The following is a 506,711-nucleotide window of genomic DNA, read 5'->3' as shown; positions in this document are numbered from 1 at the left end:
GAGGCTGGCCTTCAGCTTGTGATCCTCCTGCCTCAGTCTTCCAAGGGACTGGGATTATAAGTGGGTGCCACTGTGCCTGGCTTCAGAAATATTTTTGAGTGTCCCTCCCTGAGTCTGGAGTGAAGTGGAGAGGACCCACTGTCTCGCTGGTGCCCAGTCCCTGTCTGACCGCGCACGGCCAGTGCCTGAGCGTGAGCGCAGGGAGCGCAAAGGACAGAGGCTCAGGATGCGGTAGTGGGGCCTCTGGGAGGAGGGAGGCTGGGGCACGTGGCCTCCAGGGCTGCTCTGCCTACTCTGGTGTGCTTTAGAAGTTCCCAGAACAGAAAGTGGCGAAAGTCAAGGCAGGAATACGTGGAGCCCAAAGAAAGAGCTCGGTAAGCAAAGCGCAGGACACCAAGCCGCGTGCCTGTGACCCCAGCGACTTGGAGACTGAGGCAGGAGGACAGCAAGTTTGAGGCCAGGTGGGCAACTTAGAGAGACCCTGTCAAAAAGAACAACAAAAAAGAGGCTGGAGCTGGAGCTCAGTGGCAGAGCATGTGCCCCCGGCATGCAGGGTCCCGGGTTCAGCCTCTAGCACTACGGGGGGAAGACAAGAAGGGAAGAAAGAAAGAAAGCCCAAAACTGAGGGAACGACAGGTCCGAGGAGGACTCGGGTCTCCAGGCAGGAGCCCTGAGCACCTGTCGCAGCTCCAGCCTGGTGGGAACTTGTTTCTCCACCAGGCCCCGCCTCCCACCCGCCCCTCCCCACTCACGTGCCAACACACCTGAGGCTGCGGCCACTCATGTTCCTTCAATTTGTGTGTGTGTGTGTGTGTGTGTGTGTGTGTTTTGGTGCTGGGGATTGAACCTCAGGCCTTGCGCCTGCCAAGCAAGAGCTCTACCACTGAGCACGCTGCCTGCCCTCTTCGATTTCTCGAACTATAGAAACAGTTGCTGTTGTGGGTGTTTTAATGGCTCCTGCTGTGGACCAGATGAAGCCAAATATCCAGTGGATGCTCTGATCTTGTCTGGCTGCTTTCCCATAGTGTCCTTCAGCATGTCCCTCTATCCCCTGTGCATCCCATAAACTGGAATTATTGGGATATTGTCCTGTTTTGGGGTAGTTAGATGTTTTCACATTTCCCATGCTACAGTATTGCAGGGAACAGTCTTGTGTGCTTCTCGTAAGTTCAAGCAGGCGAGACTTTCCCTAGTTCCTGCCAGGAGGTAATTCAGGTTAAGTTCGTGTCCCAGCGGTCCTGTGGGTTCACGCCTGCCTGAGGCCTTCGTTCCGCACTTTCGAAGGGTGTAGAAAGGGGGACCTATGCTCCCTTTCCCTTTCCCAAACCCCAGTGAGATTGGGCAGCTTCTCGCCAGTGTGGCAGGCTGCGGAAGACCGAGCAGCAGAGGCCTTCCGGAGGAGGTAGGAAAGCGCGTACTGGAAAGGAAGTGTGAACCGCCGAGCTTTCTAGATCACCGTGATGCACTCCAACATCAGGTGTCCATCTAACTATTTAAAGTCAGTAGCTGACTTAACCATTTTTTGTTCTGATTCGCTTTTTGTTTTTCACCCGAAATTAAAAAAAAAAAAACAAAAAACAAACAAACAAAAAAACGATGCTCCTTTTTGGACCCATTTCCGGCTCGGGAACTTTTACTGCTAAGTGTGGCGGCCTCGGTGCTTCCACAGGATGAGGTGTGCTCCGAGCTGACAGATACACTTGGCAGGCAATCAGCTCGGCTCGTGGGCTCTGCAACAACATAATGGAATCTTTGTTCAGATTTTGGTGGTGCTATTAATACACTGTGACTCACTACAAGTGCGGCTTCCTGGAATGTTCTTCCCATGGAAGAAGAATCTGCAACCACACTTTCAAAGGTTTGAGCAGACCTTGAAGGCCAAGAGAGGGAACAAAACCGTCCTAAAGGACACTGAATCATTTAAACAACTGCCATCCTCACAAGAAAGGAGTGTCAGTTGTGCACACCAGCTGTTCAGTCCACCAAACTGCCACCCAACGAAGCCAACTCCCTCCCTCCAGGGCTGACAGGACCCTTTTGTTACGGCAGTGTGAAGATACCAAGACAGAGGACATCTGGGGGTGGAGCTCAGGTGAAGAGCACTTGCTCGGAACGTGCAAGGCCTGGGTTCCATCTCCAGCACTGCGCACAGGAAGGGGAGGCCAGGAGGATGTGTGACGCAGGACTTCTGACCGGCAGGGTGGTGGAGGGGAAGCCTGGTGCAGTGGAGTGAGGCCACTCCAGGCAAGCTGCTTCAGGAATAGCGATGAGAGGAGGGGCCTGGGGTGGCTGGGTGGCACAGCGCTTGCCCAGCATGTGTGAGGCACTGGGTTCAATTCTCAGCACTGCATACAAAGAACTAAAGGTTCACCAACTAATAAAAATATTTTTAAAAAAATTAAAAAGAAAATAGTGATGTGAGCGGGGTCATGAGCTGAAATTGAATTCCACATATGGTTTGTGCAGTGAGCCAACTACGACTCATAACCAACTATAAAACTCTAACAAAATAAAGAATTCTCAAAAAAATGCACAACTTAGAAGGAAAAAAGACAAAGGGTAAAAAAAGTTTAAAACATGAATAAGCTTTGTAAGTTATAAAAAAACTAATTTTCCCCGCTATATAAACTCCATACATAAAAGATCAGTGTAATATTTTTGGTCTAAAAAAGAGAAGTAGTGATAATAGTTTGCAATGTTCTGCAAGGGTAGTTAATGGCATTTAGTTTGCACTTAAAATGGTCAAAATGATAAATTGTTATATTTTTACCACACACAAAATATCCGCCCCTATCTCAGGTAGCTCAGTGGTACAGTGCTTGCTTAGCACGTGTGAGGTTCTAGATTTGATCCACAGCACCAAACAATGAAAAGACTCCAAATTCAGCCAGGTGCAGTGGCACATACCTGTAATGCCAGCATTTAGGAGGCTGAGGCAGGAGAAGCACATGAGCCCAGCAATCTAAGACCATTCTGTGTATAGTAAGACTCCTATGTAAAAAAAAAAAAAAATTACAAATTCAAGGATTCAAGGGCTGGGGTGAAATTCAGTGATTGAATTTCTGCCTAGTCAGCACAAAGCCAGGCCTGGGTTTGATCCCCAGCACCGCATTAAATAAATAAATATCCAAAGTCAAATAGATATAACAATATTTGGGGCAATGGGTACGTGGTAGTTCATAAATCCATTTCCTATTTTATTGTGTGTGTAGCAAAATACACATTTTTTTACTTTTTTCTTCCCTTTAGTATTGGGGATTGAATCCAGGGGGACTCTACCACTCAGCTATATCCCTAGCCCTTCTTAGTTTTGAGATAGGGCCTTCACTAAGTTGCCCGGGCTGACCTTGAATTTGCTGTTCTCCTGCCTCAACCTCCCAAGTAGCTGGGATGACAGACCTGTTCCACTGTGCCCAACCCTTGCCCCCTTTCCCATCCAGTTCAGCTGCCAGCAACGAAATAGCAGAACTGGCTTCGTAGTTAAAGCAGGATTCAAACACGAAGGCTTCAATTCCTCTCAGGGGAAGAAGTCCTCAGAGAACTTGGACTATGTGATCACCACGTACTAGGCCCCTGGTTCCTGGGCAGTAGAGGAACCAGACCAAGTCCTCCTTGCCTCTGTACCCCAACCTCAATCACTGCCAAACTAAGCATTATAGAATCCCACACTTGTCTTAGGATCTAAATTCTACATGCCATTTGGTACAAGATTCTTTCTGGGGGCGATTTGAAGACTCTTCATCTTCTGGGATCCCACACCCCTGCTCCACTCCATGTTGCTAAGTTATCCCTGCCTTTATGATTAAGAAGGTAGGATTTCTGGTAGGACAGCATCATGATTTGTATCTGGAATAACCCCAAAGCCTCTAGTGTTCAGAGGCGGGGCTTTTGGGAAGTGATCTGGAGAGCTTCGACCTCAGTGGCACCGTGGTGTTTGAAGGGAGGAAGGGAATCACTGGGGCAGGCCTCCGTGGGGTTTCCTACCCAGCCCTTCCTCTCAGCTCTGCGGGTCTGGAGCTCAGCAGCTTTCCACTGCCACACCTTTGGAGGTTTCTGCCTTGGAGTCAATTGACAGTAAACAGTGTCTTGGAAATCATAAACCAAAATCTTTGAATTGCTCATCAGGTATTGCCAGTCACTGACAAAAATCTAACAGTTCTAAGTTTTGTGAAGAACTTCAAAGAATTGAGATATCATATTTAGTGTAAGGCGTTTTACAGAAAAAACCGGGGGGCAGGTGCAGTAGCACATGCATAAAATCACAGGAAGAGACAGGAGAATCTTGAGAATCACCAAGCTCAATGCTGGCAAGACCGGATCCATGTTTTTTAAAAAGGTGAGGGGGCTGGAACTGAGAACAGCAGTATAAACCTGTAATCCCAGAAAAAAGTTTGGACATAAAAATACTAAGGGGAGCTGAGCATGAAGGTACATGCCTGTCTTTAATCCCAGAGGATGGCAAATCTCAAGTTCAAAGCCAGCATCAGCAACTTGTTGAGACTCAAAGGGCTGTGGATGTGGCTCAGGGTTAAGTGCCCCTGGGTTCAATCCCCCGCCTAAAAATGAACCCCAAAAATAAACCTAAGGGAACACCACCATCCACTAGAAAATGTGATGGAAATGTAGCTCAGTGAAAGGCTTGCCCTGGCAAGATATGACCCCAAGTTTTGTCATTGTCAGCAAGGATGGACAGGGTGGGAGAATGCAATCACCGGGAATGCAGTTATCTAATCCTATTTTCTTCCCAAGCTTATAGGAATGCCCTTCACTGGCCAGCTACCCTGGGAGGTGGCAGGCACACCTCCATACCAAGAGCAGCCCATGTTACTTACCTCTCCCGGGGCCAGACACTCTATAGTGTCTATCTTGGGAACACTTCAGGGAGAAGATTTGGTCTGGTCTACTAAGGGATACAACTTGGTAGTGAACACTTCAGACAGTTAATGATAGGTTACATGTCTTAGTGCAAAAATGTCTTGCAGTTCTGGGGGCCCATCATTAACTCATTCCCCTCCCCTTGCTCTCAAATAAGGCACTCACACTATTCTTAACTCATCTGCATTTATTACTTTTTAAGCAGAATGCTGACTTGGGTACTATGTATTTCCATTCACAAGCCTTACTGAGTTACTTTTTGAACGGCTTTGCAACACATAGGGAGGTTTAAGTTTTGCTCTCTAAACACTTTTCTTTGGAAAACAAGCCCTGGAGAGTTCCTCCCACCCAGCAAGCTGGTTCAGTGTAACACACTTGGTTCTAGAGGACTAGTACATGCACAGTGGGTAACTACAAGGATGGAGAGTTTAAAAAGCAGATCTTAACAAGATGAAACTCAAGCCATTGTAACAAATTTTTTTCTTTTAAACATCAAGGTCTATCTTGGGAACACTTCAGGGACAAGATTTGGTCTGGTCTACTAAGGGATACAACTTGGTAGTGAACACTTCAGACAGTTAATGATAGGTTACATGTCTTAGAACAAACATCTCAACCTGTTAAAACAGCCAATGTGAAACTAGAAAAAGCATTACTAGCTCTGCTTTAGTGCCTAAAGTATCACAGTATCACTTAAAAGTACAAAGAAATCCTATCTCTCCTTAAGTAGTTACTGTCATGCCATATAGACTTTAATAAATGTCAACAAAAATGAACCAAAAAAAAAAAAAAAAAAAAAAAATCCTTGAAAACATCAGGAATGTGAAGTCGGCACACGCCTGAGCGGCTCTCCAGAGGCCTAGTCTACTTCTTCCATGCGTGACGTGTCGTCATCTCCTTCCAGGGGCGGCATCTCTTCTGTTACAGCAGCGCTGGTATCATCAGCAGTGGGATCATCTTCATCGATACCTGTTTTGGAAACAAAGCCACCATGTCAGTTCTTAAAGCCCATGAGCAGTCCAACACTGAGCATTACAGGACATACCCATCACGATAAAAATCAACATTCAACGACAAGACTCTTCACGTCCCTACAAAAACACACTTTAACGTCTCCTTCCCAAACAGGATGAGGTGATGCGTAAGTAGCTGAAAGCTGACCATCCCACTCAGCGGTCATGTGGCAGTACACAGCTTACCCAGCCCAAGTTTGATCATCCTGTAGATCCTGTTAGCATGGGTCTGGGGATCTTCCAAACTGAAGCCAGAAGACAGGAGTGCAGTTTCATACAGCAAGATGACCAGGTCTTTTACAGACTTGTCGTTCTTGTCGGCCTCTGCCTTTTGCCTCAAGGTCTCGATGATGGAGTGGTCAGGGTTCACCTCCAGGTGTTTCTTGGCTGCCATGTAGCCCATTGTCGAGTTGTCTCTTAGCGCCTGAGCTTTCATGATTCTTTCCATGTTTGCTGTCCAGCCGTATGTGCTTGTGACAATACAGCATGGGGAGGTCACCAATCGGTTTGACACAACCACCTGTGATCAAAGCCTGAAGTGATGAGTAGGCCTAGAAAAATCCTAGTATTTTAACCTCTCCTTTCGCTTTCCGTGGGAAATGAATGAAATCCAAGGAATGGAGTATTAGTGGGTCAGAAATGGCAACTATTTGCAAAAGAACCATGAATTACACAGGTTCATTTTTTTTCTTTTTCTCTTGGCCAAGAACTTAAAGGGACTGGATTAAGTAAGCAGAACACCTTAGAAAAGTGAATAATTAGGAAACAGGTAAGTGTTCACATTACCTTCTCAACCTTTTTCTCCAAGATGTCCTTCATGATCTTGCAGAGGTTTTCAAACTTTGTCTTTTTCTCTTCCTGTTTTTTCTTCTCCTCTTCATCCTCTGGAAGCTCCAAGCCCTCTTTGGTGACAGACACTAATGTCTTCCCCTCAAATTCCTTCAGCTGTTGGACACAGTACTCATCGATGGGCTCAATCATGTAGATCACTTCTAAACCATGCTTCCGAAGACGCTCCACAAAGGCAGAGTTAGCGACCTGATCCTTGGTCTCACCTGAGGTGCATTGTAAAATTTTAGACTTTAAAAGTGGCTTCAGGGGCTGGAGAGATAGCACAAGGCCCTGGGTTCAATCCCCAGCACCCAAAAAGTGGCTTCACCTACTTGATTTGTAAAAATTCAGATTGGATAATAATAAACACGATCTAGCCACACTGATATAACTTAGGTTCATGTTAAGTGTCTTGCCTAAAACACAGCTGCACTCAGCTGTGTATACAGCCACCTAGATAAAGAATCAACCCATGTCTCCCATGAGGCCACAAGAACAAAGCAATGCATCATAATATTCACTGTTACCTGTGATATAGTAGATGTGTTTCTGATTTTCTTTCATTCTGGTACAATAGTCCTTGAGAGAAACCATCTCATCCCCAGAAGCAGACGTGTAGTATCGTAACAGCTCTGAAAGCTTCTTTCGATTCTGAGAGTCTTCGTGTATTCCAAGCTGGAAGAAGTATTCAGCTTAGTTTTTACATTGAAAAGAATCATTTAAAATGACAGTTATTACAAAACTGCTAATAATCATCCAATGTTTATACCAACCTTTATATTTTTAGAAAATTGCTCATAGAATTTTTTGTAGTTCTCTTTATCTTCTGCCAGTTCAGTGAACAGTTCTAGGCATTTTTTGACCAAATTCTTTCTGATGACTTTCAAAATTTTGCTCTGTTGCAACATTTCACGGGAAATGTTTAGAGGAAGATCCTCAGAATCTACCACTCCTCTAATGAAGTCTGGAAAATAAAGACCAAAGGGACCCAAGTCATTTCAAAGACAAAATGGGTAATAAATACATTCCAAATGGAGAGACAACGGATGAATTCTGTTTCTAGGGACAGGGGCCTTTGCCCATGCACCCTACCTCCGAATGGGATGAATTTCTTTAACCAGTGACAGTGATCCTCTTCCATTTCTTACTTACTCAGATATTCAGGGATTAGCTCCTCACAGTTATCCATGATGAAAACTCTGCGTACATACAACTTGATGTTGTTCTTTTTCTTTCTGTTTTCAAAAAGGTCAAAAGGAGCACGTCTTGGGACAAAAAGAAGGGCTCTGAATTCCAACTGTCCTTCAACGGAAAAATGCTGTAATAAAAAGTGCATTGTGAAGGAACCATGCCAGCAACTGTCACGAAGAGTCACTCAACAAATTAACAATTGCACTTAAGTTTGGAGCTAAGGGGGTGAGGATGAGGAGACAGTACCAATCCACACTGGCACTGACACCCTCAGTTACCACTCACCTTCACTGCCAAGTGATCTTCCCAATCATTGGTCAAACTCTTATAGAACTCTCCGTACTCCTCATTAGTGATATCATCAGGATTTCTGGTCCAAATGGGCTTTGTTTTGTTGAGCTCTTCCTGATCAATGTACTTCTCCTTAATTTTCTTCTTTTTCTTCTTGTCGCCATCCTTCTTTTCTTCTTCTTCTTCATCTGAACCAACATCTTCGATTTCGGGCTTGTCATCAGGCTCCTTTTCTTCTTTCTCCTTTTCCTCCTCTTTATCTTCTTTCTCTTCGGCCTCGTCATCACTGACTTCTTTGTCACGCTCCTTCTCCACCTTCAGGAAGACAGACATCGTGTCACCTGTGCACTGCGGGACAGACTGAAAGCAGTTTGCTTCTACTAACCCTGAATTGGCCAAGCTGAGCGGCACCAACAGCCAAGGAGCTACTCTCAAAAACCCAGGCCTCCTGACCACCCCCAGGCAACCCCCAGGCAACCCCCAGGCACCTAGTGAGACTTAGGCTCCAAACAAGCTTCAGAGTCAGTAAACTCTGACTGACTTTCAAGAGTTTGGGAGCTTGAGATAATCCAGTTTCTTTTCTCCACACAGGAGCTCACTTTGCACTGCCACGTACACTTACAAAGAGAGTAATGGGATAGCCGATAAACTGGGAATGTTTCTTCACGATCTCCTTTATTCTTCTTTCCTCCAAGTACTCAGTTTGGTCTTCTTTCAGATGCAGGATAACCTTTGTCCCACGACCCATTGGTTCCCCTGCGGAAAAAAAGAGGAAATGCACTTGTTTGTTTTTTCAAACATTTTTATACGGCGATGAGGATCAAGCCCGGAGCCTCACAAGTGCGAGGCAAGCGCTCTGTCACCGGGCCACAACCTATCACCACAGGTTCCCAACGGCAGCTCTGCGCGCTTGCTCAAGCGGTGAGATAAAACATCTACACGTCACGGCATTTAACAGCCCGCCATGTGCCGCGCCGGCCCCACGTGCCCACCTGTGTCAGTCCTGACGGTGAAGGAGCCCCCAGCGGAGGACTCCCAGGCGTACTGCTCATCGTCGTTGTGTTTGGTGATCACAGTCACTTTCTCCGCCACCAAATACGCAGAATAAAAGCCGACTCCGAACTGGCCGATCATGGAGATGTCAGCGCCAGCCTGCAAAGCCTCCATGAACGCCTTGGTCCCAGACTTGGCGATAGTGCCCAGGTTGTTGATCAGGTCGGCCTTGGTCATGCCGATTCCGGTGTCCACGATGGTGAGGGTTCGGTCCTGCTTGTTCGGGATCAGGTTAATGTGCAGCTCCTTCCCCGAGTCGAGCTTGCTGGGGTCCGTCAGGCTTTCGTACCTGATCTTGTCCAGGGCCTGCGGGGGACCGACAGGCGTCAGGCGCGGCGCCCCGCCAGGCCCGCGCCCCCGCCACGCCCGGCGCCGGGGCACTTACGTCCGACGAGTTGGAGATCAGCTCCCGCAGGAAGATCTCTTTGTTCGAGTAGAAAGTGTTGATGATCAACGACATCAACTGCGCGATCTCCGCCTGGAAGGCGAAGGTCTCCACCTCCTCCTCCTCCATGGGCTGGTCTTGGGTCTGGGTCTCCTCCGGCATCTGCAACGACCGCGCGCTGAGCCCGGAGCGCCGCGGCGGGCCCGGGCTCCGGCGGACGCGCGGCTCGGCCGGCGCGGGGCGGCCGACAAAAGATGACCTCATTGCGGCCGCGGGGCGCCGGGGCCCGCGCACGCCGTCCAACGGCCGCCCCCGCCCCGCCATGGCGGCCCCCGCCCGCGGCGGCCCTGCGCGAGCGGGACGCCCGGGCCCCCCGCGCCGGCCCGCCGAGGGCGCCGCCGGGCCGAGGCCCCGCGCCCGACCCCGCGCCCCGCTCCGTCCCGGCACCCCGTCCCCCTCCCTGGGCCTCACCTTGGCTAGTCGACCGCACGGGATCCGCGGTGTAGCAGCACCAGGACGCTGAAGCAACTGGCGCGCCGCCCCCGCGCCGCCCTTATATAGCGGCGGGCCCGCCCAGCGCGCGGCGCCTTTTCCAGAAGCCTCCCGAACCTTCCGGAAGAACCCTCCCCAACCGCCGCCGCGGCCGCGCGCCTGCGCCTGCGCCCTGGCTGCCGCTGGCCCCTCTGCCCGGCGCGCGCGTGCCCCGCGCGGCGTTCGGCCGCGCGCCCCCCCACCGCTGCCGCGCCCGCGCGCCCGCGCCAGCCCCCGTGCGCCTGCGCGGCCCGGAATTCTCGGGGAGTCTCGGCGCCTCCGGACTCGCCCGAGGCCGCGGCCCCGCCTCCCCGAGCGCGCTGGCGTGCTTCTGCGCTTGCGCATGCGCGGCCCCCGCCAGGGTCCGCGTACTTGGGTATGATGGACTCTGCGAGCGTGAAGTTGTAATTCTGCGGGCGCGCCCGCCTGTCGTGTAAGCTCGGGGCCCGCCGCCGTGCTCGGTGGCCCCGCGCCAGTGGAAGGCTGCGGGACCCGGCCGCGTTTACTCGCCTTGGGCCGCGTGTTTGGGTTTTGGGGCAGTTTGGGGGCCCGCGGCAGCGAACGTGGGACCCGGGTCGTGTTGGGTGTCCGAGGCAGTGGTTAGGGGTCCCCGGGTTCCAGCACTGGCAACCCGGCGGAGGCCGGGCCCATGAAGCATGTCAGTGAGGGGGACCAGGACACGTGGACGGCGGGCGGGAGGCAAGACTTGGACCTGCTGTCCACCCTGGCAAAACGGGCGCCCTCGGGCAAAAGGGGTCCTGCGTGCACGGGGGAGCCCAGTTCTGAGGACGAGGTGGGACTCGAGGAGCCGGCTCCGCCGCCTGGCCGCAGCCACAGGCCGCCGTCGGGATTGCGGGGCGAGCGCCCGCGGTCCTGAGGAAAGGCTGCCACGCACACGTGGGAACAGCGAGCCCTCGGAAGCCGCGCCTCGTCCTCTGGGGCTTTCTCCCCGTCTGGTTTGTCCTAAAACCAGCAGGGTCCCTTGGGGCGTCAGGGTTTTGGTGGGCAAATTAATACCTCGTCACACCCACCATGATTTTGTAAAGCTCATTGCTTTAAAAAGCGACTTTCGGTTGCAGACATAGTACCCTTGTTTTATTGTGTGGTGCCGAGGATGGCGCCCAGGCCAGCGCCCCACCACGGAGCCACAGCGCAGCCCAAGACTCGGCTTTTCTCTGAGGCGCCGGGGCTTCTTCCAGTCGATTCTGTCAGCCTGCAAGGTCTTGGCGGCAGTGCCCGGCGCCTCCTTAACCTGTGCCCTTCCCTGGCGCGGTGGCCTTGCCTTCACCCCGGCTTCTGCCATCGCCCAAGAGATCGAAGAGTGCTCGCAGATGAGCCCTCCAGTGCCCTGGCTTTGAGGTTCTTTGTCCCGCCGTTCCTAGGACGTTAACCTCTCCTTTCCGCCAGGCAGCCCCAAGGCCACTCCCTGGCCACCACTCTTTCCTGCCTCCCTCCGTCCGCGTCGTCCTGTTCTTCCACCCTCCCACAGCAGCGGCTGGAGGACAGGGACCCTCGGCCCAGCGAGGGAGCTTCCCTGTTTCCCTACCTGCGCTCTGCCCTGCCCTGGTAACCTCGCCACCGAAACTCCTCCCAGGACCTGGCCCTGCCGGCGGAAAGGGCCCACCCATCGGAACTACGTCCTCCCACGGCCTGGCTCTATGGAGACCCTCGTAGTGGCCCGCCGCCATTTTCCCCCTGGACGCGTCCCCTCCGGTGCTGAATAAAAGCATCGCTGGTCCCTGAGGTCTCCCTCCATTTTCTCTTCTTGTGCTCTCTTTCGTGTGCGTTCAGTGGCTAAGTACCAGACACTTGGGCCTCGGCGCATCCACACTGTTCCCGGCACTCCCCTCCTGAGAGCCCTGCCGGGCCTCCCCTGCAGCAGTGCGGCCCGCCCCGCGCGGCTGCTCCTGTCTACTCCCCAGGCCCGACCCTCTCCCTGGGCTGTGGCTGGCACTCAATTTCCAACAGTGCCAGTGTGCATGTAACTCACAGATGCCCTGACCAGGAAGGAATCAGCTCCAGACCTGGACGCCAGGCTCCCAGGTCCCTGCCTAACCAGACCTCCTAGGTCACCTTCCAGAACCCCGCTTCCCCACAGGATCTGACTCACTGAGTCCTGCTGTGTCTGCCTCCTAAATACATCTTTTTATTTTTCTTTTTGGTACTAGGGATTGAACCTGGAGCTGTTTAACCACTGAGCCACATCCCCAGCCCTTTTTTAATTATTTTTTTTGAGACAGGGTCTCGCTAAATTGCTGAGGCTGGCTTTGGACTTGGCGATCCTCCTGCCTCAGCCTCCTGAACTACTGGGATTACAGGCGTGCAGCACCATGCCTGGTCTTTTTTTTTTTTTTTTTTTTTATGTTTTATTAGTGCATTATAGTTATACAATTTATGTGGTTTATTCTGACATAATCATACATGCATGGAATATAATTTGCTCCATTTCAGTCCCCAGTACTTCCTCTTTCCTTCCCTTCCTGCCTCTCCCTACTCCCCTTCCTCTACTGGTCTTCCTTCTATTTAATTATAGGGTTTTTTGGGTGGGGGGAGGGTACTGGGGATTGAACTCAGGGGCACTTGATCACTGAGCCACATTTCCAGCCTTATTTTTGTATTTTATTTACAGATAGGGTCTCACTGAGTTGCTTAGTGCCTTGCTTCTGCTGAGGATGGCTTTGAACTCTATCTTCCTGCCTCAGCCTCCCAAGTGGGTAGGATCACAGGCATGTGCCACTGCATCAGGCTAATTATAGTTTTTTAGAAATATGTTTATTTGTTTATGTGGTGCTGAGGATCGAACCCAGTGCCTCACATGTGCTAGGCGAACACTCTACCACTGAGCCACAACCCTAGCCCCATAATTATGTTTTTTTAAAAAAGATTAGTACCTAAATACACCTTGAATCCATCGGCTGCCCTCCATCTTCACGCCCTGACTCCTTCCCATGGGCCTCCCCCACCCACACAACCCTAGGCTCACCTCAAGGCCTCCTAACTGCTGCATCAGGTCTGTTCTGTCTCAGCCTGTAGCAGGGTGAGCTTCAAGAGCAAAGCTGGGCTGTCCTGGCTCAGTGGTGAGTGCTTGCCTAGCACACACAGGTCTGGGTCTCATTGCGGGCACCACTACAAAACTTCACAGCCCTGACCCCGTCATTCCTCCCTGCTCGCTCCCAGTGACTTCCCATTGTTCCCAGGAGAAGCGCTCTGTGATGGGGCCTTCACAGCTCTGCCCATTGATGCCCTCAGGTTGCCCTGTGCCCCCTCCAGGTCTATGCCATCCCTCGTTCATGATCTGCCCCCACAGGGCAGTTCGCAGGCTGCTCCTCATCTAATTAATTTCTAGTGTACCTTCTGCTCACTAGCTCCCTTAGGGACCCTTTCTCCTTCTTACCAGGTCAGATCACTGTTAAAAGGGGTTCTCAGAGTGCTGTGCACCCTGCCCTCAGACCTCTTGTTCCTTGAGCCCTCCAGCCCCGGATGCCTGCACTTCCTTTTGTGAAGCCGCTGCCTCCTTCCGGAAAGATGTATTTCTAATACAGTTCCACATTCGGCAGCTTCAGCCTCCTAAATACTTGGTGTGTCCCAAGGTGCTGTTCATTGCAGGGGATTGAGCTACTGCTGAGCTACACTACTGGCCTCCCTCTGCCCCTGTCCCAAGGGATTTTACTGTTAAGGAATCTCACCATTCTCCTCCTCCATTTGAAACCTTTTAGTATCCCTCCATTAAGCTGGGACATGAGGGACTGACTCTATTCAGGTGGTCTGGATTCAAATCCCAGCTCTGCCATTGACCGTCTGTGTGACTTGGGACAAGTCACTTACCCTCATGCCTCTAGTTCAGGACCTATGAAAGCATAGAAATGTCTTCCTCATAAAGTTTTATGAGGCTTAATGAGCTGCTTCTGTTTTGGGAAGTGGCCCAGACCAGGGCCTGGCACACAGTAACTACTGAATGTTTGCTAAAGTAAACAAACTGCTGGGACCTGCCCTCACCTACCCGGAAAGTGCCAGGTAGAGGGCAGCCAGGTAGAGTAGCAGCCTCTTAGCTAACCTTCTTGACTGAAGTAGGTGACTGTGGTCCATTGTACAGATGAGAGCATCAAGGCTCAGGGGAGCTAAGGCCTCAATTCTGGGGTCACCCAGAGCAGGGGTCATTCCAGGACAGACACACCCAGGTCTGACTCACACAAATTTTGATATTGTATTTTCATCATCATTCAGTTCAAAATACTGAGTTCTCTTCTGATTTCTACTTGGACTCAGTTATTTATAAACGTGTTACTTAGTTTCCACATTTGGAGGTTTTCCAGGTGTCTTTTTGTTATTGATTACTAATATTAAATTCCATTGTGGTCAGAAAAAATACTTTGCATGATTTGGGTCCTTTTAAATTTATTCAGACCCAGAATGCTTTATGGCCCAGAATATGATCTATCTTGATAAATATCCTGTATGAAACATAATTATGCTAAGGGAAAGATGCTGGTCACTTACATGAAATTCTAGAAAATGCATACTATTCTAAGATGCCCACAGATCACTGTTTGCCTGGTGGTGGGGGGCAGGGGCAAGAGGAAGGGTTCACACAGGGGTAGCAGGAAGCTTGTGTGATGGATCTGTCATTTTTTTTTTGGGGGGGGGGTTTGAGGTTGATGGCAATGATCTCGCAAGTGTGCATATAAGGCAAAACATATTGAATTATCGGGGTGTAGTGATGCAAACCTGTAATCTCAGCTATTCAGGAGGCTGATGCAGGAGGATTGGAAGTTCAAGGCCAGCCCAGGCAATTTAGCAGACTGTCTCAAATAACAACAAAAGACATATCAAATTGTACTTTAAACGTGAAGTTTATTGCTTGTCAACTGTACCACATAAAACTGTTTTTAAAAAACTGATATTGCCAGATGCAGTGGCGCACACCTGTAATACTAATGGCTTGGGAGGCTGAGGCAGGAGGATCACAAGTTCAAAGCCAGCTTCAGCAACTTGGCAAGGCCCTAAGCAACTGTGAGACCCTGTCTCAAAAAATAAAAAGGGCGCTGGGGATAAGGCTCAGTGGTTAATGGCGTCTGGTACCAAAGTGCCTCTCAATTCCTGGTACAAAAAAAAAAAAAAGAAAGAAATAAAAATAAATAATTGACGTTTATTAGCCTATTGTGGTGGCACATGCCTGTAACCCCAGTGACTTGGGAGGCTGAGTCAGGAGAATCATAAACTCAAAGCCAGTCCCACCAACTTAGGGAGGCCCTAAGCAACTTAAGACCCTGTCTCAAAATAAAAAGGATTGGGGATGTGGCTCAGTGGTAAAGTGCCGCTGGGTTCAATCCCCAGTACTGAAAACAAAACAAAAAATAAATTCAGGGCTGGGGAGATAGCTCAGCTGGTAGAGTGCTTGCCTTACAAGCACAAGGCCCTGGGTTTAATCCCCAGCACCACAAAAAAATAAAATAAATAAAAAATAAATAAAAATAAATTCAGGTTGAGAGCTGAGAATGCAGATCACTGGAACAGAGCTTACCTAGCATGCCCGAGTCCCTGAGTTCCACCTCCATCACTGCAAGGGGGAAAATGTTCATGTTTACCAAAAGCAAGCTGGAGCAAGCTGGAGAAATGTTTAGCATCAAGTTGTGATTACCCTATATAGGAAGATCAGTGATTCGGAAAAAAGTGTGCCTCTCAGGTACAAATATGGGGGGTGGGGGAAGCACTGGCCAGGAGTCAAACTGAGTCCCAGCCCTGCTACTGACAGTGCACCTTTGAACAAGCTACCAGCCTGTCTGTGCTTCGGTCTTCTCATCTTTAAATGAGGGTTGATGGTGGCAGGAATGTGGAGAGAGGCCATGGGCTCATCCCAGGAAAACCCTCAGCACCTGGCATGCAGGGAGTGCTGACTTTGGAGACACGGAGTTTCTGACAGAATGGGGGAAGGTGACCTATACCCGAGGTAGCCTGCTCCAGAGCACTGCCGTTTACTCACCTTGAAACCTTCTGGGTCATCCTTGACTCACCCCTCACCCTCACCCCCGGATTCTGATAACTGCCAAGACAGGTAGAGTTTTCCTTGGAAATGCTCTTTCTCTTCATGCTCAGGGGTCTCCCTGTCCCAGACCCTCAGCACTTGTGCTGTGGCCATCTTCAGCTGGCGCTTGCTGAATTGATCTGTTCCACATTCCTTTCTCAACTGCCCGTTCCTGTTGTAGAAACCCCCAGGCTCCAGGGACACACACAAGAGGTCCCTCTTCAGGTGTGCAGACCACAGGCATCCCTGCCCCATCACACACACAGCTCCTCCCAGCTCTCCCTTCTCTCTGCTGGGATGTCCACCCACATCCTCCTTGCCTGGGAACCCCCACTGAAGGAGAGCTGCTGAGGGTGCCGTCTGGGACACGTCCAGTTACCTGTGCTTTGCCTAGGGCAGGGGCTTGGGCCTCTCTCCACTGCCTGACTCAAGGCAGGCTCCAGCACAGAGGGCTTCCATGAGAGGGGAACCTGGGGGTTGAGGAGGGTCCTGCCACCTCTCTCCCACTGCTATGGCCTCCTGTCCCCAGGTCTCTTGCCCTCCCAGTTCCTGAGCTTTTTGACTATAACCTCATCCTGCCCATTTCACTTCCTTTCCAAAACATCCCCTTTAAGTGTCTTCCTGCCCTCATTCCCAGCATCCTGTTTGTTGGAAGCTGGTCCACAGGGATGCTCCACAGATTTGTTTACCTAATACTGGGGACATTAAACTGGTCACCTGCCTTCATCAGCTTGAGCTCCATGTTCCCAATAACCAGAGCTCCACCCACCTCCTGTGCCCATCTCCGTGCTTCACCTGGTCGCCTGAGACCTGGAAAGCAGAGATAGCCACCAGCCACGCTGGCCCTGCCCGCATTCCAGCGTAGTGTCCCAAGGGGCCCAGTGGGGCAGCCGTCAGCCCCAAGAGGCCAGGTGACCTTGCAATTCATGAAGAATATAGGGGCGGGTGTCGGTCAGTGGTAGAAGGCCTGTTTCGCATGTACGATGCCTCGAGCTCCATCCCCCGCACAGAAATAATATATAAAAGAAAGAAACGTGGAGAGAACAGACCACCCGCGGCCGCGGGGCCGAGCGGCTTGGTGCGGCCTGCTGTTTGGCGCCAGCCTCCCCTTCCTCTGGGTTCCGGCACGCTCCGCGCCGGGGCTCCCGCCGCACGCACCGCGGGCCAGCCCTCCGCTCGGCACCGCGCACCTCCCCGGCCCGGCCCTCGGGTCTCCGTGCCGCGGGCCCCGCCCCTCCCGGGCGCGCGGCGGGCGGCCGTCCGCGGGCGCAGAACGCAGGCCTCGTGTGGGTCGCGGCCGGACCCTCCCGCGCAGAGGGCGCGCGCCGCCTGCAGGTCCGTTACCTACGGGTTTGTGCCGCCCACTGCGAACGCCATTTCCCCGACCGGCAACCGGGCAGTCGGGCAGTCGGAGCCGCTGCGTCCGGCGGGGTCGCACCGTGCAGCACTTCCTGAGCAGCTGACTGTATTTGTAAGAGAAGAAAACATTCTTCCGTTCTTTTGTTTTGGGTCCTGGGGGTTGAACCGGGGTGCTCTACCACTGGGCTTCATCCCGGCTCTTTTTACTTTTTGAGACCTGGTCTCCCGAAGTTGCTGGGGCTGGCCTTGAATTTGGGATCCTCTGCCTTGGCCTCCTGAGTTGCTGAGATTACAGGTCTGGCCCAGCTTGCTTTTATTTATTTATTTAAAATTTATTTTGGTATCAGGGATCTAACCTAGGGGCACTTAACCACTGAGCCACAAAACCCATTTTTAATATTTTATTTAGAGACAGGGTCTCATGGAGTTGCTTAGGGCCTTGCGAAGTTGCTGAGGCCGGCTTTGAACTCGTGATCCTCCTGCCTCAGTCTCCTGAGCCCAGCTGCTGGGAATACAGGCTGTGCCACCCAGCCCAGTTGAGCTCCGTTTTAGTGCTGGGAATTAAACCCAGGGCCTTGAGCTTGCTAGGCTGCGTCCCCAACCTCCAATTGTTAATTTTAATTAATTGATTTTGAGACGGGGTCTCACTGTGTTGCCCAGGCTGGTCTCCAGCAATCCTCCTGCCTACAATCAGTTTTTTGGAAGAAGAAAGCCTGGAGGATAAAAAATGCAGTCTTAAGCTGGAGAAAGCTGGGCTTGCCTCCTCAACTCCCGCCTCTCCTTGCCTCCCTAGGATCTCTTGGGACCGCAGAGGGATGGTGGCCACAGATGAGTGCAAGCTGGCTCTGCCCGCATGGGAATCCCTTTGTTGTCTTGGCTAACTCCAGGGCAAAGGCCTCCAGGTCAGCCAGTGGAAGAACAGGCCCAGCTGCCCTGACAAGTGTCAGTGTGTGGCGGAGGAGGTGCAGGCAGGAGCAGTGGTGTTCATCCTTAGATAACCCAGGGTAGGGGGCGGTGGTCAGCAAGGGAAACTGGAGAGAATGAGCAGCCATTGCCCACTGTCCCTGGCTGGCCCAGGAGTTGATAGTTCCTTTCTGTTTTCATGAGGCAGGGGTCACCTCGGCTGTCAGGAATCTGCCTTTGTAGCTGCCTTGTCATAAATCTGATTCCTTTACAGGCCTTCGCGGTGGGCCTGGCAGGTCTTTCATGACTAGTCCTGTGGGCCTCTGTCCTCACCTCCTTGCCTTCCCATAAAGGGTTTCCCTGCCAGGCCTCCTGCTGGCTCACGCCTCCTGCCTGCTGCCTTCCTACCACCTTGGGGAATGGGTTTGCTTTTTTGTCCCTTCTTTGTTTCTCCATTACTGACTTTGGGCATCTCTGTAAGCCTGTTTTCCTCATCTGTAAAATGGGGTAGGAATGGGAGGGTTGGCTGAGGTTTCACCTCTGACTTAAATGTGACTCTAAATTCTTTCACCTGAGAACAGATTGGCTGGGTAGAAGTGCCGTAAGTCAATTCGAGCAAGAATGAGTTACTGGGAACTTGCACACACTGTCAGCAAGTTAGGGCAGACACACATGATGTGAACATCTCACTGAACTGTCAATAGGATGTGGCAAATCATAACACTGTGTCAGTGGTTCAAGAGGCTGGTGAACACACAGCAAGACCCAATATAGAAAATTCCCAAGCTACTTGGCAGTGTGGTATTCTGAGCAGCACTGAACAGCAAGCAGCATGCTACCTCTAAATCGAGAAGCTTTTCAACAACTTAATATTTTATTTAGAAATGAAGTCAACACAATCTACTTTTCAGTCTACATTCACCATTGCTCTCCAGGGCTGGGGATAGTTCAGTGGTGGATGTGATTGTTAGCTTCCTGTTACTGTGACAGATAAGCAACTTGTAAGGAGAAAAGGCTGAGCTTGGCTCTGTTTTAGGGGTTTCAGCTTATGGTTGGTTGGTCCTATGGCAAGGCAGCACTTGGCACATGTCATGGTGATGTAGAGTCAATCACCTGTTGGGTGGGAGCAGGAGTCAAAGGAGAAAAAGAGGAGGAGCTAGGGCCCCACTGTACTCTTCTGGGGCATGCCCCCAGTGACCAGAAGCCCTTCCCCTAAGCCCTGCTGGGGACTAGCCTTTAAACATACAGGCCCCTGGGGGACATTTAGGGTCTCACTGTAGTACGTATGTATGTACTTATGAGCTATAAAGAATAATATGCTGGGGATGGTGGAGCACACCTGTAAACCCAGCGACTTGGGAGTCTGAGGGAGGAGGATCACAAGTTTGAGGCCAGCCTCAGCAAGATCCTATCTCAAAATACAAAATAAAAGGTCTGGAGGTGTAGCTCAGTGGTAGAGCCCCCCTGAAGCCCAGGGAGCGGTACCACCTTCTGCTCTAGCCCCATGACACCTTTCAGAGGTGGGCTGTTTCCCTGTGTTATGATCTGTCACATGCACTCCAGGTAACCTGGGACCCTCTTGGGCACTGTGTGGGTGCTAGCGGGATGTTAGTGCAATAAATGGACAGAAAGGGAATACATAAAAAGATGATGACACTGTGACTTGTGCCGAGGGTTGGCTGGAGGGATGGTAACTTGAACTAGAAATGTTCAGATTAGTGGAGCGTGGTGGCACAGCCCTGTAATCCCAGCAGCTCAGGAGGCTGAGGCAGGAGGATCACAATTTCAAAGCCAGCCTCAGCAATTCAGGGAGGGCCTGAGCATCTCAGGGAGACCCTGTCTCTAAACAAAATATAAAAGAAGGGTTGGGGATGTGGCCCAGTGGTGAAGCACCCCTGGGCTCAATCCCTGGTACAAAAAAAAAAAAAGTTTAGATTAGCAGTTTTAGTCTTAGTCCATTCACCATTAAGCTACACAATATGTATGCTTGCCGATCCTTAAAGAGCTCTGCCCTCTGCCTGGCTCTGTCGGGAGTTCAGCGGCAAGGTCCTGTGGAATGAACACCTGAGAGAGCAGATTCAGAGAAAAGACTGTAGCGGTGGGGCCAGATGCTGGGACACTTGGGCCTCCTCTGGGTCCAGTGAGCAAGTACTTTGCTGGGAACACGCCTTCTGGACTTCCAAGCCAAACATTGGGGCAGGGGAGTTGGGGGTAAACTGCCAGTGAAACCTGAGAGCCAGCGGGCGGAGGACCTACAGAAGTCCTGGCTGTCAAAAGCACCCCTGTGAGGGCTGGGTATAGCTCTGTTGGTAGAGTGCTTGCCTTGCAAGCACTAGGCACTGGGTTCAATCCCCAGCACCGCAAGGGGGAAAAAAAAGCATCCCTGTGGCTGTGGAATGGGCTAAAATACAGACTGCTCTCCTGCTGCTTGGAAAGACAACTTGGGAAACTGAACAAGGCACTGAAAGGCAGACTGAGAAAAGGGAGCCAGAGATTATATTTTAAAAACTTATTTAATTAATTTTTTATTTTATTTAGTACTGGCAATTGAACCCAGAGATGCTGTACCACACTGAGTTACATCCATAGTCATTTTTATTTTGAGACAGGATCGCCATAAATTGCTGAAATGGCCTTGAACTTGTGATCCTCCTGCCTCAGTTTCTCCAGTTGCTGGGATTACAGGCGTGTGCCACCACACCTGGCATGGAGCTGGATTTCTTCAAGGATGTTGTATGGCCTGATCCTCCAACCCAGAGGTATTTTTGTTGGCATCAGAGACTCTTGGATGGGGCCACAGTAGAAACTGTCCCTATTTTTCCAGGTTCCACACAGATCTGTTCTGATGGTGCAGCCAACTGCAGCACCGCTGCACAGAGGGGCTAAAGTTCTGGTTGGGCTCCCAAAGTGGAAGTGGCTCAGGGAAAACTGAAACAAGGGAGAAAGCCCTGTAGCAAGGTGTCTCACTGGGGTCTGACAGGAGGCCTTCTTGCAGGTTTGAGTTGGAACTGGTGTCCGGTCTTCTCCAAGCACCAGGTGGGCCGGTCAACTTGATTTTGGGACCAAGCTGTATGAAAAACCGAGGCTCTTCACTTGCTGGGTCACACGAGGGCACAGCTGGGGATGATTGCCCCTCTTGCCTGCCCGCCCAGGCACCTGGGCACATTCCTGCACTGAAGGGCTCTGTGCATACAGAGACATCAATAAGCCAAAGACATCATCAGCATGAGTCCCCTGTAAGTCACCAGCCTCTGCTGCTGGGAGTGGTGGTGTGCATCTGCAGACTCAGCTATTCAGGAGGCTGAGGCAGGAGGACTGCTTGAGCTCCAGAGTTCAAGACCAGCATAGGCAGCATAGTGAGACTGCATCTGTCTCAAGAAACAGCTTCTAGTTATTTATGATTTTATCTTTGGTGCTGGGAGTTAAACCCACAGCCTGGTACATGCTAGGGAAATGCTCCATTACTGAGCCACATCCCCACCCCTTTTTTCTTGTTATTTTGAGGCAGGGTCTCACTAAATTGCCAGGCTGGTCTGTAACTTGTGTCCCTTCTGCCTAACCTCAGGAGTGGCTGGGATCACCATGTCTGGCTCAAAGTTACTTTTACCTCCTGTATCGAAGGGCCCAGAACTGAAAAGCCTGGGCATATCCAGGCACTGTCTTGCCTTCTCTTTCCTGTCAGTCACAGGGGAACAATAGCATTTACTGCCTGTGGCTATTTGGGGGATTAATTTAGGTGACAATTGGGGAATGCCTGGTACACAGGGCTCCAGCGGGTCTGAATTCTCTGTGGCACTGGGTGTGGTCTGCGAGTCCTCTGGTCTCACCAGTAGTAGCAGGGTTACAACCACCCTTTTAGGAGGAGCTGATGCTTCTGAATGGGAGTAAGGTTGGTTTTGTGAACTAAGCCACTATAACAAGGTGGGGTTTTCTCAAAAGGGAACAAAAAGCCAACAGAAGCAGGAAATGGAGCCTACTTGGGCTGAGGAAGGGAAGAGGGGGCTTCTGCTCTGGGGCTGGGGCAAGGATGAATTCTTGGGCAGGGGCTGGCTCCTGGTATAGCAGATGCCTGTGGGCAACACTTCAGGGAAAAGAACAGCAGTGCATGGGCTAAAAGAGCTGTTTGCGGGACCCCCAGAGGCCATGTGGGGTGTGAGCCAGCCCTGGGCTGGAGCACAGTGCTTGTGCTTGCTCTAGGTAGCCACCCATCATGAAGAACAGAGGACAACTTTTGTAGCAGCACAGGCAGTGCAAGAAGTTGCAGGAAGCTGGTGGCCTGGAGGCTGGAGCTCCCCACCTGAGAAGCCATAGGCTGCTGTTTCTGTTGCCCATTTTTGGTGCCTGCCCTTTCTCTCAGGGTCAGTTCTTTTGGGCATGATCCTTACCCTCTCTAACTTAGTGACTCTGGGGTAACTGATCTTAGCACCTCACCCCCCTCACATGATGGGCATCTGTCTGTAATCCCAGCACTCCATCCCCACCCCCCACCTGCCATGGACCCGATCAGATGGAAATCGAACCAATCAGAGCCCTTCCCTGGGACTTTCCTCACTAGAGTTGGCAGGAACAGCCTTCTTTTCCCTTCAGACTCAAGGTTTTGAGGATGTAAGCCTGGGGCCATTGAGGCTAAGTCTCTTTTGGAGGGGAATGAAATCACAGAGATAAGACACAGTGAGAAGTGCCACGTGGTGAAGGCCATGCCTGGAAGACTAGCTCCCTCCCGGCCTCTCTGGTGGTTTGGCTGTGGGAGTCCATGATTCCTTTTCTACTCAGGCTAGTGGCAGTGAGTGCCTAGCACTTGAATCAAAGGAGTTCTGAATGGCACACGTGTAAAAGTTCCCCAGCACCCCTGGAGATCTGTTGTTAGGGGCATGGATCTCAAAAGAAGACTTCCATTTCTTTCATCAAGAAAGCTCAGTGTCTTACAAACTGAAAAAGAGAGAAACGTATTTGCTACTGAGACAGGACTAACAAGTGTTAAGTGCTCTTGACATTCGGGCAGACTGTTGAATCAGTCATTTCCAGCAGCCTCTCCCTGACACTTCCACCTGGAGCTGGAAAGGGCCTTCCCAGCCACAAGAGCCGCCAGAGGGAGCCACATGATTCAGTGTGGGGAATAAGACTGAGCAGGACTGTTACTTGAGCGAATGTGAGTGAGGGGGAGTGGTCTAAAACTTTTTTTTTTCTTCTTCTTTTTTTGGGACAGGGTGTCACCAAACTGACCAGGCTTACTTCAAACTCTCCATCTTCCTGCCTCTACCTCCCAAGTAGCTGGGATCACAGGTGGGTGCTACTATATCTGGCTATAGTTTACTATTTTTTATAGGTTGCCTCAATTTTTGGAAGTTGGTGAAGGTATGAGATGAATGGGAAAAAATAATCAATTTCTTTTTTCTTTCTTTCTTTTTTTGTTCCAGTACTTGGAAATTCAATCCAGGGTCTTGTGCGATAATAATGGATTTTTTTTTTTTTTTTTGGTTCTAGGGATTAAACTCGGGGGCACTCAACCACTGAGCCACATCCCCAGCTCTTGTTTTATTTTGAAACAGGGTCTTGCTAAATTGCTGAGACTGGCTTTGAACTTGCAAGCCTCAGCCTCCTAAGATGCTGGGATTACAGGCCATGTGCTACCACACCTGACTAATAATGGATTTTTTATTATAAAAATATCTAATTTTTTCTGTATAAGATTTTCAAATATTCCAAAATAATTTGAGGTAAAAATAATTTGAAAAAAGAGTAGGGCTGGCATTGTGGCTCAGCAGTGGAATGTTTGCCTCTCATGCGTGAGGCACTGGGTTCAATCCCCTTCACCGCATAAAAATAAATAAAATGAAGGTATTGAGTCCATCTACAACAACAACAACAAAAACCAATCAAACAAAAAACAAAACCATCAAAACCAAAAAGAGAGTAGACATCACTAATGCACTAGTGCCTGATGTTCCCTCTAAGAGGCAAGAGGGTTCATTAAACCTGAACTCAGCAACACTGACCCAGGTTACAACATGCCAGGGACATTGCTAGGTCTGGGGATTCAAAGATCCACAAGGCCCAGTTTTTGCTCTCAGTCAGGAGCTCACTGTTGGGCAGACAGACCCAGGAATAGGTAATTGTATCCTCTGACATACGTGTAATGACAAAAATAGGTTCAAGGTGTTAGGAGGGCACAGTGAGGCCCAGAGAAGGCTTCCTGATAGCAAATGACACCTGCCCCAGTTGTACGGTACACCCTGGGGCTCAGTGGAAGGGCGTGCCAGGTGAGGGGACTGCAAGTGCAAAGGTGTGCAAGTAAGAAGCTGGTGTGGCTGGAGGCAGCTGGGAAGAGGCCTGCAAGGAGGCAGGGCACCATCTGGAGATGGACAGTGGGGGGCATACTCTCCAGCCTTTGGGAGGGCGGTTTACTCTGAGGTTCGTGCTTTAGGTAGATCTTGAGGGTGGGTGATATTGGATTTGAAGGCCACAAGCCTGGGCACAGGGACACAGGGAGACAGTGGTTCAGGCAGAGGGGAATTCTGTGATTGAAGGTGCCTGGCCGTCCCTGTATATTGGGACATGGGCACTGGCAGAGCTTGGTTTCTCTAGGTCTTTGTTCAGACATAGCCCTCAGTCATTCTTGATTTCTAAAAGCACCTGCCCATAAAACTATGTATTTGTCCCTGAGAACTTTCCATATTTTCAGAGCAGTGATTTGTGTGTGTGTGGGCGGGGGGGATACTGAGGACTGAACCCAGGGTGCTCTACCACTGAGCTACGTCCCCAGCCTTTTTTATTTCTTGAGACAGAGTCTTGCTAAATTGCTGAGATTATAGGCATGTGCCCTGCAGTAGGTGCTCTCATAGCTTCTTGAGAAAGGTACACAGAGGGTAAACTGAGATCTTGCATGTCCAAAGATGTCTTTAATTCTGTCCTCATACTTGAATGATATTTTGCATGGGTTTAGTTATAGGCTATCAGAAATATTTCCTCAGAATTTGGAAAAACCATTTCTCTGTTCTTTTGCATCCAATCCCCCCCCCCCCCCTTTTTTTTTTTTTTTGTGGTACTGTCGAGTGAACCCAGGTGAACCCTGGGGTGCTTTACCACTGAACATTCCTAGCTTTTTTTATTTTTTATATTTTGGGACAGGGTCTTCTAAGGCTAGTCTTGAACTTGTGATCCTCCTGCCTCAGTTGAGATTACAGGAGTGTGCCATCAAGCCAGCTGAAGAAATTAAGACCCTAATACATGCCTGGCACTGTTTCTAAGCACTTGGGATTCTTCAGTGAACAGAAACAAAGATGCATTGAGACCAAGTCCGAGTTTATATTCTAGGTTGTGTTCTGGCTTTGGAGGTGCTTAAGTCTGAAGCTGTTGTTTTCTTATCCTTTTTATATGACTTCTCTTCCTGTCAAAGCTCACAGGATGGTCTCCATTCCGAGAGAGTACTAAATTTCACAGTGATGTGCCTTTAGATGGATCTATTTTGATCCCTTTCACTGGGTACTTGGTGGGCTCACTTTGTAAGCAAACATGCCGTGGCTCTGGGAATTGTTCTTGAATATTTTGTGGATGACTCCCTTCTCCAGGGTTTGGATCCTGAAACTATTAGGATGATCCTCCACTTCCTTATTTTTTTCTTCTGATTTGAGATCTCCATTTTCTTTTCCAACCCTTTTTATTTCTGCTATCATGTTTTTAGTATTCAAGAGGTTTTTTATTTTCTGATTACAAGGATGTGTGTTGTTGCTTCAGATGTAGTATCTACTTAATCTATTAGTTCTTTTTAAAAAAATTTCATCTCCTTGTAGAGTCCATCTAATGTTGGTTTTTGTGTTTGTTTTGATGTGTAAACCCGTATTCAGAGGCTTTTCTCAGATGCAGAATAAGTCTGCTTATGATTAGGAGTGGGATCAGGGCTAGCAGAGTGCTCAACTGCCAGGTGTAGGTGGTAGGCTCCATCCCCAGCACCACACACGGCTTGGAAAACTTTTAGACTTTTAGATTCACTTCATAGTAATCTGCAGAGGCGATTTGTTAGAGAACTTCTTATGCCTATTCTTGGGAAAAGTCAGATGCTTCAGAAAATAATCTTCTAGAATTTTAGCTTGGGGAGTAAAAGTTTGGGTGCCATAGCTCTAGGAGACTAGTGAGGAGAAAAGACTGGGGATCCCAGCATTCAGTAATCACATGCCCACTTAATCCCCATTTTCAAAAGACTATTCATGTCTTAATTTGGCCTAGTGTCTCCTGAACAGAAATTCTTTGTTTTGCTTCTCTGGAGAATAAGGCAGGATTCTGCAGGATGGGAGAAAGAATCTAGGAATCTAGACTTGCAAGGATATATGCAGAATAAACATCAAGAAGGGTTGCTGGATCAGAATACATACATTTTAGATTTTTATTAGTTATTGCCAAATTATCCTCTATTAAGCATGTACCAGTTTTTGAAAACATTTTAATTTGTATTTTTGTTGAGACTGAGCATCTTTTTGTGGCTGAAAGACATTTTTTTTTTCTTCTTGTGTGTTCAGATTCTTTGCCCATTAGAATTGTAGTCTTTCTTTTATTGATACCTACAGTGCTTTATGTTTTTTCCATTTTGTTGTTGGTTGAGACAGGATCTTTGCTGGTGCTGGCCTGGAACTCCTGGGCTCAAATGACCCTCCTGCCTCAGCCTCCCTAGTAGCTAGGGAGTACAGGCCTGCACCACCATGCCCAGCTTAACAGTCTTTCTGAATGTCTTTCTAAGTGTGGTTAAATTTCTTCAGTGAGGCTGGGGATGTAGCTCCATAGTAGAGCACTTCTACTAGCATGTTTGAGGTGCTGGGTTTAATCCCCCCAAAAACAAAAAACAAAACAAAAAAACCCTTTGTGGCTTCTAAGTTTTGTGTCATACTCAGAAGAACTGCAAGTTCCAGGCCAGCCTGTGGACAACTCACTGAGTCCCTGTTTCAAAATAATAAATATAAAGTGAAAAGAGTTGGGATGTGGCTCAGTGTGAAGTACCTCTGGGTTCCCCTGTTTCAAAATAATAAATATAAAGTGAAAAGAGTTGGGATGTGGCTCAGTGTGAAGTACCTCTGGGTTCCATTCCACTACTGGGGATGGGGCGGGGGGGAGTCTTCCCTCATTACTTCCAATACTGGGAATTGAATTTAGGATCTTGCTTATTCTAGGCAAGTGCTCTTCTACTGACCCTACATCTCCAGTCCTTTTTTTAATTTAGGGAGACAGGTTCTCCCTAAATTGCTAAGGCTGGTCTTGAACTTGCAATCCTCCTGCCTCAGCCCCTCGAGTTACTGGGATTACAGGGTGCATAACCAAGTGCATTTCTTTAATCATTAGAAACACTAAACATCTTAGAGTGGGAAGTTCTTTCTAGGCATGACAGGAAACTCGGAAGTCATAAGCAAGGACTATTGTGCAGCTACTGAATGCAACTATTGTGAGTTGCCTGCTCTGTTCTTTTGCCTATTTATTTTCCAGTGGGTTAGTTTTCCTTTCTGATTAAGAGTTTTTATTATTAGAGATGTTTTCCTCTTGTCATGCATGTTACAAATATCTTTCCAAGTTTGTTGTCTGTTGGTTCAAATGGTGTTGTGTTTTGTTTTGTTTTTGCTATGGGAGATATTAAATAAAGATGTGGCTTCTGAGTTTGGGCTATGTTTAGAAAAGCCTTTCCCATATAAGACTACAAATGTATTTATTCAACTAGTTTTTTTTTTTTTTTAGACTTCTGTAGTTAATTTTTATATTTAGATCTCTGATCCATCTGGAGTTTATTTTGAAATGAGGGAAGTAGAAATCTCTATTATAAATGACTACTTGGTTGTTCCAATACCTTTTATTGAATTAATCCTTCCATCTCCAGCATACATTCATTTTTATTGGGTCTAATTCTAATCCCATACAATTCCATTGACCTGTTTTAATCAAAGAGGTTTTATAACACGTACATTTTTTTTTTTTTTTTCTTTTGGTACTAGAGATTTTAACCCAGGGGTACTTTACCACTGAGCCAAATGCTCAGCCCTTTTCTTTATTTTGAGACAGGGTCTTAAGTCGCGCCACCATACCTGGCCTTTTTTCTATTTTTTTCTTTTCTTACTGAGGCGTTACAATTATACATAATGGTGGGATTCACTGTTACATATTCATACATGCACACAATAATATAATTTGGTCAGTATCATTTCCCAGTATTTTCCCTTTCCCTTCCAAAACATCTTTTTTTTTGTCCATAATCAAAATTTCATTGAAAACCAAAATAGATCATTATTGTATACCTTACAAAATCAAACATAATTACATTATCTTGGTAGAGTAACTGGAATTACTTAACTTACAAAGCTTCTGTGAGAAAACAAATTCTGGAAGTTGCATACATCATTAGTGTTGTTTTCTTCTAAATGAACAACCTTCTGAGTCTGGCCTTTCCCCCTGTAGGCTGGCACAACACTGTTGAACAACCTATTCAAAGAACCACTGTCTAAGCATGGCTGAAAACTGTGGTAGTCTTGTAACAACCTGGACATTTTATATTCATAAATAAAAATTTGGACTTTGAACTAGCTGTTTCTTTTAATGCTTTTTCTTTTCTTCCTCCAAGGAAGGATGTAGCTCATCTCTAGCCAAGGCATGGTAATCCTTCTGCAAGTACAGTCTGTCCAGATTGCTCAGGCTACAGACTCCCCAACATATCTTATTATCTGGGAGGCACTGGGCTTGGTAGCATATGTCTGTTATCCCAGTGACTCAGGCAGCTGAGGTGGGAGGACAGCAAGTTCAAGGTCAGCCTCAGGCATTTAGTGAGGCCCTCTCTCAAAAAACCAGTAAGGTGTTTGGGGATGTAGCCCTATGATAGATCACCTCTGGGTTAAATATCCAGAAAGGATGGGTGTGCTGTCTGGGAGGCAAGATGTCCCTGCCCTCTGGCTATTACTACTCTTCTTTGAAATTTCTTGATCTTATTGAGATGGGATCTCAGTATGTTGTCAAGGCTGGACTTGAACTGACAGGCTCAAGTGATCCTCCTGTCACAGCCTTCAGAGTAGCTGGGACTGCAGGTGCATGTGGCTACCCATGGCTTTTAAAAAAGCTTTTCAGTGTTTGTGTGGGTGTGTGGTACTAGGGACTGAGTCCAGGGCCTCATGCGTGCTAGGCAATGCTCTCTACCACTGAACCACATCCCCAAATCATTTTTGTTTTGCAGTGCCAGGGTTTGAACTCAGGGCCTTATGCTTGCAAGGCAGGCACTCTACCAACTGAGCTATATACCCAGCCCATCTTTGTGTTTTTGAAACAACATCTTGAATATTACCCAGGCTGATCTCGAACTTGTGATCCTCCTGCCTCAGCCTCCAGAGTAGCTGGAGGGATTACAATTGTGTGCCACCATGCCCAGTGCATACTGATTCATTTTTTTTTTAAGGTATTGGACATAATACCTGTATTTTTATGTGGTGCTGAGGATCAAACATACTGCCTCACATGTGCTAGGCAAGTGCTCTACCACCGAGTCACAACCCCAGCCCTGCATAGTGGTTCTTAAATAATTATTCTTCTAAATGAAATTTAAAATAATTTAAATGAGTTCTAAAGAAAATTCTGTTGGCTTAGACTACATTTGTGGGCTGAAGATGTAGCTCAGTGATAGAGCACTTGCCTAGCAAGCATGAGGTCGTGGGTTCCATCCTCAGTGACGGTGACTGACACACATACACATAGGACATTATAGATTTTGGACTACATTCTATTTATACATTGATCCTGGAAGAAATGGCACTTTTGAGTCTTCTTACCCAAGAATGAGGTGATGAGGTGTGTTTTTTTTTTGGGGGGGGGGGGCAGGGAGGTACCAGGGATTGAACTCAGGGGTGCTCAACCACTGAGCCACATCCCCAGCCCTATTTTGTATTTTATTTAGACACAGGGTCTCACTGAGTTAACACCTCACGTTTTGCGTAGGCTGGCTTTGAACTCACTAACCTCCTGACTCAGCCTCCCGAGCCTCTGGGATTACAGGTATGTGCCACTGTGCCTGGTGCCAGGTGTTTTTATTTATTTTGTCATGTTTCTTCATGATCTATAGTGCTCTTCAAGTAGTTTCTGAAAACTTTCTAAACATTCAGACACTGGGTGGCTCTGCCCCAGGGGGCACCATTCACATTCCCAGGCAACTACGAGTTTATTCCTTTTATTTTGTTATTGTGATTTTTTTCCCTACTACGTTTAAATTAGTTATTTTTTGACATGAAAGAGTTATTGAGTTTGAGTACTAATTTTATAATCTGCTACTTTATTCAGTGTCTCATTGTTTTTGTTTTTTGTGGTGGTGACTGAACCCAGGGGTATTCTACCACTGCACTATATCCCCAGCGCTCCCCTTTTTTATTTTTATTTTTTTTGCGGTACTGGGAATTGAACCCAGGGCCTTGTGCTTGCGAGGCAAACACTCTACCAACTGAGCTATATCCCCAGCCCTCCCCTTTTTAAAAAAAAAAAAAAAAAAATTGAGACAGGGTCTTGGTAATTGCTTAGGGCAAAGTTGCTAAGGCTGGCCTTGAACTTTTGATCCTCCTTTCTTGGCCTTCTGAATTGCTAGAATTCAGAAATGTGCCACCGCACTTGGCTGTCTCATTGTTTCTTTTTTTGTACTGGGGACTGAATTCAGGGACACTTAATCACTAAGCCACACCCCCAGCCTTTTTAAAATTTTGACACAGGGTCTCACTAAGTTGAACTACTTGTAATCCTCCTGCCTCCGTCTTATGAGTAAGATGTTCCTTTTCCCCATTGGGCTGTTCTGTCAGAAGCCAATTGACTACAAAAGTGTAAGACTGTTTGGACTCTATTCTGTTTCATGGACCTCTCTGACTACCCTCATTTCAAGTCCTTACTGTTTTGATTCATGTATTTTAAAAGTTTGTTTTGAAGTCAGGTAGTATTTATCTTCTACCTTAGTTTTTCTTTTTAAAGACTGTTTTGTCTGAGTCCTTAATATTTCTACAAATATTTAGACTCAATTACCAAATTTATCATCTTTTCAGATTCCAAAAACCCTAGAACCACAATCAATATCCAGCTGGTAATTTTGTTGTTAGAAGCTCTCTAGCAAATTCAGTATTCTTCCCTATTAAATTGAAATGTGACTTAAACCAAGATGATCTTCCATGGACAGAATGGTGTTTTGTTTTTGTTGTTTTCTGTGGCAATGGAAGGAGCTGGACTAAGGAACTGAGTGAACAGTATGCATGCTAAATATTTGCTTGAAAGCTAAATCCATACAATAAACAGGGGGCTGGACCCCCTCAGCTAGATGCAGAGCTACCTGAAAAGCCAAGTAATGTGACCATTAAGACAGAGTCTCACCTCAGGGGCCATGCAGGAGAGAAGAAAGCTTGAATGAGCATGTTTTCAAGCATGTGACATGTAATCACGTGAAGCTAATAATCCAGTGAGAGGTGGGGTAATGAAAGGATTAACAGAAGGTGCTGAAAGTTCAAAAATGCTTCTGAAAGGCGGCAAGGCACTCCTCTGGCTGTTACGCACTGGGTACTCACTGATGGCAGGCCCAATCCACTCATAAACTGTTGAACAAAAAAGCCAGGATTCCTGTTCTTCAAGAGCTATAGACATTCTGAAGAGGATGTCACCCAAGCAAATATGAGTGTGTGAGAAAATGAGGTGCTGCAACCTCATTGTTGGGGTGTCAGGGAAAGCCTCCTGAGAAGGTAGCCTTCAAAACCTGAGGGATGGACAAGCAGAGCAAAGAGTCCAAGCATTGGACAAGCAGCTCTGTCCCCTCTGACGGACAGACAGGGATTCTCATTTATGCACAGGCACGAAAGCCCAGGTGTGACAGTATGAGAAACACACGTACCACAGTCTTGCAAGAGGGCATGTGGCAGGTGGAAAGGGAGACGCCAGGGAGAGAAAGAAGCCAGGAAGAAGACAAAACCTGAGGAAGAGGGATGACGAATCAACTAAAAATTGAAGTCAGTAAATGAGCATTACTGTGTACTTGGTGATATGAGGGGATTTTTTTTTTTTTTTGGTAGTTGTAGATTGACAGTATTTATTTATTTTTGTGGTGCTAGGCAAGTGCTCTGCCCCAGAGCCCCAGCCCTAGCCCATAAGGGGAGTCTTAATCTAAAGAGAAAAAAGAATGGTTCCCCCTCCCAGTAAACTGAGTCATACTGGGTCGAGAATAGATTCTCTTAAGAATCTTTTAGAGAATATCCCTGACTCCATCCCAGAGTAGACCCTATTAATGTTATAATCAGAATATTAAAAGATTATAATTGTAGGAATTACTGTTTTTATTTTCCCAAACAGTAATAACCTCTATAACGAAAAAAAAAAATTTTGAAAAGAATCTTTCTGGGGTGCTGGGGATTGAACACACTAAGCAAATGCTCTGTCACTGAGCTACTCACCCTTATAATGAATTCTAAATTAACAGTGCATTTAATTTCCTGCCCGAAGCCCCCAACTACTAATTTTCAGCAGCTATGGCTAGAAGTCACTCTTGTTGTTGGGGGCTTCTCAGCAGCCAACAAGACTGATGAGGCTCTCCAGAGAGTGGGAGAGAAGTACTTCTAGTTACATATGAGTAAAACTTTTACTTTTGTCTTTCCTACAGCAAGCATCAGTTTTCCTCGTGTGTGTGTGTGTGTGTGTGTGTGTGTGTGTGTGTGTGTGTGTGTGTGTGAGACTGGGTATTGAACCCAAGGGTACTTTACTGCTGAGCCACATCCCAAGGCCCTTTTTGAGAAAGGGTTTTGCTAAATTGCTGAGGCTGGCTTTGAACCTGCAATCCTGCTGCTTCAACCTCCCAAACCACCAGGATTATAGAGAAGTGCCACCATACCTGGCTTTTTTTTTTTTTTTTTTTAAATCAGCGCATATAATTCGCCTACTGAGGCTACAATTCTTTGGTTTTTAGCATACCCAGAATTGTGCAACTGTCACCCAAGAGAAACCTGGCAACCATGTCACTCCTCCTTCCCCCATCCCAAGCAACCACTATTTTCTGCCTTTACACTGTTATCATGACTGAATAATATTCCATTGTATTGTGCCACATTTGTTTACCCTTTCATCAGTCGATGGGACATTCTGTGTTTCCACTTTTGGGCTATTATCATTTAATGCTGCTGCAAACATTCTACAGGTTTTATTTTGTATGGATGTATTTCCATTTCTCTTAGGTATACACCTGGGGGTGTTCATGCTGGGTCATATGTAACTATGTTTAATTTTTGAAGAACTACTGGATTTTTTTTTTTCAAGGTAGCTACACTGTTTTTCATTCCTGCTAGCTGTACATGAATACAGAGAGATAATACCTTGGGGGTGGGACTTAAGTCCAAACACAAAACTCACTTACATTCCATATACTATATATATATATATATATATATATATATGTATATATATATATGTCTGAAGGCAATTTTATATAGTATTTTTAGTGCACTTGTATTTTTACTGTGACTCATCACACAAGGTTAAAGTGTGGAATTTTCCACTAACTGTCATGTTGGTGCTCAAAAAAATTTTGGAGTTTTAGATTTCCAGTTAGGATGCTCAACCTGTATTAAGGGTTGAATCTACTTAATGAAAACAAAAGATGCATTGTACAAGTTCAATTTGTATTTAAAAACATTATATTGTACAGAGGGGAGTGAGGGGAGGGGTGGGGTGGACGGGGATGTGAAGGACAGTAGATAGAGACAGAAATTTTAAAAAATTTAAAAGAAAAATCATAATTATAACAATGGTGTGTTAGGCTTTTTATTTTTAGGGGTACTGGGAACTGAACTCAGGTGTGCTTTCCCCAGCCCTTTTTTTGATACAGGGCTAAGTTGCAGAGGCTGGCCTTGAACTTGCGATACTCATGCCTCAGCCTCCCATATAGCTGGGATAACAGGTGTGTGCCACCATGTCTGGCTGGTGTGTCAGTTTTAACACATGCAATTCTGAAGTACAAAGTAGAAGTGTTATTTTTTTAAAATTATTTTTTAATTTTTATAGGCTACATTTTGATAGAAGTGTTATATTAAGGATAGAATAGCATGTGATGTTTTCCAAATTTTGTCTTCAAGTTCCATAATGGTCTTATAAGGAAGTACTGAGTCATGGTGTGTAATAAGAGAATAAGTCTGGTCAACAAGACAAATCTGAGAGACTGGTGCTTCACATGGCTGAGTCAGTGAAGATTTCAAATGTGGCGCCTAAAGACATTCAGCTGTGTCTATTTCTCTTTGTAAGGTTCCTAAAGCCCAAACGTTTTCCTCAAAGTTTAAAAAATGTATTTAAATATCTTAATGGATAAATCTCTGAATATAAATGACAGTGATAAACTCGGCCTAAATTGAGTAACTCTTTCCCCCCATCCTCCTGGTCTCCTTCCTTCTTCCTTCTCTCCCCCTTTTTTCTTGTACTGGCAATGAACCACGGGGCACTTTACCACTGAGCTACATCCTCAGCCCTTTTTATGAATTTATTTTCAGACAGGGTCTTGCTAAATTGCCCAGGCTGGCCTCACACTTGCACACCTGCGGGATTGGGATTACAGATGAGCACTCTGGTGCCCCGGGAACAGCCTATTAATATAATAAATAATGCTGAATTTATGTAGGATTTAATCTTGAAGCCAGGTGCTGGGTCACAATCTGTAGTCCCAGGCTGAGGCAGGAGGATCACAAGTTTGAGGCTAGCCTGGGCAATTTGATTTTGTCTTTAAAACAAAACCAAAAAAAGGCTGAGGATGTATAGTTCAGGGACAGAGCACCCTGGTTTTAGTCCCAGCCCCCAGCCTGTGCAGTGGGTTTGTGCTGAGGGGCGGGGGGAGGTTGGCAGAATGCTTTAGGTATAGAGGTATTAAGGGGAACAGAATGTTGTGGTTGAGGGGTAATGAAATTTTTTTAACTTTTGCTTGCTGAGGTTTCCCCAAAATGTATTAATATATTTTTCTCTTGATAAGTAGGAAACCAGCAGAATTATTTCTAAATCATTTAGGACATCACTATCCCTCAAGATGATCATTATACATACATACTTATGATGCAAATAACATTTATAGGAGATTGGGATTAACCACAGAACATATCCTGGTATTTTAAGAGTTCTGATTTCTATTCGTTTAGAGAAAGGCAGATAGCATCAAAACAATTGTAATGAAAAATTTTAAGTAATTTAAGGATCTATTAAATAGGATTTTACTCTTGGATTTTTGCTAACACGTACAAAGGCTATGTTAGTTGTCAAATGCATTTTTATATCATTGGTATAGTTTTTAGTAGTGCTTCTTAAAAATTTAGTTGTAGACAGACACAGCATTTTATCTACATTTATGCCGGTGCTGAGGATCGACCCGGTGCCTCACACACACTCGGCAAGCGCTCTACCACTGAGCTACCCCCAGCCCTGTACTTGCTTTGTAATGCATAAAATGCTTACGATTTAGACTGCCTCTTCTAGAATTCGCCCTCTGCACTTTACCCCGCCCTCCCGCCGCGAACCAGGGATTGACCCGAGGGGCTCTACCCAGCCTTCTTCTATTTTCTGAGATATGGTCTCACTAAATTGCACAGGCTGCTCTCGAATTTGCGATGTCTCTGCCTTCCTCTCTGAGTCACCGGGGCCAGGCCTGCACCACCGCGCCCGCCAATCTTGGCTCTTTTGAGCCTGCGTCTCGCGGCGCTGGCGGGCTGGCCTCCACCGGTGCTCCCGCTCAGCCCCGCGTAGCGGGGACACGGGCACAGCGCCGTGTCCGCCTCCCTCCACTTTTTTGTACGCCCCTGGATAAGACCTGAATTTTCCGGTAGTTTGCACCTGGTGTGACAAGTGTTCCCCCTTGAGCTCGATGGGGACGTCTGCTCCTCGAGAAGACGTGTTTCAGAGCCTCATTTATGAGTAACCCGGTCGGCACGGCGGGGGTTTAACCCTACCAACAGGTGCGCCTGTGCTGGCCTGTCTGGTGGGAGGCACGGCAACCTTGCCACGGACCGGCAAACGGCGTCAGATTCCACCTGCGCCTTCGGAAAACGTCCACTACTGCGGGCAGCAGGGGCGCAGGCGATCCCAGCGCCGGAGGCAGGAGGCCCCCGGGCTCGAGGCCCACCTCAGCAGTTTAGGCCTTCTCAAAATAAAGAGAGGGGTGTCTCGGCGGCAAAGCGCCGCCAGGTTCAATTCCCAGGACCCCGCGGGCTCAGTCACCTCGGACTTCACTGCGCCTAACGCGCCACCGCGCCCGCTGCAGAGCGCCGCCCAGCGCCGCCGCGCCGAGCCCGGGTGCCCACGCGCCCCCACCTCAGTCGGCCGACGGCCGCGGCAGACGGGATCGGACGCGCGCCCTGCCGGCACCTGGGCCACCGCACGCAGGCGTACTCTCTCCCACCCCGCCTTAAAGGAGGGAAGCGTAAAACTCAACCTTTCGGTGCCTTCTCAGCGACCGACTGCTGGCAGCGCGGGGCGGCTGCTCGCCTCAGCGCTCGGACGCGCGCCTGGGACCCCGGCCGAGGTCCAGGAGCGGTGTAGCCGCCCGCCCGAGGGAGCCTCACGCGCGAAACCCGAACGGCTCCCTCCCGCAGGGCGGGCGCAGCTGCACACAGCCGCGAGCTTTCCGAACTCCGCCGCCCACAGCCGGAGCGCGAGCTCGCAAGAGCCTGCACCACCTAGACGGTCGCGAGTCGCGCCCAAGGGAGGGGAGGAGCCTGCGGCCCCCCGGCGCGCCAGGTGAGCACGCGTGCGCAGTCCGACCGTAAACAAGCCCGCCCCTTCCACTCGGCACGCCTTCCCCGGGCAGGCTCGCTTGTGGGCGGGGCCAGGAGGAAGGGGTGGGAGGGAGCCAGCGCCGGGGACGGCGCCTGCGCGGTGGGCGTGATCCGGGCACTTAGGGCAGGATGAACGCTGCTTTCCAAGATGGCGACGGAGGGAGGAGGGAAGGAGATGAACGAGATTAAGACCCAATTCACCACCCGGGAAGGTCTATACAAGCTGCTGCCACACTCGGAGTACAGCCGGCCCAACCGCGTGCCCTTCAACTCGCAGGGATCCAACCCTGTCCGCGTCTCCTTCGTCAACCTCAACGACCAGTCTGGCAACGGCGACCGCCTCTGCTTCAATGTGGGCCGGGAGCTCTACTTCTACATCTACAAGGGGGTCCGCAAGGTACCGACCCGGGCGTCGCCGGGGTCCGCCAGCCGCGCGGGCAGCGGCCGAGGGCAGGGCGGTGACAGCGGGGCCGGGCGGCGGGGGGGCGGCGGCCGCCGTACTTTTGAGTGGGCCGGGAACTCCGCCGGGGTGCTCGGGGGGACGCGGCGCAGGGGCGAGCGGGCGGCGGCGTGCGGGGCTCCGGCCGGCAGGCCCCGGGAGCGGCCGGCCGCCTCCCCCGGCGGGACTGCCGGGCTCCGACGCGGCCGGGAGCGGGCCTGCGAGTCCCCGGAAGAGGTGGGGTGCCCGTCTGGGCTGGCTAGGGCGCCGCGCTCCCCGGAGGACCGGGGCGCAGGGCGGCCTGGAGAGGTCCGTAAGGCGGACCGGGGCTGGGAGGCGGAGGACCGAGCCTAGGTCAGAAAGGACCTGCTCGGCGCGCGGGGCTGCTCCACCTGCTGCCGCACTGACACTTCCGACGAGCCTCTCCTGGCGTAAACGCTTCCTGTGTCCCGAGACCTCCGCGGGAGGATGACTGTCATTGTCTCCGCCGAGGGAACCTTCCGAAGCACTGTTAAAGAGGGTCATCCTGTCCCTTGTAGTGTAGGAAGGACGGTACTGCAGTTGGAAGTTGAAGTGTTTTCAGTGAACTGAACTGCTTCGGAGGGTTTCTGTGTCAGCGTGTCCAGAATAATCTTGTCCAACAAGTCAGGCAGTGTCCCAAACAGGGAGGGATGTGCCTTGAAAGCTACTTTAAAGGGACTATCCTTCTTGGCGGGCGACTTAAAAGCAATTTTGTGAAGCTTGTAATCATATTTTAAAAATATCTCTTTAAAAGCAGCAATTTATTGAACTTTTCTTTCATTGGCTACATAACTGTTTTGAGAACTGCTTACTTTTGAGATGGTGGTCTTAATTTGACTCTGGGGAGAGTAAAATTAATGTACCCCACAGGACCTTGGAATGGGACAGGTGATGAAAGATTAATTTATAAACGTTCAGTTAGTGTGAAAATTGCCCAAGTTGGAGAATGAACGTTCCCTAGGATTTAATATATGCATATCCTGTGTAGTGTTTTTGCTTGGTTGCAGGAACTAGGGAGATGACAATAGTATCTAAATGTGACGAGTTGTTTCTTGATTGAAGATGAATCCTTTTTATTAATGTTTATTAAAATAAGCATGCTAATGTATTTAGGGTATGCTGTTAGAAGTTTCTGAAAATAAATCGCTTGAGTTTTTCTTTCGCTGTTTTGGAATTGGCACAGTGTGTAGGAGTAGTCTGGGAAATTAAGTTTCAGTGTTACTCTCAACTTTGTCACTGACTTGGGTGACCTTGGATAAGTAATTTAACTTACATTTGCATTCTTTAAAAATGGAATATTACAGTGCACATGTTGTAATTAGTAGTATAATAACTAATGAAATTTAAAGCCCTGAAATACTCAAAGTAAAGTTAAAGCAGGCATTAAGAATAACTGTCAGGGGCTGGGGTTGTGGCTCAGTGGTAGAGTGCTTGTGTGAGGCACTGGGTTTGATCCTCAGCACCACATAAAAAAGTAAACAAAACAAAATTTAAAAAAAAAAAAAACCAAAAAAACTGTCAAGCCAGATGTGGTGGCCCATGCCTTTAATCCCAGCAGCTCAAGAGGATCATAAGTTCAAGGCCAGTCTCAGAAATTTAGTGAGGCCCTAAGCAATTGAGTGAGACCCTGTCTCAAAATTAAAAAACAAAAAGGGCCAGGGATGTAGCTCAGTGATAAAGGACCCTGGGTTTAATCCACACCCCCCCCCCCAAAAAAAAAAAAAAAAAAAGAAAGAAAAAAAAACTGTCAAGCAGTAAGCTGTGATCTTGACAGTCATCTGGAAATAGGTTTAGAATTATAAATTATTAAAATACAATGCGCTCAATTAACTAACATCGCAGGCATTACTTTTTTTTAAAAAGTTTGTTTTCTTTTAATTCCTTGATTCTGGCAATGAACCCCAGAGCCTCTTGCATGCTGGTCAAGTGCTGTCGCTCTGAACTGCACTTCCAGACCTGAAAAGTTCTTTTTGAAATTTTCTCATAGTCAACCTCATCTGGCTGCATGAAGTTGTTTTTTTTTTTGTTTTGTTTTTTTTGCTTGAGGATTTGAACCCCGGGTCTTGCATGCCAGGCAAGCACCTTTACCACTGAGCCACATCCCCAGCCAGCCAACCTCATCTGGATCTGATAGCCCTGTTTGCATCATAAAAATGAGTCACTTGCTTGGAAGTATTGTTGCCATAGTGTTTTCTTCTAGCAGAACACATTGAAGGGTAAAATTGAGAGAACTATTCAAAACTACACCAAAAATGTATCCCCAGCACCTCAAAAAAAAAAAAAAAGGTCACACAAAAATTATTTTAAGCAAAACAAACCTGAAATAATGTAAATTGCCTTTACTTGCATAATTTGAGCACTTTAACTTTTCTTGGTATTTTTTTTTTTTATCTGTCCTCCTGTGTTGCTAACCTCCTGGGCTAAAGTGATCCTTCCTGCTCAGCTTTCCAAGTAACTGAGATTCCAGGCACTGATCACATCTGATTTGCACTTTTTTTTTTTTTTTTTTAATTTGATGGGTAGTAAATTTGCGCTATGTGGCAGACATTTAAACTCCTGTAGCCACTGTAATTTAGAATTTTTTTTCTGTAAGTGAGTTTGCATTATTTTTTTGTCATTTCTTAGTATAAGTGGCGGGTTTTGTGACTTTTCTGATCTTAAAAAGCAAATGAGGATGGGGATAGCTCACTGGTGGAGTGATTGCCTTGCATGTAGGGCCCCAGAGTTCAGTTCTCAGCCCTGACAAAAAATACGACAAAACAAAGACAATTTATTTTTAATTAGAAAACCAGTGTTTAGTTTTTGAAATTAGTAGATATACATTTCTTGACAGTTGGCCATTTTGACTTTGTTGTTGTTCCATTTTCATTTTTTCTTCAAGGCATATAAAATTTTACAGTTGGATCATTTAGGAACTCTAGTTTAGATGAAATTTAAATCCAACTTAAATATGTATGTAAAATAGGTGGAAGATATGTCTTCTAACGAATTTAGATCATAACCTGAATCCAGGCGTGATTGTGCACACCGGTAATCACAATGACTCACGAGGCTGAGGCAGGAGGATTCCTGGTGTGAGGCCAGCCTAAGCAACTTAGTGAGACTCTGTCTCAAAATAACAAATAAAAAGGACTGGAGATAGAGTTCAGGATTAAAGCACCCTGAGTTTAATAAAGGGGGCTGAGAAGTTTGCTGAGTAGAGCACTTGCCTAGCTTGTGCAAGGCTCTGGCTTCCAGGGGAGGGCAGTGGGGGGGTATTCACAGTGAAACCTATTAATTTGTACAACTAATGTGTGTTAATAATAAAAAAATATAGTATGAGCATTGATTTAATTTCACAAATTTTCCATGGCTACTGCGATATTAATACTAGGCAGGATGACATGGGGTATTCAAAGATGAGGAAGACTGCCTCTTTTCCCAAAGAATTTTGAACTAGTAACTTTCATACATTTTTATAGCAAATTTTGTAATCCTTTTTTTTTTTTTTTTTTTAAGTGGTTGTTTTAGGATAAAAATGCGAAAGGTATTTGGACTTACTGGACCAGTTCTTGTAGTCAATGGAGATCTGTTTTTATATACATGTGAAGGACTTCATTCAGATCTTAGTTTGACCATTACTTCCTAAGCAAGTCCTCTCTGAATTCCCAGTCTCAGTTTTCCCCTGTTAACATGTTCTCATAGTTTCCTGCACTTTGCCTTTTCTCAATTTGTATTTCTCTGTGATAATCTGTATCTTCTGTAAACAAAGATCCCTTAGAATAGACACTACCTCTTTTCTGCTGTCTGTCTTCCCAGTGTCCAGTGCAGTGTCCAGCACAGAATCAGGTTCTTACTGAGTGAATGATTAATAAAACAGTCCATCTATGCCATACTTTAAAAAGATCTTTAAGAGGCTGAAAAGTCATTCAGTTTGGGACCCAAAAGTAACTTTTTAAAAAATTTTTTCCTTTTGCTAATGTGGATTGAATCCAGAGGTGCTTTACTGAGCCTACATCCCCAGTCCTTTATTTTTTAATTTTTATTTTTTGGTAATGGGGATGGAACCCTGGGGCACTCAACCAAACTGAGCCACATCCTCAGCCCTTTTTTTGTATTTTATTTAGAGACTGGGTCTCAGAGTTGCTTAGGGCCTCTCTTCTACTGAGACTGACTCCTCCTGTGTCAGCTTCCTGAGCCAATGGGATTACACGCGTGTGCCACTGTATCCCCTTTTATTTTTACACACACACACACACACACACACACACACACTCACACACTCTTAAGTTGTTGACGGACCTTTGTTTTTATTTTTTTATACGTGGTGCTGAGAATTGAACCCAGTGCCTCACACATTAGGTGTGCTCTCTGCCCCTGAGCCACAATCCAGCCTCCCTAGTCCTTTTTATTTTGTATTTTGAGACAGGGTCTTGCTAAGTTGCTCAGGTCTCACTCAGTTGCTGAGGTTGGCCTGAAACTTAGAATTATCCTGCCTCCTGCCTCAGTCTCTCCAGTTGCAGAGATTACAGGTGTGTGCCACCATGCCCAGCACTTGGGTGTGTTTTTAGTAGTTCACGAGCTCACGTCTTTTTTTTTTTAAATGAATCTTTTGGATTTTTTAAAAATATTTTTTTGTTGTACATGGACACAGTACCTTTATTTTATTTATTTGTTTTTATGTGGTGCTGAGGATTGAACCTAGTGCTTCACACATGCCAGGCAAATGCTCTACCACTGAGCCACAGCTATAGCCCAAGCTCACATCTTTTTAAAAAACATTTTAAGGTTGGGTGTGGTGGCACACTCCTGTAATCCCAGCGGTTTGGGAGGCTGAGAGGAGAGGATCAGGAGTTCAAAGCCAGCCTAAGCATAAGCAAGGTGCTAAGCAACTCAGTGAGACCTTGTCTCTAAATAAAATACAAAATAGGGCTGGGGATGTGACTCAGTGGTCAAATGCCCCTTAGTTCAATCCCTGCGATCCTCCCCCCCAAAAAAACAAAACAAAACAAACCCCACAACATTTTTAAATGTCCTTAGTAGTAACAAATTTAGCTTTCTTAACTGGGAAATTGTATTGCAAGAGACAATGAAGTAATGGAATAGCATGGGTTACTTTTGATCCACTTCTGTCAAATCATGTTACCTACAAGATCCACATACTAACAAACAGACAAATTAAAAAAACAAAACAAAAAACTGGAGTCAGAATTACTTATACAAATCAAAGAACCTTACTCCCTTCCTCCACCCCATTTAAGATTCCAGGCCACAAATGTACCGCTCAGAGTGTTACTGAAGCAGGTCCTGCAGTAGGTGGGAAGTAATTTTCAATGGTTTTAAGGTCTTTTCCAATCTAAAGATTATATGATTCTGTGCTCAATAATTTTTGTGTGTGTGAAAATAAATACATTTTCTTTTAGGGAGAGGTTTTCATGTCTTAAATTTATTGCCTGCATCTTGAATTTGAATTGGAAAGGGTGTGGTGTTCGAGAAAACAATTTGAAAATGTGTTTTCTAGGTCTTTATGCTAGAAAGCTTTATATTCACCATGCTGAGATGAAGTTGGGACCAGAAGAGTGAATTGACAGCATCTAAGATATTTTAGAGCCAAGTTTTAGAGGATAATGGGTTGATTTGGGAGAGTGGGGATTCTGTTATGGGAAGTGTTCTGCCTCTGTCAAAAACTGCAGGATCACCTCTTGGTGAAATTGCAGGAATTCATGCTTTGTGTGGCTGGCAAGATGAACTAGATGCCTTTTAAAGGTTGTTTCCACTAACTGGTTTTAAATACTGGACAGCTTCAAAGAGGGTCATGTTCTTGCCCTTCTCCCTATTGATAATTTTCACACCTCCCCACTTGTAATTTTGAAAGAGGCTTAGAAGTCTGAAACTTCTTACATTAGACTTAAAAAATCTTGTACTTAATTTAGTAGACAACACGTGGAATTGTGGAAGGACAGAGAGCCTGCAGAAGTTTTTTTTCCATTAAGAGATACTTACTGACTTCTGAAATATTGATAAGATCTAGTTATTGGACTTTAGGATCTTACATCCTGAGGGGGAAACATCTTAATTGTCACTGAAAGCAGGAAATACTCTCATATCTTGCTTCTCTTGACCTTGAAGAGGAGGGCAGTGATGAGATTTTGAAGGTCTCCCTGGGAGCATATGAGCACGTAGAATATGCATACTACATCAGTGAAATGCAGGAGATTGTCATGAATATCACTCTTGCAAGTGTAATATGGAACATGTCTGCTAGATAGTACTGTTCTAGATGCTGCGTGTAGACAATGTCTTTGCACGAAACTCGTCACTGTGTTTATTATCATTGAGTTAATCTGGTGACTTAAGTGGTATTGCACTTGGTAGAAAACTTGAGCAAGAATCAAAACATAGTTCTATCCCCAGTACTGAAAATCAAAACAGCACCCCCAAAAGTGATTTTGTCATTCACCAATTTGTCTGTACATATGGCTAAAGAAACTTACTTTAAATCTGAAGATGTTTGTAGGCTGTATTTTTTGTCTTAGTAATTTTATTTGTTTTCTAATGAGGTTTGTGCAGAAATATAAATCTGGTCTTGTTTGGTTATTCAAGAGAAGGCATTAAGAAAATAAATAACTCATTCTGAGTTAGACATTCTGTTTTAATATTCAGGACATTTTCAGTTATCTCAGAATATTAGTGAGAAGTTATCTTGTCCTTTGAACATTTGACATCTGTTTTTTATAATGGAGTATAAGGCATGTCTTGCTTTAAAAAAAAAAAAAAACACAACACCTCATTCAACAGGCTTTTATTGAGGATTTGTTTTATACAAGGTACTGCTGTTTATTGAGGATGACTTCAAGGTGGCTTAAGACACACTTTCTGGCCAGGTATGGTTGCCCATGCTTGTAATCCCAGTGATTCAGGAGGCTAAGGCAGGAGGATCACAAGGTCAAAGCCAGCCCTAGCAACTTGACAAGACCCTGTCTCAAAATAAAAAATAAAAGGGCTGGGGATGCAGCTCAGTGGTAGAGTGCTCCTGGGTCAATCCTCAGTATGAAGGTTGGGGGACATCCTATATTTGAAGAATTTGTATTTTTCAACTCATGATTATAATATAAAGTAGAAGGTGTGCATTCTGCATGTGGCATAAACAGTATAAGTATCAAGTGGATTTAAGGAATAAAAATGAAGCAGAAAAGTATTTCTCTGTCTAGTAGGAGGAGAATATTGGGTTGGGTTTCAAAAAAGAGGATTTGCCCTGTAATATTGTGTACAGGTCATATTTTTAAGTTGTTGCCTTGCATTTCTAATTTCAGAAATGCTTTATCTTCATTTCTGATTGAGCTTTAGTTGGCAGTTGCTCTTACCTTTTAGCATTTTTCTCAATTTCACAGCTTCTCTGCCAATTGGTAATTTGTAAATTAAGTGATATTTTGTATTGCCAATTCTGTTTTGTAATATAGAGTTTTTAAAAATAGGTACAATATACAGAACATGCCAAATTAGTCTATTACACTTTATTTTGTAGCAGTAGGAAAATATGCTTGAATCTATAGATTTTATAAGAAAGATGCAAAAATCATTCATAAGGAAGGATTTTTCTTTTTGGGTACTGGAGATTGAACAGAGTTGCTTTTAATGCTGAATTTCATCCCCAGTCCTTTTTATTTTCTTTCTAAAATTTTGGTATAGGACCTTGCTAAGTTGCTGAGGATGACCTCAGACTTGTGATCCTCACGCCTCAGGCCCCTGAGTCCCTGAGATTACATTGTGCCTGGCATAAGGAAGGAATTTTATACAGTTTTTATATTATAAAAAAGTAAGAGTTGGGCTAGGGATATAGCTCAGTGGGAGGGTGCTTTCCCCAGCTATATGAGGCCCTGAGTTCAATCCCTAGTACTACAAAAACAAACAAAAAACTTTGAGTCATTCAGTAGAAGGGAATATTTTAGCATCCTCAGTTACTACCTTTTAGAGTATCCCTCTGACCTGAAGCCATTTTTCCTCTAATTAATTAAAACCAGCTCATTGTTCTTTGCCCCTCCCCTCCCTGCTGCATCAAAATTTGTACAGGTTCTCATTCTTTTTACTTTGATCTCCACTTCAGAGGTCCTGTCTTGCTTTAGTATTTCATTTAATAAATAACTAAGTGGTTTTTGTGTGAAAAGCAGCCTGCCAGACAGTGAGGAATCGAGCAGCATGAAACATGGGCCCTGACCTGCAGAGGCTTATCATCTGACCAAGGAGACAGGATAGTTACAAGTGTGTAGTGAAGAGTGCCTGCTCTACATTGTTGTTTGGAAAGAATTTCTGCCATCAAGGAGCTCACAGTTCAGTGGAATAATAAAAGGCTTGTTCACTCAACTAATATTTATTGACCCTGTGGACCCAAAGATAAAAAAAGACATAGTCCCTGGCCTAAAGTCCCAGCAGTCTAGTGTGAGGGGGACAGATAAATCTGTTGTGATAGGACAGCTCCTGCAAAGTATTCACAACTGAGTGTTGTCTATTGGGAAAATGGCTTTTGGAGCCATCATGACCTGTCCACAGTTATTCAAGGAATATGGCAGAGCCTGGAGTTGAACCCAAGGCTTCTGAGTAGCCCTCCTACACAGATTTTCCGTCAAAAATGAAATATAACAAGGCAGCAGGGCCTGCCTGATAAGTGATGCTGATGTTGTTCCAGGAGTGGGAGATAGTAAGCTAGAAAGGAGCTAGGAATTAGTTTTTAGAAGACATGGGTTGTGGGGACTCTTCTTATTTTTCTCAGACATAAAAGATTGAGCTGGATATCCTTGGAAGTTCTATAGAAGGAGACAGCAAGGTATAAGAGATCACGTTAAAATAATAAAAGCTAATACTTGTGTTTGGGTAGGGGACACCAGGGATAAAACTCAGGGATGCTTTACCACTGAGCCACATCTCTAGCCCTATTTATTTAGTTAGTTTGGTGCTGGGGATTAAACCCAGGGGCATTCAACCACCGAGCCACATCCCAGCCCTTTTGATGTTTTATTTAGAGACAGGGTCTTGCTCAGTTGCCGAGACTGGTTTTGAACTAGCGATCCTCCTACCTCAGCCTCCTGAGCTGCTGGAATTACAGGTGTGTGCCACTGTGCTCTGCTGCTAATACTTATTAATAATAATATAATAATAATGTATATTATGGACATTATGCTGAATGATTATGTATGATTTATTTAATCTCCATGGATCTTGAAAAATAAGTTAATAATTTCTCCATTTTACAGGTAAGAAAATTGGTTTAGGGAGATTTAAAAATTTGGGGCTGGGGTTGTGGCTCAGTGGTGGAGCACTTGCCTCGCACGTGTACGGTGCTGGATTTGATCCTCGGCACCACATAAAAATAAATTAGTAAGTAAAATAAAGGTATTACGGCCATTTGCAACTAAAAAATATTTTTTAAAAAATTCACATAGGTTATAAAACTTAGGAAGCAGTTGTTCTGGGGCTTGAATCCAATTCTGTTTTACCCTAGAGCCTGAGTACTTACCTGTAAGCTCAGGGTTATGGTTTGAATCTGGAGTGTCCCCCAAAGTCTCAAGGCTTGATCACCAGTGTAGCATTGTTCAGAGGTGGGACTCTTTGGAAGTGATTGACTTATGAGGGCTCTGATCTTATCAGTGGATTAATCCATTGCTAGCTGAATGAATTATGAAAGTTGGTAGAAACGGTAGGCAGTCAGGCATGGTTGGAGAAAGTAGATCACTGGGATGGGCCCTGGAAGGATATTTCTTGTCCAAGGCTCCTTCCTCCCTCTGGCTCCCCTCTGCCCTCACCTCCCCCATTTCCTCTCCTCTGTTTTGTGACTGCCACAGCTGAGAAGCTTTCCTCTGCCATGTCTATTTGCCTTGATATTCTGCCTTACCTCAGGGCCAAAATAATGGAGCCATCAGACTATGGACTGAAACTTCTCAAACTATGAACCAAAATAAATCTTTCTTCCTCTGAGTTCCTTAGGTATGTGTCAGATTCCTTAGGTATCTGTCACAGTGATGAAAAGTTGACTAACACACTACACAGGACTAGGAGTCTCAAGGGAGCTCTGGTTCCTGTTAGACCAGAATGTGCTAATCTGTTCTATGCTGTACTGAGAACCTTTTCACACTAACCATATCTTCTACCAGCCATGTTCGTGCATTGCTAGTTTTTCTTTCTGTAAAGTCACAGCTTCAGTATCATCCCTCAGAGGCTAGTTACCGGTCACCTTAAGTAACATCGCATAATTCTCCATATAGTACTTATTATGGTTGTCTTAGTCTGTGCTGTTATAATAAAATACCATAGACTGGGTAGTTTATAAGAAATAGAAAATTATTTCTTAAGGTTGTTGAAGTAAGGTGCTGGCAGATTCAGTGTCTGTTGAGGGCCTGTTTCCTGGTTCACAAATGGTACCTTCTAGCTGAGTTTTCATATGGTAGAAGATGGGACAAGGCACCTCAATGGGTTCTCTTTTTTTAAGGGCACCGATCCCACTTACAAGGGCTGCACACTCATGACAGTTAGCTCACAAAGGCTCTACCTCCTATGGTCAATGGTGATAAGGTTTCAACTCAGATTTTTTTCTTTTGTGGGTGGGTATTGGACCTGGTACCCAGGATCTTGTGTATGCTAAGCAAGCGCTCTACCACTGAGCTACATCCCAGCCCCCCCCCCCCTTTTTTTTTTTTTTTAATTTTGAGACAGGGTCCCTCTAAGTTGCCTAGGCTGATCTTGAACTTGGGATGCTCCTGCCTCAGCCTCCCAAGTAGCTAGTTTTACAAGTTTGTGTCACTATGCCTGGTTCTACATAGGCATTTGAGGGAACATAAACATTCAGACCAGGGTTCTAGTATTTTTCAAGTTTACTTGTGTGATGATTGTCAGTTTTTCTTTTCTATCCACAACCCCCCGCACCCCCCCCTGCTGGGGGTAGAACTCAGGGCCTCAGGAATGCTAGGCAAGTTAGGCAAGTGTTCTACCACTACATCCATAGTTACATCCCTAACTCCCCACTGTTTTCTTTTTTTTTTTAAATATTTTTTAGTTGTCAATGGGCCTTTATTTATTTCATTTATGTGTGGTACTGAAAATCAATCTCAGTGCCTCACACATGCTAGGCAAGTCATTATTGTTATTCCTACTTTATAGAAGAAGACTTGAGGATGTGCATAATAATTGGTAGGATTAGTACTCAGTTAATACTTGAGACTCTCCAGTGTTTACTTCTTACTTCAACCTTCTTACTGCCATCCTTAAGTCTTTATAAATGGTTTTCTCACTTTGCAGTAGTTGTAAGAATTTGAAATAGACCACCTTGTGTTTGAATCCTTTTTAAAGGTTTAAAGGTTAGATTCCTCCAACAATGCATATATTGCCTTTTTTTTTTTTTTTTCATTACTATTGGTCAAACCCAGGGCCCCACACATGCTAGACAACTCTATGACTGAGCTACATGCTCACTTCTTTTTTTGTACTGGGGTTGAACCAGGGTCACCTAACCATTTCTTCCCCAGCCTGTTTTTTGGGGTGGGGGTTACCAGGGATTGAACTCCGGGGCACTCGACCACTGAGACACTTCCCCATCCCTATTTTGTATTTTATTTAGAGACAGGATTTCACTGAGTTGCTTAGCGCCTTGCTTTTGCTGAGACTGACTTTGAACTTGTGATCCTCCTGCCTCAGCCTCCCAAGCTGCTGGGATTGCAGGTGATAATGTAATGGGCTTTACTGTGACATTTCCATATGTGCACATATTGTGGGTTGATCATGTTCTCTTCCCTTTCTCACCCTTTCCTCTCTTCCCTATTTCTCCTTCCAACTTCCCAGTCCTTAACAGTCTCTTCTACTTTCAGTTCATCTTCATCTTCACTTCATTAATTTTTAGTAAATTTTCTGAGTGGTAAAATTATCACCACAATCTAATATTAGGACATGAGGAATTTTTTTTTTCTCTTTTTGATACTAGGGATTGAACCCAGGAGCACTTACTACCCATATCCCTAGTCCAATTTTTTTTTTGCGGTGCTGGGGATTGAACCCAGGGCCTTGTGCTTACAAGGCAAGCACTCTACCAACTGAGCTATCTCCCCAGCCCCACTAGTCCTATTTTTATTCTGAGACAGGATCTCTATAAATTGCTTAGGGCCTCCCTAAATTGCTGAAGTTGGCTTTAAATTAGTGATCCTCCTGCCTCAGCCTCTCAAGTTATTGGAATTACAGGCCTGTGCCACCACACCCTACTGAAGAATTGTTTTTTAATTTTAATTATGTAAAACTTTTTTGATTCTAATACCAGAACTATAGAATAAGGTCATATTTTATTTGTTTTCCTCCCCTCTGCCAGTTCCTTCATTTCCCTGTGGATAATCATTTTATTTGTTCAGAATTCCAAAGTTCTGTATTTTTCAAAATAACGATCACATTATTAGAAACCATCTACACTGGAGTTAGCAAAAAATAGTTGCACAGGCATAAGCGTACATAGGTTTGTTAATTATACACATATGGTTCTAAGTGTGCTTACAAAAAAATTCTTTGGAAATATACACCAGGCTCTGGAAATATACTCCAGAGTTTGTTTTTGATTCATCCAGATAAAATGAATGAGATGACATGTGAGTAGATTTGTAGGGATTAAGGAATTGTAGTAAGTATGGAATTTTGCATCTTGCCTTTTCTGCTTAATGATGTACAGAAGGAATCTTTTCACGTTAGTAAAACAGAATGTCTTCGATTCTTTATAAATGCCTTATTCTCTATGCTGAGGATATATCATAGTTTACTCATGATTGTTAATCCCAGGTAATTTTTTTTTTTTGTGGTGCTGGGGATTGAACCCAGGGCCTTGTGCTTGCAAGGCAAGCACTCTATCGACTAAGCCATATCCCCAGCCTCCAGGTAACTCTTAATTGTTAATTCCTTTAAAAAGAAATTACTATCGTGGGCGAGGTGGCACATGCCTGTGATCCCATAGGCTGGGGAGGCTGAGACAGGGGGCTCTCTACTTCAAAGCCAGCCTCAATAACTTAGTGAGGCCTTGTCTCTAAGTAAAATACAAAAATGAGCTAAGGATGTGGCTCAATGGTTGAGTGCCCTGAGTTCAATCCCCAGTAACAAAAAAAAAAAAAAAAAAAAGAAGAAGAAGAAATTATGAATAATACTGTAGGAAGTAACGTCGTGTATGTTATTTCACGTGGAGGCATATGCATTTCTTAGGCACTGGAAATTTTGTTCCCAGAGAAGGTACTGCTGGGTCAAAGGGTACTGCATGTATATTTCTTTCCTTTTTTTTTTTTTAATTTATTTTTATTGTAAACAAATGGGATACATGTTGTTTCTGTTTGTACATGGAGTAACAGCATATCATTTGCATATTCGTACATTTACATAGAGTAATGATGTTTGATTCATTCCGTTATTTTTTTCCTTCCTCCCCCAACCCTCCCACCTCGCTTTTCCCTCTATACAGTCCTTCCTTCCTCCATTCTTGCCCCCCTCCCACCCCCCATTACGTGTCATCATCCGCTTATCAGTGAGATCATTCGTCTTGGATTTTTGAGATTGGCTTATCTCACTTAACATGATATTCTCCAATTTCATCCATTTGCCTGCAAATGCCATAATTTTATTATTCTTTATAGCTGAGTAATATTCCATTGTATGTATATATACCACAGTTTCTTTATCCATTCATCAATTGAAGGGCATCTAGGTTGGTTCCATAGTCTGGCTATTGTGAATTGAGCAGCTATGAACATTGATGTGGCTGTATCCCTGTAGTATGCTGATTTTAAGTCCTTTGGGTATAGGCCGAGGAGTGGGTTAGCTGGGGCAAATGGTAGGTCCATTCCAAGTTTTCTAAGGAATCTCCACACTGCTTTCCAGAGTGGCTGCATTAATTCGCAGCCCCACCAGCAATGTATGAGTGTACCTTTTTCCCCACATCCTCTCCAACACCTATTGTTGCTTGTATTCTTGATAATCGCCATTCTAATTGGGGTGAGATGGAATCTTAGTGTAGTTTTGATTTGCATTTCTCTTATTACTAAAGATGGTGAACATTTTTTCATATGTTTGTTGATTGCTTGTAGATCTTCTTCTGTGAAGCATCTGTTCATATCCTTAGCCCATTTGTTGATTGGGTTATTTGTATTCTTGGTGTAGAGTTTTTTGAGTTCTTTATATATTCTGGAAATTAGTGCTCTATCTGAAGTATGAGTGGCAAAGATATTCTCCCACTCTGTAGGCTCTCTCTTCGCATTGCTGATAGTTTCCTTTGCTGAGAGAAAGCTTTTTAGTTCGAATCTATCCCAGTTATTGATTCTTGCTTTTATTTCTTGTGCTGTGGGAGTCCTGTTAAGGAAGTCTGATCCTAAGCCAACAAGGTGAAGATTTGGACCTACTTTTTCTTCTATGAGATGCAGGGTGTCTGGTCTGATTTCAAGGTCCTTGATCCATTGTGAGTTGAGTTTTGTGCAGGGTGAGAGATAGGGGTTTAGTTTCATTCTGTTGCATATGGATTTCCAGTTTTCCCAGCACCATTTGTTGAAGAGGCTATCTTTTCTCCATTGCATATTTTTGGCACCTTTGTCTAGTATGAGAAAATTGTATTTATTTGGGTTTGTGTCCATGTCCTCTATTCTGTACCATTGATCTACCTGTCTATTTTGGTGCCAATACCATGCTGTTTTTGTTACTATTGCTTTGTAGTATAGTTGAAGTTCTGGTTTTGAGATATCCCCTGTTTGATTCTTCCTGCTAAGGATTGCTTTAGCTATTCTTGCATGTATATTTCTGATAGATATGTCCAAGTTGTCCTCTAGTGGGTTGTACTAATTTTACTCCCATGTCCGAGGGCACCTGTTTTACCATAGTAGAGTGTTGTTAAGACTTTTGCATTCGAGTAATTTGTGAATTTTTGTTTGTTTTTCCCTTGTGATGAGTGAGGCTGAGCATCTTTCTGTATATTTAAGAATGACATGTTTCTTTTTTTTCTTTGAACTGTCTGTTTGATATCCTTTGTCCCTGTAGGTTTTTTTTTTTTCCCTTCCCTAACGCTGGATATTGACACTAGGCACATTCTAAAACTGAGCGGCACCCCCAGCCATTTTTTTAATCTTATTTTTTAAATCAAAAAATTTCTTTTTTGAGGGGTACTGAGGGTTGAACCCAGAGGCATTTAACCACTGAGCCACATCCCCAGCCCTTTTTATTTTTTATTTTGGGACAGGGTCTCACTAAGTTGGTTAGGGCCTTGCTGAATTGCTGAAGCTTCCTTGAACTTGTGATCCTTGTGTCTCAGCCTCCTAAGGTACAGGAATTAACACCCTGGCAGATTTTTTTTTTTTTTTTTTTAATTGAGTTGTGGGATGCCTGGATTTTTGTTTCTTTTTTTTTTTTTTTTTTTTTTTTTTTTAAAGGAGGAGGTCTTTCTGTATTGGAGCTTTTTGAAGATTTTTTTTTTCTCCCTAGTTTGCTGTTTGTTTTTGTGTGTATGTGTGTTGTATGTATGTGTGTGTGTTTTTTGGTTTTTATTTTGCTATGAAGAATTTCCATATTTTCTATAGTTGAATTTATAAATTCATAAAGTTTCTTAATAGTTTGTAGTTTAACAGTTGCCACTCTCTAAGATTTAAAGAGGAAAGAGATTTACATGTTAATATTTTGAAATTAAGTTTAACAAATACTTATTTGGAAATGTAATGAACATTGAAATGTGCTGCAAAGGGTGTCGACTGTAATTCACTAGTGTGTTACAGGATTTAGCATATCCTGGGTATTTTATACTGTTAGCAGTGTTTTAGTTTTGCAAGGAGAGGAAACCTACTCAAAGCAGTTTAATCTTTAAAAGGATGCGTGGGTTTGTGTTACTGAAAATTCCAGAGGTGGGGTGGGCTTCAGCATGGTTCGACTGGGTGCCAGCTCTCTTTTGCTAAGATTCTCTTTGTTCTGCTTTCGGTGGTCTGTCAGTCTGACTTAGGTGACCAAACAGTGGTAGAGGTGTTAGGCTTCATATTGCTGGACCACGTGTACCAGAAATGAGAGCCAGTATGAGAATGAACAGCGCTTTAGTGAGTCCCTCAGAAGAATAAGGTATTTCATAGAAATCTTCAGCAAACCTCTTTGACTCACAACTCCAAAATGAATTACCAGCCATTCCTGTGGCCAAGGAAATATGCACTGGTTGAACCATTCTTAGCTAACCCACACCTTCAGCAAGGGGACTGAATTGTGTGACCCTCATTGCCCTGGTGATCACTCTGGAACCGGTATATGCAATACCAGAGAGAATGGTCTGCAGATAGACACTGGGCAGTCAACTGGAAGATGTGAGCTGCTGAGGGTCTTTATTGGGGACCCAGAAGTAATAGACCCCGTTCTTCCTTGGGATAGCCTGGTGAGGAGGTGCGCAGTACAGCTGGGCTTGCAACACAGCAGGCAAGGCATTGGCTGCACTATGCGCCTGCCTGGCTGGCAGACCTGCCTTTCATGTGCTCTTGCTGGTTGGCTGCTCTGAAGGTCCTCCCACCTCTTCATACAGTGTTGGAACTTGCTGTTTGAATTTGATTTCCTCCTCTATACTGTGAATATTGAGGGCAGACTCCATCACATCCTCCAAGATCTGACTTGATTAGGTAATTTTTCAAAATCCCTTTCACAAACCAAATGCAGTTCACATTAGTAGTGAAACATACAGAGGTAGGCTTGCTGGGCCCTCTTGCATTGGTTGAGGAGCTTTTAGGAATGAGTCACAGTCTGGAATTTTGTACTTTTAGAATTCTTTTGAGTTAACCAAGGAGGAAATGGTGTCTAATGTCTTGAATGCTGGGAACCACCTTTGTTTGGAACCTGTGTTCCTTGTCCTGGAGACCTGGGGAAAAAGGTTTCAGAAGAAAGCTGTTGGCCCTTGTCACGTCTTTTCTCTTAGTTGTAGGAATTGCACAACTCCTTACATTACTGCTCTTTTTTTCCCTCTGAATTCTGGAATAGGTGTACTCGTCGTTAGCAAGACTGAGGACAACAGTAACTCAGTTAATTTAAAAATGATGTGTGTGTTCTCAGGGTTTTCCTTGATGTACCAGCACTTTACGTTTCCATGAGCTCTCAGAGCAGGGCACAGGTGGAGCTGGGGAGGCCTTGCAGAGTGATGACTTCTACACTTCTGTGCAGATGGACTAGGCTTAGGTCCCTTTGCTTCCCTAGCATACCTCTGGGGCCTCTCCCCTCATAGTCATGCCACCTTTCTCTTTCTTCCTCATAGTCATATACTGACTTCCTGGCCACCTGCAGACTCCAGTACCTGCCTACATCCTTTCCTTCCTCTTGAGTTCCTGCCATCATCTTAGATGATTTCATTTCCACTTCATAAGCACTTTGTTTTTGTGGCTTCCAAGGGTTCCCCAGTGTCTTTATTAGACAACCTCTGGTACTGTCTTCCACATTGACACTCAGGGTCTTAATATCATCTGAAACAGTTTCAACTCCAGAATCCAAATTTAGATAGAAACAGTTACCCTTCTTCTTCAATGTGTCATTGTCTTCCTGTCCTGCTGCACTCGCCCCCACCCCCCTAATTCTCTAGAAGTCTGGTTATTCAATGTCATGCCACCAGATTCACTGGACACTATTTGGTTTATAGCTTCCTCCACCCCTCAGCATCATTTAACACCATCAGTCTTCTTTTCTTTATTGAAACCCTCCTTGTCTTGACATTCTAAATCCTAATTTTCTTTCTGCTTTTCTGGTCCACATCTCTCTGGCCACCCACTACTTTACCTCTTTTGTTAGTTCCTTCTTTGCCTAGTGGTTTTGTGTGTGTGGCGGGGGGGGGGGGGGGGGGGGGCATGTTTTGGTACTGGGAATTGAACCAAGACTGTGTTACCTGTGAACTAGGTCCCCAGCCCTTTTATTTTTGAGACAGGGTCTTACTTAGGTAGCCCAGTTGGCCTCAAATTTTTGACCCTCCTGTCTTAGCCTCCCAAGTAGCTGGATTATAGGTGTGTACCACTATGCCTGACTTCTACCTTGTTTTTATTTTTTGGTACCAGGGATTGAACCCAGAGGCACTTAACCACTGAGCCGCATCCCCAGCCTTTTTATTTTTTATTTTGAGACAGGGTCTTGCTTAGTTGTTTAGGGCCTCACTAGGTTGTTGAGACTGGCTTTGAACTTGGGTTTCTTCTGCCTCAGCCCTCTGCCACTGAGTTTACAGGTGTGTGCCATTGTACTCAACTCTGCCTCATTTTTAACTTTTAGATTTCCATAATGATTCAATCCTAATTCCTTTTCTCACTTCCATTAAAACTCTGCTGTATCTGAAATTACATTTCCCTTTCGTTCCTAAAATTGTTTGTTTCTGCCTTTTTTCTTTCTCTCCCAGGAAAAAGTGTGTATTGCAGTAAAGTAACCCAGTGAGTATTCTTGTGGGAGCACAGATCAGTTAGGGCAGTTAAAACTTAAACTAGCATGTGCTCCAGTAAAGGTCCATCTCAGTCACTGTCAACTCTAGGTCTTCCTTTTTGATAGTGACTTGCCAGTTCCTTCTCTGGCTTCTGTTGCTTTCTGGGCCATCTGCCTTCAATGCTGACTGTGGCCATCTCTTGAACTGTCTCTCCTCCTGCAGGGTCATGACCTGCTCCAGAGCTGCTGGGGCAGGGCTGTGTTTCTGCTGCTCCTTAGGCAACTGCTGGGCCTTGTCATTGAGCTTCACCTCTTTGTTCAGATTTTAATTTTTTGCTGAACAGACAAGATTTTTGACTTAAATTCTTTTCAAAGAAACAACTTATTTTTTCTACTTTGTTAGTCTGTTATCTTTATTTCTTTTCTGTTTTCTTGAGGTTTACTCTGTTCTTTTTCTTGTTTACTGAATTGGAAACATAAACTTATAAACTTTATCATTTTTAAATGATGTACTGAAGGCTCTCGAATTCCCTCTAAGTATTGCCTCCTTTATGTTAAATATATGATAATAACCACTGTAATAGAGATCTAAATAGTTTATTATTAGGCTGGGGATATAGCTCAGTTGGTAGAGTGCCTGCCTCGCATGCACAAGGCCTTGGGTTCAATTCCCAGCACCACAAAAAAGAAAAAAAAAGTTTATTATTTCCATTTGTGTTCCCTCTTTAACCCTTGAGATTCTAAGCAGACATTTCTTAGTTTCTGTTTATGATATTTAGCTTTGTTTATTTGCAATTGTATGGTCATAGTACATATTTTATGTATCAGTAATTTGAAATGTGATGAGACTGCCCTTGTGACCTAGTAAAAATGTTCCTTGGGCCTTTTGTGTGTGTGTGTGTGTGTGTGTGTGTTCTTTGCTTTGTTTGTTTGTTTTACAGTACTGGCGATAGAACCCAGAGCACTTACCACTGAACTATGTCCTTTAAATTTTTTTTTAAATTGAGAGACAGGGTCTTGCTGAATTTTTGAGGCTGGCCTTGAACTTGCGATCCTCCTGCCACAACCTCCTGGGTAGCTGGGATTACAGGTGTGCACCACTGTGCTTGGCTCCTTGTATTTTTAAAAGAGTATATGTCCTCTCTTAGGGTTAAGGTGAAATATCTGTGTGTGTGTGTGTTTGATCAACCTCGTATGTAATGCTGTTCACATTGTCTGATATCACTAATTTTTATGACTGCCTTATTTATCAGTTTCTTATAGATTTCTAAAATTATTTATTTATTTATTTATTTTTTGGTACTGGGAATTGAACCCAGGGGTACTTAACCACTGATCCACATCCCCAGCCCTTGTTAGTATTATGTTCAGAGACAGTGTCTCACTGAGTTACTAAGTGCCTCAGTAAGTTGCTGAGGCTGGCTTTGAACTCTTGATCCTCCTGTCTCAGCTTCCTGAGTTGCTGGGATTACAGGTGTGCGCCGCTGTGCCCGGCTCTCTGATAGGTATTTTAGAATAACTCACTATGTTTCTGAACTTGTCAATTTCTCTTTGTCAGGTTTTGCTTTAGTATTAAATTTAGAATTATTAATCTCGGTAGCTTACTCTTTGTTGATATATACCTTTTATTATCTCTTTTTGCTCTAAATTCTGTTTTGAAAATTAATCAGTTTATTTTGGCTACTGTTTGCATGAAATGCTTTTATATCCCTTACTTTCACCTTATCTATATAGGTTTTCATGTGTGTGGTATCTCCTTTTTTTTTTTTAGTTGTCAGTGGACCTTTATTTTATTTATTGTATGTGGTGCTAAGAATCGAACCCAGTGCTTCACACATGTGAGCCAAGCGTTCTGCCACTGAACCCCAGCCTGGCTTCTATTTCTGTTTCTGTTGCCCTCACCTCCTTCTCTAGGCAGCTGCAGCCTCTGGTCGCATACTCCACTCTTCACCCCTCTTACCTCTCTAAACAGCAGTCAGAATGAGTAATCTTAAAGAATATGAATCTGTCTTTTCCAGCCTTGAAATCTTCTGGTGGTTCCTGTTGCTTCTAGCATGAAAAACAAATTTATTAACAAGGCCTAGCAGGGCCTGCATGAGCTAGCCCTGGCCTAATTTATGAGCTTCTCTTTGCCTTTCACTGTCTCTTATCTCCCTGGCTTCCTTTTTCTGACAAGTCTTCAGTTTCTTGCCACATACTGTTGGGAGTCCATTCCTCCCTTTTCTCCCTCCATTCTGATACTTAGAGAGCAGCTGCACCTGCCTCCTCAGAGCCATTGTGCCTGCTCTAGTCCCTTCGAAGCTAGACTCCTATGGCCCTGGTAACCTTGGAACTGGCTCCCTCACTTCTCCTTTTTTCTGCCCAAATGTGATTCTGTTACCCCTCTTCCTTTCTGGGGCTGCCATCCCTCTTCCCCCTCAGCCCTTCTGCTGTCTTTTGATTTTTCTTCATATTCCTTACTACTGTGATACTCATTTGATTATTTACTGGTTATGTCTCTCCTAAACACTGTAAGAGGAGAGATTTAGTGTCTAAAATAGTACCTGGCACATATAGTAGAATTCACTTGCATTTGCTGAGTTAAAGAACTTAAGTGGTATGGAGAGTGAGTCTGCATTTAGGACATGGGTATTATGAGGCCTGGTGGGCCTGTTTTATTTTCTGAATAAGTACTAACTGTACTCACAATGATTCACAATTCAAAAGGCATATTATGAAAAGTCTCTCCTATCTTGGCCCCCAGCCACCCTGTTCTTTTTCTCAGAAACAACCAATGTTAAGTTATTGTGTATATCTTTAGACACAACATAAAATCACAGGTGTATTCTATCTTTAACAAAATGCAAATTTTAGCATCTGCACTGTTTTGTACCTTGTTTTGTTTTATAAATGATACTTGTTCTTTCTCTGTCCATAAGAAGCTTTTTCATTTAATGTTTGCTCCATATCCCATTGTATGAATTAATCATAATCCCTCCCCCTTTTTTGGCATGGTCCTGGGAATGGAATCAGGGATGCTCTACCACTGAGCTACATCCCCAACATTTTTTATTTTGAGACAGGGCTTGCTAAGTTGCTGAGTTTGGCCTTGAACTTGGAATCTTCTTGCTTCATCTTCTGGAGTAGCTGGGCTTACATGTGTGTATGACTGTGCCCAGCCATAATTTCCCTTTTGATGAACATTGAAGTTGTTTCCAGTCTTCAGCTATTATAGTGCCATAAATAACATTACACACATATCATTTTGCCATGCTGTATATCTGAAGAATAAATTGCTCTTAGTGGAACTGCTGAATCAAAAGACATGGCATTTTAATTTATTTTTTGGTACTAGAGATTGTACACAGGAGTGCTTTATCACTGACCTACATCCCCAGCCTTTTTAAAATTCTTTATTTTGAGATAGGGTCTAAGTTGCTTAGGGTCTTGCTAAGTTGCTGAAGCTAGCCTTGAACTTGTTACTCTCCTGCCTCAGCCTCCCAAGTTTCTGGTATTACAAGCATGTACCACCACACTGGCAAAATTTTATTTTTTTTAAATAGACAAACTTATTAGTCTTGTCTTTTATGTCTGTAAAAGTTTCAGGTCATACCAAAGCCTCCTAACTTTATTTTTTAAAAATACTTGACTGGGGATATAGCTCACTTGGTAAAGTGTTTGCCTCGTATGCACAAGGCCCTGGGTTCAATCCCCAGCACTGCAAAACAAACAAACAAATAAATAAAAATACTTATGGGTTTCTTCTTGTACTTCTGGGGTTTCAGTTTTTATATTTAATATCTCTTGGTGGCTACTGAGATTTATTTATTTATTCTAAGATATGAGGTGAGCCAGGTATGATGTACACACCTTTAATACCAGCATCTCAGGAGGCTGAAAAAAAAAATTTGAGGGCAGCCTCAGCAATTTAGTGGGACCCTATCTCCAAATAAAAAATAAAAAGTCCTGGAGATGTAGTTCAGTGGTAGAGCACACCTGGGTTCAATCCTTAGTACCAAAAAAAGATATTAGGTGAGGTTTCAAGCCCATTATTTTTTAAAGCCCATTTTTAAACAAAGATAATTTTAGGATTTTTAAATCTCTTATATCTTGTATGGAAAATAATTTGTCAAGTTTTCTTCTCTCTCTCTGTCTCTGTGTGTGTGTGTGTGTGTGTGTCTGTCTGTCTCTCTCTCTTTTTCTCTCTTTCTTTAGTGCTGGGGATTAAACCCAGGGGTGCTTTACTTCTGAGTTAACATCCCCAGCCCTTTTTATTTTTTGAGACAGGGTCTCACTAAGTTGCTGAGACTGGCTTTGAACTCTGGTGATTCTCCTTCCTCAGCTTCCTGAGTAGCTGGAATGACAGGTGTGCATCACTGTACTGACTTTGTCATTTGTTTTGTTTTTTGTTTTTTCTTTTTCTTTTTCTTTCTTTTTTTTTTTTAAAGTAAAATCTTACACAGGCTTACATTTCAATGTTTTTCTTTAAAAGGAGTGAATTGTGGGGCTGGGGATGTGGCTCAGTGATAGAGCCCTTGACTAGCATGTCTGAGGCAACGGTTTGATTTTCAGTACTGAATAAGTAAAATAAGGCATTATATTTACAACTAAAAAATTATTTTTAAAAAAGGAGTGAATTTTCTGTAGATGGATTAAATGCTTTATAGACAGGGGAGAAAGCTGTGCTAGGACCATCTTATTCATCATTTTCTTCTTTGTCTTCACCTTCCTCCTCTTCCTTCCATTTGTTGTCTTATTCAGCCTAGGTGATTCCCTGAACTCTGAATGGTATCTACCCCTGGGCCTGTCCTGTGTAAAATGAAGTTGTCTGTCTTAAGAATGTTGACTTAAAAATAATGATTGCAATACAACCTATTAGTAAACACTTTAAAATAAATTTGGTAGAATTTTATTTGTAAATGAAGATGATGAATAATAAGTGCAGTGATAGCTAATTAACATTATGCACTACATTTAAGGGATGTGTGTTGTAAAGTATGTGAAGCTCAAGAAATAAAGGAATCTTCCTTTCTTATTTGATGGAGCCTGTTTGAGATCCCTTTGCTTCTTTGGCTTATGCCTGCTGATGCCAAGCTAGTAAAACACTGAAGTTGAAATGAGGCTTGATTTTCATGAGCTCAGCATTGGTTGGGCACTATCAGTGCTCTGCATTGGGCTCCTCTTGTACACTGGAAGGCGGCAGTTCTTGACTGTGGTGATAAAAAGGTGTTTTGTCACCTGCATTAGAATCTCTGATGACCCTTCACTTGTTCTACCTTTTTCTTCCTATTTCCATACCACATTGTCCTATCTCTGTTTGCAGTTGCTGTTTTTACCATGTGGCTAACTTGTCCAAAATTTGTACTGGCTTACTTTACTGATGACATCAAGTCCAAGGTGGGCCTAGGAAGTAAGGTAGTCTACCAATGGCTTCCTCATATCTTTCCATCATTGAAATTCTTCCACATAGGTAGTGAACTGGCTAAATTGACACCACTGTTGTCTCTACACACTTGTTTTGTCCATCTTGGTTTTCGTTCACCTTTCTGCTTGCCTATACCTTTTTTTTTTTTTTAAAGAACCCAGGGGCGCTTAACCACTGAGCCACATCCCCAGCCCTTTTTATTTTAATTTTCTTGTTTTGAGACAAAGTTGCTGAGCCTAAGTTGCTGAGGCTGGCTTCAAACTCACAATCCTCCTGCATCAGCCTCCCAAGTCACTGGGATTACAGATATGTGCCACCATGCCTGACTATTGCACAAATATTTAACCTCTTTCATGTATACAAATTGACAGGCTATAGGAACTTTGAGCAACATCGATACATGCCGCAGGGCTAGGTATCTCTGGATCGTGGCATCCCATGTTTTGTGATAATGAATGTGTGCCATTTTGAGAGGAGTAGGGTTTAAGAGCTGTATATGCAGGGTTAAATTGTCTTGTATATGTGTCTTCTAGGTCTTGTTAGAAGTGGACTGTTCACTCTCCTATTTCATCCTTCCTTTTTAGTAATGGTTCTCTTATGTGTGATCCCCAACCAGCAGTACCAGCATCTTCTTGGAACTTGTGTAAATGCCGACCTGGGGCCCCACTCTTTATCAGAGACTATGGGAAGAGCTCGGCAATCTGTGTTTTAACTGTCAGGCCAGGTGATTCTGAAGGGCATCTGAGAACCGCTGCTTTATAGGATCTAATTCATAGAAAACTTATTACAAAATCAGTAAAAGCTTACTAGTTACTTAGTTTTTAGATTATATTAATAACCACTGATATTTGTCTCATCACAGCTCCCATTTATTGCATACCTACTCTGTACTAAGCATGCATTGTCCCATAGGACCTCACAAATACTCAGCAGAGATTGTTTGTTTGTTTGTTTATTCTGAAGATTGAACCCAGGGGCGCTTTGCCACATCCCCAGCCCTTTTTCTTTTTTATTTTGAGACAAGTTCTCACTAAGTTGCTTAGGACCTCACTAAGTTGCTGAGGCCAGCCTCAAACTTGTGATCCTCCTGCCTCAGCCTCCTAAGCTGCTAGGATTACAGGCATGTGCCACCACACCTGGTGTATTTTCCACTTTATATAGACAGGAAAATGGGGAGTGTCTGAGGAACACAGTAACTTGCCAAGGTTACTCAGTTGGTGATAGCGAGAGATTTCAGCAGTTCTGTGAGACTTCAAAGCCTGTGTTCTTCTAGCACACCACACTGCTTTTCAGAGACTCTTGCTCCCAAAGAAGACGTGATTGTGGGGCTGTTATAAGTTTGTGTAACAAGTGGTTGTAACACCCACATTTTTAGGTTTCCTCATTCACTAAGCAGCAACCTTTCAGTTTTTGTTTTTTTTTTAACAGACTGTTTCCTTTTCTTAATATTGATTTGCTTGTGGTATTTGAGAGAATTAGTAAGTAAGAGAGGCCTTTGAGATCATAGTCCAACCTTTGTTTTTATGTACATAGCCACCATCACATTATATATGCTGCTGTATTGGACTCACAAACTGTATTTCCTTTGCTCTTGCACAACAACAACACAAAAGACTTCCGTGACTGTAAAAAATGTGTAGGTTTCTTCTCACCAGGACACAAGCAGTTAATTGTGCAGCAAGGGACACCATCTGGATGTACTTAATCCAATTCACTTCTTTTTTTTTTTTTTTTCCAATTCACTTCTGACACTTATCTATCCAGAGATAGCTGCGGATCCCACAGGTTGAGAGCTTAGTCCCCGAAAAGGCTGCCTCTGCTTCAGACCAGTTGAAAGAACAGACCCAGTGTTAGAACTTCTGACAGACTAGCTACAAATTGGGGTTTCCATGACTTCCCTCCTCAGGCTCAGTTAATTTGTTAGAGCAACTCACAGAATTCAGGAAATTACTATACTTAACATGTACTGATACATAAAGAATATCTTAAAGGATACAAATAAGCAACCAGATGAAGAGAGAACATAGGGCTAGGTCTGGAAGGGTCGTAGCTGGAACTTCTGTCCCAGCGGGTTTGGAGTGCACCACTCTCCAGCACATGAATTCCTTCTTGTCCTCCTTCCTGCAAGCCTGCACGTGTTTTCCATCCAGAAGCTCTCTCAACCCTGTCCTTTGGGATTTTTATGGACACTTCCTTGCTTAGGCATTATTGCTAATAGACTAGGTGGTGAAACCTAGCAGGGCTTGTCAGATCAGATTCTTAGGCATTCCTTCCTCTGAAATGGGGTCATACCATCTACACCTACAAGGTGAGTCAGAGAATTTAAGAGTTCTATGAGCTCCCCAGGAAAGGAGCTAGGAGCCAAGAACTATGGATGGAAACATACGACATGTGCACACACATCATCTCACTGCTACTCACTATTTTCGTGTCAGAAATTAACTTTTACTTTCATTGAAGAGTAAATTGGTGTATTATGCAGCCCTGACCTCTGAACTTATTTTTATAACCGTTAAAAATTATGTCACATTGAGTTTAGTAAACTCTTAATTGATTAGGAAAAATAATTTTGCTGACAGTTATTACCAGATACCTAAACAGAAAAAATAATACTTTTGGGCTGGGGAGATAGCTCAGTCGGTAGAGTGCTTGCCTTGTAAGCACAAGGCCCTGGGTTTGATCCCCAGCACCAAAAAAAAAAAAAAAAAAAAAAAATGTCTTGTAACAGGTGCAGTGGTGCACACCTGTAATCACAGTTACTTGGGAGGCTGAGGCAGGAGGATCATAAGTTTGAGGATGCCTAGGTAACTTATTAGCAAGATTCTGTCTCAAAATAAGAAAATTGGAGCTGGGGATGTAGTTTAGATCACTTGCCTCCTATGAGTGAAGCCCTGGATTCAATCCCTAGTACCACAAACAACAAAAACTTCTCATTTCTTGCAAGACTTTTTTTTTTTTTTTTTTTTTTTGCTCCATACTGATTCAAGTTCTGTCCTGTTAGCTTGAACAAGCTATTTGCCTGTTCATACCACTGTTTCCACAAAAACAGGGAAAAGGGGGATAAAGTAGTTGCCACCATATGTGCCTTTGCAGGACTTTTTGGTTTGTTTTTAGTTTTGGTTCTGGGAATTGAACCTAGGGGTGCTTTACCACGGAGCTACATCCCTGAATTATTTTATTTTTTATTTTGAGACAGAGCTTCACTAAGTTGCTAAAGTCAACTATGAACTTGAGATCCTTCTGCCTCATTCTCCCAAGTTGCTAGGATCACAGGCATGTGCTACTGTGCCTGACTGCACCTTTGGAGATTTAAAGGAGTTAAAATTTGTGAAGTGAGGCTGGGGCTATAGCTCAGTAGCAGAGCCCTTGCCTAGTATATATAGAGGCACTGGTTTGGATCCTTAGCATGACATAAGAATAAACAAATGAAATACAGACATTCTGTCCATCTAAAACTACAAAAAAAATTTTTTTTTTTTAATTATAAAGTGATTAGAATCATGCTTGGCACAAAGTAAATGTATTTAAAAGTCAAAATTTTAAAAAAATCTGACACCTGAAATAGATACAGTAGGCTGAACTATTCAGTATTTTTGTTTTCCCAGGTTAGGACCTATATGGAGAATGGGATTGGCTTATGAATTCACACAGAGAAATAACTCGTGTCCTTTTAAAGTGTTAAAAAATTAGGTCATTTGCCAGGAACTTGGGCAGAACAGTGTATCTGTGGCTTGGAATCCCCAGAATTTTATGAGAACACAAGTACTTGAACTTGCTATGAGCAACAAGTACTTGAACTTGCTATGAGCAACAAGGTTTGGTTACACACTTCACATTATCGTGTGTCTCTTCCTATTGAAAGACAAATATTCTGTGGGGAGAGGTAAGAAGATCTTTCCAGACAGTGGTTGAAGCCTGCCTTTTGACTTAGAGTCATGGCTGCAGCTTATGGAATCTGCTGATATTTGGGACCTTAGCCTTTATCATAACCAGATGTATCACCAACCTGAGTTGCTAGCCTATGTTTCTTAGCTTTCCATAGCTTTGCAGCCTAGTTTAAAATTGCTGCTGATAACCAGGTGCAGTGGTGCTTGCATGTAATTTTAGCGACTCAGGAGGCTGGAACAGGAGGATGGCAAGTTTGAGGCCAGCCTCAGCAAATTAGTGAGACCCTCAGCAACTTAGTAAAACTCTTGTCTCAAAATAAAAAAAATAAAAAGGACTGAGGATGTAGCTCAGTGGTAATAAAGTACCTCTACTCTAGGTTCAAACATCTATATCCAAGAGGCATGGGAACTGCGGCTGATTTCTGCCATCCTTCTTGCATTCGCATACATTCCTGCTAGGAATTTTATTGGTGAGCATTTGGTTGTACTGTAGAGGTATCATTTTCTGGAATGTAGTCAGGAAATTTGGAAGTGGTAGTGGGTTTTGGCCTCAGTTGAGTAGGACACAACCAACTAGAGAACTTTGAATTCTTAAGAGGCAAGCAACTCTTTTCCGGTGCTATCTTCTAATGAAGGCTGGCTGCAGTTGGCACATACCCGTGAGCTTTCCTCTAACTAAATGAGTGTCATTTGGTTTATTCTAAACCTAATGAGTTTTGCAAAGTCTTCTGTATTTCTTTACTCTGTCTTATAAATAATATAGTTAAAAGTTCTGACAACAAGTTGTTAACCATCTGATGTAGAAACAAGATCACAGTGAAAGGAAAGACCTGGGCTTCTTACTTTAGTGCCTTTTAGAGTTTACTGACTTCACAGTAAATATGACCAGAGTTCCAAGGTTCACTGCAGTATGAACTGGTTGTATGATTTTAGGCATTTTACTTTGGTCTAAGTTGCAGCATCTTGAGAGCCAATGTGATTTTTCTAAATTTATAAGTGCCATCCCAGCTCTGTTTATCCTCATCTGACTCCTAGATATCAGACTAACATTACCTATGTTCATGGCCTTTGAGTATATAGGTATATCACACAGTTCCTCACTCTGTAAAGTGGTTACTTCTTTAATCTATTTCTTTCTGAATAGTTTATAAATGTGTACTTGTTGATGAACTTTTGCATTATGGTTGATTTTAGCCTTCATTGCAGAGCTTCTTCAGTTTTAAGTGAGTTGGCCTGTTAACCTACATTTCATATGCAATATTATTCCTCATTGAGACTATGAATATACCACCTTCCCTGTTAAGCTTAATATTTCTATTTCATTTTTAAATGCTAAAATATTACTGAATATTTAAAAATCAATTAAGATTTATAAAAAGGTGCTGTGTAACCTTTGTATGATTTCTTCTGGATTAAGGGTAATTTAGTATTCATTTTTTCTAGAACCCTCTAGTAGAGCATGAATTTAATGATTGGAGCTGGCTGGAGATCAGTGGTGGTAGAGCTCCTGCCTAGCACATGTGAGGCCCTGAGTTCTGGCCCCAGGCATGCCCCTCCCCACCCCCCCAAAAAAAATTGTATTCCAGTTCTTATGAGAAAAAACATGGACTTATATTTCAGATCTGCATTAGAGGAAAAATAAAGTTGGAGCAGATTGGATTTCCCAAGAAAGACTGGGAAAAATTGTCTTTATCTGCACTGTAGCCAGGGAGGAACACACAGTGAACTACTCTAACACTGTAGAGCTGTTTGAAGAGTAGAACAATAGAATCAACCTAGCCTTCCTTATCTGTTGCCTGAGTGGTTGGTTTCTAAAGAAGGAACTTTCCTTGCCTTTCTCATGAGTAACATCACTCATGCCACAGAGACATGAATCAGTATGAAGCTTGTGATTTGGCCTGTTAGAAATAGATCATCACCTGTGGTGATATATCATCCCTACTCTTGCTTTTGTTTGATATAACAATGTGCTTTTTATGGTGCATTTCACTATCAAATCATTTTTCTGTGACCCTGTACTAGGACATGTCATGCTTTTAAAACTATCTCTGTTGCTTAATGACAGGGATACATTCTGAGAAATGTGCAGTTAGGCAATTTTGTTATTGTGTGAATGTGGTAGTGTAGTTATACAAACGAAGGCAGCTATGAGATCACTAGGCAATATAATCTCATGGGCTCTCTGTTGTGGATGCAACTAGTCACTAATATTGTCTTTTTCTACCTAAAAAATTATGTTATGTGTAATTATTGTCAAAAAGTTACAGATTTATAGGCAGAATTGTCCCCTAAATATTACTCCTGTTGTTACGTAAATGCTGTACTACTGAGCTGCCACCCCTCTTTAATAATAACTACTTGTTAATGTTTTGGTGGATATCTTTTCAAACTGTTTTCTTTGCAAGTGTATACATGTAAATAAACATATGCCCCAAACAGAATCATACTTTTTTAAATTATGAAAATGTCCCAACTTACACAGAAATAGGATAGAGTGAATTTCCATGTTCCTATCTCCTAGCTTCAGTATCTCCTGACATATGGCCAGTCTCAGTTCATCCATTATTTTATCCCCACTGGATTATTTTAAAGCAAATCCCAAACATCATAGTCTTTCTTTATTTTTTTCTATGATGCATGGACTACTTTTGGTGATAAAACCACATTTTCACATGCAAAAAAATTTATATTTGAACAGTTTATTCCTTAACAGATTTTTTTTTTTTTTTTTAATCATTGGGGGTTGAACCCAGAACTGCTTTATTATTGATATATCCCTGGTCCTTTTTATTTTTTTATTTTGAGACAGAATCTCACTAAATTGTTGAGACTGGACTTGTGATCTTCCTGCCTTAACTCACCAAGTTGCTAGAATTACAGTCTTGTGCTACTGTGCCCATCTATCAGATTTCATAAATATTCTTTGTGTGTGTGTGTGTGTGTGTGTTACTGGAGATTGAGACTAGGAATGTTTTACCACTGGGCTATATATATATCCCTAAACATTTTTATTTTTTATTTTGAGACAGGGTCTCACCAAATTGCTCAGACTGGCCTGGAACTTGAAATCCTTCTGTCTTAACCTCCTGAGTTGCCGTAATTATAGTGTGTGCCACTGAGCCCCCTCCATGAAATTCTTTATTGTTGGTTCTTGATTGTGTTCTTCAGCTTTCTGTCACTATGACAAAATGCCTGAGAAAATCAATTTATAAGGAGGAAACATGTATTTTGGCTCATGGTTTTAGAGGTTCTAGTCTGTGGCCACTTGACCCTGTTGCTTTTGGGCCTGGCATGAGGCAGTATATTGTGGCAGAAGTACGTGACAGAGGAAACCTATTCATCTGGTGGCTGGGAAGCAAAGTCAGAAGGGGTGGGAGTCCCAAAAGCCCCTTCATGGGCATGCCCCCAGTAACCTAACTTGTGCTAGGCCTCACCTCCTAAAGCTTCCCCTATCGCGCAGTAGTGCCACAGGCTGGCAACTCACCTTTAGTATAGGGGTCTTTGGAAGACACTTAAGATCTAAACCATAACACTGATGTATAAGAATTTTGTTATATAATTAATTTTACTCTTATTTGATATAACTATAGATTTATAATAAGTTGCAAAAAATGTGCAGCGAAGTCCTGTGTATATACCCTTTTATTAGTTTTACTCAATGATAACAACTGCAGCACAATATCAAAATGAGATTGGTGTAATCCACAGAGCTCATTCAGATTTCACCAGTTTTACATGTATTCATGTATATTTGTGTGTGCTATGTGTGTGATTCCGTGCGTTTTTATTCCATGTACAGATTCGTGAGTCTGCCACCTCAAATAAGTGTTACTTCACAATCAGATTCCAAACAAGGACCAATATTGTATTCAGTATACATGATTTTAAGTCTCTTTTTTTTTTCCAATTTTTTTGTAGTTATAGATGAATACAATACCTTTATTGTATTTGTTTATTTTTATGTGGTGCTGAAGAACCCAGCACCTCACATGTGCTAGGCAAGCACTCTGCCGCTGAGCTACGACCCCAGCCCACTCTCTCTCTTTTTTAGGATTCTAGGGATTAAACCCAGGACCTTGTGCATGCTAAGCACGTACTTTACCACTAAACTAAAATGTAGGTATACTTTGACACCTAAGAGAAAAGTTGCAAGAATAGTACAAAGTACTTCTATTTGTCTTTTACACAGATTGACCAGTGTTTAAAAATTGCCTGTTTTACCATTTGTTCCCCCGTGTGTGTGTGCGCACGCACGTGTGAATATATTATATATATATATAAATCTGAGAGTAATTTGTAGACATCATGCCTATTTTGTACATATAAACTTGTTTCCCAAGAACAAAGACTTTTTCTACCATAACCTCATTTGTTAAAAATCAGAAAACATTGAGGCATTTCTCTTATCTATTTCATAATTTATATTAAAATGTCACCAGTTGTCCCACTGCTTTCTTGTAGTCATCATTTCCCCCCCTGGTTTGCAATCCAGTCCAGATTCACATACCAGAGTTAGTTACACTCTCTTCAGTCTCCTTGAGTCTGGATCTGTTCTTTGTAGAAATTCTGTTTTCAGAATTTTTACCTTGTCTGAATTCAAACCAGTTATTCTTAGAATGTCTCTTAATTTGGATTTGTCTGATATTTTTTCATGATTAAATTCATGGCCTGCATTTTGGGTAGAATACTGCAGAATTGCGTAGTGTCTTTTTCAGGATAGCCTATCAGAAGACATTGGATGCTGGTTTATCCAAGTGAGCATTGGTAAATGATGACATTGACTAAGGTTAAGTTTAAGAATGAATTTGCTAAATTAATCTATCCTTAAGGTTCAGTTTTTTTTCTTCGTAATTATTACACAGTTTGTTGGGGAAAATATTTTAAAACTATATACATATCCTGTTTCCCATAAAATTTTCACTCTCTGGTTTTAGCATCTATTAATGATTTTTGACTAAATTGATTATTAATGTGTTACCTTATTGTTTGTAAAATGATTTTTCAAACTCCGTTATTTTTTTCTTGCTGTTAATTGGTGCTAGTTTACTATAATGAAGAACTTTCTCTTTCTCCCACTTATTGATATTAGCATAAACTCATTTTATTCCATAAAAATTCTGTAGATTGTTTTGATGTTTAAGATGGCCCATCTTGGGGCTGGGGATATAGGTCAGTTAGCAGATAGAGCTTGCCTAGCATGTACAAGGCCCTGGGTTCAATCTCCAGCATAATACATACATATATACATACATATATACTTAAATGTTTGTTTAAAAAAAAAAAAGATGTCTCATCTTGGCCAGTGGTAGTCCTTTTACTTTGCCTCTTAAGTCTTTTGTCCATTTTCAGTACTTGTAGATATCTTTCTTGCTCAGAGGCACAAGAAGATGTTCCAGATTCATCTTGTCCATTTATTGCCCCATCCCTAGTGTCTCAGGAGCCTTGATCACTTTATGTAGTCAGTAGCATTTGCATCACAGTCTCCTATTGCTGTTGGCCATTGTGCTTTACCTTTTCATTGGACAGAACTGGAAAATGCCTTAAAACAAAACAAGATAAACTTTTTTTTCTTTTTTCTGTGCTTTGAACCCAGGGCCTTGAGCCTGCTAGGCAAGTTACTTTACCACTGAGCCATATCCCTCAGCCCCTTTTGTTTTAAAATAAGAAAAAAATACATCATGAGTTCATATTGGTCATTCATTTCAAAATGTTAAAATAGTAGTTTTGTATTTGTACCTATTTTGTGTAGAAAACCTTGGTTCCTGTTGACATTCATAGAACTAATAACTTTCTTTTGCTGTGTTCAACAAGACATACTCAAAACAATACACTTATTACTATTATAATGTGAATATAGTTTTATGATTTCTTGTGACATTTTTGACCTTAGAATGCTATTGTTTATTTTTGTATTTTCACTTGGTAATATATAACATCCTTCTTTGTTATTAAATAAACATCTTCATTTAAAATGCTTTAATTACTCATTGCCTTTTGGCACATATAGGATATTAATAATGTTATAAACAAAACTGATTTGACTATCCATGTGTTTACTCACTAATATATTTTAAATTTAAGGATAGCATACAAACTGGAATGTGTATAAGTATAAAGCCTAATTAATTTTCACAAAGTTGAAACCATAGATTAAAAAACACCTAGAGGCCTCCCCTGTGGCCCATTCCACTTACCTCCTTGTAGGTAACCACTGATCTCACTTCCCAGCATCACAGATGAGTTTTCCTTATTTTCAAACTTTTTGTAAATAGAAGTGTTTAGTATATACTTCTTTATATCTGAGTTCTTCCACTCAAGAACAACAACCTGTTCTAGACCACAACTTAAGAATCTGCATGTTTAAATGGACATTGAGGTTGTGCCAGTTGTTGACTATCACAAATAGTTTACATGCTTGAAAAGTCTTTTCTAAGGATAAATTTCCAGAAGTTGAATTTGTGTTAAAAGGAAACGATACTACCTTATGTTATTATCTTGCTCTTCATAAAGGCTGTGCCAGTCCTCCTGGACTGCATTTTGAAACTGGCTGCTGATGGGCTACTAGGGATATACCAGGACCTGATAAAATTTGGGTATGTAAAAAGACTCTTTTGATCTGGTAGGGAAAAGTCAGAATGTCTGAGGGACTGTTACAAAGGTGGCCTGTAAGAAAGAAAGACCTCTCCCCCTAGTTAAGAGTAGTTGAAGAGATAAGCCATATGTGATAAATGACTAACAGCACAAGTGTCAAATGAGTGTTTCTAGTGATGAACTAATGTTCACAGTGATATTTAGACAGAGCAACTCTGTGTTACCCTCCTGGGTTTGAGCTATGGTCTTTTGCTGTGGCCTGGCTGGATCAGAGACTGTTTGAATTACACAGACCAAATCAAAACTTTTGGTTACTTGTTATAGTGGCTGATCTCCATTAATGTGTAAGGTAGCTTAATGTAATTCTTGCTTGCTTACTTCCTCTTTGACAACACAGCAATTTAGTGAGCATAAAATGCTGTCAGTTGATGTAATCAAATTGCTAGAACGAATCAGTGTCATTTTTTAAAATTTCATGTTACATATGCTATAGTTCATTGTTCAGCTGAAGTGGGTGATTGAGAAGAGCCTGATGACTCAATATAGTTAAAAGTGCAGTTTTCTTATTGTGTGTGTGTGGGGGGGGGGGGGGGTGTGTACGCGTGTGTGTGGTAGTAGGGATTGAACCCAGGTCCTGGTACATGATTGACAAATGCTTTGCCATTGAACCACACCCCCAGCCTTAAAGTATAGTACAGTTCTAAGCACTGCACTTTTAGGAGGCAGATCACCATATCCCCCCACCCACCTGCCCTTGCCTCCGTAGGATGAAGAAGTGGCAGAAGTATGTAGGGTCTCTGCACAGTTGGGGATTTAGGGCCTTTCCCTTAGAGTGGAAGCTCCTTTGTAGTTTGCTGCTTATGTTCCTCAGCAACTTAAATTGGAAAATTTAGAAATCATTTGTGTGCTCTGCCAAATATAGTACATCCCAGGATGGTCTAAAGGTCAGTAAAACAACAGTAGAAAGGTAAGCAGCAGGAAGGAACTCTTCCCTGCTTCATAATGGTCTTTAGTTCACCAGTATTGTCCCAGCACTTTTAGAGGGTATAGAATTTCCCCTCCCTACCCCTTTCAGAGGGAACTTAAATATATATATTTTCTTAAGAGTTTACTATGGAGATCTTTGCAAGAATAAAAGCATCTTACCTTTTCCATACATGAGATCTTGATACTCCTTTTGGAATAGGATTGGTATCTATGCATGTTTAACTGAAGGGTTTAATAAAAATAGATTATTTGAATATGACACATATTAATGTGATGAAATCTGGGTTGGGATATGTGCAAATTGAATTTATCTAATGTTTATTCATAGTTTTTCTTCAGTGAAGAAACCTGTATTTCACAGGACGGCCTTGTAGTGACTCACCTTGTGATAAGAGACTTAACCTGAACAGGAGTGCCACATAAGAAAAGAGGAGATGGTAAAGATGTTGCAGTTTAGCAGCTTATTAAATTCATTTTTTAAAAACTATCTGGGGGAAGAGGAGGTTTTACATAGTTAACAGTTTTTAAATGACAGGCTGCCTTGGGGAAGAAATAACATGTGATAGCAACAGAAGCTTGTTATTTTAGCAGATCTTGCCTGACAGTGCTGGGCCAGGGGAGAAGATGCTTTCGTCTCAGCCCTCAGCTTTTTCCCACTGCAACCCACCCACCCAAAGCGCATCTCCAGAAGAGAAGCCTCTGATGACCCCTGGGAGAAGCCTGCCTTCAGTGAAGGGCAGGCAGTTCTGGAGGTGGTTGCCGTCAAAGTTTCACTTGGCATGTTTTGTGCACCTCTTCCCATTCAGGGATGTCATACAGGGGCCACTTCTTGCATCTGACATCTCATTGTCTGTCCATGTTCGGACTGACTGCTGTTTGGCCCATTGTCCTCCCTTTCTCCCCCTTGCCTGGTTCCCTGCCCACCCTCACAGCCTAGCTGCACTGTGAACATGAGAGGCCTCTGGGATGTGGGTGGTAGGTTCTCATTTCAGGGTCAGAGTCCCTCAGAAGCATGTAACAGGGGACTTGTCCAGGGTTTGTTTTTAGTAAAGAGGAGGATCAGGAACACCAGGTGAGTGTAGGCTGTGAACTAGTGTGTGTGAGGATGAAGGAGGGATGGAAACCAAGAAAGGGAAGCTCCTGTCTTGTTTTGGAAAATTATATTGGAAGGAAAACATGCTGAAACTAGGCTTCTGCTGCTACTTTTCTCTGGGAAATTCAGGGCAGAAAGAAATATCCCTGTTTTGCCTTATCTCTCTCTCTTTAAAGGTATTACTGAAAGATGAAATTTTCAAGGCCTATAAGAAGATAAACAGTTAAGCCCTTATGTATTCAGAAGAGGAACTAAACTTTCCTCAAGTGCCTGTAAGTGCCAGGCTTTATGCTAGAAACTTTACATCTGTCACTCGGTTTCAATCAGCCCTGTGAGGTACATGTATGGAGAAGGTAGGTCTAGAATCTGGGCCAAACTGAGCAAGGTTGGAATGTTTGATTTCTTGCTCCCGCAAGCATAGGAACGTGGAGTCACACAATGCTAGAATTTTAGAATGTGTTGCTACTTCTGATGTCATTTTGTGAGCTTCCCACCATAGTACCATGTTACAGTAGGAGATCTTGGGCTGCAAATGAGACACACCTCTCCCACTTGATTCCTCTTGATGACTGTTTCCTGTCGTGACATGGAGCTGTGATACTTACTGAACAGGCCTGTAACGGGGGTTGAAAGAACTGATACATGGAGCTGCTTTGTAAACTATAAAGTGACTTACCAGTATTTGCTTGTGGAGGTGGTTTACTTTCATAGGTGGACACCCAAGAAGGCAGTTAGTTGTTAGCATTTTGCTTAGTAAAAGGATTATATACTTGATTCTGTGCCCATCTTTCTCAAGGTGTCTCTCGTGGTTCCTTTCACTTTATATTTTTTTCTTCCTTCCATTTTCAGAACTGTTTCCTTTCTATGACAGATGTTGAATGATATCGTCTGTGTGCCAGGCCCACTATTAGAAGATAGAGTAGTGAACAACACAGACATTTTCCTGTCCTGTTTGAAATGTTGAAACTCTACCACTGGTTGACATTGTTTTTCCTATTGGGATAAGTGATCTTAAGGCTGACTGACTTCTGACACCCGTGATATGAATGCGTGTGTATGTGTGTGTGTGTGTGTGTGTGTGTGTGTGTGTGTGTGTGTACACATGTATACGTATACACATGTATGTGTATATGTATACGTATACACACATATATATCTATGTATGTAAGTGTTAGGCTCTATACAGTGTTAATGCTAATTGTGCTCTTATTTTGGATGTAACTGTTGAACTGAAGGGAATGTGAGAAAGGTGGATTATGATTGTGTGGGTGTTTGATAAGATGAACGAAGCCTTTTTTCTCCTTTAAGAGCAGGTGGGGGAGCTAGGGTTGTAGCTTAGTGGTAGAGTGCTTGTGCTTGCCTACTGCACATGAGGTGCTGGTTTTGATCCTCAGCACCACATTAAAATAAGTAAAAATAAATAAATAAAACAAAGGTATAAAAAAGGAGTAGGTGGTTGGAATGTAGCATTTGTGTCTGAGCAGTGCTGTACAACTCATTTTTACTTGAGTGTTAAACTGTGCACCCAAACGTAAGAATAGATTTTTTTTTGTCAATATACCCATTATTTCCCACTATGTTGAAGGAAATTTGGGCTAAGTAGTGTATTGAGCTGTGCCCAAGATGTGAATTTATCTCGGCTCTGAGAGGTCAGTGTCTCCTTAACCCTGGCCTCAGTGTTTGCCAAGTTTCAGCAGATGTGGTCCAGCAGGCATGGGCCAGCAGCCAGCCCCAGGCCATGGGCCGTGTATAGATTCCTAAGAGACTCTAGAAGCCCCAAGCCTGACCATATCATAGGTCCTCCCAATAGAAACTCCGCAGCTGTCTTTGTAATGTGGTTTATTTCAGGTGTTTTAAGATAGGACCCCAAGCAGTTCACTGTTTTTCCAAGTAGGTGATCCTTTGTGCTTCTGGGAAGCAATCCCTTGGTCAGTTTTGGCCCCTCTTTTGGTTGAAATGTGGTCAGGAGGGGTGATAATAGAAAGTATTCCATCAGTTGTCTTCTCATTTTCAGAATGTTATAGTGGTGACCTTTGATGCCACTCGGACTGCTCCTGCTATTTTTGAGTAATTGGTTCTGGCTGCCAGTGACTCAGCAGCCTCCTGCCTGCTTTCTTGTTTTCAAAAGGCCTGGACTTTCACAGCATATGGATAGAGTGTAACTGTGGCCCATAGTGGTGGGCACTCCATTGGAGAGTGGGTAAAAGACTATCACACCTAGGTGAGTCAGGTCAGGAGTGACATTTATGTCAGGATGAATAGAAACTGTATGGATGTTGGGGGTGAGAAAGGTTTTTCTAGCTGAAGGAAAGGCAGGCAACAGCCAAGTGTCTTCAGGGTAACATTTGGGGGCAGGGGCAAGGCCCACATTGGGAGTCTGTGCCGTCCAAGCTGTTCTGCCTTTCAGAGCCCTGGAGGTTTTGCATGGGAGAGTGACCTAGGGCTTCCTGAAGATGAATCTGGCAGGTTGTGTGGGATGAATTGGATTGGGGCAGAAATGGATGGAAGGAGACTAGTACAGAGATAGGGATCCTGAGCTAGGCTGGGCTTAAGGAAGCTCAGGCCTGGTGAGAGTCATGAAGTTGCCATTTGGGCAGAACAGTGCTGTGTGGCCCCACCTGAGGAGCAGACGAAAAACTGGGGAGGGGCTTCAGAATGGGAGGCATGGGGTTTAGGTGGGAAGAGTGATTACAGGTGTAGATGATGTAAGCTTCTGGTTATATTGGGCATTTGACAGCTGCTGGACTCGCCTGTGGAAGGACATTTTACTCTTTCTTGGCAAAAAGTCTTGTTCTTTCTGAGATAATTTTCAGATGAGAATGGGGAAGTGGAGTAAAGCTCATCTTTTTTTTTTTTTTTTTTTTTTTTTTTAAATACCAGGAATTGAACCCAGGGGCACTTAACCATTGAGCCACATCCCCAGCCCTTTAAAAAAAGTTGTTTTTTTTTTCTTTGAGACAGGACCTCGCTGAATTGCTTAGGGTCTCACTACATTGCTGAGGCTGGCTTTTGCTATCCTCCTGCCTCAGTCTCCCGAACCGCTAGGATTACAGGCATATGCCACCACATCTGGCCTATCTTTATTACCTACACTGTTCCTCCTAATTCATTTTGAATCTGTCTAAAATAATTTGATGTGCATTTTTCTATAGAAGTCATACAATATCAAGTGCTTCTGGGTACTCAAGGAGTATCAAGTAGCAGGTTCCCATGAGGAGAACTTGGCACAGGCCCACATGACATGGCATGACTATGCCCATGGATGGCGCAGGTTTTGGGAAGCCAGATGGACTGTGAGAGCCAGGCTGCCCCTCCAGAGGTGTGTCTGGAATTTGAGGGCTTCTCTTTTAGAATTTTTGTGGTACTGGAAAGAGAAATTTCTTCAAGTACTTATGGACTTGGTATTTCAGCAGTATTCATCCTGAAAAGTATTCATCCTAAAGGATCGGCAGTCCAAGGAGAAGAGGAGCATAACATTGAAAAACATGTGTTTATTGATTGAGGCTTTGGTAGTCAGCTCTGTTTCTCCAATAGGAATTTTTTTAAACCATTATTTAAAAATTTTGTACTAAGTTGAGAACCAGTAAGCATGATGAGACAATGAGAGATTATTTGTAATCAGTAAACTCCTTATACAGAATTCATGAGCACGATAATGGTAATCTTACCATTGAACAAATTCAGGAATAATTGTGGGTTCAGCTGTTCAGCAAATACTGAGCATTTATGACATACTGGGTACTTTGCAGGGGCTAGAAACTAAATAGGACCTAATTCTTATAATTGGTAAGAATTGACTGGGATTGTGGCTCAGTGGTAGAGCGCCTGCCTAGCAAGCATAAGGACTGGGTTCGATCCGAAACACCACATTAAGAAAAGAAAATGAAAATTGATAAGAATTTTTTTATAAATGATTCTGCCACAAATTAATGTTTAAGAGTTCAGATGATTGGCAATAATTAGCTTGCGAAACATTTTTTAAAATCCCAAAGTATGCAGAATTCACAAGAAAACTAAAAAGGCTAATTTCAGTGTCAAAAGGCTAATACAGTGATAACTGTTGAATAAGTTCTCATTAATGGAGCTTTTTAATTGTAATTTTGTTGTAACTGATGATAACACACAAAAAAAATTCTGAAGTCATAGAAATGATTAAATACTAAATTTTTGGGACAGATTTAAGTATTTGAGAGCTGAGGTAAACTGAGCACGAAGAATGGTAGTTGGGAAAATTCTCGCAGGTGATGAAACTGGAACTGAATGGGGTCATGAAAACTATATCGACAAGAGGTTGACACAGTGAAGCCAGGAAAGAGGGCTTGTCTCCCAAACCAAGGCTCAGCATGTGTTGTGGAGGGCTCTCAAAGAATGAAGAGGAACACAGAATTTTGCCGGAGTCCCTTCCCAGTTTCATCTGAAGAATGTGGATCACATAGCCAGACCTACCTTGAAAGGTGACTGTGACATATAAATGAGTTGATGAGTTCAAGCCCTGGTCTGGGCCTGAAGCACAGAAAGTAGGCAGTAGACAGAAATTGGTATTGCTGTTGGGAAGGATGGGTAAACCATGGCAAGCAGGATGCATCTTCCTACTTTGATAGGATGGCAGTGAGGAAGCCCAGCAGGTTTTGAGCAGAGCTAGGACGTGACTGGAATGAATTAATAATGGTTGCTTCTGTTTGTGATCTCTGTTCAGTGCTTTCTAGCTGGTATGTGCAGCCCTCATCACTGCCCTGTGGAGGAGGAAGGGAGTTGTCTTCTGAGGCTCAGTGGGAGGAAACAGACCTTGCCCAAGGCCACCTAGCTACTGAGAGGGAAGGCGTGTTTGAACCTTAGTTCCCTGCTTCTAAGTCTGCATTCTTCTCTTCCCAAACTACCTCTACCTGGGAATCCATCTGTCAGGGACTGGTGACCCTTTGGAAGAGTAGTAGCTGGCTCAGATAGTGAGCACTGCTACCAAAAAGGTGTGCAAGCTTGGAGTACATGTTGGCAGACCAAAGGAGGAGGAAATAGGACAGTCATACATTAGTGGGAAAAGAGACAGAACTTACTGATTGCTGTAGAGGAGAAGAGACAGGAAGATTGGAAGATGGTCAAGCTGTTTGAAATGAAGACTTAACTCTCTTTTGTCTGGGCTAGGTTCCAGAAATTTCAGGTACCAACAGGGCATTCGTGGATTTTTATCTGAAATGTTATTTATTTATTTATGTATGTATGTATGTTTGTTTGTTACCGGGGATTGAACTCAGGGGCACTTACTACTAAGCCACATCCCCAGCTCTTTTTTGTATTTTATTTAGAGAGAGGGTCTCACTGAGTTGCCAAGAGTCTTGCTAAGTTGCCAAGGTTGGCTTTGAACTCACAGTCCTCCTAACTTAGCTTCCCCAGCCTCTGGGATTGCAGTTGTGCACCACTGTGCCTAGCCAAAATATATTAATTTTTTTAACAGGCACATTCCTAATAGTCACTTCAGGCTTCACAGTACCTTTTATTGAACCCAGGACCTTGTGCTTGCCAGGCAAGCATGATACCAACCGAGCTATAGCCCCAGCCCACTTCACAGTACTTCTTCATACTAATTCTTACTGGGTGTAGGTGTCTTGTTGTCTAGTATGTCATTGTGGAGGGCTTGGGAACAAAGGAATGACCTCTCAGGTAGGAAACATTCTAAGTGTTCCTTTGGCTCAGGTGTATTTTTTTTTTTTTTTTGTACCAGAGATTGAACCCAGGGGTGCTTTATTCTTGAGCTGCTTCCCCAGCCCTTTTTATTTATTATTTTGAGACAGGGCCTTACGAAGTTGCTTACGAACTCACTAAGTTGCCCATGCTGGCCTGGAACTGGTGATCCTCCTGCCTCAGCCTCCAGAGTCTCTGGAATTACAGGGATGTCCCACACCCAACGCAGGTGTACTTTTGTTTCTTCTACACAGTTGTGAAGAACTACCTTTAAAATTATCCAATCTATGTGGATCAATACTTTTGTAAAATAGAAAAAGAATTACTAGAAAAAGCAACTGAAAAAGACATGCAGAGCACAAACTCTAATTTTTTTTTGTCATTAGATTCACCGTATATAAAATTACAGTCAATTGCCAGAGAAGTTTTTCAGCTCTTATTCTGTATTTCTGCTCTGCAGACAGCACATTTGACTGCAGGTTAATAAATTATTCATGTGCTGCTATACTTTGAGAGCATTGATCTAGGAAGAAAGTTTGTTAAGGAAATTAGCAAACAGGATGTTTTTGGAATATTTATCTAATTTAAGAGCAAAAATCTTTCAGTTGGCATTTAAAATACTTGCCATCTTTTCAGTGAAGTTCTATATTGGGGACAGGGATGTAAAAGAAATATACTAAGAACTGAGGCTAATATAGTTATTGTAAGGGATTCATAAATTTAAACTGGTAGCAATACTTGGAAAAATGGGTGCTTTTACATCCTCTGTTGTGTTTATTTTTTATTATTTTAATTTATATTAGAATAGCCTCTGTTAGTTTTTGTCTATCCTTTGAATAGATTTTTATTTTTTAGTGTATAATTTTAGGTGTATCCTTTTAAGGGAATTTTTTAAGCTTTCAAGAGTTGCATACAGTGATGATATAATTGTTCATATTTCAAATAGTTTTGTTCTCTAGCTGCCAGAGAATGTTTTTGGCTACTTTTGCTGATCTCTTCCTTGTTTTGAGATAATTTGCTGTCCCCCTCGTCTGTACTCCTGTTTCCCCACCTTTAGGACCCAGCCCAGGAGATGCTTCCTTCAGCTTGCCTATCCATGGTGTCCCTCTGGGTGCTCCACTGCTTACTGTCAGACCTCTGCTGAGCTGCCCTCACCCTGCCTCATCGCCCAGCAGTTACTCTCCTCCTGGCCCCTTTTCTTCTTGCTCCAAAGTCAGGATCCCCTTTCGTTTTGTATTGTAATTTACATTATATTTACATTATATGCATATACACTTTTATATGCATATTCTTTTATTTCATCCTCCAGACAATCCTATGAGGTTGATAAGACAGAGATTCTCATCTCCGTTTTAACTGAGGTGAGGCTGGGAGGGTGTCCACATTGCATATTCCTCTCCTTTACTTTGGGGCTTCCAGGACCACGTGTACCAATCAGGTCCAGAGTAACAAATACTCAGGTTTTGAGTTTGCTCAAAGTTGCCTGTAATTTTGAGGTCCTTTTTTCTGCTCAGTATTTATATTTGTTATTTGAAAATCAAAATGTTAACTTGATACAATATTTCAGGCCTCTTTGGAAGAAAGGAATCCTCAGAATCCAATGGAGGGGGTGTCCAGTAGGAACTGGAGCTGTGAATCCTGAATGGTGCATAGGCAGAAGCGAATTTGTTGCTATTGTTTGTTTTGTAATACTAAGACTGAACCCAGGGCCTTGCCCATGCTAGGGAAGCACTGAGCTATATCCCCAGGCCATTTTATTTTTAAAAGATGGGGTCTTACTAAGTTACCCAGGCTGGTCTTGAACTTGTAATCCTCCTGCCTCTGCCTGGGGAGTAGCTGGAATCACAGGTATGCGCCTCCATGGGATATTTTTAAGAACCCAGCAGTGCTAGTTGTCTCACATGTGATTTATTTTCTTTCTTCCATATTCTCTCTCCTTCTCTCCCTCTGTCTCTCTCCCTCTGTCTCACTCCCTCCCTTTCTTTCTTTTTTTTTTTTTTTTTTTGTACCAGGGATTGAACCCAGGGGCACTTAACCACTGAGCCACATCCCCAGTCTTTTTTTTTTTTTTTTTCAGTTGTAGATAGACACACAATAACACAATACCTTTATTTTTATGTGGTGCTAAGGATTGAACCCAGTGCCTCACAGTTGCTAGGCAAGCACTCTGTCCCTGAGCCACAATCCTAGCCACCAGCCCTTTTTCGTTTTTGTTTGTTTGTTTGTTTGTTTGTTTTGTTTGCAGTGCTGGGTATTGAACCCAGGGTCTTGTGCTTAACAGGCAAGCACTCTACAAACTGAGCTATATCCCCAGCCCCTACCAGACCTTTTTTGAGACAGGGTTCTTGCTAAGTTGCTTAGGACCTCAGCCTCCCAAGCCATTGGGATTGCAGGCATATACCACTGCACTCAGCTGTACCCGTATTTTCAAATAGGTGAGGAAGTGAATTTGCCATACTTCCACGGTAACAACCCAGCATATTGAGATTACACAGAGTATTGCTCTGTATAAATCTCAAGGGAGTTGGGGCATGTTGAAAATTCACTTTTAACCTGAATCAGAAACCATTTGCTTTTGCTTTTGGGATATGTTGGGTGTCATCTGCTTATGGTCAATAGTCCTAGGTTCCACATCTAGTCCTGCCACTTGCTAGTTAGTTATGTGACTTTGTCTAAGTCATTTTTCTCTCTGAGATTTTTTTCTCACCTGTGAACTGGGGTAAATGCTAGCTCCATTGCAGGATTGTTGTAAGGACTAAAGGCTATGTGTGCAAAGGACTCCCTAAGTGAAAGTTCCCTGGAAGCTAATACAGAGAGAGAATGTGATCCTCCAGCAGTGGTTCTCAAGCCTGAAGGGGCATCAGAATCACCTGGAAGGCTTTTTTGAACTGCAGCTTGTGAGGCCAACCTCCAGAGTTGCTAGTTCAGTGGATCTGGGTTGGGATTGAGAATTTGAATTTTTGAGTTTCTAGGAAATGCTGCTGTTGGTATTGGTGGTCTGGGGACCTCACTTTGAGAACCCCAGGACTACAGGTAATTCACCAGTGGGCATTATTTGCTGTAGATATATTTGAAAGCTGAGCTTTCACATGGTTAGAGTTACTATGTAGTATAAAACTCTTGGAATGCATTTTGAAAATACAGAATTTAATATCTTATATAGTCCAGAAGTCTTTGTTACGTATATTTGAAGGAAAATAAGTTGTGGAAATAAAGGTTATAAATAAAACATTATAGATAGTTTAACAATATCTGATTGGCTAAGGTATATGAAAGTACTTTTATGGAATGTTAGGTGAATGTTAAATCACAACTAAAACAATATTTTAATAACTTTGTTTTTAAGATTGACCATCATAATGGAGCATAAAATAGTATGACTTAGATTTCTCATCTCAATGTGCTGTTTACTATATGTATTTTTCTCTTTCTCCTCCAGGCTGCTGACTTGAGTAAACCAATAGATAAAAGGATATACAAAGGAACACAGCCTACTTGTCATGACTTCAACCACCTAACAGCCACAGCGGAAAGTGTTTCTCTCCTAGTGGGCTTTTCCGCAGGCCAAGTCCAGCTTATAGACCCAATCAAAAAAGAAACTAGCAAACTATTTAATGAGGAAGTAAGTAGCATGCTGTCTTAGATGTTAACAATCCCTTTACGAGTTTGTGTGTTCTTACCAAGGGCAGTGGGCCTAATTTTACACTTCCAGCTAAGCCCGTTTTTCATTCACTCAGTCTTTCTACCTAGTTATTACACATTTAAATGTGATGGATTGATTTGTTGACCTTTACCTGTTCTTCCTTGGGGTAACTGTTTTGTGCATTTATATGGGACATGCTCAGGGATCTACAGTAGGTGCTTTAAAAATCTTCTATAATGGAGATAAACATGACACAGTCACTTGATATGAATGATTTAAAGAAGAAAATATGGAATTGCAAACTTTGTTCACATTACTGGAAAATTTCATGCCAATCAAAGAACTTGATGACATTTCCTTAGGCTGTTCAAATTGCAGCTAACGCATTTGTGTATATGTTTGACAGGCCTTTGGCTGAGAGTCAGTTGTCCTGCTCTTGAAAATATTGCTGTAAAATCACCTTTGACATAGTTAGAAATTCTGGCACTTAAAATTGGATCACACTACACAGCTTTTGTAATTGTGTGTTCTAAGGTTTCTAGTATCTGCAGTTTCATTGGGGAAGGAGCCTGAGCTGTCTACCTGCCTGTTCAGGAACAGGTCAGGACTTAAATGTGGCAGGTAGAAGTTGCCAAATATATTTAGTTTAGTTTGTTAAAATCATAGGAGTGGCCTTTCAACTCTAGATATTGCCCTTATATACTATGGTCTTTTTCCTGTTTGCATATGACTTTACTTGAAAAGGCAAGGATGAAGCAGACTTGCTGAGTTACAAGCTCTGGGTTCCAAGTGCTGCTCGTTACTCAGCCCCTTTGGGTCATGTAGTAGTTTTGCATTGTGGCATGGTTTTAACATCTGTGACTTTGAACAGAAACTTGTTAACAGATTTCTGCTTTTTAAGAAATAATTTTCTCTGGGAAAAGTCTGCCCCAAACTTGACAAATTGCAGTTAAAATTTCAATTCTTTTGTATTCATTAGGGTACATGCTCTCCGTGCATATCCGGTATCCATCTTTTTGGCATTGCCAGTGGATTTGGTGAAGTCTTTTGAATCATGCCATATCCTCTTCTAGTTTCATCTGGGTTGACTGGAAACAAAACTTGCCATCTGGATTGACAGACTGCAGAGGAAAAGTGTTTAATCTCATTTTTCTTTAGAAAAAAATCTTAAGCAAAAAATATTCTGTTTACCATGATGTTTTATTAATAACATCTGAAGAAGATTTATAAGTAGCTGGATGGTTTTTTAGTGAGGGTGGGGCACAAAATTGGCCTTCTCTTCACTGTTAATAGAAATTGTGAATTTGCAGTCATTGTGGGTTTTGTTTGTGTTTAGGTAGAGGAGAGTGTGATGGAGGGGGAAGGGACTGGGACCATGTGCAGGGCTGTTGGTAAACAAGATCTGGAAGCAGCTCTGGCTGAGGATGGCACAGAATGCCACTTAGAGAACAAGAAAGGTTTGTGTGTCATGGCTGGGGGAGGGTGGGAGTTGGAGTCTGCATGGCCCTGGAGTCTTGGGGCCCCAAGAATACTCAGGTTGCTGCAGACAGACCCATCCCTGCTCTGGAGACCAAAAGTTGCCAAAAAGCAGCACCTTACTTTTCATGATTTAAGCACGAGTTATCTCATAATTCTTGTAAATTTTATTTGAAAAATGGTTGTTCAAATGTGTGTGTGGTTTAATGCCAGACTGGCATTTACAGCTTGAGGCTGAAATTGTCTTTCATGTAAGGAAATTCTTTGGCACTTGGGTAGATTTTCATCAGAATTTAGTCAGGAGAACTAAGAGCAGGGTCACTAGAGTTCGTTTCTCAGGTAGTGCCAGGACCAGGTGTGAAGCAGTCTTCATGCTGTACTTTACACTGCTGTGATGTTTAGAGGTGTCAAGAGTTCTAGTACATGGAAGGGTGGGCACTTCCCATTTTGCAGAACAGGAAATAGAGGGAAGGTAAGTGAGTTACCCAGATCCAATAGCAAACTGATGATAGAATTGAACTGGAAATTAATACCAAACACTTTGGTTGTAAGTTGTAAGCGCCACCATGTGTGACTGCCAGGCTGGCCCATGTCTTCTCAGGAGTCCAAGTTTAGTAAGATAGTGTGGGTAGAGTATTGGGGATGTGCTATCATAGTGATTTGAACAAATACCAGTGGGATACATGTCACCTGTATTCTTTAGTACATATCAAATGTAACATTTTCTTAAAAGTTAAGTTTAGTGGGAAAGTTTGAGAATGCTTTCAGAAGTTGACCTTTGATCTGGGTCTTAAAGGATACTTAATAGTAATGGGAGGAGAAGGTAAAAAAGGCCTTTAAAGCTGGAGAAAACAACTTGGCATTTGGTGGAACACCAACTAATACCATGACCAGATGATAGGGACTGGGACTTGGAGTGGCAGAAGTCAAAGCTGGAGAGAGAAATTGGGATCAGATTACAAAGCCCTTCCGTGTCATGCTGAGAAATTTGGATCTGACACTGGAAGCTGTGGGTAACCTTTGGGTTTTTAATCAAGGGAGTGGGCAGGATCAGATTTCTTTTAGAACTCTTGTCAGCACTTGTAAAATGAAGGTAGGAAGACCAGGAAAGAGGCTCTGGTAACTGTCAGGTGACAGCTGAGGCCTGAGCAAGACTCGGGGGGCCATCCTTACCTTTGCTCAGCATAGCTTGACTGCCTACTCTGTGCCCAGCAACAGGGTCTACAGTGGCAGATAAAACCTGTCCTTCCACTCCCCTCTCAAATGACAGCACCACCCGTGCCTACTTGATGGTGAGACACTTGGTCTGAGGGAGAGCCCAGGCTGCTTTAAACTAGCAGACAGAGGAGGTCTCTGAGAAGAAATGGTGTGCTTTAAATGGAAACTCCATGAGGAGGAAGCCACCCAGGTAGGGAACTGGAGATGGGCCATTGCTGCAGAACAACAGCAGGTGGGAAACACCATGGGAGCATGGAACAAGAGAACCTGGCCCAGCTGTGTGAGGTGAGCTGTGAGATTGGAAGGTCTGATTCAGGGTGCTGCTGCTTAGCCTGAGAAGTGAGGTCCTGTTGAAAGGAGTGGGGGCACAAGACAGACTGGCCTTTTTTAAACTTACCCTTGTTGCTTTCTGGAAATTAAATTGAAGAATAGGTATTAATAAATCTTGGGTTGGGCTAGTGGTAGAGCTCTTGCCTAGCTTGCCTGAGGCCCACTGCAAAAATTTTAAAAAAGAAAATAATTAATTAAGTTTTAGGTTTTTGGCTATTAGTTACTCATTGAGCAAGACTGGGAAAGAACCAAAGAGCGGAACAGAGGGAAAGAGCCACGGTTCCATTTTGTGTTTGGTAAATTTAAGAGGCCTATATATAATTGGATGTATGGATCTGAAGCTCAAAAAGTAGGGATTAAAAATTTGGGAGTTGTCAGCATATAAATAATAATCATAACCCTGAGATTAGATGGAAGGGTCTGTAGAGAGAGTACTAAGATCAAAGAATGCCTGGGTCCCAGTTCTGATTATATTCCAAGATTCTGGTCATCTCATTCCATGACCTCCAGAGAAGCCTAAAGTCATCAGTGAATCTCTACTAAAGTTACAGCATTGCGGCGCAGTGGTTAAGAACATAGACTCTGCGGATGATGACACATATAGGGGGTGGGAAGGGGGCAAGGATGGAGGAAGGAGGGATTCTGTAGAGGGATAAGAGGGGTGGGGGGGGAATAACAGAATGAATCAAAAACTATTACCCTGGGTAAATGTATGATTACACAAATGATATGCCTCTACTTCATGTACAAACAGAGAAACAAGATGTATCCCATTTGTTTACAATAAAAACGAATTAAAAAAAAAAAGAGAGAGAGAGAGAGACTCAGGAGTCAGATGACCTGGGGTTCAGATGCCTTTTGCTTGCAGGGTGTGGGTTTTCACTTCACTTGCCCCTGCAGTTGGCAAATGGGTAGAAAGAGTACTCACTGCAAGTTTAGTGAGAGTAAGGTGAGCCCTTTCAAGTAGTTTAGTACAGGAGTAGTAGGCCCTCATAGGTGCTCAGCAGGATTCCAAGTAGGGGCAGATTCTGAGGCTTCCTTCCTGGGAGTTGGATAGTTAGAAGGAAAGGCTTTCTTGGGAGGTGAGACACCAACAGCTTTATCACGATAAAAAATTTTTCAGGGGCTGGGATTGTGGCTCAGTGGTAGAGCACTTGCCTAGCATGTGTGAGGCACTGGGTTCTATTCTCAGCATCACATATAAATAAATAAAAGTTCATCAACAACTAATTTTAAAAATGTATATTCTCTATTAAAAAAAAAAATTCCAGCACAAGAAGGTGTGTGGTGGTGCAGACCTGGACTCGCATCTACTCAGGAGGCTGCAGAAGGAGGATCACAAGTTTGAGGCCAGCCTGGCCAATGTGGCAAGACCCTGTCCCAAAATAAAGTAAAAACAGCGCTGGGGATATATAGCTCAGTGGTAGAGTGCTTGTCTTAGCATGTCCCAAGTTCTTCATTCAATCCTTCTACCACCCAAAGAGAGAAAGAGCAGGGCAACCCAGGCAGAGAACCACACAGGTGAAGCAGAGGTGGGGCTACTTGTCAGGTGTGTTTCCTCTTCCTGTCTTCCTCCCCAGAGCTCTGCTTTTACCACCAGTTAAACATGTGTGCCCCAGCATTAATTACTCCAACCTTTGCCTGCTGCCGGGTACATGAATAGTTGGATGGATGGATGAATGGCATGGAATTATAAATTCCTGAAGTCCACTGGAGATAAAGATAAATGAAAATTTTCCATTTGGAAACAAGTGTATTTTAAAAGTATAAAATACTCCCTATTCTTATCAAGTACAAAATATAAAAATTTGAAATACTTGTTTAATAGGAAAATAGAGAGGTAAAAGATAGGAAAGCATTGCCCATCAATCCTAGTGCTATTAATCTTTTTTTGACAAAACGTTAAGGATTCACACTTTTTATTACAGATGCGAGCCAACTTTTCCTCCCACTGTCTGGCCCTTGATTGGTTCAGCTCAGAGAGCAGAGGGAACTCTGAGCTTTTCCCCTTCCTGGGCCTCTCTCCAGCCACACTGGAGGTCCTTGATGTTCTGCCTGCTCCAGACTGGAAGGAAGAAAATGCTTGATCCTTTCTATCCTTTTCTCAGAAATGAATTCCTCAGCCTGCTAAGTCTCTCTAGTCTCTCAAGTGGGTTTGAAGCTTCTGTGTGGAGCATTCTGTCCATTCTTATGCCCTGACAATGTCTAGTCGGCATTGAGAATATTTGGTACACAATTCATTCAACAAGACAAGTGGCCAGACCATGGAGCCTGCCTTCATAGTAAGAGCCACCTGGAAGGAACAAGAGGTCACCCCTAGTCAGCACTCAACCTGTGTGAAGCACTCCAAAGGACAAGGAGTTTACTTTTTATAATTACTGAGTATATATTGGGGGACATTCTTGCCATCTTTGTAAAAAATCTGATTTGGGGGTTCTATCCACAGAGTAGTAACTTCAGAGGATCTTCAAGTTATGTTTTGATTGTGGTGAGCTATAAAATTAAAAAATAACTTGCCATCTCTGTTCATCTCATTACTTATATGTAACGAGACCCTCTCTTCTGGGCATTGTGTCTCAGCTGTGAGGCCAAAGAAAGCACTCTGGGGAGGACTCCCATCTCTTGTGCCATTTAAATTGAACCTAACTGAAGCACACGCTCGGGAGATGATGGCCCTGCCTAAGTTGTGGAGTGGGATGGTGTCCCGGCCAACTCGGGCTCATGCACCAGAGCCCTAGGACTGGGAGAGGATAGCAGGATCCTGCTTTGCAATATTCAGTCTGGTTCTGCCTCAAAAGAGTGCGATGTGCATTTTGTCAATTTTAGTTTTGTTGCTTTTTTTAATCAAAGGAAGGAAATGAGCACATGATGATATATTCCTTACAGTCTTAACATTGGTAAAAATGACATCTGATCCTTTCTTACATGGCTTTGAAATACCCTTTCCTTATACTTCCTGAGGGAAGCATCAGCTTTCTCCAGATTCCTTTTATATAACCAAACCCTCCAGTTGCCAGTTTTGTTTGTGGTTGTATTATGGCTTTTCCAGCAGGTATTGTGGTTTTTGAATCATTTTAGTATTTTTATTACAAATTACTGTCTGCATTATAAAATGCATATCTATCTCTTTCCCCCCAAATGGGTTTTTCCTACCTTTCATGTTGATAGAAGTGAGAAAAAGAAAAGGAAGCACTTCAGAAAGCTTCAGTTCAGAGTAGTTGATTCAGTAGTGTCACTTTAATGTGGTTGCAGATTGACTAATATGATTTATTTAGAAAATCTTAACTGTTAATGCTATTGAATATGGTATCCTTTTTCTTTGGATTGATGTCTGAAATTGGTCCCTGTGTTTGGTTTCAAGAATTAGTGGGGGAAGGCTTTGGCTGAGTACTTGATGCAGAGGGATCCTGGAGACCACAACTCTCCACCTGAGCTTTTGGCCCAGGAGAAGTTGCCTTGACATATACAGAAATGTCATATTGATGTTCTGTTGGTGTTATTATTTTGTTGTTGTTTGGTTAGGTTTTTTATTTTTACAAAACTGGGTTATTAAGATAGGCCGTGAAGCATTTTGGAAGTGCCTCTCAACGGAAAGCCCTGTGGCCATGCCAGTCAGAATGACCTAGACTCTTAGTTACTTCCTCCCTGTTTGCCTCCTAGCCAAGCACCTGTCTTGCGCTGTCCCTGAAACTGCACTTCTGAGGTCTGCCAGGATCCCAGACTTTTCCTCTGGGGAAGCTAGAGTGAGGTTCCCACACTCCTCAACTCCTCTCTAGTCTTCCTTTGTTTCTGCCTCTTTTCCTCCAGCTTTTCTTCTCCCCCCCCCCCCCGGGGGAACAGGGGGGAACCCTTGATCCGCCCCCATCCTTCCTTTCCCTGGCCATACTTTTCCTCTGCCAGGCACTGCCCTGAGTCACCCTGTCTGTCCCTTTTCCTCAGCACCTTCTCAGTCCCCAAATTTGCTACCTTGTGTTCTCTTAAGTCCCTGGTACCCCCACTCAGCCTATGCCTCCTGGTCTGTTCAGTAGGACCATCCTCAGAGACTATTCCCTGAGGAGAGGGACATGAGAGCAGAGCTTCAGCAGAAGTAGACTCTGCACACTGTGGCAGCTTCCTCCTCTCTACCTCCTCTCTCATGGCACTGCTGAGCCGTTTTCTCTTTCCTTCCTTCTGCATTCCTAATTTTTGTCCTGCTTCCTCTGAGTGGGTTTTTCCAACAGTCTATGCTTCCCAACTCCAACTTGCTGGGTCATCTTCCTTGGAAATCTTAGGAGCTTGCAGATTTGGGTCTTGATATTCATGACTGATTCAGTTGACTTTCCTGGTCATTTTTTTTTTAAGTTGTTGATGGACCTTTATTTTATTTATTTATATGCAGTGCTGAGAATCGAACCCAGTGCCTCACACGCGCGAAACTCTACCACTAAGCCACGACCACAGTCCTCCTGGTCATTCTTGATAGCTGCAGATTAACCTTTCTAGTTTCTTCTGGCAGAACTAGGTCGATGCAAACATTTCTGCCCCCCTCATCTGCTGTCCCCACACAGCTGCCTCTGCTATGAAATAGACCTCCCCTGTCACACTGCTGCTGGTTAAGCTGAAGGTCTTTTTGTTTATGGCCTGGATGATTGTCATAGACTTCTAACCAGATCCTTCCCATCCTGCCTTCCATTCAGTCCCTACTGCTAGGGGATTTTTCCTTACAGTGTCCCTTTTTAGAAACCTTTGGTACCTCCACAGTCTGCAGTAGCACTGCCTATAGAAATACCAAGTAAGCCACAGATAAACTTTACATTTTTTTCTTTCTTTCCTTTTTGTTTTTAACAGTACTAGGATTGAACCCAGGGGTGCTTTGTTACCACTGAGTTATATCCCCAGTTCCCCCAAACGCCCGCTTTTTTTTTTGAGACAGGGTCTCACTAAATTGTTGAGGCTGTTCTTAAACTTGCAATCCTGCTGCCTCAGCCTCCTGAGTTACTGGGTGTGCTGCTCTATCCCACCTGGCTCACTCTGAATTTTTCTTTTTTTGGGGGCGGGTGGTGGCGATGGATACCGGAGATTGAACTCAGGGGCACTGTACCACTGAGCCACATCCCCAACCCTATTTTGTATTTTATTTAGAGTCAGGGTCTCACTGAGTTGCTTAACACTTCGCTTTTGCTGAGGCTGTTTTTGAACTTGTGATCCTCCTGCCTCATCCTCGAGAGCCGCTGGAATTATAGATGTGTGCCACTGTGCCCAGCTTCACTCTGAATTTTTCTAATAGCCATACTGAAAAAGTAAAAATTACCCGAAAAGAATTTTAAGAATACATTATATTTTATCCAGATATCCAAAATATTATTTCAACATTCAACCAGTATAAAAATTATGAATAAGATAGTTGACATTCTTTCTTTCTAATGAAGACACGGAATCCAGTGTGTATTTTATACTTGTAGCACTTCTCACTTCAAATCAGTGCTATGGAAGGGCAGCTTGTGACTTCACGTCAGGGTCACAGTCTGAGCCCTTAGCCTGGGTCTTCACGCTCCTGAATCCCAGCTCAGGATTCCAGACCAGCCAATGCTTCTGACAGCATGTTCCGCATCACCCAGGACTGTTCTGTCTGTTCTGTTCTGCCCCTTTGTGCTTCTGCTTCTCCCACCCCATTCCCTACCATCTTTGCCCAAGAACTGGAGGGATGGGATTTTGCTTCAGGGATATTTTTTTAGAATGCTCACCCAGATGAAGGCCCCGTTCATCCTTGAGAGTTCAGGCCCAGCAAGGAAATCCCATTACTCAACACTATCTTGCCTTTTTTTGGTCCAGACATTTTGTGGAACACACACACACACTATATATATATATATTATATATATATATATATATATATATATAATATTTATTTATTTGGGGGATACCAAGGACCAAGGATTGAACTCCAAGGCACTCCATCACTGAGCCACATCCCCAACCCTATTTTGCATTTTATGTAGCGACAGGGTCTCACTGAGTTGCTTAAGGGCCTTGCTAAGTTGCTGATGCTGACTTTGAATTTGCGATCTTTCTGCCTCAGCCTCCCCAGGTACTGGGATTATAGGTATGGGCCACCATGCCCAGCCAAAAATAAAATCTTATGTTGCAGACACTAGGCTGTGTAATCAAAGAAAATATTCCAGGTGTTTCTGTTTTTTAATTTGAAAGACAGGAGTAAGATGCTTTCTGTTCTTTCTGTTTTGTTAAACCCAAACCAGGTAATAATACAGAACAATTTAAATTAAATGACTCTGTACCAGCTAGCCCTGGAATTGTGTTTCCCACTCTGGCTGTGGAGTCTGAGCTAGACTAGCACCCTGTTCCTAAGAAACCTTGTGAATGGCCCTGCCAGGCTGGCCTCAGCCAGTTGATGTTTGTCTGTGGGATTCTGTGACCTGTGCTGGTTTCTGCCTTGCCTGCTCTCACTTGTAGCAGGTTCTGCTGTCTCTCCTGGGCTTGGTTTGCTTCTGCCTCAATACCCTTGAACCACTGTTCCCTCTGGAACACTTCCTCAAACATTCTTTCTACTATCTTTCCAGGTCTTGCTCAGCTGTCCACAACATCAGGGAAAGGCCTTTCTTGGCTATCCTGTTGGAGATTGAAATCACTATATAACCCCCTCTCTCCATCACTTCATCTTCTCTCTGTGGCTTGCTTCTTTCTTCAAAATAGTAAAACAATTGAATAAATTTCACTTATTTTTTCATTCCAGTTCAACATAAATTCCATACAGGAAGGGATGACTATTTTGTTCAGTGCCATATTGGTGCCTGGCAAGTGATAGGCACTCGGTGCTGAGTTAGCAAATGAATGTAATGGATGTCATTCTGAGCTCCTTTCCTCATGGGCAGATAGGTATTTGATAGAATAATACCTACCTTCCTTCAGGGAAACAGGCTCCATCACATTGCTGTCGGAAATGTAAGTTGTTCCATTCTCCATGGGAGATAATTTGTCCATATGAAATTTGTAAACGTATATGCCTTTTGACCTAGCTGTGCACTAGGAATTTATCCTGCAGGTGTACTACTCAGACACATGAAAACTGCCCTGTGTTCAAGGTTATTCATCCTAACATTAATATTGATCAGTGGGGTTGCACAATAAGATACAGTATCTCCACATAATTTAATGCAGCTTTAGAAAAGGAAGAGGAAGCTGTCTTTACACCACACAGATGTACAAGATTCATCGTGGACTGAGAAGGCAGAGGTGAGAGTTTGCACAGTATAAAGAAAGAATTGGGTAGATTTTTCTTGTATTTGTCTTGTATACATCAAATCACTCTGGACAAGTTAACAAGAAGACAGTACCAGTGACTAAAGGCAGAGGATTTGCATTGTAGAAGAAAGTGAGCTTTCTACTGTATGCTTGCTCTTGAGTTATATTGCCTGTTCGGAAACAAACAAAACCGCACACTGACACAGGGTTATTTTGAGAGTAGAGAGTGGTATAAAGCATCTTGCTAGTGCTTGGCACCTGAAGTTGATACTTAGATCGGAAGTTAGGACCAGTACTATGGGTGGTGATGTGCTGCCCACCAGATGTGTATCCTCATGTGATTGAGATGCAGGGCACCCCCAGATGAAGTGCATCCCTCCCTCAAGCACACAGCTGGCAGGGAAAACTGACGAGGCAGACAAAAGAGAAACCCATTTTGTGTTAAAGCTGGCCACTTCCTTTTTGTTTTCCTTTATTCTGCCCTCACTGGCACTGGTGTGCCTCGTCCCCCAGGCCCAGAGTGTGACAGTATCATCTGATTAGGTGTCCCAGCCAGCAGTGCAGGTTTGTTACCAGGGATTGAACCTCAGGGGCACTTAACCTGAGTCACATCACCAGCCCTTTTTATTATTTTATTTATAGATTGGGTCTTGCTGAGCTGCATAGGTCCTTGCTAAGTTCCTGAGGCTGGCTTTGAACTCGCAACCCTTTTGCCTTAGCCTCCCAAGCTGCTGGGATGACAGACGTGTGCCTGTGCGTCCAGCAGCTGCAGGTTTTTATCAGTAATCCACGTGTCTACATAGGGTGCAGCTTTTTAAGATGAGAATGAAATTTTTAAATGTGTTCTCATCACAATAACATTTATTTTAATAACTGCTGTAACTGTTTATTGTCATACTTCACCATTATAAAGCAGTACTATTTTTGCTTGACAGGATTAGTTTTTGAATTCTAATGGAATTTTTGTTGCACTTTTTTTAAGGCACAAAATAAAATTTATCCTAATCATACTGCTATAAGTTTTTATGCCCTTAAAATTTTCTGCACATGTAAATAGAATAACAGTGAAGTGATCTTAGAAAAATTGAGGTTTGATAGGGTTTTGGTGAAAGGGAAGGTAAAGGAGTTGAGAGCACTGTACTAGGATAAGGGTTGGCAGTCTGACTCCAACCGGAGTTAGCCTGTTAAACCCTTGATGAGACCTCTGGCAGGGGTGAGCTGTGGATACCCTCAGACACTGCACCATCTGACTGTCCTGTCTGTGGGCTCAGAAGGGAGTCCTGAGGCTGGGCATAATAACAAAGTCATGAGCAGCAAACCTGGCAGAGCTTCATCAGTGTGGGGGTCTCAGCCCACTGTCAACACTCCTTTACTCCGCAGACCACTCCCCCTGCCCCATGAAAAGCTCTGGTCTGGCCATGCATATTACCTAACTCCTTGCTGAAGAAATGGTGAAGGTCTCATGGAAATCCTGCCAGAATAGTGCTAGGTTTTTAGGTTGTTGGTGCTAACACAGGTCAGGTGCCTTTTATAGGTAGGTCAGCAGGCAAGAAAGAGAGGCAAGGATGAAAATGTTGGCTATGTCCCCAAGGACATTGCCTGTTAATTTAAGAGGGCCAGCCATGACATTCTGTGGCAGTCAGCAGTGACACCTTCTGTAGAGTAACTGTTGCCCAACCCGTGGAACCCAAGCTCCTTGGGCCTGCATGCTGTGCAGGGCACCCCCCTCCCCTTCCCTGTTTGGGGTCATTTGTTAGCAGCCTGCCTTCTGAGGTCTGATTTTTCAGACATTGAGCTTTCATGGCTCTTGGACTTCTTTTCCATCCTTCCTTTTAACCATGTTTTCATTTAACAATTTTCTGTAAAGAAGCAGGAGCATAGTCACGAACTGCAGAGCTGCAGTCTCCATTTTTTTTTTTTTTTTTTTTTTTTTTGACAGAGTTCACTCAGTGTGCTTTGGTGGCCCTCTGAGACTTGAGTTGGGGATTCCGAACCAAGTAGGCAAAGTGGTAGCAGTTAGGCCCAGCCCCTGGGGCAGCCCTCTTACAGGGCAGGGACAGTAGAGAGCATTTGGTGGTAGGAGTTCCCTGGCAGAACTTGGGTAATGTGTGGTGACATGATTTTGAGATCAGGCAGCCTCAGGAGGAATCATTTGGAGGCTTCTGCACCCCCAGTGGTCCCCAATGCAGAGCCTGCAAGCCAAAGGTCCTTGTTTCCCATTTGGGTGTTTTCACCTTCTGCCTTCTGTTCTCTTGGTCTTAAGGGCACGACTACTGATTTCATGCCTGTTAAGAAGCGACTAGGTCAGTGAACCGTAAGTGAGCATGGAGTTGAGTGATAGTGATGGAGTGCAGACTCCTGAGTTGACCATCTAGGTATTTCTTTAAACACCACCTCGTTCCAAAGAGGACTCTGAGGAAGTGCATGTAAAGATGACACGTGGCAGCGTGTGCCAGTGAGGCGGCCTCGGTGGGCCTGGCGCTGTGTCACGACCAGCAAGTGTGCTTTCAAGTCCTGTGTGCGTGCTGCTGGCAGCGGGCTGCAGATCTGACTCCCGCCTTCAAGCAGCCGCAGCAGAGGGTCACATGTAGTCAGCACATGGCCTGCAGTGACGGGAATGCAGAGAAAGCTGGGAGACGTGGCTTTCTCAGCTTTGAGTCCTCATGAGAGGGAGCTGCATGTAGCTGCTGAGTCACAGGTTGACACACTCCTGCCGGACGAAAGGAGGTGTCCGAGGGCTGCCTCCCACCTGTGTGCCCATGCCCGGCACTGGTCCAGCACAGAGTAGGCTCTCAGCAGATATCTGTTGAATGGCTGACTCTGAGTGACAGCCAGTGGCCACCACCCAAGTGCAATTCTAAACAGTAGTTCCGCAATGAGCTGTGCTCTCGCTGGCTGGCTGACCACGGGATAAGTGTGGCGTTCCTGGATGGACTCCTCCCTTCTCACGAGAAGCGACAAGTTTTCTTGCTGGAAAAGTAAACCTTTGCACCTTCTCCCTTGTGATAACCTGTTCTCCTTTGTCTTCACAGAGACTAATAGACAAGGCACGCGTAACCTGTGTCAAATGGGTGCCCGGCTCGGAAAGCCTTTTCCTAGTAGCCCATTCGAGTGGGAACATGTACTTGTATAATGTGGAGCACACTTGTGGCACCACAGCCCCCCACTACCAGCTTCTGAAGCAGGGAGAGAGCTTTGCTGTGCACACTTGCAAGAGCAAATCCACGAGGAACCCTCTCCTTAAGTGGACGGTGGGCGAGGGGGCCCTCAGCGAGTTTGCTTTTTCCCCAGATGGCAAGTTCTTAGCATGTGTGAGCCAGGACGGGTTTCTGCGGGTGTTCAATTTCGACTCAGTGGAGCTGCATGGTACGATGAAAAGCTACTTTGGGGGCTTGCTGTGTGTGTGCTGGAGCCCAGACGGCAAGTACATTGTGACAGGTGGAGAGGACGACTTGGTGACAGTCTGGTCCTTTGTAGACTGCCGAGTAATAGCTAGAGGCCATGGGCACAAATCCTGGGTCAGTGTTGTGGCGTTCGATCCCTATACTACTAGCGTAGAAGAAAGCGACCCTATGGAGTTCAGTGGCAGTGATGAGGACTTCCAGGACCTTCTTCATTTTGGCAGAGATCGAGCAAACAGTACACAGTCCCGGCTGTCCAAGAGGAACTCTACTGACAGCCGCCCCGTAAGTGTTACATAACACTTTGGTTCAGTGGGCCAGGACACGCAGCTATGTTTGTGGGACCTTACGGAAGACATCCTTTTCCCTCACCAACCCCTCTCAAGAGCAAGGACACACACAAATGTCATGAATGCCACAAGTCCTTCCACTGGAAGTAATGGGAACAGTGTCACAACACCTGGGAACTCTGTGCCCCCTCCGCTGCCTCGGTCCAACAGCCTTCCTCACTCGGCGGTCTCCAATGCAGGCAGCAAAAGCAGCGTCATGGACGGGGCCATTGCCTCTGGGGTCAGCAAATTTGCAACTCTCTCACTGCACGACCGGAAGGAGAGACACCATGAGAAAGACCACAAGCGAAACCATAGCATGGGACACATTTCTAGCAAGAGCAGTGACAAACTGAATCTAGTTACTAAAACCAAAATGGACCCAGCTAAAACTTTGGGAACGCCCCTGTGTCCTCGGATGGAAGATGTTCCCTTGTTAGAGCTGCTGATCTGTAAAAAGATAGCACATGAAAGACTGACTGTATTAATTTTTCTTGAAGACTGTATAGTCACTGCTTGTCAGGAGGGATTTATTTGCACATGGGGAAGGCCTGGTAAAGTGGTAAGTTTTAATCCTTAATGCTGCACCAGATCTAGAACTTGAATAGGTAGTGATTTTTTTTTTTTCTTGTGGGAGGGGCGGGGTGTACAATGAATGTGAATGACACTTCTTATTCTTAATGTAAACCTAAATGCATCAGAGCCATAATTTTGGATACTGCATGCCATGTAATTCTGAATCATTTGATAATTCACCTTAGCGCATTTAAAAAATATATAATCAAACTAATTGCCAGCTGAGTCAGTCATCCTTCTGGGAGTATATAGAGCCCCAAGATTAGCACTCCTGTATCAGACTATTTCAAATTTAGGGAAATCATGACAGTGGGGGTGGGGGACAATGACTTTAAAATGCTAAAATTGATGCTTTAACTGGAATATTTTTGCTTAACTACTCAACTAGACTGTTGTACACCTGATCAGAGTGTGTGTGCAGTACAGATGGCCATTAATTGTCATTTATATCCAATTTTTTATCTTAATCATAAAATGTTTAGGAATCTATGAAATTTAACTTTAGGAACAAAGCGTTCAGCAGGGTTGATTGATATTATTTTTACATTGTTCTGTCAATCCACAGAAAGAGAAGAGCCTTAATTTTTAAAACCCATTTTAGTCATTTTATGACAATTAAAATTGTTTAATAAACATCTTTTTCCAAAGAAGCAGTTTGTAGAACTTTGATTGAGACTCTGTGCATTAAATCTCCACTTGACCCAGAGCCTGGACAGTAACGTGCACTACAGCTGAGGACACCAGCAGCTGTTGTCAGAAGTGCCTCTTGCCACATAAGCCAAGACTTTCATGTCAGATGTGCTTGGCTTATGTTTTTTCCCAAGAAGGGAAAAGGAGGTTTTGGTTTTTTTGTTCTGTTTTGTTTTGGTTTTTTGTCTTTGTTTTTGGGTCATTAAGGTGTGACCGGAGGCCGTGGCAGGCTCCATGGCTCTGTTTTACTCTTAGGCTCCAGGGGCTGCTCAGTACTTCCCACAGGGCACTTGGGTGGGTTCAGTCCCCCCAGCCCCCGCAGAGGGGACTCACAGGTGCAGGTTTTCCCTTTGCTTATTGTTGGGTGGCAGCTGTGAATCTGGGATGGTGCTTGGGAAGTGAAGTCAGCCTAGTGCTTGGGCTTCCACCCTAAGTGCCAGGCTCCTGGGCCTATGTCCACTCTCTCCGAGGTGGGAAGGCTGGGCCGCTTCCATGGGAAACTGCAGGATTTGACTCCAGTTCCTTATGGTGCTTCTCAGCTGCATAAGGAGCTTCTTTTCAAATTCCAGTTTTCATGGTGGATGAGGTGGTTGTTTGAGCTCTGTGTTTTGTGTCAAGATGATAGTTATTTTATTTGTTAACTTATTTGGAGTATTAAGGATTGTTTTTCTATTTTGCTCACTTTTGTAATTAAATATAGTGATAATGATAATTTATACTGGTTCGAGTAGTGAATGTGGCTCGTCACAGGGAAGACCTGGCGGCTTTCTTTCTCTCGAGTGTCAAAACTAGTAGACGGAGCAGCAGCTCCCTGCTTTTCCCGCAGCTCTCCCCAGAGAGCCAGGCCCAGGCCTGCTTCCCACTTCCTGTCATGCCACGTCCGATCCATGTTCCCATCACCCTCACACTCCTTACTGCAAGTGGCTGCTGTTCAGTGTGGTGGCAGTGGCAGTGTGCCACAGCAGCCTTCAGGGCATCTTGCCTCTGTGATGGAGCTCACGACCTTGAGCAGCACTTCATGGGAATGGGTACAGTGATGTCCTGTCTACCTTGAAAACATGTCCTTTCTTCCTAAAGGGTGACTGATCTAAGGTAGCAAAGACAGCTGCCGGTGGGGAGGTTAGTAATGAATATTCCAGGTGCAATTTCATGTCCCAATATAGTTTTAGAAATTCACTTTCAAATGCTTCTGAGGCATTGAATATGCAGTTTCTCAAAATTCAGGACTTTGTATTTGGCCTGAACAGAGAGTGGTGGGTCACAGGTAAGTAGCATTTATGGTGAAGCTCTCGGTGTCCCCTCAGTTCTGAAAGTGCTGCTCACTGGCAGAGAGCCTTGGGCTGTCTAGTGTCCTGCCCCTGAGTTTCCCCACTGGCTGCAGCAGGCTGATGGGGTGGGGGAAGGAGAGTGTGGTTCCTTCCACGTGCTGATGGGAGCCTGTGTATGTGCGCGCACTTGTCTGGGCCTCCAGCTCGAGAACCACAGTGAGGTCACGGTTTTGGATTTGGGGCTCAGTCCGATCTCTTTCATCCCGTTTCTGCTGCTGATGATAGTATCCTTAGTGTCTGTCTGGAGCCCCCTTGTTGTGTCTCTTCCCTCCTCAGGGCTCCACTGCCAGGTTTGGGGACCAGTGCTGGGCTGTGCTGCTCTGCCCTTTCTCTGCCCCTGCGCCTGCCTCCTGCGCCTCTGCTTTGAGAGCTGGCAGAGCACCTCTGCAGGCAGGACAGAGGGCCTGGTGTTGCCCAGGCCCAGAAGCAAAGGTGCTGCAGCATCAGGAGAGGGTCCCCCCTCCACAGGGGACATGGCTTCCCTTCAAGGTTACACCTCCCAGGAAGGGAGGGGACAAGGAGGGGCAGGCAGGGACTCCTGACCGCAGATGTCTCTGAGCTGCAGTGCTATATTGCTTCCACTGTGAGAAATTTGAGGAGCACTTTTGTAGTTTTCTCACCAAACTTTGAGCTTCCTCATTAAAGTTTTTCAGTGTGAACATTATTTTGAATGAGAACATCTTTCCTAACCTCACCTCTGAATAAACACGGCTTTTGCCAAAGGGAAGGCTATTATCCTTGGTCAGCACTGCTTCTCAGGCTTGGGCTGAACCTCATAGTCCACAGGAGTCCACACGTGAGCAGCTCCAGAAGGCAGCTGGTGCCACAGCATGGGTGACGCAGCCCAGCCCCTTGACAGCCTCCTAAATCAAGGGGAGGAGACTGTGTCTCCAAGAGGCCTGGAGAGCTGAAAGGGAGGCCGAAGCTTGAGAGAAGGCCAGGACCGTGGGTTCCAACTGTGCTTAAATAAGTGGTGGTAAAGAGCCCTGAGTTTGCCAGGGGTGGTGGCAGGAGGATGGCAAGCTCAAGGCCAGCCTGAGCAACTTGGACCCCATCTCACATGAAGATGTCTTTCCCAGGGGAGGTGTCGGGCACTTGCCTGGCATGTGCAAGGCCCTGGGTTCAGTCCCCACATGCTGCAGAGAGAAGAACCCTAAGTTTGTCTTCTGTGCTGATTGAGCAGGAGTGTGGAAGATTTTCCTGAGCCCCTAGCTCAGGACTAAGGATGAATGCTTTCAGATAGAAAACCCCAGAGCATGGAGAGCAGAAGCTGCAACGATTATCATCCCAAAGACACTCAGGAATCCTGAGGGACAGGGTGTATGGGTGTATGCACACATCCCAGGTGGGGTCCTATAGTTGTCTCTAGCTCTTGGCTTAAGCTGGTGCCCAAGTCCTAGCTGGCAGAGAGCCAGGCAGCCATTTCTCCCTGATCCCACCATGTCCTGTGGTAGATTTGGAATTTCTAGAAATTTTGAAGTATTAGATTTGTGCTGAAATTGGTGAAAAGGCCTCATCCTGAGTCAGCACCTGTGTGCAAGGAGATCCTTCTTCTTGTCTTGTGGAGGGAAAGGTTTTCCTTCTTTGAGGGGCAAACTCAAAGTAAGGAGGCCAGAGAACAGGACAGGCTAGGAAATCCCTGACTTGGCCAAGGAAGAGGGAGACAGTTCAGCAGTGGCTTCTCCTGTGAAAGATGTGTGGCATGCAGTGTCTCGTACGGGAGCTGGGGCTGGAACTGGGGCTGGGTGGGGCCTCTGCACTGCCTCTGGCACTGGGAGCGTGGAGAAGCAGGGGCTCTGAATGCCAGTCACAGGGTTGTGACCGGGAGAACCTCTGCATGTGTGTGTAGGCTAATGAATGACCCAGAGATGTGCCTCTGGTTACTCTCGGTGACAGGTGAAGGCTGATCTGGCCCCCATCCTGAGAACCCAGGGGAGCCAGCAACCAGGTCCTTTCCTTGTGCCTTTTGACCCGGGGGGCAGAACCCACAGCACTTGTTGGTTTAGTCACCAAGGTGCTCATCACAGACCCCCAGTGATGTCCAGAGAGAGGCAACCTCAGACCGCAGGAGTGAAGCCCAGGTGCCGGCCATGTGTAGAAGCACTTTGTGTTTGATGGTTACCTTTAAAACTCAAATCTAAGTTCAACACTGTAAGAACACGCCCCTCTGATGGAGGGAGACTGTCCCTCTGATGCTCATTTCTTAATTTATTGCTGCATCTGTTACATGAACTTTGTGTCACAGTTAAATCGCTGTTTCTCAAGTTAAAAGTGTAAAAGAAAACTCTCCTGCCTTTTAAATATCTGTATACCTGGGTTTATTAAAGATTGTCAGGTGACACTGTAAAATTGTATGGATATTTACCTTTAGTGAAAATCAAAAGTAAAATTCACATGTATTTATTTTTTACATTTTTATCTAATTTCTTGACAACTTGAATAAATTTGAAAAATAAGAGCCTTCCTAACATATATCAGTAAATTAAGTTCTTAACTGTTGCAATAATTAATGAAGCTTGAATATCAGAATTGTTACTTTATAATTTTAAGAAAATCATGTTTCTGTTTCATTGCTTTGTTTTTTAGCTGTTCCCTTGTCACTGTCAAAGCTAAAGAGATTTACCTTCACACTTGACATTCTGAAGTACTTGGGGGTTGACCTCTGTATGTTGACATTAAATAAACATGTGAATGCATTGTAAATGTAGATAATTTTTAATAGTTATTTTCATATCTAAGCTTTAAAAAAACTCAATGAACCAAGAGAAAACTTATAAATGATGTAAAATTAAGGGCCTTGTTAACGTTTATGAAACAGCCTTAGAAATCACTGCCTCTTAGTACCAATACTGATTATCATAATTAGAATCTTACCAAATGAAGTGTGTATTGGGGTACCAGAGAAACTGTTTTATGTGCCCCTGTCCATGCTGACTGCAGTCAGCCGACTGCTTCCTATAAGGGCTTCTGCTTCCTGAGAATGCTGACCCTCTGAAGTCTGCCACACTGCCAGCTGCTTTTCAGTGTGAGGCCTCTGGCACTCTGAGCCATCCAGCTGGCCAGTGGAGCCAGCGGAGGGTGCTGGCAGGCCTCTCTGTAGGGGCTCTTCTCCTTGATAGATTTCTGGTGTCCCTGCTCCTAGCCTGATTCGGGGGCTGGAGGTCCGAGACGGCCGTTGGGGCTGTCCTGCTGTAGAGGCTGGCCCTGAGTCTAGTGTGTCAAGAGCGGCAGGAGCAGGTGTCAGGCCACCCTCCACGTGGAGTGGGAGGAACCAGAGCTTTGTATTCTCCTGCTGCGAGAGCCCCTCACTCCCTCTGGACAGACTATCTGAGCAGCACTCTGGCCCCTCCATCTCCAGATGCTGCTGAGCCAGAGGTGACCAGCAGGTGAGGTGAGTGGCAGGAGGCAGAGCTGGCCTTCTCACTTCCTGCCCCTTTCCCCGCTTCTCTGGCTCGCTTTGCCTTGGCTCCAAGCTGCCAGGTGGATAGGGCGCTCAGAGCTCAGCTGCTGGGTGGCCCCTCCACCGCTGCAGGGGAGCAGCACGTGGCTGCTTCTCAGCACTGAGTACGTTCTAAGCCCTAAAAGGCAGGTTGAGGGCACGAGGGCACGTTGTTTGTTTATTTAAAGAAAACTGTAACATTTTGATTAAAAAAAGATAGTTCATACCTTGAAAAAAATTACATAGCCATCCCTCCTATGTGGCTGTCCATGCAAATAAGTGGTGGTTTGGTAATTCTGAGTCGGTGGGTCTCTGGAGAGGGACACAGGCCTCCCTCCCCTTCTAGTGCTGACCCGCAAAGCCGGCCTCCCCTTTGGGCAGGCACTCTCTTCAAGTATGGCCAGCTGGAAGGGCTTCAAGGGGACACAGACAAGATTCCTGGGCTGAGAGGGCCTTGGCCTGGCTGCGAGTGCTTGCTTCTTTGTACAGGGGTCTCAGGACCACCTACCTGGTTGTGCCTTTTACTTCCTCTGCTCCCAGATGTCAAAACATGATGATTTTCCCTGGGTGGCTCTTCTCAGTAGAGACAGGTTGCATGGCCTCTTCGTGCCACCTTCAGTGTGCCCTGGTGGGGGCCAGGTCCAGGGTGCCCGAAGTCCAGAGGCCATGGTGAGCAGCCAGCCTGGGTGGGAGCAGCCTCCCTGGGCTTCCCAAACCTGACCATTGACCTCACTCCCACCTTAGAACAGTGAACAGTGACTCCTTTGTCCAGCTCTTCTGTGCTTCCAGGCAGGGTTTGTGTAGTGAGTGGATTCTTGGGGGAAGGTGTCCAGCGTGAGGCACGTTGTGAGAGGAGGTCAGCCATGTTGTGTGCCATCTCCAAAAAGGCATCACGTTACAGAGCCGGGCTCTTGGCCTTCATCTGAGGCAAGTCGCGGCTGGAGCTGGCACAGCTTAGTGAAGAGTCTCACTGTGCCTCACGGAAGGCAGGCGCACGTGGCACTTTGGTTACTGGCCTTCAAGAGAGAAGCTGTGTTGTCTGCAGTAGAACCTGCCCCGGGCTGGTTTGCTTGTTGTTTTTGTCTGGGGTGGGGAGAGTGACCAGAGTGGGCTTTGGCCAGTCTTAGGTAGATGAGCTGGTAAGGTGGCTTTCCACCCATCCCTCATTCTACAACTGTCCCTGGAGGTTGTCTCCTTGGCCAGAGGTTGCAGGGTCGATGGGGAAGCCTTCCCAGGACTCAGCCAGAAGGCCAGCGCGGGCCTGACAGAACTTCAGGACACAATCATTCCCTGGCGTGAACCTCCTGACCCCAGAGTCGTGTCTTGCTATTAGACTCTCCCATCAGCAGTGCCCATGAGGGCAGGGACATGGACACGTTCCTTTGTTGTGAATTCTTTAAACTAATTGTTTTCCTGTACATTCTACTGGACTGGAACAAAGTTTAATTCTCTTGCTTACTCCTGTAAATCATATTCACACTCAAACGAAGAGCTCGAGGAGGAATGAAGTGCAGCTCTGCTGAGGCCAGTCAGCTCCTGGCCGACTCAGGACCTGTGGCTACCCTGGTAGACTTCCTCCCTGGGGCTAATGTGGTGTCACTCCGCTGAGGCTTCTCTTGCCTAATGGCTGTTTGTGAAGCCTCAGTGTCAGCTGTTCCATTTCTGGTGCACACTGCCATGGGTCACACAGGTTGCTGAGGATGACTGGACCTCAGGTTCCTTCGCTGTTCCTGCCCAAGGGAGCAGCCCAGGGGGCAGCAGGATCACTGTGCGCTTGACTCAGGTTAGGCCGTGCAGCTGGTCACCAGGCGGGGCAGGCCCTCTGAGCGCCTGTGTCTGTGCTGCTGTCCCACCCCGGTGCTCTCCAGACGGACGCACGGGCAGGGAGGAAGGTGGCACTCCTGGCAGCACACCTGCTTAGCGTGTGTGAGGCCCAAGGCCACCCCAGCTCCAAAGAGGAAGGAGGCAACCTGGATTTTATCTCATTTTGATTCCCGTTCCCCCGTTCTCTCCACTGTCCATCATGGCAAAACGGTTCCATCGCCAAGAAGTGAATGGGCATCCAGGTCCATGTTCCAGTGACCCTGTGACAAGGACAGATGGTCCTCCCTTGTGCTGGATGCTGACATGGGGAACGCCAGCCCAACCCAGGGCTGAGGCCCTTTCCCTGCATTGCCTGCTGTCTTGCCTCCGAGGGACGCGGCAGACCCAGTGCTCTCTGGAGCTTGTGCCTCAGTACCCTCCACTGCCAGAGAAGGGGCTGGACCCCTGGTCCTCGTTCAGCCCAGTAACTTCTCAGAGGCGATTTGCCCCTCTCGGCTCTGATGGAGGGGCTCCAGGAAGCCCTTGACCAAGTGCCCAGGGCCTGGGCATTGACCTGTTGTTGATTACTTCCTGGCTCAGGGTGCCAGGCCGGGGGCCCTGGGCTTTGCACGGGGACTTATTCTGAAGTAGCTGTTAACCAGGGTGGACGTGACAAGGACGGAACCCACCAGCGAACCCGACTCCTGCTAGGGACTGCAGCAGCTGAGGAGAGCGGGTGTGCCCGCGGTCGAGGGAGCGGAGGCTTGAAGCTCGCGCTCGCCCGAGCCTTGGATGGGAGGATGGGTGGTGGCAGAGGAGTGTGCTGGTTTTAGTTGATGCCTGGCTGCCACTGCAGCCAGGACTAGGGCCTTGGCCAGCGGACACTGGGAAACAAGTGTGTGTTTCCTCTGCTGGGAATGGGGTTCCCTTGTGGCCAGGGTTGGGTGACTTGGGGGAGAGGAGGTGGCCAGTGCAGGCAGTGTCCCTGCTGACATGAGGACCCCAGGTCCCCACTGTCTCCAACTTCCCCTCCCCTAGGACTTCAAGGAAAGGGGTTGCTGGGTCCTCCAGGGTGGTCACCCTCAGGGAGGGGCAGGGTGACAGACGTCACTGCCCTTGTAGCTGTCATGGGCCACCTGTGCTACTGAATACCAAGACTGGAGCCAATCCAAACCGGAAAGTGCTGTACGTGCCACCTGCACAGCAGGCTCCAAGGCCTCCCACAGGAAGTGTCAGCGTGTTGGAACAACTGGCATGTATTCAGCTGATCTTGAGTTAGTTTCACCTGTGGCCCCCCCATTGGAGATGGACACCATGCCCTTTTTTGTTTATTTTATGTGGTGCTGAGACTCGAACTCGGTGCCTCACACATGCTAGGCAAGCGCCCTGCCACTGAGCTCAGCCTCAGCCCCTCACCTGTTCTTTAGATTGTTAAAGATGCTGCCAAGAAGTTGTGCCTTTACCTTTGGCCAAATCTGGTCTAGAGGTAGCACCCTCCAAGCCCAGGCGGGGACCATGCCAGGGCACCCTGTCCGTGCACAGCCAAAGGTCCAGGACTGGCCTGGCTGTGGATCTTAGCCCCACTCCTCCTCACTTGGTGGCCCCGACAGTGCCTGAAGCCCAGGCCAGTGGAGCCCCTTGTCTGCCGGCCACCTGCCATCCCAGGGTGCACGAGGTGTGCCACAGCCCTCAGCTCGGGCTGCTCTGTCTGCTGCACTCTCCAGGTGCTGCCTTCGTGCGACCTGGGCCAGGTGCACGGTGTCCAGGTTTCCTCCCTGCCGTGAGTTTGAGTGGGAGCACAAGGCAGGTGCAGCTCTTCACCGCAAAAATCAGGACGGGCCGTCCCCTACGGGAATTGAGGAAAAGAGCTTCCACAGAGTCTGAATGGACCACAGTCCGTTTGCTCCTGCCTGATCTTGTCTAGAGGTGGAGTGGTCAGCTATTTCCCAGCATTCCTCCAACTGGGTGTGGACGCAGCTGAAGGTCGATTCAGATTGTCACCCCTCACTGGAATCACCAGCAAGGCCTGTGTGTGAAATCGTGGCCATGCTTGCTTAAGAGTTAAAGGCTTGCCATGTCAGTAATGCTGAGCCAGAAGAGCATGTTTTCAGGAGCGAGTGCTCACAGGGAGACGTCAGTGCCTCTGTCCCGCACTGTCGTCATCTTCAGATCTGTTCTAGAGCGAATGGCGGACTTGATGTATCCCAGTAATAAATGCAAAGACACACCTGAGGGTTGTTAGCCCTGTTGGGCTTCTCAAAGCTCAGCCTGTGCTCCAGGCCACGCAGGAGAGTCTTCCCACCCCCCACACCCTCCCTGCCAGGGGCAGAAGCTTCTGGTCTTCCTGGGGTGGAGCTGCCTACAGTGTCCAGATGGATCCGCTCCACTCCCCCTCCTCATACCCAGCTTAGGCTTACAGCAGGACTTCCCACCCCAGAACCTGGACCCCCTTTTCTGTACTTGCTGGGTCTCTGCTCTGGAGGTCACCTAAGCCAGAGGGTGCCACCTTTGCACCACCCAACAAGAAAGCAAGAAACCTTCCCCTCAGATGCCTTTAAAAAGGGCCATTAGACTGTCCTTGGGGGCCGGGGTCAGGTGTGCACTGGGGAGTCGAGGGCCACAGCCCTGCCTGAAGGCTTTGATGGCCCCAGCAGGTGCCCACACCTTTGGGCTAGTGAAGTTCCAAAGAACCCAGTCTGCTCAGGCCCCAGAAACCACTCTGTGCCCCCGCAGCCACGGCCGTTCCCACGGTTCCTTATGCAAGGTGTTGAGGCCCAGGTGTTGCCTGCGTGCAAGGCTGGATGGGTAGGGTGCACAGTGACCACAGAGGAAGCAGAGGAAGTGGAACGGAGGACATTGGAAGCTCTGCATCCTCACCTCAGAAACTGACCACGGGGCGCCGCTGGTGAAGGGCAAGCACGGGGACTTTGTCCGCTGCCCAGTTTTGCTGGATTAATGTAAACTGCTTTGTTCGCAGGGCTTCTTGTCACCCCCACACCAGGCCAGTTCTCCAGGTGGAACTGTAGTGTAGCGACCCCACCGCGCTCGGGGCTGGAGGGACCGAGGACGACGGAGCCAGGAGCCACGCTGGAGCCACACCACGGTGGCCGGTCACAGGCAGGCAGGCAGACGTCCCCGAGGGCTGTGTGGACCAGTGACGTGGCGCCGCACCGCGTGCTCAGCTGCTCACCCAAGGAAGTTGTTTCCATGTGAAGCCGGTCCATTGGGGCTGCAGTAAAAATAAGAAATGGCATTTTCTTGCTTTTTACTCTAAAACTCCATGTAATGAAATCGCACACATATATATATAACATATACATATATACATAGTGTAAAATAAAATGCTTCTCGGACAGAGACCGCCTCATCCAGCTGTCAAAGTACGTCCCTCACTGGTTTTGCGCTGGTTTTTTATACCCTGGGTGGTCAGAAGACACCCTAGAGTGCACCGTGGGAAGTGTCTGCTCTCTGGTTTCAACATGTGATGCAGGAAGGTGGGTGCTGCAGTCACACTTTAAAATATTGTATGCACTCAAATAGTCTAATGCTGATAGACAAAGGCTTTGAGTGTGGTGGGTCCCTGGCCCTTCAGTCTGGAGGGAAGATGCCCTTTTTATGTGTTAGCATTTATTTTAATACTGTTGTTTTCTAGTGTGATCAACTCTGTATTTATGTGTGTAAATAATGTAATTCTGCAACTGGGGGAAATAGCTACTTCACTAGTAATTTTCATCATTTAAGAGTGATATTTCTAATTTACAAGAAACATTAATATTAAAATTATCTTGAATATACTATTGGTTTATCTTTTGTTAAATTTGCTCAATTTTTAGCATGATCTCTGCTGAGTGGCGGGCTGGTGTGCAGCCATTGTCCTTTGGAGTGCGACTCACTTGGAAGTGCTCTGGTTGTGCCCGTCAAGGCTCCCCATCCGCGGCATCACGGGCAGCTGCATGTGTGTAGAAAGTGGGTTCAGCACACGGGTCTTTTCTTAGGGTTGGAGCCCATCCCTTGTCCTTGAAAGCTGTGACCGCACATGACACAGTCTTTAAGGTGAGTGTGGAAGTGCTTCGTTAACTGTGCCATGACTGCTGCCGGAAGAACCCACAGGTGGCATTTCTAGATGTCTGGGACCAGCTCGGGCCAGGCCGCCTCTGCTGGCGACGCCGCCGGTTCTTAGACCTGCAGGGCAATGCTCAGATGCCAGCAGGACCGCTCTTTTTTTTTAAGTCATATTCAGCTGGATCTTTCGAAAGTTCTATTTGGTGAGATGAAGCCATAGAGTGTCTGGAACTCATTGCTCTGTCACATTCATTTGGGGAAATGCTGAGGGAGTTTGGGGCTTTCACCAGGTACTATACTTCTGTCTTACGTGCACACGGCCACAGGGGGACATCACTCCAACAGCTCACGCCAGCACAGGTCTTGCCGAGTTGTCGGTTCTTCTTGGTTCTTGAGCTGCCTGCACCCAAAGCTGCCACTGCCCAGGGGCCTCTGTTGGGGACTTGCCTGGGGGCCTGAGCCTTTGGGAGTACTGAGATTGGCTTCTTGAGTGAATCAGGATTCATAAAGCAGACATTAAGTGACTGCATCAGGGCTGTGGCTCGGTGGCAGAGCGTCTGGCTGGCACGGGTGAGGCACTGGATTCCATTCTCAGCATCACATACAAACAAAAAATAAAAGGTCCATCGATGGCTAAAAATATAAATTTTTCAAATGACCATATTAAAATCAAGTGCGAGCATATTTCATGTAGTTTGGTGTTTCTATCCAAGCACTGGCTAGAAAACCCAAGAGTCCGTGGTGCTGCAGGCGCTTGGAAGGAGCCGCCCTTGAGTCGAGTCTGGGAGTCCTCCTCTGACCATGCTGGGTCGCTGGTTCTGCTTCCTGTGTGTTAGGAAGTGACAGGTAGAAACTCACTTGACGTGGGGCAATAAGCAGGGTTGGGACAGATGGCCCAGTTGCGGAATCACAGCCTGAGTTGGCGTCACCATGGTGCGTGGGCCGGTGCGCCTCAGCCCAGCCTCTGCTGCCCTCTGTTGGGTTCTGATGAAGTGTGTGGTTGCCCAGCCGCACTGAAGCTGTCAGATGCGTCCCAGTTACTGTGGACGCCTCTGCTAGGAACAGATCTTTCTGGCTCTGTTCCTAAGATTGGTCCCTGGCCAGCTAGTCCACAATGGCTTCCAAGCTCTAACTGCCATCAACACATAGCAGGCCCTGGATGGACAGCATAGGCCAGCCTCAAGGTGGACCCCAGGACAGGGTCACTCAACTTGCCTGGTACAAATCGAGTCTGCTGCTCCCTCTGGCCTTACCCTTTCTCACAGGTGGTAAATGGGTGAATGTGGCACTGGGTACAAAGGAAGCTGGGGGGAGGTGGGCAGTACAGGGTGTGGCATCCAGCTCAAACCTAGCTGCCCCCATGCTGTGTTCAAGGGTGGCCTGGCAAGGACCAACCCAGTAGGCCTTCCCACAGCGGGCAGCAGAGCAGGAGACGGTGGGCATTCACATCTGCACTCTGTCTGCTCTGTGGGTGAGTTTGCAACACGAGGGACCATCAGCGTTTGAATCCTCAGCCTGGGACATTGGCACACTCACTCTGACCCAGCCCAGCATCTACAGGCCCCACTCCTCACTCTAAGATCTAAAGCGCACAGTGGGGCTCCACAGAGTCCTGCAAGGTGCATTCCGGACGGGTGATAGGGAGGAGGGTCATTCTGGAGTTCTGTGGCGACAGTGCAAGGTTGGGAAACTAATGACCGCTAAGCCAGACTTCACCACCTTTCCAATCTGGAAGTGGGCAGACACCCCACAGGACCCTGGTGGCAGGGTGAGGCGGCCTCCTGTGGGTCAGGGTGGGTGTGGCCCATGCCCTCAGCCCTGGTCAGCACGTGCCCATTGTAGGGCCAACAGGAACCACAAGGGCTGACACTTCCTGGCTGATGTGAGCTGCAAGGGACACGCAGGAGCCCAAGGCTGGCAAACAGGAGTGTCCTGTCCAAGTCCACGGGAAACGGGGCTTGATCTCAGGAGGCTGACGGGCACGGCCTGCCACGTGCAGAGCCAGGCCCCACGCTATTGCAGAGACCAGCTGGAAGCCAAGCGGTCCCCCTCCCGACCTGGCTTGTCTCAGCCCCAGCCCCGTCCTGCCTACCATGGGAGGAACAGCCGTGGGGACAGAGGGCACTTGGTCTTGGGCACCAGCATCTGCGAAAGGGCACAGAAACAAACTAGAGATTTTCCCTTCATGGTTCACATACTTAAGGGGTAACAATTCCTAGATGTACAAATACTTGTCCCTAGGTATGCCTAACCTAAAGACAGGACCACAGGGTGCCCGCGCTGCACCTCTCAGGACGTCTCCAGTGCCCACTGCCTCTGCCCATGCCTAGTGGGCTCCCTGCCTTGCAGCTCCCGCTCCTGTGCCAGCCAGCAGGACTCTGCGGAGCCACCAGGGTCCAGGCCTGCAGCAGAGGCCTCCCTCCCGTATCAGGACCCCCTCAGGGCACCCTGAAGGCTGTGGTGGGGTGGTAAGTTTCAAAGGAACCTTGTCCCACCCCTCCCCAAGGCAGTGTCGGTCACTGTCACCTGCCCAACGAGACATCCATGCCAAGATTCTTCACCCATGCTGCCCTTGCACTGCCAGCTCCTCTTCCCTGGGCCCTCTGCATGGCCCCACGTCCACCCTCCTACTTCCAGCCATCCTGGGGCCACTGGAGAGACGTGGAAGGCAGGAAGGGTCACAGATTTGCTTCAACAGAGGGGAAGAGGAGACAACAGTACCCTGGCAAACTGTTTTCTTTTTAATATTGTGAGTTTGAGAAACAAGAACGATCATTCAATTACTAGGTGACCTTCCAAGGCAGAAGGCTTCGCCGCAGTGGGGAGCAGCTCAGTGTGGAGTGCCTAGTGTGGGTGGGGCCCTGCTCTGTCCCCAGCACCCCGAGAACAAAACGGAGAGCAAAGGCTTGGTGCGGCTCTGCTCCTGCACCCAGCCACCAGCCAGCACCACCCTCTTCTGCCACGTTCCTGTCCCACTGCCATGGGGAGAGGGTTTAGCACCCCAGCAACCAGGCAGAGTGTCCCATGTGCCCAGGAGGACACCACTCACTGGAGCCAAAACAACACACCACTGGAGCTGGGGCTCTGCAGACCCTGTACCAGCGCACCCACCACGGCACCGCGCCCAGCTGAATCAAGGAGGGGCAGCGAGGGCACTGGCACAAGCTGTGCTTATCCTCAGCGCTTTCCTCAAGCAAAACAAGCTGCATCCATCTCCCCAAGGACGTCAGCTGCCCTGGTACCTGCAGGGGCTACAGCAGGAGCGGCCAGCAAGGACACGGACAGGTTCTGTACTGGCAGCTCACTCTTTAATAAAACTCAGGGTCTCAGCGTCCTCCGAGAGGGCGCCACGCTCCTCATCCACGGGAGCCCTTAGGCCCGGCCTCGCCACACATGATAGAGTCACGGTTTATCTTGTTTTGATTCACTTAAGAAGATGCAAAAATACTTCTTCCCGCATCCTCACGTCAGGAGCGCACAGGGCCCAGGAGGAGGCGCTTCCAAGGCGCTGGGCTCCACCCTGCAGCGCCGCTGCCCGGGGCGCAAGCCCGCGGAGCCCAGGCAACAGTCGGCACCGGGCGTCGGGAGCTGGCGCGGGCGAGCTCCGGGCTCCGTCCACCGTCCACCATCCTCGCAGCGCGCCCTGCTCTCTCCGAGGCAGCGCGCCGTCAGCACCCTCCGCCTCTCCGGTCGATGGTGGGCAGGCGGCAGGGTTTCAGGCTGGGCTTGATGTCCTTCTGCGCGTCCATCTGTTAGAGAAAGCCGGTGCTGAGTGGAGGTGGGCGGCGGGAGCAGCCCGCGGGAGCGGCAGGACGGCTACCTTCTTGCCGGCGCCGAGGCACCTCAGGGGCCTGGACATCGGGACTCTTCCGCTCGCCCCGGAGCCGAACACCGACTGCAGTGCGGGGCTGGAGTAGGACAGCGTGGTCACCCCTGGAAGCCGCAGTTTGGGCAGCTCCATCAGGCAGGCGGGTCCTCGCCTCTTGCCACGGTCCTCCTCCTGCCTCAGGGGCTGTTTCTTGAAACAGAACAGGGTCAGTTTCCCTCCGTGGGAACCAGGAAGGGCAAAGGCAGCCCTCCGATTCCACTTTGGTCTGATAAAACTTCCTGGCTGGAGCTGGGCCCTGTGGTTACAGGACGCCAGCAGACAAGGCCCCCCAGGGTCCGCTGGGGAGAGCACTGGCCACACGCCTCAGCCCTTGGACATGACCCTGGCCCACCCTCTGCAGCCGCTCCACTCAGTTCTGCTGACCCAGGGAGGCTGCTACCTGCCCTGAGAGTGGGACTGCCGCAGAACTTGGCCTCCTGCTCTACCTGGGAGGCGTGTGCCCACATCTGCCCCCACAGCTTCTGCAGTGTGAGCTTGGAATGGGGTCTACCTTTTTTAAGGATTGAAAGAAAACTCTGGTGGCCAGTTTCACTGGGACACATTCCCAGATGGCACAGGGGTCCTTGGCAGCAGCTCACAAGGCAGCAGGAGGTGGAGAACGCCAGGCACCTGTGGTCCCCACTCTGTCCTCCCAGACTTGGCACCACCTCTGCTGGCCCCTGAAGGTGGGCTTTGGGGGCCAGCTGGGAGCAGGGGCAGCTGGGCCAGCAGATCCAGGAGGAGTCGAGGTGGGGGCCCTGCCAGGTGCGGACCTGTCGCAGAGCTGCTGCACAACTGGACGCAGCGCCCTGGCTGCAGTCCACCTGTGCCTGCTGAAGCTCGCTGAGCGCCCACCAGTGCCAGGGTCTGCGAGCGACAGAGGGATGGTGACGGAGCTGCAGGAGGGCGCATCCCTAGCAGAGCTCGGGGCCAGCCCCAGGCTGTGAGCCTGCTGGGGCTCAGTGGGTGCCCGCAGTGCCCATGCCAGGATGCACAGGGCAGGCAGAAGGGAGGGCGAGAGGCTGCAACAGGCTGAGGACTCCCACCCATGGGAGGTGTGGTTTTCTGAGCCACTAGGTCATTCTGAGGGCACAACCAGGTGCGTCTGCTGAGGGTGCAGAGGGTCTGGCCTGCAATAGGACACCTGTGTGGGGTCAGGATAGCAGAGAAGTGCACGGGAGGGTCCCACGTCTGGGCCTGTACACACAGGTGCCAGCATGGGCCCTCAGCTAGCAGGCAGAAAGGGCCTGGGCAAGCAGAACCTGGGGCATGGTGTCCAGGCCTCAGCTGACATGGGACAGCCCTCCACAGATACAGGCCACCGGGGTGTGCAGTCCTGCTTACTGATTGCAGTCAGTACCTGCTTTCTGCCTTCCTTTGAGAATTGCCCGTTGAGACCAAATAGTTCGGGCACCACAGGGTGCTCTGGAAAGAAAGCTCTTCCGTGGCTGGCCAGGGCGTGCTTCTCGGCCACCCTGCAGAGGAGAAGAGAGTGGCCACACCCACGGAGGGCAGAGCACTGTTGTCTGCACATCTGCCATGAGAGCGGTCGCATGAACTACTAGGCAGTGCAACCAGAGGTGTGGAACCAGGTGACACTCAATGCCCACGCTAGATGCACACCAACTGAAGCAGGGCACTGCCTGCACAGTGGCCAGTCTCCCTACCTGCCCTCCTTGGGAAACATACTTCCCAAACAGGGTGGGAGTCATGGGAGGCACTGACCACTGCCAGACCAGAGCCCCCGTGGCCACACGGAGACCCAAGGAGGCCTACCTCTGCTCCTGGAAGTAGGGGTGCAGCAGGGCCTGGTGGGCGGCGATTCGCTCATCAGGATCATAAGCCACCATGGCGTGCAGGAGGGAGAGACATTGAGGGGACAAAGTGGTTGTCAGTTGAGGTATTCCTGATCCCTTTTTAAAAGGAAAATCAAAACTCATAGCTCTCGACCTGTATTAAAAGCCCAATGATAATAAAGGATCATGCCATTATTTGGAGCACTTGGTCAGTCATCCTGAGTCTAAGGTTCATGACCTACAGAAGGGGGCACACCACCCCGTCCAAACCACAGACATGCAATGTCAAGAGTGAACTGAAGCTGAGCCATAGGCCCTGGGGATCATGACGTGCTGCGGGTTCAACAACTGTGACAAATATCCCTCTCAGGAAGGATGTAGAAAGCGTAGGGCAGGGGGCTGGGCAGGTGAGCAAGGGGCCCATGGGAAATCTCTACTTTCTGCTCAATTTTGCAAAATCTAAAACAGATCTAAAAATATAAAGTCTGTTAAAAAGGAGTGTGTGTGGGGCCAGGGCTGTGGCTCAGTGGCAGAGCACTTGCCTAGCACGTGTGAGGCATTGGGTTCTCTCCTCAGCACCACATAAAAACAAATAAAATAAAGGTCCATCAACATCTAAAAAGAGGAGTGTGTGTGCAATCTGTTATGCTATAAATGTAAGAAAGTTATCTTTCCTCTAAAATATTAAAATCACCTTCCCACCTGAGAAGGACGAAATAAAGTTTAAAAATGGAAAAAGGCAGCATCTAGAATCGCTGTCCTCTCCTTACCTTCCTGGGGCCCAGGAGCTGTTGGCTGCTCTCCTCTGGCCCTCGGGGCCCCTCAGAAGCCCTAGCTCCCTGGCTGGGGCTTCACCTCTGAGCCCACAGAATCCCAGGGGGTCTGTGACGCCTTGTCTAGGAGCCAGTATCACCCCAGCACTGTGGGACGGCAGCAGAAAGCCTCCTTGTGCAGTCGGTACTTGGGGGACGCTCCTCCCCTAAGGGTGAATACTCGGGGGACAAGACCCACTCCCAGGCCCTCAGAGAAGCTGTGAGAACTCTGTGCAGTGCTTGAGGAAGAGCACCCTGTGAACCCCAAAAGACGCAGGCGGCCCCTTTTCAATGGCAGAGGGAGCCCAAGTGAGCGAGGGGTTGAGCCACCATGGCCCACTCAGGTGGGAGCAGGCCCCACTCACTGTTTGAACTTGGTGAGGGTCTTCTGAGCGGGGGTGCCGATGACATCGTGGATTTTTGAGATCTGGTCCAGTTCATTTGCTCCAGGGAAGAGAGGCTGCAGACTGCGGGGCAGGACAAGAGCACGGGGGTGGTGAGCACAGCCTCCTGGCCGGTCCCTCTGCAAACGTCCAGGATCAGTCCCCACGGCCATCCCTAGGGCTGGGAGACTCCATCCTGCCTGGAGGGTGGGCCTTCTCCACGGCCCAGGTGAGTTTCCCGAGAGGCAAAGAGACAGACCACACTCCAGCGTCTATGAGAAACGTGAGCGTCCTCACCAACTGCCACAGACAACTGTGGGGCCTGCTGCCAGCCGGCTGAGTGAGGCCAGTTCAGGACAGAGCGGGTCAGGTCTTATTGGCAAATGACTTCCAGGAACCCTTCTGGTTTCCAGAGCTTTACAGATTTTGGAGTTGGGAGTGAAAGATTTTACCCGTATAAACCAACTCAATTCATGTTACGTGCCACAAAGAAGAGCCTAAAACAGCTCTGCCAGGACTGGCTGAGCGCGTCAAGAGCAGCGTGTGCAGTGGAAACAGAGAAGAGGAACAGGGGCTCCACGGTGGCAGGGCGGAGGGTCCCAGCCCGGCGCAGGTTACCCACATCCCTTCTCCAATGCCCTCCTAACCAACCCGAGGGAGCAGAGAGCTGTGCTGGCTCAGGCTTCCATGCAGCCACCACACGGCTTTCTGAAGTAGCCAATCACTAGTGGGAGCGCTCTGCACTCAAAGGCGTGCCCTGAACTGCACATGTGCCCACCCTCCAAGGGCCGGGTGCCAGGACTGAACTCAGGGGCACTCGAGTTGCTTAGCACCACACCATTGCTGAGGCTGGCTTTGAACTCGCCATCCTCCTGCCTCAGCCTCCTGAGCCACTGGGATTTCAGCGTGGGCCATGGTGCCCAGCCTGCCCACATTTTTGCAGCGGTCAGTTGAACAGGTATGACAATGACACTGGGTCACAACTCTCACTAGAAGAGTCACGAGGAGAAAGAGGGAGCTGCCCACCCCTGTGGGCTTCTCTAAGCCTCTCCACTTGCCCAGCATGGACCAGCCCTCTGCCTGTCTCCCTGGCCCCTGCTCCTCTCGGAGATGAAGCCAAAGGCCAGAGCTGGGGGTGGGGAGGCCAGGGGACACAGTTGAGGCTGGGCTTCTGTGCCAGAGGAGCCTTGTCCTCACGCTCTGGCCAGAGCACCCTGCCACTGCGCACACCGCCATGGCGGTCCTGGGGGTGGATGAGCTCGGCTCCCCTCTGCTCCGGGAGGCCGGTCTGTCAGTCACTGCAGGATCAAGCCTGGAGGAGAGATCTGTCCTTAGGAGGGTGTGGGCTCCCCAGGAAGAGGAAGCAAGGAAAGGGACAATGGAAGCCCAGGAGGCTTTTGTTCTGCCCCACTGGGGATGGAACCAGGGGCTTGCCATTAGGCCAGCGCCTCCCACTGGGCCACATGCCACCCGCCTTGAAACATTCTGCTGAAATAAAACCTGGAGGTGCAGAGGCCACAGGACACCCTCTGGCCTGAGCCTCCTGTGCGTCTGGACTGCGACAAGGCGGGGCCCCATACCTGGCGATCTCATAGAACACGCAGCCAGCACTCCACAGGTCCATCTTGGACGTGTAGAAGCCGTCAGTGAGGAGACACTCCGGGGCTCGGTACCAGCGAGTGGAGATGTACTCTGTGTACGGCTGCTTGGAATAGACACTTCGGCAGGACCCAAAGTCCCCTAGCTTCAGGACATCCTGCTGCAAGCAGCAAAAGGCAGGAGGTGACACCTCCTTCTGCAGCAACTGTCACCCAAGCCATTTCCAACATTCAGGTACTAACAGAAAATTCCTAGCATTGAAACTACAGGAAAATACAAGTTACCACTTTGTAGGCAGTTGAATGTGCCTCTGGGGATGGGGACCTGGGGCTTCTTCCTGTGGAACGTCTGCAGACATTCTGGCAGACTTAGCACATGTCCCCCATGTCTCCAGAGTCCCCAGGTAAGTCATGCACATGAGCCACATGTCCCCTTGTACCACAGCTCCCAAAGCCACTGGCTCAGTTGGCTCGCCCTGCATGTGGGCTCTCATAGCCAAATGACTTCAGGGGACTCTCCTGACGGTGCATCAGAGAGACACTGAACTCAGGCTTGCAGGGGCTTCAGAGTGGGGGGCTCAAGGCTGGGCCCAGGCGCCACACTGACAGCTTGTGTCTGGGATGGCCATTTGGACGGAGTGACTGTGGTCACATTCTTCCAGCTGTACATACAGTCATGTTGGTGTCATTTGCTCAATAAGCCTTCTTTTCCAAATTGAGAGGGGAAAAGATCCTTAGGAAACCTGCTTCCTCGCTAGCTGAGATAAGCCCATCAGTGGAAAAGACTTCATCGTCTACCTTTATTCTGAAGTTGAGTGCCCATGTAGAAGTCCTTACCTTTATGAGTATGTTCTCTGGTTTCACATCTCTGTGAAATATCCCATTTCTGCATTTGGAATAAAAGGAATAGAATTGATCGCACCTGTCTTTCTTTTATGTACTGAAGAATTGACCCAGGGGCACTTTACCACTGAGCCACATCCCCAGCCCTTTTTGATCTTTATTTTTTTAATTCATTATTATTATATTTTGTTCTAATTAGTTTACTCTTTATTTTGAACAGGTGCTCACTTGGAGTTACTGAGGCTGGTCTCAAACTTACAATCCTCCTGCCTCAGCCTCCTGAGTTGCTGGGATTACAGGTGTGTGCCACCGCACCTGGCTTATTGCACCTTATTGATTCAAATTCTTGAAAGCAAATTGTATTTTTAGTGACTGTCAACACATTTACTCATCTGAGAGCTGCCCCATCTCCAAAAGCATACCTGTGCATGTGATCGAGGGATTTGCATAACTGGTACATATAGTGCATAATTTTTTTTTCTGACAATGGGTGTCTTCTCCCTGTGCAATCAAGGAAACAGGTAAATATGGTTACCAATGATACAGATTCCCTTTTAAAATATACAAAGTCCACTTTTATTTAATAATATGTGAAAAACCTAAGTTTCTGTGTGAAAACTAATCTCAGGTAGTTTTAGGAATACGAGGTGCACCTACAAACGACCGTCACTTAAAATCCTACACACTGGCATGATTTCATTTCAAATCACATAGAATATGCATTTCCTTTTCAGTTAGAACACCACTGAGAAACGGTCACAAGAACAAGGTCTAACGATCTTGGGTCTTCCAGGATTCTCCCCTTCACACTGCATTAGTTTTGAAAACTTGAAGAGTTGCTTGAAAACCCTGTGTCTTGCTGGGTGTGGCAGCGCATGCCTGTAATCTTCAGGAAACTGAGGCAGGAGGATCACAAGTTCAAGGCCAGCCTCGGCAACTTACGAGGCCTTAAGCAACTTAGCTCAGTGGTTAAGTGCCCCTGGGTTCCATCCTTGGTACCAAAAAGAAAAGAAAAAGAAAACTCCATGTCTTTGGCAAAATCCTGGCTAGGTAGAGATCTCCATTTTATTTTTTTATTTTGACACAGGGTCTATGTTGCCCAGTGTGGCCTTGAACTCCTGGGCTCAAGCCATCCTGCTACCTCAGCCCCCCGAGTAGCTGGGACGATAGGTGTGCAGGCATTGGAGGACAAGAGCACAGTCCAGCAGAAGTGCCACCAACTGCTTGGGATTCCACTGTGCACATTTCCCTCCCTCACAGAAGTACCACTGACTGGTGGCCCCAGAGCACATGGCCTTCTTGCAGGGTCTATCCTGTTGTGAAGCTCCCAACATGCCACCTCAGTACCACAGGGCTACTACTTCAGAGGAGGTCACAGTTCACTTGATGTGTTTTCAAGTTCCTACATTTTAAACTGGCAAAGTGACCCACTTCTCCTTCATGACCATGTGGCTGGCCCATTTGACACTGTTAGTCTCAAGTTTGCAATTTCTTTTCACAAGTAAATGTGATCTTTTTCTCTATATAGTTAAATAAGAATGTTTATAATATGCAAATAAGTAATTAAAACTGTAAAATATCTCAGTGTGATTAACTTTAATAATTTTTAATAATTTTAATAATTTTTTATGTAATATAATTTTTTTATCGTTTCATGTCACCTATTACCAGTTTCCTGGATTTAAAATAAAATCAATTAAAATTAAGACTTTGTTAGCTGTACTGAGCCGGAGGACTCTAGAATTTTATTAACAACATCCACATAAAGGTGGAAGGAAAGCAGTTTCCATTCTCCCTCAGAGCTGCTGAAGTCTGGCTCTGCGAGCCACTCCACAGCCTCATGCTGGCTGTCTCTTCCTGGAGAGTCAGCCTGACACTCCAAACTCCCTTTAGCCAGTCCCCTGTCTCGGGTTCTTGGACTCTACGGCACCCCAGCCACTCAGGGGACAGCACAGAATGCTGGCCACCTAGGCCTGCGGCAGAGGCACAGACGGCTGCTGGGCCTGTCCCGCTGGGGAACGGAGCCCCGACGCCCTTATAGCTCAGATTCACAAGTGGCTTCCCGTGCGCGCCCGAAGCTTGCCTGGTACCTGCTTTCCTGCTGCTCCACTTCCGAGATACCCTTCTCAACCATGCGCACACATCCAGACCTTGCCACACGACACTGGCTTCCCCAGGCATCTGAACTTAAACTTGGGAAAAGAGGAGAGGGCCTTCCTAGAGAAAGTCTCATCTCTCCAGTCTTCATGACCACCCAGGGCTCTTCTCAAAAGCAGACTCCAAGGCTCACACCCAGATCTAATAAATCGCAAGGAAGGGCCCAGGGCCCAGGAGTCTCTTTCTCAGCCCTAGGGCCAGGGGCAGCTCTCCCCCTCTGCCCACCTTAGGAAGGGTGTCCCCACAGGAGTGAGGCAGTGCAGAACAGTCAGCAGTCTGGACAATTGGAGTCCACACTCTCCAAGAACTGGGCTCACCACCACCCTCCAGTTTGTACAAACCCTGTGGGCCTAAGACTGTATCTAGTTCCCACCAGATTTTCAAACAGCCTGGAACAAACAAAATATAGTGCCATTAATAACTCACTCAGGAGTCCCTCAGGGATGCTGCAGGCCACGACACCTCCCATCTGCTGTAGCCATCCCAACCTTGGTAACTTTGGCAAGTTACTAAAAATCCTCACTAAGGAGGCTCCATGGAATGTCACATATTATCAGTAACATAAAAAAACTTCACATGGCACCAGCTGCAGGGAAATGGCCCTCATGCTGCTTCATGAAGAGCCAGCCCTGCCTGTCCCTGGCCAGAGCCTGGCTCTCCTCTCAGGTTCAGAGGTGCACGCTGGGCCCCAGCACAAAGGTGACGTCATGTCCATCGAGGCCCAGAGGCAGCACCCGTGGCATCTCTGTGTCCCTGCTATGCCCTCTGGAGATCCAAGGGGCCCCAGTGGCAGCACCACTCTGTGGGAGGAGTCAGAAGAACAGGCAGGGCCACACTCACAGAGCCTGGGCCCTGGTGGCCTTGCAGGCTCAAGGACAGGGTCTTCCCGTTCTGCAGTTTGAAACTGGGTCATCTTAGGTAAGTGAACTTGGAGAAGTTTCACCTTCTTTGAAATTCAGTTTCCGCACCTGGAAGCTAATGAGGAAGCCTGCCCACACACGCCCGCCTTCCTGAGCACGCTGGGGGCCCGGTGGGTTCCCTGACAGGCTGTGACCACAGCCTCGCGAAGCCCTGGGCAGAGGCTGGGGCCCCCGCCTGTCACTGTGACAGGGGACTGTGCTGCTTCCACCCGGCCAGCCTGGAGCCTGCTTTCCAGAAGCACCAGTTTGAAACCAACAGTCGGGTGTCCTCAGCCAAGGAGTGTCACCCCCGAGTGTCACTTCCCCACTGCTGGGTGGGGAAGGCAAACAAGCAAAGAAGCGACAGAGGCCGTGCCCTGTCCTGCTCCCGTTTTCCCTCCTATCCGTGCACCAAGTTATCCAAATGGTGTGCAAAGGACTCTTACAGGATAAAACTGAACTGCCTGGTGATAAAGCTTTGCGTTGTGGCTACACGGGGCTCTGGCCATCAGTGGGTCAGAGTTGATGAAATACAGAAAGTACAACTGAGCCAGTCCAGCAGCCTCACCGCAGGGCAGAGATGCTGCCTGGCAAGAGGCATGGGCGGCACTTACTCGGGAGACGAACTCGCTGCCACTCCTCCAGTCAAACCTGGCTTGTTCCATTTTCTCCTACTTGATTCATTCCCCCCATATCATGGACTCTCTCAGGATGCCGCCCACCACAGCCTCTGAAAAGCAACCCTAGCGGACAAGCCCAGCCCACGGGCCCAGCCAGCGGGCAATGACTGGTATTTCAGGGTCAGTCCATCACATTCCCTCTCCCCATTAAGACTGCTGCCAGGGGAGTCCTGGGGTCCAGGAGGCCAAGTCTGCCAAGGGAAGAGAGGAGGGGCCCCGGGGAGCCGAGGCAGGAACCTACAGTCAGTGTTGGGGCCTCAGCCATCAGGGCTCTCCTCAAGGCCTCGCTCAACTTCCTCCCCTGGAGGGCTCTCTCCTCATCAGTGTGAGCTCCACACAAGTCAGGCCTGGGTCTGTGGGTCCCACTGTATCCCACCTGCTAGAAGGTTTCAAGGCACTGACTGAGAGGCCTTCCCACCCTGCCTGACTCTACCGCCCTCCTGCAGGCTGGTGCTTCGCCCCCATCACCTCACCTCCTCTGACCCCTGCTGGACAGAGAAGACCCCCCACCTCATCTTCTCTACCCTCACTCTGCGCACAGCCACAGGCCTCCTGAATGACACCCATCCGAAGGGCGTCTCCATCTTCTGCTCTTGCTGGACCCAGACCCTGTACACCGGTGTGCACGGAAGTGGACAATTCCAGACTGGGACCACTCTCTCCCTTCCTTATCCCTCTTTACTCATATCTCCCTCTTTACTATTTAACTGCTGAATGATCTAATTTCTGAAAAGAGTAGAATTTAAGTCACACAAATTGCTATTCTGGTAGCAAAAGCTTTAGTGATCACTCGGCTTCCAATAGATCAGTGTTGTTGTCAGCAAGAGGAGACGAAGGGAAGAGCCTGTCCTGTGAGGCTCCCAGCAGGGGCAGCAGTGAGCTCAGGGTAGCAGTGCGATCATCAGGTCGAGGCTTCGGCAGACTTGGGCCTCAGTCCTGCCTCTGCCATCTGTAACGGCTTTATGTTATCACCGGATCCTCCAAGCCTCATTTCCTCAGCTGTAAAATGGGGCTGATAATAATAGTGCCAACCACAGAGGGGTGTCAAGAGGCATCTGTGAGGTGGTTAGGAAAACGCGCCCAGGACCAGCCCAACTCCAAGCCCCTCCTACCACCTACTAGGTAATAACCTTGGACCAACTTACTTCTTGCTCTGTGCCTCAGTTTCCTCATATTTAAATGGGGATAACAACATGCCCAATAGTTGCCCAACAGTTGCTGTGGAGGTAAGATGAGTCACTCCTATGAAGTGTTAAGAGCTGGAGCAACGTGAGCTGTAGCCCTGGTTTCACTAACCCTGTGACAGACTTTCCTCTGCCTGTTACCATTTTGCTGGCTGCCTCCTTAGTTCAGTGCACTGAGCAGCCTGGGCCCACAGGACACTGGCTGCACGTAGTAAAGCCGGCCCTTGTTCAACAGCCCCAGCTCCCGCTTGGCATCTGTCGCTCAGGGTGTCTCTCAGGAACTGAGAATGCATCCATCAAGAGATTAAGAGCTCTGCCCAAGACCCCGTGGAGGACAGAGCTCTCACCTGGTGGTTGCCAGCCAGCAACACGGCCCGTCTCCCACCACAAACCACACCTTTATACTTCTTGTGCTCCCTATATATCCCACTAGCTATTTCCTCTTAATCGGCTTCAAAATTACTAATTCTGGAGACCACACAGCTGAGCTATCTATCATGGCTTTGCTGTGGAGACACCTCTGACATGCAAGTCATGATAACGGTTGCCTAGGTTATGCTTCAGGGACCGAAGGCCATTTTGTCAAACCACTGACTCTTTGCTTGGGCCAGCACAGGTGTCCCAAGGGTGACCTCTGACATCAGGAAGCAAAAGGCTCCACCTGCAGATCATGGCAACACTGTTTTCTGAGTGTGTCCCATGAAGAGCCATGAAGGTTGGTTGAGCAAGCACGGACTGCCGATTATCACCTCCCATCCGCTCCCACACCCCAGGCCATGCTGCTTCTTCATCCCATGGTGCCCACAAACTGCACTCAGGAGGCGAACTTGGGGCTTGGATCTCCCCAATCCTCATGCTTGGCCATCTTGGGAATAAAGTCTTGTAAAACTCCTTGCTTTAGTGATCAGCCTACTGCGCAGCTAGAAACCAAAGGGGTCTGTTGAGTAACAATGTGAGGAATGAACAACTGTGGATCTGAAAGTCCATCTTCCACATTCTCTGCAGCTAGACACTGGGAAAAAAGGCTTTGATTTCTATAATTATACAATCCCTCAACCACTGGAAATTAAAGATATTTATTCTAAGCAAAGCTTTCTCAAATGTCTAAACATAGATCAACATGCTGAAAATTTTCCTTCCCCTTGTTTTTCTTTCTTTCTTTCTTTCTTTTTCTTTTTGGGGAAGTACCAGGGACTGAACTCAGGGGCATTTAACCACTGAGTCACATCCCCAGTCCTTTTTTGTATTTTATTTAGAGAGAAGGTCATGCTGTGTTGCTTAGGACCTCACTACGTTGCTGAGACTGGCTTTGAACCTGCAATCCTGCCTCAGCCTCCTGAGCCAAAGGGATTACAGGCATGTGCCACCGTGCCCGCTCCCCTTGAGTTTCACCATGCTCTAGGAAGCACCACAGGACTCCTAACACAGGACATGTCATCTTACACCGAGGGAATTGTACTAAACAAAGGAATGGATTACACAGGTTCTTTTTTTACTTTAGTTATAGGTAGCCACAATACCTTTATTTAATCTTTATGTGGTGCTGAGGATCAAAGACAGGGCCTCATGCCTGCTAAGCAAGCGCTCTACCAGTTAGCCACAAACCTAGCCTGTATACAGATTCTTTAAAAAGCAAAATGCGGGGCTGGAAGTGCAGCTCAGTGGCAGAGTGCTTGCCTAGCATGCATGAGGCCCTGGGTTCAATCCCCAGTACTGCAAAAAAAAGCAACGTTGGCTTACTGGTGTCAAAAAATAATAATAATAATATTGTAAAAAAAAAACTAATAAAATGTAGGGGTTGTTTCACTGGGTTGTAACTGACAACCAAGATCGACACACGCTGAGCATCAGTGTGAAGAATCAGACCACCCCACTATCCAGACCAGGCGGAAGGAGATGCTGGTTTAGGAGCATCCCCAGGTACGTGCTGCTCACTCCTCAGACAGGACGCCCCGACAGGTTCCTGAAACAGCGCCTGCTCATCTTGCCCCGGAGCAGTGTGCCCGCCTGCTCTCTCCAGGGCTTCCTGCCCACAGCTGGACTGTCACCAGCCACTTTCTCCTCCTGCTGGTGTGTCAAGGCCCAGAGGCTCCTTCTCTCCAGCAGCTCAGATTTGAGTGATTTTGACCAAAAAAACCAATGACTAAGTTTGTTAGAACTGTACTTAAAACAAGAATAAACAGATTGCTAAGTGAATAAATACACAAGGCTTGTAACCATATATTCCCAGATATGAGGCAATCTCCTCTTTTCCCAAAAAAATCCATACACTTTCTGACCAATTTATATACATGAACTTTTGTGGATGTAGAAAAACTTGCCCACTCATATTATTTGTTTTATTAGTAATTCATTACCACATAAATACTTAAAATCATAATAAAATGCAGTCAGTTCCGTGTATTTGTGGGTTCCATATCTATAGATTCAACCACCCATGGGTTGAAAATACATTTTTAAGAAAAATGCATCTGTAGGCTGGGTTCTGGCTCAGGGGTAGAGCAGTGACCTGGCACGTGTGAGGCACTGGGTTCCACCCTCAGCACCACATAAAAATAAATGCAATAATATAAAGGTATTGTGTCCATCTACAACTAAAAAAATTTAAAAAGAGAGAAAACAGCAGCTGTGCTCAGCAGGTAGACTTTTCCCCTTGTCACTGTCCCCTAAGTAATATGGTACAACAGCCACTTCCACAGCATTTACACTGCCTCTGGTCCTGTAAGTCACCTGGGGTGCAGTGACAGGAGGCATCCCCAGAGTCTGGAGTCAGTGCCCTGAGGCCACCAAGGGCAGCTGTATCTTCATGCTGACACAATGCTGCCTTTATCCTGCCCCTTCACAAAGACAGCTGCATCTGGACTCGTCACATGTGTCTTCAGCACCAGCCTGCCTCATCACAAAAGTAGCTTCTCAATCTTTTTCAGCCTGCCTAACCTGTCTGAGATGATATAGCTTTTAAATCACCTGTGATGTTCCCACTAAAATTCTATTCCATGTCATATGAAGAAACTCTTAGGACATCAGGGCAGCTGATTTTCTTCGCGTGGCCTCGGGTTCAGTGTGATCTGTACAGGACACTGGCTGTTGTTTTCTTGGTGATATACACCAGGTTCACCTGTCCTGACAGCCAGCAGACCCACGAGGTTGAGCCCCTGAGACATTTGTTCACCAGAGGCCAACCACCTGTCTCCTGCCTGCTGGCTCTCTAGCGTGCCTCAGCAAGCACCCGAGGCCAGCCCTGGCTGGGGTCAGCTCGGGCCAACAAGCTTCCCTAACAGTGCTTCACTGTTCAAAAGAAAGGAAACAGCGAGCAGCCCGGACACCAGTGACGTGCAAGCAGGAGGAGGCCCGCACGCCAGGGCTCTTCTGGGGAAGCTCTGCCACATGCTGAGGAGGAAGACAGGGAGAGGCACTCAGAGTGGGGTCCCCAGAGCTCCGCACCCCTCGAGGAAGGCACGAGCTGCGGTTCTCTGCTGCCTTCCGCACCAGCTAGTCCACATCTTGGGGTCACCCAAAGGCCTGGCTTCACTTCCCAGTGCAGCCACCTGTAGGAAGGCCTGCTCTGGCATCACCGCTGCACGGTGGCGACAAGGACTTTGAGAACAAGAGCAGAACACGGAGCTACAAACTTTAATGAGTATCGGAAGGTAGCTTTCGAAAGATTCTACATACCTCGTATTAGCTCATAAATATTCATGTCCATAAGTTCACATATTAGTGCAAGAGAACCAGATTTTCTGTCACTGAAGAAGAAAGCAGGCTTTAAATTTTTTTGTCTTAATCAGAAAATATAATCAAATATTTAATTCATTGTAAACATTTCTGGTAAACATAAGGCACTCCTACATCAGCCAGAGATAGCAGTATGACTATTAAAATAGTAGAGGTTTTGATTTTTCAATCAATATTTCAGCTAAAATTAATTTTAAATAACAGTAAAAACTTATTTTAAGCAAAAATTCTAAAAGCCGCTTTTAAAAAAAGAGGTATATCTTGAAAATATAAAATTAACCCAACAGAGAGATTGGTGAATTAGCTAAGCAAAACAATAAAAGAAAAATGAACTTAACTCATGCTCTATGACTGAATGTAGTTTTAATTAATTTTAAAGTAACTGAATGTACCTAACTTACTTACATGTAATGGGATAAATTACAACAGGAGAGAAAAAACCAAAAGCCACTCTCAGGGAAGAGTGAGAATCACATCTCACTCACACTCACGTGCTGTCCAGGCCTCAGACGGAGCCAACGAGCGTCTCCTGATTCCACTCAGGGCCTGAACAGGCAAGTCTGTGTGACACCAGGCCACCTGGCAGAGGTTCCAGGACAGTCTGGCCAGAGTGCTTTGTGAGGTGTGTGTGTGCACACGGTGCTGTGACTGTTTTGTGCAAACTGTGCTAAGAACGCTGTAGGCCAAGGGGCCACACACTATGTCAAGACCTGTTGTTTTGAGTTTACAACTGTTGCATCCTCTGATTAAAAGTCGCCAAGCTTTAACTGGCAGACTGGAGTTCCCAGGCCATCTTTATAGGCCCAGGTCCCTGCAGAGCCAGAGCAGGGCCAAAGACCACCTTCCCAGAGGGGCAAGGTCCTGCTGGCAGAGAAGGCCTCCTGGGCCCCGGTATACCCAGGGACAAGACATGCTCTGCCTTTTTGATTGGCGGGCAAACCTTATGAAAACTACTCTATGATTAAGACAAATGGAAATCCCCTGGAACAACATCAGGTATCATAAGAAAGACTGCAAGAGGCTGTGCGGAGACCATGGTTGGCAACAAGGTGAGAATGTGAAATGACATGGGCGGCAGGGCTGGCCTGGGAGGCGTCATTGGCACTTTAGGCTCAGAGGTCTAACCGAGCTTAGGAGCCAAACCTTGAATGCTGCATGCTGCCACAATATGAGGTCGCCCCCCTGAAGACACCTCCACGTGAGGGGTCAATACGCAATCGTCCAAACAGAAATGCAACATAAGGTGAAGTGAAAATTATTATTTTCTGAGTTACAAATACTAAGTCCACCATGGTTTTTTAAAAGGAGATTCAGTCAGTAACAAATTTTCGAATCTAGATGATTTTTCCAGCTGCAAGCGTACTCACAAAACCACTTCGTGCAGCGTGAGAATGTTCGGGTGTGGGTTCAGGCACCTCAGGGCGCGCACCTCTCGGAGCTTGTTCACCTGCTCAACGCTATTTGTGGGTAAAAACGGAGAACTGATTTACGATTTAGGCCAACTTTAAGATTAGAATTACTAAATAACATTTATTATCTACGTTCAAAATTTTAAAACTCACAAATATTTCAAGCAAGTCAATCAGATTGTACAGTTCCCATCAGAAACTGAAGTTAAGCATATTTCTCGATTATCTTATAAAAATCAAGGTTCTTACAGCTTAGGAAATACACGAAAAGTTTTCCCATCTGTTATCCTGAAAGATTCTTTTGTAGTTTCTTATACATATTAACATAAAAAAAGATATTAAATTTCCTGATTAAATTTATTGGCAAGATCTATTAATAATTAAAGTTGATAATTAAACTGCATTGTTCAGTTTATAGGGACTTTTCATACTATCTGAAAATATGCATTTCAAGGTTCCAGGAACAGACCCAGTCTGTGCCTTGTCTTTGATGAAGTTTGCACTTCTCGGCCATCTCTTCTGTCTGGTGACAGGTGTTATCCCTGCAGGTGTCTCACTGCAGGATCTTCTTTGTGAAGACTGCTCGGCCTGACACTAACCATACCCCAAATGTAAGTGCTAGGCCTGTGGCAGCTGTCCCTGCCCTCCAGGCACCCTTCCAGGGACATACCCCTCCTGGTGGGAAGTGGTTCACACCTGATGCACTGACTTGATGCTCTAGGGACTTCCATCTCAGATGCTCCAAAAGAACCAACTGTGGGAATACTCTTCTTTCCTTAACTGGCAAACTTCTGTTCCCCCAACTCTTAACATGGAAACCTCAGCATTTTCTTTGGTTATTCAGGGAATAGTTATACCCAACAGTACATTACTATAGTTTAATTTTTTTTTTTTTAATTTTCTTCTTAAATGAAAGGGTCTGTTGAGCTACTACAGATCTATTCAGAAAAAGGACAAGGTCCTGGTACAAGTTCCACACTACCAGCAGCAGGGTAGGTAGCAGTTGGGAAAGATCCTGGGTATAGCTGGGTTTTTCTGTTTTCGTTTTGTTTTCTTTTGGTGCTGGGAATTGAACCAAGGGGGGCTTCACCACTGAGCCACATCTCCAGTGCTTTTTATTTTTATTTTGAGACAGCATCTTGCTGGAACTTGTAATCCTCCTGCCTCAGCCTCCCAAGTGGCTGGGGTCACAGGTGTGCACCACCACATCTAGCACTTATTATATAGTTTTAAATCAATATGGCTGAATAGCAAACCATCTAGGGCACCAGCGCATGGAGGCCTGCAGCGACCTGCCAGCACCAGCTCAGCTGCCATTCAACATGGCCACTGGGGATGGGGATCCAAACTCACATGTAGTAAAGAACAGCTTCAATACACATGAAATAACTGATAAGAGTTGGAGATTTTAACACCCTCTCTCAAATGTGAGAAAACAAGCTTTCAAAATAACAGTGACCACATCCTGATAGCACTACTGACACATCTACCCAACATCTTTCAATGTCTAGGGAGCACTCACCCAGACAGGCAACAGAATGGATGGAGGGCTAAGCCTTGGTAAACTTCAAAAAACTGAAATGCGCACAACATGTTGGCTGGCCACGATGGAATTAAATTTAAATCGGCAATAGTAAACCATCTAGGAAAGACCCAAGTATTGGGGAATGGAACAATGCATTTGTAAAAGCAAGGCCCTAAGCAATTCAGTGAGACCCAGTCTTTAAATAAAATACAAAAAGGGTTGGGGATGTGTCTCAGTGGTTAAGTACCCCTGAGTCCAGTCCCCAATACCAAACAAACAAACAAAAAAAGGTAGAATAAGAACAGTAAAAGTCTAAATTAAGTAGAAGAAAAACAAGAAAGAACAGAAATCAGAAAACTGGAAAAGAGACAACAGAGAAAAGTAACAAAGCCCAAAGTTGGTTCTTTGAGAAGCTTGATAAAATTGATAAACCCCGGCAAGCACGCGGCAGGTAAAAAACGCAAAATGCTGTACACCCCTTTGCATGATCCCAGCAGCTCGGGAGGCTGAGGTAGGAGCATCACAAGTTCAAGGCCAGCCTCAACAACTTAGTGAGGCCCTGAGCAACTCAGTGAGAACCTGTCTCTACATAAATAAAAACGGTTGAGAATGAGGCTCAGTGGTTAAGCATCCCTGGGTTCAATCCATGGTACCAAAAAAAAAAAAAAAAAGATATGAATTCTCCCAGAAACTACAGATTTGACATAATCCATCCAAAATCTTAGTAGTTTTTATTCTGTATGGAATTGACAAGCTGGTTCTAAAGTTCTAAAATATTTATAGAAGTACAAGGATGCAGAGTAGGCAAAACAGCCTTAACAAAGAAAAACTAAGCTGGAAGATAAATATTACCTGACTTCAAAACATACTATTAAACTACCTGAATCAAAACAGTAAGGACTTGAAATGAGGGTAGTCAAAGAGGTCCATGAAAGAGAATAGAGTCCAAACAGACTTACACTTTTATAGTTAACTGACTTCTGACAGAACAGCCCAAAGGGGAGCATCTTTAACAAATGGTGCTGGAACACATGGATATCACTTGGGAAAAAAGGAGCCTTGACCTCCCCACCCCAAAACACACACGACAATTAATTTGAGATGGCTCAGGGGCCCAAATGTAAAAGTTAAAGCTACATTTTTAGAAGAAAATATAGTATTGTCCCAGCCTGCGGATAATTAAAGATGTCTAAGACTGAGAACAGAAAACAATAACCATAAAAAGGAGATAATTCCATAAACTGGGTTTAACATTAAAAATTTCAGAACATCAGCCAAGTGTGGTGGCCTCGCCTATGATCCCAGCTTCTCATGAGGCTGAGGCAAGAGGATCACAAGTTCAAGGACAGTCTTAGTAACTCAGAAAGACCCTGTCTCAAAATTAAAAATAAAAAAAGCTGGGGATAAGGCTCAGTGGTAGAGCACCCCTGGGTTCAATCTCTAGTACAAAAAAAAAAAAAAAAAAAAAAAAGAGAGAAAATCAGGACATCAAAAGATACAAAGATGGGCTGAGGACATAGCTCAGTTGGTAGAGTGCCTGCCTCGCAAGTACAAGGCCCTGGGTTCAATCCCCAGCACGGAAAAAAAAAAAAAAGATGAAAAGATACTGCAGACATCCCATCCTCTTCTCCTCCACCTTCCTCCTACCCTCCTGGCCTTCCCCACAGCCTTCCTCCTCCTTCCTGGCCCTCTCCCTTAGAAGGAGAGAAATCAGAGAAAACAGACCAGCAAACCACAGACATGTAGAAACGAACCCCAAAACATACCTATGGATGGATTTATACACAGAACATACAAAGGACTTCCTACAAACAACACAATAAAAAGACAAACAGCCCATTTTTAAAACAAGCAAAAAACCTGAACAGACACTTCAAAAAGGAAGACACATGAACAGCCAGTAGGCATATGAATCAGTGATCATCATCCTTGGCCATCAGGAGGTGGAGGCTAAAATCACGGGATAACATGGCACACAGGCCAGAATGGCTAATTTAAAAGGTTACCAACCCGAGGCTGGGCTGGGGCTCAGTGGCAAAGCACTTGCTTAGCACATGTGAGGCACTGGGTTCCATCCTTAGCACCACATAAAAATGAATAAATAAAATAAAGGCATGCTGTCTACCTACAACTACAAAAAAAATTTGTTTTTAAATAATAATTTTTAAAAAAGGCTACCAACACCAAATGCCAGCTGAGGCTATGAAGCATTCGAAACTTTCATTCTTTGTTGGTGAGGATACAAAGCTACAATTACTATGGGAAAAGCCTAGGCACAGTTTCTTATAAAGTTAAATGTTCGACCACTTTTGATCCAGTGATTGTACTTGTAAATAATTACGTATGAAAAAAGAAAATATATATCCAGAAGTCTTACATAAGAATTTCACAGCAGCTTTATTCAACGGCAGCCAGGACAGGAAACAATCCAAACGCCTGCTGACAGGAGAACAGACAAACTATGCAGTCACAGACTGGGACAAATCCTACTCAACTAAAAAGGATCAACTACTGTTAAAACAGCAATGCCGACTTTCTGCTGAGCTAACAGAACTGGGCGTGAGAGCACACACTGCGAGAGGTCAGGTAGTCTGAGTTTCTTGGAGGGAATAAACAGCCACAGCTGTCTGGGATGGGAGTGGGGGACTGAAAAGGGACATGAGGAGACTTTCTAGGATGACACTGACCACGTGGGATGTCTGTTGGCCAAGACTGTACAGGTGAGTTACATACACCTTATGTATGCAAATTTTACCTTGAAAAGGAAAAAGAACGGTTGGGGCTATGGCAGTAGCTGATTAGAGTACTTGCTTAGCATGTACCAGACACTGCAAAAAAACAAAAAACCAAACCTGTAGGCACTTGGACGGCGTCGGCACGCAGCAATGCACTAGGGCAGATCACTGGCTTTCTGAGCAGCAAACATGAATATTGGAGTTGCCCACAGTGAAGCGAATCCAGATACCCGTGTAATGAACAGCTGGGGTGTGGCTGACACATGCGTTGGGAGTTGGCTTGCTTCACATTGTCTTACTCAGCATTCCCTTCTTCAGTGTTCCAGTTGCTTGGACCTTAATAAATACTATACATAATCTGGGGATGTATGTATTTTTGCATGCAGTGAAAGGAACACCTTTGAAACTCCTGGCCAAGGTAAAGCAAGGCTCCTAACTCATTGGGAACAACTGGACTATGGAGTACAGTTTACATCTTCACAGAAGTTTTTCACAATTTCTCCAATAATTCTATATTTTCTGGCAAGTTTCTATACGAAGTATGATCCAACTCTCTTCACCCTAAATACAGCTTCTCTTCTGAGTGTGCTTATTCCCAAAATGCCACAACTACACGGTGTTCGGATCTTTGGAATTGATAAGTATTGAAATGTTTTAAAACTGAACAAAATTTTTACAGCTACTGGGTTTCCTGTAAGGAAGGAGTAGTTAGTAAACTGCACTGTTTCTGTGATAATGTGAAATGAGAGGTATCTACATCAGAGGACCAATTGCTGGTTCTTCATATGCTGTGAAGTGCAGAATTCTACTAAACGATACCTGTTTAATACATCTGGTATATTTTTGAAGAAAGGCTTTTTAGGTAGGCTGGGCAGGTCCAGCTTATAAGTTAATGGTAGTACAGTGAGGATGTAGTATATAAATCCAAGGGAGTAAGGTATTTGTAAGAAACTAGGACCAGCTTAAATATAATGATGGGCATGACATAAGGAAAAGAAAATTTCCAGTCATTCAGTGACAGTTTAGGCAGACTTAACATAAACCAGAATCATCTCTATAAGTTTATTATAGATTCTTTTTATTACCATATATATTTCTCTTATATATAAGAGGATATATACCTTCTTTTTATGTTCCTAAAGGAATGTGGATGCGATTTAGTGACTTGACTTGGGAAACATTATGCCCCAAGTCTAGATCTGCTGGCTGCAGTGTGCTGGTGTGCCAGTGTGCCCCGGGCATGGAAGAACACTGGGAGACAGCTGCAAAGCAAGTAATCTCTCTAGACCTTGGTTCCCTAATCCAGAAGATGGCAACAACAGCATCTTGCTTTAAGGACTACAGTAGGGATTAAATGCCACTGATAGACAAGTCACCTGGTGCTGCTGGTGGCACCAGACTCGGTGAGCAACTGCCATGATCTTCACTGCTACTGCTAGTATCATTTCTCTTCAATGTTCAAAATCGTCTCCAAGCCCTCTGACCCTGCCTCACCTGCCAAGGAAGAGCTGGTTTGTATCACAAGCTGCGTTGCTGCTGCATGCGCCACGGGCACATTCCTTCATTATTTCATATGACCCCACAACCACCTTACGAGGTGGATGCTGTGTTCCTCTTTTGCATAAGTAAGGAAACCAGGGCACAGAGAAATCAAGAACTGTGCAAGCGGGGCTGGGGAGATAGCTCAGTCGGTAGAGTGCTTGCCTTGTAAGCACAAGGCCCTGGGTTTGATCCCCAGCACCCCCCCCCCAAAAAAAAAAAAAAGAACTGTGCAAGGTCCCAAAACTAAAGCCCAGGAGCAGCAGGGCTGCTGGCTCTGCTCTCAAGTGGGAGCCCTCTGCTGGCCAAGCTTAGTAGGCTGCTGAGCCTCCTGCTTCAGGGCACAGAGACCCACCAAGATCTTGAGTAGGGGTCTTGAAAGTATTTCTACAGGAAAAATGCAGAATAAAGTCATTGCCAAAGACAGACTCTCCTTAACTGTATACTTTGGGTGAGTACAGGTGGGAGAAAATTGTGAAAACAAGAAAGGGAAACGAGGAAGCCTTGGCCTTGCTGCAGGCCAGAGGCCGGGAGCTAACTCACCTCTGCGGAACACAGAGCCCGTCTCCAGAGCTGCCAGGCCCCGCCTCAGATGGGACAAGGTACCCTCCATCAGTCTGATCTTACCTGAACTTCATGTCAGCAAAGATTTTGGCAAAAGCCATTAATTTCTATTTCAATTCAAGCAGAAGGCAATGAGTGGAAGGAAAGCTGGAGGGGTCAGGAGCAGAGGCAGCTGAATGGCAGCTCATTTTGCCTGAGTGACGCCATCGTGTGACCTTCCTCAGGCAAGCTTCACCTTCCCAAACCACCCACGCAACTGCAAGGTGACTTTGCAGACTCATTTAGACAATGAGAAGTAGAACAGAAGTGAATGGTTAAAACAACTTTGAAATCATTCTTCAAGTAGGCAAGACTGAATTCTTTGATAACGATGATAGATACTCCAGAAAGATACTCCCATGTAAAAGCTAGAAGTATTATTTTCATGGTTGAAAACAAAAACCAGGGCTAGGGCTAGGGCTCAGTGGTAGAGCACTTGCCTAGCATTCAGGAAACCCTGGGTTCCAACCCCAGCACCACAAAAACAAAGAAACAGCACTGAACTCAGACAAAGTATCCGTCACACTGGAACATTCAACAAACACAATTTATTAGCAATCTCATCCTTAGAGATGACACCAAATGCAGAAGAAACTAGCGATTCCTCTTCCCATCTAAATGAGAAATACTTTGAGAAAAGAAGCTGTGATCAGTGAGTAGTCCCAGATTTTCTACAGTTGACTCCTTAGTTGTCTTGCTATTTCGTCGTACTGGGAACTGAGCTGCATCCCCAGTCCGTTTTTTATTTTGAGACAGGGTCTTAATTGCCCAAACTTGCAGTTCTCCTGTCTCAGCCTCCCGAGTAACTGGGATTACAGGTGTGTGCCAATGTCCCTGGCTCCTGTATTTTTTTGTCTGCCTGTTCTGACTTATTTTTTTACTTTTTATGTTGAAACTATTTTAGACTTTCAGAAGTGGTGCAAAGATAATATGGAGTCACTTTACCCAATTTGTGTAACTTTTATCCAGACTGAAAAACTGATATTGGTACAAGACTATTGCTTCAACTTAAGGTCTCCCCCGTTTTCCTACCAATGTCTTTTCTCTTCCAGGATCTAGGATGCCACCCTGCAATTAAGTTATGTCCCCTTGAGTCAACTCCAATCTATAGTAGTTCCTCAGTCTTGTTGCTCATTGCCATGACAGTCCTGAGTGCTGGGGAAGGTGTGTGGAATGTCCCTCAATCTGGGCTTCTCTGCTGTGCTCTCATGGTTAAACTGGGAGTGGAATTATGGCCTTGGGGAGCAAGCACCCCAAGGTGGCATAGCCTTTCCATCCTGGTCCATCGTGTTGCTGTCTTAACACTGATGATGACTTGGACCATTCAGTCACAGTGGAACCTGCCAGGTTTCTCACTGTGACACTACTGTTTGTTCCTTTCTATCTTCTATTCTTTAGAAGCAAGTCGCTAAGTCCAACAAACACTCAAGAGAAGGAAGGAAGCCCTACCTTCTGGAGGAAGGGATATTAAACAATTTGGGGACCTCTGTTAGAACTTCCACAGTAATTAACAAACACTAGCTAGTGTATATTATTGACAGCAACACAGAGTTGGTAAAATTAAAAACTGCAAAGTTTTTACCATAAAGAAATGACAAATGTTTGAGCAAACAGTTATATCTGACCTGATTTAAACATTACACAATGTGCCAGGCGTGGAGGTACACACCTGTAATCCCAGCAGGTTGGGAGGCTGAAGTACGAGGACTGAGAGTTCAAGGCCAGCTTCAGCAACTTAGCAAGACCCTGTCTCAAAATAAACTATAAAAAATGGTCTGGGGATGTTGCTCAGTGGTTAAGTGCCCCAGGTTCAATCCCAGGTACCAAAAAAAAAAAATTTTTTTTTAAATTACACAATGTATATGTGTATCAAAACATTATATGGGGGGCTAGGGCTGTGACTCAATGGTAGGGCTCTTGCCTGGCATGTGTGAGGTACTGGGTTCCATTCTCTGCACCACATATAAATTAATTAATTAATTTTAAAAAATTACATGGGGCACTGGGGTTGTGGCTCAGTGGTAGAGCACTCACCTTGCATGTGTGAGGCACTGGGTTCAATTCTCAACAACATATATAAACAAATAAAGTAAAGGTCCATCAACAACTAAAAAATTTTTTTTAATTTTTCTTTAAAAAAATTACACCCCATTAATATTTATAATTTTTATGTTTTGTATATGAGCTTAAAAATAAATTTAATTTTAGAAACAAAGTATCTGGGGCAAATAATATTTTAGGGCTATACAGAAATCCTGTTTCTCAGGCTGGGGTTGTAGCTCAGTGGCAGAGCACTAGCCTAGCACGTGTGAGGCACTGGGTTCGATTCTCAGCACCACATATAAATAAATAAAAAGAAAAGTCCACCAACAACTAAAAAAAAAAAAAAAAATTAAAAAGAAATCCTATTTCTCTTCATAATTTCATCCACTAATTTGACATACATCAGACTGTAATAATTTAACATATGACAATAGTAACAGGGCCTGGGGTTGTGACTCAGTGGTAGAGCACTCACCTGGCACAAGTGAGGCCCTGGGTTGCATTCTCAGCACCACATAAAAATAAAATAAAATAAAGGTATTGTGTCCACCTACAACTAAAAAACATAAAAAATAATAATAATAGTAATAAACATGTGATAATGAACATGTAATTATTTCTGTAGTCAGAAATAATTTAACTTTTCCCCAGAAATGGTTTCTGACTGCAGAAGTCATTACATATACATTTTTTTTTTATTTTTTAGTTGTTTATGGACCTTTTATTTAATTTTATGTGGTGCTGAGGATCAAACCCGTGCCTCACACATGCTAGGCAAGCACTCTACCACTAAACCACAACCCCAGACCTCATTACATGTGCATTCTAACGATGATTCTCTGTTTCCCTCATTCCTCCTACATGTGTTAACTGGAATTCTTCTGTGAGGAAGAATTATTTCTTCATCACCATTTATTTACCCCCTCATTTAATTTTATCAGTATGCACTCATGGCTACTTGAACAGAGATAGGAAGGGGCAGGAAGGAGAGGCCAGGCCCAGACACAAATGGGTTGGCACACGCACTACCTAGAAGCATCGGTACCCAATACCGAGAGCACACCCAGTGTCCAGGTCTTAGTTTCTAAATACCTTCCTCCAGTTAACAAAACCAGAGCTCCTCAGAGAAATGGCAGGTTCTAAGGCTAGAGCAAGGAAAATGCAAAAGGAGACCACAAATCCTTGTAGTGCCAAAAAATATTAAAAGAAAGATAAAAGGATAGGTCATGTCAAAACAATACTCCCTGTTGCCAGAGCAGAACAATTTGAGCAAATAATAATGAGAGAAAGGGGATTCCAGTATAACTAGGGTTTTAAGACATACAACAAGCCAAGCACAATGGCACACACCTGTAATTCCAGCAGCTCGAGAGGCTGAGACAGGAAGATCTCGAGTTCAAAGCCAGTCTCAGCAATGGTGAGGCACTAAGCAACTCAGTGAGACCCTGTCTCTAAATAAAATACAAAATAGGGCTGGGGATGTGGCTCAGTGGTACGGTGCCCCTGAGTTCAATCCCTGGTACCTGCCTCCACCCCACCCCGCAAAAAGACATACATCAAGAGCAAATCAGAACTCACAAAATGAAACTTAAAGTCCAGTTTTCCTTGTGTTTGGACTATACAGGTTTGGCACATAATGGATACCTGCCGAAACTAAAATTCAGCACTAGGCCACAACATGGGGTCTGTACAGCTGCACAGCACAAAATACCAGCCACTTCCACACTCGGCATTACGAAAATGGATTTAACCCCCACTGTGAGCTGTGAGGCTCTGAGAGGGCAGAAACTTAATCTGGCTATGGAGATTAGAGGGGGGCCTTCGGGAGGTGGTCAGATCAGCAAGGGCCTACTCCTCAGAATTGTCAACCTTCTCCAACAGAAACCTTCCTAAAATGCGTTACACATGTCTGTCTTCCCAAGGGCACCTGTGTGACCAAGTATGGCCTCTCTGCGGAGCAATCGTGGGAGTGCTCTGGGGGCAGTGAAGAGTCAGGATCTGGCTTTGGTAAAATGTGGATTCAAGGCTAGAGGCGGACACCTAGTGACAAGGTCAGGTTACCTCATATCTAAGCACCTCCCCTGGTGTGCAAAGCAAGAATAACAGCTTCCTGGGCCAGAGGTCACCAGGGTGAACTGTTACTCTCAACCCCCTCTAGTTAGAGTGGCTGGCAACACTCCTCTTCTGATCTGAGAAATAACTTTTCATACTTAGGGTCTGAAATCAAGGTCTTCAGAAGGTTCTGCATCAATATGGGGAAATAATTATGCTTTTAAAAATCCTTTGGCTCTTTAGAGACTTAAATTACTTTGATACTTCCTCACTTGAACAGTCTCCTGGTGGCACCCGTTTTTGACTCATTATAGTGTACGCTGAGAAGCTGGCCAGCTCCGAGACCATAGGAGGCTGCTCTGGTGGAAGAGGTCAGGGCTGTTCTCCATGGAAGCAGTCTCACACTAGTTCCCTCCCCACCAACCGCAGCTCACCTCTCCCAGGAAAGAAGTTTCTCTACCCCTACCTGAAAATTAGTTCTCATTGTGTACAAATGATTCACGAGTAACTAAATTGCAATTGTAACTAAACTGTAACCTCTAATGCTTCTAGACTAAGGTCATACAACTGTTTAAGTGAGTCATTGCTCTTACAACTTAAATCTTGAAGCCATTCATCATTGATATTATTGTAAACCTGGACAGGAGGAAAGACCAGCATAATAACCGGCACATCGGCCCAGAACCCTCAGTGTCCAAGGAATTGACGACTTATTTACTACTAAACGAACAGTTTTCCTAGGACACGAGACTGCCCTCAACGCAAGCCTGCGCCAGCACTGGGTGGCGGGTCTCAGGTGCCTACCTTTCGAAGTGCTGCTTCATTTGCTTACAAGCGTAGTAGTTTCCATCTCTCAGGCACTGCATTTTCATGACTTCAGAAAACGTTCCCTCACCTATTTTGCCAATTGCTTTATAGTCTGTAAGTAAAAATAATTATAAAAATCACATTTTACGTGCAGGTTTTATATTCATTTTATATTCCATGCAGCATACTTTCATCATGTAATTTAACAGCACAGGCTGAGGTCAGCTCCGTTTCCAGTAAGGTCGTGCTCCCAGGACATGCAGCCCGCATCTTGCTCTCCCTTGAAGGACAGGAGCCGCAGCCCCGGATCCTGGACAGAGGCACCACTACCCTGCAAGATCTGGAAAGCAGTGAGCTGCTCAGTGAGTGGGCAGGGACGTGGACCTTGGCACTGCACAGGTGTCACATCGCTGCCACCACCAGCACCACTGAGCATTCTTCTGAATTTCGCCCTCCCTGGTCCTAGGGAGGCCCAGCTCATCTGCAACAGTTTTGTGCAATAATCACAAGTCCTGATTTTCTGAAAGCTACCAGCAAGTGCTTCTGGCTTTGTTGCCGCCACCAGCCCAGCCCTGACAATGGTTCACTAAGCTACATACCTTCCTACTTGAAACGTCCAGAGTAGTTTGTTTTCCTACCAAACCCTGACAGCGTGGGGTGCTGCTGTAAACAAAACCTCAGCTCCTCTGGCCCTGGCTTGGCTGCCAGGAGGCAGAGCACAGGCAGGAGGGTCAGAGAGCTGGGGAGCCCACAACAAGATGCCCACAATGATCAACTGCCTGCAACAGCCACTGCCTTTCATGGACCAAGCAAGTGCCACAGCCTGCTGGCCCAGAGGGTGATGGGAAGAGTCAGAGGATTCTACGGACTGCCTTCACAAGGGATTCCAAGAACATACGGCACAGGCAAGAACTGCAACTTGTCAAGGAGAGATGGAAGCAATGAGACAGGTCCCTAGTGCAGAAGCCCCAACTGGGTCGCAAATGTTTCTACATCCCAAATAACAGGAGAACAAGTCTGCAAAAAACCTTGGCAGAGGACAGTCTGTGCACCACTGTGGAAGAAATGGCCCAACCTCAGGGCTGGGCTGTGGCTCAGGAGTAGAGGCTTGCCAGTGTGCACGAGGCCCCGGTTTCCATGCCCAGAACCACAGGGGAGGAAAAGGCTAGCCATGAGAAAGATGTCGGGAATACAGTCACTGCCCCCCACTCCACTGTCCTCCGGCATCTAGTTCAGAGAGCTCCCAGAAACACAAAAGCAAGGCCACAAAGACATCAGGCAGGCTAGAAAGCCAGGTCTCAAAAAGACCTTGGAGGAGGAGCCTCTGAGGCTTGAGCTGCACTGCTGCAGAAAACAAGCCTGGACTAGGAAAGCCCTTGACCTTCAGGCCCCGTCTGCACCAGGACAAAGTAGGCTATAAAACCATGCAGCTGTAGGCGGGCTTAGTGGTGCATGCCTGTAACCTCTCCCACTCAGGAGGCTGGAGCAGGAAGGTTGTTAAGTTCCAGGCCAGGCTCAGCAACTTTGTGAGACCCTGCCTCAGAAATTTATTTATATATTTATATAGATAGATAGATTTTTTTTTTTAAGGGTTCAAGATGTAGCTTAAGGGTAGAGCACCTCTGGGTTCAAGAACCACTTAAAAAAAAAAAACACTTAAAAAAAATTCTGTAAACTCCCTTTCACTGCAGAAAGTATAAACTAGTATAGTCTTTTAGGAGAACAATTTGACATTATCTATAAATCTTTTTAAGATGTGCATACCCTGGGGCTGGGGCTGTGGCTTAGTGGCAGAGCCCTTGCCTAACATGTGTGAGGCACTGGATTCCATCCTCAGCACCACTTAAAAATAAATAAAATAAGTAAAAAAATATATATATATGTATACATATATTTATATATACATTTTTAATATACATATATATATATTTTTTTTTGTATTTTAGGTGTTGGGGATTGAACCTGGAGGTGCTTTATCTCTGAGCTACATCCCCAGTTACTTTGAGACAGGGTCTTGCTAAGTGGCTTGGAGAGCCTCACCAAGTTGCTAAGGCTGGCCTCAAACTTGTGATTCTCTTACCTCAGCATTCCAAGTCACTTGGGAGTACAGGTATATACCACTTCACCCATCAATGATAGACTTTTGAGAAGAGTATTTACAAGATTTCACATTAAAAGATTGCTATTTAAAAAAGTAACTTTATGAGAATTCAATCTACCTAAGTTTTTTTGTTTTTCTGAACATGTTAGTATTTGTCTGAGATTTTTTCCTACTTGCAAGTTACTAATTAAAATGCTATTATTTCATGGGTGCCAGTAAAAGATGCAAGCCTCTTGAATGGGAGACAAAGGACTTTACTATTCATGGTACAGAAAAGTGTGTGTATTGATCCATTTTCCATGCCTACAACCAAATACCTGAGGCAGGTTAACTTTATAAATAAAAGAGGTTTATTTGGCTTATGGTCCTAGAAGGTCAAGGATTTGTATCTGGTGATGGCCTTCTTGCAAGAAGAGTCCTGAGGCAGCACAGGTAATCAGAGAGAGAGAGAGAGAGAGAGAGAGAGAGAGAGAGAGAGAGAGAGAGAGAGAGAGAGAGAGAGAGAGAGAGAGAGAGACTGTGAACACATACATGTGAATCTGGTCTCTCTGTTCTTATAAAGCTAACAATATTCAATCACTTTCCAAAGGCTCCCTCCCAACACTATAATCTGATTAAGTAGATTAAGTATCTACCCTCTTCTTTTTTTTTTTTTTTGGGGGGGGGGGGTTACCGGGGATTGAACTCAGGGGCACTGTACCCCTGAGCCACATCCCCAGCCCTATTTTGTATTTTATTTAGAGACAGGGTCTCACTGAGTTGCTTAGCGCCTCACTTTTGCTAAGGTTGGCTTTGAACTCGAGATCCTCCTTGAGTGTCTGCCTCAGTGTCTGGAGCCACTGGAATTACAGGCATGCACCACCATGCCCGGTTCTCTACCCTCTTAGTACCTCACAATGCAGATTAACTTCTAACACATGAAGCCTTGGAGAGTTCCAGGGCATATCACAACAGCAATATGTGAGCACCAGCACATATGCATTGCTTTCTCCTGCCCCAGAGTCCCATGGAGATGCATGAGGGGCCTGGATGACACCTGGACAAGCAATGGATTGATTCAGAAGAGAGGAATCCAGGGCTAAAGATCCAGAACTTTGTGAAAAAGGGTCAACCACCATAGCAAGCAGCAACCGGAATACAAACGTTGCGACCTGGCACTGGTGAAGAAAAGCTGGGAGTCAGGCCTGACAGCAAACTGCCTCTCCCCAAGTTCATCAGCGTTAACACACACTGACCAACTTAACTAGTGCAGGTAAGTTGGTAAGATCATTCTTACTTCCAAATGTGCACACCTCTAATCCCAGAGGCTGACGTAGGCAGATCTCAAGTTCAAGGCCAGCCTCAGCAATTTAGCCAGGCCTCAAGCAATTTAGTGAGACCTTGTCTCCAAATAAAAAATAAAAAGGGATAGGGATGTGGCTCAGTGGTTAAATGCCCCTGGGCTCAATCCCCAGTACAAAAAAAACAACAAAAATGTTCACATATTGATTTTAAAACCACTTTCCAATCTTATCAAAATAACAATTCTCAGTGCACACATTCCTATGTCACAGTTTTGGGCCACACAAGATAAGAAAATCCTATTTGTAAACACGTATTTGTAGAAAGTAGAAAAATACTGTTTCCCCAAAACAGAATCTAAATGTGCTATTGTGGCTCAAAATCCTATAGGCCAGTACCAGATTGAAGTAACTGCCGTAGAGGAAGACAGGGTCTGGAACTGCAGCGAACGACAGCTGCACAGTGACTCCTACAGAGGGGACCAAAGCAAAACCTGAAATTCACACCCAAGGCTACTTTCCAAGCATGAGTTCTGAGAAGGACATAAAAACCTGGAAAATGGGTACTGGTTGAATGACAAAAAGCTTCATCCCTGTTCTAACTCCTGGAACCTGTGACTATGGCCACATGCAAATAAGAGTCCTTGCAGAAGGACCTTGAGATGAAAACAGTCTAGATTACCCATGTGGACCTAAATGCAAGGATACATGTCCTTGGAAGAGACACACAGAAGTGTGAGGCCAGCCAATAATCCCAGCGATTTGGGAGGCTGAGGCAGGAGGATTGTGACTTCAAGGCCAGCCTGGGAATTTAAAGGGCAGGTATAGCTCTGGGGTGGAACACTTGTCTATCTAGCATGCACAATGCCCTGTGTTCAATCCCCAGAACCAAAAAAAATAGCAGTTGCCAGGAGCTGGGGGAGGGGCAATGGGTACAGTTACTGTCATGCAAGATGAAAAGGTTGCGGAGAGCTGCTGTAAACATATATAAAACATGCATGCACATATGCAGTTAGCAATACTGTAGACTTGAAATCCATTAAGAGAACAGATCTTGTGTTATATGCTTTTCATAATTTGAAAAACAGACACGCACAAGAAAGACACAGGAGCAGGTCCTACGGCAACAGAGACAGAGCCTGGAGGAGCCACAGGAAGCTGGGCGCCAGGAAGACCCAACACAAGAGCCTCCTGCAGGAGGGAGCTGTCCCCTGCAGACACCTTGACAGTGGGCACAAGCCCCCAGCAGTGAGAGCACATGCTGCTGCTTCACACCACCCCACTGGTGATGGCCTGTGGTGACAGCCTCAGAAGACTAACAGAGAACACACTGGCATTTTTTTTAATCTAAGAAAAATATTAATTTTTTCGTTAAAGGAAAGGGACTTTCTAAGCATCCCAATTTTAGAAGTCACTCAGACTTTTTTTTAAATTTTTTTTTGTTGTAGATGGACATGACACCCGTATTTATTTTTATGTGGTGCTAAGGATCGAACCCAGTGCCTCACCCACACTAGGCAAGCGCTCTGCCACTGAACCACAGCCCCAGCCCCAGAAAAGACTTGGGTCCATCAAAATAAAATACAACTTTAAAGTAAAATAAGTGGGAAAGCAAATGGTACCATAGCTCTCCTGACAGAAATGGAAGAGAGAATTTGCTGCCTACATTTTAACTAAGTCCCAGAGCCTCTCTAAAACGGGGAATTTCTCATTAAGTCCTAAAATCAGGAAGAAGGACTCTAGGTAACCACTAAAAGTTTCTTCAAAACAAAACCACTACAAGGCAGACTCGAGCGTGACTTGCCTAACCCCTCCTACTAGCCGAGGAACAGCTGCTGCGCTGGAACATCACCACCATTTCCCCTTCTCTCAGATGGATGGACCTGGAAAGGCCAGAAATCCCACTACAAGATCACAGTCTACCACGTGCAGAAGAGAATCCGCCCACGGCCGCTCTGCTTAGAGTCATCTGCTTGCAGGTCAAAGGCCAGTCTGTGGCAGGTGTCCAAGAAACACACTGCAGGAGTATCTACCATGCCCTGGAAGGTTCTGAGTGGCTCCCGTCACACCAAAAACGCGATGAGCATGATGAGCACTGCTCTCTTCCCGGACTCGGGAACTTCAGCAAGTGCTAGGCAGAGGGAGCTCGCGTCCAGCCCCCAGCAAAAGCCCTGGACGCTCAACCGCTAATGCACTTCCCTGGTTGACCAGTCTATCCGTGTTGTCACAACTTGTTGCTAGGGAAATTCAGGGCATCCTGGGCGCCTCCGTGAAAGGGTACCTGTGCTTCATCAGGCTGAACTCCGTTTCCTCTGGACAAGGCCCCAGAGTCTTTTTCATCATAGTAAATCACAGCTGCGGGTCCCCCTAGCAAATCAAGGCATCCAGGGTGGTCCTGGCACAGCGGCTCCAATGGGATTATGCTGTACTTCAGCCTAAGTGGATGAAACATCCATAGTAAGGTGACTAAGTCATCGTGGACGACAGTGACAAGAACCACCTGAGGGAATACTAGCAACATCTATGCAACAGGCATTGTGCCCAGTACTACAGACAAGGATCAGTGAGACACAGTTCCCAGCCCTGAGGACTTAGAAGTATGTCCCTACACTTCCAATTTCAGGCCCTTTTTTAATAAAAGAGGAGGAGGCAGAGAGGAACACCAGGGCTTACCTAATGTTAAAGGTCAAACGACTGAGAACAAAGCATGCAATATAAACCTCGTGGTGCTCAGGGTTCTGATGCCAGGACAGACCGGGCACACCTTTGAGCAGGTCTTCCCTTGAGCAGGTACCCTGTCCTCCTGTGGCATGACCGCTCAGTCAGCTTTAGACCTTGTCCCTTAAGGCCATAATCTCCTGAAGGCAAAGTGTCCCGCCTGTTCTCTCTGCCTGTACACACTCAACAAAGGAACCAAGGAGCAGAGACCGGGCACATGCCATGAGACCTACTATTCCCACTCTCCGACGCTGACACCTGAATCACAAAATCACCACTACTGATGATTCAGCAGCCATCCTTTCTTTAGTCATCGCCATCTTCTTTTTTAAGTTGGGTGTTTCCAACTGCACAGAGTAATCTCTGCCTTCATTTCCCCTTTTCCCAGGTCAGACCATCTACATAAATCTAACAGCCAGACTAAAAGGACAAAGGGGATACGGTTACTGTAAGGATACTCTCTAAATTACCTTCTGAAAGCTTCAAAGGCCTCCAATCAATTCTCCTTGAAAATGTTTTTGCTACTTAGAAACCATGAAATGATACAGAATGCATTTCCGTTTCCTGACCACAGGGCCACTCTGTCTCTCAGGGGCACAACAGCATCAATGGCATGCAGGATCACGTCACACAATACACCAACAAGAACAAGGTAACGGACTGTTCCCAAAACAACTGGCTCAGCTAACAAGGCCCAGGAGAAATGCAGAATCTAAGAACCTTTCGCCCTGGTAGGAGGGATACATTTTGTGGCAAAAAGAACAGCAAAGCACAGATGCCAACTGCGCCACCCTCACAAGTAAACAGCACACCCATCTTGGTTTCTTACTTGGTAACCTTCAAACCTCCCTAGACAGTCAGTCCGTCAGTAACCAGTCCCTTTCCACTCCTAGATGAAACTGTGCTGGGTGACAATCTTGGGCCTTTCCCATTAGGCAGTCGTCCAACCAAAGAATCAACCGGACCAGCTCGCAAACCCCACCTGGAGCACACCCGCGAACTGAAGAGGAATAAAGCATCTCGAGACCTGGATATGGGAATGGAAAATGGAAAAGCCACGGCGTGGCAGGTTCTCCAAAGGCAAATCCACACTTAACACGTGGTCAGCCATTCTGTCCCTAGGAGTCTACCTGAGAGAGAGGAGAACATGCACCACCCAGAGCCTGGTGCCTAAATGCCCAGGCAGCCTCACTCATCATGGCCCAGAGACAGAAATGACTCAAGTGCTCACCACGTGGTGAACGGACAAACCCTGTGCCACCTTCACACGACCCACATAGAACCCAAACTGCAAACGCCACTACCACATGATGAATCACAAAAACGTCAGGCTAAATGGCAGAAGCCAGATTCAAAAGACCACATCTGGGCTGGGGAGATAGCTCAGTTGGTAGAGTACTTCACTTGTAAGCACAAGGCCCTGGGTTCAATCCCTAGCACTGCAAAAAACCACTTGCCACTACTAACTTTTATTAGATTTCTAGAAAGGCAACATTTAGCAAGGGAAAGCATATTGATGGTCTCTGGAGCCAGAAAGGGGAGGGGCCTGTTTCCAGGGCACAGGGACACTCTGAGCAAGGAGAGAGTTCTGCATCTTTTCTGTCTCCTTGCACCCAAACTCACCAAACTACGCATCAAGACAGACGAAAACACGCTACCACATGTGAACATACCTCCAGGAAAGCCGTCAGAATTGGGGGGTCACAACAAGGTGGGTCCTTCCCCACTACACCCTTAAATGCTGGTAGAAAGCTGAACGTAAAAATCAAACTAAATGAAGACGCAAGCACATATTTACCAGTTGTACAGTGGGGAATGGCCTTTAAGCAGAAGTTCAAAGAAGGAAGATCCAGACATGAGTCCACCACATGTTTTAATTCAAAAACTCACAAACAAAATGTCAAGACAATACACAATCTTAGAAAATATTTAAAAAAAAATAAAAAAAGAAAAAAGAAAATATTGTGACAAACGTACTTAATAACAGCTAATATATTTATTTATTTTAAAGGCCATTTACAAGGGCTGGGGTTGTGGCTCAGTGGCAGAGTGCTTGCCTAGCACCTGTGAGGCACTGGGTTCGATTCTCAGCACCACACATAAATAAATAAAATAAAGGTCCATCGACAACTAAAAAAAGATTTACAAATAAGAGTAGGACTGCCCCATGAGAACATGGACAAAAAGGCATAAGACGGTATACTTAGGTAGGACAGACAAGAAAAACGTGTAGTTTTCAAAAATAGAAAGTTTTTTAATAAGAGAGCTTTCCACCCACCACTGCCAAAGGTCTGCCACAAACACCTGCACTCAACAGTGCCACAGCTGGCAGGAAAGCCATGTGGCGGTGTGCAGACCTTCATGGTCCCTGGCAGTCTCAGGGCCCCTGGGATGGGGATGTGTGCTGACTCACCTGCCGCGGCCTCATCCCTGCACTGCATGTGTATTCTACTAGACAATCGCTGTAAGCATGAGTAGAAGAGATATTAGAAAAGAATCCAGAGCCCTTCATCCTGCACGTCCACCCCAAGGAGATACCCTAACCAAGACACAAACAGGGGCATCTTAGTGTCACAGTAGCAGGAATGCTAGAAACTTAAATATCTGGTAACAAGGAGAGGATCCAATAAATCATAGAACAGACACCAACTGAAATATTATATTGCCATTAACAATGGTGCTCTCAAATAATACTTAATAAACAGGAAAATGTTCAGCCAGCCATGATTTAACATTAAGTGAAATAAAAGGATGACAATGATCATTCACATATGTGCACAGAAAGAATGGACATGAATATGTAAAGTAAAAATATTGTAAAAATATGTTAATATGTAAATATGTAAAAAACTACATATATATGTGACACTGAAGATGATTTTAATTTTCTTCATTGTACTTTTCTATCTTGTTTAATGTTTAAATGTCTATAAAGATGGGCACTTCAAAAATTTTAAGAAATTAATGAGCCTGTGGTTGTACACAATGTAGATTCACACCATTCATGTAATCATACATATATACAGGGTAATAATGTCTGTCTCAGTTTACTATCTTTCCTTCCCTAACTTCCTTCCCCTCCATTTTCCTCTACACCATCCAAAGTTCCTTCATTCTTCTCTTCCCCCACCACTGCCATCCCCCAATTTGGGGTTTTTGTATAAGGAATAAGTGTGTGTGTGTGTGTGTGTGTGTGTGTGTGTAGTAAATGTATATATACATACACAGAAAATATCCACAAAAATTACATCTAAGGAAATGTTAACCAGGACTCACTATGCATGTAGTGCAGGGTCTGGAGACCACCTTAAAATCTACTGATAGAATTTATTGCAAAGTCAGAACTGTTTTTACCTAATTTTGTCTTTCTTTCAAAAAAAAAAAAGAGGACTGGGGAGGTAGCTCAGTTGGTAGAGTGCTTGCCTTGTAAGCACAAAGCACAAGGCCGTGGGGTCAATCCCCAGCACCAAAAAAAAAAAAAAAAATACTAGTTGATGCAACTATTTATAAAAAACAGGAGGTAATACACCCACTAGGAAGGAGAGAATGGAAAGGAGTGAGATATCTTTCAACTTTGATTCTATGAAAATACTGGTATTTAAGAGACCGTTCAAACTTCATTGTAATTACAACAGGTAATTATTTTTAAATCTCTGTAATATTACAGCTAACCATTACTACAGAACATGTAATTTTTTTTTTCTCTTTTGGTAGGTGTGTTTGACTAAAAAAGTCCAAACAGAAGCTGGGTGCAATGGTGGCACACACCTGTAATCCCAGGAACTCTGGAGCCTGAGGTGGGACACTCACAAGTTTGAGGCCTGCCTAGGCAACTCAGTGAGACCCCGTCTCAAAATTTAAAAAATAAAATAAAAACAAAAAATAAAAAGGCTGGGGTGTAACTCGGTCATAGAACATCTCTGGATTTAATCCCCAGTAGCACAAACACACAAACATGGTTCACACAGGGAAAAAAACTGGTACTTCAATTTTTAGAGTACCAATGTATCCTTACTAGTTAAGGATAAACTTTAAAACACTTTTTTTTTGAGGTGGGTCTCAATATATTGCCCATACTGTGGCAAACTTGTGGGCTCAAGTGTCCTCCTGCCTCAACCTCCCTGAGTGTTAGGACTACAGGTGTGGGTCACCATGTAGGCAGCTTCTGGCTTCCACTTCCTCCTCTAGGGATACTCACCCAGAACTCAACTACCATGATGTGAGGAAGCCCAACCCACGTGGACAGACGTACTGTAGGGTTCTGGCTGGCAGCCCAGGCTCTAGTCCCAGTGAGCCATCAGCATCAACTGCCAGACAACGTATTGAGGAGACTTTCAAGATGACTTCAGTTCCAGCCACCATCTATCATGACTGCAAATTCATGAGACTCTCAGTGAGAGCTGCCTAGTTGAGTCTAAGCAACCCACAGAACCCAAAGAGAGAATGTGTTGTTAAATTCCTAAGTTTGGGTGATTTGCTTAGCAATGCATAACCAGAAGAGGGAAGAAAACCAGCATGAGAAAGAAAGGCCAGAAACTGGCCCAAAGCTGCCATGTCTGCTCAGTTTCATGAACTACACTGCATAACTACTTGCTTCCTGCTACACAAATCAAAGTATCCCTAAACACAGGAGCACTGCCCAGAAACAGTAAGAAAAAATACCTGGAAAATCCTAAAATAAGGAACAATATGACAATCTAGCATTCCCAGCTGTACTCTGATCACATGTTTCAGGTCCAATTTGCATCATTATTCACTTTTCCTGTTCATTATGCTTATATGATTTTGTCTCTGTGACTTCCTGTTCTGGAATGTTCTCCCCACTGTTAACTACTTGTAAAACATTTAATTCATGATCAGGTCTTAAAGCAGTGAGATGAGAGGTTGCATGAATTCTTGAACTGGATTTTAAGGTAGAAGAAAGAAAAGAAGAAGATGTCATCATTAGGCCAAGTAACTGAGACAACCATCTAGTTAAGCCAGGGTGGGGGCACACAACAGTAATCCCAACCACTCTGGAGTCTGAGGCAGGAGGATTGGAAGTTCCAGGTCAGCCTCTACAACACAACAAGACCCTGTCCCAAAATTCAAAAATTTTAAAAAGGTCTGGAGACATAGATCAGTGGTTATTATGCCTTTGGGGCATAATATATAAAATGCAAATTATATATGCATATTTTATATACTTATATATACATATGATTATATATTGTACTAACATTAGGGGTTTTTTTTGTTGTTTTTCTGGTACCAGGGATTGAACCCAAGGTGCTTAACCACGAACCACATCCCCAGTTCTTTTTATTTTTTTAATTTTTAGACAGGGTCTAAGTTGCTTAGGGCCTCTAGAAGTTGTGGAGACTGGTCTTGAACTTTGGATCTCCGGATTCAGCCTCGAGTTGGGATTACAGGCGTGCACCACCACACCCGCTAACATTAGTGTTGTTGTTGTTTTAAAGAGAGGGGTAGATACACATTTATACACACAGCACATAATTAGGAAATCGGAAAGAGACTCCACCTTTAGGAGTGAGGCACAAAGAGTCTATGAGGCAAAGATGGATTTAAATAAATCGTGCAGTTTACAGCACACACAAATTACCAAAAACCAGGTAGGACGCGATGCAGGTCTAACACAACCAAGGGAGGCCGACTTGCACGCGCCCCTGGTGACAACCAGGAACGACCACATCTGAGTAGCAGTGCTTACAAACTGCCCGGCCGGCGGCGCTCGGGCTGTCCACAAAGCACACGTCCAACCGTGGGCAGACTTTTCCTCTAGGATGACGCCCTCACTTTCTAATTTCGCTAAAAGGGGGCTTCGAAGTTCCTACGAATACCGCTGCCATGAAACCACTACCGCTTGACCCCAAAAATGAAGCCCACGCCCAGGTCCGGCGACTGCACGTCCCCGGCAGGGCGCCGGCTGCGAGCGCCCGGAGCCACGGCGAACGTTCAGGAACGGAACCCCCGGCGCGGCACCCAGACCCGCTCCCGCACCTCCGCCCGCACTTCCGACCGGCCCCGCCGGCGCCGCGGCGGGACGCGGCCCGGCCCTGCCGACCCACTCACTCTTCATCCTGCGCGCCGATGCCCGCGACAGCCCCCGGCCGACCCTGCGCGGAAAAGACAAGGGCAGGAAGGCGGGCGCCTGCCCTCCTCTCCCTGAGGCGGGGTCCTGCGCTGGGACCTCCGCGGTGGCCCCTCGCCCGAGAGCGTTAGGATCCGGCCGCCATATTGTATCCCCGTCACCCTGGCAACCGTCGGCCCTGACCGCCCCGAGGCGGAGCCCGCGCGTGCGCAGGAGCCCGCCCGCGTACGCGTGCGCAGTGCGGCGCGCCTCCTCCGCCTGGTTGCCTAGCGACCGCCGCCGCCTCTTCCAATTTAAAACCTCGCGGGCTGGCATCTTCGGCTGGCCTAGGCCCTCAGTGATTGGGTGGAAGAGATCCTGCAACGTTCACTGGCTCCCGAACTCTAACGCTAATGGACACCTTTTCTTTGCCGTCTCAGCCCACCGCGGAGCACCCACCCGTCTGGTCCGAGCGGCTGCCCGATACATTTGTACGTTTTTCTTTTTAAATTCAGCAAACGTTTGTTTTGCCAGCACTGCGCAGAACACGGATATAAGCAGCAGGGTAGACCCGCTTCCCGACTTCCGAAACGTGCATTCTGTGTAAAGCCGAGTGGGGTGCCCTGCGTGCGCGGCGACCCCCGCCCGGCACGGCGACAGGCGCAGAGCTCGGGCCGGCGCTGGCTCTACCCGCTCCCCTGTGTTCTCAGCGGAGAAGAAGAACGTGCCAGCTGAAGGAGCGGGAGAAGAAAGGAAGGAAGGAAAAGACAGACAGGGAATGTATGCAAGCTGAAATCCTTTCAAAGCTTTCCTCCATCCTAGTCTCTTTCCTCCTCCAAAAGGAGACTTCAAGGCAATAGTTGAGTGGCGTCTTTTCGGAATTTCTGTGTATGTACTAGGGCAATTTTTCCCGTAACTGAAAACTATAGGTAACTCTTACATATTCTCCTACAGTTGCTTTTTGCACTTAATATGTTATAGTCACTTTGGGTTCGTTTTGTTTCGGGTTCTGGGAATTGAACTAGGGGCACTTTACCACTGAGTTACGTCCCCGGACCTTTTTTTATTTTTATTTTTCATCTTGAGGCAGGATCTTGCTAAATTGCTGAGGCTTGCCTGAAACCCGTGGTCCTTCTGCCTCAGTCTCTGAAGTTACTGGAATTACAGACATGTGCCACTTGTGACTGCCTAGTCACCTTTCAATATTAGCACATAGAGAGCTGACCTATGCTTTTTAACAGGTGTGTAATATTACATGATTTCATTTTTTTCCCTAAATATGCTTCATTTTTCACAATTACAAACAAGACCAGAAAGTATCCTTGTACAAATCTTTAAACAACCATGTGATTGTTTCCATAGGAGCTGATAGGTTAAAAGGCATCCACAATTTAACTATAGAAAATCACCAGCAATATTCTGCCAACATATTAAAAAGTCTCTATACAAATTCCCTTTTCTCCATTCTTGCGTGGACACTATTATCTATAAGATTAAGAAACCGTTCAGAAAAAAATGATTTGGAACATACAATATTTTAATAATGGGGGGTGGGTATTGGGGATTGAACCCAGAGGCCCTCTACCAGTGAGCCACACTCCCAGCCCTTTTTAATTTGAGACAGGGTCTAGCTAAATTACTAAGGCAAGCCTTGAAATTGGTATCAGTTTCCCAAGTAGCTCAGATTAAAGGTATGTGCTACCACACCTGACTTAAATTTCTTTACGGTTAAAAAAAATTAGTAGTGTTAAAAACTGCATCCCAGTACCCCCTCCCCCTGAAAAAAATTATGCTGGGTATGGTGGCACATGCCTGTAATCCCAGGGGCTGGGGAGACTGAGACAGGAGGATCTAGTTCAAAGCCAGCCTCAGCAAAAGCAAGGCACTAAGCAATTCAGTGAGACCCTGCCTCTAAATAAAATACAAAATAGGGCTGGGGATGTGGCTCAGTGTTCCAGTGCCCCTGGGTTCAATCCCTGGCACCCCCTTAAAAAAAAAAAAAAAAAACCTATGGGAGGCCATCATTTTGGGTGGAGTTTCCACACTACCCTACAACAGACCAGACCAAACCAAAATGGAGTCACTCATGTTAAATACCACATAGTCAGACTGAAACTTTAGATCCCAAAACAGACTAGTTTTGCCCCAAAACAGGGGATTCCAGTCTACCCAAATCAGTTTGGCTTTCACTCCTGCCACTGCATAGTGGGAGCACCCATTCTGTTGTTCAATGGAGGCTTCACCAATTCTCAAATCTGGAACAAAAGCCAATTCAATGTATAATTAAGTATATTGTAATTTTATCTTTAGACACTAGAAAAATGTCAAAGGACAGCTGATGCAATGGCCCACACCTGTAATCCCAGGCTGAGGCAGGAAGATCAGAAGTCCCAGGCCAGCCTCAGCAACTTAGCAAGACCCTAAGAAACTTAATGAGACCCTGTCTCAAAAAAAAAAAAAAATTTAAAAAGGGGTGATGTGGCTCAATGGTTAAGTGCCCCAGTACCAAAATAATAATAATAATAATAATAATAATAATAATAGTAATGGTAATTGGAGGAGCTGGGGCTGTAGTTCAGTGGTAGAGCGCTTTCCTTGCCCATGCCACGCACTGGGTTCTACAGCATCCCATAAAAATAAATAAAGATATTGTGTCCACCTAGAACTAAAAATTATTTTTGGAAAAAATTTTAAAAATAGTAATTGGAAGCCACTGAAAAGCAGTAAGGAGTGTGGCGGGGGAGAATATACATACATGCCTTAAGGAAAGAAAGATTTAAGATCACCTGGTTTCTAGAATCAACAAATTTGTTGTAGCAAAATAGAAGCAACATCTGAAAAATTCTGTTTCTCTGTTTTTCTTTTGTATATCTAACAGTTTGACATGTACATGTTGTATAATGAAGCATTTTTGTTTCTGGGTTTATTTTTTGTTTTAATTTTTCCCCCCAGAATTGACAGCAGGAATTCATTTTTACTATTGGAAGTGTTCTGCTTTCTCCAACTGTGTGCCCCTGGATCCACAGTCAACACAAAGAAATGTAGGAAGAAAGTTGGAAGGTAGTTCAGGTAGTTCAAGGAAATTGTGCAGGAGATAGACATAAGAGGCCTGGCTGATGGAAGAGGGAAGAAAATCAGAGCATCAATTCAGGTCTCACCTCTGAAGAATAGTGTTCCAGAAAAATAAAAAATACAGATGAAGGAGATCATCAAATCTCCATCAAAAACATTATTCACCAAAAAATGTTTCCAGAATGAACAGGCACCTTTCTGAGTAAAAAGGCCTAAGGAATGACAAGCATGCCGAATTTATTAAGATTTTTAAAGAATTCTTTTTTAGTTGTAGATGGACACAATACCTATATTTTATTTTATTTATGTATATGTGGTGTTGAGGATGGAACCCAGTGCCTCTCACATGCTAGGCAAGTGCTCTACCACTGAGCCACAACCCCAACCCTTAATAAGATTTTTTTTCACAAATATTTGCTGAACACCTATTATGACCCAGCATCATTTTAGTCACAGAGGACAAGGGAATTAAAAAAAATCCACAGCAGGGCTTGGGGATATGGCTCAGTCGGTAGAGTGCTTGCCTTGCAAGGTACAAGGCCCTGGGTTCAATCCCCAGCACCGCAAAATTCCGCAGCAAAGCGCATCTCATGACATTTCAGAGCAGAGGGGATGGTGAGAAGTTCCAAGCAGTGTTGAAAGAGGAAAAACTAGTCACATTTAAAACCTTGGGTTCCGGTATTAGAAGTCCCAATTGGGACATCTCATTGGACTGGACATAAAAGACAAAGTGTGGCTTTCCGCTTGCCGAGGGATCTCTGTTGTAGAGTTTTCTGGTTATCCGCCAAGTGTGAGGACAGAAGAGAAATGTGTTCAGATGTGCAGGACTCTGAATGTGACTTTCCCTAAACCTTTTCCGGGGCAGCCACAGACGAGGTCCAGAACCTAAACAACAGGTAAGTGAGAGGAGCAAAACCTGGAGTCAAGAAGCAAGGGATCTGGTACAGGAGAGGGGAAAGGAACCTCAGGATGACAGAGAAGGACAGCCCAGGATGAACCAGGCTGTGGGCCTGGAGAACAGCCAGTGCAGGAGAATGGAAAGCTCCAGAGGGATGTCTCACAGTTAAAAAGCAAGACCCCACTGCTACATGGTCTCACGTGTGTGACTGTATGAAGAGGAGTTTCATAATTTGGTCAGAAGACCAGGGACTATGACCTAGAAAAATGAGCAAACAACCCAGAGGGACACAAACAGCTCTATCAGAAAGAAATGTAACTATATTACACCCTGTGGCTCAGTTAGGACCAATGTTTACAGTCAGAAGGATGTAAATACTGAATACTGATTTGGGAAAAAATCAATGGTATTATTATTTGGGAATTGTATGAGAGGGCAGTGTGTGTGCATTGGGGAAATGCTGGAAAAGAACTATGTTCTCATTTGTACAGCTGAAGCAACGGATAATGTCTAACACTGAAAAAATAGTATATTCAAATTATTTAGATTTGTGGGAGGAAAAGGCAGAAGAAACTAAAAGTTGGTTACCTCTAGGAGCTGGATTTGGTGATAGGAAAGGGGTGGGGTGGGTGAATGCTGTCTTTCATCATAAGCTTTTTGTACTATATGGCCTAAAATTATATACTTGTCTTTTATTTTTTCCTAAGTGTAGCACTTCAATTTTCGGAATTTGAAAAGCATCATTTGGAGATCAAAGAACTTAAAATCAGGGGTCGGTGTGTAGCTCAGTGTCAGATGCTTGCCTCATATGCATTGAGGCCCTGGGTTTGATCCCCAGCACCACTTACTAAATTTATAAATATTTAGATTATGTGCATATGTTAAGCATTTAATGACTTTTCTCTTCCTTCCTTTTTTTCTTTTTTAATTGCACCGGGAATTGAGCCCGGGGCGGGGGCGGGGTGGGGGCATTTAACCACTGAACAACATCCCCAGCATCCCCAGCCCTTTTCTGTATTTTAGAGAGAGGGTTTCACTGAGTTGCTTAGGGCCTCTTTAAGTTGATGAGGCTGGTTTTGAACTCGTGATCCTCCTGTTCAGCCTCCCGAGCCGCTGGGATTACAGGAGTCCGCCACCATGCCCGGCCTAATGGCATTACTTTAAAAAAAAAAAAAAAATAGTTTTTAGTTGTCAGTGGACCTTTATTTTGCTTATTTATGTGTGGTGCTGAGAATTGAACCCAGTGCGTCGCACATGCTAGTCAAGCGCTCTACCTACTGAGCCATAACCCAGCCCCTAATGGCACCGCTTATTAACTTAATCTAAAAAGAATAGGTGTTGAGAAATTTAATGTTACATTCTGTTTTGCAAGTTGAAGCTTTAATCACAGAATAAGTGAAGGTGCATGTTATGGGAATCGTACCCCCCAAAGTAGAAGGTCCAACCCCCGCTATGTCCACTCTGCCTTTCAAGGGAAGTGGGGTGATGACGGAGGTAATTAGGTCAAAATGCGGTCATCAGGGCCAGAATGACTGGAGTCCTTTCAAAGCGGGGCAATCCACACACGGCGACGCTGGAGGACCGCCAGGAGGCGGGAGGGAGAGCCGCGAGCAGTGCTTCCCAAGCGCGGAGGGCCAAGGAGGACCTGCACCCCGCGGCCAGCGCGGAAGCGGTCCGCACTGCGGCCCGGGAGCCCCTGGCGCGCCGGAGCCCAGGCTCGGGCAGCGAGCGGACCGCGCGGGCCTCGGGCGCGCTCGGGGTCGCCAGAAACTGGGCTGCACATCGGCGTGCGCCCAGACTTGGCCCCCGCGGCACCGGGTCCGCCTGGTTTCGCTGGGCAAACCGCGATTGCCCGACTACTCGGCGCCAGCCGCTGTCCTCGGAGCTGGCGAACAGAGTGGACGGAGCCCACTGCCTCCCGCCGCCCACGTCCTAGTGGCGGGAGGCCAAACAGGCAGCTCTGGAGAGATGGGCAGGGGAGGCCGCCTCCCCCGCGCGTGCGATTCTGGACAGGGGGTCAGGGAAGGCAGCCTCGCAAGGTGCAAGGTCCGGGGAGGAGCGGCCAGCCAGCGGCGAAGAGCGCGAAAGCCCCGAGGCTGCAGCAGGTGCGGGGCTGCAGCGGCGGGAACCCGGGCAGCCGCTCAGGGGCCGGAGCAGAAAGCAGCGGGCGAGGCGGGTCTCTGGACGGACTCACTCTGGGCGAGGCTTGCCAGGCACAGTACGGTTACTGTTTTCGAACTGTTTTAGTATAAGCATGTCCCAGATATTGCAAACGATGTTTCATGGTTTATGTGAGATTCAGTGGGCTTCCTGCATTTTGATTTGCTAGATCCGTCAAGCCTGGAAGAGCTGGACCGGAAGGAAAGAGAGTTGGAAAGAGAAGTGACTTAATCTGACTTCGTTTTAAAATGGAAAATGTGCTAGGCATGTGCTGGTAATCCAGCTACTCTCGAGACTGAGGTAGGAGTATCGCTTGAGCCCAGGAGTATGAGACCAGCCTGGGCAACACAGCGAGACAGCCCCCCCCCCATCAAAATAAATAAGATGATTTTTAAATTAATACATTTGACTCCTCTAATTATTTTGAGTTTTTGAGTGGAAGCATTCTATTGCAGCTTCACAATTAAAAGAGACCAACACAGAGCTAGTTAGTATTTCCCAACAATAATAGAACATTTGTCACTGAGAACATGGTTTGACTAATCATAAACTAACGGGACCGAACAAGCTGCACTTTCCATGACTATTCATTTTCTGGGGTGGGGGGACCCACAAAAGAAACAAAAGATAAATACTTTTTGGGCTAGTTTGTGTGTGTGTGTGTGTGGTGCTGGGGATTGAACCCAGCAGGCAGGCACTCTACCAACTGCACCCTATCCCCAGCCCTTGGGCTAGTATTTTTATGGAGGGGTGGGGGTGGGGAACTACAAAAGGTCATTTTTGGCTTGGTTCTGTGGCACCATCTAGGACACATGGAGGATGTGGTCCTGACTCACACTAATGAACCTCGGTTATGGGGGAATCAAGGACATACATAAACTCGTGTTATCCAGCGAGCCAGAGAAACTCCATTCATTGGCAAGATGGATTCAGATTTTACTTGAATTGCTGAACTTCTGGGTTGGCACCTATTTATGGAGCAGCACTATGCCAGATGGCCGTGAGCTCTGGGAGTGCAGCTATAAGCCAAGTAGACAGGATGCAGCTCTCACGGGGAGAGCTTTACCACCACTGGGCCCCACTGAGTCCTTGTGTGGAACACAAGGGTCACAGACTTCAGGAAACTGACCCAGCCTCCCACCATGGCTCAGGTAGGTCAGCATGGCACATGAGTTTCTCTGTTGTTGGTCACATCTGTTTTTGCTAAGCCCATACTAGGGGCAGGGCACTGCCAAACTTGGTGAGTATGTGCCAACCGATTGGCTGCTTTTCTAACGCCAGTCCTCTAGACTTTCTTTAGGAGGAGTGAACTATGGAACATCCTTTCAATAAGGTCTGTAGATCAGTTGGAGTTTGGTTCTTCTTTCAACAGGGAGGACAGTGGGCAGCAGTGGCTGTCTGTTGGAGAAGTCAGAGCAGAGGAATGGACATGTGAACCTGGCTCCCTTCCTGCCCTCTGGGAGCTGACTAGGCCACAGCAGCAGCCCAGGGGAGGCTCCTCAGCAACCAGAAACCCCAGGACACACGTGCCACGAGTGGACAAGGTGGAGTCCTCTTCCCACCCCCCTCCCCACCCTCTTTCCCCCCTGGTATACAGACCCTATCCCTTTGCTACCCCTTTGGAGTGGTACTGTTAGTTGCCCACTCAGCGCTATTTCAACCTTGTACCTTGTGCCATGTGATGTATTCCATTAACAAGAGAGCAAATTGGAGGCTGGGGATATAGCTCATTTGGTAGAGTGCTTGCCTCGCGTGCACAAGACAATCCACAGCACAAAAAAAAAAAAAAAAAGAAACGAGAGCAAATTGAAAACATTTTTTCCAGCATTAAAAAGAAAAGAAACTGGGCAAGGTGGCACATGCCTGTAATCCCAGTGGCTTGGAGGCTGAGGCAGGAGGATCAAGAGTTTAAAGGTGGGCTGGAGTTGTGCCTGTGTGAGGGCCATATAAATAAATAAAATAAAAAATCCATTGACAACTAAAAGAGTATTAAAACAAAAAAAATTTTTTAAAGGTCAAAGTCAGCCTAAGCAACTCAGAGTCTCTAAATAAAATACAAAAAATACAAAATAAATAAAAAAATAAAATAAAATAAAATACATAAAAGGGCTGGGGAGTGGCTAAGTGGTTAAGCACCCCTGGGTTCAATTTCAATTCCTGGTACCAAAAATAGGGGGGTGGGGAGGAAAGCATGCTGTACTTTATCTACTCAGTGAAACCCTATACTGTAGAACTCCCCCACCTCCCCAGGACTGGAGATGGAACCCAGGGCCTCACACAGGTTAGGCAAGTGCTCAGCATTCTCAACAGGAACTATATAAAATGACATTTGCCCTGTAATGCCAGCTCCTCGGAAGGCTGAGGCCGGAGGACTGCCAGTTCAAGGCTAGCCTGGGCAATTTAGCAAGACCCTGTCTCAAAAGACGAACTCTGGAGGAAGGAAGCCAAGACCCCAGAGGCTACCGTTCGATGGACGGCGGGGCGTTCGATGGCTCTTTTGTCCTTCATCGGGCTTCCGTACGTTCTGAATTCCAGCTAACGAATTCGCGGAAGCTTCGTACCCGGAGTTTCCTGGCGAGCATTCTCAGATAACGAAAATAGCATCGAAATGGACCGTTCGGAAAGCTTACTCCCAGGCCAAGGCTCCGACTTCTTCCCCACGGAAGCCTGGCTTGGCCGTAGGAAGCCGGCTCCGCAGCACCAGGCCTGGGTTTCTCCCTCCCGCGGCTGGGGCCGGCGCGGAGCGGGAGCGCAGCCGCCTCGGGCTCCGCCGGGGAGTCGGGCTGTCAGGCGCCAGCGCGCTGCCAAGCCTTCTAGGCGTCAGGGCAGGATCCTGGTGCGGGTGGCCGGTTAGCTCAGTTGGTTAGAGCGTGGTGCTAATAACGCCAAGGTCGCGGGTTCGATCCCCGTACGGGCCAGGAGTGCTCCCACTGGCTTGGGGACACTTTCCGCAACAGTTTTTCTAAATGAGTGTCTTTGGAGGCTCCATTTTATTTTTGAGGCATACCGTGCAACATGAATCGTTCCGGACTCAAGTCACCCGTGCTGCCCGTGCAGGCCGGGCCGCCTGCAGCCTCCGTTTTAGGACATCGCTGGTTAGGCCTTCACACCTGTGGGTTCCAGGGAACGTGGGCCTCCCCGACCTTTCCCAGGGTCCAGCGCGTCTGGAGGTGCCACGGAGGCAGATGTTCTCTGACGGCTCCGCCTAATGGCCTAGTGGCCTAGTGGTCCCTGCGCAGGGACCGCGGTTTCACCGAGTCCTGGGGTTGCAGACGCAGGTCTGCAGGAACGCACGCCGAGGTTTAGGGCATGTGACCGCCGCGCGGCCCAGCCAGGTGCAAAGCAGTACGGAGAGACCGGAGAGACCGAATCTCAATCCGCAGGGCAGCCCGAGGGTGCATCTCTCACTGGAGCCCCAAATCTCAGGGCATGGCCCTGTGTTTAGTTAGGGTCAATGCCACCTCACATCAGGACTTTTTCCAAAACATCTCCAGTGAAAATATCTCCACCATCATTCATTCTTTTCTCAAATGTGTGTGAACCTCTGAACTAAACAAGGCTCAAGTTCACAGACCAAAGGCTAAAATTAAGCCCAGGGTGTAGTCAAAGGGATGGATGTAGTAAATACTAGCAGATGGGACTGTTATTATTCAATAGCCCTGGGCTGTTGTTATAAAGAGTTGGTTAGAAGAACCTGGGGCTGCTGACACCTAGAATACCTGCGCACACCAAGGAATCTATGTGCAGGGTGCTGGATTAGGCCAGGGACACAGCATGGAGTGAAGTCCAGCACTGAGACCAGATCTAGTTTTGAACTCCTTATTTAACCTCACATGCTCCTCATTTTCTGTCATAGGCAAAGTATGTTTTCTTTCTTGTGAGTCTGGTAATCAGCAAGAAGGCCTTGGGGCTGCTAACCCCTCCAGCCTGTCCTTTGTGTAATATGTCAGGAGCTTTAGGTGGGCAAACTAATCAGTGACAAGAATAATCCAAGGAGCTGAGCCTGGTGGGTGCCCACCTGTAACCCAGCAGTGGGAGGCTGAGGCAGGAGGATCGAGAGTTCAAAGCCAGCCTCAGCAACTTAAGGAGGCCCTAAAAAACTCAGTGAGACCGTCTCTAAATAAAATATAAAAAGGGGACCTGGGATGTGGCTCCATGGTTAAGTGTGTTTGAGTTCAATCCCTGGAACAAAAATAAATAAATAAATAAATAAGAATAACCCAAGGAGACAATGTTTGTTCTTGAGATTTGCAGAACCAAAAAGTATCTCCTGAGTAGGTAATGAAGATTGCCGGGGACCAGCCCAAGCAGCAGAGTCCAGGGGTCCTTGATGGCCTGAAATATAAAAGCCCCGAGTGATTAGACGGCGCAGCGTCGGCGATGGACAGCAACCACACAGACTCAGGTCAATGTTAGGTTGCTGACAAGTTTATTGAATTCTTCTTACAGTTTATATACCCTTACACTTTTCACTAAAAATATTTATGACTTCATATGAAGAAGAAAGTTCTTAGAAGTTTATCAATAGATAACAGAAGTTAGGTCTGCACAGTTAGCCAATTAGCGCCATCTGGCACATTCATCTTACTCGACATTTCCCCACAATGAACTATCCTTGACTCGAAACTTACAAAAGCAAGTTGATGTATACCACTTGTTTTTCTTTGAAGTTTAACTTCTATTTGATCTCTTACCGCTAAGATTAATTATAACTTCTAGTAATTTGTTATTAATTTTTCATGACTATAATTACATGTCTATGCTATGTTAAATCATATTATACTATTAAGAACCAAGTTATTATCTTCAAAGTAAAAAATCTTCATCTAAAAGAACTAAAACTTTTCTTTTGAACTAAATATAATGTATTTCTGTGGGAGGCTCATTACTTTGTAGAAGAAACCAGATGTAATAAATATGTTGATCACTGAAGCTAAGAGAATCACTTATATGTAACTAGATGTCTGGGAATCTTGTAAAAGTTAACAAAAACATCACAAGACATATTGCTTCAGAATGTCCACCATTCCCTATAGGAATATTAGTGCTTTGTGTAAACAAATGAACTTTATTTTACTGGAATTGAGTTGACTCATATGAACTGTTTGTGTTCCCATCATCCTTCAACCGAAGAACTTTATTAAACATGATTAATCCGCGTAATATTGTGAGTTCTGGTGAAAAACAAAAAAGGAAGAGAGATTAACACTCTGAGGAAGGGGCTCCAGCTTTACTCAACTTACGACGAGTCCTTGCTATCGTCTTCCAGGGAAGGCCTTGGCAGCACCCAACTTATGACGAGTCCTTGCTATCATCCTCCAGAGGAAGATTACCAACCTCTGGCATGGGTCTTTATGCGCCAGGCACACTTCCCTGGCATGAGTTTTATGTGCTAGGCGCCCCCGCAGTTCCCCCTTTTTTGTTTTGAAGATCAAAAAGACCTTTTTGAATTTGAAGGCCCTTAAAAACCTTTGTTAAGAGTCGAAGGATAACTGGAAGACAAAAAATTAACATAAAGATACAAAATCCAATTAGAGCAAATTGTAAAATAGTGTTAAAAAGGGTACTATTAGTAATAGTTTTTTTAATATTATTAAAAATATCCATTGGAAGGTTGGCATCTGGAGCAATAGCGAGGTGTGCTTGGCTTATATCCTTTATTTTATGTTGTAAATCTAAAATATCCGGAGCTAAGTTAGTATTATTCCAAATTCCTTTAAGATGATTTTGAACCTCAGACCAACGAGTAGTATTATCAGCTTCTAAAGGGGTAACACAAATCCATTTGTAATTAGCATGACATCTAGTGGTCATTCTAGTTTGAATACTTCGAATTTTATTTCCCATAAAAAGAACTGCTTCTTCAAGAGCATTAATTCTAATTTCTAATTTTTTGTCTATCTGTTCTTGAGCAGCTAAAGCTACAGAAACATTATGGGAAAGATCATTAACATGAGAAGCAGTGTGAATTTCCTGTACTAAAGCAGTAGTTGAAACTGCTAAAGCTGTAATAACACTAATTAAGGCTGTAATTCCTAAAATAAGGGTTGCCACAAAACGTTTTGGCCTCATTAATTCATTTAGTTTCTTTAAAAGTTCAGTTCCCGGATCATCATACCAAGTTTCCTTTAAAGTTACAGGCAGAATAACATAAGAGGGTTGATGTACAATAAAAAACACCTTTAAATCCTTATTAAGAGTAGAGTTAATACAATTAGTTAATACACAGTCCTTACATTGTATATTATAAGCATTATCATTTTTTGTAACGTTAACATTTTGAATGGAACCCATTAAAATAGCATGTGGAGCATTAATACAAGCCCTAATATTATAAGATTTAATTTTAGTAGTTTCCGGTCTATTTAGTTTTACCACATCAGTAGCAGCAAGTAACCTATATAAATCTGAAAAATAAGAATGTTTACCATGTATAAGAATAGACTGAAAAATTGGAGTTACCCAGCCAGGAGTGAACCACCTGTGTAAAGGTTCTCCAAATCCTAACTCTTTTGACCCAGAAAGAGTAAATTTTCCATCTGCATTTTGATTCTCCTCAAGTATATACGGTTTATAATCATGCCAAGGGGAAGATACAGAAAAATCTTTAATAATAGTTTGTGAACCTCTAGGATTGAATACCATTGCTGTTTGTGAAAATCCACATGTAATCCACTTTGGAAAATCGGTATTAATATCCATAGTATTCCAATGAATATCTGGATGTTGATTTTCTGGTTCACATTTCTTAAAAATTTCTGGGAGACTTTCATTTACATATGTTTCATTGTAATTATTATAGCCTATAGAAATCATTTCCAAGGTCCAAACATACCTTTTAACTGGATCTAGTTTTGGAGAATCAGTTACATAAGTCCTGTGACTAAGAGGAAGGCATCCTAATGGCAAATGAACATTATCTGAGGAAAAACATAAAGGAGTTTCCTCGGTTAAGCCATGAAAATATACTGTATCTGTAAGTTTGTGTGGAATAAAAGAATCAGATAAGCCACCATGAGTTCTGGATGGCTAGTAAATATTTTAATATTGGACCTACTCCAAGAGCTTGGATGAAGCAATGGAGGATTAGGAAAATAGGTCCAGTAAGCCTTGTCTGAGCCTGAATGAGCTTCCAGGGTTTGTATAGGCATTACCTGAGAAGTAAGCAATGCAAGCAGAGCCAGAAAAACCAATTCAGGTGTCTTAGCTTTGCCAGAATTAGTCACCATGCGGTCAGCCTCGGAAGTCAGACGTTTCAGCTGTCCCCAGGTTGGAAATGGAGAATAGCGAGTGGAGTATGCTTGAGCAAGATTTAACTTATTCATCCTGCGAGATAAAATATCATCCGGTGTCGAGTTGGTCGGGTGAGACATCCAATAATTCTTCTTCTTCTCCGAGTATCTTCTTTTGATTGGTCCCATTGATGTGTCTGATTAGTCTGTCAGGTACCCACAAGGGTGTGTTAGCATCCTGTGGAAACACACAAGCATAGCCCCGGCCGGATGTCAAGAGGACATCAGGTCCTTTCCATTGTCCTGTAAGTAAGTCTTTCCATTTGACCATAACAATTGGATTGGGACTTTGTTGTTCCCAATGTCTCATCATAGAAGTTATTCCTTGTTTATCAGCATTTAAATGATTAAGAACAAAAAGAGCATGTTGTAGAATATGATGAGGGGAAGAATATTTTAATTCCCCCTCTTTAAGTTTATTAATTTGTTGCTTTAGACGTTGATGACTCCTTTCTACAATAGCTTGTCCTTGAGGATTATATGGAATACCTGTAGAATGGCTAATATTAAAACGTGAACAAAAATCTTTAAATGCTTTTGAGGTATAAGCTGGAGCATTGTCAGTTTTAATCTTTTTAGGCATGCCTAACATAGCAAAACATAGGAATAAATGTTGAATGACATCTTTATAAGCTTCTCCTGTCCGAGCGGAAGCTACAATAACATGAGAAAAGGTATCAACCGTAACATGTACAAATGACAATTTCCCAAATTCTATGATATGAGTAACATCCATTTGCCATAAAACGTTAGGGAGTAAGCCTCTTGGATTAACCCCCAACTGTGGAGAAGAGAAATATTGAGGACAAACATGACAAGAACGAACAATCTGTCTAGCTTCTTCCCTGGAAATATGAAACTGCTTTTGTAGAGCAGAAGCATTTTGATGATGATTCTTATGTGAAAGAATGGCTTCTTCTTTAACTGTTAAAATAAAAGGTTTAGTCAATAAGTCAGCTTGAGCATTCCCTTCAGCTAAAGGTCTGGGTAATTTAGAATGTCCTCGAATATGACCTATAAAAAAAGGTAAATGTCTTTCTTGAATTAATTTTTGTAAGAGAGAAAGTTTAGGCGCTATAGTTGAGGAATCTGAAATGGATGCAGTTTCGATAACAGGAAACAATTTCACAATGTAAAGTGAATCAGTATAAAGATTAAATGATTGACTAACATTATTAAAAGCATAAATAACTGCTTCTAATTCAGCTCTCTGTGCTGAAGTCTCTGTTGTCCATTGAACAATGGGTTGAGTGCCAATTAAAGTTACAGCCTTGCCATTTGAGGATCCATCTGTAAAAATTGTAATAGCATTAGATAAAGGGAAAGAAGAGGTCCATTTTGGAAAAATAATGTTAGTTTCCTGTAAAAAATGTAAAATAGGATCATTTGGTAAATGAAAAGAAATCTTTCCCAGAAAATTACAGAAAGCTACAGTCCAATTGTCATCAATTTGCATTAAATGCTCAAATTGCTCCCTAGTATAAGGAATAATAATTTCATGCATTTCCTGAGCAAATAATTCTTTACTTCTTTGTCTAGCTTTAAGTACTAATAAAGCAACCATAGTAGGATAAGCGAGAAGAATCTTCTTTCCAGTAACGGGTAAATGAATCCATTCAATAGGATCATTTTGCCACAAACATCCAGTTGGAGTATGCTTAGTTTTTAAAACAATAAAATACCATGGTAAGGCATAATTAATTTGTTGTAAATAATGATGAGAAATGGCCTGTTCAACAACACGTAAAGCCTCTTTTGCTTGATCAGTTAAAGTCCTAGGGGAAGTTGGGTCAGAATCTCCTTTTAGTATTTCAAACAATGGCTTTAGATCCCCTGTAGACAATTTTAAATAAGGTCTGATCCAATTAATATCTCCTAGAAGTTTTTGAAAATCATTTAAAGTTTGTAATTTATCTTGTCTAATTTGTAATTTTTGAGACATAATCTTATCAGTTTTAATTGTTCTTCCCAAATAATTAAATGGAGGTTCATGTTGAATTTTTTCAGGGGCGACTACAAGACCCCAAGTTTGTAAGGTTGTAATAACAGTCTCTAAAATCTGTTTTAAAATATCCATAAGGGGATGAGCAAGTAAAATATCATCCATATAATGAATCATATAACAATCTGGGTAGGCTTCTCGACAAGTTATCAGGGCTTGATCTACAAACTTCTGACATAAAGTTGGACTATTTTTCATTCCTTGAGGCAATACTTTCCAATGATATCTTTGATAAGGTCTTTGTAAATTAGGAGAAGGCAGACTAAAAGCAAATCTCCATTTATCCTGTTGGAATAGTAAAAAAGCAATCTTGTAAATCAATGACAATAATATGATATCCTTTAGGAACAGCTACTGGAGATGGGAGACCAGGCTGTAATGCTCCCATAGTTTCCATAGTATTATTAACAGCTCTGAGATCCTGCAAAATCTCCATTTTCCTGATTTCTTTTTTATAACAAAAATAGGAGTATTCCAAGGACTAGTGGAAGGTTCTATGTGTCCCAGAGCAAGTTGTTCTTTAACTAACTGAGTAGCTGCAGCTAATTTTTCTTTAGACAGGGGCCACTGTTCCACCCACACTGGAATGTTGTTTTTCCAGATTATCGGGTCAGCCTGCCTGGTAACAGAGGCCCCCAGGAAAAAGGCGAGTCTGATTCATCAGTCAGTGTGATATTTAACTGTTCCATTAAGTCTCTACCCCACAACGTAAAAGGGAGGGAGGGAACCACATATGGCTGAAAAGTCCCTGCTTTATTTTTATCTTCCGATTCCCAATGAAGTATCTCTGCACTTTTAGCTACGTTAGATGCAAGTCCCAAGCCCACTAGCGTAGATGGTGATTTAGTAGTCGGCCACGAAGGAGGCCAGTCATGAGCTGCAATGCAGGTAACATCAGCTCCAGTATCTAACAGTCCTTTAAACTTTTTACCATTGACTTTAATAACTTTCATAGGTCTTTGTTCTGATATTTTTTGAATCCAAGCTACTGTGTTGGTAGAGCCAAAGCCATCAGTTCTCTGTCCTTGTAAAACTGGATCAGGCAACCTTAAATGTGGTAATAACAACAATTGAGCTATTCTCTGTTGAGGAAAAATCTGAATTGTTTTTGTAGGAGGAGAAACCATGATTTTGATCTCTCCTTGATAATCAGAATCTACAACACCAGGGATAACTTGTAGTCCCACTTTTGCCATGGAGCTACGTCCAATAATGAGGCCCATATGTCCCTCTGGTAGGGGGCCATAAACCCCTGTAGGTATTAAAGTCACTTCAGATTCAGATGTTAAAAGTAAATGTTTAGAGGAAGGCAAGTCTAATCCTGCACTTCCTGGAGTCCCTCTGGCCAAGTCATTGACTGTTGTTTTACAAAAGGGTTGGTAGTCCCCCAATTGTTTTTTGGGCCCTGGGGAGGGCCCCATGATCCGTTTTTTGGCTGAAAGTTTCCTGAAGACATTAAGGGAGTAGTTTCCTGAGTAAGTCCAGCAGAAGTAAGTATAGATCCATTTTTATGAAATCTGGAACGGCACTCCCGAGCCCAATGAAAGCCTTTTTGGCATTTAGGACAGACACTTTTAGGAGGCCCCGCACTAGTCATAGGCCTATTTTGTGGCTGAGAATTGATATTAGACGGCCGAGAGGGACATTCCCTGCTAAAATGTCCTAGCTGACCACAAGAAAAACAATTTCCTGGAGTGCGAGAAGATTTTGGCCGATTTCCCAGAGCATTTTGGGGCTTTCCCTGATTAAGATCCTTTAAATATTGAGTATAGGTTTTTCCTTGTAAAGCTGCTGCCATGACCATTCCTTGAATATGAGCTGGACTTGTGTCCATGCAAGTTTTAATATAATCTGATAATGTCCCTGTCCTTCTGATAGGCCTCAAAAGAGCCTGACAAGTAGGATTAGCATTCTCAAATGCTAGTTGTTTTAACAATATCTCTGCAGCTTCAGAATTAGTAGTAATCTTAGAAATATTTTCTTCTAATTTAGCCAAAAAATCTTCATAAGGTTCCATACTTCCTTGTTTAATATTACTTAAGAAAGAAGTTTTAGTATTTGGAGACGGAAGGCGCCTCCAGGCAGCTACTGCCAATTTGGAGACTTCTTCTAATACTTTTCTGGGTAACTTGATTTGTTCAGCTGGGGAAGCCCAATCATCTGTCCCTAACACTTGTCCTAATAGTATCCTATTTCTATCCCTAAGACCTTTAGCCAATTGGGACTGTAAAGTCATTTTTGCCTGTTTTTTATATTCTGTTTTCCATAGCAAATAATGTCCTGGAGTTAGGCAAGAACGAGCAGTTTGCTGCCAATCAAAAGGTGTAAGCCACTGAGAGCCAATGTTTTCCACTAATTGGAGAGCATAAGAAGATGTCGGTCCTAGATCTTTTACTGCTGTTCTCAATTCCTTAATTATCTTAAAGGATAAAGGCTCCCACTGAGGTTCTCCTTCTTCATCAATAGCCCAAACTATTGGGCAGCAGAGGCTAAGATCTCCAGCCTTCTGGGCCTCTGCTACGGCTCCTAAAAATCCTACCTTAGCTACTGAACCTCGTTTAGAGGATCCCAACCTCCGAGCAACAGGAGCTACAAGAGGGGGATAATCCTCATTACGATACCTATAGGCAGTTTCCTCCAAATCTTCCTGGTCTGAAGGTGATAACTGATCAGGACCATCACCTTCCTGAGCCTCTTCATTTTCTTCCTCACTACTACTTTCATTTTCACCCTGTACTACCTGATTAGCTTCAGCTGAAACTGCCAGAATCTGATCATCTGCCAGTTCCTGATCACTAGAGGGAGGGGAAAGTAGCTTTCGTTTTAGCTGTTCTGCTGGCGATTTTGAGTCAAAACAGTCCCTGAACAAACCCCAAAGGGTAAAGGCATCTTTAGGCACTCTGTCATTTCCATATAACTTATGATAATTCTGCATATCAAGGCCTACCTGTTTCCAAGTTTTAAGGTCAAGAGCACCCCTGTCTGGAAACCAGGGGGAACATTCCTGTATAAACTGAAAGAAATGACGTAACTGTGAAGAACTTACTGTAACACCTCTCCTTTTTAGTAAATGCTTAGATATATCAAGAAATAATGTTCTTTCCTTTGATGCTGTGTTACCCATTATTACCAATCCCTGCCCTTCCTTTCTCAGTCTTTGTTACTGAGGGGACCGCGGCTCCCCGGGCAGTATCCTAGCTGCCGACCGCCTGAAAAAGAAAAGAAAAGAATAAAACACTTACCAATCAAGTCCCTGTTCGGGCGCCAAATTGCCGGGGACCAGCCCAAGCAGCAGAGTCCAGGGGTCCTTGATGGCCTGAAATATAAAAGCCCCGAGTGATTAGACGGCGCAGCGTCGGCGATGGACAGCAACCACACAGACTCAGGTCAATGTTAGGTTGCTGACAAGTTTATTGAATTCTTCTTACAGTTTATATACCCTTACACTTTTCACTAAAAATATTTATGACTTCATATGAAGAAGAAAGTTCTTAGAAGTTTATCAATAGATAACAGAAGTTAGGTCTGCACAGTTAGCCAATTAGCGCCATCTGGCACATTCATCTTACTCGACATTTCCCCACAATGAACTATCCTTGACTCGAAACTTACAAAAGCAAGTTGATGTATACCACTTGTTTTTCTTTGAAGTTTAACTTCTATTTGATCTCTTACCGCTAAGATTAATTATAACTTCTAGTAATTTGTTATTAATTTTTCATGACTATAATTACATGTCTATGCTATGTTAAATCATATTATACTATTAAGAACCAAGTTATTATCTTCAAAGTAAAAAATCTTCATCTAAAAGAACTAAAACTTTTCTTTTGAACTAAATATAATGTATTTCTGTGGGAGGCTCATTACTTTGTAGAAGAAACCAGATGTAATAAATATGTTGATCACTGAAGCTAAGAGAATCACTTATATGTAACTAGATGTCTGGGAATCTTGTAAAAGTTAACAAAAACATCACAAGACATATTGCTTCAGAATGTCCACCATTCCCTATAGGAATATTAGTGCTTTGTGTAAACAAATGAACTTTATTTTACTGGAATTGAGTTGACTCATATGAACTGTTTGTGTTCCCATCATCCTTCAACCGAAGAACTTTATTAAACATGATTAATCCGCGTAATATTGTGAGTTCTGGTGAAAAACAAAAAAGGAAGAGAGATTAACACTCTGAGGAAGGGGCTCCAGCTTTACTCAACTTACGACGAGTCCTTGCTATCGTCTTCCAGGGAAGGCCTTGGCAGCACCCAACTTATGACGAGTCCTTGCTATCATCCTCCAGAGGAAGATTACCAACCTCTGGCATGGGTCTTTATGCGCCAGGCACACTTCCCTGGCATGAGTTTTATGTGCTAGGCGCCCCCGCAGAAGATCAAATGTGTGTGTCATTTGTCCACAAACCTCCACCTACTAGAAGGTGCCTGCCAGTCTGTGACCACCCATCTCCTACACAAGCTGCTCCAACATCAGCCTCTGGGGAAGACAGCCTTTTAGGCTTTTGGTAGTAAAGTTCTCTACCACCACCTTGCCTCTTTTTTATTTTTATTTATTCTAATTGGTTATACAGGACAGAAGGCATTTTGACACACTTTACACAAAGGGAGCATAATTTCTTATTCCTCTGGAGGGACATGGTGCTGAGTCACACCAGTAGTGTAATCATACATGTCTGTCTTATTCTACCGTCCTTCCCATCCCACCACCCCACCCGTCTGCTCAGTCCCCTCTGCATAATCCAAAGTTCCTTCATTCTTCCCTACCCGCCCCCCACTATGGATCAGCATCTGCTTATCAAAGAAAACATTTGGCCTTTGGTTTTTTGGGATTGGCTTATTTCACTTAGCATGATATTCTCTACTTCCATCCATTTACCTGCAAATGCCAGTATTTCATTCTTCTTCAAGGCTGAGCAGTATTCCATTGTGTTCATGTACCATATTTTCTTTGTCCATTCATCTGTTGAAGGGCACCTAGATTGGTTCCATAGTTTAGCTATTGCGAATTGAGCTGCTAAAACATTGATGTGGCTGAATCACTGTCATATGCTGATTAAGTCCTTTGGGTATATGCTGAGGGGTGGGATAGCTGGGTCAAATGGTGATTCCATTTGTAGTTTTCTGAGGAATCTTCATACTGCTTTCCATAGTGGTTGCACCAATCTGCAGTCCCACCAGCAATGGATGAGTGTACCTTTTCCCCACATCCTTGCCAACACTATTACTTGTATTCTTGATAAAAGCCATTCCACCTTGCCTCTTGACAAGATGTAGTGGGACTGGAAAACTAAGCCTGTGTGCTAACAGGGGTAGATGTGGATTGCTGCCCTCAGTGCACACCTTCCAAACTTGAAGGGGTTCAAAATATACCACTGTGACATAAAAATTATTTTGAAAAGGTAGTTGAGTACCAGTAATCTCTCATCTATCTAAAAGCAGAGCCTCCCGGAAGAACTTGAAAGAGCTCAACTGTCAAATCTTCTTCTGGGGAGCAAACCAGGGAAAGACAGACTCCTATCCTACCACTGGAGGGAAGCCGCACCACACCCAAGCAGACATGCCCACAAAGCAACCAGAGCGCTTCCCTGTTCTCTAAGGATTCACTTACATCTCTGAAGTGCCCTTCTCCCCTCCCCTATTAAGGTAGTTAGTAAAACTCTAACCCCCTCCTTAGTCAGATTTTCCCATGTACTCTTTTATTACCTTGATAAAAATAACCATTAATTTTTGTCTTTTATCAGTTTAATCCGTGTTTTTTTTTTTTTTTTTTCAGTTTAACTCAAAGTCCCCCATTCAAGGAAAGTTTTTTTTTTTTTTTTTTTTCCCTCCCTGACAGGTTCAAAAAGATGATAAAATTGGGCATCATGTTCTAAATGGTGGAGGAGATTCTAGGCTTAGGGGTTAGAGGAAACCTTTCTGATAAGGGAGGATGGGAGGACTGGAAAGGATTTCTTTTAAAAGGGGAGGAGGAGGAGCTGGGGTTGTAGTTCAGTGGTACAGCGCTTACCTAGCACAGGGCAAGGTACTGTGTTCGTTCCTTAGCACTACATAAAAATAAATAAATTATTGTATCCATCCACACTAAAAAATTAAAGAAAAAAAAGGGGGGAAGAGGGGGAGGAGGGGGGAGGAGGGGGAGGAGGGGGGAGGAGGGGGAGGAGGGGGGAGGAGGAGGAGAAGAGAAGAAAAAAGGAAGGATTAAAGAATTGAAACAAATTCTACAAGCCTGATCTTCTCTCTGGCCAACACCCAATGTATAGGGGTGCCAGGCTAGCTCAGGCGCAGGTAAGGGCCACGGAGTCAAGACCCCCAGACTCCGCCAGTTGGGTGAAAGCAGGCTTGTGGCAAGCAGCCTGCAAACTCGTTTATTGCAGGAACAGGTATACATTTTATAAGTTTCTTGCCCAATCACAATGTGCCATGGGGGATCAGACCACCAGGCTCCTATACAGTTTCCTTGGTAACACTAGGTCAACTTGGGGCAGTTGTTTACTTTCCTAGGTAGGAGAAGCAGAATGCTCCTCTCTGCAAGTGTACACACTTGAGACATTCAGGGCTGTGAGTCAAGAACTAGGATTTCTCCCAACACCAATGAACTCCGAACAAGGCAGGAGCCTGATGAGAGCTGAATACTGACTCTGATGATGATGGTGGTCCTGTGGAGAAACAAATGATTAGAAGGTCTTTCAGAACCGTCTCCAGGGCCTGTGTTGTGGCTCGGTGGTAGAGCATTTGCCTAGCATGTGTGAGGCACTGGGTTCGATTCTCAGCACAGCATATAAATAAATAAATGTCCACTAACAATTTCTTTAAAAAAATAGTAAGAAGAGAATCCTGGAAGCATGGCACTCATCAAACTGTGCCGCAAGTGCCAGTCTCCCCTTCCTCCTTCCTACCTCAACTGCATACCTCCCAGGGCAGGGGGATAACCACCCAACGGGTGCTGGGTAAATGTTGACCAGTGGCTCTACTGCCCGCATCGGGGAGAGGAGCTGAGACGCGTCCACACCTGCAGACACGGTGAGGACACAGAGCCTTCAGGAGAGAGAGAGGGAGGCAGAGAGAGGAGGCTGAGGAAGAGGGGGCGGTGGGGATGGGTAGACGGGCCTGAAATGTGAAGAGGTGGCTCCTTCATCCACCCACCATCATTCAGGGTCGGTGTCGGGCACCGAGTGCGTGACTAGCACCCCTGCCCTCCAGATGTGCCCAGTCTGCGTGGGCAGGTAGGGCTGCCGTAGGCCAATCTGGCAACAACCAGGGGGTTGATTCTCATTAAAAATGCGAACACTGGGCCGTCTCGGGGAAGAGCCCGGAATCCACAATCGCAGGCAGGCCCTCGGGTGAGTCCGGTGCAGGGTGGCGTTAACACCTGGAAGGCGCGGTAAGCGCTGGGCCGGGGGTTCCGGGAGACCTCGGCCGGGGGCAGCCCGGGCAGCTCCTGGAGGTGACGTCTGAGAGTTAAGGAACAATCCTGGGCCGGGGGTGGCAGCTCGGGGGCGAGGCGCTCGCGAGCATTCGGAAGCCGAGGTTCCAGCGCCGAAAACTCAAGAAAGGAAACAGGACTCCAGCGGCGGCGCGCCCGGCCGCGATGCCCCGCCCCAGCGCGGCCGCCTTCCGGGGTGTCTTGGCCCGCCCGGCACTCGTAGCCCGTCGCTTTCCCAGGTGACGCACATTCTCGCCGCCGTCGCTCGGCGACACGGGTTCGAGTCCCCGTTCAGCCGGCATGGCGGACGCGGAGCCGGGGCCGGAGGGTGGCAGCGGGGATGGCGGCGGCGGCCGGGCTCCTCCGGGCCAGGGCGGCAGCGCGGCGCGCGTGGCCCCGCTGGACCCCGAGCAGCTGCGGCGGGTCCTGGAGCAGGTGACGAAGGCGCAGCCGCCCGCCGAGCCGCCGCCGCCCTTCCTGCTGCAGGACGCGGCGCGGCGGCTGCGGGACGCGGCCCAGCAGGCCGCCCTGAAGCGGGCTCCCGGCGCCGAGCCCCCGCGCCCGCCGCGCCTGCTGCCGCCCCAGGTGAGGCGCTGGGAGGGACGCGGGGGAAACCGAGGCCCGGCGGGGGCGCAGGCTCGCCTGGGAGCGGCCGGGCCGGAGCGGCCTGCTCCGCCCTGCGCACGGCTCCTCCGCGCCGCCTGGCTCTTACCGGCCTCTGCCCCTTGGTTCAGCATCCGTCGGGCGCTCGAGAGCTCCGGGAGCTGCCGCCCGGTGCAGAGCTAAGGCGGGGTCTGCGGGTGAAAGGGGGCTGCCTTCCATTGGGTGGTCCCCGACCCTGGAGCTGAGTCCCGAGTGGAGTAAAAGGGTGGAAAGCAGAGCGAGCGCCAAGACCCAGACTTGGGCGAGAAGGAAGCACATCGTAGTAGCTTGCTGTACGAATTGGCACCTGAGTGGTAGGGGCGAATTGTAACCCCAGTGCCCAGCAGCGCCAGTGAGTGAATGGAACACGTGAAAGCGCGCTACCACAGAGCGTCCTCTCCCGCTGGTTCGTTTCCCGGGTCACAGAGCTCTTGGCCGCTGGGGGAGTTGGCACTAGAAAGTAGCCGCACGTCATGTGTAAAATCACATCCCCCTTTCCTGCCAGGGTTGTATATGACTGTGCTTTTCATCTCAAAATTGCCGGAAGAAGAGAGGTGCTTCCAGTAAATAGGCTGCAAAATAGAATCAACAGTCTTCGACTTTTTTTCCCCTCCCTGAGTGATTTGGGGCTGGCTGTACCCAGTTGTCATCAAGACTGGAGAGCTATCTTGTTATAGTTTGGGAAGACAAGTATGATAGTGCCCAACATTGCTGGAGATGTGACCTTGCATAACAACCTCTTTGGGCTTTGACTCCCTTGTGTATTTTTAAGATTCATACTTCATGTGACTATCTCCAAAAATGATTAAGTTTCGACATGTTCTTAAACTTTATATAAGTGAAATCATCTCCTGTAACTTGGCATTTTCAAGTTATTTTCATTCCTATTTTGCTCTGAGAAATGCATCCATGATGGTTCACTGCATAAGCTTTCTGGCTGTACTCTTCTGAAGAACCAAATTCTGCATGGCACCATCTGGCACAGCCACCATCTAGTGACTCCTGCTGTTTACACACCCCCTACTCTGAACCAGGCACTTTACTGAGCTGCCTAGTTCTCAGCATCCATGCAATATGCTTTTTTCTTTTCTTTCTTTCTTTGAAACAGGGTCTCGCTAAGTTGCTTAGGACCTCACTAAATTGCTGAGGCAGACTTTGAAATTGTGATCCTCCCTTAGCCTCCCAAGCCACTGGGAGCAATAATGCTTTTGTATCAGCATTTTCCATGTTGAGAACAAGCTCAGAGAGGTTGGGTGACTTTAACCAAGGTCCCACAGGTGCAGCTACACTCCAGAGCCTGTATTCTCACCACACACTACTTTTTGGATTTGGTATGGCAACTTTAGAATGAGTCCAACAATGACACATGTTCCATCAAATGAAAGTAAATTCTGTCAAGGTTAGGAAGCCTGATAGAATTGTGTCCTAAGCCAGGAGTGGTGGCATACATCAGTAATCCCAGCTACTCAGGAGGTTGAGACAGGAGGATCCAAAGTTTGAGGCTAGCCTCAGCAGCTTAGTGAGATCTATCTCAAAATATAAAAAGGACTGGGGATGTAGTTCAATGGTAGAGCACCCCTGGGTTCAATCTCCAACATGGGGCTGGGTGGAGGGAGGTAGATCAAAAAGGATTTTATTCTGTAGCTAATCTAATGGGAATGGTATAGATTTCACCTGCACTCAAAATAATGTAACTTTATGGCCCATTCTGCTAATAATCTCTCAACCTCCACTGTACCATGGAGGCCACAAAGGCAAACCAGGTGTGTATCTTGCCCCTGAAGAGTTTATGAACTAATAGGAGGTAAAGCGTGACCCAGATAACTTCCAACCGAGGTAAAAAACCTGGAGATATGCATAAAGAACTAAGTGCCTTTAAGAGAAAGGGAGATTATTAGGTTTGACTGAGGGGATCCAAAGCTAATGCTAAGAGGTGGTATCTGAACTAGATCTGGAAGAGTGGGTTCAAGATGAAAATGCCAAAGATGGGGCGGGGGTGCCTTGAGACAGCCAGGGCAGAAGGATCAGAGGTTCACTGTGGGGCATAATGTGGATCAGACACACTCCTCTGGGTCAGATCAGGGTTCCCACCTGGCCCATCTTCCCACAGAAACATCCAGTTCCACTCACCACTGTGCCCTTTTTTTCTGTTGTTCAGCACGTATGTTGGCTCAGGTCTTTCCTTACAACTAGTGTGCCCTTCTCACCTGGCAGGAGCTCTGCAGCCTTCTAGATGCCCGTGAGAGCTCTCCTCTGGCAAGCCACCACCTTCAGTCTGTTCTGCTGCTTACCACATCTGTTGTGCCATGGTGTCACCATTTTCCTATCTGCTTCACCTGCCTGTTCCGGGGGGCCCCGCATGCTTTCAGTATCAGTGGAAATTTTGAAAGGACACATGTAGTGGCTCCACCCCAGCCAATCTCATCTAGCAGGTCTGCAGGGACTGAGGTAGGGCAGAGGAAACCGCCCGTTAGCTCAGGTGTGAGACAGGCTTGGCTACTGGTTATGAATAGGCACCAGAGATGCTTAGTAAAAGTTTGCAGAATGAAATACACATATAGTGAATTATTAAGTATAATATCCACATGGTCAGTCAGTCTGAATAGCAGATAAATAAATTATGTGACTACTTCTGCTGCTGGTCATCCTAAAACAATAGGACTTGGTGTGTGAATGCAATATGATGATGCCATTATCCGGTAATATATCAAAAGCTTAGAAAAATACTCTGACTAATAGTAAAAGGAAACATAATAGTTATTGAAGGATAAATGAAACAGTCATCAGTGAGTCACAGGTAGCCCAGGAATTGGGGATTCATGGGACACTGACACCAGCCCGTACACCAAAACCATAAACCAAAATGCCAAATCATCTCTGCTGTTTGCAAATAGAGATAAGAGATATGCTCCAGCTTGATTTCAATGAGGGTTTTTATTCTGCCCTGTGTGATGACATTTTTGATCCTTCATTGGCAGAGGATTGAGTCCAAAAGAGGACCCGTTGGTGTCCCAGATCAGTGCTTCTCAACCAAGGGTGATTTTGCTCCACAGGGTAGTGACCTTCGGCAACAACTGGAGACATTTTTGATGGTCACAACTTGGGGGTGCCACACTGCATCTGAAGGGTGAAGGCAGAGGTGGTGCTCAGCTTCCTACAGAGCCCAGCCCTACACAACAAAGAATCACCAGTCTGAAGTGTACTTGTGCCAAAGTTGAAAAACTCTGGATGATGTTTGCCACCTTCCTCCCTGTGAAAAACTCATTATTTGTGCTCTGTGAGGGCAGGAGTCTTGTCCTGCTCCCACCCGTTCCCCTAGCGACTTACAGGCAGTGAGTACTGTCTTGAACCTCCTAGAACATACATCCTTGTGCCCATGTGCGCTTGATATTTTAATGGAATACAAAAAAAAAAAAAAAAGGCAAAAAAATTACTGGATCAAAAAGCACATGCATTTAAAATTTTGTTGGGTATCATTAAAAAGAAAAACTTGTTGAAGGTACGAAGCCCCTCTCCTAGATATGTGTACTTGGAGAAACTCACACATGTATACATATACACCGTGATATTTTAAAGCAGACCAGAATAGAGTGATACCTACCTGTCCATCAACAGGAGAATAGTGCACTCAGCATGGAGAAAATGAATGCCTCGAGTGCAACGTGGATGCATGTCTCATAGCAAGATAGGAATGAAGATAACTTGAAAATGCCCAAGTTACAGGAGATGATTTTATTTATATAAAGTTTAAAAGCATGTCGAAACTTAATAATTTTTGGAGATAGTCACATGAAGTTTGAATCTTAAAAATACACAAGAATGGGCTGGGGAGATAGCTCAGTTGGTGGAGTGCTCGCCTCGCAAGCACAAGGCTCTGGGTTCAATCCCCAGCACCGCAAAAAAAAAAAAAAAAAAAAAAAAAAAAAACACAAGAATGAACAGTGCATTTGGGATATGGTGAAGAAAAGGGCATGCAGGTTGGATGGATTTCAGAGGGCTTTGTAAATCACTTGTGTTGCCTTTAAAAGTGGGTGATAAGGACCCAGATGGTTACTTTGTTTTTTATGGCTTTTTTGCTTTCAGAATTTCATTCAAACCTTTTTTATGGGATGAGGGGTTAATGAACTCACTGGCACAGGGCTGGGAATAAGTTCGGTGTAGAGCGCTTATCCAACATGTCCGAGGCCCTGGATTCCATCCCCAGCACCATAACAACAAAATGAGCTCACATTGCATTGAGTCCAGTTTCGAGTACAGTACTAAAAAGTCCAAGTGAAATCACATGGGTAAAACTAAAGCAAGACATTATTTCTTAATGAGTCATGAAATCAGTTTAGTAGTTTGTGACTAGTATTTTTTTTCGTAATGATGTAGATTGCCAGGTGCAGTGGTGCACATCTGTAATCCCAGTAACTAGGGAGAGACAGGAGGATTCCAAGTTCAAGGCCTCAGCCTAGTGAGGCCCTAATCAACTTAGACCCTGTCTCAAAATAAAAAATAAAATGGGCTGGGGATGTGCTGCTGCTCAGTGGTAAAGCACCCCTGGCTTATATCCCCAGTACAAAAAACCAAAAAACTGGACTGAATAGCGTCAAAGGGCATCTATGTCAGGTGGTGAATGTCTGTTACTTTGTGTTCACAGCGTTTTGGTAGATATACTTGTTTGTGGTGTAACATGTATCCCTGTGCTCTATGTTCAGAAAGGTTTGGAAAATTGCTGTAAACACTATAGATGTAGGACATAGACTTTATATATAAGATGTAAAATTAGAGTTTCAATAGTAGATTTGTGATGATTACAGAAATATCCATAAGCATAATGCTGTTCTTCTTCTTTCTGTATTTAAGCAACTAGAAGCCATTTGTATCAAGGTGACACCTGGAGACACGAAAGGTCAGGAAAGGCCAATGCCACCACTGGCCACCATCCAGCCCCAAACATCAAGACAGAGCCAGTCTCCAGGGAGGAGCTCCAGCCTGGTGGGGCTGTGTCTGGCTGGCCCTCAGCTGCTCAGGGGACAGCCCCTCAGGAGGTCCGGGCCACAGCTGTGCTTCCTCAGAAGCTCACCTCGCCCACCTGCTCCTAGGGTGTTTGTACAGAGGCCCCTGCCTGCCCTTCAGCCAGTCCCTCCAAAGAGAGTCAAGGCCTCCCAGGCTCCAGGTGACCAGGGCGACCAGTTGACCATTTTGACAGCCTCTCACCTGCCCCCCAGGACATCTGTTCCTTCCAGTTCACGTTTACTTATTTCCAGCTTGCACACGAAACGTGCTGAGAAACTAAAAAAATCTTTCAAGGTACAAACCCGTTCTGGACGGATATCTCGACCTCCTAAGTACAAAGCTAGAGACTACAAATTTATCAAAACAGAGGATTTGGCTGACGGTCACCTGTCGGATTCCGATGACTATTCAGAACTGAGTGTAGAAGAAGAGGAAAGCCAGAGGGAGAAACAGGCTCTCTTTGACTTATCGAGCTGTAGCCTGAGGCCCAAGACCTTTCAGTGTCAGACTTGTGACAAGTCATACATAGGAAAGGGGGGACTGGCCCGGCATTTTAAACTGAACCCAGGCCACGGCCAGGTGGAGCCTGATACACGGCTGCCTGAGAAGACTGACTGGAGCCTGTCCCTGGGATGCATGGAGGCAGGGGCCGGAGGCCTGACCTCTCCAGAGCAGCCCATGCCAGCTGCTCCACCTGAGGAAGGGGCAGAGTCAGCACAGGTAAGTTGATGTTCGGTGACTGTCCTTACCCGTGTCCCTTCCTGCCCACCATCCTTGAGTTGACCCTTGCAGTGTGTGATGGGATTTCATGCCCACACCCTCATAGTGAGGGTCTGCCTTGCTGCCAAGCAGGTGAGTGCTCCCCGCCCAGCAGCTGCATTAGGTGGGCACCTTCTATGGAACCCAGCCACCAGGTTTTCATTTGATTTGTTTTGCTTTTTATTTGCAGTGCTGGGGGTTGAACCCAGGGGTGCTCTACCACTGAGCTACATCCCCAGCCCTTTTTACTTACTATTTTGAGGTAGGGGTCTCTAGAAGTTTTCCAGGCTGGTCTGGAACTTGGGATCCTCCTACCTCAGCCTCCTGAGTGACTGGGATCACGGTGTGCCGCCGCACCCTGCCCTGTGAGTGGCTTTTGTAACACAATTCTAACATTTTTTCATGAAGTTTTATTTGTCTGTTTTCCTTTTGTTGCCTTTAGTGCCATATCCCAGAAATAACTGCCAGACCCAATGTCATAAGGTCTCTGCCCTACCTAGGTTTTCCTCTGAGAAGCTCGTGGTTTTAGGTCTTTCATTGAGGCCTTTGGTGCATTTTGAGTTAGCTTTTGATAGTTAGGTAGGGTCCAACTCTGTTCTTTTGCTTCTGGGTATCCAGGTTTCCCAGCTTCCCTTGGAATAGGATTGACACTCTTGTCAAAAGTTATTTGATGGGATTGGGGCTGTGGCCTCAGTGGTAGAGCACTTGCCTAGCACGTGTGAGACACTGGGTTCAATCCTCAGCACCACATAAAAATAAATGAATAAAATAAAGGTACTATGTCCATCTACAATTAATATATATGTGTATATATATACTACTACTACTGTAGTTTATGGATATATATATATATATATATATATATATATATATATATATATATAATTATTTGACTGCAGGTGCAGTGGCACATGCCTATAATCCCAGACTCTGGGGGCTGAGGCAGGAGGGTTGCAAGTTCAAGGCCAGCCTGGGCAACTTAGACCCACTCCCAAAATAAAAAGGACTGGGGATGTAGCTCAGTGGTAGAGGGCCTCTGGGTCAATCCCCAGTATTGCAAGGAAACAAAAAAATCATTTGGCTTCACACCTCTTTGTTCCTGAGGGGAAAATCCTTTGACCAACCTGTTAGGGTCAGTTTCTGCACTCTGTGGTATTCCACTGGTCAGTATGTCTTACCTTCATGGCAGCACCACACTGGTTTGGTTACTATAGTTTATGGTAAGTTTTTTTCCCCTTAGGTTCTCTATCTAGAGCCTCCAGCACTGCGTTGAATAAAAGTGACAAAAGCCTGTATCCCTACCCTGTTCCTGATCTTAGATGAGAGTCTCTCAACCTTCCCCATGTAGTGTGGTGTTTGTTTGCTTGGGTTTTCATATATGGTTTTTGTTATGCTGAATAGTTTCTATTCCTAGTTTGTTGAGTTTTTTATCATGAAAAGGTGTTGAATTTTGTCAGTGCTTTTTCTGCATCAACTGAGATGACCATGTGGGTTTTTTCTTTACTCTGTTACATGGTGTAATACATTGATCAGTTTTCATATACTGAGCCATACTCGTTTTTTAGGAATAAATCCCACTTGGCAGTCATTCCTGTAAATATGCTGCTGAATTCAGTTTACTAGTATTTTGTTGAGGACTTTTGTACCAATGTCCATCAGAAATACTGTCATGTCATTTTCTTGTGGTGTCTTTTGTCTGGCTTTGGTAATGCTGGCCTCACAAAATGAGTTAGGGAGTTTCCCCTCGTTATTTTTTGGGGGAATAGTTTTAGAAGGATTCATGTTAGTTCTTTTATAAATGTTTGATAGAATTCACAAGTGAAAGCATCAGGTCCAGGGCTTTTCTTTATCAGGAAGTTTTGGATCACTGCTTCAGTCTCCTCATGAGTTGTTATAGGTGTATTCAGATTGTTAGTTTCTTTGTGATTCAGTCTTGGTGGGTTCTATGTTACCAGGGATTTTTCCATTTCACCTGGGTTCTTCAGTTTGTTGGTGTGCAGCTGTTCTTAGTCTTCCCCGTGATTCCTTTTCCCCTATAGAATCAGTATCCAGTTCATTGGTGTACAGCTGTTTATACTCTTCCCCTGTGGATTCCTTGTCCCCTGAGAATCAGTAGCAGCGTCCCTGCTTTCATTTCTAATTTTAGTGATTTGAGTTTTCTCCTTTTTCTTATCCTCTCTAACTAAAGTCTAGTCAATTTGTTGATGTATTATATCAAAATACATTTGGTAGTACTAGGGGTACCTGGGGTGTTCTACCATTATCATCCCAGCCCTTTTTATTTTATGTTTAAGACAGGGTCTTGCTAAGTTGCTGAGGCAGGCCTGGAACTTGCAATCCCCCTGCCTTAGCTTCCTGAGTGGCTGGGATTACTGGTGTGCTCCACTGTACCCGGCTTCCTTTGCCTTTGATTTGTATTGGCTGTAACTTTTTGGGTTACCCGGGGTTTCAACTAGGAAATTACAGGCATATTATAATTTCTTATTTCCGAAACATTAGAGGAAACAGTACTGGAATCAGTGTGATTCTTTGGTGGACATTTGTGGCTTCAGTGAGTTGGAAAATATGCAAAATATATGGCTGCCTGCTTGCCCCCTCATTCCCTGTGGTGTGGCGCATTTCTGAGGGCCGTGGGGACTGCTGGCAACTGTGGCTTACAGATTAGTACCTGGAGGCCTGTATAGACACTGGGCCCAGAAGATCAGTATCAAGGTCCAGTGGTAGAACCATGGAATAGCCCTGTGTTAAGATTCAAAAATGGCATCCCTAGAACATTGATTTCAATAATAAAACAACACCACCATTTACAGCATGACCCTTGGGCAGGCCCCGTGCAAGGATTATAGCATGCATTTCCCTGATGCTGTGAGAGCACCCAAAGCAGATCCAGTAGTTCCTGCTGTTGATAAGGTAGACGAGGCTCAGGAGGTGCCTGGCCCACCCCGGAGCAGCACATCTAGCTCCGCATCTACAGGAGAATTAAAGCCAGGTTTTCTGACATTGAAACCACCCTGGACTAGGCTGCCTCTTTTAGGAGGTTCTGTGGCTCCCTCACCTGGTAAATCTCTACCTTGGAAAAGGCAGTTTTTCTTGGGCCAGGGTGATGCAGATCAGGATGTAGCTCCTCAAGACAGGAAGAATGTGGAGCTGAAGAAGTTGGGGCATGGTCTCTGCCCCCTTGTTTGTCTAAAAGCAGGAGTAGATTTGGAAAGACAAGACATTCTGCCCTCTTCTACCGAGGGGAACAAAGGTCAGCTACTGAGGAGAGCTTTACACCCTCCTCGGCCTGGAGGGAAAGCAGAGGAGTGGACGCTAACAAGCTTGAACCTGGGTCTACCTATCACCTGCCTTCCCTCAAGTTGTCATGCCCTCCTTTCCCTGTGTCATGTCACTTCTCTAAAAATTCGAAGATGCTGTAAATGCAAGGATTCCAAAACACATCTTTGAGAACATTTATTCTCTGGGCGTCTCCCACGTACATATAAAATATACTCGTTAGCCCGAGTGTTGGTGCACACCTGTAATCCCAGCGACTGAGGCAGGAGGATCCCAAGTTCAAGGCCAACGTGGGCAACTTAACAAGATCCATCTCAAAACATAAAATTTAAAAGGACTGGAGATGTAGCTAGTGATGGAGTGCCCTAGGGTTCAACCCCTAGTATGGAAAGGGAGAAAAAGAAAAAAAACATGCCTGCTAGTAAACTCATTTGTTTTTCTCTTGTCCGTCTGTCTCTTGTAATGGGTCTGTTCCAACCAGGAACCTATATTTTTCCTTTACAATGACCACATACTTTATCATCCTGGACATTTGAGAGAAAAAGGATCATCATTAGTCAGGAAGGATGACCCAGGACTTCCTCAGATACATTAGAGGACCAGACTTGCTGGCACTTTCAGCTTCCCTCAGTATGAAATCCTATACCACAGTAGCTTCTAGGTGTTGGACTTCCTGAGTACAGGCCCTGGCCTTGGGAATGATGGCCAGGGAGGCTGTGAGGTCCAGGAGATCTCTCCTTCCTCCTGTTAGAGGACATACACATGTATCTGTCCCTTCCTGAGGGCCATGTGGTACTTAAAGCCATAGGGAAACCCTGTGTTCCTCCTAAAACTTCCATTGCAATGAAGATTTGAAGGGGAAGTTCTTTAAGAGTTAAGGGCAGCTGGGTGCAGGGGCCAGTGCTGTAGTCCAGCTGCTTGGGAGGATGCAGCAGGGGGACGGTTTGAGCCCAGGAGTTCAAGCCCAGCCTGGATAACATAGTGACTGTCTCAAAGGCAAAAATAAAGAAACAACTGGGTGGGACTGGGGCTGTAGCTCAGAGGTAGAGCACTTGCCAAGCATGTATGAGGCACTGGGTACGATCCTCAGCACCACATATAAATAAATAAATTAAATAAAGGTCTACCAACAACCAAAAAGAAAAAGAAAGAACTAAGGGGACACAATGCTGTGTGCCCAGTGCCACATCAAGCGCCTTCCTTCTGTCAGCTCAGTGGGCCCTACCGCTGTCCTGGAGGTATATTGGGGTTCCCATTTTCACTTTCAGAGGCAGGAATTGGCAATGAGGAAGTTGCTGGACAATGTCAGATCCAGGATTCTCTCCAAAAGCCCTGCCAATCCATGAAAACAGAAAATAGATTAGTGACTGCAGGCTCTGTAGGATGTGGGGTGGGGATGAGGCGTGAATTCTTTCTGAGCTGATGAAAATGAACTGGAATTAGTGGTGAGGGCTTCACACTCTTGTGATATATTTAATCCATTGAAATTTATGCTTCCCAGGATGTATTTCATGATATTTGTAATATACCCAATAAAAAAATATGTGAAGCAATGTGTAAGAAACAAAGCGCAGGCTGATTTTTTTCCTTTGGTGATGGCACTTGAGCGCAGGTCCTTGAACCTGAGAAGCACATGCTGAACCACAGAGCACTCTCAGCCCCAGGTTCATTTTCAAGGTGATGGTCACATTAGAGAAGTTTCTTACTTCGTTTTGATCCACACCCAGGGTTGTGGTGTGTCAGCCCAAACTAATGGGCTGGCTAATAATCATCTGGCATCCAAAAGGAAAGTTTAAGATACACTGATTACAGTTCAAGAATTTTGATTAAAGAGGAAATCAGTGGGCTAGAGGCAGCTCAGTGGTTGAGCACTTGGCCTGGCAGGGTCCTGGGTTCCATCTCCAGCACTGCCAAAAAAAAAAAAGGAAAAAGACAATTCAGCAAGTTCCTTGTTTTTGTTTTTGTTTTTTTTTTTGCAGGGGTGTTGTTGTTGTTGTTTTATACTGGGAATTGAACCCAAGGGCATTCTACCACAGAGCTGTATCCCCATCCTTTTTAAATTTTGTTCCAGAATAGAAACAGGGGAGCTAACCTGCTGAGGCACATCCCCAGACCTTTTTATTTTGAGAGAGTTCCACCAAGTTGCTTAGGGCCTTGCTAAGTCACTGAGGCTGGCTTTGAACTTGCTATCCTCCTGCCTCAGCCTCCCAAGCCGCTGGGATGACAGGAATGCACCACTCAACCTGGCAAGTTCCTTGCTTTTGAGTTTTCCCTGCTTCAAGGTTTTCATTGTGATTTATAGAAAGCGTGACTATTTTATTTATTTTTGGGTGTGCAACACTATCCAGGATGGGCGGTCTGTAGAAGAGGTGTTGGTACCTGGACCAGAAAATGGAAGTCACTCAGCTCCTTTGGGATCAGAGAGGCACCTAGGACCTAGAAGAAGGGTTGACTCAGAGACCCTGGCAGAGTCTGATGCAGCTGTTCTTCAGAGGAGTGGAGCGGCCCAGCCCTATGAAGGCCCTGCAGGGTCCATGGGGCAGAGTGCCTCAGGGAGCAGAGCCCTGCTGGAGGAGGTAGTCACTCTTACATCCTGTTCTGGACACTTTCTTTGTTGTGGTAGGTAGCAAGTCACTATTAGGTTTCTGAATTTAAAAGTAAAACACCATGACCAACTCAGCAGTTCACCTGTTTCGATACTGGATGAAGTATGTGGTCAATTCAAGGGCAGTGTTATCTGAAATAACATGTGGGCTTACCTGTTTAAAATGAACATAAGACTTCCCACATCCTAAAGAGCTGCTTGCATTTGTAAGTTTGGAATAATTATGACCTGTGTTTACATGGAAGCAATTCAGAAGACAACAGAAATGGATTCCTCTTTTTCTGTAAAAATTTCAAGGTATTCAAAGAATGTTTCAGGTTTAGAACCCTCCATTCCAGTTCCCTAAAAAATTAGATTTATTGAATTTAACTAGTTTGGCTTAGAAAAGTAGAACCCTGAATTTATCCACATTGTCTTTGGTTATAATATATAGATTTGCCTTGTTAGGTACAGATTCAGGTGAAGGGTTTTTTTGGGGGGCTATCCTGGGAATAGAAGCCAGTGCCTTATGCATGCTAGGCAAGTACCACTGAGCTATACCCCCAGTCTTTCCAGGTGAATATCTTAAAAAGAAGTGGAAAATATAGCAAGACAGCATGAGACAAGTTAGCAAGATGACTGGCCCCGGACAGAGTACCAAAGGGGCCCAAAGCCACCAAACTCCTAGACCCATGGACAGAAGTGGTTTCCCAAGAGGAAGTGGGTTTCCTGAAGTTTCTTAAGGCATGATGTAATGTTGCCAATTCTAGCAGCTAATTTAAATCCTGGGGGAATAGCTTTATTCCCATTTGGGTTTGCATTGTGACAATCTTGGGTGATTAATTTTTGGAAGTATGAGTTAGGTTGCCTTTGTCTAGAATCCTGCATTGACCCTGAGAACAGCTACTGCTTACTAAGCACTTCCTGCAAGGCAACTAGCCTGCCATGCCCCGGCACCCCCTTGCTGGCCCGGACAGCTCTACTTTCATTCATTCGACCTGCACAGGATCACTGCAGGCAGGAGGTGGGTTCAGAATTTGAATCCAGGTTGTTTGGTGTCTGTTGAGTGGGAGTGTATGATAGGGTGCCTGAGACAGCAAGGACAGGTCACTCTGCAGAGGAGTGACTCCAATATAATGACACCTTTACCTTGATTTATAAAACCCCATCTGTCTCACAGAGAAGTAGAGGACTGCTTTGAACAGGACCATTCTTCACTCTTAGATGAGAACTTCCCCAGAAGTTGACATGAATTTATATGTTTCCTGGGTGTCTGTCGAATATTAGGCCTCATTTTGGGTATGGAGGGGACAATGTGCACAAGATAGACACAGCCCCTGCTCTGGGGGAGAATGGGGCAGTCAGACCCGTCCGTCCACTGACAGCACCATCAGTGCTCTTGGCCATTGAGCACAAGTTGAGACGCCCTGCCTGCTGCTCCCGTCTTCCAGCCCCGGTGGCGCAGCCTCCTTGAACTCCCTGCTCTTCTTCCGCGTCCCTCACTGCTTTGCTCCCCTGCTTGGGCTCCCTCCCTCGTCTGCCTGGTTTATTACACCTCCTTCCCTCTACAGACTCTCATTTGTTACTTCCTGTTCAGACTGCTCTCTGGAGCCTTGGATCTCTTATTTGAAATCTGCGCCTGGAGCCCCATGCACCCCTGTGCTTTCCCTGTCAGAGCGGAGCCTGCACACTGGCTTCCTGTCTACCCTAGGTGTGGGGGCCGCTTTGTCTGCTTGGTGCTCAGTCAAGCTGGGAACCCCAGGCTTTCTCATCTCTTCCTCCTTTACCACCCTTCCCATATCCTGTGGCCCTGAGCCTGGTGGACTGTGCCTTCCCTGTCCCTCCTGCCCACACCCTTGTTGTCAACTGGGGTCCTCATCCCGCTCCACTCTGTTCCCTGCACTGCCACCTAGGGACCTGACTGAAACCTCCCTCCACACTCTGCCTCTGGAAGGAAATGCAGACCCTCAGGCCCTCCCACCCAGGCCGGCCTGCCTGTCAGTTCCAGGTGCTGCTGAGTGTGTCCATCTGCCTGCATCCTGCTCACACTGTTTGCTTTTGCACAGTGCTGCGCCAGCCTCTGGTGCCCTAGTTTCCTGACTGTATTTCTGTCCCCGCATCAGCAGGCAGCGCACACTTTCCTCAGAGCCATGTTCTGTCTGCTGGGCCTACTCTCAGTGCCCAGGGCTTGTCATGGGGGCCTCAAACTTTGAGACCAGACTTGACCACAGCATTTTGTTAATGGGCAAACAAGTGAGATGCTTAATGAAGCAGAACGTAGCTTGGAGTTGCTGAGTTTGGGGAGAAGTTCCTCTTATGTTACCATTTGCACCAACTTGCTGACTGTTGGGAAATTCTTGCAGGCTTTAGAGGTGGCAAATGCTTTCTTTTGGCAGTGTCTGCAGCACTGTGACCAGGAGGATCTGGTGGAGTTGGCCCTGCCTCAGCTGGCTCAGGTTGTGACCGTGTATGAATTCCTTCTGATGAAGGTGAGTCTTGGTGGCGCCTATGAACCACGGAGGGGATGCTTTGAAGTCATGCAGGAGGACATCCTTCCTGTGTATTTGAGGAAGACCCAGGCCATGTGGAATCCTCCCCTTCTCCAGGACAGGGCTGAAGTGAGCACTAGTGCCTGGTGCAGGGCCGTTATCCATGTGGCTGGGTATCCCAGGCAAGCACCTGTCACTCCCTTGACCATTTAACTTTGTGTGGGAGATTGACAATGGCCGGGTCTCCATCCTACCTGGCTGGCTTCCTCCCTGGGGCTCTGCATTCTCAGCACCTGCTCTAAAGATGCAGCCCTGCCTGTGCCCATGCTTCCCATGGAGGCTGCTGCATCCCCTTAGGTGCACGTGCTCGCAGGAGCTGGAGGCCCAGCCTGTGTTTGGGCCTTCCTGCCTCCCCATCCTTGGAGCTCTGTGGCCATTCACCAAGGATTGTTTGCTTTCTGGTCAGCTCCTCTGTGGGTCCACCCTGCGGGCACAGTGCCAGCATAGAGTAGGCACCCACCAGGGAGAAAAAGAGGTGCCGCCATCAGCCAGTTCCAGGGCTGGGGAACCATGTCCTTCTCTCTAGGTCTCTTCCTTCTGTACTTTCTGTGCCATTGCCTCAGGTTTAAACTCTTTTTGTCATCTTCATCTGCATGAAGGTTGAGAAAGGTCATCTGGCAAAGCCTTTTTTCCCAGCTGTGTACAAGGAATTTGAAGAGCTGCATAGCATGGTTAAGAAAATGTGTCAAGATTATCTCGGTGGTTCTGGTCCGTGCTCGCAGGAGCCCCTGGAAATAAGCAATGTGAAGGTAACAGCCTCCCACCGCAGTTGTGCTCTAGTCTGCTCAAGAAGGCTGACTGTGAGCAAAGACGTTTTCAGCAGGGACATCTTATCAGAGTCCACCATGGTGGCCTTTTCCCGTCCAGTGGACTTTTTGTTTCCTTACTGTAAAAGCAGTAAACACTGTTGCGGAAAACTAAAACATGCAGATAGGCTAAAAGAAAGCTGAGACACGAGTCCTTCCTGCCCTGCTGTCGGGGTCAGGGCCTCAGGCACTGTGCTCTGCTCTGCGCCAGCTTCCACCTGAGTTCGTGGCCAGCGGCTGTCTCGCCAGCTTGTCTGGACACAGTGCTCATTTCAGTGTCCTCGGCGTCATCACATCGCCTTTAGTTAGACTGGATTCTTTACCTGGAAGAGTTCTGAGCTGAGATTGTTTTGGATAAAACCCTGTGCTGAGCGCAGCATGCACCGTGTGGTCCCGTCACCCAGTGGCTGTTCTCAGGACTGGACGAGGGTCCGGCCCCACTGTCCATGCAGCAGCACCTCCCTGACCCTGGCAGTCCCACACCTCTGTCCTCACTCTGCTCCTCTGTGGAAGAGGCGGCTGGCTGGAATGTCCTCACTGGCTCCAGTGTGGCCATGGCTTGCAGTAGTCCCTCCTTAAAACTCACTGCTGTGCATGTGGCAGTGGAGCCGGCTCAGGGCTCCAATGGCTTTGACCCTCTTTCCTCTGCCACCGTCTGCGCTGGGCACAGGGACTGTTCTGTGGCGTGCAGCCTTGGTCCTTTTTTTTTTTTTTTTTTTTTTTTTTTTTTTGCGGTACTGGGGATCAAACTTGGGGCCTTGTGCTTGCAAGGCCAGGCCAGCACTCTACCAGCTGAGCTATCTCCCCAGCCCAGTCCATTCTTGATAGGCACCTGCTGTTCCTGGTTTTGGGTTTTGGTGTTTTTTTGGTTTGCATTGTTACTTTTATGCAAATTCATCATTTACTATATTCCTCAATAAGCCTTTATACTTTATTTTTTGAAATTACTATTACAGAAATATAAGGGGGCTGGGGCTGTGGCTCTTGCCTAGCACATGTGAGGCTCTGGATTCAGTCCTCAGCACTGCATATAAATAAATAAATTAATTAATTAATTAACTAATTAAAGGTCCATTGACAACTAAGAAGATTTTTTTTAAAAAAGGAATGTATTCCTGGTAAGCCTTCTGTAGCTTCCCCAGTTCCCAGTAGTCACCTAAGTGCTTTTTAAACTGTTAAGCTAAACAAGTGTGGGTATCCTGTTGAGAAACAGCTGATGTGTACAAACTGCCCACCAGAATCCTCTTTTGTAGCAGTTCAGATTGTGCCACAGCCTCTCTGGAGCAACAGCATCTCCGTTTATAATGGGTCACTCTCCAGGTTGGTCAGCACTAAACACTGCTGGCCCTGTTTCCTGGTTGGCCTTATGGCGCCCTTCCCTCTGTGCCTGCCACAGTCTGATGCCCATGGCCTTCTCCTTATAAGGCCCAGATAGGCGACCATGACTGTGTCTTAACACCTCACATCTGGTGTTTGCATGTGGAATCAGATCCAGTCTTCACAAAACCCTTCCAGGCAGCTGACCTCAACGGGGCAGGTGAGGGAGGCTTAGGGAGCTGCTGGCTCCCTCTGGTCACCCAGCTGGGAAGAAACTGCTCTAGTGTGGCTTTCTCAGGCCCACAACATGCTCTCTCCACCACCTGGGAGGAAGATCTGGATGTGACTGGCAGGGTTGCTTTCTGTAGAGACTAAGGAGAATTTTAAAAAGAAGGCATAATGTGCAAGAAAGGTGCCTGGGTACAAACTAGCACAGTAAGCATGTGATAGCCTTAAAGAGCATGGTTTACAGTTTTAAAAAGTGTCATTTATTCAGTCTTCGGCATTGAGCTAACCCAGAACCTTCTATTTTGGGTAATGATCCATTTCATCAGGAGCTTTTCCCTCTGACTTTATGTTTGTGTAGAGGTATTACAACCTTAAAGCCAGGAATTCAACTCATGGGTCCACATGCTTCTGCAGACCTGCATCCACACTGGAAGACTTATTTCTACTGGCCTTTTCCTCTTCAGGTTGCTGAGTCATTAGGAATCACAGAAGAATTCCTGAGGAAGAAAGAAATACAGCCAGGCTGCATTCTATGCCAGCACCCCAGCCAAGAGATAGAAGGGGAGAGGCTAGAGGCAGCCAGCCGCCAGTGCTGGGGAAATGAGGTAGGCTGGTCCTGAGCAGGCCTGTCTTCACGTCTGCCTGACATTGAGTTAGTGGTCAGGGTGCACAACACTTGTCTCCAGGAGGGAGAGGTGCAGCTCTGCCTGTTGCTTCTGGCCTCAGCCAAGGGGCTTCTCTTCACAGGCTGCAGAACAGGGGCTGGCCATGGCGAAAAGGCCCCGAAGAGATGATCTGTGCACAGATGCCCCTGAGTCTCCTGCTGACCACAGTGGAGGCCAGGAGAAGGCCACGCCCTTGAATGCCCCAGCTGCCAGTGAGGGTAAAGCATGTTCAGTGGGTTTGAGGGGTGCCGTGCTCAGAGGCCCTGGTGGCACAACAGGTGTGCCCAGGCTTACGCTTTTCAGAGTTGGGTGCCCCTGTGGCTGAGTTTAAGAGAACCCTCTGGTCTCAGGTTTATCCCAACCTCTCAATGTTCTGGCATACTGTGTTCATGACCTGTGAATCTTGAGCTCTTTCAGGTTTCCTAGACCCCCTATTAAAAGTAAGAGTCACTTGGTGCTGGTGAGTAGGTTATACCCAGGTGGTCCCGAGGGGTTGGACAGAGATGCATCCCAAAGACACGTGTACCTGTGACTTGGCTTTCACGAGGCTTGCTTCCATCTGACTGCTGAGATTGGACATTTGGAAAGACAGAATCTGGCTTTTATTCTGGCTGCAGCCTGACCCTGTCTGCAGTGCCTTTATGCCTCTGTGCAGTCTTCCCAGGGCCATGGGATTCCTTGCCTGATCCTAAGGTCTCAAATTGGGAGAGGCAGTTCCGTCCTAGGACTCATGGTTTAATTCTGCCACAGGGGAAGGCAGATTGGTTCAGGGGGAGGATGAACTCTTTGGCACCAGTTTGGAACACAGCCCCTTTGCTGAGCTGGTTTGTTTCCTCTGGCTGTATCCACACGTGGAGGCCGAGTGGTCAGTGCTACATTCCCTTCAGTTTAACCAGCAGTTCCTGAGAGTCTGTGTGCCTTGCACTGTCCTTGTCCTGGCGCCCAGGTCCAGGGTTGGGTCAGGGGGCTTCCTCACTCTAGAATAGCGTCTCATAACGGTGTGGATCCGAAAATCCACACCCAGGAGGTTGTTCTGGAAATCAGGGGCTGGGGAATAGAGGTCTGAGAGTGGGTTGGGATCGGTGTGGACAGAATATTTTGAAAAATCTCTTGGGTGATTCTCAGGCTCATCTCTGTTGAAGAGCTGCTGGTCATTTATTCAGCGTCAGAATAAAACAACTGAATGGTTTTTGGAACATGTTTCTATGACAAAATCTGCCTTTGCCAATAGACACTAGGGACTGATATAAAAAGGATTTGCTGCCTGTCAGCTGGGAGAGTTTGGGTTTTTTGTTTCTTTGCAAGAAACATAATCTGGACCAGTTCGTTTGGATGGTGAGTGTGGTGAATGGGTCGGAACACGTGAGCTCGCCTTTTTCCCGAACCATGTAGGTCTCGCCCCTCCAGCACGTGGGAGCGCCCCTCCCTGCTCTGAGGAGAGCCGTGCGATGGCGGTCTCTGATGGCGGCAGAAGCAGACTGCACGTGGGCCAGCAGCTTATAGCCTGTGACGACTTCAGAGCCAGGAGTGGGTCTGTGCACTCTGCTCCCCCGTGTGGGGACTCCAGGTGGTCAGCTCTTCCTGCTCAGGTAGAAGAGCCTGGAGGCCTGGCTTCAGCCCAGGTAGCAGCATTTCCTGAAGAGAATGATCCAGAACACTCTGCAGACCAGAACACCGGGGAAAGCCAGAGGAGCCCAGGTGTCTGTGGTGCTCTGTCATCAGGTAGAAGAGGGGAGTGCCAGCTGCCTGGCAGGTCTGGAAGTGCAAAGGTAGGGAACCGTGGTGAGGTGCGTGACTCCCACCTGAACTGCCAGCAGGTCAGCCCCAGGCACGCTGTGGCCCCTTCACTAGAGATTTTGCCCATGGATGCCATGCCAGTAGACTGTGCCTCCAGGACTGTGTCAGAGACAGGGCCTCAGCCTGGCCCAGACGGATCACTGCCAACTAAAGGGGGTCTTGGAAGCCAAGCTGGGGACTTGAACCAGGTCCCCTGTGGGACACATGTGCACATTGGCGAGAGAGAACTGGAGAGTGTGGTGGCTGCAGGGGGAGCCCTGGCATTTGAAATTCCCAGTGGGTGCCAGATGTTGTCTCAGGGACAGGAGCAGATTTTTATTCAGACTTCTGATGGGCTTATCTTGTCCCATCCAGGCACCATAGTGTCTCAGGGGGAGGACATTGTCATAGTGACTGATGCCAATGGGCCTGCCCTGCAGATCGGTCCACCAGAAGAGGGTCCTCTAGAGACTGTGGAGACGTTCCTCACTGTGGAGACAGAGCCCTCCCGGTGACAAGCTCCATCTTGGATTTGTGTGCATTTTATCCAGAGAAGGTCTACTTCAGACAGTGTGTGTTTTTCTAATGTGAACAATGACACAAATGAGACTTCTATTTATGAAGTATGATGTGTGTCTACCCTACTGTTTTTCTATAGAAATCATAGTAATGGCAGATACGTTACCTGATAACAAATGGCTTATGTATCTCTAAGAGCTTTTGGTGACAGTTATAAGATTGCTGCACTAGTACTTGATTATCAGCCCAGCTCCCCATTTCCAAAAAGTGATGTCCCCTTCTCTCTTCATGCCTGCCATGCCACTTCTTCACAAGACTTGGTCTATATTAGAAGCTCCTCCTGGGTTCAGTTAGAAAAATAACAAAGCTACCCACTCTGGGTAGCATGCTGTTGAGAAGTGGAAAGGTCATTTCCACCTGCATTTTGTGGAGAGGAAGTGAGGCATAAATAAATGGTAGGACAACTCACTGTGGTCTATGGTAGCTGGGTCTTAGGTGCAACCCCAGTCCCACTTGGAAAGTCACTTCTTAGGGTCTCTTTTCTTTGGGACTTCTTCCCTGGCTGTATTATAGGGCATGAAGGGAAGGTGATTTGTCCCCACTAGATGACAGCACACAAAGGGAACAGCTGGTGCACGGTCAGGAGAAACCCCAAGCAGAGAAGGCCATGCTCAAGGACAGATCTGGGCTCATGGGCCTTTCCAGTGCCTGTTCTCTCAGACCTCAGAGTGGGGTTCCAGGGTTCTGCAGGAACAGGTAGGCAAATTTCCTAGCAGGACAGGAGTGCCCAGTAGCTGAGCAAGACACAGCAGTCTAGGAGAGCCTGGCTAGTGGGGTACTTATAGCCAGGATTCTAGCACAGAGTCCCACACAGCACCATGAGTTCCTCTGAGGATCCTTCAGTTGTGGACAGAGCTTCTTCCCTGACGATGGTTCCTAATCCCCACTGAGCAACTGACACAGAAGCCAGGTGGGATGTGACCTGGTTTGGAAATGGCCCTGTTCAGTCTGCATTGTCTGCTTAAAGGACATTATTGAATATTTCAATATATCTTAATTTCACTATCATATATGAGATACTATAAATGGATAGTAAATTTAACTGATGTAATAAAAAATCTGCTATACAGATTTGAAATCAGGAGACTGACAGCAAGCAGTGTACCCACCATCAGGTGTGGACTCCTTGAGTGCCACTCTGTGTCAGACACAGCACTGACAGCAGTTAGCGGGCCTCGGGAGCCCTGTCTTATCTAGAAGCCAGCCAAGTCTGCAGCTTTCCAATAGAGATGGGTCTGCAACACAGCAACACATTATAGCACTCTAATGGATATGATCTTCTTATGTACAAAATGAACAAATGGAAATTAATTTTTCTAATAAAGAACTTTGTTTTGTATGCACAGTACTTTTAATTTGAAATAGTCAGATGAGCAAAAGCAAAACTGGGTGCAGTGGCACATGCCTGTAATCCCGGCTACTTGGGTGGCCAGGATAGTAGAATCACAAGTTCAGGGCCAGCCTAGAAACTTAGTAAGACCCTGTCTTGAAATAAAATGAAAAGTGCTGGGGTGTAGCTCAGTGACAGAGCACCCTGGGTTCAATTCCTGGCACCACAAAAACGAATAGGTAAGTAGAAGCAGGAGTGAAGAGGCACAGCACCTGGGGACAAGGGCTTCTCAAGTGACTCCCATGGGGTAGCTAGTGTGGGGCTTCATTGAGGACATGTGTTTGAGCATTCTCTGGGCCTGGCACCTAGTCCATGCTCACTGGTTGTTAACTACACTAAATCTGATAAAGGAAAGCTCCTTCTCATCTTCCCCTGGAGGCACCACAGAACCTGCTGCATGCTCTGCTCTGCACCCAGGCACCCTGCACCGGGGCCTTGGCTCCTCCCAGGCAGGGACAGGGTGGGAGAACCGAGCCAGCAGGAGGGTAAGGGATGGAGAGCAATTGTTGGTGCTACCTTAGCACACAGCATTTTATTTTATTTTAAATTTTTTAAGATGTTGATGGACCTTTATTTATTTATATGTCGTACTGAGGATCAAACCCAGTGCCTCTCACATGCTAGGCAAATGCTCTACCACTAAGCCACAAGTCCAGTCCCTTATTTTATTTTTTGAGACATGGTCTCCCTAAGTTGCTGAGGATGGCCTTGAACTTGCAATCCTCCTGCCTCAGCCTCCTCAGCTGCTGGGATTATAGGTGTGTGCCACTGTGCCTGGCCTGATTTTTATTTTTAACAAAATTATACATGCATGTAGTTTAAAATGTTAGTTCTTTAAGGTTTGTTTTAAAACAGAAGGCACCTTCTTGGCTTCCTCATCTTGAAGTCTCTGGGTTGCCTCCGTTGGCATTTCTGTCTGTGCCACTAGGTAATAATAATACTGCTGTTGCTCTTGACTTTTCAGCTTTTGGCATTATTTGCTGGCGCATGGAAAACAAACACATCCCACTACTCCACTGCTGCCCATGGGCATGATCCCTTCCTCCCACTGATCCATCAGCTGGCTGCTTTTGTAGGGGTAACAATGGCATGCATCACAGAGAATTTTATTTCTAAGTAAAAGCCTGGGCTGGGAGGCAGTTAGGAAGTTGAGTGGCTTTGCTCCAGGGTGGTCCAGATGCAGGTTGCTTCCTCCCCTAGGATGACTCTTGTCCCCAAGGTCCAAGTTCAACACTCACATGCTTGTTACCCACAAAAGGAAAGATGGGCAGGAGAAGCACATACACATTTTTTCCCCAGTAGTGGGATGGAACCCAGGGCTGCTGACCACTGAAGTACACCCCCAGCCCTTCTTATTTTTTTGAGACAGGATCTCATTAAGTTGCCGAGGCTGCCTCCAAACCTGAGGTCGTCCTGCCTCAGCCTCCCAAGCAGCTGATGACAGGTGTGAGCCACCACAGCTAACTGCATACACACCTTTTAAGGGCCATGATCTGAAAACTGCATACCTCAGTAGTCATGTGGCCACACCTGGCTGCAGAGAAAGTTCTGAAGCCTGTTCCAAAGTGTGCAGCTACATGCCAGCTGAGACTGAAGTTAAAGGACCAATATGGAAGACAAACAGCAGCCTGAGCCAAACCCCACCTCCCAGTGTGCTTCACCTTGTGGATCAATCAGCAGTGCAGCTCCTGAGCCTCAGCAGCTTTAAACAACACAGGTGTGCACGCTCCTTGCTCACCTACATCCCTGTTTGCAGGTTGGAGGGAGGGTGCTGTTCACTGTGGGCAGGTTGGGGACAGCCAGCCAGGGCAGTCACATCAAACGCTCTGGTTCCATGCCAGAGGGAGAGAATGCCAGTCAAGTCAAGCCATCAAATGCACTCTAATAGCACAGCGGCCAGAATCAACCACATGGTCCCACCCAACCTGGGGAACCAGAACTGCTGGAAGGCAGGATGCCTGGCACCTCTGGCAAACAGCATGAAAACATGCTTGGCTTGGCCCCATCAAGTGTCAACGTTACTATTTCATGATGTACAAAAGCTGTTCATAGCTGAGCCATGCACAGTGCACGGTGGTTACTAAGCTTTTGTGTTTCCTGTACTTGTCATGAATTCATCCCCAAACCCTCCCCAATCCTGTTCTGTTCGGGCGGATTGCACCGTTTTCATGCTCCTCTTGTCATCTGGCAGGGTTTCTGGAGGAAGAGGATCTGAGCATGTGGGAGCCACCCATTTGCTTAACTTGAAGTGCCATAATGGCCTTGAACTACTTTCTTGTTCCTTCCAGATAGAAGTTGCTCTGCAGATTCATTATTTTTGTTCACTTAGTTCTTTACTTTTCTTTAACCTTAGCAGCATCAATCCTTTCAGCTAGTTCTCTGGAGCAACCTTTTTTTTTTTAATATATTTTTAGTTGCCAATGAATGTTTTATTTACACGTGGTGCTGAGTACTGAACCCAGGGCCTCACACATACCAGGCAAGTGCTCTACCACTGAGCCACAACTCCAGCCCCTTGAGTAACTTCTGAGAGGTGTCTGGGGCATATATCACCAAGAGCACCTGAAATGCCCTTGAAGGCCTATTCACAGTACGGAATCCTTCAGGCTCATCAGAAAAGTGTGCATGCTTTAAGCACCCCACACGTGCACATGACTCATGCACCTCATGCCAGGACCTCTGCAGGTGGGCAGCTGGTGAGCAGAGCCTCTTGGGCTCCGTCCTGCCCATCACCTCTTTGGGTGGTTCCAGTAGCCTTACTCAGAGGCCTGCAGGTGAGCAGGACAGCAGCAGACCAGCCAAATGCTGGCCAGGGGCATCCACGCTACAAGGTGTCTGATTGTCCACTTTTATGATATTTGGATTTTAATAGGGCAAAGACAGAGGAAATAGAAATCCTAAGAAATGTCACTGTTAGCTGTTTTTCATAGGTCAGCTTACACAGTAAGAAATCCCAACTCTCTCTCAAAATACAGCTGCCATACAGTCTTTTATTTGGGTCATACTACTTTCATTTCTCTGAAAGTATTTGCTCCGTGGACCACAGAACTCTGGTTTCATAGGGCTAAAGCCCACATGGCCCAGTGTGACCTTTCTTAGCTTTCCTTCCCTGGGCAGGAATGGTGGCAAACACATATACCCTGCTTTATTTTGAGATAAGAAGGTGACACTGGTGCATGTGCTGCTCTATAAATCAGTCTTCCCTTTAGGTTCGCAGTCTCTGTATAGGATTTTATGTCTGTTAGAGCCCCTTACTTGTCTGAGCATGTAGCTTGGCAAAAAAGGAAAGGAGCAGAGCAGAGAAAGAAAAAATAGTAGAAAACGGGCTGGGGCTGCACCCATGGTCCTAGTAAGTCACAAAAATGCTAGCCTGGCATGCTTGAGGCCCTGGGTTCAATCCCCAGCACTGCCAAAGGGGGAAAAAGTTATTGAGGGCTGGGGATGTGTCCACAACAGTGGAGCGCTTGCCTAGTAAGTTAAGGTGAACAAGAAGAAAACAAACCTGCTGGGGGTGGTGCCGTACACCTGTGATCCCAGAGGCTCAGGAGGCTGAGGCAGGAAGATCGTGAGTTTAAAGCCAGCCTCAGAAACTCAGCAAGGCCCTAGGCCACGTAGCAAGACCCTGTCCCAAAATAAAATATAAAAAGGGCTGGGGATGTGGCTCAGAGGTTAAGCACCCCTGGGTTCAGTCCCCCCATCCCCCCCCCCCCAAAAAGAAAGCAAACCCAGGACTGCCAGTTACCGTCCCAGAACCTTGGACAGCTGTATGCATGACTGGGCCTGTTTCATCTGTAAAAAGAATGGGGGAGTCAGAAGTAGTCATTTCTTGAGGTTTTCCTGGCCATAAATTCTACAGGTAAGTATTATTTGGTGAATTAAAGTTAAAATAATCTTGACAGACTTAGATAAGTAGTATGTTAATGATTAAACATAGAAAAGCTAAAACCACACATTTATTCAGTTCCACAACATACACAGTCCCATGTAATGTGTAAGGTTTGGGAGGAGAGGACTACTCCCTGGCCAGTCACAACCTGGCTAGTCACACTGTGGCTGTGCTGTTGTTAGCAGTTTTCATTTCCACGATGCCAAATTTTACCTTGTTGAGCCTGTAAGATTTTAAACATGAGTTGTAATTATAGAGTACGTGGTTATAAAGACCTAAATATAGGTAAATATAAAAGTAAAAATGTGGCATGAGGGATTTTCTACGCCCAGGTGAGTGAGATGTAAAGTACACTTAACTTGCAAAAACCAGAGCCCTCAGTCACTGCTCAGGAACACATCAGGTCAGGAATGACGAGCGGCCGAGGCACAAAGGGATGGTGCCTACAGCGGGGCTGAGCATGCCCGCAGAGGCTGCAGAAGCCGCTACATGGTCCTAGAGAACCCCACAAAGGCTGGTGGGCAGCCAGGGCAGAGTGAAGGGTCTGGTCCTGGGCACAACACCAGGTCCCACCCAGAAGACTGTCCACTGGGGGACAGGGAAGACGCCAGTGATCTGGAGCCAAGCTCTGGGACGGTCACAGGGCCCGGTGCCCTGTCTCCAGCAGCATGCTCTCCAGATGCAGCTTGCTGTCGCTCTCCACGTAGGGCTGGTGTAGCCACATTGACAGGTAGCTCAGGGTAAGGTCACGGTCTGCCGTGTGTGCCAGTTCTGCACCCACCGTGCGCTTCAGGAGGAGCTCCTGCCTGTACATGTCAGCAAGCTGGCGGGAAACCTCATCTGGAACAGACAGAGGTCTCCCTTAACAGCAGTGAATCAAGGAAGCACCTCGACTCAGGCCACACTTTCAGAGGCTCCTTGTGAAAACCCAGAACCAACAGCAGCACCAGAAGAGGAAGAGGTGGGCGTTCATCACTCCAGCTGGTGCCAGTTAGTACCATTAGCTATGTGGTAAGAAGCACGAGATCAAAAATAAGCACAGGCCTTTGTGTTAACCTATAGATGGCCTGCAGTGACCATGACAGAACAGTTGCCTCAAACTGACAGTATTTCTTAGCAACACCCTGTCTCAAAATAAAAAATGAATTTAAAAATGTATACTTAGGGCTTGGGATGTGGTAAATCACCCCTGTGTGCCTTACAGAGCTTACATAATGAATTACATTTTTCTCAGTAGTCCTTTCCCATGAGGGTGGCTGCAGTCATCTTGAATAGACAAACAAAACACTTTCTTCCTCAGTTAAAAAAGGAATAAGGGCTGGAGCTGTGGCTCAGTGGTAGAGTACTTGCCTGGCACATGTGAGGCACTGGGTTTGATCTTCACCACATAAAAATAAATAAAATAAAGGTATGGTGTCCCTCTACAACTAAAATATAAACATATATGAAATAAAAGGAATTTCTGCCTCTACAGAGAAGGTGGACTTCATTCCATTGGATTTAAAGGGCCAAGAACAGCAACTTGCATGATGAATTGCTATGTTTAATTTTCTTGCTGTTAGGTAATTAGAGCCTCATCTAATCTGAATAGTACTAAATCCTCTCCTGACCTCTTTCCTCCTAAATGTCAACTCAGAAAGAACTACTTACAGAAGTGGGTTGTAGGCCATGTGTGAAACAGAGGGGGCCGTTCACTCTCCTCCCTATAATGAAAATTTTCTAGTTCACAAATTCCCTTGGTAGTTGAAGACAGCTTTTCCATTTTCACCAGGATTTTGGTCTGAAAAGATATGACATTTGTAATATAATATTATTTAAAATCTGAATATCATTTGAAAACCGAAATCAATTTCAGATTGAATAGATTTCAAAGCTAAGTAGTTCTGTTGAGGCCAAAACTATAATAACCAAAAGCCGTTAACTCCTCGGACAGCAGATTTCCAGGGCAATGGACAATTGCTATGGTTTCATCAGTTTGGATCACTTCCCCAATAAGCCCCGGATTTCCAGTCTTGGAGGAGAGAGCACTTGCTGTGTCCCACTGCACTGTGATTAAGCAGCACGTTTCAGCAACAAAGACCTGGAGGATTCCAGGGCAGACTCTGCTGCTTTCTTGGGACACAACATGGGAGAGAAAGCATTAAATGAACTAATTTCTGACTCTTATTTACTGCCTCTGAGATTACTGAAACCTGTTGAGTCTGTTTCCTTATTTATAAAATGATAGTACTAAAAGGCAGCCCTGCACCCTTGACACAGGAAGGAAACCAGAACTCGTTGGCAGTGCCTCAGTGGACCTCAGCTGCCATCCTGAGCCTCCTTACCACACCCTCCCCCAGCCACCCCACTGCACAGGCAAGGCACAGAGTGGGCCGGGTAGCTGCTGCCTTCACAGCTGAGGATGAGAGAGTACCTGAAGCACCTAGTGGAGCTATATGAGGGTTTGCTAAATAAAATAAATGGAAGAAACTAGAATTTCAGATTTAAATAGGTCTATTAAGATCTTATTTCTAACTCTTGGCATAACTAACTTCATGAGCATGGGGTGTGGAAATAAAAAACATACAAATCATCAAAATCTTAATTCCTTGTACTTGGTCCTTCCACCTGCCCTCTGATTACATCTAAAGAGGTATGCTCTAAATTTAGGTAACATTAATTTTTAAAGGACTTTATTCCTTTCTTGAATCTTTTTAGGTTCGATATTTCACTGGGCCCAAGACCAAGAGGCAGGACTCATCACTTCTGTTTCATAGCTGAGAAAATTGCTCAAGGTTGAACTAGGGAACAAGGCCAGAACTTGATACCAGGTCTTCTGTTCCCAAGTCTTTCAACACCCAATCCTTTGCACACACTCACACTTCAGCATCAGGAGTGTCTCCAGAAGCTAACACAGACTGCTGAGAGACGTGAGTCCAGCTTAAGGAAAGGAATACACCAACACCCAAGGTCCAATTTATTAAAGACTTTTGAAGCCAAGTCTGGGAAATTATTCGCTCCAAATGCTAGAGGAAAATAGGAAAAATAATAACAATAGCTTTACAATCCCAGTGTTTGGGTTTTGAACATAGAATGTTCAAAATGGGTTATTTCCAACCCAATTCAAAACAGAGTAAGTTCAATGGAGCAAAGAACCTGTAACCTGACAGCTAGCATGCAGAGCTGTTTCCACAGGATTCTCTTAGAAAAGGAGCCTAGGCTGCTTAGAGAAATGGCTGATTCTAGGACTGAAGCAGGAAATGCACAAGATGAGCCTGGAACATCTTTCAATGCCAGCAAATGCAGAAGTGTTTAAAACAAACAAACAAAAAAAAAAAAAATTCACTATGAAGGGAGATTTTCAAAGGGACATGTGAGTCAACTGAATTTCTAATGGCCAAAGTAGGGACAATCTGAGCCAGAAAATAAAGTAGATTTGGATTACAACCCGAAGTATTAAGTAAATACCTTTTAAGTTCAAACTGATATAGATGGATAATTGAATAATTAACAAATGAGGGAGGAGACAAAGTTCCCATGTAGAAGAATTTGGAAAAATTCCAAATAATTTATATACATACTCTGTCCTTAGGAGGTACTTACATTTCAAATAGTTGGAAATAAATCAAAAGAATAGTATTTTGTGATACATGAAAATTACGTGAAATTCAAATTCTGCATCCAAAAATAGTTTTATGGGAACACGGCCACATCCGTCTGCTTATATGGATTGTCTATGGCTGCTTTAGCCACTCATGGCAGAGTTGAGCAGTTATGATGACTGAGACATTTACTCTGGACCCTAAAGTGGATGAACTGCCCTGGACAGTGCACAGTGACAATCCAGAGTCACATCCTGGGGAACGTTGAGATTTGTCGGATGGGCAGAGGAAGAGACCATTAGAGAAGGCTGAATTACCAATGGTGTTAAATGCCAAAAATGGACGAGCAAACCCCAAAGAGGTCCCCTGGTCCCAGTGACAGTGACCACAAGTGGCCAGTAGGTCTTACCAAACCATCCAAGGTAGCCTGCAATTCCTCACATAGCACCTCAAGCTCCTTATCATAGTGTGGATGCATCTTTTCTTCATTCCCACTGGAAGCTGGGCTGCTGCTATTTAATTCGATCTTGTCTTTACTCCTGGGTGAAACAGCAGATAACGGGTGAGACTCCACCATGGATGTGAGAGTTCTGGAGAGGACAGGCTGGGGAGAGCCAGGGGAAGCCAGGGATTTGAGGCTCTGCCAGTGGACAGAGGTAAGCTGCAGGGTGTTTATGTATTTTAAAATTGTAACTTTGAGAAATTAAAAACTTCTATAGGAAAATGCAAATGATAATAAAGCAGGTCTGGGGTTGTGGCTCAGTGGTGGAGCACTTGCCTAGCATGTGTGAGGCACTGGGTTCGATTCTCAGCACTGCATACAAATAAATAAATAAAGGTATTGTGTCCATTTACAACTAAAAAAATAAAGCAAAACCTTTAATTAGAATTTACAACTGCTAATACATTTTTCATAAATCCTTTGTCTTTTATTAAGAAATAAAATAAATTTGAGTGTGGTGGTACACACTTGTAGCTCCAGCTACTTGGGAAGATCAGGCAGGAAGATCACTTGAGCCCAAGAATTCAAGATCAGCCTGGGCAACACAATGTGTCATACCTAGTCTCAACAATGACAACAACAACAAATAAAGTAAGAAAAAATAAAGGAAGAAAAATTTAAAAAAACAGAATGAAAATGTAACAGTTTGAACATTAAGTCCCATTGACCTACTACCCAACCTATTCTTTCTAGGGGGTGCCAGTACTGTGGGATAAGCCTGTATCCCTCCTTTTTTTTCCCCCTTCAATACTGGGGATTGAAATCAGGGGTGCCCAACCACTAAGCCACATCCCCAACCCTTTTTATTTTTTATTTTGTGACAGGGTCTTGCTAAGTTGCTGAGGCTGGCCTCAAACTTGGGATCCTCTTGCCTTGGCCTCCTGAGTGGCTAGGATTATAGTAGTACACTACCATGCCTAGTCCTCCAATCTATTTTTATAAGTTTATACACAGATGTAACCATGAATAATATCTATCATAATTTTGTATTTAAAATGGATATATACAATAAATAGCTGGGTGTGGTGGTACATGCCTGTAATTCCAGTGTCTTGGGAAGCTGAAACAGGAGGACATGAGTTTGAGGTCAGGCTTAGCAACTTAGCAAGGCTCTAAGCAACTCAGTGAGACCCTGTCTCAAAATAAAAAAATAAAAAGGGCTGGGAATGAGGCTCAATGAATAAGTGAAACCCACCGCCACCAATGTGTACATACAATTAATAAAAGCTCAAACATTTAAACAAATGTACATATACACTTCATACTTGCACGTATCATTTTACTGCCTTTTTTTTTTGCCTAATATTTTATTTTTAAATTCATTTATATTGATAAATTCTTACCCTAAAATACTCCCATGACTGGTCTGCCCAGTTAAGGATGAAAATCAGAGCATAAGTAACTCTAAATGTACTTACAATAAACTGATTTTCAAGTTGGCAATGTTATTTGCAGTGGTAAAACCTGCATCATTGAGGGTTTCCCATTTCAGGATTAAATTGTGCCAGTCGGCTGCATTGTCCTTAATTTTTCTAGCACTGACTGATAAAACAGGCTTTCTGGGTGTTGCAATTCCAAGAGTCTTTGCTGATAGGGAGTAAGAGAAACACAATTATTATGGAACACACAAACACAATTGGCAGGCACAAGTATTTTTAACCCTCAACAAATTGACATTTTTTTGAAAAATTTTTTTTCTTGTCGATGGACCTTCATTTTATTTATTTGTATGCAGTGCTGAGAATCGAACCCAGTGACTCACACATGCTAGGTAAGTGCTCCACCACTGAGTCACAACCCCAGCCCCCTAACTACTTTCGAAGGCTGGAAGTACAGCTCTAACTTCCCACGAACATGCTTGGAAGGCTCCTGTGACACTTGCTAAGTATAATCTAGCCCTGATTCCCTAGTTGCCCCACCATCCAGCCACAGGCTCTTGGATACCTTAAGTTTGTTAAGAGATGTGTGGCTCTCAGGAGCTCCCGTGATGCTGAGAAGGAAGGACACGAGATGCAGGGGTAATCTTGATGAGTGGCCTCTGCCTTTCCTGGGGCTCAGGAGGAAGTCCATATTTCAGGCCTTGGAATACCAGTGTTCGTGGTTTCCAGTTAAAGTGAACCTGGCAGTTTTTGTTTGATTTTTGTTTTGAACTGAGAGGCACTTTACCACTTGAGCTACATCCCCAGTCCTTCTTTGTTTTTTGAGAAAGGGTCTTGTCACAGTGTTTAGGGCTTTGCTAAGTTGCTAAGATTGTTCTGGAATTCACAATCCTCCTACCTCAGCCTCCCAAGTCACTGGTATTATGGGTATACACAACTGTGCCCAGCTACTAGCAGCTCTTAAAAAGGCCTCTGCACATGCATTTTTCTTCTAAAAGTTCCTTACTTCCTCAGGCTAGTGCTGCCATCCCCCAAGCCAAACCCAGATCCCACTGTTTGGAGGAAGCAACTCCCAGACCAAGAACCAACCCAGGCTGCCTGTTCTACCCCAGCACTCCCTTCTCCCTGAGAACATAACAGACTTTTCATGGCCCTTGAGGAGTAGAGAACACACAAGAGTTGTATGGTTTGGAGGCTAGACTTCGAAGACCATGCTGCCTGAGTCAGAATTTCAGCTGTCAGCTGTGAGAACTGGGCATTAGTTGGTCTCCTGGCACCTCAATGCTCTCATCTGTAAGATGGGAATAAAAATAATATCTGCTTCACACGGATGCTGAGAGTAGCTATCTATGTAGTGCTGTGAAGGCCTGGCACATGCAACCATCCAGTGTACCATCCCTCTACTGCCCAAGCCTGCCCACCATTCTCCCCCTTGGTCCTTCCCCACTCTCTCCATGCCTCAGTGCTGGGTCTGTACAAGCTCCAACATGAATTAGAATTATTTTGCTGTCAGTGTGTCTTCAATCACCTGGTATAAGAGAGGGCTCTGCTTTTAAGTGTATTGATTCTTGGTTCACTCTTTACTTCAACAAATGTTTGCTGACTGCCTACAATATGCCAGGCGTGAAGGATGAAGTGAGTGAAAAAGACAGACCATTGTTGTGGAACCGACTTTCCGAAGGGGTGAGAGATGATAAATGAATGACCATGACCAGCTCAGATTCAGTATAGCTAGAATAAAAAGGACAGAGAGGAAATAGTGTGTAAAGAGAGAGGGGACCTCACAACTAGAACCTTACATGCCAAGACAGGAAGTTGCCCTGTTATATGTATAATGGAGATGGCTGGGGAGATAGCTCAGCTGGTAGAGTGCTTGCCTCGCAAGAACAAGGCCCTGAGTTCGATCCCCAGTACCGCAAAGAAAAAAAAAAAAAAAAGTATAATGGAGAACAAGCAATGAGCTTGGGGGAGGGCAATGGCATGATCTGATTTAGATTTTTGGAAAGTCATTTCCATAAATTCTTTCTGGATTTCCCAGAGCAGGTTAGGACTCCCTGCACTAGATAAGTGGAACATCCTATGCTTCTGCTATGGATTCACCAGTACCGTGCCTGTTTGTTTGATGTTTAGATTCCCTGTTGGACTGTGAGCTCTGTTCACCTTGTTCTCTCTCATAACTTCTGCACATAGTAGGTGCTGAATAAAATGTATTCAGTGAAGGAACTGCTCTTATTACCATCTGTACTGCAATTGTCTAAGGTTTTCTCTTCCACAGTAGGGATTCCTGAGGGTGAGGATTCCATCTGATTCACTGCCTGTTTGCCCCTCACCCAGTACATATTTAGGAAGCAAAAAAACAGCTCGCGGGGCTGGGGAGATAGCTCAGTCGGTAGAGTGCTTGCATTGCAAGCACAAGTCCCTGGGTTCGATCCCCAGCACCGCCAAAAAAAAAAAAAAAAAAGCTCGACTTCAAGCAACTCATAGGCTAATAGGGAGAGACCAGTAATGAGAGTCACATAACAGGACAGAGTGAGGCATAACCCAGTGGTTAAGTTAGTTATCCCCTTTATGCCAGGGCTCTCCACTGCAAAATGGAGTTGACTTGAGATATTACTTGGTGCAGAGAGAGCACTCTACAAGCAGAATGTTCGAGGACGAGTAATCTTCATTGAGAGTTTAAGTAAGGGTTTCTGGAGATGCTGAGCATGCAAGGCTTGGCACCTAATTTTGCTCTGTTCATTCTATTATTTACTTATTTATTCATTTATTTTTGCGGTACTGAGGATTGAACCCAGGGCTTTGTACGCACACCTGCCATCCCAGAGATTTGGGAGACTGAGGCAGGAGGATCCCAAGTTCGAGTCCTGTCTCAGCAACTTAGAAGTCTGTCTCAATAAATAAATAAAGGACTGAAGATGTAGTTCAGTGGTAGAGCGCCCATGGTCTAAATCCCCAGTACCGCGAAATAAATAAATGATGACGGTAATTACAACTCGAGAGTCAGGGCGCTGACACTCCTTTGCACATACACCACCCGGTTCAGCCGGCACTCCGCACGTGAGAAAACGGAGGCGCGGCAAAGATGCGCCCAGGCCGACCGCGAGCCTGCGCGGGGCCGGCGGACCGGGCTGGGCAAGGCACCTCAGCACTTGGCTCAGCCCGCGACCCAAACCGTGGCACCCACAGCCTCCCGGCCCGGAAACCACCCGTCTCACGCACCTTCCATGGTCGGCAGAAATCCCGGCAAGGAGACCCAAGCCCCGCCCACCCGCAGGAAGCGCAAGCGTCACTTCCGCCCCGCCCGCCGCCACTTGTGGCTCGGCCGCTCTAGCCCCCGGCGGCGTCGGTTGTCGCTCGCCGGGCCGGCTCGGTTGCCCAGGGAACGGGCTCCCGGCAGCCCCCGCGGCCCGGAGTCCATCCCCGCCTCCTCGGGCCCCGCGGGGCCGACGAGTCCGGAGGGGCTGCCGCGGGAGGTGAGTCCGGCGACGCCGCGGGCGGCCGACGTCCCCTCGCCTCAGCCCAGGGGTCCCCACCGCCCGCTCGCCGCCTGCCCCGGGCCGCCGTCCACCCGCGCGCAGCGGCGGGGACCCAGCGCCCTAGCACACGAAGCGCCTGGCAGAGGCCCCGGGGTCGCAGAGGGGACTCGGCGGAGCCTGGTCCTCCGACGCCGCCCCTGGCCAGCGCCGCGCGCCCCTCGCTCCTCCCCCTCGCCGCCCTGGTGCCCACCCGCCCTGGGGCCCGAGGCGCCGCAGCCTCGTGATTGACGTGGTGTTGCGTCCCCAGACCCGCCCAGCCCGCCAGCGCCTCGCTACAGCCTTTGACATCTAGGTGTTGAGTGACCCCCCTCTCAATCTTGTTATAAGGCAGAGGGGGATACCCTGGAGTCAGACCCGGGTCACAGCGCTGCCACTGTGTGATGGGGCAAGTGCCGTCACCTCTCTGTGCTTCTGTGTCATCTTCAGTAAAGTGGAGATAACAGCTTCTGTGTCGGGGGAGGGAGAGGATTAAGTGGGCCAGTGCATGCAGTGCCTGGTGCAGGGATTTCAATAAAGAATAGCCCTCCTGTCATCCCCTACATCTGTGCTGTTCTCTCCTTGATACTGGGGATTGAGCCCAGGCGCACCCTACCACTGAGCAACATACCTGGCCCCCGCCCTTGATACAGTTGCTCAGTTGCTGAGTTTGGCCTCAAACTTGTGATCCTCCTGCTTGAGCCGTGTCGTCATTTCCTTTTCTTTCCAATAGTCCTTTCTTATGTCTTCTGACCTTCTCATTACTTTAGTTTCTTCCACTTGACTTGTATTTCTCTTCCCTGATCTTTGTTCTTGCTCTCTTTCTCACTGAGATAGGGAAGTTGTATTCTTTTGTTACTTCAGTTCCATTTGTTGGCAGAATGTGGGGTACCAGCCTGGGTGCATCCTCTTCTCATCTATTGGAATAATGAGTTGCACTTGGGTTTGACTGCTTCCTTGCAGCCAGGGTCTTGGAATCTTTAAGGAAGGAAGTTCTGGGAAATTCCCAAGGCCAGATTTCAGGCATGGGCAGAATCTGAGAATGATACTGCCCTAACCCCTTGTCAGCCTTGAGTCCTGGTCTTCAAGTCTGTAAGACTTTTTTAACTTTCCTACACCCAGCTGTAATGCACGTGGATAGACATCTGAGCTTGCTTTTTTGGTGACCTAATTTACATTCAATATTTGTTCATTCATCAGGTAGTTATTGGAGTCTGTTGTGTGCCAGCTATTGTGTCAGGCCTTAAGAATACTGTGGTTTGCACTGTGGACCCAGTTGCTGCCTTTGGGGAGCTCTGATCTGGCCTTTGAACTTTCCAACATGAGAACCAAGTGTTGCCATAGGGTCTGCTCCAACCTGAGTTTCCTGACCCACTTGGAATCCAGTGATGGGCAAGATGGAATAAGGACAGTTTTCTTCTGCAGGATTCACAAAGAGGCTTTGGTAGGTCTCAGTTACTTTGTAGCCACATCATCTTCTTCACCCTTTTAGATTTGTTTTCAATTTTTCTCCCAGAGAAGTTACACTTGAGTTTAGTGGAGGATGTCAGTTTATTTTATCTCTATATAATTGAACAAAATAGCTGCTGGAACTTAATGGGGGAAAAAGAAGGAAATGGGCATTAAGCAGAGCGATTAATCGAGTTGGAAAGGTAAGGAACAGATCAGGAAACCCTTATACACATAATGAAAATGAGCTTGGGCATAAAGCATGGAGAGATTTCTAGGTACCCAGGGAGCTTGATTGAATCAGGAGGCAGTCGATGACTTTGAGAATTGTGGAGCTAGAAGTGAACTATTGTTCAACGTGTGTGTTCAGTTTAACATGAATGTGTTATTTGGACCTGAATGAAAGAGTTCCCATGAAGCGTTGACACTATCTTATATTTAGGGTGACCATGCTTGGGGAAATCTGGCATAGTGTTTCAGAGGAATTAATAATTCAACAAATATGGGTTGAATGTTGATTGCACTATACTTTCTATTGGTCTTTTGAAGCACCACAAAGTATACAGACTGGAAGGAAATAAAGACTAGGAAGAATTCATTGAAGAAAATAGAAAGCAGATAATGGTGGGGCCTTGTGAAAACTTCTCCCATAAAGTTCTGGGAAAGCATAGAAGGACAAGGTCTCTGAGGGAGTCTCTGAAGACCCTGGTGGAGGAAGACGATATCCTAGGATGTACATGATGAGTGGGGAAGGGAGGAAAGGAATTTTGCAAAGATGTATAGGTCATGGTGTGTTCAGGGTCTGTGGTGGAAAGTTCATTGCATCTGGGATCAAGAATGAGGATGGAAGAGTGGTCTGGGAAGGTTAGAGACATCTTTTTGTCAAAATGTCCATGCTTAGGTTAGGCTTTAGCCTGTGAGCACTAGCTAACCAGCAGGGATGGGAAAGGGGAAGTGACAGAATTTCATCTGAAAGGTAAATTACTATTTCAATCCCATTGTGCTGTCATAGAATTTATGTACTTTTTTTTTGCTTTTTAGTACTGGGGATCGAACTTCTGAGCCACATCCCCAGCCCTATTTATTTTTTATTAAAAAAAATTTTTTTTTTTTTTTTTTTTGGTACTGGTGCATGAACCCAGGGACACTTAACCCACTGAGCCGCATCCCCAGCCCTTTTTTCACTAAGTTGCTGTGGGCCTTGCTAAGTTGCTGAGGCTGGTATGAACTTTGCAGTCTTCTTGCCTCAGCCTCTCGGGTCTCTGGGGTTACAGGCATGTGCCACCACACCTGGCTTTATTTTATTTTATTTTATTTTTTTTGAGGTGCTGGGGATCGAACCCAGGGCCTTGTGCTTGCAAGGCAAGCACTCTACCAACTGTGCTATCTCCCCAGCCCTAAAATTTTTTTTAGTAGTATTTTTTTAGTTGTATGAACACAATACCTTTATTTTTATTTATTTTTCTATGTGGTGCTGAGGATTGAACCCAGTACTTCATGTGTGTTAGACAAGTGCTCTACCACTGAGCTACAACTCTAACCGCTTATTTTTTTTATTTTGAGACAGGCTCACTGAGTTGCTCAGTTCCTCACCATTGCTGAGGCTGGCTTTGAACTCATGATCCTCCTGCTTCAGCCTCCTGAGCAACTGAGATTGCAGGTATATACCACCACTCCTGGCTCTGCCTCAGCCTTTTGAGTCACTGGAATTACATGCATGTGCCACACACCCAGCCTGCCATAGAATTTAACATTTAAAATAATTGTGTCATAGCCAGACTTTCAAAATAAATTATACAGCCAGATGCAGCGGCACATGCATATAATGCCCACCGCTTGGTAGGTTGAGGCAGGAGGATCACAAGATGGAGGCTAGTCTCAGCAACTTAGTGAGACCCTGTCTCAAAATAAAAAATAAAAGGATTGGAGTAGAGAGCTCCTGCATTCAATTCCCAGTACTGAAAAACAAAACAAAACAAGTAACAATAAAAACCCCATAGAACTTAAAGAGCTAAAATACTAAAATATGCCTCCAGGTCTAATTAGGCACAGGGCATCTCTCTGTACCGGTCCACCAGAGCCATGACTTGGTTGGCAAGGGCCCAGGACTTGGTAAAGACCTGGATTCAAGTCTCAACTGTTTGGTCTCAGCTGAGCCTCATGACCGACCATCCCCAGGCACCTTCTGCAGTAGGGCAAGGATTTAAGGAGTGAGTGTGCATCTTGTTAAGCTTGTCACTGGGTTAAGGATGGAGTATCTTTTTTTTTTTTAGATGTTGATGGCCCTTTATTTTATTCATTGATTTATATGTGGTGCTGAGGATTGAACCCAGTGCTTCACACATGCTAGGCAAGCACTCTACCAGTGAGCCACAACCCCAGCCCAGGATGGAGTATCTTGATTCAGGGAAGCGTGGAATCCAGAGTGCAAAGAGGCCTGGGGCTCCTGTGGGCACAGGTGTGAGGTGCTAGGCTTCTGGCACAAAGGTGGCTTTAGGCAGTGCAGGACCTGTTCTTCACCAGCTCCTTCACACAGGGAGTGCACTTCTGCATCTGGACGGGTTCACCATTGTAGGACAAAGTTCTGGATGTTTTCCATGAAATTTTCTCTGTTTAATCCACACTGATCTCTCCTTCATCTCATCGAGACCCATGGATTAGCACCTAATTACTTATGGTCTGTGTCTCACTCTTGGATCTGCCTTCCTACCTGAATCTTAAGCTACTTGAGAGGAACAACTGTGTTTAATATTCTTTTCGCTCTTCCATGGTATTTACTGCAACATAAAAACAGGCAAGTAAATATGAATTACATTTTGAACTAAAATGCTCAAAAATGATCTCACTAACACATCTTTTGCTTTCTCCATTTAAGCTCCAGCTATAACTTACCTGCCTGAAAGTTTTCTGTTCCCACTGTTAAATAGTACCTCCTTTCAGTATGAATAGGCATTGAAGACCCGTCACACTTCTGTGGCCCCCAGGTTTCCCTAGATGACAAACCAACATTCCTTTTCCTGCCTGAAGATTGTCTGTGGAGACCTTGGCCATGGCATCGGTATCAGAGCCTGTTACATTCAGAGAGTTCTGCCCTTTGTACTATCTCCTCAATTCCATCCCCACAAAGATCCAGAAGGGTTTCCGCTCTATCATGGTCTACCTCACGGCGCTCGATACCAACGGGGACTACATTGCAGTGGGCAGCAGCATTGGCATGCTCTATCTGTACTGCCGGCACCTCAACCAGATGAAGAAGTACAACTTTGAGGTGAGAATTGCTTTTCTTGCATCTTAGTATGCATGGGCTGTGGCTGGTGTTTAACACACTTGTGTTCTGGGCACGGTATTTCTGTCTACTAGAATATGGCTCCATACTTTGCCCAAACAATACTTCAAAACCATCTTTAATTGAGTAACTGAAACATTGTTTTTAACTATATTCCTGTCTCCAAGAATCTTGCGTCATTTTATTTTATTTCATTTATTTATTTTTAAAATATTTTTTTAGTTTCAATGCACCTTTATTTTATTTATTTATATGTGGGGCCGAGAATTGAACCCAGTGCCTCACACATGCTAGGTAAATGCTCTGCCCCTGAGCCACAGCCCCAACCCCTTGCATCATTTTAAAAGAACGTTTTAGTGTTTAATATTTTCAGTGTTGGAAACTTTGAAAAATAGGTATTTGTTTCCGAAATGCTTTGTTTCTCAAAGTGCCTTGACTAACATGAATGATCTTTAGTTATTCTCTGATATTATTATGAAAAAAGGATTTATGTCAGTGTTATTGAATTACCCGATTATGTACATCTGAAATAAGTAATATTTCTGTAGAATAGAGATCCTGACCAATTTGTGTTCTCCGTGTGTGTGTGTATGTGTGTGTGCGTGTGTGTGTGTTACTGGGGATGAGACCCAAGGGTGCTCTACCATTGAACTGCATCTCCAGCCCTTTTATTTTTTATTTTGATATAGGGTCTTGCCAAGTTGCAGAGGCTGGTAGTGAACATTTGATCCTCCTGCCTCAGCCTCCTTAGTAGCTGGGATTACAGGCATGTGCCATGTGCCTATTCTGAGAATCTGCATTCTACATTGTTGTTGACTCAGGCATCTCTGTGTCATGTGTGTTGGTGGGGACACTGTTTGACCATGGTGCAGTTGGCACCATGTATTGATGGACCATAATCTAATCCATGCATTTAGTCAGTATCTGTAGTTGAGTACATAGCTTTTCTGAAGCTTGAAGATGATTGAGTTTGGCATTTACCACAAGGACTTGTGGGACCTTATTCTGCCTGTGTTTATTGACTTTTATGGACTAAGAAAGGGTTTTTGTATTTAGGAGAATACAAATGCTTAAGTTTTAATCAGCATTCAATGTATTGTATTTTAGATTTTAAAAGTTAGTTTTTTTTAACTAGCTTAAATTAGCCTCTGTGCTTATTTTTTGTAATTGTAGATGGACAGTGTGCTTTTATTTTGTTTATTTTTTAAAATATTTTTTAGATTTTGATAGACCTTTCGTTTATTCATTTATTTATATGTGGTGCTGAGAATTGAACCCAGTGCCTCACACATGCTAGGCAAATGCTCTACTACTGAGCCACAACCCCAGCTCCTTTGTTTATTTTTTTATGTAGTGCTAAGGATTGAACCCAGTGCCTCACATGTGCGAGGCAGGTGCTCTGCCACTGAGTTACAGCCCCAGCGCCATCTGTGCCCCATCCCCGTGGTGCTAGGGATTGAACCCAGGGCCTCGTGCTTGCACAGCACTCTACCAACTGAGCCATTTCCCCAGTCCCATCTGTGCTTATTTTAAAATAACAAAAATGGTTAGTACATTTATAACCCTGACTGTATGCCAGGCATTATTTTAAATCTTTACATATATTATCTCATATTATCTGCACAAACATTCCATGAGGTAAATGTTATTGTTTTCTTTTGCTAGGAAGATAACTGAGGCACAGAATGTGTAGCTGAGCTGCTCAAGATTGGGTAATTATTGACTGGTGGCACCTTAGTTCAAACTTGGGCATACTGGAGTTTATATTAATGTTTTTGCATAAAAATTAGAACTCCCAACTGGTCACAGTGGTGCACGCCTGTAATCCCAGCAGCTGGGGAAGCTGAGGCAGGAGGATGGCGAGTTCAAAGCCAGCCTCAGCAAAAGTGAGACCCCTGTCTCTAATAAAATACAAAATAGGCCGGGGGATATGGCTCAGTGGTGGAGTGGCCCTGAGTTCTATCCCCAGTACCTCCCCTCCAAAAATTAGAACTTCCAGTGCTCCTTTTCTTTGGCTAAATCTCATGGATTTGACAGACCACATTCCCTTGAGCACTTAAGACCATTACACAACTTTACAGCTATGAATTTAATCTTTATAGCTATGAATTTAATATCTCTAAAAATCTCTCAAATACTTTAAACACCCAACAAGGAAGATTTATGAATCTGACAATGAACTCCAGTAGGATAAATCAAAGAAATCCATGCTCAGAAACATTGAGATCAAATTGTTAAAGACAAGGGAAAATATTAGAAAGATCTAGAGAAGAGTGAGGTGTTCCTTGCGGGGGAGCAGTTATGTGAACACCTGCAGACTTCTCATCAGAAGCCGTGAGGCTAGCAGACTGTAGCACAACATTCTGAATGTGCTGAGAGGATTGCCAGGCCAGAATTCTTTACTCATTGGAAATATGTGTCCAGAAAGAAGGTGAAGCAAAAGTACTCTTAGATGAGGGCAAACTGAGGATTCATTGCCAAGGCTTGCTCTAAAGTTATTACTTAAGGAAGTTCTTCAGAAGGAACTTTTTTTTTTTTTTTTGGTGCCAGACATTGAACTCAGGAACACATCCCCACCTAGCCCTTTTTACTTTTTCTTTAGAAACAGGATCTTGCTAAGTTGCTTAGGGCCTCACCAAGTTGCTGAGGCTGTCTTTGAATTCATGATCCTCCTGCCTCATTCTCCTGAGTCACTGGGATTATAGGCACGTGCCACCATGCTGGGCCAGACAGGGAACTTAAAACATCAGAAATAAAGTTAGCTTATTATTTAAGTTTACTGTCAAAAATTTGGTATATATAATATAATAATAAATTTATAACAGTAAATTCTTGGTTAAATATGATGGACTTTTGTGTGTGCCTGTGTGCTAGGGATCAAACCAAAGACCCTATACATGCTAGGTAAGTGCTCTACCTCTGAGCAACATCCCCAGCCCTTCATGAATTTTTTTTTTTTTTTTTTTGAGACAGGATCTCACTAAGTTGCTGAGACTGGCCTTGAGCTTGTGATCCTCCTGCCCCAGCCTTCTGCATAGCTGGGATTACAGGTATGGACCACAATGCCTGGCACTTTTATATTTTTGTTGATTTTCTTTCTCTAACTTCTCTTACTGAGGGAGAAAAATGGAAGTTTCCAACCATAATTATGGATTTTTCTAGTTCTTCTTTCAGTTGTTTTTACTTTCTGAGTTATAAAGCTTTATTGTTAGGGCCATACACATTTAGAACTACTGTATTTTCTTCATGAACTGACCCATTATCACTATATAATTTCTCTCTTTGTTCCTGTTTCTTCGTTCAGAAGACTACCTTGATATTGGTATGTCCACTTCATTTTCCGTCAATTAGTGTTTAGCAGGCTTATTTTTCTGTATTGAAAGTTCCAGGCCAGCCTCAGCTACTCAGTGAAATTCTGTCTCAAAAAAAAAGCTAAGGATGTAGCTCAGTGGTAGAATGCTTCTGGGTTCAACCCCCAGTACCTAAAAATAAAATAAAATAAAATAAAAGTCCTGGGGATGTAGCTCAGTGGTAGAGTCCTTGCTTAGCATGTGTTAGGCCTGGTTTTCCATCCTCAGTACCTCAAGAAAGAAAAAAAAAAAAAAAAAAAAAAAGAAGAAGAAAAAAAGACAATATAAGAGAACTGAACATGATCAAACAACTTGAACTAATGGACATTTTGTAGAATGTTCCACCCAGCAATAGCTGAGGCCCATTTTTACAAGTGCACGGGAACATTCTCCAAGGCAGACCATATCCTGAATCGTAAAACCACCTCAACAGATTTAACTTAGACTAGGCTTTCCAGGCCCTGTGTTCTACTTCATTCTGTTTTTCACTTTTGTATTGAAGTATAATCAACATAAAACGTACAAATGAAAATGTACAATTTGATGGATTTATGTACATACCTGGGTAATCACCCAGCTCAGACAGGAACATTTTCAGCACCCCAGAAGATTTTCTTGTGCCACTTCCCAGTCAGTACTGTCTCAAATAATTAGTGTTCAGCCTTCTAATGCTACCATGAATTTTGCTAAATCCTTGGGTTTTAATGCACTATTAGGTAACCTCTGGCATTCAGGTTTTGAGTGCATTAGTGGAATTTGGATTCCTTACTCAAATTGCAGTCACAACCAAGTTCTCTTTTATAAAGTACAAGTGTCTCATTGATCTATTTTATTGTCTCTTTAAAAACTAGGTAATTAGCCAGGAACAGTGGCCTATACCTGTAATCCCAGGACTTGGGAGACTGAGGCAGGAGGATCACAAGCTTGAGGCAAACCTCAGCAATTTAGTGAGACCCTCTCAATATAAAAAATAAAAGAGCTGGGAATGTGGCTCAGTGATAAGGCGCCTTTGGGTCCGATCTCCAGTATCTATCTATCAATCAGTACATATATTCATAAACAGATAAAGTTCACTACCAAACTGAAAAAGCTTGAGGTTGAAGGAACAAGAATGGAGTTCCCCAAAATGAAACTACAAATGATGCCTGCCAACCAGTTTTACAGCGTGACCTAGAATTAATCCGAGGAGCCCTCTGAGCTGTGGAGGAATGCCAGGTGGTAGGGCAGCCTCCGCAGGGCCCACCAGTCTCGGGAAAGCCAGTTCAGACTACTGGACCCATCAGATTAGGAGGGCAATCTGGAGAAATCCCCTGTTAAGATTTTCGACTGGTTCTTCTTTATTGGGGAACCTTTAAAAACATTTTACTGGGGACAAAATCCACCCTTGGTGGTCCTGAGTTTCAGTGCATTTTTTGTGCATGGAAGACGAAACTTAAAATTGTGGAAACGTAAATAAAATTTCTGTTTTGGATAGAACACAGCATTTAGAGTTGGAATATTGAGTTTGAAAACAAAGCCATGTATCTGTATATAAAACTCACAGAAAAAGGCCTAGAAGAATTTCCATCATGATTACTTAACTCTAAGTGGGTACTGAGAATGAGATGGGGTGAGGGAGAGAGTGCAAAAGGGAATTATCTTTTCCTTAAAAAACGAAATACTGGCTGGGCACCATGGTGCACACCTGTAATCCCAGCAGCTTGGGAGGCTGCGACAGGAGGATCGTGAGTTCAAAGCCAGTCTTAGCAACAGCGAGGTGCTAAGCAACTCAGTGAGACCCTGTCTTTATTTTTTTTTTATTTTATTTTTTTAAAAATTAGGTTATGGATGGACATAATACCTTTATTTTATTTGTTTTTATGTGGTGATGAGGATCGAACCCAGTGCTTCACATGTACTAGGCAAGTGCTCTACCACTGAGCCACAGCCCAGCCCCAAGACTCTGTCTTTAAATAAAATACAAAGTAGGCTGGGGATGTGACTCAGTGGTTGAGTGCCCCTGAGTTCAATCCCTAGCCCCACCCCCCCAAAAAAAGTGGAGTTGTGAGAATTTCCTGTTTTAAGAATATATTCAGCCAGGTGCAGTAGCTCATGCCTGTAGTCCCAGCATCTCTGGAGACTGATGCAGGAAGATCACAAATTCAAAATCAGCCTCAGTTACTTAGCCAGGCTCTAAGCAACTTAGTAAGGCCCTGTCTCAAAACAAAAAATAAAAAAAGGAATCCCTGCTACCAAGAAGGAAAAAGAAAGAAAGAGAGAGAGAGAGAAGAGTTCATTCCTTTATTACTTATATAAATACAACAACAGAAACAATTATTTTGAGCTTTGGCTGCTTATTAGCCCTGTGATGCCAGAGACGAATCACATATTTACATTGCTGTTATCGTCATTTTCACCCACAGGGTTGGTGGGTCTTGGAATCACTTGGTATAGTCCTCCTGCTTCGGAGCTAAAGAAACTAGGACTGGAGGTGTAGCTCAGTGGTACAGTGCTTTGCTTTGCTCTGCTTTCTCTTTTTTATTGGTGGCCAGTATTAATAGCCAGTGCCCTTTCTCCTGCTTCCTCCCTGCTGTTGCTCCTCTCCCTCCACACTGGACTACCTTTGTTGTCATGAGATTCCCCACTCCCAACCTTCCCCCACCCCCACCCTGTTTTTTTTTTAATCTTTAGCTTCCACATATGAGAGAAAATATATGACCCTTGACTGACTTTCTCTCTTTTTCATACTGGAGATTGAACCCAGGGGTGCTTTACCACTGAGCCACATCCCCAGCTCTTTTTGTTTTTTCTTTGGCAGCAGTCTCACTGAGTTGCTTAGGGCCTCACTAAATTGCTGAGGCTGGCCTGGAATCTGTGATCATCCTGCCTCAGTCTCCCGAGTCACTGGGATTACAGACTTGTGCCACTATGCCCCACTGACCCTTGACATTCTGAGTTTGGTTTATTTCTCTTAACATGATCCTCTCAAGTTCCACCTATTTTTCTCACAAATATCATAATTTCATTCTTCTTTATGGCTAAATAAAACTTCATTGTATATCTGTACCACATTTAAAATTTTTTAAAATATCTTTTTAGCTGTCAGTGGATCTTTTGTTTTATTTATACATGGTGCTGAGTATGAAACTCAGGGCTTCACACATGCCAGGCAAGCAATATGCCACAGAGCCACAACTCCAGCCTCCTCTGTACCACATTTTATTTATCCATTCATCCACTGATAACACCTAGGCTGGTTCCATAATTTGGCTATTGTGAGTTGTGCTGCTCTAAACATGGGTATGCATGTACTGCTATAGTATGCCGACTTTAATTCTTTAGGATAAATACCAGTGAGTGGTACAGCTAGGTCATACAGTGGTTCCACACCTAATCTTTGGAGGCACCTCCATACTGATTTCCATAGTGGTACTGCAGTCCCACCAACAGTAGAAAAGTGTTCCCTTTTCCCCACACCCTCTCCAGCTATTGTCATTTTGTATTCTGTACGTGTATGTTCACCCCTGGGAATTAAATCCAGGGGCACTCTACTGCCCTTTTTATCTTTTTATTTTGAGACAGCATTTCACTGTCGCGTAGGCTGGCCTTGAACTTGTGATCCTCCCACCTCTGCCCTCCAAGTCACTGGGATTATAGATGTGTGGCACCATACTGGATCCAGCAGTTTTTTGTTCTTTTGTCTTTGTTTTTAAATGGCAATTGACAAGTTGATCTGAAAATATATGTGAAATTGTAATGGTAAAGTGGGATGCTAGTAAAAATGACTCAGATAGAAACAAGACTTAAAAAACCTCAACAATTATCGAAATGTGGTATTAGCACAAAGAAAGATAAGCAAATCCCTGGAAGAGAATAAAGAAACCAGAAGACTCAAGTGTATTTGGATACTTGAGTAATTGCTAAGGTGGTGCCGTTTGAGTATCCCTTATCTGAAATGTTTGGGACAGAGGTGTTTCAGATTTTGAGTTTTTCATAAACCTTACTGGTTGAACATCCCTAATCTGAAAATCCAAAATCCAGGATATTCCAAAACCTGAAATTTGTCGAGCATTGGATTGGCTTTTGGATTTGGGTTTTGGGTTTTTCAATTAGGGCTGCTCAACCTGTACTGTAAAGTCTTTCCTGATAAAATTGTGTGGACAGTTGGACATGAATATAGGAGAAAATGAAGCTAAGCACCAGCCTCTCTTGCTGTGGTTACTTTGTTAGCACTTCAGAATCACTAAGGGCTGGGGAAGGAGCTTGCCTGGTGTGTGCCAGCCCAGGCCTCCGCCTCCAGCACCACCAGAGAGAAAGCTGTCTCTCAACTGCTGAGGCTTCTGCTGGCAGTCTGCTTGTTTCATCTTCATGTGTTGTCTCATTCTCCTTAGGTTTCCCTGGTGACAAGCCCCAGGCCAGGGCTCCTTCCTTCAACTCCAAGCAGCATTCTCTACTCCATTTTACTGTAGAGTTAAGAAAGTTATTCCCCAAAAATGACTGAGTGTCTGGGTCAGGGCCATTGAGGCCAGGCCTTTTTTGTGCTGTTACAAGTAGAGACCGTGTCAGGTAAAACCACCCACCTCTGTGTTAAAGGGCACACGCGTGCGTAGTAAAGCTAAGGATAAAAACAAAGGAATGTTTAATTCTAATTTCAGGAATAGGGCTTCTGGGAAGCTGCCATTAGGGAGAGGCACACAGGAGCTTCCAGGGTGCTTTGAATGGTCCCTTTCCCAAACCAGGAACAGACTCCATGAGTGCTCGTGGCTTTTTAAGCTGTTCATTTATGCTATTTGTAGCCATGTATTTATGATCTATTCTTTTTTTAAAAATGTAAACAGAGACCATCAGTGAGAGGCACTTTGTATTTGGCCACCTGGCATTGTACAGGCAGCAAGCTTGCCTGCCCATTCCTTCTCTGCACCTGTCACAGCTAACTATGTCCACCTGGCTCAGATTGGTATTTTAATGACATTGGCTCAGTTTAAAAAGTCATTTTTAAACAGTGCGGGTTTTTAAATATCTTTAGTTGTAGATGGACATGATAGCTTTAATTTATTTATATGTGGTGCTGAGGATTGAACCCAGTGCCTCACACCTGCTAGGCAAGTGCTCAACACTCAGCCCCAGCCCCAGCCTTAAACACTTAGTGTGCCCCAGCACTGCCAAAAAAAAAAAAAAAAAAAAAGAAAGAAAGAAACATTTAGTGTGTTAAATGATGGACTGGGTTGTGTGCAGTGGCTTATGCTATAATCCTAGCAACTTGAGAGGCCAGTGCCAATTTCAGCAATTTATTGAGTCCCTAAGCAACTTAGCAAGATCCTGTCAAAAAACATAAAGGGTTAGGGCTGTAGCTTGGTGGTACAGCACCCATGGATTCAATCCCCAGTACCAAAAATATTGAATAAATAAATAAATAAATGATGGGCTGGTTTTATGAGCTAAAAATAGTGTCAAAAAGATATTAATGGTGGATAAATAATTATTAATGGTGGAGCTTGAATGTTTGGGTATTCTAAAAGTGGTATTATGTACCTTGATTCACTCATGGAAAAAAAAAAACACTGAATATTTTCTCTCTCTTTCTTTCTCTCTCTCTCTCTCTTTCTCTCTCTGTTGGTACCAGGGAGTAAACCCAGGGGCGTTTAACTACCGAGCCACATCCCCAACCCTTTTCATTTTTTATTATGAGTCAGGGTTTCACCAAGTCGCTTAGGGCCTTGGTAAGTTGCTGAGGCTCGCCTCTAATTTGCAATCCACCTGCCTCAGCCTCCTGATTTACTGGGATTATAGGCATGTGCCACTGTACCTGATTATTTTATCTCTTTAAATAATTTTTTGTCAATGTCTTTTGACTCTGTATGTCCCTTGCTAATGGTCTGATTTTAATTATTGCCTCCTACTGTAGGAGCATAATTGATGATGACCCAAACTGCCATGGCCAAAGCCCAGCAGCTTCTGGTTGCTCCCTGCCAGTGATTGTGCAGCAGGGGTACTATGGCAGGACCATTCCTGTCGCTCCAGGCAACCCCCACTGACTTGGTCAAAAGTCCTTTGAATCGTACTGGAGCCTGAGATTCACCTACTCAGCCTTTTCCTTCCTTCTCCTCAGGACGGACCTGTATCTCGAGCTGGCGGTTCCTTTCCTCTTCGGGTTGCTTCTCCTTTTTCCCCTCACAGACCTTTCCCTGATAGATGTGTTGCCTGTTCAATTCCATCTCAGGGCCTGTTTTTTGGTGCACAAACCAATATACAGTAATTGTCCTTGATCCCTCGGTGACAGGTTCAAAACCCTCAGTGAATGCCTGAAATCACAGAGGGCACCAAACCCGCTGGACTACATATGACACAACCTTAATGTCTTTTCCATCTTAACTAAATTTTAAGCACGTTTGTTTATTAGAAAGCACATATTCAAGCACTGCACACAGATACTGAGGCTCCCTGCTTACCTAAGTGATCATCTTGATTTTGAAATGATTCATTTAGAAAAATTATGCTGCCATTTTGAATTTGTGCTGTGATATGGCAAGAGCTTTAATAGATCATTTTGATTCCTGATGTGGGATTTTTACAGTGACAAATTCCCAGGGAAAGTGCTCTTGTCAACCTCTTGCCACTGTGTTAGACTATGTATCTAAAACATACCTCGTTTCCCTCCCCCTTCAGAGCAGTGTCAGTGGATCCTGCTAAGGTTTCTTTGGTGTCCTGTGACCCAGCTCTAGACTGCAGAAGTGCTGTCATTCTCCTTACTCTCCATAAGCCTCACAGACTGCATCAGCAGGCCCTCTGCACTCAGAAGCAGAGAGCACAGCGCCATAGGGGAACCCCTGGAAAGAGTCATGCTTGTGTGTGAATCCTGACGATTGATTCTTACTAGCTGTGCTACCTTAGACAAATTGCACAGCCTCTCTGGAGCGTAGCTCCTCATTTGTTGTATGAGAATAGTTATAGCACCTATCCTCTTGTTTCTGGATTCAGTAAAGCACATGAAGTGCTCACGAGTCACCTGGTGTAGGCGAACACTCAGTGGAGAGGTCATGGTGTATTTTGTTATTGCCGTCACCATTCTGACAGCATCGGGAGGGGGTCTTATGGTGTTTTCACTGCCTTGATGGCACATTCTGTTTACCACTTTGCTCTTCTCAGCCCTTGTTAACTCGTCTGACCCCTTGCCACAGGCTGCTGGCTGGTCATCCTGCCTGGCCCCACTCCCTCCCTCTGCCACCCTGCTCCTAGGCAGTGTCATTGGAACAGAACCAGGAATCTTTAGGGATCCCTCTGTTCCTTCTTTTAGCTTAAGACTCAAGTCTCTTGACCTGAGTCACAATCTGGCACTAGACATATTTAAGCCTGTGAAAACAGTCAAAGCTCTGGAGCACCCCATGAAAGTGGGCTCAGTATCAGCACCCTGCGCTAGAGGCGGCTCCTCATATGCACGTGTCTGTGCAATGGCAGAACCGTGAGAGGCTGGCGTTGTGACCTGCTTCAGTTTATGTGACTGTAGAGCTCCCTTGGTACCTTAACGGGGAGGGTATTCTACCTGTTTGGCAGATTGATGACTGTGAATCACTCATCAGTGATTAAAGTGGTGTATGGGACACAGGGACAGATATCTTAGCAAGGTCAGTTTTTTTCTGAATGAATTATTTCAAAGTACAAAATGATCATTTGGATGGGCTGGAAGCCTGAATATCTATGTGTGTGGTGCTCATACATGTGCTTTTAAATAAACCAACCTATGAAGGTTAAGTCATGGTTATTTTATATAATTGTTGATCTAAGAACCCAAATGCCAAAAATCAATCAGTTTATAAATCATGTCCAGTGTATCATCTAATTAATGTTCTGAGCAAGCCTGTGAGACAGGTAGATTACAAACAGATATACCTTCACAGTGATTAACTAGTCTGTGATAAGGCAGAATAAAGTAGACTTGACTCTGGAACAGGTCTTCTGACTCCAGACTCTATTCTTGTTTTTGTGACTTGGGAAGTATCCCTCTTACAGCTCTTTAGTTCCCTTTTAGTAAGAGCTCATCATATTCATACTCGATTAATTAGCATTTCCTTCATTACAAATGAGGTTTTTAAAATTTTGTCATTTTGAAGATTAAAATCCTAGCAAGGAAAGATGGTAGGTAGAAAGCAACTAGTAATTGGTCTCCCCTGCTGGTCAGCAGTTTCAACTGCACAATGTGTCTGATGTAACTGTTTTGGAACGCTGGAATCTATTAAGGCTTGTGACTTTCAGGGAAGACTTATTTCTGTCAATTCGATCTCTTAGCACAGCAGCAGATGCCCTTCCCTTATCCTTAGCTCTGTGAAAGACACCTGTGCACGTGTTCTGGATCATCTCACACATAGCTTGTGCTGGGATCCAGGATGGGCTAATAATACCTATCCTCTCCATATTTGGGACAGGCTCTGAATGCCGGTAGCTACTTCTGATCAGAGGTGTGTGCAAAAGGTGGATAGCTGTTGTTATACTTCCCCTGTTGTCACATGTTCCTGACTCCAGCTGAAGTGACTTCTAGAGGAGTTAAAGAGCTGTTGTGTCCTCCCTTCACCTTATTCTTTTTTCCCCTTTTGGGGCCTACACACTAAAAAACAGGTCATCAAAGATGTGAGTGTTTTCTGGCTGACTAGGCAGGTGTCCCCTTCCTCCCTTATGGCACCCCTCCCAAAACTGTGTGCTCCATTGGAGAGGACCACCTCCTCCATAGAGTAGCTGCTCTCCTCTGCTGAAATCTTCATACCAGCTCTTGTGGCTTATTTGGAGGACAACATGACTCCATACACATCCAAATGAGGTCCTGCATTTGGGAACACTGGAAAGCAACTGCATATAAGTGGAAAATTAGGAAATGGCTATAGCCAGGCACTGTGGTACACACTTATAATCCCAGCTATGCCAGAAGCTGGGGCAGAAGGATTGCAGTTCAAGGCCAGCCTCAGCAACTTAGTGAGATCCTGTCTCAAAACAAAAATATAAACTGTTTGGTAATGTGGCTCAGTGGTAAAGTGCTACTGGTTTTATCCCCAGGAGCACAAAAACAAAGAAAGTGCTCATGTTCCAGAAAAAATGTAGGTTCAGAAAAGATTTTTTTTTTTTTTTTTTTTTTGTGGTGCTGGGGATTGAACCCAGGGCCTTGTGCATGCAAGGAAAGCACTCTACCAGCTGAGCCATATTCCCAGACTTTAGGCTCAGAAATGATATCAGAAGACCTTAATTTATAACTTGGGCTGCTTTTTATCATAGAGTCTACCTACAATAGCAAACAACAATGAAACAAACACAATAATCAGACAACACCGGCTGGTTCATAGTTTGGTTGTTGTAAATGTGCTGCTATAAACGTGGGTATAAGCATGTATCACTGTAGTAAGATAAATACCAGTGAGTGGTATACCTGGATTGTATGGTGGGTCCATGCCTACTCTTTTGAAGAACCTCTGTACTGATTTCCATAGTGGTTATACTAATTTACAATCCCACCAATAGTGTAAAAGTATAGAATCTGATTTTCTGAATGACCATATTATTAGATTCAAATGTTAGTTTTCAACAACAACAACAACAACAAAATCACCAGGTATACAAAGAAACAGGAAAATGTGCCCAAAGGGGAAAAGTAAATCAACAGATACTGTCCCCAGGAAAAGCCAGATAACAGACCGAGACACAGATGTAAAACAATTGTCTTAAAGATGCTCAAAAAACTAAAGGAAGATATGGAGAAAGGTTGGGAAACGATGTATGAATGAAATGGAAATACCAAGAAAGAGAAAATCCCCAAAATTCTAGAGCTGAAAAGCACAATAACTGAAATAAAAACGGCTAGAGGATTTCAAAGGCAGATTTGAAAAGCCAGAAGGAATCCATGAACTTAAAGCAGAACGATTGAAATTATCAAGCCCGAGGAACAGAAAGAAAAATGTTGAAGGAAAAGTGGACAGAGCTTAAGGGCCCTGTGGAACAGCATCAGGCAGCCTAACATACGTGTGGTGGAAGTTACAGAAGGGAGGAGAAAATATCCGAAGATGGAGGACTGACCATTTCCTAAATTTGGGAAAAGGCACAAATGTAAGCATCCAAGAAGTTCAGCAAACTCCAAGTAAGGTGAACTCAAAGAGACCCATAACAAGATGTGTTTCTATGAAACTTCCAAAAGCCAAAGTCAAAGAGAAAATTGAAGGCAGAGAGAAAGAAATGACTCATTGCATGCAAGGGATCCTCAATACAATGATGAGTAGATTTCTCACCTGAAGCTTTGGAGGCCAGCAGGCAGTGGGCTGATAATATTCAAAGTGATAAAAAAGAAAAAAAAAACAAAAAACTTGTCAACTAAGAATCCAGTATGTGGCAAAAGTGTTCTTCAAAAGTAAAGAAGTTAAGATGGTCAGATAATAAAAACAGGAGTTCATTGTCACTGGAATAGCACTGTAAGAAACACTGAAGGGACTCCTGCAGGGGACATGACAGGACTTTCTCAAAGATAAACGTGGGTAAGCACAAAAGCTACTATTACTATAACAATGGTTTGTAACTCCATTTTTTGTTTTCTGCATAATTTAAGAGACCAAAATATTGAAGGGAAAAAAAACCCAAATAGTCTAAAATCTAGTGTTATCCTAACTTTGACCTGTAATCCTACATTTTGTTTTCTACAGAATTCGACACTCATTCATTTTAAATAATTACTACTTTATGTTTTGAAGCACACATTTTGTAAAGATATGATTTTGTGACATCAGCAACCCAAAGAGGTAGGCACCGACTATATGTTATTGAAAGAGTTTTTGTATACTATTGAAATTAAACTGTATAAATTAAGTTTAGAATGCTACATCTTTAAGATGTTGAACGTAATCTCCATGGTAACGATAAAGATCACTGTAGTATATATACAAAAGGAGATGAGAAAGGATTTTTTAAAATTTTTATTTGTTCTAATTAGTTACGGCCTTCTTTAAAAAAATTAAAATTCAAATTTTAAAATTTTTATTCTAATTAGTTATGATGGCCTTCTTCTTCTTCATCTTCTTCTTTTGTTTTTAGAAAGGAATTTAAATTAACTAAAATCAACTAAACACAAAAGATAGTAATGACCCGTTATCCCAGCTTCTTGGGAGATGGAGGCAGGAGGATCACAGGTCAAGGCCAGCCATATTAGCAATATAGGGAGACACCCTCTCAAAATAAAAAATAGGGCTGGAGATGTAGCTCAGAGGTAGAACACACCTGGATTCAATCCCCAATACGATGAATCAAAAGAAGAAAAGAGAAAATGAGAGACAAAAAGCTATAATGCACAATATAAAACAAATAGCAAAATGACAGAAGTAAATCCTTTCTTACCAGTAATTTCTTTAAATATAAGTTCAAAAGATATTACCAAATTGATTAAATTCAAAAGACATTGTCAGAATGGTTTTTTAAAAATATTTTTTAGTGGTAGATGGTCTTTTATTAATTTATTTTTACATGGTGCTGAGGATTGAACCCAGTGCCTCACACATGCTAGGGAAGTGTTCTACCACTGAGCTACAGCCCCAACCTAGAATGTATTTTTTTTTTTTTAATTTCGTTTTAGTTGTAGGTGGACACAATACCTTTATTTTATTTTTATGTGATGCTGAGGATTGAACCCAGGGCCTCACGCATGCTAGGTGAGCGTTCTACCACTAATCCATGAACCCTGCCCCCAAAATGTATTTTTTTAATGATCAAATTACATGCTGTGTACAAAAGCCTCACTTCAGATTCAAAGACACAAATAGGTTGCAGATGGAAGAATGGAGAGAGATATCACATGCAGGGTTGGGGAGGTGACTTAGAGGCCTTGGGTTCAACCCCAGTACCACAAAAAGATCCTCACAAAAAAATAGAACTAATAATTCAGCAAGGTAGAGTAAAGTCAGCACACAAAATTATTTTTAAACACTAATAATGAACAATCTGAGAAGGAAATTTTAAAAATTTCACTTAAAATAGCATCATCAACAAGAATAAGATACCTAGGAATTAAAGGAGGTAACAGTTGTACACAATGAAAACTAATAAAACATAGCCAAAAAGAAGAAGATATAAGTAAATGGAAACTTAACCTCTGTTCCTGGATTGCAGGACTTAATAGTATTAAGATTTCCATATTAGTCAAAGTGATCTAGAAATACAGTACAATTGCTGTGAAATCTCAACATTGTTTGCAGAAATAGAAAAACCTGTTCTAAAATTCACATGAATTCTCAAGAGTCCCCTAATATCCTAAATAATTGTGAAAAAGAAGAACAAAGCTAGAGATCTCACTCTGAATTCATAAATTATTATGCTATAGTAGTCAAAAGACAGTATGGTATTGGTATATAGATAGACATCACTGAGTCAGGAGGATCATAAATTTGAGGCCAGCCTTAGCAACTTAGTGAGATCCTGTCTCAAAATGAAAATTGTTAAAAAGGGCTGTGGATGTGGCTCAGTGCTAGAGCTCCCCTGACTTCCCAAAATGGTAGACATATATACCAATGAAATGAATAGATGGCCCTGAAATAAACTCATTTATGGCCAAATAATTTTTGATAAGGGTAGAATACAGCTCAATGGGGCAAGGACAGTCTTTTCCACAAATGGTGCTAGCAATACTCAATGTAAACCCTCACCTAATACCACATTCAAACGTGAAGTGGGCTAAGGGCTTCAGCATCAGACCTGAAACAAATTGGAAGAAGGCCTAGTGCGAAGCTTTACACTGAGTTTGGTGATGATTTCTTGGATATGACATGAAAGGCACAAGCAACAAGAAGAATTTTAAGAAGGTAAGCACATGGACAACAAGCACATGAAAAGATCTTCAGTATCACTAATCATTAGGGAAATACAAATCAGAACTATAGTGGGATACCACCTCACCCCCATTAGGACATCTACTACCAAAAAACCAAAATAGACAAAAACCAAGGAGGAAATAACAGGGTTGGCCAGGATGTGAGGAATCGGAACCCTGTGCATTGTTAGTGTGACAGGTGCTTTAGAAAACAGTGTGGTGGGGCTGAGGCTGCGGCGCAGTGGTAGAGCACTTACCTAGTATGCATGAGGTTCTGGGTTCGATTCTCAGCACCACATAACAAATGAATAAAGTAAAGGCCTATCAACATCTACAAAAATATTTTTAAAAAACAGTATAATGGCTCTTCAAGACATTAGGAATAGAATTACATATGATTCAGCAATTCTATGTGGCTATAATGCAGTAGAAAGGAGAGCAGGATTTCAGAGGTATCTGTACAAACACGTTCACAGCATTATTCACAGGAGCTAACAGGGGTGAGATGAATGGATAAGCCAAGTGTGGTATTACACACAAGGGAATATTATTTGGCCTTAAAAAGGAAAGTAATTCTGCTGGGTGCAGTGGCACATGCCTGTAATCCCAGCAACGTGGGAGGCTGAGGCAGGAGGATCCTAAGTTCAAAGCCAGCCTTAGCAACTTAGTGAAACCCTGTCTCAAAATACAAATATAAAAAAACGGCTGAGGATGTGGCTCAGTGGTTATGTGCCCCTGGGTTCAATCCCTGGTACCAGAAGAAGAAAAAAAAAAAAAAAAAATTTCTGATGCATGCTGTAGCATATATAATGAATCTGGAGGACATTGTGTGACATGAAATAAGCCTGTCAGGAAAAGGCAAACCTTGGGTGATTCTACATAGTGAGATCCTTGCAAGGCAGCTGTGAGGACCAGGCATGGAGGGAGCACATCTGTGTCGAATAGGCTTCCGTTGCATGGGGTGAAAGGATGCTGGAGCTGGAAGTGGGCAGTGTTCGTGCAACGTCATGCGTGTAGTGAAACGTGCACTTAAAGATGATGGTTATGGTGATTTTAGTTTCTGTGTATTTTAACATAATAAAAAATTAGGGTCAGGACCTTAGAAAGGAAAAGGTGTTTAACAGACTTAATCGTCTTTCTAACTTTCATACATTTCTAATCAGGAATACCTGGGCTGAAGGTATTGGTGTGTTTTCCTTCTTTTGCATTTTAAAGCCCATCTGCTCAGATTCTGTTGTGGCGTCTCCTTCTCTAGGGGAAAACAGAATCTATCACTGCAGTGAAGCTGCTGAGCTGCTTTGATGACCTTGTGGCGGCAGGCACAGCCTCTGGGAGGGTTGCGGTTTTTCAACTTGTGTCTTCGTTGCCAGGGAGAAATAAACAGGTAGGCTCATAAGTTTAGCATTTCTTCATTTCTTGGCAAATTCCTCGTGGATTTTAAAATTAGAAATCTTCATCTGCCTAGAAAATGTATGCTCAGAAAAGCATAACTTCGTGCTGTTTGTAGGTAACATTTTTGTCCCTACTTGGACACTTGGCACAAAGTATATATGCGTAGCTACTTTCACTTTTGCTTAATTCTCTCGGTGTTCTCTATGGGTTTTGAAGGTGGACGGAGAGATGGAACCTTGTGTAGGTTATAAGTGGTAAAGCAGGCTGGGAAAACCAGCTCCCAAATAAATAGTGGTGCTGTCCGTGTAGACCAATCACAACATTTATTATTTCTTTTCCTGGTGTGTATTTTTATTGTTTATTCATAGCTTCGGAGGTTTGATGTCACTGGTATTCACAAAAATAGCATTACTGCTCTGGCTTGGAGCCCCAATGGAATGAAATTGTTCTCTGGAGATGACAAAGGGAAAATTGTCTATTCTTCTCTGGATCTAGACCAGGTAAATTTATTTTCATAAATGTCATTGGCTCTTGCCTTCTTATACTTGGAATGATTATAATTGTATTTTAACTAGTTAGCTTATATTCTTGATTATAGTCCCTTGATAATCTCAATTGTTATTTGTCACATTTTCTTTCATGGACTTTACCAGTGAGCTCCTACTTCTGTGACTGAAGAGTTGGCCTGCTGGAACAGTCACTCTGTTTTATTTTTAAGTGACACACAGATAGTATCTGTATTTGTGGGATTCTGTGAGATGTCTGGATAAGCATCCAGCGTGCTCGCACACTAGTCTTCCAAAACTCACCGCGACTACCAGTGAGACATTCACTGTGTTCATTCTACTGTTTGTTTCTGACCACTTAGGAAAAAAAAACTGTTGTCATTCCCTGTTCCTTGAAAGCAGAAGTGACAGGAAGCTCTGTCCAGTCATAGCTGTGAACAAAGTTAGTGTTCCCGTGGGTAGAGAGCTTACCTGGCCTGTGAGGTGACCTCAGGTGGGAGGAGATGCCCAGGAAGGGAGAGGGGTGGGACAGCAGGTGCTCTGCCCAACTCACCTTTGTCACAAGGGTGCCTGGAGCTGTTGCGGTCTCATCCTGTGGAGCCATAACCAGCAGCGGGGCACAAGCCCAGGCCTGGGTCTCATAGGTAGGTTCACATCTCTTCCAACCCAGGATCTTCTCCAGAGGCCAGTGGCCTGTGTTCTGTCTTGTCCTGGGTCTGCCAGCTAGACTGTCCTACGTGGTGCTATTGTCCTTTCCTTTTCTCATTTGTAGCCTTCATTCCCAGTGCTGAATTCCCAGAAGTCACCACTTACCTTCTGAGTGACTTTCAGCCCCTCTGATCCAGGACTGACCTAGTAGTTCTTAAGCTTTCTGGTCTCAGAACCTCTATGCTCTTAGAAGACTACCCAAAGAACTTTCTTTTGTATGGGTTACATATATCAAGTATACCACATTAGAATTTGAAACTGAGAAATTGAAAAGCTTTTATTAACTATATTTTGAAATAATAATAAAGTCTATATTATAATTTAGCCTATATTGTAAATTTGTTATTTAGTTTAACATAAATAACATTTTTGTGAATATAAGTATAATTTCAAAACTAATGAGAAAGTTGCTTTCTATTTTTATACATTTCTTAAATATCTGGCTTTTTATTATAAGGCGGTCGATTCTTTATTCAATCTGCTGCCATTGGGTTGGGGTATATAAAGAAAATCCAACCTCAAACAGATATGTAGTAGGAAATGGAAGGAGTATTTTGATAGCTTTTCAGATAATTGTGGATATTCTTCTTTAATAATATCCACAAATTAACAAATAGTTCCCTTAAAGGTTATAATTACAAATGACCATGATAGTTTTTTTAAATATTAGTTAAAGTATGGTATCTGAAACCACAGGGGTGAATTTTTCACATTTTGTTACTTTAAAACCTAGAAGTCTATCTTGCACGTCACTGGATATTTTAACCACATGCCTGGTTTTGTAGTATCATGTGTTGGTCACTTTGGAAATAGTGATTCACAGGCTAATGTGAATGAATCTTCCAAATGTCGACACATTTTATTATATAATATCAAAAAGGCACCTTTGTTAATGTTACTATCAATCTGATCAGAAAAGTCTTCAGCTGTAGAGACTCGACTAGTTCACAGAGACAGGTGCAGATAGTCTCATCTACACTTGAAAGAAGTAAATACTATCACTTGTTCTCTGAAGTGACAGCCTTACTTTTGTTTTTTAAAAGAAAATGTCTTCCAACACCCAAGTGCGAATGGCTATAGTGTTTGAAGTAGAAACATGTTCTGTGAGACAGGCGTTTGGTCCACCTCCCAGCTCCAGCTGTGGCACAGGTGCTCTCCTTCCAGGGAACCGTGGTTCTTCAGTATGCACAAGCAGTGCCCCTGTGCCTCCCATCTGTCACATCCAGTGCAAAGGTGCCTGTCCCTAAGGGTCAAGACTCAGTGAGATTTGTGCTTTTCTGCATCCGAGAGGTTGATCTCAGTGCAGTGGGTGCTTCACGGGAGTGCACAGTGCTGAAGGGTACAGTAATGCTGGTGGGGATTGGTGCCTCTGCCTTGCTGTGGGCCGAGGTTCCAGGTGGCTGTCCCCACTGTGCTCCTGCACCATCAGTAGAAAGGCGTAGCGTCTTAGTCTGCTGTGAACACGGGTCTGGCCTGGCAGAGCCTTGAGAGGGTCCCACTTTGAGAACTGCTGCTCTGTGGAAGCATGTTTTGTTAAGTTTGGTCCTTTCCTTTTGCCACCACCATGGACGCTGCCCTCATCTTCCACTGCTTGTGCCTGTGGGCAGATTAGTGAGGAACTGAGAGAAGGCCACCATGCCCCACAAGTCAGTAAGTGAAAAAATTGACCATAAGCACACTGAAAAAAATTTTAGGGTACAAATCCTTCATGAAACTTGCAAAGAACAACGTAAGAGACTGCATGGTTTTGTACAATACAGTATAATTCAGTCCCATCACAAGCTAAATTGAAAACTGAAAATCTTCATTCTAACTAATTTCACATGAAAGAATCTGCCTGCAAAGTCCTGTTTGCGGGGTAATGGAAATTTCTCCGTCTAGATAGTGGTGGTGTTCACGCTACTATGGATTTGTCAAAATTCATAGCATTATATACATAAAAATGGCAAATTTTATTATATGTAAATTTGACCTATTAAACTGTCTCCTGCCTCTGCTGACTCACAGAGGTCTGTGATGTTGTGGCAGCGTCTCAGGCAAACTGGAATTGCTCTTAGAGAAGCAGACTTTTGATACCACAAAATATAGATTGTTAGCAATAAAATGCCTTCTAGAATTCTACTGTGTGTTGGTAGGAAGTGCCTTCTTATATTAATACCATCTTATGTATTTACTGCCATTTTAACTTCTTTCTAGCCTCCTGTTTGCCATGTTCCTTTCAGCTGTGCAGGACATGCTGTCCTGGGTTGCTTTACATCGAGCTTTGTAGAGGGGAAGTGTCATAGGAGAGCTGATGGTTGTCACAGTAATGTTATAGGAAGTCCCATTCCATTGTGCTTTGTGATAGAATAAATAAAACCATAGTGTGACATCTTATGTTTAGATCTTCATGGGTTCTTCTTTGAGTATTTTCAGAAAACATTTTAGGAGAAATTCTGCCAATTTTAAAATGCCGCTTGTCAAACTTGAGGTCACTGTTAGTGTGATTTCTTTCGCATTGGGAAGGACTCTTCTGAATTCTGTTACAGTGGGTGACACTGACTGGAGAGACCTGCTAGGTGTCACTGTGAGGTGTAGGCTGACCTGAGTGCAGCTGTGGGAGGGTGCTCAGTCCTTGAGGGAGGCCCTGCCGGCCCAGCACTGAGCGCAGGTTTGCTGGACCCCGCAGGGCACCTGCAGTTCACAACTGGTACTGGAGGAGCCGTCCTCCGTGGTGCAGCTGGACTACAGCCAGAAGGTGCTGCTTGTCTCCACCATGCAGAGAAGCCTGCTCTTCTACACGGAAGAGAAGTCCGTCAGGCAGATCGGAACACAGGCAAGGAGAAGGTGAGTCTCACCAGACACGACTTGCTGACAGTGTGGGGCCTTGCAACAGAGTGGCCTTAAGGTCTCTTCAACTTCCTGTTTGCAGATGTGGGCCAGCAGTGCTCGACTTGGGGTTTTGTGTGATTCCTGGTGGCCCAGATCTGCCTAGGACACTTTGTCTGAGTGAGACAGGAGGAGGGACTCTTTCTGGGGAGCTGCAGTAACTTGTAGGCTCAGCCACCCTGCCTTAGGGGCCAGGTCTCAGGGTGATGTGGTCTGAGTCTGCCCTTGCCCTGGCTCCCCTACAATCCCAAGCATTCAGCTCATGTTTACTGAGCACCCTGTGCACCTGCTGCTGGTGCACTGTGTGATGACAGGCTCAGGTTGACCCAGTAAGCAGGAGGATGGCAGTGTGTCTTCATGAAAACTGAGACAGAGGGGGCTTGCTGACAGTCCCGCTAACTGCGGTGGGGCAGCAGCGTCCAGGTGCCGCAGGAGTTTAAACAGGCTCTCCCCAGCCTGGGGTCAGGGAAGACTTCCTGTAGGCCTGCAGCCTTCATGATGAGTGTGCTTAGCCAAGTAGGACAGCACTCCAGGCCGATTGTCCCTCCTTTGACTGGTCAGCCAGAGGAAGGATGCAGCCCAAGTCACTGCACCACACCAGATGTGGAAAAAGAGGATGGCACAGGACTGTGAGCTGCGTTCACCTTCCCACCCTAGCCCAGAGCAGCCCGGAACCAGTTTGCTTGGGGTAGAAGGGGAAGGGGAGAAAGAGCAGAGGAGCTGGCCTTTCCTCACCATGAGAAGAAGGGCATGGGAAGCCAAATGGGGTGGGGCAGAGGCATTGGCACAGGCAGGGTGTTGCCTGGCTAGTGGGAGTTGGAGGACTGCCCCCCCTTACGTCTCCCTTTCCTCTTCCTCAGTGAAGGGGTATCGGGGTAGGGAGGCAGTCAGCCAGGGAACAGAAGGAGGCTTTGAAACTGGCCCTGAGGAGCTGGGCAGGAGAATGGCAGGCCTTGTGAGAGCCCCAGGACTGGTGGTGACATCGGCGATGTGCTGCCCGGAGGGCCGGGTGAGGTCAGCGGGCGTGGCCAGCTCGTGGGCCATTCACAGCCACGTCCTGTGCTTCGCAGCAGCACAGTGGAGGGCGGTCCTCTTTTCTGCATGGTGGCCCTTCAGCTTTGAGACACGCTCGTTCCTCCCCTTCAGCTCGTTTTCCATGCTGAATACCGTCTTCATCCACCCAGCTGGCCGCTGTGTAGCAGTGATCCCTACTGGTCCTGGGCCCTTGGGGGAATGTAACCCTGTAGGTCTGTCTGGGTTCTGCTCCTTCCTGTGCCAGGACCCTTCTCTTCTGCCTGCTGCTTGGTCCTGGCCCACCTGCCAGTGTCTTCCTGCCACTGTGTCCTAGAAGGATGGCAGACAAAGAGATTTCACGTTGGTCATGTGCCCAGCAGACTTTCCTGATAAGTGGTCAGGTCTTTTGGCTTCACTGACTGAAGGTGTGTTCTGTGCCAGACACTCATCCAGGATGGAGAAACAAGGGATATGTCCCCTTTGCAGAGGGGATGGTGTTTTTTTGAAGGTTGGAGAAGTGGAGACAACGGGTAAATGCGGGAGTCTCTGCCTCTTGGGTCTTCAAGGCTTGTCTTTCTGTTGTTTGCTGTCTTAGATGTTAGTCACAAAGGGCAGTGGCCTTGCCTGTTCCAGAAGCAATGCTTCATTCAGCAGGTGTTGGGAATGGCTGCTGTACAGGCAGCAGGCAGAAGTGGGGCTGTGAGTAAGACTCCGTGAGGACCAGCCTCTGCCCCAAACATGCTGGCAAAGATAGTCCCATCAGGAGATGTGAATAGGGCCAGAGAAAATGCTCCGAAGGATGGCAGCAGGGTCGAGCCTCAGAGCATCACCAGGGCGAGAGGGTGCTTCCTGTGGATGGATGGACTGGCAGGAAGGGCCCACACGGGGTGGTGACATTTGAGCTGAAGCCTAAAACACAGGGAAAGCTGATGGGAGTTCAGGGAGCAGCAGGTGCCAGGGCTGGGTCGGGCTGGAGCAGCTGTGGAAGAGTGAGTGGGATGGGCACTGGCATCAAATGAGGCTGGAAGGCAGGTGTGGAGGGGCTTGTGGAGGGGCTGCTGTCATTGTAGTTTACTGTAGGTATCCCAGAAAGCAATGGTGGACATCAGGCAGGAGAATGACCATCAGAGCTGTGTTCAGAACTCACACCCTTTCTATGCGGGAACTGACTGGAGACAGGCCAGAGGGGAACAGTGAGCAGGACTCCTGGAGCAGGGGTGGAGGCTGCTCAGGGGTGGTCCTCATGAAGAGGAGAGGGTAGATGGAGGGAGATGTGGTTTGGAACAGGGCTGGACAATAGGTGGGATGTAGTGGGCAAGGGGAAGAAAAGAGTGAAGAAAGATTTCTAAGCCCTGGCCAAAGCAATTAGACAATTGGAAAGACTGTTAACAACCCAGGAAGATGGGCAGACTGGGCCCAAGGTCTAGACATCACCAGTTCCATTTTGGACATATTAAGTAGGCCTGTGGGAATAGCAGTGAGGAGTTCCAAGAAAGGTCTGGAGCCAGGGAAGAGGTCTCATCTGCAGAGCTGAGAGTCCTCAGGTATGGGCGAATGGCCATCACTCAGTACAGGGTGGAGGTTCCCCTCAGAGGTGCTCATTCATCCAGCATTGAAGACTTGTTGCTTCTTGGGCAGGGACGTACCTGTAAACACAGCAAAGCAATCTAACCTCAGCCTGCATTCCTGTGTTCTGCAGTAATAGACCGGGGTGCAGAACCAGAGAGGAGGGATCAGTGACATGTGGTCTTCAGGTAGAAAGGCTGGAGAGCCCTCTGAGTTGATTCCTGAAAAAATGAGGGAACAGCCCTGAGAAGAGCTGGAGGAGAAGCCCGCAGGCAGAGGGCCCTGTGTGAGGGACCAAAGAGCAACAGGGCGGTGGTGAGGGGAGGACCCGACCCCCGACTCCATGGGCTCTGCTCAGGGGCTGCTTCACTGCACTGTGCTGGGCAGTCAGGAGGGGCTTCAACTGGTGGATGCACCAGAGGGGGCAAGAGTGGGCGGCATCTTGGGCCAGCTTGGGCTCCTGGTGTTCTCATGTGATAGGGCTCACAGGCAGGCTGGGAGAGGTGGCAGGAATGCTTCCAAGGCAGAGGTTCTGGGGAGTCAGAGAAATCTGTTAGAGGAGACTCCTGGATTTGTGACCTGAGCACTTGAGTAGTTGGAGATGCCATTTGTTGACATGGGGAAGCCTGGCAGCGACGAGGTTGCATCAGGAGGTGGGAGAGATCCCCTAGTCTCCTTTGGGCACGTGGTGTCCTCCTACTGCCAGTACAGAGTGGAGTGGGCTCTCACCTGGGAAAGTGCAAGGCCTGGGGTTCTGGTGGGTGCTCCACTCTTTCCCATCAGGGAGAGGAAGCTCAGAAGAGACCAGGAGTCAGGGTCAGGGAGTGAGGCATTGAGGTCACAGCGGGTATCTGCCAGGCCCTGCCCCCAGGCCCCTGTCAAGTGGAGAAAGGCCTTTTGGTTTGGCATTATGGAGGTCATGTGTGACCTCCCTCTAAGGCAGGGCTGAGGCATTAGAGGGGTCAAAGAGGAGTGGGCCCTGAGCACAGCCAGCTTTCTGGAGGAGTTCTTCTATACCAGTGAACAAAGGTAGGTGCTGCCATTGACTAACATGTGACCAGTGAGATTTTGTTTGTTTCATGTTTTGCGGTGCTCAGGATTGAACCTAGGGCACTGTGTGTGCTAGGCAAGTACTCTGCCACGAGCTGCTTCCCCAGCCCTGACCTGTGAGTTTTCAACCATGGACTGTGAAGAAGCATGTGGGAGTGTGACCTGGGAAGGACAGGTGCAGGACAGAGGTGGGCCTTGGCCTCAGGGGGCCCTCTTATGGGCAGCAGTGGAGTGGTTGCTGGAAATCAGGCCATGGAAGTTCTAGAGCAAGGGTGGGGCAGCATCATAAATTACGGATAACATTAAAAAACTTTTTATGGTTAGATTTTATTAATTGGAAGATACATCACATATTAACATGACCCTTAAAGAGCACTAAAGATACTTTTTTAAAGTCATCAGTGATTTTTATGGAAATCATTTCCACCAAAATTAAGAAACTGTTAGTTTTTTTGTTTGTTTAAGAATTTAGACCTTAAAAATTGAGGTTTTAGCTGGGTGTGGTGGCATATTCCCATAATTCCAGTAACTCATGAGGCAAGGCAGGAGGATCACAAGTTCAAAGCCAGCCTCAGCAACTTAGTGAGACCCTAAGAAACTGAGCAAGACTGTGTCAAAATAAAACATAAAAAGGGCTGGGGATGTGCCTCCATAGTTAAGTGCCCCTGGGTTTAATCCCTGGCTAAAACAAAACAAAACAAAACAAAACAAAAAAAAAAAAAAACGTTTTAGCTGGTGCCATGGCACATACCTAAATCCCAATGGCTTGCACTTGCAAGTCTGAGACAGGAGGATCCCAAGTTCAAGGCCAGCCTCAGCTATTTAGTGAGGCCCTGACCAACTTATTAAGACCCTATCTCAAAATAGAAAACAAAAAGGACGAGGGATGTGACTCAAGAGTAAATACCCGACTGGGGCTCCGGCGGCTGCCCGGGGGGGGGGGGAGTGGCGGGGAGAACTGTGTGGACTCGGGACACCGGGGCCTGCCCTGAGGAGGAGGAGAGGAGCGTGGCCACTTGGATTCGGAGAGACTGCGCCAGAGCTGCAGGCGGTTGCCAGAGGAGAAGCCGCGCGGCGAGCTGTTTGGAATCAGAACGACGCTTCTGAGCACCGGGGCCTGCCCTGAGGACGAGGAGGAAGAGGAGCGGCCGCTTGGATTCGGGTGACTATACGGGAACTACAGGCGGTTGCCAGAGAAGGGGCTGCGTGGCGAGCTGTTTGGACCCTGACCACTTCTGAACCCCGGGGCCTGCCCGGAGGAGTAGGAGAAGGAGGAGAAGGAGCGCGGCGGGTCCTTTGGACTCGCAGTGACTGCATTGGCGCTCCGGGCGGCTGCTCGGAGGAGGGGGCGAGTGGTGAGTTGTTTGGTCTTGGAGTGACGGCTCCTGATCGCGGGGGGGCTGCCTGGAGGAGAGGCGTGGTGGGACGCTTGGTCTTGAGGGACCGCGCCAGGGCTCCGGGCGGTTGCCCGGAGGACCCGTGCAGCGGGTCGCGTGGATTCAGAGCCACTCAGAGGGACTGCTCCTGAACACCCGGGGGGTTATCTGGAGAAGGAGGAGGAACGGGCAGGGTCACTTCGACTCGGAGTGATTGATTGCCCCGGGCTACGGGTGGTTGGTGGGAGGAGGAGGCACGAAGTGAGTTTCTTGGACTCCTAGTGACCGCACCAGCATACTGGGCGGCTGTCTGGAGGAAGAGGCCTGTGGCGGGTCTCTGGGACTCAGAGCGATTGTTCGGGGCCACAGGTGGCTGCTCAGAGGAGGGGCCACGCAGCCAGGCGATTAGGTGCAGAACAGGGTCCCAGGATCTAGGAGGCTTCTTGGTGGAAGAGCCGCACAGAGACAGGCTTAGGGCAGAGCGAAGGTTCCAGGCCTATGGGCAAATTCTCTGAGGAGGGGCAGCCTAAGGAGATTCATCTGCGAAGGGTGAGGCTCCCAGGCCCAGGAGGTAGCGCCGGGCCCCTGGAAACTTTGCAGAGGAAGGCAGCCCAGCCCAGGCAGTAGCTGTAAATTGAGGGGAACCTCTAGGAGGAAACTGACCAGCAAGACCTCCCCACCGGGTGAGTCTTCCCTGCTGGGTGAGGTTTCCCACAAGGACGGTAAAACCAGAGACTCAGGCCCAAACAGGCCTTGCCTCAGCCCACAGCCTAGGTCCCCTTTGGATGACCATTGGTCAACAAGTGGAGGCACCTCTGCCCACTAGCAGGGAATATACCCCACCTGAAGGCCACCACTCCTAGAGAGGCAGCTTCCTTGTGGAGCACCGCATTATCAACTTCCTCCAAGACTTCAGCCTACTGAAGGCTAAGAGGGGATATATATAGAAATCTTCAGGGTCATTGTAAATCAACAGAGGAAATCTGCAATATCTCAGCGGTCCACTGATATCTGAACAACATGAGAAAACAAGGAAAGAAAATGCTGCAAACAAATCTAGATGTTACATCAATAAAACCCAATGACAGCATGGCAGAAGAAATGACAGAAAAGGAGTTCAGAATGTACATAATTAAAATGATCAGAGAAGCAAACGAGGAGATGAAAGAGCAAATGCAAGCATTGAATGATGAGATGAAAGAGCAAATGCAAGCATTGATTGATCGCACCAATCGACAGTTAAAAGAGCAAATACAGGAAGCAAAAGATCATTTCAATAAAGAGTTAGAGATATGGAAAAAAAAACAAACAGAAATCCTTGACATGAAGGAAACAATAAACCAAATTAAGAACTCCATAGAAAGCATATCCAATAGGATAGAACACCTGGAAGACAGAACCTCAGACATTGAAGACAAAATATTTAACCTTGAAAACAAAGCTGAACAAACAGAGAAGATGGTAAGAAATCATGAACAGAATCTACAAGAACTATGGGATATCATGAAAAGGCCAAATTTAAGAATTATTGGGATTGAGGAAGGCCTAGAGAAACAAGCCAAAGGAATGAACAACCTATTCAATGAAATAATATCAGAAAATTTCCCAAATCTGAAGAATGAAATGGAAAATCAAGTTCAAGAGGCTTACAGGACTCCAAATACACAAAATTACAACAGACCCACACCAAGGCACATTATAATGAAAATACCTAACATACAAAATAAAGACAGAATTTTAAAGGCTGTGAGAGAAAAGAACCAAATTACATTCAGGGGGAAACCAATACGCATATCAGCAGATTTTTCAATCCAGACCCTAAAAGCTAGAAGGTCCTGGAACAACATTTTTCAAGCCCTGAAAGAAAATGGATGCCAACCAAGAATCTTATACCCAGCAAAACTTACCTTCAAATTTGACGATGAAATAAAATCCTTCCATGATAAACAAAAGCTAAAAGAATTTACAAAAAGAAAGCCAGCATTACAGAACATTCTCAACAAAATATTCCATGAGGAAGAGATGAAAAACAAAGAAGCAAATCAGCAAAGGGAGGAATTATCCTAAAGGAATTGTCAAATAAAGGAGGAAACAAGTTGTGTCAAACAAATAAATAAACAAAATTTTAAAAATGAACCAAATGACCGGGAAACCAAATCATTTCTCTATAATAACCCTGAACGTTAATGGCCTGAATTCATCAATCAAAAGACATAGACTGGCAGACTGGATTAAAAAGAAAGATCCAACAATATGTTGCCTGCAAGAGACTCACCTCATAGAAAAAGATACCCATAGATTAAAGGTGAAAGGATGGGGAAAAACATACCATGCACATGGACTCAGCAAAAAAGCTGGAGTATCCATCCTCATTTCCGATAATGTGGACTTCAAGCCAAAGTTAGTCAGAAGGGATAAAGAAGGTCATTTCATACTGCTTAAGGGAAGCATAAATCAGCAAGATATAACAATCATAAACATCTATGCCCCAAACAGTGGCTCATCTATGTATGTCAAACAAATCCTTCTCAATTTCAGAAACCAAATAGACCACAACACAATAATACTAGGTGATTTTAACACGCCGCTCTCACCACTGGACAGATCTTCCAGACAAAAATTGAGCAAAGAAACCATAGATCTCAACAACACAATCAATAATTTAGACTTAACGGACATTTATAGAATATTCCATCCAACCAAGAGTGAATACACTTTCTTCTCAGCAGCACATGGATCCTTCTCTAAAATAGACCATATATTATGCCACAAAGCTAATGTTAGCAAATACAAGAAGATAGAGACACTAGCATGTATTCTATCAGATCATAATGGATTGAAGTTAGAAATAAATGAAAGAGTAAAACACAGAAACTATTCCAACATCTGGAGATTAAACAATATGCTATTATATGATGAATGGATAACAGAAGATATTAGGAAGGAAATTAAAAAATTCTTAGAGGTAAATGAGAACAAAGAAACATCATATCAAAACCTCTGGGACACTATGAAAGCAGTACTTAGAGGGAAATTTATTTCATGGAGCGCATTTAATAAGAGAAGTAAAACTCAACAAATAAACAACCTAACACTACAGCTCAAAGCCTTAGAAAAAGAAGAACAGAACAGCACCAAAAGTAGTAGAAGACAGGAAATTGTTAAACTCAGAGCTGAAATCAATGAAATTGAAACAAAAGAAACAATACAAAAAATTGACAAAATAAATAGTTGGTTCTTCGAAAAAATAAACAAAATTGATAAACCTTTAGCCACACTAACAAAGAGAAGACGAGAGAAAACCCAAATCACTAAAATTCGGAATGAACAAGGAAATATCACTACAGACAGGATGGAAATACAAAACATAATTAGAAGCTATTTTGAAAATCTATACTCCAACAAAATAGAAAATTTCGAAGACATCAACAGGTTTCTAGAGACATATGAATTGCCTAAACTGAATGAGGAGGACATAAACAATTTAAATAGACCAATTTCAAGTACTGAAATAGAAGAAGTCATCAAAAGCCTACCAACAAAGAAAAGTCCGGGACCAGATGGGTTCTCAGCCGAGTTCTACAAAACCTTTAAAGAAGAGCTCATTCCAATACTTCTCAAAGTATTCCATAAAATAGAAGAGGAGGGAACCCTCCCAGACTCATTCTATGAAGCCAATATCACACTGATACCTAAACCAGACAGAGACTCATCAAGGAAAGAAAATTTCAGACCAATATCCTTAATGAACATCGACGCAAAAATTCTCAACAAAATTTTAGCAAATCGCATACAAAAACATATTAAAAAGATAGTGCACCATGATCAAGTGGGTTTCATCCCAGGGATGCAAGGTTGGTTCAACATCAGGAAATCAATAAACGTAATTCACCATATTAATAGACTTAAAGTCAAGAATCACATGATTATTTCAATAGATGCAGAAAAAGCATTTGATAAAATACAGCACCCCTTCATGCTCAAAACACTAGAAAAAATAGGGATAGTGGGAACATTCCTTAATATTGTAAAGGCCATTTATGCTAAGCCCATGGCTAATATCATTCTAAATGGTGAAAAACTGAAAGCATTCCCCCTAAAAACTGGAACAAGGCAGGGATGCCCTCTTTCACCACTTCTATTCAACATCGTTCTTGAGACTCTGGCCAGAGCAATTAGACAAACCAAAGAAATTAAAGGGATACGAATTGGAAAAGAAGAACTCAAACTATCCCTGTTCGCTGATGACATGATTATATATTTAGAGGAACCTGGAAATTCCACCAGAAAACTCTTAGAACTCATAAGTGATTTCAGTAAAGTAGCAGGTTACAAGATCAATGCCCATAAATCCAACGCATTTTTATACATAAGTGATGAATCTTCAGAAAGAGAAATTAGGAAAACTACCCCATTCACAATAGCCTCGAAAAAAATAAAATACTTGGGAATCAATCTCACAAAAGAGGTGAAAGACCTCTACAATGAGAACTATACAACACTAAAGAAAGAAATTAAAGAACACCTTAGAAGATGGAAAGATCTTCCATGTTCTTGGATAGGAAGAATTAATATTGTCAAAATGGCCATACTACCTAAAGTGCTATACAAATTCAATGCAATTCCAATTAAAATCCCAATTGTGTACCTTACAGAAATAGAGCAAGCAATTATGAAATTCATCTGGAAGAATAAGAAACCCAGAATAGCTAAAGCAATCCTTAGCAGGAAGAGTGAAACAGGGGGTATTGCAATACCAGATCTTCAACTCTACTACAAAGCAATAGTAACAAAAACGGCATGGTATTGGTACCAAAATAGAAAGGTAGATCAATGGTACAGAATAGAGGACACGGACACAAACCCAAATAAATACAATTTTCTCATACTAGACAAAGGGGCCAAAAATATGCAATGGAGAAAAGATAGCCTCTTCAACAAATGGTGCTGGGAGAATTGGAAATCCATATGCAACAGAATGAAACTAAACCCATATCTCTCACCATGCACGAAACTAAACTCAAAATGGATTAAGGACCTCGGAATCAGACCAGAGACCCTGCAGATTATAGAAGAAAAAGTAGGTCCAAATCTTCATCTTGTTGGTCTAGGACCAGACTTCCTTAACAGGACTCCCATAGCACAAGAAATAAAAGCTAGAATCAACCACTGGGATAGATTCAAACTAAAAAGCTTTCTCTCAGCAAAGGAAACTATCAGCAATGCGAAGAAAGAGCCTACAGAGTGGGAGAATATCTTTGCCAATCATACTTCAGATAGAGCACTAATCTCCAGAATCTATAAAGAACTCAAAAAACTCTACTCCAAGAATTCAAACAGTCCAGTCAACAAATGGGCTAAGGAAATGAATAGACACTTCACAGAAGAAGATCTACAAGCAATCAACAAACATATGGAAAAATGTTCAACATCTCTAGTAATAAGAGAAATGCAAATCAAAACCACCCTAAGGTTCCATCTCACCCCAATTAGAATGGCGATTATCAAGAATACGAGCAACAACAGGTGTTGGCGAGGATGTGGGGAGAAAGGTACACTCATACACTGCTGGTGGGGCTGCAAATTAGTGCAGCCACTCTGGAAAGCAGTGTGGAGATTCCTTAGAAAACTTGGAATGGAACCACCATTTGACCCAGCTATCCCACTCCTTGGCCTATACCCAAAGGACTTAAAATCAGCATACTACAGAAATACAGCCACATCAATGTTCATAGCTGCTCAATTCACAATAGCCAGACTGTGGAACCAACCTAGATGCCCTTCAATTGATGAGTGGATAAAGAAACTGTGGTATATATATACTATGGAATATTACTCAGCCATAAAGAATGATAAAATTATGACATTTGCAGGTAAATGGATGAAATTGGAGAATATCATGCTAAGTGAGATAAGCCAATCTCAAAAAGCCAAAGGACGAATGATATCGCTAATAAGTGGAGGTTGACACATAATGGGGGGGAGGGAAGGGTTAGAGTTAGGGTTAGGGAGGGGGGCAAGTATGGAGGAAGGAACTACTGTATAGAGGGTAAAGAGGGGTGGGAGGGGTGGGGGGAAGGGAAAAAAATAACAGAATGAATCAAACAACATTGCTCTATGTAAATTTATGATTACACAAATGGTATGCCTTTACGCCATGTACAAACAGAGAAACAACATGTATCCCATTTGTTTACAATAAAAAAAAAAAAAAAAAAAAAAGAGTAAATACCCCTGGGTTCAATCTTAGGTACCAAAAAAATTGAAATTTAGAACATTGAGGTCTTAGTGTCAAAGTCAGAGTGACAGCAGCAAGTGTGCAGAAGCACGCTGCAGGTTGCTGAGTGACGGGAGTAGGCCAGTTTGCACCTGATCCTGACTGGTGTTCCTGACTTACTGCCTTCTGTCACCTCCCTCACTAGAACCCTCTGCAGGTGTTCACCTAGCCTTCCCCAGAACCTTTCCCATGACCCCTCCCCAGAGTGCCTGCTTTGCCTCCAGCTGCTCTTGGAGACTCAGATAGCACTTCCCAGAGGCTGTCGCGTATTCACTCACAGCCAGCCAGGCCATGTGGCAAGGCCAGGTAAGGAGCTCACCTCTACCCTTGTGTCACCCACAGCACCGCACACAGTGTCTTACACTCAGCAGATCTTTGTTAAGATACATGCTTCAGTTACACAAAGTGAATAAATCAAAACAAGTGATGAGAGATTTAAGAGGTCCTCTAGATAGAAAACATTTAAAAATCAGTTGCCAAGCAGAAATTGGTTTGATGGGAAGGCAGGAGGAAGAGGTAGTGGGTTGCCTCATGAGAATTCCTCTGGAGAACAAACCCAGGTGTCCACGAAAGCTCTGTGGTATCAGAATCTTCTTGGCTAGTCTAACGAGGTTAGTTCCAAAGCTGAACTTGCAGTGTGATCGCCTCTTTGGACTCTATCCAGAGGGGTGTACTTACTGAGGTGCCAGGTACAACCTTCTGCCCAGCTCTGTGAAGTGGAGCCTCTGGGGGTGGAGGGACTGTGCTGCTGTGTACAGGGAGGGTGACATGCTGTGGTGCATCAGGGTACCAAGCAGCTCCTCATGCAAGGGACCTACCATGTCGCAGACATTCTTTGGGGGCTCTAATAGCACAGGTTTCTCATTCAGCCTACACTTCGCTACACTTCTAGAACAAATCTAGAAAGGGCAAACAGCCACAGGCACCACGCAGCTCTTAAGCGTCAGGGCTGGATGTGGAGCTCAGGTCTTGCTCTAAAGCCAGTGCTCTTTCCACTGTCCCAAACCAGAGAACTATTTTTAAGAAAGAATCAGCAAGACTTAGAATTGAGTGGCAGCTCTTAAATTTGAGCTGGTAGAAGTCTGACCATTGACAAAGAAATAGTAAGAGCTCATGGGAATTCAGATTGCAGGGAAGGAGGGTAGTATAGACTGGTGTGATCACATTGAAGAAAGTTCAAAAGTATCTTCCAAACTTCAATATGCTCTTAGTCAACAACACATCAATTTCACTTGAGAAATGTCCTTGACAGACTCTTGTGCCCGGATATGAGGAGGTATGTGCAAAGTGCACTCTTATTCAAAGTAGTTTAAAAAATAAAAGCTGGATGCAAAGGCATACCCCGTAATCTTTTTGGGAGCTGAGGCAAAGGATCCCATGTCCAAGGCCAGCCTCAGCAACTCGGCAAGGCCCTAACAACTTAGTGGGACCGGTCTCAAAAAATAAAAAGGGGCTGGTGGTATAGCTAAGTGGTGGAGCACTGCCTTACATTCAGAGGCCTTGGGTATAATCTCCAGCACTGAAAAAAAAAAAAAGTAAAAATCCAAGCATCCACTAACAAGAGAGTAAATAAGGTATGGAGTGCTATACAGTAGTAAAAGTAAATAAGCTCTATAATGTCAATCAATGATAAACCTTAGGAACATAATGTTAAGTGAAAAAAAAAGCAAGTCATAAAAGTATACAAATGACATCATACTATTTTTTTAAAAAATGAAAGATAATACTAAACTATACAGTACTAAGGGATACATGGACATTTGATTAAACTTTTAATAAAAGCAAGGGAACCATACACCCAAAATTCAGTCTAGTGGTCACAGCTGGGGCAGGAAAGGCAGGAAGGACAGGAACTGTTGGGGGCAGAGCACATCCGTGGTGTGGCCACTTATTTCCTAATTTGGGTGATGGGTTCCTGAGTGGGCATTTTCATTAGACTTCATAAATTTTATCACATGTATTCTTTTCTGAGTGGCAGATGTTGCATAATTTTAAAAAGGAGGCAGGGGAAGCCTAGTTCTCAAAAGGAAATTGGTCCGTCTGATGGGTTTAGAGAAATTCTAAAAGGGCAACAGCATAGATGGGTTGCTATACTTCTAGATATAAAATGTGTTCATCCAGGACATTGTGAAGCCAGACACTGTGGCCACACTTGTAATCCCAGTGACTCAGGAGGCTGAAGCAGGAAGATCTCAAGTTTGAGGCCAGCCACGGCAACTTAGACCCAAAATGAAAAATAGCAGGACCTGAGGATGTTGTTCAGCATTAAAGCACCCTGGGTTCAATCCCTAGTGTCCCCCCATCCAAAAAAAATAAAAGACTTAACAGGACATTGGTGTGATTGCAGCAGTCATGAGTTGGAAGGAATAGATTTCAGAACAAGGAGACCAGGAGTAGTCCTGGGTTTGTTGCCTTCTGACTTGGTTTTATTGTCTTGAAATCAGAAGTTATATTTGCCTCCTGGGGTTGTCATGAGGATTGCATTGGAGATAAAATGCCAGGCACAAGGGGGCCATGGTGGATACTCATTGATGGTTTGCAGAAACCAGGGTGGATACTCAAGGGGAGCATCAATTATTTGGGTTCAGCCAATAAATTCTTGTTGTATTAATATCAGGGGTTGACGTCTCTTACTGCTTTAAATCAGTTCAGTTCATGCCTGGTCTTTTCTTTCTTTTTTTCCTTCTGATTTTAGTACTGGGAAATTTGGTGCTTGTTTTATACCAGGATTGTGTAAGCAGAGCGATCTAACCCTGTTTGCTTCCCGGCCGGGGCTCCGGCTGTGGAAGGCTGATGTCCATGGAACTGTTCAAGCCACGTTCATCCTAAAGGATGTCTTTGCTGGGGGAGTCACACCTTTCGAGCTGTACCCACGTCTGGAATCCTCTGACATGGGAAGATGCAGCTCCCCTGAGAAGCACCTGGGGCTTGTTTCCTGCTTCTTTAGAGAAGGCTGGGTGTTAAGTTGGAATGAGTACAGCATCTACCTTCTGGACACTGTCAACCAGGTATGTGATGGGACCCTCCATGTGTTTGGGGTCAAAAGAGCCAAGAAGATGTTTATCCATGCGGTGTCCTTCCTCTGGCTCTGGGAATAACAAAGGAACACTGTTGAGTGCTTTGATGTTCATGGTCCTGTCCCCTGCCAAGAAATTGTGTTTTGTTGTTTTTTTTAAATTTAAAAACAAATTCAGTTTTTCTTTGTAATCTGTTTGGTCATGCTTCTTCTCCCTCCTCCTCTGCTGGGGCTAAAACCGAGGTGCCCTGCTTGTGCTGCACCACAGGTCATGCCTTCCTACCAAGTCACGGCGAGCACACTCAGAATAACCGTTCCCAGGTCCTTTTCCATTTTTGTTTTGCTTAATGGCATATCTTGGGCAATTTTCTAGCATCATTATTAATTCATAGTAGGAAATAATTTCTGTTTAAATCAGGATGATGAAAGGTCACTATTAGAGACAGATTTAAACAAAGCTGTTTAGTTTCAGTTTCTTCTTGTCCTAAGAACAGACCATTTACCTGGCCTCACTCCCCTTAGTCCCCCTACTCTATACCCAAGACCAGGCCATCCAGCTCACATGTTGAGATCTGCAGGACTCTGGCAGAGTCCCACTAGGAACTTTCTTGATGTTCTTTTTGGTATACATCAGCAGAAAATGAAATCATCTGCTCCCCATTGAAGTCTCCTTAATTACTATTATGCCTGGTAATACTGGTTTGGTAGAAAGAAAAGTGTCCCCAGAGAAGTTTCTAGCCTGGTTCTGCCCGTAACTTGGAATCTCCCATCTGCCTAAGCATGTCTTTCTTATCTGTAAATGGGGCATAGAGGGTATTGGATTGAGGGGCCATCTTCCAGACTTGAATTTCTTTCTTTTTTTTTAATTTGTTTTTTGATGAGGGATATTTCAGGACTTTTTTTTTCTCTTTCTCTAGTTACAAGAACTTTTCTTCTTCCCCTCCTTTTGAACCTATTAATTAGTGGCATTAAGGTACTTTGTAATTGACCATCAGTCCTTTTCATTTCAGCAGTTACCCATTCCTTTACCCAACACACATAATTAACTGCATTTCACAGGCAAGGACATTTTGACGGATGCCAGTGAACAGATGTACCCACAGTCACCCGAGTCTGCACCTCCCCAGAGCTACTTGGTTGAAAGCTTTCAGAAATTAATGTCCTGTTTCGAGCTGAAAATTAGAACTCAGACTTCCTTAAGCCTCCGCAGCCAACTAGTCTCTCATTTACACTATTGGCTGAAAGGCACAGTCTCTAAAGCAGGATGAGATCGGGATGTCCTGTGTGTCACCATCTGTTCTCAGATGGGGGACATCCTTCCTCCCTCTTATATTCATTTAAAGTCATGAATTTCAGTCACACTGGTCTTTCACATAGCCAGACTCACAGCTGGGGGAGCTCGATATGCCAACAGATACTCCAGGAGAGATGTGCTGCTTGGAGGTTTGTACGAAGTGAGCCACCAGGGAGTCTTGGGCATTGCCCAAGAAGATGAGCTGGTCAGAGAACACTTTTTGAAGCGGCATCTGGATAAAATTGGAACTTCCCCAACAGGGTAGGAAAGGAATCTGAGTGGAGAGAAAAGCATGCGTGGGCTGTGGAAGAATGGGGCTAGGGTTTGCATGCATGCTCCATGCTTATGGACACACAGCTGAGGCAGGACAGCCAGGCCATGGATGGCAAAGGCCCCTGCCTTGCCAAGGAGGATGAGCTTCACATTATGAGGAGTGGGAAGCCAGGCAGTCCCAAGGCAAGGTGCCTGAGGTGTAGGAGAGGCTTTTCTGGCTTGGTCATGTCACCTTTATGCTCAGTTGTACAACACTTGGTCACATCTGTCAGATATTCCTGACTGAATTGACTTACCCTTAAGAATTTTCAGCTGGAGATAGGGTGCTGCCTGTAATTCCAGCAACTTGGGAAACTGAGGCAGGAGGATCACAAATTCAAAGCCAGGCTTCAGCAATTTAATTAGGCCCTAAGTAAACTTAGCAAAACCCTGTCTCCAACCAAATGAAATTTTAAAAAGGGCTGGGGACATGGCTCCATAGTTAAGCATCCCTGTGTTCAATCAATCCCCAGTACCACCAAAAAAAAAAAAAAAAAAAAAAAAAAAAAAAAAAATTCAGGAAGTAATAACAAAGGGCATCTATCTCTTGAATTTATGTAGCTTCTTACATATGCTTTTTTATGCTTTGAACCATTACTTTTGTCTAGGTTTGTGATTTTAATTATTTATTTATTTCTGACAGGCTACAATTGCTGGTTTGGAAGGATCTGGTGATATCGTATCTGTTTCCTGCACAGAAAATGAAATATTTTTCTTAAAGGGAGATAGGAACATTATTAGAATTTCGAGCAGGCCTGAAGGACTAGCATCAGTAGGTTCGTATTCCTCATTAAGTGTGCTGTGTGTGATGGGAAGTGCTTCTCTTTGTGGCATGCAGTTTATAGTTATAAAATTGACCATTGTTCTGCCAGTTAAGTCATTGTAACTTTTAAAAAAAATGTTTTTTTAGTTGTTGATGTACAACTGAGAATGGAACCCAGTGCCTCACACATGCTTGGCAAGTGCTCCACCACTGAGCTACAGCCCCAGCCCATGCAACTTTATGTAAAGAAGATGTTTGGAGGCTTCATATGATTCTGAAAATAATGTTCACAGTACTTTTATTAGAAATTAGCTTAGGTCAGACCATCTCACATTGAGAGGCCTTGCCCTCATGGTGTGCAGATAGGAAGGTTGGGTGAGTGAAAAGAAAAAAATCAGAAACCACTGGCTATTCGGGTGTGGTGTCATACACCTGTCACCCCAGCTACTTGGGAGGCTGAGGCTGAAGGATTGCGAGTTCAAGGACAGCCTCAGCAGCTTTGCAAGTGCCTGTCACAAAAAAACTTTTTTAAAGGGCTGGGGATTTAAAAGGATTTAAAAGGGCTAGTACAGGGGTTGGGGAGATAGCTCAATCAGTAGAGTGCTTGCCTTGTAAGCATAAGGCCCTGGGTTCGATCCCCAGCACCCCCAAAAAATAAATAAATAAATAAATAAATAAAAATAAAAGGGCTAGTGGTAGATTGCTTGCCTATCATGTTCAAGGCTCTGAATTCAATGCCCAGTAACACACACCTATGAATTTAGAATTCCTATAATTCTGTGAGTTGCTATAAATTTAGAATTGCTCAGTTCTTCAGTAGGCAGGAACCTTGCTTTCCTCTGTGGCAGCTGGTATTTAGGACTGACAAACTGGAATAAGTACACATCAACCTGGATGATCATTATTGTCTGAATTCTTCTTTCTTAGTGAGAGATGGTCTGGAGATATCAGGATGCGTGGAGCACGCCCACATGCAGTATCCAGAGAAGCCACTGGGGGCTACAGCTTCCCAGACAAGGCTCAGAGGCTCTTCCGTGGCCAGCTCCGTAGCCAGTGAGCCACGGAGCAGGAGTAGTTCACTCAACTCCACTGATAGCAGCCTTGGGCTGCTGGCCCCCGGGCTCCAGGCAGCCTCTGAACCAGGCAAGGGCAACCAGCCCTCCTCGCAGAGGTTCAGTGTCATCAGCTCAGAAGACTTTGAGCAGGAGCTTGTTGTGAAACCTATCAAAGTGAAGAAGAAAAAGAAGAAGAAGAGGACAGGTACTGTCTGTAGCCAAGCACACACCAACTCGTGCAGCACCCTTGGGACAGTCTGACCACACCCTTGGGAATGGGCATATCTCCCTGTGTAGGAATGCTCCTTCTTACTGAACGAGCACTTGCCCACTCAGAAAAGCAGAAAAGGTCTTCAGAAAACAAATGTGTCCTCCCCAGAGGAGTTGAACTGTATAGTATTTCACACATTAGCAAAGAACACGGCATGACTGCAGGCTATGGCAACAGGGCATTGGTCTGGGTGCTCACACCTGCTTAAAGCATCTGGGTTTTGTTCTTCTCCATATTTAAGTTAAAGTGTTGACTTACCATGTTAGACGAGAGCGTCCACACACATGGGTGGAAAGTCATGGAAGTGGGAAGAGGTGTGCTGGTGTGTAGACGGGACATTGTGCCTATGCTCAGCATTGGATGCTGCAAGTGTGGGTTTCCACGTTGAACTTCTTTTTTTTTTTTAAATATTTTTAGTTGTAGATGGACACAATACCTTTATTTTATTTATTTATATATGTTGCTGAGGATTGAACCTAATGCCTCACACGCACAAGGCAAATGCTCTGCCACTGAGCTGCAGGCCCAGCCCACACGTTGAACTTTTTATTGCTGGTGCCTTTTGAGCCTCCCTAACTCAAGATTGCTGCAATATTAAAGAAAAATGTTACCAAATTCCTAAGCATTTTTTTTTTTTTTTTTTGGGTGCTGGGAATCGAACTCAGGGCCTTGTGCTTACAAGGCAAGCACTCTACCGACTGAGCTATCTCCCCAGCCCCTCCTAAGCATTTTAACAATTGTTAAAAAGGTGTGTGAGCAATTTGTGTGACCCAGTTGAACACACACCTCTTTGTTTTCTCCCAACTTTCTACTAAGCATTTCTTAGCCTTCAGAGCTCATTGGTGAGTACAGTATTGTGTCCACATAAAACATCTGGCATTGGGATTATTTGTACTTAAGGGCTTTATTCTTTATTTTTTTAAAAAATATCTTTCGTTGTAGATGGACATTATACCTTTATTTAATTTATTTATATTTATGTAGTGCTAAGGATGGAACCCAGTGCCTCACATGTTCTAGGCAAGTGCCCCAGCCCAAGAGCTTTGTTCTTCACTAACTAAAAATCCTTCAAAAAGGTTTTTTTTTCATTGAGCCAAAAATTTGTTTTGTTAGTAGTCTCTCGCTATCTGTGTAGAGTCGTGACTTATTTTTATGTAGAGTCAAACCTTATTTTGAATGTTCTCATTTTAAATTAGAAGGTGGAAGCAGGAATGCCTGTCACAGTTCCCTTGAATCGACTCCCTGCTCCGAGTGTCCTGGTGACAGTCCCCAGTCCTTGAACACAGACCTGCTGTCCTTGACTTCAAGTTTTCTGGGCAGTAGCGTGGATCAGTTAAGCACAGAGTCTCCTGACCAGGAAAGCAGCCTCAGTGCTGAGGTGAACACTGTCCTGCAGGGAAGTACTGACCCTGAAGCATTTAGTGTCCTGGAAGTGCCTGAGTCTGCCCCTGACGTGCTGGGTGAGGGAAATGACGATAGGGCTGAAGTCCCTCGATGTAACAGTGCACAGGGGACACTTCTGATTAATGGAGTGCTGGACTTGCCCTTGCTTACGAGGGAAGAAGTGGAAGACAGTGAGGTGACAGGACTCAAAGCAGAGCCTGGTCCTATGGACGATGCCCTGAAGCACGAAGAGCCACCCTCCCGAGAACAGGGCAGAGCTGCTGAAGCACCTGAGCTGCAGGCTGTGGAGCCTGAAGCCCCGCTCCTGGACTCACCCACACTGCACTCCACCACCAGCTTGGCCCCACGTGCTGAGCAGTGGCTTCCTGGGACTAGAGCTGATGAAGGCTCTACGGTAGAGGCCAGAAGCAAAGAGCAGGACATCCTAACCTACCCAGGGACCCCTGGCTTCTTCAGCTCACATCCCTGGCATGTCGTCACTGATGATGACACAGATCAGAAAATGACCTCTGCTGAATGTGACATGGGGAATGTGGGAGGACAGTTGACTCCTCTGGTCCCTGCCTTGGTGGCCAGCACCCATGAGCCTTCTCGGGATCAGGCCTTGACATCCAGTGATGAGGAGGATATCTATGCTCATGGGCTCCCATCTTCATCCTCAGAGACAAGTGTGACAGAGCTCAGAGCCAGTCGCTCCCTACAGGACCTGAGACGACCAGGTGCAGATGATGCCACACTGCTCAAGTCAGACCAGGTGTGTGGCACAGGTGGGGGCATGACCACACCTGCTTTTCATCTTGAGGGGATGTGAAAAAAAATTACATTCCTACTGCAAAACCTGCAGGCCAAATATGTTTCTTTTTTTTTTGCTTTCTTTTTTTTTTTTTTTTTTTGGGGGGGAGTTGTTTGCTTGTTTTGCAGTGCTGGGGATCCAGCCCAAGGTCTGGTGCACCCTAAACAAGTGCTCTACCATTGAGCTACGTGCCCCGCCCAGGCCGAAGGTATTTTAAAGGTTGGGTTTGGAGGATTTGCCACAGAGGGACTTCGAATGGCCTGAACTGCTTCTGGCCCTGCTCAGTGACCCACTGCCTACGGAGGCAGCGTCTTGCTGTTCATTCCCACCCAGCGAGGCCAGGGCATCGTGTTCACTGGGTGTTAGCTTGATGACTGTTTTCTGGTGGAGTGGAGCACCTCTGGGAGGTCAGAGATGGGGTGTTCTCTGCAGTCACCTCCAGGGCACCATCACCAAGAACTGCAGCCATTTGCAGAACTGCTTCTACTCCATCTCCAGGCAGTGGCCCCTGTATGCCATGCAGGAACCAGGTGTGGGGTAGTCAGACTCCTGCCTGTCTACAGCCCATGTCATTAGGAGGCACTGATTAACTGCTCTTGGGCATTCAATTTTAAAAAGTGATTTTTTAAAAAAAGTGCTTACTTTCCTTAATAAGTAATCTTTAAAAGCTTTTGGTTTCAGAACTAACATTTTCTACTAACAGTGGCTATGAGGCTGGCAGCTGTTCGCTTAGAGCCATGGGGCCTCTCCCAAGTTCCCAGGTTCTCAGGTACTAGCAGTGTGTGACCATGAGCAGGGACTGTGCTGTGCACTTTACAAGTTAGCACGTGCGCTTCTTTAAATTTAAACAAAACAACTAGCCATCACAGTAGCGCATGCCGGCTATCCCAGCAACTCAGGAAGTGGAGGCAAGAGAAGCACACGTTCATGGCCAGCCTCAGCAACTTGGAAAGACCCTGTCTCAAAAAATATAAAGGGCTGGGGATGAAGCTCAGTGTTGGAGAGCCCCTGGTATCACAGAAAAATAAATTTTAAAAACTATGAAATAGGACTGGGACTGTGACTCAGTGGCAGAGTGCTTGCCTAGCACATGTGAGACACTGGGTTTGATCCTTAGTACCACATAAAATAAATAAAGGCATTCTGTCCATCTACAACTACAAAAAAAAAAAAAAAAACATTAAGAAAAACAACTATGAAACAGGCGCTATTGTCCCCATTTAACAGAGGAGGGAATTGAGACTCAAAAGAGTCAGATGAGTTGTAAAAGGTCACCTACTAAATGAAAGGCAAGGGGGCCCCAGGACCCTCTCCCATCCTCTGTGCTGTGGGGCCATCAAAATGAAGTGTCTGCTTATGTGGAGACCAGGTAGTTCTCTCATTCAGCCCTCCTGCGTGCATCTTTGAACCCACTGGCTTACTTATGCCCCGGCTGCCCGTCTGGGGATATCACAGCACAGATGGTAGGTGTTGGGGATCCATCTCCTGGGCCTCAGGGTCTGCAGAGGAAGCTAGGTACATGTCCAGATCTTCAGGGTCGAGTGGACTCAGGTGAGGGGGCCAAGCTGAGTGCAGGGCTGTGGGAAGGCCCAGCAGGGCATCAGCCAAGCAGGCTTTGTTTGTGGGGCTTCTGTAGGAAAGTCCTTTCCAAAGAGAGCAGGGGCAGGTCTCTGCATTTCTTCCCAAAGACCCTCTCAGCCGTTATCATTTTGGTATTCTTACTTTTTTTGTTGACAACAGTAGGATGAATGCAGCATTGTACCCTGCCACGGAACTCACCCCACTCTGTCCTTGTAAGTTTGCAGAGAGCTGGATGGGCTACTCGGGTCCTGGCTATGGCATACTCAGCTTGGCGGTCTCCGAGAAGTATATTTGGTGCCTGGACTACAAAGGCAGCCTGTTCTGCAGTGCACTGCCAGGCGCCGGGCTGCGCTGGCAGAAGTTTGAAGATGCGGTCCAGCAGGTGGCGGTCTCCCCTTCAGGTTGGCCTCCCGGCCCCAGCCCCCCAGCTCCCAGGTGCAGACAGCTTAGCGCAGGGTGCAGTCCACAGACTGACCTTCCTCCACAGGCCTAAAGGAGAGTTTTCTTCAAAGATTGGAAATTGCTTCCTTTGACATCAACTAATAGTATGATGGATGTTCAGTTGAGCTTCTGTGTTTTTATTAATTGCAGTAGCAACACATGAAGATATTTTAGTGAGCTATATTAATATAGTTTGAATTTTGAGGATTTTAAAATATATATCAATATACTATATCCTTATAAAAATAAAGCAGTTTTCTCTTTATCAGTGTCACTTAAAAGCAACTGAACTAAGGAAGACAGACCCATGGACGTGTTGGATATGTCTAGTTGTTTGGTGTTCTTTTTAGAACCTTATTTCTGATGAGCTGTGTGCTCTGGGTGCACAGTCCTCTCCCCGAGTGTACGAGGGAGGCCCTTCACTTTCCATTGCCTTGACAAGGCATCTTAGTGAATTCAAGCAGACACCTCCCAAAAGAGGGTTTGCTAATTTGTTTCTGTTTTTGTTTGTTGGTTGGCACTGGAGATTGAAACCAGGGGCATTTTGCCACTGAGCTCCATCCCCAACCCTTTTGATTTTTTATTTTGAGATAGGGTCTTGCTAAGTTACGTAGGTCCTCAGCCTCCCAAGTCGCTGAAATTACAGGCATGTGCCACCAAGCTTGGCTTCGATCTGTTTTTCTCAACCTTGCTATTTCTTGATCTATTCCAGTGTGGTGGGGTGGATGGAACAGAAGCAGGCGTGTTCTGCCTAGCAGTGGGAAGCAGGCAAGGCCAAGTGTGGCTTTGGACCCATCCCCTGTAGCTTCACTCCGAACTTGGCTTAACTTGCGCTTGTCCCTGTCACCACTTAAAATATTGTTTTTTTCAGGGTTGTTTTGTTTGCTTGCTTTCACTCCCAGCTTGAAAAACACTCTGTGGAGACTGGCTGATATGGTCCCCCTCCACTGTCTGGCCCTGCATGATTGCCTCTTAACTTTTCTCCTGTTTCTGGTGTTGCCTCTGGGTTCATTTCCCAGCCATTAGAAACTCTGGTTTTCTCCTGATCATATTGATTATTTTGTATTTCCCAACTGTTCAGTCCCTTGTTGCTCTGGTTGGAGCTCCCCATCTCTGTTGAAATTACTGCTGTCAGCTGAAATGTCCTTTAGGGACACTATGGTGGCCCAGGCATAGCCACCTGGCAGAACTCTGGCCAGCCCATCTCCCTCTTAGCTGTCACTTGGTGGTTCCTCACTTAGCCTGCCTTTTCCCCTACCACTTCTCCATCAGAAGGGCCCATATGCCATCCTTGCTCCTCACAGCCTCTCCTTCCTCTCTTCCTTAGAATCCCTTTCTGGAAAGAGACCCAACCAGCTCAAATGCAGCTTTTTTGTGCATCTCTTCCATTTAGCTGGTTCAGAAGTGGTCCCTCCCTCTGAATCCCTGAAAGCTCTTAGCCTGTCCTTGGGTACTAACTGCCCCAGCATGTCTATTAGGGCACTTCCTCTGTCCAGCCTAAAGGGTCATCACTCCTCTCACCTCCAGACTTCAGATCAACCTATAAGGTGGACATAACCCCATTTCACAGATGAGGAAAGTGAGGCTTGAAGACGTTCAGGACATCATGTCCAGAGGCACAGCTGGCAGGTGGTGACCAAGGGTTCAAGCCTCAGCATGGTAGGCTAGAACCAACAGAGAGTGTTTTAGAAATCTCTCCCTTACAGGGCCCAGAGTAAAGATTTTGTCTTAGTAATTCTAATATTCATTGGATGGTGAGTAGGATTCTTATTTCCACAGGAGCCCTTCTCTGGAAAATTGAGCAGAAATCTAACCGTGCTTTTGCTTGTGGAAAAGTCACCATCAAGGGGAAGCGGCACTGGTATGAAGCCCTGCCCCAGGCCGTGTTTGTGGCCTTGAGTGATGACACGGCCTGGATCATCAGGACCAACGGAGACCTGTACCTGCAGACAGGTGACTGAGGGTTTGCTCAGCACCTCCGGTTCTCGTGTACCTGCTTTGTTGCTAACACGCAGTTCAGAGGCTCACCGTCCACTTAAATAAAAAACTTTTAGGAGTTTGCCATTTCCTACTGTTGATACATATTTAGACTGGGACAAATTGAGGGCAAGAACTAGTAGGTTTTCGTTTTTTGGAGTTTTTTGTTTGTTTGTTTGTTGTTTTTTGAGCTAGATACAGAAGCAGAATCTCCTCGTGGCTGACCATTGCAGATCACATACCCTGCAGTATCCAGCCTTAGGAGGGAAGAACAACAGAGTAATGGCATTAGAACCATTTGCCCCTTGCAGCATAAGTGTTTGAATTTTTTCCAGCTAGGTCAAAGACTGGCTCTGTGTGCTTATTTACATGTAGGTCAAGGAAAAATAAGAAATACTTTGCTCTAAATAGCAGTTCAGTTTGTCCTAGGAAACTGCCTTTAGGGGACCTTCAGCTGCTAGAAGTGGCACAGTAAGGCTTGTGTATTATAAACAAACTAATGAGAGTCGGCGTTCATGTACTCTCAGCACAACGGGAAACAGTGTGCCAGCAGCATTATCTGTTGACACCTGGGAAGGACTTGGGGGCAGAAGTTCTGTTGGGTTGTCAAGAGGCCATATTGGGTTTATGTAAAGATCAGTCTTCCAACTATTTAATATTGCTAGTTCCAAAAGCATGATTTAATCTATTGTGAACCATCAGCTGGGGACCGTTCTTGAGATTGAAAGCCTTGGCTTGCTTGGCTCTCTCCCCGGTGACCAGGGGCCTCAAGCGCTGGTGGGCAACCTGTCTGGATCCAGGTCATGTCAGTTCCTGCCCTCCATCCTAGTTCCTCCTCTTCCTTAAGTGAAAATGACTGAGAGAAGGCATATTCACATTTCAGTTCCAGGACTTTGGGATGGTGTTTGTGATGGGGAAGAGGTGATGCTTTTGGTCTGGGGATGAGGAGAAGGTGACCTCTTAGCCAGGAGTGCCAGTGCAGTTACCAGGGCAGTGACTTCAGGTGAGCCCCAGCTGGACCTATGGATTAGAGCCTCTGGGCTGCCCAAGAACGTGCGATGAGACATCCTGCAGGTGACTCCCAGCACTTGGAACCATGGGTGCTTTTGTGATCATAGCACTGAGACCTAATGGCAGGCTAAGGCCATAGCCTTAGCTGTTCTACCAGCTCCCTTAGGAGTGGCCTTTGAGCTCACTTAGATACACACTACAACAGGCAACAGGAAGAGAGGGAAAGAGCCAGGGACCAGGAGTCGGGGATGGGAGCCCTGGCCCTGCTACCTACCATCTTGCGGTGTGACTGATGGATCTCAGATTCCATCTGGGAAGTGAGAGGTTTGCATTCTAGCAGTGGAACCCTGCACTGGTGAAAGCAGAGGAGAGGGGAGCTGCTTTGTTGGCTGGAGGCCCCGCAGCAGCTGAGGCCCTAAAGGGCACAGCCTTACTGGCGAAAGGGCTCTGCAAGCTTCTGCAACTTTTTTGTGTGTACGTGTGATACCAGGGCTTTGTGCATGCTAGATGAGTGGTCTACCTCTGAACTACATCTCCAGCCCTTTTTATTTTTAAATTGTTTTATTTTTTTAAAAATTTGTTTTTGTAGTACTGGGAATTAAACCCAAGGTCTCACACATGCTAGGCAGGCACTCTGCCACTGAGGTCCACCCCCTGCCCTTGCATTTTTTATTTCAAGAGAGGTACTCACTAAGTTGCTCAGGGTGAAGTTGAACTTGAGATCTTCCTGCCACAACCTCTTATAGCTGGGATTACAGGCATGCGCCACCACGCCTGGCTTCTCTAGAATGTCTAAAGCTACCTGGCGACACCAGAGAGTTCTGAATTGTTTTCTTTAGTTTACAAAGAGTGTTTGAAATTGCCTCAGATCATGTCATATTGAAGCAATTTAGCCATTTTTTGTTGGCTAAACATTCAGAAGAAAGGCACTCATGAAGAACATGGCGTGGGCTGGGGAGATAGCTCAGTTGGTAGAGTGCTTACCTTGCGAGCACAAGGCCCTGGGTTCAATCCCCAGCATCACAAAAAAAAAAAAAAAAAAAAAAAAAGAACATGGCAAAGTACCAAAAAAGAAAAATGCACAAACATCAGATTCACAGTGGAGTGTGAAGTGCTGATGTTGCGTCCTTGGGGTCTCCTTCTCTTGTTGGCAGGTCTCAGCGTGGATCGCCCCTGTGCCCGAGCTGTGAAAGTTGACTGTCCTTACCCACTGTCCCAGATCACAGCCCGGAACAGCGTGGTATGGGCACTGACGGAACAGAGAGCCCTCCTATACCGGGAGGGTGTGAGCAGCTTCTGTCCAGAAGGGGAGCAGTGGAAGTGTGACATCGTGAGGTATGGGTCAGGGGGACTGTGTTTGTCCCCTCCTGTGTTCTCATCAGCCTGGCCCTCACCAGCCACCCTTGAGGACTTCCTGGGCAGAGCCAACCCCTAAAGGCCCTGGTGATAGAGTTCTCTTGAGTTGTTAGAGTGCACTTGTTCAGTGTGGCCTCAGGGACACTCCACCTGCCTCTATCAGCACACAGGGCATCGGGTTGGAGCTCAGTTTTTAAAATGCTGCTGCCCATGTGTGACCCTGAGCCTCAAGCCACAAGCCTCTCATGGTGGTCTCCATTCAGAACTGCCTGCTGGCAGATGGTTTCAGTTCAGTCTGCGACGGCTTAGGTCCATGACTTTGTCGTGTTTTCATCCTAGTCAGTTGAAATTTAGTCCTTAGGAAAAATCAGATCAGGATGGTCCTGGTTTGAATTTAACTGACCAGCAAACCTTAAGAGAGCACCTGCTATGAGCCAAGATGACTGAGGCTTGGCTCTGCCCTCATCAGCTGCCAGTCCAGTGGTGAGCGCACAACAGTGTATGCCAGCTAGTCTAACTGGTCTTAGATGCATGTGGAGCGCACAGAGCTGAGGAATGGTCAACTGCCTGCAGAGGCTGGGGCAGCATGCCAAGGGAAGCCTCCAAGCTACCATGAACGCCCTCAGGAGGAAGAGGCAAACCCTGCAGGGGGGTGGCATGTACCTGGGGACAGCTGCACAATATCACCTGGCGCATGGGGGAGTTCCCAGTCACTTCCTGGGGGAGGAGAGAGTAGTGACAGAGCTTTCCCCACCATTCTGGCTCTTGAGAAGCTGCCGCATGTCTGGACAGTTTCTGCTGCATAGATGCATACCTCACTCACACCTTTCTTGGCATTTGACAGTCCATTCCTGTGGGCAGGGACATGTTTCTTCTCCATGCCAAGCCCACCAGGACACACGCAATGGGGTATCCCTGACTGTGGGGTTGACTCCCAGGTTCTCCTGCTCATTTTCAGTGAAAAGCAAGCTTTGGAACCTGTCTGCATAACTCTCGGAGATCAGCACACCCTGTGGGCCCTGGACATCCGTGGAAAACTGTGGTTCAGAACTGGCGTGGTTCCCAAAAAGCCGCAAGGAGATGACAGCCACTGGTGGCAAGTAGGTGCTTCAGGCTGTTGGCACAAAGTTTCCCCTTCTCTTCTACCCCCTTCTTCTTAGGAGGCTAGATTATGTTAACAGCACTCACACTTGCTGTTGTGGGCCAGACTTGTATTTGAGCACATGCAAGACACAAGGACTTGTCATCGGGGTTACTCATCAAGCTTTTCTTGCTTAAGTAATGCAGAGTTTGGTTGTTTGTTTAGACATTCATCATCATAGGCTAAGTAAACCCAGTGGCATCCATCTGAAGGCCTAGGTAATAATGATGTTTAATATGGAACAAATGTGCCAAGAAAAGAGAAACCCAACCCACAGTTAAAATCCATCTACCCCTGCTTGCTTGGAAGACCTCTTAAGTCAGTGATATTTCAACAGAGAAAGGAGAGTTTCCCACGTGCTGCTGGACAGGAGAACGCTGTGAGCAGCAGGAGAGAGTCCTCAGGCTGGCTTTGCCTGTGGCTTGATTCCAGCCAGTGGCCTGGGATGGGTTTTCAGAGCAGCACCCACTTTCCCCCTCAGTACCTTACGTCTCAGTTTTCCCTGTGGGTGTGAGGTCACCCTGAAAGTTGTGAGATGTTGTCTTATATCTGGGTGAGTTTGGTTTCTTTCTTCTTTGTTTCTGGGGATTGAACCCAGAGCCACATGCATGCTAGACCAGCACTCTACCCATGAGCTACACCCACAGCCCTTTTTTATTTTGAGACAGGGTCTCACTGAGTTGATCAGGCTGGCCTTAAACTTGCAATCCTCCTGTGTCAGCTTTCTGAGTCACTGTCATCACACCACACCCAGCATGACATCTTATATTTTATGTCTCTGTTGGTTTGGGTTTTATTGTCTCCTCAGATCTGCCTTGTTGAGACTTGTCTTGCATTGGCTGCTCTGCCAGGTGAGAATTCGGGAAAATACGTTGCATTTGCTCCTTGATACACATTTATGTTGTCTACATCTGTCTCTAATGGGATATTCTGCATAATATTTGATAAAGTTGTGTAAGTGATTTTAAAGTAACTTCTGTGTACTGACAACCATATATAGATACACACATGAATATACATATCTATACGTGTACTAAAACCTGGTTTGTGTTTTGGGGGTATCAAATTTCTTTATCTGAAAAAATGGTACAAATTAAAGCACTTAACATGGATGCTTTGGTACAACTTTGAGAAAAGGTGAAGGTACCCCAACATGCGTGCACTGCCTTGGTGACCAGGGAAGTCACTCCACGACCATGGGGGTCAGCCTGAGGCTTAGCTCTCATCATCACTGCCTCCCAGGCTGTGCTTGTCGAAGAGAGATTCTGCCATGCCACATACTGGGGCTGCCATCTTGCACAAGTTGACTTCAGGGGCACTTGATTCTTTGATTTCACCTGCTCATGCAGGTGATGAGTCTCAATGCAGTCACGCAGGTGGGGGTCATTTTCATCAGTGACCGACTCATGCAGTTCCTGCAATGCTGGGGTCCCACTCTTCCCCAGTGTGGAGTGCATCCCGTTACATTCAGCCTCACCCTCCAGTCCTTGTGGTCTGGTTGCCTGCTGTGCCGGCTCCCCTTGTGAGATTGGTGAAGAGCGTACTTGGCAAAGTTCTTCAGAGCCACATCATCACAGTCAGAGGAGTGACAAGTTGGCACAGCAGGCAGTGGACGGTGGCCTCCCAGTCCTAGGGTAGTTCTGGCATGCCTGCAGGGAGGTGACTGAGGTAGCCGAGGAGAGGTGTAGGGGCCTGGGGCGGTAAGGGCACTGAGGAGGTGGTGAAGGGCTGCTGGCTCAGCGGTGGGTTCTGTTCAAGCACCATCAAAGCAGGAGGTGGCAGTGGCTCTATGTAAAGAAGAGCTATCTAAAGTTTGTTTTTTAAGTAGCATAAAGAAAGCTAGATCACACTGGGGATGTGGCTGGTGGCAGAGCGCTGGCCTGGGATGCATGAAGCCCTCAGTTAACCCCAACACCACCAAAAAAGAAAAGCTAGATCTCATTTCATTATGATATTCAGAATATTACTTTTAGAGAAATTTTATTTGACAGAACCATTTTGAGATACTTTGGAGCAGAGTCATTTTAAATACTAAGATTGATTTCTTTATGTTTAGCTGCTAACCCTTTCCATTCTCTTTCCATCTGCATTCTGCTTTTCTGCACATCTTGAGTGCTGGGGCTGAGTCTGACATGTTTGGTGGACACCCTTGGCAGGGTCTCCACTCCCTGGTGGGATGGAGCGGCAGCACTCAGGGCGGCAGCACCGGGGTCCCCACCGCTCACTCCAGAGTGCTCTGATGGAGATGGTGCAGCAGCTCTGCAGTGGGCCTGAGCCCCATGTGGTTAAAACCGTCTGTGTCAACCGGAGTTAGGACAGTGCTCGTAGCCACCCTCGTCCCTTCACAGATGAGCTGGGCGTTATGGCGCACACCTGTAATTCCAGCGGCTCAGGAGGCTGGGGCAGGAGAATCACAAGTTCAAAGCCAGCCTCAGAAACTTAGCAAGGCCCTGTCTCAAAATTTAAAAATTTTTAAAAAAAGAACGGGATGTGGGTCAGTGGTACAGCCTAGGTTCAACCCCTGGTACAAAAAAAAAAAAAAAAAAAAAAGGAGGCAATAGGTGTAGTTTTTCTTTTCGTTTGTTATAAATTGTTTCCTTTAATAAGTAACATCACTTTCCGCATTTGATTTTGCATAACTCCTAGAGGAAGTGGGCATTTGTGCCGGAGTGCTGTCTGCAATCAAACCCAACATGCAGAACTGTGAGAGAAAGTCCTGCAGATGGAGGCTTTGGTCAGTCATATAGAGAACTCGCTCACAATCAGAGCCACCCAATAAGGGAGGAGTTCCCCTCTGGGGAAGCGATTTCCCTAGAGAAGCGTCCCTGGAGGTGTCTTACCAGATGCTCTCCAGGAATGTTATGGAGGCGAGTCCTGCCTCTGAGCCAGGTGCCTTCTAGGTGCCCAAAGGCATCCTGGTTTACACTGATGGCTTGGCCTGATGGTTGGCATTCCTGGCTTAGGGCATAAATTACTTCATATCTTTTTAAATTTATTATTCTAAATGTTGTATTTTATTGTCCATTGGAAACTTCTAAATTTAAAACAAAATAGTTCTTTCTCATTTTGATTAGAATAAATGACTTCTTAGAATGGGTATGAAGGAATGCTGTTTAATCACCAAAATAATACACTCTGGTAACAGACCCAGGTAATATGGAAGTATGTAAAATACAATGGAAACATTTTCTTCTACCACTTTTGTTTTTATTCTTTGTAGTTATATATAACATTAGGATACATTCTGACATAATCACAAAAACATGGAATGTAATTTGCTCTAATTCAGTCCCCAGCACTTTCCCCCTCCCTTTCTCTGTCTGTTCCACTGATCTTTCTTTCTTTTTTTTTTACTGGGAATTGGACCTAGGGGCACTTAACCACTGAGCCACAGTCCCAGCCCCACTGATCTTTCTGTAATTTATTTATATTAGTTTTTTTGGTTTTGTTTCATTTTGGTTTTTGTTAGTGTCCTCCACCACTTTCAATCCTACCCTTAAAGCAGAGGCAGTTAGGACCCCCAGCCCTCTCGCAGACCCTGTGTGCACATGTGTGTGGATGCCTGGTTGTCGTTACCGGAGATGCAGATGTGCGGATATGGCAGAACCTCGCTTGGAGGCAGAGCTGGTGCTGGTGACTGCACTGATGCAGGTTCTTTGCTCTTCTGCCCCCTCCAGGTAAGCATCACAGACTACGTGGTGTTTGACCAATGCAGCTTATTCCAGACCATCATCCAGGCCACACACTCGGTGGCCACAGCGGCCCAGGCACCTGTAGAAAAGGTGGCGGACAAACTGCGCCTGGCATTTTGGTCTCAGCAGCTTCAGTGCCAGCCCAGCCTGCTGGGGGTCAACCACAGTGGTGTCTGGATCTGCGCGGGCAAGAATGAGTTCCACGTGGCCAAAGGAAGCCTCATAGGTGGGCAGATCACTTCTGTTTTCAGATTGGCTTGATAGGCAGCTCCAGTTTACTTTGTCTAATTAATTAATTTTTCTCAGATCCTAACTTGAAAGGTAACGCAGCGTCAGTGCCACAGAGCTTCTGTCACAGAGGCACTCGGTGTTTCGTTGGTCACTGCTGTCCCATTTTCTCTTCAGTATACCATTCCTAAAATTTGGATCCTGATGTCTAGACACTGTGTAATCAGTTTCCTGTGTCAGCCTATTATGATATAAGAAAAGCAAATGGAGCTCATTTTTATGTTAATAATTTCACATTTAAATGAAATTAGCCATCCAGGCCCACAGAGCCTAGTCCTGAGAATGATTCATTTCCCTGAGGGGAATTGTCGCCACTGTGGGACATGCAGGCACAGCCAAAACTGTGAGTGAACCCTTTCTTCCTGAATGGTTCCAGCTCCTCCCCCCAGTGTGGCCCCCTGGGCCTCTGCAGGCAAGATGTGGCCCAGCTTGACCATGTTCAGGGAAATGCCCTGGCTCAGACTGCTTAATCCAAGAACAACAGAAGAGCTGTTAGAGGTTTTGTAGGCAACGGAAATCTAGAATTAAAACTCAGAAATGTTTTCATCTTTTTCTTTCTTTAACTCACTATTGTTTGCAGGCACTTACTGGAGTAATGTCGTTCCCAGGGGGACAGCTTCTGCAACCAAATGGGCCTTTGTGTTGGCTTCTGCTTCTCCCACCAAGGAAGGTGGGTCAGTCTTAATTAGCCCGTAGATAAATATAGTGCATGGGTTGGTAGCTAAAAAAGTTCAGACTGTAGTCTGACCATGGCCCAGTGGGTGAGGGGGTGTAGCCATGCAGTCCTTGAGATGGAGGATATGGCTCTGTCTCAGGCCAGTAGCCCTGTTAGGTGAACCAAGGGCCTTTGCTGGATAGCCTGCTCAAGAGAGGGTGATCAGAGTGGCTGAGTCTGAGGCAGAGTGTCTTTGTGAAGGAGAGACTGCAGTGCATCCACAAGGGCTGGCAACCCAGGACCCAGCAGCAAAGTGCAGGGGCCATAGATTCTTTGGGCATCTTCCCTTTCCCCTGGAGAATTTTTATGTTACCTCTAGCAGCCTCTGGCTACCCTGAGTTCCACAGTTGTGCCCCAATGAAGGGACACAACTCCTGCCACTTTGTGTCTGTGCAGAACCCACAGCCCCTCACAAAACACGGCTTTGGAGCCGAGAGAAGCAGTGCTGCTACCCAGTTAACTGGGAGCCCCAGCAGTTAGGTGACCTGGCTAGGAAGGAGCCAGAACCTCTCCAGGGTTGCACTGTGGGTCAGTGAGAAGACACCGTCTGTGGTTAGGAGGAAGCAGTGTGGTTAGTTCAAGCCATCAGTTCCCATTTGGATGGACTTGGTCAGCATGAAGCATGCTTACTCACTAGCTTGCTCTGGCCACAGTTTTGCCAAAAATCTCTAAAAATGGTAAGTTGCCCTTGAGTTTGGCACAGATTCACTGGGCAACAGTGCTTGCCCTGAACTGATGGGTGGCAGTTTGCAGTCTCTACTGACTGTCTCCTCGCAGTGCCCGGATGCTGCAGGCACATTGTCACACTTCCCTGGGAGCTGCCTGGCTCCTCAGGCCTTCACCTCGGGTACTTAAAATTCAAAAATGTGATTGAACTCCAAAATAGATCTCACCACAAGTTTTAGATAGTCCTCTAGGTTACATACTGTGACCAAAGGTTTAACTTCCTCAAGAATTGTTTGCATTTTAAACAGAATCTAAAAGATTCACTGAAATGGTGGAGGGACTGGAAGGTCATTTTGAGGCAAGGCTGAGAGGAGGAGGACTTCCAGCTTTCCAGGTCTTCTCTGGCTTAGTTAGTAGAGGTTGGGGTCAGCACCTTGGTGCGCTCCTCCTGCAGGGGACAGTTCCTGATGCTTTCAGAAAGCTTTCTCTTGATGAGGTCTGACGGTCTGTATTAAAAGTCTGTGCTCACATAAAAGGCTTCCCAGCCTACTATAAATGGGAGGCCAGACCCCTAAGTCAACATTATAACCTTCATAAAACCTTATGAGTCCCACTTTCTTTCCATTTCTTTAAAATGCCTGAGGCTTAATATGGCTAACCAGCTGGTCATGGTGTTTCCTCTAACTTAAAGTACATAGAAGTCCCTGCCCTCCTGCCTGGGTGGCTATGGAAGGTGAGCTACCCAGCATCTGTGGACAGGTCAGGTGTCTGCCTGAAGGTAAAGCTGCCTTGTGCATGGAGGGCAGGTGGCTCAGTGCAAGCAGGGCACTGTCATAGATGTGAACCTTTTCCACAGGAAGCTCCTTGTGGCTGTGCCAGAGCAGCAAGGACCTGTGCAGCATCAGCGCCCAAAGCCCAGAGAACCGCCCCTCTACAGTGCAACTGCCCCCTGATGCTGAGATGAGAGCCTATGCCGCCTGCCAGGACGCGCTTTGGGCCTTGGATAGCCTCGGCCAGGTGTTTATCAGGACCCTGTCCAAGAGCTGCCCCACAGGCTTGCACTGGACAAGACTGGACCTTTCCCAACTAGGTATGGCTGTCTTGTCATTGTGCTTGCTGGATCCCAACTGTCTCACATTGGATCAGGGTGAAACTGACAAGGTCTCAGGCCCCAAGTTTGCCTTGGGTGAATTCTTCAATGTGGTTTTCATGTCCTGGGTTTTAGGAGGTCAGGTGATCACTCTTCCAGATGAAATGGGCCTCTTGATTTTGTGAGGGGCTTTACTTCCCTACCCTTACGGTTTTCAGGGCATTCAGAAGTTGCTTCCAAAAACTGCTTACAGCAATGCCATAGGTGCAAGTGTCTCTGTCAGTCTGTCTGAATATGGGACAAAACTCTGCAACCTTTAAATCTGGGAAAAGGGGTGTGCCCTGCAACTGGGTCAGTGGCACATTTGTCTGTGCCTCAGCATCTGGAAGAGCAGCCGTGCACAAGCAGGCTCTCAGCATGCGTGGCGAGGGTTCTCACACCCAGGGCAAGGAGAGGATGTGCCACTGACCTCAGTTCTTCTCTGAACCCAGGAGTTAGAGTAGGCCAAGTAGTGTGGCCCAATTTGTAACTGGTTAATTCGTAGTCTAAGAAATTCTGAAATGAGCTGTGACATTAGATTATTCTCCAAGTAAATTTCTGACCATCTGGGAAGCTTGAGTGTGGCTATGAAGGTGGAGGCCACAGCAAGTGGCTTCTTGCCACAGGCAAGGGCTCCCATTGTTGTGCAGTGACAACCAGTGTCTAATGTTAAGAACTCAACCATGGAGACTCACAAAAGAGGAGGAGGAGGAAAGTGAGCAGGCAGAGAAGGCTGGCTCTCCCTCCTGCATGGTGGTATCTCACGCCTCATAAAGTAGGTCTGGCCCTGAGCATGCCTAGCACAGCCCAGAGCCACTCTTGCTTTTGGCACTGGGACTTGTACAGGCTGCTGGGTAGAGATCAGGCCCCTGAACCTAATCCAGCTCTGCTCCTAAAGCAAACTCTGCCATAGGCAGCGATTGTCCAGGGTGTTGTGATTATTTGTGCTTTGGGCTTTTGGGAGATACTGGTCACCTTCTAGCTTTCTAAGAGCATTTGTCAGCCCCGTTAAGTGACAGTGACTGACCAGACAAGGCTATGGCTGGTAGTGGTCTGAACGCTGGTGCTGCTGCCTGCCCTAGGAAGTCTTTCCTCTGGCCCTTGGCCCGTCACCTCTACCAAGCCCTTTGGGAGAGGCTGCTAGTTCCTCTTGGGGCAGAGCTGGGGGAGACCATGCTCATTTGCTCCATTTGAGTCAGAAACAGAACTATTTCCCCAGCATCATCCCCACCCTTGGAGGGGTCACACCACTGCAGCCTGCTCTGCCTGGGCCTTAACATCCCCACAGGCTCCTGCCTGGTTCAGTCTAGTCCTCCCAACACTGATAGTGGTCAGGCTTGGGTGCTCCAGTCTCTCAGGTGTATGTTTGGGCTTCCCAAGGAGGTAGCTATTCTTTGCAGAGGAGAAACCTAGATTCAGCAGGACTGAGTCTCAACTTAGGAGGGCGAGGAAGCAAGAACAAGACAAGCCTGAGCCTAGGAGGTGTTGGCCCTGTGGCGTTTGATAGGTGCTCGCCAAGGGCTGGATGCATGGGCAGTAGGCTGGACATAGTAGCAGACAGACCTCCAGCTGTGTGCAGGGAGCTGGGCCCTAGGCCAGCTACTCTTCACCTTCAGCCGGTCTGCTCATCTTTCTAATGGGGATAGCAGCTGCCACCCCACCCACACCCCTAGGAAATGATTCCAGCCAGCATCCCATCTAAGTGTGAGCTGACTTGGCATCACATCCTGCTGTGGGGCACTCTCCATCCCTCAGTAGTGGACTGATCCTCAGACTGCTGGGTGCACCGTCCGGTGGCTGGGCTTGCTCCAGTGGGAGAGCAGTGGATCGCAGCATCCTGAGTTGAAGCTCTGCTGTTTTCAGTCTTCATCTTGCTTTGGGCTTTAGATTTTGCTCATTTGTTGTGTCATCTGGTTGGTGCTAGAATGATGGGCAGACTCCTTGCACCCTTTCTCACTGACCTGAGGAGCGCCGCTGTCCAGTCAGTAGATGTTCTTCTGGAGCAGGGGAGGGCAGCAGAGTGCAGAGGGAGGCATGCTGGCATTTGTTGAGCTGGCAGACCAGTGCACCAGGTGCCCTCCTACCGGGCCTTCTCCAGGCATGTCTCAGCTGTGGGAAGAACAGATGGGTCAGGTGAGCTTTAAAAATAATCGTTCAAGTCAGGGATTCAGATTCCACGTTCAGGTCTGTGCCCAGGACCCCACATCTGACCGTCTCTGGCAGGTCATCAGGCAGCATTGACTAGTGCACTGCTGTCTGGTCAGCACTGACGCTGCCTGTATGTCCCCTCTGGGATGAGCTGTGAATGCCAGCCCTGGGGTGCCACCAGGCAGTGGGTGGACCATGGCCTTTTCAGGACCAACTCTTGAGGATTCTGTTCAGTATCAAACTGACCCTTCCCAAACATGTTGTGTTTCATGTTTTTTTTGTTTTTTTGTTTTATTTTTTCTGATTTCACTGTGCTCCCACTAAATTTTGCTGAAAAGAGCAGAGTCCAGTCTGTCTGCTCATTTGCTTTGTGTGGTGCTGGAGATCAGATCCAGGGCGTCAGGCACACGGGGCAAGCGCTACCCGAGCAGCGCCCTCTGCAGCGGTTTCCGTTTCACCCCTGGAGAGTCCAGCCAGCAGTGTTCCTGCCATCCACCGAGGCCCTTCCATGTGACCTGGCCCTCTCCTGCCACACCACCCAGCTACGGGTAGAACCCTCCTCACAGCACCAGGTGTGCCCACCTCCTGCCATGCCGCCAGCGCTGTCTTCCTAAAGCTCAGCTCAGTTGGTGTTGCCCTCAGTGTCAAGTGGCTCCACATCGCCACCTCAGCAAAGCTCTTGTCCCTGGAGTGGAACCAGAGGCCTCGAACTTGAGCCCAGCCTGCCCTGCCCAGCCTCATGCCATTGCTCCACTGCTGCCTCACTGTGCCACTGTCTGCCTGCTGTCGGCCTCTCTTCCCAGGGTCTAGCATGCCCTCCTTGGACTTTCCTCCCTGTGCCCCTTCCTTCAGGACACAGCTGAGATTGCCTCCTGCCCCTGAACTTCCCTCAGAGTCCCCATCTTGACATTTGTCCGCTGTGCTCCCTGAGCACTCTGCTGCTGCCTCTGGGGCTACAGTCACTTCAGTCCAACTTGCTATTTTCGTTAAACATTTGCCCTTGGAAGATACAGAGGCTTTACAGGCAGGGATCAAATCCTCACCCACAGTGCATACCCAGTAAGATTTTTTTTTTTTAATAACTGTATTTATTTATTTATTTTTATGTGGTGCTGAGGATCGAACCCAGTGCCTCCACCACTGAGCTACAGCCCCAGCCCCCAGTAAGATTTTTAAATGGCAGAAGTTAGTAATATTTGCAACTCCATTTCTAAGTAATTTGGGGATATGAGATTTGATCCTGTATTTGGCTTTGTACTGTAATAAAAATAAAACTTGATACACATCTGTAATTCTGGTTCCTTGGGAGCCTGAGGCAAAAGAGTCAAAAATTCATGGCGAGCCTGGACAACTTAGTGACACTCTATTTCTAAATTTTAATAAGGGGACAGGGGATGAAGCTGAGTTAGTAGAGAACTTGCCTAACATTTGTGAGACCCTGGGCTCAATCCCCAGCACCACAGAAGAACTGAATCAATCAATTAACCAACCCAGCTGACGGGCAGGTGCAGGCTGTCATCACACGCAGTGAATCCAGTGGGCAACAGAACTCCCACCTCTGAGAAGGCTCCCCACTTTTGCTGCAAGTTGCCTTCAGCCTGCCCAGGGCACAAGGTGAAAGCGGGTGTCAGGTCTGTGAAAGCCATCCCAAGAACGGTTGGCGTGCACTCTTCTGAGCACCACTGTTTTCTTTTCCGATGTTCTGATATTGAAAGCAAAGAGAAAAAAAAAAACCTTACCTTCCTGGTGATACCTAGATGGCAGTGAGCTGACAGTGTGCCCTGTGCTTCCTGCCGTGGGGACAGTGTTAACCTTGGGCAGCATCAGGTCCTTGTAAGGTCTGGAATGTCATCAGTCTTCTTTAAATTGCAGACAGAAATGGCAATTTCAAGGATGACTTCAGTGAAGTGTCAAGTGTTGATCATGATTTTTACCTTTAATTTTTTTCTGTAAGATATAGCAGCCCAGTATGGTGGTGCATACCTATAATCCCAGCAATTTGGGAGGCTGAGGCAGGAAGATCACAGGTTCAAGACCAGCTTCAGAAACTGAGGTCCTAAGCAACTTAGTGGGACCCTGCCTCAAAATAAAAAGTGAAAAGAACCAAGGATATAGCTAAGTGACAACACATCTCTGGGTTCAATCGACAGTACCAAAAACAAAATAAAGATATAGTATCCCCCTCTTTTCTATTCCTGTACAATTTACCAAGTCAGTTGTTACCTTAAGATTAAATTGGGCTGGGGATATAGCTCAGTTGGTAGAGTGTTTGCCTCATATGCACAAGGCCCTGGGTTCAATCCCCAACAACACACACAAAAGATTGGCACAGGCCTGTAATCCCAGCAGCTGGGAGGCTGAGGTAGGAGGGTTATAAGTTCAAAGCCAGCCTCAGCGACTTAGCAAGACCCTAAGCAATTTAGTGATCTAAATTTTAAAAAAGTGGTTGGAGATATGGCCCAGTTGTTAAGTGTCCCTAGGTTCAATCTCCAGTGCAAAAAAAAGATTAAGAGAATTCTTAAATGCTGTCCACCAAGCACAGTTGTAGAATGAATATATGAATATAGAGTTTGCAGTGATTGCAGTAATTTATTATATTCCTAATTTTTGAAAGAAAATGTGCATAATCTTGCAGATATTTAAGATGTTTGTGATATTTCATTTCCCAGTATGCATAAACATGTATTGTGTCAGATATTGGACTGTTCTGCCAATTAATGAAATCTGTAGTTTGATTCAATTGGTTAGAGTGTGTAATGAAGAAATATTTAATGTCAGTTTATGCCTTTAGGTCACAAATAGGATCATATTATACAGTAATTTATGTGGAAAAGTTTTATAAATACTGAAATATCAAATGCCATTTTTTGTTCTAAAATATATATTTTAAAAATAATCTTGAAGGGAAAATGTCTGATTTGTTGAATAAAATAATTATAAACTTTTAATGGGAGAAACAAAAACAAAACAGAAATGCCAATGTGTCTGTCAGGCTGCTTTGGGCTTTAATCACCAGCCCCACAGAGGCCTCACACCAAGAGCAGCCTCTCCCTGCCCCCACGTGGTGCTCTCTGAGGTCTCCTAGGGTGGTGGGTCTCCAGGCAATATCTTTCTTTTTTTAAATTTTAGTTGTAGATGGACATAATACCTTTATTTTGTTTGCTTATTTGTATGTGGTGCTGAAGCTCAAACCCAGTGCCTCACACGTGCGTGCTAGGCAAGTGCTCAGCTGCTGAGCTGCAGCCCAGCCCCCAGGCTGTATCTCTGATTTTCACTCTAGCCCTGCTGCTCCACCATCTTGGTCCCTGTAGGAGGGAAAAGCTGGAAGGGCCACGGGCTGCTCACAGTCCATTACTGAACTAGTCGCTGCTGCCACCCTGCTGGACTCTGAGGGAATGTGATGGAGCCACAGAGAGTTTAGGGAAGGAACATTCATAAATGTCATGTACTCTCTGGGGACTAAAATCTGCAGAAAAGCCCTCCATTAAACTTCTTCCTCTTTGACCTGACTTGAGTGCAGAACAGGCTGGTCTGAACACCACAGCATTTATTCCAGCAGTCTCACCTTGTCCTGTGGACTCCATGTCCCCTGACAGTGGTACTTACTGCCACCTCTGAGTGGCTGGCCCAGAGTACTCCTGCTGCTTGTGATTAGCACACTCAGCTGCTGCCTGGAGCTCCCAAGGACAGTTGAAGGCTCAGCAAATGGAACCTGTGGATGCAGAGCAGCAGCTGGAATGGTCCCTGTGGGCGAGCTAATGGTTTCCTGGGGTCAGGAAAGCCTGTGGAAAGCTTCCCCTAGGGGAGCCAGCAGGGTGTTGTGGTGCCGTCACGTGGGTGTCATCCATGCCAGTGTCCGCTGTGCCACAGGAGCACCGTCCGCATGCTGCTGGGCCACACCCCACCCCCTTGCCAGCTGGGTCGACTTCACCACCATTCTCCCATGCACTAAAAAAGGCTTCTCATAAAAGTTAAGAAAATGAAAAATCAAGCCATAGGTTAGATTCACACTCTATGTATTTGGCATAAACCTTGTATCCACAATATACAAAGACCTCCTCTAACCCTTTTTCAGTCAGAAGACAGTGCAGTTTTTTAAATGTGCACTTGAATAGGCATTTCACAAAAGAAGATAGCCTGTATGCATAGTAAAAAATTTGCGCGCGCGCGTGTGTTTGTGTGTGTGTTGCTGGGGATTAAACCCAAGGGCTGTACAACTGAGCTACATCCACAGCCCTTTTTATCTTTTATTCTGAGACAGTATTTAAGTAAGTTGCCCATGCTGGCCTCAACCTGGATCCTCCGGCCTCGGTCTCAGCTGAGATACAGGTGTGCACTACTGCACCCAGCTCTCAACCTCATTGGTTTGCCGAGAAATCCAAGTTAAAGCTGAGGCAGGATACGACTTCACCCTGACTAGAAGGCTGACGTGAAGAAGGTGCCAGACTGGATGTTGGAGAGAGCTGGGCAACCAGAATTTGCATGCCCTGTTGGCGGGTGTATAAGATGGTACTTACATTGGGAAAACTGACTTTTTCTTTTAAAATGAGACATTCATCCAGTGTACAGCCTAGCAACACCTGGATCATTCATTCAAGAAAAATAATACATGTTCACCCAAAAAATAAATAAATAAATGACTTCTACAGAACGATTTTAGCAGTTCTACTCCTAACAGCAAAAAGTGGATGTGGCCAAATTCCATCATCACCATCATCAGGTGGATGGAGGAACTAATGCATCTATGCGCACGAAGCACCCTCAGCAGCAAAACGGAACGAGCAAGGCCGAGGCTCGCTCACACTTTAGCACACACACTTTGGTTCTGATTTTGTGATTTTGTGAACTGCCAGGACAGACCAAGCCAACCTCTGGTATAGAGGTCTGTTTAGTGTGTCCAGGGCAGAGCACACTGACAGGAAGGGACCTTGCAGAACTTGGGGGTGATGAAAATTCCCCACATCTTGATGGTACAGGTTGCTGGGGTTTTTCGTAGAAACTGATGGGACACACACTCTGCACGTCTGTATAGTTTGCTGTGTGAAGCCTGAGAGTTCAGAGTTTGCTGACATAGAGGAGTCAGGGTTCAAAGCTGGGGTCCAGCCTTGCCTCCAAACTGAGTCACCTTCTAGTCAGGTGAAACCAGGCAAACGTCTTTCTGTCTGAGCCTGGCTGGCCTCCTCCATGAACTGGGACAATAGTGAGGTTTGAAATGAGCCCGTCCTACAAGGGCTGTTCAGTAACTATTAGCAGTGGTGCATTTTGCCGGATACACTTATCAGTTTTCTTTGTGTGTGTGTATATGTGTGCACACGCACGTGCTAGTGCGCTGAGGATAGAACCCAGGTCCTTGTGCATGCTAGGCAAGCACTCTACACCCCAGTCGGATATTTTTTAAAAGGCTCCTCCCATTTCTTTTCATCTTATAATCAGTTTAATTAACAGATGAATATAAACATGAAGATTCCCTAGGACACTTAGATAGCTGTTTCTAACTTGGATCAAGGTTATCGGTAAATGTGAGTTCCCTTTCTTGGACTCCAGAATTTACTGGCAGCAGTAATCTAATGGTGGGACCTTAGATTACTGGAAATGTTGATCCCAGCCCATGTTGGCTCTACACTGTGCTGGCAGTGCTGTAACTAATTTGATCACAGCCTAGAAGGGGTACCACGTGGCACCAGGCGGGGGGCAGGGAGCTTAGGCCTTCCTGACTCCCCTGGTTATGATGTCCTCAGACCTAGCCAAGTCCACACACCCAACTTGGAAGAACTGCAGCAGGTCAAATTACATGCACCTGAGTTCAACTGAAGTGTAGCCTCCTCTCTTCCTTTGAAGTATAAAATCAAGTTCTTAGATAAAATGAAAGGTTAGTCATTTCACTGAAGTAATTATAGCGTGTGTACTCTGTCTGTTGTTTGCCTACAGGAGCCATAAAACTGACGAGCTTGGCATGTGGAAGTCAACACATCTGGGCCTGTGATTCCAGGGGTGGAGTTTATTTCCGTGTGGGAACCCAGCCTCTGAATCCCAGTCTGATGCTTCCAGCCTGGATCATGATTGAACCACCTGTCCAGGTAAGCAGAGTTAACCGGCCGGAATCTGCGCCTTAGTAAGATGAAGCTGTCAGGTTGCCCTTACTGGAGAAGGAACCAGCACAGCCCTTGCAGCACGCAGTGAGAGAGGCTCAGCACTCCTGCTGCCTCACTCATTGGCATTCCTAGCTTGGAGTTTGATGGGTGAAGTTTAGAACTGAACAGATCATTAAAGATCATCTGAGCAGACACTTGAGTTTTTCCCTCTGAAAATAAATATACTTTGTTTCTGATTTTACGCAGGACATTTAAAAAAAAAAATCAAGCAATACCCAAAAGTATAAAGGTGAAGGTAAAAGTCACCTAAAATGTTGCCAGGGGGAAATCTTATGATCTGTGTCTTGGGAGTGCCCTCCTGGGTCTAAGAACCCCTCTTTCCTGTTCGCCCTGGTGCTGCCACCTTTCACTTGGCCCTGTGTCCCCACGTTGGTTTGTTTTCTTGCCTTTTCCACCAGCGGTCACAAGTGGAGTCTGATTTTAGTACGTGATTCAGTTACACTAAGGACCTGATGAACCTACTTCTTGTGTTAAGTGTATTTCTGCTAAAATTTATAATCAGGGGCTGTGACGTAGTGAGAGTCATTTGCTCTACCCCTGCCTAGTGCCTGCTCAGAGTTCTGTGGAGGTCTACTGTTGGTAGTCCTGGGCACAGGGAGGAGCCACGGCCTTGCTCGGGACCCCTTCCCTCACAGGGTTGTGGCAGTGAGTGGCAGCACCATGCAGGCAGGTCGCAGGTAAGGAATGCCGCCCGCACCACTGTCCTCTGTACACACCAGCCACCTGTGCCCCCAGTGGGTGCAGTGCCCTGTAGAGAGGCGGCTGCGTGGCTGCTTGGCCGGCACTGCTGGTGCAGTGGTAAGGGCCCAGGGTCTCACCTGTAGATAGTGCCATGGGCATCCGGAACGCTGAATCGTTAGGCATGCGTTCCTGTTTTCCTTTCAACAGCTTTATGTTACTTCTTTTTAAGAGTTATAATTCACCCTTTTACAGTAGACAACCCCCTGATTTTAGTGTATTCAGTGTGCAGTGATCACCAGTATCAATTCCAGAACATTTTTATTGCCCCCAAAAGAAACCCCTCACCAACTGGCAGTCACTGCCTTTTCTCCTGGAACCCCTAGCCCCCTCCTCCCATCATGGCTGCTGCTCTTTCCACCTCTGTGGCTGTCCCTACACCACACACTGGTGTGGGTGGAGTCCTGCAGTACGTGGCCTTCTCTGTCACGGCTTTGACGTGTCGTAGTTCCCGTGCGCCCATACTCCCTCTTTATGACTGAACGGCATCCCTTGAGCAGACACCCATTGTGCTGATTCATTCATTATTTCTGCTTTTCTGCTGCTCTGAACTTTGTGTACGGATCTTTGGAAGGACGTACATTTTCATTTTGGTGGCATAAGTGAAACTACAGTGTCACCTGGTGACTGTTTAGCTTTCAGAGGGACTGCCACGTTGTCCTCCACGGCGGCTCTGCCGTTTCACATCATGCCAGCAGCATGTGAGGTTCCATTCCTCCCACTGTTTCACCCTCCAGGCTCTTTCTGTTTTGATTTTGTTTTAGCCACCTTCATGGGTGTGGTTTGGGTTTGCATGTACCTAAGGACCACGTGTCTTGGCCATGGCATACCTGCTCTCCGGAGCTGGCAGCCAGGCTCCCTGCGCACTCTCCCTGTCCTGCTCAGTTGGGTCACCGGAGACTGTGTGTGCTGAATGTTTCCCCCAGCTGTGCCTTGTTCGTCAGGTCCTTTGGTGCACAAGTTTTAAGTTTTTATTTTTTTCCTTTGGTTCCTTGTGCTTTTGGTGTCATACTTAAGAACTGTTTCCTATTCCAAGGCCATGTTTTCTTTTAGCAGTTTGGGGCTTCAGCTCTTGGGTGTAGGCTCCTCGTTCGTTTTGAGTTAATGTCAGTATGTGCTGTGAGACAGGCGTCCAGATTCATTCTTCACATATGCATATCCAGCTGTGCTGACACCATTTGTCAAAAAGACTGCTGTCCCCATTAAATCATGTGGATGCCCTTGCCACGCTTCAGGTGATCCCTCAGTTGCGAGCAGGGCCAGTTTGCAGTGCTCCGTGCCTCCTGCTACAGGCTGCCTTCGTGCGTTCCTGTGTTGTCATTTTGAACTCAGGGAGTATTCATCTTTCAACTTTTTCTCTTTCAAGATTGTTTCAAACAAAATTATGGCATTTGCAGGCAAATGGATGAAATTGGAGAATATCATGCTAAGTGAGATAAGCCAATCTCAAAAAGACAAGGGACGAATGATATCGCTAATAAGTGGAGGATGACACATAATGGGGAGGGGAGGGAAGGGTTAGTGTTAGGGTTAGAGTTAGGGTTAGGGAGGGGGGCAAGTATGGAGGAAGAAAGTACTGTATAGAGAGTAAAGAGGGATGGGAGGGGTGGGGGGAAGGGGAAAAAATAACAGAATGAATCAAACAACATTATTGTATGTGGATTTATGATTACACAAATGGTATGCCTTTGCGCCATGTACACAGAGAGAGGCAACATGTATCCCATTTGTTTACAATAAAATAAAATTTAAAAAAAAAAAAAAAAAAAAAAAGATTGTTTCAAAAGTGCTTTCTCTAGTCATCTGAATTTCAGACTATTTGTCAAGTTCTGTATAAAATACCAACTGAGAGTGTGATAGGAGTTGTGTTGAATCTGTCAATTTGGGAAGTGTTTCCATTGTACCTTTATTAAATTTTTGAACCCACAAACATGGGATGTCTTTCCATTTACTTAGAACTTCTTTCATCCATTTCATTCAGTAATGTCTTAGATTTTTTGGAGTATGTGTTTTATACTTTTTTTTTTTTTTTTTTTTTTTTTGGTACCAGGGATTGAACCCAGGGGTGCATTGCTCCACTGATCCACATTCCCAATCCTTTTTTATATTTTAGAGACAGGGTCTCACTGAGTTGCTTAGGGCCTCGCTAAGTTGCTGAGGCTGTCTTTGAACTTGTGATCCTCCCTGAGCTGCTGGGATTGCAAGTGTGTGCCACCATGCCCAGCACAGTTTTAAACTTCTTTTGTTAAATTTTTTCCTATGTCATTTATTCTTTTTGATGCTATTATAAATGGAATAGTTTTAATTTCAGTTTCAGATTGTCTAGTACAGATTTTTGTATAGTGACCTGGGTCTGGAAACTGTACTTAACTTTTTATATTTTAATAGCTTGTTTGTACACTCCTTAGGATTTCTAGTATACAGAATCATGTTGTAAGGCCAGTCACAGTGGTACACACCTGTAATCCCAGGGACTCAGGAGGGTGAAGCAAGAAGATCGAGAGTTCCAGGCCAGCCTCAGCAACTTAGAAGACCCTACCTCAAAATTAAAAGGAAAAAGGAGGAGCAGATGGGGGTGTAGCTCAGTGGTATAGCACCTGTGTGAGACCCTGAGTTCAATCTCCAATACCACCTTAAAAAAAAAAATCATGTTGTCCATAAATACAGATTATTTTACTTCTTCTTTTCCTGTGTGAATATCTTTCATTTGGTAGCCTTGCCTAGTTCTGACTAGAACTTCCTGCTCATTATTGAAAAGAAATAGTAATGGTAAGAGAAGATGCCCTTGTCTTATTTCTTATCTCAGGAGAAAATCGTCCATTCTTCTGCCATTAAATGTTAACTGTGTGGTTTTGTTTATTGAAGTTCCCTTCAATTCCTGGTTTGTTGAGAATAGGAACTAACTTTTGTCAAATTGTTTTTCTTTTTTTAAAATGGTACTGGGGTTTGAATACAGAGCCTTGCATATTTACTTCTAGGGCACTGAGCTATATCCCCATCCTTTTTTTTGAGAGAGAGTGTTTCACTGAGTTGTCCAGCTGTCCTCAAACTTGAACTTGTGATTCTCCTGCCTTAGCATCCCAAATAACTGGGATTATGTTGTGTGCTAACACACCTGGCTTCAGATGCTTTTTCTGTGTCTACTGAGATCATCATGTGGGGTTTTTCTTCATTAACATGACGTATCATACTGATTTTTATATGTCAATTCACATTTTCATTCCTGGGATACATGCTACCTGATCACAGTGCACACCTCATTAAGTTGCAGACCTGGTCTGCTCAGGTCTTGCTGAGAGTCTGTACTCCCGCAGTCATGAGGGACATTGATCTTTGGTTTCCATTTCTCCTCATGCTTTGTCCAGATTTGGTATTAGGGCAGTTCTGGGCTCATAAAATATGTTTATTTCACTGTTCCTTCATCTGCTGATTTCTAGAAGAGTTTGTGAGGATTGGGGTTGATTCGTTTTAAGCATTATTAGAATTTCTCAGGCTGAGGATATAGCTCAGTTGGCATAAGGCTCTGGGTTCAATCCCCAGCACCACAAAAAAAAAAAAAAAAAAAAAAAAAAATCTGTTGCCATACATATAGACTGAGGCTTTTCTTTGTGAGAATTTTTTGTTTTGGTTTGGTTTTTTTTTAGTTTTTGAGTCAGTGTTTTTGTTTGTTTATAGGAAAATTCAGAATCGAATTTTCTATTTCTTTTTGTTTCAGTATGAGCAGTTTCTGTTTTTTTCAGGGATTGGTTCATTTCCTCTATGTTATCTAATTTATTGGTGTCCACTTGTTTATAGTAGTCTCATAATCCTTTTCATTTTTATAAGATGGATAGTAACATCCCCTCTTTCATCTCTTATTTTACTAATTTAATGTTTCTCTTTTTTTTTAAGTTTTTTATTTTTTTAAAAAATATTTTGCATATCTTTTTTTTTATTGTAAACAAATGGGATACATATTGTTTCTCTGTACATGGCGTAAAGGCATACCATTTGTGTAATCATAAATTTACATAGAGTAATGTTGTTTGATTCATTCTGTTATTTTTTCCCTTCCCCCCACCCCTCCCACCCCTCTTTACCCTCTATACAGTACTTCCTTCCTCCATACTTGCCCCCCTCCCTAACCCTAACTCTAACCCTAACACTAACCCTTCCCTCCCCCTCATTATGTGTCATCCTCCACTTATTAGCGATATCATTCGTCCTTTGGCTTTTTGAGATTGGCTTATCTCACTTAGCATGATATTCTCCAATTTCATCCATTTGCCTGCAAATGCCATAATTTTATCATTCTTTATGGCTGAGTAATATTCCATTGTATATATATACCACAGTTTCTTTATCCACTCATCAATTGAAGGGCATCTAGGTTGGTTCCACAGTCTGGCTATTGTGAATTGAGCAGCTATGAACATTGATGTAGCTATATCTCTGTAGTATGCTGATTTTAAGTCCTTTGGGTATAGGCCAAGGAGTGGGATAGCTGGGTCAAATGGAGGGTCCATTCCAAGTTTTCTAAGGAATCTCCACACTGCTTTCCAGAGTGGCTGCACTAATTTGCAGCCCCACCAGCAATGTATGAGTGTACCTTTCTCCCCACATCCTCGCCAACACCTGTTGTTGCTCGTATTCTTGATAATCGCCATTCTAATTGGGGTGAGATGGAATCTTAGGGTGGTTTTGATTTGCATTTCTCTTATTACTAGAGATGTTGAACATTTTTCCATATGTTTGTTGATTGCTTGTAGATCTTCTTCTGTGAAGTGTCTATTCATTTCCTTAGCCCATTTGTCGACTGGATTATTTGAATTCTTGGAGTAAAGTTTTTTGAGTTCTTTATAGATTCTGGAGATTAGTGCTCTATCTGAAGTATGATTGGCAAAGATATTCTCCCATTCTGTAGGCTCGCTCTTCGCATTGCTGATAGTTTCCTTTGCTGAGAGAAAGCTTTTTAGTTTGAATCTATCCCAGTGGTTGGTTCTAGCTTTTATTTCTTGTGCTATGGGAGTCCTGTTAAGGAAGTCTGATCCTAGACCAACAAGGTGAAGATTTGGACCTACTTTTTCTTCTATAATCTGCAGGGTCTCTGGTCTGATTCCGAGGTCCTTAATCCATTTTGAGTTTAGTTTCGTGCATGGTGAGAGATATGGGTTTAGTTTCATTCTGTTGCATATGGATTTCCAATTCTCCCAGCACCATTTGTTGAAGAGGCTATCTTTTCTCCATTGCATATTTTTGGCCCCTTTGTCTAGTATGAGAAAATTGTATTTATTTGGGTTTGTGTCCGTGTCCTCTATTCTGTACCATTGATCTACCTTTCTATTTTGGTACCAATACCATGCCGTTTTTGTTACTATTGCTTTGTAGTAGAGTTGAATATCTGGTATTGCAGTACCCCCTGTTTCACTCTTCCTGCTAAGGATTGCTTTAGCTATTCTGGATTTCTTATTCTTCCAGATGAATTTCATAATTGCTTGCTCTATTTCTGTAAGGTACGTCATTGGGATTTTAATTGGAATTGCACTGAATTTGTATAGCACTTTAGGTAGTATGGCCATTTTGACAATATTAATTCTTCCTATCCAAGAATATGGAAGATCTTTCCATCTTCTAAGGTGTTCTTTAATTTCTTTCTTTAGTGTTGTATAGTTCTCATTGTAGAGGTCTTTCACCTCTTTTGTGAGATTGATTCCCAAGTATTTTATTTTTTTCGAGGCTATTGTGAATGGGGTAGTTTTCCTAATTTCTCTTTCTGAAGAGTCATCACTTATGTATAAAAATGCGTTGGATTTATGGGCATTGATCTTGTAACCTGCTACTTTACTGAATTCACTTATGAGTTCTAAGAGTTTTCTGGTGGAATTTCCAGGTTCCTCTAAATATATAATCATGTCATCAGCGAACAGGGATAGTTTGAGTTCTTCTTTCCCAATTCGTATCCCTTTAATTTCTTTGGTTTGTCTAATTGCTCTGGCCAGAGTCTCAAGAACGATGTTGAATAGAAGCGGTGAAAGAGGGCATCCCTGCCTTGTTTCAGTTTTTAGGGGGAATGCTTTCAGTTTTTCACCATTTAGAATGATATTAGCCATGGGCTTAGCATAAATGGCCTTTACAATGTTAAGGAATGTTCCCACTATCCCTATTTTTTCTAGTGTTTTGAGCATGAAGGGGTGCTGTATTTTATCAAATGCTTTTTCTGCATCTATTGAAATAATCATGTGATTCTTGACTTTAAGTCTATTAATATGGTGAATTACGTTTATTGATTTCCTGATGTTGAACCAACCTTGCATCCCTGGGATGAAACCAACTTGATCATGGTGCACTATCTTTTTAATATGCTTTTGTATGCGATTTGCTAAAATTTTGTTGAGAATTTTTGCGTCGATGTTCATTAAGGATATTGGTCTGAAATTTTCTTTCCTTGATGAGTCTCTGTCTGGTTTAGGTAACAGGGTGATATTGGCTTCATAGAATGAGTTTGGGAGGGTCCCCTCCTCTTCTATTTTATGGAATACTTTGAGAAGTATTGGAATGAGCTCTTCTTTAAAGGTTTTGTAGAACTCGGCTGAGAACCCATCTGGTCCCGGACTTTTCTTTGTTGGTAGGCTTTTGATGACTTCTTCTATTTCATTACTTGAAATTGGTCTATTTAAATTGTTTATGTCCTCCTCGTTCAGTTTAGGCAATTCATATGTCTCTAGAAACCTGTTGATGCCTTCGAAATTTTCTATTTTGTTGGAGTATAGATTTTCAAAATAGCTTCTAATTATGTTTTGTATTTCAATCCTGTCTGTTGTGATATTTCCTTGTTCATTCCGAATTTTAGTGATTTGGGTTTTCTCTCGTCTTCTCTTTGTTAGTGTGGCTAAAGGTTTATCAATTTTGTTTATTTTTTCGAAGAACCAACTATTTATTTTGTCAATTTTTTGTATTGTTTCTTTTGTTTCAATTTCATTGATTTCAGCTCTGAGTTTAACAATTTCCTGTCTTCTACTACTTTTGGTGCTGGTCTGTTCTTCTTTTTCTAGGGCTTTGAGCTGTAGTGTTAGGTCGTTTATTTGTTGAGTTTTACTTCTTTTATTAAATGCGCTCCATGAAATAAATTTCCCTCTAAGTACTGCTTTCATAGTGTCCCAGAGATTTTGATATGATGTTTCTTTGTTCTCATTTACCTCTAAGAATTTTTTAATTTCCTTCCTAATATCTTCTGTTATCCATTCATCATATAATAGCATATTGTTTAATCTCCAGATGTTGGAATAGTTTCTGTGTTTTACTCTTTCATTTATTTCTAACTTCAATCCATTATGATCTGATAGAATACATGCTAGTGTCTCTATCTTCTTGTATTTGCTAACATTAGCTTTGTGGCATAATATATGGTCTATTTTAGAGAAGGATCCATGTGCTGCTGAGAAGAAAGTGTATTCACTCTTGTTTGGATGGTATATTCTATAAATGTCTGTTAAGTCTAAATTATTGATTGTGTTATTGAGATCTATGGTTTCTTTGTTCAATTTTTGTCTGGAAGATCTGTTCAGTGGTGAGAGAGGCGTGTTAAAATCACCTAGTATTATTGTGTTGTGGTCTATTTGGTTTCTGAAATTGAGAAGGATTTGTTTGATGTACATGGATGAGCCACTGTTTGGGGCATAGATGTTTATGATTGTTATATCTTGCTGATTTATGCTTCCCTTAAGCAGTATGAAATGACCTTCTTTATCCCTTCTGACTAACTTTGGCTTGAAGTCCACATTATCGGAAATGAGGATGGATACTCCAGCTTTTTTGCTGAGTCCATGTGCATGGTATGTTTTTCCCCATCCTTTCACCTTTAGTCTATGGGTATCTTTTTCTATGAGGTGAGTCTCTTGCAGGCAACATATTGTTGGATCTTTCTTTTTAATCCAGTCTGCCAGTCTATGTCTTTTGATTGATGAATTCAGGCCATTAACATTCAGGGTTATTATAGAGAAATGATTTGGTTTCCCGGTCATTTGGTTCATTTTTTAAATTTTATTTATTTATTTGTTTGACACAACTTGTTTCCTCCTTTATTTGACAATTCCTTTAGGATAATTCCTCCCTTTGCTGATTTGCTTCTTTGTTTTTCATCTCTTCCTCATGGAATATTTTGCTGAGAATGTTCTGTAATGCTGGCTTTCTTCTTGTAAATTCTTTTAGCTTTTGTTTATCATGGAAGGATTTTATTTCATCGTCAAATTTGAAGGTAAGTTTTGCTGGGTATAAGATTCTTGGTTGGCATCCATTTTCTTTCAGGGCTTGAAAAATGTTGTTCCAGGCCCTTCTAGCTTTTAGGGTCTGGATTGAAAAATCTGCTGATATGCGTATTGGTTTCCCCCTGAATGTAATTTGGTTCTTTTCTCTCACAGCCTTTAAAATTCTGTCTTTATTTTGTATGTTAGGTATTTTCATTATAATGTGCCTTGGTGTGGGTCTGTTGTAATTTTGTGTATTTGGAGTCCTATAAGCCTCTTGAACTTGATTTTCCATTTCATTCTTCAGATTTGGGAAATTTTCTGATATTATTTCATTGAATAAATTGTTCATTCCTTTGGCTTGTTTCTCTAGGCCTTCCTCAATCCCAATAATTCTTAAATTTGGCCTTTTCATGATATCCCATAGTTCTTGTAGATTCTGTTCATGATTTCTTACCATCTTCTCTGTTTGTTCAACTTTGTTTTCAAGGTTAAATATTTTGTCTTCAATGTCTGAGGTTCTGTCTTCCAGGTGTTCTATCCTATTGGATATGCTTTCTATGGAGTTCTTAATTTGGTTTATTGTTTCCTTCATGTCAAGGATTTCTGTTTGGTTTTTTTTCAATATCTCTAACTCTTTATTGAAATGATCTTTTGCTTCCTGTATTTGCTCTTTTAACTGTCAATTGGTCCGATCATTCAATGCTTGCATTTGCTCTTTCATCTCATCGTTTGCTTCTCTGATCATTTTAATTATGTACATTCTGAACTCCTTTTCTGTCATTTCTTCTGCCATGCTGTCATTGGGTTTTATTGATGTAACATCTAGATTTGTTTGCAGCATTTTCTTTCCTTGTTTTCTCATATTGTTCAGGTATCAGAGGACCGCTGAGATATTGCAGATTTCCTCTATTGACTTACAATGTCCCTGAAGATTTCTATATATATCCCCCCTTAGCCTTCAGTAGGCTGAAGTCTTGGAGGAAGTTGATAATGCGGTGCTCCACAAGGAAGCTGCCTCTCTAGGAGTGGTGGCCTTCAGGTGGGGTATAATCCCTGCTAGTGGGCAGAGGTGCCTCCACTTGTTGACCAATGGTCATCCAAAGGGGACCTAGGCTGCGGGCTGAGGCAAGGCCTGTTTGGGCCTGAGTCTCTGGTTTTACCGTCCTTGTGGGGGAACCTCACCCGCTAGGGAAGACTCACCCGGTGGGGAGGTCTCGCTGGTCAGTTCCCTCCTAGAGGTTCCCCTCAATTTACAGCTACCGCCTGGGCTGGGCTGCCTTCCTCTGCAAAGTTCCCAGGGGCCCAGCCCTACCTCCTGGGCCTGGGAGCCTCACCCTTCGCAGATGAATCTCCTTAGGCTGCCCCTCCTCAGAGAATCTGCCCGCAGGCCTGGAACCTTCGCTCCGCCCTAAGCCTGTCTCTGTGCGGCTCTTCCACCAAGAAGCCTCCTAGATCCTGGGACCCTGCTCTGCACCTAATCGCCTGGCTATGCGGCCCCTCCTCTAAGCAGCCACCTGGGGCCCTGTACAATCGCTCTGAATCCCAGAGACCCACCACACGCCTCTTCCTCCAGACAGCCACCCAGTATTCCGGTGCGGTCACTAGGAGTCCAAGAAACTCACTGCGTGCCTCCTCCTCCCACCAACCACCTGTAGCCCTGGGCAATCAATCACTCCGAGTCGAAGTGACCCTCCCCGTTCCTCCTCCTTCTCCAGATAACCCCCCGGGTGTTCAGGAGCAGTCGCTCTGAGTGGCTCTGAATCCACGTGACCCACTGCACGCGTCCTCTGGGCAACCGCCCGGAGCTCTGGTGCGGCCACTCAAGATCAAGCGTCCCACCACGCTTCTCCTCCAGGCAGCCCCCGTGTTCAGGAGCTGTCACTTAAAGTCCAAACAACTCACCACTCGCCTTCTCCTCTGAGCAGCCGCCTGGAGTGCTAATGCAGTCACTGCGAGTCCAAACGACCCGCCACGCTCCTCCTCCTCCTCCTCCTCCTCCTACTCCTCCGGGCTGGCCCCGGGGTTCAGAAGTGGTCTGAGTCCAAACAGCTCGCCACGCAGCCCCTCCTCTGGCAACCGCCTGTAGCTCTGGTGTAGTCACCCCGAATCCAAGCGGCCGCGCTCCTCTTCCTCCTCCTCGTCCTAAGGGCAGGCCCCGGTGTTCAGAAGCAGTCACCCTGAGTCCAAACAGCTCGCCGCACAGCTTCTCCTCTGGCAACCGCCTGTAGCTCTGGTGTAGTCACCCCGAATCCAAGCGGCTGTGCTCCTCTTCCTCTTCCTCGTCCTCAGGGCAGGCCCCAGTGTTCAGAAGCGTTGTTCTGAGTCCAAACAGCTCGCCGCGCAGCTTCTCCTCTGGCCACCGCCTGTAGCTCTGGTGCAGTCACTCCAAATCCAAGTGGCTACGCTCCTCCTCCTCCTCCTCAGGGCAGGCCCCGGTGTCCTGAGTCCACACAGCTCTCCTCGCCACTCCTCCCCTGGGCAGCCGCCGGAACCCAGTGGTTGCTCCGAGTCCCAGCGCTGTGCCGAGCGGCCTCCTTTACGATGCTCCCAGTTGTCCGAGTTCACTGCTCCAGCGGGGGGAGGGGTGTCTCGCCGGCAGCTCTACTTCACAAAGTTCCCTGCGTTCCGGGACCACCGTCCCATCCGGGACACCTCCCCAATGGGTGAGAGTCACCCGGCTGCTTTGAGTTGGTCCCAAGCGTCTCAATATCTCCTCTTTTGAATCCTGAGTCCTGGAGCAACATGAAATGCAGCCACCCTCTAGGCCGCCATCTTGAAACTCCTCAAGTTTTTTTATTTTGAGACAGGGTCTCACTAAGTTGCACTAAGTTGTGAGGCTGTCCAACTTTTAATCCTATTACCTCAACCTCCCGAGCCACTGGGATTATAGGCATGTGCCACTGTACCAGGTTCTTTTCTTTTTCTTAATCCAGCTACAGGGTTTCTCAATTTTGTTGATCTCTTCAAAAAACCATCTTTTGATTTGTTGACTTAGCACTTTTCTGTGTCTCATCTGTTTCTACTCCAATCTTTGCTATTTCTTCAACACTCTTACACACAGTGCTCTACTTGGTAGTGGTGTTCCTCCGATGACTCCCAGCAGTGTGTCATGATCATGTGTCAGTGGGAGACCCATGGGAACATGGCGTTGTGGTGCTCTGTAGGGCGTTTGGCCACAGAGCCGTGCCAGGGTAAGTCAGGAGCTGGTTTGCAGGCCGTACTGTGGCAGAGGGCTTTGTTGAGGGGTTTGCAACTTGCATGTCCCTTGCCTCACCTATTCCCCAGCAGGCCAAAGGCCAGGATGCAGGAGACGGGACAGGCAGTGAGTCTGCAGTCCGCAGTGGGGCAGGGGCCACCTTGGCCTCTGTTGTGAGCACCTCTTGGCAGCCAGAAAGCCACAGGGACACCTGGCAGTACATTTACAATGAAGACTGTGTGGAAACACACATTTCTGTTCCTCTCTCCATTAATTCTAAAATAATCTCTAGGAAGTGAAGTATAAAGGAAGAAGAAAGCTTCACTTGACAGCTTTATAGCTATAGTGACTCACGCTTTGCCCAGGAAAAGGGCTAAAATTGAGCAAATTCACATGTAGGGACCTCAGGGTAGTGGTTGATAAATAGGCTGTTTTTTAGTTGTAGGTAGACACAGTACCTTTATTTCATTTTTATGTGGTGCTGAGAATCGAATCCAGGGCCTCAGAGAGGCGTGCTAGGTGCCACAACCCCACCCCGGTAAATGGGCTATTAAACATTCACTATTTCAGCTAATTCTACTGATAGAGCCACACTTCTTCATTTGGGAGCTTTTAGCGTACTTTAGGAGAAATTCACTTTGCCATAGAATTCGCGAATATAAAAGGCTTTTCAAATTGCTTCCTGGGGGCTTTACCTGTGCACAGGCCTTGACTCTGTGCTTCTCCAAACACTGCTCTGTCCTTGATCCTGCTTTTGCCCTAGAATGTTGAAAACCAGGGGTGGCTCTCCCATTTTGCAAGAAACATTAATCAACGCCCTGCCCAGCGTCACAGCCCTAATGTAAGGCTGGGCCCATCCTGGGTCTGAGGCCTGCCCACTCCTAGGTGCCCCTGCTGAGGCTCCCCATGATCCTCCTGGGGGCCCTGCTGAGGCCACAGGTGACCAAGAGCTGTAAGGCACACTCACCTGGTACTGGCTTAAGTACTGTCAGCATGTCTCCCTCCAGTCCTTGTGACATCCAAGCCAGTAACTGTTCTTGACCCCACTTCACACAGGAGAAAACCTCAACTCAGAGAAGAGGCTCAGAAAATGGCCTGAGATTTCATCCCTAGCAGATAGCAGAGGGTGTGACACCTCTCCTTGGCTCCTGCCTCTGGGTCTGAGGCCCAGGGCTTGCATCAGGACCCAGCAGGCACCAGAATGGAAGTCATGGTGGCACAGCTCGAGCTCAGTGACCTCACAGGTGATATTTTAGGATGAAGCCTAAGGAGTGTTTCTGCTTAGGGTTCTGAGAAAATGAGCGAGGAGAAGAGAAATGAGGGTCCAGCGAAAGGTGCTGAGTGCCAAGGGCAACTCCTGGGAAGAGCGTGCCCAGCACAGGAGCACCCCGGGCCCATCCTGGGCCCATCCCAGGCCCATCCCCGCAGCACAGCATAATAAAGGGTTTGAATGTCAGAATGATGCAGTCAAACCCAAGGGCTCGGAAATAGTAGGGCATCCCCTTTGGCTTTCTGTGCCTCCTCATTTGGTCTGCCTAGAGGCTGCGTCTGCAGTTGAAACAGAGCCGGGAGCAGGTCAGTAGAAGCCAGAGGAACAACAATGTTGGACAGTTAGCAGTCACTTCTTTATTTTCGTTTCCTGTGCTCTGGTAAAACCCCCCTCTGGTGTTGGTTTGGGGTGAAGTTTCAACAACATACTCAAAGCAAATGACTCAGGCTTCAGCCTACTAACATTTGGAAGGATTTGGAGGCAATATTTGTAGTTGCCCTTAGCATCTTGCAGAGTGGAGCTTGCTGTTTCAGTCAGAGAACCTCCCGTCCACGTTCAGGCACCTCTGCAACTCAGTGGACAGTTTCACAGCACTCAGCCCCGTGGGCCTGAATGTAAGAGGAGACTCCTTTGCAGCCCCCATGTGCCCGAGCAGGCCCTGCTTCCTCCCCATGCCCTTGCTCTCGCTCCCTGTGGCCGAGGCTCCTGCTTCCGGCTGTCTCCCATGTGGACTGGCACTGTCATTGAGCTATATCCCCAAGCCTTCATTTTGTATTGTTTGAGACAGGATCTCGCCATGTTGCCCAAGATGGCCTCGAACCCCTAGGCTCACACACTCCTCCCACCTCAGCCTTTCCGGTGGCTGGCACCACAGACCTGTGCCACCCTTGGCAGAGAACCCATGTTCTGTGGTCTGCATGCTCTAACCTCCCAGCCGTAGAGACCCGAGTCCCTGCAGATCTTCCTCTCCCCTCCACCCCACAAAGAATCTGAGAGCTAACAGGAGCCTTTGGAAGACACTGACTAGCCACCTCCTCCTGTAGGTGAGGATGCCTGGTTGTGCCAGGAGTCCTCAGCCCTCATCCTGGAGGCCCACAGTGCTGGGGCCAGGGGCTCAAGAGCAGTCCCATCTGGGCACACTTAGAGGCTACAGTGAAGGCACTCATAACAAACCATTGACTGAATTTAAAGAACTCCTGGCCCCTGTGTTTCTGGAGCTGGGAGTTTAGAGTGCCAGGGGAGCTGGCTGGGGCAGAGATGCCACCAGGGTCTAGAGCAGACAGAAAGCCCTCCCAAGAACTTGGAGGGTGGTAGGCAGGCAGCCAGGCCAGCGCATTTCAGGCAGAGGGAGCATGAGGCACTGTCTCAGCCTGGAAGATTTTCTGGCCCAGGAGCAGGAGGGGCAGGCAGTACCAGGAGGCTGGACCAGAGCAGGGAGGCGTGGCACTGTCATCTTGATACCCGTTCAGGGACACTGAAACTCAAAGGCAGGCCGAGGGCCTGGTCCTCCAATCTGTAAGGAAGGAGCTCACTCAGAGGCTGTGAGGGGTTTCCTATGACCAGCTATGGCCGTTGGAGAAGCCGTTTGCTGGACATGGAAAGGGCAGGAGCCATAGAGCTGAAGAAGTACTTGCTAAAATGCAGGGACGAGGACAAAGCCAGCGACTAAGAAGGGACGCATGTGGGCTTCGGGGATACCAGTGAGCTGAGCATCGGGCAGGTTGGATCTGGGTGCCTGTGGGCCACCAGGCAGGGCTGTCCACAGAGGGCCCAGTGTTCATGAGAGTTGAGCTGAAGGTCCAGAAAGGTAGGGGTGGACACATCTCTGTGCCAGCGGGCACACTGGTCCAGGAAGTACAGAGGGCAGCAGAGAACCCTGGAGGGTCACAGGACTTCAGGCCTTGGCCCGGGGAAGGCAGCCAATGCAGAGTACGTGGCAGATGGAAGGAGGAGTGTGGGAAGCAGGTCATAATGCTGGGGCAGGGGTGGCCTTTAGTGCTCCTGCCTGTGCAGTGCAGGGCCCCTGGGTGTGGCCATCTGGAGGTTACCCTGTTTTAGTTAAGTCCCCTGGGGTGTGGACCTGGAACAGGGAGGGCCAGAGTCGTGGAGCTGCAGCGAAGAGAGAGAGGAGATGGCAAAATTAGGTTTGGTGATACATTTTATTTAACCCAGTGTATCCAAAAAGTTACCATTTCATCTTGTAATCACAGTAGTTTAAAGTAACCAAGGAAGGGCTCCAAGTGCAACTCAGTGGTAGAACACTTGCCTGGCAAGCACAGGTCTTGGGTTCAATTCCTGCTACAAAAAACAAAACACTGCCAGAGCCACTTTTTCTGCTTATCCTGAATCTTTGGACTGTGCTGTGAGTTTGCAGACAGCAGGACAGCTGGGGTGGCCTCATGGTGTACTCAGGAGCCTCTGTGGCTCATGGCTGCTGTGCCAGACAGGGCAGCCTTGGGTGCTGGCTGGAGGTGGGCACCAGCCGCCCTAGGCATAAGGCGTCTTGTGGGCTCGGAGGCGTTGATCTGAGTGCTGCAGGAGCTCAGCTCTCTGCCACTTGCTGTGTGCGTTAGCGCACTCCTTAATGACAAATCGCAGGTGACGCAGAGGAACCCAGCCTGTGGTGTGGGAGTCTGCCCAACTGCTGGTGATGGCAGTGTTGAACAGGTGTGGGGTCAGTACCAGGATCAGTATGGGGTCAGGTTGGACCAGCAGTAAGGCGCAGCACCTGTGCAGAGCAAGACCCCCAGCTTCCGAGCCAGCTGCCCAAAGTGCAGGACTAGGGCTTCTCCCTTTGGGAAATAGGAGGAGGCAGGCATGTCCCTAGAATGTCCCCCAACACCTGCTCCTAGGGAGGGAGATGTACATGTCAGCACAGCTAGAGGCAGAATGGCAGCGAAAGAGGATGGGAGACCTGATCCCAAACAGGCAGCCCTGTTGCGGGGAGATATTGTGGAATGTGGAGGGAGTGCAGGCCATGGCACCGGCAGCCCTGGTCCTCAACCGTAGCTCAGGCTCTCGAACCTTCCCCATTCCGGTCTGTGGAGGGACTGTGGTTGGGACTGGGATGGTAATAAAAACAGATGAGCCAGAGAAAAAGAAATACCATAACAACACAGTTGAGTCTCACAATCATCGTCCTGAGGGAAAGAAGTCACGTGCAAAACATCTCCTGTGTGGTCCCAATTATGCAAAATTCTAGAACAGCAAAACAGGATGAATCATTGGTGGAACTCAGATCCACCATTGCTTCAGTAGGAAAATGGCTGGCAAGGGGCATGAGACCGCTTCCAGAGGGATTCCCTGAAATTCAGGGAATGGCTGCCTGAGATTTGCGTGTTTGTTGTTACGTATATTTTACCTCAGGAAAACCCATTAAACAGACATCAGGCTCCAGTTAATGACTTACATGTTGAAGTATTTAGGGAGAGAAGGTTGCTGATACCTGCAGCCTGCTTTGAAGTGCATCCAAAATGGAATGTGGATCAGTGGATGGGTAGACAGATGGGTGTGTACATGGAAATCAAGTGTAACCAGGCGCAGAGGTCCACACGGTGATCCCAGCTACTCCAGAAGCTGAGGCAGGAGGATCATAATTTCAAGCCAGCCTGGGCAACTTAGCAAGACCCCATATCAAAATAAAAGAGGCTGTAGGCTTGTGGTGGTGCACGCCTGTAATCCCAGCGGCTCAGGAGGCTGGGGCAGGAGGATCTCAAGTTCAAATCCAGCCTCAGAAACAGTGAGGCGCTAAGCAAGTCAACAAGATCTGTCTCTAAGTAGAATACAAAGCAGGGCTGGGATGTGACTCAGTGGTCCAGTGCCCCTGAGTTCAATCCCTGGTACCAGAAACAAAAAGATGATGATGACTGGCTTAGAGAAGAAGGGGCAGTAGACTGGGGGAGCAAACAGGAGGGAAACACAGGGTCCTGCTCCGGTATCGTGGTCTCCTTGGTCCCAGCCCTTGGTGTTTGTGTGCCTCAGTACTGTGTCGTCCTGGTCAGACCTCGACCGCCAGCATCGCTCGTACTTCATTCCAGCTGGCCTGTATGCACATGACCTCAGACAGTGGGAAGACGGCACGTGGGCATTCCCAGAGACCTGCAGAGGCCGCCTCCTCGGGAGGGTGAAGTACACAGGGAAGCACAGTGTGTGGGAGCCCTGCCCGCCCCTCTGTTCCCATCCGCACCGTCTGTTCCTAGCAGTCACACCAGGTGACCTTGGAAATGCTGCCTGACCTCACTGGCCCTTGGTTCCCCTGTCAGTATTGTAAGGGTCTGACCCACATTAGGGCCCCGAGGAGCTCGTTAACATCACTGCCCCGGAGACAGCCAGCAGGTCTCAGGAGGGCATCTTGGGTTTCCTCCCTGATCAGAGTCCCACGGAGAACGTGTCAGCGGCCTGCCCTAGAGCCTGCTTTCCATTCGTACCTCTGGCAGCAACTTCAGGAGCGCCTTCTGGTCCTTCACCAGGGGTTTTGAGCTGGCTCCCCTGGAGAAGGAGAACACGGAGCTCCTTCACCCCTCGTTCCCCACCCCACCACGAGGCAGAGGATGAAGCGCACTGGTGGCCGCCTGCCTGTGTGGAGCTCTGCTTGCCCTGGACCCGATGACCCTCTCCGTTGCTCTTCCACCTGCCGCCCCAGACCTCTGCCATCTGGCTCAGGTGCCTCGACACATTTGGACACACCAGGAGTCTCTCTGTTTTTTATTGCAGAGATCTCCCCTGGGTCCCATGGCAGGCTCCACTCTGGCCTGGTCAACCTCTCTGCCTTGGGCCTCACCTCCTCCTTGATAGAGGCCTGTCTCCTGAATTGGGGGCCCTCTGTTCTGTCCTCCAGCTTGTTCCTGAGGAAAGGCTCTCAGGAACTAACTTTTGAAGTAACTGACATCTTCCATTAACCTTGACCTTTGACCCGGGCTGGGTAGAGCAGGGTGGAACTGTTTCCTTAGGATCTTGAAAGTCTTCCCCATCAGGCCCTTGCTGCCAGGAGGCTTGGACTGTTCTGACATTTGGCCTGCTTTTCTCTCTGCGAGTGTGCTTTCTCTGTCCCTGCTGTGCCCAGTGAGGCCCCTGTCTACAGCCTGCGTCCTGCCTCTGCCCGCTCCTTCTCACTCTCTCAAGGTTCTTCCTTGGTAGCGCAGCTTCCTCGCCTGCCTGCGCCTCCCCTCGCTCTCCTCTCCTGTTCCCCACCTCGTGCTTTTGTTTGCTTCCCAGGCGGCGCCTTCCTTGTTCCTGCAGCCTTCCGACCACATCATTTGTGTGACCACACTTTGGTGCCTGTTGCTGTTTCGTGGCTGTGAGGTCCTCTCTCCTGTCTCTGAGGATGTTTAGTTTGTTTTGTTCTCTTCAGGTACGCATGACCGTAGCGTGCATTTTGACATGTTACGCATACCTGGAGTACCATTCTCCTACCCAGGAGACACGCTGTGGAGTCACACTGGCTGTGCATTCACACAGGAACATAGGAACCTGGCGATATTTTTGAAGTTTCTTCTGCCTGGTCTCCATGTCCCCCGTCATTCCTGTTTTCTGTCTCTTTTTAGTCTTTTTCACGCACACACTGTCTCTCCTTAGATGTTGTCTCCCCTTGGTTGTAAGAGTGAGGCATGGAAGGGCTGAGCTCAGGGCTAGAGTGCTGTTAGCATGCAGAGGCCCTGGGTTCCGTCCCCAGTATCAAAAACACAAAACCCAGATGGCCTGTCCTCGGAAAAACTGCCTCCTCTAGGATGGTGGGCTCTGTCCCCAGCCTCTGGTTCCTAGAAAGGATGCAGTGCCCTCCCCACCTTGCTTTGCTTTTCCTTTTCTCTCAGCACTGAGGATGGAACCCAGGGCCTCTCGCATGCTAGGCAAGCACTCTGTGCCACCCAGGCGGGCCTAGAACTTGTGATCCCCTGCCTCAGCCTCCTGAGTGGCTGGGATGACAGGTGAGCACCATGTTCCTGGCTTCTTCGTCAGTCTTTAGTGATTAGAATGGAGACTCAGAGAGGCCTGTGTCCCCCAGTAGAGCTGCCAGAACATGGGCTGGAGTAACTCTGTGGTTAGTCAGGGCCTAGCATGCATGAGGCCCTGAGTTCCAGCCCCAGCACCACCAAAAAAAAAAAAAAAACAAAAAAACTACAAGACCTGGAAGGACTGACCCGAGTCCCTTGCTGGTGCTTGTCCCATGACCCTAGAGAAGCAGGGTTCAAAGATCATCTCCAGGACCTTTCCCTTCTGGGTTTCACTCATCTGGAAGGCCAGCCAAAACCTGCCTGTGTGAGCACGTAGCGAGAAGGGCCCCAGGCTGGGGACTCGCCAGCACCGCTGCCATGAGGCAGGCATGCTGACCACAGCACATCACCCCAGCTGGTGTCCCTGGGGGACCCTGGAGGATGAGCAGAAGGATGGCTGCAGTTGGCTTTGCCAGCCCTGCTCAGGCAGGAGGCCCATCTGGGTGTCTTCTGCTAGCATATTCCCTGCAAGCAGCAAGTGCTTGTTTTTGCTGGGTTCTGAAGTCACACTTGACCACATGGGAAGGCCTGGGCACTGACTTCTACTGACTTTATTTATTTACTTATTAATAATAATTTTTATTTTTTTGATGGATCTTTTTCATTTATTTATACCCCGTACCTCACCCATGCTAGGCATATGCTCTACCACTGAGCCACAACCCCAGCCCCCCAGCTGACTTTAAAAACAAGGCCATTAACATTGGTAACTGGTTTTCAAGCTTATCCAAAATTAGGAGGAATAATCCAGAAGCAGGAAAAGGATCTGCTACAGGGAAAACACAGAAGGACTAAGAAGGTCTAAAGACCACAGTGGCCAGTAACAAAGGACCACACAAAACTGTACTCCTCAGCAGCTCTGGAGGTGACAGCATCAGGGTGAGACCCTGGACTTCAGGGGAATGGAGTTTAGTGTATCACCTTCTCTTTGGAACTGGGAACTGAAGCGGGTGCTCCACCACTGAGCCACATCCCCAGCCTGCTCTACACCTGAGCCACATCCTTAGCCCTTTTTTTATTTTGAGACAGTCCCTCACTAAGTTGCTAAGGCTAACACTTATAGTCCTCCTGCCTCAGCCTCCCGAGTCCCTGGGATGACAGGAGTGTGCCTCTGCTCCTGGTTGTGTCACGTTTAAGTGGATTAAAGCTTAAAACAGAAAGGAGGGAGATAACCTTGGAGGGAAAAGAAAAGGCGATTCAGAGAGCTCCACTACTTGCCAGGCATAAGCTGTCTGGACGGGGGTCCTTCCAGCTAGGGTCTTCCCAGCATGACTTGCAGCTTGCTGGCCAGTGCCCGCCAGTGAGAGTCGCCAGGTGGTGAGGCTGGGACCAATCCAGATCATGCCCTCGCCACTGTGCGTGCTGCAGGAAGAGGCAGCCACAGCCTCTTCCTGGTGTCTTTGGTGGTTGGAGTCCCCTCTCCAGGGAGTCCCAGCTCACCTGCACTGATGGAGTCCAGGTTACTAAGTACTGTCCACTAACAGGCAGGCCGGCCCCAGTACAGGACAGGCCGTCTCCTTCATGGCTCCCCTTATCTAAATGAAGCACCTGGCACTCAGACCTGAGAACCATCACTGTGGCCCTGGCTGCAGCAGGGCCCTTCCCACAGCTTGGGACAGTCATGGGCACACTCTGCCCCTTCACTTTATGTCTGGTCAAGATCCCAGAGGTTCCAATTAGACACTCTGAATAATAGAAAAGAGCAGTGTTGTGTCCTGAACCTTGGTGGCTCAGGAGGAAGAACGTCTGCTCTGCTTGTCCTTAACTGGCACCCATCCTGGATCTTTGCTGCTAGGGAGCGTGGGGCAGCTTCTTGTGTCTCCACAAGGTCTTATTTAAAGGCAGCTTTTAAGCTACCAGCAGCCCCTTTGATCCATGAACATCCAAGCAGTTGATGGCTATAATTAAATCATTCAGCATGCCCAGAAGAGGACCTGGCTCCCGCCCACCAGCCCTGTAACCTATCTTTAAAGGACACCTAAAAAAACCCAAGCATAGGCGTGTGTGGGTGTGTCTCTTCCCTCTCCCACTTTGCTTTCTCTTCCTTTCTCAGCTTACCACACTAAACATGGTTCTTAAACTCCTCATTTGCTCCATTTTATAAGTCGTGTCCTTCATTCCTTTTTGCATTTCTATAAAATTTTCAATATGAGTAAGCCAAAATTTTAGCTGTCTTCTTTTGTTTTGGTTTGGGTTTTGGTACTGGGGATTGAACCCAAAGGTGCTTTACCATTTACTACTGAGCCACACCCCCAGCCCTTTTTATTTTGAGATAGGGCCTTGCTAAATTACTTAGGGCTTTGCTCAATTGCTGAGGCTGGCTTGGAACTTGAGAGCCTCCTGCCCCAGCCTCCTGAGTCACTGGTATTTACAGGTGTGTGCCACCAAAAAAGCATGCTTGCTTTTTCTTTAATTGAGATTTTTTTTTCCTCTTTTGAGAGAGTGAAAAGGTTCTGGAACCAGATGGTGATGATGATTATGCAATGTTGTGAATGTACTTAATGTGACTAATAGCAGAATTTGTATTGTGTGTATTTACCACAATTTATAAAAGAATTGAGATGACTGTAGATGCATGTGCATTTGAAAAGAACAAGAGAAGGGTGTGCTCAGAGCAACAACCCTGAAGAGCGCTCCTCTGTTCACAGCACACCCAGCAGGGATCTGGGTCCTTTTGTAAGGAGGGGCACAGAACTGTGGCTTCCCTACACATACAGCCCTGCACCTCCATGGGTGGCTTCTACACAGGACCAGCAGGACAGCTCAGTGTTTGGGAAAACCTGAGTGTTTAGTGGGGAGGTGGCCACCTGGAGCCTTGTCTGGTTCATGCATGGGTGATCCTAGGAGTAAAGACTTTGAATCTTTAAGGAAAAAAGAGCCAGCTCAGTGCACATGCCTGTAATCCCAGCAACTTGGGAGGTGGCGGCAGCAGATGGAGCTCGGTGATAGAGTGCTCTGGATTCAGTCCCCAGTACTGCAAAAAATATCACAAGAAATAATAGAGATCCCAGGGACCTTCGTCCAATCCCCAGCGAAAACTGCCACAACCATGGCTTGCCTTTTTCTTTTCTTTTTTTTTTTTTTAATTTTTTTTAAATTTTTTTGTTTGTTTGTTCTAGTCGTAGGTGGACACAATACCTTTATTTTATTTTTGTGTGGTGCAGAGGATCGAACCCAGGGCCTCATGCATGCTAAGCGAGCTCTCTACCACTGAGCCCCAGCCCCAGCCCTTTATTTTTTTCATGGTAGCAAAATACACATTTTTTTATTATTGCACAAGAGAAAGCGAGGCGCCAGGACACAGGGCCACATGCTGGTGGTTGCTGACAGCCACGGTTCCTTCTCCGCACCAAGAGGCAGACCCTGGGCTGGTCACTGAGTGGACAAAGGGAACAGACATGGCCTCTACCCTCAGGGAGCTTGTGGGCGACACGGGGGTTCCTACTGGAACCTGGGAATGTGACGTGGTAGAGTCGTGACACTTTCCAGGTGAACATGGGCATGTGCGGGGCATACGTGCCAGCACATGATGGACCACGGAGACAGGGCTTGGGTGTGGGGCTGCTCCAGGCCAGGAGCTCCTGTGCAAGGTACACGGTCCCCCTGTGTCCGAGCAGGGCTGGCGAGGGGGAAGGAGGGCAGACTTGGGCGGCTGGGGCTTCTCGTTTCAGAGCCCTTTCAGAGGGGGTGCGGAGAGGAGAGACGGGGCATCTGGCCCAGGTCTGCCTGGTCATGGGGGACGTCCCTGCCACCTCCCGCTGTCCTTCCGGCACCTTCTCCCCCAGACAGTTCCACTTCCTTCTCTCCTGCCCTCCCCCCCCCACCCCCCACCCGTGTCACAGCCATCTCGTTCCCCCCATCCTGTTGTCCATAATACGCTGCCTAAAAGCAGGGGCCTTCCACCTGCATCTGTGGGTCGGGACCCGGCTGGAGGCTGGCAGGAGCTGCTCACCTGCTCCCCCAGGTCTGGGACGCTGGTGGGGCCTTGGGGAACGAAGCCCAGGCCAGCCTCCAGGTGGCCTCCTGGGTCGCCAGCTTCTTGGCCTCAGGCCTCCCTGGCAGCTCAGGCTGGAGCAGGAGTCGTCACCCTGCTGGCTGTCAGGGCTCCAGCTGCATCTGACCCGTGGTACCTCCTATCCAGGCCACCTGCTGCCACCAGCAGGGCTGCCGGTGGTGTGGCCCAGAGTCCCACCTGCGTTTCCTCTCATATGGCTCCACCCTCCTTGACCTGGAGGCCTCAGCTGAAGGCCCGTGCCAGCTGTGGAGGGAGGCCCGCCCTCGCCAGCTCGCCTGGCATTCTAGGGGGCTTTGGTGAGCCTCTCTTTGCTTTGAGACTGCAGGGCGGTGCACACCCACCCTGCTGTGCAAAGCTTGCTCACCTGCCGCTCCACCCCGCCCCGAGTTGGGCCTGTACCCTGCGATCATCCGATCATCCGTGGGGCCTCAGTTCCCCACACCCCGTCTTCCTCTGGTCACCCCTCTCCCTTCTTCCCTGAGAAGAGTCCCTTCCTGCTTCTAGCCTGCAGGGGTCACCTTGGTCAGCATCCATTCCAGCCCCAATGACCAGATGCTGTGGGCCCTCGACAGCAGGTGGAACGTGCACGTCCGAACCGGAATCACAGAGGAGATGCCTGTGGGGACCGACTGGGAGCACGTGCCTGGTAGGAAGAAGCGTGAGACCAGCCCACGGTCCCTGTTGTGGCTGCAGTCATCAACCCGCAACTTTGTGGCCGCAGCCTGGTGCCCGGCAGCCTCAGCTTCCCTACTCAGTGTTGTGTTTTGCTTCTGGTGTTCACCTGAGGCAGGTGACAGACAAATATCTAGCCAGGCATGGCCGCACATCCCTCTAATCTCCCTGGGAGACTGAGACAGGAGGACCACAAGTTCAAGACCAGCCTAAGCAACTTAGCTAGATCCTGTCTCAAAATAAAAAGAGGGGCCGAGGCTGTGACTCGGTGGCAGAGCACCCCACAGTTCAAGCCTCATTACCAAAATCAATACGTGCTCGCACCAGGCGAGCCCGCCTCGCTGGTGTTGTAGTAGCATGCCAGCTTTCACCCTGGCCACTTTGGCTTCAGGCTCCCGTGGCATGGCTAGCCCCACAGTGGGCATCCTCGTGCCCAGCGTGATGTGGGGTCCTCTGTCACCACAGGAAGTGCTGGCAGACAAATGCAGTGCCTGGAGAGAGCCGCTGTCAGGGAAGGGCGCCCCATCCCATGTGCTCAGGTGCTGAACAGGCTGCCCGATCCCCACAGGATTGCAGGCCTGCCAGCTGGCACTGAGCACCAGGACCGTGTGGGCCCGCTGTCCAAATGGTGACCTCGCCCGCCGCTATGGCGTCACTGACAAAAACCCTGCTGGAGACTACTGGAAGAAAATTCCCGGAAACGTGTCGTTTTTCACAGGCAGGTGCCCGGGGCATGGTAGGCGTGGCGTCCCCCAGATCCTCAGGGCCCCAGTGGGCCATGTCCGAGGGGCTCTCTTAAGAGGCTGCTCCCACCCAACCCTGCACTCCCAAAGCCAGGACTGACTGTGGGCGGGACTGCCTCCGGAGGGACGCAAACGCAGGGCTCTCTCAGGCTTCTGGGTGCTGTGCACCCATTTTAAAGTTGAGAGAATGAAGTACCAATTGGGGAAGTGACTTGTCCTGGTCCTCGAGACCAATGGTGCCCTTTACCCCAGCTGTGAGATACAATGGTCTGTGCCTGGCTCTCATCCTGCAGTGACCGCATCAGATGAGCTGTGGGCAGTGGGCCCCCCGGGCTTTCTCCTCCAGCGATTGACGAAGACGTTCAGCTGTTCACACGGCACCCAGAAGAGCAGCCAGGCGGCCACCACCCACCCTGAGGACCTGGAGGACGAATGGGAGGTCATCTGAAGGAGCCCCAGGCAGCCGCTCAGGAGGGAGGAAGCCAGGGTTCTTCGGAACTGCTGATTTCCCACTCACTCCTCGACACCTCACCCACCCTGTCCGGACACTGGCCCAGCTGGACGCCCCGTGCTTGCTTTCCTCCATGTCGGTTTCCATCTCATCCCAGCACCCATGGCCTCAGCTGAGCCCCCCGAGCTGTTGCAGTAGCAGCAGCACCTCTGACCTCTTGCCAAGGTCACCTCCAGGTGGGTGCAGTGACTGCTGCCCCATTGCATGCACTAGTTCCCTGTGTGCTGTGGTCAGATTCTCAACACTCCAGGTCCTGTGGTAGGAGACAGCGTGGGGAACAGGACGAGTCTGAACCAGGAGCCAGCACAAGCCACAGGGTGCCCAGGTCCGCATCAGTAGCCCTGGGTTCAAAGCAGCTGCGGGTCAGTGCTCTTCAGCCTCTGGGCGTGCCTGGTGACAGTGTCCTCACCCTCGCAGGGCCACACTTCCTCCCTGAGAGGCAGGCTCCAGTGCACCCTCCCTGCTCCAGTGGGAACTCAGGGCCAACCGTGTTGGAGAGAGGGCGCCGGCTGTGCAGGCTGTAAACACGCACGCATGCCACACCTCACCGCTGCCCACGCAGCAGGCTGCAGGCCGAGCCAGAACAGAGGGCTGCTGGGAGCAAACCCAGTGAGGAGGTACGCGGCCTGTCCCGGGCGGCCTGGCCCAGGAGGGTGCTGGTCGGACACAAGGCCGAGCTGCCACAGCTCTCTTGGAAATGTCCTTGGAGTGCTGTTTGATGCTGCTGATGGATGTCACAAAGCCAGACACGTCCTCAGAGGACAGACCTCCTAGTTATTGCCTTTTTGTTACATTACAAACCTGCATAAGATACCTCATTTGAAATCAAATCTTACAAATTTAAAAGAGAAACATATCTTTGACAACAAGGGAAGGCCATCTCTTCCTTCCCAAGGGTTAGCCTGAGCCTGTCCCTACTTGGCTGCGGCTTCAGAGCGTGGCTGTCCCCAGTGTGTCCTTGACTGGCAGTGTGGCTTGGTGTCCTCCTAGGCAGGCATTTGGGTCAAATACCTGGGCAGGTGACACCATGCCTGCTCTTGAGAGCTGCTGTGGCCTCGGCCTGGCGGTCTTTGTGGTCCACAGGCATCTGAGCTTCAGGACGAGGCTGCCCCACCACGTGTCCACCCTGAGCCCGCTCCTGGCAGCTCCAGGCGGGGCTCTGGGCTGGGCTCTGGCTGCCTGTCTCTGAGCCCACCTTAACCAGCCTGGGGACCCCCACAGGCCTCAGGAAGGGCCCAGGCCAGCCATGAAGAGAGAGGCTTTTCAGATCTCAGCACGAGGTTTCAGTGCTGAAACCCACTTCAATTTTATAGAGTCCTTTTTGTAAGAGTTTGGTGACTGCGGAGGCAGCCCCAGGCGGGCTGTCCTCTCCTGCATTTGTTGTGCCTTGCCGGCTCCGCCCGGATGGCAGCGCCCTCCTAACCCTGTGGGACCTTAGTGCAATTAAACCCAAGTCTAGGTGATGCTTTTAGACTACTTTTAGCTTCTGTGCTTTGTACCATTTTCTTTCTGGTTTTTACTTTTTAGTTGTGCTTTGAGATTGTGCAATAAATTAGACTTTTTCCAAACCTGTTCAAGTCTGATGCTTGAGCTGGGAGAAGGCTTGCTTCTAGATGTTTCCAAGGGATTGTGCGGGGAGACTCCACCAGCCTAGCCCCACTGCCAGGAGGGTGCTGCCACCGGGCCTCGTGACCTGGTGGGTGTCGAAGTGTGCACCAGTGTGTCCAGGAGGCGTCACAGGTGATGGCTGCTCCAGAACTGGATGCACCCAAGGTGACCCTGGGAAGGATGGTCCTCAAGTTGGGAGGAACACAGGGCTTCCCTCATGGAGCCAGGGCTGGTTGTAGGGTATCTGTGTCCCTGACCAACAACAAAGCCATATATCAGAAGTACCCTGCTGGGAACTAACATCTGAAAAAAGACCACATCCAAGATTCCAGGAAGCCACCTGAACAAGAACTGTACAACCCATGGCAAGAAATGGCCAGACTTCAGAGACGTCAAAGAAAACTGGAATAAAGGGAGCCATGTTTCACACTCCAGAGCAGAAACAAAATGTGCAGGTGTAGCTCATTTTCAGTCAGGATCCTCAAAATAACCAGAGTGCCCACAACACCCCCTGACAGCCAGGTGTGCCATTAGGGTCTCACAGCCTCAAGGCAGGGAGCGCTGAGAACCGCGAGGGGTGACTGGAGCCCCAGGAGGGCGCGCAGCACCATGTGGTCCAGGTCCAGGAGATGTGCGCTGGAGGCGGGGTTCCCAGCTGGTACAGGCCACCACTTGATTCTGGCAAATTAATAGTAAGTGATTAAAGAAACTCGCAGGGAAGCCTCTGGCTTCTAAATGGCTTCTGAATAGAAGGCCACCAGAGAAAATCCACATACAGATTTGAGTTCTTCAAAATATAAAGTCTAGACCAAAAACCCTGCATGGGGCTGCAGATGCGGCTCAGTGAGAGCATTTTCCTGGTATGTGTGAGGCCCTGCGTTCAGTCCCCAGTGCCACAAACCAACCAACCTACACACTTCTCATAAATAAAAAGGGAGCCAGGTGCAGGGGTCCACGCCTGTAATCCCAGCAACTCAGGAGACCGGGGCAGGAGGATCGCAGCTAGAGGCTAACCTCAGCAATTTAGGGAGGAGGCCCTGTCTCAAAATGTTAAGAAGGGCTGGGGATGTGGTACAGTGGCAGAGCGTGCCTGGGTTCCATCCCCAGCACCAAAACAAAAATCAGAGCAAAGCGATGACACTCAAGACCCCAGTGCTGAGTGTCCACCACCAGGCCTGGTCCAGACCCGCAGGAGGAACGCACAGGACAAGCCCACAGGAGATGGGAGGGCGGCGTCCAGAGCACGCCCAGTATCAGGCGGAGATGCTATGGGGCCGCACCTGAGCATATCACCCTGAGCTGACCGAGTGGGGACATTCAGCACCACGGCGTTCCTCACAGGGGAGCCCCAAGAGCAGCCTGCACTAGGGTGGGCAAGGCCACCTGAGCACAGGCCGGTGAGGCACTGTGCAGTGCCCGAGTTACTGTATCTGAAACTCCCCAGGCACAGGTACCACTGGCTCTTAGGAGATAAGGAGGGAGGGCGGGAGCAGCATCGCCAAAGTGCGTGGTAGTTCTCCAGGCTTCTGGCAAAGCTGAGGAAGAAAGAAACAGGCTCTGTGTAGGGACAGGAACTGGCACAGTGGTTGCTTGTAAGCTTATACCTTTTTATATCTTTTGAATTATGAGCCATGTAAATATGTTATTTATTCCAAAAATAAATAAAATTTGCATTTTAAAAAAATTCAGCTATTTCTAACATTACCTCTTTATACTATGTCAATACTAGTTGAGTCAAATATGACAATAAACACCAAAGACTTCTTTAAAATCTTTACAGTTGGCACATGCCTGTAATCCCAGGGGCTCAGGAGGATGAGACAGGAGGATCACAAGTTTGAGGCCAGCCTCAGTAATTTAGCAAGACCCGTGGCAATTTAATGAGGCCCTGTCTAAACAAGAATTTTAAAAGAGTTGGGTATGTAGCTCAGTGGTAAAGTGCCCCTGGCTTAAACCTGCAGTACAAAATAAATAGAAACTGTAGGCAGGTGTGGCAGTACACACCTGTAATTCCAGCGACTCAGGAGGCTAAGGCAGGAGGATTGTAAGTTCAAAGCCAGCCTGGACGACTTGGCAAAGCCACATCTCAAGAAGTAAAGCTGTGGGCTGTAGCTCCCCTTAGGTGTGGCAGTGCTTGTCCAGCACCACAAAAAACAAGACCCCAGAGTCGCAGAGATGATAAATCTGTCTACATGAAATTAAAAATTTTTACAGCCAAAATAACCATAGCACCTTCAAAAGAAAAACACGTACCATGTGTGTGTGGCAGGGCTGGTACCTTTAATACACAATTTTGTTTTGTTTTTGTACTATTAGGGATTGAACTCAGGGGTACTCTACCGCTGAGTCACTCCCCTGTTCTTATTATTTTGAGACAAGGTCTCAGTAAGTTGCCCACGCTAGCCTGGAACTTTCCATCCCACCTCAGCCTCCCCAGTTGCTGGGATTACAGGCATGTGTCACTGGCCCTGGCTTGGTCCCTAAACTCTCAATGATTTGGGGTCCAGGGCTCTAGGAACACTGCTGGGCACTTGGTCACACCAAATGTAGTAGGGGAGAGTACTGACATTTGTGAAATGGACCAACAAACCAACGTGCTGCGTCGCAGCGTACGAGGCTTGTCCTGGGCTATGACTGACTTGAAGAAGCCATTCAGTCACCTGCCGTGAACCAGGAGCAGAGCTGCTGTATGCCAAGGGCCTGGGCCTGGCTGGCTCTGACCTCCCCAATCCTCTGGGTCTACCAAGTCCTGCAAGCTCACTGGCAGGATGACAACAGTGGCGGATGCAGCCCTTCCTGGGTGTGACAAGCCAAGCTCCGGGCCTCCCCACCTCCCTCTCCCACCAGCAGGCACCAGATAACCCAAGGCCCCCCTTATCTGCTGGCACCACCTGAGGTTCTCTGCTCCACCAGGGGGCAGAGTGCTGGGCCTGGCTCCACTCTGGTCCTCGACTTTCCTATGACTCCCTGTTCGCCTGCCTCAGCCACCCCATCAGTGAAGGCCAAGGTGTCCCTGCCTCTGCCTGCCCCATGCAGGTGCAGGGGTCAACCCATCACTCAGCGATGACGTGGCTTCCCCACTGTTTTCCCAGGGACACCTGGACCAGACCCACTTGGCCCAACTCTGCCCGTGCCTTTCTTCAGCTGGGACTTCCTGCCATGGCGCCTGATGGTGGGATCCCATGCCTGTCTCCTCCCAGTTCTCCCAAGGGGTTCTGTAGGGGGCCCCTCCCCCAAGCCAGGGGCTCAAAGGTCACCAAAGGAGGAGAGGCACAGGAACACCTAGCCCCAGAGGACAGCACCAGGTAGGGGAGATGAAGTCTATGCCCAATAGCCGTCCAGCTTTCTAGAGTTGCTGGGCTGCACAGGCTCCCCAAATCCTGCTAGCCCCACCCCAGGAGCCCCTGCATCTGCTTCTCTTGTCCTTCAAAGGAAGGACGTAAAGTAAGTTAAAACCCCTGCCACAGCATCCTTATCGTGAGGACCTGGAACTTCCTAGAGGATCAGGGAGCTGGGGAGTTGGCCTCCACTGCCCCAAGTACAGAGGTTCAGAGGCTGGTGAGCTGGTCCAGGGCACAGCAGGAGGGGAGGGGACCCTCTCCAGTCTGGCTCTGGGCTCAGAGGGCCCATCCCACCACACACTCCTCTTCAGGGTTGGCAGTAAGCTGAGATGGTCCAAAATCCCTTGAAGATAATGGGAAATTCAGGGCCCAGCACAGGTTTTGTCCAAGGTCGCCCTGAAAGTGGATACCAGGTCCAGGTCCCAGGCAAAATCCTGTCCAGGCCTTCCCCACCCTCCCTCCTACAGCCTTGCCCACTGGACTCTGCCACCAAGCAGGCAGGCTCCCCTCAGGAACACTGGGTGCAGGGCAGGCCGCACATGCCCCTTGCCAGGCTGGCAAGTCATCAGGTAGCCCTCTAACCCTCTGCCCCTGGCCGGACATTGCAGGCCCAGCAGGATTCCCCAGCCAGGTAGCCTGGCTGTCCTGCCTGGTCCCAAGGCTCCTCGGGTGTGATGCACCTGTCAGGGCCCTTCACCCTGCAGGATGGCATTAACGTCCTGGCATTAACTCACAAGTCTTCTTGGAGAAATCCGCTCTCTAGGCAGAGGCAAGAAGCCCACCCCTCAGTCATCATGAATACTTCCTAATGCCCACTGTGGGTGGGCCAGGTAGTTATCCCGGGGCAGGGTGCAAAGCTGGGGACCCCACACCAGGAGCCTACCAGCTTCAGTGGCTGAGCTGGGAAGCAAGAGCCCCAAGAAATGGTGCCTGCCGGTTGAGGGTGAAGAGTAGAAGGGGTGACAGGATCAGAGGCAGGCCTGGGCAGGCCAGCTATCGGGGAGACACGGAAGCCAGCAACACCCCAGGAGCTTGTGCCAGAGTAGCGCCGGGGTGTATGAAGGCAGTCTGAGTCAGGCCTCCGCCAAGCCCTGCTGTCCTCCCTCAACTGCAGGATCAGGTCCAGGTCCCACTGAGGCATTTACAAGGAGGGCCTCCTGTCGTAAGTCCCCACAGGGCTGTCCTCTTGGCCTCCAGGCCTCTGCACATTCTGTCCCCCTGCTTGGACACGTCAGTCCCCTCCCCCTGTGCCTGTTCAGTTCCTGCCCAGCACAGCTGCCACCCTCTTTGGGACACTCCCAGCTCCAGATCTAAGTGGGAGGTTGGTCCTCACTCCTTTCCAGGGCCAGGCAATGAGGGGAGTATATGACCCCAGCCCCATTTTGGCAGGAATGTAGGGAGCTGGGCCCAGCTGCACCCAGAAAACCGTCAGAGCCTTGCCCCATGGCATGTGACAGACGAAGCAGATTCTTCTATACAGAGATCAGTATATGTAAAGTGCCAGGTACAGCGCTCTGAAAAACAGTTCTGTCCCCAGATCCAGCACCCCCTGGGTCTAGCCCTTGCCCGTGAGGTCCAAGGGCTGTAGGAAGGGAGGCAGAGGCAGCTCATCCAGGGCTTCCGGGAAGCGGCCAGGAGAGATGGCGGTGACCAGCACCTGCATGGCACGTGCGAAGAGAGATGGCGGCGCCAGGCCTGCCAGCCACTGGAATTTGTCCTCACCCAAAAGCCGCTGCCAGCGCGGTCGGTCGCCCAGCAGCTCACGGCGGGCTGGGCCAGCAGCACCCGCAGGGGTGTACAGTGCCAACAGGTCAAGCAGTAGCAGGCGGCGCTGGCGTGGCTCCCCAGACACAGTGGTGGCAGCAGTGGCAGAAGAGGCAGCCCCAGCAGCAGGGACGGAGCCTGCATCACGGCCCAACTGCCGCAGCAGCAGCTCCATAGGTGTAAGGCCACCACCATCACGGAGGCCAGGCGAGGCGCCGTGGCCCAGAAGCAGGAAGAGGCACTCAGGACGCGCCAGCTCACAGGCCACGTGTAGCGAGGTGCCACCACCCTCCACGCGGCTACAGCCGCGCCGATCCAGCAGGCGCGCGCGCTCCTCGGCCGGGAAGTCGCGCACAGTGCGCAGGATGCGGCGCAGGATGCCCACGCGGTTGTAGCGCACTGCCAGCGGCACGTGGGGCCCGGGTGCAGCGCAGCAGCGGAAGCCTGCGCTGGGGGGCGCAAGTGCGCGCCGCGGGAAGGTGGCCAGCAGGTAGTGTGCGTATGCCTGGTGGTCGTGCACCAGCGCGTAGAGCAGCGCCTCCGAAGGCGAGTAGGCTGCGGCGCGCCCGCGCTCATCCCAATGGAAGGCCTCACTGGCGCGCATGTCCTCCAGCAGCCACACGGGCAGCAGGTCACGCACTGCCTGGTAGAAGGCAAAAGACGACTTCCGGCACTGCTTCTGTGCCCGTGAGCGCGCTGCGCCCGCACCCTCGGGTCCTCCGTCTGCACCGCCCCCGGGCCTTGCGTCCCAAGGCATGCTGGCGGCCTCAAGGCATGGGCCCCGGGACAGACCAACCTGCGGGTAAACGGGCAGGCGCAATGAGGAGAGGGCTCAGGCTTCATCACGACCCCCTACGTGGGTGGTCCCGCCTACCCGCATAGTGCGACTAGGGCCTTGAGCTTTCTGTCTGGGACCCTCCTACCTGCCTCCTGCCTCAGCCTGGTCCCTACAGGCCCTGCAGGCACTGTCCCAGCTCCAGTCTCTGCTAAGCCCAGAAACAGCCTGCTTCCTCCATCTGGCAGCACCTGATCTCCGTCCCTGAAAATAAATGTCCTGCCCTCTGGCACCCTTGCTAGAGAAACCCTAACCTGGTCACGCCGCCTAAGTCCCGCTACCTCTCTCCAGCCCAGGGATCGGTTGAAGAGCGGCTGTTCCCGCCTCAGCCAGGTCCAGTCAACGCCAAATAAAAAGCCAGGTAGTTGATTCGTAAACTCAGGCCCATATCTCAACCTGAGCCAAATCCATTTTCCAGCCCTAACTCCCGGACTCCAACCCCACGTGGGCTTTGATCCTGCCCTCTGACCCCTTACCACAGTCAGGGCCCCTGAGCCTCTTCCCAGGCTGGTCAGACCTACCTGGTTCCTGACACACGATCACCAGGTTCCGTGACTGTACTTCACCTTCCCTCAAGAAACCTCAGCTTCCTCATCTGTAAGAGAGGGAGTGGACTGTGGCCGCTGTGTCTGGCTGTGCGCCCAGCTGGGTGAGTGGGGGAACGGCTCCGACCCTACATCTCCATTCAGCGCCCCCGGGAGGAGGCAAGGGGTGAAGTCAACCTAGAGGCTGCACTTCAGTCTGCACTCCCCTCCAGGTCAGATGCCTTTCTCGATCTTCACACATGACACTGGTACTGCCACCTACTTACCAGCAGGGGACAAGTTTGTCCAAGGTCAGTCACCAAGTCATGGTTGAGGCAGGACCAGAACCCAGGTCTCCTGCGTTTCATTTTGGGCTCATTCCAACGCGTTGAGGACCCCAGCCTGAAAACTCTACCTTCTGAGCCACCCTACTGCCTTCGGGCAAGGGTCAGCCTTTGGTCAGAAGGGGCCTGGGGCAATAGCCAGGCCACATCCACACACACTGGGTGGACCACTCGCAGCAACTGGGCTACAGAGGTGGACACTGTGGGCTGCGGCCACGCGCCCTGCGGGAGTCAGGGCCTCTGCGCCCCAGGTGCACCGTGTGGGCACGCATGGGGCGCCGGGCGCGTTACGTAAAGTTCGGCCGCCCCACGTCACTGGGCAGAGTCACCGCCGCGGCTCCGTGACGGGGTTGGGCCCCTGGACAGCGCCAAGAGCCGGGCGGCCTGCCAGCTCCTCCCCGCCCCTCCCAGCGGGCACGGCCCGGCCTCGGCGGCGGCGGGTCACCCGGGCGAGCCCGGGTGTCTGCGGGCCGGTGGCGGGTGCAGCGAAGGCTGCACCGGCGCGCGCCGGGCAGGAGGGGACGGCGCCGGGCCGGGGGTGCTGGCCACGGACCGGGGGAGGGCACTCACCGCGAGGGGCGGCGGGCCGGGCGTCCCGGTCCCCGCGGAGGGCTGGAGCGCGCGCCGACCCCGCGCAGGCAAGAGGCGGAGGTCCCAGCACGGACCGCACGGGGGAGCCGCCGCCGCCGCCCGCGCCCGCCGCAGCCGCGCTCTGAGCCGCCGCGGCCGGGTCGCTGGGCGGCGGTGCTGGCGCCGGCTACGGGCGGGCTGCGGGCGGCGCAGTGCGGCCCGGGCCGGCAGGACCGCGAGGCTGTCCGCCGCCGCCATTGGCCCGCGCTGCCAGCCCCCGCCGCCGCCCATTGGCCGCGTCGCTGCACCATTGTTGCGTCACGGGCTGGAGGGCGGGGCGCGCAGCCAGACCCGAGGAAAACTTCGAAGAAACTTGCGGGCGCCGGGGGCGGGGCCGCGCCCGGGCGGGGCGGGGCTCCGGGACCCGGCTGTCCGCTGGGTACCGTCCGCGGGGTACCGCCCGCGCCTCGGAGGACCCCTGCGGGCGCCCCTCCGCCAGCGGCCGGGCGTGTGCGGCTCTCCTGCTGGCTCCGCAGTCAGTTCCAGGACCCCTTTGATCTGACCCTCGCTGACCTTGGGAAAATCCCCTCGGTCTGAGACTGGCCGCGGGAAGGCCAGGGGTTGGAGCTGTGCCCCTCAGGATCCCCATCGCGTGCTGCCCGCCCTCGTGGGAGTCTTAGCCCTGCGAGCTCCTGGCTGATCTCCCAGGGAAGGGTCGGACGGAGGGTGTGGGTGGGTGGATGGAGGGAGATATTAATGGCACCTCCGAGGGCCCTCCCTGTAGAAACACAATTTGATTTCACTTCACCACAACCGCCAACAGCAGGGAATTCCCTGCTCAGAGGGAATGACCTGCAAGGAGAACCAGAAGGGGAAGCCAGGTGTTTCCCCTACTGTTCCTCAGACGCTTGTGAATTGGGCTCTGGCCTCCCAGCCTTCCCATAAGGAGCCTGAGGTTTGGGGCAATGCATTTGGGGGCTCAGGAGCTGGGGGTTCATTCCATAAGCACTAATTTATAATTTATGCCTTCACACCCAGAGGTTAGGAATTCTAGACCTTTTTTTTTTTTTTTTTTTTTTTTGCGCGGTGCTGGGGATTGAACCCAGGGCCTTGTGCTTGCAAGGCAAGCCCTCTACCAACTGAACTATATCCCCAGCCCTCTAGACTTTTTTTTTTAAACAATTTTTCAAACCATTGTTTTTAACAGGGAATTTAAAACCTGGGGCATTCTACCACTGACCTATATCCCCAGCCCTTTTTACTTTTTATTTTGAGACAGGGTATGGCTAAGTTACCCAGGCTGACTATGGACATGGGATCCTCCTACTTCAGCCTCCCAAGGCACTAGGATTACAGGCACTGGCCACAACTGTCCATTTTACAGATACTGACATTGAGACCCACAACCCCACATCCCATGCACAGGTACTTACGGGTCCTCACCAGGGCACCCCAGCACCACCTCATCTAGGGAAAAGGTTGCTACCTCCATTCCAACTCGTTCTCCTGCCTCTGCCACAGGGAGAGGGTTCCAGCCTACAGGGCAAACCTGAGCACACAGTCAGCCCTGCCCTGGCTCCTCTGTGCCACCCCAGCCAGTTAGGGCAAGACTTGGGGGCCTGCCTGGGCCAAAGTCGTCTCTGAACAGACCCAAGCAGACCCCTACCACAGCATGTGCATGTCCACTCTCCCACACATGTGAACACACACACAGGGCACATGTGGGCTCCTCCTGTACCACTGTTCTCTGAGAGGCAGACAAGGTGCTGAGGCCAGAGAGGACAGCCCAGGCTAACCTGGGGAAGGCAGGCATCCACGTGCCCCAGACTGCCATTTGTGTATGCACAAAGATTTCTGCAGCAGCAGCCCTGCCCCACCTCTGCCCTGGGACCCTGCAGACCACAGGGACTCTCTCAGGGGATCCATGGCAGAAACTCTGTCTTTGGCCAGAGATGGGGGCTGCAGAGAGCACTTGGCTCAGAATCTGAGCCCTGCTTTGGCCACCTCTACTTTCAACAAGTCCCCTCTCCTAATTTATTTATTTTAATTTTTTGGTCCTGGAGACCGAACCCAGGAGCATTTTACTGCTGAGTCACATCCTCAGCCCTTTTTAAAAAATTTTGAGACAGGTCTGACTACATTGTCAAGGCTGGCCTCAACCTTGCAATCCTCCTGCCTCAGTCTCCTGAGTTAATAGGTTTGTGCCATGAGTCCACCATCTCTTCCCCCTTTTGAGGCCTCAGTTTCCCTAAGGTCTCTGAAGATGAAGGAAGGCACAGTGAATGACCTTTGGGGACCTCCAGGCCCTTCAGGAGGAGAGGTCTCCAGGTGGGTGACCTGGGCCTCAATATACCTGTGCCCTTGCCCCCTTTCTACTCTTCCAGGGCTTGAAGTGAGACATAGCTGTCACCATGGCTACTGGTGGATGGAGGTGAAAGGTCATGGGTAATGAATGCCAGGATGTGCTGTACACCTCCATGCTCCCTCTTTGCTCAAGTTCCCAGAGGACTCTTCCCAAAAGTCAAAATCGACCCTGTTGCTCCACTGCCTTAGACATCAGAGAGCCATGGACTTAGCCAGAAAGACCAGTGTGGCAAAGGCCTGAAGATGGGGAGGAAGGCTGCAGAGGTCCACGGCTGGCTGGTCCCTGGGGGCTTTGTGTGCTGGGGCACGAGCTTGGGCTCAACCTGAAGACAGTCGGGGAGGGGAGCCATGCTGTGGATGTCCCTGCCAGGCAGGTCTTCCCCTCCACAGCAGCCTCACAGGCCCTCCAAGGCTACCCAGGGAACAGTGTGGACAATGGTAACGGGGCCAACTCCTAAGGAAAGCGTCCCTGGGGCAGCTGGGAACAGGCCGAGGATGATTACCAGAGAGACCTGGGGCAGGAAGGGGGCCAGGGCCCAGAGTCTTGCCATCTGGGGATAGGATTTGACTTTTGACCCTTGCCTGCCCCAACAGAGACCTGGCCCAAAGCACCCTCCCTTTACCTGGCCCTCCCTCCAGGAGAGCTTGTCCCTCCAGGGCAAAGGTCTACGTGTGAGCAGACTGGGAGGCTGCTCAGCAAGGTCAGAGAGGAGGGGTGGAGGTCCAGATCACAGGACCTCAGGCCGGCCTCAGGTTCTGGGCTGCTGGGAGTAAATGGGGGTGGACGTGTCGGCCACCGTGGCCCTGAGGGGTGGTGGGTGAGGGCCAGCATGGGTGCCTTGGAGAGAAGCACTGTGTTGTGCATGGATTCAGCCCACTTGGGCGTGGGTGGAAAAGCGGGGAGAGGAGGATGCCCAGTTTCAGGCTGAGCCCTGCAATGAGGGCCGTGTCCAAGGCAATCAGAGGCTGGCTGAAGGCCCAGCTGTGAACAGCAGGGTGTTCCAAGCAGGAGCAGTGGTGCAGAGGAGAGTGGGAGGTCAGAGGCCCAAGCCTGCACTTGGAGGAAAGGGGAGAGGCCAGCAGAGGTCACAGACACAGGGTCCAGGAGATGAAGGTGGCCCAAGGAAGAGGGAGTGGTCAGCTGGGACCCGTGCCACCAGCCAACTGGGCAGAAGGTTTTGCAACATAAAGGTCATGGTGTGCTTCACCGAAGGTCATGGAGCAGAGGGAGAAGCTATCTGGAGAAGGTTCAGGGCCAGCAGGGAAGGGACTGTTGCCGAAAGCTGCCAACCCAATAACAAGGACACAGTTTTGAGAAAAAGGAAAGAGAAGTTTTATTGCTTTGCTAGCAAAGGCAAAACAGGGGACTCCTGTACCAGAGGCTGTGATCCTGCCCATCAGCAGGAACGGGGCATTTAAAGAGGTGATTCAGAGAAAATGAGATTAGGGAAGAGAGATCAGGACTGAGAAGATCGGGGAGGAGAAGGTCCGGGAAAAGAAGGCTGAGAAAAAGAAAAACCATGTAAGTTTCAAAGCAACAGGTGAACCCCTGAGACAGGACCGCCAGCGCTGTGAGGGCAGAGGAAGGGCAGGAGCTGCAGCCCAGCTGCGTAAGAGGAGTGGAAGTACACCGTGCAGGACGTGCGTGGGCGCGCACCTGTGTGCAAGTAGCACGGAGCGTGCCCACGCGTGCACACAATGCCGTGTGCGGGCACAGCGAGCCGAGCCTCTGCGCATGTGCAAAATTGCTGCGTCTCGGCGCACTGACACTGGAGGACAACTGAGACCCGCTGAAGCAATGACCTTGAGGAGGCCAGCAGGGATGGGCCTGCCACGTGCACCCTCATCTAGGGGTGGAGGGCCTGGACAGTTCTTCACAGATGCAGGTGAGGGCAGGGTAAATCAGAGGCTCCACCCTGACGGTCTCTTTTTTTCCAGGTCATCCGCTGGTAGGATGGGGAGGGCACAGGCCTGGAGAGAGAGGTTCATTGACTGACTCACAGAGAAACCCCCTGACCTGACCCCCAGCAAGGCCTGGAGCCCATCATCAGAGCAGGAGGTGGCCATCCTGGGAGCACAGTTTTCTGTGAGCTGCAGCTGGGGAGGAGGGGCAGACATGCAACCTTCTCAGGAAGGGGCTGGCACCAGGCTGGTTCTGGACTGGCTGGGTTCTGCCTGGTCAGCTCCTCTCCAGCTATGGAACTTGGACTGAGTAACTCTGCCTGTCTGAATGCCAGCCACCTACTTGTGAAATGAGCCAGGTGGATTTTCAGAAGTCCCAGAGAAGGCGTTCCTGGTGGCAGGCCTGGCAGGGCCAGTGAGAGCCCCGGGTGTCCAGTGGCTGCCCACACCTCACCCAGGTCCTGCCCTCCCACCACCTGGCTAGACCAGCAGGAGCTCGGCGGACTTGAAAGATGTACCATGAGCCAAGTACCCCTCCCTGCGGGCTGGGCGCCTCCCCTCCACACGTGGGCTCCAGCTTTCCCACCCTCTCTCCTCCCATCCAGCTAATCGTTCAAGGCCCAGTTTGAGCTGCCAAAATAGACAGAAGACAGGACAAAACTAGGCGAAGGCAAGGGATCCCCTGGGTGCCAGAGGGTCCAACACACAGCAAAGGGGTGATGGTCCCAGAGGTAGGAAGAGCTCCTGGGACCCAGCTGGGAAGCCGACCAGGAGGACAGTGGGCAAGGGGCATATCCAGAGCTTCACACGCCAGCAGTTTCTTCTGTGGCCATCTTATCCCAGACAGATGCGTGCCCATGTGCCAAGGCACATGCATGGTGCTCACTGCAGTGGTTCTGGTGTAATTCCTTAGTGCTCCATGATAGAATTCATCCTGAGGCACAGCCTCTCAGGAGGCTGGGGCAAGAGGATCACAAGTTCAAGGCCACCTAGCAACTTGGCAAGACACTGCTGGAAATAGAAACTGAGAAGGGTGACAGGTGTGTTCCAGTGGCAGAGCCTGCGTGACGTCCTAGGTTCCCTCCCAGCACAGGAAGGTAAGAGTTCAGCCTGCATTTACACCTCATGAGCATTACACAGTAAAAACCTTTGAAATCCAAGTACCAAGAAGGAAGGGTCAGTTCCACCACATAGCGTAGTGGTGCCTGACCTAGGCCTGGACGCTGACATGAGAGGGAGAGTCCGCTCCCCCCCCACCCAGCTGGGCTTCAGGAAAGTGAGTCAGCACCATTCACTCCTCCTTTTAGAATGTAAAGAACTTTCCCTGGGACCTAACTATGTCCTTTTGAAGTGTAAACGCCCTTGTGAGGGCTGGGGCTCAAGGCTGGAGGACAGAAGACCTTGTGAGCCAGCATCCTTACCGCAGCCTGCTTTTGTGAGCAGTTTCCGCTCCAAGACCCTCACAGAGGATCCTGTACATTTCCGCCTACACTTTGAGTGCCGCTCCTTGCTTCTGGATGATCCCCACAACATACATACATATATATACGAATATGAGAGGAGGCCTCACTCTGGGGCTCCAAGGGTACACCCTGCACCTGGCCCTCAGCTGTGCTGTTTTTTGTTTTTGTTTTAATTTTGTGGTACTGGAGATTGAACCCAGAGGCACTTTACCACTAAGCTACATCCCAGCCCTTTATATTTATTTATTTTTTATTTTGAGACAGGGCCTTGCTAATTTGCTGAGGCTGGCTTTGAACTTGCAATCCTCCTGCCTCAGCCTCTTGAGCTGCTAGGATTACAGGCGAGCACCAGGGCACCTGGCCCAGCTGTGAGTTTTCTACATAGCAGCGACCCCTGCTCCCTAGCTGGGCGTGGTAAGAGCACCAAGTGCAAGACTGGACCCTGGGTCCCCTCCCTCACATTCTAAGACTGTGCCCCTGCCCTCTGCGTGGGACAGGTTCAGTGGCATCTCCGTGTCTTGGTCTTTGTAGGATCCTGAACCCAGACGTGCCTGAGCATTAAATGAGTTGGTCAGTTATCTTTGGGGTTTAGGCTACTTGGAGATGGGTCCATCACTAGAAGAAGTCTTGACTCAGTCGAGATTTGCTGGGGAAACTCTTCTCTTCGCCGCAGGGTGATAATGGTGTTCTTCACTCTCAACAGGTCTTGATTTAGAAGGTGACTCAGCACACACCCGCTATCAAGTGCAGAGGGCCTGCCAGAGGCTCCTCATCTGTCAAGTGGAGATAGCAGCCATCCTGCCAGGGCCACTGAGGGTCCACCCAGGCCTCCCAGACACGGCCTGCCCGCGAGTGCTTGCCCCAATCACAGGTGGGCAAGGACTATTTGTATTTCAACAAAAAAGTATTAAAAAGAAAAATCAACCCCCTTAGTTCAAAAATAAGTCACACAGTGATCTGTTGTTGAATCCCTGGGGAGGGGTCACCAAGGGGGGCGGAGGAACCCTTAGGTTTTTACTCCCTGTTCCTTCTTTTTTTTTTTTTTTTTTGTGGTGCTGGGGATTGAACCCAGGGCCTTATGCTTGCAAGGCAAGCACTCTACCGACTGAGCTATATCCCCAGCCCCCCTGTACCTTCTTTATATTTTTAATTTTTTGAAAGGGGGACATCTTCAGTTTTTTGGTGTAATTAAGATAAGTTTGTGTTTTGTTTGTGGGGTTTTTTTGTTTGTTTGTCTTTGATACCAGGGATTAAACCTAGGGGCACTTAACCCCTGAGCTACATCCTCGGCTCTTTTTTATTTTGAGATGGGTTCCCACTAAAGTGCTTAGGGCCTCACTAAGTTGCTAAAGCTGGCTTTGAACTTATGATCCTCCTGCCTCGGCCTCCCCAGCGACTGGGATTACAGCCATCATGCCAGGCTAAGGTAAATTTTTAAAGAGGGCTCCCACTGGCAACACGCTGTCTCACAGACGTTATCTCAATGGCTTCTCAGTGAGCAGGTCAGAGTACCAGCCCACTTTTCAGAGGCTCAGCGAACCGATGGGTGAAACCTGTAAATTTTTTGGTGGTGCTAAACCCAGGGGTGCTTGCTCTACCACTGAGTCCATCCCCAGCCCTTTTTATTTTTTATTTTGAGGCAGGGTCTCACTAAACTGCACAGGATGGCCTCCAACTTACAAACCTCCTGCCTCAGCCTCCTGCCTCATAGGAGTGCTCCCAGCACCCAACTGAAACTGTGACCTTCACGCCATCCCGGTAAGGGAGGGCGGTGGCTTCACGCATTCCTCACAACTCTGCTGGGCTCTGCACTCAGGGACAGCGGATGAAGGCTGAGGTCCCTGGCCCTAGGAGTTCCCTCTCATCATGTGGAGGGTAGTAGAGTTTAGGATGTTGGGCTGGGCTTCTCCAACCCTGCCAGGCAGGGGGCTGTCAGCCAGCCCTCGAAGTAGCTCCACTCATTAATTCATTCAACAAGCAGGCCCTTGGAGCTTGGTCCAAGGACCAGAGGTGAGCGGGCAGGGGAGGCTCTGGAGGAGGGCTACCTGAGATGAAGAGGGGTCCCTGAGCCCTCCATCACTGGTCAAGGTGTGACGCGTTGACATATTTGGCTCCATGGAAATGTTACAGGCCAGGTTAAATGGGCAATGACTGAGCAGACTCCATTTTGCCCTGAGATGCCATGTCATGTAGGAAATGCTTCTCCCTTGGGAACACCCGCCCTCTGTACCCACCAACAGCTGCTTAGCATGACATGTTTGGCAACTCAAAATGACAATTCTTGTATAATGAAAAATTATTCTCTTTTTGATTCCTATTTTCCTGAACAATGTACCATGTTAACAGTGATGGCAACAGTGATTGTCCAGATGTCAGTAACCATTCTTCAGTTTGTACCTAAGTAAGGTTATTTTGACCCGCTTTCCCCTCTGCTTGTGATTTCAGATCCCATGATGTTAGTTTGTAATTTTGAATCATAGCAACAGCCATTTATGACTGACGTACTGACTTATGGTATAAAAACCCCTGCAACCCTATGGCGGGGCTGTTCTCCCAATAGCCATTTTGGAGTGTTGTGTGAGACAGCTGGCCAGCTAATAAAGACTCAGATTTGGACTTCTCAGAGGTGACCGGCCTGTTCTTAAGTCGCACCCCACAACAGGGACGGTGAGAGCATGCCAAGTGTCCTGCCCGCCCTCCTTGCTGGGCCACCCGCCTCCCAGGCCAGCCTCAGGCTGCTGCCAGCTCAAGGACCTGCCCAAACCACAGTCAGATGGAGACCTCTTTCCCAAGCACTCCTGGCTGCCCCTCTGAGGAGATGACCTCCCTCCTCACCTGGAGCTCCTGGTTCTCATGCTCAGTCCTTGCAGGTGCTGTTCCCTCTCCCTGAAATGCTTTTCCCCAGAAGTGAGCAGGGCCTGGGTCCAGGCTAGAGGAGCTCCCTGCTCCCTGCCATCTGGGCTCTTCGGCGTCCTGCAAGGGGAGGTCCCTCCTCTGCCAGCCCACAGGTGGGGTCAGGAGGGTAGAAGTTGCCCCATAAACACTGATGACTAAGTAGAGAAAGAGTGAATCAGGCAGATGGGTGGCATCCCCAAGGGTGGGGGGGCTGGCACAAATTCTGTGACTGGGGGAGGAGGGAGCAGGCCAGGGTGGGGGCGGAGCAGGAAGAAAGGATTCATTTAGGGCTGCACCAGAATCCCAGCCCCTAAGGTGTGCTGGGCCCCAGGAGAGAGACTCAGAGGTGGCCCAGCCTGGATCCTGGCCCAAGGACCCAGACCTGCCCACTTCTCCCAGCGGAGGATAGCTCTGACCATGTGCGGGCCCTGGAAGTTGACTGGAGCAGTAGGGCAGGCCAGGGCAGGCCAGCTAGCCTCCTCCTGACCCTCCCAGTACCTGGCCTAGATGTCTGCAGGACCCTGTGACCTCAATCATCCCTCAGGGCTGGGGGAGGACTAGAGAAAAGCCAGCCATGGGCCTTTGGAGCTGGGCTGGCCCCGGGCCAGAGGTGCCCCCATACTCAGGCCTTGGGACTGCCCCAGGGAGCTGCGGTGCCTCCACTGTAGCCAGGGAACACCCCAGGGCCCCGCACATGTGCTCCACTGCCTCTGCTCCTCCCACCACATTTCCTACTATCCTCTGTGGGTGCTAGATAAATAGCTGCCATTTGCAGTTAAGTGAGTCAGAAGGGGAAACTGAGGCCTGGCACCATGGCACATGCCTGTGATCCCAGCTAAGGAGGCCGAGGCAGGAGGATCATAAGTTCCAGGTCAGCCTGGGCAACTTAGCAAGACCCTGTCTCAAAATGAAAAAAATTTTTAAAGGATTGGTTGTGTATCTCAGTGGTAGAGCATCCCTGGGTTAGATCCCCAGGGAAGTAAAGGAGACGGAGGAGAAGAAGAGAAGACACTGCGATCAGAGGACCAGGGTCGGCCCAGGTCACACAACTCAGACCCGTCCTCATGGCACTGTTGCTGGATTCCTAGGCCAGAGGCTCCACTAGAGGTCCCAGCAAATCAGGTCCAGCCCCTTGCCCCAAAAACAAGTGGAGAAAGTAATGGTGATAAGCAGGAAAGGACCTCTCATCAGTGTAGCTGCTAGGGGGTGCACAGGACGGTCCTTACCTGGGACTTCGGACCCTAACACGGCCTCCACCCCACCTGGACGCGGGTGGGCAGAGGGCGTCAAGCAGCCTGGGTCAAACTGCCACCCGGTCGATCATTCTCCCGGATTGGAGGGGTGGCGGCGGACCAGTCAGTCCTAAGCGAGTTGCTGTCGCCTGGGGGTACTTTTCACTTTCCACCAGAGGTTCAACCAGCAGACCTGTCCCTCCTGGAACCCAAGGCGACTGACTCAGAGCCCAGGAGACAGATGCCACCGGAGGCCGAGACGCCAGGCTTTTTAATCCTACCTTCGCAGGCGCAAGTGAGGGGTCCTTGTTGCAATAACAGGGACCCGGTGTCGGCTCGGGGCCACGGGCGCTCCCCACTGCCGAGCCGCTCCTCTGGGGGGCGAAGGGAGCCAGGGACACTCGGCAAGGGCCGGGGAGGGCCGCGCCCGCTGAGCCCCGCGCGCCCGGTGGCGCCCCCTGGCGGCCCCTTGCCGCCAGCGCGCCCTCTCCCGGCGGCCGCGACTAGTCCCTCGGCTGCACCGCCCGCTGCGCGCGCCTCCGCCCGCCCCCGGCTCTAGTGCGTCCCCGCCGCCCGGCCGCCACCACCTGCCCCACCGGTGTCGGCCAAAGCCCCAGGCCTCCGGGGCCCGGGCCGAGCCCTCTGCGCATCCCCGCCTCTGGCTCCCAGACGCCGTCCGCCCGGCCCCACCCGCCCCGGGGCTCCCCGCGCGCCAGCCCTTTCTGCAGACGCCGACAGCCGGCCAGGCAGCCGGAGCCCAGCCCTGGCGCCCGGCCCGGGGCGGGGCGAGGAACTGCTCTCCTCCAGCTGCACCTCTGCTTCGCGGTGCCGCAGTGTCAGTGTCACCGTCCCGCGGCGGAGAAGCCCCAGGACCCGGACAGCCGAGCGCCCCCCGAGGGCCTAGTGCTGTCCAGCCGGTGACATGGAGGTGATTTCCAGAGAGCAACCCTTCTCTCGGCCACCCCTCCCCAGCACAGAGCTGGGACCCTGGAGGGCGTGGGGGTCCCTAGTAGTTGTTAGAGCCCCCCACTCCTTTCCCACCGTGGTGAGCCTGGAACGTAGGTAGGCCACCACGTGCTTCCCTTGAGGGCCCTGTGAGGAACAGGGGACGACTGGAGCCAGGTGCGGTGGCGCAGGCCTGTCATCCCAGCAACAGCCAGGAGCCTGCGGCAGGGATCGCAGGTTTCAGGCCAGCCTCAGCAACCTGGTGAGACCCTGTCTCAAAATAAAAAAAAAGGGACAGGGTTGGGGCTGTAGCTCAGGTTCAATAACCAGTTTCAACAAAACAAAACTACATAGTGGCACCCTCTAGTACTAGGTTGGCCAAAACAAGTGACCTAAAGCAAGTCACCTGGCCAACCCCAGAGCCCAAGTGGAGTGAGGCTGCGGGAAGGCATGTATGCCAGGAACTGGGCTCCTGCTGGACTCCAGCAGCCAGCGGAAAGGAGATGAGCCCACTGCAGAGAAGCTCCTCCAGGGCAGACTAGCCAAGGCGGCTGCTGGAGAGGACTGGGGAGGGGCTGGGAACTCTTTTCTCCTGCTGGTCCTCATTCTCAGGGCTCTGCCAAGGGTGGAAGCTGATCAGTCACCAAGTCAAGACCGAAACTGGGAAAAATACTGCTAGGGAGACTAAACCAGGAGGATCACAAGTTCCAGTCTCTTAGCCTCTGAAGGAAAAAAATTGATAAATGGTACTTTATCAAAATTAAAGACCTAGCCAGGGGTAGTAGCACAACACAAGTAATCCCAGCTACTCTGGAGGCTGAGACAGGAGGATCCCAAGATTGAGGACAGCCTGGACAACTCAGTGAGACCCTGTCTCAAAAAAAAAAAATAAAAAGGTTAGGGAAGGTATCTCAATGGTAGAGTACCTCTGAATTCACTCCCCAGTACCAAATATAAATAAATATAAAAAATAAAAACAAAAAATTAAAGACATCTGCATCCCTAAAGATACCATTGATAAAATGAAAAGCCACAGACTAAAAGAAAATATTTCCATGTCATATATCTGGGATATAGCAAGAACTCTTGGAACTTAATGACACACATGACCCAAATTTTATAGGGGCAAAAGACTTGAACACTTTTCCAAAGAAGATACATAGCTGGTTAATAAGCACATGAAAATATGTTCAGAATCACTAGCCAGTAAAATGCAAATTAAAGCCACAATAAGATACCAATAATTATTCATCAGAATGTCTAAAATTAAACAAATTGAACATATGACTGTTGACGAGAATATGGAGCCACTGAAACTCTTATTGCTGGTGGAAATGCACAAAGAAGCATTGACTTTGGAAAACACTTGGCGAGTTGGGTGCAGTGGCACATGCCTGTAATCCCAGCAACTTGGGAGGCTGAGACAGGAGGATCATCAGTTAAAAGCCAGCCTTAGGAATGTAGCAAGGCCCTAAGCAACTTAGTGAGACCCTATCTCAAAATTTTAAAATAACAAGGGCTGGGGACGTGGGTCAGTGGTAAAACAACCCTGGGTTCCATCCCCAATACAAAAAAAAAAAAAAAAAAAAAAAAAAACACAAAAGAGAAAACTGACAGTTCTGATCCTCCTGCCTCAGCCTCCCGAGTTGCTGGGATTACAGGCATGTGGGACGGCACCCAGCACAGTCCTTTATTTTTTGTCAGGGGCTCACTAAGTTAGCCAGGTTGGCATTGACCTTGGGGATCCTCCTGCCTCAATATCCTGAGTAGCTGGGGTTACAATCCTGCACCATCATGCCCAGCATCATTATTCATAATACCTCTGAAATGGAAATGCATAGCCATATATCCATCAGCAGGTGAATAAATGAACAAACTGTGGTATATCTACAAAGTGGAAAGGTCATGCCACAGCATGGATGAGGCGTCAAGACATTAGGCTAGGTGAGAGAAAGACCACACATGACCTATGCATGAGATACAGGGAAGGTGAACGTTCAGATAGGGAATGCAGATCAGTGGTGGCCTGCAGGGACTGCTGCACACAGGCTCAAGGGAACCTGGGAGGTGCTGATACAAATTATCTAAAACTCCACTGTGGTGCTGGTTGCACAACTCTGAAGATTTACTAGAAATGACTGAAGCTGGGTGTGGTGGTGAACGCCTGTAATCCCAGCCTCTCCGGAGGCTGAAGCAGGAGGACTGCAAGCTGTAGGCCAGCTGCAGCAATTCAGTGAGACCTTGAGGCAGGGTCTCCCTAATAAGATAATAAAAAATAAAGGGACTGGCAATGTAGTTCAGTGGTAGGGTGCCCCTGGGTTCAATCCCTAGAATCACAAAAAATAAAAACGAAATTGCCCCCACTCCATAAATTTACTAAAAATGGTTTGTACCCTTCGTTACAACTGGGTGGATTTTATGGTCTACAAATTACACATCAATAAAACCCTTAAAAGGACAAGAAGGACAGCACCAGGGCGAGGCCTTCAGACAGGCCCTAGAGCTTGTTCCACTTCACCGTCCTTGGTCAGGAATACCCCTCTGGGCAGGAGCCTGGTGAGTTGTTTACAGAAACTCTCCCCGAGGGAACATGGACTCTAGAATGATAAACCTTCCAAATCACAAGTGCATCCCCCGCGTCTGAATTCTTCCAAACTGGGACTTGAGCTCACGTCCAATAACAAGTTACTGGCCCCGGAGAGACGGCCTGGCTGCACAGCTGAAGCGGGCAATTAGTGCAGGGTAATTAGGAAGGCTCCTCCCTGGGGCGAGGCCCTGGCAGCGCTTCGGGAAAGGCAGATCTGCGGGGAGAGGCACACGGGGCTCCCCTCTCCCCAGGCCCAGTGGGGGCACCTGCCCTGACTCCAGGTTGGAGGAGGGCAGAGGTGCCCTCTGGAGAGCCGTCGCAGCGGGTCCCCGAGTCCAAACCGATAAGCAGGATGTGAAGCAAGGTCAGGGCAGGCACAGGAGCCGCAGCCCTCCCGGTCGGCCTGAGCCATCACAGGGGAGCGGGCAGGAGCCGGAAGGGCACGGGCTGCACAGAGCAGACCGGCGTCGGGGCGCTCCTGCTCCGCCCAGGACCCGCACCTACCCACGCCCCCAAGCGCCCAACCCCAAGGGCTTCGCCTAGCCCACACCACCCGCGCTGCGTCTTCCTCCAGCTCTGGTTGGGAGGGTGGTGGGTCACCCTCAGACCTTGACCCACGCGCTTCAGGCGGCCTGGGGTCCCCATCAGAACACCAGGTGGCGTTGTTAGTCCAGCTCCGCCCAAGGCCCATCTCCCGCCCAGTCCATCTCAGCCCAGGTCCAGCTCCGCCCAGACCCCAGATCCTGCCCAGGCCCAGCTCCGCCCAGGTCCAGCTCCGCCCAGACCCAGGCCCAGCTCCTGTCCGGCTCAGCTCCGCCCAGGCCCAGCTCCGCCCAGGCCCAGCTCCGCCCAGGCCCAGCTCCGCCCAGGCCCCAGCTCCGCCCAGACCCAACTCCGCCCAGGCCCTGGAGCCTGTGTTGCCCGCCACCGGTTGGACCAGCGAGGACACCCCGACCGAGGGGAGCCCATCCATAGGTTGCCCAGGGACCTATCAGGGGTGGCCTGGTGAGAGCGGAGCCAATCAGATTCCTTCCGGGGTCTAGCGCCAAGAAGGACCCTGAGGAGCTGCACTGGCTGCCCTCAGTCCCAGCAGCCCCCCGGGAACGGGAGGGCTGGCGGCCTAGGGCCGCGAAGAGCCAGGCGAGAGGACTAGGCTCGCCTGCCTTTGATCCGGCTCAAACTCTCTCAAGCCCAAGTCAGTCCCGCTGGCCCTGGGTGACTTCCAGCCTGTCCGCCGCCAACCTCCGATGTTCTTAGGTCGCTCGCAGCCCTTCGGCCTCCGCTGCACACTCCTGTGCGTTATGTCTGATCACTCATTTTGTTTGCCGCGATATGGGTTAAACAGAACCCACTACCGTCGAAATAATGTGCCCCCATTTGCGCATCAGCACCGTTCACAACAGGCACAAAACCGAACTATTGATTTTCAACCTGCAAACTGGTGAGCAGCCTGGAGGACTTCGATGGGACGTGATGGGGTTCGCCTGGAATCTAGGCAAGGACAGCAGCAGTCCTGAATACCGATGGGGCGGGGCACTCACGGCCATGAGGCTGCTGGGGCTGGGGGACCCTCTCAGGGTCACAGAGTGGCCGGCAAAGAGGACCAAAACTGGAGATGGATGACGTTGGAGAGGGCTGCTGAGGTCTGGCCAGACAGGGAGGTCGCCACCAGGAGGTCCCTGGGACCGCAGGGGAGGAAAGGGCCACCGCATTGCCTTTCCTCAAGAGCCCAGCAGCTTTCTGTCCCCTAACCTATCCGTGCGTTGCAGTGATCAAGAATACTGAAGGAGGTTCCAGAACTGAAGTAACATGCAGGTGTCTGCCTGTGGTGTGAGAGGCTGGCCTGCGTTCCCAAGATTATCCAGAGGCCCCTTGGCGGGCTGGGATATAGCTCAGTGACAAAGCGTCTGCCTTGCATTCGCAAAGCCCAGAGTTCGACCCCCAGTTCCAAAAAAGACACAAAAATGAACCCCACCAGAGGCCCCTTGGCCACTCCGCCCCTTCCAGCAAGGCCACTCGCTATTCTCAGGCTTCTGAGGGACAGGGGGCCTGACTGGTTGCTGGCAGGAAGGGGTGGACACTGGGAGGCCCTAGGAACTCTGGCTGGGAGCCAGCTGGGGCAGGGTGCTCAGGGGAGTCTCGGCCCCTTGGCCCCACTTCCATGAGGTGGCAGCAGAGAAGGGTGACCTGAAGTAGAGAGGATTTTCTATTCTTCCTCTCTGGGCCTGTGGAAGCCCCCAGAGGTGCCTGGACTCACTGTGCAATGGGGTGAGGGACCCAGGGAGGAAAGCCCCCTGTTGTGAGATGGGGGCTGAAGCAAGGTTCTGTGTCAGCTTTGGCTCACATCTCAGCTCCTACACATTTGAGCTGTGCAACCTCAGATGACTCTCACAACCTTTCTGTGCCTCACTTTTCTCATGTGAATTTGTAAGCATTAAATGAGATCCTTTATGTAGCTGAAGCTTGAACTCACAATCCTGCCTTGGCCTCCGAGTCACTGGGATTCCCCGTGTGGGACACCATGCTGAGCTAAATGAGATCCTCCATAAGAGCCCTGAGTAGCCAGTGCAGGAGGTCGGAAGGAGCTGTTGGGATGATCGGCACTGAGGATGATCAGAGATGCTGATGAGCAAGGTGAGGGGTCACTGTATGTCCCCCTGCCCGGCCCTGACAAACCCGAGGGCACTGCCCACTCCACAGCCTTGCAGATGAGCCTTGTGTGCTGGCCTGCTGCTCCAGTGAGGCTGTGGCAGGGGAGGTGCCGGCCACCTGCATCTCCCCCCGGACATATGTGCCCAGCTCCTGGTGATTCCCATGCAGGTGCTCTGGGGCTGCTGGCCAGCAGAGGGCTCCTGGAGTCCCCTACTTGCTCAACTGCAGTGGACAGGTAACCCCCAAGGGGGCTAGAGTCCGTAGAGGGTCACCTCAGGGTGGTGGGTGGGTCCCCTCAGCTCTCACTGGGGCTATGAAGCTCTGGGCCCAGCTGCCCAACCCTGTCCCTCGGCAGACTAAGGACCACAAGGGCTCTGCAGCGTAAGTGGGCCCCAAGCAGGGGCACTACTGCTCTGCTGAGATCTGACCCCTCTTGTGGATCCCTGGTATGGACGGGAAGCAGGCCTAGCTGCCCCTCCTCCCAGGGCGAAGCAGGAATCTCTTCCTGTGTCTGTCAGCCCTGAGGGCCATATGCCTCCACTTGAGTCTCCTCAGTGCCCCAGCAGACAGATTCTTCGTGGAAGAAGGCCCACTAGAGGCCCACTGCCCTCACTTCAGATCCCAGCACTGCCACTTCCAGGCTGTGCACCTTCAGGCAAGTCCCCTAACGTCTCTGAGGCTGCTTTATCAGTAAAATGTAGATACACTGCGATTCTCACTGGACTGAATTGTTTATTGATCTGTGTGTTTCTGTTCATCAGAGAGAATCTGCAGGGCTGCCTCAGGGAGCACCAGCCTTGGGGAAGGCTTGGGAAGTCCATGATAAGGGCCCCAGCTCTGGCTGCTGCAAACCCAGGGAGCACAATAGATAGAGTGGGAGAAGTGAGGGTCACGCTCTTGTTGGGCAGGATGTACCTGTGGGGTGGGAGGAAAGAGCCTGCCGGGCAGGGGGAGGCGTGAACCAAAGGCACGGGACTGGCAGGGGACTGTGACCCTGCCTGGGTGGCAGGGAGGAGCCGTCTGGAGACAGGGAGGGGCTGGACGAGGCAGGCAGGTGGGCTGAGCGAGACCCCCCATGCCTCTGGGGAGACCGAGGCCAACAGTGGCACCTGAGTCCTGCCACCCCAAGGTTAGAGGACAGGTGCTCCAGTCTGCTCAGCCTCACTTCTGGCATGTGGTCCTGAGAGGGAGCGAGAGTGGACAATTTCACACATCCCTGTACTGCCCAGCTCTCTGCATCTGGGTTTCCAGGTCCAGCTACCAGGGCAGAGTGGCCAAAGCCTGTCTTTCCTCCTCGGAAGGAGGTGGACACAGGCGGCAGGGGTAGACTGGAGTTCTTAGTGCCTAAGTGCTTCATGTCCCCACCTGCCCAGAGCTGGCAGGTGGGGTCAAAGCCCCTCATTAGTGTTATTATTGTTATTATTTTTGTGCTGGGGACCAAACCCAGGACCTCCAGCAGGCTGCCCAGGCGCTGTCTACTGAGCTACACCCCCAGCTGAGTCCTTCATTTTGTAAAAGGGAAACTGAGACCCAAGACTTGGAGATGCTCCCTGAGTACCTTGGAGTGGAGGTCGGGGAATAGCAACCTGAGACTGCTCCCTGCCCTTCCCCGTCACCGTGAGGCCACGGCCCTGCTGGACCAGGCTCGCTGGGATGATGGAGGAGCCCAGGGAGCAGGAGCCGCTACCGCCCATCTGCTCTCCTCTCCTTCCCCTCCTGGGGACGCCCTACTCCCGCCAAGGTTGCCCAGAGCCTGCCAGGCCTGGGGAGACCCCAGCCCACCCTCATAGATCCCTCTGGCTCTGAACCTGCTTTCCTGGGAGCACCTGAGGCCCATGGGATTGGGGCCTTCTAGGACCTAGGTTTCCAGACACACTCTGGAGGCTGTGTTCCATGAGCCCCCTGCCCTCTTTTCCACTGAGGGAGAGAGGCTGCCAGACCTGGAGTCCTGGCAGGGAGCGACAGCCCCTCTGGGGCTCCCTGCCGATGCTGGCTCACCAGGCTCCTAGCCACCTTCATGTGTTGGCCACACTTTGCTCCTCAGCAGACTGGAGGGCCTCCGGGGTTCCAGGGGTGACCATCAGGGCTGCTCATGAGACCTCTGCACAGTACACACTCCCCAGCCATACAGAGGAGGCCCTGATGGGACCAGGAACCAGGGCAGGGGGAGGCCTGCCAGGCAGGGCCTCTGTGGCAAGGTCAGTGTCTTCCCCGTGGCTCTGCATCAGGGGTGCTTGAAGGTCTGAATTAGAATGAGGGAGGCCAAAACCCAGAGGACGAAGCATTTCTCGTTCCACTTGCTATGGATTTGCTCACTGGTCACGTGTGTCACCGCACAGTAAGTGGACACCTGCGTCTGAGACCAGAGTGCTGGTGATGTGCTTCCCGTCAGGGCATGCATGGGGGTCCTGTCGCTGGTAAATCCCACTGTCAAGTCCACGCAAACCTGAGAACACACCTGAGCTCGTCCTGTGCAAACATCCTCACCCCTCCGTCACTTGCACTTCATTGTCTTCTGGATTCAGAAACACTTTCCCCAAGAGGGAGAGGCCGCTCAGGTGAAGCTGAGGTGGCCGAGCTCCACAAGGGCGAGGGCCTGGCAACAGTTCTGTGTCCCCCCTTCCCCATGGAGGCCCCACGTCTGAAGGCAGGTGAGTGAGCTGCTGCTTCCCCCAGGGATTCAAGGCAAGCATTCAGGCACGCCCACTCGGCTGCCAGGGCAAATGGAGGACGTGGTGGAGGTGGACTCCGTGGCTACTGACCTGGCCTGGGAGGCCTGCCTCTCCTGCTCTGATTCTGCCGTGGGCAGTGCTCTTGGCTCTGAGGCACCTGTTACCAGGGTGCCACCAGCAGGGACAATGGAGAGAACTCACCACAGTCCCTTGGTCCATCTGGCTCCTGCTCCCAGAGCCTATTTCAGCTGCTGGACAAGGAGGAAGGGGTCCTGGGCCACAGCGTGCCTGTCCAAAAGCCTCTTGGTGTCTGCCTAGCTGTGTTCTGTCTTCCTTCTCCATCATTTTGCGCCCGGACCTAGCCTGCCTTCTCTGGGGTGTGTCCTCGGGCCAGGTCAGGGACCAGAGATCCTGCTGGAAGATTGGTGGAGGTGGACGGAGTCGCCACGGCCCACAGCAGTGGGTCCTCGTCTCCCCAGGCTCCTGCATCGCACCCACTCTAGAGGTGAGAGGCCAGACCAACCTGGACAGGTGCAGGGGCACCTGCCCGTGATCCCAGCCCCGCAGAGGCTGAGGCCGGGGGTGTGAGTTCCACGCCAACAACCTGTCTCAAAATAAGAACTGAAAAGGTCTGAAGATGCTGTTCAGTGCCCCTGGGTTAAATCCCTGGTACAAAGAAAGAAAAAATAATCAAAATCCTTGCTCTTGCTTTGGCCTGCATTGATTTTCTTTTCTTTGTTTTTTGCAGGGTGGGGAGGAGGATCAAACCCAGGGCATGCACATGCCAGGCAAGGGCTCTGCCACTGTGGTACATAACCACATCCTCATAACCACATCCATTTTCATGGGTCCCAAGCATTTTTGCCTTCCGTGAACCTTTCCTCTGTAAAAAATGTGAAATTTTAATTTTCAGATGCATTAGTGTAAAGGTGAATATATTAATAATGTATATTAAAGCACTTTCTTCACCCTAAAAGTTCATTTCAGTTTTTCTGATTTTAAGAGAAATTGAAGAATTTTAGTGACCCCTAAAAGCACTGCAGGCCCTGGCACAGTGCCCACCCCTGGGGAAGGAGAAAAAGTGGGCAGCAGGCCTCCTCCTCCGCTGCCTGACCCATGGGGTCTCCCCGCTCCTCCCGCCCTTCCTGGGGCTCTGGGGAAGTACCCAGAGGGTTTTGGCGCTCTCCTTCCTGGGAGCTGGGGTTGAACCCAGGCCTTGCCCATGCTGGGCAAGTGCCCTCCCCAGCTGGGCCTGAAGCTGGCACCTTTAGCGTTTCTTAATGGCCATCCTACGATTCTAAACCTCTGGTTTCGGAGTGGTGAGGACCAAGACAGGATCATGGTGATCACAGTAAGCACCCAGCCCTTCGCGAAGCCCGCCGTGTTCTCCAGGCCTTTCATCTCTGCCATCTCACCCTCCCGCCATTAAGCCAAGGGCAAGGCTGGCCAGCATTGCTTGTTACCCCATTTTGTAGCCGAGACAACTGGGACGACAGGGACACTCAGGGCAGATAAGTGTGCCAGGCTGGTAGACCCAGAGCCCCAGGTCCAGGGGAGCAGGGGGCAGGGAGGGCATGGAAGAGCCCAGGGCAGCCTCCTGAGCTGGAGAGAAAGGGGCTTCTGGGAGGAAGAAAGGGACTCCAACAAGTGGGAGGCATAGCCTTGGAGATTTGGTGACTAGTGGAATACGGAGGCAAATGGGGAGCAATTTGACGGAAACGTCCTCTAGATTTAGGCCTTTGGAAAGACCGCAGCACCCGCAGGTGATTAGCACAGGGGGTGTTTCCTTGACACAGTGGCACTGAGTCAGCTGCTGCATCACACACCTCCCACCCTCCCCAAGCATCCGGTCTTGCTCCGGACCCTCTCTGGAGGTCACACACACACATCCAGACCAGGGCCATGCTACTGACCCAGGAGTTCCTGAAACCTGGGAGCTCCCCCTATCTCCCCACTGACTGGGGCTGCTTCAAGACTTCCCTGAGCTCAGTCCCACCCCTTGAGGGCCACATGCTTCGTTCCCAATCTCTCTCTTTCTCTCTCTTTAATACCTTTATTTTATTTATTTATATGTGGTGCTGAGAATCGAGCCCAGTGCCTCACACATGCTAGGCAAGCGCTCTACCTCTGAGCCACAGCCCAGCCCCCTCATCTCTTTATACCTGTTAAGCACATTAATGAGTGCCTTCATTAAATACTATGCAAGCTGCCAAAACGAGTGCAAAAAGACAGAGTTGTTTTCCCCCTAGGTTGATACTTTGGAAAGATTTATTAAAAGTAAGTTAGTTTAAAAATTGGCATTGAAGGGGGCTAGGGTTGTGGCTCAGTGGTAGAGTGCTTGCCTAGCACGTGTGAGGCACTGGGTTCAATTCTCAGTACCACATATAAATAAATGAATAAAATAAAGGTCTATCAACATCTAAAAAAATATTTTTAAAAAAATTGCCATTGAAGAGCTGGAAGTGGTAACACATGCTGGTAATCCCAGTGACTCAGGAGACTCAGGCAGGAGAATCATAAATTCAAGGCCAGCCTTCACAACTTAGTGAGGCCCTAGGCAACTTAGTGAGAACCTGTCTAAAAAAAAAAGCAAACAGGACTGGGGATGCAGCTCCGAGGTAAAGCACCCATGGGTTAAATCTCCAGTACCAACCAACCAATAAATTGCTATTGAACCGGGCACAGTGGCACAGGGCTGAAATCCCACCACTCCAAAGGCTAAGGCAGAAGGATTTTAAATTCCAGGCCAGCCTGGGCAATTTAGCAAGAACCTGTCTCAAAATGAACAAATAAAAAGGGCTGGGGATGTAGCTCAGTGGCAGAGTGACCCTGAGTTCAATCCCCACTACTAGGAAGAAAAAAAAAAAAAATCCTATAGAATTAGGTACAGGGGAGATGGTTGTAAAGATGGGGAGGCATACACAATCCCAGAGGCTCCTGAGCATGGATTCCTCTCTTTAGTTCTCAAGTTCTGCATCTGAAGAAGTGGAAGCGGGCCACCAAAGACTCTGCCATCATGGAGTCTCAAAGCCCACCTCCCAGCATGCAGGGAAAGTCCGTGGAAGCACCAGCAGAGGTTTTCAATTCCTACACATGTTAAATCAAAATGCTTCAAGTGTGGCTTTTTAATCGATTTCTATCTTAGGCATCTATTGCTGCATGATCAATCACCCCAAAACTCAGCAGCTGAAAATGAAACATTTACTATCTCATTTATTACGGGGCAGATCAGGAACCAGAAGACACTTGACCCACTTAATCCAGGCAGCCATCTGCGGCTCCCCTTGGGGGGATCTGCTTATAAGCACATCCACGTGGCTGAAGGTGGCCTCAGTCTCTGGCCATGTGGACCTCTCCCTGGGCTGCTGGGTGTGCATCTGGCTCTCCCAGAGTAAAAGAGCAAGATAGTGGAGGGGTCATGGCACCCTAGACAGAAGTCAGTATCTTTTAACCTAAAGTCAAAAGTAAGCCCGCCACTTCTTCTACTCATGGTCAGCCTCCCCAGCCACACCTGAGGAGGAGCAGTGGAGGCAGGATTCCAGCCTTCGTGGAGATGGCCTCCTACCACCTCCCCTCAACAGTCCTGGTGGAGCTAGGTGAGGGCTTAGAAGCACAGCCATCAGAGACCTCTTCTCCAGGTCACACGGGGAACTGCCTGGAGGTCACTCTGACACTACCCTGTTTCATCAGGCACAAGGGGAAAGCAGCCTTTTCTCACATCCTGTGCCCCCAGAATCCTGCAGCTGGCAGGATTCCAATCCACATGGGTTTGACCCCAAGGAGGAAGCTGGGCTGGGCAGGCTGCACCTGAGGGGCCTGCCAGACCTGGGTGTGTGTGTGTGTGTGTGTGTGTGTGTGTGTGTGTGGTGTGTGTCTCACAGGGGCAATATTTGGATCCTGAAGTTCAGGAGGAGGTGGGCTCAGAATCAGCCCTGTGAGCAGGGGTGGGAGCAAAGGAGGATTTTTTTTTTGGGGGGGGGGGGGGGGGGGTCAGGGTACCGGGGATTGAACTCAGGGGTAATTGACTACTGAGCCACATCCCCAGCCCTAATTTGTATTACATTAGAGACAGGGTTTCACTGAGTTGCTTAGCGCCTCCTTTTTGCTGAGGCTGACTTTGAACTCAGGATCCTCCTGCCTCAGCCTCCCAAGCTGCTGGGATTACAGGCTTGCACCACATACAAAGGAGGTTTTGAGGACCCCCAGGGAGAGGAGCTCACCCCAGGAGACAGGGATTCCAACTGGGCAGAAGAGGGCTCTGTGGCCAAGAGTGGACAAGAAAGGCTGAGTAGGCAGCTGGTGGGAAGCCAAAGGTGGGGTGGGGGGAGGAAGGAGAGGAAGGTGGGGAGTGGTGTGGACACTCCCCCCGCCAGCAGCCTGTCTGGGCAAGGACACAGGGCACAGGGTGCTGCTGAGGTGGAATGGGCTCAAGGGCTGGGCGGAGGGGGTAGAGATTTGTTTGGGTGGCTAGGTGGGATAGGGCCTGGGCCTGGCTGCAGCTACACTCTACGTCCTCAGTGGGCCAGGGCCACCCCAGACCCACAGAGACCGATGCCCAGATGTGGCCTCCCACATGAGGCAGAGGTGGCAAGTCAGGAGCCCCACCTAGAGGGCTCCTGTCCAACCTGTTTGCCCAGCACCCTGCCAGCACCCTGCCTGCTGTCCTCTGCCCTCAGCCCCTACTGTTCCAGGAGACACTTGGCTCCATGGAACAACTCAGGCTGCCCTCCATGGGCCAGACTAGCACACTGCGAGATGCCGGCTCCTCTTCCAAGGAGCCCACCAGGCCTCTCAAACCATTTCCAAACGTCTCAGAGTGCAGATGAGGGATTTGTGCAGAGCAGGCTGCAAGATCCAGCCCACTCCCCAGCAAATGCAGACATCTGGTTTTCCCCAGAATAAACATGTCCAGCACTCAGATACTGCAGGCCCCAGTCAAGGCCCCTACTCCATGGTTCTCTCTGCCCCTCCTGACCAGCCTTAGAATCTCTGCAGCAAGCCAGGCACTGTGGCACAGGCCTGGAATCCCAGAGATTGGGGAAGCTCAGGCAAGAGGATCCCAAGTTAGCCCCTGCTACTTAGGGAGAGTGTCTTTAACAAAAGGACTGGGGATATAGCACTCAGTGGGTTCTACTGCAAGTGCGGGCGCGGGGGGGTTGAAGCAGGAATAAAAAGTTTGTTGTACCAATGTAGTCATGTCTCCCTAAGAAAAACAGGAAAATCAAAATTGTAAAATTCTTGCATAGGAAAGATAGAGAAAATGAATCACAATTCAGTGAGACTGGTATAATCTGAAACTTTGGGATTGGTCTATAGATAACACACAAGTGAGATTACTTGAATTGGAATAATTCAGACATTTTTATTTCTTTTCATTCTACTGAAAATTTTTTTTTTTTTTTTTTCTCCAGCAAACACTGGACAACCCCATTGCTTCTCCCCCTGGTTGGATCTGACCGCTGAATTCTCGGAAGCCCAGCTAAGCCTCCACTGACTTTGCCCAGATGCATCCTGTGTCCTGGGCCCTCATCCTCCAGCCCAGCCTTGCTCTCTGCCTCCACCTCCCTCTGCAGCCCCTGCATCCGAGGGCCACCTCCATTCCTTTGCTCCAGCTGCGCCCCTGCAAACTGTCATCTTCCCTTTCCCAAACGTCCAGCTTCAAGGTTCTGCTCAAAACCAACTGCTGAACTTGACAAAGTGACCTGACCTCTCTGGGCCTCAGTTTCCTCCATTGTGACAGGAGCAAATAATTTCTCCCCGTGGAGGGCCTGGGAGGCAGAAAGGAGGCCTGGTCAGCGGGGGACCGGGCGCGCAAGAGGGGCCCAGACTCTCCGCCCCGCCCCTGGAACTCCGCATCCTGGCCAGGTGCTCCCTGAGCAGGACCAGGAGGTGGTGGCGCCTAGCACCGCGGCTTGGACACCTAGACGGCCACGGGCCCCTGAAACGCGCCCCAGGAGGCCCCGCGGGAGGACATCTGCGCAGAGCTGCCGGGAACAGGGCGGGAAGAAATCCGAGAGGCTCCTCCTCCAGCGGCCGGCCCGGGTTCGGGGCCAGGGAGGGAGGGCCTGACTGCTGCTGGCCGCTCAGGCCCGCAGGCCCCAGCCGGGTGTCCAGCCCCGCAAGGACTCGGAGCGGCCCAGCCTCGGCGACCGGGTCTGGGCAATGGGCGCGGAACCTCCACGCTGTGCACCGCGCCATCCAACAGCAACACGCTCGCTGGAAGAAACAGAAAACAGAAAAAAAATCATAAACTAGAGGAAGCCACACCCACAGATGACGGTGACCGGGACCCCATTCCCGGGCTGGCCTCTGTCCACTCCCCGCGCACTCGTCGGGCAGGGCGGATATCCCGTGTCGGGGAGGACGGTTTGGACCCCCGGACTCAGGCCGGCAGAGTCGGGATGGGGCTGTGGGCGAACCCAGGCCCTTGCTTGGGTCGCATCAAGGCTCCGCTGTGCTCCTGCCGAGGGCCGTGCCGCCTCGCTCCACCCGCTCGTTCGCACCCCAGTGGCCTGGGGACCCGGGCTCAAGTGCCAGCCGTGGGCGCCTACTGCGCTCCCCTCCCGCTGGAGAGAGTGAGTGGGGACTTTGAACCCTGTCACAGCGCAGCTCTTCAAATCCCAGCCTTACCTAGAAAAGTGCCCCACACAGTGGGGTCCCCGCCCCGTCTTGGGTCCCTGGCCTTGCGGGGTGTGGACTGATGGACCCATTTTACAGGTGGCACATGGGGTCAGGGCAGTGTTTTAATCAGAACCAAGGATCTGACTCTTGAAGTTCTCTGTCCTGCCTCCCACCTCCAAGCACCTTGCCAGCTCTTGCAGGCCCACCTTACCCCTCCAGCCTTCTTAGTGACTCCCCACCAGCCTGGAGTGGGTCCTTTGTTTGGTGCCCTGGGGGCCAGGGAAGGACTCACATGTCTGCTCCTTTCTCTTCCTCAGGCTTCTGTGCTGAGGCTGAACTTCCAGCAGGCTTGGAGCAAGGCCCCTCTGAAATCCTGGACTCCCCACCTGCATGCAGACCCTGGTTTCAGTGGCCTGAGAGCTCTCTGCAGCTGGACCTCTTGGGGCCTGAGGCTAATCCCCTCTTCTGGGTTCACCCCGAGGGATCCTGTGCCCAGCTTGAACGGTCTCCTTCTTCCCATAAGACCCCATTGGTCCATGCCGCTGGCCACAGTGTGATGGGTGGCAGGTACCCTCCTGGTTCTGAGCCTGGCCATCAGCACATCCTCTTTAGTTTGGAGAAAAGCTAGACCCTACAGGAAGAAGGTCTGGGGGGTGGTGATTTGGTACTACCAGGGCCATCTCAGACGTGGAGCTTACCCAAGAGGGGGATGGTGAGCAGCAAGGAGCACAGTGCCCATACAGAGCCCCTGGGCACATCTGGTTCTGAGGCTGGACCTGCCCTGGCTTTGGCCCTTCAGCTTTTTGGCTCCAGCTATTCAGAGTCTTGGGGGCCACCTGACTCCAGGTGGACTGGATGGATTTCATTTACCCTGAGCCAGCAGAGTGGGCTGCCCTTCCCCCTCTGCACTGAATCCTGTTTTCTATATTCCTTGCTTCTCTCCACAGGGGCTTTCTGAGCCTCCAGACTGGTCCTGAGTGACACAAACACAGACCCAGGTCTGCCCTGCAGTTGTGGAGGGGGTGGGGAGTGGGTAGCCTGGGACCACACTGAGTTAGTTACAAGGGTGATCCGTGCCTGGAATGATGGGAAGCAGGGCCACCTCCCTGGGCAGGAGCAACTGAGAGAGGCGGGGCGCCTGTGCAGGACTATTAAAGGGTGGGGGAAGGGGAAGAAAGTTCTCCAGGCCACTGGCCCTGAGACAAGGATTCCAGAGCTCCCTGGAAGGAAGCACGCTATGGGGGCAGGGAGCAGAGTGCCCAGGAGCATTGCGGCCTGCATGCAGCCTTTGGATTTCAGCCCAGCAGCACGGAGGGGCCACAGCAGGGGTGCAGTGCAGCTCGGGGTGTTGTAGTGGATCCCTCTGGCCTCCAGGTCTTCCCGGGGCTCTGCCAGCCTGGGAAGAAAAGAATCTTGCTTCCTTATGCAACACCACGTAGGTTGGTGCTGCCTCACCCTGAGTGGCTTCGTGGGGACAGTGAGGGAGACAGGTGTGATGCCCCTTTTGCAAGTTCTCTGTTGAATCCTGTTAGATGCCGATAGGCTGACCAGGATGAAGAGCACCATGTAAAGAATTCCCAGGGGAGGTGTCCAGACAGGAGATGAATAGGAGTTGCCAGGGAGAGATGCCAGGAGGCAGGTGGGTGGGCTGAGGAGGAGGTCTAGAGAAGGAAAGGCACAGAGGCAGGGAAGGGCCAGGATGCCCCAGAAGTCCCCCATCAGAATCAGGCTGAGGAGTGGGCAGGGAGCAGTCCCAGGCCCTGTGTCTGGGTGGGCTGGGGGAAACGACGGGATGGGTAGGGTGGGGCAGGGAAGGTCACAGCAAAACTAAGGCCTGCTGGGTGGGGGAGGCATATGGTGGACAGCACGGGGGTCCAATAAACATGGAGACTAAACCTTGTACCTGTCTCTGCTTCCTCTGGAAACTTGGCGAAAATAATGGCAAAGGATGGAAGGAATAAACACCAGGGGAGTCAGCTTCCTGAATGAGCAAGACAGAACTGCTGGGACTCAGCCAAGAAGCAAGGACAGCCCCAGCATGTGTGCCAACCCCAGGCACCCACACCCCGGGCTGCAGAGAATGGAGGGCGCTGGGACTGGGCCCTGGGCGCTGAGGATGGGAAGGGACTAGGGGATGGCCTGTCCGCAGAGGATTGGAGCCCCTGTGGTGGACAGCCCCAATGTGATCACCAAGATTTCCTGTCTTCTGGTATTCGTGCCCTCCTCTAATTGCCCTGGGTGCAGACCCAGATGTTGCTTCCAACCAGTAACTATGGTCACAGAGGACTGGGGTGCAGCTTGGCAGATCACAGGCCTAGCATGCACGAGGCCCTAGGCTCAACCTCCAGCTCTGCAAAGAAATAAATAGAAAGAACACCTATAGCCTGGGGGTATGCCAGGTGCGGTGATGCTCCCCTCTCATATAGGTCACTTACAAGCCACAGCAGGAAGACTGCAAGTTCAAGGCCAGCCTGGGTAACTTAGCAAGACCCTGTCTCAAAATAAAAAATAGAAAGGACTGGGGATGCTGCTTTTTGGTTCCTCACTCTCGTTGCCTAATATGCGACCAACTGGCTGGCCGCTGAAAGTGAAGATGTAGTTCGTGGTAGTGCACATGCTGGGCAGTAACCTGAGTCCCAGGACCCTTCAAGGCACCAATACCTACCTGGTGGGGACCGACTCCAACACTGGAGAGCCCTCAATTCCAGAATATATCAGCTGTTTAAAGCAAAGCTCTGGCTGAATTTAAAATGACAATCCAGGAAATGGTAGTGACTCATTGGCATGTTGATCATTCTGGAAGCATGAAAGATATTTGTAAAAGCATTGATTATGACACTCCCTATCATATTAAAAAACTCCCATGGAATCCTCACGGAGAAGAAATGAAAGGAAATGGAGAGCAAAAATATGAGTATCTGAAAGATGGGGATGTGATTAAGACTGAGGGAGCCACTCCAAGAGTCATAGACACACCTGGACACACTGGTGATCACGTGGCTCTACCTTAGAAGAAGATGCCCTCTTTTCTGGAGAGTGTATCCGTGGGGAAGGAACAACTATATTTGAAGACCTCTGTGATTATATGAAGAGTTACTGAAAGTCAAAGCTGATACTATACATCCAGGACGTGGCCCAGTAATCCCTAAGGCCCAACCTAAAATTCTACAATGTATTTCTCACGGAAATACCTGAGAAGAACAAATTCTTACATTAGTTTGTGATAATTTTGAACAATCATTTACAGTAACTGATCTTGTCAAAATGATCTACAAGAATACTCCTGAGCATTTACATAAATGGCTGAACATAACGTCTTGCTTTATTTGAAAAAAAAAAAAAAACAGAAAAATGAAAGAAAAATATTTAGCAACATGGATCCTAACAAGAAATGGAGAGCTGAACTTTAGTTTCAAATTAACAAAAACTCTGTTTTGTTTTGCTTTTAGAGGATGGGATGTTTTCTTACATGTGGATTATTTATAGAGAATATAGAATGTAGAAGTTCAAAAATACACTTCAAAATAATATATTTGTTCTAATATATGTAAATTACATCTATACCAATAGGATAGGTTACTCAACCTTGGTCTTTTAACATTTTGCCAAAAATTCAGAATCCAACAGTTTGTCAATTTTGTATGGATTAAGTAAAATTGCTACTTTCAGAATAATAAAATTTAGCCAAAAGTGGTGGTGCACACCTGTAATCCCAGGGACTTGGGAGGCTGAGGCAGGAGGATCTCAAGTTTGAGGCCATCATGGGCAACCAGGCAAGACCTGGTCTCAAAACAGAAAACAAAAATAGCTTTGGATAGGCTGGGGAGATATCTCAGTTGGTAGAGTGCTTGCCTTACAAGCACAGGGCCCTGGGTTCGATCCCCAGCACCACAAAAAAAAAAAAAAAAAAAAAAAGCTTGGGATGTGGCTCAGTGGAGGGGTATCCCTGGGCTCAATCCCCAATACCACCAAAAATAAAATAAAATTTAAATTTTGGTAATTTAAACCAAACATAAACCAATCTTGGAGGTTAGTTATTAACAATCATCAGTAATACTATTTTCTCTAATGCTTCAGTTAACAGGCCAGATTTCTATATATTCTTTCTTTTTCCTCAATGCTTTGTCTTTGTCTATAGATAACAGCTTTGTTTTCCTGTTTCCATCAATTACATTATGATCCAGTATTGGTTCTATAGCTTGTATTGGGGGTATTTTCTTATAATGGTATCCCACGAATGAGTCACGTCAATCAATTTTGGGAATTGAAATTTATTAAATTCCCAATTTGAAGTTAAAAAAAGGACTGGGGATGAGAACCCCTGGGTTCATTCTCCAGTACTGGAGGTTGGGTTTGGGGTGGGGTCGCCAGGGATAAATCAAAGATCCCAAACACTCCCAGAGAGGAAAATTGAGTCTTATGTAAAAGACAGAGGGTCAGCAAGGCTGCGGGCTCGCTGGCAGCACTGAAAGCTAGAAGGTCCTTGAGAAAGGCCCTCAGGATGTTGGGAAGTGATTTCAACGTGAAGTGATATACCCAACAGAGGGCCCTTCAGGAGGCCGGCTTCTGGGAGGGAGACTGCAGGGCAAGGGTGAGGGCACACTTGGTGCACGGAAAACAGTGCTCATCACCGAAGCCCGGGAGGACTTAGGGATACAAAGAGAGCTGGTGTTATGTGTTGCTACATAACAGATCCACACAGAGTAATGGCTGTTTCCATGCATCAAGAATCTGGGCATGACTTAGCTGAATCCTCTGCTTAAGAGTCTCACAAAGCTGGCTGCAGTGGTGTATGCCAGTAATCCCAGCCATTTGGGAGTCTGAGGCAGGAGGATCGCAAGTTCGAGAACAGCCACAGCAACTTAGTGAGGTCCTAAGGCAGGTTCGTGAGAACCTGTCTCAAAAGATAAAACTAAAACCATGCTGGGGGTGTTGCTCAGTGGTTAAGCACCCCTGGGTTCAATCCCAAGTGCCAGAACAAAACAAAATGAGTCTCACACAGCTCTTTAATTTCAATCTTATCTGAGGATTGACTGGGGAAGAACCTAATCCTGAGGTCACTAAAGCCATAGGCAGTTTTCAGAGGCTGCCTGCAACTCCTACAAGCCACCTGTGGTTCCTGGCACGCGGGCCTCCCAAAACAGACAAGCCATAACGTGGCCGTTTCTCCAAGTCCATAAGGGAGGAAGAGGCTCAAGCTGCACAGGCGCTACAGTCTTAGGTCACATAGTCACAGACATTCAGCCCTTGGTCATGTTCTATCTTTTTGGAGGCAGGGGGCAGATACCAGGGATTGACCCCAAAGGCCCTTAACCCCTGAGCCACATCCCCAGATCTTTTAATATTTATTTTGAGACAGGGACTCACTAAGTTACTTAGGGCCTCACTAAGTTGCTGAGGCTGACCTCAAACCTGTGATCCTCCTGCCTCAGACACCCAAGCCACTGGGATTACAAGAGCGTGCCACTGCGCCTGGCTGTCGTGTTATCCTGGTTACAGTGAGTCACAGATCACTCCCACTTTCAAAGGAAGGGGACCACAGATGGATATGAACACGAGGAGGCAGGGATCTTTGGGAGGCGATCTTGAAGCAGTTTTCAACACTAAGTAACCCAAACCAGAAGCAATGATTAACTTCGAGAAAAAGCGAAAGTCATACCAGAAATCAACCATCGCTCAGTAGCCAACAAGGAGTATGCCATCCTTGTGACAAAACAAAGGGATATTGGTTTAACCAAAAGGTTGAGAGTGAAAAGTAACATCAGCGAGAGAGTGTGTGAGGCGCAGCAGGCGATGTGAGAAGGCCAAGCTCCTCTTCTCTTAGAGCCGCTAGTGAACCCGGCTGGAGTCGGCGAGCAACAGCAGCTCCAGATGCCACGCACAAGCATGGAGGTAAACACGCAAAGGCCGGGCGCTGAGCAATCCCAGCAGCTGAGGCTGAGGTGGAGGCAGGAGGAGCGCAGGTTCCAGGCCAGCCTGGCCACGGAGCCAGACAGGGCCTCGCTCAGTCCTGGCTGATTTTGCAGCTCAGTGAGAGAGCACTTGCCTAGCATGCGGGAGGCCTGGGCTCAGCCCCCGGTACCGAAAGGAAAACAGCGGAGTGTGGAGTCTCTGGTCTCCCAGGAGGCTCGGGAGTGCGCGGTGGGAGGGGCTGCCCTTTTCATCAGAGGCCTTTTCAAATTCTGCACGACTGCGTGCTGTACTCTAAACTATTGCCTACTTGAATAAAAATGCTCACTGGTTAACAGAGAAAGGGGTAGGAGCTGAGAAACACCCCTGAGGAGGGAACTGTCCCCAGGGATCCTGATTTACGGGGGCTGCGTCTTCCCTGGAGGGAGGGGCTGGCGTTCCGAAGAGCAGATCCAGGAGAGGAGAGGTGGCCCCAGGGAACGCGCCGGCGGCTCCCAGGAGGGAACCTATAAGTGGAGCTTCCCCTGGAGGACAGTTAACCGCACCTGTGCTAGGGAGCCAGTGGCTCCGGCTGGGGAGTGGAGGGCGATGCTGGAGGCCAGCTGGGACCTGCCCCCCAGGGCGGGAAAGGAGCCAGCTGAGGGGGCCCCACCCCTGGGAATCCCCCATCCTCACAGACATTTCTTAGGGGGCCTCTGAAGGCTCTGCCAGGTTTGTTTGTTTTGTTTTGAGGTGCTGATGATTGAACCCAGAGGTGCTCTACCACTGAGCTACATCCCAGTCCTTTTTAATTTTTGTTTTGAGACAGGGTCTCACTATGTTGGCCTTAAACTTGTGATCCTCCTGCTACAACTTCCCAGATAGCTGGAATCATTAGCATGTGGCACTGTGACGGGCTTGTTTTGGTTTTTATTTAATCATTTATTTATTTTGGTACTGGAGGTTGCACCGGGGGGCACTTTGCCACTGAGCTACATCCCCAGGTCTTTTTGTTTTTTATTTTGAGACAGGCTCTTGCTAAATTGCTGAGGGCCTCACTCAGTCCTGCCCCAGCCTCCTGAGCTGCTGGGATTACAGGCGTGCGCCACCATGCCTGGCTCTTGGTTTGGTTTTTAATTCAGTAGATTTGTACAATTTAAAAAGTCTAAGGAATAAATGATTCTGGTAAAAGCACTGTGAGGCTCCAGATCCTCCAGTGGCAGGTCCTCCAAGTGTGTTCTGTCAGGGCTCCCGCCAGGGGTGACTTAGTTGCCAACTAGCAACTGACTCCCTGCCCAGCCTGACCCCAGGAGCCCCTGCAGCCCTTAGGCCAAGCCCAGTGGCCGGCTCCCTTTCCCAGAGGCAGCTTGGCCACGCCCTGCTCTCTGTCCGTGGGGAACCTGACTTGGGCACGTTGTCTTTCCAGAGACAGGTGGGGCTTTCAGGGTCCTGTCCTGGAGCTGCCTTGCTCTTCAGTCACAGTGTGGCCCCAGTGGGGGAGGAAGGGCTGGTGTGCACCAGGAGGTCCCTGGCCGCCTGGGAGCATGTTGGCCTGCTTGGTCCCTGGTGCCCAGGGCAAGACAGGACCCCTTCACTTCCACCCTGCCCAGAGCAAGGCCTACTGAGTTCCACTGCGGCCCCTCCTCCCGCTGTGGTCCAGACACCTTCCTTCAGAGCAAGTCTCCCGAGTTGGCCTCTCCACAGTGGCCACGGCAGTGGCCTGGACTCCATGACCTGTATACTCAAAAATTGTCAGAAAGGGGTCTGGGGAGACAGCTCAGTCAGTAGCGTGCTTGCCTCGCATGCACAAGGCCCTGGGTTCAACCCCAGCACCACCAAAAAAAAAAAAAAAAAAAAAAAAAAAATCAGAAAATAGATCGTAAGTGATGTGTCGTTTGACCACAGTTAAAAAGATGAACAGCAAACTTTGTCTTGGCTCTGTGTGGCTTCCACACAGGACAAGCTACGTCATCGCAGGACCCAGTGCACAATGAAACTCTGGGCCCTGTGTTCAAGAATTATTAATAGCGTTCCTTCTGGACACAGGATCCCAGGAAACTGAAGGTTGCAGGTAAAGCTTAGCCCTTGCTCCCTGGCCACAGGCCCATCCCTCTCCCTGGTTGCTCTTTCTGGGAAAGGGACCCGGACTTCAGTACTTTGGGCCTTGGCCGCTTCCTGACAGCTTCCTCCACAGCTGAGCTTCACTTACATCCTGGACATAGTGGGTACCAAGGGTCTTAGCCCCCAAGCCTGGCGCTAGTCAGGCCTGACCATACATTGGCTCCTTGGGCATTAGACAAATGTATCAACTCAACCAAATCACCACATTCAAAAAAATATTTTATTAGTTATGGATGGACACGATACCTTTATCTTATTTATTTTTTTATGCAGTGCTGAGAATCAAACTCAGTGACTCACACGTGCTAGGCAAGCGCTGTACCACTGAGCCACAACGCTGCCCCAAATTACATTTTATTCAGGATAAAGACATGGGTTTCAAGTAGTTGGCATCTGTTATGTCCCAAGATTTCTGTGACCTTCCCCAAACCAGACAGAATCCAATCCATGTGATGTGGGCCCCCGGTTTGCAGGAAGGCCAGAACTTCCAAGGATACTCAGAGTGGGGACCAAAAGGTGACCCCAGAACCGGCTTTTGGAGTCTACCCTCAGCACAGGAAACCCTGAAGACTCACCTGTGTGCACCCTGGGGGCTTTTTGCTTCCTGTGCGCCTGTTTACTTGGTTTGGAGACAAGGCTGGGCCTGGAGGTCCCCCGTGAGTGCAGCAGCTGGGGGGCTTGGCCCTCAGGTGTCCTTGGAGCCACAGGAGGCCTGCAGCCAGTCCCACTCTCCCGCCAGATCCTGCACGGAGGGCCTCCGAGGAGCTGCAGCCGCTGGGGGGCATGCGCTGGCATGGACGCACCCCACTGGAGTCCCACTTCCCCAGTAAGGACACCCCCCGCAGGGTGGGGCGGGCACAGTGACTGGGGGCTATCGCTGCCCATGGTTATGGTGAGCACAGGGACAAAGAGCTAATGGCCATCAGCAGAGGGGCTGCGGGTGCAGCAGGAGAGACCCCAGGAAGGCAGGGCATCCCGCAGGGGAGGCCTGGCCTTCTGGACAGTCAGGGCCATCCTGCTCTCTCCTGGCCTCGATCTCCTTTCTGGACATCAGCAGTGCCTCTGGCTCATCCTTGGCTGCGGCCATTCTGTTCTTTCAACTTCTTCAGCAAAACTAAATCAGCGTGAAAGTCCTGATGAGCGACCCTGAGGAGGTATGCTGGGTTCTGAAGGGCCAGCACCCTCCTTCCCTCAGGTAGAGGATCAGGACTGGTAAGACCAAGGGGCTACACCTGGTACCCGTGGAGGCTGCCTGCCCCAGGTTGGGACCGGACTCTGGGGGACAGGGCAGTGACACAGCCTTGGCCCTAGACCCTCCAGATCAGGCTGAGGACTGAGCCAGGCAAGTCCAGTCTGGGCAGCCCGAGGCATGTCAGGCAGAAGACACCAGTGGACAAATGTGTGGCGGCCAGGTTCCTGGGGAGGCTCTGGGTGGGCAGCCTGACTGGCCTGCGGGTTATGGACCCAGAGGGACCTTGCCCCACGCACCCTGCCTTCAGGCCAGGCTATCGGGGGACACCAGGGTGCCCTGGCTGCAGGGGAAGGGCAAGGGGTGCAGATTCAGAAGCCAGGGTGACTCTGGCAGTCCAGGGCCCAGTGCTGACCGTGCTGTGGGCAAGACAAGACATCTGGAGCAGGGCGCCCGGCAGGGCCAGTGTGCGCATGCCTGGCGCGCCGGGCACACAGGGCATCCAGGCTCATCCACAGACCGGAAGGGTCCAGAAGCCTTCACGACCTAGAGGTCTTTCTGGCCAGCCCAGGGCTCCTGGAGGAACTGTGGGGTGACCTGTGGGAGGCGTCCTCAGGGCAGGCCTCTGCCCACCCGCCTCACCTGCACAAGGGATGGTGAGGGTTACACTCTGGCCTCCCAGCCCCAGAGCTCCGAGCTTGTCCTGGTCCCCATCAGCTGGTCTGGGGAGCAGTAGGGCCTTGGGCCCCTCTGGGCTGCGAGTGTCTGTGTGGTGTGTGGACCGCCCCGGGCACTGAGCACTGTCTCCAGGTGGCAGCCATCTCCAGTCCCCTGGTCAGACATAAGCCAGGGGCTGGGCCACCGTGAGAACTGGGCCTCAGACTGGGACCAAGTGGAGCAGGCTCCCCAAAACCGGTGGGGCTTTTGGGTTGATGTTCCCCTGAACACACACCAGTGACCCCAGTTTCTCCCAGTGAAATGGTTCTATTTGGGGGTGGGGGTGGAAATGCTCACGTGGAGGGTGAGCGTTGGATGGAGCTCAGGAGCTAGAGCAGGTTCTTGGCATGGGTGAGGTCCTGGTTGACCCTCAGCACTGTGGGACAAACAAACAAAGAATCCAAAACACCCCAGAGGCCCTGTCCACCCCTCAGGAGAGGTAGGGACCAGTGGGCTCATCAAGGACAACAATCCCCTCTGCCTGTATCATGTCCTTCCCGCAGCTGACCTGGGGCAAGTCTTCCTCTCTTACCTGTGCACTAGCGCTCTCTCTCTCTCTCTCTCTCTCTCTCCCTCCCTCCCTCCCTCTGTCTCTCCCTCTCTCTCTCTCTCTCCTCTCCTCTCTCTCTCTCTCTCTTTCTGTCTCTCTGTTTAGGAGTGAGGCCCTGCTGTGCTGTCAGGTGATGGGCTGAGTTGGGGCCCAGGTGGAGGGAAAGTGGGGCAGAGCCCCGGAGGGCAGCTCCAGACTCCCTGCCACACCACTTTCTCACTCTGACCCTGAGCATGTCACCCCCTCCAAGGGGGTGATGGCGGCATCAGGTGGACAGGCCCATCCGTGGGAAGCACTCGACACACCACGTCACAGTTCCCACTTAACTGGGCTAGCTCTGAATGCTGAGCCTTCGTTCCCACCATCTGATCCCAACACGTCCGCCCAGCAGAGGCAGAGGGGGGCCTCTCTGCGCCCGCACCCCCACCTCCCAGGGCTTAGCTTCGAGTTTTGGTGCAGGCAGGCAAGCTGGGGGAGATGTTTGGGGTGAGCAATGCAGTGAGCCCACTGAAGGAGGGAGGTGGGCCAGGTTCCTTTACTAAGGGTCCCAGGCACACACGTGGTGGGGCAGTGGGGACAGGCTGGCAAGAGTAAGCCCACGTGTGCCTGAGTGTCAGGCGAGGGGCTTGGCTCTTCTGGAGTGGCGGGAGTCGCTGGAGGCTGGAGGCTGGGCTGGAGGGCTGGTGGAGGGAGCACCTGGGCTGTGGCCAGGTGGGAGCCGCAGTCCTCACCCAGATGAGAGGTTCCGGGCCTTTCGGATGATCGGTGCTGGCCCCGGCTGCTCTGAGCTGGTGCTTGCTGAGTGGAACTGGAGCCGCCCGGGATGTCAGTCCACCTGTCCTCTGAGGGATGATCCAGAAAGGGGTCTACAGCCCTGAAGCTGCAGCTGCAGGCCAGGGCCGGGGTGGGGAGGAGTCCTCCCCAGCGGGGGCCGCAGTCCCACTGGAGATCTCAGCGCCTCGTGGCGGCTGTCCTTCAGGGTGGGATGGGCTGGGAGCAGGGGCTGCCTGCCCTTCCTCGGGCATTCTCTCACACCACTCTGAATTCCAGCCGAGGAGGGGCCAGCCCACCAGGGTCAGAGTTCCCACTCCACAGTGAGGACCGAGGCCAGCCCTGCTGTCCACTGGCTGTGGTCCAGGCAAGTCAGTGCCTCCCTGAGAGACTAAACAGGATGGGCTAGGAGGGCAGAAGGTCAGGACAATCCAGATTCTTATTTTTTAATTTCCTGCAAAACTTGGGAGTGTAATTCAGTGGTAGAGAGGCCCTGGGTTCAGTCCCCAGTACCACAACCCCCCCGTCCTACGGAAAACAGGAAGAAGAAAGCAAGAAACCCTGCACCCCTTAGCAGTCACTCTCCATGGCCCTGGTCCTCTCGCCGGTGGCCACAGGAAGCTACTGTCTGTATGGATTCGCCCGTTCTGGTCATTTGATATGAATGGAACCATGTCGTGTGGCCTTTGGTGACCAGTTTTTCACTTAATGTGAGGCTTTCAGACTCCACCCATGTTGAAGTGCACACCAGACTCAAGCCCTCCCTGTTGCTGAGTCACCCTCTGGCGCATGATGGCGTTGTTTAACCACTCCTGGGAAGATGGACATTAAGTTTGTTTTTTGTTTTTCTAAATTTTGAGGCTATTATGGATAATATTTCTGTGGGTATTTGCATACAAAAAATGTTTTTGTGTGCCCCTAAGTTTTGTGATGTGACTACAGCTGCTGCAAACACCCATGTGCCGTTGTGTAGACCCGAGTTTTCTCCTTCTTTGGGTAAATCCCAAGGAGCACAGCTGCTGGAGGGTAGGGTAATAGGGTGTTTAGTTTATAAGAAACACTAGTCTGTCTTCTAAAGCGGCCCACAGTCTGCTCCCCGCCAGCAGGAAGTAGGCCTGCTCTGGTACCTTCCATGCCCGCCTGTGTCATCAGGGTCTGGCACTGTCCTTCGTAAAAGGTGCATAGACTGGCTTTGAATTTGAGATGCTCCTGCCTCGGCCTACTGAAAGTAACTATGGCCCGTGGTGACCCACACCTGTAGTCCCAGTGGCTCAGGAGGCTGAGGCAGGAGGATGGTAAGTTCAAAGTCAGCCTCAGCAATTTATTGAGGCCCTAGGCAACTCAGCAAGACCCTGACTCCAAATAAAATATAAAAAGGACTGGGGATGTGGTTCCGTGGTTAAGCGTCCCGGGGTTTAATCCTTACTATGTAAAAGAAATAAATAAACTATGGATAGTGAGGGACTTCCTTTGTTTTTCTTCACATTTGTTTTCTATAACTCTTGTATCTTTTTTGTTTCCTCATTTCCTGTATTACCATCTTTTGTATTTAGTTGATTTTTTTTAGTGAGGCATTTAAATGTGTTTCTATTTTCTTTTTGTGTATACTGCTCACCTATTTTCTTGGTAGTTATTAAGGAACTATATTTAAGATCTTAAAGTTGTGCACAGGCACAGTGGTGCACACCTCTAATCCCAGCAGCTGGGGAGGCTGTTTATAACTAGCCTCAGCGATTTATTGAGGATCTAAGGAACTCAGCTAAATAAAATACAAAAAAGGGCTGGGGATGTGGCTCAGCGGTTAAGCGCCTCTGGGTTCAATCCTAGGTACCAAAAGAAAAGAAAAGTTCTAACACTCGAATTTAAATGAACTTCAATAATGTGAAAAAACTCAGCTCCTTTACACTTCTGTTCCAACAATGATGCACAGAATTAACTTTAAACATCATGAGCCTGAAAACAGAGTAAGAAGTCTTTTAAATGCATTAGCCTCAAATCATGTAAAAAACAAGAAGTGCCGTCAAGAACCACTGTTACTGTAGTGTCAGCTTTCATGATTGCCCAGGTACTTACCTTGACTAACGTCTCATTCCTTCATGTGACCAAGTTACCGTCTAGTATCCTTTTATTTTTTCCTTCTAGTGGTGAGGATGGCCAGGCAAACACTCTTCTACTGAATGATACCCCCATGATACCCCAGCCCTTTCTACTTTTCTTTTCTTACTTACTTACTTTCTATCTTTCTTTTTTTTTTTTTTTTGGTACCTAGAGATTGAACCCAGGGGCACTTGACCACTGAGCCACATCCCCAGCCCTTTCTATTTTATTTTAAAGTTTTTGAGATGAGGCCTCAGTAATATGCCTAGGCTGGCCTCAAATTGTGATCCTCTAGCCTCAACCTCCCGAGTCACTGAAATTATAGGTGTGCACCAGTGCACCCAGCTAGGTTATGTGGTATCTCTACGTTTAACCTTAAGGAAGTGCCAGGCTGCTTTCCAAAGCGATTGTACCCTTTTACATTTCCCACCAGCAGCGTCCTCTACAGCATGCTTTCCTGTCGGGCTGGCTCCTTCCTTCCTCCTTCCTTCCGTGTGCTGGGATGAACCTGGGGCCTGCACACACTAGGAGGAGCCTGTGGGCCTTCATGATTCTAGTATCCTCGTGGGTGTGAAGTGCTCTCTCTTTTGTGGCTTTGTTTGCATTTCCTTGATGACTAATAATAGTGAACACTGTGTGATGTATTTATTTTACTATCTTCTTTGGAGAAATGTCTATGGAAATCCTCTCTCTTTTTTATTTTTTATTTTTATTTTATTTTTCGGGCACTGGGGATTGAACCCAGGGCCTTGTGCAAGCTACACAAGGGCTCTACCACTGAGCTACGTCCCAGCCCCTCTCTTCTTCTTAAGACTTTATTTTCTGTTTTTATTTTTTTCTTTTTTGCAGTGATGGGAATAGAAAAAAGACTTTGTTTTTAGAGCAGTTTTAATTCACTGCAAAATTGAGTGGAACTTCTTCTAAAGGAACAGCAAACATGGACCACAATCCTGTTTCCAGTGCACCACAGGTGGGCTGTCTTCCTTCCCTTCCCTCTCTCCCTCCCTCCTCCCTTCCTCCCTCCTTCACTCCCTTCCTTCCTCTCTTCTTCCTTTCCTCCTTCTTCCTACCTGCTTCCTTCTTTTCTCCTTTCTTCCTTCTTCCTTCCCTCCCTCTTTCCCTCCTTGCCTCCCTCCCTCCTTCCCCACTCCTTCCTTTGCACTGTACTTGGGCTCAGAGGCTGGAGCACACTAAGCACAGACTCCACCACTGAGCTCCAAGCCCTGACTGGGCAATAACCCCTACTGTGTCCCCACGCTTCAAGACCTAGGCTGCTGGAGCTTCTCCAAGGAAGGAGAAGAGGAGGAACAAGTGACTAGTCACTCACTGGCTCTTAAACCTTCACCCAAAGATAATACCTGCCACTTCCACTCAACATCTCCGAAGCAAAGCAAGTCAGTCAGCAATGCTTCCCTTGAAGGGGACATAAGCTCCCAGGAGCCTAGAAGGAGAAGGTGAGCCAGGTGTGGTGGCACATGCCTGTAATTCCAGCAGCTTGGGAGGCTGAGGCAGGAGGATCGTGAGTTCAAAGCCAGCTTCAGCAACTTAGCAAGGCCCTAAGCAACTCAGTAAGACCGTGTCTCTAATAAAATACAGAACAGGGCTGGGGATGTGGCTCAGTGGTGAAGTGCCCCTGGGTTCAATCCCTGCCCACCCCGCCTGCACCCCGAAAAAAAAAAAAAGGAGAAAAAGAACGTTTGTGAACATTCCTGGTGACTCACAGGAGTCGAGTAAGGTTCTTTCACAGGACTCGTCGGGGACTTCCCTGAACGGCCTCCGCCGTCCCTCTCCGGAGGACCTGGGTGCAGCCGGGAATGCGGAACCACTGCAGGGAAGGCCTTTCTCCTGGAGCGTCTCGGGAGAACATCTTCATCTTCGGGGACCCACTGGCTGGTTGGCGACCTTTCCCACAGGAGGGGTAGGCAGGCTTCTTGGAAAGGGCCAGACAGTAAGCGTCTCAGGCTCCCGGCCGCGCGGCGCTCCTGGCCCCTGCTGTGGCCCTCGACGGCCGCCCAAGGCTCAGGTGAGTGGGGAGGCTGCGCCCCGGGGCAGTTTATTTATAGCCGCGGCTCCGCACAGAGCCCCTTGTTTTCCCGGGAACACATCACACTTCGGGTCCCCGGGCCCGGAGCTGCCAGGCTGCGCGCTCGCCCGCAGGGTCGGCCTCCGGTAGGCGCAGTGCCTCCCCGACGCTTCGGAGCTCCGGGCTGACGGTCCTTCGCAGCTCTGCCCGCAGGCCTCGGGGCTTGAGGGGATCCCCCAGGCGATGGGTCGGAAAGTCGAGCGCAGAGCCGCGCGGTGGCCGGGTCCAGCCCCTCCCGCGTGCCCGTGACCCCGGGAGCAGCCCCCGGGAGCTGGGCTTGGGCCGGGAGTCCGTGGCCGACCGCAGGCTGGCCCTGGCGTTCCCGGGGGCCCAGTGCAGCTCCGGGTTGTGCCTTTCCAGTTTCCTGTGGGGTCGTGAACAAGTCTCTCTCCTTCTTGGGGCCTCTATGTCCACCTCCGCCAAGTGTGAACGATGACCCCTGCCCTGGAGGGGCAAAGGAGGCCGGGCCCCAAAGGGACTGTGACCCAAAGGAGCTGACCTTGAAGGATGGTGGCCGACATCACCGACATCACCGACTCTGCCCTCAGGGGCGCTGATGCTGTCCTGAGGGGCTGAGTCCAGGCTGCCGGGGAGGGTATGGGTGGGTGGCCAGGAGAGCCCCTGGGTTCCAGCCCCAGTACCCGGCCCTGCCCCCAAAATGTCTCCAAACCAAACTGCCTCCTTTCGTGCCCAGTCTCCTCTAGCAACTGGGCATTGATACTTCTGCAGCAGAAAACATTAGGACCTGGATCTGAGGAGAAAGTCCCTTCACTTTACAAATGGGGACACTGAGATGCTGAGAGGTCTAGGGACCTCCGCAGAGGCTCTTGGGAGCCAGACACAGAGCTTGACCAGGCCCAGGCTGGAGGCTGCACTGCCCTGTCCCTGCAGCACCCCAAGAGCAGCGGCTGGGCCCTCTCCCCAGGAGGCCTGGCTGCAGGGTCTGCCGGGAGTTGGTGCTGCTCACAGCCTGCCCGCTGGAGGGTCTTCTAATTATGGGAATCATTTTTGGCATCTCATGCAGCCTGAGGGAACTGCAGAATGTCATTGTCAAAGTGTTTTTGAATATTTGCCTTCTCAGCAGGAAGAGGCTGAGAGAACACTCAGTCTTCCATAGGAGGGATCCTAACAAAAATAACAAGCAGGGCGGGCCCAGGGCCAACGCCAGAGTCCCAGAGACATGAAAGGCTAAAGCAAGAGGATCACAAATTCAAGGCCAGCCTCAGCAATCTGGGGAAAACCGGTTCCAAAATAAAACAGGGCTGGGCATACTGGTGCACACCAGTAATCCCAGCGACTCAGGAGGCTGAGGCAGGAGGATCACAAGTTCAAAGTCAGCTTCAGAAATTTAGCAAGGCCCTTAGCAACTTAGTGAGATCCTGTCTCAAAATAAAATATTAAAAAGGGCTGGGGATGTGCCTCAGTGGTTAAGAACCCCTGGTTTCAATCCCCAGTGCCCCAAATAAATAAACAAACAAACAAACAAACAATAAAATAAAAGTACTGGAGATATAGCTGAGTGGTAGGTTGCCCTTGGGTTCAATCCTCCATATGGCAGAAAGAAATATAAATAATAGGTAAATAAAATAAAGGCCGCCACCTGGCTCAGCAGTAGAGCACTCACCTTGCTGTCATGAGTCTCTGTGTCTCGTCCCCAGCATCATAGAAAAAATAAAGAACAAGCAGCATGAGCTGGAGGGATCCCAGGACTCAGGGGAGGGACCTGGTGCTGCAGTCACAGGTGCATGGCAGCAAGGCCAGGATCTGCCCTGGATGCCTCATCCTCCCACCTCTAAAAGTCTCATTCATTTCTGAAAGATTTATGAAAGCCCACTGGGTGCCAGGCATGGTCCTGTGCTCTGGAGAACAAGAGACTGAATCCCTGAACTTGAGGGGCTGCTGTCCTCAGGGAAGACAGGCAACACAGATCACACTAGAGTGGACTGGAAGGAGGTTTGGAGTCAGAGCATTCCTGGTACAGGGCACAGCGGGTGCAAAGGCCCTGAGGTCTAGGTGTGCTTGATTTTGGGTTAGAGGATCAGCAGGAGGCCACGGGGGTAGAGTGGGTTGGCGACTTGGGGAGGGCAAAGTCACAAGTCCGGGTCTGAGAGGCTACCCGAGGTCTGCTGGCAGAGGGCCTTGTAAGCCCCTGAAAGCCTTCGTGTGTATTCTGAGGTGGGAGCCATGGAGGGTTTAGACTGGGGGGTGATCCGGACTCTGCTTTAACCACACCCCCTGGTGCCCCATGAGTCAAGGGCAAGAGCAGGGAAGCCCACGGCAGCCGTGCAGGTGAGATGAGGCAGGGCCTGCTCCAGGGTTGGGCTGTGGAGGAAGGGGAGTGGACTGGACCCCGGACGGTCTAGGGCAGAGTGGATGTAGGATGTGGGGCTTGAGAAGGGGCATTTTGTGGCACCATCAGCTCTCAGTGTGGAACAGCCCTGTCCCCTGCATTCCCAGCACTCTTCCGTCCCGCCAGCAAGTCCAGGACCCTCACACCCTTTCCCTTCCTACAGCACCCGGCAGCCACCCTCTGTACGGATTTGTCAGTTTCAGACACTTGATTAAAACAGAATTGTGCAGCCAGGTGTGTGGCACAGCCTGTAATCCCAGGGGCTGGAGAGGCTGAGGCCTAAGGATCGTGAGTTCAAAACCAGCCTCAGCAACTCAGTGAGACCCTATCTCCAAATAAAATATAAAACCCAGCTGGAGATGGGGCTCAGTGGTCACGTGCTCCTGGATTCGATCTCCAGTACCAATACTCCCCCCTCTACATAAAACAAAAAGAAAAACCTGTCTTTCCATTCCTTCCAGGGATTTCTAAGATTTCTTAAGGAGCCCTGGGGACAGGCTCCACCCCTTCCTTGCAGGAGCAAGGAAAGCAGGAAGCGGCAGGGCCGCACCCAGACACTGACTGGTTCTGGAAGGGGGGGGTATGGTTAGTGGAGGGCGGATGCTCGTGCTGCCCCCTTAGCTAGAGTCATGCCTCCCTCCCTCCCACCCACCATCCAGAGCCCCACATCCTGGTGGGTGGATGCCCGCAAGGCAGATGCTTTAGCCCAAGGAGGGAAGCCTGGAGGATGGCAGGTTGGCCCCAGCCCTCCCTGAAGTCCAGGAGGGGAGCCCTGCAGGGAGGACCCAGAGAGCCTTCCCCTTAGGGCCAGGCGCTGCCAGCACAGGACAGGACATGCAGAGGAGCAGACAGATGGCCCTGCTGGGGTGGGGTCTAGGGAGGGAGAGATAACAAACCAGAACCAAGAGTCCCATAACTGTAATTGCGATAAGGCTGGGGATGGGGCGTGGGGGTGGGGACCTGAGGGGCTGGTGGTCAGTAGGCTCTGGGGGAGGTGACGGAGGGGAAGGATCTGGGGAAGGGTGTTCCAGGCCAGGGGTCAGCATGTGCAAAGTCCCTGGGCTGGTCTGGTGTGTGTGCTGGATGCTGGAGTGGTCAGAGGTGAAGTGGGGGCAGGAGGTACCGGTTGGTCCTCTTCTGAGCCAATGTAGGGGAAGGGCAGGAGGGGCCTCGCTCTCCAGGACAAGGGGCAGGTCTTCAGACAGGAAACCACACACTGGAAGGCCGTTTCTAGACAGAAAAGGAACTGCCCTTCCCCGGAGGATCTGCAGGTCCTGCTGCAGGCTACTGGGAGCCCCGGGCCTGGGAAGCCAGAGCTGCGCCCAGCATCCTGACCCTGGTCCTGTGCTTCAGTGTTGCTCCAGCGCCAGTGCCCACCAGACCCCTGGACAAAGCCAGTGGCCTCCTGCTATGTGTTGGTGCTGAGTCCCGGGGAGTGGGGAGAGGTCCCTCAGTCCATGCAGGGGTCATCGCAGCCCTGAGCTGTGCCAGAGGAAGATGACGGGCTAGGGCGGGGAGTCAAGGTGGTCAGGGAGGCCAGAAACCTGAGCCATGAAGGACCCAGGTACACTCTGGCCATGTGGCCTGGTAGGAGTAGCATCCCCAGGGCAGCTGGGAGAAGGGAGAGCCCCCACAGTGGGGACTCAGATGTGGCCTTGGGCCTGCAGAACCACTCCTGCCCCACGTGGAGACTCCTTCAGCCACCTCAGGGGCCTGGGACTGAGTCCTTCCATGTACTGTGGCCCTTTGAGGAAGTCACCGGGAGGCCCCACAAGATTATATGCTAGGCCTTTGCCATCTCCCCAGTCCTTTTATGGAGGATCCTTAGAGAGTGGTGCTCCAGAGAGGGTTCAGATGACGGTGGAGAGGACCAGGCAGGAACAGGAGGAGGCCGGCACCTCCCTCCATGCATCACACAGGGACGGCCTCAAGGTTGGGGCTGGTGTAGCTGTAAAATAGGGACCTGGGCAAAGAGGAACATGTGGGGTGAGGAACCCTTAGGGTGGCCTTCCTCTGGGAGCAAGGTCACCACGTTGGCCTGGCACCCTAGCAGGTCAGCTTTGGTGGCAGCAGCTGAGCTGGCTGGGGTGGGGAGTCCAGGCCGGAAAGCCAGGGGCCTGGCAGGGTGGTTGCTTCCAGCAGCACCTGGGCCAGCAGGGGTGCTAGGGGAACAACATCCGCAGAAACATGGCCCCCAGAACCCGTGTGGTTGTGTGGTGGGCCCTGCACCCCTTCCTCTTCCACTCTTCTTGCTATTTAATCATCTTTTTGTCAGTACTGAGGATGGACTCAAGGTCTTGTGTTTTCGAGGCAAGTGCTCTGCCACCGAGTTGCAGTCCATGCTCTTTATTTTTTATTTTGAAACAGGGTCTCACTGAGTTGCCTAGGCTGGCCTTAAACTTGTAATTCTCCTGCCTCAGCCTCCCCAAGATGCCAGGATAACAAGCATGTGTCGCCACGCCCAGCTCATCTCTATTATTATTGTTTTTTTCAACCCTAGGGTTTGAATCCAGGGCCTTATCATACTAAGCAAGTGCTGTACCACAGAGTTATACCCCAACCCTTTTAAAAATTCTTATTTGTCCATTTATTTATTTATTTATTTTTGGTGGTGTGGGGATTGAACCCAGGGCCTTGTGCATGCTAGGCAAGCACTCTACCAACTGAGCTTTATCCCCAAATTTATGTTAAGACAGGGTCTTACAAAATGCCCAGGATGGACTCAAACTCTCAATCCTCCTGCCTTGTTTTACTGAGTACCACCATGCCTGAGTCCTCTCCTTTCTTTTCTTTTCTTTTCTTTTCTTTTCTTTATTTTGCACTGGGGATTGAACCCAGGGGTGATTAACCACTGAGCCACCTTTTGTTCAAGGCTCACTAAGTTGTTTAGGGCTTTGGTAAGGTGCTGATGCTGGAGCTGAACTTGTGACCCTCCTGCCTCAGCCTCCTGAGTTACTGGGATTACAGGTGAGTGCCACTGCAATGGCTCCTTCATTTATTTACTTACTTACTTTTCAGAGACATAGAGGTTTATTGAGGAAGTAGGTATGCATTCAAGGGAGAAGGCAGGTTATCTCCAGAGACAGAGACAGCCTCTATTCTTTAAACACCTTTATTGAGATATAATTCACAAATTATACAATTCATTCACTACCTCTACAATTCAGTGGCTCCTAATGCATTCGCAAACCTGTGCGAGCAACTCCACTGTTGATGTTAGAACATGTCATCATCTCAGAGAGCTATGCCGGGGCTGGGTGCGGCTCAGTGGTAGAGCGCATGCCAAGGTGCATGGTGCCCCGGGTTCCGTGCCACGAGCAGCCACTCCCACTCCTCTGCCCTTCTGCCCTGTCAACACCACCCCACTTCCAGTCTTTACACATTCGCCTATTCTGGGCATTTCATGCAAGCGGACTACATACTATGTGTTCTCCTGTGACTGGCTTCTTTCATTTAACCTGATGATTTCGAACTTCCTCTGTGCTGAAGTGTGGATCCACTTCTCTCTGGAGCCGAATCACATTCCAATGCACCACATCTTGTTTGACGACTCCTCGGATGATGGACACCAAGGTTTTCTACTTCGAGGCTATCATGAACAATTTCTATGGACATTTGCATGCAAGTTTTTTGTGGACATATGTTTATGTTTCAGTCCTTTTTCCCTTTTTACTTCTTGCAGTACTAGAGCACCCCGCAAGTGCTCTGCCACTGAGCTGCACCCCAGCCCAGCTGTCCTTGGTTCTTTGAGTATATATTTAGGATTGGGATTTCTGGGTCAACTGGTGGCTTTCTGTGTGACTTTTTGAGGAACTGCCAGACTGCTCTGCAAAGCAGCTACACCCTTTTGCATTCCCACCAGCAGTGGGTTCACTTTTTCCTCATCCTCGCAACAGTGGTTATGGTCTTTCTGGTAATAGCCACCTTTGTGGGCACGGAGTGGTCTCTCATCGTAGGTTGATTGAGCCACTGAGTCATATCCCCAGCCCTATTTTGTATTTTATTTATTTATTTATTGAGTGACAGGGTCTCACTGAGTTGCTTGGGGCCTCGCTGTTGGTGAGGCCGACTTTGAACTCCCAATCCTCCTGCCTTAGCCTCCCGAGCCGCTGGATTGGAGGCGTGTGCCACCTTGCCGGGTGCTCATTGAAGGTCTTTTGTTTTTCTTTTTCTGTTGCCTTGGACATGCCAGGAATACACTCACCACTGAGCTGCACCCCCCGCCCTTCACTGTAGTTTTAATTTACATTTCCCTGAGTTTGGGAGTTCTATATTCTACAGTCATTTGCCTGACATGTTGCAAGCGACACCTGGCGTTGTGTGGGCTGTCTCCTCCTCTCTGTTCGTTCCGTCCCTTCTTCCTTTCTTTCTTTCTTTCTGCCATGTTGGGAATGAACCCAGGGACACTTTACCACTGAGCTTTATCCCCAGCCTTTTTAATTCTGAGACTGGGTCTTGCTAAATTGCTGAGTTTCTCACTAAGTTGCAGAGGTGGGCCTCAAGGTTGTTATCCTCCTCCCTCAACCTCCCAAACTGCTGGGATTACAGGTGTGCGCCACCATGTCCAGCTAGAGAAGTTTTAATTTTTATTAAGTCGAGCTTATCTATTTTTTTCTTTTGCTTTGGGCATTACTATTGCTTATTTTTGGTTGTACTAGGGATAGAACCCTGGACCTTGTGTAGCTAGGCAAGTGCTCTACCACTGAGCTACATTCTCAACCCTTTAAAAAAATTTTTTTTTCTTAAAATTTCAAAACAGGGTCTGGGGAGATAGCTCAGTCGGTAGAGTGCTTGCCTTGCGAGCACAAGGCCCTGGGTTTGATCCCTAGTACCGCAAAAAAAAAAAAAAAAAAAAAAAAAATTTCAAAACAGGTCTTGCTAAGTTGCCCAGGCTGGACTCAAACTTGCTACCCTTTTGTATTATAGTTTTACCTCTCACAATTAGATTTATGATCCTGGAGATGAGTGTAAATGCTATTCTGAGACGTTTCCAGCTGTAACCTGAGACAGTATCATAGGTGACATAGTTGTAGGCACTGCTAATACCGCCTACCTTCATAATTGAAGGAAATGCTAGATTTCAGTTAAAGTTTAATTTAAAGAAAGCTGTAACCACCCTCCCCAGCTCCTGGATCTCGGGCTGAGAACTCCTGGGGTGGCTAGAGTTCTTGCTGAAGTCCTGGATCCCCAGGGCTCTTTGGGGGCCTGACCCTTTCCTGGCCTGACTTCAGGACTGTTTTTCCTGCCAGACCCCAGCCCTGGCCCATGCCCTGCCATCTGCCTGCCTTCCTCCTTGGAGAAGCTTTTCCTTGCCAAACAGAAGTTTCTATCAAGCCGTCCAACAGGATATCACCACCATTAAGAGACAGCAGCCATGGGAAGGATCAGTGCTGTGGTTTAGAACCAGACAGGTGTCTATGCTGCCTTGGTCCCTCACGCTCCAGCATTTCTGCGAGTGGCTCTGGGTTGAGCAGGCAGCTTCGTAGCCACAGGTTCCCTCGCTGGCTCCTGCACTCAGCAAACACAACTTCAGGGTTACTTCACCACCCGGTGCCTCGGTTTCCTTATCTACAAGGCAGAGGCAGTGGTGCTATTGTATTTACTGATGGGGTTACTAAAAGTGCTCTCAATCTCAAGACTCAGGGCCAAGGTGGGCAGGCAGGACACTAGTTCTCTTTGGTCTGTGTGTTCTGTCCTAGGTTCTGTACCAGGTGATGCTTGCCATTTGTCATTCGGGTAGTTGTAACAGAAACTCAAATAGATCCAGGATTTGAGGCCTCGTTTATGGGGGTGAGGTAGGGAATGGGAAGTGTTTGAATGAAACTCTTAGTCTTGGTTCTTCTCCCCCCATTGGACCCCCTTTTCACAGGATAGTGGGCTGGGGGATGGCTCCCTGGAGCAAGGGCTGTTCCTGGGTAAGGCAAGGGTGGCTTGGGTACAGAAGGAAGGAGGCCCTCTCTCAGGAGCTCCACGGAGTTTGAGATCCCTGAGCAGCCAGCTTCCTTCCCCCATCAGGCTCTGCCCTGGAGGTTATAGGGTTATAGGCATTCCTGGCCCTGAGGCCTAGATCTCAGGAAGATGAGCTTTCCTGAGAGTTCACAAGCGTTTCAGAAAGGGTCTTGATTGACTTGTCAAAGTCGCATCCCATGCCTGAGTCAATATCTGTGGACAGGAGGCTGGGAGCTCTGATTGGCCAGGCCTGGGTCCCCTGCTGTCAAGCACAAGGACTCTGAAGTCAACCACTTAGAGGATGCAGGGGAGGTTCCTCCAGAATGATCCTGGACTGATAAGCCATGTCTTCCCCACAGCACACATCCAATGTCTCAGTCGGGAGCACTTGTTCCAGGGACATCCCCTCCTAGGGGGCAGCCCCTGCGTTGTGTACCTGCAGCAGGCTGTACTCCCTATCACCCATCCAATCACTCCTCACCCAATAAATACCTAATGAACATCGACTATGCTCCAGGCACAGAGAAGGAGCAAAAGCTGAGCAGGTACCCCAGCACTTACAGGGTTGAAGGAGGGCGTGGAGTCTGCCAAAGCGACTGAAGGGGAGCAGTCCGTGAGGAAGGAGGTCAGGTGGGCCTGTGGTTCAGTGGTTAGGGAAGTAAGGGAGTTCCTGGGAGAGGTGATTTACTCAGGTGCTGCCCAGAGGCTTAGTGGGACTCAAGAAGTCACTACTGCACTGAGCAGCAGGAAGGTTGTAGGTGACTTCAGCAAGAGGTAAGGGGTGGGGACACAGTGGTGCTGGGTGGGGTGAGGAAAGACTGGGATGGGAGGAAGAGAAGGCAAGCGTGGACTAGTCTCTGGAGGATTATGTCTTCAAGGGGAGCCGAGAAATTGCTCCAAGGCAATAGGGGGCTTGGGAGCAAAGCAGTTTCCCCCCTTTTTGAAACAGTGCCAGCTCAGAAGGAGGCGGATGGCCCAGGAGGACAGCAGGAAGTGGGGTCCCCAGAGGGGAAGCAGAGCCTAAGGAAGAGGTGGGTGCAAGCAGGGAGATGTGTCAATCTGGGGACTCAGAGGAAACATCTTGCCTGATGCTCCAGCTGTTCTGATTAAAGAATGAGGAGGTGAGGCCACAGGCAAGGGAGGTGTAGGAAGAGGAAGAAAGTGTGAAATCTTAGTTTCAGACCCTGAACCTGGAAGGCCTGCTGGCTGCCGGCTGTTTAGAGTTACCGTGTGAAGTATGAGGTCATGAATTCATGGTCAGGGGTTGTGTGTTGGACCTCCATCCCAGCAACAGGAATGGGGGCTTCTTTCAGATTGGGGTTCCGTATGAGGGAGGGAGAGAGGAGATGGGGAGGTAGACTTGATGAAAATCCACCAGGCCAGGAAGTAGGTGGCACTACTTGCGTCTAAACATTTTTTTGAGAGGAGATCTTGTTATGTTGTACAGGCTGGTCTGAACTCCTAGCCTTGAGTGATCCTCCCTCCTCAGCCTCCCAAGGGCTGGGACTAATGGCTTGCACCATCTTGCCCAGCTCCTTACTTGCATTTCATAGATGTGGAAGCTGAGAGTTTGCAGGTGAATATGGTATCCATGTGGCTTTTGGGCCAAATTAGAGCAGGGCCTGGCACTTGATGGGACCCATATTGTTTCCGAGAAAATAAAAAATGGTTGCAAGGTCGCTGGTGAGGTCTGTGAGGAAGCAGGTCAGGTGGGTCTGTCGTCCAGTGGTTAGGGAAGTGAGGGAGGTGCTTACAGTCGTAACCCAGTTAGCAAGTGGGCTCAAGCTTGGAGGGGACGACGACCCTGTGCCCTGCCATACCGCTGCCCTGGTAAACGACTCTGCATCACCGTTGAGCCCCGTAGACTACCTTTCCGGAGCCTGATGGTAGATCTTGGTGGACAAGAGCCAGCAGGGCAGTGCTCCGAACCTCACTCCTCACACAGGGCTCACCTCTGGCTGAGTCACAGGCCACCGACGGGCGCCAGGCCAACCGGATACCGCCCCTGGTTCTCCCCTTAGCTTTGCTGCGGGCACCCTCCCTGCTCAGGTTCGCTGTCCCGGCCAGCTGACCGGCAGCGCCCTGGGCTCTCCAAGGACAGGGACGTCCTTCTCAGGAAAGTCCAAGAGCTACCCATGAACCTGGTGGGGTAGGGGGTCCTCTACCGGGAAAGCTCCCGGGTTCTGCTTCTTAAAGGTCACTTAGGCAGAACCGAACGTGGTCACTCCAGTGAAGTCAATGATGGTGGTTCGGGTCACAGAAAATGTGGAAGAGAAACCCGTATTCATTCAGGCATTGGAACCAAAAAACTCGCGATTTCTCCCTGTAGCTATTTATATCCTGAGCGGGTCACAACCGTCCCCATGTGAAGCTCAGGTGTGAAGGAACTTTAAAGACCCACGCCACTCCCGGCCTCCTCCGGGCCAGCGAGGAGCGGCGCTGCTGGGGGGCTGGTGCGGGTGGGCCAGTCCCGCCGAGTCCCGGGCTCAGCGGTCGCTCTTCCGGCTGGACGCTCAGGCTGGGTCTCGGCCGGCCCCCGACCCGTCGGGGCTCGCGTCTTGCCCCGCGGGGAAGCCGGCCAGGGTGGGGCGAGGGGTGGTGCGGCCAGCGGACCCCGAGAAGCGGCCTGGCGCCCACGGCGGGCCTGGGACCGAGAGCCCCCTTCCTTCTCCCCGGGCCGCCCCGCCCGCCGCTGAGGGCCCCACCTCCCGGGACCCCCGGGCCCGCCACTCGACTTCCCGGCCACCGACTGCGCGGCGGCTCCGCCCCCATCCCATCCCTCGCGCCGCCCGGGGAACCCCCCGCCCCCCGCCCAATTAGCGGAGAGCGCCCCCGGCCCGAGCCCACTGCGCCCGGCTGCCTCGGGGGACGCTGTCCCCTGGGAGCCCGCGGCTCGCGGCCCGCACAGCCCCAGGCCCTCGTGGAGGGCGGGGGCTCAATTAGTTTTTTCAATTAGTTTCCTCTCTTTGTATAGAACCCATTCAAACTGCCGTACTCCTCCGCGCGATGGGGAAAGTAGTCCCGACCTTGCCCGCAATTAGTTCTCGCGTCGGGCACATTGTACTGCGGGGGCCGGTGGGACTCCCGGCGGCCGGGCCCCTCGGGGGCCGGGGCCAGGGCGGCGGGGGGGCTCGCGGCGGGCGGGGCGGGCGGGGGCGGGGAGGCGGCGAACTCCTCGCGATTGCCTCGAGAGATGGATCATGGGGCGTAGAGCGATGGCAAACCTCAAACCACGTACAGTGGGCGATACGCGTCAACCCAACCTGGTCAACGGAAGCGCGGAGCCTCCCCTCGCCCGCGCTCCCGCCCTGGTCCCCCTGACGGACGCACGCGGGAGCCAACCGGGCCGCCGCTCGCCGTCCAAATCCCACGAGAGCCAATCGGGGCGCTGCGGGGCGAGGCCTGCGCGCGTGGCGTTAGGCTGCGCGCGGCCCTCCCCTCGGCGCGCAGGCCCCGCCCCTCCCCCCGCCCGCGGCTCCCGGAGTAGTTAGAGCCAGCGAAGTGCGGGCGGCGATGAGAGCCAAAGTTGCGCTCGGTTCGGCGCTGGGGGCTTGAGGCGGCTCGGCGCTCCGCCCGTCTGGGCCTCCCCCGGCCCCAGCGCGTGCCGCTGGGCTCCCGCGCGCCCGCCAGCCCGCCCGGCCCCGCGCCCACCCGCGCCCCCTGCCCGGCCGGCGCCCGCTCCCCGCGAGCCGGGGTCCCCGCCGCCGTCGCCCGGCCCCGGGCCCCGCCGATGCCGGCCATGGTGGAGAAGGGCCCCGAGGTCTCAGGGAAGCGGAGGGGCAGGAACACCGCGGCCGCCGCCGCCTCGGCCGCCGCCTCGGCCGCCTCCGCCTCGGCCGCCGCCGCAGCCGCCGCCGCCTCGGCCGCCGCCGCCTCCGCCTCGGCCGCCGCCGCCTCAGCCGCCGCCGCCCCCAATAATGGCCAGAATAAAAGTTTGGCGGCGGCGGCGCCCAATGGCAACAGCGGCAGCAACTCCTGGGAGGAAGGCAGCTCGGGCTCGTCCAGCGACGAGGAGCACGGTAGGTGGCAGCCGCCCCCGCGCCCGGCCCCGCACGGCCCGCGCCCGCGCCCGCGCTGACCGCCGTGTCTGTTCCCGCAGGTGGCGGCGGCATGCGGGTCGGACCCCAGTACCAGGCGGCCGTGCCCGACTTCGACCCCGGTGAGTAGCGCGCGGCCGGCCGCGAGCGGCGGGAGCCCCGCGACAACTTTCTTTTTGTGCGTGTTGGCCCTGCGGTCCGCGGGGGCACGCGGGGCGCGGCGGGGGCCGCGCGCACGCACGGCGCGGGCCGCGGGCCGGCGGGAGGCCCGGCCCAGCCCGCCCCGCGCCCCGGGCCCTGGCCGCGGCCGCACCTGGTCTGGGGCGCGGGGTGCGGGCGCCCAGGTGAGCTGCGCCCCGCCGGGCCCGGAGGCGTGCGGGAGAGTTGGCGTGCTGAGCGCCCGGACTGAGCGGCCCGAGACCCTTCCTGCGAAGCTCGCCCGGCTTTGCTCTGCGGGCCTGTGCCCTCGCTGGTTCTGGACCCCTCGCCCCTCCTGAGAAGAGTGGGACGACGACCCCCAAAACCAGTTCATAAAACTGTGCTTTCCAGAGGCGTCTGCTTGGACAAGAGAGGCTCTCGTGTGGCAGTTTGATTTTTAGGACCTATTTGTAAATTGTGTGTGCTTTTCCTTTTTTTTTTTTTTTTTTGGTGGGGCAGTGGGGGGGGGGGAGCGCAGAGGAAGAGGTTGTGAAAGAATAGAACCATCAGGAGCTTTAGCTAACCAGTGGTTTCCACCTACCCGAAATCCCTGCACCCCAGAAGGGGGCATTTACTTCCCTTGCTGCTCTGGGTGGAAGCAAATTTAAAGTGGTACAAGGGGGAAGAATCCAATCAGACAAAGGAATTTTTCAGATTTTAATACATGAGATTCTCCCCCGTCTCTGTATGAGACTGTCTTTAAAGGTTGTTGGTATAGAAGATGTTTGAAAGAACGTGGGTTTTGTTTCAGAAGTAAAATTTAAAAGTCTCTTGTACAGACGGAGTGAGCAGTCCTTCTTCCTGGTTGGAGGGCTTTAGAACTGGAGGTTCTCTAAGTAGGTTAGACCACTAGTTTGTTTGAAGAAATAAATGCTTTTCCTTGGAAACAAGACTGCCGAAAATTGCAAGGGATCTAGTCCTCAAAAAAGGCGATTGCTCTTAAGCTGTGATTAAGGTACTAAACACTGGGTGTGCTTAGAAGTGAAGATGCAGAGGGATCCCCTGGTGGGCTGGGGCACTCTGGGAATAAATGGCTTTTCCCAAATTTGCATTCTAAGTTTTGGCTTGACGACTTCCTCTCATATTTATGTAGCCTGACTTTCAGATTTGTATTCCTTTTAAGCCCCTTTGGTAGTTTCCCCTTCCCCCAGATCTTCCTTTTTTGGTAGTCGCTTCTCATTTGTGAATGACAGGATGGAACCCGGCGGCCAGGCTTTTTCTCTTCTGTGCAGAGCTCCTCCATTCCAGGGTTGGCCACCAGGGGAAGCATTCCGTTTTTTGGTTACAGTTGACCCCATCTTCATTTTGTAGGTCAAGTCTTATCTGTGGTAATGTACAGAACAGAAAGCTTGTCACTAAGTTTTTCCCAGGTGTTATTTTTAAGAGTCATATTGAGCATATCTTTGAGTAAGTTGGTCAGTTTTTGATGTATTAATTTCGGAAGATTTATTTAAGTATGTTGAATGTGACTGAGGAAAAGGGGCATATTTGATAGTCACAGGTCTTAGATTTCTTTCTTTTTTGTTTTTTGGCTTCAGTGTTGGGAATCCAATCCAGGGTGTCAGGCATCCTAGGCAAAGAGCTCTACCACTGAGCTACTTAGAAGTCACTTACATCCTCAGCCAGGACTGAGAGTTCTGACATTCATCTAATACTGATGTTTAGCTCCGGCATTGTTAATAATGAGCCTGACCTCTTGGGAGTTATATCTTCTTTGAAACAGTATATGTTATAGGATAGTATTTTGAACTGTCCTTTGATATATTATCCCCCCCACCCCCGTTGGTACTGGGAATTGAAATCCTTGGACTTCCTGATGGGGTAAGTACAAGCATAAACTCGCTAGAACCATAGGATTTTCGAAAGTAAAACGTTGTAGATGTTCTGATGCATCATTGTACTACCAATTGATATAAACGTTTCCAAATTTTCCTGTTTTGTGTTTCAATCTGAAAGGAATCCAGCCAGTATGAAATTATTTCAACCTATTTTTTCAGCCTGAGCAGTGGGACACATTCCTGGATATGGCTGAAAATTGTGAGACTTTTCTACTTTCTAGTAATTTTTCATGTGTGTTCTCATTTAACTTGAAATCTAAGGGAGAGACTTTTATTTTGGAATAGAAATTTTATGACATGTTTGTTTTGTGGCACATTTTTCTTTTAGGTCTTTAGACTTGAGCTGTGTTCCTTCTTTTTTATTTATTTTATTTTTATTTTTTTGTGGCATGAGGGATGGAACCCAGGGGGTCTATCACAGAGCTACATCCCCAGCTCTTTTTATTTTGAGACAGGGTCTTGCTAAGTTGTCAGGCTGGCCTGTACTTTCCATTCTCTTGCCTCAGTTTCCCAAAACACTGGGGTGAAGTTCTTTACACTAGTAAAAGAAGTTAGAATAACATGGAAGTGTGGCTGCTTTTTCTTTCTCCCTGCTGGAGTGGGTTTGCGTTTTTGAGTGCTGGGAGTTGAACCCAGTTCCTTGCATATTCTAAGCACACACTTTGCCACTGAGCTAAACCACAGTCACTCCCCCAGGTTTTTTTTTTTTCCCTCTTTGTGGTGCTGGAATTGAACCCAGGAGTGCTCTGCCACTGGGCTACATCCCCAGCCTTTTTATTTTTTTATTTTTACAGAATGCATTTTGATACATTGTACACAAATGGGATACAATGTTTCATTTCTGTGGTTGTGCACCCTTGTAGTTTCATACCATTGGTGTAATCATACATGTACATAGGTTAATGTCATTTGTCTCATTCCACTATCTTTCCTTCCTCCGCCCCCTCCCCCAGCCTTTTAAAATTTTATTTTGAGACAGGATTGCACTAAATTGCCAAGACTGGCCAAGAGCTTTTGATACTTCTTCTGAGATTACATGCATGTGCTATGAACCCTGGCTTTTTTGTCTGAGTTTGGGTGCATCTTTGTGTTTTTTAAAAATTATTATTATCAGGAGTAGTAATGATAGTATCATTATACTAGAAATTGAACAAACAGATATGAAATTCTTCAAAAGCTTCTTTTTTTTTCCTTTCCCAAAATTTAACTGAGCTACATCCCATCCCAAACCTTTTTTGTTTTCACTTTGAGACAGGGTTTCTAAGTTTCTGGGCTGACCTCAGGCTTGTGATCCTCCTACTTCAGGCTCCAGTGTAGCTGGAATTACGGGCATGTGCCGCTGTCAAATAAAATTAAAATGTGGCTTTTTTTTTTTTAAACTATATACAGTAAAGGTATGTGGGTGGAAAAAGTTGACTTTAATTTTTTTTTAGTCAGATTTTATTTATTTGCAGATCACAGCTTGATCCTGTTCTGTGACTGGTGGGAGCTGATTGCCTGATAGTCCCTATATAGTCCAAGGAAGAGTTAATTCTGTTATCCCTTGCAAATAGCAAATGAAGTGAATAGACGTTGGTAGTGCTAAAATGCTGATTCAGCTCTTATAGTCTAATTAAGAGAGATTAAGAGCGCTTGCCTGGCATGTGTGAGGTACTGGGTTCGATTCTCAGCACCACATACAAATAAATAAATAAAGGTCCACTGACAACTAAAAATAAAAATTAAAAAAAAAAAAAGGAATTTGTTCCAAAAAAAAAAAAAGAGAGAGAGAGACTAAGATCAGTAGAGAAAAAGTTTACCATTTAGTATCAGAAACAAGCCAGAGTGCAGCCCCCCCACCTTTTAAAAAAAATTTTTTTAGTTGTAAGTGGACACAGTATCTTTCTTTCTTTATTTTTATGTGGTACTGAGGATCCAACCCAGTGCCTCACACATTTGAGGCTAGCACTCTACCCCTGAGCCACAACCCCAGCGCCCTCTCCACCTTTAATTTGGGCTTTGTTCCCACAGGTGGTACCCAAACCTATCATATTGCCATGGAGGATGTTGAGTGGTGGCTGATTTCTTATAGAGTCAGCAGACACAGAACCGTGAGGGGGATCTTATGGATCCCACCTCTGGTTCTTTCCTGCACTAGCAAAGCGTTGCTTATCTTGAAATGAGTAGTGTTTTTCTATATAAAAATATGAATGTTCCTGTGGTCTAGCTGGGAGCATGCAGCTCCAGCATACAGTCTGGTCTGTATATCTCTTGGGTCATTTCTTTGTGGCTCTTCCTCTTTGTTTTCTTCTAGCCAAAGGAGCACAGTGATAGGAGGTTAGGATTGACTCCAATTCTTTGTTTTCTGAAGCATGTGTTATGTCAACTTTATCCTGAGTTGGTTTTCAGTGTCACAGTTCACTGTGCTAAAATTACAACTTTCAGAAGAGAACCCCCCCTCCATTAAACCCAGGGTTTGCACATGCATAGGAAGCGCCTTGCCTTAAATTACACCCCCAGTTCCTAGAAGAGGAAATTGTTAATGGTGAATATGAGATAATGGTCCTTTAGAAGAGCAACCTGTAGTTTGAACATTGAGTTCAATATGTGGAATCAGCTTTGAAAATTTGTAGTGTCATTGGAGCTTAATTGTCACTTCAGAGTTGACTTGTAGTAAGATGTGTGATGCTTTCATGTGGACAGATTTTACCAAATAGGATGCTTGGCCTGCTTTTCATTTGCTTTCATTGATAATCCTATGCTGTTCTTCAGACACATTTTCTGTGCTTCTCGTTCATTGTAAAAACCTATTTTATTTTTAAATTTTGTACGGGGGATTAAACTCAGGGGTGCTTAACCACTGAGTCACATCCTCAGTTTTTTTGAGACAGGGTCTCCCTAATATGCTTGGTGCCTTGCCAGGTTGTTGAGGCTGGCCTTGAACTTTCAGTCTTAGAGTCACTGGGATTACAGGTGTGCAGCACTGTACCTGGCTGTGAAAATCTTTTTCATATACATCCTAAGATTCTTAGGTTGTGGTAAATGCATTGTGATTTAAACATACTTTCAGGCAGTGTTTGCCCAAGTGGGAGGTAAGTAGCAATGAGTCCTGTGAGTGATCTACTTGGTTTAGTGGTGTGGTAGGGTGATATACAGAACTGGTGGTTGAGAAATGAATGTCTATTCTCTGCTACTAAGAAAGTGAATCTGGCTAATTTATTTCTAGGGTCCTCAGTTTCTCCACTCGTGAATCATGGAATTTTTTAAAAAGTATTCATCTTGGTTGTTGATGGACCTTTATTTTATTTATGTGGTCCTGAGGATTGAACCCACTACCTCACACATGCTAGGCAAGTGCTCCACCACTGAGCAATCAATGATTCTTTTCAACCTGAATTGTCTACAGTTATGTCAGTTATAGAAAAGTATCTTTTTTGGGGGGAGGGGCGGGGTACTGGGTATTGAACCCAGGGGTGCTTAACTACTGAGCCACATCCCCAGCACTTTTTATTTTTTACTTTGAGACAGGGTCTTGCTAAGGTGCTGAGGCAGCCTCAGACTTTCAATCTTCCTGAGTCAGCTTCCTGAGTCACTAGGATTATAGGTGTGTGCCGCTGTGCCAGGCTAGAATAGCGTCTTATAAGCATAATGGTTTTTGCTTGTTTGTTTGTTTGTTTGTTTTGGTGCTGGGGATGAACCCAGGGCCTTATGCTTACAAGGCAAGCATTCTACCGACTGAGCTATCTCCCTAGCCCAGCATAATGTTTCTTTTAGAAGCAATTTAGAGTAGAATGCTGGAGCTTGGGCTGTGAGAGTCAATTCTGGGTTCCAGTCTTGGCTGTGCTCTTGCCACCTTCTGTTGACTCTAGGCTAGCAACTTCACTTTGCCTTAATCTGTAAATAGGGAGAGTAGAACTTTGTTCTCAAGGGAAGGAATTTATTTATCTAGTATATGTAAAATGCTTAGCATCATGCTTGGCATGCAGTGGGTGCTAAGTAAACATTTTCTGCTGTCCTTATTCTGACTATTATTTATGTAACATAGGTTGCCATGTAGTGGTCCCAGAATTTTTGGCCTCACTGCTTCCATAAGACTCCATTGTAAGGAAGCCATTGGTTGCTTTTAAGTTACGTGTACCTGCTACAATTTAAATAAATGTCCTTTCCTGGAAGAGAGAGTAGTTCAACACTTTTGGATAGCAGAGGAAAACACAGAGGTCCACAAAGAACAGGTGAACTTGTTCAGGTTAAGTTTTTGGATAGTACAAAAGAAACCTTGGGAACCAGGGCTGGAGGAAGTACCGAGGGACTGGGTTCTGAGTTAGGAGGTTTTTGCTCTGAACTTCCAAATTCTTGTCTTTGAGAGTTAATGCTTTTGAGGTGTTGCTTTTCTACTACAGTATTTCATTCCATAGGTGGTAACAGTGACTCCAAGTTCAGCTGGTTGAGGCTGACCTGGGCAGTTGTTTTCAGAGCAGTATTGAAGGCCATTTGTACTGAAGAAATTTAGGGTTACTCTTAGGAAGATGTTTTCTTTGACATCAAATTCTGTGGGGCAATTTAGTTGAAAAAAATATTTATTTTTGGAGATAAACATAAAAGTCCTGTCCACAAAACGGTATTCCTTCCTAGTTCATTGTGCTGCTTTTATTTTCCCTCTGCTGCTCATACCATTGTAATTGGTCTGTGGTGTAGCCCTCCCTTATTTTGAGGTGTTCTTCAGAGGTTCCATGCAGTCTGTGAAGATAAGAAGTGAGGTTTCCAGTTTTCTTCTTGCCCTTATAGGAAACTGTGAACTCGATGTAGGGAACTTGGTATAGGGAACACGTGTTGTTGGTATTTGTTTTAAAAGCAGAAAACCTGATCACTTTCTGGGAGAGAGCAAGTCAGCAACTGTTGTTAAAAGACTGGATCAACAGGAGTTGAGGACCAGATGCTGACCCCTGAATGCCTGCAGCTGAAAGGCAGTTGTAAGAAGTGTTTGACACCACAAGTGGTAGGGAGGAGGATCTAGTTTCAGTATAACAATTTTTCTTCTGTTTTGTGATCTGGAAGCTTATATATATTGTATATATTTATATACATTTATACAATATATTTATATATTGTATATATTTAATGTCTGCTTGGATTTTGTGGTTTCTGTTGTTGACGTCTGAAAATGGAGTGTAGGGCTGAGGTTATGACTCAGTGGTAGAGTGCTTGCCTCCTGGGTTTAATCCCCAGCACTGCCAAATAAATAAATAAATAAATAGATAGATAGATAGAAGGTAATATGTCCATTTACAACTAAAAATATTTTTATTTATTTTTTTGTTTTTTGTTTTTCACAGTTTAATTTTACCACTAAAAATATTTTTAAAAAATTAGAAACAGTGTAAAGTTGATTTTAGGTGGCCAAAATGTATTTAGTGAAAGTATTTGAGAGAAAAAATATTTTAGCTGGGTGCAGTGGTGCATGCCTGTAGTCTAGTGACTCAGGAGGCTGAGGCAGGAGGATCACAGTTCTAGATCAGACTCAACAACTTTGAGCTCCTGTTTCAAAATAAAAAAATTAAAAGGGCTGGGGATGTAGCTCAGTGATAGAGCACCACTGAGTTCAATCCTCAATCCTCAGTTTAAAAAAAAAAATGTATATCAAGGTAGACTATTTAGGGCCATTTGAGGCTAAACTTCACACTTACTGTTTGAGCCTTGTCATAGGTACAAAAATAGTTATGTGGTGATGGTACTAGTGTTCATAATTTCAGAAACAAAGAGTTAAAACTTTTAACAATTCCCCTGTACTAACCCTGTACTGGGGATGGGACCCAGGGCTTTGTGCATGCTAAGCAAGCACTTTACCACTGAGCTACAAACCCAACCCAAGAGTTAAGCTTTTAAAAATTGAATGTGCATAGTTTTAATATACCTTTTTGCAAATCACCATAAAGTAGGATAGAATCACAGGGTTTTTGAAAAAAACACTTCAAATAGAATAGTACCTCCACTGTGGTTAACGCTGTCACCATTAGGCTGTATTTGCTCGAGGTGCAACTAAACCTAATTGCACCCCTCTCCTTTTCATTAATTTGTAGTTGATTTATATTATTTCTGTGATCCTTTGCATCCTCAGAAAAGCAGATGCCAAGATGAAATTAAATGTGGGAATGATTCATTGGGGTAGGTGCTTGTGAAGGATAAAGAGGAAAGGAAGGAGGTTTGGTGGTCAGAGCCAGTAGAGGATGCAGTTGGACACTGTGCAGAGGGAAGGATGGCTGTGATTGGCAGAGGATCCTCAAATGACAGTGCACTTGAAACCCGAGTGGAGCTGTCTCAGGAGGCCTGCTGTGGGACATCTGCTGTGTCCGGTCATTGGCTGGCAGCACCTGGGAGAGCCTGCCTCAGAGGACCCAAAGGTGCTGGGCAGCTGGGTCTGTTGCAGAACCTGCTCTGGAAAAGAAGTGGAGGGACACACTTGAGGCTGTGAGAACTCACATGTTTTTGTACTTCACTGTATACTTATGTGTGATAAAGAAAATATTTTCTTATTTTTGTTAGTCTTTACATAAATGGTTACTTGTGCATATTCATTTGCTTTGATGCTTTCCAAACAAGAGCACTCCCACTCAGAAGGCACAAGTTTTTTTTGTTTGTTTTTACCTGTGATTGAACTCAGGGGCATTTAACCACTGAGACATATCCCCAGCCATTTTTTAACTTTTTATTTTGAGAAAGGGTATTGCTGAGTTGCTTAGGGCCTTGCTGAATTGCTGAGGCTGGCCTTGAATTTGTAATCCTCCTGCTTCAGCCTCCCAAGTAGCTGGAATTATAGTTGTGCCCCACCACCCCTGGCATATATGTAGTTTTTTTTAAAATGTCTCTTTAATATTGTGTGTGGGGAGAAATATTGAGTTGTTTGATTAGGAAGGAATAAAATTATATCCTGCACTGGAGACTATTCTCCAAGACTGGTTTTGGCATAGTTGTTGTAGTATTTGTCAGCAGGGCCCTTGATTACTAAGATGAATGTCACTGAGAATTGACACCTTTTTTGTGTTATTTTAAAACTAATGTTATTCAGTTCATTTTTGTCTGCTGACTATTAACCAGTTGGCCAAAGTTACATTGCCTAATGTCTAGAAAAGTTCTGGCTTAGTTTGAGTAGCATGTAGTTGTAATAGCATATTAGAGGTTATAGTTACAACTGATTTCTATAATGGTCAGTTATTTTCTCACAAAAGATTAAAGTGGGGCTGGGGTTGTGGCTCAGTGGTGGAGCACTTGACTAGCATGTGTGAGGCACTGGGTTTGATCCTCAGCACCACATAAAATAAATAAAATAAAGGTCTTGTGTCCATCTACAACTAAAAAACAACAACAACAACAACAACAACAAAACTAAGTCACTAAGTGCCTCAGTTCCCTCATAAGGAAAATGAAGATACTAACTTCATCTCATACGGCTGTTGTGAGGGTTTAAAGACAAAGTGGGCAGACCAGCTTTGTACAGTCAGCACCACATTGAGCTGGCACTGAAAGATCATTCTTTTGAGGGTTTTCTGTTAGTAACAAGCTGCACCTCCCCATCCACACATTCACCCATTTCCTTCGATTAGTGGCTAATCTATTAACATAGCTGAATTTAGTTTTTAATTCACAACACTTTAATCTTTTAAAGTGCTCTATCACTGAGCCACCACCCCAGCCCCTGACTTAGTGTTTTGATTCAGTCTAATAACTTGCTCAATACATTATTAATTCAGTCTGAGATCATCTATCAGCTGCATTATTATTTTATATATCACTAAGAAAGGAAAAACAGCACTCAGACTTCAGTCTATATTTCAGGGAGAGTTAGCCAGAAATCCTCTAGAGAGAAACACTTAAGAGCAAGACTTCATTGGATCAGTTAGTGGATGGGCTGTTTCCACATGGCCTCAAGTGTTGTGGAGTTTTATGTTTAGGGTTGCCAGAGCCAGCTTCATGTCTGTATTCCTCTTTTTGAGAGTGAAAACACAGATGAAATGAGAGGTGGCCAGCTTGGTTGGAGTGAGTTGCTTCACACCTGCATGTGTGTGTGATGGAAGTAGGGTCTTTAGCACTCAGAATGCAGTGGAAGGTGGTTTTGGTTTTGGTTTTGGTGGTGCTGTGTATTGAGCCCAGGACCTTGCACATGCCAGGCAAGTGCTCCACCACTGAGCCACATGGCAGCCAAGTGGAAGTTATTTTGAAGGGAGCAATTTCTTGTGATTGTGTGATTTAGAGTTACCTACCAGATAGAGTGTTGTAGGCTACAGAACTTGCAGCTGTCTTCTTTTTACCCTGCTCCCTCTCAAATTTGTTTTTATACAGGATTACATTTCAACCTGAACTGTAAATTCAAGAACCTTGTCTTGAATAGATGTGAAGGGATGAAATATCTAAGAGTATTTTAAGAAATTCTTGATTTCAACTGTACAGCAAATGTATCTGTCTGGCTAGTGCTGTTTTATAGCTAATTTCCCTCCCTTGCATAGTCTTATTCTCTTCCTTCCCACCAAAAACCAAATTCCTCTCCCCTCCTTCCACAAAACCAATGTGTAAATTTGTTGGCGTTATTAGATAATTTTATTATAATTTTCAGAGACTTGAATATATAGCTGACCCTTGCAATGTGGATTTGAACTGTAGGGGTCTACTTATATGTGAATTTATTTTTTGGAGATTGTGACAATTTGAAAAACCTCACATAAACCTTATAGTCTAGAAATATCGAAAAAATTAAGAAAAAAATGTCATGAATGTATATATGTGGTTATTGCCTGTTTTACATTTTACTACCATAAAATATGTATAAACCTATTATAAAAAGTTGAAATTTATGAATACTTATGCACACAAATACAGACCTACATTTATGCCATTTATGGTCTAGAGAAACATAAACAAACATAAAGTTGCAGAATTAAGTCAGAACTGCATAAAATTAACTAGTACATAACTGCACTATGATGATGATTTCATTGCCACCTCCTGTTGCTAATGCAGTGAGCTCAAGTGTTAAAAGTGTGTGTGAGTTGATAATTTTCACATGGGCAGTTTGTCTCCAGTAAATTGCCTGTTGTAGTAAAAAAAAAAAAAAAAAAAAGGATCTCTGGCAGTTCTTGAGTATTTTTAACCATATGTAATAAATATAATATACAATGTATGTGGTAATCAACTGTTACTGATAAGGCTTCCAGTTAGTGGCAGATTATTAGTAGTTATATTTTTGGGGAGTGAAAAGTTATATGTAGGCTGGGGATATAGTTCAGTAGTAGAGTACTTCCCTGGTATGCACAGGCCCTGGGTTCCATTCCCAGCACCAGCAAAAGAAAGAAAAGTTATGGGGTTAGGGTTGTGGCTCAGTGGTAATGAGCCTCCCTAGTATGTGTGAGGAATGAGTTCCATCCTCAGCACCACATAAAAATAAATAAAATAAAGGCATTGTGTCCATCTGCAACTAATATATATATTATAAAATATATATATACTTTTATAAAATATATATATAAATATAAGTTACATATGGATTTTTAAAAAAATTTTGGTGAGGAGGCACTGGGGGTTGAAGCCAGGGGTGCTTAACCTCTGAGCCACATCTCCAGCACTTTTTATTTTTTTATTCTTGGTGTGGTACTGGGAATCGAACCCATAACCTTGTGCTTGCAAGGCAAGCACTTTACCAACTGAGCTATCTCCCAGCCCTTCTTTTTGTTTTTTGAGACAGGGTCTTCCTTTACTTAGGGCCTTGCCAAGTTGTTGTTTTTGAACTTGTGATCCTCCTGCCTTAGTCTTCTGAGTTACTGGGATTATAGGTGTGCCCCCACTGTGTCCAGCTGCACATGGATTTTTGACTGTATGATGGTGGGATCTTGCTTGAACCTGGGGTGTTTCTGTGCTGTTTATACACTCTCACTGAAGGCTCTAGTTCCTGGATTATCTTTACTGGCAATAAAGCCTAGAGTTCTGCTTACAAACTTAGTAAGGTCTTAGGTGATCAGGGTAGGAGTAAGTGGAGGTAAGTTCATACCTAGTCTGTTCTTGATACACTGGAGCTTCTGGGAGCTAGTGATATCACGTACTTTGGGTTTTGTTGAACCATCAAGTCAGTTTAAGTAATTTTAAGACTCATCTTTTGCTTATTTGTCATAGTCAAAAGGTCAGAAGTAGTTCTGACCACGTGCAGTGGCGCATGCCTATAATCCCAGTGACTTGGGAGGCTGAGGAGAAGCAGGAGGATCATGAGTTCAGAGCTAGCCTTAGCAACTTAATGAGACCCTGTCTCTAAATAAAATATTAAAAAAGGGCTGGAATGTGGCTCAGTGGTTAAGTGCCCCTGGGTTCAATCCCTGCAATCCCTGCCCCCCCCCCCAAAAAAAAAAAAAGTAGTTTTACTGGCCAGGCGTGGTGGCACATGCCTGTCATCCCAGCAACTCAGGAAGCTGATGGAGTATTTAAGTTCAGTGCCAGCCTGGGCAATTTAGCAGGATCCTGTCTCAAAACAGTAAAAATTGGGGGGTGGAAAGGAGAAAAGGGCAAGGTAGAGAGCTTGTGTGGCATGTGCATATCCCTGGGTTCAATCACCAGTGCTGCAAAAAACAAAGAAAGAAAGGGGAAAAAACAAAAACCCAGAAATCAAACCAAAACAATAAAGAATATGTGCTTGATTTGACTAACTTTTCTTGAATAGGCATTTTGTAATGGACCAACTGTAGTTATTTAAGAAATGGAACCCAAAGAAAAATGAACTTTTAAATTGCAGTTAAGAGCTTATTTTCCTCATTTTCTGACTTTTCTTAAAGTGAATTGAAGTGTAAAACATGATCGAATATATTAGATTTATAGGACAGCATGAAACAAAAACAATTTTGCCTTTTAATAAGAGGTATACATTTTGTATAGCTACATACTCTTTTTTTTTTTTTTATGGAAGGCAACGTCATATGACAAAATTAACCATTTAAAAATGAGCAGGGGCTGGGGAGATAACTCAGTCAGTAGAGTGCTTGACTTGTAAGCACAAGGCCCTGGGTTCAATCCCCAGTACCCCAAAAAAAAAAAAAAAGAGCAGTTCAGTTAGGTGTTGTGGCAGGTGCCTCTGGTACCCCTCCTTGGGAGACTGAATCTGGAGGATCACTTGACCCTAGGAGACATTGGGGCAGCGTGTCTCAAAAACAGTTCAGTGGCATTCAGTACACTCCCATTGTGTGTTACCAGTACTGCTTCTGGTACTAAAGTAGTGGGACATCCCAGAAGAAATTCCCAGATCCATGGGCCAGGCCCCTTCTCTACTCTTTCCAGCTCCAGACAACTTTTTGTCTCAATGATTACTTATTCTGGATCTTTCATACAAATGTATATGTGACCTTTTCTCTTTGGCTTCTTGTTTGTTTTGTGTTGGGGGGTGTTGAACCCAGAGTGCTCTACAACTGAATTACATCTCCAACCTTTTTACTTTTTATTACTCTTAATTTTTTTGTAGTACTGGTGGTTGAGCTCGGGCCTTAGGCATACCAGGCAGGTGCTCTACCACTGAGCTTCATCTCCAGCCCCCTATTTATTTTTTATTTTGAGACAGTGTCTGGCTAAGATCAAACTTGTGATCCTCCTGCTTCAGCATCCCATGTGGCTGGGATTATGGAAATTTTTGGGGGGAGGGTACCAGGGATTGAACCCAGGGGCACTTAACCAGTGAGCCACATCCCCAGTGCTTTTTTGTATTTTATTTAGGGACAGGGTTTCTCTGAGTTGCTTAGGGCCTTGCTAAGTTGTTGAGGTTGGCTTTGAACTTGCCATCCTCTTGTCTTAGCTTCCCTAGCTTTTGGGATTACAGGCATGAGCCACCATGCCTGATTGGGATTATGGAATTGTGCCACCTTGCCTGACTGTCTTTGTACTCTTTTTTTTTTTTTTTTTTTGTACTGGGGATTGAACCCAGGGGCACTTAACTGCTGAGCCATATTCCCAGCTTTTTTTTAATGTTTTTTTTTTATTTTGAGACAGGGTCTCACCAACTTTCTGAGGGCCTTGCTAAATTGCTGAGGCTGGCTTTGAATTTGCCATCCTCCTGTCTGCCTCCCAAGGTGCAGGGATTACAGTGTATCCTTTTACTTAGCAAGAATTTTTTTTTTTTTTTTTTTTTGCAGTGATGGGAATTGAACCCAGGGCAGGATCTTATGCATGATAGGCAAGTGCTCTTCTACTGAGCTACATCCCCAGCCATTTGTAGAATTAATGTGTAAAATTTAAAAATTCTTAATATTTTGTAGTGCTGAGGAATTGAACTCAGAACCTTGAGCATGTTGGACAAGCACTCTACCAATGAGCTATCATCCCAGCCCTTTTTAATTTTTGAGACAGGCTCTCACTAAGTTTCTCAGGCTGACCTCAAACTTCCGACTCCCCTGCCTCAGCCTCTGAGTTGCTGGGATTACAGGTGTGTACCACTGAACCAAGCCAAGGATTCTGGTTTTCCTATATCCTTGCCAATACTCTGTTTTATTTTTTGTGGTACTGGGGATTGAACCAGAGTTGCTGTACCACTGAGCTATACCCCTAGCACTTTTTATTTTTATTTTGAGACAGGGTCATGTGAAAATGCTGAGGTTGGCCTTGAATTTGTGATCCCTCTGTCTCACCTCTTGAGTTGCTGGAATTACAGTTGTGTACCACCTTGCCAGGCTCACTTTTTATTTTCTGTTTTTTAAAAGTTATTGATAAGGTATGTTTTATTTTCTAAGTATGCACTGTACCACTGAGTTGTACCTCCAGCTCTAAGATACATTTTTGAGCTCCTTCCTGAGTTAATTTATTGGGTGGAGGGAGGTTCATTATAGCATTTTGGTTTGTAGAGGGCAGTGTTTGAGGGGCTTAGAGATTTAAATTCCCATGTCTGCTCTTAAGGAGTCTGACCTAATTTAGGAGATAAATCACAATGAAGTATGAAAATCCACTGGTAATGGTAGAGAGAGGTCTATAAGACCTGATGTGGTGTCACCACCTGTGGTGGGGGGTGGAAATTGAAGGGACCAGGAAGAAGTTTTAGATGGAACAGTCCTTTAAGCCAAGGCTATAAAAGTAGGAGTTATTCAGTACTTATGATTTTATGGTGCTTAGTAATTAAAAATTAATATGTGACATAGAAACTTTTTTTTTGGGGGGGGGATACTGGGGTTTGAACCCAGGGGCGCTTAACCACTGAGCCACATCTCCAGCCCTGTTTTGTTTTTTATTTAGAGACAGGGTCTCACTCAGTTTCTTAGGGCCTTGCTCTTGCTGAGGTTGGCTTTGAACTCTCAGTCTTCCTGCTTCAACCTCCTGAGCTGCTGGGGTTAGAGGCATGCACCACTGCTCAGCTGAACATCTTTAAATTAGAATTTTTAAAACAATTTTATAATACTTAAAGTTTATGGCATCCCTAGGTTCAATCCCCTGTACCCTCTCCCCTCCCCCCAAAAAAAAGATGGTCAGTTCAGGTTTTCTTTTTAATTTAGAGTTATTTAGCTACTAGTGACTACTAAATTAGGTGGGCATGGTGGTTTACATTTATAATCCCAGTGATTCAGGAGTCTGAAGCAGGAGGATTGCAAGTTTGAAGCCAGACTCAGCAACTTAATGAGTCCCAGTCTCAAAATAAAAAGAGCTGGGGGTGTAGGTCAATCCCCAGTACTGCAAAAAAAAAAAAAAAAAAGAAAGAATTCCTTCTGTTATTCTGTTATACTAGGCACATTTCAGATGCTACTAGCTATCATATTAGCTCAGATAGAACATCTCCATTGTTCCAGAAAGTTTGATTGGATAGCACTGAGCTAGAGGTTCTGAAGAATTGAAAGCTTTGTTGTTGGTACTTTTTATAGCCAGTTCAGAAGCCTTGCCTCTTCGTCAAGGTACATGATGAAATTTGAGATTAGTACAGCTGATAAATACGATGGCTATGTACTGAATTCCTCTAGTGGGATATTTGTTCAACATACTGCTATTAAGCTGCTCAAAGTAAGTTTCCTTGAAAAAGCAAGTAGAAATGGATGGATGGTTTTACTGAAGATAAACACATGGCCTAAAAAAAGTTAAAAGGCTGGCTCAGCCTTGTGGTTTAAATGGTTTGATTTGTGAAAACAGCCTCCTTATTGAGGTACAGTTGACAGAAAATAAAACTGTACATAGTTAACCTTTTTTTGGGGTAGTACTAAGGATTGAACACAGAAGCTTACATGGGCTAGGCAGGGGTTTTGCCGCTGAGCTACATCCCTGCCCCTTTATTTTTCCTTCCTTCTCCTCCTACTCCTTTTTTTTAAATTTTTTTTTTTTTGAGGTCCTGGGAACTGAACCTAGGGGTGCTCTACCACTGAGATATATTACTAACCCTTTTTAAATTTTATTTGGAGATGGAGTCTCAGTAAGTTGCTAGGCTGGCCTCAAATTTACAATCCTCTGACCTCAGCCTCCCAAGTTGCTGGGATTACAGGTGTGTGCCAAACTGTACATATTTAAAAGTGTATAATTACATGTGTTATTAGGCTGAATGACATCTTGTTGCTTTTTGAAAATCTCTTCAGTATTCTCCTTCTTTTTTTTTTGAGAAAGGGTCTTACTCTGCCCAGGTAACCTTCGATTCCTGAGTTTAAGTGATCCTCCCTGCCTCAGCCTAATCTTAGTAGTTGGGCTACTGGTGGTCAGTAGGTTGACCACCACACTGGCTTCTTCATTTTGAGTATCTGCAAGTTGTCTCGGCTAATGCAATGTTGAGTATGCCTTTAATTTTATCCCTTGTATTTTCCATCTTAGACACTGTAGGTTTGATTTGGGTCTGTTTTCTTTGTAGTTCATGTCTCAGCACATGCAGTCTTCTTAATTTTTTAAGACATTGGGTTCAGGGGTCCCCCGCTCTACTTTTAGTACTGGTGATTGGACCCAGGATTGCTTTAACACTTGAGTCATATCCCTATCCCTTTTTATTTTTTATTTTGAGATAGGGTCTTGTCCAGTCTGGTCTCCCATCTTGTGATCTTCCTGCTCTGGCCTTCTGATTACTGGCAAGCACTGCCACACCCAGCCAGATATAGTCTGAATGCCCTTGTCTATTAATTCTATAATCAGTGTCATTTCTGGGTCAGTTTTGGTTGATTTTCTCCTAATTTTTGGTTGTCTCTTCCTCTTTCTTTACTTGTCTGGTAAGTTTTGTTTGGAGCCAGACCTTATAAATTTACTTGGGTGGGTGCTGGGTATTTTTATATTTCTAGAAATATTCTTAAATTTTGTTAGGAGATATGGCTAAGTTAATTAGAAGTACTTTGGTCATTTCAAGTCTTCCCTTTAGTTTGTTAGAATGAAAACAGCATTTCTTCTAGGGCTGATGTTTCCCACTATTGAATACTTACCTAATGGTCCTTGAGTTCTGAGGCTTTCCGCTCTGGCTGTCAGGAGAAGGCACACTTCTATCCTTGTATGAACATCACAGATTGTTCCATTTGGGTGGTTCTTTACTAAAAAGCCTCAAGTAGTGTGATGATTGTACTGTGCTGGGTGCCCCAGGCCCTTTGCAGCTGCTTGGGGTTCTCTTTCCTGATACTTTGCCCTATGTGCTCTAGCCTCTTGGCCTCTCTGCACTTCTGCCTTTTTCTCACCAACTCTGGAAGATGACTGACTATTTCATTCAGCTTTTTTGTTGGTGTGACCACAACACCCAACAAGGACAACTTAGAAGAGGAATGTTTATTTGGAGCTTTTGGTTTCAGAGGTCTGTGGATGGCCAGATCTGTTGCTTTGGGCCCAAAGTGAGGTCACATGTGGTGGAACGTGTGATGGGTGAACTTTGTTCCACTCATGGAGGCCAGGAAGTAGGGGGTGGAGGGAGGGAGGAAGGGGCTACAGGGGAGATGAGCCCTTCTAGGGCATGCCCCAGTGATACCCCACCTGCCTACAGTTACTTACCTCCTGGTCAGTCCACTTAGACTAGGATGGACTGATTCGTTTGCAGCCCTCAGAATCTCATTTTACCTCTGCATATTCCTTCCTGCATTAACAGGAGCCTTTGGGGGACACCTCATATCTAAACCATAACACTGATGCCCTGTGGTCTCCTCTCTGCACACTGCCGCACTTGTAAGTTCACCTCATTTGTTTCCCCTGGCAGGGACCACTGTACTTGTTACCTCATGTTTGGTGTCTTGAAAACCTGCTTCATGTATACCCAGTCTTTAGTTGCTGGAGATAGTAGGGCGAGAAGAAGACAAACCTGTTTTCCTCCTCTGCTCTGTTACATTCGCCACAGAACACTTCTGTGACCAGATGTGTGTGGTTTTTTCCTCACACCAGTTTCCCTGTGGACATAACTAGGCATCACTTCTGATGCTGTAGTGTCAAATCCCACAGGGCTGAGTGCCGAAAACTGCCCCTGGCTCAGATACCAGTTGCAAGTTTAGGTCACTTGTTTTCTGACTGACCGACTACAAACTGGGGTTCCCATTTCCCCTCTTCAGGTTGGAATAATTTACTAAAACAGCTCACAGAACTTGGGGTAATTCTTATGTTTGCTGGTTATTGTATCAAATAACAAAATCACAACAATTTAAAGAAAAAAGTTCTTATTAGGGATTGAAACCAGGCAGCTGCCCATGCCAAACATTTGTTCTAACACTAAGCTGTAGATTAAAGATCTTTTTAAATTTAATTTTTTAATTTTTGGTGCCAGGGATTGAACCCCAGGATGCTTAACCACTACCTTTTTATTTTTTTATTTTGAGACAGGATCTTGCTAAGTTGATTAGGGCTTACCTAAGTTGCAGAGGCTGGCTTTGAACTTGCAATCCTCCTGCTTCAGCCTCCTGAGCTGCTGGGATTACAGTCAGGAGCCACTGCACCCAGCTTGATTAAAGATCTTAATTGACTTTTTTATTTTCTTATTTTATTTTTTGGTACTGGGTATTGAACTCAAAGACACTCAACCCCTGAGCCACATCCCCAGCCCTGTTCTATATTTTATTTAGAGACAGGGTCTTACTGAGTTGCTCAGTGCTTTGCTTTTGCTGAAGCTGGCTTTGAACTCTGGATCCTCCTGCCTCAGCCTCCCCACTTAATTGGTTTTATTTATTTATTTTTTGGGTTCGAGGATTGAACTCAGACGTGTTCTATTACTGAACTACATTCCCAACTCTTTATTTTATTCTATTATTATTATTACTGTTATTAATTTTTGGTACTGGGGATTGAACCCAGGGGACACTTAATTGCTGAGTCACATCCCCAGCCCTTTTTATTTCTGATTTTGAGACAGGGCCTTGCTAAGTTGCTGAGGCTGGCTTTGAACTTGTGATTCTTCTTTTTGAGCCTTCCAAGCAGCTGGGATTTCAGGTGTGCGCCACCGTGCCAGGAAAGTTCCTAGAGTTTTTATGTAGTTTAGTGCTGTCCCCCCACCCTTTTCCTGGAGGTTAGCAAGTGTGACTGAGTGCTCCAACCTTGTCTTCACTTGGACTTTCCTGGTTCCTGTTCCCATTCTGAGGTGACCTAGTCACCAGGAGACACTGCCATCACTTAGGAGGCTCCCAGGGTTTGTGAACACCCAAGGAAGATTGGGAGTGTTTCACATAATACAGGGCAAGTCTGGATGATGATGTTCCACTTGACTGAGAGCCGAAGTCTAGATTTCTTTAGAAAGGAAAATTCAGGAATTTGTTATATTCCCTTTTTGTTAGAAAACATTAATAATTATTTAAAATGTATATATGTGCATGCGTGTATAACCCCCACCCCTGGTGCTGGGGATTAAACCTAAGGCCTTGTGCATGCTAGACAAGCACTCTACCACTGAGCCACATCCCCACTTCTTTTTGAAAGATTGAGGTAGAGTCTCAAACAGTGTTGTCTCAAACTTGCCTCAGTCTTCCAGTCTTCCAAGTAGCTGTGAGTATATGCATGTGCCACCTCACCTGGCAAGTGTTTACATGTTGTTTGTTCGTTTTTTTCCAATCCCTAACCTATTCTGTTTCTTCCTAAAGATGTTAGTTTTTTTTTTTTTTTTTTTAAATAGCTGAGCTATCTCCCTAGTCCCCATGGCTTTTTAGCTTTTAGCTTTGGATTTTTGCTTATGGAAACATTTAATGAATAGAACACAGGTTGAGTAAGTATCCCTTACCTGGAATGCCTGGGATCAAAAGTGTATCAGTTTTGGAGCTTTTGAAATATTCGTGTAGACATTATAGGTTTAGCATCTCTCAGGTGAAAAATCAAGATGCTCAGAAATTTTTAACTCTTTGAGGGACAGAACTGTTGGTCAAAACGTTGAAATCTGAAAGCAAGTGGAGTATTTAGGATTTCAGATTTTCGAATTAGAGGTTCTCAGACTGGCTTTTACAAACCAGAATACCAAGTTTTATGTTTTCATATAGCTACTTATTCATTTCAGTATTTGTGATGAAGTTTTTGTTCTGATTTCATTGCTTCTTGAAATCTGATCACTACATTGGTGACTGTAGTCCAGAGTTCTCCAAAGGGTAGTTATTTTGAATTAATCGCTTGTTAAAAAGCGAATTATTTAAGAATTTTTACAGGCCTGGGGCTCGGGCTTAGTGGTAGAGGACTTGCCTACATGTGTGAGGCTCTGGGTTCGGTTCTCAGCACTGTATATAAATAAATAAAAAAATAAAGGTCCATCAACAACTGAAACATATTAAAAAAAAGAATTATTACTTGTAATTAGTGTACTATGGAGAAGTGTATGATTTAAGAACTATGCTTATAATGTGTGGTAGCTCCATCTTGCTGGAAGATGGTCAAATGAGAACTTGTGTTCCTTTTGAGGTACTTACAGAACATTTACTCTCTCCTGGGCAGTTTCCATTATATGTTAAATGCTTTTCCTGTGCCCTATATTGACACTCCTGAACCAAACTGGGACTTGATATTCCAGCTGATGTACTCTCTTGTTTTCTGGTCCCCTGTCTGTCAGGCAACAGGTCAGTTTCCATGGCATGGCCATTTTTGTGCAGCATCATTAGTGGAACTGAGGGGGGTTTGGGGCTGTAGCCTCTGTGCCCTGCTAAAGCAGGGTGTAGATTTTAATAGCTATGTTTTATCTGGTTTTACATATTAAGTTTCTGGATAGTAATCCATTCTTAGTTTCATTGCTGTAAAAAAAATCATGTTTATAAACTTCTTTTTTCTTTTTTGGTACCAGGTATTTAAACCAGTGGTACTCTACTACTATACTACCTGCCCCGTCCTATTCATTTATTTATTTGTGTATTTATTTATTATTATTATTTTTTTTAGGAGATCACTTTTAATTGAAAAATAAAGCCATAAATCTCAAATAAGACTGTTCAAACAACATAAACTAATTTATTGAGAGAAAAAGCTTTCCTAAGTGGTGTGAAATTTAGGTATCAGTATTGATAGTTTCTCTCCTTTATCCTGACACATATTTAAAATAAGAACTTTTCCCCATGAATTAAATGTGTACAGGTTTATCCCTATTTCTAACCTACTGACAAAAGGAGGTGAGATTTTTAAACAATTATTTCCATACTTGCGTTCCCAGAGAAAAGCAAATACCAAAGTCAATATTTTCCTTATGGAAAACATGAGACTATTAATATTTAACTCATTCACAAAACTTCAAAACACAATTTCATCAAGATAATCTCTACAAATTTTCCTTTAAAGAAGTCTATAAATTTCAGAATGGTTGAATTGACATGCTAGATGTGTTAAACTTTAAAAGAAATTACTAAAGCTACTGCTTTAAACTGGAAAAAACTGTGGTTGAAAATATCTTTTTAAAAAGAACTCATACAGGAGTTGGGGAGATAGCTCAGCTGGTAGAGTGCTTGCCTTGCAAGCACAAGGCCCTGAGTTCGATCACCAGTACCGCAAAAAAAAAAAAAAAACTCATATAGCTGTTCTTAACATTACATTCATGTTAATTGCAGAGAAAGTGTTAAAGCATACAGTAAACATCACTCCTAGAATAACAGAACAAAGGCATTAAGATGTAGGACTTTTTTGTGTGATTGCTATTACTTTCTATAAACAAAGTCACTACTGTTTGAGAAAGGTTTTTATAAAACTTCACTTCCGAAATTAACATTTTTATTAAATCAAGTTTAAAAAAATGTTCACTGTAGAAAAGTCAACCGGGGTTTTAAGAAAACCAAAATATACCTTTTTATACAATATATGTATATGTTAGCAGCAAACTGCTTCTAAGATTTTGATCTTTTCATAATTTTAAAGAAAGCATAAACATTGTATATTAGTATGGAATATCAGTGAATTTACTTTATCCTTTTTTCTGTGATTTGACCCATCTACAAAATACTTTGATTCCCATTACTGAATATTAATAACAAAATTAGTTTTGACTTCAAAGTAGTGAAACTATGGCTGGTAAAATAATATTTACACATTATTTTTGAGAATAACAAATGAGCACCATATAAATAGGTAATTGTATTTAAACTCAAATTTTAAGGTGTAATAGCAACCAACTTAGACTGCTTATTAGCATTTGACTGTTAATTTTTTTAAAATTTGGTGATAGTCACAATTTTAATCAAGTCAGATAATTCAATCCTATATTGCTTGTTCATTTTTAAATTCCTAGTAAAAATTCTATATAACCTGACAAAGTGCATGCAAAGATGTGTATGTATATTCATTATGTATCTATACATACAAAAGTGTATGCACATATATATCTTCAGCTTTGAATTTCTTTAAATATATCTATAGAGTATAATATCATCAACTGAAAGTTTCTCTAAGTTTCATCTTAGCCAATGAGAAACACAGGCTATTGAAAATTTTGCAGCCAAATAACTGTTATTCAGCTTAGTATTTCAGCTTACAAATTAGTCAAACAAACAAGATTGAATTACCAGCTCCCCCAAAATATAAAGTTTTCTCTTGGTAGTTTCTTCTAAGAGCAAAAAGGAAATGTCTTTACAATGAACTTTTTTTTTAAGTTGTAGATGGACACAAAACCCTTATTTTATTTATTTATTTTTTTATGTGGTGCTAAGTTTTGAACCCAGTGCCTCACATGTGCTAGGCAAACACTCTACCCCTGAGCCACAACCCCAGTCCTACAGTGAACTTATTTTTAATTTATATTTAAATATTTTTTTTAGTTGCAGATGGAGACAATACCTTTATTTTATTTATTTATTTATTTTTATGTGATGCTGAGGATCAAACCCAGTGCCTCACAGGTGCCAGGCAAGTGCTCTACCACCAAGCCACAACACTAGTCCTATAATGAACTTTTTTTTTTTTTTTTTTTTTTTTTTTGCGGTGCTGGGGATCAAACCCAGGGCCTTGTGCTTGCAAGGCAAGCACTCCACCGACTGAGCTATCTCCTCAGCCCTGAACTTTTTAAAGAGTTAAAATTGTTAAAGAATCTCCTAGTCTTCAAAAATACTAAATGTTATATAAATGTAATTTTCTTATACTTGAATACTTCAGCTATAATCAGTGTTTAAAAAATTGCCTTGGGATTCTTCAATTTAGCACTTGAAGTTTTCATTCTGCAACTCTGACAACTGACTCAGATTTGTTAATTTTATATCAATCATGAATTTGCTATTGTTGGATACCTGTGTACCATAAATAGGAGAAACTGCACCAAATTTCAAAAGCAACATAATAATCATGAAAAATTTAAAAATATGTAATATAAAAAAGATAAAAGTATAACAGGGATTCCCTTTTACCACTATATTAGTGAAATATAATCCTTTTTATGCTCTCAAAGTAATGTCATAACTTTGATTTTAATTTGTCAAGAGGATGAAGTTTTTAGGTGACCCAACCTTTATTTTTCAATTAAAAATTTTAGAACAGTAGATTGAATTTCTTTTTGTTTTTCTTTTCTTTTTTTTTTTTTTTTTAAAGCGGTGCTGGGGATTGAACCCAGGCCGCACTCTACCAACTGAGCTATCTCCCCAGCCCTGAATTACTTTTTAAAATAGTGATTTCATGTAGTTTTCCCCTTAAAGATGGCACTTGCAGGTACAGAGATGCAGAGATGTCTGTAGGCCTCAGATGTTTACTTGAAAATATTCTTCAATAGCAGTTTGATATTGGATTTCCTCATCTAGCTGGAGATTCACAAATTCTCCATAATTGAACTGATGTCTTTGATTTAGATGACTAGCGAAATTTCTAGTAATCTGACTAGAATCTCCCCAAGGAAGAGACACACAAATAGGACATGTCATAGGAACTGTCTAAAATAGGTGGTTACTGTTACAGTGATCAAGGGAACGCTGTGTGGTAAAATTTGACTCTTGACACAAGGGACACAGGTAGGATGCTCGGAACTTGAATTCTCTCGGTAAGTTTCTCTATCATCAGACAGGGATATTTCGGTCCTGTTACTGTTCCCTACTGAATCTTGAAATGTCTGAGTTTGGAATAATACAAGAAACACCATATTCATCCTGATACTTCTTACAAAATTCATAATGATATCTCACGTGATAGAGTTTAATCTCTTTTGCACAGCATCTACAGCTGTCAGAAAACTTTCTCATCATATTTTCAAGATCTAAGGCCTGTTCTGGGCATGCTCGGTTTCTTCTAGTTACAATTCCATGAGACAGGGGACTTTGATTGCAGTCAAGAAACATTTTTTTTTTTTTTTACAGAAAACGTCCTGACAGACCAAGGAGTAGAAACCATCTTTGGTGTACGATGTGGCTGTGGACAGCTTGTTGGCCATGGGAGGTGTGGTGCAGAGGAACAAGGCGATGGTGGTAGCCTGGGGCCCGACTCCCTGCGTGGTCATACTTTTAAATTTTGAGACAGTGTCTTACTAAGTCGTTGAGGGTCTTGCTATGTTATTCATAGCAAGGAACTGATGTGGAACTTGATCCTCCTACCTCAGTCTCCCTAGTACCTGGGATTACAGGTGTGCACCACTGCACTGGGCTAAAATAGTTCATTTTAAAGCTGATGAAACAGAGGTTCAGAAATATGGAGTCATTTGCCCAGGAACACACAGCCTGTGGGGAGCTCACTGTCCAAATTCAGGCAGCCAGAATGGGGTGCTGGATTGTGCCACTGTACCCAATAATTTCCCCTGTGGGGGTCAAGCCCTAGCAGGGGTCGGGGGTCCTAGGTGGATGGGAGGTGTCAGCGTGGTGGAGAAACAGCAGAGACACCAAGTGTTCTGAGGCTGAATCTCTCTTTTTATTTTTCTGCCAGCCTTTTTATAGATATATTTCTTTAGTAATGATTATATCATTTTATGGTTAGTTTTAAAATAAGAAAAACCTTCAAAAGTACAATCTATGCTTCTTCTCAAATTACACATTCTCTCTGTGTGACAGTACAGACCAAAACAACCTTATTTTCCAGCTAGATTAAAACAGTCTTGTCTCCCGCTAAACTGAGGGCACCATGATCTGACAGCCTTCAACCTTCAGAACAAACACATCACTAGATTTTCTGAGATACCACCTCCACCATGAACTCCAATGTTTTAACAGTGAAGTTTTTATTATTATTAAAGGGCAAAGAAATCAACTTATTGTTAATATTTAGTCTATTCTATTTCATATAATGGTGGACTACAATCTTATTTGATTCTCAAAGAATTAGACTAAACATAGGAAAAACACAAATTATATTTATGACTAACCTAAGTATTTTTATTGTGTAAAGTATCTCTAGAATCAACTATTAAAACTAGGAAAGCAACAAAGGCTAAACACTGCATCCATGCTCAGAGGAATGCCTCTTTATCCATCTATACTTAGAAATTATTATACCAAAGCCATCACAGACTCCTTTTAACTCGAGCATAGCTACAGTTGTTTATTTTCATATATTTTATCTATGTATTATGCTAAATTTTTATTGTTTACTCTTTTGTGTCCCAATACAGTAAAACCTTCCCAATGTTTTTCAGTAAGTTTCTAATGATATATTGATTATTAATATTAAAAAGTAACTACACATGGAGACGTGCCATGCCTGTGGCCCCCAAGAGGGAGGACAATCAACAGGACCATGTCAAGTGTTGAGTCCTCTACTCCAGCAGAACCGTGCTAAGTGTCAGAGTGGCAGGAAATAGATGCAGCATTCCCCTCACTCTTGTTCCATCTGAAAAGGATTGTCTCCTAATGACACTGCTTTCCCTCAGGCCCTCTTGGTGGTACTTGTTCCCGTGTGTCCCTTGCACCACTGTATCCAGAAGGACAATGTCCTCCTTTGTCATCTTGCCATTGCCATACCTTTCTTCTCTCCTGCCTAAAAACACCTCCCATGCACTTGATGTTATATCCTTGCAGTACTGCCTTTTGCTATGATCTTTTTTTAGCAAAGATTTCTCTTGAGGGTGAAGGCCTTTATCATTATGCAGTACCCCTCTTTTTTTTATCTCTAGTGATGCTTACTGCCCTCAGATCAATATGGCTTGGCTAGCTTTCTTGTTAGTGTTCGAATGGTATTTTTCCCCCATCCTTTTACTTTCAGTCTTTCTTTATTCTAGTATCTGGGTATGTGAATGGGTTTTGTCTAACTCCTAAAAGCAAGGCTTTAGTTCCATTTAAAGTGGTTATTGTTATGTTTGTATTTAACCTACTGACTCAGTTTTCTATTTAACTCATCTGTTCTGTTGTTTCTCTCTCTCTCTCTCTGTCTCTCTCTCTCTCTCTCTTTCTCTCTCTTTCTCTTTCTTTCTGGCTTTATTTTGTATTGATTGTCTTTATTATTCTGTATTTTCCCTTGGTTTGGTGGATGTGATCTTTTTGTTTGTATTTTGTTTTGGCAGTGCTGGAGATCCAGTCCAGGGTCTCCCACTTGCGAGGCAAGTGCTTTACCACTGAACTATACCCACAGCCTCCCCATAGTGTTGTTTTAAAAAAATAAAACAACAACAAAAACCTTTCTCTTAGTGGTTATCCTAGGGATTAAAACTTGTATCCTTGATTTCTTCAATCTAATGTTAACTTGGTGCTTTTACCTGATGACAGGACAGTACTCCTTATAATACTTTGCTGCAGTGAGCCCTCGGGTCCCCAGTGTGCCCAGTTGCTATTACACATTGTATTTCTTAGAATAAACGTAAACTTATACAGTTACTTCATTCTGATTTACCAAGATATTTGTCTTTTTAAATTGCTCTTGTTTTTTTTTTTTTTTTCTTGTTTTTTTTTGCACCTCTTAAGTTTCTCTGTGATTTATTTTTCTTTTGCCTAAAGAATACCCTTTGATATCACTTTTAGCATGGGCCTGCTAGATGAACCTGTTTAAAGCAGTTTTTATTTCAGCTTTTTTTTGGTACTGGGAATTGAACCCAGGGGCACTTAACCACTGGAACCACATCCCCAGCCCTTTTATTTATTTATTTTTATTATTTATTTATTTATTTATTTTTGCAGTACTGGGGATCAAACTCAGGGCCTTGTGCTTGCAAGGCAAGCACTCTACCAGCTGAGCTATCTCCCTGCCCCCCCCCCCCCCCCAGTCCTTTTAAAGAAATATATTTTATTTAGAGACAGGGTCTCATTAAGTTGTCAGGGCTTCACTAAGCTGCTAAGGCTGGCTTTGAACTCGAGATCCTCCTGCTACAGCCTCCTGAGCCACTGGGATTACAGGTCTGCACCACTGTGCCTGGCTTAGCTTTGTTCTTAAAGGTCATTTTTATGGGACATGAAGTTGCAATATGCAGTTAGAGTTGACCTTCAGTTTTTGTGGGTTCTGCAGATTGAAAATATAAGGAAAAAATAGCCTCTATACTAAGCTGGTACAGATCTTTTTTTATTGTGGTTGTTCTATAAATAATATAGTGTAACAAATATTTACATAGCAGTAACATTGTATTAGGTTTTATAAGTAACCTTGATCTGGTTGAAAGTATAGGAGGATGTGTGTAGGTTGTGTGCACACATGCATTATTTTCTATAAGGGACTTGATCCTTCATGAGTTTTGGTATCTTCAGGGTGTTCTGGAGCCAGTGTTCTGAGATATTGGACCACTTTGTAGTAGAGGTGGACCACTGTACTTTCCTTTTGCAATTCATGGGTATTTCATTGTGTTTTACCTTAAATTTTTCTAGTAGTGGGTTAACCATCAGTATAATTGTAATCTGCCTTTTTTCCCAGTTGTTTTAAAATTCATTACTTTGGATTTGAGCTATTTTTTAAATTTTATTTTATCTTTAGTTGTCATTGTTTTTTTTTAATTAATTTATTTATTTATATGCCGTGCTGAGGATTGAACCCAGGGCCTCACACATGCCAGGTAAGCTCTCTACCATGGGGCCACAATTCCAGCCCAGGATTTGACCTATTTTATTGTAATTTCCCTAGTGTGATTTCCCTTTCCTTACTTTTTCTTCCCTTTTCCTTCTGTTTTCCCTTTCCCCTTTCCCTTTCCCTTTTCCTCCTCCTCCTTTGCCTGTTGGGAATCAAACTCAGGGCCTTGTGCCTGCTGGGCAAGCTCTCTACTCCTGCACCATGCCACACCCTTAACCTGCCTTGCTTTTTTTTTTTTTTTTTTTTTTTTTTTAAAGATTCGATCTTGCTGTTATTTTGTCAGGCTGACCTCTTCAACTCCTAGGCTTAGGTGATCTGCTCGCTTCAGCCTCTTGAGCACCTGGTATTACAGGTGCCTGTCACCATGTCTGACTTTTTACCTGGTTATTTTTATTGTGTGTGGTATATCAAATTTACCTTTTGTAAAACTTTTAAAAAATAATTTGAGACCCAGAATAATATCTTTTTCTAGGGAGGATTTATATTTTCTCTGCTACATACAAGCACTCTGAAATTACTTAAGTCCAAATTTAAGAACTGAGATGATTCAAAGCTGAGTTGAAGCCCCTTTTGTTTTGTTTTTGTGGTGCCGGGAATTGAATCCAGGGCCAATGCATGCTAGGTCAGTGCTCTCACCTGAGTTTCACTTCAGCTCCTGAGACTCCTGGGAGGGGGTTGCCTTCTTCAGCCTCCTTCCTAGTGTTATGCCTCCTAAGATAGAGGCTTTTGAGGGCACAGCCGAGAGGAAGGGCGTTCACTAACTGCTGTCTCCTTCCCCTCCCCTGATGGCATACCATGGATTCTGTGCCCAGATGCATGACTCAGTTGTCTTAGTGTTTCGGTGCTCTTCTCTGGAATTGGCACATGCCCTTTGTGGGAAAAGGTGACCCTATAGCGGAACCTCAGGATCTCCTGAATTCTGAGCCTATGTTGTTAGTTTTCTGATTCCTTCATGCAGATACTTTTAAAAAATGTTTTATTCAGCTTTTGGTTATCCTTAGTGGGAGGGGTTCAGATTACTTAGTCTAGAAGAGAAGTAGTTTCTGCCTTTCTGTTACTTAGTCCAGTACAGTTCCTGAAGTCCTGTGACTTCAGTGTCTGTGCGGATCATTCTTCCCAGAGCTACGGGGATGGCTACATAGGTTAAACCACACAGTGACCTCCTCCTTCAGATTCCATAGGTTCTTAATTCCCTACCCCTTCTCCCAGGGCTGCTGTTCTCAACTTCAGCAGGCACAGGCCCTCTGTTGAACTCCCATTCCTTGAGTTACCTTTGTTGTCTGAAATTCCTTTCATCTTAATTTTAAACTTAGTGTTTTATTTCTTCTTGATTGTTCCAGTTCAAACCTTCTAAAATCCTAGTCCCCCCCACTGTTTTTAACCCCTCCATGACTTGTAGCGTATGTTACCTTCCCCCATCATTCTTGTTTTTTTTTTTTTTTTTTTTTTTTTTTTCAGAATTCAATGTTTTTATTAATGTAGATTACTAGACAAAATTGATGCTGCAGGATCAGTCTCGTTTTTGTTACCAGGGATTGAACCTAGGGGTGTTTAACCACTGAGCCACATTCCCAGCCCTTTTTATTTTTTAGTTTGAGACAGGGTCTCTCTAAGTTTTTTAGGGCCTCACTAAGTTGCTCACTGAGTCTGACTTTGAACTCTTGATCTTCTGCCTCAGCCTCCCAAGTCGCGGATTACAGGCATGTGACATTGTATCCCACCCCCAAATCATCCTTATTTCTTAGATTCAGTAGTCATGTAACAGGTTCTGTCTTTTCCCTTTCTTCATCTTGTTTCATCTCCTTTTCGACTAAGCCACAACCTGTATCTTATCCTGGATTCCCCAGAAAAGAGTTTAGGACAAAACTTACATTCTAATCCTTTATTTGAAATTTGATTTTTTGCGGGGAGAAAGTGAGGCAGGGAGGAGGGAAAGCAAATACAAGTGCTTGGTATCCAGTGGGCAGCAGCTTCACAAGCACCTTTGCTGGCCAGGCATGCTGGAACTCTAGAGAATCAGGTGCCTCTCAGAACACTTTCAGGGGTCAGCTCTGTGGGGAGGACAGCTGAGATACTTGTTTATTTGGTTCTTCCCCCTCTCTTGTCTCTTTTTAGTCAGAGTTGCCCAGTGGTCTTAAATACTCTATGCTTTTGGGTTTGTTATTTGGAGACGCAGCTGAGTTTGGACATTGGCGCTTCTGCCACTGTGGGCTTGAGGAAGGCCAGCCCTGACCATGGGTGAGATGTAGATGGCTGGTGTTGTTAGGATTGAGACATGGGTGACTCACAGCTTTAGGGTTCTGCAAGCTTGCCAGGGTTGCTGGGCTGCTTCTGCTGGGAAGACGAGCAGCAGGCAAGACTGTGGATTTCGGGGAGGGGACATGACCTATGTCTGGTGTGGCTGATTATGATCTGGCCTTTGCCTGTGCTGTGCTTGCTTCTGTAACTGAGCACAGCTGTAGGCATCATCAAACCAGTCTCAATTGAAAGTCACAGGCTCCTTGTCCATTACAGCTGTATTTTGTTTTCTGATTTTAGTTGCTCTTCTAGTTTGTTTCTCAATTTAATTAATAATTTAATTTTGCAGTGCTGAGAGTTGATCCAAGGTCTTATTCATGCTGGCTAGTGCTTTCCCACTGAGCTAAACCTACATCCCCCAAGATAGTATTATTTTTATTTTTTTGGTCTTGGGGATTGAACTCAGAGATGCTCTACCACTAAGCTAGCTATATCCCCAGCCCTTTCTGTTTTGAGTCAAGCCCTCTCTAATTTGCCCAGGCTGACCTTGAACTGGGGATCCTTCTGCCTTAGCCTCCTGAGTCACTGGGATTACAGGTGTACACTGCTATACCCAGCTCTCAACAGTAAATTTACTCTTGTACTTTAAATCTTAAATTCTTCCTTTCCCACCTTTCCTTTATTTCACTGGGGAAAAAGTTGAAGCACTTAGAAGAAAACCTCTACAAGCTGCCAGGACCATTTGTGCCCCCAGCTGATGCCTGCACCTAATACTCTGCCTACTTCTGTAATGGTCTTTGCTCCCAGGGGATGTGAACTAGACTCCCTCCCCTCTGCCTATTTAAGGATATCACTCCAGTGATGTGTCCTTCATTTTTGTCATCAGACTTATTTTTTGTATCATTCCTATCAGCTTATTGTTTTTTTTTTTATTGTAAACAAATGGGATACATGTTGTTTGTCTGTTTGTACATGGGTTAAAGGCATACCATTTGTATAATCATAAATTTACATATGGTAATGTTGTTTGATTCATTCTATTATTTTTTCCCTTCCCCCCCACCCCTCCCACCCTTCTTTTCCCTCTAAACAGTCCTTTCTTCCTCCATTCTTGTCCCCCTCCCTAACTCTAACCCTAACCCTAACCCTAACACTAACTCCCCCTCCCTCCCCCTTATGTGTCATCATCCACTTATCAGCGAGATCATTCGTCCTTTAATTTTTTGAGATTGGCTTATCTCACTTAGCATGATGGTCTCCAATTTCATCCATTTGCCTGCAAATGCCATAATTTTATCGTTCTTTATGGCAGAGTAATATTCCATTGTATATATACACCACAGTTTCTTTATCCACTCATCAATTGAAGGACATCTAGGTTGGTTCCACAATCTGGCTATTGTGAATTGAGCAGCTATGAACATTGATGTGGCTATATCTCTGTAGTATGCTGATTTTAAGTCCTTTGGGTATAGACCAAGGAGTGGGATAGCTGGGTCAAATGGTGGTTCCATTCCAAGTTTTCTAAGGAATCTCCACACTGCTGTCCAGAGTGGTTGCACTAATTTGCAGCCCCACCAGCAATGTATGAGTGTACCTTTCTCCCCACATCCTCGCCAACACCTGTTGCTTGTATTTTTGATAATCGCCATTCTAATTGGGGTGAGATGGAATCTTAGGGTGGTTTTGATTTGCATTTCTCTTATTACTAGAGATGTTGAACATTTTTTCATATGTTTGTTGATTGCTTGTACATCTTCTTCTGTGAAGTGTCTGTTCATTTCCTTAGCCCATTTGTCGATTGGATTATTTGTATTCTTGGTGTTGAGTTTTTTGAGTTCTTTATAGATTCTGGAGATTAGTGCTCTATCTGAAGTATGATTGGCAAAGATATTCTCCCACTCTGTAGGCTCTTTCTTCACATTACTGATAGTTTCCTTTGCTGAGAGAAAGCTTTTTAGTTTGAATCTATCCCAGTTGTTGATTCTTGCTTTTATTTCTTGTGCTATGGGAGTCCTGTTGAGGAAGTCTGGTCCTAGGCCGACATGTTGAAGATCGGGACCTACTTTTTTTTCTATAATCTGCATAGTCTCTGGTCTGATTCCAAGGTCCTTAATCCATTTTGAGTTGAGTTTTGTGCAGGGTGAGAGATATGGGTTTAGTTTCATTCTGTTGCATATGGATTTCCAATTCTCCCAGCACCATTTGTTGAAGAGGCTATCTTTTCTCCATTGCATATTTTTGGCCCCTTTGTCTAGTATGAGAAAGTTGTATTTATTTGGGTTTGTGTCTGTGTCCTCTATTCTGTACCATTTATCTACCTGTCTATTTTGGTACCAATACCATACCGTCTTTGTTACTATTGCTTTGTAATAAAGTTGAAGTTCGGGTATTGCGATACCCCCTGCTTCATTTTTCCTGCGAAGGATTGCTTTAGCTATTCTGGGTTTCTTATTCTTCCAGATGAATTTCATGATTGCTTGCTCTATTTCTGTAAGGTACATCATTGGGATTTTAATTGAAATTGCATTGAATCTGTATAGCACTTTTGGTAGTATGGCCATTTTGACAATATTAATTCGGCCTATCCAAGAACATGGGAGATCAGCTTATTGTTTTACAAAATTCATCTTGATTATTGTTTCTATTCCATCTTCTTTTTTTCTCCTATTGGTATTGTGGATTGAACCCAAGGATGCTTTACCTCTGAGCTATACCCTCAGCCCTTTTTATTTATTTTTTGTCCCATGACTAATTCTAAAATGAAAAACTAAGTAACCTATAATTAGAAGAATCTTAAATGGAATTTTGCAAGTATAAATGGATGAAACCAGGTAGAGAAAAGACCAAGCAGGGGAATTGCCTGAGCAGGTAGAAAAGAGGCAAAGCATACATCTTTATGTGGAGAACTTCTTCCAGAAAGTTAACCATATTTGGGGCTAAAAAAATGAGGTGCCTACACGCTGGGAATTTTCACTCTTTGAGGGGAAAATGTTTATTCACAGGAAACGAGTAGTTTAGAGTCGCCATGAACTGGCTGTCCATTATCTTTACTCTTACAGCCCTGGGAACTTGGTGGAAGAGATGGGCCAGGAGCTAGGCCTTCACTTTTTATTTTTTGATATAGAGCCTTGCTAAGTTGCTGAGGTTCTCAACTTCCAAAGTTGCTGGGGTTACAGGTGTGTGCCCCTGCCCGGCATTTCTCATTTCCTCTTGAACACATTGAATGTAGGCTTTCACTAGCACTGCTCCTCCAGAATTGTGCTCATGTTGCTAAATCCAATAACTCAATCTGTGTTCCTCACCTTATGTGACATATCTACCACAAGAGATACACATGTATGTCTATGCATACATGAGAAGAAGCTTATTATACATAAGTAAAAAAAAGTGGGGCTGGGGATGTGGCTGAGTGGTAGAGTGCTTGCCTCACTACATGAGGCTCTTGGTTTGATTCTCAGCACCCTCCTCCCCCAATATAGATGTTGATAGAGTTGACTTACATGACTGCGGAGACTGAGAAGTTCCCAAATCTGCCTTCGGCAAGCTGATACCCCAAGAAAGTGGTGGTAGAAATTTCCATCCCAGTCTAAAGACCTGACATCCAGGAGGGCCAACGTCCCAGCTCAAGCAGTGAGTTCAGAAGAGTTCCCTTACTGTTTCATTCAGGCATGGATGAGGCCCACCCACATTAGGAAGGGCCATCTGCTTTACTCAGTCTACAATTCAGATGATCTCATTCAGAACACTTGCATAGACAAACCTAATATCTGTATACCGTATGTCCCAGTTGAATTAATACATAAAATCAACCATCACAGAATTCTTTTTTCCCTTGACATCTAGAATAAGATGCCTACATAGACTGTTCAAGATGTGGTCCCTGTCACCCCTGGCCTCAGCTTCAGGTACTCTCCCCTCTCTCCTCTCCAATTACATGTGCCTGCTTGCTGCCTCTTGATTGTGTGGGCAGAATGTGCCCTTGCCTTCGGGCCTCTGCACTCAGTGTCCTGGCCTTGTCCGCCTGCATTCTCATGACTCATGGTCTTCTCCATCTGCATTGTGGTGGTACATTCTTAGGTTTTTTCTAGTCTAAAACTTGAGCTACATCCCCAGCCCTTCCTGTTCCTTTTCTTTCTCATTCACCCTTATCATTATTTAACATGCTTCCTTATTTATCTTATTTATTGTCATACTACAGTCCAGCTGAAAGGTGAACTCTGTGAAGTGAAGGCTTTTTGAATCTTCTTGTCTCTTATCGCCCCCAGCTTCCAGAATAATGCCTGGAGAAAATTTGGCTTCCACTAGCAACTTTCCACTTGTTCGTTTATAAGTGTAGACAGAATCCTCATCAGTGATGCCTTTAGTGACCTATAGATACCTTCTGTTGTCTGACCAGGATGAGCCGATGTGATTCTGAAGGCACGTGCCAGTTTCTCACCTTCTTTCTTTCCAGCTCTTGTGTTTCTGAGTCTGCACGTGCACTTACGTAGGATGTGGCACTGTGCCTAAGAGCTTTACAGTCAGATTTTATTTAGTCCTCGCGACAGTCCTCCAAGAGCAGTAGGGCATTGCTATTGTACAGATGATGAAACTGATATCTGGAAAGTCTCAGCAACTTGCCTGAGGGCTCAAGTGGTAAGTGGGAGAACTCAGCTTGGGTGACTTAATCTGGATTCTGTATTTCTGGGTTAGTACATTATATGCCACTTCCTAGATATGAAGATGTCATCTAATTTCGTGTCATTCAGGAACTGTGGAAATCTTGAGTGGTTATTTAAAGTCTTTAAGCCATAATAGTATACCCACTTACATTCTCAAAGTATAGGTTTGGCTTGTTCTCAGTATAAAACAGCAACTCAGAGTTAGGAACCCTGTCAAGATAAGTGCAGAAGTGCCACACTTTAGGCCTTTGTCAGCCTTAGCCTCCCAAATTACTGAGGTTTTGGTCCCCTTGTCGGTTTCTGGGTCTGTGATGTATACCTAATTCATAAGACTGGAAGGACAGTGTGACCACCGCCATGAAGGAGCTGGTCTGTTCTAGCTCATTGCTTAGCTCCACTTCCCTCTGGAATGTTCCATGGGAATTGCAGAAGTCCTACCCTCCCTCGTAGGAAAGTGTGCTGGACCACTCAAATGTGGTGGCTTAAAATAACTACTGTTTTGTGATTTTTGATTAGCCGGGTAGTTCTACTGGGCTATCTGGTTTTGGTGTTATCTGGTGGCGCCAATGTGAAGATAGGACTTCTGGGCCTTTTTCTTTTTCCATGTAAATCTCAGGGCCTCCCCTTTTCCAGTGTGGGATCTCCAGTGGGCTGGCCAGATACCTAGGCCAGATATAAACAAATAATCCACTGGAGCAGGAAGCAGAGATTGCAAGTTCTTGTAAAGTGGATGTCTAGAACTGGCTCATTGTGACTTCTGCTACATGTTCTTGGTTAATGTGAGTCATGGACCAGCCCAGAATTGTGAGAGGTGACTACACAGGGGCATGGGAGTAGGTCTCTCATTGACAGTTGACTAGTGTAAACTACCTTTGGAGTGAACAGGAGCCTATTAAAAGTTATGCCAGGGGGCTGCGGTTTTAGCTCAGTGGTGGAGCCCTTACCTAGCATGTGTGAGGCACTGGGTTCAGTCCTCAGTACCACATGAAAAAATAAAGTTATTTAAAAAATCTAAAATAAAAGAGTCCACTGTGTGGATTGACCACGTTTTAAAAAAAAAAAAAAAATGTTAGGCCAGGGTAACAGGTATGATCTGGAACTAAGTCATCCCTGGACACATGGTCCTTTTTGTCATGCTTGTGCAAGACCTAGGTCTTACCTTGAATCCCTGTCTCTTTGATTTTCCCGGTGTGAAATTTGACTGACTGTGTTAAGTACAACCTTGATGTTTTAGATTCAACACGTTCTTTAAACACATCCCTGTAACTTCATCTACAGGTGCTCAAGGACTGTAGAGAGAGATACCAGTGTTAACAGTGGAGATAAATTTACTTTGTACTTCCTGGGAGAGAATTTTGTATGTTGGTTTCCATTGGGGAGTTTTCCTGTGGGACGTTTGTCTTCTCTTTCCTTCCTGAGGGAATTTTTCAAGATTTATTTTGGGGCTGGGGATATAGCTCAGCTGGTAGAGTGCTTGCCTTGCAAGCACAAGGCCCTGGGTTCAATCCCCAGCACCACCAAAACAAACAGAAAAACAAATTAGTTTGACTGTGTACTGTTTTCAGTTTCCATGCTAACCTGGAATCAAATCCTCTCAAAACACAACTCCATTCTTGCAGATTATCAGATGCTCTTAGAGGTCTCCTCCAGTCCAGAGTTTTAGAGTTCTCTTGAGACCTCTAGAAAGTGGTTACAAACACAAATAGAACAACTGGAAAGCTGAAGTAAAGGCTTCCACAGTTCAAATGTGACCTGAGGCCAGTGGGGTTCAGGACACTTTAAATGCAAGTTATTTGCAATCCAAATGGAAGTTGTTCTTAATACCAAGACATGAAAAATTGACTAAAAATGCTAAAAGTAAAATCCTTTTTTATATAGTAGAGGATGGACTTCTAAGGTCTGACCATCTTGGGAGATCAATCCCTGTAGAATGTCTCTGACATGCTTGTACACCCACACAGGGTATGCTTTAGGCAGCAACTTCATTGAGGCCTTTGCTTTTTCCTGAAGCATGGTTTGCTGGGAAGATGGCAGTTCCTGCAGAAGGCCTGCCTGGTTCAGGGCTACATTTTGTCTGGGGTGAGGTGATGACAGTGAAGACCCTCAACCCAAATGCTGTATGGTAGCCTCCTTGTTAATCTTGACCACAGCATGAACAACAGAACAAAACAGACCTCCCCAAACAAAGCCTCAGTGGCTTTGGTTGTATAGTCTGTTGGGCAAACTAGTTGCTCTCTAATGTGACAAAGGCAGATAAGACTCTGTGCTTCTGGCCATGATGGGACAGAGGCTTCCCAGCAGAGTGGATTGTCGTGTATGCCAATCAGTACTCTGCTTTATGACACATTTCCAGAGCGTGTTTTACATTGCATCTTGTAGTCAGGCGGCAGCTCTAACTCCAGCCTCATTTGTAGTGAGGAAGGCCAGCTTCAAAAACTCTGTCAGTGGAGAGAGAGGGTGAGTCATGTTGGATCAGGATGATGGTGCATTTCTTTGCTTTAGTTTGACAGGCTCATATTCAGATCCGGGGAAATTGTTAGCAAGCTTATTTTATTTTCAAGATGACTTGGGCATAGATGTTAATCTTTACAGTTATTAAATAACCACACAGGGAGAGGATTGCATTTATAGAGCACCTTTTGCTCATTTTTAGAGGTCTGTGAAGAAGAACAGAGGCATCTTACATATGAGGAAACTCAGGTGATGATGTGACAAGTACTCTTGAAAGCTAGGATTTTATCTGTGGTCTCAGACTCTAAAATTCTCATAGTTTTGTCCTTCCTCTGCCCTCCCCATTCCGGTAATTTATACAGACATCCTTCCCAACTACACCATGTATGCTTTATCTTCCACTGTGAGGTGTGTGTGTGTAATCTTCACCCTTCCTGGTAAAACAGTCACATCTGGCTGTGTTGCCCTAATATTTCTCATATGCACATTGATTACATTGTTATATGGAACATATTGAATTTTTTAACCCAGGTCCCATGAATCCTCTGAAGTTGTGTGTAAATGTTGTATGCTCAGTTTTTTTTTGTTTTTTTTTTTTTTTTCTTCCTGGAAAATGGCAGCTTCCATAGCCTTCTTTACATTCTCAGTGATTTCTGACCAAAACAAAATCCCACAGCCTCAAGAATCAGTGTTTTTTAGATTAATATTTTGAAACACTCTTATTAAATGAATGAATGCGCATGACTTGCTTAGGAAAGTGCCTGACAAGAAGTTCACTATCATCCTTTTATGATATTAATTTTTTTTAATATGTGTGATCTTCAAAACTTTTATGATATTAATTTTTTTAATATGTGTGATCTTCAAAAGCAGCAGTCCATGGAGAAGAATATTACCAGGTTAACAATCCTTGTGGTTGATTGCATTTTGGGTTTTCTTTCATTTTTTTCCCCTTGTAATCATTTGGAGACAAATCTCCATATATTTATAACACTTCCTCATATTTTGGATTATTTCTTAGATTCTTAAAAGTGAAATTAATTGCTGGGTCAAAATGTGTGAACATTTCTAAAGCTCTTTGTACACCTTTCCAGTAGTACCGTATAGCAAGTCTATTAAGTGTATCTACTGAATACTAGAAGGCACTGCCCATTCATCCAGCATTTCTCTGCAGCAGAGATATTGAGTATGTTTACTGTATATTTTTGCTTGTACTAGATACATGCATTAGGGAAAGTCTGGCCTGAGTAGTATGTATTTTTCCAGTTCCTAGAAGGTGGAAAACTACTCTCTTTTGTGAATTGTCTTGATATCCTGCTATTTACGGAGTTCTTACTGTTTTCTTATCAGTTTGAGGTATTAACAGCCACCTGTTGCAAGTAGGTATTCTGATTGTTTGCCTTTTAATTATTTAGCTAGTTGTGTTTTTGGTTAAATTGGTGGTTTCCTTTGCATGTGCTTCTTTTTTTCTCTCCCAATTTCTAGATTCTCCTGCCCTGTCCCATTTCTCCTAATTTTTCTCATGCAAACTTAGACAATTTTCTTTATATTTTTAGGAAATCTCTCTTTTATAATGTTATTTTTTTTTAAACCTATATTTATTTTTATGTGGTGCTGAAGATTGGAGCCAGTGCTTCACACATGCTAGGTAAGTGCTTTACCACTGAACCACAACCACAGCCTGCTGAAATCTCTTGAAATGAAAGTATTAAAGCAATATGTATTTATTAAAATGGATTTTACTCATTTATTTGTTTTGCAGCATTAGGGATGGAACCTAGGGCCTCGTGTGTGCCTTACCATTGAGCTGTGTCACCAGCCCTATGTTTATGTATGAATTATTATTTTTTTTGGTACTAGGGATTGAGTACAGGGGTGCTTAACCAATGAATTATGCCCTCAGCCCTTTTTATCTTTTATTTTTGAATAGGGTCTCACTAAATTGTTTAGGACCTTGCTAAGTTGCCGAGGCTGACTTTGAATTTGTGATTGCCCTGCCTCAGCCTCTAGTCACTGAAATTATAGTGTGTGCCATTATGCGCAGTTTAGATTTAGGGTATTTTTGTTTTTGGTTTTGTTTTTTTAAAAATCTTTCAGTGTTTAAACACTAGAAATAAATATTCAAGTTTCAAATAAATGTCTTCTCGGGCTGGGGAGATAGCTCAGTCGTTAGAGTGCTTGCCTTGCAAGCACAAGGCCCTGGGTTCGATCCCTAGCATTGCAAAAAAAAAAAGTCTTCTCTACAGTTTAAATTATGTACTTCTGCAAATTTCAGTACTTAGGAAAAAAAGATGGGTTTACAAAACTAATAAAAATATTGGTGGGCCCCAAATTACAGACTTATAGAGTAGAATGATTTTTCTCATCATGTTTTCAAGCCAGTTTGACAAATTTGCTGTATCCAAAAGACCAGAAATCTGTGTTACCAGTTCCGGGAGTAGCACATGTAGACAGCCCAAGGTCATTGTCTACCCAGAAGTGCAGAAGTTGTTCCTGAAGCCTGGTTAGAAACACTTGTGTGGGGTTAGGGATGGGTTTAAGGGGTTAAACTCACGTGGAAGGGTATTTAGGATTTGTAGGGAAGGGAGGGTGGGTTCTTGATGGGGTGATACTAGAGAGTGTTCCTGCCTTTATGGTATTACTGTCTGTTCTAGTTGGGATATGATTCTCTTGGGATTCTTTTCTTGATTTGTACAGCTGCCACTGTGCTGTTCTTGACGGTATCCATGGAAACCTAAATAGAATGATAGCAGTTTATAACCTGTTGCTAGGCAGATCTAGCTCATTATGTATTAAAACTTTTCATTAAAAAGAGTTTGATATTTTACCTTTTATGGGGAAAGGTAACTAAGTGAGGGTAGTTTGGAATTACAACTGTGAAATTATATAAATCCTTTCTAGTAGAAAAGAATAGTCTTGTTTTTTTAGTTAATCAAATGTCAGAAATGGAAGAGAATTATTTTAAATGACTGCATTTCTTAAGGCTGGCCCCTTAGCTGTAAAGGGTCAGTGTTGAGGTGTGTGTGGATTGGATGCAAACGCTTAGAGACAGTAGACCTCAGAGTGATCACATCCTAAGTAGTTCTGCCTCTGAAAGGCTTAGGGACTAACCAGGGTGGCTTCATGGAAATTGAGATACCAGCCTCCTATTTCGGTTACAATTTAATAAGAATACAACTTAATAATAATAATAACACCAATTATTGTTATTGTGGTACTAGAGATTGAACCCAGCTCTACTGCTGAGCTGCATCCCTAGTACTTTTTTGGGGTGGGGTGGCAGAACTGGGGATTGAACTCCTGGGCACTCTACCATGGAGCCACATCCTCAGCCCTATGTTGTATTTTATTTAGAGACAGGGTCTCAGTGAGTTGCTTGGCGCCTCACCATTACTAAGCCTGGCTTTGAACTCAGGATTCTCCTGCCTAAGCCTTCTAAGCTGCTGGGATTATAGGTGGGTGCCGTGGCGCCCAACCCCAGCACTTTTTTTTTCTTTTAATTTTGAGACAGGGTCCGTCTAAGTTGCCAAGGCTGGCCTTGAACTTTCACCTATCTCAGTCTTCCAAGTTGCTGCAATTACACAATTTAATTTAATTTAATTTTTTTTTTTTTGTACTGGGGATTGAACCCAGGGGTGCTTAACCACTGAATCACATCCCCAGTCCATTTTTACATTTCATTTAGAGACAGGGTCTTGCTGAGTTGCTGAGTGACTCGCTAATCTGCTGAGGCTGTCTTTTTGAACTTGAGACCCTCTTGCCTCAGCCTCCCAAGTTGCTGGGATTACAGGTATGTGCTACTGTGCCCAGCAGTTTTAGTTTTTAATAGATAAAGTGACTTGGAATAAAGTAACTACTTTTCAGAAGGCATCAAGTGAACTGTAATTGGCCTCTTATCGTGTTGTTCATATCACATGGTGTTCTTCCCAAAAGGCTGGTCTAATTTTTTTTTTAATTTTGATCTGATTAAAATTTAAAGAACCATTTGAGTATTCAGTAGATAATATGTGAGGTTTTTGCACCAGTCATGTTAAGTGTGTTGCAGGATAATTTTAGGAAGCAGTTATCAACTCCACTTTACTGATAAGAAAACTGAGGATTTAGAGGTGATAATAACTTGCCCACTTGATTGCATTCTTTAAGAAAGCAGGGGCCACCTTTCATTTCTGCTGTGATCCCTGTTTCTGGTAGAGTTTCTCTGCAAAATTTCGAAAGACTGGTTTCACAAAAATGGTTGTTGTAGCTCTGCATTTAGTAGCTTTGAACTTTGAGCTGCAATTTTCTCTTCATAGAAGAGTTGTTGGGAATTGGAACAGCAGTCAGTCTGCATATTTAGCAAGGGAATCTGACGTCATTTCTTTGTTGCTCATGTTGGGAACATTTGAGAGTACCTCTTGTGATTTTGTAAAGCCCGATATTTGGGCACAAGGATAGCTAAGAAAGGTCTATATAATTAGTGACAGCATTCTATCTGGGTGTGTTTAGTTTTCACTTCTTTCCCTTCACTCCTGCCCCAGCTGTATCTTAGTCTACTGTCCTTTTCTTGATCTAAAAGAATATGTAAGAATAGAAGGAATCTGAGCTGGGCACAGTGGTGCATGCCTGTAATCCTAAGGACTCAGGAAACTAAGGGAGGATCATAAGTTCCAGGCCAGCCTCGGCAACTTAGAACCTGTCTCAAATAAAAAATAAACAAGGACTGGGGATGTGGCTTAGTGGCTAAGTGCCCTGGATTCAGTCCCCAATACCAAAAAATAAAATTAAGGAATCCAACAGATAGAATGAATTTCTTTGCCAATATTAGCAAGTGCCTGTGATCTTGCAAATCTTGGGTATAAGTTGCATGTAGTGCTTTGAATTTTTTTAACTTTTTTTTTTTTTTTTTTTTCTTTCTTGGTAGTAGGGATTTAACCCAGGGGTGTTATACCTACAGCCTTTCTTAAATTTTGTTTTGAGACAGGTCTCCTTAAGTTGCCCAGGCTGGTCCTGAATGTGTGATCTCCCTGCTTTGATCTCCTGCGTAGCTGGGATCATAGGCCTTTGCCACCATTCCTGGCTAACTCTCTTACCTTTGAATTGTAGAAAATAAAATTATAGAACTGGGTAGGATTATTGAGATTATTTGGTAAGAGAAAATTTAAGGCAGTTCAATTCTGTACATTATTATGAAATGCATTTCTCACTTGTTAAATGGGGATAGTATTTATCTCATAGAGTTGATAGGACAATTAAGAGATAACCTTTATAACCCTTGGGCTGATGATTAGTGGTAATACTACTAGTTTGAAGTTAAACCCAGGGATCATAGGTTGTCTGCTAGCTGAGCATGGACAGAAGTCTGAGGCAATGTAGATGGGACAGGGGATGGGGTAGAAAGGCCATTTTAAAGTTGTTAATAGTGTTTTAAAGTTGATAGTGAAGGCTAACTAAGCATTAGAAGTGGAAGAGGTGAGGGCTGGGGATATATAGCTCAGTTGGTAGAGTGTTTGCCTCGCAAGCACAAGGCCCTGGGTTCAAATCCCCAGCACCACAAAAAAAAAAAAAAAAAAAAAAGTGGAAGAGATGAGATTCGAAAGGATGTGAATGAAGCATGCAGAACTGGCAGGAAAGAACGGGAGATACAAAGATTTGAGTTTTGATGTGACAAGTGATGAGATACCAGAAACAGGAGAGCAGTCTGGAGATGGCATTCATGTTTTGGAAACAGAAAAGTGGATGAGTGTATAGTTATTTCTTTGGCAGAACTGACAGGATGGTGTGATGGCAGTGTGCTGCAGGTCTCAGAAAGGCCTAGGAAGTGGAGGTGCCTCGTGTCTCCAAAGGCCTGGCATTGTAAGCGCTGTGGCTAAACTGGAGTCCCAACTGCAGATCTGTAGGCAGTCCTGGATTTCTAGATTCTGGTTTCACCCCAGCAGCCCAGCAACTGTGCCCTCCTTATCCCAAAGAGACTTGAGAATTATTTGAAGGCAGAGGCTGTATGAGACCAGACTTGGGGGAGTGGGAATGTTCATAGATCAAGTGAAGTTTGCATATTAAATGGTGGGAAACACTTTGCATCCCTGAATTCTATTAGCTTGGCGTATGCTCTGCAGGTACCAGTTTTGAAGATTTTTCTTTGGGAGGAAACTGACCCAGTTGGGAACTCTACAGATGCTGACAGTCGAATGTCACCCTGTATTCCAGGTACTGTTCCCTTTAGTGTTTCCTTAAAACAACAGTGGCAACATTTCGTTGTGTCTGGCACTTTCTGGTGTCTGGATTTGGAAAGAACTCGGCAGGCAGTTCTGGCTTAAGTTTCTTGGCTGTAGCTTCAGTTGTGGGCACTTGGTGGCTGGACTGAACAGCAAGGTGCTGAAGCTGCTGGGTCTGTCCACACCCTTCCTCTTGTGAGCTCTCACGGATTGGTTTGTGCTCTGTACAGCATTATACTTTGGTGGTTTAAGAGGAGGCGCAGGCCTCAGAGGTAGGGATTCCTGGAGACCTAGGGGTACCTGTATATCCTGGCCTTGGCAGTTCCATGGCAGTATTGTTCTGCCATAGTCACACATATGCTCAGCTTTAAGGGGAGGGAACATGGATTCCCGTTCCTGCTGGGAGCTGCATCAGAGTCGGACTGTAAAGGAGCACATGTGTGCTGAGAGAGGTTGTTGTGTGTGTCTTTGGGAAATACCATATGCTGCAGTTTTTGGTTTGATCCTAACAATTCATATTCCTCCTACTTGGAAATTACTCTCATATCCTTCCCCTGAACCTTTTGGTCTCATCACCTTATGGTATTAACTACAAGTTCAAGATGTTATCACCTAAAGCAGTCCTGTTGTGACCAGCTGAAGCTCCTTAGGTGTGCTTTCTCTTAGTAATCTGCTGCTCCTTCCAGTTTAAAATGGTGGGACAGTTTAGGATAATTGCTACAGACACATCTATTCAGAAGAGTGGACGGCAGGAGGTACAGTAGTCCCTGGTGTGTAGCTTTTCTGAAATTCAGCCAGGACTCAGTTGTTGCCTGGGAGTGATTCTCTGGGGTTCTTGTCCCTGCTCTTTGAGAATTTTGTTTTAACTTTTATTTTTTAGCGTGCTAGTGACTGAATTCAGGGCCCTGAGCATGCTAGGCAAGTGCCACATCACCAGGCCCCCCTCCCCCCTTTTTGGGGGGGGTGCTGGGGATTGAATCCAGGGCCTTATGCTTACAAGGCAAGCACTCTACCGACTGAGCTATCTCCCCAGCCCCCTCCCCAGCCCTTTTTATTTTTAGGGTTTTGCTAAGTTGCCCATTCTTGGCCTGGAACTTGGATCCTCCTGCCTCAGCCTCCTGAGTAGTTAGGATTACAGGTGTGCACCATGGTACCAGGCTTTTTGTTCTGCTTTGAGTTACGTTTTTGTACAAGAAATGGCTGTTGTTTTAATAGAGGACTAGTTTTCTTTGTCAGCTTTTGTGCTCATAGTATTTTGGAAGGAATATAAATGTCCCTTCATCCTGTGCTGTTTTTGTCTCAGTCCAACTGATACAGTTCCTTTAAGAATGTTGTGGTCTCTTTACATTAATTTATAATCCACACCATTAGGCAGAAAACACATTGAGAAATTTCTTTGTGACAAGTCCTTCAGTTCCTTGGGAGTCCACTGTGGAAGAGCTGACCTTCACCTTCTCAGAAGCTGTGGAAGGAGGGGGCCTGCAGAAGCAGTCTGTAAGATCCTTAGGAAATCCTGGGTCTGTTTTGGAGGTCAGTATGGACCACCTTTTTAGATCTGAGGTTTTAAAAAAAAGTTTTATAATTACAGTCTGGTTTTGATCTTCTCCCCTGAAAATAATTGAGAATCATTTCTTACTTTTTGTTTTCATTATCATTTTTGCAGTGGGGATAATAGTTTTATTATTTAATTACTTATTGAACCTAGTTAGTCTTGATGCCTTTTTAAAAAAATATTTTATTTCATTCATTTATTTAAAAATATTTTTTAGTTGTTGATGGACCTTTTATTTTATTTATCATTTATACACGGTGCTGAGAATCAAACCCAGTGTCTCATGTATGCTAGGCAAAACACTCTACCACTGAATCACAACCCTTGCCCCCAAATTATCATTTTAGTTTTCTTGCTTGTTTATTTATCCAGTACTGGGGATAGAACCCAGGGGCGCTCTCCCACGGAGGCACCCCTAGCCTTTTTGTTTTGAGATAGGGCTCGCAGACTTGCCCATGCTGGCCTTGAACTTCTGATCCTTATGCCTCAGCCTCAGGAGTAGCAGGGATAATAGGTGTCCACTGTCACACCTAGCTTGATTCTTTTATTTGCTTTTTAATTTTTATTTTTCTGCAGTTCCACATTTTTTATTGGAGTGTTATGGTTATACATGATGGGATTTGTTGCTGCATATTTGTATGTGCACACAATATAACAATATAATTTGACCAATGTCACTCCCCAGCACTCTCCTCCCTTCCTTCCACCCCTTGGTCCCTTTCCTCTACTGCTCTCCCTTTGATTTTCATGAGATCCACCCTCACCTTTCTTTTCCTTTTTTCCTCTCTAGCTTCCATATAGGAGAGAAAACATATGACCCTAACCTTATGAATTTGACTTATTTCATTTAACATGATGGTCTCAAGTTCCACCATTTTCCTCCAGATGACATAATTTCATTTTTCTTTATGACTGAATAAGACATTTTATATATATATCACTTTGTCTTTATCCTTTCATCCATTGATGGCACTCACGCTGGTTCCATGGTTTGGCTACTGTGAATCGTGCTTCTGTAAACATGGGCTTGCATGTGTAACAGTAGTGTACCCATCCTTTGATTCTTTAGGATAGATCCTGAGGGGCGGTATAGCTGGGTCATATGCTGGTGGTTCCATACCTACTCTTTTGAGGAACCTCTGTATTGACTTTTTTTTTTTTTTTTCCCATTTATTTGTTGGCCATTTGTATTTCTTCTTTAGAAAAGGATCTGTTTAATTCATTTTCCCATTTATTAATTGGGCTAATTGATTATTTCTTATTGTTATTTTTTTAGTTCTTTATATATTCTAGATATTCTGCCAGAAGAGTAGCAAGCAGAGATTTTCTCCCATTCTGTCGGTTGTCTCTTCACATTCCTAATTGTTTCCTTTGTTGTTCAGAAACTTTTTAATTTGATGCCTTCCCAAGTATTAACTCTTGGCATTATTCTTCAGCTTTAGTGGTCCAATTGAGAAAGTCATTGCCTGTGACTATGTGCTGGAGTGTTGACCCTACGTTTTGTTCTAGGAGTTGCAGTTTCTGATCTAATTCGGAAGTCTTTGATCCATTTTCAGTTGATTTTTGTGCAGGGTGAGAGATAAGGGTCTAGTTTTATTCTTCTACATATGGATAACCATTTTTTTCCCAGCATCCTTTGTTAAAAAGTCTCTTTTCTCCACTGTATGTTTTTGGTGCCTTTGTCAAGGATCAGATGACTATCTGTGTGGGTTTGTCTTCTGTTCTGTACCACTGGTCCATGTGTCTGTTTTTAAGCCAGTACCACGCAGTCTTTGTGACTCTAGCTCTGTAGTATAGTTTGAAGTCACGTATTGCTCTTTTGACTTGGAATTGCTTTGGCTATTCTGGGTCTTTTATTCTTCCAAATGAATTTTAAGCCTTTTTTTTTTTCTAATTCTGTGAAGAATGTCTTTGGTATTTTGATAGGGATTGCTCTGTATCTGTGTATTGCTTTCAGTGGTATGGGCATTTTAACAATATGAACTCTGCCTCTCCATGAATATGGGAGGTCTTTGCATCTTCTGAGGTGTTCTTCAGTTTCCTTCTTTAGTATTCTGTAGTTCTCATTGTAGAGATCTTTCCCTTCTTTCATTAGATTCATTCCTACATTTTTTTCTTTCTTTTTTTTTTTTGAGACTGTTGTGAATGGAATGAATTTCCTGATTTCTTTCTTGGCAAATTCGTGGTGAAAATGGTGGAGGTTTTTTTTTGATCTTCTGAGCATAGGATCATCTACCAACAGTGATAATTTGATTTCCTCCTATTTTTATCCCTTTTATTTCCTCCTCTTGCCTAATTGCTCTGGCTAGAATTCCTAGCACTACGTTAGGTAGGAGTGGTGGGAGTGGGCACCCTTGTCATGTCGTAGATTGTGAAGGGGTGTTCTCACAGGGGTCACAGGTGTGCACGCCCGCCTGCTTGACCCCTGTATTCCCACTTTGCTTCACAGCTCGATTCTGTGCAGCCTTATTTCATCACAGCAGTGGGGAGCAGTCTGAGGGGCACTCTTTGAATTCTGCCTGGCAATCCTTAGATGGAGCATTGAATTGAGTTTATTAGGTACATTTTCTGTTTTTCACATTTCTGTAGGCCACATTTCCCACTTCTACATAACAGGAGTCCCTTATTCTCCAAGGTCGAGTAAGCTTTTTTTCATTTCCCACTGGGCTTTTCCTGTCAGTCTCCTTGCTGAGGCCCTCCAGTGTTTGCCTGCCTCTCAGACCTGAAGCTGGTGCTAGTTTTTTGTTGCAGCACCATCTTACTTCCACATGCCAAAATTTGTTTCACCACTTTTTTTTTTTCTTTAAATATTTTTTTAGTTGTAGATGGATTCAGTATCTTAATTTATTCATTTTTAATGTGGTGCTGAGGATTGAACTCAGTGCTCCCAGCGCTCCATTCACTCTTACTGCCCAGAAAATGACCCCCAAAATTTAGTGACTTAAAATAGTTTCATGCTTAGGGTGGTGGTGGCACACGCCTGTAATTCCAGCAGGTCTGGAGGCCGAGACAGGAGGATTGTGAGTTCAAAGCCAGCCTCAGCAACGGTGAAGTGCTAAGGAACCTAGTGAGACCGTGTCTCTGAATAAAATAAAAAATAGTGCTGAGGATGTGGCTCAGTGGTTGAGTGTCCCTGAGTTCAGTTCCTGGAACAAAAAAAAAAAAAAAAATCATGGTTTCTGTGGGTCAGGACTTTGGGAAGAGCTTGGTTGGACATTTATGGCTCAGGTAATTTCTGTGGTTGCAGTTAAAACAGAGAGCTGGAGGACTAGTGGATGTGGGTGGGTGAGGCTGTGCTTGCAGGCTGGGGGTGACTGAACTTTTCTGACCATGAGGTCTGTGTATATTAGTTTGCATTTCAGGGCATGTGATGACTCTGTCTAAAGCTGTTTTTCCCAAGAGAACCAGGCAAAATCTGTTTTACTCTTTATGACTTAGTCTATTTATTTACTTTTTGTGCTGGTAATGGAACCAAGGGCCTCAAGCATTCTAGATAGATAAGTGTCTACCATTAAGCGTCACTTCAACCCTGAATTAATCTTGTGGGACTTCTACATAGCTTCCGTTGTAGTCACAAACCTGTCCATGTTTATGGAGGGAACGTAGACCTTACCTCTTAAAAGGCAGAGCGACAGTTGACCACACTCTGAAAAGATCAAGTAGGGTGGCCAGCTTTGGAAATTAGTTTCCTGTGAAGTAGTCAGATCCCTGTCTGATCACTGCAGGGCAGTCTGGCCACTGAACGTGCTTCATCTGTGTACTTGATGTTAAAACCTAATGTTTCCTTTTCAACTACGGCTGAACAGTCAATGGTTATCAGGCACATGAAAAAAGTCTCTAACAGTCTTAACACAAACAGATAAAAGGAAGCCCATGAAGAAACAGGAAATGCTTTGCGGAAGAGAAGTTCAAATGTCAAAAATAAAGAAGCTTAAAGCATTGGGACAGAATTCATGACACAAAATAGGGGACCATTCAGAGAACCAAAAAGAGCTCTTGGAAAATAGGACAGCAGGGGGAAATTTTAATAGGAAACAGGAAGTCTTTCAGAAAGTATTAGGCAAGGATAGATGAAAAGAAGGGACAATGTACAAACCTTGATTGAATCCTTGACAGAAAAATATTATTTGAGTCAGATGCAGTGGCGCACGCCTGTAATCCCAGCGACTCGGGAGGCTGAGGCAGGAGGATTGTGAGTTCAAGCCCAGCCTCAGCAAAATCAAGGTGCTAAGCAACTGAGTGAGACTCTGTCTCTGAATAAAAAAATACAAAATAGGGCTGGGAACGTGGCTCCATGGTTGAGTGCCCTTGAATTCAATCTGCAGCACCCCCAAAATACCAAGAAAAAAAGGAAAGAAACATTATTTGAGGTCAGAGGATGTGTGGAAATGTGAACAAGGATTGTATCCTTAGTGGTAATGAATAAATGCTGATTTTCTGTAAGTATGATAATGACACCAACCATATGGAAAAATTTCTTATTTCTAGAAGATGCATACCAACAGTGTATGATGTCTACATTTTGAGGCAGGAGGTGTATACACATACTATACAGGAGAAGTGAGGGCATGTGTAAGAGCCAGGGACAATTATGCAATTATGGAATAAGATTAATAATTGAAAAATAAAGACCAAAAACAACAGAATACTTCAGTGTTAACTAATCATAATCAGTTCAGGGGATCCAGTGTCTGAATTATTACGTGTTCAGAGACAGGGAAAAGAGGATATTGAGAGGAAGCAATATTGAGTTAATGCTTGAAAAATTTCCAGAGCTGAAATAAGTCTCCAGATGGAGCAGACCCACTGAGTGCCCAGCACAGGAATGAGAGTGAAAAATAGATTTGGCACTGCACCATGCCATTTTAGAACACAGAATAAATTGTTCAAGTTATGACATTGTTCAAGTTAAAACAATGCACTGAAAACCTAGGTGGCAACTGTTTCTGAGTGCCCTGGCTTTACTTACAATCTAGGGTTTTGTGCCAGACAGCAATGTGGAGATAAGACAATTGTGGTCATGTAAGACTTTTTTCATATTACCTTTTTCCCCCTGGATGACTTGAAAATAAGTTGCAGGTGTGATGCACTATCCCCCACTCTCTAGGTTTTTTCTTTTCTTTTTTAACCTTTATTTTATTCATTTATCTTTTTTGTGGTACTGAGGATCAAACCCAAGGCTTCAACTTGCTAGGCAAGTGCTGTACCACTGAGCTACAACCCCCACCCCAGGATTTTTCTTCTTAAGTAATAGCTTTATTGAAATGTAATTTATGCAGCTCATCCTTACTAAAGTATATGTAATTTTGTGATTTTTTTTTTTTTTTAAACCAATCTTCACTGAGTTGTACGATCCTCACCACACCTGTAATAGAATGTTTTCGTCACTCCTGAAGGAAACCACGTATCTTCTAGCGACCACCCCTGTGATCCCCAGCTCTAGGTGTTGCCTGTCTACTTCTGGGCTCACCTGTTCTGAATGTTTCATGTAAATGAGCCCATATGAAATGTGGTTCTTGGTGACTGACTTTGTACTTAGCATAATTTCCCTCAGTGTTAGGGATTGAACCCAGGGCCCCTCTACCACTTAGCTACACCCAGCCCTTTTAAAATTTTTATTTTGAGACAGGGTCTCACTAAGTTGCCTGAGCCTTCCAAGTAACTGGGATCACAGTCATGTGCCCTAACACCTGACTCCTTCATTTCTTTTTATTATTGAATAATATTCCATTGTATAACTACACTATATTTATCCATTATCAATTGATAGACATTTGATATTATACATAGCTAAACTTTTGTGTACAATTTTAAGAAAATATATGCAGAAATGAAGTTTCTTTTTTCGGTGGGTACTGGGGACTGAACTCGGGGTGCTTAACCACTGAGCCATCCCTTTTTAATTTTTATTTTTGAGACAGGGTCTTGCTAAGTTGCTTAGGACCTCACTGAATTGCTGAGGCTGGTCTTGAACTTGGGATCCTCTTACCTCGGTCCTCTGAGTTGCTGGCATGTACCACCACACCTAGCTGAAGTTTTATTTTTATTAGGGAAAAAAGTTCCTTGAGGATTCATTTTGACAAAGTGGAAAGTGATTCCAATAAAGAGGAGGCTGAGGGATACAGGACAAAGTGAGGAAGTAAGAAATCAATCAGGCCAAAGTGGTGCATGCTTGCAATCCCAGCCACTTCAGTGCTGAGGCAGGAGGATCACAAGTTCGAGGCCAGCCTCAGCCACTCAGCCAGGCCTTATGCAACTTTGCAAGACTTCTGTCTCAAAATAAAAATAAAAAGAGCTGGGATATGGCTCAGTGATAAATCATCCCTGAGTTCAGTCCCCATTATGCCCCTCCACCCCCCAAAACTTTGGTCATGGCTAAATTGTTGATGTATGGTGTTCATGTGTGTGTGTGTGTGTACATTTCCTTAAATCTCAGGCCACAGATCTGAATGAACTCGGCCTAAGGAGCTGAGGGAAAGGGACCAGAAGGAAGCAAGCTGAAACATCCATGAAATGATCTTGTCTCTGGTGGAAGCTGCGGGTGTTGACTTGGGCTGGATGCTGGGGAGAGGTTGAGACTTCTTGTCATGGATGTCTTGAACACAGTTATTAAGCTTGGTCCTGAGAGAAAGATATGTGTCCTGGGTCTTGGCTTTCAGGAATGTTTGGCTCTCCATATCTTTCCTGGATTTTCTGTGTGCTGGCTTTCCTCATGGCATCTGTGAATCGACTGAGCAGCCTCTGCCCAAAGACTGCCTGTTGGTTTCCTGCCCTGAATACTGCCTGTGTCACCCTTGCAAATCTCCACTCCCAGTGCCTCAAATGTAGTGCCAGGCTCCTTTGTATGTGAATATATGTGAATGTGAAGGTTTTTATGTGAATGTATGTTTTAATTTTTTTGGAAATACCTGAGAGTGTAATGTTTAACTTTGAGGAACTGCCAGACTGTTTTAAACGGCTGTACCTTATACAGTTCCCTCCGGTGGTTCATGAAGGCCCAGTGTCTCCTCCACAACTTTAATCATAACTGTTCGGGGTGTAAAGTGATAGCTGATTGTGGTTTTGATTTGTGTTTCCCTGACTGCTGATAGTGTTGAGTTTCCTGTGCTTTTGTGCAGAAATGTCTGTTTTAGACCTTTCTCCCATTTTTTAACATTTTTAATGTATCAGTGTATTTTTCCTGTAAATGATGGTGTTATAATTATATGTGTATAACCATTAAAATCTGGAAATGAAAACACTGATACAGTAATACCTCTAACCTCTAACATCTCTTTGATGTTCTTCAAACGTCTGGAATCCAGTCTAGAATTATGTGTAATATTTAGTTGTCATGTCTCCTTAGTTTCGTTCCTTCTGGAATTGTTCCTTAGTCTTTTTTTTTTTTTTTTTAATGGTTTTCTGTGACTTATTTTATTTTGAAGAATACAGCAGTTACTTTATAGGATGCCCACCACATTGAGAATGTCTGATGCTTTTTCATGATTAGATTCAGATTTTCTTCTTTAGGCAGGGTTAGAAAAGAGATGTGCTTCTTTGTGTGCCACATCAGGAAATACATGATGTAGATTCATCTCACTTTTGGTCCCATTAGCTTTTATCTCTTTATTTTAAGATGGCATCTGCCAAGATTCTCCATTGTGAAGTTATTTAAGAAGAATTTGTGTACTTATTAATTAATGAGTATAATAAGTATTTTGTGGGAGGTGAGTTTGGGGGCTTCTCTGCAGTTTACTTACTCATTTCAGTATGGACTTAGGATTTCCCATTTTATTAAATATGTGTGTGTGTGTGTGTGTGTGTGTGTACATTTCCTTAAATCTCAGGCCACAGATCTGAATGAACTCAGCCTAAGGAGCTGAGGGAAAGGGACCAGAAGGAAGCAAGCTGTTCATAACTATCATTTTTTTAATTCGATGCTCAATTTATTCCACATGTGGCTAGTGGGAGCCTCTATAAGCTGGCTTCTATGAACTTTTGAGAAGTCTCCATCATTCTTTGAAGGCTGTTTGCTTTCCAGTATATCAAAATATTCCAAATTCATCTCGCACTTTCTTGACCCATCCTGGCATCAGCTGTTTCTCTAAGGAGCAGTCAGTTAGTGGAGTAAAATAGAAACTAAATTCTGGGCACTAGGTATGTGTGTTGCTGCAGGGTATCATTGCTTTTAGGCCTTGAAGCAGGCAGAATAGTTAATATCTGTGAACATCTACCCCACAGCCACAATCTGTTTCTCTACCCACACGTTTTTGCAGACTAGACAGCATAAATTCATAGCATTACTGCCATTTTTTATCTAACACCATGGAGTTCCTTCTAGTCTCTTTCTTTCCTTATTTGTAATTCCCTTCTCTGACAGGGAGAATCCTGGTTCTTGTTATCCTTAATATATTTATCCATTTGTTTAGCCAGCCTGAAAACGTGGCCCAGACACAGGATTCAGAAAATGGGGAATCCAGCAAGGGGGATCGTGAAGTCTTTTCTTAGAGTAAAGAGAACTTACGGGGCCAGGCTTGGTAGCTCATACCTGTAGTCCCAGTGACTTGGGAGATAGACAGTAGAGTCATAAGTTTGAGGTCAGCCTGGGTAATTTATTGAGACTGTATCTCAAAAATAAAAGAGCTGGAGATGTAGCTCATCTCCAGAGGTAAAGTGACTGTGTGCTCAATTCCTAATACACACACACACATACACACAGAGAGAGAGAGAGAGAGAGAAAGAGAGAGAGAGAGAGAGAGAGAGAGAGAGAGAGAGAGAGAGAGAGAGAGAGAGAGAGAGAGAGAGAGGGAGGGGGAGGGAGAGAGAGAAATTGTGATAATTGCGGTGCAGGCGTTGACCAACCAGTCCACATCTGTGGATGAAGACAGAGCTATAAAGGGATGTTATTAAGAAATAAACCTGAAGTTGCTGGGTGAGGTGGCACACACCTGTGATCTCAGCTGCTTTGGGAGTCCCAAGGCAGGGAAGATCCCAAGTTCCAGGCCAGCCTGGGCAACTTAGCAAAACTCAGTCTCAAAATATAAAACGCTAGGGATGTAGTGCAGTGGTAGAGTGCTTGCCTATGTGAGGCCTGTGTTCAATCCCTAGCACCACAAAGAAGAATGTATGAGATGTATACTTCTCATGGAAGTTTGGGGATGGGTTAATGATCAGTATACAGAAAACACAGTCATCCCCCCAACCCAAAAAAAAAAAAAAAAAAAAAAAGGACAATTATCAATTCCATGTGAAACAAATTGTGTAAGAATGAACTTGAATGGGGCTGGGGTTGTGGCTCAGCGGTAGAGTGCTTGCCTAACGTGTAAAGCACTGGATTTGAGTCTCAGCACCACCTATAAATAAATAAGTAAAATAAAGGTCCATCAACAACCTAAAATATTAAAAAAAAAAGAATGGACTTGTAACAATAGTATACAACATGGCTCAACAATAAGGTGTTCACATAGTCATAAATACTGAAGTACAAATTTTAACCTAAGCATGTTAAACTGGGGTGATTGAAGCACAGGAAGTTGTTTGTATAATAAAACCAAGTCCTTCTCTATGTTTGATATTGAATAGATGCAATTGAAACTGGAAAAGACATCAATAGTAGTTGAAGCTTATCGTTTGGAAATACTGGAGGAAACAGCTAATAAAGTTGAAAGCTGTTCTCTGCAGTGAGGACAGATTGCCATTGTCCTGAACTGTATGGAGCAATTTAGGAAATAAGTCTAGATAAAATATGTAGGGGCCTGAAGAGGTGATTGTCTAGTGTGGTATCCCTTAAGATATTTGGGGTGCTTTTTGGCCACCAACACCTTTCGGGCACCCTATATTTAAAGATAATTTCCCATCTTATTAGTTCAGATTACACTAAAATGGAAGCTGTTAAGATCCTCCTACCCAATGTAGTTAGCCATGGGCATGTGACTTACTTTTGGCCTATGGGCCAGGACCACATGAGGACTGGGAAGCAAATGATGTGCAGTCCATGCACATCAGTATAGAAGACTCATTTCCAGAGCCAGCATGATCTATGTGGTGTTCTGTTCCCAATGCCCTCATGTGTGGCAGCCGCAGCAGTAAGGTCTCTGCTGGCTGCATGGCCTCTAAACCTGAGTCTTCCACCCTGCTAGAGAGTATGTGAACCCCTTAGTTGATTGAGCTAGCTGGAATGGGTTCTGTTTATTCTAAAAAATCTGACTAATGAAGAAATTGGCCCTGGAAGTGATCCCAAGGAAATGGATTGGTTATGTAGCTTAACTGTGTGAAGGCAGTGAAGAAGGGAAAGAAGTGGAAGAATCATAGTCTATTCTGAAATCAGCCAGTGAATAAAGTTTCAAGGATCAGGGGATGAGAGTAAAAAGGCACACAGGTTCTACAAACGTTGCCATACCCACTTGATTTAAAAAACAAGACAATACAGACTTCCCTCAGATGGTGGGAAGGGAGGTCAAGAGCACACAGTAGTGGGCAGGACCAAGCCATTTAACCTATCTGTTAGTGGACTGTAAGGGTGAGACCTGATTTTACTGATGAGGAAATGGGGTTCCACACATGCTGTGACCTTTCTGTATTTGTGCAGAGGATCCGTTATTCTGCAGTTGTATGTGGAGAAAAGCACTCGGGTTCTGTCCTTGGGTTCTATTTTTTCTCATGGGTGGTAGGAGTGCTCTGACAGCTGAGCAAGGAACAGCCGTCCTGAGGCGTGCAGGACATGGAGAGCTTTTCATCTGAGTTGTGAAGTTCTGTATGGTTTACCCTTGGTGAATGGCTTAGTTTCTCTACTGGGCAGCGAGAACAGGATCCAGTTATCTGGTGAGGATATGTCATCATTGTACTGCAAATTGTTGATTGATAATTGTTAGAAGGATTTATTAGTGAATTTGGAGTATTGCTGTTGGTAAGGGATATAGAATTTAAAGTTTAAGAGACTAGAGGAGCAGGGAATTGATGCAAGGAAGTTACTGATTATTTCAGTAGCTGACTTCTGTGGCTGATTATCAACAGGTTTTCTAATACTGAAAGTTTCCTTTCCTGCTGTAGGATCTTTTTGCTGAGTTGGCCAGATTAAGTAGGAAGTGCTTAGTCAGCCTTAGATGAGAGAGCCTTGTAACCTTAAAGTCTTAGAGTCTTAAAACCTTAGAGTCTCCTTAAAGCATCTTTAGGATTGAATCTAGTCCTGGTGTCTGGATTCTTTTAAACTCCTAATATGTGCCAGCACCTTTGCTACTTTTAAACATGCTATTTTGTTTAATCTCTGTGAAAAGGGAACTGCTTTCACAGAAGAGAAAAATGAATCCTAGAGAGATAAAGGAGCCCTGTTTCCATCCAGGCAGTGCTGGAATTCCATTCTAGGATTGTCACACTGTATCAAGTAAATGTTTGCTGCATTAAGCAAAGACTCAGACACTGAGTATTCTGAATAGGCTGTGAATTCCAGCACCTCCTGGGATCCCCTTGGGCAGGCACATTTCTCAGACCTTTGTCTGATTCTTGTGTCTTCAAACTCCCTGCTGCTTTATGTGACTGTATTTGTTTCTTCCTCACGTTTTCCTGTTGGCTTGTTCCTCTAAAGAATTCCCTTCAAGTATTATGCCATCCACCCACATCTGTATTTAAGTATTTTTATTGTGTTCTTTCACTGAGACCCTAATTAGGGTGAAAATTCTCCAAACTGTTTTTCTTTCTAGCATACTCAGTTTATATCACCTAGAATCACCCTACCAGCTGAGATCCCTGTGGCCCCCTCTCCCCAGTACTGGGGTCCCAATCCCTTTTCATTTTATTTTGAGACAGTCTTTCTAGGTTGCTGAGACTATCTTCCAGCGTTGTCCTATTGCCTTAGCTTCCTGAGTAGCTGGGACTATGAGGTGTGTACCACTGAGCCTGGCTCCAGCCAAGATTTTTTTTGCTGGGTGCCTAATAACCACCTACTTTGAACATTTTCTATTTTTTCACTGACAAACATTATCATTGATAAATAATGAATACTTAGAGTGTACACCTTTGCATGAGATGGCAGGGAGGTATACCTATAATTATGATTTGAGGGGAGTACAGATAAGAAACCATTGGAAATACCTGCTGTTGGAATTATAATTCTGTTCTTTAATAATTCTTAAGAGGCTTGCATCTGGTGTTTTTAGCCATTATGTAAAGTATGGATTCCATTTTGAGTTGGACACTCGGATAAAACTGAAGAGTAGATAAGAGGAGCTGGAACTTAGTGATAGAGTGTTTGCCTAGCACATGTGAGGCCTTGGGTTCAGTCCTCAGCACCACATAAATAATAAATAAAATAAAATAAAGGTTAAAAAAGAGTAGGTAAAAGACAAGTTATAATTCCCGCTAGTCACTTAGCAGTAGAGCAAGGCTTCTCAGTGCTGGTCGCTGAGGTTCTGGGGGCACAGCCCTTCCTCTGATATGGGAGGCCTAGGGAGAAGGTGTTGGTTGCAACCACAATTCCTGACAGAGGGATGTGACCAGAGTTAGTCTGTGTCATTTAGAATTGGTGGTCTTGGCCACATCTCTTTCCCTGTGGCTACTACCCCCCATCCTTTTTTAAAAAAATTAAACTGTATGTAGGTGCGTGGTACAAAATTAAGAGATGAAAAAGGTTTACACAGTGCAGCTAAGTTTCCTCAAAACTCCTGTCCTACCATCTCCCCTCCCTGGAAGAAGCAGCTGTGACTGGTTTCCCTCCTGGGTGTCGAACTGGCTTCCCAAGGGTTTTACTTAAGGTGAGGTGCATTTTACTTTTGCTTTGAGAAAGGCAGGAGACAGGATGGTTCGTACCTTTCTGTGGCAATTTGTAAATTTTTTTTTTTATCATAACATTTGTTTTGGTAGTCTTTGAATTTTTAAGAACTTGCCTGGATATCTATTTAGAAAGTCATGGTAATTATAAGTTCTTGTTTGTGAATGTGCTTGGCACATAACAGATGATGAGTAAAGGTTTCCTTATACCTTGTCTTTCTGTGCCTCCCACTGGAAGTCGGAGGTATGCTTGAAACAAAGAACAGGGAGGAAGGGGGTGTGAACCAGTCGGGCACAGATTCCAAAATGGATTGAGTTTCTGAGTTGTCTTTTTTTCTTTTTGGTACCAGGGATTAAACCCAGGGACACTTAACCACTGAGTCACATCCCCAGCCCTTTTTATTTATTGTTATTATTTTTTATTTTAAAAGTATTTTTAGTTGTAAATGGACATGATATCTTTTATTTATTTATTTTTATGTGGTGATGAGGATTGAACTCAGTGCCTCACATGTGCGAGGCAAGCGTTCCACCACTGAGCCACAACCCCTGCCCCCTTTAATTTTTTTTTAATTTGAGATAGGGTCTCGCTAAACTGCTGAGGCTGGCTTTGTACTTGGGATCCTCCTGCCTCAGCTGGGATTATAAGTGTACACTACTGTGCCAGACTTGAGTTGTCCCTTTTCTTGGTATAAATTTGAGTGGAGTAAATTATTTTCATTTCTTGAAATCACATTGCTCAGATACTTTTTATGAAAAATTTTCTCAAGTCTAATCTTATTTTTTCCTTATATAATTTACGTTGAGCGTGTAAAACCAAAACAAATAAAGAACAGAAATTTGTGAAAAAGATTTCTGAAGATAGCTTTGCAAAGTGTTCCAGATTGAGTGCCAGATTTAGGATTTCCCATCTGTATTTTCCTGTTGGCAGGTCCTTTTAGGTGACTTCCTTCCTTGTGTGTAAGGCATACAGGCTTCCTGCCTTTTAGGTTCATTAAGGCCAAGTGCTGTAGCCCTGATCTAAGGTTGATCTGCTTTCACTTGGAATTCTGTGATTAGCCTTCCTAGTGAAGTTTTGTTTGTGTCTAAGATGAATATAGCACAGAGGAGTTGTGAGGATGTTTTAGTGGTTTAGTTAATGGTTTCTGCTTTTTAAATTTTTCAGTGTTGGGGATGGATCCCAGGGCTTCATGCATGCTAAGCAAGTGCTCTACTACTGAGCCATAACCTCAGCCATTTAGTTACTGGCTTCTGAAGATGAAAAGGACCTTGTGATTGGTGTAAGATTAGAATGTCAGACATCACGTTGCCCTGGAAGATTGGAGTATAAGACGGAACTTTCAGTTTTATCCATTCCTTTTGATAATAGGAAATTTGGCCTATTTGTCCTGTGGGATTTTATTTCACTTTATTTTATTGCAGTGCAAGGGCTGGAAACCAGGACCTTGCCTGTGCTAGACCCCCAGCTTCTACAAGTGCAGTGTTGCCTGATTTCTGGCATGTGATCTTTCTTTGAAAAAATGAACTGCACACTGTAGCTTTACAGTTTTCCTTCTGTTTGTGAATAGTTTTTCTTAAATTTTTTAGTGTTCCTTTCTCAGGAGCAGAGTAGCTGTTGTCCCCGCCTTTGCCTTTCCTTGTACTCTAGATGAAAGCCCTCATCCAGATTCCATGTTGGCATCCTGAATCACCACGGTGAACCCATTGAGTCCGTGGGGCCAAAGGGGAATACCACTAAGCTCCAGCCTTGATTCAGAGGTCACGCCTTCTCCCACTGGAGTCCTTGTTGTGTTGCAGGATCCCATCCAGGCCATCATGTTGCATCCCATGGTCTTGCCTCCCCAGTCTCCGGTCTGTGACAATTTCTCAGCCTTACTTTCTTTATAAAGATCTTGAGAGTTTGGAGGAGTGCTGGTCTAGTTTATAGAATATCCTCTCCATTTGTTTGATGTTTTACTTTTGATTAGAGTGGGGTTATGGGTTTTGGGAGGAATCCATGGAGATGAAGTGCCCTTTTCATCCCATCCTATTGCAGGAGGGTGAATACAGATGGTCATTACGATGTTAATCTTGGGTGTCTCGCCAAGGTAGTGTTTGCTAGATTTTTCCACCGAGTGCACCTACTCCCTCCCATGAAAACTTTTTGGAATCAAGTCACTAAATCCAGTGTACACTTCAGTGGGGGAAATTAAGCTCCACCTCTTAGAGTGGAGTTTCTGCACAAATTGATTTCCAGTGCAGGGAAGCTGCTTTTTCTATGAAATGCCTTTGCCTACTTTTCTGTTGTCTTGTTGAGATTTTAATAAGAGAACCTTTTATATAGTACCTTCATAAATATTTGGATAAATTACTGAAATTAGCTCTTTGCATATGAAAAAATGGAGTTGTTCTGTTGCTAGAAAGTTACATATTTCTGCTCTGTGTGCAGAACTGTCTTCACCTCACCAACATTTACAGTGGCCAGGTACCACAGTTGTTAGGGTCCATTAGCAGGTTTCTATTCTTTTCTTGGCTATTCTGGTGGCAGGTAACACAACATTAACAACAGGAAGATCACCTGCAAAATACCTGTAAACTGTCACAGAATGCCAGAACAAGGGACTTTATCTTGGAATCCTTATTTCTTAAGAAGACGGGTATGTGGCAAGTGTGATCAAGTGTGTTCAGAGATGCCTGGGCTGGAACCTGTGCCCCAACCCCTTTGGTTTTGGTACGTGGGCTTGACCCCCAGGGCACTCTACCACTGAGCTATATCCCAAATCCCTTTTTATTATTTATTGTGAGACAGGGTCTTCCTCAGTTGCTCAGACTGGTCTCAGACTTGCCGTCTTCCTGCCTCAGGCTTTCAGGTTGCTGGGATTAGCATATACCACTGTGCCCAGCTAAGGCTTGGCCTCCATACCATAGCATCTTAAGCAAGGCACTTCTCAGATGTGGTTTCTTCCCATGTAAATTAAGCAAAACCATCTGTGAAGTTCTGTCTAGCTTTAACATTCTACATTGGTTTTGGGGGCTGCATGGACTTGGCGGGGATTCTTCTAAGGTAATGTGAAGTAGTGTCAGTACAGACTGGGAAGAGATTTCCCTGTTGTTTGGAGAATAAATTTGAATTTGGATACAGAGAAAGTAGAAAGTTTGGCAGGGGCATTATCTTTATTTTTATTTTTTTGTGCGTCTGGGGCTGGGGATTGAACCCAGGGTCATTATACCAATGAACCACATCCCCAGTCCTTTTTACCTTTCAGTTTTGAGACAGGGTGTTGCTAAGTGGTTGAGGCTGGCCTTGAATTTGTGATTGTCCTGCCTCAGCCTCTCAAGTCTCTGGGATTACAGATGTGTGCCATTGTATGTCTATACAGCTGGCAAGGCCATTATTGCAACCTAAAGAAGTCTCCCCACCCACCCAGGGCCTAGATCAATGTTTGGGAATGCGGGAATAGAGAACCATAGCCACAAAATATGGAGGAAGTTTTGCTCAGTTATTTTAAGGTGACTTTTTCAGTGTCTTAATCTGAACACTGTCTTTCATAGGTTAACCAATTGTCTGGTGAGCAGAGTGCTCAAGGTGTGCCAAGGTATTTAGCTGAGCATCTTGTATAGAAATTCTCATTTAATTCTGTCACCACGAGGCAGCCAGTTTTTCTACATGCTCTTCTAACATCTTGCTTTACAAGCTTTCAAAATAATTCCATTCAAAATAATGCCTCCTAATTTAATTCATTATGAGGAACTCATATAACATGGGCTTAGTTGTTAGCTGTGTCCTCGGCTAGTTGCTCAGTTCTCACTAGGGAAAGGAGAAATGGAGATGGGCTGTCTGTGTTAGAGGCTTGCAGTAATGGGCTTCACCAGCAGCAGTCACTGTGGCTGCAGAGTTCTTATCTTGGAGTGCTTGGTGCTGGCACATCTATGTAGTGTAGCTGATGCTGAGCAGCGTGCTGGTGTGTGGTTCCATGAGGAACAAGAGCAGCCTGGGGCCAGGACTCCACGTGAAGTTCCTTGGTCTTCACAGTGCATTTCTCCCCGCTTCATTTTGTCATTAGGATTTTACGTGACTGTATTTCATTGATGTTAAGTGGTGGTCTTTTTCAGTTGATATTATGGAAGAAAAGTGTTTGTGGTCTCTCCAAAGAAGACCGATTCTGAGTCCAAGCCACCAACAGGTTCAGGGGAATGAGCGAATGAAAGGTGCTTTTAGTTAGAAGGAAGCTACAGTTTGCTTTGATAGCGTTGATTGGAACTAGCTTTCCTTTTGGGAATAGGGAAGGACACGGATCAGGTATTGGCCGCATAATGATGTCGTCAGTCCTGAGGAGTCTTCATCCAGCTTTGTCCTGGCGCATTGTGAATCACTACTTTTGAAGTAGCCTTGCCAGAGGAGCCGAGTTGAGGCCCTTCCAGTGCTCTCTTGAAGAGAGGCAGGTGGAGGAAAGCCATGTACTTCCTGGAAGGAGAAGGGAGGGCTGCGTCCCAGGGGCCCTGAGCAGCAGCAGCCACAGCCTCATCCTCTTGGTTCTCTGACTTGTCAGCAGGGACTACCGTTGTGAAGAAGAGGAAATAGAATGAGGCCCTGCTCCCTTTCTAGAACTTCTATGGGTTGACCTCCCAACCTCTATATTTTTTAACTCAACACATATGAAGCACCTGCAATGTGCCAGAGGCTAAAGGACTGTAACTGACAGGGGAATACAGCCCTCATTCAAGAAGCATTACCCAGCATGTCCTAGATGTTCAGTATGTGCCCCTTCTGGTGCTCATGGACGACACATGGGCATGGTTGCATCACACTCTTCATTTCTGCAGGGTCACTGAAACTGGGTAGCTCGTTTATCATCCTTCAACACAAAGTGGCTGAAATGGGATTCAGACCCAGCCTGGAATTTTGGTCTCAGTTGCAAGCTCAGATCCTAGCCAGAGGTACGATTCTGTTCAAGTCACTTAACTTCTTTTCAGATGTGAACTAGGACAGTTCTTATTTCGTGGGGTTATTTTATGTACAAGGTACATGACACAGATATGTGAAGTTCTTCGGCCATTTAACTGGTACCTAGTAATGTTAATTATTTTAGGTCTTACTGACCCCAAAGCTACTAATGGCTACTGAGAATAATTGAATCTTATGTGGTGATTTTCTTTTCCCAGTAGCATTTGTCTTTGTGCAGACTGTTAATGACGAGAGCCTGCTGGGATGGAGGGTCTGTCTTGTGGGAATATTGAGGGGGTGTGGATCGCCAGCCTGGACTCGCCAACAGTTAGAGCAGTGTTCACAGAAGGTGGTCCTCCAACCCATAGTAGTAGTGGTCAGCTGGTGGGAAATAGGAAGGGACATTGCAGTGGGAAGGAATTGGTAGGAGGAAATGAAGGGCACAGCATGAGTAGGTGTACTGGGAGCTCAGGGTGGAAGGGTGTATGGTGGGTTTTATCACACACAGGGAACTTTGGAGTGATTTTTTAAAAAACCCTTATTTTAGAATAATTTTAGATTCACAGAAAGGTTGCAAAGGTAGTGTGTTAAACTTTTAGTCAGCTTTCTGTTGCTATGACCAAAATACCTGACAAAATCAATTTAAAGGAGGAAAGACTTATTTTGACTCGGTTTCAGAGGTCCCTTGCTTTGGGTGCAGCAGAACATCATGGCAGAGTGGTGTGGTGGAGGAAAGCTGTTCACCACATGGCAGCCTGGAATAGGCGAGAGTGCCACACGGAAAGAACTGGGGACAAGACACACCCTTGCAGGACACACCCCTGGGGCCCACTGCCTCCAGTTAGGCCCCAGCTTCTACAGTCTCTACCACCATCAAGTGTGCCATCAGGTCGTTCACTCATGGATGAGGTCCAAGCCCTCAGATCCAGTCAAGTCCCCAGAGCCCTACCTCTGAACATTGCCGCACTGGGGACCAAGTGCTTTTAGGGGGCATTTCAGGTTGAAACCATAATAGAGAGCATGGAGGGTTTCTCTGTGCCCCACAACCCAGATTTCCCTGTTAACAGCATCTTCCATTAATATGGTACATTTGTTACAAATAATGATTGATTTGTTACAAATAATGATTGATTTGATATTATTACAGGAAAACCATGATTTATTCAGATTTCCTTAATTTTTTCCTAATGTCCCTTTTCCATTGCAGAAACCCATCTAAGACACCACATTATACTGAGTTGTCACTTCTCCTTAGGTTTCTCTTGGTTGTGGTGGTTTCTTAGATTTTCCTTCTTTTTGATGACATTGCTGTTTTGAGGAGTACTTTTGGGAAGTTTGTAGGATGTGCCTCATTTAGATTTGTCTGGTGATTTTCTCATGATTAGACTGAGGTTATGGGTTTGCAGGGAGGAAGAGCACAGAGGTAAAGTGCTGGTCTTATCACCAGTCAGCACGGCTCACCAGTTCTGATGCTGCCGTGCTCAGGTGTCTCCTCTGTAGTGTCCCCTTCCCATACTCTGAGCAGCAGTCACTGTGCACAGCCCACGATTAAGGAGTAGGGAACTGGGTCCATGGGGAGTGACTTGATGTGAATTGTGATTCACAAAGATTGTGCTAGCCACAGTGGAGAGGCTGCATTTGGGGATGGGGCACGAGTTGGGTTCCTGTTAGTCTGGAGTTAGGTGTTTGTTTTCTTTTCTTTTTTCCTGACAGGGTCTCGTTAAGTTGCCCAGACTGACCTCAAATTTGTAATCCTCCTGCTTCAGCCTCACAAATAGCTGGGAGTACAGGCAAGCACCACCTTGACTGGCTAGCCAGGAGCTCTTTTTATTCATTTATTTTATTGATTCTTTTTATTTATACATGACAGTAGAGTCCATTTCCATAAAATTATGCATTGTGATTAGGGTACCAATCTTGTGAATGTTCACGATGGTGGGATTCGCTGTGGTGCAGTTACATGTACAAGGGAAAATTATGTCAGATTCATTCCACTGCCTTTTCTATTCCTATCCCCGCTCCCTACTGCTCATTCCTCTTTGAGGAATGTATGGATTTCTTTTGGACTTATATTCCCCCTGCCCACTTATTGTAGGTTAGCTTCCACTTATAAGAGAAAACGTTCATTCTTTGTTTTTTGGGGGGACTGGCTGGTTTCACTTAGTATGATATCTCCATTTACTGGCAAATGTCATAAAATCATTCTTCTTTAAGGCTGTATAATATTCCATTGCATACATTTGCCACAAATTATCCATTGATCTGTTAAAGGGCACCTAGATTGGCTCCATTAGCTTAGCTGTTGTGAATTGTGCAGCTGTAAACATCGATGTGGCTATATCACTGTAGTATGCTGGTTTTAAATTCTTTGGATATTTACTGAGGAGTGGGATGATTGGGTCAAATGGTAGTTCCATTCCTAGTTTTTTGAGGAATCTCCATACTGCTTTCCAGAGTGGTTGCACTAACTAGCAGTCCACCAACAAGATACGGTCCTACTCTTTTCCTTACATCCTCACCAACATTTATTGTTGCTTGTATTCTTGATAATTGCCATTCTTATTGCAATAAGATGAAATCCCTGTGTAGTACTGGTTTGCACTTCTTTAATTGCTAGGGAAGTTGAAGATTTTTGCATGTATTTGTTGACAGTTCGTATTTCTTCTTTTGAGAAGTGTCTGTTAAGTTCCTTTGCCCATTTGTTGATTGGGTTATTATTTTTTGGTATTAAGGTTTTTGAGTTCTTTCTGTATCCTGGAAATCAATGCCCTAACTGAGGTGCGGGTGGCAAAGACTTTTCCCCATTCTGCAGGTTCTGTCTTCACAGTCTTGATTGTTTACTTTGCTATGAAGAAGCTTTTTAGCTTTAATCCCATTGATTGATTTTTTAAAAATTTTATTTCCTGTGCTTTAGGAGTCTTGTTAAGGAAGATGGTTCCTAAGCCTACATGTTATATTGCTGGGCCTACATTTTCTTCTAGTAGGTGCAGGGTTTGTGGTCTAATACCTAGGTACTTGATCCACTTTGAGTTGAGTTTTGTTCAGGTTGAGAGAGAGTGATTCATGTATGGATTTCCAGTTTTCACAGCACCATTTGTTGAAGAGGCTATCCTTTTTCCAGAGCATGGATTGGTGATTTTGGTGCCTTCACCTAGTATGAGATAACTGTATTTGTGGATTTGTTTCTGTGCCTTTCATTCTGTTCCATTAATCTTCAGAGTTCAAACTATCTGTTCGCCAATGACATGATCCTATATATAGAAGACCCAAAAACTTCATCAGAGAACTTCTAGAATTCATTAATGAATTCAGCAAAGTATGATACAAAATTAACACTAGTAAATCAATTATGTTCCTATACACCAGTGATGATGAATCAGCTGAAAGAGAAATTAGGAAAACCATCCCATTCTCAATAGCCTCAAAAAAACAAAAACAAACCAACTTAGAATCAATCTAACAAAAGAGGTGAAAGACCTCTACAACGAAAACTACAGAACGCAAAGAAGACTTTAGAAGATGGAAAGATCTCCCATGCTCTTAGATAGACAGAATTAATATTGTCAAAGTGGTCATACTACCAAAAGTGCTATACAGATTTAATGCAATTCCTATTAAAATTCCAACAAATTTTTTATTTCCAGTGGAAATAGGAAAAGCAGTCATGAAATTCATTTAGCTGGAAACTCTTATGACAAGGTGAGAAAAGATGAAGCTCTCAAGTCATTGTCATTGGAGGAGGAGAGGAAGTGTGGGTTGAGAAGAGTTTGAGATTTGTGGTTCATGAGGCTTAATGGATTTGGGGGTGCTGGAGGACATGAGGGAGCAGGAGTCCTAGGTCATTTGCAGTTGGTGACTGGACTATGTAAGTAACAGTGTCCTTTTTCAAGAACAGCTAGAGGGATCAGCATGGTGGCAGTGACAAGGGTGAATGAGATAGACAAGCACTGGGGATTGAACCCAGTCAACACCCTAACACTGGGCCACATGCCCAGCCCCCTTGTTTTTATTTTTCATTTTGAGATAGGGTCTTGTTAAGTTGTGTAGGCTGGCCTTGATTTGTAACCCTCCTGCCTTTGTTTCCCACGTAGCTGGGATGACAAGCATTGCCACCATGCCCAGAACAAGTACAGTTTTAGACATTCTGTGTGGAGATACTTTAGAGTGGTTGTTGGATTATGTGGGTTTTGTGCTCTGTAGGCACAGATGTGGTAGTCACTGTTGCAAATGGTAGGAGAAATCTTGTGTTTTAGCAAGATTAATTACTACCAGGGTGAGAAGAGGCACCGAGGGGACGCTGATGTTTAGGGAGAGGTGGAAAAGAAATGGGAAAAGGCCAACGTCTCAGATCAGATCTGACTGCTGATGAGTCCTATGTCTGTTTAGTTCCTTTGCTTCAGATCCTGTGTTCTGCACTCCCTGCAGATAGAAAACATTGTACCAGGACACTTCCTGTAAGAAAGACACTTCTCCCCAGGATAGTTGATTATTCTGGTTGACGGTTGATTCTGGTACCAATCAGAATAGATCTTGCTGAAATTAAGAATCAAGACAGATGAGGAGCCAGCTACTGGAAGTCCAAGGCAGGAAGATCAGTTGAGACCTGGAGTAGAGACCAGACTGGGCAACATTGGGAGACGCCCACTCAAAAACAAAAACAGAGATGGCAGAGGGCCTGTGGAAAGTAATTGACCCGGCAACACTGAGAAGCAGCGGTAGGGTAAGTGAAAACCTGGGAGTTCACGTGTAGTTGGACACAATACTGCTGGGAAACCCAAAGCAGGCATCCTGTTCATGGGCATATTTGGGGCAGTATCTAGCGTTGCTTGTGCCCTTTCTGTCTCCCCTGCTTCCTCCCTCAGCCTTGCTTTGTTCTTGTTTTCCTTTTTGTTTCTCCTAGGATTTTTTCTTTTTTTTGTTTTGCTACCCCTCTTGTTAATCAAATGCAGTGTAAGTTAAAATATTTTTAAAATTATTTTTGTTTAGTAAAAGCAGGTGGATAGGGCATTTATTATTATGGAGGAAAAAAAAATCTTCCAAAGACAAAAGCCTGACTCGTGTAGCTCTTTAATTTTTTTTCTTTGTAAAAATCACAATCTTTAAGAGGGAAGTTATTTTCTAGCAAATTTAGGAAAGCTTCCAGGAGGTTCTAGTTTTTAAAGTCTTTATTACTTTCCTGTGTTTATTTTAGGGTTTAATTCCATAAAGTTAGTGATTGAAAATTGTGTATTTATTCCAATTTAAACTTCAAGCATTTAGAAAGGAAGAGATGAGAAGAGAGCACCAAACAGAACATGTGTACTCTGATTGTAGGAAAATGTAAGTATTTAAAAATTGGAGTTGCTGTCAACTGCCTCTAAAAAAGAGGACAAACTCTTTTCAATCGAGACTACTTAGGCATTTAACTTATGGGCAGAAATACTGGATGACAGGGGGGAAAATTGAATTTTATACTCTAGTAGTTTTTTGGTTTTGTTTTGTTTTTCTGGTAGGGGTTGAAAGTAGGATCTCACACAGGCTGAGCATGCACTCTACCACTAAGCTGTGTCTCCAGCCCTACACTGTAGTTTTTGATCTGCCTTTATACTTCCAACAACATAGTGCTCAGTGGTTAACACCACTGGCTCTCGAATCTGTTGCTTCAGTTTACTTTCAGCTTCGCTGCTGATAGATGTGATCTTGGTCAGGCTACCGCATCTGTGTGCTTTCTCTCATCTGTAAAATGGGGTAGTGATAGCACCTGTCTCCTAGGGTGGCCATGAAGGTTAGTAGGAGCCGTGAGGGGCTGGGGCTGTAGCTGTAGCTTGGAGCACTTGCCTAGCATGCAGGAAGCACTGGCATTGATTCCTGGCACTGCAAGGAGGAAAAGTAAAACTGAGTGCACGCAAGTAATCGCATGCAGTGAATGCTTGAAAGTGTCAGTTATGGCAGCAGGAATCCTGTCCTCCTCCCCATCACCTGGATTTGTATTTTCTGAATGCTCCAGGTCAGGAACCAGCAGTTTGGGAGTTATAAAATGTTTTTGGTCCCTAAGCTAAAGAAGCTCTGAAGGTGAAATTCAGGGATGCTTACCTTCTCATGGTGTAGTAGGAGTAGGGTGGCCAAGGGAACACTTAGGAATAAGAATTTGCCTATTTTTAAAGCTATATTCCTTTATTATTCCCTTGATCCCTACTCATGAGTAACGTGTCCTATTTGGAATTCCATGTGATATTTTATGTGGGTATTGGTGTGCAGCCTTAAGGAGATGAACTTGAACTTTGAAAGTGAACAGAACAATCATTTACTTATGAGAGCTAACTTACCATTAAGATGGGTTGTCACTGTGGAGACATGGTAATTAGTGTGGATATAATGACACTGTGGTGTTCTGGAGTTAGAACATTCAAATTAAGTTTTCTGGTCAGAATCCTTAGAAGATAGATAGTATTTGGTTTGTAGATCATCATCTATCTCCATGACAACTATTTTGTACCTTTTTATTGAACTTCTGGTGAAGTTAAGACATTTCAGGAAAAGTTATGAGTTAGGATTGTGGAAAAGAAGACTTGTTAAAAGAGCTTGCAGTCAGCATGTCTTACAACAAGATATTGCAATGTGATTATTATTCATGGCAAGAAAAGCCTACTGGGGGGGAAATGATCCATTTCAGTTCATCCTGTCCATCTCTCTTCCCCTTACTCGGTGTTCCTCCAGCTGTCTCTTCTTATCTTCCCCTTTCTGCTCCCACTCAGGTCATCAAGGGCATAATGGACCCTGAGTTCAGGACAACCCCTTCTCATCTTCAGCACCCTGGGGGATGGTCCTGTGGGAGCATGGTGCCCTCTCCTTTCCATCAGCTCACACTTTATATGGACACCCACAGATGGGCTAGTGTGTCCTGTGCCTGCTGGTTCACCCTTCTTGGCCATTGTTGTCGTCATGCACAGCCTGGGTCTGAGTGCTCCTAAAGTGTGAAGCAGTACTCAGCCGTTGGCAACCTCTGCAGGAGAAAGCACAGTGTGAGTGGGGACATAGTCACAGTTCTCTTGCCTGGACCCTGAGGGTGGGCATGCTGCTGCTTACACCATCCATCTTGAATTGCTAATAGATCTGGAGTGATAGCTACTTTTTTCTTCCTAAAATTATTTCTATCTTCTACCTTACCAAATTCTGCAGCAATTAATCTATTTTATTGATTTTTATGGAGGACCACCCTTGACTTTGTTTACCTTTGTGTCTTTGTTTTCCATTTCACTAATTTCTGATTTTCATTTCGGGACTTCTGCTTTCCTCAATTTGGAATTTCCAAGTTCTTCAGTTGGATACTTAGCAAAGTAATTTTTAGCCTAATTTTATTATAAGCATTCACAGCTATGGAACTTTTGGTAAACTACCTCTTCTGCTGGTTCTCATAAGTTTATATAGTCTTTTATAGTTCAGTTTTAAGTAATTTTAATTTTTTTAGTTGAGAGTTTTCCTTCCACTGAGGATTTTTTAGGAGTATTGTATGAAGGATTTTGGTTTAGCTTTTACTTGCATTGTGGCTAGAAAGTATAATCTCGATGCTACTTAGTCATTGCATTTTGTTTATAGAGTTGATTTATGACCTTGTACGTGGTCAGTTTGGGAAACTCTTTTATGAATTTTTAGTCTTTGCTTAGGCTGTCAGCTGTGCCCTCTGTGTAGGGTACTGAGTGTGGAACCCAGCCTCGTGGGTGCTATAGGCAGGTGCTCTCCTGCTGAGCTGCACCCCTAGCAAGGGATGCATTTTTTACACCATCATTTTATCTCTTCGGCATTGTGACTAATATTTTGGCTTTATACTTCTTCGCCTGTATCTCATCTGCTTAATTTACTCATTAAGCAGTTTGGATGATTCTATTTTTCTTAAAGAATACTAGCTTGTTATTTTAAAAACTTTGTCATTTTTTTATGCTGTCTTGTTGCTTACTCATTTTGTGATCTCAGCTTACTTTAAGATTTCATATGTATTCATAATTCTGAAATTCTGAATTTTATTAATTATAATATAACTGGTATTTGCAAACCCAGATTGAAGGACTGTTCATCTCTGAAGGTGATGTTGCCCAAGTATTTTTAGGTCTTGGTCTGTGGTAATTTGCCTCCCTATAATCATACCGTGAAGTGGCACCACTTGAGCAGACTGGCTGCAGCTGAGTGGAGTGATGTGCCTGGCTTTATTTCCCTTAGAGTGGTGTCCCCTTCAGCACTCAAGAGTTCTTGAGTTTTGAAGGTGTGTTGTGTTTATTTGCTATAAGTAGTTTGTGCAAGTTCTCTCCTTTTAGGGAAAGAGATACATTATGAAATGACTCTTCCCAATTTTTAGTTGTTCCCTTAACATTTTTCTAAAGAAGTATTATGAATGTGTTCTTATGATGGAAGTTCAAACTGGGGAACATATGAAGCTAAATTACAAATTCCATTTCTTTTTCCCTATCCAGTGACCCACTTTTCCTAGGAATTATCTGCATTTTAAATTTATAACATGGGTTTTCTGATCTACAATTTGATATTTTTGCTTTTAACTTCATTTACTCATGAGAAAAATATGCTAAAAGCATATAAAATAAGTAATCTCTCTGGTTTTTTATAACAGCTTTATTGAGATGTAATTTACTAAATAGACAGTTCACTTATTTAAAAAATACAGCCCAGTGGTTTTCAGTACATTCACAGAGCTGTGCAGCCATCACCACAAATCAGTGTGAGAACATTCTCATCATCTTACAAAGAAACCCTGCGCTTGGCAGTGACTCCCTGTTTCCCCAAGCTCACAGCTTCTGGCTACCACTTGTCTACTTTCAGTCTCTATAGTTGCTTGGTATATTATTTTTGTTTTCTTAGTTTTTCTTTAATTGATTTTGGTTTTGGTACTGGGCTTGAACCTGGGTTCACTCTACACTGAGCTACACTCCCAGACCTTATTATTTTTATTATTGATTTTTTGAGACAGGATCTTACTAACTTGCTGAAGCAGGCCTTGGCCTTGTAATCCTCTCTTCCCCGCACCCTCCCCAGTTCCTAGGATTATAGGCATACACCACTAACCCAAACAGGTTTTATTTGTTTTTTATTTTTCTGACTGGCTGCTTTCATTTAACATAATGTTTTCAATTTTAATCCGTATTGGGCATGCATTAGTGCCTCATTCCGTTTTGTGGCCATCATGTGAATAATGGTACCATGAACATTTGTGTACAAATTTTTGTGTGGACCTGTGTTTTCATTTCTCTGGGCTGTGGTACCTGCGGCTATATAGCATCTCAGTTTAGCCTTGGAAGGAACTGCACCATTTGTATCTCCAGCACTAGACGAGGAATCCCATTAAAACATGGCAAAGGATCTAAATAGAAATAGATGTTTTTCCAAGGAAGACATATGCAAATGGTCAATAAGCATGTCCAGTCATCAGCATGTCCAGCATCATTAGTCATCAGGGAAGTCCACATCCAGCTGCAATGAGACACCACTCCTGCTGGCTAGAACCTAGGGTCAGTCAAGACCAGGTGCTGGCAGAGATGTGGAGAGATTGCAGTCCTCACACAGTGCTGGTGGAATGTCAGGTTAACATAAGATGATGCTCTGCTTCTGACCAGAGGACACACAAAATATGCCACTGTAGTATAAGAAGTAGCTAATTCATGGTTTCAGGGAAGAACAAAAAATAGGATAGGAGAGTATTTTCCTTAGTGTGGGTCACTGAGATGATTTTAAAATTGAATACAGAAGCTGTATTAGAAACATCAAATCATACAGTAAAGACTTCTTTTTTAATTCTTTTGTTTTGAAATTGTATGAACATAAAAATAGACAAAATAGCATTTGTCTACCACAGATTTGCAGGGAGCAGTGTAACATTATAGATGCCACAAAGAAAAATCCCCTTTTAGAATGGCTATCAGCCTGATGTTTAAAATCTTTTTTTTTTTTTTTTTTTCCTTCACCTAAGAGAGTTTATTAAGCAAACAGGCAGAGTGTCTCCCTGCAGGATAAGAGAGGAAAAGAGAGAGATCGTGCACGCAAGAGAGAGTGAAGGGAGGGGGTGGCGGGGGAGCCATTCTTAAGTAGTGGAATTTCGCGGGCTAACAAGGGACCAATAATGGAGAGGGATACTGGCAAGCTGACTGATGAACCAATAGCTAGCTAGGATGTTCACAGACTGACAAGCTAGTTTATAAGTTGGGAGGCGGGGAAATGACTGCAGTGAAAAGGGTGGGGGAGCAGCTTTATATTATATTATATTCCCCCAGTTTTTTTTTTTTTTTTTTTTTTTTAATAAGAAGATCTTTTGTTCTCCAGTTCTTTCCCCACTTATCTCTCCTTTCTGCCTATGTGACTAGGCCTGGTTTTGCAGGTGAGATGTAAAAAGTAAGAAGCGGATGGGGCAAGGGGAGAGCCAAAGTAATTCAGCCAGGCAAGGGCCCAGGGGGCATTAATTAGCAGCTCCTCGCTTGCAGTCCTTGCAGGGAAATTTGGTAATCAGTGGCCTCCAAAGATCCTTGACATTCCATTCTCCCAGGGCAGTCTCCAACTTCCAGACTTCCAGAGGCAGATGGCTTTCATGGACTTATTTCCTTGATTTGGCCAATCCCCTATTTCTACACTAACTGCCTGTCCCCAATTCTGGCTTCACTCCTGTTTTGAGATCACAGTAATTTTACAAGAAGAACCAGTCTTTTAAATATAACTTTAAAGAAGCTGAAGTCTGGCTTATTTTGGAGCCACTCTAACATGCAGTAAGTTGGGAGGGGAGGCAGAGCCTTATCTCAGGTACGGTATGGCTCTTTACAAATCTTAAGTGCAGTGTTTTAATTCTGATGTTGATCCTTCCTTCCTTCCTTCCTTCCTTCCTTCCTTCCTTCCTCCCTTCCTTCCTCCCTTCCTTCCTTCCTCCCTCCCTCCCTCCCTCCCTCCCTTTCTCTTTTTCTTTCTCTTTTTCTTTCTTCACTCTACCAGCTGAGCTACCTCCCCAGCCCATGCTTCTTTCTTAAATGTTTTTAAGACATTTACATATATTGATTCCTGAGTCTATATGAACATTAATTAACACAATTTAACATTATATCTAAAACATGAATTAAAGAAAGACTGAGAGAGCATTTAACTTTCCTTTTGTGTGGCAAAGTGGCAAAATGCTAGAACATTAAATGATAGAAATAAATCCCCAATAAAATTTACTCAAAAAAGTTTAAAATTACCATTACAGACAAGTTTAATTTGGAGAATAGCAGCTTGATAAATTTTCTGCTTTAAAGTCTTGTATACCTGGAAAATATGAACACATTTAATATACAAAGAATGACCATTGCACAAGTACCTTGATACTTATATATTACCAAATTCAGTTTTTAAAGAAAAATTTAGATTCTGTAACATGGTACAATACTCTAATGTTGTTGTTTAACCATAATGGTATGAACCCTAATTTTTAAGGCTAATTGTTCTAAAGAATAAAACTTAACAGACACAATGTTAAGAGTAAATTAGTGTTTCTGTAGAATTGTACATGTTAGGGCATAACTCTTAGTAAACCCTTTTTTATTTATCAGTCTATAAAAACACCAATAATGTTTAAGTATGTTATCCCATGGAATTTAAGGAGTTAGAGTACTTGATGTTATTTAATAATTAACATTTTTAACTTTGTAATTAATCAGATGTGTCTGACAAACACATTTGGGTAATCCCATACATGTCAACTCAATTTCACATATCTTACTGTAAAAAACAAAAACAAAAACAAGGTATCAGACAAGTGTACTAACAGTATTTGCCACCTCTTTCCTGTTGAAGAAAAGTCCTAGAAAAACTGATGTTAGACATTTTATAAACATCAAAATTTTATTGGTTTGACTTGTGAGTTAACTTTAAAGACATTTTACTTTTATTAGTTTACCCAATTTAAATTGAACTTTTTAAAATTACGTGAATTAAAGGTATTTGGATCCATTTTTTAAATTTTAATTTTATGTGCGCTATATTTAGTTGCACACAGACAACACATAACACAAAACAAAGGCCTTATAACGTTTATCTCCATTGCAATGTAACAGATGTTCAAAAATAACTCCAGAGTTGGATAAAAAGAACTGATCAAAAATCATTAACCTAGGTATGTAGGATCAAAATTGTGAGCTCAAAAAATATAGCATTTAGGAAAATCAAGAGTCCAAGAAGAAAAATGATAATGGCCATTAATTATAGCATGAGAGAGTGAGAAAGAAAAAGGCAGAGAGAAGGGGTGAGAGGGAGAGATAAAGTGTTCTGTGTTGCAGTCCAGGAGAAATTTAAAATGGACACTTTTTTTTTTTTTCTCTTCAATCGCAGGTTGGTCCCTCTCAGAGCCAGCTGCAGTTTACATTCCAATGTAGGCTTCAGCAAGGCTAGGCAGGAGGAATTGCTTAGGGCTTTTAAATTTTTTTCCTGGTTGGGAATCAGGTCAGGTTTGGATGCAGAAAATCATGAAACATTATCTCCGGCTACTTTTGAGGAATGGGGCTGCTATATCATACTCCTTACTGTGACATACCACTGACAGTTGAGCTGGTTAAGGTTACTTCCTCCACACCAGCCACTTCCCATGGGAGGCTAGAATACGTGCGTGGCACCTTGTGGCAGGAGGACTGGGTGGGCTGAGTAGGAGAATGGAAGCAGAAACAGAATTGGGCAAAGGAGATGGAGAAGCAGTGGCCGGAGGGGCCACTGTCACAGCGGACCAGTATGAGGGTGGTTTGTAAGCTGAGCTGAAGTTGGAAAAGGAGGAGGGATTAAGAGGGGGAGAAGAAGCCAAAAGGAGGCGTTTGAGTTTGCAGGAAGAGCAAAGAAGTGCAAGAAAGAAAAGACTTGAAGATAAGGACTCCCTTTGCATCTGCACGCTCTCTCACAGAAGCTTTGTGCAATTACATGGCCATTTTGGATTGATTACCTAGGTCGGGGGTTAGGTAAAGGGGTTTAAGATTGTCTAGTAGACAACCCAGGGGTGAATCTGCCGAAATGGAGGACCCAGATCCAATGGTGGAGACTCACACAGCCGAGCCAGTGTCCAGAGTGTCCTGAGGTCACAGACTAGTCGGTTGGAGACGAGAAGGCAGCACAGTGATGGGGTCGTCACACAAGCATCAGTGTGTGCCAGGCAAAAGCCGAGAGTTGAGGACCCGATGTCAGGATTTTCGAGAGTGAGCACAAAGAGGAGCCTCAACCCTGAGAGAGAATCGCCACCATAAAGATCAGGGTCCCACCATCATATAAGGTCAACTAAGGGGGCCAGCTGTAATGGCAAAAGTTGTGGATGGGGGACCCCCCATTCCTCAACCACCTTGAGGGTACCAGACCATCAATAGTCGCATCTCAGGTCAGCAGAGGAATGTTTAAGCTGACCTAGGGGAAAACTCACCAATCTGAAGGCCAGTGGTGGATGTGGAGAGCATCCAGCCAAATGGAAGGTGAGACCAGCATCTGGGGGTCTGGGGCTACAGATGGGAGTCCACCCACCTAAGCGGCAGTAGAAGAGCCCATCCAAGTCATGGCACCAATGTAAGAACCCAGAAACCACTCCGGACGCGGGAACTCTCATGAGAGAGTTTATTAAGCAAACAGGCAGAGTGGCTCCCTGTGGGGTAAGGGAGAAAATGAGAGGAAGGGGGGTGGGGAGCGCTCGAGAGAGAGTGAAAGCCAGGAGGAGAGGGAGAGAGAGAGCTAAAATCTTTCTTGTGTAATCCTAGCAACTTGGGAGGCTGAGGCAGGAGGATTACAAATTCAAGCCAGCCTCAGGAATAAGATGTTATGGGGCGCAACTTAAGAACAGACCGATCACCACTGAGAAGTCCAAATTTGAGAGTCTTTATTAAGCTAGCCAGCTGACTGCCTCACACAATGCCCCAAAAAATGGCTATTGGGAGAACAGCCCCGACCACAGGGTTGTAGGGGTTTTTATACTCAAAATCACATGTGACTGTTGCTGTGATTCAAAATTACAAACTAACATCATGAGATCATCGACAGAGGGGGAAGTGGGTCAAACTGACCCTTACCTAGGTACAAACTAAAGAATGGTTGCTAACATCCACACAATTACCATTTACATGGTACATTGGTTACTCCATAGGAGTTGCCATTGTATATTATTAAACATGTAACACCAAGTAACTGATGATGGGCACAGAGGCAGGGTGTTCCCATGGGAGAAGTTTATTTCCTACATAACATGGAGTCTCAGAGCAAAATGGAGTCTGTTTAGTTATTTCCCTTAGAGTCTGGCCTATAACATTCTCATGGAGTCAGCCCATCACATAAGACACATTCCTTAATGAGTGTACCCCCATAACATAGACCATCACTTTTACATTTTAATATTGCTGCTGATATATATTTCCTTTAACTTGCTTCTTGTCATAGAAATGGTATGGATCTGATTAATTTTATTCAGTGTTTAATTCCTTTTAATTCAGATAGCCACAGTTTATCCAGTCACTGTTAATGGGTGTTAAAGAGTTTAGTTTTTGTACTGCACCTGCTTCTGTACTGACTATGCTTATCAGTCCAGATAGACAGAGCTGATAGAGTATTTATGAGTGAGTATCTGCATATGTATGTGAAGTTTATTTTAAGGAATTTATTTGTCTGATTGTGGAAGCCCGACAAGTCTGAAATCTTCAGGGCAGGCCAGCTGGGTAGAGTTGAGATGTCAGTTTCCGTTGCTTCTCTAAAATTTCAGTTTTACAACTGGGCACTGTGGCACATGCCTGTAATCCTAGCAACTTGGGAGGCTGAGGCAGGAGGATCACAAGTTCAAAACCAGCCTCAGCAGTTTAGCGAAATCATCTCAAAATAAAAATAATAATAGTAAAATTTAAAAACGGCAGGGAATGTAGCTCAGTGGTAAAGTGTCTCTGAGTTAAATCCCTAGAACTGAATAGACGGATGGATGGATGGGATCTCAGTTTTTCTCAAAAAAGTCTTTATTTAGATGGGATAAGCCCTTTCCATGTTACAGTGGGTAATTTTCTTAATAGTTAACCGATTGAAGGTGTTAATTCTATCTACTAAACTTTTATAGCAATACCTGTGTTAGTGTTTGATTAAATAACTGGGTATTGTAGTCCACCCAAGCCGAAGCATGAAACACTCACACCTAGGTGCAAGCTACTTGGGAGCTGAAGCTTCCTGGCTGCTGAAATGGGTGAGGGGCTTTGGCTGGAGGCCTTCCAGAGCAGCTTGGACATAGTGACACCTGGTCTCAAAAAAGAAGACAAAACAGAAACCAGACTGAGCAGCACATTATTGTTCCAAGCCATGTCTTAATGAGTCTCCAGGGCAAGGACTTTCATACTTGGGGGGAAAAACCTCTACCCATAGTTCATATACACATTGACATTTTATGCTGTTTTTCATTCTTATTCTTTAAAAAAAAAAAAAATACAATAATTGGGACCAGTAAATTTCCACAGGTCTGAGCAGCATGTGGAAAATGTGTGGACAAGGAATTGCCGACTGGAGGATCACCCTGCTTCTGCTTTCCCCGCTCCCTGTCACTCCCACCCCCAGTGCAAACCCCTTTCTTCTCTGCGGATGGCACTGGGTGATTTGTTTCCTTGTGTCCTCTCTGGTTGCTCTGGGTAGGTCTGTTCATGTTCTGAGGTCTTTAATACTTGATCACCTACTCCAGACAGCAGCTTTAGCACACACCAGTTTCTATGACATTGTTCCCTTCTCATTGTATTTATAGTTCTCCGTTTAGATATAGCAAAATTGACCCATTTTGATGTACAGTCCATCTCCTCAGATCAGCTCTGCTTGCCCTGCACCTCTGTCTTGGAGACCATGGCCTGCCCTCTGTCTAGTTGGGCCCTTTCAGAGTGTCCTGTGAATGGGTGACTTGCCTTTGCCTGGGTGGTGCTGGGGAGATGTGTCCTTGTCTCTGTGCAGGTGAACAGCTCCTTTGTTTTTACTGCTGTATCCTCTTCTGCCGCCATTTGTCCTTTCCCCCCAGAAGGATCTTTGAGTAGTTGATGGTAAATGCAGCTGAGGCACACCGAGGTGGTAAGGTTTGGACCCCATTTCTCCCGAAAGCTGTTGCTTTACTCCAGCAATTCATGAACGTGTCAGTTGCTCTTGGTTTCATCAGCACCTAGTGCCACCTGTCTTTGGCTTTAGACATTCTCGTAAGCATGTGGTGCTTACACATTGTATTGGATTTACATTTCCCTGATGACTGATAATGTTGAGCATCTTTTCGTGTGATACCCCATCACATACTTACACTACTTTGGGGAAGCCATTTTTTCAAATCTTTAGCCAAGCATGTTAAAGATTGGGTTATTTTACTGTTGTGTTTGAAAGTTCTTCACATATACTGGATGCAGTCCTTTGTTGGGTGTGCGACGCCCATATTTTCACAGGGTATCTCAACAGTGTATTTTGGAGAGCAAGTTATTTATTAAATTTTACTAAAGCATAGTTTACTGTCTTTTATGGATTATACTCTTGGTTTCATGCCTAGGAACAGTTTTCCTAAACCAAGTTTATGAAGATTTTTCCCATATTTTTTTTTCTAAAAAATTCATAATTTTATGTTTGTCTGTAAGATCCTTTTAAATCAGAATGTTAAAATGTGGGATACAGATTGAGGTTCACTTTTGCATATGGAGATCCAGTTGTTCAAATATTCTTTGTTTTTTGTTTGTTTTATTTTTTTCTAACCTGAATTCTTTTTGTACCTTTGGCCTTTGTTACAAATCAGTTGAACATATTTACATGGTCTGTTTCTGGACTCTTCAGTTGCACTGACCTCTGTGTCCTCTGCCAGTATCACGCTGACTGGGGTGCCTCACACAGCGAAGGGCCTTCACACAGCTCGGTTCTGGCTCTGCTGGTTGTCTTGCCTCCAGCTTTCTTCCATTTATCTGTCATTTTATTTATATCGGTGTAGACTTGTAGTTTGTTATTTCATTACTCTCATTCATTTTGTTGCTTAAGTTGTTCTAGAGTTGCCTCATGGGAGATAGATCTCATTGTTCTCTGAGTGCCTTCTTACTTTCTAGCATAACAAAATATTGTAGTGTTTCTAATATTGCTGTCCTAGCCCTCGAATAAACCATTTCTTCAAGGAGTGCTAGTTTATTTTATTGATATTTGGAAACCATGCCTGAGAACTGATGTACTCACTCTTGCTGATTTGTCATTCCTTCAAGACCCTCTTGGTGGATGACTGTGGGAAATGAGTGCATACGTGTGTATACGCCACATATACAGTTTAGTTGATCCTGTAAACCATGATTTCACACTGTTACCATCGGTTCCTATCTACTCCTATTCTAAAGGAAATCTTTTCTAAAAATTCCTTTAGAATTTTTCTAAAAACCCTTTCCTTCCCATATTGTAACTCTTTGACTAGATGCTAATTATTTTGAGATTCATTTGTGTTCTCATGTTTAGTGTTCCTTTTTATTGCTGAATTGTTTGCCATTCATGGATACACCACAGTGTTAGAAACTGCCAGACCTTTCTCCCAAAGTGATACTGCTGTTTTATACTCTCACGAGCAGCACAGAATTCTGGTTCTGCCACTTTGGGATTGTTAATGACTTTAGTGTGGTATCTTTTAGTGGATAATGTGAATGCATTTCATGGAGCTCTGGTTTGCCTTTTCCTTAATGACTGAAAATTGTACACACCTTTTTGTGTGTTTTGTGTGCTAAATCCATGCTTTTGGTTGCTGTGGTCTGAATGCCTGTCTGTCCACAGCTCACACTACAGCCTAACTGTGGAGTGAGGGCAGGAGGTCTTCAGGAGGCGAGAGGCTACAGGGCGTCACCCTCATGTGTGGATTTACTCCCTTAAAGAAAGGGCACTTGGGAGGCGGCTTTTTCTCTTGACTTAATTTCATTTTTAGATTGTTTGTACCATCGATATTTTTCTAAAAGTCAGAAGTATATAAAAAGGCAAGCTCAAAGGTAGTCACCACTCTCTTTTTTGGTCACATTCCTGTCCCCTCATCCTTCACACCTTGTTCCATCCATACATTCAATTTACCAGACCCTGCATTTCCTAATTCCCTATTTATAGTGGGGGGAGGGGTGGTGTTTCTTTATTTGTTTCTGCCTCTTGTTGAGTGGGGTCCATAACTTCAGTCACATTTTAGAGGCAGTTATGATAAGACTGGAAGAAAAAGGCCATTGTTGTAGCCATCCCTGTGATCCCAGCACTCAGGAGACTGAGGCACAATGATCCTGAGGTTACTATAATAAGAATACATTTCAAAAAATAGAAAAGGAAAAAGGATAATGCTTTAAATGTCCTTGTTGTAATATATGACATCTGTTTGCAGTTAATCAAGTTATACCAGTGGTCAGCTGGACACTTGGCATACATAAACCTGTTGGCCTTTTGTTTTGCATCACAGATTTTTAAAAATTCGAAGACATTTTAGAAGTTGCTTTTCTGGTTAAAAATTTTTAATGGTTAAAGTTGTTGAAAGAATCTTTGTACCAGTGTTGTTAGGTCACTGAAAAGTCAGACTGGCAGAGAAGGGTAAGGGTGCTGTGCACATGGAGAACTCACAGTTTGCAAGAACCTGGGGGGCAGACAGCTCCTTTCTGGGTGTACCTGAGGGCAGAGAGGGGAAGGAGCCCTGGGTGCTCTGCCCTGTTGTGCCCTGCTGTGCTGTCTCTCCACCTGGCAGGTGGCAACAGTGATACCTGCCTCATATGCACCTGTATTTAGGAAATAAAAGTCAGGTAGGAAAGGACCTGGAGATAGAAGGGTCTCAGCAGCCTGCTCCTCCCCCATGCCCTGTCTGGGGAAGCATGGAAAAGGGGCCCCTGTCCTCACTACTTGGGGCCTAGAAGGCCAGAGTGCTGGTATTACTTACTGCTTGCTATTATATCTGCTAAATTATATTTAATTATAAAATTATAATGAAAACTTTTTTTTTCTTTTCACAGCAAAACTGGCAAGGCGCAGTCAAGAACGGGACAATCTTGGCATGCTGGTCTGGTCGCCCAATCAGAATCTGTCCGAGGCAAAGCGTAAGTCTGGAAGCCTTCCTTCCTGCCATGGGACCAGGGGCGGCTTCTCCACATTGGGAGTGCCTCTGCATACTGCATTCTCTCACATTTTTAAGTCATTTGTAGAGTTTGAAAGTATGGTTTTCTTTACTTTAGCTTCCTAACCTGTGGTTTCTTGATCTTAATTTTTTTTTTTTTTCTCCTTCAAAATTCTGTATAAGCTGCTATTGAAGTAAGTAGGAGAAACAGCTCAGAGTGGAAAGAAAATTAAGCTGTTTATTAACTCCCGCAGCTGGAAGTTTATAGATTTATGAGGACAAAGAGTTACACAAGTCTTAATTTGGAAGATCATCAAGGGCAAATGTGTATTATTGGAAAGAGGCCTTACTATTAAGCCTTGAGTCTACCCGGAAATAAAATTTCTGAATTTTCTGTTAACAGTGTGTGAAACTTTTTTAGGCAAATATTTTAGTGAGTTACACTGAGTTTCCTTTGTGACAAGAGGTAGGGTTTCTATAGCTGTTAATATTAGTTGTATTTTCTGTCCTCTCTGCTCACTCAAGATTAATTTTACATCTGCAATATTACTATGAATCTTTGCCATTTTCAAAGTTCTTATTTTCACCATAACTTGAAGATAAATCCTCCTTTTGAGCATTTTTTTTTGGGAGGTCTATGGATGGCATTTATGGGCTTTGTTAATTCTGAACTTCTGTGCAGTGTTTTTGATCTGATATACAGTTTTTTTCTGAAGAAAAGGACCTTGGATCCTCTGAGATCTTTGACAACATAGGTTAGAAATAATTGTTCTGCAGTATGGTAAGTCTTAGAAATTTATCAATGATGATGGTCGTAAGGAATCTCTTGAATCATCAGTGAAAACTGGAGCTCTTAGGCTTCAATTAGGATTTCCTCCTAGGTTATATTTTGCAGTATTAAAGTAGGTGTTAACGGGTTTCCAGGGCTAAGACAGTATGAGAGATGATGTCTATTCTGTATTCTCCTCATGAATATTCAGCATCTATGTTAGCATATTTAAGTTGTTAAGAGCTTACATATAAAGAAATATGTTTAATTTTGACTCAGGGGGATCCGTATAGTACCTTCCCTGGAACATGGAAATTGAACTACTTGTAGTAATGTTAAACATAATTAATATAATACTCTTTTCAATCTAATATGATTTTTTTTTCTTTTTTTCTTTTCTTTTTTTTTTGGGGGGGGGCGGGGTACTAGGGATTGAACCCAGCAGTGCTTAACTACTAAGCCACATCCCCGCCCTTTTTTATTTTTTATTTTGGAACAGGGCCTCCCTAAGTTGCTGAGGCTGGCTTTGAACTCATGATACTCCTGCCTCAGCCTCCCAAGCCTCTGGGATTACAGGCATGCGCCAAGGTGCCTGACTCAAAAGAACATCTTAATTTTATCACCATCAAGCTATTGTTGAACGAGTTTTTATAAGAACAGAATAGCAGAGAAAGAGTACTGGCATTTCTGATGCCTTTGCCATGTTCGAGAAGACCTTTCTAAGCATTTCCTGATTTTCTTCTTTGCTTGTGAGCATTTGTAGGGACTTAAAAAAGCAATCTATGCCATTTTTGAACATATTGTTCTTTCTTAAAGAGAGCTGAAAATCTGCCTCCCTGTGTTGTAAAGCTTTGTTTGCTGGGCTCTGCTGAATAAGTCTGCTTCACATGAGTCATCCTGTCTCCTTTATTCTGAGTCCAAGTTTGACCTGCCTAGTTGCTGTGAGTGCTCTTCAAGGTGGTTTGATTGTGGAGTCTCTTTCCACGTGTTGCCTTCCTGGATGTATTCTGTTCATAATGCCCATCTTCAGGTGTGGTGTACAGAACTGAATATTGAGGAGGGTGGGCATTTGCTGAACTTTATGCCAAGCACAACAGGTACTGAAATGCTGTCCATGTTCCCATAGCTTTCAGTTTCCACGGTAACCTAAGGGAAAGTTCCTGCTTTCATTTTACAGCTTGCCTTCCACATGGGTATGTAGAACCAGCGTGGATCCTATGTGATGGAGCCCAGAGTGCTGTCCAGAGTTACTGGACTTCTGGTTGGGCTCTGAACTTGTCTCTCAGACTGAGTCCTTCAAGTCTCAGTCCTGTCTTCACTTCTACCACCATCCATCTGTCATTGCAAGCCAAGATTATATTAGCATCTTTTGCCTATTTGTATTTTGTTACCTGTTACAGTCTTTGGAGTTAGAATTTGATTTTAATATTTTTTTTCTAGACCTAGAAGGAAAGAGCAGAATATAGAAAGTTAGTAGGTTTTAAAATGGTGCTTATTGCCTAAGATAAATTTGCAGTTTTAGTTTATCATTTATTTTTAAAAATTCTTTAGTTGTAGATGGACACAATACCTTTATTTTATTTATTTTTATGTGGTGCTGAGGATCGAACCCAGTTCCTCATGCATGCTAGGCACAACCCCAATCTCCTGTAGTTTTAGTTTAGTCCCTGTTCAGTATTAGTTAAAGCTTTAAACCTTACAGACCAGTCTAAAAGTAAAAAATTTTTTTCAGTACTGAGGTTTGAACCCAGGGTGTTATGTATGCTAAGTAACCACTCTACCACTTAGCTACATCTCTAGGTATTTTTAAATTTAATATTTGAGACAGGATCTTGCTAAATTGCCTAGACTGGCCTCAAACTTGTGATCTTGCAAAATGCTAGTATCCTTCCTCTGCTATTCTGCTTTCATAAACTCACAAAACAGATTTTTTTCTCCTTAAAAAAATCACATTAGACTGAGAGTATTGTGTTTATTGTTTAACATTACTAGCTTTCCAAGTAGCTTGGATTACAGGCATGCACCATTCTATCCAGGTGTAACATTTATATACTGTTGAAAGTTTAGAAAACAGAAAAGCACAAAGAAGAAAAATTAACCCATTTTCCCATCACCCAGAAATAACTGCTAAACATTTTGGAATGTTTCTTACAGTCACTTTCCCCCTACGTATTGTATAGATGAAGTGAGATGATGGGTGTATATGTGTGTGTGTGTTGTTTTGAGCACTTCCCACATTGTTCAAATGCCTTGTGGATATTTTAAAACACTAATAGTTCATCCTATGGATTTATCAGTGTACTTAGCCATTCCTGTACTGAAAATTCAAATTGTTTTAAATTCATTGCTATTGTAAATAGTCTGCCATTAAAAACTGAGTCATAGACCTCTGTCCATTTTTTGTTTTCTTTTGTTTTAGTATTTTTTAGGGTTGCATTCCTAGGAATGGGATTATGAATTAGAAGGGATTTGCTTCACTGCCCAAGTGTGAGGACGTGTACATGTGGCATTCTTTCATGTCAGTCAGGTTTTTCTGAGTAGGTTTGTACTTGTGGAGTTTGGGAATTATGCCCTTGACTAGTGATCTAATCAAAGTTAGGCATTAAAATGTAATTTTGGTGTTATAAGTGTAGAGAATACAACTATACAGAATTTATTCTCTTGGCCATTTATCATCTTTCCTTTAGTTCTTCTTCTTGGTAATAGGTAAAAAAAGTAGTTTTCTACTTGCTACTTGCCTTTCTCCTCATTGACTTGAACTTTAGGTGGAATCAGGAAATTGGGATGTGGGTAGATTTTAGCAAATTACAAGAAATTTTGCCTATAGATCCCTGACTTTTCTCTGTTGGTTTCTTTTTCTCTCAAAGGAATTGTTGAGATTCTGCCTCTTAGGATTACTTAAGATTATTACAAAAATTTTTAGTTAAAAACTTATTTATAAGAGTAAATGGTGTTGGACTGGGATTACAGCTCAGTGGTAGAGGACTTGCCTAGCACACGTGAGGCACTGGGTTCAATCCTCAGCACCACATAAAAATAAATGAATAAAATAAAGGTATTGTGTCCATCTACAACTTAAAAAAACAGTACTGTAAAACATTTGAACAGTGTGTAACACATAATGTAGATAGTGAAAGCTCTTTCGTAGCCATTGTTTATAATACATATTTTTCTAACATTTTATGCATATTAATAAATATATAAACTATTATCACAAAATATAAACTATTCATCAATATGCTCTTCAAAATATATTTGGGACTTTGTTCCATCTTACCACATCCACAGTTGCTTTTTGACTATAACAAAGTATGGCTGTACTATAATTTAGTTGTTTTTTTTTTTTTTTTAAACAAAATTGCCTAAAGATAAATATTTGAATATTATAGTCCTTTCCCCGCCCCTTGTCTTTTAATAAAAGCTGCAGTGAACATTCTTATTTACTGTCCCGGTAGCATAATGATGTTTCCATCAATGCATATATGGTGGTCCCATAAGATTGTAATGTAGTTGGGTACAGTGGTACATGCCTGTGATCCCAGCTGCTTGCAAGCTGAGGCAGATGGATCCCAAGTTTGAGGCTAGCTTCAGCAAGTTAGTGAGACCCTGTCTCAAAATAAAAAGGGCTGGGAATGTAGCTCAGTGGTAAAAGCACCCCTGGGTTCACTCCCCAGTACTCCCCCCCCCAAAAAAAAAAAGAGCACTGAACTGAAAAATTCCTATTATCCAGTGGCATTGTAGCTCTTGCATCTACTCATTTGTTTGTGGATACTGCTCTCCCTGTCCTTTAAGTATAGCCCATATAATCATGTACAAAGCATAAAAATGAAAACAAATGATGATGGGACTGGTTTCTGTCTTTATTTTATTTTGAATCATGATCATTATTTACTTATTTTTGGCGATCTTAAGGATGGAACTCAGGGCCTCAGACATACGAAACAAGCACTCTACCACTAAGCCACATCCCTAGTCCTCTTTGCTATCGTAGAGTGTACTTCTCTTTACTAAAAAACGCTGTAAAACCGCGTGCTGTGTCATGTCAGCAGCTCCTACTGCTCATGTTTTCTGCATCTTTTGATTGCTTCGTTTTCTCGTGTGTGATTAGTGCTGTGCTGTTGTGATCACCATGACCTAGGAGCAGAGGCTGTAACTAATGCAGCCCAGTGTGCAGGAGGCTATATATACCACATACATTTGTGTAAGTGTACTCTGGTTTTTGCACAATGACAGAAGAGCCTAATGACACATTTTCAGAATGTATCCCATTGTTAAGTGGCACATGACTGTCCTTCAGAGAGTAATTTTAGGTTCATAGCTGAAGAAAGCAGAAAATACAGAGAATGCCCACGTACCTTCTGCCCCCCTACACCTGTAATCTACCCCTCCATGGACATCTTGTACCTGAGCACGCCAGAGGGGGTGTATTGGTTTCAGTTGATGAACTTTCACTGACACCAGATTGTCACCCATGGACCATGTTGACACTAGGGCTCACTCCTGTGCTGCATGAACACATGGGTAATGGCATGCTTCCACTGTCGGAGTTGTCATGCAGAGTAGTTAGAGTGCCCTAAAAATCCTCTGTGCTTTGCCTTTTCATCTTCCTCTGCTCCTCAGCCACTGGCAACCACTGACCCTGCACTGTCTCCGTAGACTTGCCTTTTCCAGAGGCCGTCTGGTTGGACTCAAAGTACAAGGCCTGCCACTTAGGACCATGCCTCTGAGGTTCCTCCATGCCTTTGTCCTGCTTGATGGCACATTTCTGTTTAGCACTAAATGACATTCCCTGTCCAGATGTGAAGGCTGTGGTTATCCATTTGCCCACTGGAGGGCCTCCTGGCTGCCTCTGGGCTCTGCAGCCTGACCAGAGCTGCAGTTGCTTCTCATGCAAGGGTTTGTGTGGTGTTCGCCGAGGAGCATGGCTGCTGGACTGCAGGCAGGAGCATGTGGTCTCCTCCACTTGGTTTAGCCTCTTGTGTGTACCTGTGTGTCTAAACTCTTGATTTTGTTTCATTGTTCTGGGTTATTTTGTTGTTATTTTCCTTTATTTAGTACCATCTTTTCCATCTTCCTGACTCATGTAGTTTTTTTTAAGTAAATCTTAGACTCATGGAATGAAGTTCTCCCCAGAAGTATCTTGCTTGGGTTGCATTGGATATGAGTTCATTCATCATTGATAGAACTTTCCCCTTCTCAACAAAAATAGAAGCAACTAGGTGAGGGATGCAGAAAGCTTATGCTTAGTGGTGAAGAGAGAGCACAAAAATGAACATGTGAACAAATAATTTGTTTCTAGTCCTTTTTAGAGGCAAAAAAATTGAATTCTAGAGAGGTTTCATCAAATGTTTACAGTCACACAGCTAGTTAGTAGCCAAGATTCGCCTAGCACACATCTGCCTTCAAGCAGGCCTTATTTAATAAAGTACATAATACTTAAAATATTACTAATATTACAAGGGTTGCTTTGGGCTGTGCCTAACTAAAAGCCATTTAATGGGAGGTACAACCTGTGGGGTTTGCTTAGAACAGGTACTATGCAGAGACACCTTTTGTATTGAAGAAATGTAAATAATTCTTAGCAGCATAGATAAGAGCAGTAGAGTTGAAACAATATTCCAACAAATGATCATGGAAAATTGTTTGAAACAGTGTATAAGGTGTAGGGGCAGAGGCTTGAATGACAAGAACAGTCTGCCATTGTGTGGTGAGGCTGGAAATGGTCACTCAGTGGAGAAGACTGTAGACCCTTAGATTATTTCAGTCCTGGGTGTCTCTTGCCCTGGCAATCCCTTTGGCCTAGCAGAGCAGAAGGCACTAGTCTCTCCTGGGGAGCAGCTGTAGAACACTGTACACCTTTGGGCAAACTGGGGAGGCATTGAGTGTGTGTTCACTTGCAGGACAAGAGCCCAGTGCTCTCTGAACAGAAGAGCACATCCACGGAGGAATGGGGCATGAGGAGGAAAGCAGTGCTTTGTTTTGAAGATTGCCAGAATGTGATCCATGGTGCCCTTGAGGAATTGAGACGGGAAGAAACTAGAAGGCAGTTGGCTTCTTAAAGGAATGAGGATCCCTTGAAGGGTTTATAGCTGGAAGTGGTAGCATTCACATTAGAAAGCTCTTGACAGCCTTAGGGTGTAGACAGGGGTAGGGACTAGGGCAGAGAGTGTCTATGCAGTTTGAGGTGGGCTGCCCTGGCCATGCCAGCACTTTGGAAGCAAAGCAGAAACTCAGGAAGGCCAACCAGCAGTGTCATGAGTCTTTGAACTTGTCAGAATTGATGGGGTGGTCCAGGGCCTTCAGCATGCCTTTCTTACAGGTGTACCTGCACCCTTCGATCCTTGATTCCATGCTGCCTTCTCAGTTGCTTCCCTACTCCACATTGTCCCCAGTTCAGGCCACCAGACCTTGCCTGGCTGCACTTACATATTTTCTGGGGATGCTATGCACTGTGCAGTGTGCCCCAACCCCTTGAAATAATGGTGTTGGGGATTGAACCCAGAGCTTCAAACATTCTAGGTAAGTGCTCTTAACATTGAGCTGTATCTCAGGTTACCCCTGCTTAGATTTTATTTTGAGACAGGTCTCCCTAAGTTGACCAGGCTGGCCCTGAACTTGGCATTCTCCTGCCTCAGCCTCCTAAGTAGCTGAGACTACAAGTGTGCACATTAGCACCTGTACGCTTCCCTCTTGTTCCTACGCTTGCATCAGGGAGGTGCAGACTCACCTGATGGACTTTGTTTGTGTAGGGAGCAACTAAGGATTAGCAGAACACTAGTGGACATATGAGTACCAAAAACTTGCAAAAGAGTGTTTGGTGTTGTTGGTTTTGTGACACTGGGGATTGAAACCCGGGGTGCTCAGAGACACAGAGCGGCATCCCCAACACTATTTTAAATTTCATTTTGAGACATGATCTTGCCAGGCTGTTCTGGAACTTGAGATCTTTCTTCCTCAGCCTTCTCAGTCAGTAGAATTACAGGTGTGGACTCTTGCATCTGGCTTTTTTTCTGTGTGGGTAGAGGGTTTGCTTTTTTTCCACCTTGGTACTAGGGATTGGACTCAAGGGTGCTTAACCACTGGGCTTCCTTGTCAGCCCCCCACTTTTCTTTTTCCTCTTTTTTTTTTTTTTTTTAATTTGGAGACAGGGTCTCACTGAGTTGGTTAGGCCTTACTAAATTGTTGAGGCTGGCTTTGAACTCAGAGTCCTCTTGCCTCTCCCTCCCAAGCTGCTAAATTGTAGGCATGCACCACTGTGCCTTACTGTGTTCTGTTTTTACTAGTGAGTCTTGCTTTGAAATGTGTAATTAGGTCACATCTCAGGCCCAGTCTGGTTCCTTTTACTGATTTGGGGAAAGCAAAGCTTACCAAAGCAAGTGTGGTTGAGTGTACAGCAGAAGTGTGACCTGGGGTAGTCGGGGTGGGGGGGGGGATTCTTAGGGAAAAGAAGGGGCTAGGAAAGGGAATTATCTGAGGATGATTTGATGTTTGAGTTTTCGAAAATGGAATTTGAAAGAGGTGGGTTGGAGCTAGTGTGTAGATTCCAGCACTGAGGTCCCCAGGGATGGTGACAGTTACTTCCTGAAGGAGCACACTTCCCAGGAGGGCTTGCTGCTGTCTGGGGCTGCTGTGAGCAAGGCAACATTTGGCCGTTGGAAGTCGCCACAAATAGATTGTCCTGCTCACTTATGCATTATGTATTTTATAAGATATATATAGTAAGTGCTCGTGCAGTTATTTAAGTGTTTGCATCTTAAAAATTTTAGAAAAATGAGAAAAATCTGGTACAGTGGTAAGGAGCATGGTTCTCAGTGTTAAAGGACAAAGACAGAAATTATTAGCTGTACCAGAGACAGTCAAACTGAGTGATTCTGTTTTTGAGCTGGATATTAATGGTTAAGGAAGAGTTAACACATACATGTAAGATGTCTATTTGTGCCAAAATACAAGATTAGATTAGGGATTTTAAAATAAGCTTTAGCTTTTCTTAATAGGAACCCTTCTTAGACTTGCAGCACATACCAAGCCACTCCTACATCAGGACCCTTCTGCTTCAGCGCAGTTTTAGTACTGTGTACTGTGTGAAAGTTGAGAATTCATACACACGCACACTCAAACGCGTTCTGTACTTTCACATAGATGTGTGTGGTGAATGCATTTGCCGCCTATGTTGTGACTAGAGAGCAGTCTGTGTTCAGAACATCCTGGGCTCTGCATCCCTGTGAGTCTCACCAGAACCTGACAGTTGTAACCAGGCCTTGGGTAGCCTGACTCTTCTTCTGCCTTGTGAGCTCAGTGCCCTCTGTGGAATGCCGTGCTCCCAGATCTCCACACAACTTCTGCCTTCAGTTCCTGCTGTCACCACTGGGGTGTCCCTGTGTCACAGAGGCCTTCTCTGACCACACTGTGAAATAGGAACCACTTACTGTCTTTGTCTTATTTCCTTCATTCCTCTTATTATCACCTTCCTCTAAAATATTTATTTTGTGTCTCTCCACTGTACTGGGAAACCGAGTGGGGGAACTTGTACGTGTGTTAGCTCTTTCAGACTTCTTGGTACATAGTGGGTGTACCACACATTGTTGTCTGGTACAAGAAGAGAGAGTGGGAGTTTGGAGATTCCTTGGGATAGAGACTTTCAAGTATGGCGTATTTAGCTGATTTCTGTGCAACTTGGTTCACCTGGACTCCTCCATGTGTTCTTCACAGCCACTCACCTTGTGGTCACCGTTTTTTTTAACTCGGTAAACATTTGAGTGACTGCTTATGTGCATTGGTAGGCACTGGAGGAGAACGTGGGCAACCTGACGGGCTGGCTCAAGTGTGGCCTACAGTCCAAGGGGATGCGGCACCAGGAGGTGCCTGTTTCACTGTGTTGTGACATCGGAGTGCACGGCAGCTCTCTCCTGTCCCACCTCTGACTGCATTTTGAGCAGGGCTGGGAAGATAAGCCTACACTGGCTGGTTTCCAGCTTTCTATAAATACATGGCTGTAGCAAAGATTAGGACTTGTGATTAGAATGAGTTTTTGAGTGTGTGAAAATTACCTTCATCATTTCTACTTCCTACCAGGTGCTTTACAATTGGCTAAAACAGGCTGGACTGCCAGACAAACAAAGCCAAATGTCCCTGTGCGTGAAAGCTCCGTGGTTACTTGGTGATGCCATTCTTGCTCCATCACTTCTCAGCCTTCGCCCTCTTGTGCCTAGAGTCTCAGCCCTTTGGTTATGATTTTCCTCTTCTTCCTGCTGACAGTGCACGTTTGGTTATAGTTTGGAACTGCTGCAGATGTTACCATGGGAGCATTATTTGACCTATTTCTTCATCCCATCTGGAGTATAGATTCTCGGCTTTGAGAGATTGATGCCAGATAACTTCCCAAAGTGATCAGACTGGTTTATCCTGTTGCCACAGTAAGATGCAACTTTTATTTGCTCTTTGTCCTCTTTAATTGCTGGGGTTGGGTTTTAGACATCTTGTGAGTATCACATTGTTTTTCATACCCAAGAATTTTGCTACTTTTATTAGGTGTGATGATGGCCTTATGGTTATGTAAAATATGTTCACATTGAATAAACATTCAGATTGGTATTTGTAGCAATTAAATAAATAACTGGGATTTACTGTTTGTTTGTTTATTTATTTATTTATTTATTGGTACTGGGGATTGAATCCAGAGCCTCATGCATGCTAGGCAGATACTTTGAGCTGTATCCCCAGCTATGAGATTTACTTTAAAAATTTTGAGCACATTTTGGGTTCAGCTAGCTAACTTAGAATATGGACACAGATTATTGTTGCAGTATTTATTAGCTATTTTGTGGTTATGTAGAATATATATACTCAGACACACTCAATATTTGACTGTAATATATAAAAATAACTCTCAGATGCCTCAGAAAAAAATCACATATGTACATATAAGTTTGTTTTATTATTAATAATGACCTATAATCCTTCATCCCCTGATGTAGATTTTTTTTTTTTCTGTTTAGGATTTCTGGGGGCCCAACCCAGGTGCCTCTCTTAACATGTGTTCTGTATCTATGCCCCCAACAATGTAGCTATAACTAGTGTGTGCTTCTGTGCACTTTGGTTGTAAGCACGCATGTTATCATACTGCATATAACAGTTTTAAAACTCCAGTTGCTGTGATTAAAAAATAAACTGAAATTTGAACTTTAATAATAGCCCATCTTGTAGCTTGATTTACCTAAGCATGTCCCAGTCTATGTGCACATGGTACTGGGGATGGAACCCAGGGCCTCACATTTGCTACAAGTGCTTCAACCACTGAGCTACATCCCCAGCCCTTTTTAAAATTTTATTTTGAGACAGGGTCTTAATAAGTGACCCAGGCTGACCTTGAACTTGTGCTGCTCCTGCCTCAGCCCCTGAGTTGCTGGAGTGACAGGTGTGTGCTCTCTCATCTAGGAACCATGTTCCATTCATGAAGATGTAGATTTTTTTTTTTTACTGTTTGTCTTTACTATAAATGACAGGTGAGTATGCCAAAATGTGGTGGACAAGAAAGCCTCCTTGACTACAGATCAGGGTTCCCAGCTAAGTGCATTCATGATTCTTTTTCTCTGGCATTTATGACAATTGCGATTGATTATCTGTGTAACTATATGTCTGCCCAACTGTAAGAGTTCCAAAAGTGCACAGATTATCTTATCACAACTGTGTGAGCAGCACTAGGCACACAGTAGGCCTGAATGATTTGTTGAATCATTGGAAAAATAATTCAATGTAAAACATACTAGCTTAATTAAAAACATCACCCTGCTGCAGTGTACTTCAGAAGTTCTGAAAGAAGCTGTTTTCTGTCATAGCGCTTCTGTGAAGGTTCCTTTACTGGATGAAGAAACCCACAAGCTTTGGGCATGAAACTGTTGGGCTGTGCTGTGGAAGCCCCTCCCCATAACACACATGCTCACTGTCTCCAAGAGACTGCTTGCCTTCTCAGGGCTGAAGAGAGGGTCCCTCCAGGGGAAGTAACTCGTGTTTTTGTGTGTGTGACAGCTTCCTGTGACGGAAACCTCTTTCCCTCAGCTGCTTGAATGGACTTTAGGACCCCTTCTCCTTGGAAGGTGGAAGAGCCAGGGCTAGAGGATGCATGCCCCAGAAATGAGGCATGCCGAGGATTTGCAGAGCTTTCTATCCGTCTTCTGACCATCCCTTTTTTTCCTCTACCCAAAACCCCTCAGTATTCTTTAATAGAGCACAGGAAGGAAAAATTTTCGCATGATTGGGAATTCATGAATTAAGGTGTTAAAGGCATACATAGCTTAGTGGTATAGCATATGTTTAGCCTGTGTGAGGCCCTGGGTTTGATTCCCAGCACTGCTCCAAAGTGGGGGGGGGGGGGGGGGGGCAGGGATAAAAAGCCGGTTGCCATGGTGTACATATGTCTCTTATCCCAGCAGATCAAGAGGCTGAGGCAGGAGGATTATAAGTACAAAGCCAGCCTCAGCAAAATCGAGGCGCTAAGCAACTCAGTGAGACCCTGTCTCTAAATAAGATACAAAATAGGGTTGGGGATGTGGCTTAGTGATCGGGTGCCCCTGACTTTAATCACTGGTACCACCCCCAAATAATAAAGTTAAAAACCTCACTTATGTAGTAATAACATAAAAATCACATTTCTCCTTGTTTTTGTAATTTTGATATCTTCATGATTTTTTATTGCCAGGACTTTAAATTCTGTGCTTGTTGAGATGTGGGATTTTTGTTCGTTTCACTGTTTTGTTTTTGATTTAGATTCTCACTGTGCCAAGGCTGGCCTCCCAGTTCCTGGTGTCAAGTGAACCTCCTGCCTCAGCCTCTTGAGCAGCTGGGGATTAAAGCACTACCATATGTGACTTGAGATCATTTTTATTATATTAAAATGAGGAGTGCTGAATTGGATGCAGTGACACATGCCTGTAATTCCAGTAAATGGGAAGTTAAGTCAGGAGAAGGCCAGCTTCAGCAACTTAGCAAGACCCTTTATCAAAATTTTAAAAAGGGGGGTGGCTGGGGATGCAGTTGAGTGGTAGAGCACCTGAGTTTCATCCCTAGTACCATTAAAAAAAATTTTTTTTTAAGTGAAGTAAAACTGTAAACCCATGCCCTGTACTCATAAGTATTGTGCTCTGATTTACTGGCCCATCATAACAACATTGGGAGCATTATAAAAAAACAAAGTACAGAACATCTAGAGTGTGGTCAGGCCCTTCCTCGAGCTGGGTGTGTTCATTTTGTGAACATTCACCAAAATATACATAGTATTTTTTGAATACCATATATTTGCATAAAGTGCACCTGTATGTCTGTGCACACATGCATGCGTACGTAATGTATGTGCCACATAACAGTGTTTCAGTCAACATCAGACCTCATCAACCACGGCGGCATCAGAAGATGGTGTTGTCTAGTGACATGCACATGGTGCTGCAGTGTGGGTATGTAGACACTGTGGTGTTTGCAGAACTAAATTGCCTAGTGATGCCTTTCTCAGAACGCGTCCCCATGGTCAGGTGACCTGTGGCATGCAGGTGTGCACGTGTACGTGTACATTATGAGGTGGGCACCCAGGACCAGTGTGTTCCGGAGGCTTGTCAGGTGAGTCTGATGAGTCAGGATTGGAAACTGCTGAGCTGGAGAAAGCTTGGAGGGAGTTGAACTGGGCTTGGTTTCTCCTGCTCAGACATTTAATCTGTGGTTGTAAACTGCACCACTGCCTCTGTTTGAGTCTCACTAATGTTTATGAAGGAATTAAGCTAATAGTTCTTTACATGTGTTTATTTTAGCCTCTACATTACTCTGTGAGGGCACAGAGCAGGGTCTTATTCTGTCCCATTAGTTGAGGAAAGGGGATTATTCAACAGGCTGTTAGCAGAGGACAGCAGCTTTGCCCCTAGTCCAGGCTCCCCCACTGTAGCCAGCTTTGTGACAGGCACATCAACAGCAGCAGCCTTCTTTTTCTTTTCCTTCTTTTTTCTTTTCCTGTCAGTGTCAGGGAATGTAGACCATGGCTCCTCGTATCGGTTCACATTATACAAAGGTACATTTATGTGGGAGCAAATGAGATTATTTTGAGTTACACAATTGCCTGCTCAGGGACAGGTCAGGTTGGTTGGTTTGATATGGAAGAGGCACAAGTGGACGTTTTGTCACTTGCTCACTTCATTCTGAGAGTGTGCTTTGGGAATTTTTCAAGAGAAAGATACATATTATTTGATTAGTCAAAAAAAAAAAAAAAAAGGGGCTTCTGGTGACTGTTGGTTTTAATGGTATAAAAGGGGTGTGTGTGTGTGTGTGTGTGTGTCTTTTGGGATGGTTACACAGATGAGTGAAGAATGGTGCCAAGACAGGAGCGCTCTCACCCCGTTGTTGCTGAGGCCTTCCTGTGTGTGCTCTACCATGGAACTCTACAGACCCCAGCCCTGGGAAAAAATTGTAATGTCAGCATCCGTAAAAACATTCACATTCAGCATTTAAAAATTTTAAGAACCTCTCATAAAATGGTGAAGGAACTTTTAAGATTAGTAGTGGTCACGTACTCATACTAATGAAAAAACTGTGTTGTAGAGACGAGGGCAGGCAGAAGTCACTCAGTGGTACAGGATCCCGGATGGAGGGAGGGTGCAGGGGTGGAGTCTGGATAGGAGCAGATGCCACAAGCTGAACCCCAGCGTGTATGACCAAGTGGGGTGTTCATTCACATACTCAATATTCAAAGGAGCAGCGTTAATAGCAACAGAAACTACACAGCGGACTCCGTGACTATAGCGGGGAACCCTGTGCTGCTGTGAGAATGAAGAACACGCCAAAATGCCCATCCTAGTAACAGAGAGGAGAAGCCAGCCCGAAAGGTGCAGCACACAGTGCGAAGCAGCCTGCCTTTTGGGCGCCCGCACAGCACCAGGCAGGTAGGTCAGGTCATCAGGAAATGACCAGTGCACAGTGTAGACTCCGCTCCCTTGTTGGAGAAGTCAGAGATAGGAGTGAGGAGCTACAGATGCAACTGCCACCATTCCTGTACTGCTCTCGTTGTACTTTTTACAATTGAATAAGCTTCACGGTGGGTTTGTATTTAACCATAATCATCATCATTGATTTGAAGTACTGAGGATTGAATCCAGGGGTGCTCTACCACTGAGCTGCATCTCCAGTCCTCCTTTTTTGTTTTTTTCTTTCTTTTTGAGATAAGGTATTGTTAAGCTGCTTGGACTGGCTTTGAACTTGGAATCCTCCTGCTTCGGCCTCCTGAATTGCTGGGATACAGGCAACTTCACCCAGCCTTATTATGTTCTGTAACTTAGATGTATGTAACATTTTAATGTACCTTGTATTACATAATTTAAAATATTAATGATCTGATAGAGAGTGTAACTCAGTGGTAGATTTTGTATTTAGTTTGCCAGGCCCCTGGGTTCGATATTCAGCACCTGAAAAAAGATATTGACTGTGAAAGGACACAGGAGGTTATCTAAAACCTGTGACTAGGACTCCATCCGTGTGAGAATTCTAAACTACCCATGTGATCATGATGTATTGTGGTTTATTAAAAGTGCTTTTAATTTGGGGATAAAGGTCCCTGTTGTAGTCATTGGTATGTATATAGAGAATATCTTGGTCCGTTTCCTGTTGCTAGAACAGAACACCTGGTTCTGGGTAATTAATAAAGAATGGAAGATTAGTTTGGCACAAGTTCTGAAAGCTAGAAAATCCAAAAATCGGGTGCTGGCATCTGTTCAGCTTCTGGTGAGGGTCTCCAGTGGCTTCAACTGAGTTTCAGAGTCAGTGTAAGCAACTCCATTGCTCTGGGCCCCGAAGTGAGGCAGGACAAACATCATGATGGAAAGGCGGGGTGGAGGAAGTCAGCTCAGGACATACAATCAGGAGGTAGCCATATTTTTTGTCAAATACGTTATCTGTGGGACTGGGTAGGATTTGTGTTTACTGGGGTGGTAGAGGGAAGGAGACATATTCTGTAAAGTGAAGTTTTTTTTTGTTTTTGTTTTTTTTTTTTTTTTCAAACTACATTAGGAAAGACCTCCATAAAGAAGCTGCATTGCATTCATGATTTGGAAGGACTTGGTCACATTATGCTCTGGCAGATTCTGGCTTGTGTCTCATGCCCTCCCTCTTCCCTAAAGACAGTCACTGGGAGCATTAGAATGTTAACTGCAGTCGGTGCCCACCAGGTGGCACAATTGCCCCACTTAAATGATGTATTGAGCTGTGTCAGTGAGTTGCAGTGATAACTCATTCCTTATGTTAATAACAAAAGGAGAGACCATGGTATTTGTTATATTTAAAATTTTTTGGCATGCTCAGTTTGAGTATGAGAGAAATTGCAGTCGTGTTTCCTGTGCCTTAAGCCATGCCACTGCAAATGCTACGATAACTTCTTCAGCAGCTCTATGAAGGCTGTAAGCTGTGTCCTCTGCCCACCCTATGGTGTCATCTGATTGCTCTGCATAGAATCTGCAAGATCACAAGGTGTTCTGAGTCTCTGCAGTATCTGGGGGAGGGAAGGATAAGTTAAGGTTACTATGGGAGTTTTCATCTGCATTCCTTCCCTTTTGCTGTTGAGTTGAGATTCTTGCCAATGGTACTAAGGGCATTTGGTTTGGATTAAATCATAATATAAAAGCAAATAAAGCTTGGCAGGAGGATCCATCTGTTTTTTACCCTCAGTTTCCATCACTTCAACCACAGCTGCTTTTTTTTTTTTTTTTTTTTTTTTTTGTATAGAAGATCGAACCCAGGGGGGCAGTTTACCACTGAACCACACCCCCAGCCCTTTTTATATTTTATTCTGAGACAGTCTTGGTAAGTTGCTGAGGCTGGCCTCAAATTTGCAATCCTCCTGTCTCAGCCTCCCAAGTGGCTAGAATTGTAGACATGCACCACTGCTCTTATCCACTTCAACCACAGCTTGACTTTCTTAACTCCAGTCACTAGATAGAGTATGTTGGTCAGCCTCACTTTGTTCCCTTTCCCTTGGAGACAGTCCTTATCTGAAAAACCTTCTCCCTTTGTCTGCTTTCCTCAAGAGACAGGATTGCACATGGAGGGTTAAGGCCACACACTGTAGGATCAGACACTCCAAGTATATTTGTCTCATTTCTGTCATTTACCAGCTGTGTGACTCTGACCAAGAAATTTGACATCTCTGAGCTTCAGTTTCTTCATTTGTGACAGTGATAATAGAATTATTACAGAGGATTAAAAAGATAATCCTTGTGCTGTGTGCAGTGGTGCATACATGTAATCCCAGTAGCTTGGGAGACTGAGACAGGAAGATCTCAATTTCAAAGCAGCCTCAGCAACTTGGTGAGACCCTGTCCCAAAATAAAAAAGAGCTGGGGATGTGGCTCAGTGGTTAAGTGCCCCTGGGCTCAGTTCCTAGTACCATTCATCATCATCATCATCATCCTTGTCAAGGCTTAGAACACTGGCACAAAGTAGCTCTCAGGTACCTCCTTTGGTACCAGTCTACTGAGATGACAGGCATGAACCACTGTGCCTGGTTTACTATGGTTTTTAGGTAATCCATGTAGCTGTTGAAGCTCCCCTGCTCCCTCAGAACTAGGAGTTGAACACAGAGGTGCTCAACCACTGAGCCACACCCCCAGCCCTTTTTATTTTTTGAGATGGGGCCTTGCTGAGTTGTCCAGGTTGGCCTTGGCCTTGTGCTCCTCCCGCCTCATCCTCCCAGGTCACTGGGGACTTTCCTTGAGTTGTCATCACCATCCATCCCTATTGACTTTTAGCTGGTGCCCCTATGCCATCTGACACCTGTGCTGCTCCTTCATGTATTTATGTTCTCTTCTGTCCTCTGTGTGTGGTCTCAAGCTGCAACAGGAAATCAGATTGGTTTTGCTTTTGCATTTTGACCTGCATGTAATACAGTGCTCTAGTCATATTAAGTACAGTTCTATAATTTTTTAGATGTTGGTAGGCCTTTATCATATTCACTCATTTATATGTGGTGCTGGGAATCGAACCCAGGGCCTCACACACGCTGGGCACGTGCTCTGCCTCTGGGCCACAGCACCATCCCAAGTTCAGTAATATTTGACTGAGTTTTGGAATTTTTTACATTTTCTTGATGAGTGAGATCTTTCTGCATTTAAGTGATGTTTCCCCCCCCTCCAAAAAAAACAAAAACAAAAACCCCACAACTCATTCACTTGTGTTTGCCATAATGGTAAGCTCTTGTCTCTTCAGAAAAGCTACAGAACTGGGTGGGGTGGCTTGTCTTTAGCCCCAGCTGTTTGGGTGGCGGAGGCAGGAGGCTGACTTGAGTCCAGGAGTTCGGGAACCAGCCTGGGCAACATAGTGAGACCCTGTCTCAGAAATACCAAACCAAAACAAAAAAGGCATGGGTTTCTACTCTCTGTGCACCTCTTATAGTCAGAGGGGTCGCCATCCTAATGAGGGTTACTTAGTTCTTAGTAATTGTTTCAGTAGGAATTGGCAAGATTTTTTTTTTGTTGTTTGTTTTTAAATTGTATTATGAAGCAGTGGAGTTTTAGCACGGAGCAGTTACCCCACTGACTGATTTTTCCAGCTCCTGGCTGTCCGGTTTGGGCCAGTTTAGTTGCATCAGGCAGGCCCCCCACTCACACACAGACTCATTCCTGTGCTGGGAAGGTGGGTGGGTGTACATGCCCAGGCCCCAGGGGGTCACATGGGCATTTTCTCAGGCTGAGCACCCTCGACTCTCCATCCCGACTAGTTGGCCCACTGAGCTCTGCCCACAAGGCGCCTCACTCCCAGATTGGGACGAACTCTGGTTGACCTTCTAGGGGCAGGGCAGAATCAAGATCCTTACTTTCCGAGACAGGAAGCTCCTCCTTTTTGGAGGAGCTCTTCAGGGTCCATTTTCTTGTCTGAGAGCAGTTTGCCATGCAGCTTGATCCTCTTGCCAGTTCCTCTCTTTTCCACCCCCGTAAGCATCAGTTATCCTTTGTGTTTTATGAGGGCAGCTGGGAGCAGGTTTTATTTTTTTAGGTTGAAAGCGCATTTCTACTTTACTTAGGGAGATCACGTGGGAGGTTTTAAAAATGTGCATCTTCCATTTTCGTAATGACCAGCAGCAGCTGCTCCTGTTCGTGGAGGAGCAGGTAGGTGTAGGTGCAGTGTCCCTCTTATTGTCAAGGAGGTGCAGGGCTGAGGAGCAGGCGTAGCAGGAGGGATGTGAGAGACAGCCTGTCCACAGCAGCATTTGTGCAGAGTTCACTCTGGTCCAGAACATCCAGAGGAAAAGGGGCAGCCAGGAGGAGTGGTCTGGTTTTCCCTGTTAGGCAATGGCCCAGCTTTAGTGGTGAGAGCTAATTCCTAGTGTGAAAACAAATTTCAGCAATTCAATTAAAGATCTTGATTGACTTTATTTTTTATTTTAGAATTGTACCATATTTCATCCCGTAGACTTAAGTGCGCCTGTCCACCGAGCAGAAGAGGTTGACATGAGAGAGAAAGGGAATGAGGAAGAAACACAAGAACCAAAAGTGGATTTCTCTGTGGATTAGGGAGACAGCGAAAACAAAGTAACTGATCAGTTAAGTTCAGGTTATTTCAGTTTACAAGAGTGTAACTATTAAAGCCAGGGAACTTCATTACCATGCTCATTGAAACTGGCCTATTTGGGAAATTTTGCTGTTATCTGTTTAATTCTGCTGAATTGGAAGATCAGATAAACCTTAACTTAAGGTGGATGACATGGGACATTAATGTGTCTGACTCCATTTTGGTTTTTAGCCTGGTCTTTGGGGGCCCAGTAGAGGAGCTTAGTCAGAAACAGTGGCTTTCTAAGTCCCTTTAATTCAGCACTGGGAAGGTCAGGAAAAGTGGTGAAGGGAACACAGTCATTAGATCAGCACTTCCTGTGGGCCAGGCTCTGCTTCATGAACTCAGAGACAGACAGCTGGGTTCGGGTCTCTGCCTGACCTTGCTGCCTTTACTTCACTGGAGGAAGCCAAAACGTGGAGTAGCACAGTAGCCCCGGCCTTCACTCAGCACAGGTTGTCACCCTTTGGTGGACATTGTTGATGTTGGCATTCTTTAGCAGCATTAGTGAGCCTCATCACAGCCTCAGAGTCCCACCTGGTGCCACCAAATGGCTTTCTTTAAGGAGCTGTGGTAGAGTTCTTTCCTTCTTCTACAGCTGACTCCAAGCACATCTGAAAGAGCATGATTTTAAAGGCCACCTTAGTAAGAGCACCTGGTTGTTTAAGATACTGCAGTTGTGACAGCCAACCTGAGTTGCAGCAGCTGGAATCTACTGGGTTGGTACCTTGCACCCTTCATACCACCAGGGAGTGCCTGTATTGAAACACAAAAGGGCAGATGACAGTGGAGCAGCATCCAAGAATGCTTGGTTTTGCCTTGAAATTTTAGCTAAATCTGGTTGGAGAGAATGGATCAGGCTCTGTGAAGTCCATTGCTGAGGCAGCAGAATGGACTCTTCAGCAGATACCTGTGCCTGGTCCCAGCAGGACAGGTCATTGCATGGCTCCCTCATGCCTAAAGAGCATGTGACTGCCTGGCATGATCAACCCTATTGCAAAGTGGAAAGCAAGGAATTCACCTTGGCACACACCACTCTTCCACCTCCACCCCTTAAAATCACCAGTTTCAACTTTCTCTGACAAACCAAGATCATTCAGTTTGTTACTTTTTAAAATTCAGGTAAATTAGAATCTGAGTGAAGTTACCAGCAAGTTTGAATTTTAAATATAAAAAAAAATTAGAGCCTTAGTATTAATGTTAATATTGAGTTTGCATTATAGGTATTGCTGTTTGAATTGATTTTTTTTTCTTTTTCCTTTTTTTTTTTTTTTTTTGGTTAACACAATAAAATTTCCCCCAAGTATTAGAATACATACTAATAAAAGAATCTTAATTCTTTTTCATAATAGATCTCTTTTTCCTAAATTGTCAGTTACACAGCAATTAAGAATGTGGTTGTCATGTACTTGCATCGGTATACTGGGATTGATGTCTGATTGACAAAGTCACTTTTGTGTCCATGGGCGAGGGAGCTAGTGGAAGCCTCTTTTTACAGTTGTCATTGCCTCTGGAGCATGAGATTTGGGGGCAAGAGGAGATAGGGAATGGAAGGAATTTTACTATTTTATTTCATGCTGTTCTGTGCTTCTTTATTACTTTTTAAGCTCGTGTTTCTTTGTAATTCATAAAGGGAAGTCACACATGAATTTAAGGCAGTGCTGTTGACCAACACTTCGTTGCTTTTCTGACATACCTGGGAAGAAGGACTAGAAAGTCCTGAGGAGGAAGGAGGATACTTCTCCTGGGGGTTGAGTGTTTTCCCAGAAGCCAGCAGCTGCCACCTTGTATGGGAATATTTGCCTCGCAAGCACAAGGCCCTGGGTTCAATCCCCAGCACCGAGGGGGGAAAAAAAAATTAAGCTCACCACCTAAAGGTAGCTGCTGGTTAGTACTTGAGTGTGTTCATTCTGACAGTTCTCCATGGGATTTATATCTGTGAGGTCTGCGATGGGATGTACCATGTGATTTTGCTTTTTTTGCAATCTGCTTGGGTGTTCCGCCTTAAACATGACAGGTCTGGCACAGATCTGTCAGTTCTGGGGGACCGGACTGTGCCATCTTCTGTCTGCTCATCGCCTCTCCTCCTGTCTTGCAGTGGACGAGTATATCGCCATCGCCAAGGAGAAGCACGGGTACAACATGGAGCAGGTATGGGTGTTTTCCTTGCTGTTGTTCAAAGTGGTTTCTGAGGCAGCCCATCAGGGGCTCTCTGTGTGCTTAGTAGCAGCACTGCTTCACTGGCAGTTGGCAGTGCCGCAGAACCTGGGCTGCTTTCTTCTGCCCAAGTGAGGGTTAACACAGAGGCTTTGATTTGGAGGCAGCCCTGCAGGTGGTGCACTTCTGCAGGTCTGTGGCCCTAGGGCAGTGGTTGCCACCCGGTCAGTAGCAGGGTGGGTGTGGAGGATTATTCTGCCTGTGAGATATTGTCTTCTGACTTCTGATGTCATACACAAACCCATAGTGTTTTATATTCATTGTTTAGAGTCACTTTCAGGTTGTAAACCCTTGATTAAGGTTTTTATTTAAATATCATTCAGAACATTGGTAAGACGTGTTTTTCTACAAAAGTGTAATGTAATCTTTTTTCATCCTTACCTCTACTTACTTACTGTTTTAAGCATATTAAGTGGAATCAGTGCTTTCCATGGCATTGATCTGGCTCTTACAGCCTATAACTTACTGACACTTCCCATTTATATCAATGATCAAAGGTACCATGAGTTTAGATTATATAAAATTATACATTTTCCTTTAGGTTTGGCATTGCTTTTAATTAATCTGTCTTGAACATTGGAGGTGCTTTTAGAAAAGTCACTTACATTAGAGCCAGGTGTGGGGTACACACCTATAACCCTAGCTACTCAGGAGGTAAGAGAATGGCAAGTTCCACATCACCCTCAGCAACTTGGGGAGAGCCATCTCAAAAGATAAAACAGGTTGGGGGGTGTGGCTCTGTGATAGAGTACCCTCGGTTCCAGCATCTTCTGCCTCCCCCCCAAATGAACATTTAGCATGATCATTTTCGCTTTAGAATTGTGGTAAGAGGCTGAGGCCAAGCTTGGGGGACTGAGGCAGGAGGATCGCAAGTTCAAAACCAGCATCAGCAACCTAGCGAGACTGTCTCAAAATGAAAAACAAAAAGGGGGTGGCTCAGTGGTAAAACACACCTGGGATCAATCCCCAATACCAGAAAAAACCACCACCAACAACAACAACAACCTAAATAAATAAATAAATAAATAGAAAGGTAGGATGGGTGAGCAAAATGGAAATGTCGATAAAAAGAGAAAAGCTAAAATGAAATTTAAAAATCTCTGGAGCTAAAAATTATAATAGCTAAAATGATGACTTTACTTGAAGGATTCAAAATTTGAGCAGGCAGAATTAGTGAATTTCAAAATAGGGCAATTTAAATTAATGGAGTTTAAAAAGGAAAAGATTTAAGAAGGGTGAGCAGACCCCAGGGCCCTGGGGCCATCATCAAGGAGAACAACCTAAGTATTGTGGAGCTCCAGGAAGTCGAGGGATGACAGAATCATTGATGAAATAAAAATAATGGTCCAAACTTTACAGAGCTGATGAAAGTCATGAATATAAATATCAGAGCAACTGTCAGATAAGATAAACTCCTGCCCGTGCCGAGATGCAGCATGAAACTCAGAGGTGAGAGCAGCAAGGGGGAAGCCACTGGCACATGCACCGACTCCCCTAAGCTTGTCACATTTCTCAGGAACTCTGCAGTCCCAAAGACAAGGGTTAATGCATTCACTGTGCTAAAGGAAAACTTGTCAACCAAGATCTTACATCTGACAACACTGTCCTTCAAAAACGTAAAGGAGTTTACAGATAATAAAAGGAGTTCATTACCACCAGCTATGCCTGTGGGCGGTCTCAAGGAAATGAAGGGACACCACCCAGGTGTGGTGGCACACCCTGGCATCCCAGGGACCCAAGAGGCTGAGGCCAGTCTCAACAACTGAGCCAGACATAGTCTCAAAATAAAAAGGGTAGGATTGTAAGTTGGTGATAGAGCTATCATCTGGGATCAAGAGAGAAAGGGAGAAGGGAAGGAGGAGGAGGAGAGAGAAGGGAAATTAATACTGTATGATTCGGCAGTTCCACTTCTAGGTATATACACAAAGAATCGAAAGCAGGATCTCAAACAGGCATCTGTATCCTCATTCACAGCAGCTAAAACATAGAAGCAGCCTACATACCCAACAGGTGAACAGATAAGCAAAATATGGTACATACAAACAATGGAATATTTTGCAGCCTTAAAAAGGAAGTATGCTGTAGCATAATGAACCTTGAGGACATGATGCTGTGGAAAGTAAGCCAGTCACAACCGCACAAACCCTGCAAGGTTCTCCGTGTGAGATCCTAGAGCAGTAAAGACAGCACAGACAGAAAGGGGAGTGGTGGTGCGGGGGCTGGGGAGGAGGTGGTGACGGGTAGGTGGAGTTTCAGCTGCACACGAGGAGGAGGGCTGTGAGGATGGGTGGTGGGGTCCTTGTACCACAGGTGGATGTGTTCAGTGCCACTGTACATGTAGAAGTGGTCACAGTGATAAATTTTGTGGTTTGTATATTTTATCACAGTAAAAACTTGGGGGAGGGAGCCATTTCCAGGGTCTTGAGATGCAGAGAGCTACTGATCTGTGAACTGGCAGAGAATGAAACAATTATGACTTCAGGGATAGCAGTGAACAAGGGAAAAACATAACAGAATTTCACAGACCCCTCTTCAGTAAATGAAAAGAAGAGGATGGATTGGGAAGGCGGAAAATTGTCCTGGGAGATGGACACTCATTACCTTGCAGAATTTTTCTCTATAAATCTGAGTCATCTTGGAGGAATGGACCTCAAAATTATGGCGTCGTCAAAGCATTGTTGTGTCTTTTTTACTGCCGCTTGCTATATTTGTAGCTACGTATGATGTTGAAGTAGCATGCCAACAGCATATGCAATATATGGAGACAATTTCTTTTGTGTGCCAATTGGGTAGGCTTGGCAATTATGTCTTCTGTTGGGCTTGGAACAGCTGTACACCTTTTGGCTTTATCTGGGCCCCAATACAGCTTCAGTTACATTAGCTGGTTATGAATGCAGCTCAGTTAATTTCTCTCAACCACCCCATTCTGATGAGGTGGTTTGCCCAGATGAAGAGGCTCTGAAGGAGCCATCGCTTTGTGGAGTATCATCTCAGAACTTAGGATTGAGGCATGCATGTGGGGTATCGGGCACAGCAATTAGAGAGATGCCTCCTTATTTCATGACAAGGGCAGCTTGCCTCTCAGGTGCTGAACCAGATGGTGAAGAGTGTGAGGGATCTGGAGAGATGCTGGAACATGCAGACTGACCATACTTTGCCTCACGGGCTAACCTGGCAGTTCAACACCAAGTACAGAAGAGAGGATATTTTTGGAATTTTGGTCTGCACTTCAATTCCAAGCATTCTATTTGATCTGGTTGGAATAACATGGATGTTTTCTTGGACCTTTTTGAACCTTCTTTGATGCAACTCTGACTGGAAAAACAGTAATTACCAGAAATATTCAGAAACTTTTCATTTTAATAAGGTTCAGCGAGCACATAGTGGAGCAGCTGGTGACTTTTATTGATGCTGTCTCCAGCATAGGTTTGTCTCTGCAGAAGCCATTCTGGGAATACCTGGAGCCCTAGCAGCAGAAGCTTTACTGCAAAAAAACCAAATGGGCACCCCACAGGGAGAAAGCTGGTTATCCTGGGTTTTTTGCCTGTCATTAACTCTAGGGCACAGAGTTAGACCAGACAGCAGTTGAACTCAGAGGAGGAAACTAAATAACCAGAGGAAGTTTTTTAACTGCAGAAATTAGAATGGATGGGTTCTGCCTTTAATCAGGAGGACTCCAAACCAGGAAGGAAAATTCCCCTCTCCAACTGTATTGATTTTGAAGACTTCCAGGTAGCACACTTGTCTATATTTTGCACAGCATGCTTTCCTTTGTACATGGAGTGGAGCTGCTCACCCTTGATCATCATATCAGGGCAGACTACAATAATGTCCAGCCACCAACCAGTGGAACCTGGGCTTTGGTTAGTCACTTTCAAAAGGCCCATGTGGTACGGTTAGAGAATTCATACCACTCCAAAAGTTCCAAAGTATTTTAGATTTGTCAAGTTTTAAGGCTTGTTACAAATGATTGCTTTATTTTTCTAAGTCATCAAAATGTACATAAATTACATAGATTAGATAACGGTATAATTAATTATGCCAGCCCGCCCCAGCCTGCCTCTCTACCCTCACAAAAAGGCCTTTCTATGAGGTATTGCACACCCTCTGGCAAGTTCATCTTTAAACTTTGAGTGTAAGGAAAATCTGGTTGGTGTCTCATGAGCTGACATCACTTTTTGTTTCATTTATTTAGAATGAAGTCACGGAAGAACTTTGTAAAGACATCTTTGATCATTCAAAAATAATGGGGGAAATGGGGCATATGACAGTATCTTCTGCTTAACAGTGTATATGAGTCAAACATGTATTTGGATTTAAAGTTATGCATGTTCTTTTGCCAGTCTGACTTCCATTTTAGTGTTTCCTTTATTTGTGCAGTCTAAGATTTCACTGGTATCATTTTTCTAGGCCCTTGGGATGCTCTTTTGGCATAAGCATAATATTGAAAAATCATTGGCTGATTTGCCCAACTTTACCCCCTTCCCAGATGAGTGGACTGTGGAAGATAAAGTCTTATTTGAGCAAGCCTTTAGTTTTCATGGGAAAACTTTTCATAGAATCCAGCAAATGGTGAGTAGATGAGACCACTGACATCCCCTCTCTCCCTGCCCAAACAGTGGGTGAGAGACGAGGGCATCATCCTCCACACAAGTTTCCCCTTGTTCAGTGAAGCTGCCTTCAGAGGCAGAAGCATCCTAGTGCTGCTCTGGGGGTGCTGGGCTTCAGTGCAGACACACCTGCAGCAGCTCTTGGCGAACTCAGCCTCTGCCTTCCACCCCAGAAGTTAAACCAACAGAAGGATCTTTGGTGATTGAGGTGGATCATGCTGGGTCCTTGTTGTCTGCCAGGGGAATATCTGCATATCTTTTATATTCTCAAAGTTATTTGGTAGATTCCTATTTAAAAATTTGCTGACACTTGTATTAATGGTGTTAAAACGAACTTTAAAAAATTAAGCTAAAAGTTGTGCTAAGGACATTGGTTATGTGAAAAGTAGTTCACCTTAGTCTGACTTCACAGTCTTTCATTGACCAAGCCTACTCACGGGCTTGAGTAATTTGAAAGTGTATTTTGTCAATTGTTTTTCTTTATCAGAAAAATGGGCTGTGACTTAGGATATTTCTGAATATGTGAAAGTGTCCCTTGTTAAGTATAACTAAACACATTTGATTTTTAAAGATTAGCTTTAAGTCTAAACCAATTCTTTTTTGTATTTAGCTTCCTGATAAATCTATAGCAAGTCTGGTGAAATTTTACTACTCTTGGAAGAAGACAAGAACCAAAACCAGTGTGATGGATCGCCACGCCCGGAAACAAAAGCGGGAGCGAGAGGAGAGGTGAGCCTGTCGCTGGGGTCAGGGGCATCTAACCACCCAGGGAGCTTGTAAGAGCTGCTGGCTCCCCAGAGTTATGATGGAGGACTGTACCCTCAGCCAGAGGTTGACGTGTGCGTGACACTGGGGTGCTCCTCCTCAGGCACTTTGATTCTGAGTGAGTGACTTCATTGCATTTCCCCCCTGCCCTTTAAAGGTAGCTCCTTCTAATAGAAAGGGCTCTTTTGTTTTATAGGTTGAAATTAATTTGGTATGGTAATCAAGAGTCATTTGACACGTGTTTGTTTAGTTTGTTTAAAGAGGATACAGCTTAAAAAGGTAGTTAAGAGGAAAGTTGATAGCTATGAGTGCCTACAGAAATAAATCAAAAGGATTCCAAATAAACAGATGATACATCTCAAGGTCCTTGAAAAAGAACAAACCAATTTCAGAACCAGTAGAAGGAAGGAAATAATTTTTTAAAAAATACATATTTTTAGTTGTAGGTGGACACAATACCTTTATTTTATTTTTATGTGGTGCCGAGGATTGAACCCAGGGCCTCACATGTGCTGGGTGATCACACTACAAGTGAACCACAACCCCAGTCCAAGGAAATAATTAATATGAGAGCTGAAGTCAATGAAATTGAGAATAAAAAAATAAAATGAAATGAAGAGTTGACTTTTGAAAAGATAAACAAGATTTTAAGCCCTTAGCCAAACTAACCAAAAGAAAAAAAATGAGAAGACCCATATTAATAAAATTAGAGATGAAAAAGGAGAAATCACCACAGACATTATAGAAATTGAGTGGATCATTAGGAACTATTTAGAAAACATACTTCAATAAATTGGAAAACCTAGAAGAAATGGCTACATTTCTAGACACATATGACCTGCCAAAATTGAATCAAGAGAATGTAAAAAAAACCAAAAACAAAAACAGACCAACAATCAGCAGTGAGATAGAAGCAGCAATAAGAAGCCTTCCAAAAAGAAAAGCCCAAGACCAGATGGAGTCAGCTGAATTCTACCAGACCTTTAAAGAAGAACTAATGCCAGTGCTCCTTAAATTATTCCATGAAAATAGAAAGGGATGGAACACTTCCAAATTCATTCTGTGAAGCCAGTGTCACACTCATACCAAAGCCAGATAACGGCACTTGAAGGAAAGAAAACTCCCAAACCAGTACCCTGATGAACTTAGATGCAAAGATCCTTTATAAAATATTAGCAAATTGTATTCAACACCATACCAAGATTGTACATTATGACCAAATTGGTTTCATCCCAGAGATGCAAGGATGGTTTGACATAACACAAATGAATAAATGTAATTACAAAAATCACTTAGTCATCTCAATAGAACCAGAAAGCCTTTGACAAAATTCAGCACCCCTTCATGATAAAAAACACTGAAGAAATTGGATAGAAGGAACTTACCTCAGTATCATAAAGGCTATGTACCGAAAACCCAAAGCAACCTCATAGTAAATCAATATTAACTGAAAGCATTTCCTTAAAATCTGGAACAAGGCACGGACATCTGTTCTCACCATTCCTATTTAATATATTGCTGGAAATTCTACACAGAGTCATCAGGCAAGAGAAGGAAATAAAAGGGATAAAAATAGGAAGTAATCAAATTATCACTTTTTGTAGATGATATGATCCTATCCTTAGAAGATTGAATGGGGAAAAAAAAAAAAAAAAAAAAACCACCATTTTCACCACAAATTTTCCAGGAAAGAACTCAATAGCTAAAACAAACAAACACACAAAAAATCCTAGGAATAAATCTAACCAAAGAGGTAAAAGATCTCTTCAGTGAAAACTATATAACATTGGAGAACACCTCAGAAGATGCAAAAACCTCCCATGTTCTTGGATAGACAGAATTAATATTGTTGAAATGACCATACTACCAAAAGCATATACAGATTCAGTGCTATCTCCATCAAAATACCAATGACATTCTTCACAGAATCAGGGGGAAAAAATTCCTAAAATTCATTTGGAAGAATAAAAGACCCAGAGTAGCCAAAGCAATTCTAAGTCCCCCCCAAAATGCTGGAGGCATCACAATACCTGACTTCAAACTATACTACAGAGCTTCAGTCACAAAGGCTGCTTGGCACTGGCTTAGAAACAGACACATGGACCAGTGGTACGGAACAGAAGATCCAGAAGCAAACCCACACAGGTAGTCATCTGATCCTTGACAAAAGCACTAAAAACATACACTGGAGAAAGACAGCCTTTTAAACAAATGGGGCTGGGAAAAAATGTTATCCATATGTAGAGTGAGACTAGATCCTAAGCTTCTGCCTTGCTCAAAAATTCACTTGAAGTGAATCCAAGACCTAGAAATTAAACCAGAAACTGCAACTCTAGAAGAAAACATAGAGTCAACATTCCAGTACATAGGCTCAAGCAATGACTTTCTCAGTAGGAACCCTAAAGCTCAGGAAATAATGTTGAGAGTTAATACATGGGATGGCATCTATTAAAAAGCTTTTGCACAGCAAAGGAAATAATTAGGAATGTAAAGAGAAACCTACAGAATGGGAGAAAATCTTTGCTAACTTCTGTTCTGACAGGTTTAATATCTAAATAACTCAAAAAAATCAACACCAAAAAACCAAACAACCTATTTAATAAATGGGCGAATGAAATAAACAGGCACTTTAAGAAATGCAAGTGGCCAACAAATACATGAAGAAACATTCAACATCGTTAGCAGTTAGGGAAATGCAAATCAAAACTACACTGAGGTTTCATCTCACATCAGTCAGATTGGCAGTCATCAAGAATACAAATAATAAATGCTGAAGAGTATGTGGAGAAGAAGGAACACTTTTACTTTTTTTTTTTTTTTTAATTGTTGGGACTGTAAATTAATACAGCCACTATGGAAATCAGTGTGGAGGCTCCTCAAAAGAGTAGGCATGGAACTGCCATATGATCCAGCTATACCATCCCTTGGTATTAATCCTACCAAATTAAAGTCAGCATGACATGCATACCCATGTTTATAGCAGCACAGTTCACAATAGTCTAACTACGTGATGGTCAAGATCTCTGTCAAGGGATGAATGGATGAAGAAAATGTGCTATAGGTACATGATGAAATTTTATTCAGCCATAAAGAAGAATGGATGGAACTTGAGACCATCCTGTTAAGCAAAATAAGCCAAACTCAGATCAGTGGGTCCTGTGTTTTCTTACATGGAAGCTAGAGAAGAAAAAAGAAAAGATTGTGAGGAGGGGATCTCATGAAAATCCTACATCAGTAGAACAGAGGAAAGGGACCAGGGGGAGGGAAAAGGGGAGGGTGGGAGGAAGGCAGTGGGGGTGATATTGTTCAAATTATATAGTGTGCATGTACAAATGTGTAACAACAGATACCATCATTAGTACAACTCGAATGCACCAGTTTTAAAAAATGGAAAAAAATATTAAACCACACAAAATATAACAGTTTAAGCTTCCTTCTTCTCTTATTGTCCATTTGTGTGTGAGAATGAGAAACTTTTTTCTTTTCCATTTTTTGGTGGTGGTGTTGGGGATGGAACCCAGGGGCTGTAACATGCTAGACAAGCCTCACCACTGAGCCACACCCAGCCCAGGTGTTATTTCAGGTAGCTTAGTAAGCTGTAGTGAGGAAGGGTGTCCTGAGTTAGGCCATGTGGAGCCATCTCTTCTCAGCCCTGTGCTCAGCCATCTTCAGCCTTGGCCCTGCAGGTTTCACTCACCTCTCTTTCAGCCATGCCCCCAAGCCCATCTCCTCCACTGTGAACTGAAAGAGCTTGAGGCCCAGAAGGCCCAGAAGGCAGTGCACACAAGGCTCTCCTCTTAAAATGGTAGGACTACATGGGGGCTTTTAAACAGTTATGTTTGCCACATTTTCTAGCGTGTATTTTTATGAACTAATAATACAAAATAAAATGGAAAATGAACCACAGGGGACCCAAACTCCCTTTCTCAGGACAGTATTATATTATCTTAAATGAAAGAGAATAACGTGCAAGAACACATTGAGTACCAGAGTGTCGTTTTTGGAGAATTCAGATCTCTGGGGTTGAGTATAAATTGAGAGTGGAGTTAAGAGCATCTCCTAGACTCTTTCCAGATATGGGATTCAAGCTACAGTAAAACTGCTGACCTGTGTACATCTGCGTATTCTTTGACATGCATACCAGTGAGTCCCTTTCAGGATCACTAATCTTAGTAACTTTTGATTAAATTTTCATTCCCTTCATATGTTAGGTCTAGTGTATTGTTTATAAATGGGGTCTGGCACTACAAGCAGCAGTCAGAATTAAGTAAAATAAAGTGGAATTGCATATCTTGAGTAAGACATGAGAGTACTGGCTGACACTCCTCTCTGCTCACTGCCCAGGTACTGCTCCTTGAATTATGCTGTAGGTGCAAAGAATTGCTGTGCTCCCACCCTCCACATGCACAGTGACCCCTCCATCACTGTCAGCATGCACAGCAAGAGGGACGCACAGCCACAGCAGTTGCACCTGAGAGGTGGTTGACCTCCCAGGACCTGCCTGGGGAAGTAGTGGCAGAGCCTGGCACATTCCTCAGCCCAGGCTCTTCTCATACACTCTCCTTCGCAGAACTGCTTGCAGCCCTGGCACTAACTGGGGAGGAGTTGCAGGATAGTGGGTGTGCTCAACTGGAGTGGATTCGGAGGTCCATTAGGAGGCTGCCATTGAAGCCTCGTGTCTTCTGTCAAAGGTGTTCTATTGGTTTTCACTGGACAAACCAGGTCAGGCTACTTGACTTCTGTGAGACTCTGCTGCCTCATTTTTTTTTTTTTTTTTTTTTTTTTTTTTTTTTTTTTTGCGGTGCTGGGGATCGAACCCAGGGCCTTGTGCTTGCAAGGCAAGCACTCTACCAACTGAGCTATCTCCCCAGCCCGTGCTGCCTCATTTTTTAAAAAAATAAGAGTTCCCGTGATGTGCAGTGGCTCACACATGTAATCTCAGCCACTCAGGAGTCTGAGGCAGGAGGATCTCAAGTTCAAGGCCAGCCTCAGCAACTTAGCAAGACCCTGTCTCAAAATAAAATAAAAATGGCTGGGAATGTTTTCAGTGGTAAAGGTGCCCTTGGGGTCAATCCCTAGTGCCACAAATAAAAAGTTTTTATCTCAGCAGTCTGGAAACATATAGTAATTTTATATGAAATCTTCCATTAAATCAGTTTATTGCTATGTTTGTACATGAAATAGCATTAATACAGAATAACCTTTCATTAACTTATTCTTGTCTTCCAGTGAGGATGAACTGGAAGAAACAAATGGAAGTAACCCCATTGACATCGAGGTTGATCCAAACAAGGAAAGCAAAAAGGAGGTATTTTTTCCCCTAGTACTTTTAGGGAAATAAACACTATTACTACTTACACAAGTAAAACCCTCCTTACCCATTCTACTTAGGAGATTAGTAGGACTTTTAAAACAGGACCAACTTTGCTTTGTAGAACTTAGAATTCTGTTTGTCAGGAATTGTAAGGAAGGCTTACAGGAAAAGCTAGCATTGGCCAGTGAGCTCATTTTAGAACAGTCCCCATGCCTTCTCTGAACTAGAGGGTGGTAACAGCAAGGCAGGACTGCACCAAGCAACTGCTCGTGGCCCCTCCTGTCTGTTGCTTGCCCAGGCTTTGCCCAGGCTGGACCCCTGAGGTGACTGAAGAGGCTTCAGGGAGCTGACACGGACTCTGTGTGTCCTCTTGGTCAGCAGCAGCAGCACAGTCCTGTAGTTAATCTTAATCTCACGACTTAAAAGTCATTCCAATAGATTTTTAGTCCCCAGATTCAAGGGGTCCATGAGCCCCTATAGTTACACATGACCATTATGTTTCATATGGGTATATGAAGCCTAAGGTGTCAGAATTCTCAGTGTTCTCTATCCCAAAAATATAAGAACAGTTATTTTAAACATTGAAAAACCTAAGGAACTAGACATGTCTAAACTTTGTCACAGCAGTAGTACTTGCTTTTTATAGACAAAATAGGAAAATACAGATAAACAGAAAGAAGGAAATAAAGTGATTTTCAGTATTACCACCTGTAATTGCTGCAGACATTTTGGTGGCTTTCCAGACAGCTTTCTCTGTAAAACATACATGCCCATGTTTATATATACTTCTGAACCTATTCAATTTTTAAAAAATAATAAAGGAGGCTGGGTGTGGTGGTACATGCCTGTGATCCAAGCAGCTCGGGAGGTTCAGGCAGGAGGATTGCAGATTTGAGATCAGCCTGATAACTTAGCAAGACCCTTTCTCAAAAAATTAAACGAGCTAGGGAGGTAGCTGAGTGGTAGAGTGCCCCCACTGGGTTCCATCCCCACTCCTAAAATAATAGAAATAATTTTTAAAAGGGATCTTACAATGTAATTTTTACCACATTTTAGGTTTATTCTACCTTGAATTTGTTTTTATGTCGAATATATTTGATACTCAGCTCTATAGTAGTAATCACATGACACCTGCATGTCACTTGTTTGTGGCGTGTGGGTTCCTCGTGTCCCCCCTGCTCTCTGCTGTTAAACACTTTTGAGTTTTGAGGGTCATGTAACTATTTGTGTGTTTAATATTTTCCACTAGAATTAATTCCTGGAAACTGAAATGTTGTGTTAAAGTGTTCCTTGTTCATTTTTATGGCTTCTTTCAATATGTATCACCAAACTGGTGATCGGTCGTTCTTTCTGGAGGCATTTTTGTCAGTGATTGATATGTCTGTCCAAATAACAAGATCCTAGGGGCTAACTGAATTAGGCTGTTTGGGAAAGGAAAATGTACTCAAACTTTTTATAAAAACTTAAGTGGAACTTTTTTTATATAAAAGAGCATTTTAATTATTATCCTTAGAAACTATAAAGACTACACATGATTCAGAAATGGGACTACACCAAACAATGGCCAAAGAAGAATTGTCCATTCTATGCCTTTTCTTTTGTCTGGTCGATCAGAACTTTAATGTTATCAACTATAATTGTCATTGCTTGGTGCCTCACATTATTTTTTTTAAATTAATGTCTTAGTTGTAGATGGACACCAAACCTTCATTTTACTTATTTATTTTTATGTGGTGCTAAGGGATCAGATCCAGTGCCTTACATGTGGTAGGCAGGCACCCCACCGCTGATCTATAACCCCACTTTTTTTATTATTTATAGCCTCACTTTTTTTATTATTTTCTTAATTATCATTGGACCTTTATTTTATTTATATGCGGTGCTGAGATTTAAACCCAGTGCGTTATATATGATAGGCAAGTGCTCTACCACTGAATCACAAACAGCCCACCTCACATTATTTCTATCCATGTATCCACCATAGTCTACTTTCCCTTCCACATAAATTTGAGACCCCTTTTTCACATACCGATATGCCACCTCTGAGGCCTGGCTGGAACACTGATATTCTATACCTATTCTATACCATGTTGTCTTATCAGTTTTCATAATTATTTATATAGGACAGTTTCCAGTTCAAAAAGAAAACTGGTCAGATCTTAGTTTCTCTTCAGTATAAAATGTTGTTAGAACATGTCCTTAGTCAATAGGTCATCTTATTAAATAGAATAGTGCCATATAGAACATCATTTTATTGCCTGCTAACACTTTTACTACCATGTTCAAGAAGTTAACATTGCCATCGCAGTTTGCATTGGTCATTTTAGCTCACTCATTTAAAATATAAAGCAAAAAGCCTGAACATATTTTAAGCTTTGATCACTGTATATATTACCTCATCAAGGCGAGGTTACAATTATGAAACTTAATGTCTTTAAGATTGTTGCCAGTAAGACACAAATCCTTTCCTTGCCAAGATTTTGTTCTGTTTCTTAAAAATTAGCAGCACTTGCGTGTTTTTAGGTGATAACTAAGTTGTAAAACTTGCTCTAAAAGTTAAATGTTGTCCAAAAAAAAATGTATAAAAAGTCATAGTTCATACTGTAGTTTGCCTCCTCCCTCCTTATGCACCCCCTGCAGGCAACTGCTCCACCACTGAGCTGGATCCCCAGCCAGTTGAAGTTTGTGTTTCCCAATGGGAAGATTTAAAGAATTAAAGACCTTTACATATGCCAAACCATTATTTTCTTTCTGTGGTCCAATGGCTGTCTGCATTACTGGAGACAGCTGCTGGGTTAAAAGAACTCTATTTTCATTTATCTGTCTGTCATATAGGTAGATAGCTAGATGGCCACAGAGCTCACAAGAGAAGAATGTTTTTTTTCTTCCTGTGTTTCTACAGAAAGCTGAGAATGCTTATTAAATAGAGGCTTAAAGAAATGGAATAAAGATGTCTCTTAAAAAGAGGAAACAGGGACACTGAAGTATTTAACCAAAATCCCCATAGCCATAGTTTGTGTCTGTTAAGTGCCCATTAGAGTTTATGGCTGATAATCAGCATGTGGCATGGCGTGTGTCTTAGATTGTTTGTGGCTGCTTTTTGCTATTCATGTGGCATTTTTACTTTTCAGTTTCATTTATCAAATTTGTCTATCCTGTAGGTGCCTCCTACTGAGACAGTTCCTCAGGTCAAAAAAGAAAAACATAGCACACAAGCTAAGAATAGAGCCAAAAGGAAACCTCCGAAAGGCATGTTTCTGTCCCAAGAAGACGTTGAGGCTGTTTCTGCCAATGCCACTGCTGCTACCACGGTGCTGAGACAGCTGGACATGGAGTTGGTTTCCATCAAACGACAGGTACCCCAGTATGGTGCTTTGAGTCAGCTTCTACTCTGGAGGTGTTGCTGCTCACAGTGGCTGTTTCCTTTCCACAAAGCTAAGAAATTGAATAAAAAATACTGTATATTGGCTCATGAACTTTTAAAAAATTTACTTTTAAATTGAAGTACAGAAAAAAGCGTGAATTTTAATTTATCTACAGTATATACATTTGTGTGTGTGTCTGGGTCTGTGTGTCTTTGCGTGTGTCTTGATTTTTTGACACATGAATGCGCTCCAGTGGCATATCTGGATCAGAAAGGGGGAAAGCACTGCCCCTTTTCCATCTCCAGATCTCCATTCCCTCCCCTCTTCTATGAATTGCCTTCTCCCAGGAGAGGACCTTGGTTCTGTGTTTTAAAGGCCACAGATTTGGATTTTATATGAGTGATAATCATATATTTCTTTTATGTCTCACTTTCTTTCAGCATGCGAGAGCCATCCACATAGCAGGGAGCTATCATCTTGTTCTGTTCTTTCTCATTGCTCGATAGCACGAAGTACCTGTTTACTACTGGTAGTCGTTTGGGCTGTTTTGCCATTTTAGGCCATTACATGTGATACTGGTACAAACATTGCTTATATGAATCCCAGTGCATCATGCGTTTGCTTCTGTTGGCACATCTTTATGGATTCCTTTGTGTGGAACTGCCGAGTTAACACCTGTGCAGCACTGGGTCACACTCCCAGTAGGCTCCATGTGACCTGTCTGCTCACCTGGGCTTCGATTATCCCTGCTTGCATTTCCTGCCTTCAGCACTGTTTGACTTGTTGGACTGTATGTTTTAGTCAGCTTTTTCACTGTGACCAAAAGACCCGACAAGAACACTTTTAGAGGAGGAAAAGTTTATTTGGGGCTCATGGTTTCAGTCCACAGATGGCCAACTTCATTGCTCTGGGCCTGAGGAAAGAGAAAACATGATGGCAGAAAGGTGTGCTGGAGGAAGGCAGCTTAGGAGAGGACACCAGCAAGCAGAGAGAGCTCCCTTTACCACAGACAAAATGTAAACCCCAAAGGCACATCCCCAATCACCTACCTGCCTCTCAGTGGATTAATGCACTGATTGGCTAAAAACCCACAATCCAATCATTTCACCTCTGATCTTTCTTCCTTTGTCTCACACGAGACTTTGCGTACACCTCATTTCTAAACCACAACAGGATTCCCAGCTCTCTCCCTGTCTTCCACTCACTCATCCTCCCCCCACCAGTTGTGACAACAACTTCATCCTAGGCATTGCCAAAATGCCCCTTGGCACATTGTCCCCACTGTGTCCTGGAAGCAGTTTCTCTCTCTCTCTCTGTTTTATAATTGTGTCTTGTCCCACTCTCTGTCCTGCCTGCAGTCCCCTGCTTGTTGGCCATTTGGCTATCCTCTTGCTCACCCACTCATCTACTTTTTTGTCCATTTCTTTTATGTTGGATTGTTTTCTTCCTCATTTGTAGATGGTCTTTATTCAAGTTCTGAGTTGTTTTCTACCCACTTGTCTCATAAACATGCTTCCCATTCTGTGTCTTGCCACATGTTAATGGCATCTTCTGAAATTCTTTTTTTTTTTTTTTGGCGGGGGGGGGGGGGGTACTGTTAGAAATGCTGGGATGCCGCAATCAATCAAGCTATGCCGGGAAGTAGTTCAGCAAGGCAAACCACTTCTGCAGGAGGTGCGCTACCAACCTGGCTCAAAAGCACGCGTGGGAAGGCAGCACTGCCGCTTGCTCAGGAGGACCTTGGGGTTACACTCCACATGGCTGGCTAACTTTCAATTAGGGTGGGCAAAGGGAAGGGCTGCAGCTTAAATAGCTGTGACTGGATCTTATATCCTGATTAAGGCTAAATACTGTGTTCTGAAGATGGTCCACTGAACTTTATTTTTCACGGTACAGGGAATTGAATTCAGGGCACTATAACACTGAGCCACAACCCTAGCCTCTTTTGTTTTTTATTTTGAGACAGGGTCTCACTAAGTCTCTGAGGCACAAACTTGGAATCATCTTGCCTCAGCCAGGTGGAGTTCTTTAAGACAGTCCGTTTCTTAGCTTGTTTCACTGGCTGGGGCTTCAGCTGTACTAGGAGCCTTTCCCCGGGTGGGAAGACATGTTCCCTAGGAGCATGGCCCACCTTTTGCATCTTGATCTGCAGCCTGCCTAGAAATGTTTTTCTGTGTAATGTGCAAAGGATGTTTGGTGTCTTTAACGCAGGCATCTATTTGGCCAGGCACTTCTTATTGAAAAGCCTGCCCTTTCCCACTGCAGTGCAGCAGGACCTTTGTTTTAAGTCCATGTCTGTGTATTGATGGGTCTGGTTTGGGACACTCCGTTCCTTTGGGCTGTGTGCTTATCCTTCACTGATGCTGTTCTAGTTTTATGTACTATGTAAATTGACATACCTGGTATCGTAAGTCTTCTAGTTCTTGATTACCCCTGGCTTTGTACTTCCCTAAAGAAATTTGACTCCAATTTCTAGAAAAATGGTTAGAACTTTGGGATTTTGTTAAGTTTATATCCTTATTGAGACTTCTGGACGAGCGAACATGGTGTACCCAGCACATCTCTAGGTCTTCAGTCTCTTCTTTGTCATTTCCTAGTGTACAAGGATCATACATCCTTTGTAATAGTTTCATGTTCTTAGGTATTTGATACTTGCTAGAGTACTCTTGCAAAGGAAAGCATTTTTAAATTTTCTCTTGTAGGTATTTGTGCCTGGTATGTAGAAAGGGTTTGTCCCTTTCATTTGATTGCATAGTGCATTTATTCTGGAGAATCAACATAGCAATCTAGTATTGGCCTTTCACTCTGTCTGTGTGTGTGTGTCTTATCTCTGTCTCTCTGTCTCTTCCCTGCCCCCTTCTGGAATTCAGTTCCAGAAAAGCACCAGCAAATCATGAACTAGTTTGTTTTGGGTTTTTGTTACTCTTGATTTCTCCCTTGCAAGGTTAAATGGGAGACCAGCTGTCATCACCCAGGTGAGACGTGGGGTCTGTGAACCTGTCTTCCTTCTGGTGCTCACAGGGAGACAGTACAGACTAGGGCCAGACGTTCCACTGGGAGAGGAGGCATGTCCTTGTGCTGTTGGCACAGCTGAGCTCTCATCTTGGGAGAATCACTTAATCTTCTGGGCCTCTTCTTGAACATGGAGATGAATCCTTGTGGCCTGAGCTCACGGGACCATCAGGGCTGCTGTGCAGGAGCATGCTTGGCTCAGTCTGCAATGGAGAGCTCTGATGAAAGTCGTGTTGGTCTTGCTCTGCAAGGAGCTGGTTTCCTCCTGCTGAGTTGGTTCCTGTGGTTGATGTTTGCTGCTGTTAGTATGTGAAGGAAAGGCGAAGCCTCCTTCCACAGAGGCTGCTGACTTCAGTACAGGAGGTAAAAATGATGCCTTGGTTTTTCGCATCAAGGGCAGGCTTTTTTTTTTTGGCTTTTGTTGTTTTTTGTTGAGCACTGGGGACTGAATGCAAGGGTTTGCCACCACTGAGCTACATTCCCATCCCTTTTTATTTTTTTGAGACAGGGTCTCACTAAGTCACCCAGGCTGGGCTTGAACTTCCACTCCTCCTGTCTCAGCCTCCTGAATTTCTGTGATCACAGGTGTGTGCCACTATCTGGCTAAGGCAGAGATTTTTGTAATGTGAAGGTAGCTGCTTGGGGGTTGACAGTTTTGAAAAGGGACAGCTTGGAGCCCAGCTTACTGGGTGAGGAGATAAGTGCTTCCACGCCACAGCCAGCAGTATTGTGACTGCCAAGTACACTTCTGGACTCAGTGACCATTAGTCATGTGAGGGACAGTTACTCTGTATGTCCAAGTTTGCTAGTGTATCAGGGAAACACTTAAAAATAATGGGATGAAATCCACTAACAGCTCGGATAACTAAGGAGTGATTTTTCTCCAGTAGCAGGAAGAATCGCATCCATGGTTGCTGGCACTACTTCATCTGTTACAGGTGGTTCCAGGAATCCAGGTGCTTTTAGGTCCTCTCCTCTGCCATTCTTAGTTTATTGGCTTCTCTTCTTGCTGTTGCCCCACGTGGGATATTGTGGGAGCCATTTTGTAACCCCTACATTTGTATTCAGGGCAATAAGAAGAGGAGATGAGGTAGAGCTAACCTGCCTGTCCCTAATTGCAGGAAAATCTAAGCTTCCCTACCAGAAGCCCCAGCAGATTCCTGCCTACCAGTGCCCCCCATACGCTCCTCTTTGGTCCAAGAGAATAGCATCAGCAGCTGTCAGAGACACCAGGGAGAATGGGGCTGGGCGCTCTGTTGTGCTCACAGCAAGTGGAGCCTGCTGCACTGGGCCTCCTCTGGGTGCAGAATGAAGTGGTCTGACAGTAGAGATATCCCTGTGTGCACAGTGAGGGAGGGAAGAGAAAGCTGTGCTCCACAGGGAGGTCTGGGTGGGGGCCAGGCCATCTGCCTTAGTGCCCATCACTCTGTCCCCTCTCTTATCGTTAGTTGCCCCTCTGGTGTCCAGTCCAGTTGGTACAATGTTGACGATTAACCTCTTTCTTAATCCAATTATAAACATTGGATATTTCAGAGGTGAAAAGTGTCAGGACTAGAGGTGTATGCTGATGAGAAGTTAGAACTCACTTCATGTCTGCATTTAATCTCCTTGCTTCTTTATTGCTTTTGGATAGAAAATGCATATTTTAAACATGCTAATCTCCTTGGAAAATGCTTGTGTTCATTAATCACAGTGCAGTGTATACCCAGTGTTGCCATCTGTGAAAGGCCAGTTTACGTGAAGAGAGTGGCCCTTTGCCCAGGACTGCCAGGGCTGCACAGTGTTCCAGGCCCAAACCGCTCCCTGTCGGCAGCAGCTTAGTCTAGTTTTTAGCCTAAGGAGTATTAGGTGGGTGGGCTCCCCAGAGTTTTGTGGGTGGCTGGTGGGTGCAGGAGCTGCAGGGTGGCCAGTGCTGGCGGGCTCAGGTCACACTGAGAACGCACTGGGAGTAAAACTCTAGGACCAGTTTCTTCTCTTCTGGCTCATCCTCCTCAGAACCCAGTGAAAGAAGCAGATTTTAAGAAACCAAGGTCCTCATTTGTGGCTTTATTGTAGGGTGAATTTGGTGCACATTCTATTTTCCTCTCAGTTGTCTTTGGTCTTAATGTGGAAAGATTGGAAGTTGCTGTTTCCAGTACACTCTGGGGCATCCTGATGGCAGATGGTCACATTCTGGTATGCACGGGCTGGTCTTACTTGGCTACTGATCTACAGTGAGGAAAAATTTTCCTGTACATTCCCCCTCTTTAGAATTTTTTAGAAAAAAAATATAATAGGAAAGGGCATGGGAAACTGGAAACTTAGAAACAATGGGATTTTAAAGGTTACATAAATATAAAAGTTTTTTAGGGCTGGGATTGTGGGCTCAGTGGTAGAGCACTTGCCTAGTGCATGTGAGGCACTGGGTTCAATTCTCAGCACCACATACAAATAATTAAAGGACCATCAGCAACTAAAAAAAGAAAGAAAGAAAAAAAAAAAAGGTTCTTCTAAAAGAGGATAGGAGGGATTGTCAAAAAATGCCCTCTTCCCCACCCTACCTCAAGTCCTGCTTCTTCTTTTCCTTTGCTCATAAAGGAGCATCTTCCACTTGTGAATTTCTTTGATGTTTTACTTGAGAAAATCATCCTGCTCTTTCCCTCACTCTCTGACTTGCTGGTGTGGTGATTCAAAGATTACAACCACGAGGTCAGAGTTCTCTGGTGTGTGGCATGGAAATGCCTCTGCTGAAGTTCAAAGTAAAGAGCATGACCTGTGGCCTGCCTCGTCAAAGGGTGCACAGGAAAACAGGCCGCTGGTTTGCAATGCTTGTGTCTGTCTTTTGATTGGGCTAGAGCAGTGATGGACCAGGTGCCCTGAGTCAAAGCAAGACCGAGGAAGAGGCTCACTTGTGAGAAAATGAAGACATTGCAGCTGACCAGAGTCAGGGTGTGGGAAACGCACTGGCATATTGCTGCCTTCTGTCTCCTTCGAGGAGGCCAGCACTGCACCTGGGCAGCACAGGGTAGAGCTCTGGGAAGCTGTCACTGCAATGCCACATGGGTTCTTGGCCTGTTCAGCTGTTACTTCAGCTCATTTCTGTGTGATGGGAAGCCCGGAAATGTCCTCTCCTTTGAGGCAGACTGCAGCTGCGTGTTTTGCCACTCAGGTTGTCACCTGTGAGCACCAGGCACTTTTTCACCACCTTGCCTTCTTGGCTGCCCCTCACCTGTTGCTCTGATCAAGTAGCTTCAAGAGTCTTGCAAGATAAAAGATACCATCAGGGGATTGTAGAGACCTCAGGTTTGGTCTGTAACAGGGATGAGGAATTGTTTTGCTCTTGTCTTCTGTTGTTATTGTGGGGGCTTTTTGTTTTGTTTCTTGTAGTAAGCTTTCATTTTTAAAATGAAAATCTCCTTTCCTTCTTAGATTCAGAATATTAAACAGACGAACAGTGCTCTCAAAGAAAAGCTTGATGGTGGAATAGAGCTGTATCGACTTCCAGAGGTAGGGTTATGGAACGTCATCCAGGAAGTTGTACCCACATGTATGTGCTTAAAATGCAATGTCTGTGACACATCTTCAAAATAAATTTCTTAGAAAAGAAGGGTATGAGCACGATTTTACAATCTTTGGTGACATTACAATTTGACAGGAGAAAATGAAAGACTCATTAAACTCTGATAGGACTGTGTTTATCTCTGGGTGTGATGTACTAATGCTGCATTTGCATATTCAGGTCATACAGAAGTGCAACGCCCGCTGGACCACAGAAGAGCAGCTACTGGCTGTACAAGGTATGGGTGTCCTCAGAAAGCAGGGGGTTCGGGGGATTAGGTAAGGGAGCATTGTACTTGGATGCTAGCACTTGATTCCTGTGGAAGAGTGCAGCCTCCTGGTGGGTATCATCTTGACCATGCTCCCTGACTGTCCTTTCTATTCTTCCTTTCCCACTTCTCACAAGTTGTAAAACTAACCTGGAAGCCAGTTTTCTTTTCTTTCTTTCTTTTCTTTCTTTCTTTTTTTTTTTTTTTTTTTTTTTTTTTGTGCCAGGCATTCAACTCGGGGACACTGAACCAGATCCCCAGCCCTTTTTATATTTTGTTTAGAGACGGGGTAATACTGAGTTGCTTAGCGCCTCACTTAAGTTGCTGAGGCTGGCTTTGAATTTCCAGTCCTCCCTCCTGAGCCTTCCCAGCTGCTGGGATTACAGGCTTGTGCTGCCACACCTGGCTGGAAGTCAGTTTTCTAAGGGTGTGAGTATTGCACTTTAGCATTTGCTTGTTGAGCTCTGAATAGTCAAAAAGTGTAAATTCCCCAAAGATACAGATAAAAGTGTTAGAATTCTAAGGTAGGTGGTGTTCTGGACTTTGGGAACTTGAAAAACTATGATCAGAGCATCCACAGCCCTGGGCACTGTAGGACTTGAGCAGGTCATGAGCAGGTCATGTTCTGTGATGTGTGATGGAAGACAGATCAGCTCACTGAGCATGTGCCGGCATCCACATGGTGTGCCTAGACTTGACTGCCATGGCTTTCCACTGGAGTGACATGTTGAGATAGTACCTGCTAGTTAAAGCCTATGTTTTCTTATCAGAATAAAGGGTAAGCCTTGGTTTGTGGGGTTTTCTAAACATTGTTTTTCTCTTGTATTTGAAAAAATGCTCTCTTCCATCCTTAGCCATCAGGAAATATGGCCGAGATTTTCAGGCAATCTCAGACGTGATTGGGAACAAGTCAGTGGTACAGGTGAAAAACTTTTTTGTAAATTATCGACGCCGCTTCAACATAGATGAAGTTTTGCAAGAATGGGAAGCAGAACATGGTAAAGAGGAGACCAATGGACCCAGTAGCCAGAAACCTGTCAAGTCCCCAGACACAGCTCTCAAGCTGCCTGAAGAGGAAGAGGAGGTGAGTGTGAGTTATGCACCCTGCCCAGAAGAGGCCAGGTGTTTTCTCAAGAGGGAACTTTTCCTCTAGTGAAATGTCTTTAGAATTCAGTTGCATGGGAAATGCCTGCCTGTAATGGCCCTAATATGCGTGTGCTGGTGCCGGCCAGTTGTCACTGTATACCACTCACATTCTAGTTGACAAGCAGATTCTCAGTTCTATCCTGGTTCCCTCCAGCCACAAAATACTCCACATGACCAGTAGCTGCTTAAATACAGTGAAAAACTGTCATGGAACAACATGTTGGAAATGCCCTAAGAGTGTCTGTACGACTCGGTTACATCTCGTGTGTTGTGAGCTGGTCATGGGGCTACTGACCCCTCTGGGTAGCTGCATGACTTCAGGGCCCTGTGGTGTGTCCTGCTGCCCTCTCCCAGACTTTGGTGCTGTTTGGAGCTGACTGGCTTAAATACTGATGGGGCAATTCTAGGTGCAACAGCTGCCAGAAATTTTGGCGGGGGGGGGGGGGGGGGGGGGAGTTGGTGGCTGATGCCGAGGTATCACCGTCTGAGATGGTGGCACTGAATCATCAGCGCTGTCTGCTAGGATGATGACAGAAGCTCTGCTGCAGAGACCTCTCCTCCCTCCCTGCTTCTTGCCTGGCTCCTTACTGTCTTCCGCCTCTCCTGGCCATCCCACTGCGGCCTGGCCTCTGCCCCCAGGGAAGGTATACACTGGGCGAAGCCTAAGGCAACCTCCACACTTGTGAGTTTCCTCATGGACACGGCAACTTCAGGTTTAGCTTTCTGAGGAAAGTCACTTCCTCACCAGTGTCTTCCTCAAACCATGTGGGAATGATTTGAAGTTGCCTGTTTTCTGCTGTGTCACTAGTCTGTCCAGGGCCTGTGCACCTTAGCTAGAAAGGGCCTCAAGGCACTTTTCTCCATTAGAAAAGAACTGAAACATATTAATGGTGTTAGAATTAGATTCTTTAGAGCCTTCTACTGGAAAGTCTTACATCACGTATAATCTGTAGTATTGCCAGTGTGAGTGGTACTTTGTGTCACCTTGTGGCCCAGCCTGTGACCCAGGAGCTTCATAGCATCTGAGCAAAACTCAGATTTTTGCCTGTTAGCAGAGATTTTTTTGTTGTTGTTCTATGTTAATTGCCCTTCTGGTAACAAATCAACTTCCCTAAAGTCCTAGAAAAGTTGGGGACAACGGGGAGAAGAATGTTAGGATTTGTAAGACTCAAAGCATCTTCCATGCATCTTCCAACTGTATTCCCAGGGCTGCTAAAAGCAGAAATGTTCTCTCTTGGTATTTAAAGGGCCAGCATGAGAAATCTGAATCTTCGTCAACAGGCAATCAGCTCTTCTGCATGTGGCTTTTTCTCTTCATCTTAGGCCTGGGTCATGCACAGACTGACCTAGAGTTACCGAGTGTTACTAGTCCAGGAGGTCCTTCACAGCCTCTCCTTGTGTAGCGTGTGCTTCAGAATTTCCATGTAATGCCTTCCCCCCGCCCCCTCTTGATTGATTGATTGATTGATTGCAATACTGGGCATTGAACCCAGAGGCACTCTTCCATAGAACTACATCACTTTGCTCTTTTTACTTTTTAGTATGTCAGGTTGCTCAAGCTGGCCTTGAACTTTGATCCCCCTATCTCAGCCTCTTGAGTTGCTAAAATTCAGGTGTGTGCCTCTGGGCCCAGCCATGTAATATCTTTTCCCAGCCTGGCCCATCTGCAGCTATTTTCTGTTTTCTATGTATTCGTTTGTAGAAGGAGATTAGCCTGTAAGGGCATCTCCATTTCCCAGGACCAATGGGGATGTGTTAGAGCACTAGCTGACTGACTGCTCAGTGCTCAGACCTGAGCTGTTGTAGTCTCACGCTCTCATTTACCCTGTGGGACCAGCAGCTGAGGTGGTGTCCTGCTGCCCCTCATTCTCAGATTTTGTCTGTGTCTTATGCAGAACATGCAGGGAGTAGGACATCAAAGCTGCAGAAGTGCCAGTAGTACGATGGCCTGTCAGTTATAGATAAGTTTCCCCAGCTAAGAAGGGAAGGTAGCCCAAGGGGTTTGTGCATCTGAGATTCAAAGTTTATTAAGGCGGCCAAGCATGGGGGACAGGAGACAGTGTCATACCCAGCCTTGGATAAAGGGTGTGGAAGGATGCTGAAGTGTCCCACTTAAAATGATGGAACCATGGAGTTCAGTGCTGTGACCACAGCCTAGCCAGGGAGCCTTCCTGGATCCCAGCCAACTGGACTTGGCCACCCCATCTGCATAAGAGATAAACAACATGCAAAGGAACAATGAATTCAACAGTGTGATCAAACTGGAGAGAAGCATCTAGGTTGTTCTCCTGCCAGTCCACAGATGCACATGCATGTTTAGCCAGGCTGTGCTCTAGCTTCCTTGGCACTCGCCCTGGCTGGGGGTGGCTTTTTAGTTTTCATTCTCAGCATGAGAAAGCTAGGGCTAACACAGTTTGGAGTTTTCATTACCAGTGAGGGCAAATCTCCTGATTTAACTGACAACCATTCTTGTAAATTGCTGTTCCACTTGAAGGACCAGCACTTTGAGATTTTAGATTCGTAGCCCCGTTGCTTCCCAGCAGTAAAACACCACATTCCCTTTGGAAATCTGTTTTGAAAAATGAAGAGATGCCTTTGTGACTTTAACAGAGATCTGCAATCTTCGGTTCCCACCCCCTGGCAGGTAACCAGAGGCGGTTTGTTCATGGTGCAGGGACCACAGCCTTCCCCTAGTCCACGCGCGTAGCTGTGATTGCCTGAGAGGTCCTGCTAGCCAAGCCCCAGTGGAGAAGGCATCACCATGGTGCATGTGATGCTGATGGGAAGACTGATGATCACGAAGGAAGCAGGCACACCCTTGCCTGCCCTCAGGGTCATGCCTGCTGACCTCACACTATTTGCTGTCAGGGTTGGTGTGTGTGCACACTCTGCCCTCCTTGAGGGCACCAGGGTTAGCAGTGTGTTGTTGATCTGCTCTTTGACCCTTTCCCTCCCTGTTTTCCTCCTCAGGCTGCTTCTGTCCTTGACGTCAGATACGCATCCGCCTCATGAGAAATGCTGATAACTCTGAACACTTGGTATGGACTACATGTTACCCAGGATATCAGGTATTATGAGACATCACCTAGCCATCTGCATCACATCTCTGTGGACAAGCAGCTATTACCAAAAAGGCATACACTTCCAGTCCTGTGCTACATCTGCCTTAATTCTTTGCTCGTTCCTCCCCATTGGCGCCACTTCCCAGAGAGCTCCGTCGCATCTCTCCCTCTGCCTCAGTGCCAGGGAATCCACGGCCTGCATACCTCCCTCAACTCTGGGGCTCACCCCCCAAGCGGAGTCCTTGAGCCCCACCGATGGCAGCTCTTCTCAGTCAGCAGCTTCAGAACAAGTAGTCTTGGAAGGCCCGACTCTGTTCCTGCATGGCCTGCAGTTTCTACTTTGTGCATAATGTAATTTTCAGAGTTACTGACCCTGTTGGCCTTCGAGAAAGTTTCTCTTCCTCTCTTCTGGGGCAACCACCTAAGTAAAGTCAAGCTTCTTTAGAAATCACAATGTATTGGCAGACTGCAGCGCAGCCTTTATTGTGCCAAGCATCTGGATGCACCTCCTGTTTCCTAAATGCAGGGTAGAGTTACAGTTTCCGAGTTTAGTCAACTTAAATCACCCTCCTTTCTTCCTTCCCCAGTGATCAAAAGCTCACTCAGAGCAACTCTCCTTGGACACTGTGGCTTGAAGGGAATGTGGGTCTCAGTGCTTTCTGCCTTTAGCTCTCAGCACTGTAGTCCCAGGGTGGTGCACCCTCCTTCTCCTGACCCCGACCCCACCACTGCCGCCACAGCCCTGAGCGGTTCGGTCCATATCACTGTACCTGGTGCTCGTACATTGGAACTGGTGCCTTCTCCTTTTGGCAACCATGTCATCGATCCCTTTTCTGTTCAAGTGTCTTATTTAAAGTTTATTGCTTGCCAAAGATGACATCATTGAGATAGGAGACAGGGAGAGCTTCTGCAGGTTCCGACAGAGTGCAGATTTTGAACGTCATGATTAGCTCATTAAAGCATATTTGAATAACTGGTGATGGTTTTATAGAAGCTACATATGGTTTGTTCCTGTCCTCCTGGTGTGCCTGGCCTGTTGTGTGTCACTTCATGTGTTCTTTTATGTCCTTTGTGTACTGATATGATCACACAAACACCATCCCTTCTCTTTTAATAGCAGAGTACAGCACAGAGAAGTGATCAGAGTATTGGTCTAGTAAGACCAAGATGAAAAGAAAATCTACAAAGTGGTATGTCATGCCTTTTGTTGAACTGGGAGCAAGTACAGTTTTCTAGGGAATGTTCTGTGACTTCTGGAGTCACCTTGATTCTCCCCCAGACTGTGGGCCTGCTGAGGCTTGGGGCTCTGGCAGCCAGGAGCATTCCAGCACCCACAGCCAGCCAGCCCTTCTGCACTAACACGTGGAGGTAGCTTCTATTGTTGTTTGCATCCTTCGAATATTTTTTTCTGCTTTTAATACCAAAAAGAAAAAAATGCAGATGCTTTAAGGCATAAACAGAATTCTTAAGAATTTAAAATATGCAATTAAAATTTGATGTGTTTTGATTCTCAAGCACCTTGCCTTTTTTTTTTTTTTTTTTTTTTTTAAATCAACTGTTCTTCTCTTTAGGAAGAGGTTCAACTCGAAACCTGGGTTTAAAGGTTTGTGTGTTCTTTTTGAGATGTCTTAGGGAAGGTCATTCCAGAGAGCAGTGCGGGAGCTTTCCTGGTCCTGCCCCTTGCCAGGCGTCTGTTGGGCATGGCCTGCTGTCTGGAGACAGGCAGCACTGATGCCAGCACTGAGTCCTTTTCATACGCCCGCTATGTGTTTGGAGGTGGCAGAAAGCACAGAGCCAGTCAGCCTGCACTCTGCTCTGTGTCTGCGGGACATGAGGCCCTTGCTGAAGCCGGCTGCTCTCGCTGCCCTCTGCACTCCCACCCCAAACAGAAGCGGTAGGCAGTGGCTGCGGGGGCGCTTTCTTTCTCCATGTCGAGGCGGTCCTAAAGAGTTGGTCCCTCCTGGCAATGACTAGAAGAATAGTAACCCTTAGGTGGCATGCAGGCAGAATGACAGTGTCCCCTTACTTGGTTCCTGGGACTGAGTGGCCTCCATCCCTGGAGAGTCAAACACTGGTGCACTTGTAATCTTAGCAACTGAATTTATGCTCTTTCTCCAAGGGAAAGGGCGTGTTGTTTTCACTTGACAGAGAAAGGACAGTCTGCCCAGCTGCCTGCCATCGCTGCAGTGAATACATAGCACTGTGTCTTTAACTTTTTTCATTACGCTGTCTTTGCAATTATGTAAATGCAAGAAATCACTTAGCTTTCAAAGCTGCGTGGTGTGGTCTTATTTATATGAAGACTCTTAACATATCAAGAATTAGGTGCATTGGCAGGTTGGGTTTGGGACGTAATAACTGCTTCAGATGGAATGTCACTTAAGTTTTGTGTTCTTAAAAATTATCAATGTGAATGTCATAATTATATATATTTTTGTGGAAAATTTCTCCTAAATATAAGTTATTGTGCAAAACATAGTATCATGGACACAAATAATAGTTTAACTTTTAGTTTAGAAATCCTAAAAGATATAAATTGTATTGCATATGCATTAAAAGTTTGTTTTATTTAATTTTATGTAGATGTGTAAAATGTTAGGTAAGAATTTTTTTCACTTATCCATTTAAACACCTTGTTACTTGAATAATGTGTTGGCTGGTCAGCAGCAGTGACTCTATAACATAGTTCTTTCAACCGAGAAGTAACCAGGCCTCAGTTGTGTGATGAGCTTAGTAGTGGTACAGTCCAGGCGGGAGCTGATGTTGCAGGAGCCCCGGGTTAGTGTGGGACACCTGCTGGGTTGTCTCGGTGTGTGTGTTGAGACACCCCTTCCTTTTAATAGTTTTTGGTAGTTTTTAACACGTACGATCCATTGATGGGCACAAGCCTCTAATGCAAAAACAAAAGTGAAAAAGTAGTTTTGAAAGTCTGCTGTGGTTGGGTGTGGTGGCACATGCCTGTAATCCCAGTGGCTTGGGAGGCTGAGGCAGGAGGATCATGGGTTCAAAGCCAGCCTCAGCAAAAAAGTGAGGCCCTAAGCAACTCAGTGAGACCCTGTCTCTAAGTAAAATACGAAATAGGACTGGGGATGTGGCTCAGTGGTTGAGTGCCTCTGAGTTCTATCCCTGGTACCCCCGCCACACACACACACACACACACACACACACACACACACACACACACACAAGCTTACTGTGGTGAACTAAGCTCTTTTCTGTTTAGGTAAAATTTATTCAAATATCATATACCACTTTTAAATATGTTCATTGTCACTGTAAATTTCAACTATACCCTATTTTTGGCTTTCTGAGTATCAGATATACTATTGGTATAACTGCACACCAAAAATAAGCCAGCGGTGCTTTTGCACTAGCTGGATCCCTGCTTTTACCTGAGAAAAGGAAAGATGGAGCCAAGTCCACTGGGGGCCTCTTTTTCCCTCTCAAGCCTGTTTCAAAACCTGTGACCCAGGAGTCAAGCTTTTAGTATCAAGTGAACTTTGCTACGGGTTGACTCGAGGTAGCCCGCTCGTCCGAATCTAGTGACCTTGTGCAGTGCCCTTCCGCCACCCCCAGGATCTCTGCAGCCTTTCCTAATTGTAGTGAAGCACAATTCCAGTAACGTTAAGTCAGAGCAAGGAAGGTCAGGACAGTCTATGCATGTTGTAAAATAATGAGTGTTTACAGCCACCTTCTCCTGAAACAGAAATTTATACTGGAGTGGATAGTATTCCATTATGTAGACTTACAACTTTGCTAAGTGCTTTTTAGATTGCTTAAAATTTTTTCAAGATTTTAAAAGATGTATAAGGTTAAGTGTGCAAATATAATGGAAATGCTGTATATCTTTTGAAGTGATAAAATCCATGTTGGAATTTTAAAGAAAATATGTTGTGATAATGCTGTTGTAAGTAATATTTTCATGTCTCTTTTTGCCTGTTTTCTATTTCAGCACATTCATTGTGGTGAATGTTCATAGCATTATAATTGCTTAGCCATTGAATGATAACATTTGTTAGTGGAAATTGGAAGATTTATTTGTGAAATTCTGCAGAATTCATTTTTCTATTTCCAATATTTGCTGAAGTTAAATAAAAATTTTCAAGCCATTGATGTAATAAAATATGAAACAAAGCAATTTTCTGGATTCCCATTTCCACCGTCATATAAAGTGGGGTGTTCTTCCCTTTCAGGCAGGCCTTGGGATTTCCAGATGTTGATTTCCCCAGGATTAAATCCTGTGGATACTCAGCCCAGGGTCACCTACCTTTAGCCTTGGCTCTGCCAGAACTGTGATGATCTCCTGGGTGTACAGTGATCTTACAAGTGGTGTCAGGTGGGGACACGAGTTCCTAAAGCTTGCAATAGTTGAGGCTCAAATGTAAATGTCGGGTGAGTTTTGCAGCTTGGCCAGTCTTCAACCTGCCCTCTGGAAGCTGAGCTCCACAGGGCCCCTAGTGTGCCTCCTTTGTTTCCTCAGGTCACTTGGCTGAGGTCCCTCTCTGAATGGCATGCAGAACGCTTCCACTCCCTGTGCTCTTCCCTCTGCAGGCTGGAGTGCTGGGTCTGGCCGGATGGTGTACTGGTCAGCTTTCTGTCCCTGCAGCATACTCCCGAGTCCATCACTTACAGAGAAGAGGCTTGCTTTGGCAGTCTCAGTCCATAGTGGATTGACCCTCTTGCTTTAGGCCTGCAAGAGCACATTGTGGCAGGAAAGTGTGGCAGAGCAAAGCCACTCACCTCATGACTGAGATGCAGAATACACACACCAAACCTGCCCCACCATCTCCTTGAAGCCCAGGGACCTGAAGACCGCCCACCAGGCCCAGCCTCTCTGTCTGTACCACCTCCCAGTAGTGCCAGCCTGAGGACTGGGCCTTTAGTGTGGGCCTTTGGGCAACACGGCAGGTCCAAACTATAGTAGAAATTTACAAAAACCTAACTTTGAAATTCGGCGTTGTCTCAAAGAGACTTGGCAGTAGGGGGATGGGTCCCTCGCTGTGATTTTTGCCTGGTGTAGAAGGTTGGGGTAGCATGGCAGGGTTGGGCCTTCTCAGAACAGAAGTCTACTGGAGAAAACCCACCACGTACCCCAGGGGTAGTGCAGGGTGCACGGCCAGTGCTCCAGGCCCTTATGAGAGGAAGGGCTCCGCCATCTCGCACCCACAGGAGAGTTTGTCCTGGAGCTGACCCTGCATGAAAGGTGCCTTCTGCTTGGGTGAGCACTGAAGAGAGCACCAGGAGAGAAGGCCAAGGTTCTGAGAGCACAGATGTGTGCAGGTAGCTCATGGTGTAAACAAGAGGGAGCCAGCGCCAAGGGCAGAACCCTGGGCTTTTCCAGGAGACAGCAGAAGAAAGAAGTGGAAAGGGAATCCAAGCCAGGGAAGGGAGGTCCCTGCCGCGGGGGCAGCCCTCTGGCAAGAAGACACCAGGCATCTGGGACAGGCACTGAAAAGGGCCATTTGGACTTGGCCTTTGTTGTTTTGCAGAAACTTGAGGCAGTAGTTCATCTCGAGGCAGGACTAGGTGTGCGAGGCTTAAATTAGGAACAGCAGGGAGACAACATGGTACCAAGATCAGGGGTGTGTGAAGCCCCAGGTCCTGGCCCCTTTCCTCCAGGCCATATGCAGGTGTCTCCAGGGTTGCCTCTTGTGCCTTGTGTCACGCACCCTTGATCCTGCTGCTGCCCTGCAGGCAGGCGCTACATACAGCACTCGATGCCTTAGTCCATCGAGCACTCCTAGGAACTCAGAGGGGCAGCCTGGAGGTAAGGAGGAGTGCAGTCCCCAGGCAGCCTCTGGGGAGTGCAGAGGCACCTCATGTGCTGCAGACAGGCGGCCTTGGGACAATCCTTGGGCTCCAACTCAGTGGCTCATAGAGGTGACCAGCCCCAGAATGCACCTGTATCAGTTTTCCTCCCCATCTCACTCTGGTCCGCACTTCACAGTTGAACTCTACCCATAACCCTCGTCTCAGGCTCTGCATTCTGAGGAATCCTGGCCAAGACAGCACACGGGTAACATGCCTGTCCAGGCCTTGGCGAGTCAGTTGAAGGGAGGGTTTGAGAGCCCTCGCCCTTGGTAGTGCAGGAGAGGCAGTGACGGCGCCACCTTCACGACTTCGTGTTTGTACCACCTCTGGCGCACGTGTGTCCTGAAGAGCAGCCCATGGGCCGTACTCTGTAGCCTCCAGGTGTGCACTTCTGGTGCCCTGGCCGAGCCGGATGCTGTCGCTCTCTGCTGCTTTGTGCTCGTGGCTTCATTTGTGCTAAGAGCAGCTCATGGGTGATCCACGTTTGCTATTTGCCCTTGGCTGGTTGGGACCCGTCCCAAGGGAAACCCCCAAATGCACTTGCCCTTTGTCCTAGCACAGCTGTAGGCCTGGAGCGGCCACCAGCCTTGAGCTAGCTCACCACCTTCCTGGGGTTCGTCAGCACCTGTGACCTGAACACTCACTGGGCACCCCTTTCATTCCCTGGTCTCAGCTGCAGCAGAATCACTCGACCTCTGCGTCAGCAGAACAAGTCTGAGACCCAGAGCCCTTTCCCCGCCCGCCGTGGGCTCTCTGCCTGGGTGCGTGACACTGCTGCACGTCTGCAAAGCTCTGGCCCCTCAGGCTCAGCCATCCCCACTCCCTATAGAGGGCTCCGTCCCAAGCTTCTGCCACCCTAGCCACACTCTGCTCTCCACCAAGAAGTGATGGAAATTCTCATTTTATAAATAAATAACCACTGTGCCTGGTATGCAGGCAAACAGTGAGAAGGAAGCTCTCCCATCTCGCCCTCTGGCCTCTGGGCTCTCCCCTAAGGAGCCCTTGCAGGCGGTTCCTCACACAGTCTCCAAGAGATGAGCCACAGATCTGTTGCAGGTGTGCTGTGCACTTGAACACACTGACCCCTGTTCTGGGACACGTGAAGAGCCTCATCTTTCTGTTGTGGCTGTAATGATTTGCTGGAACCATCATCGGGTGATGGGCACCTAAGGTCCTTTGTGGTACTAGCAGGAAGTCACCTGTGTTGTTTTCTGTGTGCCCGTGCTCTTGTGGAGTCCATAGCTAAGCTTGGACACTCTGGGTTAGGGTGGAGTTTACATTTGACAGGTACCACTCTTCCACAGAGGCCATGCCAGTTTTCTCCTTCTGCCAGGAATGAGGCAGCCTGCTGCCCCCACACGCCCTGCCTAATACTGCAGTCATTGAGCATTTGACTGAGATGTTGGATAAGCTTTTCAGCCCCTGGAGCGTGGGTTCCTCCAAGTCAGGACTGTCCTGCGGCTGGGTCTGCAGAGCTGGGAATGATAGGCACATAAATGCTTATTACAGGAATCAAGAATCTGGGTGCATCGAGGGGAAATGAGTACCTGCTGGCCCTTGGCCTTGTGGCTGTTGATGGACTTCCAGGAGGGGGAGTCACAGCTGCCCGTTAATTCCCAGACATCCTGAGGAACTGACCAAAGCTGAGTGTTTTCAACTGTACCTCCACGTCACAAGCCAGGCCCCAGGCCCCTGAAATGCCTGCCCCATCTCTACTTCTCATTCCCAGCCCACCTTCTCGGGCTTCCTGCTCCAGCCCATGTTGTCCAGGAGTATTTTCTAACTGTTTGAAGCCAAATCTCTCATGTTTCAAATTGAAGGCTTGGATTCCATTCCTGAATCACTGGATATCAGCCACAAGCCTTTCATCCCATTATGTGAGGTACCTTCCTGGGCTGATCCCTGGCGAGGAGGTGGCCACTTAACTGCCTCCCTGACTCAATCCCTGCAGCAGCTCAGCTGTGGTCGGGGAGCAGGTCAGAAAGGGATGGGAAAGGTCCCCACCTTTTTGGGACTAGCCACTGAATCAGGGCAACTACAGTGCCTGCAATCAGCCCCAGGTGGCAGGTGGCGTGGCCTGCTCTCCATTGTGAGCTCAGGGGAATCCTTCAAGCGCCCAGCCTCTCGATGAAAGAAGACAGCAGCTCGGCAGTGTAGCGTGACACCCCAAAGCCACTAGCAAGAAGAGAGCCTTGAATTCCAGCTAGGAGACAAGCAGACCGCCCCCGCTCCAGAGAAGACGCCAGTGGGGCTTCCTGCGGCCAGACGAGTAACTCTAAAGGACTGGGGTGCCAAGGTAGGCTCCTCCCCTCAGCCCTGAGACCCCTCCCTGTGTGGGGGCCAGAGCTAACTGGGGTTTGGCACTTGGTGTAGGGGTAGCTAGTAAGTGGGGCGCAGACTTTCCCAGGGGGAGCTTGATTGGGACATCAGGCAAGTGTGGAGGACCCCAGGCTGGAGCAGCATGACCAGGTTGGGGTGCACATCTGGCCTTTTCTACATGCTCACTGCAAAGCCCAGTTGTGTCTGAATGCCATTCCCCATGGCAAGGAATGAGGCCTTTTTGGAGAAGTGGCTGGATTCAGGTATGGGAAGAAGTGTACAGAGGAGCCATGGACTCTTCTGCCAAGACCAAAGAAGCGCCCACAATAATGGGGTTTTGTCTAAAGGAGGCGGGAGCCAACCTAATGACCTCCCAAGGGGTGACTGTGGGACAGTTCCTGCTGCTGTAGCTCCTCGGCAGGGCACTTGCCTGGCACGTGGGAGGCACTGGGTTGGATCCTCCACACCACATAAATAAACAAAAAAATAAAGGCATGCTGTCCATCTACAACTACAAAAAAAAAGTAATGGCTGGCCAGGCGTGGTGACTCGCCCTGTCATTCCAGTGACTCAAAGGGCTGAGGCAGGAGGGTTGCAAGCTTGAGGCCAGCCTCAACAATTTAGTGTGAACCTGTCTCAAAATTTAGAAAGGTCTGGCAGCATGGCTCCGTGAGTGCGCAGCACCACAAATAACGTCACTATGACTGATGCAACCAGCGAGTTTGTGATGAACTATTTCTCCAACACCCATTAATCACCACTGGCCATTAAGAGAGCATCAGACATGTACCCAACTTTCTTATCCCGTTTCAGCATAGTTGAATCATGCACAGACATATAATTGTATATGTGTGTAATTAGACTATATAATTTTAGAATATACATATCTGTATATATGTATACTTGCATATATTTATACACATACCCATGTTTACTTCAGCTAATAAATGTGAGATTAGAAAATTGCCAAATTTCAGCTGATTGTGAACTGGACCTACTCAGATCATCAGTGGATGCTTAAGCCATCTCTGTAAAGCTGACGTAGAAGGTGGTCATAGATTAAGCTGAGCCTGAACCTGCCCCATAACTTCTGGTGAAACCTACACCTCCGCAGAACGGGAGGCACCATGGCTAGATGGCAGTTGCATTGGCCAAAACCCTGTGTTCAGGTTCAAACTGTGCAACTGCTTTGGAACTTGGCCTGTCGAAGCTTGTGACTTCCAGGAAGGGCCTCCATGATAAACTGTCCTTAGTGTCTGTGAATTTTAGCTCACAGCAAGGAAGCAGCTACCGCTTCCCCCTGGCAGAGAGACTCCCTATTCCATTTGCACACACCTTGCCGGCCATGGTGGACAAAAGGGCCTGACTTGCAATAAAAACAGAGATCTCTGGGGTTTGGTTTTCATTTTTGTTTTGTTTTCCCGGAGCAGGGATTGAACCCTGCAGCGCTCTACCTCTGAGCCACACCCCCAGCCCTTTCTCTTTTTACTTGACACAGGGTCTTGCCAAGTTGCTAAGGCTGGCCTGGAACTTGTGGACCTCCTGCCTCAGCTGCTGTGACAGCTGGGATTACAGGGGGGCCTCTGTACCCAGAAGAGATCTGTGTTTTGCTGGCTAATGGCTTTTTCTGGTTGCGAAAAGGAAGGTACAGAGTTGTGCAGCAGTGTCACACACACACTGCCCTGTGGGCTGCAGCAACGTGTAGGCTTCAAAGGGCCAGAGCCGGTTTGTGCTTGTTGATTTTAATGTCGCCTTTGTTTTCTCTCTCCCCCTTTTGGAAGCCAGGCAAAAAGACTGAGACCTTCAAAAGAACCTACATACTTATGTAAGAAGTCAGAAACTGCACATGTCCAAGGGGAGGCCCAGGCCCAGAAGAGACCTGAAGTGTCCACCTCAGACTGGGCCTCAGCCTGGGGCAGCCTGTGAGACTCAAAACCCAAAGCAGGGAGGGACGGAACCCAGCTACCAGAATCGCCTCATCATTTGATGCAAATGACCAGTTTTCAACAATAGCAAAACCAGACAGCCCCGAAAGCACCAGACGCAGGAGAAGCACGACCCACCGGAGAGCAGAGCGGAAGCAGTCCCTGAGCGAGACAGTGGTGACAGCTGGACTGAGATGCTCCCTCAGCTGTCTTGATGCTCCAAAGAGCTGAAGAGAGGAATGGGACAAGTCAAGGAAACGCGAAATAGCAGAAAGAAGACCTAGACCAGCCCAGAGGAACTCCTGCAGCTGAAAAGCAGGAGGACAGAAATGAAAGCTACACTCGAGGATGCAAAGGCAGATGTGAGCGGTCACAGCTGAGGAGGAGATGGGAGGCTGGAAACGCCCGAGACCAAGGAGCAGAAGAAAAAGAAGATGAGGAGTGAGTGGAGGCAAGGTCATGTGGGGCCAGCACGCAGCCTGGGACTCAGAGAGAGATGGCGTGGAGAATCAGCAGCCACAGGGCCCTAAGTCAAGGAAGGACAGGACTGCGCACCCAAGTTGATCAGTGAACTCTGACACGAGCTCAAGAAAATCCCCACAAGATGCTGCGATGACACTGTCAACAGCCAAGACGGTCAAAGGAGCAAGAGGAGGGACTTCCCCTCCCTCCCAAGAATTCCTACAGAAGATGATCAGCAGATTTCTCATCAGAAATATCGGAGTCCAGAAAATAGTAGCTTGATATGTTCAAAATGCTACAAGAAAAGAAAAGGTGGTGGGGTCCTCAACCAGGAAAGTAAGACGATGTCAAAAACTGAAAGAGTTCATCGCAAGTAGACCTGTCATGTCCCAAATGCCTTGGGAGGCCTGCAGCGTGAGAGTAAAGGACATTAGTGACTCCAAGCTGGTACCAAAAAGAATACACGTTAGGCCTGTAATCCCAGCAACTTGGGAGGTAGCAAGTTCAATCCCACAAAACAACAAAAAAAATTTTAAAGGCCCCTATTGACCAAGAAGGGCCTTATTTATTAATAAAAGTTTCAATACAGCAAGGGGGTAAAATATGTACACATGGAACAAGACACTATCAGAGTACGAGAAGCAGAACTTGAAGGGAGGAATAGACACAAAGTCAGTTCAAGGCATCCACACACCCACACTCGAGAGAAAATAAGTAAGGACTTGACAACAATGATAAACCAACTAGCTCTAACAGACATACATGTGGACGACTGTCCAACAATTAAATTACATTTTAAGTGAATAGGAGACATTTTCCAGGATAGACCATATGTTGGGCCGTATTAAATTCCAATGACTTTAAAAAGATACTGGAGATTAAACTCAGGAGTGCCTAACCTCTGAGCTACATCCCTTCCCCTTTTTATATTTATTTAGAGACAGGATCTCAATAAATTGCTTAGGGCCTCGCTAAGTTGCTGAGGATGACCTTGAACTTGGGATCCTCCTCCTGCCTCAGCCTCTGGAGTAGCTGGCCAGGTGTGTGCCACTGCACCCAGCAACATGCAGAATTTTAAAGATGCAGTGAACAGTGCCAAGGGGAAAGTTCATGGCAGTAAACACTTCAAACAAAGATCTCAAGTCATCAACCTGACTTGACAACTCACGGAGCTAGAAAAGAACAAGCTAGCTAGCAGAAGAAAGGAAATGAGAAAAAATAAGTGAAAGAGAATAGAAAAGCAACAAAAATCAATGAAAACAAAAGTTAGCTAATTGAATATATCAGTGAAACTGACAGATGTTCAGCTGAGGAACGAAGGAAAAAAAAAGACTCAAATTACTAAAGTCAGAATTGAAAGTGGAGACATCACTCCTCATTCTACAGAAATGATGACTGTGTGCATGATAGCACACCCTGTAATCCCAGCAGCTGGGGAGACTGAGGCAGGAGTTCAAGGCCAGCCTCAGCAACTGAGCAAGACCCTAAGCAATTCAGTGAGACCCTGTCTAAATAAAATATGAAAAGGGCTGGGGATGTGACTTGGATGACTTGAGGTCTTTCTTGTTTAATGTGCTTATTGCACCCCTGGGTTCAATCCTCAGTACCAAAAAAGAACTGTTAGTTTCAGGTACAGTGGCATGCACCACGTAATCTCAACAACTCGCAGAAGAAGGGCTGTTCAAGGCCAGCCCAGGGAATTCAGTGAGACCCTGTCTCAGCAAGAGGGGGTTGGATGTGCCTCAGTGGTCGAGTGCCTCCGGGTTCAGTCCCAGTATCCACCCCCCAAATATTAGAGTACTATGGAACAGTTTATTATTTTTTAGTACCAGAACT

At 46.0% G+C, this 506,711-nt stretch overlaps 9 protein-coding genes, 4 long non-coding RNA genes and 5 pseudogenes across 40 annotated transcripts; 10 read left to right on the top strand and 8 right to left on the bottom strand.

Moving 5' to 3' along the window:
* Positions 1–5,044: 5,044 nt before the first annotated feature.
* Positions 5,045–10,261, bottom strand: HSP90AA1 (heat shock protein 90 alpha family class A member 1). The gene is made up of 11 exons (XM_079126001.1): positions 10,111–10,261; positions 9,640–9,801; positions 9,194–9,560; positions 8,824–8,957; positions 8,196–8,516; positions 7,872–8,037; positions 7,493–7,683; positions 7,247–7,394; positions 6,675–6,943; positions 6,075–6,408; positions 5,045–5,844 (listed from the first exon to the last, which is right to left on the bottom strand). The coding sequence occupies exons 2-11, from the start codon at positions 9,799–9,801 to the stop codon at positions 5,735–5,737; spliced, it is 2,202 nt and encodes a 733-aa protein (XP_078982127.1). The 5' UTR covers positions 10,111–10,261; the 3' UTR covers positions 5,045–5,734.
* Positions 10,262–17,168: 6,907 nt separating this feature from the next.
* On the top strand, positions 17,169–30,942 carry LOC306655544 (uncharacterized protein; the record flags this gene model as incomplete). 2 transcript variants are annotated; one of them, XM_079130122.1, is made up of 5 exons in its annotated part: positions 17,169–17,663; positions 21,116–21,213; positions 21,450–21,690; positions 23,661–23,737; positions 30,404–30,942. In XM_079130122.1, the coding sequence occupies 5 exons, from the start codon at positions 17,169–17,171 to the stop codon at positions 30,429–30,431; spliced, it is 939 nt and encodes a 312-aa protein (XP_078986248.1). In that variant the 3' UTR covers positions 30,432–30,942. The 2 variants fall into 2 exon arrangements, 1 of the variants encoding a protein (XP_078986248.1); XR_013762283.1 differs by lacking the exon at positions 21,450–21,690 and having other exon boundaries at positions 17,645–17,846.
* On the bottom strand, positions 27,517–29,076 carry LOC306655549 (small ribosomal subunit protein eS27-like; annotated as a pseudogene). The gene has a single exon. The product of its transcript is annotated as a small ribosomal subunit protein eS27-like (transcript).
* A 6,371-nt stretch (positions 30,943–37,313) lies between the features above and the next one.
* On the top strand, positions 37,314–108,521 carry WDR20 (WD repeat domain 20). Its single transcript, XM_079130097.1, is given in 5 exon segments — positions 37,314–37,615; positions 83,134–83,316; positions 96,633–97,298; positions 97,302–97,892; positions 108,144–108,521. Coding segments are annotated over 5 exon segments (1,743 nt in total). The 5' UTR covers positions 37,314–37,366; the 3' UTR covers positions 108,198–108,521.
* Positions 104,448–106,849, bottom strand: LOC306655555. The gene is made up of 2 exons (XR_013762292.1): positions 106,630–106,849; positions 104,448–105,447 (listed from the first exon to the last, which is right to left on the bottom strand). It is a non-coding gene; the product is annotated as an uncharacterized lncRNA (long non-coding RNA).
* On the bottom strand, positions 108,275–152,254 carry MOK (MOK protein kinase). 7 transcript variants are annotated; one of them, XM_079130113.1, is made up of 12 exons: positions 152,068–152,254; positions 139,894–140,008; positions 128,551–128,640; positions 127,124–127,194; positions 118,951–119,029; positions 118,523–118,571; positions 117,668–117,846; positions 116,070–116,171; positions 114,873–115,046; positions 114,457–114,571; positions 113,049–113,136; positions 112,253–112,977 (listed from the first exon to the last, which is right to left on the bottom strand). In XM_079130113.1, the coding sequence occupies exons 1-12, from the start codon at positions 152,072–152,074 to the stop codon at positions 112,691–112,693; spliced, it is 1,356 nt and encodes a 451-aa protein (XP_078986239.1). In that variant the 5' UTR covers positions 152,075–152,254; the 3' UTR covers positions 112,253–112,690. The 7 variants fall into 7 exon arrangements, with proteins under 7 accessions (XP_078986245.1, XP_078986239.1, XP_078986240.1 ...); XM_079130114.1 differs by having other exon boundaries at positions 112,253–112,965; XM_079130115.1 differs by having other exon boundaries at positions 112,751–112,977; positions 113,049–113,246.
* Positions 132,971–133,973, top strand: LOC306655548 (ORM1-like protein 1; annotated as a pseudogene). The gene has a single exon. The product of its transcript is annotated as an ORM1-like protein 1 (transcript).
* A 22,848-nt stretch (positions 152,255–175,102) lies between the features above and the next one.
* Positions 175,103–196,450, top strand: ZNF839 (zinc finger protein 839). 3 transcript variants are annotated; one of them, XM_079130072.1, is made up of 8 exons: positions 175,103–175,514; positions 180,420–181,292; positions 186,956–187,183; positions 189,588–189,680; positions 190,340–190,489; positions 192,556–192,696; positions 192,839–192,974; positions 194,149–196,450. In XM_079130072.1, the coding sequence occupies exons 1-8, from the start codon at positions 175,230–175,232 to the stop codon at positions 195,045–195,047; spliced, it is 2,805 nt and encodes a 934-aa protein (XP_078986198.1). In that variant the 5' UTR covers positions 175,103–175,229; the 3' UTR covers positions 195,048–196,450. The 3 variants fall into 3 exon arrangements, with proteins under 3 accessions (XP_078986198.1, XP_078986199.1, XP_078986200.1); XM_079130074.1 differs by having other exon boundaries at positions 175,128–175,168; XM_079130073.1 differs by lacking the exon at positions 186,956–187,183.
* CINP (cyclin dependent kinase 2 interacting protein) lies at positions 177,688–209,122 on the bottom strand. Of its 6 annotated transcripts, XR_013762284.1 has the most exons (7): positions 209,069–209,122; positions 205,889–206,057; positions 204,378–204,507; positions 202,038–202,167; positions 197,364–197,425; positions 185,870–186,514; positions 178,592–178,691 (listed from the first exon to the last, which is right to left on the bottom strand). XR_013762284.1 is itself a non-coding variant. In XM_079130127.1 (6 exons), exons 1-6 carry the CDS (start codon positions 209,073–209,075, stop codon positions 178,665–178,667), a joined length of 525 nt encoding a protein of 174 aa, XP_078986253.1. In that variant the 5' UTR covers positions 209,076–209,120; the 3' UTR covers positions 177,688–178,664. The 6 variants fall into 6 exon arrangements, 5 of the variants coding, with proteins under 5 accessions (XP_078986253.1, XP_078986252.1, XP_078986251.1 ...); XM_079130127.1 differs by lacking the exon at positions 185,870–186,514 and having other exon boundaries at positions 177,688–178,691; positions 209,069–209,120; XM_079130125.1 differs by lacking the exon at positions 178,592–178,691 and having other exon boundaries at positions 184,768–186,514.
* A 58-nt stretch (positions 209,123–209,180) lies between these two features.
* Positions 209,181–305,138, top strand: TECPR2 (tectonin beta-propeller repeat containing 2). 5 transcript variants are annotated; one of them, XM_079130067.1, is made up of 19 exons: positions 209,181–209,322; positions 213,795–214,078; positions 231,504–231,632; positions 232,009–232,140; positions 235,523–235,680; positions 249,701–250,013; positions 252,271–252,403; positions 253,318–253,650; positions 254,913–255,874; positions 257,712–257,895; positions 259,715–259,888; positions 262,078–262,258; positions 263,238–263,379; positions 267,098–267,338; positions 267,981–268,070; positions 269,638–269,871; positions 277,987–278,135; positions 302,149–302,290; positions 302,885–303,420. In XM_079130067.1, exons 2-19 carry the CDS (start codon positions 213,860–213,862, stop codon positions 303,157–303,159), a joined length of 4,191 nt encoding a protein of 1,396 aa, XP_078986193.1. In that variant the 5' UTR covers positions 209,181–209,322; positions 213,795–213,859; the 3' UTR covers positions 303,160–303,420. The 5 variants fall into 5 exon arrangements, with proteins under 5 accessions (XP_078986193.1, XP_078986194.1, XP_078986197.1 ...); XM_079130068.1 differs by having other exon boundaries at positions 209,186–209,322; positions 213,751–214,078; XM_079130071.1 differs by lacking the exon at positions 209,181–209,322 and having other exon boundaries at positions 212,271–214,078; positions 302,885–303,034; positions 303,353–305,138.
* A 432-nt stretch (positions 305,139–305,570) lies between these two features.
* Positions 305,571–308,809, bottom strand: LOC306655553. Its single transcript, XR_013762290.1, has 2 exons — positions 306,604–308,809; positions 305,571–305,856 (listed from the first exon to the last, which is right to left on the bottom strand). It is a non-coding gene; the product is annotated as an uncharacterized lncRNA (long non-coding RNA).
* Positions 308,810–308,815: 6 nt separating this feature from the next.
* Positions 308,816–312,619, bottom strand: ANKRD9 (ankyrin repeat domain 9). The gene is made up of 3 exons (XM_079130121.1): positions 312,557–312,619; positions 311,640–311,713; positions 308,816–311,079 (listed from the first exon to the last, which is right to left on the bottom strand). Exon 3 carries the CDS (start codon positions 311,038–311,040, stop codon positions 310,075–310,077), a length of 966 nt encoding a protein of 321 aa, XP_078986247.1. The 5' UTR covers positions 311,041–311,079; positions 311,640–311,713; positions 312,557–312,619; the 3' UTR covers positions 308,816–310,074.
* Positions 311,641–320,992, top strand: LOC306655551. 4 transcript variants are annotated; one of them, XR_013762286.1, is made up of 5 exons: positions 311,641–311,767; positions 314,941–315,001; positions 317,736–317,919; positions 318,130–318,257; positions 318,989–319,229. It is a non-coding gene; the product is annotated as an uncharacterized lncRNA (long non-coding RNA). The 4 variants fall into 4 exon arrangements; XR_013762287.1 differs by lacking the exon at positions 314,941–315,001 and having other exon boundaries at positions 311,656–311,767; XR_013762285.1 differs by lacking the exons at positions 311,641–311,767; positions 314,941–315,001 and adding an exon at positions 320,731–320,992 and having other exon boundaries at positions 315,140–317,919; positions 318,989–319,156.
* An 18,756-nt stretch (positions 320,993–339,748) lies between these two features.
* On the top strand, positions 339,749–343,186 carry LOC306653748 (endoribonuclease LACTB2-like; annotated as a pseudogene). Its single transcript has 2 exons — positions 339,749–341,203; positions 343,166–343,186. The product of its transcript is annotated as an endoribonuclease LACTB2-like (transcript).
* Positions 343,187–343,535: 349 nt separating this feature from the next.
* Positions 343,536–359,522, top strand: LOC306653500. The gene is made up of 3 exons (XR_013761740.1): positions 343,536–343,781; positions 352,971–353,246; positions 359,146–359,522. It is a non-coding gene; the product is annotated as an uncharacterized lncRNA (long non-coding RNA).
* Positions 359,523–365,088: 5,566 nt separating this feature from the next.
* Positions 365,089–501,036, top strand: RCOR1 (REST corepressor 1). Of its 2 annotated transcripts, XM_079130110.1 has the most exons (12): positions 365,089–365,624; positions 365,705–365,764; positions 447,625–447,708; positions 469,160–469,212; positions 473,689–473,850; positions 474,499–474,617; positions 479,883–479,961; positions 483,129–483,323; positions 489,753–489,830; positions 490,063–490,120; positions 491,005–491,234; positions 494,267–501,035. In XM_079130110.1, exons 1-12 carry the CDS (start codon positions 365,336–365,338, stop codon positions 494,306–494,308), a joined length of 1,449 nt encoding a protein of 482 aa, XP_078986236.1. In that variant the 5' UTR covers positions 365,089–365,335; the 3' UTR covers positions 494,309–501,035. The 2 variants fall into 2 exon arrangements, with proteins under 2 accessions (XP_078986236.1, XP_078986237.1); XM_079130111.1 differs by lacking the exon at positions 365,705–365,764 and having other exon boundaries at positions 494,267–501,036.
* LOC306653499 (E3 ubiquitin-protein ligase RNF138-like) lies at positions 389,581–391,109 on the bottom strand (annotated as a pseudogene). Its single transcript has one exon. The product of its transcript is annotated as an E3 ubiquitin-protein ligase RNF138-like (transcript).
* On the top strand, positions 471,368–473,682 carry LOC306653595 (vacuole membrane protein 1-like; annotated as a pseudogene). The gene is made up of 2 exons: positions 471,368–471,397; positions 472,072–473,682. The product of its transcript is annotated as a vacuole membrane protein 1-like (transcript).
* Positions 501,037–506,711: the final 5,675 nt, after the last annotated feature.

Source organism: Sciurus vulgaris (genome assembly GCF_902686455.1).
Source record: "Sciurus vulgaris genome assembly, chromosome: 2".
Lineage (NCBI taxonomy): Eukaryota > Metazoa > Chordata > Mammalia > Rodentia > Sciuridae > Sciurus > Sciurus vulgaris.
This window is presented reverse-complemented; position numbering and strand designations above follow the sequence as displayed.

What these genes read in the sequence shown, in the direction of transcription:
- RCOR1 (XM_079130110.1), top strand. Translation starts at nt 365,336, where the DNA reads ATGCCGGCCATGGTGGAGAAGGGCCCCGAGGTCTCAGGGAAGCGGAGG. An exon ending in GTCCAGCGACGAGGAGCACG is followed by an intron (nt 365,625 to 365,704) that starts GTAGGTGGCAGC and finishes CTGTTCCCGCAG; the next exon opens with GTGGCGGCGGCATGCGGGTC. An exon ending in TGGTTTCCATCAAACGACAG is followed by an intron (nt 483,324 to 489,752) that starts GTACCCCAGTAT and finishes TTTCCTTCTTAG; the next exon opens with ATTCAGAATATTAAACAGAC.
- MOK (XM_079130113.1), bottom strand. An exon ending in ACGCTGCACGAAGTGGTTTT is followed by an intron (nt 127,195 to 128,550) that starts GTGAGTACGCTT and finishes TTTCTTCTTCAG; the next exon opens with TGACAGAAAATCTGGTTCTC. An exon ending in CAGAGAACATACTCATAAAG is followed by an intron (nt 117,847 to 118,522) that starts GTAAGGACTTCT and finishes TGCTGCTTGCAG; the next exon opens with CAGGATGTCCTGAAGCTAGG.
- TECPR2 (XM_079130071.1), top strand. Translation starts at nt 213,860, where the DNA reads ATGGCATCGGTATCAGAGCCTGTTACATTCAGAGAGTTCTGCCCTTTG. An exon ending in CACTGCTCAAGTCAGACCAG is followed by an intron (nt 255,875 to 257,711) that starts GTGTGTGGCACA and finishes TGTCCTTGTAAG; the next exon opens with TTTGCAGAGAGCTGGATGGG. An exon ending in AGACCTGTACCTGCAGACAG is followed by an intron (nt 259,889 to 262,077) that starts GTGACTGAGGGT and finishes TCTTGTTGGCAG; the next exon opens with GTCTCAGCGTGGATCGCCCC.
- ANKRD9 (XM_079130121.1), bottom strand. Translation starts at nt 311,040, where the DNA reads ATGCCTTGGGACGCAAGGCCCGGGGGCGGTGCAGACGGAGGACCCGAG.
- ZNF839 (XM_079130072.1), top strand. Translation starts at nt 175,230, where the DNA reads ATGGCGGACGCGGAGCCGGGGCCGGAGGGTGGCAGCGGGGATGGCGGC. An exon ending in ATGAATTCCTTCTGATGAAG is followed by an intron (nt 189,681 to 190,339) that starts GTGAGTCTTGGT and finishes ATCTGCATGAAG; the next exon opens with GTTGAGAAAGGTCATCTGGC. An exon ending in TGGAAATAAGCAATGTGAAG is followed by an intron (nt 190,490 to 192,555) that starts GTAACAGCCTCC and finishes TTTCCTCTTCAG; the next exon opens with GTTGCTGAGTCATTAGGAAT.
- CINP (XM_079130124.1), bottom strand. An exon ending in AGGCTACCTTGGATGGTTTG is followed by an intron (nt 202,168 to 204,377) that starts GTAAGACCTACT and finishes ATATCTTTTCAG; the next exon opens with ACCAAAATCCTGGTGAAAAT. An exon ending in ATGGCCTACAACCCACTTCT is followed by an intron (nt 201,228 to 202,037) that starts GTAAGTAGTTCT and finishes TGTCTGTTCCAG; the next exon opens with ATGAGGTTTCCCGCCAGCTT.
- HSP90AA1 (XM_079126001.1), bottom strand. Translation starts at nt 9,801, where the DNA reads ATGCCGGAGGAGACCCAGACCCAAGACCAGCCCATGGAGGAGGAGGAG. An exon ending in GCTATCCCATTACTCTCTTT is followed by an intron (nt 8,517 to 8,823) that starts GTAAGTGTACGT and finishes GTCTTCCTGAAG; the next exon opens with GTGGAGAAGGAGCGTGACAA. An exon ending in AATTTTCTAAAAATATAAAG is followed by an intron (nt 7,395 to 7,492) that starts GTTGGTATAAAC and finishes TACTTCTTCCAG; the next exon opens with CTTGGAATACACGAAGACTC.